The 576,716-nt window shown below is 42.7% G+C and overlaps 5 protein-coding genes and 4 long non-coding RNA genes across 22 annotated transcripts; 6 read left to right on the forward strand and 3 right to left on the reverse strand.

Moving 5' to 3' along the window:
* The first annotated feature begins 3,678 nt into the window (after positions 1–3,678).
* LOC309608544 lies at positions 3,679–30,612 on the forward strand. Its single transcript, XR_014232951.1, has 5 exons — positions 3,679–8,831; positions 15,665–16,258; positions 17,035–24,659; positions 25,263–25,417; positions 26,980–30,612. It is a non-coding gene; the product is annotated as an uncharacterized lncRNA (long non-coding RNA).
* Positions 30,613–32,748: 2,136 nt separating this feature from the next.
* Positions 32,749–44,216, reverse strand: LOC309608548. 2 transcript variants are annotated; one of them, XR_014232955.1, is made up of 2 exons: positions 38,984–44,216; positions 32,749–35,841 (listed from the first exon to the last, which is right to left on the reverse strand). It is a non-coding gene; the product is annotated as an uncharacterized lncRNA (long non-coding RNA). The 2 variants fall into 2 exon arrangements; XR_014232956.1 differs by having other exon boundaries at positions 32,749–35,908.
* Positions 35,149–38,328, forward strand: LOC309608550. Its single transcript, XR_014232959.1, has 2 exons — positions 35,149–35,202; positions 36,981–38,328. It is a non-coding gene; the product is annotated as an uncharacterized lncRNA (long non-coding RNA).
* A 58,732-nt stretch (positions 44,217–102,948) lies between the features above and the next one.
* LOC309607400 lies at positions 102,949–105,218 on the reverse strand. The gene is made up of 2 exons (XR_014232382.1): positions 105,167–105,218; positions 102,949–104,892 (listed from the first exon to the last, which is right to left on the reverse strand). It is a non-coding gene; the product is annotated as an uncharacterized lncRNA (long non-coding RNA).
* Positions 105,219–105,367: 149 nt separating this feature from the next.
* SNRK (SNF related kinase) lies at positions 105,368–167,895 on the forward strand. Of its 5 annotated transcripts, XM_082348467.1 has the most exons (9): positions 105,368–105,503; positions 108,899–108,948; positions 119,500–119,561; positions 123,007–123,126; positions 123,222–123,695; positions 153,231–153,372; positions 157,080–157,292; positions 159,646–159,780; positions 164,059–167,895. In XM_082348467.1, exons 1-9 carry the CDS (start codon positions 105,414–105,416, stop codon positions 165,281–165,283), a joined length of 2,511 nt encoding a protein of 836 aa, XP_082204593.1. In that variant the 5' UTR covers positions 105,368–105,413; the 3' UTR covers positions 165,284–167,895. The 5 variants fall into 5 exon arrangements, with proteins under 5 accessions (XP_082204593.1, XP_082204596.1, XP_082204594.1 ...); XM_082348470.1 differs by lacking the exon at positions 108,899–108,948 and having other exon boundaries at positions 105,377–105,503; XM_082348471.1 differs by lacking the exons at positions 105,368–105,503; positions 108,899–108,948 and adding an exon at positions 105,538–105,627.
* Positions 167,896–177,870: 9,975 nt separating this feature from the next.
* On the reverse strand, positions 177,871–413,195 carry ANO10 (anoctamin 10). 3 transcript variants are annotated; one of them, XM_082348547.1, is made up of 13 exons: positions 413,039–413,195; positions 404,428–404,580; positions 397,320–397,517; positions 396,045–396,179; positions 385,097–385,216; positions 382,228–382,797; positions 380,769–380,824; positions 378,314–378,388; positions 375,236–375,418; positions 363,878–364,069; positions 350,002–350,130; positions 235,816–235,932; positions 177,871–178,193 (listed from the first exon to the last, which is right to left on the reverse strand). In XM_082348547.1, exons 2-13 carry the CDS (start codon positions 404,564–404,566, stop codon positions 178,125–178,127), a joined length of 1,983 nt encoding a protein of 660 aa, XP_082204673.1. In that variant the 5' UTR covers positions 404,567–404,580; positions 413,039–413,195; the 3' UTR covers positions 177,871–178,124. The 3 variants fall into 3 exon arrangements, with proteins under 3 accessions (XP_082204673.1, XP_082204675.1, XP_082204674.1); XM_082348549.1 differs by having other exon boundaries at positions 412,985–413,178; XM_082348548.1 differs by lacking the exon at positions 413,039–413,195 and adding an exon at positions 408,206–408,227.
* Positions 178,205–192,330, forward strand: LOC309608500 (uncharacterized protein). Of its 3 annotated transcripts, none has more exons than XM_082348767.1 (5): positions 178,205–178,969; positions 179,564–179,729; positions 180,040–180,249; positions 181,384–181,482; positions 181,820–192,330. In XM_082348767.1, the coding sequence occupies exons 1-4, from the start codon at positions 178,776–178,778 to the stop codon at positions 181,474–181,476; spliced, it is 663 nt and encodes a 220-aa protein (XP_082204893.1). In that variant the 5' UTR covers positions 178,205–178,775; the 3' UTR covers positions 181,477–181,482; positions 181,820–192,330. The 3 variants fall into 3 exon arrangements, 2 of the variants coding, with proteins under 2 accessions (XP_082204893.1, XP_082204894.1); XM_082348768.1 differs by having other exon boundaries at positions 183,241–192,330; XR_014232910.1 differs by having other exon boundaries at positions 178,205–181,482; positions 183,241–183,378; positions 183,939–192,330.
* Positions 413,196–451,654: 38,459 nt separating the features above from the next.
* On the forward strand, positions 451,655–501,364 carry ABHD5 (abhydrolase domain containing 5, lysophosphatidic acid acyltransferase). Of its 5 annotated transcripts, XM_082348559.1 has the most exons (8): positions 452,287–452,494; positions 458,263–458,313; positions 479,759–479,844; positions 483,040–483,412; positions 493,065–493,219; positions 495,987–496,098; positions 500,234–500,420; positions 501,011–501,364. In XM_082348559.1, the coding sequence occupies exons 1-8, from the start codon at positions 452,448–452,450 to the stop codon at positions 501,098–501,100; spliced, it is 1,101 nt and encodes a 366-aa protein (XP_082204685.1). In that variant the 5' UTR covers positions 452,287–452,447; the 3' UTR covers positions 501,101–501,364. The 5 variants fall into 5 exon arrangements, with proteins under 5 accessions (XP_082204682.1, XP_082204681.1, XP_082204685.1 ...); XM_082348558.1 differs by lacking the exon at positions 458,263–458,313 and having other exon boundaries at positions 452,290–452,494; XM_082348557.1 differs by lacking the exon at positions 458,263–458,313 and having other exon boundaries at positions 452,291–452,494; positions 493,062–493,219.
* A 23,459-nt stretch (positions 501,365–524,823) lies between these two features.
* On the forward strand, positions 524,824–525,401 carry LOC309608530 (ragulator complex protein LAMTOR5). The gene has a single exon (XM_082348815.1). The coding sequence runs from the start codon at positions 524,846–524,848 to the stop codon at positions 525,119–525,121; it is 276 nt and encodes a 91-aa protein (XP_082204941.1). The 5' UTR covers positions 524,824–524,845; the 3' UTR covers positions 525,122–525,401.
* Positions 525,402–576,716: the final 51,315 nt, after the last annotated feature.

The following is a 576,716-nucleotide window of genomic DNA, read 5'->3' on the forward strand; positions in this document are numbered from 1 at the left end:
ATAATTTTATGCTGAGTAAATGTTGAACTGATAATATTTTGGATATATTGGGTTAAGTAGAGCATATTAAAATTAATCTCACCTGTTTCTTTTAATTTTTCTTAAATGCAGCCACTGGAAAATTTCACATTTTATCTAGGGTTCATATTCTCTTTCTATTGGATGGCACTGAGTCAGTGGGAATCAGCTGGAGAGAAAACAACCCTTTGGTTTGAGAGAGCGAGTAATTGGACCCAGGCCTGGAGGAGACTTTGAGGCAAACGGGAGCTCAACTGCTTCGTGTGAGAAAGGAGAAGAGGAAGTAACAGACTAGGACGAGGACAGGCAAGTGTGGCCCGGGGCTGGGTTTCAGGGGACAGAGAAAGCGAAGAGAGGATGGGAGGGAGGCCCAGGAACACGACAGTAGCCGGAGACCAGGGAACAGGTGGCTGAGGAAGGCCTCCCCGAGCCCCTGGGGCAGGGCCAGCAGTGAGTTTTGCCAGCAGTGAGGTCAGCTGATAAATTTTAAATGGGTTCCTGAGCTATGCCATGATACTCCTCTGCCATCCCTGCACCCCAAGGACGGACTGTGTGGGGCTGGGGACACTGTGTCCCTGCTAGGACAGCAGGGCTGGGTGAGGATGGTGACGTGCCAGGCAATGGCCCAAGAGCCCAAGGGGAGGAGGGAAGGTGAGGAGCAAGGGTGCCGGACGAGGGGTCAGGCAAGGACGACGTGACAGATACCCAGAGTCCTTGGAAGGATCCCCAAGAGCCCTGAGCTGCTGCTGGCAGGGAGGTGCAAGGCGGCTGAAGATTTTCATTTGGTTTTGAAGGGAAGGATCACCCCAGCCGGCTGGCCGACACTAGGACCCTTCGCCGCATCACACAGGGCCTTGTAATACCCTCTGGGGTGCTGGGCGGCAGCGGCTGAGAAGTTTGGTGGCAGTGCTGGCGGGGAAGGTGAGGAAGTGGAACCAAGCAATGCTAGTAGCCACCTCAGCAAATAACATGGAAAGCTCTCCGGGATCAGCTGTCAGGTGATGCAGGGAGCAAGGTCCCGGGGTGGGGGTGGGGCAGGGTGTCCTGCATGTTCTGCAGGGGCCCCCCCTGAGAGACACCCACACCCCTCTCAGCCTGCTCTGGGTCTCGGGAGGCTGGCTTGTAAAGTCTACACACACAGACCTCTTTGCCCCAGACTCCTGAGGCGGATTGGCCGATGGGGGCCCTGCTGAAGATCCAGGGCATGGGTGGCGCGTGAGGGCAGGTGTTTAGTCCCTGGCTCCTTTCCTGCATTGCGGTACGTTGTCCCTCTACCTTGAGGCCTCTCCACAAAGTGCTGTCTCTCTCTGTCTCTCAATCTCTGGCTTCCAGCATCTCCTATGCCTCATCCCTGCAGGCTCCCCATGGTCCCCAGCCCTGGCGAATTGCACATTCCTATTCCTTCCCCCCTCAGCCGACCACACCTTTGTCAACAGCCTTTCACTAACTCTTCCTCACTAATCCAGCTCGACTCTGCCATTGGCTTCCTACAGAGACCCTGACCGATACCAGGATGTACCATACGCTAAAACTTTTGTGCACTTAAGGGAGAAGGCAGAGGGAAAATACACGTTTGAATTTACAGAAAGGAATATGGGAAAGGTACATGAGAAACTAATAACAGTAGCGGGTATAGTGGGAGGAATCAGTGAACTGGGGCAGAGGTGGAGCGGGATTTCCCATTGTATCTAATTTATATTATTTTGATTTTGAACCATGTGAATTATTATCTGTCACAGCGGTCCCCAACCTTTTTGGCACCAGGGACCGGTTTCTTGGAAGACAGTTTTTCCACAGACGGGGTGGGAGGGCAGGGGAGGATGGTTCAGGGGGCAGTGCGAGCGACCGGGGGCAGCAGATGAAGCTTCGCTGGCTCGCCTGCCGCTCACCTCCTGTGTGGCCCGGTTCCTAACAGGCAGCGGCCCGGTACTGGTCCGCGGCCTGGGGGTTGGGGACCCCTGATCTATCACACAAGATTAAACTGGAAAGAATCTTCTCTACCCCCCATTGGATTATCTGGGGGAATTGTAGACTGAAATAAAAACACACCACGTGAGAGCTGTGACTTTCAGTTTTATTTGGGGATTTACCGGGGACTATAGCCCAGGACACAGCCTCTCGGGTGGCTCTGACAAACTGTTCAGAAGCGGGGAAGGGGTGGTCAGCATATATGTGATTTTGGAGAAGGGTACCTGCAACCAAGCACACGTCTCGCTAGAAGGTTACTGCTAGCCACGGGGAATAGACATCTTACTTAATGATTTTCGTGCTTTTCCAAGTATGGGAAGACGCGAGAACTTGTGTTCATAAAATTTTCTCCTGGAAATATCTAACCGAAGGCTGTTCTGCCAGTTTTCCCAGAGCCCAGAGCACCTCATTCCTGATCTCCACCCTGAACTCCTTTCAGGGTGTGTTGAAGATCAGTGATGGCAGTGGCGGATGACTCAATCCTGGTACAGCTGGATGGCGAGCGATATTCTTTGGCTGGCAGAATTGGTTTAATCCCATCTAGACCTTTCACCAAGGCACCTCCAAATCTTGAGCGGGAAAAGCCACAGCACGGAGGGAAGTGGCCTCTCCTAGCTGGCTCCAGGCAGCTGGGCCACAGCTACCCCACCTGCCTCTCTCCCTCCTCCTGTCCTTCTAGGGCTCTGGCTTCAGCCACTAGTGTCCTAGAGGCTTTCCACCAAGAGAGACCACAAAACCAAATCACATAAGTGGAGAACAAGGGGAGCCAGCGCTGAAAGCCAGCATCGTGGAGAGACAGCTTTCATCCTGCTCACTTCAACCTTGACAGGTACTGTTCAGTCTGTGGTTTTTGCTACTGGAAGTTTCCAAAAGGCCCAGCAAGATCCATTCCTTTAGCTGACTTGCCATGTGAAATGCCCCCGGCATGTGGCCAGAGCTTGGACGATGTTCCCTCTACCCCCCCTTTTCTAAGTCTGACCCCGGGGCCTCACCCCAGATGAGCGTGACACAGACATAGAGCTCAGAACCACACCCAGTGAGGACCTCAACCTCCCATAAAGAGAACGTTGACCTTTGCTATTTCCCATCAGTTTTGTGGAATAATCAGAGGGACCAGCTGGGGAACAAAGCTGCATTCACCAAGCTTAGTGCTCGCTCGTTTCCTCCTTAATCCTCCGAGTCACCGTTACGAGGCAGGGAGGGGCCGGTGCTGTTACAGCCTTTTAGCCACAACAGCGGGTAATGACCTGCCTGTGTCGTGCGTGAGTCATGAGCAGAGTGAGATCTAAGCCCTGATCTCTGGACCCTGGCGCAGCATCTCTCCTCACCCTCAGCTGGGCACCAGCTGTAGCGGATGCCCTTCTGTCCCTTCACGTGGCTCCCGGCTTGCTGTGGGAAGGCAGGCATAATGGACACGCAGATTGGCCTAGCAGCTACCTAAGCGGTGTGACCTCAAGTTCAAAGACAAAGACCTTCCTTCCGCCATGGGCCGAGACTGCCCAAATGGTTACCATCTGTCCCCCTTTGGGGAGTTGGGTGTAGCTCTTGGCAACTCTGGCAGAAGCGAGCACCTGGTCCAGATGTTTGGGAAATACTGGGCGAGTGGTAGCCTGTGCGTCCCTGAAGCGTTGTCGCTGGGCCTTGATCAGATGTCATCTCACTCTGTTAAAGTGTCAGCTAAGGTTAGTTCATCAGTCCGGCTGCACCCTGTGCAGAGACCGGCAGGGGTTGGTTTTACTTGGGTAGGAGGGAGTCACAGAAGCATCTGTGGAGTGGTGGGGCCTGTCCATATCGGAGGGAGATCTGAGGGCAGGAGGAATCCACGGCTGAGGCCAAGGCTGTGGCGAGAGACAAGGGGGAAGCAGGCCCTTCACAAGTGCTAAGGACGCACTGTGCCTCACACTACACTTAGCTTTGGGCAAAAGGCTTATCCCCTTATTCCATTTACTACTCCTTTACCTTGTGCCAGGCTGCGGACGAAACCGTCTTCACGTGATCTCACAGTTTCCACGTGGACATCTGACACTCGGGTAAACTGCCCGTGTGTGTAGAGCCCAGAAATGGTTGAGCTGGCATATGAACCCCTGTCTGCCTGGAGCCTAAATGTCCCCACTTTCCAGAACATTCCTGCACACTTACCCACAGATCTGAGCAAGTTGTGGGGAGGGAGGAAGGGAGGAATGAAGGGGACCAGCTCAGGGGCGGAGAGGAAACGGTGAGGTGGAGGCAACGGGAAATCCTGGCCGTGTCCACATAGGCTGTCAGCACAGAAGTGTAACTGATTTAACGTCAAGGCCAGAGGCAGCCTCCACAGAATGGCAAGGGCAGAATGCATGTACTTCGACAGTTGGCCTTTAAAATACATGTTCCTTCAGCAATTGGAGACCCAGTGAACATCCGGATCTTCCTAAATTAAGCCTTTGAAATAAAAATAATAATAATTTCAGGTGACAAAGTAAATATGCGTCATGCTTTGTAGCTAGAAGTCTGCAGATCTCTGAGATCCAGGCTGTTCCTGCTCAGCTGGTCCCTGCATTTAATGGATTTGCTGGAAGGACCTCCAGAGAAGAGGGGACGTCCTGATAAAGTTTGGCCCAGGAGACGAGGAGGAGGAAGGCAGACCCAGCAGAAGCTGATGGCCACAAACCTGGCAGCACCTGCAAAGTCCCTGGATAGTCAGCCTCATTTGACTCTTCTCTGTTCCCTGTGGGCTCCCTCTGCAAGGGGGTCATGGAAGGTTCTGGAGCCATGTCCACTTTGGGGTGTGGGATGTCCAAAGTTCCATGGGAAAACTTACCATGCAAATCAAGCTGCAAATGCCCACCAATCACTGTGACAGTCACTCCCAGCTCTGCCATGCTGGCTGACCTTGAGCAGGTTACTTAACTTCCCTGTACTTCTGTTTTCTTATCTGGAAGGTGAGTGTGACACTAACATAACCTACCTCCTAGGGTCATGATGGGAATACAATGTGAGAAAGTATGCAAGGGGCACAGGGCGCTTTGCAAGTGTGCTGTATTACGTGTCCTGGTGAGACTGTGGAGATCGTGTTGGGGGGGCGGGATTTATCGCACCGTGCTTTATGTCAGAGGTCTTAGGGGACCTCCTTCAATGCCTTCAGTGATCCCTTAGGAAAGAGGTTATTGGCAGAGTTGACAGATGGGGACTCAGAGAGGACAAATAACTCTGCCCAAGGTCATGGAGTTTAGCGGCCAGGGCTTGAACACACCTGGGCCTGGTTCCAAGCACTGTTATGTGAATCAGGCCACGCCTCCTCCCAGAAGCCCCCGCCAGGCCTGAATTTATATCCCTGACACCTACTTAGGTTGCCTGATGCAAGCACAGCCCTGGCAGTAAGAGAACCTGGTCACACTTTACTCGTGCTCCCCGAGCCCCCGTGGGCGGGCCTTTTCTGTCGTTCACAAACAGTTGGTGGCCCAGTGGGGAGTGTGGCCAGAGAAGGTACACCGAGGAAACGGAAAAGGGAGAACAAAACTAGAAGAGGAGTTGGGATCCTCGGGCCCAGTCGTGAAGGGACACATTCCAGCAGAAACACTTCTCTATTTTCTGCCTGATCTTTGAATCGCCTCCTGGGGGAACAGGTCCCAGGCACAGTAACAGGGGAGGCAGGCATGTGGGGACAGCACGTGGGTGACGGAGTACCTAGCCCGGCCGGTCCTCACGGCTGTGATCTTGTGCAATCTCCACACCAACCCTAGGAGCTGATGATCAGTGTGCATTTTACAGACCAGGCAGCTGAAGCCCATTAAAGTTAAACAAGGTGCTCCAAGTCGAGCAGCTGAGGAAGATTTAAGCCTGGTCCGCCTGGTCCAGAGTCTCTGGGTGACCGCCGCCCTCAGGATAACAGTGATGCTGCTTGGATCACAGATGACGTGTGACCTGCACCCGCCAAGCCTGGGCTCCTCACCACGGCTAGAGTCCAACATTTCGATCCAGTGGCATAAGGAAACAGGCAGAGCTGGGATTCCAGGAGGAAAGGGATTGGAGTGGAAGGAAAGAAGGAGACAGAAAAGTTAAGGAAGAGGAGACAACAGAAAGAATTTAGGGAAACAGGGATTTCAAAGCCCTCCTTCTGGAGCCAACTGGCAGCGAGTGCAAGGCAGCTAGAAGCTACAGCAAAGGACGTCTCTTAACTCGCTGTCTACTTGCAAAACAACAGAACAGACCTATTTAGCAGCTGAAGAAATGGCTGCCTTTATCCTGCCTCTGCGGGCTCAGGGATGGAAAAGCTCAGGAGAGAAACACAAGCTGTGGAAGAGTTTCCCAGATGGTGGGGAGACTTGGGCTGGGGCAGAGGAGGCACCCAGTGCAGAGATAGGTCTGATTTGATCAGACCCAGGGGGAACCTGCAAATGTTGGTTGATGTGATGAGGCCATGACACATACAGACAGGCCACAGGGCTCGGGTTCATCCTCCCCAGGCCTCCATCCTGGGCCCTCCTCTTTGCGACCCAAGGCTGGGCCCCGTCACGCATCCCCTCAGGGCTCCCATACTTGCCTCTGGCTCACGTGCTAGTTTTGACCTTGATTCGAACAATGAAAGGCTCTGGGATTGGCTTGTCCAGCTCCCGCATTGTTTTCAGATAGAGAAAGAAGTTAGGAAAGAGCCTTTTCTTGGTCCTCAGCAAGCTTGCTTTTTGTTTCTGTGTGACGTTATTTCCCCGAAGGGTTTGAAAGCCTCAAGGGCCTCTTTGGAGGGTGGGTCAGGCCCTGGAAGGACCTCACTGCCACCCCTTTGTCCCAGATGGAGACCAGGAAGAGTCAGCCTGAGAGCGAGGTCAGTGGGGGGCTGTGCGGGTGGCGGCATTACTGGTCACTGGTCACGCCCACAGGCTGAAGTCTGGGCAGATTTGCTTTTTGCTGGGCGCGAGTCAGGCGTCTCAAGATGTTCCACAGCTGGGAGCACTTAGGTCAGACCAAGGTGGAGCCTCCGAGGAGGGTGGCCAGAGTCTGGCCGATGCTGATGGGCAGAGCAAGCCCCAAATCCAAGGAGACTCTCCTAGGTCTGCCCAGAACAGAAAGAAAAACAACTCGAGAGATCAGAGGAGTAAAGGAAGGCAAGAGTGAGCAGGACAAAGGGATGGGAAGGAAGTTCTGGTTCTGTTGCCCCAGGGGGAGGCAGGAGGGGGTGTTTAAGGAAGCTGCAAATAGATCCCTTCACTGCCCCTTCATCTGGACCGGTGGCCGCGTATCAGAATCACGGGGCAGCTTTGGAAAACTACAGATTCCCAGGCTCTGCCCTCCACCACCCCGGGTTTGGCACTGGTACACTGGACAGTCTCCCCAGGCGATCCTAACGTGAAGCCAGAATTGAAAATGGTCAGGTGTAGGTCCAGGCTCCTGAAACTTTCATTGCATACTGATCAACCAAGGTCTCATTCAAGTGCAGACTCTGACTTAGCAGATGTGGGACGAGACCTGGGAATCTGCATTTCCAACAGGCTCCAAGGTGCTGCTGCTGCCGCTCCTCCTGGCGTGGGGACCAGTCTGAGGAGCCCGGCTGTAAGCTAGACATCTGGGACAGAACCCAAGGAACCCCAGCACCAGAGGTGGACACTGAGGCCGGGAGAGGCCACGTAGCTCAGGAAAGGGCAAGCTACCAGCTTCCTGACGGGGGGAGGGCAGCACAGCCGGACCTCACACACAGTAGCTTATTTTTTGCTGCTGAAAGGCTCCAGGTGCCCCAGGTTTCTGAGCAGAGTATTGAGATGAAGGAAGAACTGTTCTCTGGGAATGATGAGCCACAAGTGGTCCCTTTATGGCTCAGAAAAGTCCTTTGGACACTCACGCAGAGACAGAGGGGATGAGATTCAACCACCCAAGTCGTTCCCTTGTGGACCCCTCCCCATCTGCTTCAGCCAGGACCAGGGACAGAGCAGGGGAGGGAGGGAGGCAGGGTCTTCAGCCCAGAATGCTCTGGGAAGGGACACCGTGGCGCCTAAGTGTGGCGAGTCCTCCCTGTGAAGTAAGGAAGGTTGAAGACCCAGATGCAGAGTCAGTCCCTGTCAAAGGTCGTGATTGTAGAACAGGCCAATTCTCCAGGGAGCCTCAAACCCTGGCAGCTCTGGGGCCCTGCCCATCCTGCTGCTCCCAGTTGGCCAGTCTCTCTCTCCTGGGTGCCTGGGGCGTGTGCTAGAGGGAGTCCATGCGATTGGCTCAGCCCTGATGATCTTCCCACTTCATGGGTCAGCCACGAACGATGGGCGAGGCTCCCCTGGGTCCCCCTTCACTGGCCATCCCTGAGGATGGTTGGCAGATATCCCAGCTGACAAGTCTGGCCACACCCTAGGAGCCGGCCAAGGCTCCGAGTGGGCCCTCACGGCCGTAGTCTAAGCAAATTGGGGAACAAGTGGCTTCACTCCCCCAGTGTGGGGCTCAGCAACCCCACCCTCCCTGCGGGTCCCCCATCCAAGCATCTTTGGCCATGTTGGGAGGACTTTGTTGGTCCTGGTATTTTTCCTGTTTGTCCTCAGGTAGAGGTGATAAAAATGCCCCTAAGAAACTTCATGCGAGCAAAGTTATATTCTAAGGCTTTGGGAAGAAAGAAAAGGGGTAAAGAGGACAGAAAGAGAGATACAGGAAAAAGAAAAAGGGCTGGAGATTTGTAACAGGCATGCCATTTGTTTGCAATAGGAATGTCGATAATAGAGCTCTTTTGAATAGCTCTGTGTTGTTGCTCTAGCTAAAATTGATCACCTGGATGACAGAAGTGATGCAGACAAACCGCAGCCCGCCGAGCAAACCTGGAAGCTCACAACCCACCAGGCTGGGAGGACCGAGGGAGTTAACACACGTGAAACCCTGGGAGCTGGCCCCGGCCCACTGTGAGTAAACATGTCCTCTCGTTTTACAGCTCGGAGATGAAACAAGCTCCTCCTGGTTTCTTTCTATTCCATCACCTGTCTCTGTGGTCACAGCCTATCCTGCCCTTCCTGGGAGGGCAGGTGCCATGTCTCTGAGCCCTGGTCCTCCTCGCCTTCCACCCTGAGCTGAGTTCACTCTCCTCGCCCCCAGCCACCTTCGCCAAGCCAGGAGAGTCCCCAGCCTGCTGTCCCCCTGCCCCAGGATCCAGACATGCATGCTGCTCTACCCCCTACCTGCACTGCACAGGGCAAGTTATGTGACCTGTGTCTCAGTCTCCTCCTCTGTAAATGGAGGTGAAGCACCGCCTTGCAAGGGTGATCTAAGGTGTAGTGTCAGGCACCCGAGTGTTATATAATCCTCTGCTACTTTTTTTTTTTAATAAATTTATTTATTTTATTTATTTATTTTTGGCTGCATTGGGTCTTCGTTGCTGCGCACGGGCTTCCTCTAGTTGCGGCGAGCGGGGGCTACTCTTCGTTGCGGTGCGCGGGCTTCTCACTGCGGTGGCTTCTCTTGTTGCGGAGCACGGGCTCTAGGCGCGTGGGCTTCAGTAGTTGTGGCACGTGTGCTCAGTAGTTGTGGCTCGCGGGCTCTAGAACGCAGGCTCAGTAGTTGTGGCGCACGGGCTTAGCTGCTCCGCGGCATGTGGGATCTTCCCGGACCAGGGCTTGAACCCGTGTCCCCTGCATTGGCAGGTGGATTCTTAACCACTGCGTCACCAGGGAAGCCCCCTCTGCTACTTTTACTAATAGTATTGTTATCGTCATGGAAGTGTTCTTAGCTTCTCCAGGGACCAGCTTCTCACCGTTGTTGCTGCCTACATGGCTGACGTGGTCTAGCACATATTCATTCATCACATTCCTCAAATATTTACCGAGTGCTGACTATGTGCTACACCCTTGGGACATAATGATGTTAGAGATGTCCAGTGGTCCTTTTTTATTGAAGTATAGTTGATTTACAATGTTGTATTGGTTTCAGGTATATAGTGACTCAGTAGTTTTACAGATTATACTCCATTAAAAGTTATGACAAGATAATGGCTATAATTCCCATCAATATATCCTTGATGCTTATCATTTATACCTAGTAGTTTGTATCTGTTAATCCCATACCCGTAATCTGCCCCACCCCCTCCCCTGTCCAGTGGTTTTTTTAATCCATTTCTTTGGGATCCTGTTGTCTCCACTTGGTGGTATTGATGCTGGAGTACCATCTACCGCTTTGGGGGCACTTAACCTGTAATTTATATGCACATTCCTCAATTAGATCCTTACACAACCCTGGGCGCTAAACTTTGCTCCCTTCATTTCCAGCTAAGGACACTGAGGCACAGGGAGGTCAGGTAACCTGCCCGCACTCCTACAGTGAGGGTGGCGGCCCTGGGCTTTGAACAGAGCCCTATTTTTACCCTAAGCTCTCCACCGTGCTCTGGGAGGCTTTCTTTTGTGGAGCCCACCACCCTTTTCTGGGGAGCCGCCTTCCCTGGGCACAGTGAGACCCTCCCTCAGTTCTATCCCTGAGAAACTGAAAATCCTTCTGCAGCTTTTAGCCTCAGCCACCAGCAAAACTTCCTGCAACTGGGAGTATCTGCAGTCAGCTCTTTCCGTGGGCCTGTGTGCATTCAGATTTTCTTTGGAGGTGCTGCATGGAAAATATTAGCCCGTGAACTAAACAACTGTTCAGAGATGCCATTCAAAGAGGCACAAGCATTCCAGGAATTGTTGAGTGTGAAAATGGCACACAAGGGTCCAGGTTCCAGGCACAGAATTGGGGACAAAGCAAATGCCATGTGTATCCTTGAGCCCACAGATAGCTGTTCTGGGAGCGGGTCATCTGGGAGAATCTCATGACAAACGAAGCCAGAAGATGTTGCTTTTCTGATTTTAGATCAGCTCGGGCACAGAGGGAGAGCATGGGCGGCTGGCCTGGGACCCACCACGTCAGCTCTACCAACCAGGAGAGGCCTCTGCTCATCCTTGAAAATGCACTCGCCTTCGTCACGTACAGAAGGCCCAGACCTACTATCCCTTCCCATTGGTTCTCTTCAGCCCACACACAATGAGCTGAAGTTCTAGGGTGCCCTGCACGGTGCAAGGGCCTGTGGGGGACACAGGAGGTCCAGTGTGGGAGCCCACAGCCTACAAGGTAAACTGGCTCTTTTGTCTATTCTTTCTGTCCTTTGCATATTGGACTTGCAGAATTTTGCAAACTGTAACCACAGTGTTAAAAACATGCCTGCCTTTTAACCCAGCGATTCCAATTTCAGGAATTTAGCTTTAGGAATCAAGGACGTGAACCAATTTAGCTACAAGAAGGTTCAGACAATTTTTATTTTAATTAGTTATTTGTTTTTTTGTTTTGTTTTTTTTTTTTAGAAATTCACGTTCTTTTATTTATTTATTTATGGCTGTGTTGGGTCTTCGCCTCTGTGCGAGGGCTTTCTCCAGCTGTGGCAAGTGGGGACCACTCTTCATCGCGGTGCGCGGGCCTCTCACCATCGCGGCCTCTCCTGCTGCAGAGCACAGGCTCCAGACGTGCAGGCTCAGCAACTGTGGCCCACGGGCCCATCCGCTCCGCGGCATGTGGGATCCTCCCAGACCAGGGCCCGAACCCGCGTCCCCTGCACTGGCAGGCAGACTCTCAACCACTGCGCCACCAGGGACGCCCCCTAGTTATTTGTTTTTAATAGTAGCCAAGGATTGGAAACAAGCCAGATGACCAACAATAGGAGGTTGGTTACCAAAAGATGGGTATACCACACAATGGAGTGATATTTGGCCATTAAAATGATTTTGTAAAAGTATATTTACTGAAAGTAGAGTCCAGATATATTATCAAGTGAAAGGAGCAGTTGTAAAATATGCTGTGATCATATGGCATGATCCTGTTGTGTGTGTGTGTGTGTGTGTGTGTGTGTGTGCCCGCATACACCTCTCTCTGCACAGCAGTGTCTACACGTGCCATGGTGTCTGGTGTTTCATCGTCCTGACAAGAACTGTGCAGGGCCCCCTTGTTCACCACTGGAAGAGGGAATCCCCACTTCCAAGGGGTCTAAAGGGGCCTTTTGTCTTTCACAAGGTGTGTGTTGGTGGGGGGCTGGGGGTGGGGATAGCTTATTTCCCCAAGACACTTCCATCCAAGTGGAGGCAACGCCCCAGGTATGACACCCCTGGACTCTCTCCATCCCTCCAGCTACCCAATCCTTGTCACCCTCCCTGGAGGGAGGGGCTTAATCAGATTGTGAGTTTGGAAGCAGAAGCTGGGTGGGAATCGCCCAAACCCTCTTGGGTCTGCTCTCCCATGTGGTAAATCTCACAGGACAGGCCTCTTGGTTATGATGGGGTGAGTGAGATGCCTTATTCTGGGATTCAGTATTTGGAAGGACATGTAGCTGGTACACACCTCTCCAATATCAGTTTTCTCTGTATCAGTGATCTTCTGGTCTCCATCTGCCTTACTATACCTTTGTTTATTTCTCACTTGGATCAGGACTCAAGTGAGGAAGTAAGAAAGGGGGTGCTATTCGCTGGCCCCCCTCAAACACCTCAACATTCTGGGCCCCTTTTTCAAAACAAGCAATACTATACTGTAAGAAAGGGAGTGAAAGCAACTCCCCCGTCTCACATTTCAGTTCCATCTTCAAATACATCAAGACGCCATCTCACCTCACCACCTCCCTTATCCTGCTGGTCCAAATAACTAGCATCTCTCTCTTGGATTATTGCAATAGCCTCATCACAGGCCCCTTGCTCCTACCTTTGCCCGCCTGTAGTTTATCCTCAGTGCTCAGTCAGATTGTGTAACTGCTCTGCTCGAATCTCCTAGTAGTGTCCCATCACTAATCAGAGAACAGCCCGATCCTTTCGCTGGCCCTCAAGGCCCTGCACGTTCAGGCTCCGTGACCTCCCTATCTCATCTCCTACACCCCATCTACACTGACATTCTCTTTCCAGTCACACTGACCTCCCTGTTGTTCCCAGCATATGCCTGGCACACTCCTGCCCCAGGGCTTTTGCACGTGCTGTTCCCTCTGCTGGAACACACTTCCCTATTGTCTCCAGATGGTTCAGTTCTTTGTCTCCTTCAGGCTATTGTTTTCAGACTTTCCCTGATCACCCCATTTAAAATTTCAGCCTGCCTAACACTCCCAAAGCCCTTTCCCTGCTGTGATATTTTCATGGCGTTTATCCCCAGCTGTCGTACAAATTTTTCTTATTTGTTTATTGTCTGTCTCCCCCAATTAGAATGTCAGCTGGACAAGGGCAGAGATGTTTGTTCTCTCACTGCTATTTCCCCCGCACCTGGAAGAGTGTCTGGCACATCATAAGCATTCAATTAATATCTGTTGAATGAGTGAATGGATCTAAAAGGTGGGTGACTGAGATAGTTCTAATTTATGAGAAAAATAAAAGAAGTATGATCTACTGTGCACCAAAATGTCATGGAGAAATTCACACCAAGTACACACACACACAAAATGAGGCTTCATCAACGTTAAAACATTATAGTGGTTTTCTCTGCGTGGGCGGCTGCAGGTAAGTCTCTCTCTCTCTATCATCCTCTCTCTCCAACCACTGCTTCTAATAATCTACAGTAAATATATTGTTTGTGTAATGAAGTAGAAGTAGAGGATTAGTTTTGTTTTGTTTTTTTTTAAAGTAGTGCTTGCTGTAAATGATAAGGGGCTCAGAGGCAAGGACTGTGTATAGGCATACGGGCATTTCTGTGTCCCTCAAATAGAGACTTTCCATAGCCTTAGATGCTCCACCTCTTGCAGGACGGCTAGTTCTCTACTCATCAGGTGCTCTTTCCGCTCCCCCCCACTTATTATTTATTTATTTATTTATTTTAATTTTTTTTATTTTAATTTTTTTTTATTTTGCAAGTTTTTGGCTGCATTGGGTCTTCGTTGCTGCACACGGGCTTTCTCTCTAGTTGCGGCGAGTGGGGGATACTCTGTTGTGGTGTGTGGGCTTCTCATTGCGGTGGCTTCTCTTGTTGCGGAGCACGGGCCCTAGGCATGCGGGCTTCAGTAGTTGCGGCGTGTGAGCTCAGTAGTTGTGGCTCATGGGCTCTAGAGTACAGGCTCAGTAGTTGTGGTGCATGGGCTTGGTTGCTCCCAGCATGTGGGATCTTCCCGGATCAGGGATCGAACCCGTGTCCCCTGCATTGGCAGGTGGATTCTTAACCACTGCACCACCAGGGAAGTCCCTCATCAGGTGTTCTTTATGTGCACCAACTACATAGCCTCTGGCTGTACATGAGAAAGAGGCCCCAGAGTGTTTGGACAAGTGCAGTAGTCAAGCTGCTGTCACCAAGAAAGGAAGATACATAAACACTCGGACAGCCAGTGGATGCCTTGCTTGGCATTCATGAGTAAACAATCATAAATTTCACTGGGTTCTGTGGCTGACAAAGCATTTTCATATACATCATGTTACTTGGATCTTTCCAACAGCTTTGTATGTTACCTGTTATTTCCTTCCCCAAGGAGGCTTAGAGAGTTTAAGTATTTTGTCCAAGATCCCACAGCTGGTTTCTCCCACAAACAGCCAGGAAGTAACAAACAGGAGTATGGTCTGTGGACTTTCCTAAAAGGAGTAGCGTTTGGGATGAGCCGATTATAGCTAAACCCCTGGATTTCTTAGAGGAAACTGAGATGGAGAAGTGCAGTAGGATTTGTCTAGGAAAGGAGATGCAACGACTCTGTTATCCTAGCTGTATGGGAGTGCCTCTTGTGGCGGGGGGGACTACCTTTGTTTGGAAAAAAGACCTTAATAAATACTTGGGGTAGAATGTGAGGTCTTGAAGTTGAAGCCACTCTGCTGTACCAAAAAAAAAAAAAAAATGTGGGAGGCATTTTTTTAACCACTAGGAGAGTCTGCGAGAGAATAAAGGAAAGAAGAAGGAGCAGGGGAAAGGGCAAGATGGAGAGAGGCGGGAGAGAGCAGGGAAGTGTCAGTTTGCGGTGGCCAGAGGCCGCTTGAGGATTTTGTTGGATTTTGTTGGAGTTTGAACTTGTGTTGCTGTGACAGAAATCTGTTCTCATTCTCCCCTTCTAGTCCTTTCACTACTGAAATAGTTGGCAAATTCTGCTCAGCTCACAGATATTTTGTGTGAGAGAGAATCTTGATATACTTGACAAGAGTTGTGGCATGTAACAGCACAGAATAAGGACCACACACATATAAGCAAAAGTCAGGGCAGGGCATGGGAAGACAGAAGAAGCCATGAGCACGTGAGCCCCCTAAGGATGTGCAGAAATCTTGGGGGGTGGCTCTAGGTTTCTAAAGGTCAGGAATCTGATTGCTCAAGCCAGCTTTACCTGGATCTCCACCAGGAGGAGGTAGCTAATAATCTGGGTTACATTCGAAAGGAAAATATTAGGGTTGACATTTAGCGGAAATTTATTTTTCCCTCTAATCAAGTTCCCTTGCTTGAGTCAAAAAGCAAGAATAAGTAAGTGGAAAGGACAACAAACTTGTTCCTGCCCCATTTCTTGCCTTTCTTGAGAACAAGGCTTAATGGACCATTTTTCTTTTCTTTACTAGACAATGTCACGTGATTAGTCATACAGAAGGTTTATTTACCAGGGCAGATTTTCAGATTCCAAAGAACTTGAAAAATGCTGCACAAATAAGTGGCATTTGGGTTTACCCATCACTCCCCTGTGAGTTTGGTCAACGTGGGTCAGTCTCCCTGTTTGCCCCTGTTTGTTCCCGTAGATTGGCCACTGCCAGCACTGGACATAAGCTGGTATCTTCCACTGTAAACCTTTTCTTCCTCCTAGGATTGGGCTCAGGCACGAGGCTACGCTTAGCTCTGACCATATCAGAAGGAACACAAGGTCCAGCCTTTTATATGGAGCATTCCCAGGAGGCAAACCCAGAGGCATTCTCCCCTCTCCTTTCTCATTTCACCCGTCCTTGTCGTCACTCCTCTCCAAGGAGCCTGCAAGAAGGGCCTGTGCCCAGAACAGTCAGGATTTCTACTTCAAGACGTGCCCTGGGACCATAGTAGGGACATGGCTTTACACCTTTCCAAATGCGGTCACAGTCATCATCTGACGCCACCCTACAACTGTGATAAGAAACCACTTTCTCCAAGTCTCGTTCCCCATCCTGTAGGGCAGGATCCTGAGGCATCTCAGGGTGGGGATGCTTGGAGATGAAGACACTGGGGAAGCCGACCTGCCACCTTGGCCAATGGCACCTGCTTTACTTCCACCATAATCGGCGCATCAGAAGAGCAGCCTCAGGCAGGTGCCCAGAATTGGGGGAATTTCTCTCAAAGAGGATCACCCTCTGACCAACCAATATAATATCTATCTATCTCCACTCTTCTTCGAAGCTGCATTTCTCAGCACAAACCCACGAACTGGCAGGTGAGTTTGACCATCTGTCTCTAGGGATTTTGATTCCCATTCATCAGTCCCCCAAAGCCTCATTCAATTATTTCAATCTTAAAAAGCATTTGAATGTCCATCCATGCATTAATTCATTCGGCATGGAATTGCCTGATGTTATGAGGCACGTGGTGGAGCCGGTGGGCTGGGGACTGAGGAGAAGGCTGTGCCGCCCACCGGAGGCTTAGGGGCTTGTAGAGGGTGGAGAACGTTGAACAAGCCCATGGGGGCGGGGACACAGGAGGGGCTCTGACAGCTGTAGGAGCGGGTCTGCGTGTGTGAGCGAGGGGCTTCCTGAGGGCAGGGTGTCCTCCCTGCCGTGTGCCCCTCCTCCCTCTGTCCCTCTCTGCTTCTCTCTGTGCCCATCTCCCTTCTTGTTCCCTTTTCCCTTCCTCCTCTGTCACCCAGTGACCCTTTGTCCCCTTGCTCCGATCTCCCCACTTCACACAAAAAATGTTGTCCCTCCTCTGATTCTCTTTTCTCACCCCGCCCGCATCTTTCCCACACATCAGCCAGTCCCTCCAAACCAATAGAAATTCTCCCCAATCAGAGGCAAGGAGGAAGCATCCATCCCAAAAAGGCAAGGAACAGAACCAGCGTGGAGAACCAGAATCATGTCAGACATTTCCCAGGGGAGAGGAAAAGGCCATAGATGATAACAAAAATGTTGCTCGCTGCCATGACAACCGCAGCCAGTCAGCCACAGTACCACGGGTTTGGAGGCAACAGAATCAATTGCATGTTTATTTCCCCAGCATGACCAGTATCCCTAAGGAAGAGGAAGCCAAGAAGGAGATGCCTTCAGTCCTCTGCCTATCACCTGCCAGAGAACCAGGATGCTTGGTGGGGTTGGCCTTCCTTTCTCCAAACTGCCATCAGTTGTGACGTCACTGTCAGCTGTGCCTGGTGTCTAACTTTTCATCTGTATCAATCAGCATTGAGAGTCCGCTGGGTGCCCAGGTCGGGAGGCTCGGCCCCAGGCTGATGTGAGTAGCCCCTGTCTCGAGGCACAGGAATAGCCACAGCCAGCATCGGTGGGGTGGCCACAGGGCCCAGAAGGCTCAGTGCCAAAAAGTTACCCAGATTATGTTTGTGGACGGGAAGGTGGGAGGTGGAGCCCCACATAACAAAACAGGAAGCAGCATCATTATTAAGAATAAAACCTAAACTCAACAATGGGAAGCAGAATAATCAATAGAGCCCCTTTCCCGGCTGCAGCCCACATCACACAGCTGAAGATTTAAAGGGCCAGTTAAGAAAAGGCCATGAGGGGATCATTTAGCATTTCTGTCCCAGGTCGTTTATGAATATGGACACGAATGTCCTCAAGCTGCATTGTGAGCCAAGCCGACCACAGAGTCAGAGGCAGGCTGTTTCTGAGGGAGTGGTGACACCCTCTCCAGAGAAGCTGTCACCTGCTCTGAGGCTGTCAGCAGGTCCAGCAGCACATGAGGGCCCTGGATATCTGATCTCTGATTGCTTCTGCACTGTTAGGATGACAGAGGAGGCTGAAGGGCGACTGGACATTCTCTCCCCACCATATTCCTCCCCACCTCCCCAGGCATCATGTGGCTTTCAAGGGTCTCTGCGCTAACATAATATTGCCAAGTGCCAGGCATCTCAAATTGTGTGAGATATTAGCAGAAGTATAAAAAATATTGCCTGCCATAAGGAAGCTCCTTTAAGAGAATCCGTCTGTGCTGGGCATTGGGGAAGGGGGAAGGAGGCAGTGGAGATAGATCGCACTGCCGCTGCCTATTCTATTAAATATGACGCGTGGTTCAGAGCCACACGGGCATTTGTGAATCTCATTCCTCTGTTGGCTAAATGGAGCTCGATTTGTATGTGGATCAAAGAAAAGCTACTTATCCCTACTGGATATCTCCTTCTAACTCACTGGCATTGTTCAGCAGGGAAAGGTGAAACAAAGGCTGAATTTATTCACAGACAGGAGCTTCAAAGCCCAAACATCAAGGAAATAGCTCAAAACTTCAAAAAACAGCTCTGACCTAAGTTCTCCAACATTTTATATTTTCAAAAATCACAAGCAACAGATGAACTATCCAAAAAGAGCAAATTTCACTTCAATTTCCATTTAAATGCCTCAAAGCAAAAAAAATCCAAGAGTTCTGTCTCTTTTTGCACTGCTGTCAGCCAGGCTGGGAGCCCCTCATATTCTCTTCTCTTATTTTTCCACCTTGTGGTGAAGGTCTACCTTCCAAACTGGTGAGGGCTGAGGTTAATCAATACAACATTTGCTCAATGCTTCAGCATAAGAGGAATTGAACATTTACATCCAAACACCTCAGATTTACCACACCACCACATGGATCCAAAAACAAACAAAACAAAACAAAAACTGGCTTTAAAACAAATGCCATTAGAAAACAGTTTCTTTAAGAGTTATACATACACCTATCATATGTTCTATCCCTAATTACTTATCCAAGAAAAAAGAAGGCACATGTCTATATAAAGACTTTTACATAAATGTTCATAAGAGCTTATTTGTAATAGCTAAAATTGAAACAATCAAAATGTCCATCAATAATGAATAAGTAAATATGGTATAAACAAAATAACCAAACAGATTGTGGTATATCCATACAATGGAATACTACTCAGCAATGAAAAAGGGAGAACCTGGTGATACAAACAACAAGGTGCATGAATCAAAATAATTATGCTGATTGAAAGGAGCCAGACAAAAAGGAATTTATATAAAACTTTAGAACATGCAAACTAATCTGTCATGACTAAAAGCAGATCAGTGGTTGTCTGGGAGGAAGGGTCCAGGGAACCAGAAGGACAGATTGCAAAAAGGGCATGAAGAAACTTTTGGAGTGATGGATATGTCCATTGTCTTGAATGTGGTGATAGTTTCATGTGTATACATCAATACATATGTCAAGACTTGTACGTTTTATACTTTAAATGTATATATATACATATATATATATGTATGTATATATATATATATTATGCTTCAATAAAGCTGTTTAAAAAGTCAAAGAAAACATATGCCATGATGCAGTAACAGGGACTAGATATATACCCCTCCTTAAACAACTAGAAAACCAGAAAAAATATATGACACAACAATTTCAACATTGGACAACAGTCAAGGTAGGATTGTGAAGGAAAATAAGCAAGATGGGTCTTGCAGTGGCACCAGCTCACTGTCTAGAGACAACCCAGATGGTGGGATTGCGGACTTGAGGAGACAGAGTTCAGAGTTGTGGGAGACCAAGGAAGTTCACGTTTTCAGGGCAGAATGCCAGAGTGAAGGGAGTTCTACACACAGAGAAAAACTCCAGACACTGTCAGGTTAGAAACCTTGTCTTTGATATCTGATCATAACCTGCATGTGAAAAAATTCCTTGAGGCAGAAAAAAGAACCCCATAAAAGGAGCAGCTGGAACAATTCCTGGAGTTCTTACAGGGCTAGAAAACGTTGGTATTTTCATCAGCCGAAGTGCAGACCCTGTAACACATGGGTTGTGTCCCAGAAGGGTATTGCCTTAATCACAGGGCTAAATCAGTCCTAGACTAAAGGTTGTTCTGGACATAGCATAACAAAGTTTAAAAGCAAACCCTGAAAAGATTAAACTGTTTCCAAGTAACCGTGTGCCAGAGCAAAGTCCAACACTCTCTCAAGGAATAAAACAAAATCTGATACCTAATACTGTAAAATGTCCATTACCTAGCATCGAATAGAAAATTACCAGGCGTGCAAAACATCAGGAAAATATGACTTATAACTGGGAGTAAAATAAAACAGAAATATGCCCAGAAATGGCAGAGATGATGGAACTAGTAGGCAAGGATATTAAAATTGCTGTGATAAATCTTATAAATATATTCAAGGATGTTAAAGGAAAACACAAACTCAATTATGAGAGAAATAGAAGACATAAAAGAAAACCCAAATGGAACATCTGGAGGTGGAAAATACAATAGCTGAAAAACAAATAAATTGTGAACAAAAATCATCATCTCATTGTTAGTGGAACTCACTTTCAGGCTGTCAAGTGATAACTGAATCATCACTTCCTTGGAGATGCCTCCCTGGCTGAAACAAACTCAGTATTCTGTGTTCGCACAGTGCTTCAACCTCCTCTTCAAAGTACTTGCCATGGTTGTAATATTTCCATTATTTGTGAGACCACCCAATGTCTGTCTTCCCTGCACTGTAAGGTCCATGAGAACAGAAGCATGTTTTTGCTTACCTGTTCACCAGTGCCCGGAACAGTGCCAGGCTTCAGGAAAGCACTCAATAAATATATTATGAATGAATGAATGAACTGCTCTCATCAGCTTTGCACTGGATTCACTCAGCAGCTCCTATTTAAAGCATCACCTCTGACTGCCTTGATCAGTGTAGTGACCCAGGTTGACCACGGGCTGCGATTCTCACGTGGCTTCGTAAAATGTGCTTCCTGCAAGCACTGTTTAGTGTGAACAGATGATTCGCTGAGTGACCTGGAGTGAGCTACTTAATGTTGCCGACCTTTGGTTTCCTCAGCTATTGAATGAGGATGTTGAAACAGATGATCTCTAAGAACTCTCTCAGCTCTGATGTCCCAGGATGCTGTTATGGTCCAGTCTCCAAAGATGTTCTTCCTCCCTACAGGGTCCTCAGCTCCTAGTCCCCATGCCCTTGGATATGCTCTCCCTGCCTTGAATCGGGACTTCCTGTGTGACCAACAGCCTAGGATGCAGAGAACAGTGTGTGACTTCTGAAGCAAAGTCATAAAGGGCATGGTGGCTTCTGCTTTGATCTCTTGGATAGCCAGCCACCGTGTCATGAGAACACTCAAGTAGCCCCTGGGGAGAGGTCCTCATGGAGAGGAACTAAGGCCTCCTGCCAACAGCCGTGCGAACAAACCATTTTGGAGCCAGATCCTCCAGCCCCAGTCAGACCTTCAGCTGACTGCAGCCCAGCCAACATCTGACCTTAACTTCATGAGAGATTGGAGCCCGATGCACCCAGCCGGGCTGCTCCCGAGTTCCTGACCCACAGAAGCTGTGAGAGATACTAATTGTTTACTGTTGGGTTTGGTTTTGTTTTGTTTTTTTTTTTTTGAGGGGATAAACATTTGCTAGTTATTTATCTGACAAAAGGCTCTTATCTAGGATATGTAACTCATGGCCATAAATTGATAAAAATACCAGCCATCCACCAGGAAAAAATGGGCAGAAGATTCGAGCAGGCACTTCACAAAAAAGATAACCGAATGGGCATAAGTATCTGAAAAGGTGCCCCACATCACCACGCATGAGGAAAAGGCAAAGGCAAAACCGCAATGAGATGCCACCGCACATACACAGCAATGGCTAAAATCAAAACCCTGACAATGTGTCCCGTTGTTTCAGACCACTGAGTTTTGTGGTAATGTGTTATGCAGCAATAGACAACTAGTACACTGGCACTGAAAGCTGTCCCTCCTTCACTCTTTCATTACTTCTGCTGTGAAGAAAACACTAACTCATTGCATAAGTGAAATCTCCAAAACAGACATCTTTCCCAGTTTGGAGAGCAATTTGGGGGCCTGGACTCTTGATCAAAAGTCTCAAGGAATACAGAAGCCCCCTTTTCTTCATTTGTCCCCTGCAGATCTGATGCCACCCTGTCTTCACTAAACTCCCCCCCAACTCTTTTCCTTCTTTTTTTTCACCAGCCATTTTTTACTCAGTTTCAACAATTTCACTCCCACTCTGCATATGATTTTCTAGGTGTCCGTGGGATACAGGTCCTGCTATCCTGAATGACTTTCCCAAGTTCCATAATCAGTTTTGAATGTCCTCACAGTACCTGTGGGCACATAGCAGGTGTTGAACAAGTATTATTATTTACTGCCTTGGTCCAGAAAGCTGACCCTGAGCAAGCATTAAGGTTCTAATGATTTGGTTAGAAGGTGCAAACCCAGGGCGATGGAGATGGAAACAAGGAAGTGAGACAAGAAGTCACGTGATGCCATGTAACATGTTACCGTGGTGGCCTTGTTTCACCGTGAGCTCCCCTGAGCAGTGAGGGGGCACCGGGTTTACTCAGTACGGAGCTTCTCTAGAAAGGCTGCAAGAAGGAATCGTGATCCAGTGTCATTCACGGGAGAAGGGAACGTGGAGGAATTTATCTGCCCTGCTCCTACCTTCTACCACCTAGGTTAACATTCACCCCAAGGGGAGTGAGCGCCCTTGCATTATCCAGGCCCTGATGACTGCCCATGAAGCCAGATTCCGTGCCCTATGGTGAGGGATTTCATCTGCGTTCAAGGTGAAGGGCATCCAGGGGCAGTCATCGAGGAACTTACGAAGATACACAAGATGGGTATCTCATATAGTTACCTTCTTGGCCCCTTTTCTAATTCCTTAGATACTAGCTTGCCAGCACAGCTGTAGGAAGGCCTGGCTTCTCGTTTTGACTGCATCAGTTCCTCAAATGTGTGATGTGGGCGGAGATACAGTGTGGCTGCATATTAATGGGAGCTGACCCTTGCAGGCTTCAAGACAGATGGACACGCTCAAATCCTGGCACCCTAAAAGGCGAGACTTCTTTCTGCAGCCGGCTGGAAGGAAGATCTTGTCTCTCAGCTGAGGGGGGGTCTCTGAAACAGTAACAGCCACCAGCTTAGAAAATGCAATTTAATTGAGTAAAACTGGAGTTTCTGAGCAGTCCCTGGGCTGTTTTAGACAAATTAAAAGGCCCTAAAGCACCCTTTTTTTTTTTTTTTTTTTTGCTACAAAGAGAGGTGTTTCCTCCCAACAGTTCTTCAAACTTCTTCTTAGAATCAACCCCCGGAAACTGGCTGCAAGCAGTAGATGGAGGCCCCATGAGTCCCTCAGAATCCCAGTGTGCCAAGAGGCCCAGTCGGGCTCTCATTAACAGATGAGGATGGGTGGATGGATGGGTGGGTTGCTGGGTGGGTAAATGAATAGATGAGGTTTGTAAAACCTCAGTTTGTAAAAACCTAGGAGGCGTTGTCCAGGCACCTAACACCCTCAATGCCCCCTTTCCAGCAGGCAATCGATGAAATCACTGCTGTGGGTTTTTACTGTCTGAGTCTCTCCACCATGCATTTTTCCTGTCCCTGAGAGAGCCACCCTCTCCAATCCCCCACCCTCTGGCTTGTTATCAGCTCCATGCTGTCTCTTTGCATTAAAGTGACGAGAAGCAGCACAAAGCTGCCGACAGGAGTCTGGAGCTGTAATTTGCACTGACATTCACTGGCGTTATCCACTTATTGCCTGGTAAGCCAAATAGGAGATTTGTCTGATTTTGATCCCAGGAAGAGAAATAACAGCCCTGCTCTGCTCCTGCCATTTAAAGCAAAGCACCAGGCCGGTCCTCGGGCCCGAGTCCTGGCTGGCAACTCCCACTTTCGTGATGCGGGTATCATCTTCCTTTCCTCTGGCTGGAACTGCCTTTCAGATCTGACATCTGGCAAACACTGGATGGTTGGGGAGGGGGGAGGCCATGCCATCCTCTCAGTTGGTGACAGTAGTGACCACAGGTTGCCAAGGGTCCTTAAAGGAGCCTCCGGGGGATTTAAGTGCCCCTGGAAAGTCAAACCCCAGCTGAAAATACTGCAGCAGCTCTCTTCTGCCTCCCCAGCCCCTGCCTTTAAACTCTCCCGGCTGTAAGAGAAATGAGGCTGAATGAGAGGCTCGTGAAAGAGCACCAAGTAGTCGGCCTGTGGGCACGGCCCACTACATAATTTACAAAATGAAAATGGGGGGCCCCTTGTTCAAAAAAGCAGGAAAAGTGTCATTAAAGGTACTCAAATATAAGGCCTTTTCCCTTTCTTTGGTGGTCTCTCTCTGATTTGTCATAGTATTTTTTATTTGCTATGTAGTGCTGTCCCAAGTAGATAAATAAATATTATTTATTAGCACGATCTTTACCCTTCATCTCTAGATTATACAAGGACAGTTTTAAATGCACACGGAAAAGCTTTTAACTCAGATGTGGAATCACCAAAGTGACACAATTCGTATTTCCTAACTCGTATATTCATCTCTGGTTCATCGCTACCAGAACAGTGGAGATGCTGCATCGACCTGTTCTTATTTCCCTTCTTGATATACAGACTTTTTACCAACATTCTCCGCCTTCATCTTACTGACGAGTAAGGGAGGACTGAAGGGAAAAGAAACCGTGGTTGCCCTTTCTTTCCTTCTATGTCATCATTTTCAGTGTAAATAGTCAATACAGGGAAGTAACGTTAAGAATGTGGTAGAGTGCCTTGACCTTTCTTAGAACACGATCATCTTCTTTCTGCGTTTAAGGCAAGTTGTGGAGTGCCTACAGTGGCCAGGCGTGTCCAAATGCTCTGTATGCTTGAACTCATTGGATCTTCTTGACAACCCCACACAGCAGGTAAGTTACTTATATTTTTCAGAAAATAATTGGAGGCACTGGGAGGTTAAATGACTTGCCCAAAGTCCCGGAACATGCCACTGGCAGAGCCGAGATGCAGGCACGAGAGCCCCGCCCACTAGGGTCTCCTGTTGATCAGGACAGATCAAGGAAAGATCTGGGGGGAGTCGCACCCTTCTCTTTACCCCTGCGTCTGTCAGGTCTATGTACCAGGGCTGGGGATTGGGTGGGGGGCGGGGACAGGGAGTGTCTTTCCCTTCAAGTGTGAATCCATAACTTCACTTCTTTAAGATGTTACCTTTGCTCAAGCCCAGATCAAGGGGCTTACTGACATTTTAAAGATGACGAGGGGGGTGAAGTTCACAGTGGGACGCCCTGGAGTCTGCTGGGTCCAGATGAGTTGGGGGAGGGCAGCTGGGGGTCTGAGGAAGCCCCTTCCTCCCAGCTGTTGTTGGACTCGGGAGTGGGGGAGTTGGCACGGGAACCAGCCAGTGAAGCCCTGGCTTGGTTTCCCTCGTGCCTCAGTGAATGGCGCGAGTGTGCACACACGACCCAGCTCTGCCTCCGGCCACATGCTTAGAAACCGTGTCCTTTCACCCCCAGTCTCCTCTTTCTCGAAGTGACTCAAAAGTGTTCCCCACCCGCTGCCTGGAAAGGCATTGCCCGGCAGGTTCACCGGGTCAGAGGAAAAGCCCTTGGCATCCGGAACACCGGCCCACAGACGTCAACAGGGAGCAAGGACGGCCAGGAGGAGGGAAGTGATAACTCCCTTTCGGGCTTGGGGCTTGTGTGGGTAGGAAAGGGCAGGGAGGGCGGGGAGGGCCGGGGTCATGGAGCAGAATGAAGGGTCGGGGAGCGCACAGAGGAGGGAGGTGCAGCGTCAGATCGGCACTTTGCCCAAGGTCCCTGGGAGATGGAAGGAGCCCTGCGATGCCCAGTGGTTTTACAGCGGCCCTAAATGGTTCATCATCACCCAGCCATCCAGTCCTGTTCAGTCATCTTTATGACATCTTTATAGCAAAGCTAGTTACCTTTGCCCCAAGTAGCGTGTGCTCTCTGGTTAGCCATCCAAACGGGCTTATGTCAGATGGGAGCCATGTCTCCCCTCTCTTAGCACGCAGATTATGGGGCAGAAACACCCAGTCCCACCTACCATAAAGACTTCTGTATCTGGTGCATTGATACACAGTTGGAGGTTTGTTCCCTAAACATTCCTGCAGACACGAACTTAAATGTCCCATCATTTAGGAATTAAAAACAAAAAGTACAATCATCCCTCAGTATCCATGGGGGATTGGTTCCAGGACCCTGCGGACATCACACTCTATACATGCTCAAGTCCCTTCTGTAAAATGATGTAGGACTGGGGCCCTCCGTATCCACAGGTTCCTCATCCCCTGAATCTGGGATTGGGGATGGGGAGCCCGCAGTACAGAGGACCGACTGTACAACGTAACAGGCTATTGACTCCTACAGACTGGATGCCTGGACCTGGAGAAAGGACATCAGTGAAGGGAAGCTATGGCTTAAAGCGATGTTTTCACAATTCTGATAGCAGTTTCTTTCCACTGTTGGTTTTTCCTTTTCCCAGAATGCAGAAGGCTTTGTCTGCTTTTCTCCATCTTTGCTGTGTTGTCCAGTGCCTTTAGGGGAATCTTACTGATCAGCAACAGTTGGGGGTGGGGGGCGCGGTGGGCAGAACTCTCTTTCCTCTTCTGTTTCCTTTTTTGGGTTGTAATGCTCTATTTCTCTCTGGATATATTGTTTGGAGACCATCAGGCATGTGTTTGATGCATGACGCAAATGTCATATGGTGTTGTTAACGTCACACAGTTGACAAAAGAAGACGAGGAAAAGGATCCCAGCAGATGGTTCGGTATTACATTTCATACTACACACAGTCCATTCCTGACGGCCCAAAGCAAACAGCAGTCACTCTGTCAGTGAAAAAGATGCAAGTTTTTCTCTTGTCTCAAGTGAGAATTCCCCATATGGCTATTTTACAGTCCTTACTCACTTCTCAGGAAATTTGCTTTTTCTTGTTTCTCTTTTTTTCTCCTCAAAAATGCTGATGGTCCCAGGGCTTAGGGACAATAATTGTTGCTCCTTTTCAACATAAAGGTCAGGATCCTTTGTTACAAAGCAGGTTTTGTGGCCCAGAGAAAGCTGGGCAGACATGATCTCTGCTAAAGAGCAGAGGAAAATAATTCGCTCCCCGGTTGTCACGTTTGGCCAATTTGAGTGAGAAAAGGGGGCTTGTGGGTGTAAGAGCATATGAAACCACACAATTATGGTTTCTCACTTTTCTTTTTATAGGCAGGCAAAAGAGACCCCAATATGTCAGACAGCGCTGGACCTTGAAGGGAAGGTCAGTAAAAAAATTTAAGCTGTTTTCTCCTTTTGTTTTCTGTTATCTTGTGCTAACTGTTTCTTCATAGTTATCTGTTAATATTATTTTAAGTCTCCAGCAAAGATTCTGACACTATGATGATAACAGTTATGTTTATAAAATACGGGGGAACTGCTCTCGTCCTGGCTTGCTGATTTCCAGGTTTCTTCTGGCTTTAACACGGGAGAGCTGGGGTGTAGAATACCCAGCAGTTGGAGGTTGACCCCTGGCTGGCTGACCCCCATCCCTGAGTCAATCTCCACCAGCCACCCATCAGTTTGGAAGCATCACTTGGCAGTATGGCCACCGCGGACCATTCCTTTCAAGTTGTTGTGGGTTGCCATGGAAACAAAGATGTCTCAATGTTAAAAGTAATTTGGTCCTTAATGGAAACGGTCTCTCTCTAAAGGAAAGTTAACTTGGGAACCATTAGAGTCATGCCGAGTCACCGGCCCCACTGCGCACCCCCGTCCTACTTTCTTCTGCTGGCCTGGAGGTCTTAATTTTGATGATGTATGAGGTGTCAGCCAGAAGATCTTGTGCTCTGCTGCGAAGCACTATAAAAAGGCAGATGGATGACTGTGTCATCCACAAATACCCTAGAAAGTTAAGTGTTAAACCAATGTTAATAATAAATGTTTTCTTCTGAAGTGGGTTACGGCAGTATCACCGGAGCCCTTTAAAATGTAACGAACCAATAAAATCTCAGGGAGCTGAGGGACACCTAACCCTGCCATCGTCCCTATAGTACAGTCAGGAAGGTTATTAAATGCCATCCCATCTGGTCTGCATCTGCCTGAAACCCTTGGATGGAAAGAGGAACAGTCCCTCCAAACATCTGAGCTTGATCTCTGCAAATGAGAAATCTTGAGACCAGAAAGCCCCAGGGAATGCAGAAATGACTCTTTAAAAGTCGTTTTGAGGAAACATGGCCACTGACCCATCACACTGACTCAGCCTCCCTGCCCCTACCATTTTGCTAATGGGCTCCCTTGATTTAAATGGAAGGAAGCGAAGAAACACTCTCTGATCTAGGTCCTGCCTGATCTCCCATTGCTGGATGCTGCCTTGATCATTTAGCAAGCACTGGTCTTGACTTCTGGCTCCTGCAGGGGCTTGTCTGAAGATAGTCCCCAGGTGGGGAGCCTGGGAGAAGAACTGCATGCTTGTGTGCATAATTTGAAGCTTACTTCGCAGGGACCCATAGTTGTGCTGTCTTTGCTCAGGAAAATTCTAAGCTGAAATTCTGTATTCCAGCCCCTGTGGATATGAAGTCCTAAGTCTTCCTCATCTTCTCCTGCTCCTCAGCCAATAGTAAGATTGGTGGTTGTTGCTACTGTTGTTTTCTCCTAGGAGGTCCTTCCTGGTTTAAGAAAAAGAGTCAGCATCACTGAGAAGATGAGTCAAAATGCTCCAGTGTCAAGCTGGGTTACCCAGAAGCAGACCCTGAGGGAAGATTCTAGTGAAAGTGACTCGATAGGAAGTGTTCCATAGGGTGGGGAGACAGGACTGGGAAGGGAAGGACGACGTGATGTCAAGCCACATCCCCGGGAGGGCAATGCTGGCACAGTCCCTCAGGGGCACGGTGTAGGTGACACCTAAGCGTCCCCATCGGGGATGAGGGAGTTGCAGAGCTTATAGCCCTCTCATCGGTTAAGGGCTGCAGGGGCAGGACACACAGGGAGTGCAGCCAAGGCAGTTCCAGGTGCCCGTGGTCCATCCTCTGACACAGATGCAGGTGCTGCTGGGAGTGGAAGCCTCAGGAGAGACCTCATGCTCAGAAATGCTGAACAATCTGAGATGTTGACATAGGACCGACAGTCACTGCCACACACCCCACGTACAGGAAAATAAAACAAGGAAAGGAGCTCAAGGTTTACTTCCAGGTTCATTGGCTTGTTTGTCACTCATTCAGTCATTCAACAAACATTACTGAGCACCTGCTGTATTCGTCATTGTGCTAAATGCTGGGGCTTTAAAAAAAAAAAAGGAGGAGGAGGAGGAGGTAGCACTGATCTCGTACCTGAGAGGCTAAGAGTGTAACAGGGTGGGGTGGGGGAATATGAACCTAATGTCCATCACCCGCTCAGGTTTGGACCCAACTAGTCCTAGCTTCTGTCCGGGTCTGTCCCACCTCAAAGAAGCTCTCTGTATAATGGCATAATCCAGGGGCTACAGGGCTACGCTGCTTCATGTGACTATAGCACCCGGCGATACCTGGATGAAAAGCACAACGTGAGTGTGAGGTATTATTAGTAATAAAAGTGGCATTTAGTGGGCTTCCCTGGTGGCGCAGTGGTTGAGAATCTGCCTGCCAATGCAGGGGACACGGGTTCGAGCCCTGGTCCGGGAAGATCCCACATGCCACGGAGCAACTAAGCCCGTGGCACCATGGCTGCTGAGCCTGGGGTCTGGAGCCCACAAGCCACAACTACTGAGCCCGCGCCACAACTACTGAAGCCCGCGTGCCTAGAGCCTGTGCTCCGCAACAAGAGAAGCCGCTGCGATGAGAGGCCCTCGCATAGCAACGAAGAGTGGCTCCCGCTTGCCACAGCTGGAGAGGGCCTGTGCGCAGCAGCAAAGACCCAACGCAGCCGAAAATAAATAAGTAAAATAATAACAATAAAATAAAATAAAAGTGGCATTTAGCAATACTGAAATAAATAAGCTGACACAAGAATTTTGCTCTGCATTTAGGGAAATGTTCTGGGTCTCCGAGGCCCTGTGTCTTAGAATCAAATGCTTCCAACAGCCATAAAATATTCCTGCCCTGGTTTGTTTTAGGACTTGAGCATTTTTCTGGCATCCTTGCTTTGCTAAGTGCCCTGCTGCTTCCAAGCAGTGTGGCTGCGTGGGCGGCATTTCAGCTGCAGCTCGGGCAGGGTTACTTAAGGTCATGTCCATCTATTGCCCATTGACCTACCAGCCAGGACCAGGAGGGAGGGACAAGGCATGGGAGTGACTGGAGACTAATAGCAAAACTTTTCTCGTTTGTAGGGTAAAACAGGTTAGGAAAAGTGTAAAGCAATCCTGTCCCTCCATTCCTAGGACCAAAGACTCGATGATCAAAACAGACACTGCCAGGTAAAATATAGGGCACATAAATAAATGATGAATACTTTTTAAAGTGTAAGTATGTCCCAAATATCTCCTGGGATACACTTATACACTTATATTAAAACATTCCTTGTTACTTATGTGAAATTCAGATGAAACTGGGCATCCTGTATTTTTCTTCTCCAGTGTTATCTGGCAACCCTACCTGCAAGGGCTTCACCAGAAGGAACTTACTCCTTTAATTCCTTATCCAGGTGGGAAGTGGAAAGCCAGATATGACTGGAGGCCTCCATTTCAGGCCTTTGGGAGGTTCAGATCTCTCCAGCTGAGCCATTTATCTGAAGTCAACTTAAAATCGCTTTCTAAGATCCTCCCTCAACTGTTCCTTGGGCTGGAAACGTGGACCCCAAACTGATCTTTAACTCGCACTTCAATTCCCTAATGCCCAGCAGAAAGGCCCACCTGGAGAGGTGTTCGCGGGCAGGAAAACGGAGGCAGAGAAATGACCAAGGTGAGGATCCCTTAGCAGGGCCTCCGATTCCAGAACTTCTTATTCACATGTAATTCCTTAGATTTTTAATCTGCGATGGGCTTGCCTTAAGCTTATGAAGTAATTAAATAATGCTTTAAGTTTTCTTAACTACAAGAATGAAAAGCTCATCTAAAGTCAAATGCCACGTGCAGAGGTTATTTGTTTTGTTCTTTATTTTTTTGATGACTCCATGTATTTATTATACTTTTTCAACCAAAAATGCACTAAGTACAATTGATACAAAAAGTGACATTTTGACATTACCATTTTAAGCAAAGACAATTTTCTCCACACAAATTTCTAGCCAGAGAATATCATACAAAACAAATTTGAATCGCAGGCCACCAAGCCACTCAAGAGGGATGGGGAGGGAGCATCTTCTATAACTCCTCAGTGCAACCGTATCATTTTTATCTATTTCAAAGTACTGTCATGTTTTGTCTTTATTTTGCCCCTAAGGAATTTTTCATGTGTTGTATCTTTATTTGAATTGCAATTTGAGTGAAAGGTAATCATGAGTCCCAAGATGACTGAAAACTTGGTAAAGAAACTGGTTCAAAAGAAGAACTTCCTAAAAAAAATGGCTCTCTTCTGCCCATTTTCCATCAACCATCATCTACTGTCACCACCTCCTAGTAGGCCATTCCTTGGGGAGAACTGCAAACTTTGTCGACATTACGTTTTATGTGCAAACCGCATTTATTTACTTTCAAGTTGGTGTTGATTATGTAAATTCCCCTTCTTTGTTCAGTTGCAGCAGTTCAGCAAGGGACAGGTGCAGGCAGGCGGGCACAGGAATCTCACAGGCAGATTTTAAAGCCATAGAGAAGTATCGCCAGCCCCAAACCTCAAATTCGCAGGCACTTTTTCCCTGGCATAGCCAGCCCTTTCCCAGCAGTCACCTAATTTGAGCCTCGACACCGTCTTGAGGGAGGGCACCACAAATGTCATCCAAACCCTTTGGCAGGGCCTGTCCAAAGCGACAGGGGTGGTGACAGAAACCTCATTTGTGGCCCCGGTTCTTCCCATTTGAACCCGCTGTTAAGCAGTGAACCTGGAGCCAGATTCTGGATTTTAGAGCCCAGGTCTGGGATATGCCGTTGAAGGATGCCAGTTCCTGCCTTCCATAGTCTACCTGGTGGAGGCCACAAATTCATTCCTTAAATCCTTACTGAACAAGGACGGTGTGCCGGGCACACTCCAGGTGCTGGGGACGCAGCTAGGAAAGGCAGACAAGGTTCAGGCCTCCGTGGGGCTTCCATTCTGGAGGTGGCATCAGATGGCGACAAGTGCTCTGAAGATAGGGGCAGAAGGACCAGGTGGGAGGCAGGGCTGCTTTATGGAAGGTGAACAGGAAGTTCTTTCTGGAGAAGGGATGCCTGACCAGCCAGCCTCCTCATGTGGGGCCCCAGCTCTGCAGGCAGGGCAACTGCTGAGCTCCAAGATGGGAACAGGCTTGCTGTCTGAGGGCCAGCCAGGGAGGACAGCAGGTCAGAGTGGACCCAACACGTTGGAGAGAAGGGAGATGCTGTCCGAGCACCAGGCAGGCTCAGCCCATGGTCAGGAGCTTGGATTTTATTTGAATGGTGATGGGGAAGCCGCTGGAAAGCAAATCTTAGCCCAGGTTCTCACCTTCTCCTGTAAAGATCAACAAAGAAAGAGGATGTGGGCTCAGGCACAGACGGGGCGGAGTGGAAAGTGCACGGAGACCCTCACAGGTGACGGCCAGGTGTCCCCCTCTTGAGGAGATTTGCCTCTGGAAGAGGGCGGGTGAGGCCCCTGGCTGCTGCCTGCTGTCCGAAGGTTGGCTCCTGGAGCTTGGGGTTTTCCCAGGGTGTAAAATTCCATTTCCTGAAGCTTCATGTGCTTCTCCAGAAAGCTAGTAGGTGTCCTGATGAGGTTTCAGACCCTGTAGCAGCACTTTTTAGACCCTGGTGGCCTTAACACAGGTTAGGATGGTCCCGTCTGCCTATGCAGACTGCCAAGAAAAGACATTCCAAACTGTCGTGGGGATGAACAGAGCTGAGGCCTGGCGCAGAGGCCGACTTGGGAGAAGGTCAGTTGGGCACCTTATCCAGGGGCCAGATTAAAACATTTCGACCAGTGGTTCTTAGAGTGTGGCCCCTGCATCAGCATCAAGTGGGAACTTGTTGGAAATGCTAAATCAGAAACTCAGCTTTCTGTATTTTAACAAGCACTCCAGATGATTCTAGTACTCAATATTAAGTTTGAGAACCGCTCATTTAGAAGAAAGCTGGGCAGATAGTTTTAAAAAATAAATAAATAAATAATAATTCCCGCTTTTGCTGAGACATGGCTCAAATCAGAGCAAAACCAGAAAACTTCAAGGCACGGGGATGTGGGATGTCGTCTCTGCCCCAAAATCAACCAACCACAGAGACTAATATCCAAGTTATAACTTCTCAGTCGAGCAAAACTCCATCATGAAACATATTAGTAAAGACTGATCTCTGGCTATTTCTCCCAACCAGTTTCCAAGGCCCTAGTTTATTCTTGGTGCACTCTGGATACTCCTGGAGCATTCATTCATTCATTTACTCATTCATTCTCACACTCTTAGCTGCTGAAGATACAAGATAATGAAACCCTATGTCCACCCTCAGGTAGTTTGTTTCAAGGAGAGGCATATGGCTTGCGAATGAAAAATTACAGGGCAGGGTAATAATTACTACAAGAGTGCTCTGGGCTGGGGTGGGGCTCCTCACCTAGGGCAGGAGGGAGGAGGTCGGCCAGGCTTTGAGGAACAGAAACAGCAGGGGTTAATCCAGTTCAGCCAGCCTAGTGGCTGAGTCAGATCATGACGCAGTCAGATGGGAAAGCTCCAGTTCGCAGTCCTAACTTCCCCCGAGAACAGAATTGTCTGCAGAGTCCAAGTACACCCCATGACCACACGTGTGTGCTTGGGGCGTCAGGGGTTGACTGGAGGAGTGAGGGCACCACTGGCAGCTCCAGCCCCCAAATTACTGACCAGGGGCTGCAAATTCCCAGGGGCTGTATTACCAGCTCCTTTTCCTGATGAGCATTCTCATTGGCCGGTCCGCCAGTTCCAAAGCCCAGCAACTCATTCTCAGCCCTGTCACCCCAGTAGACACTCGAAAACCTCACTTCTATCCCAGCATTTTGTCCTTTTGATCAAGAAAGGACTGGGGGGCTTCCCTGGTGGCGCAGTGGTTGAGAGTCTGCCTGCCAATGCAGGGGACACGGGTTCGAGCCCTGGTCTGGGAAGATCCCACATGCCGCGGAGCAACTAGGCCCGTGAGCCACAATTACTGAGCCTGCGTGTCTGGAGCCTGTGCTCCGCAACAAGAGAGGCCGCGATAGTGAGAGGCCCGCGCACCGCGATGAAGAGTGGCCCCCGCTTGCCGCAACTAGAGAAGGCCCTAGCACAGAAACGAAGACCCAACATAGCAATCACTCAATCAATAAATCAATAAATCTTTAAAAAAAAAAAAGAAAGGACTGGGAATAAATCCCTGTCCGCACAATCAAGAACCTCAGTCCTTAGCACATAGTCTTAGCAGTTCTACTCACATGCACGGCGTGGTCCTCCTTTGGTAATTCATTCATTCAAAACTATTATGCCAGGCCCTGATCGAAGTGCCTCCTCTACCCAGTCATCCTGTTACTGATGGTTAATAATTATGCGGTAATTTTTAGTCTCACTAGGAATGAAAAATGCGACAATAAACTACCATTTTTCACCCATCAAATTAGAAATACTTTGTTTTAAAGAAAATACTCAGTGCTAGCGAGGAGGCTGTGAGACGGGCAACAGCAACATCATAATTAGCAATAGAAGTGGGACATCCTTTCTGGAAAGCAGTTTGACAAAAACTATTTCAATGTTAAAACTCATTAACCCAGAAGTTCATCTGGAAGTTTATTATAAGGAAATTATCAGGGATTTAGACAAAGATTTATACCAGCTACCATTTATACCAGCCATGCACTAAATACATAAATTACCTCCTGTACCAACAAAGATTTCACCAAAACATTGTTTTTCATGGCAAAAAAATTACAAACAGGCTACATTTACAGTAATAGAGAATGTTTAAACAAATTAGAATAAGTCATAGAACATAGTATGCATTAAAAACTGTCTTTAAAGAATTTTAAATGCCATAGGAAATGTTCTTATATATACAGTATGCTTCTAACTTATAAAAATATATAATAAATATACATGCATTAAAAATAACGCAGAGAGGGACTTCCCTGGTGGACCAGTGGTTAGGACTCCCGAACTTCCACTTCAGGGAGCAACTGGTCAGGGAACTAAGATCCCGCAAGCCGCGTGGCACAGCCAAAAAAAATAATAACAAAAATAACACAGAGAAATAAAATACTACTAGGTAGGATGGAAACTTACTAATGCTTCCCGCGTTTTCCTATTTTTCTACAATTGGCCTGTATCCCTTTAATAACACGAAATGTTACAAAAATAAAAGGCGCCTGCGCGAGCACACACGTGACTTCCCCCGGGTATGAGGAACTGCTTATCGCGTTCTTCCTTCAGACAGCTGCCTCTTGGTCCAGTCTTGGTGAGTCACCCAACTCGTCTGAGTATTTAATTTTCTCTTTGCAAAATGAATGTGATAATCCCGGCCTCTCCACCTCATAAGATAGTTTTATGTTGCTGCTGCCTCCTGCCCATAAAACCCCAGGTGAATGCTAATTACTGACATTACTAACAGACCAATGCTTTCTGGGAGAGGTGAGTCCCGGTGACGGTGACATCATCAGGAAGACTCATGTAAGAAAGGAATGGGCTCCTGGGACGTGAAGTCTCCTCTTCCCAGAAACCTTCGTCCTGCGTATTACTCCGCCGGTACTATTGCTGGTACCAAAGGATTTGAAAGCTCGATGGCATTCCACGGAGCGTTTGTTTCTCACTCATACATTTGAGCTGCGGTTTGGCTGATCTTGGCTGGGATCAGCTGGGTTCGGCTGAACGCTGCTGTTTGGGTCCAGGTCTGTCCCACATGCCTCTCATCCTCCCGGGACCAGCAAGCTAGCTGGGGCATATTCTTCTCCTGGTGACGGGGAGAGGCATAAGAGGACACGCCCAACCACACAAGCACATTTCGAACCACTGTATGTGTCACATCTGCTAATATTCTCCAGCCGAGTCCAAAATCATGGGGCAGGGAAGTGTTTCCCTCCCAGGGTTGTGGGAAGATCTGCAGAGTTACACAGCAGAGGGTGTGAGTGCTGCAGAAGGTGAGGAACCGAGGCTAATGATTCAACCTAGCAGGAGGAGGGTTGGGAAGGTAAAATGAGCCACGAAGCTGTTAGCTCTGTTCAGACTGAAGGCAAGGAGGGAAAGAGATGGGAAGCCGGGGCTGTGACTTGTTGGAGGCAGCCAGGAGATGCCTACTCTGCATCCCTTGTTCATATAGCCAACAGTTACTGGGGGTTGGCCTTGGAACTTGGTGAGGTTCTGAGCTGGGACACAGTGTAGATGAGAATGAAGGCAGGACTCCATTCCCTCTAGCTGTTTTCCTGATCAACTTTCTTTCCACACCTGCAGCCCATTGCCATATTTTAAATGCCCTTTCATTTGCAACTGTCCTGCCTCTTGTGTTGCCATGGTTTTAAAAGGTGGTGTGTATTTAAAAAAAATGTTTTTTATTAAAGTCTAGGTGATTTACAATGTTGGGTTAATTACTGCTGTACAACAAAGTGACTCAGTTATACACACACATATATATATGTACATATTCTTTTTCATATTCTTTCCCATTATGGTTTATCACAGGATATTGAATACAGTTCCCTGTGCTATATGGTAGGACCTTGTTGTTTATCCATTCTTTATATACCAGTTTGCATCTGCTAATCCCAAAATTCCAATCCCTCTCCCACCCTCCACCCCCTTGTCAACCACCAGTCTATTCTCCATGTCCGTGATTCTGTTTCTGTTTCATAGATATGTTCATTTGTGTCGTATTTTAGAGTCCACATTTAAGTGATATCATATGGTATTTGTCTTTATCTTTCTGACTTACTTCACTTAGTATGATAATCTCTAGTTGCATCCATGATGCTGCAAATGTCATTATTTTGTTCTTTATTATGGCTGAGTAATATTCCATTGTCTACGTGTACCACATCTTTATTGATTCATCTGTTGATGGACATTTAGGTGGTTTCCATGTCTTGGCTATTGTGAATAGTGCTGCTGTGAACATAGTGCTGCATGTATCTTTTCGAATTATAGTTTTGTCTGGGTATATGCTCAGGAGTGGGATTGCCGGACCATATGGTAATTCTATTTTTAGTTTTCTGAGAAGGTGGCATGTATTTTTATCACCTCAAGGCTGTATATCAAGCACTTCCCTCATGCGTAAACGTCTTTATGATCGGAGTTCTCCCTGGGAAAATCAAATGCATGTGTTCCCAGTCTGGACCGTCAGGACCCATCTGACGGTGTGGTCTATCATCTAGGAAGGAGGGTCCGCCTGCCAGGACAGCACCTGAGGACGGTGGGGAGTGGGGTAGCTTCTGCAGATGTGCGCCCACAGGGCTAGCTGAGGAGATGCCTCCCCGGAGACAGCAGGGGTGGAGAGCTGCAGAGACAAAGCCACCACCTGGCAGCTGGGAGGCAGCTGGCCGCGCATGCTCTGGCTTCAGTGGGAGTGACAAGGCTTGAGGAAATGTTGGCTGAAGGAAGCAAACAGAACCCCACAGAGCCCTACAGGACCAAGTCCCCGACTTTCCCTTTGCGCTTCTCTGTGCCGGGGTCTGAGTCTTAACAGGGATGAACAGGGCCCAGCTGGAGGAACGAAATGCACCCTGCGACCCTGGAAGATGGAAACTAGCGTAAACCAAGGGCTTTACCCCAGCGGGAGAGTCTAGGGTAAGATGACTTTCTTTACTCGGAACCAGATGATTTAGCACAACGACAAAAGAGAAGTCTCCTTTTCCTTCTGAAAAGAACCGAATACATAAGAAAAAAAATACCTAGTGTGGAATTCTGTCAAATAATGGCAGATGTCCCTGTTATGTTGGCACCTGCCTTGCAAGAGCTCACTGTAACGATCAAAAGGCAAGGGTTGGGGGAGATCAGCTGGGTGCTTTGTGACCACCTAGAGGGGTGGGATGGGGAGGGTGGGAGGGAGGCTTAAGAGGGAGGGGATATGGGGATATATGTATATGTATAGCTGATTCACTTTGTTATACAGCAGAAACTAACACAACATTGTAAAGCAATTATACTCCAATAAAGATGTTTAAAAAAAAAAAAGACAAGGGTTGGGCCCCAGTCTAATTAGGAGAAAAATCATCAGACACATCCCAAAACACCTGACCAGCCCTGCTCAAAACCATCAACGTCATGGAAAACAAGGAAAGTCAGAGAAACTGACTGCCACAGCCAAGAGAAACCTAAGGAGACATGAGGAATGCAGTAACCGGGATGGGATCTTGGAACAGAACAAGACATTAGGTAAAAATTAAGGAAATCCAAATCAACTGTGGACTTCCGTTAATAATAATGATCAATGCTAGTTCATTAAGTGTAACAAATATACCACCTTAATATAAGATGTCTATAACAGGGGAAACTGGATACAGGATGTATTAGAACCCTCTGTGCTATCTTCTTAATTTTTCTATAAATCTAAAACTGTCCTTAAAAAGGAAAGTCTATTAAAAAATCAATTCAAGAGTTGAAAGCACAGACATGGAAACCAGGCTGCCTGGGGTCCAGTCCCGGCTCCTCCTCACCTTGGGTAAGCCACTTAACCCTTTCTGCCATGCCTCAAGTTTCCTCGCCGTAAAATGGGAATAATCATAGGACCTCTGATTGTCCTGGGGACTAAATGAGTTAAAACTTGTCAAACTCTGGAAGAGTGCTTGGCACCAAATAAGTGCTACATGTGCTTATTTAGTACGTAAATAAAACTGAAGATGTGGGTTCACCTCACATGTTCTGTAAAACAGGAGGAAGTGTACATTCGCTGAGTTTTAATTTTTCTTAAAAAAGAAGGAGCATGCTTAGGGCTCAGTTTGGGCTCCACTGTCCCAGAAATCCCATGACCCTGCCCCTTCCCTCTGCCTTGGCCTGAATTGGGTTCTTCCTGTTCTTTCTCCCAATGGTTTCCCATTCTTTGCCAGGTTCAGACGGGGTGACTCAGCCTGGAAACCTCCCGTCAGGAGGCACATCACCACGGGCAGATCCACCGCTCTCTTGCCTGTCCTAGCTCTTCCTTCTTCCCCGGGAGGGTCCTACTGCACCTGCGTTCCAGCAATACCCCCAGACACCTCCAACCCCACCACCCTCCCCCAGACACGTGGCCCCAACCCCTCAGTCCCTCCTACCTGTGCGGATGCCCTTCCAGCTTGGAGAGCTTTGGTAAAGAGGGAACATCACCGCCCAACAGGATGCCTGGGAAATGCGTGTGTTCCTTATTGCTCAGGAAGAGGTCTTGCTGAAGAACAATCCTGAACTTTGTCCAAATGGTTGAAAGCTTGACACGAGTCATCTTCCTGTGAGCATCTGAAAAAAGCCTGTGTCCAAGCAGAACTGGAAGCACAGATCTGCTGTTTCCTTTAGTCAAGACCTTGAATTCCTGGAGCTGTTTCCTGCCCCACTCATGGCCACAGTCCGTCTCAGGGGCTGCCAGGTAAAATGGAAGCCAAGCACTGCAATGTGGCAGGGACAGAAGATCTAAAGGATCCAAGCCTCTACAGGATGAGGCTGAATCTCCCAATACTCTTCCCTGATGGGTTCCCCCACTTGTTTCTAAAGAGGCTTATTTCTTGTCCAAAATCCTGAGACACTGGTGAAGGGGGTCATTAATAGGACCCTCATTTTACAGGTGAGGAAGCCAAGTCCTCCTGGAGACAAAAAAGATTTCAGGCATGCTTCCTGTTTAGAGAAGGGGTTGCAATTCCTCATCCACATTCTAGCCAGGGTTAGCTTGTTTGCTTTGCTTTTCTTTGCCAGCACTTGGCAGTGACCTACATAGACCACATGCCTAATAATAACTTGAGCTTTATTAGCACCCAACATCCAGGGGCCTCTGGGGATTTGGCAAAAGGCAGTATTTAGTAAATCATCTGCTTTAGTAAATCATCTGCTTATACCTCTGGGGCAGCCTTTGAAGAGAAGAGGCTGCCAGCTGGGAGTATCGGCACAGCCGTCACTTGTCTGACTTTCTTCTTTTTCATTTATTTATCTGGAAATCTCTAAGACCATGGCTCACTTGTAAAGGTTGATATTTGAGATAGATAACAACTAGTCTGGCTCAGGTATCGGCCAATCAGAATGGATTTTGGCCAAGGGTACCCAACCAAGGCCCTACCCCGACTCCTGCCCCTGATTGGCCAGGCATTGTCCCTAAAGCTGCAGGTTTAGGGGAAGGTCTAGGGAGTTCCAGGGAAGGAGCCTAGGTGGTCAAGGTAGTGGGTCAATAGCTGTACCAAGTGACAGGGAAGTAATTCAGTATTTAACCAGCTGACTGCCAACCCTGTATGTACCCATATTCTCAGTTCCTGGGAAGTACAGATCCATGCCACGTGGCTTAACGTTCTCCTAAACGTCCATGATGGTTAACCAACCATAGCAGGCTAAGGAGTAGAGGTGTTTGGATTCAAGAGCCTTGGGGATTTCATTTTACTGCATCTTACCTCCTCTTTGGTCCCCTGGAGCTGGAGCTGGATCAGGTGTAAGAAGAAGAGTGGGTGCAAGTCACAAGTGATAGCACGAGATGATCAAAGTTAGGGAAGCCCAAGAGGGCCCCTAAGTCCAAAGGTCGGTGTAGAATTCGATGTGAGAGACAGGATAGAACAGGGCAGATGCTGGGAAGATCTAGGACAAGAGGGTCGAGGGGGTCAGAGGGTCTAAACTCACTGCCTCGAAAGCGCCATCACTCCTTGCCAGGGAAGCTTAACTGTGGTTAAAAATGTACGGAAGGGTAGAGCTACTCAATCCTCAACAGTTCTTAGACCTTCCTTGTGAAAATATCTCCCCAAGTGTTTGCAACTCACCCAGCAAGCTCTTTCTAGAAAAGTTATCCCAGAGGCCAAAGCTGATACTTAAGAAGGACCTTCATTGTTTGAAGGGCTGCTTCCCACTGGGAAAAAGCATGATTTAGATGGGTGGTCTTTTCCATCACAGAGTCCAAATTCTCTAGGACTCTGGCCACCTCAGAGCAGGGTAGCTTTATAAATTTTTACCAGTAAAGTAAGTCTAATAGAGCCATTTTCGAAGTGGTCTCAAAGGCCACTGGAGATGCAAGAATTCTCCTGATGGATGCAAATTGCTTTCCAAACATGAGTCCTTTCTGCTCTTCTGGGTGAATGCCACGCAATCCTCCAGCTGTCATTTAGGGAGAACTAATCGCTTTCTACTATTAACTTATTAAGTGAATCATTAAGGGTGACTGAATTTGGAATTCATGAACCAAAATGAGCGTGTGACCAGAATACTTTTATTCAGCATTTATCCAAAATTCTATCATCTATGCAACATGTGGCCACTTGCAAAGCTCCTGCTGTGCGTGCAAAACTGTAAACAGCCAAATGCCCACATTTAGGAGGAAACAAGTTTTGTTTTCTCTCTTAGCAGTTGCTGCTACTGTGTTATCCACGTGGTTGGTTTTAGGTTTTCTGATCTTCTCTAAGATATTTGCCACATCAGTATTTGGGGCCGGTAATTTTCTAGTAACTAAATTGGAAGATACATTGTGGTTCAAATAGGAATCATCATACCCCAGTTGCAAAAGCAAATGTTTACATAATGCTACCCCCTCTCCCCAAAAGCAAACTGCTTATACGTTGACACTTTGTTATTATGAACGAGTCCCATTGTTTCTTCCACTGGAAAGCGTAAAAGGATAGAATAGATGGACAATGAGGTCTCTTGCCTCACCTAAGTGGGTTGAAGTGAAAAAAAAGATGGAAAGTTATTGCTCTTCTCAGGGAAGGTTTTTCAAATGTAATTTTCTTTTTAAAATAGGTTATAAATTCCTATGATTCAAAAATCAATATCAAAAGTTATAATTGAGAAGTTTCCCTCTCTCTGCTACCCAGTCTGCTTGGATCCTCCACTCCACCCCCGGAAGTCATCACTTCACTAGTTCCTTGTATATCTTTCCACTGTTTCTTTGTGCAAATAGAGGTATTCATATTTTCCTCTTACAGGGAGGTTTGAAATATTTCACTAATACTCAAAGCTCCCCTGACCCCACACTAGGAGGTAAAGTTAAATATGGTAGATAAATTCAGAAGTGACTCCAGAAGACTGAAATTGCATCTGAAGTCTATCTTCCTAGGACCGTCCGTAGCACTGGTGTTTTTTTATATACCTGGCTCTTGGGAAAATGATGGACTAGAATTTTCTCCCGACTCCCCGGCTCTGCTTTCACACTCCGCCTTCTCCCGTGTCCACAGCCCCACAAAAGTTTCTGACAAAGGTGCACCTTTTGTTCTATTCCCCACGCCCACCTCCCACAAACACACCTTTGTAGGGTCCCGTCACCTCCGTGCCTGTGGGGACGGGTAAATGGCTTCTAATGTATATACAGTATTCCAGGAAGCAATGGCTGGCTCCTTCAATTCAAGGGTTCTTCCAAATGGAAATAGTCCTTCAACATGGGGCTAATGGGAAAACTTGATACTGGAGGATGTCCCAAATGTACAATATTCAACTGACTGATGGAGTGCTTATTATATGCCAGGTGCTATGGGCGGGTGCCAGGTAGAAGGGTGAGTAGGACGTGGTGCCTGCCCTCATGGACCTCATGAGGAGAGTTACAACACGGAAGAGCCGCGAGGGCGTAGAGCTCAGAGAGGGCTTCAAAGCCGAGATAAGAGGGGCAGGTAGACTCAACCAGGCGGTGAGCGGGGGGTCTGAGGCAGCATCATGTGCAGAGGCCTCTGGGGTGAAAAAGTCAGGATTCCTTCCTCCTCTGCTACAACTTCCTTTCCAAGCAGGACCTCGTGGAGGTAATTCTGGTGACCAAAGGAGTGACTTTAATGGAGATGTAGGGGCGGTAGGAGTTGGAGGTGCTTGGGAGTGTGTGGAGGTGTGCGGCACATCACAGCGCGTGGACACGGGCCTGGGGCAGTTCCGAGCCGGGTCAGGTGAGGGGGGTGCTACTGGGAGTCAGGAAATTAGATGCCTTCTTGCCCCGGGACCCCCAAGTTTATTCCAGGCTCTACTTCATACATTGCTTTGGAAACCTCAGAAAATAGCATGGCCATGGGAGCTTCAAGGGAAAGGTCTTGACATACCAAGGAGTCAGAAGGTGAGGCAGTCCAGTTCCCAACAGAAAACAGATGGCACGTTGAAAACAGGGTAACCTGGGGAGGGATTATTTATGAAAGTGTGGGCGGGGGGGGGGCAGGGAACAACCAGTGCTGCAGTAGCTGGGGCTTTACCACCCAGAGCCCTACCACCCGGGGCCCAGAGGAAGGAGATTAGGAACAGTTACCAGAGCCTGTGGGGGGCGAGTGCCTTGTTTGGCTCCTGGGTCTTGAAAGGAGCAGTGACCTTCGGCAGAGGTGACCTTGCAGAGGGGGAGCGAGGGGAATAAATTCCCAGCCACACTGTCCTTGCCCCGCCAGGCCTCCCTCGTAGCCGAACCCTGCCATACGAGAGGACACGGGGCCTGTTGTGAGGTTCCAGGCACAGGGAAGCGTGGGGCGGGCATCTGCAGGGGCACAGGAGACAAGAAGGAAACCCACCAAGTCCTCGCTGTGGCTTGAGGTGGCAGGAGACCGGACAAGATTGCTTTTCTCCATTTTTCTAAGAGTCTCAAAATGAGCACATATGACTCCCGATTGGAGAAACGATGATTTTTAATTTAAAAAGGCAAAACCACAAACCACATCAATAGCAATAACAACAAGGAATGTGTCCCAAGGAGACCCCCCCCTGGGAGTACCAATGCTTTCATTACTTAGAGCGGGAAAGGGAGGCCTCACCAAAAATTCTGTCCCACTCTGAACAGCCAGCTGACCCTTTCCCATGGGACACTGACCACAAACAAAGCACGTGGAACCGGCGCTCTCAACCGAGTTCTTGGGAAGAAGAGTCACTGGGTCCTGAAGAAAGTGACACCCAAGCCCTTCCTGTTTCTCTGAAGCAAACCTTGTGTGGGCGGGTTGGGGGTAGGGGGTGGTCATAGGGGAAGATGCTCAGCTTTCCAGGGACATGGGTTCAAGTCCTGGCCCAGCCGCTTCATCATGGGGGAGCCTTAAGCATTTACAGGCTCTGAGTCTTGTATTCAAGTGACCGTGAGTGTGATGATGATCCTTCGCTCTAAGAGTCATTGTGAGGGTTCACGACCTTGTAAATGGTAAGAATCTCTACAAATATTCCTTGTAAATGAAGGAGAGCAGTGCACAAAGGTAATCACCACCACAAAAGGCAAGAACAAATACATCCGCGGCCTCTAGGAGGCCTGAGGCCTGTAGCCCAGCTCATGCGTGGACAGAACACAACCTTGGTGAATTAAAGAGAAACACAGCACCAGAGCCCACTGGGAGGGATTTCTCTATTTCCCATCAGATGGTCTTTCTCTCTCCAGTCTTCTCCTGTTTCTCTGCTTTCTCCACCCCTCAGCTCCCTGGAGTCCCTGTGCCCAGGACCTGGCTAGGAGTCTCTCGTGGGAGTCTCTCCCTACGTGCAAGGTGGAGGTAGACCCTCAGATTTAGGACTTGCAGAGACTTCAGAGATCAGTACCTATGATGCCCACCTTTCTCTTGCTACCTTGACTGCCTTTGGCGTGTAATTTCAGTGTGGGATTGTTCTAAAAGGCCCCTGTCCCATGAGGGAGGGACAAGACAGATGAGGCCAGTGAAAACCGAGAGAAACCGAGAGAAAATCATGGCAGAAGAGTGCATGAAAAGAAGGCAAAATAAGGAAATGGGAAATTCATGATAAAGACTGGAAATGTGATCACACTTTCATAGTCATTCTCAATCCCTTTGACATTTGGCGCCATGGGGTCCCAGGCTCTTGCAGCCAGAGCCTGAAGGGTTTAGGGCTGGAGAGAAATGCGGCGGCCAAGGAAAACTCTTGTCAGATGCCACCCCCTTCCCAGACCCTCCCCACCTCTTACACCTCTGACCATGACCCAGCGGACAGAAGGAGCACCCAAGCCACACCTGGACCTCCTGGTGCTTGAAAGCACTGACCTTGTGTTCCTCCCCAATTTAAACTACGGGATCTGACCTACAACTAGTGGTGTTTGTCCTTGGTACAGGGGAAAGATGGGTGGTGGGTACAGGAGTCCAGAAACAGAGAAAAAGGTATGAAAGTGGAGCACTTATTTTTCCTGAAAGATGGGGGAGTGGCTAAAATTGTGGATTCTGGAATCAGACTGAGAAGGTCCAAATCCCATCTCTTCTGCTTCCCGTCAGGGTCACCCCCTTACTTAGCTACCGGAGCCCTCTGATCTATCACTATAAGTGGGATGACCACACCAGATGTGCTCCCTAGGGGGATGCAGTGTCAAATACACAGCATCAACTCGGACACATTCTTGCCTTAAAAAAAAAAAAAAAAAAATCCTGAAATTAATCAAGCCTCTAGATGTCTTACCAGTTTACCGGGAGTAAAGGGGACTGAAGAACAAATTAAGCAACACTACAAGGAAGCAAGCAGCCCAGTCCAGAACGTGGGACATCCTACGAGATAAATGACCTGGTGTCTTCAACTAACCAACTGCAAGGAAATGAAAATTTACAAAGGAGTGGAGACTGTTACAGAACAGAAGGGACCATCAAAACAAAAGTGTGAGCCTTGTTTGGATCCTGATTTGAAAAAAAGCCCTAAAAAGACATCTTTAAGAGAACTAACCTGATATTAAGGAATAACTGTTAATTTTGTGGATAACGGCATGGCGGTTATATTTCTAAAACACCCTTTTTTTTTTAGCATTATTCATTTTAATTAATTAATTTATTTATTTTTGGCTGTGTTGGGTCTTCGTTTCTGTGCGAGGGCTTTCTCTAGCTGCGGCAAGCGGGGGCCACTCTTCATCGCGGTGCGCGGGCCTCTCACTATCGCGGCCTCTCTCGTTGCGGAGCACAGGCTCCAGACGCGCAGGCTCAGTAGTTGTGGCTCATGAGCCTAGTTGCTCCGCGGCATGTGGGATCTTCCCAGACCAGGGCACGAACCCGTGTACCCTGCATTGGCAGGCAGATTCTCAACCACTGCGCCACCAGGAAAGCCCTAAAACATCCTTTCTAACTACAGACACGCACTGAAGCACTTACGGGTAAAATGACAGGATGTCTGGGATTCGGAGGGTCGGGGCAGAGTTAAAATTGTTGGAGCTGAGTGATGAGTGCCTGAGTTTTCATTTTATTCTTCTGTCTATATTGCGTATTTTTGAAAATTTTCATCACAAAACATTTTAATAGAGCCACAGATATATGACTACAATGGCGTTAGTTTGGATCAGACACCTTTGTTAGGACCTCAGCATCCGTAGGGCTTACCCTTGATTGTGGGCATGCCTCGGGGCGGGGTTCCACCCAGCTTTGACTTGCTTCACTTCCAGAGCAAGCCATGTGTCTCTCTGACCTGTGGCCTGGGATGCCAGCCAGAGCCTGCTCAGGACACCCCCCCCCCCGCCCCGCGCCGGACCGTGCGGAGCCCACAAGTGCAGGGGAGTCAGTGCCTGTGGGCAGTAAGGCCAGGTGCCTTGTTTTAAAGGTGCATAAACTGTGGCTGTGTAAAGTGCAGGGACCCCTTCATGACAGCTGGTTGGGGACAGAGCTGGACGAGGGATTCTGTCTTGAGGCCTTCCACGGTACCCAGTGGAGGGCTCTGCCCGCAGGAGGCCCTCGATAAGGATGTTGTGCATGAGTAAAGAAATGCCAGGGTCAAAAGAAGAGAGACCATAACAACACAACACAGTGAACAATAGAGGTTCAAAAAAATAGGTCTATTTTGCTTTATATGACTGATTTTTATGTTTTAAAGTTGAAATATAGTTGATTTACAATATTGTGTTACTTTCAGGTGTACAGCAGTGATTCAGATATATATATATATATATATATTATATATATATATATATATATATTATATATATATATTTTTTCAGATTCTTTTCCATTATAGGTTATGACAAGATACTGAATATAATTCCCTGTGCTCTACAGTAGGTTCTTGTTGTTTATCTGTTTTATATATAGTAGTGTTATCTGTTAATCCCATACTCCTTATTTATCTCCCTGCCCCTTTCCCCTTTGGTAACCATAAGTCTGTTTTCTCTGTAACTGTGTTGTTTTCCATGACTGCTTTTAAAAATCCCAAAATGTCATTTGAGAAAATGAGTAATTATAAAGGAAGACAGTCCTTCACCCCACAGCAATACACTTCTGCAAAGGTGGTAAAGCACCAAGCTTACTGTCCCTTAGCTCTGCCTTCAACAGAGCTAAGGGACGGTAACGAACCCCAGCGTCCGTGCGCGTAGATGAACGTGGGAACAGGTATGTGTGCTCCATATTTTTGCAGATAAAAATAGCTCATGAGCCTGGAAGAATAATCTGCTTTAATTCTAGGAATTTGAAAAAACACTTGTAGCCAAGAACAGATTCTCTGTTTTGAAGATAATTGGCATTTCCCCCCCAACCACAAATATTTTAAATATTAACATAAGTGAGATAACATGCAGAGGCAACGCCTCAGGCCCCAGTCCTGTGACCATGGGAATTCATTCCTTCTCCCCTTCTCTCCCTTTTCACTGTCTCCTGGGACATCCAGGGAGCTGTGATTGAATCTGTAGAATTGCTAAATTCTAAAAAATAAGCTTCTTGTCTATCAGGTTAAGATATGCAAAAGATAATCCATATCCTCTTTTTTTGTGTGTAAAGAGCTAGGTAGAAAATATTTTTTTTGGAAGAAACCTGGCAAGAAGAAAGCTAGTTGAGGGATGGAGGTTCCTACTGCGTGGATAACCTGTTTAGCCAGCACCAGATGGCTTGGAGGGCGGGTAATGAGATCCAAAGTGCTCTCTATCTAGGTCAGCGTTGAATCCAGTCCAGGTCGCAAATCACAGAGAGTTGTTTGGCCAGATGTGTGTTCAGAGGCTGATGGAAACGAGAGGATGTTCTGAGACCCAGATATATTTGAGTTTGGGTCTAATTTGGCTCCTCTGGGGGCCTGACTTCTCAGATGGAGCTGTCGTGGAAGGAGAGCTTTGTGTATAGGATGGATATGCAACTGTGGTTCTTTCCCAAAAGATTACAGAATGTCATTGACTTTCCAGGACTTTAAAGAAAGACATAGTGTCTAGTGTAAACTAGAACATCGGGAATCTCCTCATACATGGGAGATGAGTGTAAATTATTACAACTTTTCTACAGATAAATTTGACCATGCATATAAAAAAATCCTAACAGTTTGCAAAGCATTTGCCTAGCATTCTACTTCTAGGAGTTTATTCTAAGGATATAATCAAGCATGTGCCCTAAGATCTTTAGTAATAATAATAATAATAGTAATAATTTTTTCCAAAAATAGCGCAATGAACTAATCTTACTGTCCAACAATAGGGGATTTAAAAAAAATGATGGTACAATGTAATATCTTCAGTCACTAAGAAAAATATTGTAGATATATATTTATTGACATAGAAAGATGTCTGTGGCCTATTGCTAAGTGGTAAAAAGCTGGTTATAAAATAGTCTGAGGCCATATTTGCTTTTCAAAAGCTTTTTACACACACATGCATGTGCATACGAACATACACGTGTATGTGCTTAGAAAAATATACAAAAGGTTAGTCACGGTTATCTCTGGGTGATAGAATAAGAGGCAGTTTTTCTTCCCTTCTTTTTAGTTTCTTTTCTGAATTTATAATAAACAAGCACTTACTTTTATGTCTTTTATTGAAAGGTATTTTAAAACAGAAATTAAGAGCTTTTCAGAAGGATTCTCTGTAGTGGTCAGAAGGACAGTAGTGGAGGGGTGTGATCTGTGGAGTTGGAGGTCCGCCGAAGGAATGGGTGACCCAGACTCTGTCCTCTTCACGGGAGACGTGCTTTTAGGGAGTCAGCCCCAAGCTCATGTGGAATGACCTTGTGTGGAGTCGAGAAGCCTCTGTGGTCCTCCCCAAGCAATGCAGACACCGTGTGCTTTAGAACAGTCAGGCTGCACACACCGGCCAGGGGGTGGAACGGGCAGTTCGTAGGCAGAACAGAACTAGTCTCTTTCTTAAAAGTTACTCTTCTTGGCTCATTCCTCATCCTCACTGATTTAAACATTAAATTTCCTAATCCCTCAAGAGAGTTCATTGAAAGTATGAAAGGAACCCAAATAACCATCAAGAGAAGACAGAGCCAGCCAAAGGCGGTTTCTTTTTAGTTTTAGGTGTTCCTTCCTAACAACAGATGTCTCAGCCCCGGGGGAGCCCAGCTCGGAATTGATGCTCTTTTTTCCCTTTGGCTCTCTGGGGTCTGCAGTAAGCGCCCTCCCACCCTTCCAGCACACGCATGTCCTCAACAAAAGTGGGTACAGCTGCAAATCGGGGATGAGTGAATCTGCCCCAGAATGCTAACATCAACTTGAAAAGTAAGCAAGCCGGCGGCCCAGCCTCGGGTTTCCAGCCTCCAGGGTAAGAGCAGGGCTGGGGTGATGTGTACAGTTTGCCATGTGATGGGCTCCTGGAGTCCTGCATGGCAGGGGTCGGAGTTAGGAAGACATAAATGTGTAGAGGTGACCATGCCTGGAGCTGAGAGACCCTGAGAGATCCACACAGCCATCCCCAGGCCCATCCACCTGCCCCTCTCGGTGCTACAGAGGAAGGGGCTTTGTGACCACTCAGGGCTGATTCTGAAGAATTGGAAGGCCAACGGCATAGCTTATGGAGCTGCTTTGGATAAGTGACACAAACTCTTGGAATCCTTCTACCTTTGTAAAGTAGAAATAACACAAACCCAGGGAAGTTGTATTGATTAAATGAGACGATTGGCCTAGAAGAGTCTCATGTGGAAGGTCTGTGGTACTTGTGAAAAAGAAGTCCTGAGTTCTACCTTCTGACGTAACTTCCTGGGGGCAACGATTGCTAACCATTGACCCCAGTATCAGCCTTCCCTTTCTTAGCTGTGCAGCAGCTCCCCAGAATAAAGATCCATTTCCCATCCTCTCCTGTAGCGAGGTGTGGTCATGAGAACATGTTCTGACCAGTGGAATATACGTGGGAGGGTTACATGCAACTTACCTTATTAGAAGGAAGGGACCCTTTCATGCCTTCCTCTATCTCCTGGGCCAGAATCTAGACTTGATTAAGGCTGAAGCTTAAATAGTCAAATCATCACATTGGCCCGTGAGCTGAGGGTGGCAGAGTGATAAGACAGAAGGAGCCTGGGTCCCTGACAACCTCACAGAACCATCACAGCAGCCCAGCTCCCTCCTTCTGGATTCATTTACAAGGAGGGAAAGAAACTTCTGTGCTATTTAAATCACTATTGTTTTGGATTTTCACTCATTTGCAGACAGGCCTAATGGTAACTTAAACATCACTCAAGCTGTATTTAAAGTTGTTGAAAGTTGGCTTTTTTTTTTTTTTTTGGTCTCATCTGTGAAAACACTGATTAGCCGCTTACCACCCTGATAGCAGCCATTCACATTTGTGAGATCTCCTAATAGATGCCTTCCCCGACTCACAGCATCTTCTGTCACACTGTCCCCCCACTGACCTGCCTCCTTTTTGTCTATGGCAAGTCACTGACCACCCTGTAGGGTTTCCCAGCTGATTGGAGGAACAGGGCTCGTCGGTGGGCACCAACCACAAGGAGACCCCAGAGTCACTGACTCTGTTCAAACAACAAAGGAAGTTATGTTTATAAGAGAGGAAGTAAGTGCATATCCGGGGAGTGGGTGGAGGCTATAGTATTTGAAAAGCTTTGAACTGCAACATTTCAGAGACATTTTGAAAGATCCAGAAAGATCTGCGTGTAAACTTTTAGGAATGATTTTTTTTTTTTTCCTTGAAACAGAAGATTTATTTTAGTCTCCCATTTCCTGTTTCTCTCTGTTTATTTTATGATAAGGGACGCTGATACGATGAAGGAAGCTTGTTCTGAACTAATTTTCTTTTCTAAAGATTTTTATCTCTGACAGTGTTTTGGAAAAAAAAAAAAAGTTATTTTCTTCGCTCTGATTTCTTTGAGGTGGCTTATTTCCTTGCTAGAAAGAATTGTATAGGTTTTTTTTGTTTTGTTTAGTCATTGCTGGTTTGTTGGGTTTTTGTGTGTGTGTGTGGTAAACTATCCATAAAATTTATCATTTTAACCATATTTAAGTGTACAGTTTACTGGCATTAAGTATATTCACGTTGTACAACCATCACCACCATCCATCTTCAGAATTTTTTCATTTTCCAAAACTGAAACTCTGTACCCATGAAATAATAGCTTCCCACAGCCCCTGGCAACCCCTGTTCTACTTTCTGTCTCTGTGGATTTGCCTACTATAGGAACCTCATTGAAGTGGAATCGTACAGTATTTGTCCTTTTGCGTCTGGCTTATTTCACTTAGCAGTATGTCTTCAAGGTTCATCCACAATGTAGCATGTGTCAGAATTTCCTTCCTTTTTAAGGTTGAATAAGACTTATTTTATGTATATACCACATTTCTCTTATCCATTCATCTGTGATGACCACTTGGGTTGCTTCCACCTTTTCGGCTATTGTGAGTAATGCTGCTATGGACATGGGTGTACAGATATCTGTTTGAGACCATGTTTTCAGTTCTTTTGGCTATATACCCAGGAGTGAAATTGCTGGATCTTACGGTAGTTCTATGTTTAATTTTTTTGAGGAACCATCCTACTGTTAGGGGTTACTTCAGAGTTAGAGCAGGATGGTGTAGTTTTTTTACTAGTGGGTAAAACACTGGTTCCGAAACTGGTCTATGCATCAGAATTACCTGGGAACTCTTAAATACAAATTCTTGAGTTCCCCACTCTCCAAGACTATTAAGTGAAATTATCTAGGAGGGGAGCCTGGAATCTGGAATTTAGCAAGCTTCCTGTGACACTCATCTGTGGAGTGACTTTTGGGACCAGCAGGGTTGGGAGGAGGGTGCCCTCCAGCTGCCCATATAACGTCCAGTACACACACCCAAAGGGAGCTGAGCTTTGTCAGACACCGGGGCCCACTCTGCCTACATCTCTCTGTATGGTAGGTGCTTCTTGTACGAAAGTAGGGAGTAAGGAAAGCCATCTCCGCAGCCTCCCAAGGAACCAGAATAACAGCCCTCATTGTTCAGGATTCCCAGCTGCTTTATGGTCTGGTTGTCCTTGTTAATCTCTCAGGAGGGGCAGAGGAGCCTCCTTGGAGAGTTTTTCCATGCACATTTCCAGAGACAGGATCTGATTGGCCCTATTTTTCGCTATCCAGTGTCAAAGGCTCCTCTTTGACAGTACCTCCAGTGCCTGGAGTCAAGCCTCCTCATAGGTGGTTGGGCTTCCTTCCGCCCAGTCTACTGGAGCCTTCAGTAGGGATTCCTGGTTCAATGGGTTGTGGCCAGGGTGGCAGGGTCACTTGGTACAAAGCCTGGCTCCTCGGCGCAGGAGGAAATATCTGTTTGGCCTCTCTCCCAACAGCATGCACTTCCAGGAATGCTCACAAAGGTCTGTGGATCCTCCAGGACAGGCATCAGAATTTTTTTTTAATTAGGATCTTCTTTGTAGTTTTGTTTTGCATTTTGGAATAAACTCATTCATAGGGAGCTTAGAAAGTTTAGAAACCACAGGAAGATAGAAAGAAGGAGGGAAAAAAAAATCAGTCCTGATCCCACTCCCCAGAGTCTACCATTTTTAGTGAGTTTCCTACTTGTCTTTTTTTTGTTTTGCACAGTTTTTTTATTTGCTCACTTATCATTCTAAGTATTTCTCCATGTTACTATAAACTCAAAAACACATTTTAGTGGGTACATGGGTCTACCATGATTTATTTAATTCTTTCCCTACTGTTTAATATTTTTTGTTGTTTCTAATTTTTTCGTCTATTGAAAATAGTACTACAACAAGTACCTTTAGACAGAAAGCCTCTTGCAAATTGTTTCCTTGGGCCAGAGTCCAAGAAATGGGATTAAGTTAAAGTCATGGACATATTGAAGGCCTTTGCTATGTATCTCATTTATGAAAGGATTGGTACCAAATTGCACAACCATTAGCAAAGTACAAAAGTGTGCATCATTACCTAGATTCTGGCCCATTGGTCCACAGCTATAAGTAATTTGGCACCCAGGGGACACTTGTCAATGTCTGGAGGCATTTTTGATTTGCACAATGGGAGAGATACTCCTGGCGCCTAATGGGTAGAGGCCAGAGATGCTGGTAAGCATGCTACAATACACATTACAGTCATGTGCAATGGAGAATCGTCTAGCCCACAATGTCAAGGGTGCCAAGGTCGAGAAACTCTACTGTAGTCATCACTTGGATCACAACCCTTTCAGAGAGAAAAATACAGAATCTTATCAGTCCGGTTTCAAGGCCCAGTTGTCAGCTGCTGTTGCTTCTGTTAGCGCCATATGATGTCAACGTTGAAAACTGGTCTAACGCTACTTCACCGTGACCTTGTCCAGGATTAGCAGCCTGCTCCAGAATCAGATTTCCCCTTGACCAACCCAGGGCACCACTCAAAGCACCTCTCCCCCTGGGGCCCTGAGAATTCTTACCAGTCACCTGTCAGTGGTTCAGTCCAGACCACTGCCACCCATCAGAAATGTTCTAATACAATTACACTTCAAAAGGGGGGATATATACTCTGATTTTGATAAGTATTCTGGGATCCTATGCAAATTTACCCACACATCGCCCCATTCAAGACCCACAGTAGCCTCTGTGCAATATACCAAAACCCTAGGACTTTGAGGATACAATTTCAAAATCATCAATCTAGTGTGTGGTAGAGCCAGCTAGCTCTTCCCAATATCTGTTCTTTCTTTCCTCCATTGCTAATAGAATCCCCAACTTTTAGTTGGTCAATGGCTTCTCAGAATAGACACCTCATTTCCCAGACTCTCTTGCAGCTACTCAATGGCTTAAAAGTGGAAATGTTGAATGTGACTTTGGGTGGTACCATTTAGAAAGGCAATGTGCCCTCTTTCACTGACGGCAAAAATGTGGACATGCTGGCTTGATCTAGAGCAGCCATCCTAGACCAGAGGTTGAAGTCAAGTTCAGAGGATGGCAGAACAATGATATAGAGGGAGCCTAGGTCCTTGATGATCACAGAGTTAATGTTCTAGCCCCATACTCTTAGCACCAGGCTTCACTACTGGAAGAGAATAACCTCATGTTTGATTTAAGCCGCTGTTGTCCTGGTCTCTGTTACAGTTGAACCTAATCCTAATTGACACATAATCCCGGTCTCTCACTTGAAAGATACAAATGGAGGCCTGAATGGATTATATCAGGCTCAGTTCATGGTGCCTTTTCTTTCAGCTGTCTGGGAGTTTACTAAATAAAATTTTTTAAATGTGTGAATCATTTAAGAGAAATGGTATATTTTGGGATACCTTATGAGGTTGATAACACAAAAGAAGACAAAAGACTTGAATTTGGAGGAAGCAAAGGTTTCAGAATAAGAGATGAAAGTCAGAGCACAGTCAGAAAAGGGGGGAAAAAAACACAGCCTTCATATTTCAGGGTTAGATCTTCTGAATCAGGGAGTAGCTAAAACTCTAACGACACCCTTGGTGATGTAATGTTCCCGTTTTAGCAATTAGCATGTCTGAATGCAGAGACTGTTTATAGAGTAGCGTAATTAGTAGATACTGCATGGAAGTGATTGTTGCTGGTTCAATTATTCTTTAACAGATTGGCTAGATCAAGGGGCTGTTCTGGAAGGAAAATCAACCTTTCTTTTCTCCCCATCAGAATAAGTGAGCACTCATAATTTATTATACTTATCCCCTTGGTTTCATTTCATTCACAAAGGAAATATATGCCCCTTCTTAAAATATACAGATTTATTTCCCCTAGCATCTAGCAGGTAAAGAAAAAGATAATTGGCATCCCATTGAGTTAGAAGAAAGTTGTGTCTGCACGTCACCTAAGCAACCAGTTACTCAGGACGATTCTGCCAAAACACCCGTCGATTCTGTGAAAAATCCATCAGCCTGGTTGTGAGGCATCCCACAGCCTTCTGTTTGCCCTTCATGGCTTGAGTAACTCAATTTCTCATTTTCTACTGCCTGTATTGGCTTCCTAAAGACCCTGCTGCAGGTAGAGCTTTGATTTCTTAGAGGAAGTCATCTATCTTTAAAACTCTTTTAAAAAAAAAAAAAAAATTGTTTACTTATTTGGCTGCACCAGATCTTAGTTGTGGCACACGGGATCTTTGTTGTGGCATGTGAACTCTCAGTTGCAGCATGCATGTGGGATATAGTTCCCTGACCAGGGATCGAACCCAGGCCCCCTGTGTTGGGAGTGCAGAGTCTTAACCACTGCGCCACCAGGTAAGTCCCTATCTTTAAAATTCTTGTCTTTAAAAGTCACTAGGATTTTGCTCATGATTATTAGAAAATTCTCTGCAGAAATGAAGTTCGGTTGCCCAGTGGAGCTTGGAGGGTCAGATGAGACCCAGTCCCTTGGACGAGTAGAAACAATTTGAAAGCTGATCATTAATTGGCATTTTCCATTTTCTTCTTCCCAGTGCCCAGAAGATGGTTTTTCTTGGCTCTGGGACTAAATGGAGTGAACACCTGGTCCAGATTTGCTTGGCTCTTTCTTCTCTAAGCAACTAATTCCTGATGGAAAATATGCTTACACCACATAGACTCACACCAAAGACAAGGGAAAGCTTCCATTTATCCTGTCGCTTTGATTTCATTTCTGCCTCCTGAAGGTGAAGTCAGCCCAGGCAAGCCTCATCCAGCGCCTCACGACACAGAAAAGAGTTTGGCCTGGCTGACTGCATGATTATCACAGTGCAACAGAACCTTGGCAGCAGCCTTTTAAGCAGGGTGCTGTGTTTCTGAAGACCGCATCGCAAAAGAGAAACTCAGAGCTGCACCAAGATGCAACCTACAAAACGTGTGGGTGACCAGCCCTGCGTACACCCACTTTTCTATGCCAAGTTACTCTTCTCATCTGCGACTGGCCTACTTTCATTCTGCCTTCTTCTCCCATACTCCTTAGTCTAGCCTGTTGCATGAGCTGCCACACCCTGATTCTATCTGATGTTTTCATCCCTCACTTCAACCAGTGGTGCTGGAGTCGGCTCCTACTGGCTCAAGAAAGTGATTGTGCATTGTCCTTCCCAATGTCATGTTCAAAAACATGACATTGGTAGCTTGAAATTGGGCATGGTAAGGGTAATTACATCACAGAAAGCAGCAAATCCTACAAATAAGGCTTTTCCCCCCTCCAGAGAGCCAGTTGTTAAACATTTACTACCATCCAACTGAATTTACTCCTTTTCAAAAGTTAAATCAAATAAGGATCGATTTTATTTTGACAAATGTTTAGCTCTATCCTCAGCCCTAGAATAACCAAAAAGAGTATCAATCCTGGGCAAAATGGTTATACATGCCCTATGTACCACTGCACAGTTTTCTTCAGAATAGGCTCCTCCAAATTGGTCCCCCTCCCCTCCTTCATGGCTCTGATCTACCTCCAAGCCAGCCTCAGCAAGGCTGGAGCACCTGGAGCTTTCATGACCATTCTCCCCTATCAAAACTTAAAACAAATTTTTTTTATTGGAGTAGAGTTGATTTACAATGTTGTGTTAGTTTTGGGTGTACAGCAAAGTGATTCAGTTATACATATACATATATCTACTCTTTTTTAGATTCTTTTCCCATATAGGTCATTACAGAGTACTGAGTAGAGTTCCCTGTGCTATACAGTAGGTCCTCCTTATTAGTTATCTATTTTATATATAGTAGTGTATATATGTCAGTCCCAGTCTCCCAGTTTATCCCTCTCCCACCCCTTTCCCCCTGGTTCCCCTATCAAAACTTGCCTGACCGATGTTCCATTTACCTATGCCAAATTGATAAATGCATTCTAACTGGGTATTTCTCCATATTTTATTTCTCTTAGATGAATATATTTTTAACACAGGGTTTTCAGTGTCTTAGCTCCAAGAATGAGGGGAATTTCAGTCACCTTGCCAAGGCTAGCAAATATTTAGAGAGTAGTGAAACCAATCACTCTCCTAAATAGACCTTACATACTTATTTCAATAAAGAATTACAAGATGATAGTCACTTTAGAAAATAATTTGGCATTTCAAATGTCAAACATTAAAACCTTATGACTTAGAAGGTATTCCACCCTAGGTGTATAGCTAAGAAAATTGAAAATGTACATCTACACAAAAACTTGTATGTGAATGTTCATGGCGGCACTGTTCATAATGGCTAAACAGTGGAAATCATTCAAATGTCCATCAACTAATAAATAGATAAATAAAATGTGGTTGGGACTTCCCTGGTGGCTCAGTGGTTAAGAATCCGCCTGCCAATGCAGGGGACACAGGTTCAATCCCTGGTCCGGGCAGATCTCACATGCTGCGGAGCAACTAAGCCCGTGCACCACAACTACTGAGCCTGCACTCTAGAGCCTGCGAGCCACAACTACTGAGCCCGCGTGCTGCAACTACTGAAGCCCACGCGTCTAGAGCCCGTGCTCCTCAACGAGAAGCCACAGCAATGAGAAGCCCGTGCACTGCAACCAAGAGTAGCCCCCACTTGCAGCTAGAGAAAGCCCCGCGTGCAGCATTGAAGACCCAATGCAGCCCAAAATAAATAAATTTAAAAAAATATGGTCTACCATACAATGGAATATTAAGACATAAAAAGAAATGAAGTACTAATACATGCTATAACATAGGTAAACCTTGAAAACATGTAAAGTGAAAGAAACCAGACACAAAAGACCATACACTATAAGATTCCATTTATATGAAATGCTCAGAATAGGCAAATCCAGACAAAGTAATTAAGACAGAAAGTAGATTAGTGGTTTCCAGGGGCTACGGTGGAGGGGGAATGGCAAGTGACTGCTAATGGGTATGGAGTTTCTTTAGGGGGTGATAAAGATGTTCTTACATTAGATAGTGGTGAGGGTTACACATCTCTGTGAATATAGGAAAAAACACTGAATTGTACACTTTTCAAGGGTGAATTTTATGGCATGTGAATTATGTATCAATAAAGCTGTTATTTTTATTTTTTTGTAATTTTATTCTATTTCTTAATTTTAATTTTATTGGAGTATAGTCGATTTACAATGTTGTGTTAGTTTCAGGTGTACAGCAAAGTGATTCAGTTATACATATATTCATTCTTTTTTATATTCTTTTCTCATATACGTTATCACAGAATATTGAGTAGAGTTCCCTCAGCTCTACAGTAGGTCCTTGTTGGTTGTCTGTCTTATATATAGTAGTTATGTGCATCCCAAGCTCCTGATTTATACCCCCCATCACATTTCCCCTTTGACAACCATAAGTTTCTTTTCGATATCTGTAATTCTGTTTCTGTTTTGTAAATCGGTTCATTTGTATACTTTTTTAAAATTAGATTCCACATATGATTCATATGAGTGATGTCGTATGGTATTTGTCTTTCTCTGTCTGACTTACTTCACTTAGTATGATAATCTCTAGGTCCATCCATGTTGCTTCCATGCCTTGGCTATTGTAAATAGTTAAAGCTGTTATTTTTTTAAAAATCCACAGTTCTGTAGCCACAGAAAAAAACAACTATGGACTTGTGCAGTACTGTAGTACTTATCTGTTGAAAAAAACCTGCATACAAGTGGATCCATGCAGTTCATACCGTGATATTCAAGGGTCAACTGTATTTAGATATAAACTTAAAAATATATACAAGATCTCTATATGAGGAAAACTACAAAACTCTGATGAAAAAAATCAAAGAACTAAACAAATGGAGAGATATTACATATCTGTGGATAGGAAGACTCAATATGGCCAAGACCTCAGTTTTTCTCAACTTGATCTATAGATTCACAGCAATCCCAATCAAAATTTCAGCAAGTTATTTTGTGGATGTCAACAAACTATAATTTTAAAGTTTATATGGAGAAGCAAAAGATCCACAATAGCCAACACAATACTGAAGAACAACAAAATCAGAGGACTGACTCTAAGCCTTACTGTAAACGTACGGTAATCAAGATTGTGTAGTTTTGGCAAAAGAATAGACAAATAGATCAATAGAACAGAATAAAGAGCCCAGAAATAAACCCCCATAAATATAGTCAAGTGATCTTTGACAAAGGAGCAAAGATAATACAATGGAGGAATGATAGTCTTTTCAACAAATGGTGCTGGAAAAACTGGACATCCACATGCAAAAAATCTAGACACTGATCCTACACCCTTCACAAAAATTAACTCAAAATGGATCACAAACCTAAATGTAAAAGGCAAAACTATAAAACTCCTAGAAAATAACATAGGAGAAAATCTAAATGACCATGGATATGGCAATGACTTTTTAGATACAACGCCAAAGACGTGATCTATGAAATAATTAATAAGCTGGACTTCATTAAAATTGAAAAATTCTGCTTTGCGAAAGACACTGTCAGGAGAATGAGAACAAACGACAGGCCGAGAAAAAATATTTGAAGAAGACATATCTGATGAGGGACTGCTATCCAATATAAACAAAGAATTCTTAAACTAAACAATAAGAAAACAAACATTTAAAAAATGATTTTTAAAATGAGCAAATGACCTGAATGAACACTTCACCAAAGAAGATGGCAAGTAAGCATATGAAAAGATGCTCAACTTTCTATGCCATTAGGTAATTGTAAATTAAAACAGTAATGAGATACCATTACACACTACTAGAATGGCCCAAACCCAAAACACTGACAATACCAAATGTTATCAAGGATGCAGAGCCACAGGAACTCTCATTTATTGTTGGTGGGGATACAAAATGATACAGGCACTTTGGACGACAGTTCAGCAGTTTCTTCCAAAACTAAACATATTCTTACCATACAATCCAGCAGTCATGCTCAGCAGTCATTTACTCAATTCAGGTAAAAACTTAGGTCCACACAAAAACCAGCACATGGATGTTTATAGTAGCTTTATTCATAATTGCCTGAATCTGGAAGCAAGCAAGATGTTTTGTTTTTGTTGTTGTTTCTTTTCTCTTTTTTCTTTTTTTTCTTTTTTTCTTTTTTCTTTTCTTTTTACAAACCCTTGTGTCGAGGGCTGACTTTCAACCAAGATGTTTTTTAGTAGGAGAATGGATAAATAAACTGTGGCACATCCAGACAATGGAATATTATTCACAGCTAAAAAGAAATGAGCTATCAAGCCATGAAAAGAGATGGAAGAAGATTAAATGCATATCACTAGAGGATAGAAGTCGATCTAAAAGGTTTTATGCTATATGATTGCAACTCTGTGTCATTCTGGAAAAGGCAAAACTGTGGAGGCAGTAAAAAGACCAGTGGTTGCCAAGCGTTAGGGGGTTGGTTAGGTAAATAGGTGGAGCACAGAGGATTTTTAGGGCAGTGGAACTATTCTGCATGATACTATAATGATGGATACATGTCATTATACATTTGTCAAAACCCGTAGAATGTACAACACCAAGAGCAAACTCTAATATAAACTGTGGACTTTGGATGATGATGATGTGTCAATGTAGGTGCATCAACTAACAAATGTACTACCCTAGTGGCGGATGTTGATAATGGGGAGGTCATGCATGTGCAGGGTAGGCAGTGTATGGGAAATCTTTGTACATTCCACTCAGTTTTGCTGTGAATCTAAAACTGCTCTAAAATATAGTCTTCTTAAAAAATTGGATTATGTTATGTAGGAAACTGTTTCTGTAGTTTAGAGAAGTATTTAGGGATGAAATGCCATAATGTCTGTAATTTTCTTTAAAAATACTTCAGAAGAAAAATGAAGCAAACGTGGGAAACTGTTAACAACTGTTAAATCTGAAGGGTGGATATATGGAAGTCCCTGCTCCGATTTTCTGCACCTATCTGTATGTTTGAAATTTTTCATCATAATCATTTTAAAAGAATTTCCAGTCCTGGAAGCTATAAATTCGGTCAATCTTGAGTAGAACTGTTCATCTTAGTCCCCGAAAATCTGGGCCTGTATGACTCTAAAGGTTGTCAACCTATTGAATTGTTGCAGTCACAGTAAAAACCTGTGACCGTCCCTATTATAGATTTGGCAGTGGGCCCTGTGTTCACACGGGGCGGGGCTCGGCTGAGGCTCTTGCATCTGCAGTGGGCGGGGTGAGGAGTGACCGACCAGCAGGCATTTCAGCTTTTCCTGGTTCAGCTGGAGGGAGTTGAGTGCAGTACGCATTTCATTATCTTTCTTGTGTGCTTTTTTAACAGTACAGACCAACTGAAAGTAATTGTTTTTTACTAACCCTCCTAAGAATGACCCCCCGCCCCCATTCTGTTCACTTAAATGTTTTAGGTCCTACTAACTGCATTTGGTGAGATGATACTATTCTCTGAGCAGCAAATCCCATGTAATCAAAATAATATTTTAAAATACACTAAAATATATTTTCTTGTAGTGACACCTCCCTCTTTTTCTTCAAGGGGAATCCTTTGGCTTTGGGGAATTTTAGGGATCTTTCCTTTCATCCTATCCGGTTCTGTGGAGATCTTTCTTGTCCTTTCAGGTGTTTGAGGTCCTCTGCTAGTGTTCAGAAGGTGTTCTGTGACAATTGTTCCATTTGTAGATGTATTCTTTTATTTTTTTTTTAATTTATTTATTTATTTTTGGCTGTGTTGGGTCTTCGTTTCTGTGCGAGGGCTTTCTCTAGTTGTGGCAAGCGGGGGCCACTCTTCATCGCGGTGCGCGGGCCTCTCACTATCGCGGCCTCTCTTGTTGCAGAGCACAGGCTCCAGACGCGCAGGCTCAGTAGTTGTGGCACAGGAGCTTAGTTGCTCCGCGGCATGTGGGATCTTCCCAGACCAGGGCTCGAACCCGTGTCCCTATCGCGGCCTCTCTTGTTGCAGAGCACAGGCTCCAGACGCGCAGGCTCAGTAGTTGTGGCACAGGAGCTTAGTTGCTCCGCGGCATGTGGGATCTTCCCAGACCAGGGCTCGAACCCGTGTCCCCTGCATTGGCAGGCAGATTCTCAACCACTGCGCCACCAGGGAAGCCCTATAGATGTATTCTTGATGTATTTGTGGGAAGGGGTGAGTTCCACATCCTACTACTCTGCCATCTTGATTCTGATCCCCCTAGGGATCTTATAAATACAAAGCAATGGAAAGTTAACATTTAGCTTCTAGCATTTAAACTAGGATTTTGAAACAACAAAATCCAAGCTTTGTCTTCGGGGAAAGGGTTGTGTAAGCCCCTCTATCCCTACCCTTCCGGAAGAATGGCAGTCGCGGTGGACCTGAGGATGATCCCAGCCTTTGAGGTCACAGAGTCCCATTCAGTCCGGAAGGGGAAGGAGAAGCTGGCTGCTGGGCACGTGTCCCGACCTCTGGCTCTGGGCTAAGGTGGTGTGTCAGGTGCACGGAGGGGCCTCAGGACAGCATTTCTGCGCGCGTCTCACTTGGATCCCTGGGAGGAGGCTGCCCTGTAAGCTCCCCACACCACCGTCCATGTGCAGCCGCAGCAGAGGAAACTCAGATGCACGGCGTGATCTAGCGGAGGCAGTGTGGCTTCTGCATGATGTGAAAGACACCCCACAGTCCCCACGTACCCTCTCAGGGGACGACAAAGCTGAACTGAGAGGCGTTGGGTCTGTCAGGAGCCCTGTGAGAGGTGAGGTGGCCCCAGAGCAGAGGAGAGCGGGACAGAAGCTCAGAAGCGTCTGCTTCTGCCAGCAGAAGCAGTGCTGGGCCAAGTTGGCCTGAGAGAGACCAGGCTGTGAGTCACAGCAGCGGCCGGGGACAGCAGAGACACCAGGAGGGCACCCAGACCCGGGGGTCGCCATTCACACAGCAATCCCACTACAGCAGAGACTGGCAAGGAACCAATGGGCCTCACCTCTATCCAGCCGCCCCCCCTCCCTCCGAGATCACAGGGTCATATAAAAAACAACCCTCTCCCCTACACTTGGATGTCACTGTGGAGGAGCAGAAGTGGAAATAGAGCACTTTCTCCAAGAGACCGAGAAAGATTGTTAAAATGATTGCATCTAACCAAGTGCGTTGGACCTAAGTAAATACGGTTGCTCCTGCCCCTTACCCAAAAGGGTGGGCTCTCATGAAGAAGATTAGGCCAGTTTCAGAATAATGGAGGAACTACATTTTCTGTGCTCATCTGAATACAACATGAGAAGATCCTAATCATGCTACAGCCAAAGTTTGTTCTTCAGCACACCCTGCTCCCAAGATGCTCATGTGGCAAGAGTCCCACGACCAGGTCTGGAAGCCCCTGTATCCTGAAAGCCCCTTCTGGAATGCAAGGTGCACCCTGGCCTATTAACGGTTCTGAATGGTCTGCAGTGAGAAGGCTGTTGAATCTTTGTTTATCTCAGCACCATGTTTGGCCCCAAGCCTTTCTTTGGATAATCTCTGTGAATGTCCCCAAGTGCTCATGTTCCCATGAACTGCTTGGGAACCTTGTTCAACGGAAAAGAAAGGTGCTGGGCTCACCTATGGAAGTTCTGTCTTGGTTCCAACAGGTAAGGGAGGCTACTTCCACTTGCCACCTTGCAGAAGAGATGAAGCATCCCCCAAGCAGTTGTTCTCAGCTTCTAGGTGTCTCGGGCACATGATGCAGACACTTTCCAACATTTCAGGCCCCTTGCTGACAGGCACATTTGTGTGATTAGGGTCAGGTACACCCTGCACACAGGATTGACTCTAGCTGATTCATAGTTTTTATCTTTTTTACTTAATTTTTTTAATTGAAGTATAGTTGATTTACAGTGTGTTAATTTCTGCTGTACAGTGAAGCGATTCAATTATTCGTACATATATATGTATATACATTTTTTTCTAATATTCTTTTCCATTATGGTTTATCATAGGATATTGAATATAGTTCTCTGTGCTGTGCAGTAGGACCTTGTTGTTTATCCATTCTATATGTAAAGCTTACACCTGCTAACCCCTCCCACTCTGTCCCTCCCCCAACCCCCTCCCCCTTGGACAACCACAAGTCTGTTCTCTATTGGCATGGTTTTCATCTTGCTCCCAGAGACAAGTGGTGAAAATGCACACACACAGTTTTGGTTTTCCTAGACGAACCATTTATTGAATTGGCAAGAGCACTGGACTAAGGAATCTCAAAGAGGCTGGGTTTGAAGCTCTCCCCAGCCACTCGTGGCTACCGGTCCCAGTTCAAGGGTCAACAAAATCATCAAAGGCAAATGGAAGCAGAGCCTTGGTCCCTTCACCAAAAACCTCCCACAATGGGATTGGGACTTGTTGAATTCCTCAGGAATTTCTGCAGATCACACCTATGGCCTCCTTGCTGTCTCAGCCCTCCTTGCCCAGCCTCAGTTTGTACTTACCCCTTGGACCATAAGACCCCAGCAGCCCTGGATTGCACCTGGTGTTTCTAGCCCTTGGCGTGGAACCTCATAGGAACCCAGATCCCAACCCTCATCCTCTTCCCCTTGGCCAGCTATTGATTCAGAGCTTCTGCCTTGTCTCCTGCTGTGGCCTGATGATTTGAAGAAAACCACAAAGCTGAGACAGGACAGTCTGTGTTCTTGGACAGCCCATGGACCCTTGGTTTCATTTCATAATGAGATTAATAAAAGCCATCTTTTATCTGCCTTGCACGACTTGTGAAGATCAAAAGAAGGAAAGTCTACCCAAGTCTAAGATTTGCTGTAAAGCCCAATACAAATGTTCCTTGTTATTATCTATTTCTATATAATTTAATTTTTAATGTTATACAATATCTTTAGTAACTCTCCAAATAGCCAAAGTTGTTATCTGTTTACCCATCTGGGGAAAAAAAAGGTTTAATGCAATATTTTCTACCTGGAGAAGTTTTAAATAAGGAAGGAGGGGGTCAGTGTCCTCAGAAACAGCCCATGAAATACCCCTGTAAAGAGGATGCTGAGGCCTACCCAGGTGTGTGCCTTCTAGAACATGTTCCTGCTGTAGTCATTAGCTACAGATCCAGCTTCTATTCGTTTGGGAACTGCTGACGTTGAATTTTTACTGGCTTCGATTTTCCTTTGGCCTTCATTTCTTCCTCCCTCCATCCCTCCTTGGCTCCCCAAGCTTTTGTGCTATTCAAACCTTTGGCACACAGGGCTGCTGACATACGTTTTGTACAGCAAGCTGTCGTGTTCTACTTTTAGAAGTAAACACAAATGTTATTTTTAAAAAATTTATTTAGAAAATTTTAAAAATTTTCATATTCCTTTCCATTATGGCTTATCACAATATAGAATATAGTTCCCAGCAGTAGGACCTTGTTGTTTATCCATCCTATATATAATAGTTTGCATCTGCTAATCCTAAACTCCCAATCCATCCATCCCCCCCGCCTCCCTCCCCCTTGGCAACCACAAGTCTGTTCTCTATGCCTGTGAGTCTGTTTCGTAGATAGGTTCATTTGTGTCATATTTTAGGTTCCACATATAAGTGATATCATATAGCATTTGTCTTTCTCTTTCTGACTTACTTCACTTAATATGATAAATCTCTAGTTGCATCCATGTTGCTGCAAATGGCATTATTTCATTCTTTTTGATGGCTGAGTAATATTCCACTGTGTGTGTGTGTGTGTGTGTGTGTGTGTATACATATATATATACACACCACAGCTTCTTTATCCATTCATCTGTCGATGGATATTTAGGTTGTTTCCATGTCTTGGCTATTGTAAATAGTGCTGCTATGAACATAGGGGTGCATGTATCTTTTCAAATTATGGTTTTGTCTGGGTGTATGCCCAGGAGTGGGATTGATGGATCATATGGCAACTCTATTTTTAGTTTTTTTTGGATACACCGTACTGTTTTCCATAGTGGCTGCACCAATTTGCATTCCTACCAACAGTGTAAGAGGGTTCCCTTTTCTCCACACCCTCTCCAACATTTGTTATTTGTATAGTCCCATTTTAGAGTGGAACAAACTGAGGTCTGGAGAGTTTGAAAGGGTTCCCCCAAGGTCCTACAGTTGGTAAATGACAACTATGTCTCAGCCCTCATGTGTCTAAGTCTCATGCACTTTCTGTTCACTCAGCAGGTTCTTAACCTAGTGTCTTTTGTCTGGCGTCAGGAGATTGCCTAGAAAAATTTATATGTACGTGCATTTTTCTAGAAAGAGGGTCCACAGCTGCCATGGGGTTTTCAAAAGATGCGAGACTCAAAAGTTAAGAACGTGCTTCATGTTTTGTCTGGCATAGAGCAGGTGTTCAACATTTGTGTGCTGCATTGAATTGAGGATAAGTGGGGCTTGGGGAGGTGGGTCTCAGAGGGATAACACTGTTTATCCAGAAAAGCACCCTGTGGGGAATGACCCCCCTGCTGCAGCAGCTGAGGTCCTGGCCATGGTGTCTCAGAGAACACATGCAGAGGTTGGGGAGCAGGCCAGGAAAATTTCATGATGGATGGATAGCCTGGAACCCAGGACCAACCCAATTCACCTGGAAAGGGCAGATCCCTGAAGAAGTCTGTGGAGAGAAAAGTGTTGAAAGAGAGAGAAATGTCCTGCCCCTCTTCTGGACTTGGAACGTAGTGGCCACTTGAGGGGTTCTGGGTCTTCTCTGGATGAATGGACCCTCCAGGACTTTCCTAGAAGCAAAGAAATGAAACCTTCTTGAGGAGATTCCCTTCATCCGCCGTCCCAAGGCTCATTACAGAGTGAGACAAAGGGGAGTGTTGAGCTTCCCAACCTTATACAGAGAAGAAAAATGAACAGGAGGCTTTGGCAAAGGAACTGCAGCAAATGTGGCCATCAAGGAGCATCACCGTCAAGCCAGTTGTCATCATGGCAACTGGACCGGCTTTCAACACACTCATTTGGGCATCTGAAAGAACTAGACGTGTATCACGGTTTGGCATCCATTCAGAGATATGGAGTAAAATCAGGACATTTTAATCCTAACAACAGAATATTACAGGACACATGCTTTTAGCATATGTAAAATCTGATCATCTTGGGCGGTAAGAAACAAGCATAAAACCCCCAAGTCAGACCGCCAGTATGGGATGTTTTTGGTCTTTGTGTTTAACAGGATGTGTTTAGAGGAGAGATTTCCGTAGCCACTGAAACACAGAGAAACTTGGTGCCCAAAAAAAGAATGAGGGGAAATAAGAGCCTGCGTGTGTGTCCCATGGTAAACAATGAAGCCGGAAGCATCCATCTGGAATGCAGTCAAAAAACACAACTGCCTGCTGAAATGCTGGAGAACCAATGCTCTGGAAATGGAGCAAGCCCTTAGCCAGACTTTGCTGGATACCAGTATAAAAGAGTAGGGGTGTGGGAATGAGTTCAATGGGGAAAAGCTGGGAATAAGAATCCTTAGTAGCCAAATGGTGTGTGCTTGTGCGTCAGGCAGAAGCAGAGAGGGGAGAGAAGAGAAGCCCAGATTCTGTTGTCGGAAATGCTCTGAGTTTAAAATTCAGTCCACAACCCATCTCGGTCCCTTTCAGCGGAGTCCTGGCACTAGACTCAGGTCGTGGCAGCTCCTTGAGGGACCCTGAATATAATAGCATGGGAAGAAAGACAGCATGTGTTTCAAGATCCTTGAATGCATCTTAACCAGGTTACAGTGAGGAGGAGAAGTGCAACCCCCAAGCTGGCATGATTTTAATTCACCTAGTGGAAGATTATTGAAGCATATTTCATATACTTAGGGTCAGGAATGGATCTGGCATCATTTAAGGCAAATGCCCCAAACACAAAGCCGATTCAGCTGGCATGATTTCTAGTCCTGAGAACAGCCAAGTCTGGCAACGATTAACCAGGCAAGAGGAAACGGTAGAGAGGCCACTCCGCTGTTTGGCCACCCTCTTCACAAACCAGGGCAAGGAATTATGGAACACCATCGATGAGCAGTACCAGGGCCCCACTGGAACACAGCAAACTTGTGGGTAATGGCTTGTGCCTGGAACATCTCAGGAAGTTTTATGAATGTTAATTTAATTGTGTGATAGGCCAGGAAAGTAAGTGGTGCCTGTTAGGTAAACACGAGGCATGCTGGGAGCTGGGCCTTCTGGAGTCCCCCAGTGTCCTGGGGTGAGCTGACTCTAGATCCTGATGCTGCGAGATTAAAAAAGAGAAAGAAAGAAAAAAAAAAGCAAAGAAAAGGAAAGAAAAGAAGTAAACCGACATTATTGTCGACATAGCTGATGAGCAGAAACTGGATTTGGAACAGAACCATGATGCTTAGCACAGACGCTTCCATTCAGGACTCCCCAAAATTGTTTTGAGCCTTAAAGCTGCTGAGCTGTGGCAGACCACCAAACCTCATGGCGTTCTTAGACCATAAGCCTCCAGTGTGCCTGGCTCCCAGTGTGTGGAAGTCTGGGGTTCAGGTATGGTAACATCTTGGCTTGCTGGTGGGTGCTGTGAAGCCAGAGCCAAAAGGTACATTTGGCGTCCTTGTGATTGCTTTGCTTCCCCCTTAGGCTACTCCCAGTAGATGCCTTGAGGTTAAGACTGGCAGGTTTCTCTCCAGGCACACTCCAAGGGGAGTATTGGGAGGCAAAGGACCAAATTCTATTATAGATGGCAGAGCACATAGTGGGTGGATGGAAAAGGGCAGCCTCATAGACAGAGGTGACATAATGTAAGAGAGACCCAAATAACAGTGGCTGAAACAAGATGGAAGTTACTTCTCTCTCTTATAACAACCTGGACGTAAGCTGTCAGGGCCAGTAGGATGGTTTATGGTTGAGGGACCCAGTCTCTTTCAGTCTTGTTCTCTACTATCCCTAGGTTGTCTTCTCATCTAAATGGTCCAAGATGACTCATCACCACCATGTGTACATTCCAGCAGCAAAGGACAGGAGGGCACGTCTCTACCCGATAATGGAGCGATCCGGATGTGCCACACATCCCTTCTGCTTACATCCCATTGGTCAGGAGATAGCACGTGACCACACCTAGCTGCAAGGGAGACTGGGAAATTATTTTTCTTTCCTGGGTAGCCACGCAGCCACTAGGAATTGTATTTCTGTGGAAGCAGAGAGAGGCGGTCTGAAGGAGTTGGGTGGGTGTGATGGCTCTGTCTTAGAAGTCTCCCACCCCACCCTTCTTCATCAGCTGCTCTCCTCTTCCTCTCCTGTATCCCACACAGCACTTCCAGACTTTATCACAGCTGCTTTCACTGGATTCCAGGGCCCCACTCAGAACTCTCTTCTTGGTCTCCTCTTTTCATGTTCTCGTCTTCCCTCAGATTAGAGAAACTAAACACCAGGAAAGAAAAGTTGAATCTTGCATGGACATCTGCAAACATTATTTTCCCTGGCTGTAAGTCCTTGTAGTACATGGACCACTTTCCACCATCACCTCCCTGATACAGTGGGAGCCTCCTGTAAATAGAAAGTGCCTCTAACATGCTTGGTTCTGTAGGTGCTGAAAAACAATAAATCATCTCAAACACACAATCAAGATTCACTTTGGGGCTTCCTTGGTGGCGCAGTGGTTAAGAGTCTGCCTGCCAAAGCAGGGGACATGGGTTCGGGCCCTGGTCCGGGAAGATCCCATGTGCCACAGAGCAACTAAGCCCATGCGCCACAACTACTGAGCCTGTGCTCTAGAGCCTGCGAGCCACAACTACTGAAGCCAGCGTGCCTAGAGGCCATGCTCCCAAACAAGAGAAGCCACCGCAATGAGAAGCCCACACACCGCGACAAAGACCGCGACTAGAGAAAGCCCGCATGCAGCAACAAAGACCCAATGCAACCAAAAATAAATAAATAAATACATTTATTAAAAAAAAAAAAAGATTCACTTTGTTCTGGAGGGTGGTGACGTGAATGTATACACATGTGAGAGACTAGATATGCCAGTGACAATGACCAGACCATACATGACAGCAGGTCTGTGACCCACAGAAGAAGCTCCGGGAACCAAACCACAGCCTCCTAAGCAAGTGGCCCAGAACAGAGTCAGGACTTGGTCAATATCTGCCAACTTCCCTATTTTTTTGCCACGCCCCTTCCCACTGCCCTCACACTTGCTTCTAATTCAGTACCAACCAGGGAAAGCCAAATATCCAATATGCTCCCCTACCCAATCAGGTAGGATGCTCCCCTTCTAGTTACCCACGTCCAGCTCCCCCGTGCCAATAACCTCCAATCAGGGCACACCTGAAGCCTTCCCTTTTTCCACTGTAAAGCTTTCCCACTCCTCTGCCTGCCTTCGAGTCTCTGCCAAAGTCAAGCGATGGTGTGACTCTCTTGCTATATTGCAAGCTCGGAATAAATAGCCTTTGCTCTTCTCATTTGGACAGTCTTCGTTTATGTTCACACTTGTAATAACTCACTGAGCTGAACATTTAAGATCAGTGCTCTTTCTACTGTTTACTGTATGTCTCTTACCCATCAAAAATTTGAAAACCTTTGCTTTGCTCAACCTTCTGAATAAAGAAAAAATGAACAATATTAAGTAAGACAAGTGAAGGAAAAGCAAAGAACGTGGTAAAGTAAGCACTGCCAGTTTCAATGGGAAATACACGAAACAAGAACTCCTCATTTTCAGTTCATTTGAAATGCCACTGGAGACTTGAGAATAGCTCCTTTGTTTTATGAAAAGGCCACAATCACTGCGCTGAAAAGGAAGATGGAAAGAAAACATACAGAGAAGTTGTATGTCCAGAGCTTCTGGGACCCTGTCCCGTTCCCTAGCATCTGCGTGGGAGTTGAGGAGAACAGACCAAGGCGTTGCTGACGCTAAGTATTAAAACTTCTAACAAATCCATATGCACATCATGTTTTATTTCTTTCATGCCTAGTGACACGTATCTCTGAAGTGATCTGTTTCATCTTAATATGTAACTTGCTTTGACCTCCCTGAGACCCACTAAAGGAGGTGGAATCATCTTCCATCCCGGTCTCAAGGAGCTCTCAGAGCAGCACAAGTTATGTTCTTCAGTTCTCTCTCAAGGGGCAGTGGAGCAAGCTATGCAAATTAAACCCAGACAATTAGAGAACAAAGAACCACCCCCCCCCCGCCCCGCCCAATAAACAGATTTTTTTTTTTTTGAAGAATTTAATTCAGTGTAGTTCTAGGAACAAAATGGAACTTCCCCCAGCGTTTTGGCTGAGTTGGTTTTCTTTTAAGAAATTAATTAATTCATTTATTCATTTATTTATTTTTGGCTGTGTTGGGTCTTCGTTGCTGCGCGCAGTCTTTCTCTAGTTGCGGCGAGCAGGGGCTACTCTTCATTGCGGTGCACGGGCTTCTCATTGCGGTGGCTTCTCTTGTGGAGCACGGGCTCTAGGGCATGCGGGCTTCAGTAGTTGTGGCTCGCGGGCTCTAGAGCACAGGCTCAGTAGCTGTGGCGCACGGGCTTAATTGCTCTGCGGCATGTGGGATCTTCCCGGACCAGGACTGGAACCCGTGTCTCCTGCATTGGCAGGCGAATTCTTAACCACTGCGCCACCAGGGGAGCCCTTGGCTGTTTTGGGCATAAGTTTTAGGGCATTAAATGTTCAAAGAAATCAAATATAAAAAATTACAGTGAGGACTTCCCTGGTGGCACAGTGGTTAAGAATCCGCCTGCCAATGCAGGAGACACGGGTTCCAGCCCTGGTCCGAGAAGATCCCACACGCCACAGAGCAACTAAGCCCGTGCGCCACAACTACTGAGCCTGTGCTCTAGAGCCCGTGAGCCACAACTACCGAAGCCCGTGCGCCTAGAGCCCGTGCTCCGCAACAAGAGAAGCCACCTCAATGAGAAGCCCGTGCACAGCAACGAAGTGTAGCCCCCGCTCACTGCAACTAGAGAAAGCCCGTGTGCAGCAATGAAGACCCAACCCAGCCAAAAATAAATTAATTAATTTTAAAAAATTACAGTGAGGTTTATGTTTAGGATTAGGGTCAAGGCACCACTCAAAGTTGCAGAATCCACAGCGCTGTTTGTGACAGTAACACAGGGCTGTTTTTCCAGATTCCAAAGTTGAATTTCAAATGTAAATGCCTAATCCCTTCAGTTTGTACTCCACCAGCAGTGAGGTCTGGCAGAATACAACATGTATCGATGACTTGACACCAAGCTAAGCATCCTTGGGACTCCAGGTACTGAAACTCACGGGCATCACCAGGGCCATAAAGAGATGATGGATGAAGGGAACGATAGCTACTAAGAGATGGTGGGTATGAGAGGCAACTCGATGATGTTAATCGATGGCAAAGTAGAAGAAAGGACATTAAATATGAATGCCGGGAACAAACTAATTATACAAAAGTCCTGGGTGCAGGGCAAACTTCTCACCTTCCAGACAGAACACTACCTACTAGGTGTCACCGAGCCCTCCCGTGCTTCCCTTTTTTCAATATTTATTTATTTATCTTTATCTTTTTATTTTTTGGCTGTGTCGGGTCTTAGTTTCAGTACCCGGGATCTTTGCTGAGGCATGCGAGATCTGTTGTTGCAGCGCACGGGCTCTTCGTCGTGGCGTGCGGGCTTCTCTCTAGTTGTGGCGTGCAGGGTCCAGAGCACGTGGGCTCTGTAGTCTGCGGCTCGCGGGCTCTCTCATTGAGGCGCGAGAGCTCAGTAGTTGTGGCTCGCGGGCTTAGTTGCCCCGCGGCATGTGGGATCTTAGTTCCCCGATCAGGGATCGAACTTGCGTCCCCTGCACTGGAAGGCAGATTCTTTACTACTGAACCACCAGGGAAGTCCTCTCCCATGCTTCCTTAATTAATCCCTGGCAGCTCTGAGAAGTTCTAATACTTTTCCCATTTAAAACTGTCTGCAGATGTCCTTATTCTGGCACCAAATGTGGTATCAATGTCACCCCAACCATCACCTCTTGATGGACAATATCTTGGCCAGCTCCCCACACCACCCCTGCTCAAGATGCTCTTAGACTCTTATCATTGAGGCCCTTACCCCTTCCTGTCCATCAGCCACAAATGCCGCTCACATCTCTCCCTTTCCTTCCCATTTCCCTTGTCCTCTACTAGCCAGGCCTTCGTGTAGCTTAGCTGGACTCTCGCCTTGTCCCCTGCGGGTGGCTCTGTGCCCCGGCCTCTCTCCTCTCCTGTTGACAAGCTGCTCCCCACTGCCTTCCAAACTCAACCACCTTCCCCAGCCTGGCATCCCAGGCCCTCCTCCTTCCAGCCCAGCCCTCAACCTCACTTCCCTGACAGTCCTTCAGACACTCTCTTGTCCGGCCTTACCGCTTTTTTTCAAACCATTTTTTATTATGAGATAGAACATAAAAATCCCACTTGGGATGTGGAAAGCAACAAAAGAACATCACTCCTACCCTAGCAATGTGAAAAGACAGATAATGTACAAAATCACATTTTCTTGAGCCCACCAGAGAGCTAAGGTCACAAGCAAACCCGGTAAACTAAATTCCAACACTGACGAATCCCTTCAAGGAGATGGAGGACACATGAACCGGTTTGCCTTTGGCAGAGCCTGGATGGAAGAGGTTGCTGTGGGCCTCTATAAAATACAGCACAAAACTGTAAAAGTGCGTGCAACAGACCTGCAGAGCTTAGTGAGTCATTGTAGGATAAACACCTGTATAATCACCAACTAGTTCAACAGGCAGGTCACAATGCTCCCTCCCCTCCTAAGAAGAGTAACTGCTGGTCATTATGGTAAAAACTTCCTTGCTTTTCTTTATCCTTTTACCACTAAATCTGAGTCTCTAATCACCACAGTTCAGTTTGCCTTTTTTAAAACTTTATAAAATGAAATCCTACAGTGGGTCATCTTCAGCAGCTGGCTTCCCTCATTCAGCATTGTGTGGGTGAGATTCTACCATGTTGCCTGTTTGCCACAATTTAGGCCCATGCATCTTTCCTGCTGACTCCTCCCACCTAGAATATCTATCCCCCACTGTCCCACTCACTCTCCATATCCACCTGCCAAATTATTATCCATTCTTAGAATTCAATACAAATCCCCCTTCCTCCTCCAAGAAGCCCCCCATAGAACCCCACAGAGAAGTTGTCACGCCTGCCTGTAACTCCTCCAACACTTTGACCTTCTCTTCCAGCTCTTGCACCTACATTGCCCTGCACCACGGTTTCTTGTGCTGCTATTTCAACCTGCTGTAGAGTGTGTCCCCCAAACCAACAGCTGGACTCTTTTACTTTCGTGGAATGCCGCAGAGTGCTTAGCGCTCAGCCAGAAATACAGTAGATGTCCAGTGAATTCAATAACTGGATGGATCTACTAGACAAACTCTGCCTGTGTGAAACAGAAGTGTCATGGACTCGTTGGGCCAGAGCCTGGCAGCGCCTGGAAGCTGTTCTTATTATGTGATTGTCTCCAATGGTCCTGTAGATAAACGAGCTTCAGGAACTAGACACGAGGCTGCGGTTTGTTCTGGGAGTTGCTCTGGGGACTCAATCCCCCCTTAAACTGTTTCCATTGTATCTGTCTCTAGAGAAGTGACGTGAGAACATCATCTGGCTCTTTGAGCTTCCTTGTTATTTGGATTCGGGGTAAACAGTAGTTTCCTTTCTGGCTCTCTGGGATTAAACAAGTTGGTAAATTATTTCAGTTTGAAGGAAAACAGAGCAACATCTCTGACACTGCGTTCTGAGAAGTGGAAACAGGGGAAATGATCTCGGTGCATCTTTGATGACCCACGGCAGAGAAAGGAGTGGGTGAGAAGCTTTAGAAAACCTGCCTCTCTGCTCTGAAAATGGGTGTGGAGGTGGACCGTGAGAGGCGTAGAAGCTGAACAGGAGCCCAAACCCCTGTTTGGTCCCCTGACAGTGGCCGTGAGGACCGGGTCTCTCTCACGAGGCTGGAGCAGAGCCCTCCAGGGGCCCCGTTGCCTAGTAGCGATGCTCTGCTTGGGACTTGCGTCCTTTATCTCTGTTCTTATTTGCCCTCCATGGAGTCTGGAAGCTGGAAAAACACCTGTAAACTAGGTGGGGGAGGAGGAACAACTTAACCTCCGTCAAAAAGCTGAGCACTTTGCAGCAACATGGATGGACCTAGAGATGATCATATTGAGTGAAGTAAGTCAGACAGAGAAAGACGAATATCATATGATGTGGCTTATATGTAGAATCTTAAAAAAAAAGATACAAATGAACTTATTTACAAAGCAGAAATAGACTCACAAACATAGAAAACAAACTTCTGGTTACCAAAGGGGAAAGGGGGAAGGGGGGATAAATTAGGAGTTTGGGATTAAAATATACACACTACTATATATAAAATAGATAACCAACAAGGGCCTACTGTATAGCACAGGGAAACTATATTCAATATCTTGTAATAACCTCTAATGGAAAAGAATCTAAAAAAGAATATATATATATTTAACTGAAATATATATATATTTAACTGAATCACTTTGCTGTACACCCGAAACTAACACAACACTGTAAATCAACTGTATTTCAATAAAATTTTTTTTAAAAAGCTGAGAAAAACAAAAGAACAGTTATTATGACCAAACTATTAACAGTGGTTACTGGCGGCAGGTGGGCTTACGGTGGGGAACTGAAGAGGGTGTCTTTCTGTATTGCATCTTTCTGAATTGCTTGAATTTTTTTAATAGCAATGAAGGTATTTGAGAAAGGAAACCCAGGAACAATGTACAGGTATAATATTGGTTTCTTAGCGGGCGTGAAGACACCCCCAGGCTCTCCCACTGCCCTGTTCACTGTCGTGTACACACCGTGGCCAAGCACCCACTGCCTTCACCCCACCAGTGGCTTCCCCCCTTGCTGCCTGTTCCCCCGTCCCCTCCCCTCTCTGCAGTCCTCTGCAAGAAACCCTTGGCTTGCCAGACCTGCGAGACATCTCTCTTATCCTACCAAAACCCACCCACACCGTATTCCACTCCATCAGCTGAGTTGCCTGCCTCAGTTGGCTGTCATGTTTGATAGATGACTTCACGAGAAAGTAGTAATGACTGGGCTAATGCCCATATTTCCTGCGCCATGAAACAGGTTTTAAGAGTTACATGCCTGTTCCACCATTTTTTCTAATGGTCCCACTACTTGGAAGCTATTCCAAAGCAGTCACCCAAAGAGGGTGGAGTGGATACTGCTGGTTCCTCGCCCAGACCCCTCCACAGTGCCAGAGCCCCATCCCCACGCCTGCTGCGAGTTTCTCACCGCTGACCCCTTCCCCGGAGCCGGCTTGTAGGGGAGGTTATGCACCCTCCTCCACCACCCAGGGCAGCCCGCAGCCCGTGACTGACTGGAGTTCTTTTGTCTTGACGGGGGATCAACTCTGTGATGCAGCTCGTGCTCTAGAGCTCCCCGTGGGATCGGGTGGAAGCCAAGTCCAGCAGAGACCCCATCTTTGCTCAGCCCCTTCCCCCTCAGCAACTCATCCTCCTCCTCTCGCTCCTGTGCTCAGGCCCGCCCTCAAGAAATCACAGGCCCCAGAATCCCATCTCAGGCTCTGCTTTGGGGGAACCTGATCTGAGACACAGGGAAAAGTTTTGCTCATGGAAAAGATTCATTACAGAGTTATAGAGATGATCAGACATAAACTAGGCAGGTGCTGATCAGAGAGACCACCTTGAGGGGGTGACACTGGAATAGGCGGCTGTTTCTTTTCACCATGAGCTTTTTTGTTCTGTTTAGTTCATTATCATGTGCTTGCGTTACTGTGATTAAAGTATTTTAAATTTAAAACAAAATAAACATCCATTCGACCTCCAAATGAAGCCATGGTCCTGCATTTGATGATCATCTGGATCTCTTTTTTTTTTATACATCTTTATTGGAGTATAATTGCTTCACAATGCTGTGTTAGTTTCTTTTGTACAACAAAGTGAATCAGCCATATGCATACATATAGCCTCATATCCCCTCCCTCTTGAGCCTCCCTATCCCACCCCTCTAAGTCATGGCAAAGCACTGAGCTGATCTCCCCGTGCTATTTGGCTGCTTCCCACTAGCTATCTATTTTACATTTGATAGTGTATATATGTCCATGCCACTCTCTCACTTCGTCCCAGCTTACCCTTCCCCCTCCCTGTGTCTTTAAGTCCAGTCTCTATGTCTGCATCTTTATTCCTGCCATGCCACAAGGTTCATCAGAACCATTTTTTTGGATTCCATATATATGTGTTAGCATACAGTATTTATTTTTCTCTTTCTGACTTATTTCACTCTGTATGACAGACTCTAGGTCCATCCACCTCACTACAAATAACTCAATTTCATTTCTTTTTATGGCTGAGTACTATTCCATTGTATATACGTGCCATGTCTTCCATTCATCTGTTGATGGACATTTAGGTTGCTTCCATGATGTGGCTATTGTAAATAGTGCTGCAATGAACATTGGGGTGCATGTGTCTTTTTGAATTATGGTTTTCTCTGGGTATATGCCCAGTAGTGGGATTGCTGGATCATATGGTAATTCTATTTTTAGTTTTTTAAGGAACCTCCATCCTGTTCTCCATAGTGGCTGTATCAATTTACATTCCCACCAACAGTGCAAGAGGGTTCCCTTTTCTCCACACCCTCTCCAGCATTTGTTGTTTGTAGATTTTCTGATGATGCCCATTCTAACTGGTGTGAGGTGATACCTCATTGTAGTTTTGATTTGCATTTCTCTAATAATTAGTGATGTTGAGCAGGTTTTCATGTACTTCTTGGCCATCTGTATGTCTTCTTTAGAGAAATGTCTATTTAGGTCTTCCGCCCATTTTTTAATTGTGTTGTTTTTTTGATATTGAGCTGCAAGAGCTGTTTACATATTTCGGATATTAATCCTTTGTCCGTTGTTTCCTTTGCAAATATTTTCTCCTGTTCTGAGGGTTGTCTTTTCATCTTGTTTATAGTTTCCTTTGCTGTGCAAAAGCTTTTAAGTTTAATTAGGTCTGATTTGTTTATTTTTTTTTATTTTCATTACTCTAGGAGGTGGGTCAAAAAAGATCTTGCTGTGGTTTATGTCAAAGAGTGTTTTTCCTATATTTTCCTCTAAGAGTGTTATAGTCTCTGGTCTTACATTTAGGTGTTTAATCCATTTGGAGTTTATTTTTGTGTATGGTGTTAGGGAGTGTTCTAACTTCATTCTTTTACATGTAGCTGTCCAGTTTTCCCAGCACCACTTATTGAAGAGGCTGTCTTTTCTCCATTGTATGTTCTTGCCTCCTTTGTCGTAAATTAGGTGACCATATGTGCGTGGGTTTATCTCTGGGCTTTCTATCCTGTACCATTGCTCTATATTTCTGTTTTTGTGCCAGTACCATACTGTCTTGATTACTGTAGCTTTGTAGTGTAGTTTGAAGTTGGGAAGCCGGATTCCTCCAGCTCCATTTTTATTTCTCAAGATTGCTTTGGCTATTTGGAGTCTTTGTGTTTCCATACAAACCGTAAAATTTTTTGTTCTAATTCTGTGAAGAATACCATTGGTAGTTTGATAGGGATTGCATTGAATCTATAGATTGCTTTGGGTGGTATAGTCATTTTCACAATATTGATTCTTCCAATCCAAGAACATGGTATATTTCTCCATCTGTTTGTGTCATCTGTGTCATCTGTGATCTGTGTATAGTCATTTTCACAATATTGATTCTTCCAATCCAAGAACATGGTATATTTCTCCGTCTGTTTGTGTCATCTGTGATTTCTTTTGTCAGTGTTTTATAGTTTTCTGAGTACAAGTCTTTCGCCTCCTTAGGTAGGTTTATTCCTAGGTATTTTATTCTTTTTGTTGAGATGGTAAATGGAATTGTTTCCTTAATTTTTCCTTCTGATTTTTCGTTGTTAGTGTATAGGAATGCCAGAGATTTCTGTGCATTAATTTTGTATCCTGCAACCTTACCACATTCATTGATTAGTTCTAGTAGTTTTCTGGTGACATCTTTAGGATTTTCTATGTATAGTATCATGTCATCTGCAAACAGTGACAATTTTACTTCTTCTTTTCCAATTTGTATTCCTTTTATTTCTTTTTCTTCTCTGATTGCCGTGGCTAGGACTTCCAAAACTATGTTGAATAAGAGTGGCGAGAGTGGACATCCTGTGTTGTTCCTGATCTTAGTGGAAATGCTTTCAGTTTTTCACCATTGAGTATGATGTTTGCTGTGGGTTTGTCATATATGGCCTTTATTATGTTGAGGTAGTTTCCCTCTATGCCCATTTTCTGGAGAGTTTTTATCATAAATGGGTGTTGAATTTTGTCAAAAACTTTTTGTGCATCTATTGAGATGATCATATGGTTTTTATTCCTTAATTTGTTAATATGGTGAATCACACTGATTGATTTGCATATATTGATGAATCCTTGCATCCCTGGGATAAATCCCACTTGATCATGGTGTATGATCCTTTTAATATGTTATTGGATTCTGTTTGCTAGTATTTTGTTCAGGATTTTTGCATCTATGTTCATCAGTGACATTGGTCTATAATTCTCTTTTTTTGTGATATCTTTTTCTGGTTTTGGTATCAGGGTGATGGTGACTTCGTAGAACGAATTTGGAAGTGTTCCTCCCTCTGCAGTTTTTTGGAAGAGTTTGAGAAGGATGGGTGTTAGCTCTTCTCTAAATGTTTGATAGAATTCACCTGTGAAGCCATCTGGTCCTGGACTTTTGTTTGTTGGACGATTTTTAATCACAGTTTCAATTTCATTACTTGTGATATGTCTGTTTATATTTTCTATTTCTTCCTGGTTCAGTCTTGGAAAATTGTACCTGTCCAAGAATTTGTCCGTTTCTTCGAGGTTGTCCATTTTATTGGCATATAGTTGTTTGTAGTAGTCTCTTATAATCCTTTGTATTTCTGTGGTGTCAATTGTGATTTCTCCTTTTTCATTTCTAATTTTATTGATTTGCATCCTCTCCCTTTTTTTCTTGATGTATTTCTGTGGTGTCAATTGTGATTTCTCCTTTTTCATTTCTAATTTTATTGATTTGCATCCTCTCCCTTTTTTTCTTGATGAGTTTGGCTAAGGGTTTATCAATTTTGTTTATCTTCTCAAAGAACCAACTTTTAGTTTTATTGATCTTTGCTATTGTTTTCTTTGTTTCTATTTCATTTATTTCTGCTCTGATCTTTATGATTTCTTTCCTTCTACTGACTTTGGGTTTTCTTCATTCTTCTTTCTCTAGTTGCTTTAGGTGTAGGGTTAGATTGTTTATTTGAGATTTTTCTTGTTTTTTGAGGTGAGATTGAATTGCTATAAACTTTGCTCTTAGAACTGCTTTTGCTGTGTCCCATAGGTTTTGGGTCATCGTGTTTTCATTGTCATTTGTTTCTATGTATTTTTAAAAATTTCTTCAGTGATCTCTTGGTGTTTTAGTAGCACACTGTTTAGCCTCCATGTATTTGGTTTTCTTTACATTTTTTTTTCCTGTAATTGATTTCCAATCTCATAGCGTTGTGGTGAGAAAAGATGCTTGATACGATTTCAATTTTCTTAAATTTTCCGAGGCTTGATTTGTGACCCAAGATGTGATCTATCCTCGAGAATGTTCCATATGCATTAGAGAAGAAAGTGTATCTGCCACTTTTGGGTGGAATGTTCTATAAATATCAATTAAATCTGTCTGGTCTATTGTGTCATTTAAAGCTTGTGTTTCCCTATTTATTTTCTGTTTGGATGATCTGTCCATTGGTGTAAGTGGGGTGTTAAAATCCCCTACTATTATTGTGTTACTGTCGATTTCCCCTTTCATGGTCATTAGCATTTGCCTTAGGTATTGAGGTGCTCCTATGTTGGGTGCATAAACATTTATAATTGTTATATCTTCTTGGATTGATCCCTTGATCATTATGTAGTGTCCTTCCTTGTCTCTTGTAACAGTCTTTATTTTAAAGCCTATTTTATCTGATATGAGTATTGCTACTCCAGCTTTCTTTTGATTTCCATTTGCATGGAATATGTTTTTCCATCCCTTCACTTTCATTATGTATGTGTCCCTAGGTCTGAAGTGGGTCTCTTGTAGGCAGTGTGTATATGGGTCTTGTTTTTGTATCCATTCAGCCAGTCTGTGTCTTTTGGTTGGGGCATTTAATCCATTTACATTCAAGGTTGCTATTGATATGTATGTTCCTATTACCATTTTCATAATTATTTTGGGTTTGTTTTTGTGGGTCTGTTTCTTCTCTTGTGTTTCCTGCCTAGAAAAGTTCCTTTAGCATTTGTTGTAAAGCTGGTTTGGCAGTGCTGAATTCTCTTAGCTTTTGCTTGTCTGAAAAGCTTTTGATTTCTCCATCAAATCTGAATGAGATCCTTGCTGGGTAGAGTAATCTTGGTTGTAGGTTCTTCTCTTTCATCACTTTAAGTATCATGCCACTCCCTTCTGGCTTGTAGAGTTTCTGCTGAAAAATCAGCTGATAACCTTATGGAGATTCCTTTGTATGTTATTTGTTGCTTTTCCCTTGCTGCTTTTAATATTTTTTCTTTGAATTTAACTTTTGTTAGTTTGATAAATATGTGTCATGGTGTGTTTCTCCTAGGGTTTATCCTGTATGGGACTCTTTGCATTTCCTGGACTTGGGTAACTATTTCCTTTCCCATGTTAGGGAAGTTTTCCACTATAATCTCTTCAAATATTTTCTCAGACCCTTTCTTTTTCTCTTCTTCTTGGACCCCTATAATTCAAATGTTGGTGTGTTTAGTGTTGTCCCAGAGGTCTCTGAGATTGTCTTCAATTCTTTTCATTCTTTTTTCCTTATTCTGCTCCTCGTCAGTTATTTCCACCATTCTGTCTTCCAGCTCACTTATTCGTTCTTCTGCCTCAGTTATTCTATTACTGATTCCGTCTTGTGTATTTTGCATTTCAGTTATTGTGTTGTTTATCTCTGTTTGTTTGTTCTTTAGTTAATCTAGATCTTTGTTAAACATTTCTTGTATTTTCTCAGTCTGTGCCTCCATTCTATTTCCAAGATTCTGGATCATCTTTACTATTATTACTCTGAATTCTTTTTGATGTAGATTGCCTACTTCCTCTTCATTTATTTGGTCTTGTAGGTTTTTACCTTGCTCCTTCATCTGTGACATATTGTTTTGCCGTCTTAATTTTTTTTTTTTTTTTTGATGGGTTGGATTGTCTTACTGGTTGTTTGGCCTGAGGCTTCCAGCACTGGAGTTTGTAGCCTGTTGGGTAGAGCTGGGTCTTGGTGCTGAGATGAGGACCTCCGCGGGACCTCACTCTGATGAATATTCCCTGGGGTCTGAGGTTCTCTGTTAGTCCGGTGGTTCAGACTTGGAGCTCCCACTGCAGGAGCTTTGGCCCGATCCCCGGTTCGTGAACCAAGCTCACGCAAGCTGCATGGGGTGGCAAAATTAAAAAACCAAGAAAAAAAGGAGCAGAACAATAACAAAGAGTAAAAAATAAAATTAGACTAGGAAACTAACAGATATGTTAGAAAGAATATAAAAATAAAAATATAGATGAAATAACAACCGGAAGGTAAACCAGAATCACAATAGTAAAAAAGAGGAGAAAAAAAAAAAAGGTGGAAAAGGCCTTGGCTGTGGGGGGGCGGGACCTAGGCAGGGGCGGTGTTTGGGCAGTGGGTAGGGCCTATGCTTAGGACCCACAGGGCTGGAAAAGGCCCTGGGGGGCATGGGGAGTGGGGCTTAGGCTCAACAGAAGGGGCCCAGGCATGCCTCTGGTCCCGGAGGGTTGGGGACCCAGCCTGGGAGCCCAGCAGGCTTCCTGGGCCCAAGTGGGTGGGGCAAACACCCTCTACGCCTCTGCTGCTCCTCCCGCCTGCCTCTCCTGTTCTCCCCTGGCCTCCCTCCTACACCCCCAGGACCCACGCGGCCCAGAGGGGGCCTCTGAGGATGTAGGACTCCGCCGGAGAGCCGGGCAGCCTTCCCGGGCCGAATGGGCAGGGTAAACGCTAGGCGAGCTTCCCCCTGATCCGAGCCCCCAAGGGTCCCCCCAGGTGTGGGAACCCCTCCCCCCTCCCAGCCACCCCTCAGGGGCACCGGTCCTGTCCGGCCTCCACTTCTCCGCCCTCAGTCCCTGCAACATCCTACCTGGTCGCTTGGGGGTTCCCCCCATCTCCTTGGGTGTCAAGGTCCCCCACCAGCTTCCGTCAGGTACCCTAGTTGTTGGGAGATGTGAACTCTGTGTCTTCCCACACTGTCATCTTGACTCCACCCCTCTGGATCTCATTTTGGAGTATTGGTTCAGAAAATTCAGAAGTTTTGTCGGTCCTAGAATGAAATCCATATGCCAGGTGAATTTCTATCTGTAGCTAGATAAAATTTCATATTTTCTGCTGGAATTTGGCTGTTTACTAAACGTAACTAAATCCCAAATCAGAATAGAGTGAAAAAAACATGCGGCCCTGACCATTTGTTACTGAACTACAGGACACTGAGATGATTGTAGAGCCATCCAATGTGGACGGCACCCAACATGCTTTTAAATTATTGATAAATGACGAGGAAGGAGAATTTGAGAAACAGGATAGTCAGCTGAGCAGAAAGGCACTGGCCCTATGGGGACTGATCTAAAAGGAAGGCAGCGTCTACCTCTGAATGGGATGAAGCACTGTTTGGGAGGAGGGCAAGGTCCTCACTGTGCAGCAGGCATGGGACAGAGGTAGGGGACCCAAGTGCTGCCATGTGACCGAGTTGCCTTGCTCTGGTGTGAGATAAGGATGGCAGCTGTTGGGGGCCTGGAGAAAGGGATGTGGTCCACAGGGACCAGTTCATAAGCCGTTCATGCAACAGCGCTTTGGTGCCTCCTCTGTGCCAGGGGCTGGTAGGGGCATGGGGGACACAGTGAAGAGAGATGGAAAGAAATAAAGTGTGTCAGTCAAGGACGTTTGATTGCCTGCAACAGAAACAGATTTTGTCTCACAGCATCAAAGCTGAATTTATTGAAAGGAGAATGAGCCACAGAATTACAAGAAGTTTATAGAACCAGCTTGGAAACAGGTAGGAAAGACGGCAGATCAAGCTGGAGGGGCTAAGAAGAAGGAACTATATAGGAAGGGTCTATATAAGAGCAGAAGAATGTGGTCAGTGCTGATAGGATAAAAAACCTCCAACCATGTCTTCCATCTGCTGTGTTCCAGAAGAAAGCATGGCAGTAGCCGAGCCTAGGTCACACATCTGTCCCTGGCCATGTGGGGATGATCGCAGGAGGGAATCAGCCTCTCACATTTGTGGGAGGTGGGGCTCCACTGGAGTTACTGTCCTAAAAAGACCACATACTATGGTGGATTCCCCACGAGGAAACTGAGATGCTCCTAAGGGGGGGGAGGTGAGATCCAAGCTGTGATGTGAAGCATCAGTCCGAGTCAGCCCAGGGAGTGGGCAGTGGAGGAATGCTGTGGGCAGAGGACACTGCCAAAGGCTGGATGCGGTACAGCCTGGAGCAGTTTTGGAAATGGTAAGAACCATATCTCCCCACGTTACATGGTTCCTTATTCTTAAAGGGGTAATTCAGTTGAGGTGCAGCCTCGGGTAACGATGCCGTGGAATGGGGGAAGTCGGCATCTTCCTGGGCTGGAAGCAGAGGGTGAGGAGGATGTGGCAGGGGAAAGGCCTGCCGAGGCCAGCAGGGGTGCTCTGTGTTGAAGAGCTCTGGGTGGGGAAAGATCGTTCCCTGCAGCGGGTAGGAAGGATCTTAGAGCTAGAGGCAAGGTGAGAGCCAGAAGGCTGCTGCTGTAACCCAGCAGAGGCGAGACCAGGGCTAAAGAGGTGGAAAAATGCATAGGAAAGAAAGGCTTTGCCGTAAATTAAAAAGGATCCCCAAGGACAGTCTCTAAATGTACACAACATGGCAAAACCTCTGAATCTCCCATTGACATTTTAGCCACAATTGAGACACCCAGGGTTGGTGAGGTCACTTGTACAGAGTGGATTTTAAAGATGGAAGGACTGGGTTTAAAACCTCCCACTCTGCTGCTTTCTTTTTATTTTATTTTATTTATTTATTTATTTATTTATTTATGGCTGTGTTGGGTCTTCGTTTCTGTGCGAGGGCTTTCTCTAGTTGTGGCAAGTGGGGGCCACTCTTCATCACGGTGAGCGGGCCTCTCACTATCGCAGCCTCTCTTGTTGCGGAGCACAGGCTCCAGACGCGGAGGCTCAGTAATTGTGGCTCACGGGCCTAGTTGCTCCGCGGCATGTGGGATCTTCCCAGACCAGGGCTCGAACCCGTGTCCCCTGCATTGGCAGGCAGATTCTCAACCACTGCACCACCAGCGAAGCCCCCCCCTGCTGCTTTCTTGCTGTGTGGCCCTTCAGGCCTCACTTCACTGCTCCAGGTTTCATTGAGGATAATTTCTTCATCTACCTGTGCTGGACATCCATCTGTGGTTTGAATACTCAGCATCTGTTCCCCTTGGTCTAGTAAGACCTCTGATTTTTGTTTGAGGATCTGTCCTGTCTTCATTCTCCAGGAGTAGAGCTCATCCCCACTCCCACCTGGCAACAATGATTGGTTCGAGGACAGGCACACATCCTAAGCCAGTCGAATCAGAGCGAACCTTGGGAATTTTTGTAGAAGCCACTGGAAGAGTGTTAAGTCTTTTCCACTGAGTGAAACTCTGAACTTAGTCATTCTGCAGCCCTCTAGGCTTCAATATGGAGAGAGCCACAACACGGAGGTCAAGAATGGAGCCACAAATGGATGGCAGAGATGAGAGACCAAGAGAAAACAAATCCTAATGACCCTCTTTTAGCCCCTGGATCAAGCTTGACCTGAAGCCAAAGATACTTCCGGATTTTTATTACATGTAAATTCCTACTCATGTTGCTGGTTTCACCCAACAGGAAAACAGAAACAGATAAGGTCTGCAGATGCTGCACTCTCCAATCACTACCTTGACCCCAGGGCTAGAGTTTGGTTGGTAATGTCTTTCAGGTGAACTTGGTCCTCTGAAGCAGTTGCCCCCTGGGTGTGTTCAGTAATCGAAGCTGTTCTCAGACACGCCCATGCTGGCCCACCACTGCTGCGGTGAGGAAACAGGGGCGGGCCTAGCTGGCTGCAGTGGGAGCTGCGTGGGAGGGGCAAGGACAGGCGGCGCTGGGCTGGGCGGGAAGGCCCGCAGGTGTGCACTGCCGTCTCCGTACCAGCATCCCACGCACTACGACTGCTTCCCAAAGAGGTGTTTCTCGCCAGGAGGTGCCGTGGATGCTTGTGACACTGCCTGGGAGGAAATGGGGGGCGCCAGGATGGACGTCTCATCGTGGAGACGTCCAGGTAGGGGCGCAGCAAGATCTCCTTGTTGGGGTAGTAATAAGGCATGTGGACTTGGGGTGGGCTTGGGGTACTTGTGCCAGCCCCTCCTCAAAGGAGCTCATGGACCCCCACAGGATCACCAGCATCATGGCAATCTGAGGTCTAACAACAAGCAGCTGGCACTCAACTGGTGTTGGCGGCTTCTGTGTCGCTTGGGTCCACACTCTTTGTCTCAGTAATGCCTAGTGCGCAGGAGTAGGAGCCAGGGGCTGGGCCGAATACCGGTAGCTGTGTGAGCTGGGGCAAGCGGCTTAACTTCTGTGCCTTGGTTTCCCGATCTGTCGAGAACGGATAATAATAGCACCGGCTTCATGAGTTGGTTTGAGGATTAAATGGATTTAATACCTCTGGGGCTTTAGGACAGGACCTGGCTTCTAGGGAGGTCTGTGGGTCTGTGGGAGGAGCATTTTTAACAAGCCTGTTTTGAGCTGATTGGCAAGGGTAGGCCCTGGACCGGGGCTTCTGACTCCAGATCTGCCTCTGACTCAGCCAGGAACAGGAAGGTGATGTTCACACACTCCAGTGCAGCTCATGCGGGCACGTCCACGCCCTCAGAACACAGAAGCCTCCAGCCCAATCTCTCGTCAGGCGCTCCATCTGAGTCAGTGGTACGTGGGGCACGTTGTCATTAATTATACTCAGAGCAAGGCTGGGTCCGCATTCCCATACCCACCTTGGCAACTGCAAACAGCTTAGGGACACCGAACAGAGCTCACTGTGTGTTTATCAGGGTTCATAGGCTATTTTTGCCTTCTTGTTTTTTTTCCTTTGGCTGCGCCACGTGGCTTGTAGGATCTTAGTTCCCTGACCAGGGATTGAACCCACGCCCTTGGCAGTGGAAGCCCAGCATCCTAACCGCCAGGGAATTTCCTATTCCTAACTTCTTAACCTCCCAACTTCTGGCTGCTTTGGTGTCAAAGGGATTCGGTTGAACAGCTGACCTGACTTCTTTCATGGTGGCAAAACTCAAGTCTTCCCCATCCACTTGGTGTGAGTGAGTGAGGAGTGTTGTGGGCGTGCGACTCCTAAATTGAGGCTCCTTGTGTCTTGTGGACACACCCTAGGTTTACATAACAAGCCCCAGGACCTACTGGAGATAAAATGAGATCCACTTCCACTGAGTCAGCTGCCCAGATTGTCTAGTTTATGATCGTCTGGGACTCCCGTCTCTGAAGCTGGGGCGTGAGCGCTGAGGTGAAACATTAGTCACCCTGAATAATTCCCCGCTCCGCTTTGGATAATAGCAAGTTCCGGGCAAAAGGGACAGTTCCTCTGGTGTGACAGCAGCCACTTGACTAGACTGTTGCAGTAGTCTTCTAAGTCATCTCTAGCCTTCTGTTGTGCTCCCTTTTTTTGGGTAGGGGCGCCCCAGATGGCATGCAGGATCTTAGTTCCCCAGCCAGGGATCGAACCTGTGCCGCCTGCAGTGGAAGTGTGGAGTCCTAACCACTGGACCGCCAGGGAAGTCCCATGTTATGCTCCCTTCTGATCCATCCCCAAGTGGCCCCAGGGAGGGCTCCGTGAAATACGACGATGTCATTTGCTTGCTTAATATCCTCCTGTGCTTCCCGCAGCCTGGAACAGCACTGTTCAATAGAACTTTCTGTGATGAAGGAGATGTTCTGTACCTACATTGTACAGTATGGTAACCCTTAACCACATGTGGCGACTGAGCACTTGAAATGTGGGGAGTGTGTCTGAGGAACTGAATTTTTAATTGTATTTTATTTCAACCAACTGAAACTGAAGTTGCCACCTATGGTTAGTGGCTGCATAACAGACGGCATCGGGCTAGAGAATGAAACCAAAATCTCAGCCATGTCCCAGCCCTATCTGAGCAACTTTCATTGTTTTGCCAAAATTCATTCAAACTGGGGATTCCAACCATAGCAAATGACTTACAACTCCCTAAACTTTGTGCCCACTTCACACCTCCAAGCATTGGCATCTGCTATTCTCCCTGCCTGGAATGTTCTCATCTCCTGCCCAAACATGCCTTCAAGCTGCCTGCCAGCCAAACAACCCTCCTTCAAGCCATAGCTCCCATATTACTTCTACCATCAAGCTTTATCAACCACCCCCTGCCCCCCGCATGCAGAACTAACCACCTCTCCCTTTATGCATCTGGCGAAGGCATGCTCTGAGGCCCTTCCAGCACTTATACTGCTGATGTGTTTCCCATCTCCGAGTAAAGGCAGCCTCCAGGAGAAAAGGTTCTGTGTCGTATTCGCCTCTGCGTCTCCAATGCCTGCTGCAGGGTTTGGCTCAGATCAAGCAGTCATTAGATGGTGGCTGAAGAAATAAAATTATTGTAGTAGGCATAGGTCATAGTTCAGGCTGTCTCGCATCCAACTTCCTGTCTTAGTTTACCCCAGTCACTTCTGGGGACTTCTCTTTCTGTGTGGCCTTGGGAGTTGAAAGTTAAAGGAGAAGATTTTTTTTTTTTAATAGAAGTATAGGTGATTTACAATATTGTGTTAGTTTCTGGTGTACAGCAAAGTGATTCAGTTATATCTATATATATTTTTCAGATTATTTTCCATTATGGGTTATTATAAGATACTGAATATTGTTCTCTGTGTTATACAGTAAATCCTTGTTGCTTTTCTATTTTATATATAGTAGTGTGTATCTGTTAATCCCAAACTCCTAATTTATTCCTTCCCCATCCCCTTTCCCCTTTGGTAACCGTAAGTTTGTTTTCTATGTCTGTGAGTCTGTTTCTATTTTGTAAATGGGTTCATTTGTATTATTTTTTAGATTCCACAAGTAAGTGATATCATATGATATTCGTCTTTCTTTGTCTGACTTACTTCACTAATATGATCATCTCTAGGTCCATCCGTGTTGCTGCAAATGGCAACATTTTGTTCTTTTTTATGGCTGAGTAATATTCCATTGTATACATGGACCACATCTTCTTTATCCATTTATCTGTCGATGGACACTTGGGTTGCTTCCATATCTTGGATATTGTAAATAGTGCTGCAGTGAACGTTGGGGTGTATGTGTCTTTTCCAATTAGTTTTCATCTTTTCTGGATATATGCCCAGGAGTAGAATTGCTGAATCATATGGAAAGTCTATTTTTAGTTTTTTAAGGAAGCTCCATACTGTTTACCAGAGTGGCTGCACCAATTTACATTTCAAAGAGGAAGATCTTTTCACTGCCCAGGCCAGTCTTTCCAGAGACTAATGAGGGCATGAGGAATGCAGTGAGGCCAGGGCAGGTAGAGGTCACACTCATCATAGCAGCAGCACACAGCCCATACCACTTCTGTTGCCCAGCCCGCCAGAGCTCTGAGATTGATTCTCCAGCCTCCTGCCAAACATGTGAGTCCCTGATGGCCTTCCAAAAATTCACTGGGAGAGTTGGCTGGCTCTTGGTCATTGGCTACCAAGTGACCCTTAGCAACAATCATACAGAGAAGCTTCCAGGTCCACAGAGCCCTGCAGGAGGAGAGGGCATGTCCTTTGGTGACGAGACTCAGTGGGTGACAGGGCTGAGCTGTCACGATGCACAAAGCTGAGGTTGAAGCCAGAGCAGCAGACCCTCCCAGGCAGCTGAGGAGGACCTACCTAGCATTGCAGGGCGATGAAGCTGACCATGCCAGGAGCTTGGCCTGTTCCAGGAAGACAGAGCACTGTCCACTGCAGTCAGAGTGACTGGGACGTCTGGGTGACTACAGGCTGGGCCATCCCATGGAGTGACATAGAGGAGACTCCAAGTGAGGCTGAAGGATTCTGTTGAGATAGGGATTGATAAACTGAGGGCCATGGAGGGGTCTTTGGGTGTTATTGGCAAGTGTTATTGGTTGGGTTTCTATTCTCTTAAGTAAACATCCCTTCCAATACACTGTGAACTGAGAACTTTATTCATCCATTCAACAAAGTTTGCGAAGGGCCTCTTCCTCTGCACAAGGGACCATGCCAGCACATTTTCCCACCTCAGGGCCTTTCCCCAAGCTGTGTCTCCTGCCTGCATTTCTCTTTTGCCTTGTCTGAACAGCTCCTACCCATCATTCACACTTAGTTTAAATGTCACTTCCTATGGAAACCCTCCTTGACACCTAGATTAGGTCTCCTGGGCCCTGGTACCTCATGTTATAGCATGTTATCAGAGCTATCATTGTGTAGTTATTGGTGGGGCCATTTGAAGAAAGCTTCTCTTCTTGCTAAGTGGCAGGCTCCCGGAGGGCAGGACAGGGTCTGTCCTGTTCATAGATAAACCTCAGCACTACGTGGTGCAGTGTCTAACAGTCAAGGAATATTTGTTGAATGAACGAGCAAAGGAGGGGAGGTGAAGAGGAAGGAAGGAGGGGAGGAAGGAAAGGAAGAAAGGCAAGGTTGCAGTATTCCCCCTGGCCCTCTGGGTGCCCACAGTATGATATCTGTCCCTAATTATGCTTTGTGCCCTTAAAAAAGGAAATAACATGTAGCCTCTCCAGGCCATGCACTTGGGGCCAACCAGGGTAAAGACTGTGTCCTCCATAACCTCATACCTGATCCTTTGTAGGGTGAACTCCCCAGGGTTCTGGACAAAGACAACTCAAAACAAAGTCCCTGCTGCTATGTCTGAATGTTCATGTCCCCTCAAAATTCCCGTGTTGAACTCATAATGCCCAATGTGATGGTATTAGTAGGTGGGACCTTGGGGAGGTGATTAGATCGTGAGGGTGGAGCCCTCATGAGTGGGATCAGCGCCCTTATAAAAGAGGCTCAGGGAGCTCCATAGCTCCTTCCTCCATGTGATGATACAGTGACAAGTCTGTGACTCAGAAGAGGGCCCTTATCTGACCACGCTGTCATCCTGATCTTGGTTATGGAGAGATAAGCATTTTAAATGTTAACGGCTACTGCCAAAATAGCTGTAGCCCCATGATCCATTGCACCTTTGAGTTTAATCTCTTTGTGTTGGGGTGGATTTCACACAAAGTCTGAAATTGAACACTACATTTTGGCATCAAAACTGCTGCTCCAAAGGTGTTAGAACTCGCTTCCTAGTGCAAGTACAGCTAACACTGGCGGTACCTTCTAAGCATTCTTCATGAGTTCACTCATTTAATCCTTACATAAACCACCCTTTGAGGCAGGTGTTGTTATTCCAGAATACCAACGCCAGCCTGAGGCCTTGACCGTGCTTGGATGGCAATAAAGTAGCCCATCCAAGGTTCAAAGTCGGTGTCTGCGGCTTCCCTCGTTTGCTGTTCAGAGTTCTGGGTGAGCAAGGGACTGACAGGATCTCAAGTCACATAATCAGACTGAGGCTTCTTTAAAGGCTTCTTCAAACCCATACATTCATAATTGACTTAACTCAGGAATTCACCCACATAGAAAAGCCAGTGGGATTTGCAATGTAGGCAATCCTACAATATGATAAAAATACAGATCAGGAGTTTCACCTGGAGGCTTGTGAAAGGCCTAATAGGAGTTGCTGCAGCAGAGACAGTAATTGGGGGTGAAGTCATCATCATAAGTAGCATTAAAAACAGAAGAAATGGAGTTTGGGATTAACAGACACTGCTATATATAAAATGGATAAACAGCAAGGACCTACTGTATAGCACAGGGAAACTATATTCAATATCTTATAATAACCTATAATGGAAAAGAATCTGAATCACTTTGCTGTGCACCTGAAACTAGCACAACGTTGTAAATAAACTATTAAAAAAGAAAAAAAAAAAAGGAAAAAAACACAGAAACACAGGCAAACTTCTTTTTTTTTTTTTGGTCTCATGGGTGAGAATGATGTGCCCAGCCCTCAGCATTTCAACCTGCATCCTGTGACGTTTCCCTGACGTGGAACACAAAGACATTGACCTCAGCACCTTCTCTGAGTGAAGCTTTCCCATGGTTCTGTGGGGTGATTATAATATATATTGAATTTAAAAACAGTCCCAGTCTTCAGCCCATCAGGAGTGAAACTGCAGTCTTTTTTTTTCCCTTTGACACTTTTTACAGAGAGAAAATGTGTGACTTTTCTTGATGAGCAAACAGCCAGAGGTGTTTAGGAAAGGTCTATCATTTTTTCTGGTGGCGAGACACCCTAAACTAAATTCATTAGCAGCCCTTCTGTTTGGGATTTTAAAATCTTCTCTAACCTATATAAATTCCTTGTTATGTCCTCTACTAATATACGAAAATTAACTGACGTATGGCTTTCAGAGCAAAAAAGCAGCATAGTATAACAAAAAAAGGACTTGGAGGCTGTCATTTCACTGTTGAAGACAACAAAATCCATGCTCTACCCATGCCTCTACTCCTCAGAAAGGTTCTTCATGTTTATAATTTTGTGAATAGTAGATACTTCTTTTTAGACACAAGTCAAGTTTTTAGTTCTACATGTATAAGTCATTTAATTATGTTTCTATATTTTCCAACCTTCCAGAAAATATTAGAGGAACACCAGGACAGACATTTGGCTGTGTCTTACAAGCAACTAACTGTAATGAGTCATATGGACCAACTCAAGTAAATCAGTTCACTTCTCTGTTTCTCAGTTTTCTTTCCCCAAATACATGTGACACAGTATCCCCATTGGTTCATTTATTTGGCAAATATTTATTGAGCTCTTACTCTGTGCTGTGTACCAGTGCAAGATGCTGGAGCTACAGTGGTGAACAAAATACATGAGGTTCTTGCCCTCATGGAATTGAAATACTGGTGGATATGAAAGCAATTCTCTTGCAGTTTACACTGTGTATTGGCATTTATTCTATGACACCTTGCTGCAAAGGATCAGTAATCTCCTTGAGGGCAAGACATGGCTTAGAGTTTTCATGTTTGCAATGCTTAGGATGATTGGGTAGCTGGCTCTGAGCCCTGAACATGGTCTTAGGCCCAAGAGTCTCTACTCTTTCTCCTTTTTTTAAATGGCCTTTCAGCTGGGGCAGGTTATTGTGGGCGTTGAATATTGGATGACAGGGATAATGAAACTGTTTCTTTCCTCCCAGAACTAACAATGAGTGAATCCTTTTTTAATATAAATATTAAAATATTGAAATATTTGAAATATTCCTTTTTTAATATAAATTATTTAAACTGTTTAGTCCTGAGTTTATAGACATTTGGGGACCGTACGTTCCATGTTCATTAAACCTCAGTTGGTTTAGGCTAGTGACTTTTTCTACCTAGTTTACAACCATGATTGGCCCCTGAAATCTGAATTAGGCCCTTTTGGTTGATTGCATGTAAAGTTAGATATTACTCACTGATGGTAAAAGAAACAAGGCTGTTTTCACTTTCAGTTTGCGTCTGGGTACTTTCTGGCCCTTCTCTTGGCTCTCAGTTGACATACATACTCCATTTACCTCGAATAGCTGGGAGTGTACTATTTAGGAAGCATGGGGAGTATCATGAATAACCCACACCCATCCTCTTTACTACAGATTGAGATCTACTAATTAACCACGTCCAGGCACAGGGGCCTCTGTTGGGAGGGGCCCCGAGTACCGACTGGGGCCCAGGGTTTAGTCATCTTCCGGCTGAGTCAAGTCCCCGTGCGCCGTAAGCGAGTGTGTAAGTGTCAGAAAGGAGGACTCAGCTCTTGCCAGCTGTCTTTGTCACTTTCAGCACTGTCCACACCCCCAACTTTTCTCTATTCAGAGGGGCAGAACAGAGGACTAAAAGAGGAGGACAAGTAAAACCTCAGCTGGTCATTCCAGAGGTGGTGGCTCGAGAGAAAGAGAGAGAAGGAAAATAGGGAGACATGGTGGGTGCCTGCAAAACGCATCCCACTTCTCCTGTCCAATCTTTCAATCATTTTCTGAGGACTAGGGGGTTCCTCCCATTTCAGCATTATTCTTTTAAGTTAAACTTTGAGGACAAAAGGTATTTCTTGAACACCTTAACAAGCAAGATGGTTTAAATTTAGAGTCTCAATTACTGGACATTTGACTCTTGAAAGCCATTCATTCGATTGCTTGTATATTCACAAAGCAAGTGTTTATGGAGGAGTTACCATGCGCAAGGCACTGGGGAAACAGTGATGAAAGACAGTCTCTACCTTGGCGGAGCTTGTTAGCTACAGTGAAGGTAAGAGAAAACTATACAAGTGTGTTGGAAGAGCCATGTCACAGGACCTGTGACTTGGTATGGAAACACAAAGAAGGCCACCCAATCCAGTTTGGGGGTGGGGAGGTCAGAGGTTGTGACATTGAAGCTAAGACCTGAGGGACATTGAATAAGCAATGAACCTGGGAAGTGAATGTCTGGTTGGCTTTCCATCACTGTGGTTTGTAACTCTGGGGAGTATCAGAAAAAAGAAAGGTCCTTCCTGAAGGTAGGCAGCACGGAATACTTGAGTACGAACCTCTGGCCAAAGGCTGGCTCAGAGCGGTCAGCAAGGCTCAGAGAAAACCAAGGTCAGTTTCAGTTAGGAGTGGATTGCCCTGCATGCCACAACGTATGCCCATGACTTTGGGGCCCAAACTTAAGAAACATTAAAGATATTTCCTGGTTTCCTTTTCTTGACTCAGCTGGAGGAGAAATAAAGGAAGCGTTCATAGTTCTGGAAACATGAGTGCCAAGGATTTCACGTATTGTCGTTATTATTAGAAGCAAAACCTTGTTATCGGTGTTATATAATTACTTATGATCTTTCCCGCCTAAAACAAATTTGGGTAATGTCTTCTGGAAAGATACAAGAGTGTCATGGCATAGAACACCCTGAATTTGTTATGAGAATTGGGTTAGGGGAGCACTGGAAATGGCACATTGGGCCCTGGTAGAGGAAGGCTCTGCCCATAAAGAGGAAGACTTCTGGAATCAGAAATGAGATTCAGAAGTAGCCCTGGGTTGGAACCAGAAGGTATAAGTTCTCAGGAATGGTTCTGATTCTGAAACATTGCAGTCTCAGCCTAGAAACTTCAACCCTTGGGGTGTCAGACTCCACAGGTGTAAAACATAGAGGATTGGGTTCTGTTCATATATTCCCCGGATATTTATTGAGCACCTACTACATGTTAATATTAGCCTATTAGAGAGAGAATACTAGGAAGTGATTCTTGGTCCCTGACTAAGAGTGGGAGGGCAGGAGGATGGCTCACAGTCTGGTGGAAGAGAACAGACAAGTTATTAGATGTCAATGACAAAGCAAAGTTCTCTTGGGAACATCCGAGAACATATGGGAACCATCCTGGGGAGGCCCACAGGTGGACAAGAACACAGGTGTTGGGTAGGACTAGCATCTCTAAAGTACCCCTGAAACACTGTGCTTTAAAGTACAGACACATGACATTGCTTTATATTCTCATTTTGTGATTGTATCATTTGTTTTCGCTTTTATGAAAATAACACCATGAAGGAAGGAAACAGAATTCAGGGACTTTGACAGGATTTTCTTTTTTTAAATTGCTTTCTCATTTTTGTTGCTATTAGCATCTAGAATGCAGGAAAATCCAATTAAAGTAATAATTTCAAAAAATAGTTTATCCAAAATGTTATAGGTAAAAGTGGAGGAAAAAATACAACGAACCCCTTTGTGGCTCACCTGATTCTGTTTCCTCTGTACCCTCTCCCCACCTCACCACACACAATATTTGTTTGGCTTTTGCTGGAATATTTTAAAGCAAACTCCAGGCATCATTTCATTTCATCCATAAATATTTCAGTAGGTATTCTATCAGGGAAGAACTTTTTCAAAATTCATAACCACAATGCCATTATCATGTGATATAATACCTAGAACATACCATATTTTCCTGATTAACTCAATATTTTTTCAGTTGTTTCATTCAAATCAGGATCCAAACGGGAACTACACATAGTGTATGATTGAAAGGACTCTTAAGTCTCTTTTATTCTGTAATGGTTTTTCCCCCTTCCCCATTTTTTAAATGCCATTCCCTGAGGAGGGGGAGAAATGAGTCATTCATCCAGTAGAATAGCCTACATTCCGCATTTGGCTGGTGGTTTCCTCCTGGTGTCATTTAACTTGTTCTTCTATTTCCTGTAAACTGGATTAGATTTTTTTTTTTTTTTTTTTTGGCTTGAAAACTTCATAGGAGATGCTGTGTACTATCTGATGTATTACATCATGAGGCTGATTGTCCCATTTTAAGAGATGTGAAAATTGATCAGTGTGGGCTCAGGTGTTATCAGCATGGTCCATCCAAAGTTCCCTGTCAACCTTTTACCTAATAGTTATTGATGATCATTGGCTAGATTCTTTATTTCATCAGGTGTTCCCAAGTGGTGGTTTTCTGATTCTACTATTCTTTCTGTCTTTATCAGTTGTAATTCTTCTATTAAGAACTCCTGATCATTTCTTTGGTTTCTTTGAAATACAGTTCAAACAAGGTATGCAGAATAAATGCTTGGTTATTTCCCTTTATCTATTTTTAACTCATTTTAATGCATTGTAGTCACTGTTTTTTGATGCTCACATTGTCCCCTCCTTGGCTAGTGAAAGTCCCTTCAAGTTGACCTTTCTGTGTTTTGACCTGACCCTAGTGGGATTTGATACCTCCTTGCTTTTGAGAATAAGTGTCCACAGCTACTTTCCGATGTAGTAACTAAACTTGGAAAACCCTCACTGGCCCTCCGTCCTTTTTTTTTTTTTTTTTTGCCTATCCATGACAAGCAATGGTTTATATTAGTTGTATCAGTTAGGAATGCTTTCTGCTATAAGTAAGCATAAAGAACAAACAGAGTTTTCAATTTTTGCACAGCACAAAAAGTCTGGAGCAGGCAGCTGTTAGCATTTGTTCAGCAGCTCATGAGGTCCAGAGCCAGCATCACGATGATTCTCTTGGCCTCTCCTTCATGGTTGCAAGATGGCAGCTCCTGTTCCGGGCATCACGCCCACAGTTGGGGCAGGAAGAAAGGAGAAGGCCAGAGCCAGCTGCAGCTGTCCCTTTGTATCAGAAAAGCAAAAGCAAGGGAGGCTGGGAAGCGAGCAATTCATTTTGCTGGTCTTTAGAGTCAAGGCAGGCAAGGGAGCGGGGGTTGAAGTGAATCTAGGGCTACTATTTCTGGGAGAGTGATCTTGAGTCCTGAACCAACTTTCCCTATTTGCTTTTATTTTTTATTTTCATGTGAAGTGTAACACTCCTAAATTTGGAAGCGGGGTGGGACAGCTAAAAAGAATTGTGAGTTGGCAATGAGGAAAGCGTTATTTGCAAGACTGCCCTAAGGAAATAAGCGCCAGCACGGCTCCGTTCGGTTACCAGATGCCAACTCCAGGGCCAGGGTCCGCACTGCCAAGTGTCCTGTCTCCTCACGTGCGTGAGGGGACAGACCAGTCTCACCTTCATGAAGACAGACGCTGCTTTTGAGCTGTAGAGATTCCCTCTGATGCCTGAATACCTTGTGGCCACAGTTTCACCAGAGGATGCCCAACCTTCACACTGTTTTGGCAAAGACCAGTGTTAACCTTCAGCCAGCACTCTGTGCTGACGTGGAAACACTGAGCTTACTCTGCACTGACTGATACACAGCTGCTGCCTGGGGCCTCGGGGTCCTGCGGCCTTGGTCATCCCGGCTCCTCCCTGAGGAACTCACCCACCGTGCTCAAGACCTTCTCACATTCCAGCAACTGAGGGCTAAGGCCCGGCCTAGTGGGGGCCCGAAGACCCTTCCCTGAACAACACTAGGGCCATCCATTCTGTGTCCAAACATTTAGTGGTCATGTGGCTCTGATTTTTAAATATTTTGAATCTCTCCCATTGGAAAGAATACTTGTTATTATTCCCACTGGTCATTTCTCTTGACTGTGCATGGTTGAAGGGCGAATGGGTAGTTAATGATAACCAACTCAAGGAAGAGAGGTGGATTAATTCCATCACTGATAGTCTTGGTTTCCTCAAGGCTAATTAATAAGTCATTTGATAGAAAACTCGAGCTACTTTGATACTGGGATTTTTTGGTTTTTTTTAGTGTTTATGCTGCAAGTGAAAGAAGCCAGACACAAAAGAACACACTCTGTATGATTCCATTTATTTTTTATTTTGTCTTATTTTATTTTATTTTTTGGCTGTACCGTGCGGCTTGTGGGATCTTAGTTTCCCAACCAGGGATTGAACCCGTGTCCTCAGCAGTGGAAGCGTGGAGTCCTAACCGCTGGACCGCCAGGGAATTCCCTGTATGATTCCATTTATATGAAGCTGAAAAAGGGGAGACACCCTTGGGGGGAATGCTGACAGGGAAGGGGCATAAGAAGGCTTCTGGGGTGCTGGTCTTGTTCTTTTCTAGGATCCGGGTGTTGACACTGCTGGTCACTAACCCAATATCCATCCTCTTCTTTTCTCCTGTCGGAGCCCTGACATCCTTGTTGAGGCTGGGGTGACATGTGACAAGCTGAAAACCACATTTCCTAGCCTACTTTGGAACTAGGGGTGGTAACATGACACACTTTTGGCCAATGAGATGTAAGTGAAAGTTGATGGGACTTCCAGGAAATCTCCTTCAGGTGGACAGGCTCTGTGGGCCTGTTGTAACTCTATGTTTAACATTATAAGGAACTGACAAATTGTTTTCTGAAGTGACTGTACCACATTTTACGTTCCCACCAGCAATGTATGAAGGTTTGTATTTCTCCTCATCCTTGCCAACACTTGGCATTATTAGACTTTAAATTATCTCTATTCTAATAAATGTATGGTGGTATCTCACTGTAATTTTAATTTGCATTTCCCTAATGACTAGCGATGTTGATCATCTTTTAATGTTATTTTTAGCCACACAAATATCTTCTTTGGTGAAAGGTCTATTCAAATCTTTTGCCCATTTTTAACTGGGTTGTTTGTCTTACTGAGTTATAAGAATTTTTGATATATTTCAGATACACATCCTTAATAAGATACATAATTTCCAAATATTTTCTCCCAGGCTGTGGCTTGTCTTTTCATACTTTAAATGATATCTTTGGAAGTGCCAAAGTTTTGAATTTCAATGAATTACAATTTAGCAAATTTTTCTTTTATGAATCGTGTTTTTGGTATCGTATCTAAGAAATTTTTGCCTAAGCCAAAGTCACAAAGATTTCTTTCCTGTGGTTTGTTTTTTCAGGTTTTATAGTTTTCAATTTAACATGTAAGTCTGTAATTGATTTTGAGTTAATTTTTATACATGATGTAAATTTTTTAATTTGTTTAACTTTTGTGTATGGATACCCAATGGTCCCAGAAACATTTGTTAAAAAGAATATCTTTTCACAATTGAATTCCATTGGCACCTTTGTTGAAAATCAATTTACCAAAAACATAAGGATTTTCTGGACTTTCTAGTCATCTCCATTGATATATGTGTCTATCATTACACCATTGTGACACAGTCTCAACAACTATTATTTTGTAATAAGTTTTGAAAATGAGTAAAATATTCCAGCAACTATGTTGTTGGTTTTCAAAATTGTTTTGCTATTCTAGGTAATTTGCATTTCCATGTAAACCTTAGGATTGGTGTGTCAATTTCTACCCCAAAAAAATTGATTGGAATTGTATATATAAATCAGTTTGGGCAGAATTGCCATCTTAACAGTAGTGAGTCTTTCAATTCATGAAAATGGTATATATCCCCATTTATTTAGATCTTTTAAATTTTAGTGAGCAATGTTTTATAATTTTTACCTCTTACACATCTTTTGTTATATTTATTTCTAAGTATTTTATTTTTAGTGCTATTGCAAATTACATTGTTTTCATTTCATTCTTAGAGTGTTCATTATCAGTATGTAGAAATATTGGTTTTTGTATCCTCTGACATTCTCATTTATTAGTTCTAGTTGGTTTTTTAAGATTCACTAGTAGTTTGTAGATACAGGATCAAATAATTTGCAAATAAAGACAGTTTTATTTCTTCATTTCCAAACTGGATACCTTTAATTTCCTTTTCTTGTCTTCTTGACTGGCTAGAACTTCCAGTGTGATAGTAAATAGAAGTGTTGAGAGCAGACATCCTTGCTTTGTTCTCAAACTTATGGAAAACACCTTTAGTCTTATCGCTAGTAAGTACGATGTTTGCTGTAGGTTTTTTCTTAGATTCTTTTTTATCGGTCTGAAGAAATTCCCTTTTATTTGGAGTTTGTTGAGAGTTTTATCATGAATGAGTGTTGAATTTTGACAAATGCTTTTTCTGTATATATTAACATGACCAAGTATATTTTGGCCTTTATTATATTAATATGATGTATTGCATTAATTTTGAGATGCTATATCAACCTGGCATTCCCAAGATAAATCCCACTGGGCCATTTTTATATGTTACTGGATTTGATTTTTGTGTTTATGCTCATGTGGTATATTGTCATGTCTTTGGCCTCAATGAACGTGGAAGTGGATCCATTTCCAGAGCCTCTAGATAAGAGCCTAGTCCGGCCAACACCTTAATTTGAGCCTTGTGAGACACTAAGCAGAGAACCCAGTCAAGTCTGCCTGGACTTCTCACCTATAGAACTCTGAGTTCTAAGCTGAGAACTTTGTGCTAATTTGTTACACAGCAACAGAAAACTAATACACCAACTTTCTCCAGTTTTCCTCTGCCATAGCTAGAAGTCCTGCCTCATGGCAGAGTTAATTTTGAAACAAATAAAATAAAATCAAGATTTCTGGTTTCAAAAAAAAAGATTTCTGGTTTCTCTTGAAAAATGGGAAGACCTTGCAACTTGAGATTTGAATTTCTCACATGTCAGACCATCAGCAAGAGCTGGGTAGTGACTCTCCCCATCTTCCTTGTTAGCCAGGGTCTAGATCCTCCGATTTATCTGCTCTCGCCCTTCACCCTAGACCTGCATCTCCAATTACAGGCCTGGCCCGGAGACATCTGAATCTGTAACACCCCTGATCAGCACATGCCCAACTTATAGTAAGTGTTCAGTAATTATTTGTTGAAGGAGTGAATCAAACCACAAAACAGGCGACATGTGGGGGAATTTTACATAAGAGCACGTGAATGGACATTTGGGATGGCCAAGGCTGAGGACACCATACCCTCAGTGCACTTTGGAGATATATGTAAATATTCACAGCAACATTATCCATAATAGCAAAAATCTGGAAATAAATGAAATGTTCATTACCTGGTAAATGGATAAAGAAAATCTAGTGTATCTGTCTAATGAATACTATTCAGCAGTAAAAAGGGATGAACTACTTATACATGCTACAACATGGATAAAGGAAATCTAGTGTATCTGTCTAATGAATACTATTCAGCAGTAAAAAGGGATGAACTACTTATACATGCTACAACATGGATAAACATTATGCTAAGTGAAAGAAGCCAGACACAAAAGACCACACATTGTATGATACCATTTAAGTGACTTTCTAGAAAAGGCAAATCTGTAGAGATGGAAAACAAATCACTGGTTGCCAAGAGATGGAAATTGGAGTGACTGACTGCAAATGCAAAGGAGAAAACTTTTGGGGAGTGATGGAAATATTGGGGTGGATCGGGGTGATGGTTGCATAACTTTATAAATTTACTAGAAGTCATTGAATTACCACGTATTAACGGTGAACTTTACGGTATGCAGATCATACCTCAATAAAACTGTTAAACAAAACCATTAACTCTTCCAATTTTAAAATGTCCTTGGGATTTCCTGGCCGTCCAGTGGTTTAGGACTCTGAGCTTTCACTGCTAAGGGCCTGAGTTCAATCCCTGGTTGGGGAACTAAGATCCCACAAGCCGCAGGGCATGCCCCCCACCCCCTAGAAAAATGTTCTCAACTAATTCAAATTCTTAAAGGACCTTTGTGGAAAAAAAAATACCCCAAGTTTATGGCACAAGCCCTTGGGCTGCCTACTTGCAACCCCAGTGCTAAGCTGCATGAATAGAAATTTGAATAAAATAAAATCCTTGTCCTCCGGGAGTTCAAGATCCAAAGGGAGAAAATGGAAGCGTAAACAGCTACAAAACACTATGATAAATATTACAAGCAGGATGTGCAGGGAGGTTTGGGTCCAGAGAATGCCTGGCTCTGACTGAGCAGGGATGGGGGTGCCAGAGATGAGGCTGGACACTCAAGTGAGGTTTTGAAGGGTTCAGGAGATTGCAAGTGTAGAAAGTGGAGAAAAGGGGTGGGTGACATTTCCAGGCAGTGGGAACAGAATGGGCAGAGGCTCGGAGGTATGAAAAAGCAATTCCCTTTCTGAGAACTGAGAAGGTTGGAGATGTGGTTCACCTGGAGATAAAGAACAGGAAAGGAAGGCAGGGGCCAGATTGTGAAGGGCTTGGCAGGCAGTGTTAAAGTCTTTGGACAAAATATTAAGCAGAATTTATTTGTTGGAGGAATATGGGCATCTTTCTTGTGGCCTGAATTAAACTTTGTATATCTTGGAAACATCATATTGCACTAATTTAAAAAAAATCCATTAATATACTGCTTATCATGTGCCAGGCACTGTTTTAATACTTTATATAAACCACCTTAATCCTATCAACAGTGATTCTCAAATTCTAACCTGCATCAGATTCACCTGGAAGTCTTCTTAAAACAGAGAGTTTCTAATTTAGTAGGTCTGGAGTGGAGCCCGAGAATTTGCATTTCAGTCCAGTTCCCAGCTGCTGCTGCTGATTTCCGGGGAGCACACTGGGAGAACAACGGCCTTACACCCATCTTATAAGAAAGATATCATTATCATCACCATCATTCCCATTTTACAGAGGAGGAAACAGATGGAAGGTTAAGCAATCTGCCCCCAAGGCCATATAACTCTTGGTGATGGGGCTGGCAGTCAATGCCAGGCAAAGTCTGCCGTGCTTCCCAGTTCACAGGTTGCAAACAAACAGAGTTAAGGGCTGGCATTTTCAATCCTTCATTGCAACTATCAAAAATACATTACACACATACACACATACAGTCACGCACAGGCCTTAACTGACATCTGAGATAAAAGAATTAGGGATGCTAACTGATGCCAACGAGGTAGTGAGGGAAAGTCTTTGAGAAACGCTTGAGTCCATTCCAATGAAGTTTTATTTTGGTCCTACTGGATGAAGCCAGGATTCAGATATGCTCAAGTATCAATGCACAAAATGACTAATTAAATACGTAAAAGGAAATCATTAAATGTCACAACTCAAAACTGAAACGTACATGAGTCCTCAATCTCTGTTGTTTTCAATATATTTATTTTAAATGTTTTATAAATTATGAGAATTAACAATATCTAGAGAAGATAACCTTGTTATACGTGCTGCTTTGGGGGGGTAGTCCCAAGAAGAAAATGGCAATTCTTTCCTGAATCGGCTTGCTTTTCACATCTTGATCTAATTTGTAGCATCTCCCTGGTTGCCTTCCAATAAACAACTTCTTCCCTAAATTGGTGGCATTATGTTATTTCTGAGATCTGAATCACAGAGACTGTAGTCCAAGCCTGCATGCTCCATCTTGTCGTTTGTGTAGAGTGCTGTATATCTAATTAAAGCTTCTTACAGGTCCATAAAAAGACCTAACATTAAAAAAGCAGTCTGGTTTGGAGAAAGCCCCAGGGCAGAATGAAGGAGGGGGTTCTTCATTAACGATAAACACATTTTCTTGAATTCAAAGTTAAGCAATCGTATATTAATTAGTACTTGAGTATTTTTAAATGTTGCCTAAGCATGATCAGATCACGTTACCACATTGATGGTGCGGGACTGAAAACGGGTCACGTTCTTGCCAGCAACACTCCAGCTTCCCAGGAAACACTGGGGATGAATAAATGATTTAGCACATGGCCAGGACTGCAGCCGTCTCTCTGGAAGAGAATTTGAGCCAACTTGATTTAAACCAAGGTATTATTCTATTCCTTTTCATTTACTGTTTTGCTATTCTTATACCCTGTTGCCCTTATAGAATTTATTCAAAACCCGAGTTACACAGCAGCAATATAAATACTCTATTTTCCAAGGGCTTATCTACTAAGGCCATTGTTTTGTGATTACTGTTCTATCTCAGGGGCTACAGACCTGGCATGGAGGTCTTCAACCACTGGAATTCCCTTGGGAGACCATTAGCAGGGTATTTTTTTCCCTTTACTTGGTTACAGGGTTCCCTGAATAGTGATATCTCCCTAAGGAGAAAAGTGCAAGGACTTCCCATTTGCCAGTAACAAAGGAATGAATTCCACAAACCAAGTTAGAAGCTCTTGCTTAACATACTGCTAGAGTTAGAATGTCAGTATCAAAGTGAGATTATTCTTTTATGATCTTTTTAAGCCAGTGTTATCCCAGAGTTGGGGCCTTGACTCAGCCCTGAGGGGCAGAGGCCCACCTGAGGCCTACAGCCCCAGGCTTTCCCCAGCCAATGAGATCCATCACCCCATGCCAGAGCCTTAGGGTAACTGGGAGTCCCCCTTTAACCTTCTGTTATTACCCTGAGGGTCTGTACCTCCCAACAATCCACTCTTGCTTCCCAGTCATCTTCAGACATGCAAAGTGGATGCCAAGGAGACAGTCTGAAAAGAAAAGGCTTCTGACACTTCCAGGTCAGCAGAGACATTTGCTAAAGCCATCTAGATTTTTCTTCTCTGTCCAGTCAATTTAATCAAACTTGGAGCATCTAAGCAGCTCCCGCCTCCCCCCACATTGTGTCCTTCTTTGCTAGGGGTCCTTCCTTGGGGGAGGAGTGGAGAGCAGGGAGAATCATTTAGGGAAAAAGCAGGTTGGAGAAATCTGGCATCTGGCTTGTCACTCCCTTCCAGAAAACCTGGAGAGCTGATCTCCACTGCGCGCCAAGCTTCCAAGGGTGGGAGACGTGAGCCCCTGCCCCTGTCTCCCACCCTCCCAAACCCTCCTCTCCGGCGAGCGCGAAGTTCCCTTCGGGAGCCACCGGCCTGGTGACCATGCCGCTGTGCACAGTTAATGCCTGGAGTGTTCTGAATCCCTAACTTAACATGCTTTAATACTTCCCACGACCTTTCGCCTGTCCACACTTTTCCAGAGGAGGCAGCCTGGCCAGGCAAGGGTCTCCCGCTTACCTTTAAAGCCAGCGCTGCATTCGGATGCTGGGCTTTTTCAAAAATGGCAACAAAATCAACAAAATTCCTTCAAATTGGGTTCCCAAAGAGAAGAAACTGTAAAGAATATGTATGTGTATACATGAATGTATATTGAATTTTTTCCCTTTCTTTGCTTAAACCTGGGCGGGAGATGGGAGGAAACTTTAAAAGGGTAAAGCGCCTGGCGCCCTCGGCCCCACGTCCCAGGACCTAGAGTCTGGTGAGGACGCGATCCCTTCCCTCCGATTTCCCCCGACGACTCGCGCTACTTTTCTGGGCCATTCTCCCATGTCCCTAGTGCTTCCTTCTTCATCATCCCTTCTGTTCGGGCACCTCGCCCGCTTCCTACCGCCAGCCGCAGCCCAGACTCGCTGGGGTCGGGATGATGCCAGGATGCCCTCCAGCAGCCCGCGCGCGGGAGCCCGCAGGTGCGCCCCGCCCCGCCCCGTCCCGTCCCTCCCTCCCCGCGGCCCCGCCCCGTCCCTCCCTCCCTCCCCGCGGCCCCGCCCCGGCGCTTACGTCACAGTGACGCGCGCCCCGCGCAGGCGCAAGTCGGTCCCCACCCCCTCCCCGCGGCCGGCCGCCCGTTCGGTATTATGATTATCGCTGGGTGCGGGGATTCGGCGGCCGGGAGGGAGTCGTCGGCGCCGCGGCCGCTGCAGACAGACGCCCGCCTGCTGGCTGAGGTAGGGGCGAACGCGGAGCGCGGCCGGGCGCGGTGGCTGTGGGCGGGGGTCGGGCCGGCCTCCGCCGCCTAGTCGCCTCCACCGTTGCCGGGCGCCGGAGCCGGGCTCCCGCCGCAGGCGGAAAGTAAGTTGCGCGCTCCGCGCTCCCCGCGCCGGCCGCGTCGCGCGCCGGGGAGGACGCGGGGCCCCGGCTGCTGCGGCCCCGTCCCCGCGCGGCGGCGGCGCGGCCTGGCGGCCTGGCGGCGGGCGGCGGCGGGGCCCGGATGGGAGCCGGCACTGCGGCGGCTGGCCGCGGGCGCCCGGAGGCCCTGCCCTTGCGGCCGCGGCGGGATTGCGGCACCTCGGGAGGCGCCCGCATCCCCGCGCCCCGCCCCGGAGCGGGCCGAGTGCGGCGCCCGCGGGGCTCCGCTCCCAGGCTTTCTCGTGCGGTGTGTATTCTTCACCAAAGGTGTTTTCCTTTTTCAAAAGAATCTGGAAATCTGGCGTAGCAGGGGGGTTCCTTGCTAAAACTGCAGCCGTAAAATAGAATGGGGATATTGTTGTCTGTAGAGAAAGGGCATCGGGGTAAGGAAGGAGGAGCAGTGCCATTCCCGAGGGACAGCTAGAATTTTTAAGATTGGAAAACGGCCGTTCTTTTCCGTAGTCATCGCCTGTTGATTTCTTTCTGGACCGTTTTACAGAAACCTTCCTGCCTTTTATTTGGACTTGGGATCCAGGAAAGTGACAGCCTTGCATCCTGGGGGGCGGGCGGGGGGGGGGTTCCTGGAGCTGTGCTGTTCCAACAGTTGCATCAGATAAAATTCAATAGGTTCATAGGGAATTCGGTTCAAGTCCAGTATTTGGAGGGGAGAGGAGGGATTTAGCAGTAGGGTTCTTCAACCTATAGACGTCTGAGGATATCGGATTTTTCACACTGTCAAGTTACTTTTTCCCCCTTCCATTTAATTGAGTACATTTCCACAGTTTTAGGAGCAGGTGGTAAAGCTGACTTAATGCGTTTCACGTTTTATGGTGAAAGGTGAAGCATGGCTAGCAGGTGATGGAACTGCAAATGTTCGGCATACTGATTCGATTCCACCTGATTCCTATCAAGCATCAGTTGCCTCAGTTTGGGTTCCTTGTATGGGGTTGGGGTGCTAGTCCCAAATCAGTCTAATTTATCAGAATGTATATCGGTGTACTTTAAAGTCTGGGGTTGTCAAGGCTTATGTAATCCATTTGTTAATTTATAATCTTGTTATATGGCTCTCCAGATTTATAAAATCATTCCCTTAAGGAAATCTGTCTTCAACGTCTGCTTAAATATTTCTCTTGGAATTGGATTCTTGGAGAGAAATGTTCTGTACTAGTGGTGATTAACGCATACTAATTAGACAAGTTTAAAAAAGAAATCATGTTGATTCTTTAATTTGACTATCTAATTATGTCTATTAGGAAAACAGATGACATTCCCATTTTACAGAACTAGAAATGAGAGAAATGACATTCCCAAGGTCACTTACTGAAGCAGTATAGTAATTGAAAGTCAGGTGCACTGTGTTAACTTTTCTTAATACTCCATCTTTAAGGCTTTCCATGTAGGGAACTTTGACACCTTTCTGTTTTTTAAATTTGTACAGTTTTTATTTTGTGCAGAAAAGTTACTCACACCGTATTAATTTTTTTACTATTTTTAGTAAGTTTTCCTGTATTGCAGTAAGATCCATTTGTATGAAACATACAAGGACTCAGAAGTTATGTAATTTTTATTATTCTAGAACAGAAGTATAGATTGAGGCTTTATGGGTCAAATGTAATCCCATAATCCTAAAATGAAGGCTTTCAAATGTCCTTATTAAAAGTGAAGGGCTTTCAGATATTTTTACTGGGCGCAGGAAATACTATTGGTCTAAACTTTACTATGGATGTTTCATATAGAAAGTGAAACTAAATAGAAAAAAAACTTTATTTTGGAGATATTGAGCAGCCCAGGTTCTAAGCACTGGTATAAATAAGGCTTGATTTCTCCCCTGTAGCAGCTTGTCTGAGCCTAAGAACTCATTACACAGCCCAGGAAGAAAAGGGTACAAGTACACTTTCCACATGGTCAGAATTTTAGGAATTAGAAACATAGATGTGAGGAACTCTGAAGACTTGATTTTACTGCATGCCAGCTGTTTGCCTAACAACCAAGAGGTAGAATTTTTAGCCAAGATGCTTTTATAAGAAAACTAATTATTTAGAATATGGATACTTCCCAGTGTGCATGTATGTGCTGGTCAGCTCTTAGAGCAAGTTAGGTGGAAAAGTTGAGTGGTTTGTAGCAGTTTTGAAGGTAAACTAACCTATGATCATTTATTCATGGAGCCTTTGTCTACTTTTGGGGCCCTGGGTTAGAGGATAGCAGTAGAAAAGTGAATAAAAACTAGTTCCTGCCTTTACAGGCTATTGTATTTTTTGTTTTTTGTTTTATTTATTATTTATTTATTTTTGGCCGCGTTGGGTCTTCGTTGCAGTGAGTGGGGACTCTTTGTTGCGGTGCGCGGGCTTCTCACTGCAGTGGCTTCTCTTGTTGCGGAGCACGGGCTCCAGGTGTGCGGGCTTCAGTAGTTGTGGCCCGCGGGCTCTAGACCGCAGGCTCAGTAGTTGTGGTGCACGGGCTTAGTTGCTCCGCGGCATGTGGGATCTTCCCGGACCAGGGCTCGAACCCGTGTCCCCTGCATTGGCAGGCGGATTCTTAACCACCGCGCCACCAGGGAAGTCCCAGGCTATTATAAATTATATTTACACCAAGGTAATCAGTAACAGTAGGATCAAATGCTGTGGTGAGACATAGGCAAGACCCTTGGGCAAGGAACAGTCTGACTTGGGAATGCTTCACAGAGAAGGTGATGGTTGAACCAGTCTTGAAGGATGGGTAGAGTTCCCAGGCAGAGAAAAGGGGAGAGGGCTCCAAGGGTTCAAGGAGGGTGAAAAGACAAGGTCAGGTGGTGGAGGAAGAACTTAGATCCAAGTGGGTGAAAGGAAGTTGAGGAGGTAGAAACAGGGTGCAGCTGTTTTTGTTTCTTTTAAGACTATGGAAAGGAAGGGGGAGGAGTGGGGCAGTACCTTTGGGGATGGAGGGGGACATGTTTTGTTATTCTGTTTTAGTTTGGGAAGAGCCGATGTACAGCGTCTTGGACTTAATGGCCTCACAAGTGAGCACTGGAAATGTGTTGTCTGTTCTGGATGATCTGGAGCTGCGTTATTCACACCGCAGATTATTTCCGTATCTTGTTTTTCCATGTATCTGCTTTGGGTTGAGGCCTTAGATCCCGTGGGAAACCATCTCTTGCTGGTGGTAGGGGAGGAACCTGACTAAAGAGGGTTCCTGCTCTATCTTTCCTGAACATTTATTTCTCTGCTGTTACTTCCAGAGCCTCCTGAGATTCTGCTTTGGCACCTCCAGCGTTTGGCCTCTGCTCAGGTGGGCTCTTTCCTGACAAAGAAGGCCTTTCTCTCTCCTTCCTTGTTGTGTCCTATTCCCCAGACTGCTGCCATGTGATTACAGCAGTTACTTCAGAGGTGGAGGGCATTGGCTGCCCAGGCACCATGATGTTTTAAGTTCTGGAGTGTCTCCAGGCTCACAGCAAGATTGGGGGGGAGGGGTGTCTGTCTGCCTATCTAAACACATAACCCCTCAGCTACAGGTTGGCCTGAAATGTGATATTGATTATGAAATCAGTGCTCCAGAAATGTAGGTTACAGGACACGTAACTGGTCAAATCGTAGCCTCAGTGGGCCTCGGTTTCTCAGTTGTTGACGTGCAGCTACCTTTCTCAAATCCAGAAGACTGTCAGCTCCTTGGAGCCAGAGATCCCTTCTTTGATTTCTATATGCCCAGACCAGTGTAATGCTTCACACAAGTCAGTGTACCCAAGAAGTGTCCTGGCGAAGAAACTTTAAACATCTCAACTTTAGTTTGTTGCCCATTAGTGGAAACCATACCCATTTTCTCCAGATGAGTTGGATTGAAATTGCTCTTCACTCATAGAATTCCAGAGCTAGAAGCAGATCTTCCACTCTACACTGCCATGCAGTAAATGCTCAAGAAATGTTTGTTACTGTCCTGAATTCCCTGTCTGAGTAAATGACCCCACCTGCTACCACTCTCCACTAGTCATTCTAGATTGCCCTCTTTGCTTTGCCCCCTGTGCATTGAGTTCCTGGATTCTACTTCCTAAACGTGTCTCCTCCATTACATCCTCGCCATCACCGCCCAGGTACAGGCTGCCCTCATTTTTAAGTCTTTAATCATTTATCTGGAGACATTTTCACTAGTCTCCTTACCTGTGTCCAAACCCTAGTCTTGCCCTTCCAATCTGATCTTCACTTTGCGGCCAGAGTGGTTTGTTTAACTGTCATCTCTGATTGCCGTTCCCCTGCTCAGGATTCTTCCTTGGCTTCTTAGTGCCAGCTTTCATTTGTTCATTTAATAAAGTATACCTATATATTTTGGGCAGATGCTATACTTGGCGGGCCCTGGGATGGAGAGCTGAATAAAACAGATGTGCGTCTTACGCGGGCTGAATTTATCATGTAATCTAGTGGCGGACACAGATTATTAATCACATAATCACACAAATAATTATATAACCACAGTTGTGATAAGGGCCATAATGGAAAAGGACCTGGTGCTGTGAGAGGGCGTGGGGAGCTGGTGTGCTGGAGTGTGGGAGGGGAGGGAGAGGCTATGGTCAGGAAGGTGACCTTTACACTGGGCCCTGAAGCATGGTTAAGGGCTAGCCAGATGTGAGGAATGTCAACTGATGTGCACAGGATACAAGGACCTTTGGGTATCTGGCCCTTACCTACCTGTCTAACCTTGTCTCTTACACTCTGCTCTGCATGTATTGCTGTCCCAATCACACTAAGGCCTCTTTCTCACCATGGCCGATTTCAGTTCTTAGCTCAAACAAAAAAATTAATTTCTCTGAGATGCCTCCTGTGAACTCCTGAAGGCAGACTTAGGGGAAAGAACACCTCTTCCGGCCTCCTTGTCCCTTTGAGAGGTGTAAATAACGTGGGGCAGCGGCCTTCCTATTATATCCAGTACAGGCATTTAGGAGCAGTTACTTGGGCCAATAAGGGGTGAGGGTACCGATATCAAACTAAGATGAGGAAGTAAGTATACAACCCCTCTAAAATATCAGACTCTCCTGGGAGGGAAGCCATTTGTGAAAAGTTGGGGAGAAAAATCCTGGGGTGATTTTGATCCCACTCACAACTTGCTAATATGTATTATCGCCTTTTGCTTTCATAATAACTGTCCAAGGTGGTGATTATCTTTGTTTTATAGAAAAAGACATGCCTGTTGGCAGAAGTTGAGTAATTTGTTGGGCTCCATGTCCTGTGGTACTCTTTTGTGCTGAGATGCTACTCATATTTGCTAAATAAATGAATTTTGATCATTTTTAAAGTGCACCTCTATGGTGAAGATAATAAAAGTTGACTCTGTGGTACTTTGAAATGTGCCTCTTAGGTTGCTGTCCCAGCTTTTCTCTGATGTTCCCTCCCCTTCTATGCGCAGACACACCTCTTAGTTCATTATATTGTCTTCATATTGCATAGATAGGGGAAAATGTTTGAATAATGTATCTAACTGGGTTTAATATTTAGCCACATTGCTGCTTTTATATTAAAGAGATTATATTTTAGGTAATGTAGGTTTCACTCTTACAGTATAACTTATCTAGGTAACGTTCATTTTAGATTTAGGACATTATACTAACAAATATTCGTTGGACAAATTATGAAGCTAGGGTGTGCCATATTTATGGATCTCTTTAAAATAGTCCAAATACCATACAGTCTTTTTTTTTTAGCAGTGGACAGAAGTAGAGCAATTGAATTTTAGAGTTTAGCTTTGTGTTTTATCTCATATTCTACAGGTTAAACAGTTCTCTCTTTATTGGTATAAAGCATTATGAGTACTACAGAAGATACTTAGAATGAGAATATTCAATCTACAGTTTCAAGGCTTGATTTTATCCTTTGTTCTCCTATTCTGTGAGCATTTGCTAATCCTCTTGTGAAGGAAAATGCTTTTTCAGAAACAAATGGAGAGAATGTAATATGCAAAAGTACGTTAAAATTGTAGCTTGGGTAAGGATAAATTTTTTTTAAAAAATAAATTTATTTATTTATTTATTTTTGGCTGCTTTGGATCTTCGTTGCTGTGCGCGGGCTTTCTCTAGTTGCGGCGAGCAGGGGCTACTCTTCGTTATGGTGTGCGGGCTTCTCATTGCGGTGGCTTCTCTTGTTGTGGGGCATGGGCTGTAGGTACACAGGCTTCAGTAGTTGTGGCTCGCGGGCTCTAGAGCAAGGCTCAGTAGCTGTGATGCACGGGCTTAGTTGCTCCGCGGCATGTGGGATCTTCCCGGACCAGGGCTCGAACCCATGTCCCCTGCATTGGCAGGTGGATTCTTAACCGCCGCGCCACCAGGGAAGTCCCAAGGATAAATTTTTTACAGCAGAAAATAGGATCTTCCTAAATTGTACTTAAATTACTTGCTTGGTGTTGGCTATTCTGTGCCACTGGGGAGGACTCTTGCCATAACAAAATTGTATGCAAACTCTAAAGGTGAAGTTATTTTCAAGGTGCCATTCAATTTTTAGATGACCAGTAATTACCTCAGTCTGTCTTTTGAATGGTTATTTGCCTGCAATTTCCTTTCTCAAAGAACAGTTTCTAAACATTTCGAAAAGTTTTTAATGGAATTATTTATTTAACTTTTTAAAAAAAGTTTTACTTTGCAAAACTTTCTGTTACAAGTTATGTGAATCTTTTAAAAATATTTATTTATTTATTTGGCTGCGCCGGGTCTCAGTTGCGGCATGCGGGATCTTTAGTTGCAGCATGTGGGATCTAGTTCCCTGACCAGGGATCAAACCCGGGCCCCCTGCATTGGGAGTGTGGAGTCTTTGCCACTGGACCACCAGGGAAGTCCCTGGAATTATTAATTAATAATGTTTATTAGGTGAGTCTTTGGCACTTTGGTGGCATTAGGGAATTTCCTCTTTTTAGTTGATTGCTGGGTCAGGTAACTCACATGGCATGTCAGAATGGGAGGAAAAACAGAAATGTCAAAATAGATTTATTTTAGTGCTGTTGTTTCCCTGGGAATTAGAAAGGCCTACGTCAAAGGGGGAGGCATTGTATTATTTCAGGAAAAAATGCAGGGCCCAGGAGTCAATTTAGGCAGCTCTTACTTGGGCGTAGGACTGGGGCCATAGGAAGTCCTTATCCTATTTGACCCTGCTTTCTCATCTGTTAAAATGGGTATGATACTTCCATTGTATTCTTGGTTGTGAGGAATAAATTATATAACATATGTAAAGAATCCAGTGCGTACATAGATTCCCAGTAGTTGAATTGTTTACTCTTTTTGAAACCTGCATTAAAACAAAACAGTGGGCAGTTGTGGCAGTAGAAGACATTTTTAAAACTTGAAATGAGACGATGAAAAGAAAGGTCAACTGTAGTTTTGCTGCAAGACTCATTTCTATATAAACCTATTTCGGTTAGTAATAGATTTTTAGGAAAGTAATATGGGTAATAATGAGAGAGATCTAGTAAGTCAAGACAAAAATTGGTGTTTATGGAACTTTAAAGTGAACAGTGTTTTTAAATTGGTTTAAATTTTCTAATGACCTTATTCTTATGTCGCTCTCATGTTAAAACCTAGAGTTTTTCTCTTCTTTTGAGGCCTCATGTCAGCTCTGTGATGTGAAGCTGCTTCTGTGCATTTTTAACTCTTTAAATGGCACTTGAATTAACCTTAAGTATAATTCAAAGATAGATATGTGGTGAATTATTTAGTCTAGCAAGTTTTCCATTGATTTTGAGAAGCTAAGAGTTCATCACAGTTCCCTGAATGGTGAGCCACTAGGTAGCTTTCAAGATCAGCCTTCCTAACCCTATGAAACTTACCTCACTTCTACCCCACGGCCTAACTTCACGCACATTGGCGTTCTCCTTTCGGAAGCCGTATGCGCACTCTGCTGCCTGTTTCCCCCACTGTCAGGAATGGTGTCCCGCTGCTCCCGGTGAAGGGTAAGGCCTGATCTGTGGGTTGCCCCGTCCTTGGGGATCCTGCCTTTGGTATCCTCTGCTCTTCCTTTGACGGAACTCACTGAGGTTAACTTGTATAATTGATTGTCTTTTTATGTGTAGATAACTTATTTGTAAGATTCTAAAGGACAGGGACTGTGTTGTGTTCTACACAATTAGGGCTCAAATGTTTGCTAATAAAAATAGACTCAGTGTTCCTGTTCCTTCCTCAGCCTGAAGAAATTGCATACTTTGTCCCTCAAGGGAGGTAGAATATTTCATTGAATATGCCTTGTTTGTTAAGATTACATAAATATGTATATATGTTTTCAGGGAAATTGGTTTACTTTATAGATCTCAATGGAAAAGTAAATTGAATAATTATGTACAGAAATTCAAAATTTTAATAACGTCTGCCTTTCCTAGATTAAAAGGCAGCACACATCTGCTGTGAAAAATTTGAAAAGAACAGAAAAGCATAAAGAGAAAGAAAACTACAATTTTACCAATTAACATTTTGGTATTTTTAGTATATATGCAGACAAATTATATGCTTTTAAAGAAATTGGGATCCTATGCCATGAAATTTGGTGTGTGAATTTTTTTACTTAATATTTTATTGTGACAATTTCCCATGAGATTAAATAGCTTCAAAATATAGCAGCATAGTGTTAATGTTAGGTATACCATTTCCTTATTGTAGACCTTTCGGCTATTTCTGAGATATATATATATATGTGTATATATATATAATATATAGATATACATATATATACTTTTTTTTTTTTTTTTTTTGGCCACACCGTGCGGCATGTGGGGTTTTAGTTCCCTGACCAGGATTCGAACCCATACCCCCTGCATTAGGGGCACGGAGTCTTAACCACTGGACAGCCAGGGAAGTCCCTGATTTTTTTTTTCTCGTATATGAATATCACTGAACATTGTTGAATATAAATATTTGTTCATGTCTTTATTTCTTTAAGACATAAATCTAGTAGTAAGATTTTTAAATCGAGGGTATTAATTATTTTAAGGCTCTTGATGCAGGTATTGCCAAATTGTTTTTCAGAAAGGTAATTTGCAGTCCCAACAGTATGAGAATCCCCAAACGATTCTGCCTTTTAAGTCAAAGTCAGTGAAATGTTAGGTGCCAGTATTTTTGTTAATGGATCAGTTTATTTTTTTTCTTTTCCAGCATTCTTTTTTGACCACTTTTTCATTACCATCTTTGTCACAATATCAGCAGGGGGGATGAAAAGATGATAGGGAGTTAAAATGAGTTTTGACAGTATTAATAAAAGCTTTGGAAGAGAGATTTAGATTATTAAGTTTTAAAATTCTCCATAACTTCCAACTTATATTCTGTTTTCCTGGCAAAGGAGTAATTGTGGGTTGGCTTTATTTATTTTGGAGTAATTTCTACACACCAACTTGTGCTTAAGTCATTATTTATTATGTGGGCACTTTATATGAGGGCTGTCACCATACTAATTTTTGAAATCTCACTTTACCATCAGGTAGAAATGGTGACATGCTTATTAACATTTTTCATCACTTTAATGAGAGGCAATTCTGTTTAGGAATTTGAACTTATTATCTGTGCTGCTGCTTCAGGTTTTGTGGCTTGGATGTTAACCCTTTTCTACAAATACTAATTACTGCTTTCCATCAGTTAATGGATTGCCTGACTCCTGAATTCATTCAAAAATTCCTTGATGTGTCCTGGAATACAGCTTGTTTACTTAGAGGAAATAAAGATTACTTAAACCAGCACTTTAAGGGATAGATCTGCGTTGGCAACCCAGTCACTGCCTCGAGAGACTGGAGCAGGCTTTTCAGCCTGGCATTCCTGGTTACCTCAGTGGCCCTGAGTCCATTAAAATTGACTACCTCGAAGAAAACTTGCAGAACTTACTTCAGTAGGCAGTTACCGTCCCTTGAAAAATACTTTATTAGACATTTGGAGGTACATTTTTGTCTATTGGGACATTTCTCATAATAAATGGTTGACTGAAATCTTCTAATTTGTAGTTTCCATCTTGATTCCATTCAGTGGCTACAGTACCCACATAGTAATATTCAGTCAATCCAGTGAAGAACTCTGGATTCTTCCGTAACTTGGGACGTGTTGACCTGTTTGTGGTTTCCTCTTTTTTTTTCTTTTTTGGCCGCGCCCTCCTGCATGTGGGTTCTTAGTTCCCCTACCAGAGATCGAACCCGCGCCCCCTGCAGTGGAAGCGCAGAGTCCTAACCACTGGACCACCAGGGAATTCCCTGGTTTCTTCATCTTTGATTTATAGCTTATATTGATAACACCCAGGAGGAGGAGTGCTGTTCTAGAAATGTGGCATGTTGTTTACTTTGGATGAAAAGAGCAGCAGTGGTGACTGCCACTGGGGTTGTGTTTATTTTGCTTGATCTGGAGGTTGTTGATATTCCTGGAGGATTGAGTCTACTGTCTTCTTTCCAGCCTATACCATTTTTGTTACAGGTATCTTTGAAATTTTAGCAGTTAAATCAGGGCAGTAATTTTCATGGAGAGTCTGTTAGTTCCTTCAGTTAAGTTGGCTTTTCTCCAAACATACGTTTAGTCTGATATTTCCCCTAAGTAAGAGTAACAACAGTGTTCATTTTTTTGGTGTTTGTAAAAGATACCAGATAATTTCCAAGTGTAAGAAGCTTAAATACAGTTTTAGCGTGGCTTTATAAAAACTCATCTTTTAGCTGTATGTATTGGAGGGAGAGTATTGGCACAGATACTTTTTTTCAAGCATGTAATTTGTTTGGGAGGTTTTTGTGTATTTGAATATTCGTGGTCTGGTTTGGGTGGGAATTTAATATCCCAAAGTGCAGAGAGGCTATAGAAGTAGCCTGATTTTTGCACGTGGCCCTTTTTGCGTGACCGGCTTTCTCATGCCATGGATTGGTGGATAATGAGTATCCACGCGGAGCCACCTTTGTTCAGTGTGCTCTTCCTCACCTCTCCTAGGGAGAGGTGTGAGTTGGAGACCTTTGTTTGATATACAGACCACACTGCAGTGGTGAAGATGTCAGTGAAAAGCCAGAAGTGAATTTTGACAAGAATAACAGGGTGAATTCCAACTTGACAGTAGGTTTAACAGAAGCTGGTTTTACAACTGTTTTCAGCAGCTTGCAAAATGTGTGTAGGGCCGCCCACACTTCCTTCCTCTTCTCCAGCCACACCCGCACGCCTCAGTTGCTTCTGCTCCCTTTAGTAAACTGGGAGAACATCGGTGTGTTCTTGCAACATATTACTAGTACTTGTTTCTCAAACGTGGATTTCCATATTGTAAATGGCCTGTTTCATTTAGGTCCTGCCTAGCTATATGCATGTGTGAGCACATGCTGAATAAGAAGACTGCTTTAGAATGGCCTAATTTAGTGCTTTTGCTGTTTTAAAAGATGTCATCTTAGCTATGTAGTCATTAAAAATAGTGATTTAGAAGAACTTAGTGCATGCAAAAATGTTCATCCTATAGTAGAGGAAAAAGTAGTCATAAGACTTCATATACAATATCTTAGCTTTGTAAAGAAGCATAGGTGTAAAGAATATATACTCAAACCTGAAGAGAGGTCATCCTAGATGAAATTATAGGTGTTTTTTTGTTTGTCTGTTTTTAATCTGTGGTGCTTTTCTTCATTTTCCAAACTTTCTAAAGTGAACTTGTTTTGTGGAGAGAAGTACTTAGAAAATGGTTACACTGCTCCCCCCCCCTCCAATTTATGTGTGTGTGATCCTATTTTATTAAAACCTTTGTGTCTGGCATGTATTATACATAGAACATAATTTGGAAAGCTGTGTTCGAAATGTTAACAGAGATAATCACAGAGGATAGACTGATGGATAATTAATTTTAAAAACTTCCCTCTCTTTTTTGCCAATATATATGTTCTGATTTTATTTCTTTCTTACACTGCATAGATGTTTCTTTCATAATTGAAGCAAAAATACTAAAAGGAAAATAATAGGTCAAGTGAAAAAAGAATACAAGATATAAAGTTATATATAGAATGATCACACCTTTATAAAACAAAATGAAGCAGTATATAAACATTTGCAGAAAAACTACCAAAATATTAATAGTGCTGATCTTTTGTAGTAGGACTGTGGATGCCTCTTTATTCTTTCTACTTCCTATTCTGTATTTTCCATATTTTCTATTAAAATATGTTACTTTGATAGGAAAAATATAAAGGAATATTTAGTTCTTTTTAAAAGGATAGACTTGATAGAATGTCATCTTAGTATCATTTGAAAAGCAAATGCTTAGATTTTTGTGGGATGCTTTATTGAAAAATCATCAGACTTTGATACCAAACTAGAGATTAGTTTCTTTATCAACACCCATTTCCAAGTTAATACATTTTAGGAAACTAAGCAGTAGAAGATTTCTGAAAACAGAAGAGAGATAGTAGCTCAGTAAATTCAGTCTCTTGAAGTAGACTGGAAGACTAAAAGAATTTCTACTTGGGTAGGGGAGATTACCATCAGTATAACAATGATAGTGGTGATGGTAGCTAGTATTTACTGAATGCTTACTCTGTGCCAGGCTTTATTTTAATCACTACCTTTATTAACGCATGTAATCCTCACCACAATCTATGAGGTGCTCTTGGCTACTGACATTTTCTAATGAGGAAACTGATGGTACAGAGAGATCAGGTTTTGCTCAGGTCCAGTGACTTGTGGCTGGTGAGCTGGGATTCAGATCCAGTCATTGGCCTTCAGAACCAGTCCTCAGCCATGCAGGACCATCGCACTGCTTGGCCAGAGAGACTGTGGGTGAAACTGGCTGTTGGAAAGAGAGAAGCAGGCATGGGTAATGGGAGGAGCTACTGTATCCCACTTGGAGCTGAAGGACCAGGTAGGCATCCCAGGGTTCAATTCTCACTAGAAGTGGGCCTGTGCCTATGGCTTTGCTGGCCTCGTCTGTGTGGTAGCTGTGTCTCCATCTCTTTTCATCCCCTCATTCCCAGCAATAAACTTGGTTTCACATCCACCTTTCCTTCTTTCTTTTACTTTTCCTGATTTCCCCCACCTCTTTGTACTCCCTTTCCCCCAAGCTCCTGTGAGCTTGAGTTTAATGCTTACCTGGACGAACTCACCTGTGTAGTGTATTGTGTAAAGTGCCTTGGCGTAGTTTGTTTGGAACTTCATTTGTGTGGTATTTCAGTGTTGAGGAAAGGCCTGCAAGGCTGCCTCAGTCAGTCAGTATTCCCTCACTGTGCCGTGAACTTAGATATCAGTGAGCCTCTCACATTCTCTTTGTTCATAGAGTTTCTTTTTTTTACTATCAGATGGAAAGCCTCTAAAGCAAAGGTGTTTTGTGTTGTGTGTTCTCTGGTGCTGGTGTTGATTTCTGCTGCCCTGCTAGAGGATGGTGTGTTGGGAAGGTTGCCCTCCCTGGATATTGGAGTGGGTGTTTCATGAGCCCAGAGGGCATCCTGCAGGCAAGTTGGGCTCCCAAGCCAGGCTGAGCAGGCTTGGAGCTGCAGACTGCTGCTTACAGGGCAGGTTGAGCCTCCTTGTGCCTACCTTGCAGGCTCCTAGTGAGGATTCAGTGCAATGCGGATTCGTGCTCGTTACCCAAGAGGCACTTAAAAATGGTGACTTGACTGTTGTTCGTTATTATAATTTCCTCCTTCTTCCAGTGCAGTAATCCTTCTGAGCTGTCTACCTGGACCAGTCTCCATGTATCTGTGCACTGTGACACTCCTGTTGACTAAAGATTCCTTGAACGGGTTGTAGTTCATAGAGGAGAGAAAGAAAATGGGAGACTGGGTCACGGAAGACAAATTTACCATTTTTATATGTTCGTCTGGATCCAGTCTGAGGGTTTATATTTTAACTTTAAGCAAAGTTAAGTAGAACTAAACTAAAATCTTTTTTGTGTTTTCTTTTAGGAGAAAGAAGCACCTAACGAAACACAGTAATAACAAGGATTATTCAGTATGCAGTTGGCAGGGTATGTCTTGGAGCTGGTGCAGAGTCACCTTTACTTTATATAAGCCGCTTCTTAACATTTTCCATTGGTGTTCAGGATGATTTTCAGGCACTGCAAGATCCTCCAAGATCAAAAAATGATTTAATTATTTCCTATGCTAACTCAAAATATACTCGATAGGAGGGTTAAACAGTGTATTCAAAAAGATGTTCAATAACAAGGATATTTTTCCTCCCAACTTTCAGTTATACGTATCTTCCTGTTTTTAGGTATACAATTGTAGTTTCATAGGCAATGAGCAAGAGATATGTATACCCAGAAAAGCACCAAAAAAAGTAAATTCTTTAATAGTGAGAGTATCATTTCATTACAGGGTAGTCTGTCATTAAGAAGAGACCATAGGGCTTCCCTGGTGGTGCAGTGGTTAAGAATCCACCTGCCAATGCAGGGGACACGGGTTCGAGCCCTGGTCCGGGAAGATCCCACATGCTGCGGAGCAACTAAGCCCCGTGAGCCACAACTACTGAGCCTGCGCTCTAGAGCCCGCGAGACACAACTACTGAGCCCACGTGCCGCAACTACTGACGCCTGCACGCCTAGAGCCCGTGCTTTGCAACAAGAGAAGCCACTGCAATGAGAAGCCCGTGCGCCGCAACGAAGAGTAGCCCCCGCTCGCCACAACTAGAGAAAGCCTGTGTGCAGCAACAAAGACCCAACTCAGCCAAAAATAAATAAATAAATAAATAAATAAATTTTTTAAAAAAGGACCCTATAAGATTCTTCCCTGTGAACTTGCTAGTAGATTAAAAATTATTTCATTGTGCCCTTTTGCTAACACAGTACTGGGAGGAGAAATGACAGTGTGTGAATAGTGATTATCTCTGGGTGTTTAAGACCCTGAAAAAAGACTTTTTCCCTCATCTGTATATTCATTTATTACTTTTGTAATAAAAAAAATCTTTAAATTAAAAAAATGAATTAAGGTAAAATTCAAACAAACTCAGATTTACTTGTAAAGTCTGATTTATATGCCACTGTAGAACACATCTAAACTAAAGTGATAGATGAAAAATAAATATTAGGTAACTTGGTGGCAGCCTGAAGAAGTTTGTTTTGAAAGCGAAAGTTGCATTTGCAAACTCATACAATAGAAACATAGACTTGGGTAGAATTTTAAGAGTAATTACCGCCATTATAATTAATTGAAGTTAAAGATTTAAAGATAGTTTTCTGCCCCCTGGAGTTAGCTTAGAGTTTCTATTTTTGAAAATTAGACATGCCTGAATTAAACTTTCTTTTGGGGAACTACTGTCCAAATAAAGCAAGACTTTTCCACTTGGGTTTTCCTGTTAATCTTATTAAAATTATTGGCTCAGATGACAAGGATAATACATAGTATAGAAGAAATTTGCTTTTTCTCCAGCCCCTGTACATAGTATGGGATTCTTATTTTAAAAAATCTTAATAGAAATAGGATTTTGTTTCTGAAATTAATGCAGAAACAGTGTAGCATAGTGGTTAGAAGCACAGATTTTGGTGTCAAGATAGCCTTGGGTTCGAATCCCAGCTCTTTTACACACTGGCCCTATAGCCTAGGCCAAGTTACTCATTATTTTTGTGCCTCAAAATGAGACTGATAATCCTATCTCTGAGGGCAATTTACAATTAAAAAACCAAATCACTCAAAATTACTCTGAGGGTAATTTACAATTACAGAAAAGCTTGAGGGGGCCCCAGATATGTGATTCAGATCATTTCAGTTTGCATGGGAGAATGACTGTGCCTCTTTTATAGTATTTTAACCCTTAAGATATTATTATCCTAAATATAGTATTGTTAAGAGTGGCCAAATGTTTATAAGAGGTGTATGCTTTGAAATAAGAGTTCAGTTTGAACCTTAGCTTTAGCACGTACCTGGAACACAAGTGTTTTCTTGGCTATAAAATGGAAATAATACTGACCTCTTAGGATTGTTAAGATCCAATGACACAATCCAATTTGATTCATTTTGTACAAGTACATGTAGTAGGTCTTCAGTAAATGTTAGCTTTTCTTTTCTTTTAAGCGAAAATGAGATTTAAAGGTATTTAATGCTAGTGCTTAAAAAGAAAAACTACCTTATTTTATGTACAATTTAGTTTTTTGGGATATTTTCACCAAAGTGGAGTAAATGCTGTAAGTACTGTTCTTAACAAAAAGTAACTGAAAATGTGAAACTGTATACCAGGAGCATTAGAAAATGCTTCACTGAAGGGATGAATGTGCACTAACAGGAAAGATCTAGTCTTGGGAGATGGCTGTATTTTTCATTGGATTTTGTTATTTAATTCTGTTAAGTTTTGGTCAGAAAAAATAATAGTGGGAGTTCAGGCTGTGAGATTTAAAGTGATGTCTTAATTTATATAATTATATACATTTAAAAATTTTTCTGAGTCAGGGTCATTTATAAGAACCTATTTCTATATTTTAAGGTTTACACTGTAAAGGATGAGAATTTTAAATTCCATATGAAATGAGGTCTTTAAAGCCAAATGGTCTTTAACAGTTAAATGGTTTAAATGCATGCTTGTCTGTTCTTGAAATATAAGCAGATCATAGTAGGTTTTGTTTGAGAGTTGGAAAACCGTAATAAAGATAAGCATAACTGATAAGCACGAAGAGTGAGTACCAGTCAGTCAGCAAATAATAAGCACCTACTGTGTGCCACTTACTGTTCCAGGCACTAGTGATGCAAGAGCAAACCATTGCCTTGTAAACATTTTGAAAAAAAGTTGCATTTCAAAATTTAACAAAATTTTAATTACCTGCTGTATGTAGAACTGTTCTAGGCATTAGGGAAGGGTAGAAGTAAAAAATATTGATAGAACCATAGACCCCTCAGGAACCTTGCAGTCTCAGGATAAAGGCGGTATATACAAAAACCTATAGAATAAGACCGCCTGGGATGGTGGTGTCCCATGGTGCTTTGGAGATGCAGAGAAGAGAAGGGAAGGTAATATCACCTGGGAGAGTTAGAGAAACCTTTATTGAAGAGATTTTAAAGGAAATAGTGCTAATTTTGGAATAACAGGAAAAAGTTGTTGGTTTCTGTCCAAGTGTATATTCTTTGTGTTTTCCCTTTCTTGTCAATCCCTGACTTCTTTTTTAAGACACTAATAGAAATTACTTTTGGAAAATATTCTTTAAAAACATAGCTTATCAGACTTGCCAGTTTTCTTATTTCTGACATCACCAAAAAATTGTTTCAACAAATTAACTTTTTATCAGTTTGCAAAGTAAAATGGTATTTAAATTATCAACCTTTATAATGTAAATCCTAAATATGTAAATAGGTTGTTATAAATGCTCCTGACTCATTTTATGTCTCAGTATATTTATTTCAAGCTTCTCTTAAAATTTAAAGAAAAATGAAGCTATAAAAGGAAAAGTCACAGAAAACTTAATTTTATTTCTCTTATTTTTGTAGATGTCCATGGCGACATTGAAAATGAATTCCTTATTTTCAGCAGATATATGAGAAGATCCATTTTAAACAGTCTAAATATTTTTTCTTCGGTTGGACCAGCATGGCAGGATTCAAGCGAGGGTATGATGGGAAGATTGCTGGATTGTATGATCTGGATAAAACCTTGGGTCGAGGTCATTTTGCAGTGGTTAAACTTGCCAGGCATGTCTTTACAGGTGAAAAAGTGGCAGTAAAAGTTATTGACAAGACAAAATTGGACACTCTAGCCACTGGTCATCTTTTCCAAGAAGTGAGATGCATGAAACTAGTGCAGCATCCCAACATCGTACGCCTTTACGAAGTTATTGACACCCAGACCAAACTATATCTTATTCTAGAACTTGGGGATGGAGGAGACATGTTCGATTACATAATGAAGCACGAGGAGGGACTTAATGAAGACTTGGCCAAGAAGTACTTTGCTCAGATAGTTCATGCCATATCTTATTGCCATAAACTCCATGTGGTTCACAGAGACTTAAAACCTGAGAATGTGGTCTTCTTTGAAAAACAGGGTCTTGTAAAGTTGACAGACTTTGGTTTCAGCAACAAGTTTCAACCAGGGAAGAAGCTCACTACAAGCTGTGGATCTCTTGCATATTCTGCACCAGAAATTCTGCTTGGTGATGAGTATGATGCACCTGCGGTAGGTAGGTAACCTTCCAGTATTTGTCCTCTTGAATTCTACTGGCTAGAGTGTATTTGGTCAAATCTGTTGTTGTTGGTATCAAAATAATTTCTAAGAGAATTTCTGTTAAATGGGTCTTAGTTAACAGATTGGGTTTCACGAATGCCATGTTTCTCTAAAGCTGGCAATGAGTTTATTTTACCTTTTAGATGGCTAATGTCGAAAGTGTATTTGTCAGCACAAAGGAAAATGAGTTAAGTTGCTATCTAAGGTAACCTCTCATCTGCCCGTTTTAATTTTTTTTAAGGTCTGAGTACTTTTCCTGTCTTCTGAGATACTTCTAGTCATCTCCTTCCTGTGAATACTTTTTAACAGTCATGAGACCCATATTAGACAGATACTGTGAATATGACAGTGCAGTGTGAAGAATTGGGGCATTGGAATCATTTATTGTGACCTTGAACAGTGTACTTGACCTCTCTCTGCTTCATTTCCTCATCCATAAAATAGAATTAGATCAGATACAGGTATCGTATGTTCTCTTGTTTACTTTTCACAGTGACCTGTGTGGTGGTTATTGTCTGTCTCATTGTACAGAAAAGGAAATTGATACACAGAGTGCCTGCTGTGTGGTGGATTCCAGAATAGTGGTAGCATTTGGCATTCCCACTGACCCTCTCCCTTCACTCCAACACATTTTCACGCTCTCACTCACTTGTCGTGAGTTATTTAGTTGTGGTAGAAGGGTTTATTGCTTTTCAGTTTGTGTCAACTTTGTCCCCTTGGGATCATATCTGTTTTGAAGGTCATTTAGGAATTTACTTTCAATTTTTAAGGACTTGTTAATCTGAAGGTGTGGTCAGCTTTTAAAATTGTAGGTTTAGTCTTGGAAAAATATGCCCAAATATTACATGCACATGATATCAGACTTCATAGATATGAGCCTTCCATTTGCATTCTGATCATTTAAAATGCAGGTTATAGAAGATTAAAGACACACATTGAAGAGTGCTGATCTTACACTGAATACTCTGTACACCAAGACATTGTTTTTCATGTTAGACTATGTGTTCTGGAAAAGAAAGGGTTAAAAATGGTTTCTGCACACTACAGATAACCAGGCTTCACTAAAGTCTTTCATTAGAATATTTGAGGCAGAGATTTTTGATTAGTGGAGAGGCTCTAATCTGAAAATGAGGCCCAGAATATGCAGAAGAGGAAACATAAATGTCTCAACATGAAAAGGATGTTCAACCTCACTAATAATCAGGGAAAGGCAAATTAAAACCACAGTAAGATATTTTCTTACTTTTCACATTGAGAAAAACTAAAGTCTGACAAAACCAAGTGTAGATAAGACTATAGAACATCAGGAACTCTTGTGCTTTGTAGATGACAGTTTGTCAATATCTGGTAAAGTTAAAGATGTACACATCCTGAGACCCAGCAGTTCTGCTTCCTATGTATGCAAGAGATTTTCAAAGAATGTTTTTAGCAACATTGACTATTCATCAGCAGGAGAATAAATTGTTCATTATTCATGTGGTAAAACTATATAGCTTGGTGAAAATTAATAAACTATGTCAGCATGGCTGGAGTTCACAAACTTGTTTAAGTGAAAAAATGAGTGAAGAATACATACAGTATTATAACATTTATATGAAAGTTTAAAACATACAGAGCAGTATGATATATTGTTTAGGGGTGCATGCACATGCAGTAAAGTATGAAGAACACATGAGATCAAACTAGTTACTTCTAAGGGGCAGGCATATCTAGAGGGTTTCAACTGTATTGGTGATGTTTATTTCCTAAGTTGAGTAGTGAATGTGCAGGTGTTCATTGTAATATTCTTTTTTTCTCCCCTTATATCATAAATATTGCATAATAGAACTTTAAACAAGTTTTTAAAAAGGAAAAGAAAATCGTTTAGAAGGATAATCACCAGTCTGATAAATGGTTAACTTATGTTGGTACAGTAGAATTGGGTGGAGTTTATTTTCTTTATTTGTATTTATTTCCATACATTTTGTGTAATTGTGTGATTGAATTTACTACAGAATTGCTTTAAAAAACAAATGGAAAGTTATCTCTCTGTTAATGTAGTATTAGTTTATTATGCCAAAATCAGTGATTTTTCATAGATGTTTAGCAAAATTAGTTGGGAATAAATATTAGAATCTGTCATTTAATTAAATTATCAGATGTTGCTAAATAAAACAACTTTGGTTCAATTTTATAGGTAAGTTTTTTTTTGAGTACACTGGTCCTCAACATTGAAACTTAGTTCAGAAATTGTGTATTTTATTATTATTTTCAAAGAATCAGATTTTGATTTTATTTAACTATACTTTTTGGTTTCTATATCATTACTTTTTCTTTCATTTTTATTAATTCTTTCTAGGACCTTTGAGTTTTCTTTCTTTTTTCTTTTTTAGTGTCTTGAATTGAAAGCTTTTTTCCCTTATTGTCCTGATTTCTAACAAAATATTTACATCTAAGGCTGTATGTTGCCTTCTCCCTCCATCTCTGGTAACATCCCAGGGGTTTCACTCTGCAGTCATTGTTGTTCATTGCTAAACTTTATCTTCTCTCCTTTGTTTCTTGTTTAGTTTTTTTGTTTTTTAAAAATTCAGAGTGGATACATTTATTTTTCCTTTTAACCATTTGGTTTTAACTTCTAATTTTAGTACATTGCAGTCAATAAATATGCCTGATTGGTTTCTGCTTTGGGAATATTTTGAGATTTTCTGTGTGGTTTAATACATAGTCATTTTTGGTTATTATTCCCTGTATGATTAAAATTTTTGGTACGTACAGAATTTTTATACATAATTAAGATTGTTAATTATGTAATTTGTTCCTTTGTGTCATTATGTTTTTATTCTAATCTGTTATTTTATGAGAGAATTATGCTAGTCTCCTACTTTTATCTGAATTTTGTATTTTAATCAGTTTTTGCTTAGTACATGTTATTTTCAAGCTGTGTTAGATATATAAAAGTTTATATAATTTATTTTACATGGTGGGCTATAGCTTTTAGCAATGTGAAACTGCACTTATTTTCTTATTGCCTTCGATCCTATTCGTCATTTTGTTTTAGATTTATCTTTCTTAAATAATATGTAGCTGGATTTTGTGTCTATAATCTGTGAGTCAGACTTTTAATAGGTGAATTTAATCCATTCATATTTGTTTTGACTGGAATGTTTGGACTTATTTGTGCTATCTTATTTTGTGTTTTTCATTTGCCTTATTTCATTGTTACCTTTTTCCATATTTTGTTGGGTTATTCAAGTTTTCTTTGCTCCTCCTTCAGTGGTTTGCAAGATGTGCAATCTGTTTCTTTGTATCAGTGTCTACTCTTAATGTCTGGAGTTAATTGATATTTGTATCATTCCCTCTACCATACAAACAACTATAGTTTGCTTTCACTTTCCTTTGAGTAAAAGATTTTTTTATTTGCTTTTATTTATTTTATAAAAAATATTTAATTTTGGACTTAATTTTACTAATTTCTTGGTTTACCACTGAGTCTTCACCTTTCTATCTTTCACTTAGATTATTTTTGTTTTGTTTGTAATTCTTTAGAGATGATTTGTGAGAAGTTTGCCAAGTCTTTGTCTAAAAATGTCATCACATTTGAATGGTAATTTGGCTGGGTATAGAAATACGTATTGAGAATCATTTTCTTCCCAACTTTGAAGATATTTTCCTGTCACCTTTTGCTTCTAAAGTTGCCAGGGTGAAGTCTGATGTGAATTTAATTTTATTTTCTTTGTTGGGCTATACATTTCATTTATCCTGTGAAGCATAGTTTCACATTTCTGGAAATGCTCCATTAAATGATTTTTCTTGGGTATTAGTTCTTCCGTTTGATGCACTTGGTTCCTCTCTTATGCTGCACATGTTTCCTAGGTTCTTGGGGATTGTTAGTTGTGTGTTTATGTCTTTTTTGAGATTCCGTATAGTCTGTCTGTGAATATAATGTCTGAGTAGCCTCCAGTGGATGTGGGAGAGGAGCAGAGTGTGGCCTGGTGTCTGGTCTTACTATTTGACAGACTGTCAGTACACCTCTGCCCCTGGTGCCCACAGTCACTCCTCCCACCTAGAACAAATACCTGCTTGTTCATGCTTGGTGAGTTATGGGGTGAGAGAAATTGATTCATCCTTCTAATGGTTGTCTTAGTGCAATTTCTTCCTGTTTCCAGACTGTGTCTTCTAGAAAGGAGCACCACAGACGCTCCTACCAGCTGGTTTCCTCTTTCAGTCTGATTGCATGTGCCATCTACCTTTGCGATCAGATCTAGGGATTTGGGGCGAGAAGGAGAGCTAGATCTTGCTCAGTGAGCTGTTGATTCCAGTTGCCTCTGTTGGCTTTCAAGAATGTATATTAAGTTGACTTCGCCAAGTTAGAAAGGAAAGATAAAAAATGATCTTCGTGAAAAATCCTGGAATCTCTCATCACAGTCTTTGGAATTCCTGTGGTAGAGATTGCAGTGCAGCAGTGTACAGGGTGGAAAACTCATTATCACTGCTAATTACATCAGTTTAGATGATGGAAGGTCAGGCAGGGGATGGACCTGTCCCTGCTGGAGTCATGCACACGTCGTGATGTTGCTCTGGAGAGCTCAGGCTCTGCTGAAACTGTTGGGGACCTTGCTGCTGGCCCTGTAGGGGGCCCTTGTAGTAAGCCTCCAGGTGAATTTCTGGGTAGGTGAGGGTTTCTTTTTTTCAAAGCAGTATTGGAAAAGACCTTACTCTGCTTTAAAAAACAAAATTGAAGTATGCTTTAAAGGTTTCTTCATTATAGAAACTCTGAAATGGGAAAACTGTTTCTTAGATCGTGGACAGAACTTTTCAGTTGTTGTAAAACCCTGCAATTGTTTATGTCTTTCTACTTCACTAAATTTTTAAAGTTTATTTTCAAGTTAAAATGAACTAAATTTGGTATTGAAAACTTTGTCATCTCACTTGAGATTCAGAGGCTTCCTGGGATGTTACAGCTCTGGAACTGAAAACCCCTGTATTAGATGCTTCCTAGTTTATAGACAAACTGTTTCAAAGATGAAATATTCAGTCTCTTCATTAGTTTATTATTTGCTAAATTAATATGCAGGAGATATCATTGAAAGCTAAATTATATAAAACATGGCTCCATATTAGTACAGAGCAGAGATCTGGATTTAGACTCGGTGTGTACAAGCTTTTTGGGAAGTAAACAGAAAATCTGTATACACTCTACAATTTGCAGTTCAGCATTTAATGGATATTATTCATTTATGGAGTTATGAGAAGTGTCCTCATGCATATGAGTATGCAGAAAGCTTGGAGTTCTTTTTATAAATCTGTTATTTTTCCTACATTAAAATATTACTCTTTGCTGGCTCTCAGTAAACTAGGAATAGAGGGGAACATTCTCAGCTTCATAAAGAGCATCTACAAAAACCTACAGCTAACATCATACTTAATGGTGAAAGACTGAATGCTCTCATCCTAAGTTTGGAAACAAGGCAAGGATGTACGCTCACCACTCTTATTTGGCATAGTACTGAAAGGCATACAGATTGGAAAGGAGGAAATAAAACTATCTCAATCTGCAGATGACATGATTGCCTACGTTGAAAATCTCAAGGTATGTATCTACAGAAAAATTCCTAGAACCAGTAAGTGAATTCAGCAGGATCACAGGATACAAAATCAACACATAAAAATCAATTGCATCTGTATATATTAACAAACATCTGGAGACTGAAATTAAAAACACAATAATATTTACAATCATGCGAAAGAAAATGTATACATCTAACAAAACATAAAATAATTTATGCTGAAAAATGCAAAGTGCTAATGAAGGAAATCAGAGGAGACTTAAATGAATGGAGAGACAAATCATATTCATGAATTGGAAAGTAGTACAGATGTCACTTCTCCTCAAGTTGATCCATAGATTTAATGCAGTTCCTGTCAAAAGCCCTGCAAAGTTTTTGAAGACATAGACAACATTATTCTAAAATTTGTATGGAAAGGCCAAGGACCTAGAAGAGCTAAAACAATTATGAAAAAGAATAACAAGAGAGGAGTCACTACTGTACCACTCTGGAAAATAGTTTGGCAGTTTCTTATAAAACTAAATATGTACTTCCCATACAACCCTGCAGTTGCACTCCTAGGTGTTTATTTTCACATGAAAACCTGTATGTGGATGTTCATAGCAGCTTTATTTGTAATAGCCCCAAACTGGAAACAAGCCAGATGTCCCTCAGTGGGTGAATGGTTAAACTGTGGTGCATCCTTGCCCTGGAATACTATGCAGCAATAAAAAGGAACAAACTATTGATACAACAACATAGGTGGATCTTAAGAGAATTATGCTGAGTGAAAAAAGCCGATCTCAAAAGCTTACGTACTGCATAATTCCATTTATAACTCTTGAAATAACAAACTTATAAAGATGGAGAACAGATTGGTGGTTGCCATGGGCTAGAGATGGTAGTGAGTGGTGTAGTTATAAAGGGATAGCATGAAGGAACCTTGTTGTGATGGAGCACTTCTGTATCTCTTGTCGTTACATGAATCTACACATGTAATAAAATTGCATGGAAGCTACACACAGATGAGTGCATGTAAAACAGTGAAATCCGAATAAGCTCTGTGGACTGAACCAATGTCAGTTTCCTATGTGATATTGTGCTATAGTTAAGTAAGGTGTTGCCGCCGGGGAAACTGCATGAAGAGTACATGGGACTTCCCTGTACTTCTTTTTTTTTTTTTTTTGGCAACTCTTGTGAATCTATAATTATTTCAAGATAAAAAGTTAAAAAATACATATTATTCATTGCCTGGAAGACAAGTATTCCAATGTAGGGCTTCCCCGGTGGCACAGTGGTTAAGAATCCACCTGCCAATGCAGGGAGCACAGGTTCGATCCCTGGTCCGGGAAGATCCCACATGCCGTGGAGCAGCTAAGCCCGTGCACCACAACTACTAAACCTGAGCTCTAGAGTCTGCGAGCCACAGCTACTGAGCCCATACGCCACAACTACTGAAGCCTGTGCGCCTAGAGCCCGTGCTCCACAACAAGAGAAGCCACCACAACGAGAAGCCCGTGCACTGCAATGAAGAGTAGCCCTCGCTTGCGGCAACTAGAGTAAGCCCGTGGGCAGCAATGATGACCCAACACAGCCAAAAATAAACTAAATTAAAAAAACAAAAAAGTATTCCAATGTACATGTTCCTGAGATGTTGTGTAGGGGTTGTTTTTACTTTATTTTTAACAGTAATGCCTGATTATGGTCTGGGAATGAAGGTCGCCATGACAGAAACACACTGCATTTTTTCAGTGTTCAGATACAGGCTAACAAATGTATTTTTATATTGTATTTTTTAAAATAAAAACAATTGTAAAACTAGATAATCAGCCAAAAATTATCCTATGTCCACTGAGGTGAGAGCATTTAACCTTCACCATGTTAAAAATATGTACTTGCATTTATTTTAGAGTAGTGATTCTTAGCTTTTTCAGGTTCAGTAATGCCTTAAGATCTGATGAAGTCTATAGACACATCTTAGAATTGTGTTCATTTTTAAAAAAAATAAATTTATTTATTTATTTATTTTTGGCTGCGTTGGGTCTTCGTTGCTGCGCGCGGGCTTTCTCTAGTTGCCGCAAGCAGGGGCTACTCTTTGTTGTGGTGCGTGGGCTTCTCATTGTGGTGGCTTTTCTTGTGGAGCACAGGCTCTAGGTGTGTGGGCTTCAGTAGTTGTGGCACGTGGGCTCAGTAGTTGTGGCTTGTGGGCTCTAGAGCGCAGGCTCAGTAGTTATGGCGCACGGGCTTAGTTGCTCCGCGGCATGTGGGATCTTCCCGGACCCGGGCTTGAACCCGTGTCCCTGCATTGGCAGGCGGATTCCTAACCACTGATAAAGAAGATGTGGCACATATATACAATGGAATATTACTCAGCCATAAAAAGAAACGAAATTGAGTTATTTGTAGTGAGGTGGATGGACCTAGAGTCTGTCATACAGAGTGAAGTAAGTCAGAAGGAGAAAAACAAATACTGTATACTAACACATATATATGGAATCTTAAAAAAAAAAATGGTTCTGATGAACCTGGGGCAGGACAGGAATAAAGACACAGATGTAGAGAATGGACTTGAGGACACGGGCCAGGGGAAGGGGAAGCTGGGACGAAGTGAGAGAGTGGCATTGACATATATACACTACCAAATGTAAAATAGATAGCTAGTGGGAAACAGCTGCATAGTACAGGGAGATCAGCTCGGTGCTTTGTGACCACCTAGAAGGGTGAGATAGGGAGGATGGGAGGGAGACGCAAGAGGGAGGGAATATGGGGATATATGTATATGTATAGCTGATTCACTTTGTTATAAAGCAGAAACTAACACAACATTGTAAAGCAATTATACTCCAATAAAGATGTTAAAAAAATTTATATGCTAATTATATTTTGTATAATATTTGGGAAATCTTGGTGTATTTAAGCCAAGAGCTGAAGTGAAACTGGAGGCCACAATGCGCTTATGGTAGCCATTCGTCGCTCTGCTCTAGTCCTGTGATTTAAAAGGATTCCTCCTTCCTATACAGATAGTGCAACCTAACCTAAACTTTGTGATAGAACTTTGAAATAATCCAAAAAGATGTAAGCAAATCGGAAATTTTCTCTTTGATTAACATAGATCTGCCATTATAGCTTAGACTATGAATTGATAATTCCTTGCTTTTATTTCAGATTTATTACAGAAAAGCTGCCTGTGTACTTGCTTTTACAGTCCTTCCCAAGCTGCACCAACTCTCAGTGTGTACAGTTTCATTTTTCTCAGTTGTTTATTAGAGCCAGATGTCTTTGTAATGTTTCAGTATTTTCCGACTTGGACCTTTTCTTCCCAGAGTCAGAATCTGGCTAAATTTTATATTACTTATTCTTATACTATTTGTCATTTAGACATATGGTCCTGATGAGTCTAGATTAGAAGACTGTAGGCTTGTGTCAGAGTATTAGGCCCAAGTGTGGAGTTTGGGATTATATATTTTTAAGGGATGATTTGAGCCTCTTCTGTGCGTAGGTAAGGAAGTTTGGTCTGCTTTAAAGTAGCACCTTGTTTGTTTTATTTGCATGTGGGAGTGGGCATGGCCTTAGAACACTTCTCTGGCCTGAGCACATCCTGCTGTAGGTGATGCTGCCACGTGAGTAACAGACCGAGTGCTGTTCTTTGAGGTTTTCTCTGTCCTTCTCAGCTTTGCAGTCATCAACGGTTTGCTGTTCTACTGACCAAGGTGAAAACCAGGCTTGCTTCCATCCGGTCCCTCCCCTGCTTTCCCTCCCTCTCTTGAGCACGTGTTTATGGCATGCTTAGTCCATGCCAGGCGCCCAGGATACAGCACTGAGCAAGGCAGATCTGGTCTCTACAGTTCAGCGGAGGGATGATGTTACCTGTTATCTCATAATTAATTGATCACTATCGTGCCAAGGGCTAAAGAGGAACTTTAGGCTTTATACACTCATGCTTGTTAAACCAGGCCCATACCCAGGCCCAGGGCAGAAACCTTGGAAAACTAAAAAAAGGAAACACAGAACCTGCTTGTGTAAGTGTGCCCAGTATGAGCTGCATTGCAGCCTGGGGCTTAGGCCTAGTCACACGGGTAGCATTTGGTTGCTGAGAACTGAAAAACATATCCATAGAAGTGTGGCACACACCTTCCACAACCCAGCTGCCAAATGCAGGGTCATATGCTCTGACAGCTACCTTTTACAAAGTATGGTGCCATCACTTGTCATATAAAACCAAAAGAAAAAATGAAAATCCTTCCTTAAACTTTCTGAAGTTTCACATGTCTATGAGAAATGAAAATTATTTCAGAAATCACAATTAAAAATTGATCTGGCATGAACACTAAATAAAAGCACTTGATTTGGTATTAGTTCTGTCTTCACAATGTACTGGCTTTAAAATGTGAATGTTGTATAATCAAGTATTTGAGAAGCAGGTAGCAGTGCCTTGAGTAAAATCTTTTGGGTTTTATAAATCAGCTGTTATTGAATTTAATATTTGAGCATGAAGTGTTAGAGGTAGTATAATCTATAGGTACCCTATAGATGGGTTTTTCAGGCTGACTCAACCATAGATTTCTCAGTGAGACATCTGAAAAATATGATAGAAATGATTTGCGTGTTTTTGATGTTTTCCCTGTTGCATTTTTAGCCATGGTACTTATTGTTCTCACTGTGTGATAAGGCTGTGATCAAATGAAATATGTGGTGACTCTATTTTGAAAAGTATAACTTACTGTACCTAGTGGTATGGTAAGATTTAAATTGGTGGTTCTCAATTCATCGCCCATCAGTTTCACCTGGGGGAGACTTAAAAAGAAAAAAAAAAAACCTTGCCTGGGCAACCCTGCTAGAGATTGATTCTGATAGTCTTGGGTGAGGCCCACAACCAGAAGCTTTCATGAGATTTTGATATTCATCTAGCCTTCCCTACCGCTGATTCAGACCCATAGAATCAAATGTTTTTAGCCATTAGTGGAAAAAAGATTCCCAGTATTTTAATTCTCATGTTCTTTAGATAATAAGCATTGGGGAAAAAATTTTTTTTAACCTTCAGGTTCAAAAAAGTGAGCGAGAATGTATATTCTTTCTGATGTTGAGAATTGAGTTTAAATTTCTCCCCTCCACCTCTCTCCACCTCCCGCCCCCCCATTTTTAGTCACATTCTGTGTTCATTTAGGGATAAGTAAGTGAAAACCAAATTTCAGGTCCCTTGGAAATGTTTTCTGATGCCTCTCCAGTGCCTGGAACTTGAAACTAAACAGCCGTCAGGGTCCCTTGTCCTGAGGAGCCCAGAGACTGTCCCGCCTGCTTCCTTTCCACTGTAGTCAGAAGGTTGCCTCATTGCCTCATTTAAAATCGTTTTCTTCATCCAGAAGATTTATAGCACCTTTGCAGTTTTCTAAGGGCTCTACTATTAACTAGACGGGTTTTGTTTTGTTTTAGGTGGACCTTAGTGCACCACTTACTCCCCCTAAAATCCTGTGGAAAGACAAAGGTGTGCAGGGCTGGTAACCGCAGGTCCTATTAGAATAAAAACTGGAAGTTACTGTTCACCTACTTTTCAAACTAGAGCCCAGCTCTGATCTGAGTCTTTGGGTATTCTGTCTGAGGAGGTAAGAGTTGGGCTGATACGCACGAGTGCGTGTATCTTAGGAAGCAGGTAAGAGAAGGGATTTTGGAAGCCGCTTTCCTTTTCTCTGTTCCGTGCTGCTGCCCTTCTCAGATACTGACAGTTCCGGGGAGAGGTGGCTTCTGGGGCTTGGGGCGAGGGCGAGTCGGAGGTGCCCTGGGGAGCAGCTTTAAGGAGAGCTGTAAGGAGGGGCTTCCTCGGGTCTGCAGCCGGAGGCGGCAGTCTCAGGTCACCCCTGCTGAGGAGGAAAACGGTGCTGCTCAGTTCCTTTGAAGACTGGAGTCTGTTATGTCACTCCTCTGCTCAGAACACCTTAAAGACTTCCCGTTCCACTCAGAGTCAAAACTGGAGTCCTCACTGTGGCCGCGTGACCCTCAAGGTCGGCTCCCCCCATTTCTTCCCTGACTTTCCCTCCCGGTTTTCCCTGTCTCTGCTCAGCTCCAGCCACATGGGCTGTCAGTCACCTTCCTCCCGCCCCAGCCCAGCCTCAGGGTCCTGCTGTCTCCCAGCCCCCTGCCCTCAGGCCTCACCTTCTCCCCACCCAGCCGATCTCCTTCCCCACTTGCCTCACCTCTCTGTGCAGTGCAGGTAGGAACGGTTCCTGCCTTAGGACTGTTGTAGGGTTTAGGTGAATGAAGACCCCCTTCAGCCGGCAGCTCGGACTGTCTCAGCATGTCCTCCTCTGGAGGAGAAGCACGCCGCCTTCATGTTTCTGTGGGGCTGCATTGCCCTCATTTTCCTTCCTGAGGTGCTCGCTCCTCTGGAAATTTGTCCTGGGGGGACTTCTGAAACGCTGGCTGCATGGGCGAACCGGGGGGAGGGCAGGCCTGTGCACGTGTGCTTTCCCGCTCATGTCTTTAGTTGTGTTTAACTTGCAGAATGTTAGGTTTTTTTGTGTTCAGGGAGTAGGTTGACTTCTAAAGAAGGGGTGTGTGTGTGTGTGTGTGTGTGTGTGTGTGTGTTTTCATGTTAGATTTTAAAAAAACAAATGAAAGTCCTGATGTTTATTTGATAACTGGTTAGTTTCTTGGAACTTCAGAAGAGTTGTTCAAAACACCCCAAACAGGAGCTATTTTAATACAGAAGTACATATGGAAACCGAATCCACTTATCTTCACTTCAGGTTGTAGCCTAGGAAACCTTTGGGGAGTTGAAAACATCATAATCTGCTTGGGTGTTTTTTAAGCTTTTTATTTGTGGGGAGAGGCATAAACCTGTTAAAGAAAAGGCTAGTTCACAGAACAAACTATAGTAGAACCAACTCAGTGACGCAGGAAATTTGGAATCCTTTCAGTCAGAGCGCACATTGCTGAACAGACTCAGAGCTCCGAATGGCCTGTGGAGTGACTGTCGTGTGTTTAAGAGCTGCTGAAGGATGCGTGTCTGCTTACGTCAGGGTGCCGGCTTCATGTCTGTCCCGTGCGCTCCCTGAGGCGGGCCTGGCGGGGCTAGTCAACCGCAGGCCCCGCTTTCTGGGGAAACCTTGCCCGGCGGGTCCTGTCATGACTCCCAGGGTGGCTGCTTGAGCAGCGCTTTCACAGTCACCTTAACACACAGAGTGGCTTCCTTCTTTCAAGGATTATGGCTTCTGTCAGTCAGATTCTCACCTGTTAATGTGGACTTTGGTAGACAGAGGTGGAGAGCAGACACGGCACAGGACCCCCGGAGCTATAGTCCAAGTTCACCAGCAGAGACTCCTGTGTGGAGCTGATGCTTCCTTACAGCTATGATGCCAGTTCGTGCCCTTCACCATTTGTCATGTCTCAGTCCCATCATTCTGTGTAGCACATTTTCTATATAATCTGCACTGTGTTTGGAAGACATTGGTGTATCTTAGCTAATTTTTATTGATTTGTTAGCCTGATGGTGATGTGTTTAAAGTTACATCCAGTATAGTATAAGACACTGCCTAATTTAATATTTTAAAACTTTAATTTAGAATTATTTTAAACCTTGGAACCTAAGGAAAAAATTGTGGGCCCTCAGCATTTGTGACAACGTCTGGTGAGTAGGAAAATAAGACTGTGAAGGGAGACCCTCTTCATAGATGCGCCTGAATTCTGGTGCCTGGGGTGCAGCCAGGCACAGAGTAGGCACTCTAGTTTGTTGGATAAAAAATAATAGAAGGCTTGTGAATGGCTAAAAAAAGAGGGTGATGAGTTGCAGAGGACATATGCCCTGCGTGCCTTTTCCCTTTGGAACTGGATGGGGTGATGCCAAGCCTAATCGCTCCAGATGGCTCACTTGTCCCGCTTGCTCAGTAGTAAGATCCTGGAGAGAGGGAACTGTGTTTGTATCTGTGTCCCATCCTCATCTCCTGGTAAACACAGCAAGCTCTTAATGTTTGTTTAAATGAATAAACATTACAGAGAGTAAGAAATGAAAATGTACGCTCTTCTAAACTTCTTTACAAAGTTTAATGGTGGTCGCCCTCCATGGCTCCTCCTGCTCTCTTTGGTCACTTCAGAACTCCTTTTTCTTGCCCTTCTGTATGTATATTTAATGAGTCCTAGACTCACCATGAGTCTGATGAAAGCTGTGGTGCCTCTGTTCGGAGAGATGCAGAGGTGCAGTTTCTGAGGTGTTTTACGGACCACTGTGAAGCCCCTTTTTAGATGAGACCTTGGGGCTGAGTAAAAAGTGGGCCCACAACTTTCTGACAGAAGGAATAAGCTCAAGCAGTTTCGAAATAAGCTTTGGGGCATAAAATGCAGGTGTGGAATAGTGAGTGGCCTTGTTTTTTGTGTGTATCTAATTCGTTTTATATATTAGAGCTCTCATTTTCCTTGTTGTGTTTTTAGTTTCCTAGCTATGACTTGGGAAGATTGTAATGGAAAATTGGAGGTAAGGTTTTAGATAGGGCTACTTCCAAAAGGAACATCAAGTCATTGCGGGTACAGTGTTCTTTTTATTTTTTAAAACCAAAGTAGACTTAATCTGTAGGTATTTGGTGTGTTAGGTAAGATTTTTTTTTTTTTTTAAACCCATTTTGTGTTAACAGAGTTTGTGTGTATTAACTCTTCACTGACCTTTGGAGGTTCTTGTAACAGTTTAAAAGAGACTTAACATGGATTGGGAGCTCCAGTAGATGCAGGGAAGCCCCTCAGGTGGTGTGACCCCCATGTTCCAGGGTGTGATTCCCAGTTTTGTACGCAATGGTAATTTGTTTCTAGAGGGCTGAAACTGGTTTAACAAATTCTTAAGAGACTAATGTATACAGATAGCAGTTGATTGATATATGAGACATTAAATATCAGTTCACTGTAAGCTTATATTCTTGCATCAGAGTAGCTGTATTTTCCTAACCTTACCTGGTTTTCAGGGTTTTTAAAAATGATGTTATACCTAAGATACTCTTTTAGTTATAGTGTAATATAAGTTGATTGGGCTTAACCTTCTTCAGGAACATTTGTGATCCATTGAAACTCTGGAGGTCACATGATTCTTGTTTGAATTTCTGCCTTAGCTCTAGAAAGGGCTCTTTCCAGTCTGGAATTTTAGTTCATCTATTCCTGTTGCTCCCAAGGCTTTAAAATCATGATTTCTGCAAGTTATCCTTTTGTTTCTAGTTGTTAGAGCAGGACCTTCAGTCTGCTACAACCCATTGTATTCTACCTGGAAGCAGAAGATTCCTAGTGGTTTTAGATTAGTCCTAATTTTTTTTCTCAGTCATCAGTTTATGGGTGGCGTACGGTGCTGTCTGTCTCAAGGATAGTTGTATTATCAAGTTGTCAGTAAATAGCTTGATAAAAACTTCTTGGACTTAACCATCTAGCTTCAGTATTAAAATGAACTCGTCAATCAGCAGAGGCAAGAATAGGTAGAGAATTTGTGTTCCCTGACTTTCTAACCTTTGACTCTTCTGGCTGCTATCAGGGGAGTGAAGGGAGTAGCTTTTCATATGGTAAGGAAGCTTTCTGAAATTGTTCTTGTGTTACTTTATGTAGGAGAAATGAGCTTCAGAATCCTTAGCTATCAGTGTCTCCTACCAATTAGGGAAAGTACTTATTGAGCCCTTTCTTTAGATTAGTTCTTGAGTTGTCCTGAACACAGTAGAGCACCAGAAAGCAAGCAAATAAAGGCTGCTGGGATGCTGAAATGGACTGCCCTCAACCCATGTACAAAGCTCATGGATTTTGTTTACAGTCGTCATTCAGGGTCTCACTCATATCCTTATTTATTAGTTAATTTTACATAAAATTCTAGCAAGTTGAATAAGTTTATTTTTGTAGCTTCAGCTGATAGGTAGCAAAGGGACCTCCTAGAGGCCGGCACACTGATAGCAACAAGAGATGAGGAAGAATCAAGAAATCGTAATTGAAAACTCTTAAAAACATGATCTGCCCCTTTGTAACCTGGAGTCCAGGCTTTTATCCGGGCTTACGGGTACTTTTGGAGGTAGAGTGAGATACATGCTTGCCATGGAAGCAGCTCTAAAAGGGGAATCTTAGATGGAAGATAAGGTGGAGCTATCTTTTATAAGCCAGGTGGTTGTTGTAACATTCATTCATCTCTGTAAATGAATGAACAGAAACAAACTGTGGCAGGGCTCAGGACCCCAAGGGCAGCAGTGCCCGCTCTCCTGGAAATTCTCCCTTCATTGCCAACCTCTAAGGTCTTGTGAGGACTATATTTCAGCACCTAGCACAGTGCCTGGCAAATAGTGGTGCCATATACTTGCTGAACACACACATCAATTTCTGCTTTGTGGCCCTTTAGTGTAAGGACTGGTGCCCAAGGGCACCTCTGTATCTTACCATGATTCTTTAGCTGGTGATTTTAAGTGAGGTAGAAAAAGGAAGAGGCCTTAATAATTTTAAATTCCTCCATTATCAGAAGGCATCAGGGGAAGAATTATTTAATAAGTTATACTGGAATAATTAAATATTTCAAGAGGAAGGGATGATAGATCCCTGCCTATGTCATATGTCACAATAAATTCCAGGTGAATTCAGGATTTCTATATGAAGAATTAAGCCTCCCCACCGCAAAAAAAAGTTGAATATTCGTAAGATCTTGGCCTTTCTAAACAGGAATTATAAAGAAATGGTGATCGATTTGATTACAGTTTATGGGTATGGTGCATATATGTTTAAAACAAAATTATGATGGAAACAAACTGGGGAAATAATTTGTAATATAGTTGATAACTATTCTTACTGTAGAAAGAGCTCTTACAAATCAGTGAGAAAACTCTCCTAAAGACAAGTGAGGAGTCGATTTACAAGTCATTTAAATAGCCGATAAAGAAGGAAGAGGTTAACCTTAAGAGTAATTAGAATATTTGGGACTTAGTATAAAGCTACAGTAATCAAGACTGTATGGTATTAGCAAAAGGGTATGATCAGTGGAACAGAATAAAGAATCCATAAATAAACCCACACATATTATTGGGTAGTTTCTAATAAAGCTAACATATGACCTAGCAAACCCACTCCTAGGTATTTACCCAAGGCTAATGAACATTTAAATTTGCATGAGCACCTGTACACAGATGTTTTTAGTGACTTTATTCATGATGGTCTGAATCTTAAACTGTGGAACACCTGTGTAAAGGGACACCACTCAGCAGTAAGAACTGATGAATTATTGGCACGTGCAGCAACATGGACAGGTCTCAGATGCATCCGTGAAGAAAGCCAGACTTCAGAGACTACACACTGTATGAGTCCATTTACAGGCAAGACTTTCGGGACATGAAACAGACCCGTGGTTGCCAGGGGCTGGGCTGGGAGGAGGAGTTGTTGACTGCAAAGAGGCACAGGGAACTTTCTGGAGTGATGCTCTGTATCTCCGTGTCTCGGTTGTGATAGTAGTTCCACGACTACATTTGTTAGAACTTGCAGAGATGCGCACTGACAATGGTGAATTCTAGTGTATGTAAATTATACCTTGGAGAAATTGGGAGAAAATAATCAGGACAGTGCAAATTAAAACAAATCTGTTATATCTTTACCTATCTAATAGGCTAATGTGAAAGATGGTGGTGTTGGGAATGGGGGAGCTTCCCCCAGGCTGCTAATAGAAACTTACTGTCATCAAACATGTATTTCATAATCTGAAGAAAGTAAGCGTTAACTTTTAAATACAGGAAATGTGTGGTTATATTTGAGAGAACTCTCTAGCTAAAGTTTTAATATGAAGGAATCTAAAAGTTATAATCCTGTGTAGAACCAACCAGGTTGTGTTTATTGTAATCCCTAGAAAGATGTGTTGATTTTTTTAATGTAGGAAAATAGCTTGTATACATTTTTAAACCACATGACTAGTTTAGGCATTATGCAGGGAGAACTAACCAAAACAAACATTTCAAGAACTAATATTTTGAATTTTGAATCTTTTTATAGCAAATGCACTATTTTAAAGTTTATTTCTTTTTATCCGCAAATGATAACGTTAAAGTCTCCCGACACGTTTAACATTTTAGGGAGTCTAGGGTAATGCCGTGATCCGTTAAAGGACACACCTCATTTGACTTTGTATCTCTGTGCCCAGGAAGCTGTGTTCGTTGCATTTTGAAAGAGAACCCTCAAGAGTCAGCATATGCAGGTGATTTTTATTAACTGGTATTGTAATGGCTTGCATATTTGTCTTATGTTAGCACACCTCAATCTTATGCAAAAGGCTCAGTGTTTTTAAAATCAATATAAGAAAACATCAGAATACTCCACTAGCTATTAAACTAAAGCATCAAGTTAGTGCAGGCTTCAGATTTATTCTTTAGTCTGCATAGTTGCTATTGTTTGATTAGACAATTGACTTGGACATTTTTAGGTTTGGTACTGAATTTCAACATTTTTACTTTCTAGATCCGAGCCAAATTGTGAAATCACTTTGCATTTGTCATATTCCTGTCATAATCATGTAAAATCACTTCTTAAAACGAAATCCAAGTCCCTGAGTGACCACGATGAGGCAGTGCTCCAGTACACCCCCTCTTTGAAAAGTGTCCACGTTGAAATTTGTAGTCGAAGAATGTACTCATGCATGTTACCATCCTGATGGCGCTTGTTTCCACATTTAAAAAAGTATTTCTCATATGTGAACGTTTTAGGCTTTGTGACTAGTGTAATAAAATTGGACAAAAGTTAGAGACTTTTCTCATAAGCTTGTAAAAGGAAGTATTTAGGTTTCATAAGGTTTTTTTTTAATAAAAGATCTAATTTTGGAAAGGTATGAATTTGTAACTGATTCTTGCTTCACCAGGGTATGTAGAAATCAGTACTTTGAAGGATTGTTCTGAGGGTGGAAATTTCTAGGAAGCCAGAGCATCCAGACTGACTGGGAATATACCCGAGGTGGGTGGCTGTGGTGGCTCTGGCTTCAGGGTCACCTTCCCCTCGAGAACCCTCAGGTTTGTCCTGAAGCAGGGGAGTAGAACTAGAGGGTGACCCAGCCCAGCAGCACTACCCTGACCCCTTCCCAGGCTTCATGAGACCCAAATCCTCTCCCTAGACACTGTGGTACCGAGATACCACCAGGAAAACAGGTTATCCAGAGAGTCTGGACCCATATAACTCTGCCCTTTTTTCTTTCATCACATTCTGTAAGACTCTCAGGGGTGCTTATGAAACATCAGTGAGTTCGTATTTGAGTTTTCTTAATCCTTGAAGGAAATTATTTGTGCTAAAAATGAAAAGTAATATATTTCCTACTGTAGGTATTCATGCTATGGGCAGATTAGTCTATGAAGCCATTAAGGGAACCCTGTGGAACCGAATGCCCCCGGACCACAGGCTAAGAGTCGCAGGCTCAGTGACTAGAGAGCGTGTCTAGACTTTTTTTTTTTTTTATATCTTTTACATTCCTATAAAGAGGTTTCTGCTTATTCAGTTAAAGTATGTACACATCAGAATATTAAGTACAGCTAATTTCTAATTACTTTTTTTTACAAGTAATAAATGAATGTTCTTGTAAGATAATTCAAATAATACAGAAATATATTTAATAAAAAGTATAAAATCCCTTTTGCTTTCTCCCGCCAGTCCCACTCCTATATCTAGAGGTGTGACCATTTATGAGCCTTGCGGACTCTGCAGTAACACATGTAGCACTGTTTGCTCAGACACCCTGTCAGCGTCTCAGAAAGTACCAGATAAGTAGTGGTGTCCACATTTTAAAGAAGAGAAAACTAAGATGTGAAGAAGTTGGGTGACTTGGCCAAGAATACATAGCTAATTAAATGGCCAAGGCAGGGTTTGAACCTAGGTCTGTGACGCTTTAGCCCAGGCATGCTCGTTTCCTTAGGCTATACTGAAAGAAATCACACCGCTATTATGTTTTAGCTTGTCTTATCGTTCCTTCTTCGTCTGTGAAGTTCACTTCCTAACCGGTTTCAAAATCAGACTCGTAAAGTGACTCATGAAAGAATGCCGAGTTGGAAGGGTGTCTGCTGCTTGTCTGGTTTGGGTTTGTGTGAACGTGTATAGTCCCACAGTGTGTGACTGATAACCTCTGACTTCTTGAACTTTTCCCTGTTTTCTTGCGACTTAAAAAAACAAGTTTGCATAAGGCCTTAACCAGCTGACACTGCAGCTTGTCCTCATTGACCTCCACACCCCGCCCCCCCCCACACTGTACCCCGAGCCCTTCTTAGTCTCCTTTCCCTCTCACTAGCTGCTCACTGCCTCTGTACCTCAGACTTCCGCTTCATCTGCCTCCTGGGGGCTCTACCCAAACGGCATTTGCAGAAGTACTACTTTGTTTTTAGTTTCAGGCTCACTCCATTCAGCAGACCTCTGTCGAGCAGGACTGCCGGGGTGCAGGGGACATACTCTGCACTCACGGAGCTCTGCGCAGAGGAGGAGGACAGGAGAACATCTGTAGTTACAGCTGGCCGTGGTGGTGCTGAAATCACCAGCTGGCCCAGCTCCCGAGGTTGGAGGGCAGTGTGGGGAGACCTCAGGGAACGTGAGGGTCAGTGGTGGAAACCGCTGTGTCTAAGCACATAGTGGAATTGGCACGATCTCCCTGGCGTGGAAGTCAGAGGACCCACAGAGTGTAGAGTCTGGGAGGTCTCCCGAGTTTTGATTGGGTGGGTGAAGGTGTCATTGACCAAGTTAGAATACAAATGAGGACAAATAGGTTTGGGTAAACGATGATAAGCTTTGTTTGGGCAGCACTGATTTTTGAAGTCCCCAAGGCACATTTAGGTGGATTCAGGTCTGGGAAAGAAGTTTTTTCAAGTAGGTATGAGATGTCGACATTCATTCTCACTCTTTTCTTTAAAGAGAAGAAGTGATTCCTTGTTAAATAATACAGCTTTGCTTCCAACTAGAGTGTTGATAAAACCAGAAATAATAGGACATGTCCACATGCTTCGTTCCTCTTCTGCCTCAGTCTTACACTGTTAGTTCAAATGACCTGACAGTTTTCTACTTTCAGAACGGTCTCTAGTTATGTCCCTTAGAAGCAGCCACTGATCTTGTCCAGAGCAAGAAAGAATCCTTGAAAACCAGAGCTCTAGGTGATTTTGAATGCAGATGAGTAGTTTTAACTATGTAGATAGGAATTCACATCAGTGGACCATAGAGATTAGGTTTCTGAATATCATACAAGAAACAAAGGCTCTAGGTTTTGTTATAGAACTCCTGGGACCTACACACTTCTGCAACAGTACTTGCTATTCTAAGAAAGCATTCCCTTTAACATTAGTATTGGGTCATATGTCAGTTGCTAGTGACCGTAGTTGGAACTGCAAAGTGATTGCATAAATCCTGCCAGTTGTGAGTGGTGTTATAAAAGGTGCTGGTCCCTAGCTCATCTATAGTGGTTTTAGAACGTTCTATTCCTGTTGCTTGTTTCGTGACTCATGGCTACACTGATAAAAGAAAGCCAGAGGGAAAAAATAGAGGGTTCTACTTAAAATCTTTCTTCTGGTCTTCCCATTTTTATTACTTTCTAATCCCTGTTTGTTCTTTTGCTGTCGAGATAATTCACTTCAGAGATTTTCAGAAAACCTTTCAGTAGTTGTGACATTTTCCCTTCCACACCCTTTGGCAATTACTTTTCCTCAAAGTAATCACTCTTTTATTCTGTTTTGTTTTCATTTTGATCTTTTGTTAGCCTGCCTAAATGAACTTAGTAATATAAACTCCACCTCCAACCCTAGAGATAGCATAATTCAATTGTATTATGGTGAATTGACCTACTGAATGTTAGCAGATGAGACTTCAGTGCTCATTCTTGTGATCTTATTTCTAGCTACCTTGAGAGCCAGTAAGGGGACCGGTAATTCCCACCCTTCATACTAACAAAGACTTCATTATCTTTCTACTCCTTCCCCTTCCATGAGTTGGAAGGTTTTTTTTTTAACCAAAGGAACTGTATTTATGAAGTGCTATTTTCTTTTTCTATTATTAACCAAGGGTCTGTAGCTGGGTCTGAAATAAAAACATATGCTTCAGGTAGTAGTCATTAAGTTTGATTTTTCAGATGATTGATGTTTGTTAACCTGTGGACCTTTAGTATGAATAGACAATTCCACTGACATTTTTTTTAATGAAAATAATGTAAAGTCCCCGTTCCATGCTCTTTCTCTAACTTTCCCTACTCATTCCCCCCCCCCGCTCCCCCCCCCCCCCCAATTACAGACTTGGTGGATCCCTTGTGGTCCTAGGATTTCAAGCTTAGGCTATGATCTATGCCTTGGGAGTTTGTAGTTTTTTTTTTTTTTTTAATTCTATATATATATATTTTTAATTTTTTATTTATTTATTTTTATTTATTTATTTATTTATGGCTGCGTTGGGTCTCCGTTTCTGTGCGAGGGCTTTCTCTAGTTGCGGCGAGCGGGGGCCACTCTTCATCTCAGTGCGCGGGCCTCTCACTATCGCGGCCTCTCTTGTTGCGGAGCACAGGCTCCAGACGCGCAGGCTCAGTAGTTGTGGCTCACGGGCCTAGTTGCTCCGCGGCATGTGGGATCTTCCCAGACCAGGGCTCGAACCCGAGTCCCCTGCATTGGCAGGCGGACTCTTAACCACTGCGCCACCAGGGAAGCCCCGGGAGTTTGTAGTTTTATTAGCAAGTTATTTTTTTTTATGGAAAAGGTAATTTAAAATATCCACTAAAATGAATTTTTATTAAGACAAGTACCCCCTCCCTCCCTTATTTTGGGTGGAATATCATAGATAATCTTTCTTGATTCCACTCTTAGTCCTGTAACACCAGATGTGTAGTCCTGGGGACCAAACTCCTGAGTTACCACCTTTTTCTTTTTTTTTTTTAGCCTGAATTACTAAAAGGCTCTTCCTTGTTCCTCCTGCCTCCCCCCAGTCTCTTAGTTTTTCTTTGCTGTGTTGGCTTTGTGCCTTCTTGAGCTTACCTGCTTTCTGTTTCTGTTACCTGCTGTCTGTTTCTCACAGTGAATTAGGAGCCCCAAAAGGGCAAGGGTGTCTCTCATTTATTTCTGTGTTCGCTGTGCCTAGACAGAGCCTGGCACAGGTGAACAAGAGCGGGGCGGCAGCAGCCTCCTTGGGAATGCTTTCTGTGTGCTGGTCTCTGTCCTGAATACTTAACCATGGATTTGATTCTTATCCGTTTAATGCCTACAGCAGCTTTAAGAGGAAGTAACTATTCTCATTTTTCAAGATGGGAAACATATTTTTCAATAACTTGGTTGAAGTCATACTTCGTGTTCGTTTAGTGACTCTTTTTATCTCTTTCCTTTGGCGCCTAGGATGCAAAAGTTAATGATTCAAAGACAAAAAGTAGAGTAAGAAGAGAAAAAGTCTGGAAAATAAGCAAATGGAATAAATGGTCCCTTGAATAATGTCGTGTCCATGAGAGGGTTATTTGCCCTTTCCAAAACTTTACCCCCTCAGTTACACTGCCGTTCTTCTCCAGTTTACATGCTTCAAATCATGTCGTTTAGCTTTGGAAACTACTTGCCATAGAATTGTATTTCTGAGTTTCTCAAATTGTAAGCATTTCCATGTTCAGAAATTATTTGAGCCGTAACTGAAAACAGTGGAAACAGTGTATATATTTATGTTGTTTTTCTTTTCTACTCTTCTAACCATTCATCAGTTCCTTACAGGCAGAGTGTGTTAGCTTGCTTGGGCAAATGATCCGGAAGAGAACATTTCCAAATAATTGGACTTCCTTGTTGCTATTGAGGTTAATATTTAACAGGAAAAGAGAGTTTCTTTAACCAAATTAGAATTTGGGGTAATTATTAGTTGATATTTATCTTATTTGTTGTATTTTTAAATCATTGGTTTTGTATAATTGTACTGTCAGGTATCATCTCCAGTTTAGCATAGAGAAAAAGTAAAAAACCAAACTAGTTAGAGTATGAAATGGTAGAAGAAATAATGTAGCCAAACTCATAAAAATTATTGTGTTTTTAGGATTTATATGGAAAGATATGAATTTATTATATCTCAAATGTATATGTATTAATGGTTAGGTTTGGTTACAGTAGTAGCATTAGGCACTGTCAATATTGTAACAACAGAAGAAAGTTTTTATTTTAACTATCTTGATTTTTATGATTATGTATTTTTATTGTAAGCCATTTAAAATCCCCTCTTTGGGATTATTATATATATATATTAATGTTTATATTATAAACAGAAACTTCCCTCCTTGTGTAATGAACATCAGTGAAAAGGTGGGTGTACTTTACAGTTAATTTCTAGATTATGACTGTTTTGTAAAATGAAGGACACATGCATTAAAGGGAGAATAATTGTAATTGCCAGTTGTTCACAGTGGTGGCTAGGGAGTTGGAGCAGGTGACCAGAAATAGCAGGTTCACGTTGTACAAAGAGAGTTTAAGTTAAACATCAACTCTATAAGTTTCCTTTTAAAAATCTTAATAAGGTATTCCTAGAATTGGGGATATAAATTCTTCTCACTGAATATTTAAAAAAACAGGTGCAACTAACCACCATTACTGAGATTGTTTGACTTTGAATGGGGATGGCCCTCTGGATTCCAAAATGAAGATGAAGAAATGTGGGTCAATGAGTGGAGTGGAGCCCTGAGACACCTTGCTGTCCTGGGGCAGTAAGATAATTCATGCATCCAACAAGTAATGCCAGGCAGCCTCTTGGGGACACTGCAGAGCCAAGGGTTTGAACTGAGTGATCCTCAGGTCCCTTTCGTTCTCATTTATATAAATGTTTTAATTTTAGTAGATTTCCCCATCTCCTTCACTAATTTCTATTGGAGCATCCTTAGTAAAATTTATTGTACATATAAAAAAATCAGTGTGTGTAACTTTTGGGTTTCTGCCTTTATTGCCCTCTTTGTTTAATCTGGACCAAGGAAAAGATGTTTTATTAACGAGTTTTAATTCTCATGGAACCTACATAATTTTGGGTGTTTAAGCTTAAATGAAAAGAGAGGTTGAGTGTTAACAGATGTGGTGACAAAGGCCTTGTGGCCTGCCCCTTACTCTCTTCTAAGCCTTTCATGGTCTAGAAAGCTTCTTGAATTGATGTCGTGTTACATGCATGTTCATATAATCATGTCTATACTTTAGTTTCTGGAATGAATGACTTGTGATGGCCTTCTTAAATTGAGTCATTATTTTTCCATCTGTGTGATGGCTTTGTTTTTTATTTAGTGGCAAGAAGTAGGGGGTTATTTGTTATTATAGGAGTTAGTGTTGAGAGGGTCCTCAGATGTCAGCTAGTCCAGCTTTCCAACCAGTACAGGAGTGCCTTATGCAGGAGATTAGACTGATGGTTACCCAGCCTTTGCTGGAATACTTATAGTGATGGGAAACTTACTACCTTTTCCAGTGTTATCATGGTTTTATTAAGTAGCATCTGCTGTTTTTAAAGTCAAAGTGTGCCTTCTGGTTACTATACCTTCAGTCCTAGTTCTTTCCTCTGAAGTAATACATAACCAGTCTTTTTCCTCATTGACATCCCAGCCCAGGAATATTTTTCTCCTCTCTGAGCTTTAATTTTCTTGTCTGTAACATGATTTGGTTACCTGACCAGGATTGAGGTTTAAGAACAACCTGGACAATCGTGACCTTAGGCAAAACCCTTTTCATGTCTCAGAGTATTAGTATCTTAGTTTTATCTCTGGTGTATAATACAATGGGAAAAATGGCAGTGTGTGTACATTGGTTTGGGAACCTTGATAGGTACTTTCCAGTCGATGTTCTTGCCATTAATAAATGAATTAATTTCTTCATTGAACATTTATTGACCATTCCCTATGTGCCTGGCACTTGCTTGGGTCTTAAGTGAATATAAAAACAGGGAATACGACAGATACCTTCCCTGCCTGACTGAGGCTTAAGTTCTCTTCCCTAGATCTTTTTACTTTGAGGTATAAATGCTTTTCTAAAATTTTGTTTTACGTTTTTAAAAAATTTTTATGTTGGAGTAAAGTTGATTTACAATGTTGTGTTAGTTTCAGGTATGCAGCAAAGTGATTTAGTTATACATATACCTATATCAGTTCTTTTTTCAGATTCTTTTCCCACATAGGTTATTACAGAGTATGGAGTAGAGTTCCCTGTGCTATACAGTAGGTCTTTGTTGATTATCTCTTTTATATATAGTAGTGTGTATATGTTAATCCTAACCTCCTAATTTATCCCTTCCCCGACCTTTTCCCCTTTGGTAACCATAGGTTTGTTTTCTAAGTCTGTGAGTCTGCTTCTGTTTTGTAAATAAGTTCATTTGTATCATTTTTTAGATTCCACATAAAAGTGATATCATATGATATTTGTCTTTGTCTGACTTCACTTAGTATGATCATCTCTAGGTCCATCTATGTTGCTGCAAATGGCATTATTTCATTCTTTTTTTATGGCTGAGTAATATTCCACTGTATATACGTACCACATCTTCTTCATTCATCTGTTGATGGCCATTTAGGCTGCTTCCATGTCTTGGCTATTGTATATAGTGCTGCAAAGAACATGGGGTTGCATGTATCTTTTCAAAGTATGGTTTTTTCCAGATATATGCCCAGGAGTGGGGTTGCTGGATCATATGGTATCTCTATTTTTAGTTTTTTAAAGAACCTCCATACTGTTCTCCATAGTGGCTGTACCAATTTACATTCCCACCAACAGTGTAGGAGGGTTTTAGGAGGGTTCCCCTTTTTCCACACCCTCTCCAGCATTTATTGTTTGTAGACTTAAAAAATTTTTTAGATTAATTAATTAATTAATTTGGCTGTGCCAGGTGTTAGTTGTGGCACACGGTATCTTCATTGCCGCACGCAGGATCTTCGTTTCAGCATGAGGGATCTTTTAGTTGCGGCACATGGGATCTTCAGTTGTGGCATGTGGGATCTTTAGCTGTGGCATGTGGGATCTGGTTCCCTGACCAGGGATTGAACCCAGGCTCCCTATGTTGGGAGAACAGAGTCTTAGTCACTGGACCACCAGGGAAGTCCCCTATCGTTTGTAGACTTTTTGATGATGGCCATTCTGACCCGTGTGAGGTGATACCTCATTGTAGTTTTGATTCGCATTTCTCTAATAATTAGTGATGTTGAGCATCTTTTCATGTGTCTCTTGGCCATCTGTATGTCTTCTTTGGAGAAATGTCTATTTAGATCTTCTGTGCATATTTTGATTGGGTTGTTTGTTTTTTTGATTTTGAGCTGCATGAGCTGTTTGTATATTTTGGAGATTAATCCCTTGTTGGTCACATCGTTTGCAAATATTTTCTCCCATTCTCTGGGTTGCGTTGTGTTTTGTTTATGGTTTCCTTTGCTGTGCAAAAGCTTTTGAGTTCAGTTAGGTCCCATTTGTTTATTTTTATTTTCATTACTCTAGGAAGTGGATCCAAAAAGATATTCCTGAAATTTATGTTAAAGAGTGCTCTGCCTATGTTCTCTTCTAAGAGTTGGGTAGTATCCGGCCTTACATTTGGGTCTTTAATCCATTTTGAGTTTGTTTTTGTGTATCGTGTTAGAGAATCTTCTAATTTCATTCTTTTACATGTAGCTGTCCAGTTTTCCCAGCACCACTTATTGAAGAGGCTGTCTTTTCTCCATTGTATATTCTTGCCTCCTTCATCATAGATTGACCATAGGTACATGGGTTTATTTCTGGACTTTCTATCCTGTTCCACTGATCTGTAAGTCTGTCTTTGTGCCAGTGCCATACTGTTTTGATTATTGTAACTTTATAGTATAGTCTGAAGTCAGGGAGCCTGATTCCTCCAGCTCTGTTTTTTTTTTTTTTAAAATAAATTTATTTATTTATTTATTTATTTATTTATTTTTGGCTGTGTTGGGTCTTCGTTTCTGTGCGAGGGCTTTCTCTAGTTGCGGCAAGCGGGGGCCACTCTTCATCGCGGTGCGTGGGCCTTTCACTGTCGCGGCCTCTCTTGTTGCGGAGCACAGGCTCCAGATGCGCAGGCTCAGTAGTTGTGGCTCACGGGCTTAGTTGCTCCGCGGCATGTGGGATCCTCCCAGACCAGGGCTCGAACCCGTGTCCCCTGCATCGGCAGGCAGACTCTCAACCACTGCGCCACCAGGGAAGCCCTCCAGCTCTGTTTTTCTTTCTCAAGATTGCTTTGATTATTTGGGATCTTTTGTGTTTCCATATAAACTTTAAGATTTTTTGTTCTAGATATGAAAAAAATGCCACTGGTAATTTATTTCATAGGGGTTGCATTGAATCTGTAGATTACCTTGGATCGTATAGTCATTTTGACAATATTGTTCTTCCAGTCCAAGAACATGGCGTATCTTTCCATCTGTTTGTGTCACCTTTGATCTCTTTCATCAGTGTCTTACAGTTTTTGGAGTACAGGTCTTTTGCCTTCTTAGGTAGGTTTATTCCTAGGTATTTTATTCTTTTTGATGTGATGGTAAATGGGATTGTTTCCTTAATTTCTCTTTCTGTTCTTTTGTTGTTAGTGTATAGAAATGCAGCAGATTTCTGTGTTAGTATCTTGCAACTTTACCAGATTCATTGATTAGCTCTAGTAGTTTTCTGGTAGCATCTTTAGGATTTTCTATGTATAGTATCATGTCATCTGCAAACAGTGACAGTTTTACTTCTTCTTTTCCAAATTGTATTCCCTTTATTTCTTTTTCTTCTCTGATTGCCATGGCTAGGACTTTCAAAACTATGTTGAATACAAGTGGTGAGAGTGGACATCCTTGTCTTGTTGCTGATCTTAGAAGAAATGCTTTCAGCCTTTCACTGTTGAGAATGATGTTAGCTGTGGGTTTGTCATATATGGCCTTTTTTATGTTGAGGTAGGTTCCCTCTATGCCCACTTTCCGGAGAGTTTTTATGATAAATGGGTGTTGAATTTTGTGAAAAGCTTTTTCTGCAGCTATTGAGATGATCATCTGGTTTTTATTCTTCAGTTTGTTAATGTGGTGTATCACACTGACTTGTGGATATTGAAAAATCCTTGCACCTCTGGGATAAATCCCACTTGATCATGGTGTGGGTATCCTTTTAATGTATTGTTGGATTCAGTTTACTAGTATTTTGTTGAGGATTTTTTGTGTCTATGTTCATCACTGATATTGGCCTGTAATTTTCTTTTTTTGTTGTATCTTTTTCTGATTTTGGTATCAGGGTGATGGTGGTTTCTTAGAATGAGTTTGGGACTGCTTCTTCCTCTGCAATATTTTGAAATAGTTTCTGAAGGATAGGTGTTAACACTTCTCTAAATGCTTGATAGGATTTGCCTGTGAAGACATCTGGTCCTGGACTATTGTTTGTTGGGAGGTTTTAATCACAGTTTCAATTTCAGTACTTGTGATTGGTCTGTACATATTTTCTGTTTTTTCCTTGTTCAGTCTTGGAAGATTGTACCTTTCTAAGAATTTGTCCCTTTCTTCTAGGTTGTCCATTTTATTGGCATACAGTTGCTTGTAATAGTTTCTTATGATCCTTTGTATTTCTGTGGTGTCTGTTGTAACTTCCTTTTTCATTTCTAACTTTATTGATTTGAGTCCTCTCCCTTTTTTTCTTGATGAGTCTGGCTAAAGGTTTATCAATTTTGTTTATCTTTTCAAAGAACCAGCTTTTAGTTTCATTGATCCTTACTATTGTTTTCGTCATTCCTATTTCTTTTATTTCTGCTGTGATCTTTATGATTTCTTTCCTTCTACTAACTTTGGGTTTTGTTGCTTTAGTTGCTTTAAGTGTAAGGTTAGGTTGTTTATTTGGGCTTTTTTTTGTTTCCTGAGGTAAGACTGCATTGCTATAAACTTCCTTTTTAGAACTGCTTTTGCTGCATCACATAGGTTTTGGATCATCATGTTTTGTTTTCATTTGTTTCTAGAAGGTGTTTTGGCTCTTCAAAATAAAATAATCTTGTTAGTCTACTTTTACTCCTCTGAGTGTTTTCTGTTGTCTAACTACTTCAGTATTTAACAGTGTGTCTTTGATTTGTAGATATATGGAGTCTGGGAGTGATCCTTTTCATGTTGGTGTGTGGGCAGCCACCATTTCAAGAGGCCAATGACAGTGAAACATTGACAATGATCATGGATTGCAAATATACAGTACCATCCCACGTATCTAAAGGGTGTAAAGAGTAAGTAAAAAAAAAAAAAAAAAAAGTATGTGGGTATCTTTGTTCGTTTTAATTTTTGAACCCAATATTTCTGCTCTTGTTAAGTATGTTTTGGGGAGTTAACCACAGAATATGATTGAAATTTAATATTGGAGTACAGAATGTATTAGTCTATTTTTCAAATATGCCAGTTTTCAAGAAACCCATTATATGCCTCCTCAGCCTCCAGGAGAAGTGGGTTACTTTCACTTGAAGAATTACCATAAGAACTACTTTCTCTTATTGCACCTGGAATTATATTTGACGTTCCAGAGAAGAGTTAGGGAATTTTCTTTCCTGAAAAAGACCATCAACACACCATTTTAGGATTTACATAGCATGCCTCATAATTTTATTCATGTACCTCTCTCCCCAGTTAACTGAAGAGCTCTGTTTTGGTTCATGTGACTATGGGAAGAAGTATATGCAAGCTGATTACTTGGAATTTAAAGTACTATATATATAGTACTGTGATATGTGTAGTGATAAATTCATAATGGAGTAAAAGAACTGCTGGGAGTTCAGCATTTCTTTGATATTGTGGTGATATTTTAAAATAAGGTCACCTGAGATGATAGCTACTTAAAGGATTTTGCTAGAGTAATAAAGTTTTTAGTTTCTCCCATCAGCTGATAAGAAGGAAATCTGAGCTTGAGGAACCTTTTCTCCAAGTGGATCTCCATCTTAGGCCATAGTTAAGAATTTAGGAATTCCAGCTCTCTGGATTCAGCTACTGGTTTCTCAGTTTACTAATGGTATGAGAATGGTGGAACCTACCTTACAGGGTTATTGTGAAAATTAAATGAATTAATGTATATAAAGCTTGTAGCTCAGTCTTTAGCACATAAGTAGCACTCAAAATGAATATTGGTGATGAATATGATGATGATTATTGATGATGATTACAATCCTCCCCTCCCCCTCCCCCTCCTCCTCCTCTCCCCCCCACCCTTACTATTATTATTCTCTACCCCAGGAAGCAGGCTGCTCTCTGTGGGTATATGTTGTGTGCATGTTAGATGTTTGTAATTCAAGGAGTATCTCCATAGCCCCTTCTGAAAAAACTAAAACAGAGTAATTTATTTTTATATTGACATTTATCATTCAAAAGAATGGATAAAATGTGTATGTAATAAAATGAACCCATTATCCAGCTTAAGATAAAGAACGGTTCTAATATTTTAGAAGCCTCTTCTTGGTGTCTCCCTCCTAGAGGGATTATCTTTGATAATCATAGGACCATTCAGTTTCTACTTTATCCTACTTCTTCCTTTTTCCTGTCAGTTTTGTTAAGTTTTGTTTCTTAAGGAGCTTGTCCATTTTATCTAAATTTTCAAATTTATTGGCCTCAAGTATTTATAATATCCTCTAATTATATTTTTAAAGCCTATGAATTAGAGGAGTTGTTGCCCTTTTTCATTCTCATACTGATTTTTTTGCCTTCTCTATTTTTGCATTCTCTATTTTTGTCTTGATCAGTCTTACATGAGGTTTGTTCATTTTAATCTTTTTCAAAGAACTATCTTTTGTCTTTATTAATTTACTATTATATTTTTTGTTTTATGCTGTTGATATTCTTTTGTCTGTATTATTTCCTTCTGCCTACTTAATGGGCTAATTCTTTTGTTCTTTTTCTTATGCTGGATATTCAGATCATAAATTTTCCTTTTCTAAGGTAGTAGTTTAAGGCTATAAATTGCCTCTTAGTACCATTTCAGCTACATCCCATTAGTTTTGATTAATAGTCCTTTTGTTATTCAGTTCTGATTATTTTATAGGTTCCATGGGTTTATTTAACCTATTACTTTCAGAGGGGTATTTTAAATTTCCAAATGTGTAGCTTTACTAATTAACTTTTTGTTATTCATTTCTAACTTAATTGCATTGTGATCCAAGAATATAGTCTGTATGTTACTAGTTTTTTTAAAATTGGTAAGGCTTCCTATGGCTTAGCATGGAGTCAATTTTTATAAATAATCCTTTTGTTCTGGAAAAGAATGTATGTTTCTAATTGTTGGGGTCAGAGTTCTGTATAAATCCTTAAGACTAAGCTTGTTTATTATGATGTTTAAAATTACTTCTGAGTCTTTTGACTGCTTGATCTATCACTTACTGAGATATTCTTCCACTACATGGAAGTATATTATAGGCAAATAAAAATAGTGATTACCCCCATTAATACAACATTGTAAATGTATTTTTCTTATTCTTGAAAGTCTCTCAGTGTTTGCTTTGGGTGTTTTGGGGGAATGTTATTAGGTCCAAACAAGTTGAAAACTGTTGTGTCTTGCTGGTGAATTGAACCTTTGTATCACTGTTTATCTCTAATAATGCTTTGGGCTTTAAAGTCAGTCTATGTTGTCTAGTTTTAGCTAACCACTCCAGTTGTCTTTTGGTTAGCATTTATGTGCTATATAGGTTTCCATTCTTTTACTTTAAATCTTTTATTGTCTTGTTTTTAGGTACATCTTTTTTTAACAATTGGGAGCTGGATTTTTGATTAATCCTATCTGACCAATGCTCCCATCTGAGCATTGTCTTTTAATTGGAGAGTTTATTCCATTTATTTTTTATTGTGTTCACTGATAGAAGTAGATGTATTTGACGTCTTTGCATTCTGATTTTGCCATCGTGTCTTTTAGTTCTTGCAGTGGTACCTTGTTTCCTTTGTACTTTTTGACTGCGAGGTCAGATTTCTTATAAAATTATGTGGGAGTTCTTTTAAGTTACATTCCCTAGAGAAACAGTTTGCATTTGCTTTTCTACTAGTTGCCCTTGGGCACGTCCAGCCTGAAGCCTCTTAAAATTAACTTTTTCACTATGTGTACCATACAGATATACTGTCATTAATTTGGACCACAAACTTGTGAGAGGACCAGCTTGTAGTTAGAAGTTCTTAGAAGAAATTCCCCCATTTCACCTCCACAGCACTGTTGAGGCAGGCAAGTTTCCCTCTTGACATCTTAGCAGTAGGTTTGTTTCTTCTTGTTCATCTTCACACTGAAGCTGGGGTCCCAGTTCTTTGCAGGGGTTCTAGTTGCATCCCCCACTTTCAGTAGGCCGTACATATTGTAATCTGGTTATATTCTGTTTCGTGTACTCTGTGGAAACAGAAAAAAGCAGAAAAAATCAGGCCAAGGCCAGCTTTGTCATTTGCTCCTAAGAGTCTTGCTTTTACTGTTTTTACCTGCTGAGTAGTTCGTCCGTCCGTGCTTCTGTCTGCCCTCCCTCCCTTCCTTCCTCCCAACACAATGCCTTTAAACAAAATATATGTCTAAAAATATATGCCATTTTGGTTGCTTTCATCAGGATGGTCATTCATTCTTCTGGAAACAGAAGTTGGCTCATGCACCCTATTCTGTATGTCGTTGCTGATCATTGTATCTGATTCCGGTATGCCACTATGCCACAGTTAATTCAAGGACAGATGTTGGTACCTAGAGTTAATTCTAGATGATAGGAAACTGCATTTGTGTGTTTGGCTTGTCAGTATATCTGGTGGTTGTGATTTTTTATTTTATGAATCTGATGGCACTTTCTTTATTCCCATCTGCCCCACCATCACCTCTACTGGACGTAATGAAATTGATGGTATAAGTTCAGGAAACAATTCTGATAAATACAGTAACCCACCATTACTAATCCCTGACAGCAGTTTGCTTTAACAATGGACTTACCTTCCTTTCCAGCCTGATCACAAGGATGCTACAGAGAGATCCCAAGAGAAGGGCCTCTTTAGAAGAGATTGAAAACCATCCTTGGCTTCAGGGAGTGGACCCTTCCCCAGCCACGAAGTATAACATCCCCCTCGTGTCATATAAGAACCTCTCGGAAGAGGAGCACAACAGCATCATTCAGCGCATGGTGCTCGGGGACATAGCGGATCGGGATGCCATTGTCGAGTATGTCGGCGCTCATCACTACAGGGGCCGTGGGCTTAGGGTTCTTGGGATGGGCTCTTTTCTTAATGTGTCAGGGCTTGGGGACACTGTGTAATGGATAGGGTTGCCAGTTGGCAGGGGTTATGTCATTTATCTCTAGAGTTTCTGGCCCTGTGCCTGGCTCATAGGTTTTGTTGGTCTTTTGTTTTTATTTTTGTACTAGTGAGCAGTGAGTCCTGTGGCCTTTCTCCCTTCTTACAGAAGTGGATTGGAATAGACTGTTTTATATCCCAGTACATGCCTTGTCCATTGCTGTATCCTCTTAATTCTTGGGTCTCCCTCTGGTCCCCATAAAGAAGCAGGGACACTCAAGGGGGCGACACCACAATTCCTCAAAATCAGGGGTTGCTATATGTGTCCAGTCACACATTTTTGTAAATAAAGTTGTAGTGGCCCACAGCTGAGCCCATTTGTTTACATGTCCATGGCAGCATTGTGCTGCAGTATCAGCGTCATTGTGAGATGGACCATGTTACCTACAAAACTCAAAATATTTACTGTCTGGCTCTTCAGAGCCCTTGCTGCAGTAATCTGGAACCCACGAGATGCACAAGTTGTTAGTTACATTTTTTAAAACCAAAGACAGTTTTTTTATAACCTAAGAAGTTTGGAATCAAGGATAATATAAAGATGCAGTTGGTTTAACAATGATATGATTCATTTCCGTAAGAGGTCCTGTCTATAAAAATACGAAGCGTTTCTACAAATGAAAAGTCAAAAGTTATTTAACCCATTGAATGAAATAGTTGGATATGATGGGAAGAGGATATACTCTGGGGGCAAAAAAGAGGTTCCCATCGGGAGGGCCACTCTGGCCTGGCTGAGTGATCTGACCCAGGTACCTGACCTCGGGGGAGAGGAGGCTGCAGGCTGGACTCACCTCTACAGTGTGGCAGACTGTCACATGTGGCACCTGAGGGCCTGGTCCCTGAGAAGGGTGGTGTCTGTATAAAGGACATGCATCTTTAGGGTACACTGGAAAGAAGGATTTACAAAACTAATCATCATTTTGGTTTAAGTACAAATTTCTTCAGGTTTCTGAGTGCATTCTCAGTTTTCACAGATTGACCTAAAGAAACAGAGAAGCGCAGGACACTTGCTCTTTCTGCCAAGGACACTCACTTTAGGAATGTGTGGAAAATGATTTTTCACTTTTGAGTGAATAAAAGGCTATTTGCATCACCCTGAATTGGCTTAATATTTTTAAAAGAATAAGTACATGCAGTGGTGTAGTATAGAACTGTTTAATTCATGTGAATTCAGTTATCAATCCAGAAGGAGAGGTAATGCCTTCGGGGATGCCCTGAGCCCGAGTCTTCCCAGCTGGTCTCAGGCAGCGTGATTCCTGAGTTCATAGACACGTTTGTTGGTCCCCTTAACACAAGCCCACAGCTCTACCCAGTGCTCAGCTGAGGAAACCACTCTGAGAAGTCATTGTGGCCCCAAATTTCACCTTGGGCTCTTCCCTCAGAACCTCTCACCTCAGCCCCACTTGCCCCCATTAGCTGAGGCCCCACCATCCGTTTTGTGAGGAGAGACTCCTGTATTGTTTCCTCCCGAAGTGTTCATTGCGTATGTTCGCTGACTACAGAAAGGTCCTGAAAAGCATAATTACATATCTCTGGGCCTTGTGGGTCCTCTGTGGCATTCCTCCTGTGTCCTGCTACCGGCCAGCTGCAGGAGGGCAGGCAGGCTGTGTGCCCCAGCACAGCGCCGGCCAGACTGCGGACTCAGCATTACTTCTGAGGTGGATGAATGAACGCGTAGATTTTATTCAAAGAAGAGGCTAATGACATGCTTTCAATATATTAATAATTCATTCATGTCGGAAAATGCCAATAAATACAAAGAGTATAAAAATAAAAACTTTTTCTAATTTTTCTGATTGATATTAGTGTTTCAGTGTATGTTCATATAACTCATTTCATAGTTCTACTGGAAGCAAGTAAGCCAGTGTAATGGAAATAAACACTGACACACATTAAATTTTTGGATAATGTGTACATTCTTGGAAACTTTATTATCTTATGCATCTAAAACCAACATCCAGCTCAGCTGCCATCAGCATTTTGGGTTTTTCTTACTAATTGAACATTTTTATGCAGTTGTGTCTTAGAATTTTAAGAATGATCTACTAGGTTTTTTTCTTATTTGTGTGTGTGTGTTGGGTTTTTTTTTTCCTCTGTAATTTTAAAGATTCCAGGTCATTGGATTTCATTTGCTTGTACTTAAAAAAAAAAAAAAAATCCAGTTCTGCTTGTGAAAAAACAAACCTGCGAATGTGGCTTATATTCACTCTCTCTTATTTCCTCAGAGCCCTGGAAACCAACAGGTATAACCACATCACAGCCACTTACTTCTTGCTTGCTGAAAGGATCCTGAGGGAAAAGCAAGAGAAAGAAATACAGACCAGATCTGCAAGCCCTAGCAATATCAAGGCCCAGTTTAGGTGAGAAAAAAATCTTCACTGATTTTAGTAAGTTAACGTTTTGAAATAGAGAACTTTTTTTGATGTTTCCTAAGTCTGTGGGGTGGGAGTATAGAGAGTGGTGACAGCCTCGCTGGAGGGGCCACCTGTGGGCTTTCCACGTGAGTGGGGGCCCTGGTTCCTTGGTCACCAGGGACGCCTTCCTCTCTCGGGCTTAGCGGAGAGAGGGGCTGCACTTGCTGGCTTGGCCACAAAGACACCTGCGGAGAAGCAGCAGCCTCAGGCTAGAGTGCCAGCTATTTTCACTAAGCTCTTCTGGATCGGACATGTGTAAATGTGTTATTTTCTTTAATTTTTTCATTCTAGGAACAAGGCCAGGTTTTCCCTCAGTATTTGACATAATTTTAAAAAACATACAGAGCATGTCTGTGGCATGATGCTGTCTTAGGATTTCAGGAATTTGGCAGTCACATCAGCTAGTTGATTTGTCATCTGCTTGATCTCGGGAGGTCACTTAACCTCTCTCTGACTCAGCTTCCTGTGAAGTGGGAGTAGTAATCCTGTTTACCTCTTGGGGTTGTGGTGACGGATAAACGAATTAGTATATGTGAAGTGCTTTGAACTGGGTTCCACGTGTTTGCTGTCATTGTTGTGAACGTTTCCCCACCACATCATCTTTGGGAAAGCAGTGACTGTGCGCTCGTCTCCCTGTGTTTGCCTTCCCCTTCTCTTCCTTTCCCGACTCTCCCCCTTCCCACCTGCCCCCCTCCTCTTCTCCCCCTACCTTCCTACTCCTCTTTTTCTTCTGCCATATTAGCTTTCCATTTAATATCAAAGCTTGGGAAGGGTTACTTTTTTTGTCACCATTATGAAAATTTATTTAGACTTTATCTTTATTCAGATGAAGTAATCCATGGAATTATAGTGATTCAAAAACAGAAGGAGGGACTTCCCTGGTGGTCCAGTGGTAAAGAATCCGCCTTCCAATGCAGGGGATGAGGGTCAATCCCTGGTCGGGGATCTAAGGTCCCACATGCCGCGGGGCAACTAAACCTGTTCACCACAACTACTGAGCTCGCGTTCCTCAACTAGAGAGCCTGCGTGCCGCAAACTACAGAGCCCACACGCTCTGGAACCTGCATGCCATAACTACAGAGCCTGTGTGCTGCAACTAGAGAGAAGCCTGCGCACCGTAACAAAAGATCCCATATGCTGCAACGAAGATCCCGTGTGCTGCAACTAAGTCCCGATGCAGCCTAAATAAATAAATAAGTAAATAAATATAAAATAAGTAGTTAAAAAATTTTAAAAAAGCAGAAGGATGCTCTTGGTTTTAAATAATTCTCTACTTGTACATCCAGCTATATAAACATATATGTGTGAATATGTAACAGTAATTACTACTTAGAAGAGGAAGAATACCATTGGATTTTAAACTACTTGCAGTCACCTTGCCATGTGTAGGTTGTTGCTTGGGATGGAGCAACAGAGAAGAGACAAGAAAACATTCCCGGGTGACCAAAGACTAAATATTTAGAAGTCTAGTTTAATGGGAAGATGAATTTGCTAACTTCATCTATATCCTGGCCATATTCTTGCATAATGAAAACTAGGCACTCTGTCTGGTGTCAGCTTGGAAGAAGACTGGGCCCCAGGGAGCATGGGGACCCTTGCACATGGGACAAACCAGAAGAGTGACAGTGAGTGGTTAGGGTCAACCTAGTCGTGACCCGAGCCCTCTAGCGTGAAAGAATGGCTCCAGAGCCGTCACCGCGTGCTGCGCCACCAGGCCTGGAGCCACCCCAGTGTTTTGGAGAAGGGAATATTTGGAACTGAACTGTTTTGTTTTTAGGGGAACAGATCGGAACTCAATCTGAAGCTGAGCAGATACGTAAATGAATTAAATTGGTTTTACTGTATCATAGAAATTACAAAGCCAGCAGTAGCTATAAAGAAATATCAGAGCCTTCAATGCAGTTTCCTTTCACCCACCTGGGGATTACAGAGTGGAGGTGCTGTCATGGCCTGTCCTCCGCCTGGGGCCCAGGGCCCACTGGCAGGTGGTGGATGTCTGCTTACTTGCCTTTTCTTTGTTGTCAAAACCCTGCACCCTAACTTGGTTCCATTGCTGGGTGTGCCTTGGAGTCGGTGACTTGGGGTGCAGAAATGTGGACTGAGTCAGGAGATTGGCGTCTAACCAGCAGAGTTATTTGTGGGACATGGGTAGGTCAAGTCAGGGAGAGCCAGCCCTAGAGAGCGAATACGCTCTTTGGGTCCTGCCAGCATGGGATGGAAACACGTGTATTCTGTTAGAAGAGCTTTGTGAAGTCCTCTGGGAGCTGAACTCCACACGGGTGGGACCAGTGCCCGCATCCTTCCAGAGAGAAACTAGGAGGTAAGGAAAACCACAGAGGCCTGACTGCAAAGGTGCCATCCATTCGATAGGCAGTCATTCAGAGGGCTTCCTGGGTTGCAGAGTGAAGCCACTGCTCTGGGGGTTTAGTAACCACTGAACTCAGCCTAGATGTCACTGTCTTCAAGCCCGTGTGGTCTTGGGCAGGTTGCTTACACTCTCTGTGTTTTGATTTCTTCACTGTCAAGGGAGGGTGGGATTGTGGTGGGATTAAATGAATTAATTGCCGTCAGGCTCTCTCCACAGTGCTGGCTCTAGTAAGTTCTCAGTGTGAACTGTGCTGTCAGTGTGACTCGTTTGTAATTCTTGTTAGCAGTCTTTCTTATCTTTCGTTAAGATAAGCCGTGATTTTCTTACAGTGTTGTGCTCATTAAGTCTAGCACAGCGTTGGGGCCAGATATGTTCTCAATAAATGTGAGCTGTTTAACCATCTGATTTACTCACATAAATAAGAGCCGTTGGTTCAGAAGTGGAGATAGCGTGTCCGGTGCAGCTGCAGCGCTTGCCCATCTGGTTTCTGGGGGTGGGTTCTGAGGTTGGTTTTGGCTTTCTCTTGGGGTTGGTGGGGAGAGAAGTGCCTCCAGCACCTCTGTGCCCCGCCCCCCCCCCCCCCCGAGTGGACTGGCTGCCACTGTGGGGGGTCAGACGCACTGTCCGCACCTGCCTCCCACTACACGGCCCCCAGCGTTTGCCAGGGCGACATTTTGGGTGGCTGCTCTTTGAGGAGCAGCCTGAAAGGAATGTTGTGTGCCATTTCCTAGGGCCCCGAGCCTCATCTGGAGTTGGTACAGTTGTGTTGTGAGGACAGAGGACTTGTCCAGAGACGCTGCTTGACCTCAAAATCATTGAACACCCAGCTTCTATAAACTACCAAGCAGTGACCAGCAAACGGACCCACTCCATCCTTGAGAGAGAGGAGGAGGCTCCGAGTTGGGGGAACGAGGTCTGCTGTAGACTCCTGTGGGTTTTTTAAGGCTACAGATTTAAACTGGGTTTTATGTCTAGGATAACGTAAGTGGTGTGAAGTGGAAGTGTCAGCGTACCAGTGGCTGTTTCAGTGTCACTGGCGTCTAGTGTTCCCCTGGGCAGAGAGGGCAGTTGAGAATTCAAGATGTTTATTCAAAACAGGCTGGAGACCTCACTTTCGTAAGTCTTCCTTGGGCTACCAAGCAGTGTTCTTACTACTTGGGTGACTCTGGATTGGGGGATAAAATCAAAGTTTAAATAACAGTGGATTTTGCTATGCAGGACTCCTGTGTGGTCATTTAAAAAATGTATGTATTTAGTTTAGAGGGTGCATATTTTAATTGGTGAAGAAGAGATTTATGTATGCCAGTATTCACTGACTTTTCTCTCCAGTATCATATTTAAATACAGTAAACTATTTCCATTTGTTTTTGTGAACACCAACTTTTAACACCATCCAGTAAAATCTGGAGGACTGGAAATTTCAGGTGAATTTATTAGCAGTAATATACCTTCAAAGGTTGTGATCTTAAGACCGAAAGGAGCAAAACCTGTGTTCAGGTTTTGCTTTGGTGATAACTCCCTTGTACTTTCTAAAAACGTTTTTCTTGTGGTATAAAACGTTTCTATAGAAAAGATGTTTGCCCCCTTTTCTGACAACCGTGATGAAGTTTTCATTTGGCCAATAAGCCATAAACGGAACCACATTTCAAAATCACATTTGCCCTTCTAGTGTCCTTGTGATGTTTACAGGACGTTGAATGGGTTTGCAAGGCTGCTGTTTCTTTTTGTGTCTTTCGTTTTCTTTTTTTTTTCTGTAAAGTCTGTGTATTTTGTCCCAGTAAGTTTTATTTAAGGTCCTTGAGTAAAGTCTGTGTACCATTACATAGCTTTTCTTTTTTCTTCAATCTGTTACATAGGCAGTCATGGCCAACCAAAATTGACGTGCCCCAGGACCTTGAGGATGACCTCACGGCCACTCCTTTGTCCCACGCGACTGTCCCTCAGTCTCCTGCTCGGGCTGCCGACAGTGTCCTCAACGGCCACAGGAGCAAAGGCCTGTGTGACTCGGCTAAGAAAGACGACCTCCCCGAGTTGGCCGGGCCCGCGCTGTCCACGGGGCCGCCCGCCAGCCTGAAACCCGCGGCCAGTGGGCGGAAGTGTCTGTTTCGGGTGGAGGAAGACGAAGAGGAAGACGAGGAGGACAAGAAGCCCATGTCCCTCTCCACACAGGTGGTTCTGCGCCGCAAGCCATCCGTGACCAACCGCCTGACGTCCAGGAAGAGCGCCCCGGTCCTCAACCAGATCTTCGAGGAGGGGGAGTCGGACGACGAGTTTGACATGGATGAGAACCTGCCTCCCAAGCTGAGCCGCTTGAAGATGAACATTGCTTCCCCGGGGACGGTCCACAAACGCTACCACCGCAGGAAAAGTCAGGGCCGCGGCTCCAGCTGCAGCAGCTCGGAGACCAGCGACGACGACTCGGAGAGCCGCCGGCGGCTGGATAAAGACAGCGGCTTCACCTACTCCTGGCACCGCCGGGACAGCAGCGAGGGGCCCCCGGGCAGCGAGGGCGATGGGGGCGGCCAGAGCAAGCCGAGCCGCGGCGGCGGGGGCGCGGACAAGGCCAGCCCCAGCGAGCACAGCGCCGGCGGGGGCGGCCCCGCGGGGGGCTCGGGCGGCGCCCCGGGCGGCACGTCAGGCAGCGCCCGCCGCTGCGCCGGGCCCGGCTCCTCCACATCCACGCAGCTGGCCGCGCGCGGCGCCGGGGAGCTGGTGGAGAGCCTCAAACTCATGGGCCTCTGCCTCGGCTCCCAGCTGCACGGGAGCGCCAAGTACATTATCGACCCGCAGAGCAGCCTGTCGTTCTCCAGCGTGAAGGTCCAGGAGAAGTCCGCCTGGAAGATGTGCATCGGCTCCGCCGGCGGCGCGGCGCCCGCCCCAGCCGTGGGCGGCATGAAGTTCTTCTCCGACCACGTGGCAAACACCACCACGGAGTTGGACCGGATAAAGAGCAAGAATCTGAAAAACAACGTGCTCCAGCTACCTCTGTGCGAAAAGACCATCTCTGTGAACATCCAGCGGAACCCCAAGGAGGGGCTGCTGTGCGCCTCCAGCCAGGCCAGCTGCTGCCACGTCATCTGACCTCGGTGCGCTTCCTGCTCAGAGCGGCGAAGACCGGCTCACTTCACTGGTCCCTTTTCGGTTTTCCTGTTTTAAAGCGGGCAATTATTTATTACTTTTTCATTTGTTCGCCTGACGACTTGACAAATGCATGGTCTTTGTGCATGCTGCTAGACACTCCTTTTTTTCCCAGCCGAAAAGTCTTGTGTAATTTTTACATTTATAATTTTAATGTGGATGATCAGGATTAAATTAAAATGTATATTTGGAACCTAATATAAATGGAGCACTTAGAAATTTGATGTTCTGCACTTACCTAGAGAGAGAAAAAATGCTTTTCCTTGTGAAAAACCTAAATTCCTGCTCCGACCTTCTGTGACATGGAACCTCCGTGATCTGAGGCACGCTCTGGTGTCTGAGGCAGAACCAAAGCAATAACGTTGTGATGCCGTCAGGCCTAGAGCCCGCGAGCGTGCTGCGCGCCCCCAGACGCCGGGGCCCGTGCAGAGTACAGTGAGCGTCTGCACTGACAACCTTAAAACCATGATTTCAGCATACCCACACCTGTTTGTCTTAAGCTGTAGTGTGAAAACAGTTTGGGCTCTTAAAATTTAACTGAAAAAGATTTTCTTGTTTTGTAATACGTGAGATAAAGTACTTAGATTTATAAGGCAGCTTCCCCGTAGAGGTAAATCACAAGCAGACAATCTCATTTTGTAATGTGATAAAGTGAACTGATGATGTCTTAACTCTACTTACAGAGTGTGTGTCTGTCTAACAGAACAAAACGATGCTTGGTGTTAATTCTTTCCTGGAGGGCACACCCCAGGGTTCCTTTACAACCACATAGATAGAAGAAACTATAGGGCCTAATATAGAAGCAAAGGTGTACCCAGATGTTGGCAAAGTCAAAACCCCATAAATTAAAAAAAAGAAAAAGATGATTGGCATTTGATTTTTAGGAGTTTGATAATTAGGTTGTCTCTTTTGTTAACTTCCATTCTTTTACGTCTTTTAGCTCAGCTACCTATGAAAATTGGCTGATTAAACAATATACATAAAAGGGTAAGAATTCACACATAAAGCAAACAGAAATGCACAAAGCCTGCTTTGTTTTTTGTTTGTTTTTTTGTTTTTTTTGCTGTAAGTGTTTTTCACTTTGCCTTCCTGCAAAAACAATAATCAAAGAACTCTTGCTTTAAACTATTCCTGTACAAAGACTACTTTTGACCAGATAATCATCTTTCGTGGCTTTTATCTTGTAGGACACAGTATCATTTTGGAAGGGACCAGATGCTACTTTTTCATGCTGTGCCCAGGGGGTCTTAAAAGCAACGCTTAGAGACATTGGTGATAGGATGTGGCTGGGCCCCAGGGCCTTCCCACACTCATCAGCCTCCTGTCATGTCTCTGCAGTGACAGTCGCCTGGTCCGTAGAGTGGGCAGAGCACCAAAGGACAGCATTCCATTGGTCACGGTTTCTCCAAGTACACACTGACTCTGCTACTTTAGGATTCATATGTTTTACTCAGAACTCTGAATTTCACAGTATACTTACTAAACTAAGTAAAGATGATAGTCAAAATACTTATTTTACTTTCTAGACCTAGGCTAGATACGTTTTAAGCTACAGCTCTAGTTCATTGTGATATTTATAATTGAGAGCTATGAGAATAGGTGTGTGGGTGAAGCCATAGAACATATTTGCTTGAAATTCTTGAGCAGGGATCTTATAAAGGGCCAGAAATAAGATGTGTGGTTCACATAGATAGTGAGCGTAACATCTGTATTAAACGTAGGAGAGAAGTTTATAAAGGGCATTGGCAATAAACTCTTTGTTGCAGCTGTTTTCCAAGTAATGTAAATACTTTTTCCTGTGATTATGTATAGCCTTGGAATGGCACCTTTTAACTAACCCATATGTGTTTGGTTTTCAATGGTTTTTTATATTCAAATGTATATATGGTGCTCACTTTTAGGATCAGCAGTGTTGACCATTTATGCTGCATAGCTGTATCATAGCCTTACTAGTTGTGTGTGGTTGGTTGACCCTCTGGGTATACAAATGTTAGTCTGAGTGGCGTCTTACTCATTTGTTCATAAGTGAATGACTGTGCATGTGTTGTATGTCATAGTATGTCGTCACATAAAAGGGAGGGAGCAAATAACCATTACATTAAGATAATATTGGACCAAATGACTTACTTGCTCTAAACAGTTTCTTGTACCCCTTAACCTGTCTTCAGAAGTTGCATAGAGTTACAGTAGTGTGTAAATTAAATATTGTGGAAAAACAATTAGTCTTGTATTTTTCTGTATGTGTGTATATATATATACATATATATACATATATATATATATATAAAATGATGTACTTCTGGCAGTTCTATCTGTATTTAAAGTTGTGACAATCTTGACACTGATTTTAAGAATAGCCGTGAGACTGACTCAAAGATGTCCCTTCCAAGTAAGAATTGATGTGTGTTAAGAGGGTACAGAATTATCAGCTGATTTGGTCGGTTGCTTCCACTGCTGGTTGATATTCCTCATTGTGTAAACATTGACAGGTATGTGACAAATGGGAAAAAAAAGTCCAGATAATAAAGTGGCATATCGGTGTTCAGCAATATAAACTGTGTCGCATATTTTGTTTCTTCTTATGAACGCAGCTCTGTATAGTCCCGGCCTGGGTTAGACCGAAGTTCTACGTGCTGTGTGCGCACCTGCACCACCAGATGTGACTGAAAAAAATGCATTCGTGACTGTTCTCACTTTAAACTCGTGACCATAAGTCTCAGGTGGGTCCCAGGACTGCCCATTAATTAAACTTTATTTCCCCAATTATCTGCTTTCCTCACTCAGCCAGTCACCGTGCTCTCAATAAATAAACCAAAGCCATTAGAACTGCCCCCAAGCTCCCACTTCTACTTTCCTACCTTGGTGTGTGTCCACGTGCCCTGCTCTTCCTCCTGGTAGCGTGACTCCAGGTAAGTCCCTTCACTTGCCCCTGGAGACTTGACAGGTGTTAAGTGAGACCTGAGGACTTTGTCATTCTCTTCTTCCCTCTGCACCATCAATCTTTGCCTCTCTACTAGCTTATTCCTAACAGCAAACAAAACAAACATAATTTTATTCCCTTACCTTAAATATTTTGTTGTTTTCTCTCTAGCTGTTGCCACATTTTTCTATTCCTCTCCTCACCTCTCTCTGAACCCTTCCAATCAGGCACTGCTGCTGTCACCCCACCAAAACTGCTTTGCTCAAGGTCAGCAGTGATCTCCATGTGCTAAATCCAGTGGTCAGTTTTTAGAAACAGCTTTCAGGTATAATCCACATACCGCATAATTCACTGATTTATATCGTACAGTTCAATGGGTTTTAGTATATTGACAGAGTTGTGCAACCATTACCATAAACCCCAAAAGAAACCTTGTACCCGTTAGCACATTCTCCCTTTCCCTTCAACTCCCAGCCCAGCCTAAGCCAGACACTAGCCCAATGGTCACTTCCAGTCCCACGTTAGCATTTGTTGAGTTGATCACTCTTCCTTGCAAACTTCGCGTTGTTCAGGACCCTACTTCTACCTTGCTGCTCTTCAGTCCACTAGCTCCACGTTCTCCCAACCACTAAAGTTGGAATACCGCAGGGTTCGATTCTAGATCCTTTCTGTATCTACACACAGTCTCTTGATCCTTAACATCCCTGTGCTGATAGAAGCCCGAAATATATTTAGCTCACGTCTCTCCCAGGAACACCAGATTCCAACTACCTATTTGATCTCTCTACTTGGATGTGTCTGATAAGCACTTCAATTTGTACAAGTCCCAAACTCATAATCCCTACTAATGTTCCCCATCTCATAAGTGACAACTCTAAACCTTCATTTGTTTTGCACAAGTCAAAAATCTTGGTGTCAGCCCTCACTCTTTGATCCCAGCATCCAATCCATGAGCACATCTTATTCACCATTCAAATATTGACACCTCATTGCCTCCACTCTTAACATTCTGGCCCATGACACCATCATCACTTATCCTGTCAACTATAAAATGCCTCTTAAAGGGTTTCATCACTTTTGCCTCGTCTCTCTTGTCTGTTTTCCATTCAGCATTGTGAGTGATCCTTCTAAAGGCTAAATCATGCCATGTTTTGAAAGGTGATTAATTTCCAAACATTTGAGGATTTTCCACATAAGTTTCTGTTACTAATTTCTAGTTTAATTGTTCTGTTCAGTTATGCTTTGTGTAATTTTTTTTTTTTTTTTTTTAGTGTATTTTAATTTTGGCTGCGTTGGGTCTTCATTTGCTGTGCGTAGGCTTTCTCTGGTTGCGGCGAGCGGGGTCTACTCTTTGCTGCGGTGCGCAGGCTTCTCATTGCAGTGGCTTCTCTTATTGTGGAGCACGGGCTCTAGGCACGCAGGCTTCGGCAGTTGTGGCATGCAGGCTCAGCAGTTGTGGCACGTGGGTTCTAGAGCGCAGGCTCAGTAGTTGTGGCGCCAGGGCTTAGTTTCTCTGCGGCAGGTGGGATCTTCCCAGGCCAGGGCTCGAACCCGTGTCCCCTGCATTGGCAGGCGGATTCTTAACCACTGCGCCACCAGGGAAGCCCCTGCTTTGTGTAATTTAAATCTTTTTAAGCTTACTGAAATTTGTTTTATGGCCCAGCTAATGGCCTATCTTGGTGAATGTTTATGTGAGTGCTTGAGAAGTGCTCTTGCTGGTAAAGTGTTCTATATGTTTTATACATGTCAATAATTAACTCAAGTTGGTTGATAATGGTATTCAAGTCTTCTGTATCCTTACTGATTTTCTGTCTCATTATATAAACTACTGAGAGAGAAGTGTTGCAATCCAGCTGTAGTTATGAATTTGCCTATTTCTCCTTTTAGTTCTATCAGTTTCACTTCATGAAATTTGAAGTTCTGTTGTTAGATTTAAGATTGTTAAGCCTTCGTGATGAATTGATCCCTTTCATCATTATGAAATGTTGCTCTTTATCCCTAGTAAATTATTCTTTGTCCTGAAGTCTACTTTGTGCGATACTGATATAGCCATTCTAACTCTTTTTGACTTGTGGGAGTGTATTTTACTTTTAACCTATCTGTATCTTTATATTTAAAATAGGAGTTTTGGGGGTTTTTTGTTCTTTTTGTAGGCAGCATGTAGTTGGGTCTTGCTTTTTTGTCCAGTCTGCAAATCTTTACCTTTTATTTGGAGTACTTAGACCAATTACATTTAGTGAAATTATCAACATGGTTGAGTTTAAATCTACCTTCTTTCTAATTGTTTTCTACTTGCTTCATCTGTTCTTTGTTTCTTTTTCCGTCTTTTACTACCTTCTTTTGGTTTAACTAAGCACTTTTTATTGGCTGTGTGCCTCTCTTATTTTTTTATAGAACATAACCTTACAACTATATACTTCCATTTTCTTCCTTCTCTTCTTTGTACTGTTGTCAATCATTTTATTTTTACAGATGCATACACAGTTTTGTTTTAGGTAGTTTTCTTTTTAAAAGAGGAAACACAGAAAAAGTCTTATATTACCAACATCTCTATCATTTCCGTCACTCTTCATTTCCTTGTATAGATCCACATTTTGGTATTTTCCTTCTGCCTATAGAACTTTAAATTTTTTATAGTTCAGGTCTGCTGACTATATTCTGACAGCTTTTGCTTGTCTGAAAAGGTATTTTTACTTCATTTGTGAAGGCTGTTTTCATTGGGTATAGAATTCTAGCTTGACAGTTTTTTTATTGCAATGCCGGACACCGTGAATTTCACATTGTTGAGTGCTGGATTTTGTATTCATGTAAAAAGTGCTGGGTTTCGTTTTGGCATAGGGTTACTTGGAATCAGTTGGATCCTTTTGGGTCTTGCTTTTAAAGTGTGTTAGGACAGATCCAGAGCAGTCTTCAGGGCTAATTTGGCCCACCACTGAAGCAGTACCCTTCTAAGCACTCTACCGAACTCTTTCCACTCTGGCTGGTGGGAGCATGAACTGTTCTCAGCTTTGTGTAAGCTCTAAGCGTTGGTCAGTCTACTGCTTTCCTGGGGGCTTCTTTCTCCAGCTCCAGGTAGTTTTCTCATGCACATGTACCGATCAGCTCTCAAAGACGGCAAATTCCAGTTCTTGCTCACTCCTTGTGCAGCAGGATATGCCAGACTTCAGGCTACCCCTTAGCCCTGAAGTCCAGCAGGGATTGGGTTCCTCAGGCTTCTGGATCTGGCGAGGGATAGTTGAGAAGGGGAAATGAGATCTAGCCTTTCTTGAGCTGATGGAAGCCAAGCACATTGTGACTGCTAGAGAGTCATTTGTATTTTTGAGGATCCCCGACTCCTGAACACCTCTCTCCCAGCAAAGTGTTACGTGTTGGAAAGTTGAGAAGAGGGAAAACACAGAACCTTGGTCCTTGTGAGTTCATAATGCCCTTGGGGAAGAAACGGGGATTTAAATTAGCACCAGATGACCATCAGAGGTGGTGACGGGTCACAGGGCACTGCTGTGAGGGCCGGGAGAGTTCCAAGACAGGTGAGTCAGGGGAGGGAGGGAGAGTGCAGGAGGCAGAGAATTGAGCTGGGTAGGATCCGGGTCATCGGTCCCTGTGAGCCACAGGAGACAGGCGTGGACTTTGCTGGGAGAGAAGGGTCCGTTCTTCTTCTTGACTGCTTTATCCCTTCACAGGGACTCCAGGGTTTCTGGACTGGAAGACTGGAAGAACTGGAGGACTGCGGGCCATGGCTAGAAAGAGTGTTGCCAGGTGGAACGTCAGTGTTAGGGTGGAAAGGAGGCAGATTCAACATCCCACTGTCACTCAGGGCCCCTGCTTAGAAGGGCCCTCTCTTGGCTTGACACTCTGCTCTTAGTTTGTTGTCTTGAAATTCTTGAAACTTTTGAAAAGGGGGACTGCATTTTCATCTTGCACTGGGCCCTGCAGGTTATGCACCTGGCTGAGGGGTTAGCTCTGTATTCTGCAGGTATGAAGGAGGTGATCTCAGCCACGAGGATGGGAGGCTTTGGCGAGAGCAGAGGCCCAGAGAGAGCAGCCAAGGCCAGAGACAGAAGCCCAGGGGCCGCCTCAAGTGTGGGGCTGAGAGGAGGCATCAGGGAAGCAAGGAGTGGAGGCCACCGAGCGGGAGAGCAACAGGTGAGCCCGAGAACTGCTCGCCGAGGCTGTGGTCTCTGAGGCGGAGGAGAACGAGAGGTGGAAGCAGGTCCTGAGGAGGCCTCTCTGAGAAGTGTCGGCAGTGAGGCGGCCGCGGTAACGGTGAGTGTGTGGGCGGGACTCTGAGAGCGCCCCGCGGGAAGGGACCGCTAGGCGGGCTGTGGGGCTCAGAAGGGTACACAGCGCTGACCCGACCCGAGAGCCACCCCTCAGGTTGCCCCCCCTGCATGCGGTGAGGGGAGGCAGTGGATGACCTCTGACCTTCCAGGGGGCTGGGCAAAGCAGTATTAAAGCACTAGGCTACGGGTTCACTTTAAACCACACTGGAGCTCTTACGTAACAGATGTCTATGCATCTTGTTACCTTTCTAATACCTGAAAAAATTCCAAATTCTGTGAGACCCCTGGTCCTGAGGGATGCGGACACGCAGATGAGACCATGTCGGGCAGCTCATTACACCTTGTGATGGGAAGGCATTTGGAGTCAGGGGCTGAGACCTGGTCTCACAACATGCCCCAAGGGGTTCCAGCGTGCCGAAGCTTCCCTGGGACCCGCCGTCTGGGAGCAGATTAGGACCGAGGAAGAAGCGTCTCTCGGCCCGGGGATGCCTGTGGTGTGTTAAGGAGTCAGTACCTTCAGCGTGTTTGTGTAGGAAGCACAGCAAAAACCTGGACCAGTGGGCACACGGTTTAGGTGGGAGTCAGCACATCACTGGGTCGGTTCAGGTTATTAACGCAGATCCCTACCTGCATCCTTCCTTCAGTTGTGGCCCAAATGCCAGGGGCTGCTCATCCAGGGCACAGGCAGGGCGCCCCGGCTGGCGGGCAGTCGGGCAGGTCCTGGAAGGCAGTTGTTGGTACCACGCTTGGTCTCCCCGTTTATTTAGCTGACTCCATCTGCAAAGGGCCAGCCCTGTGGTGCCAGTTTTCGGCCTTGTGTTCTGGGATTGGAGAGGCAGATATCACTGTAAGTGGCTCTTCAGCCTCCCTTAGGGTGGAAACATATCTGTTTCCTATTTTTGAGCCAGACAGCTGTGTAAAGGGCGGCATGGATCTGTGTCTGCACTACTGAGCTGCCCTCTGGTCCTTTGTTCGGCACTTCGATGATCTTCCTGGTCCTGAGCAGATGACTGCCTTCACACCTTGGGCCTGTTGGACACCTGCGGGGGCGGGGGCGGGGGTCGTGCTCCCCGCACGAGGGTCCACAGACCTGGGCTCACCCGGCTCTGCCCTTCCCGCGTCCTCCTGCCCGGGCCGCGGTGCTCTCGGCTGTGCACAGGAGAAGACAGTGGGTAGCGGAAGGAGCCACGTGATCCCGATGCTTTGTGCCGCATTTTCCCTGTCCCCCGAGGGAGTTCACCAGCAGCCAGAAAGGTCCAGAGAGGAGGCCACGTGTCATCTGCGTCATCTGTGCCACAAGCTCAAGGGAAAATGCCGTCGTATCTCTCTTACGTTTGTTGATCACGTGAGGCTCACAGACCAGTTGGCAGGAGGCCCGGCGCCCCCTCCCGCCTGAGTGGTGGCGGCTCTGCCCCTGACCTGCCCGGGTATCCCAGGGGCTTCCAAAGGGTCGTGGGGCCTGCCAGTCATCCAGCGCCGCGTGTTGCAACTGGAAGGTCTCTTTGGCCCTGCGCCCCGTTGCTCCTCTGCCCCACGTCCTGTTCAGGCCCAGGGGTGCCCACCCAGTGCGAGGGAGGTCCTTGTTGCTCCCGACCCCTGGCCCCTTGGTGGCGAGGCAGCAGGGGAGGAGGCTGGCTCTGCGGGGCCGTTAGCATCAGCCCCTCCTGGGGAGAAGCCGGCAGGGCCTCTGCTCCCCTCAGTTCGCACACTCCAGAGTGTGCAGCGTGTGGCAGCGCCCACCGCGGGCATCCTCAAGGACATGGAGCCCCAGGCCAGGCTGCCAAAACCCGTTCCTCAGGCCTGCGTGGTGGCACCCGAGCATCCGCATTGAACAGGGTGCAGGTGAGTCTCTCTTGGGGGTCTGCGGCCCGCTTGCTGACGCCAGCCTCACTGCCCGCCCAGTGCAGGGCTTGGTTGGGGCCCCAGCTAGCTCGCAAGACCTCCTAACTTTGACTCTTAGAAGGTTGGGATGAGGAGCGTCCCATACCCTTCCCAGGTGCCCACTTGTACAGACACCGAAGACCACAGACAGGCCTCTTGTTAGGACGCGGGGAAGCGCCTTCCTTCCTCTGCAGAGGCTGCGGCCCCTCGTGGTGGTGACGCAAGGGTGCTCCCAGGCTGGAGAGTGCTGAGGACACAGCTGCCCCGGCAGAGGGGCCATGTCTTTCCTCCAGTCCCTGGTGGCCCTGGAAGGTGCTGGTGGCTCCGCTTCTGTCAGGTCCCTTCTCTTCAGGCCACCCTAGGGTGGGTCACGGGGGCATGGAGGGCAGTCCTCGGACTTGGCTGACCCGCAAGAAGCTCGCCATTACCTGCTGCTTGCCCGGCGCCGGGGGCTGTCATTGCAGGGCCGTGGGTTAAACTGAGTCAGGAAGAGTCTGGATCCCAGGGTTCTTGTTCTGTGGCCTTCGGTCTTCCGTCTTCTTGTTGCTAGTTTCCTGCTGGAAGGAGGGCAGGAGCTCCAGGGTCAGGGCTGATTGATAGAGAGCTGGGGCCGAGGGCCTGGTACAGGCTGCAAGCACCGTCCTGGCAGATGTGGGCCACGCTGCCGTCAATTCCCTGAAGCCCCCTGTGCCTCAGTTTTCTCATCTATAAAATAGGGACAATAGGAGGAACTGAGGCCCAAAGGGCATATCAAGGAGGGAAGTGGCCTCCGGCTTCACTGTAGGGCTGGGTATCCCTAACCATTTGCTTCTAGTTTCCTCCCAAAAGCCAGCAGCATAAAGATTTGTTCTCACGTCTGAGCTCTGGAGCCGCTGGTGGGGAGTGAGTCAGTGTGGGCACCAGGGGGGAGAGAAGGGTCCACTGCCTGCCCCCCGCCTGCACCCAGGCCCACCAGGCCTGACCATAGAGAGCAAGGGGGCGCCTGTGTGGGGTGCACGGGCCCAGCCCCTGCCCCCGGGGGCCCACTGAATGTCAGTGGCCCAGAACTGAGTGTCATGCTGGTGGCGTGAGAGGGGATAGTCGGGCTGAGAAGTGAATTGGGCCGGGGCGCACTGGCAATCCGTGGACTCTGTGACAGTCTGTATTTCACGGCGTGAGGGAGGGCGGCAGTCAGGGGAGAGGCCACGGCAGGCAAGGAGCGGCGCTGCGGCCTGGCCCTGCCCCAGAGAGCGTCCCGCCCAGCGAGGGCCACCCGTGCGGCCGCACACGCCTCGTCTCCCTGGGACCCTCCCAGCAGGGCCGGCGGAACGGGACTTGTGTGGGAACGGGGGCATCACCTGTCTCCGGTCTCCCCAGGTGCTGAGGCTCTTCTCTGGGGACCTGCCCACGCAGCGGCTCCTCGAGAGCCGTCTGGTGGCCGGGCTTGGGTCCAAGGACCTGGGGTCACTGCAGTGCGGGCAAGGCCTCACGCGCCCTGAGAACCGGGGCAGGCTGTGTGCACAGGAGACCGGGTTCCTGGCCGCCCGCTCCCTGCTCGGTCTGGAGACACCGCTGCCTCGGTCTCCTGCTGGCGCCATCTCTTTATGCACCTTTTCTTACCCGGGCTCGGGCTCCTGCCTCACCTGTTCCCGGTAGGCGGTGCCTGCGGCTCTTGTGCACTCCATGGGGGAAGGCGGGCTAGGAACGACGAGAGGAGGGCTCTCCCGCAGCCGGAATCCTCGGGGCGTCTGGGAGAACTGGGGAGCAGCGCAGGGCACGTCCTGTGACCACAGAGGCCGGAGGCAGCGCAGCGGAGTTGGGGGTGGGGCACGAGGACCCCAGGGCCAGCAGGGCAGCGGGGGGCGGGGGTGGGAGCTGAGGCTGGGGTGAGGCCAGAACAAGCGGACAAGGGCCAAGCCTGCGAGGATGAGGTGCGGGAGCGGACCAGCGGAGCGGGGCCGGCATCCTCCTCACACACGTGAGGCCAGTGAGCGGCGGTGGGACAGTGTCATCCTGGGTGTCTCCCTCAGGTCGCTTAGGGTGACAAGGGACTACGAGATGCGCAGTGAAGGACACCTTGGTTTCTTCCACCCCTGCTCCTGGGCACCTGCCACGAGCCAGACGCCACCGACGCCGAGCGCTGGGACACCAAGAGGAGTTCTGGGGGCCTAGCGGGCCTACGCGGCACCTCCTTCTTGCCAGCCTCCCTCTTGTCTCCACCTGACCGGCTCCCACGTCCATCCTCCTCCTCCCCGAGGCCCAGGAACCCGCCCCAGTGAGGTGGGTCCCCGCGTCCAGGCTGACCCGGTCCCGTTTCCCCCGAGCATGACTGGCTTAGTCCTGGGTAAGTGACGTGGTTCTGCTGGGTCAGACTGAGGAAGGGCAGGGGGAGGCTTCTGGGAAAGACAGGAGCGCAGGGAGCCCGGGGTCCGCACTGTCGCAGGGCGAGGAGGGCCAGCCTGGAGAGCAGCTGTGAGCCCGCGGGTGGGGAGGTGAGCTGATTGATGGGGTCCACCCGGAACCCACCGCCTCACACCCAGCTGCACTCATGTGACTGGTCCCCAAAACCCGCTCTGGGGGAGACAGAGCTGGGTCCAAGGACACACCTGAACTTTCTCCTTTCCCAGCAACCACAGGCGCCCAGGCTGGAATTGCAGGGAAGCTCTTGGCGGCTCAGGACTGGAGTGGCGGCTACCATTCCCTGGTGTTTTAAGACCCGAGAATGTTCTAGAAAGTTATCCATCAAGCACGGAACCACCAGTGAGTACTTGTGCCATGCAGGGCCTTAGACCAAGGGGGCAGGGCAAAGCTGACCACAGGTGTCCGTGCTGGCAAAGACGACAGTCTGGCAGCACCCGCTGTCCAACCACGCGGGGCAGACGGGAGAGCTGGGCTTCCAAAAGCATGCGTGGAGCGGGCCTGCTGTGGCCACCCCGGTCTTGATGTGAAGGAGGGAATCGAGGGGCCGGGCCCGGAGCGAGGGACACGGGTCTAGACCTGCCCGGCCTTCCCCAGGTGGGCCCGGTGTCCTGGCTATGAGGGACCAGTGGGGCGGGGCTGGCTGTTGTCTGGGGCAGTTTGAGCAGCTGGTGGGAAAGGAAGCCAGGCCTGGCCCGAGCAGGGCGGTCCCCAGGGCTGGACCAGAGCCAGGAGCCCGGAGGGCGGTTCCCAGGGGCCGGGGGATGCTGTGCCGGCGAAAGAGCTGCCCCCCTGCGGGCACAGCCGGGACAGACCCCCCAGGTGTGGCCCAGCCGGCCGGGTGTGCTGAAGGCAGCCCAGCGGCCCCTGCCACGCACCCCCAGGGAAGGCCCGGCGGCAGCAGAACCTCCCGAGGACCCCTGGGGCTTCCGCGCGCCTCGGAAGCGGCCCAGCCTCGAGGCTAGCCCGGCCCTTGGCTGCCCAGGCGGCCCCCCCTTCCACGACCCGGCTCGGAGCAGAGGGGCCGCTCCATCCACACACGGAAGGAGGCGTCAGGCGGGCATGAGGCCTTTAATAGCTCGGTGACCTCTGTGAACATAGAGCAGGACAGAGCCAGAGAGAGGCACCTCGCTGGACGCCCCCGCCTGCCACCCTGATGGGCCGAAGGTCACTGTGAAGGCGACCCGGGGAGCTGGCGGTTCGTCCACGTGCCAGGCTGGGCAGCGGCGGCTCCAGAGCAAGGTCGGGCGGCGGGCGTGCGGGCGGGGCTCCGCGCGGGGAGGGCGCCCGCTGGCTCCACCGGCCCTCAGGGCGCCGCCTCCTTCCCGCCGTCCCTCCAGTCCTCTTTCAGGTTCTCGGCCACGCGCTGTATCTGCTGTGGAGAGAAAACAGGACACGCTGAGTCACGTGAGGCCGGGCGGCAGGAGTCCTGCGGCTCCAGTCCTGGGGCCCCGCCGCCTGGGTGCCCTGGGTGCTGGACGACGTGCGTAGAGCTCTGCCCTAGTTACTGAACCAGTGAATAACTCCTTTGGGATCTGGCTTAAGATACACAGAGGTTTTTGATAACAGCTATTTACTTATGGAGGAAACAAGACTCTGAGCACCAACACTGCTGGTGCCCGGGTACCTGGCTGCCCCCCTTGGGAGCCCCAAACACCACGCGGGCTGCACACGGCGCACACTCCGTCCGGCTGTCGGGGAGAGGAGGCCCGTTCACAGACTGCAAGTCGAAAGCCTCTGCCTCCTGCTCCAGCCTGCTTTCCTCCCCGAAGGCTCCTTTAGGTCTGTAGCATCTCAGGAGGCCCCCGTCACTGCAGACAGTCCTCATCTTTTCTAGCCTGTTCTGCCTCCCGCAGGGCCGCGCCGAGATGGGCTCCCGGCAGCTGGCCCCCGTCCATCTGGGCTGTGGAGGGGCCTGCCTGGGTCTGGGGGAGCAAGGGTTAGGGGACGGCTCCTGATGGGGGAGGTGCCGAGTGGGGACGGGCTCTTCCCGCAGCCTTTGAGCGGGCGCGGGCGCGGAGAGGTGCTGACAAGCGCCCCTCAGCTGCGGGGTTTATGCGACCTTCAGCCTGACGGGACGGCGGAGACGGTGCGATTTAGTTCACAAACCTGGAGAAGCAGAGCGGCCATGCCACCTGATTCCCCCCAGAAGTTAGTTTTTGCCTCTGCAACCTTTTCCGTTACTCATGTCTCCCGTGCTCTCACGAGCCCACTTCGACTGTCAACTACTGATGTAAAATGTAGTATTTCACCCCAGATGCACTTCAGACTCTTGCAGCTGGTGTCATTTAATACTTACGAGACCTTTAAACATGTCTATTTATGAGAGACAGAAAGGGGGTGAGGCACAGAATATGAATCTATTTCCTGATTTGACAAGTAACCGTAAGAAACTAAAAGCGAAATAAATTTAACTAAACTAGCATCAGAATGAGGATACGATATTCCCTAGTTTGTCACAGAATCTACCAGCCACACTTGCCCTCCACACGGGGAGGACAGCCATAATGGGTTTTGACTGAAAGGAGCCTTCGAGGCTCCCTGCGAACTGCGACCAGCCCCCCGTCTACGTGTGTGGCTGTGGAGGGGGGAGCCCCTTGGCGTCAGGCCAGAGCGTCCCGCAGACCTCCCGGGAGGGGCCCCTGCCCGCAGCGGCCAGGCCGAGGGGAGCCGTCTGACGGGCCCTCTGCCCTGAATGACCCAGCCCCAAGTGACCTAGCTTTTCGGAAATGCCTCTTCTTTCAGGTCCCAGGTTGGGGGCTTGGCCCAGGCCGGGGAAGAGACTCAGAACCCACTGGGCTTGGACGACTGCCCACCCGCAGTGCCTGCCCTGCTGAGGGCAGCTCCTAAGGGTAGCGGTTCCTGGACGTCACGGGCTCGTCTATACTTAACTGCACTGCTGGAAGCAAAGGTAGGAACCGGGGCAGGGACCGCCCCCCCGCCCCCCGCCCCCGGCCTCTCATGCAGTCTACACAGGAGCTCCTGTCTCCACTCGCGCCCTTTCCTCGCCTGTCCTGGAGCGAGGCTGCTTCTGAAGCTGACGAGTGACAGGCCCCCAGGCCTCTGGGTCGGGCCAACCCTACTCCACCCACCGGCCGCCCCATGGCTGGGTCCCTCAGGGCTCGATCTGCCTCACGGAGCTTTGTGATCCCCAAAGGCAGCGTGGCCCGTGGGGGGCGGGAAGGCTTCTGCCCCCATGACCTCTACCTGGCCTTCCTCAGCACAGTGCCGAGGCCCTGGGAAGTGGCGGGGAGCTGGGGCTCGGCCTGTCTTCCTGTGTCCCCTGTATCCCCTGGCTGGACACGCTGCACAGGGCGCAGGACCAGAACTTAAGACCTGTAGCTAAAGCCCAAAGAAAAACCCCAGCAGCTAAGAGGAAACAAACTGCAACGGCCCGCCTGCCTGAGGTGAAGAGTTCAGCTGGATTTGAGGTCGGTGAGCGACGCTCCAACCTTTCCTGCACAAACGGGGCAGGCCTACTTGGTTCCTGCCTGAAAGATGGGGTCAGATGCCATCTGGCCTCGAGACAGCTTCTCGTGGGTCAACCGGCCGCTGCCCACCGCTCTTGGGTCTGGATCCCCTCAGTGTGCGGTCATGTAGCTTGTAATGAAACTGCCCCCCGCCCCAGCGAAGCTTCCTACATCCTCGCCTACTGGTGAAATGGTGGGCATTGGCAGAATTAACTCCAGAAGCACAAAATTGCTGCTCTGAAGGAACCCTGATGATCATTTGGTCCTGTGGTCACTTAAGGGTCCTGAGACCTTGTTAAATGCAGACTCTTGGTCCCTCCCCGAGATGCTAAGATGCTGTCCTGCTGGCTTGTAGAGGGACCCAGGACTCTCTGAACTTTTAGCAAGCCCTCGAAGTTTCTCCGTGGACAAACCCAGGGCGGGGAGTCACCGGTTTGCTCTCTGCCGTCTTTCACCAGCACGCAAGCTGGAGTCGCGGGCCACGCTGGGCAGACCCAGGCCACCGTGCGTGCTCTGGCCGGGGGGTGCCGTCCCCTCAGGGCCTCACGCTGCCTCCGGCAGCTCAGCTCTTTGGCATCTTCTCTTTAGCTGCCCTGCCTGGAGGGTGGGGTGGGAAGGAGCGGCAATATCCCCTTGAAAAAACTGCCTTCTCTGGGGATTCTTAAATCAAAACCTTATTAAAAAGACAAGCAGGATAAAAGTCCTGACTTCTTCCCCATAAAAAGCACCAGAATGAAGAGAGAACGAAATTTTCCTCAACTCATGATTCATTAAAACACTCACGCTCCAAATTACTCTTTAAAAAGCACAGACTGATTTTTGGCATCATCATTAGCAATGATTATACAGGCAGACCTTGTTTCATTGTGCTTCACAGAAATTGAGTTTTTTTACAAATTGAAGGTTTGTGGCAATCCTGTGTTGAGCAATTCTATTGGTGCCATTTTTCAAACAGCATTATTTTTAAATTAAGGTATGTACATTGTTTTTTATAGACATAATGCTACTGCACACTTAATAGACTATAGTACAGTGTAAGCATAACTTTCATATACGTTGGAAAACCAAAAATTCACAAGACTCGCTTTATTGCAGTGGTCTGGAACCAAACCCTGGGTATCTTGGAGGTCTGCCTGTAACAGGAACCGAATCACCAAGAGTGCTGGCCAAACATGCAGCTTAACCTGAGAAAGGGTGAGTAACCAGATCCCTTTTTCCCTGTGGAGAAGTACAGAAATGTGTTCTGAGACCTGCAGTGCTTCCCACAGTCCTCACACGGTGCTTCATCCTCCCGGGCTGGTAGCAGAGACTCTCCCTCGCTGAGCCCAGAATCAGTTTTGGGATCCTTCTACTCACATCGCTCAGGAAATCGATTGATTACAGTATTGCCCAATTTTCAGTCTGTTAGCAGCTATTCCATTACTCCTTCCCCCAAAGCAACAACCACCTGCCCAGAAGGACTCTATCTGGGCAGGTCTTGGCTGAGGACAGGCCAAACCTGTGCATTCGTCTCTGCCTGTTTGTTTGCTAGAGGGCTCCAGTCTCTCTGAGTGCGGAGCTCAGTGGCTGGAGCCAGGCTGAGGGCCTCTGCGGCCAGGCCATCCCACGACAGCAGCTCAAACTTGAACTGGGCTCTCAGGTCAGTTCAGCTCAGCAACAGCACCTGGGGGACCAGGGTCCCTGAGTCCCGCCAGCCTCAGGTGCGCAGCCCTGGTGACAGCACTGCCATCGCCCGTCCCTACTTCCCCTACCCCACTCCGTTCTGATTTAATGGGCGGGGGTGTGGCCTGGGGGTTAGCAGAGCTCCCCTGGGTGGTTCTAGCGCACAGCTGGGGTGGAGAACCACTGCCTGGAAGGAAGCCCCTTCCACAGTGGGCGGGGCCGGCGGGAGAGGGCGCTTCCCTCGTGCACAGCTGTGCCCTCCCTCCCCATCCACCCCGGCAACCACAAGCATGTCTCCTCCATCCTGTCCCTTGTTTGAGGTCATGTACTCAGAGTCAGGGCAAAATTAAGCAAGGGTCTGGCAATTCAGGTGAAAAGGGAAGTAGAGAATGGGCCTTTTGAAGTACCGCATTTTCACAAAGACGATTTTTGTCTGTGAGATCTAGAGGAAAGTCCCTCAAACAAGCAGCAGGCTGAACACGTTCGGAAGTAACAGTTAAAAACTCCAGGTCTGTCCTGGGCCTGGCGATGCCATCAGGCTCTGACGACCCCAAGCAGTGGGTGGAGGGGCAGCACCAGCGGGAGTTACATCCACTTCCTCTCCCGCTGGAGGGGTTGGTTCCTAAATGTAGAAGTGTGAGATTTGCTGACACCCAAACAGGCCAGCGCTCTGAATCCCTCACCTCCCACCCCGGCGAACTTTTCTCCCAGTCGTCCCCATCTCAGGGACCACTCCCAGCCGGCTACTTGGACCCAAACTGCAGACGTCACCCTGGATGACTCTCTGCCCCTCCCCGTCGGGTCCTGGCGACTCCACCTGCCAAGCACACCCCACTCCTCCCATCTCCTGCCTTAGGGCTGTCGCCCCGCTACACTGAAACCACCTCCCAAACCTTCCCACGCTTGTGCAAACGCAGCCCAAGCCACGTTGTAAAACAGGGGACCAGAACATGCCACTACAGGGGCTTCCCAAAGACTCGAGACGGAAGCTCAAGCCTCCGCTTTTCTCTCACAGCCCCGCTGCCTCCAGTCCAGCTCCTTCCCGCAGGCTCCTCACCATCTGCCTCGCCTGCCCTGCCCCTGAGCTTTGCTCCTCAGCCTGTCTTCCCCCAGAGAAGCCGTCCCAAATCACGTACCGCAGAGGAGTCTCCCGGCACCGTCACATCCCTCTATTTTAATTCCTGCACTCCACTCAGACCATCTGGTTTTTAATTGTCTATGTGAATTTTTTTTTTTCTGCTTTAAACGTTCTATCCCACCTAGCACCTGGTCTCCTGACTCTACCCCCAGGGCCTGCAAAAGCTCCGGCACCAAGTGGGTGCTGCACAGATACCTGTGGAAGAGCAACCAAGCACGGCTCCAAGCCTACAGCCGCCGCCAGAGAGATGACAGCTCAGCCGGTAATCTCATCAAGACCAACACGGACAGGTAAAGCTCCCTTCTCGTGGTGCGTAAATGAGACGCATTCATGTTCTAGAAGTCAGCGTCACTTTCTGGACCATAAATGTGCCAGTCACAGGTATAGGATCATAGGAAACACACCGTAACATGGGCTGTATGTCAGAAGTTTCAGGATTTTGGAGTTCCAGACGGTTCCCTGCCCTGGTAACAGTGCAGACCTGGGTCCAGCCCCTCAGGATGTCACCCAGTGGAGACAGGAATCTCAGCCCCTCAAGCCCTCAGGGGTGGCTCTGGTGAAGGGAAAGTGGTGCGCAGGTAGAGCTGGGTGGAAAGAAGATGACAGGGGAAAGTCAAGGGCCACCAGGAAAGTTGCCAGATCATCAGCTTGGTCCCAGCTGGAAACCAAGACTCCTCCAAGAAGGTCCAAACCCAGCTCCCAGACCTGGTGGCCAGGCCCAGCTCGCCCAACCAGTGAGATGCCAGTGTCCACGAGTTCATTAACTGCATGAGCTGATCCAGGGGAAGATAAATGTCAGTTCAACTTAAAAAAAAAAATAATGTCTACTTCTTAAATCATCTTTTGGGAGGAGGAGATCAAGATGGCAGGGTAGAAGGACGTGGAGCTCACCTCCCCCCAACAAATATGTCAAAAATACATCTACAACTGGAACAATTCTCACAGAACACCAACTGAAAGTGCTAAATGAAAAAGCGGAGGAAGCAGTCCCAATTAAAAGAAAAAGAAGTCGCCTGAAAGAACAAACAGTGAATACCACTGAATACCAACTGAATACCAACTGAAAGCGGGCAGAAGATCTCATACAACTAAAGCTGTAAGAAAGATCCCCATGTAACCTGGTAAGACTAAAGGGAAAAAAGCAGGGGAATCAAGGTGGGACCTGTGCCCCTGGGAGGGAGCCATGAAAGAGGACCGGTTTCCTTACCCTGGGAACCTCCTTCGCCAGCTGGGAGCTCAGCCAGGACAGATAGGTGGCTGCAGGGGCCTGGAATTTGCCCAAGAGGAGTGTGCACAGGCTGGCTTGCTTCCAAGCAGGATAGAGAGGAACCGACACTGACTGCTGCCACGTCACCACACTTCCCAGTCCAAGACACGCACTTACTGGTGTGCGCAGTGCCTGGGTGCTGAAACTCGGGCTTCAGCGGACAGACTCGAGGAGAGGACTTGGTTTGGCTATTTGGACATAGCCCGAAGGGCCTAGGATGTGGTCCAGGCCACAAATGGGGGTGTGTGTGGGACAGAGCGTGGGTCAGTCGTGGAAGCCTCATTCGCACCATGCTCACAGCGGGCACGGCTTCCGGAGCTCCCACTTTGTGAGTGTGAACGTGCCAAAGGCAGGCAGAGCTGACGCATGCGCTCTTGCAGTAGAGACTAGGCCGATTTTGTGCATGTGCACACCAGGTGGGGGGTGGCGTCACGGAGTTGCCTGTCCCAGCAAACAGGTCCTGCAGAGGAACACCCAGCGGCTCCTTTCCAGGGGGAGTGCTCCAGTCTCACCTACCTCACACTGCAGCTTAGAACCGGACCTGGGGCTTTTACTCCAACAACTGGGGAGCAAGCCCTACCCCCGACAGGGCTGTGACAACCAAAGAGGAAGACCCACCCAATATCCAGTGCAGGCTCTGGTCACCACAGCACCAAACACACCCCTTATCAAGGGGACAATGGCCAGCACGCTCTGAGCAAAGTCATGGCAGGCATCCACACCAAATACAGCCCTCGCATCAAAAATACTGGACTTACACAGTCTACAAAGGGATGCTCCCACATACAAACAGCCTTTCAAGACCACAGTACGTAACTGTTTCTCCTAAATTCTTAGCGTAAGAGAAATGAAAGTAAAATGACAAAGCAGAGGAAGTACTCCCAATTAAAAGAAAAAGAGAAGTCCCTGAAAGAAAAAACAATGAAACAGACCTCTCCAGTCTACCAGACCCCTGAGTTCAAAAAGGAAGTAATAAAAATGCTGAAGGAATTAAGAAAGACTATCATCAGTAGAAATGGAGATCACTGTAACAAGGAACTAGAAACCATAAAGAGACAATGAAAATTAGACAACTCAATTGCCAAGATAAAAACCGAGCTAAAGGCAATAAATAGCAAACTAAATAATGCAGAAGAATGAAAAGTGATCTGTAAGGTAGAATAACAAGTCACCCAATCAGAACAGCAGACAGAAAGACAAATGAAAAAAATGAAAGCAACATACGAGACATACAGGATAATATAAAGCATGCCAATCTACACATAATAGGAATTCCAGAAGGTGAAGAAAGGGAAAAGTGGATCAAGATGTATTTGAAGAAATTATGGCTGAAAACTTTCCAAACCTAAAGAAGGAAACAAGATATCCAGGTACAAGAAGTACAGAGAGTCCCACACCAAGACATATCATAATTAAAATGGCAAAAGTTATAGAGGATTCTAAAGGCAGCAAGGGAAAAAGAGTCAGTTACAAGGGAACCCCCATAAGGCTATCAACTGATTTCTCTACAGAAACATTGCAGGCCAGAAGGGAGTGGCAAGCTCTATTCAAAGTCCTGAAAGGGAAAAATCTGCAACCTAGGATACTCTACCCAGCAAGATTATCATTTAGATTAAAAGGAGAGAGAAAGAATTTCTCAATCAAAAACTAAAAGAATACAGCAATACTAACCCTATCCTAAAAGAAATATTGAAAGGTCTTCTTTAAATAGAAAAGAAGCAAGAACCTGTAAGAAAGGGGAAGATCACAATAGGAAAGGCAAATATATAAAAGGATTGAAGGTCAGTTAAATAAGCCAGTACATAGGTTAAAAAATTTTTTTTTAAATTTTGTAAATGTGATTACAACTACAAGGAACAGCAAATGGATAAACGTGAAGATGTAAAATGGACATCAAAATGTGGAGGGTAGTAGGATAATGTACATCTTTTAGAATGTAGAGCTTGCATGACTATCAGTCTAAAGCAAGTAGTTATAGTTATGGGTTACCATACTTGAAAACCAGGGTAACCACAAATTAAAAACATACAATAACAGAAACATAGATCAATGGAACAAGATAGAAAGCCCAGAGATAAACCCAAGCACCTGTGGTCAACTAATCTATGACAAAGGAGGCAAAGATATACAATGGAGAAAAGACAGTCTCTTCAATAAGTGGTGCTGGGAAAACTGGACAGCTACATGTAAAAGAATGAAATTAGAACACTCCCTAACACCATACACAAAAATAAACTCAAAATGGATTAGAGACCTAAATGTAAGACCAGACACTATAAAACTCTTAGAGGAAAACATAGGAAGAACACTCTTTGACATAAATCACAGCAAGATCTTTTTGATCCACCTCCTAGAGTAATGGAAATAAAAACAAAAATAAGCAAATCGGACCTAATGAAACTTCAAAGCTTTTGCACAGCAAAGAAAACCATAAACAAGACGAAAAGACAACCCTCAGAATGGGAGAAAATATTTGCAAATGAATCAACGGACAAGGGATTAATCTCCAAAATACAGGAACAGCTCATGCAGCTCAATATTAAAAAAACAAACAACCCAATCCAAAAATGGGCAGAAGACCTAAACAGACATTTCTCCAAAGAAGACATACAGATGGCCAAGAAGCACATGAAAAGCTGCTCAACATCACTAATTATTAGAGAAATGCAAATCAAAACTACAATGAGGTATCACCTCACACCAGTTAGAATGGGCATCATCAGAAAATCTACAAACAACAAATGCTGGAGAGGGTGTGGAGAAAAGGGAACCCTCTTGCACTGTTGGTGGGAATGTAAATTGATACAGCCACCATGGAGAACAGTATGGAGGTTCCTTAAAAAACTAAAAATAGAATTACCATATGATCCAGCAATCCCACTACTGGGCATATACCCAGAGAAAACCATAATTCAAAAAGATACATGCACCCCAATGTTCATTGCAGCACTATTTACAATCGCCAGGTCATGGAAGCAACCTAAATGCCCAACGACAGACGAATGGATAAAGAAGATGTGGTACGTATATACAATGGAATATTACTCAGCCATAAAAAGGAACGAAATTGGGTCATTTGTTGACACGTGGATGGACCTAGAGACTGTCATACAGAGTGAAGTAAGTCAGAAAAAGAAAAACAAATATTGTATATTAACACATATATGTGGAACCCAGAAAAATGGTACAGATGAACCAGTTTGCAGGGCAGAAATTGAGACACAGATGTAGAGAACAAATGTATGGACACCAAGGGGGGAAAGCGGCGGGGGGGTGGGGGTGGTGGTGTGATGAATTGGGCAATTGGGATTGACCTGTATACACTGATGTGTATAAAATTGATGACTAGTAAGAACCTGCTGTATAAAAAAATAAATTAAATTAAATTAAAAAAAAACATACAATAGACTCACAAAAACCAATAAGAAAAGAACTCAAGTGTAATACAAAAGAAAATTATCAAACCACAAAAGGAAAAACAAAAAAAGAAAGGAACAAAGAAGAAATACAAAATCAACTGGAAAACAAGGTTTAAAATGGCAATAAATACATACCTATCAATAAATTATCTTAAATGTGTATGAACTAAACACTCCAACCAAAAGACAGAGAGTGACAGATTGGATAATAAAACAAGAACCTACAACATGCTGCCTACAAGAGATCCACATAGATTAAAAATGAGGGGATGGAAAAAGATATTTCATGCAAATGGAAACAACAAGAAAGCAAGGGTCACAATACTCGTATCAAACAAAATAGACTTTAAAACAAAGGCCATAAAGAAAGACAAAGAAGGACACTATAAAATGATAAAAGGATCAATACAAGAAGAGAATATTATACTTGTTATAATATTCTTGTTATTAATATTATATAATATAAATGCATCCAATATAGGAGCACATAGATACATTAAAACAAATACAAACATTAAAAGGAGAAATTGATGGGAACACAATAATAGTAGGAGATTTTAACACTCCACTGACATCAGTGGACGGATCTTCCAGGCAGAAAATCAGAAAGGAAACAAAGACTCTAAATGACACAATAGAACAGTTAGACTTAATTGATATCTACAGGACCTAAGTCTAAAAAAACCAGAATACACATTGTTTTCAAGTGCACATGGAACACTCTCTAGGATGGAATACATACTAGGGCACAAAACAAGCCTCAACAAATTTAAAAGGATAGAAATTATTTCAAGCATCTTCTCTGACTACAATGGCATGAAACTAGAAATCAACCAGAGAAAGAGAAATGAGAAAAAAATGACTACATGGAGACTAACCAACATACTACTAAAAAACCAATGGGTCAGTGATGAAATCAAGGAGAGAATCAAAAAATACCTTGAGACAAATGACAATGAAAACACAACCATACAAAATCTATGGGATGCAGCAAAAACAATCCTAAGAGGGGAAGTTCATAGTGATACAGGCCTTCTTCAAAAAAGCAAGAAAAATATCAAATAAACAACCTAAACTACTACCTAAAAGAATTAGAAAAAGAAGAAGCAACAAAACCTAAAGTCAGCAGAAGGAAGGAAATAATAAAGATCAGAGAGGAAATAAAAGAGATTAGAAAAATAGAAAAAAATCAATAAAAAACCAAGAGCTGTTTTTTTGAAAGGATAAACAAAATAAACAAACCTCTGGCCACCAAGCCTCATCAAGAAGAAAAGAGAAGAAGAAAGGCTCACCACAAAGAAAAGATAGGAACCAAATAAATAAAATAAGAAATGAAAGAGGAGAAATAAGAACTGATACCACAGAAATTCAAAAAACCATAAGAAATCATATGCCAACAAAATAGACAACCTAGGAGAAATGGACAAGTTTCTTGAAACATGCAGTCTGCCAGAACTGAATCAAGAAACAGATAATTTGAACAGATTGATCATTAGAAATGAAATAGAATTTGTAATTTTAAAAACTCCCTGCAAACAGAAGTCCAGAACTGGATGGCTTCACTGGGGAATTCTACCAAACATACAAAGAAGAACTCATACCTATTCTTCTCAAACTCTTCCAAAAGACTGAAGAGGAGGGAACACTCCCGAAGTCATTCTATGAAGCCACCATCACCCTGATATCAAAACCAAAGATACTACCAAAAAAGAATATTACAGGCCAATATCTCTGATGAATACAGATGCAAAAATCCTCAGCAAAATATTAGCAAACAGAATCCAATGACACATAAGAAGGATCATATGCCGTGATCAAGTTGGATTCATTCCAGGGTCACAAAGATGGTTCAAAACACAAATCGATCAATGTGATACACCACATCAACAAAAGAAAAGCAAAAAACCACATGATCATCAATAGATACAGAAAAAGCATTTGATAAAATTCAACATCCATTCATGATAAAAAAATCTCACCAAAATGGGTATAGAGGGAACATATCTCAACATAATAAAAGCCATTTACAACAAACCCATAGCCAATATAATACTCAATGGTGAAAAGTTTAAAGGCTTCCTGCTAAATTCTGGAATGAGACAAGGATGTCCACTCTCACCACTTCTATTTGACACAGGATCGGAAGTCTTAATACAGTAATCAGATAAGAAAAAAATAAAATGGGAAGAGGTAAAATTGTCATTGTATGCAGATGAAATGATACTCTATATAGAAAACCCTAGAGACTCCACACAAAAACTATTAGAACTAATAAATGAATTCAGCAAGGTAGCAGGATACAAGAACAATATACAGAAATGTGTTGCATTTCTTTATACTGACAATGAAATATCAGAAGTAGAAAGTAAAAAACAATTCCATTTAAAATAGTGTCCACCCCCACCCCCTGCCAAAAAAAAAAACCTAGAATAAACCTAACCAAGGATGTGAAAGACCTATATGCTGGAAACTGTAAAACACTGATAAATGAAACTGAAGATAATCCAAAGAAATAGAAAAATATCCCCTGCTACTAGATTGGAAGAATTAATATTGTTAAAATGGCCACACATCCCAAAGCAATCTACAGATTTTATGTGATCCTTATCAAATTACCCATGACATTTTTCACAGAACTAGAACAAATGATCCTAAAATTTATATGGAACCACAAAAGACCCAGAATTGCCAAAGCAATTCTGAGGGAAAAAACAAAGATGGAGGCATAACTCTCCCAGACTTTAGACGACACTACAAAGCTACAGTAATTAAAACAGCGTGGTATTGGCACAAAAACAGGCACATAACATCAATGGAACATAATAGAGAGCCCAGAAATAAACCCACACACCTAGTCAATTAATCTTCAACAAAGGAGGCAAGACTATACAAGGGAGAAAAGACAGCCTCTTCAGCAAGTGGTGTTGGGAAAGCTGGACAGCCACATGTAAGTCAGTAAAGTTAGAACACACCCTTACACCACGCACAAAAGTAAACTCGAAATGGCTTAAGGACTTAAATATAAGACATGACACCATAACGCTCCTAGAAGAGAACGTAGGCAAAACATTCTCAGACATAAATCGCAGTAAAATTTTCTTAGGTCAGTCTCCCAAGGCAAAAGAAATTAAAAAAAAAAAAAAGGGATCTAATCAAACTTATAAGCTTTTGCACAGCAAAGGAAACCATAAACAAAATGAAAAGATAACCTACAGACGGGGAGAAAATATTTGCAAACAATATGACTGACAAGGGCTTAATTTCCAAAATACACAGACAGCTCATGCAACTCTGTATCAAAAAAACAAACAACCCAATCAAAAAATGGGCAGAGGACCTAAATAGACATTTCTCCAAAGAAGACATACAGATGGCTACCAGGCACATGAAAAGATCCTCCATATTGCTAATCATCCGAGAAATGCAAATCAAAACTACAACGAGGGGGCTTCCCTGGTGGCGCAGTGGTTAAGAATCCGCCTGCCAATGCAGGGGACAAGGGTTCAAGCCCTGGTCTGGGAAGATCCCACATGCCGCGGAGCATCTAAGCCCATGTGCCACAACTGCTGAGCCTGCGCACCACAACTACTGAAGCCCATGCACCTAGAGCCTGTGCTCTGCAACAAAGAGGAGCCACCGCAATGAGAAGCCCACGCATCACAACCAAGAGTAGCCCCCCTGCTTGCCGCAACTAGAGAAAGCCCGTGCGCAGCAACAAAGACCCAACACAGCCAAAAATAAATAACTAAAATAAATTTAAAAAAAAAAACTACAATGAGGTGTCACCTCACACTGGTCAGAATGGCCATCATTAAAAAGTCTACAAATAATAAATGCTAGAGAGGGTATGGAGAAAAGGGAACCCTCCTACGCTGCTGGTGGAAATGTAAATTGGTACAGCCACTAGGGAAAACAATATGGAGGTTCCTTAAAAAACGAAAAATAGAGATGCCATATGATCCAGCAATCCCACTCCTGGGCATATATCTGGAGGAAACCATAACTGGAAAAGATACATGCACCCCAATGTTCACAGCAGCACTATTCACAATAGTCAAGACATGGAAGCAACCTAAATGTCCATCAACAGATGAATGGATAAAGAAGATGTGGTACATATATATAATGGAATACTACTCAGCCATAAAAAAGAATGAAATAATGTCATTTGCAGCAACATGGATGGGCCTGGAGATTATCATACTAAGTAAATCAGAATAGACAAATACCATGTGATACCACTTATATGTAAAATCTAAAATATGACACAAATGAACTCATCTATGAAACAGAAACAGACTCACAGGCATAGAGAACAGACTTGTGGTTGTGAAGGAGGGGGAGTGGAGGAGGGATGGAGTGGGAGCTTGGGATTAGGAGATGCAAACTATTATATATAGGATGGATAAACAACAAGGTCTACTGTATAGCACATGGAACTATATTCAATACCTTGTAATAACCTATACTGAAAAAGAATCTGAAGCTGTACACCTGAAACTAACACAATATTGTAAATCAACTGTAGTTTAATAAATAAATTTTTTAAAACATCACCTTTTGAGCCTGTGTTCTCTGCATATTATTTGGGTTTCAGATTGAAATTTCCAAAAGTTAAAGGCACTTCAAAAGAAAACTTCGCAGATATTTTGAGAATGCAAATTACTTTCAATTGAGAGTGAGGGGCCCTGCAGAAGCCGGAGGCTTGCTTCTCAACCACCTTCAGGTGTGCACTTGTGCTGACGCTGCTGGAGCAGGGAGCCGTGCGCATCTGATTTAGCTACAGCCAATCAGGGCTGTGAAAATCATTACAGATCTGCCAATGCTACGGGCCACAGAGGTGCACAGGTGGCTGCAAGGCACTAACAAAAGATGACAAAGCAAAACTGAGGAGAGGCTGACCCACCTCCCTGGGTTTGGGAAACATTATTAGGAACAAAAAGCCGTCATCAGAGCTGTTCATCACCGCTGTCCTTTCATACTCTACCAGTGGGTGATAATATTTTCTCCAAGTTATGGGCACCCTACATGTGATCCTTCCCATTTATCCAAAATCCACAGGAAATCACTAAGTGATAAGTCTAACAAACCCCTCCTTGGGCTCCCTGGGCCTTAGCGTGAGGTGGACACACTCCCTACAGATTGTTTCCTGCCGGCTGTGGGGCTCAGGCAGTGTCCCTGAGTCCCTGTGCTTCATACATGTTCCTCTGTGCCAGCTTCATGGGAGTCTTGGTTACTGACCTCCCCCCTCCCCATTTCCTGCACTTCTAACCAAGCTCGTATGTCAAAACCTCTTTTTTCCTCCTGCTTTGTTGACATAACTTTTAATGTCTGTTACATTCTATTACCTGCATGTAACTTAATTTACAGTGACCACCACTTACATTACATACTAGGCGCTGTTCTAAACTATACATATACTAACTCATTTGCTCCCTGTAACCGCCCGATGAGAGGCACACCATTATCAGCAATTTAAAGATGAAACTGAGGCACAGGGAGGTTGAGAAACCAGCCCGAGGTCACACAGCTCAGAGGAGGTTTGAGCCCAGGCCATGTGGCTCCAGAGCCCAGGCTGCTAACCTGCGGCTGCCCGGCCCTTGCCTGATGGTGCGTCCCGACTCTGTGCTGGTTTTGGACTATTATAACATCATCACCCCATCATCCACTGGGTTCACCTGTGCTGTGAGATTCGGATGTGGATGGACCACACTTCCAGCCTGTGAAGGTTTGCCTGTATTTTGGAAATTCTTGGTGAGGCTGAAATCTTGTCCTGTCCCACCTGGCTCAGACTTTTTTCTGCTTCAGCTAAATCTCTAAACCAAGGGAATCTGGCCCTAGAACACACTATGTTTACCCTATTCTGACCTTTAAGCACAAATTTAAGCAAGATTTTAAAAGTTGCCTAAAATTCTGGAAAGGAAGTTTAAGAGTTAATTTAAAAGAAACACACAGAAATCCGTGTGAGTATGTTTTAAAGAAAGGCTTCTAAAGAAAGGCAAAGAACAAGAAAGTGTGGAAAATGTAGTGGGAAAGTTAGGTGGCAAAATCACAAGCACTTGAACAGCTAAAACATGGAAAAGCAAGCTAGTGATGGGTGAACAGCTTAAGAGAGCAACTCCAACAGAGGGAAATGTAAAGAATGAGCAAACCTAAACCTGGCAACGCAGTGCAATTTACTAAACACATAAAGAGGGAGTAGAAATGTTCATGAATTATCCAAGAACCAGGAAGGTTATGATCAGCGACATCTCCTTTACTAGATGAGGAGAGAAAAGTGGTAACGGATGCTGCTTAAAAGGCAGCTGAGTTGAACGGATGTAATTTGGAAACATCCAGATACAAGAGTGGAGAATAAGAGTTGTGGGCCCTGGAGGGCCTTGAGGACATCCACAAAGGGGGACAGTAGAGCAGTGGCTCAAGGCCAGGCTTCGGCTGACGGTGCCTTAACCCTGGCCACTCAGGGGCCCAGAGCAGTTGGTCCCACCGTGTAGGATCAGGTCAGAAGGCAGATGGAATTTGTAAAAGAGAAGTGTAACTGGAAATAAAAAGAATCAGTGTCCATAAGATCAAAAACAAGCTATGACTAATCATAATGAAATAAAAATAATATAAATATAAAATATAAATATATATTCCACAATTAATACTTCTGGAACATCACATCATGTAATGTGCATTGCGACCACAAAAGAAGGTGACAAAGGCAAGAGCGACATGACAGGGATGGCCCGAGATGGCAGGACAGAAAAGACAGACAAAGGTGACACCAATTCTGTGTAAGAAAGGGAAAAGAGCATTTCGTATTTTGGCAAGTATTCATGTAAAAATAGTATAGTGATCAGTTTACCCCCAAATCAGAGGACTAATGACTAAGTTTCTTTTAAAAATTGAGTTACTTTTTTAAAGGCATCACACAGTGTAGTAACTAGATCTCTAGGTGTGATGTTATTTTGCAAACTGAAATGCAGGAGGAAATCCTCCGTCCAGGTTCTGCTACAATATGGTCCTGGGCCGTCTATCAGAAGAGAGAGGTTGACAATCTGACCTGTTACCATCAGCCCACGATACTGACACATCCATTGATGCTACCAGGACACTAACCCAGTTGTTCAGATCATCCAGATGACCAACAGCAGCTGTTCTGCAGGAAGTGCTTCCTGGACAAGACTTTCACAGCATCACATGCTCAGGAACCAGCCTCCTCTTGATCTGAATGCAGGCAGAGGCCTGGGAGGAAGGGTGTGCTGGGCCTGCAAGATACCCCTCCCTTCCTGTCTGGAAGCCTGGGAGCCAAGGACGGAGGCAGCGTTCTCCTGCAGCACGAGCTTGTCGAGGTCAGGAAGCCCCATGCGTAGCACACAGGTCACTCGGGTTACTTGGGAGATGAGACCCAGAGGGGTCTGTAACCAGCCAAATCTGCGACAATGATCTTGGTCAATCCTCATCTTTAATGTGTCCTAAGTTGACGGGCAAGAACACTCCAGGGCTCAGGGTTCAGGCTGGGGGACGGGATGCGAACAGGCACCGACACAGAGGGATAACAGGCACCAACCCACAAGGGGCGGCTCCAAAGAAACCTCCCCCACAAGGCTCCTTCAGTGAGTCCCGAGTCTCAGAGTATGAGGGGATGCAATTTCACTGTGGCATGAAAGATAAACCCAGGGTTTAGGAAAATAAAAGGCTGAGGTAAACAGTTCACTAAACGAAATGTAGGAAATAGTCCACTGCCCACACCAGGGTTTCAACCCAAAAAAATTTTTTAATTTAAAATAAACATTTTTCTTAATATCAAGGGTTTAATCTAAGAAAACACTGATGGTCACCACCAGGAAAAAGGCAGCAGGAGAGTGTGAGTGGCTGCGTCTGTGCCCACGGCGTCTGCACCCCTTGCTGGGCACCTGCCTGTGCAGGCACTTGGGCCCTTGCTCCCTGCAGAGGGGGCTCCCGCCTGCAGAAACGCCTCACCCGTCACCCCTTGTAAAATGCAGGCACGACTTCGGGCCGCAGAGAAAGCACTGGAGTTCCCCGTCCCCCTGGGATCGTCCCCAGCAGTGCTGGGTTTTCTCCCCACCTGAACAGGGTGTGGCCCACTGATAAACACAAACTTCTATGTCCTCCATTCATGTCATCTGATACCTCAAAGTCAACATTATGACTAAAACCAAGCCAATAATCATAATATTGACTATGATTTTATTGCCTCCATGCCCAAGAGATGAACATGTACCCTCCACCCCTGGGGCGGCGGGTCCTGTCCCGTGGTGGCGGGTCCTGTCCCGTGGCGGGTAGGAATGGCCACCTGGGTGCCCGTGGCTGCTGAGTGGCACTGCCTGGGTCAAGCTGGAGCCAGGAACAGCTGATGGTTATACTTGATCTTTTTCTCCAAGAAAAAACACCCTAAGTGCTAGGCAGGGACTCGAGCCTTCATCCTCTTGATTTCCTTTTGCTCAGAACAGCTGATTCCCACTGATTCCCACCTCTAAGCCTCATGAAGTAGGATTAGTTCCTGCTTCTCCCCTACGTCTTTCATTCCACTTGAATTCCCCATCACCTGCATCCCTCCTGGGTGAGTGGCGGGCCCTGTGCCCAGTGCTGACGGCCACACAGGCTGATGGCACTGGCACGGCCCACTCCTCACTGCTCCATCACAGGGCCCTGCACACACCTGGGCAACCAGTCAATAGTTTCTGACATCGAGAACTGAAGTGACACAATGCTGTCCCAGTTGGTGACAACAGGCCACTGAAATCTGTCCGGAGTCCCCATAGCACCGAACTGCAGGGGACATATCTGTGGGTTTCCCACTTCCCCTTTTATACTGACATCTGACGCTGGATGCTAACGTTTCTTAGACGAACAGGCCACAACGATGTGTGTGCACAACAGAAACACCTGCGTGAGGACAGCAGCACAGCTTCGTCTGTGAAGTAGAAATGACTTCTTTGCAGACGTGTAACTCTAGGTCTTCGAGAGCAAAGAATCCAAGCTCCCAGTGTGATCAGAGCCCAGAGCCCAGAGCCCAGAGCCTGCATGAAGAAATCGGAGCATTTGTGGCTAACACCCCACCCCAAGTACAGCCTACTCAAACCACAGTGGGCTTCTCCTGAGTGTGCGAGTGCTTTGGCGAGACTTGGCCTGTGGCGTGTGCGGTGTTAGATGGGCTGAGACGGGATCTTCAGAATTGCAGTGATTACAGAATTTCCCTGAAACTAATTATGGAGTCATTCATGGGTTGACTGCCTAGTGCATTACACACGTGCCCCTCTCGGCCTTGAAAGGCAGTGCTCCCAGGATGTCCAGGTGGGAGGGAAGTGGGTCAGAGCGAGGCGCTGCGAGACCGCATTGCAGGTGCATGAGCTCGTCTCTGTTTCTGACCACAGTCCCAAGGATCTCTGCGGTTCTTTCCAAAATAATGGAAATATAGTAAGAGCTAATTTATTACTCTCTATGTAATATCACAGGGTCATACTTTGTTCACCCAATAGAAACAGAAAAGTTCTGATTTTTCTTAGGCCCAAAACACATGGGTGAATTTAGAAGATGTTCTTGGTTCCCTAGGTGAGGCCAGTATTACCAAAATTCAGGTGTGTTATTGAAAAGAAAACTGTGAATTCAGAAAGAGAGTAAAAGCTAGGACTAAAGTATTGTAGCTCTATCTACAAGGCACATTCAGAAGAGTGTACTTAACAGGGGAAGCAGCAGTAAAACGCACTTCGTGAGGCTCCTAAAATCACCTCAGAAAAGAAGCTTCATTCCACTTCCACCTGCTTCTACTCGCCGCTTCTAAGTCTAAAATGTGGCTGTAGTTTATGCTTTGAGAGCAGCAATGGCTTCCTTCTCTGATTCCATGACACACTTTTCAGAGACTGGAAAGTTCTAGAAAGACAGCATCTAGCCCATGTGATCAGTATTCTCTTTAGTCCAACCTTTGGAAAAAGAGATCCCAGTCGCCATTTAGGTTAAGCTGTCAGCCAGCACAATCGTGCCTAAGCCTCATACTTAGGTTCTGACAAAGGTTCTAACCAAAAGTCACACTATTTCGAGTGGGTCAGAACTCAACCTCCTTGCTCTGTTATTTAGAAACACAAGCTGATCCATCCAGTAGGTGTTGAATTAAACATGTCTTCAACTGTTCAGTTCTTCCTCTACCATTAATGCTGTTTTCTTGTGTGAAGCCAAGAAGAGCAGAAAGCGTAAGAGATAAGCTGTTTGCTAACAGGGAATCCCTTGGTAAAAGTCATAAACTACAGATGATTTTTGCCTGTTACCCTGAACGACCTGCAAGTCATTTTGTTAAGAGGAGATGGGATAAATGTTTCAGGAGCACGCGGCCAGGTTTGGGTGAAGTGATTCTGTGTCACCTAGCAAAGCCCACAGCTGATTCACAGTTAAGTTACGCAGCTCTAGGAGGGGGAAGCAAAGCAGTGTTTCCGTAAGTTGTTCTGGACAAGTCAAACAAACAAGCTTGCACCAAATAAATAATCATGCCGTTGTTCCAGGTTGTGGGTATGTATATTTTTTTACCCTTTGAACCAAGCATTCCAGGTAAGTACCTGGCAAGCCACACAGATAAATGTTCTTACTCATATAGGCTTAATTAAGAGGGCATGAAAACCACTGGAAAGGAAGAGAATGACATCCATAATGATTAATAAAATAAGCTCAGGGGCAAAGCCCCACCGTTCCTATTTTCAAAAAGGAACTGGCACGGGTATCGAGGCTCCCTTGGGTGGGCTAGAAAAGCCAGTCACTCACCGGGCACACACAGCCCAGCAGCCACGTGTGACCACAGAGGAAAACGTGCCCGAGGGAAGTGGAACAAAACAAACCAGTAGGGTGAGTCAGGGCCCAAAGGCCTCAACACAATGAGATGACAGCCCTTTCCAAGCAAAGCCCTCCTCAGGTGCAAACTCAAGCTCACCCCACGGCGCTGGAGCTCCCGCCCTCCAGGGACTGCTCTCCGTCCCCAGGGAAGCAGAGCCCCACTGACCCCACCGATGGCATCTACTCCTGGGCTAAGCATGCTTCATGCTGTGAAGAGCTTGCAGCCCCCGGGAGAGAGTGGGAGACCCCTGGGCTTCCGGCCAGGTTGGCACACCGGACTGGCCCTTGAACCCACCTCGCGGGCCTCTTCTCCTGGTTCTCTAGTCCCCTCCCTACCGCCCTCAGCACCGAGGGCAGGGCAGCAGGCCGCGCTTGGCACTCACTCTGACCTCCGGGACCAGCACAGGGACCTGGCAGCAGGTGACTGGTCTCAGGGCCCCACGGCTTTACATGCACCTGTGAGTTCCTGCTGCTCTTCAAAGCCACTCATGTGTCACACCTCCCACGAAGCCTCCCTGGCCTGCCACAGGAAGGCTGCCAGGCCCCACCCTGTGCTCCGCCTGGGCTGCCTGTGGCTTCCCTACCAGACGGTGGGCTCCCCAGGACAGGGTCACTCACTGGATAAGCTCAGCCAGGGCCCCTGTACGGGAGTGATCAAGATGTGGCCCAGAATTGTGGGTGAGCCCAAGAGGCAGGCTGGGGCGGATGCACAGTTCTGTGCTGAGACCGACTGCATCTACCCTTCACAGCGACCACGAACACATCCCGGGGGGCTCCTTTCTTCCCCAGGTTTCAAAATTAGAGTCCCCTCTGCCATCGAAATCCCCTTCCCTCAGAGAGCCAATTCTACCGCTGGAGGAGAGCCAGGGGTGCTGGTGAGAGGATGAACACCAGCCCATGGACGACCTCCTTTACCAAAGAAGCAAAAGTCCACTTGGCAATTTCAGATGCTCTACGCAGCAGCTTTTTTTGGCTGCGTTGGGTCTTCATTGCTGCACGCAGGCTTTCTTTATTTGAGGTGAGCGGGGTCTACTCTTCCTCGCGGTGCACAGGCTTCTCATTGCAGTGGCTTCTCTTGTTGCGGAGCACAGGCTCTAGGCGCACAGGGTTCAGTAGTTGTGGCACGTGGGCTCAGTAGTTGCAGCATGTGGGCCCTAGAGCGCACAGGCTTTAGTAGTCGTGGCACGCGGGCTCAGTAGTTGCGGTTCATGGGCTAGAGCACAGCCTCAGCAGTTGTGGCGCACGGGCTTAGTTGTTCTGTGGCGTGTGGGATCTTCCCGGACCAGGGGTCGAACCTGTGTCCCCTGCATTGGCAGGTGATGCTTAACCACTGCGCCACCGGGGAAGTCCCTACACAGCAGCTTTAAGAGCAAAGTGAGATGGGCTCTCAGGCAGTGAGACCCAAACCTTGATGATCAGTAATCAGAATGTATCTGAGGATCTTTCATAAGATGAGTTCCCACTTTTCATTTAGCAGGTCTGGGGAGGGGCCTGAGAATTTTTTTTCCAAACTTTAAAATTTGCTATTATTTCAAACTGACAGAAAAATTGCAAGCATAGTGTAAGGATCTTAAATACGCTTACTCAGATTTACCAACTGCTTCCATTTTGCCCTGTTTATCATTCTCTTTATATTATTTTTTTCTTAATCATTTGAGAGTAAGTGGCAGACAACACACCCCTTTGCCCCTAGTTACATCAGTATATACTTCCTAAAAACAAGGCCTTTTTCTTACATAGTATAGGAAAATGTTCCCTAATGATTTTGAAGGGTGAAGTGATGGTCATTTCCTATTTTATCAAGTTGATGGAATCCACAAAGTATAAAAACAGCTGGGAGTCCCTAAAGCGTTAGTGCAGAATGATAAAAGAACAACTGGTTATTCTGAGGAAAAGCAGATAGTGATGAAGGCACGGCTTCCCTTGTGTTCACGGCACACATGATTTTGATGAACTGCGATAGAACGGGAGCATATCAACAAGCGTTCCACTGAGCTGAACTGGGGGACAGGTGGTGGGCAGCCTCTAAGAGGGCCCCCAGTAATGCCCTCCTTCTCCCTGCGGAAGCCCCTCTCCCAGAGTGTGGGCTGGACCCAGTGACTCACCTCTAGACAACAGAGCACGGCACAGTGAGGGGACGTCACTTCCGAGACGAGGTGACAAAGAGGCTGCGGCTTCCGTCCTGGGGGCTCCCTCTCTCGCTTGCTGGCTCTGACGGGAGTCGGCCGGGTGTGAGCAGCCCACATGCTGAGGAACTGATGTCCCTGCCCTGAGGCCGTGAGCTGGGGAGGGGAGCCCCCCCCCAGTCAGCCCTGACGCCTGCAGCCCTGGCCGACTCCTTGATTACAGCCTCGAGAGGCACCCAGGAGCCACGTGCAGATACAGACGCTGTGAGGGGGTGAATGTTTGTTCTGGGGTCATTTGTTCTCCAGCAATAGATATAGGGGATGGTTAAGATGGAACGTCACCAAATCTCATTTGAAGTAAAAATATGCTTGATTTCGTGAAGCTCTGGTCAATGGCATAATCAAGGGTCAAGGGGTCCTGGCCAGAGAGGCGGGAGGGGGTCACTTCTCTCTCTCCTCTCCTGATTACTCAACCTCTCTCTCAAATGAATCCTTCCGAACGACTTTAAAAGATATTTCTATTTTAAAATGCACGTACATAGTTGAAAAGAATCAAGCAGTAAAAAAATATATTGTGAAAAAAAATTCACCCCCATCTTTGTGCCCCAGTCCCTCATCTTATTACATTACCAATTTCGTGATCATTCTTTCAGAAGTCTTTTTTCCCCCAAATATCGGCGTAGGATATTTCTAAAATATCTACTTTCTTGTTTTTAATACAGAGGGTCGCATAACATATCCTATTCTGCATCTTGCAAAGTAAATCTTGGAGACGGCCCTATATCGGGAATTGTAGAAAGTTCTTTTTCTTTTGAATATCTGCAAGAATTCTACTGTACGGACAGGACAGTTCATTTAAGTAGCCCCCCTCTAAGCCAGGATATTTAGGTTACGGGTGTGTGCTCGTCCTTATGAACATGTGAGTGTATCTGGGGGATAAATTCCTAGAATTCTTCATAGGCTATTAAACATCCTGGTTTCTCTCATTAAACAAATAAACAAAACCCTCCCCTCCACCTCTTACCCACCCCACGTGCTCCCCTCCAGCTGACACTGTAGGTTTTTGCCTCCCTTCCCAGACAAACTTGTTGATAGAGTTGTCTATCCTGATTGTTTTCTCACCTCTTGCTTCCCAACCACTCCAAATCGACTCCCGGTCCTATTAACCTAAGATCACCCTGAGTGCCGTATGGTTCAATCCAAGGGGCATGCCCCGGTCTTCATCTGATGCTTTCATAGCCGCGGCTGACATTTTGCAACTATCTCCTTCCTGACACTTCTGCCCTTGACTCTGTGACGTGACAGCCCACCTGGCCTTCCTGCCCTCCCAGTCTCTCTATCTGGTCTTCTTCTGGCAGGCCCTCAACAGCTGGCATTCCTCCAAGATCAATTCTAGGCCCTCTCTTCATTTTAGATTAGCACTGTCCAACAGAACTTTCAGTGATGCTGGGAATGATTTAGTAAGCACTCAAAATGTGGTCAGTGCAACTGAGGACCCGAATTTTTCATCTGATTTAATTTGAACCAATTTAAATTTCAGTAGCCGCAGGTGGCTAATGGCGACCACAGACAGTGCAGCTCGACACGCTCTCCCTAAGAGAGATCACACACACCATGGCCTCGGCCACCATCTACGGGCAGAGCACGCACACATCTCTATTGCCAGCCCGGATTTTCCTCTAAACTCACGTAACACTCACGTAACCAATGCCTGCTTGCCATCTTCCCTTGGATGTTACTAAACTGACAAAATTAAATTTAAGATCATCTTCTGAAGCTAGGCTATCTTCCCAATTAGTGAAATGCACAGCTAAGGAGCCTCAGAAAACCAAGTTTGGTTGACTCCATCTCCTAATCATTTCTCAGCTTTGTCTACTTCTCCACATCTTGACTACCTCCACGTGAACCCGTCATGGAAACTGGTGGAACAACCTCCTTACTGGTCCACTTGTATCCTCTCTGGCTACACTTCCCAATCTGTCCTCTATGCTGTAACCTAATGTAAATGTGAAGATGCTCAAGCCCCTTCAGTGGCTTCCTGTGGTTCAGGGATAAAGGCACAGTCCAGTGTGCAAGGATCGATTTTGCCAACCACTGGCCAACTCTCCGTGACCCTCCCCCCTTCCCTGCAGCCACACTGGTCTTCTGTCTCCTGCAGTTACCATGGGGGGACGTTATCATTTCTTTTTGACTCCTTTCCTAGTTTTCAACATCACCTTCTCTAACTCTGGGAAGCAAACAAAAAAAAAACCCTCCTGTTAGTCACAACATGAAGATTCTGGAAGAGCTGGCTCCTGAGTGATGGACACCACGGAAGAAAAGCGCTGCTCGTTTGCTTCTTCCCTTATGTATCTCTATAAACCCAGGTCCCTTCCATACCAAAGCAGAACTGGAAGGGACTGTGCTGATCGGCCCTTCGCCGGCCCTCCTGCCAGCTGGGCAGCAAAGTCTGCTTGAACATTCCCAGTCAGAGGGAGGGCACCCCTCACAAAGCAGACCCTTCCCCTCCTCATTCTGGTCCACGGTGATGATTAGGAAGGTCTTCTTTACATTTTGCCACATCTATCCCAATGTTCCTTCTGGCCAGGTCCCAGGTCCCACTTTTGGAGTCGTAACAAAAATGACAACAGTGAGAGCAGCTACTGTTTACTGTGTGCCTGTCACTCTGCCAGCCTCGTGCCAACTGGCCTCGCAGTAACTCCACGAGCCGGATGCTATTATTATCACTAGTTGGTAACGCAAGAAGCTAAAACGTAGAGACAGAAAACAATCCTCCCCCAGCGTCAGAGCATTCTGGTCACTCCTGAATCCCTCAATGTCTTTACTGAAATGCAGTGCCTGGAATTCCACGATACTCTGGTCCTTGCCACACCAAGTGTGGTCCAAGGAGAAGCAGCAGGTGCTTCACCTGGGAGCCCGTCCTGATGCAGAATCTGGGGCTCCGTCCCAGACCAGCTCAATCAGAATCCGCATTTTAACAAGAGCCCACGGACACTTTAGAGTTTGAGAGACACTCGTCTTGGTGTGCTCAGAACACACTGGAACATTCACTTATTAATTCACTAGACCAGTGACCAGTCATCAACACCCACTATTCGTGCCCGGCGCTACACACGCACCAGGGATCCTCTGGGTCCCGCACAGCTGAGCTTGTGTCCAGCCGCGAGATGGGTAGGGCTGAGGGGCTGGTAAGTGTTAGGCAGGAGTGTGGTGGGGAAACATGGCATCAGTGGTCCATTCTACTTAGGGCCTGGGGGCCACGGATCAGGAAGGACTGGAGAAGCCAGCACCTGACCAAGTATTAAATGAGGGAAGGCATGTGCTGAGCTGCCACCGAGAGGGGCTTTCTGAGCAGTGAGAGGGTGACACCAAAGAATGAAGGTGGCAGAGAAATCCAGGGAAAGAGACTGGGCAGGAGACAGGGCTGGGCCCAGGAGGCCTTGGGGTTGTACCCTCTTTGTTCTGGAAATTATTCTCTTCCTGCAGCCTCTGGTTATAAGCTTCTCTGGCAGCCTTTCCTCTAGCTCATTTGAACTTGCAGCTAAGGAGACAGGCCTGCTTTTTTCACATGTACTTGGTCTGGTCAGATGTTTTTTGCCTGTACTTTTGTGATTGATTTTTCTAAAAAAAAAAAAGCAAGACCTTCAGTTGATCCTGATTAAATTTTAACTTGTCCTTTTGGACCGTCATCATTGAAGCCTACTATGATCTTTTTGAGCCCCTTCATCCAGCACATCCCCCCAACTTCCCCCCATCTTTCCTTTACATCTTCATTTCATGCAGCTCCCCTTAGCTGTGCATTTTCCTGACATTCAGAGCTTCTTGCAAACTTTAATCTACCAGAAAAAATTACAGGTCAATATCACTGATGAACACAGACACACAAATCCTCAACAAAACACTAGCAAACTGAATGCAACAACACATTAAAAGGATCACACACCACGATCAAGTGGGATTTATCCCAGGGATGCAAGGATTCTTCAATATCTGCACGTCAATCAGTGTGATAGACCACATTAACAAACCGAAGAATAAAAACCACATGATCATCTCAATAGATGCAGAAAAAGCTTTTGACAAAATTCAACACCCATTTATGATAAAGACTCTCCAGAAAGTGGGCACAGAGGGAATCTACCGCAACATAATAAAGGCCACATACAACAAACCCACAGCTAACATCATTCTCAGTGGTGAAAAACTGAAAGCATTTCCTCTAAGATCAGGATCAAGACAAGGATGTCCACTCTCGCCACTTTTTTCAACATAGTTTCGGAAGTCCTAGCCACAGCAATCAGAGAAGAAAAAGAAATACAAGGAATCCAAATTGGAAAAGAAGTAAAATTGTCACTGTTACCAAAGGGGAAATGTCAGGGGGAGGGATAAATTAGGAGTTTGGAATTAACAAATACACACTACTATATATAAAATAGATAACCAACAAGGATAGCACAGGGAACTCTACTCAATATTCTGTAATGACCTATATGGGAAAGGAATCTGAAAAAGAATGGATATATTTATATGTATAAATGAATCACTCTGCCGGACACCTGAAACTAACATGACACTGTAAATCAACTATATTCTAATAGCAAATAAAATGTTTAAAAAAACTGTATCAGAATGAGCTGTATTCCCTTCTATTGCTACTCAATGCCTTCCCTTCCCAGCCCGTCTCTGCTCCTTCCTTCCTATAAGAGCCCATCTTTCACTCTAGAAGCTGAAAATGCCAGGTGCCTTCAGTCTCCTCAGTAGTCAGGGCATGAACCAGTAACTAAATCCTGGCCAGTGGGGCTTCAAGGTAAGTCTGCCGGTGGACTTTGGGTAACGTTTTCTTCCTTAATATAGAGAGACTCTGAAGAGCAGCACTGTTTTTATCCCCTTGCCTTTGGACATGTGTGTGAAGATGTGATGCCTGGAGCTCTGGCATCTACCCTGCGACCATGACGAAAGCCAACACACTGAGGGTGGCTGGGTGGGAAGATAGAAAAGGCCTCCCTAGTTTCTTAATGACATCACCGGCTGTTCCCCTAACCCTGGGCCAGACCCACATAGGGATTAACTGTTGTATTACACTTTGAGTTCATTTAATAACTTTTATTCTTTATATGGGAACAAAGCAGAAATTTCCCAGGTTATGAAAGTTCCTAAATTTCATCATTCTTACATTCTCCTGTAAATTACTGGGTACCTTCTCAACTAAATGTGTCATATCTACTGTTTATAATTCCACCTAGTCTGAAGGCTTTGTCTGGGCATATGTTTTTCTCCCTTAAATTATAAAGTTCTCTTGATTCCACCGGCCAGTTTTCTGACAAGCTCATTCTTCTGGTGTACTCTGAGGTACTTTCTGTGGGTTGCTAGTTATACTATGACATTTTAAGCCTTGTTCAGAAACCCAAATCATGTTCTTTGACATTCCCAGCAGCTACTTATTTCCCTTTCTTTTTCATTACAAAGGCTTGACCTCTCTTGCACACAGGGAAGCAGCTCCGGGCCCCTCTCTGACACACACGGCTCCAACACAGTCCAGAAGCTACTTGAGGCACCTCCCGTGAGCTGACCCCCTGTGGCCTGTCTCACTCAGCCCCACAATACAGCCCACCTCAGGCGACCCGCCTCTTTTCCCGAGTCCCCCTCAGTCCAGCGTCCCCAGGCTCTGGTCTCTGCTCCCTCCTCCATTTCCAGATCTCTTCCTTCCTCATCTGCCCTCATCTGCAAAGCAAGCTGGCCTGTCACCTCAGTACTCTGTCCACCCCAGAGTTCTGCTCTGCACACAAGCCTAGGGGCCGAGCTGGCAGGGGAAGGTGCGGATGTACAGGTTATGATAACCGTTTTTTTCGATCACACTTCATTTTCAAGAGAATGAGGGGGAGTGTAGGGTGACTGGCAGGGTTATAGGTGTTGGCAGATTTGCTTTCGCATCTCGGAAACATGTGCCGAAGAGACAACATCCTTTCCACTCGGCAGTGCGAGCCTTATGCTCGCGTCCTCTGGTTCCACCTGGGCGAGTAGCCCGTGTGGTCAGTAGCAGGTGTCCTCCTCCGACCTGGCTGTGATGCTTCTTCTTGTTCTCAGGCCTGGTGTGCAGCTGCCTCTCGAGCAGGCCAGAGTCACCCGCTACGGGGAGAGCATCTGTCATAAATGCTCCAACAGTAGCTCTGCATTTTTCCCTTCCCCTCATGCCAAATTCTTCCACCCTCACCTCTCGACTCTAAGACTCCTCGGGGTGCTTGTTTGCCTGGCTTCCTTCTTGAATTTTTTCCATCCTGCACAGGAATGTTTAATCCCTTCTGAAATGTTAAAGCCTAGACCTTCTCTCCTAGCAAGGAGATCAGTGAGAATTTATAGGAAACAAAACAAACCACCTTACGCTTGCACGCACTTTCCACGTTTGACAGAACTGGCTCCCACGCTGGCCTGGAACACCAACAGGCGTCCCCGTCACTCAGCACACCTGAGTGAAGAGGGGCTCGCTGCGGGCCACCTGTGCTGGCATCGGGGTCACTCGGTCTCCCCAGCTCTAATTCTCACCATGCTTCCCACAGATGTGGTAACTGTGCTGACGTCACACGCCCGCGGCTAATGAGCTTAGCGGGCTATAAATCCAGGGCTGTCTGGCACCAACCCACTGCTTTCCTAATCCCCTCCATTTCCAGGTTTTCTGGCATTCAAAGGAAGTATACTCCTCTGTGACTTTTCCTAAAAACAGTTGTTTTGATTTCAGGAAACTACGATTTTCTGGACTTGTCTGCCAGCCTGCTTCTGCTCCCACCCAGTGGAGCAGGGCACGGGCTGGGGAGGGGGCCAGGCAGCTCAACTCTGACACAGCACGTCTCCAGCCCAGAGAGAGTAACCATCAGTGTTCCAGAGGCCCCTCCTAGGACCGTTTTCTAGCAGATTCGTCTGCTTTTCTTCTAGCTTTCTCATTGTATAGATGAGATTTGGAAAAACATGTTTTTAATTTTGATGAAGTGCCATTTATCCATTTGTTCTTTTATGGATCATGCTTTAGGAGCCTAAGAAATCTTAATGCCTAATGCCAGGTCACAAAGATTTTGTCCTATTTTTTTCCCCAGATTTATGGTTTGGGGCTTTACATTTAAGTCTATGGGCCACGTTGAAGTGAAATGTGGTCCGTGTTCATTTTGTTGCACATGGATGTCCAATTGCTCCAGCACCATTTGTTGAAAAGACTGAGCTTTTTCTCCTGCACCGTCTTTGTACCTTTGTCAAAAATCAGCAGTACAGGCTGTCTGCCTCTCTCTCATACTATTGGTTTTCTTCAAATTTCTGATGCTCCCTGGTGGTTTCTTCACATTTTTGAAAGAAGGGACTAGGTGATCCTTGGTGGGCTACTCACATTTGGGAAAGGGACTAGGTGACAAGGATGGGAAGCCACTGGGGGTGTCCTCTCTCCTGGTCCCACCTGTCTCCACCTGGCCCTCCCCTCTGAGTTGGGGGAAGGGGGTGTGGGCTCTGTGGAAGCAGACAGCATTACCCCCCAGCCTCTCTGTCTTTAGGGTGTGTGTGTGCAGGCGGCAGGAGGTGACCTGCAACCCGTGAGGAGCCACAACAAGAGCCCTGGGTGCACAGGTTTAGCATCTTCCAGCCCCGGGTACCATGGCCTTGCCTGCGGCCCCTCCCTGTGGGTCACGGAAGTCCAGAGTAACTTGGAGATCCCTCACAGTTCCAAAGCTCCTTGCCTACCTAAGGCGCCCTAATTTTCTCCCTTAGGGGAAGTGGAGCTCCTGTGATGAGCCGCCCAATGCCGGCCTGCTCCCCGTCCCCCTCCACCGTGGGGCCGCGCTCAGCCCCCAGCAGGCACCTGCGGCGTCTCTGTTCTAGTTCTCTGTCACCCTTTCCTAGTCCGCTTTCTCTTTCACAGAAACTTCTCAGCCTTTTTTGGTTAGCTGATGGTACTCTCTCTTGTCTTCCGAGATTTTTAATGCATCATGCTTTTCTTATTTTTCCTTTTGTTTGAAATGGTCTTTGGATGAGGCAGAAGTACATGGGATGTTTTGAGCTCGGCAGTCCTACTTGATGGTCACAAGTGTCAGGGACGTGCGAACTCACTTTCCCACGGAACGTCCACTAAGTCATCCCCAGAGACAGACGGCAGAGCTGGCCAGGTCACCAGGCCGACCAGTCACACTGCATACAGAAAGCTGGCTGGCCGGGAAGCCTGGGAAAGTCCAGAGCTTGTGTGGTCTCGCTCTCCATCTGGAAAACACTGCGTCTTTAAAAGAGGCCTTCTGGCTCTACAGCTCTGTGGAAGGGGAGCCAGCGAGCATGGGCACAGCTAGGGATGCTGGAAACCACAAGCTACGCATGACTGACTTTGTCAAGAGTCAAGCCCATAGTCTGTCATGTCAAGAACTTTTTTTCTTTTCCTTAACCATCTTTCACGATGGACTTGAGTCTGCCTCTATCTATTTTCTGGAAGAAAAGTGCACATGTGTATATATTTGTAATATCGACCCAGTACTTAGTAGTACTAGGTTTTAAAAAACTATATTGAGAGATTTTGTTTTGTCCTTAAATGCATCAATAATCTTGGTCCCACAGACTGTTTTTTTTTTAAGTTTCTGTAGTATTTTTTTCTGCACTAAGACCGGCTAGCCACAGCATTTATCAAGGAACTGCTGGGGTGAAGTGGCAGGGACCAGCATCATCAAACATGCAGTTTCCATCATATTCACGATCCAAAGGAGTACATAGTTTCGTTTCAAAAAAACAAAATAAAAAACTCTAAAATTTCAGGTTCCTATTTAGACTGAAGTTCTGTCATTAAATCACTCTGCATGGGCTTCCCTGGTGGCACAGTGGTTGAGAGTCTGCCTGCCAATGCAGGGGACACGGGTTCGAGCCCTGGTCTGGGAGGATCCCACATGCCGCGGAGCAACTAAGCCCGTGTGCCACAACTCCTGAGCCTGCGTGTCTAGAGCCCATGCTCCGCAACGGGAGAGGCCGTGACAGTGAGAGGCCCGCGCACCGTGATGAAGAGTGGCCCCCGCTCACCGCAACTAGAGAAAGCCCTCGCACAGAAACAAAGACCCAACACAGCCAAAAATTAAAAAAAAAAAAAAAAAAAAAAATCACCCTGCATAAAAATACATTAAGTTTTTTAAAAGGGGGAAAAAGTAAACACAAAAATATACCACAGATATCCTTCATGACTCACTCCTTTTGCTAATGGGCTCCTGCTTCTGCTGTTAGATTCTCTTGTTAATTTTGATCTGGCTGTTTACACACATTTTTAATTCGTTCAATGATTTCACAGACCAGCAGTTTCAATTTGTTTCGGGCAAAGTGGACTGTTACAAAAGATCCCAGACTATTTTCAGGTTGGAAAAATAAATGAATTGAAATTGGCACTATTCTACATGATTGCTTTTTTGTTCTAATTACAGAGTGGAGTCCTTTCCATAAAAGTAAAAATGTTCAGTACTTCTATAATATATATAAGAAATAAGATCAATACAAATATCTTCCTATATTTCCTAACCTTTCCCTTGCATTTTTTTTTTTTTTTTTTTTGGGGCCATGCCACGCGGCATGCGGGATCTTAGTTCCCCGACCAGGGATCGAACCCGCGCCCCCTGCAGTGGAAGCGCGGAGTCCTAACCACTGGGCCGCCAGGGCAGTCCCTCCCTAGCACCTTTGGCAGCGTCCAAAAGCCATCACGTTTCTAGAGGCAGGTTTCACTGACGCTTACTCTGTGGTAAGCGCCAGGCGTGGGCACTGCTGTTTCTTCTTAATCTGCACCGTGGCTCCGAGAGGTTGGCGTCACTACCCCGTCTTCCTCAAGAGGAAGTCCAGCTCTGAGGGGGCTGTCACTGTGCCCAGGGTGAGAGCGGCACGGGGGGCACAGAGCCTCCAGCACCCCCAGCCCCAGCCTTCCCCTCACCTCGGCAGCTATACAACTCGGTAGCCGTAGATGGGTGCCTGATGTACCTGCTCCCTGGCTAGTTTCCCTTAAAGCAAACGAACACAAACAAAACAACCTAATTTTCATAAATCTATGAAGTATTACTCTTCCTATTAAAAATTATAAAATATTTCACAAAGACACTGCACTGGAAAGAATGCTATATGATCCCCACGTCCCACCCCTGTCCCCATTTCTTTAAGAAATGAACATTGCTAATACAACACATCCCGCCCCGGAGACCCCTCTGGGTCTCAGCCTCCACCCTCCACCCCCAGAAGGGACCACTCTCCTGGATTTGGTGTTTATCATTCCCATGTGGTTGTCTTCCCCCTGATGTACTATGCCTAAGTGGTGCACAGAATTACTCTGTACATTTTAAAACTTTATGTCAGTGGTAGAGTCGCCCACACGGGGCTCCAGGGTGAACCGGTTACCAGCGTGCCAATTCCTCCACCCCCAGCAGCCCTCCCTCTGTGTGCTGTAGAGACACCATCACCTTGCTGGAGGCTGAGGGAGTCCTGGTCCTTTCCAAAGCCCCCCATCCCACAACTGCCCCACATCCTGGCCCCGTTAGCACCGCACCCGGCAGCCAGCACCCCTGGGGACTCTTGGCCAGCCGGAGGGGGAGTGCTGAGGCGGGACAAGTGACCAGCGTTCATGTCTTCTCTTCAAGCCAATTTAAGAACACCTCAGCGTCCTCACTGAGGACCGTCAGACAGCTGACGTCTCAAGTGGGAAGAAATGCTCGACAACAAATCAGCGGATCACCAAGACCTCATCCGCCATCTACCGAGGATTTCAGCTCTGCTCCAGGCAAATGAGGACATTTTTTCAGGAAGCATCCTGCCAGGGCTGACGCTTGTTTTGTCTTAAGGCAAAAGGCCACTTTCCACACCAACCCAGGATTAAACATGCCTCCTCTGTCCTCTCCGGAGGGAGAGTCTGCGAAGCCTCTAATCCATTCTGCTCAGTGTTCAAGTCCTTGGTTGGCATATTTCTTCCTCCACTCGCCGCCCCAGCCCAAACATTCACCCCTGCAAACAGCGAGTGCTGAGCAGTGGGCAGTGGGGGGCGGCGGGTCCCACCGGGGTGGAGCCACAGCTCTCAGCTGTGCACGGGGCACCCAGGGCACCGCACGCAGCTCCCAGCCGCGCCACTGACACTTTACATTTTCGAGGGAAACAGCAACACCCAGCATCAGCTGTCAGCGAGGAGCCACGGAGGTTAGCCTTCCTCCACACCTGATGCTTTCAGGCTAATCCCGCTCAGTCTAACACCTGGTGAGGTGAGCCTTACTGAGGGGAATGGCTTTGACTGGGGGAGCAGGAGGAAGGTCACCTGGGCACAGAGGGGACTTGGACTGGGCCGGGGTTGCGAGGGTGCAACAGGAAGATGCTTACGGCAGCACGAGAGGCTGGGCTGCTCCAGGTTTGTGGCAAAGGGGAAGCAGATGTGACCTATCACCCAACAGGACTGCAGTGGGCGTGGCGAGGCGCCCACGGGCAGGAGGTCCCTGAGCCTCAGAAGCACCTCTCCCATGCTGCACATCCCGCGGTCTTACTCCAAACCCACGGTAAATCGCGTTGTAATATTTTAGGCTAGCCACACTTTGTTTTAAATAGGCTTGGTCAGCTCACCTATAAACTTAACTACAAATGATCACTTTCTTCTTATTAGAACATGTGTTCTGCATCCCAAATAAATGGCTTATAATAGAATCTTTCAATTCAATAAACATTCACTGAGTGTCTATGGTGTGCACACCCTGGGGTATATACTAGGTCCCCCACCACACAGTGACTCCCATCTCCTGGTATCCACGCCTTGGACAATCCCCACCCCTGAGTGTGAGTGGAAGCTGGGACTGGCTTTTAATCAACACACTATGACAAAGGTGATGTGACGTCACTCCGATGATAGTTACATCACACGACAAAGGTGAAGGGATTGTGTAGATGTGAATAACATTCCTCATCAGCTGATTTCAAGTTAACCAAAAAAGAGATTATCCTGAGTGGGCTGGACTTAACAAGCTGAGACCCCTTTAAAAGAGAACTGAGGGACCCAAGGATGGGTGCCTCTGTGAGACCGTGACCTTGGCACTGGGAGCAGGCCCTGCAGACCCTCTTGAGTGCACCTTGTGGAGGCCCATGGCTGATGGGCTGGCGCTGCCCCCAGTGAGGGAGACCAGGCCAGGGTGCCAGGTTGGAGACCAGATGGTGAAGTAGAAGGACTTGAGCTCACTTCCTCTCATGAAAACACCAAAATCACAACTAACTGCTGAACAACCATTGACAAAAAAGACTGGAACCTACCAAAAAAGATATTCTACATCCAAAGACAAAGAAGAAGCCACAACGAGATGGGGCCATACACCAGAAGCAAGAGGAACTACAATCCTGCAGCCTGCAGAATGGAGACCACAAACACAGAAAGACAGACAAAATGAGAGGGCAGAGGAATATGTTCCAGATGAAAGAACAAGATAAAACCCCAAAAGAACAACTAAGTGAAGTGGAGACAGGCAGTCTACCTGATAAAAGAGGGCTTAGGCTGCCCATGAGGTCAGAGGCTCCAAGCACAGAGAGTCTTCTTTGCCAACTTTGAAGAAGTACCTGCCAAGTTGTGAGAGGCCTATGGGGAGGGCAATGAAGGAAGGTGGCCTCCAGGAGCCAAGAGCAGCCCCCAGTAGACAGCCAGCAAGACAGGGACCTCACAGTCCTACTGCCACAGAAGATAAATTCTGTGAACCTTAGAAAACTTGAACCAGATCTCTCTCCACTTGAGCCTCTGATGAGCCCAAAGCCCTGGCTGCCATCTTGACTGCAGGCTGGTGAGACCCTGAGTAGGGGACGCAGTGAAGCTGTGTCCTGACCTGACCCAGAGAAACTGTAAGATGACAAAGGTGTATTGTTTTAAGCCACTAAGTTTGTGTTCATGGTCACAGAACAACAGAAAACATAGTACCCAAGGTAGAAGCTATTTATGCTGCATTCTTGATGCACTGAATACATGAAACAGTCAAGCCGAAATTGTCTCCAAACATTTTATGGTTTTAAGTAAAGGAAGATTTAGAAAATGTCTCAAATGTGGGCCATAATTTTCATCTGCAAATTGACCTGACATGCTTTCAATCTTAGGCAAATTAAAACTCCTGTGTGTTGCCTGGCTCTTCTGGCAAACTCTTCTCGGTTTTGCAGGATTTTGGTGGCTTTAACTTTTAAGAACCTCTACCCTTTGGTGACCTCTAAACACTAGAGTTCCAAGCAATCCCACCTGGAGGAATCCTGGGGTAAACAGGGTCCTGTAGCTTAATTAGAAGAAGGGCCCGTGGGTTCCTGAAGCAGTTTACAGGGAGGAGGCACATATGATGTGATACTGGCCACCTTCACCCAGGAAGTCCCACTGCCCTTCTGTGACGCCGCTGTGTTACGACTTTATCAAGATTCAAAGCTTTCTGTTAATTTATCAGAGACTGACAAACTACTCCTTAACACTTTTTTACCTGCAGGTTTTCCTCAAAGAACCTAAAACGTATACTTATCATAGCTAATTTACCTGATATTGCTATACTTTCATCAGCTATTTTGTCAAAGGTAATTACCTACTTCTTTGGGTCTGAAGAGAAAAACAATTTTCCTCTAATTTAGTTCAAGTGGCACAGTAGCTAAGGTGAAATAATTTTAACCATTCTTGAAAGTGTACTGTGGAAAAGGAGAAAGAAAAGAAATCATGACAACGGAGCAGGCTAACCGCACACCGTTACTGTGATGACGCCGCACCAGGCACAGCTGGAGAAACGCAGCCCTCGGGGCGCAGGAGTAACCCCACCTGCCATGGCAACCTCTCAGTGCCGCCTTCCGGCACCTTCTAAATAGACCTCTAGACGGAGATGGGCCGGGAGCAGGATGACGTAGGGCTCCTGCTCCCGTGGGGACACGTCTGCCACGTGGAGAGCAGGCTGCACTTGGGCCTCGCTGAGGGAGAGCTCGCACCCCCGGAAACAAGATGGAAACACCAAAGGCACACGACATGCAAATGCGTCCACTTACCACATTCCACTCATTTACAAATCAGTGGGATATTTAGTTAACACTATCGTGACCGCATTTTTAGAGGCCAGTTTTTAAATGCCGCAATACTGAAATCTTTAAGGTAAAAAAGGAGCCATCGCTACCTGTTTATTGCGAAGTTTGAAACAATCATCATATTGTTATGCTGATAAGGTACCGGTACTTGCAGAACTGTGGCTCACACACATATCATGGCTGATAGGAACACCAGTTATTAACGACACTGAAGGGCTTCCGTGACAAATAACGTGACACCCAATTCATGACAGTTAAAGTATGCAGAATGCACTCTAAAGACAGGGGTGCTGGACGTCTCTCCCAAAAGCAAACTGCTGCTTTATATCCCTCGTTACCCACAGAACAAAAGAGACGAAGTAAACACTAAATTCCATGTACAACATCCCAATTCCCTCCCCATCTATGGGAACACAGGCATTTCTGGACAACGGTGCAGTTGACCGCGTGACTATCGTTTGAACACCTAAGGGAGAAGCCTGGTGGGTCGCCCCACCCCACAGCGTGCAAGCCGAGTCTCCAAGAGAGGATGTGCTCGGTAGCAACGGGGGCGCCTGAGGGATCGCCTGGTCCAGCCATCAGTTTAGTGACGGGGACACAGAAGCCACAGTTGGGAGACTCGCCCAAGCTTGCATGGCTTCTCCACCCAGAGCTCAGGCCAGAATCCAGGCCTCAGCATCCTAAACTCCTAGAAGGCTGGTAAAGGTCACTTGACCCAAGGAGCGTGCCAAACTGACTCTGCAGGGGTTCTAACTCCAAATAAAATGTTTCTCTCCCAACCCCACTCTTCTCTGACTCCCAGGGACAGGGCCTGTCCCTCAGGAGCTTTCACTGAGATAATGGCATCACCTTCTTTGGGAATAGACAACGCAGACACGGGATCACCAGGTCGGTCTGTAAGGCACGCCCTCGACAAGCTGGGTACAAACACAGATGAGCCACACTCTGGTTGTGGCCAATTCAGGACACAGGTACGTAAACCAGAGAGCACAAGGGGGCGGGACCTGTGCCCATGAAGGACAGCCTTCCGTGGTGGTGACCCATGAGTCTTCAAATAGGAGGAGATGGTGCCAGGAAGACGAGGGGACGCAGGGAACCAGCAGAGTAGAGAGAACGTGCGAAGGCAAAAGCACAGGGCTGTGCTGGGATCAGAGTGCAGCTCTGTGAGGCTGGACAGAGGGGCTGGAGCAGGGAGATCAGGCTGAAACACAGCCGTGGCGAGGGGCCAGGGTTCTCTTGAGGGATGTGGAGATGCTGAAGGATTCTGAGCAGAAGCGTAACGCAGAGTTACACTGGCATTTGGGAGGGGAGCTGAGGCAGCAAAGGGGGAACTGGATGGGAGAGAGGAGAGAGGGCGGTGGAGAGCAGCCAGAGGGCAGGGGAGCCCCCCGGGGGGAGGGGGCAGCCCGTTAATGTGCTCCCTGCCATAGTCCTGTTAAAAAGAAAGTCTCACTAAAAAAAATACCGGCAAAGTCCAGACACCGTTTAAAATCACAAGTTAGGGATTTGAGTTCCTAACGCTAGTAAAGGAAACCCCCAAACACTGCTTGTTACCGTAATGAGAGGTTCTTGGTCAGAGAGAGTTCCCCAAGGATGTAAAAGAATCATCTTAGTTCTTCTGAACACTGACTTATAAACATAGTTTATTTATTAAGTATATCTTAGCGGTTTGGCTTATGTTATTATAATCCTTAGAATGGTCATTTCTGTATTTTTTAAAGCACTAAATGAAAAGAGAGACAAAAGGGAAACCAGCAATGTACATTGTGATTTTGAAAACGGTTTGATTTTCAATCTAAGTGCTTGCTCCTTTGAGGATTTCAAAGGTATAATTTAAGGGTCTGGCAAGTGAAGAATTACAACCAGCTCTCCCAATTTCAGCAACTGTGTATCATGTCCATATCTGCTCCTCTCACACCGCCCCGTGTTTGACTCACAGCCCTGCTTAAGGCGCAAAGATGCACAGAGTGTCTGCTGGGTGAGTGACTCAAACCACTGTGCTCCCTGGCCTCACTCCCGGAACAGACCCACCTGGGCACCCTACCCTGGGGGCAGGACTAGGTCGCCCTCCTGCCAGCTCTTCACTTTTACTTTCTGGCTGCGGATTCTAGATACAAGATCACAGCGTAAGAGTTCTGTAGCTCTAGGGCTTCCCTGATGGCGCAGTGGTTAAGAATCCGCCTGCCAATGCAGGGGACACGGGTTCGATCCCTGGTCCGGGAAGATCCCACATGCCGCGGAGCAACTAAGCCCGTGCGCCACAACTACTCAGCCTGCGCTCTAGAGCTCCCGAGCCACAACTACTGAGCCCACGTGCCACAACTATTGAGGCCCGCGCGCCTAGAGCCCGTGCTCTGCAACAAGAGAGGCCACCGCAATGAGAAGCCCACGCACCGCAGTGAAGGGCAGCCCCCGCTTGCTGCAGCTAGAGAAAGCCCGTGGGCAGCAATAAAGACCCAACGCAGCCATAAATAAATAAATAAATAAATAAATAAGTAAGTAAGTAAGTAAGTAAATAAATAAATAAATCTATTAAAAAAAAAATGAGTTCTGTAGCTCTAGATATTTCCTGACTGGTTACAGTATCTCCCCAACATCAGCCTTTTCTTACTTTCAAGTTACCGTAACTATGAAGTATTCAACAGTATCTGGTGACGCTGATTTAAACACACACGTCACCACCACTACTGCCCAAATATCCAGCATCCATGGAAGAGGGCTGGACATGAAGGACTCTGGGGCCGTGGCCATCAGGAAAAAAGGAAGGGCTATTCTTACTTTCTCTGGTACCTGGGCATCTATCTTTCAGAATCCTGTTTCCCCAGATATAAAATGTAGTTCATGTTACTTTTAATTAATTACTGCAGGGAGCTGGAATGGATTTTACTAATTTTAATATACAATAAAAAAACAATTACAAACAAACAAAAAACCATACACATGTGACATTACTAAACCACGAGTCAGATAAAAACCAACTAACCCACCTAATTCACAACTCACACTTGGGGTAAATGTCATGTTAACAAAATACTGGACTGAAAAAGCACTATCAAAGCTAAGTGTCTTTAAGGGGGGGTTGACATTTTACAACTTTTTACATTACATTTGAATATTATTCTTTCTTTTTTCAGCATTACAGCATTAGTACTCATGAAGACCCATCCTTTAAGAAGAAAACTGGAAGGAGAAAGAGAGTGATGTGAGTCCTTCATTTGTGTTAGATGAGAAGTTGGGATACTACCACACTATCTGCTTTGGAAAATGAACAATCAAACGTATTACATTCTGTGAGATTATCTAACCTTTCCCTGCCTCACAAAATCTTCCATATTTAACATACACTGAGAAAAAGGTAAAGCAAAAAGAATGTTGTTCAAGTTTTGATTTTCAACTGTATTTTACTAAGAAGTTATTGCAAAAAGATTTTTCCTCTAGGTAATTTTAAATATATCCTATCACTGTCATTTTAAAATGTATTTTAAAACATTAACATTTTCTTGCTGGCCCCATATCTGATTCTGCAGGGCAATACTACTTGAATTTCATCACCTAGATTGTAATGGAACCTTCTGTGACTGCAATATTCTGAGCCCTTCTGCATTTATATTCTCTTAAAAAAAAAAAAAGACATTCCAAGCCTGCAGCATAGTAAACTATTTTTGATGTGCTCTTCAAAACCATAAGAAAACACACTGTGCCTTTTCAATGAGGGCCCCGTTTATATAACTAGCAAGATGGGAACGTTACCAAGCCCACGCCATCCTATTAGCCTCATCCAATACTGAACATGCAGAAAAGTCTACGCCAGCCCACTGCGTTTAGCTGCATGAGAAAATGTACTTTGAGTACAACAGGGCTATATTTGTGAAAAAGATGTTTTCTGTGACTGTTTCCAGGTGGAGAATATGATTCCAAGGGGTCTGAAGAATAACTCTTCTCTGATATGATGAACAGAAGCTAACACCTTCCTTACTGGTTTCCCTGTAAAAAACGTTCCGTAACATCAGCATGACAAGGTTCTTCAGCAAATTGCCGGTATGTGTACACTTTTTTGGTGTGTGCACTGAAAACCAATTATTACCTCAACCATCACGTCTATAGCCTTAGGCAATAAGTGTTTTGATTTGCTATTACACTTGCATGTAGTCATGCTGGAAGGGAGCTGGTTCTGGAAAGCCAGAAAGGCATAAATGCAGTGTGACTAAGACGTTAATCCAGGATTTACTGGATGCTACATTAAGAATCAAAGGGTCGCACAGGCCACTCTGGGGCCATACTACCTTTTTGTCCAGTAATTTTCCTGTATGAGAAACTTGCCTCCCCATTTTATTGACAGTCTTTCAAAAGCAGATCATACTGATTCTGGCAACAGTCTTCTAGCTGAGGACTAATTACTTTGAGTGTCCGAATGCAAATAGGTGCCCCGATGAAGGCAGATTAAGTGAGAAGCCCAGGGGGTTGGCAAGAGTGGAGCTCTTTTTTTTGGCCGCACTGAGCAGCCTGTGGGATCTTAGTTCCCCGACCAGGGACTGAACCCGTGCCCTCGGCAGTGAGAGCGCAGAGTCCTAACCACTGGACCGTCAGGGAATTCCCATGTGCATATATTTTAAACTGACAAGTCCAAATAACAGGGCTATCTGGGCTGTCACAAGCTGATGACTGACGGCTTAAATAAGATTCCTGAAGCCAGGGATGGAAAAGCAACCAGGTCACACAAGCAAACGTGAATGAAAATCAAACCCACTCTGCCCTCACACAGCAATACTAATTCGTTACCGCGTATCCACCCTCTAACCAAGAACACATGGCTTGAACAGGAATCCGAGGGAGCCGAAGGAGTTGCGGGTAACCTGGCACATCAGAAATGCTGGAGCAGGGAGTTTTAAGAGAATGTGGAAAGGAGGCCACGAGAGATGGCAGCCCAGACTCCTGGTGGTTTCTGCCGTTTCAGGCGTGACTGCTGATGGCGGCTGAGAACAGTCAGTGGCCCAGGCACCAGCCCACTTAGCAGCCAGCCCTACGGAGCCCACGGTTCCAGCTCTGGAGGCACTCAGCCCTTCTCAATCAGCCGCTTGTGTCTATGGCGAGGCCTTCTGGCATCACTTCTCAGCCACAGTGAGAGTACCCTCTTTTGATCAAATGAAAGAAACCATACACAAGGCAAACAATTGTCTTTATTCCCTGCCTTGTTTGAACAATGAAAATTATGTGCACTATGATCTCAAACAAAATCTTTACTATGCCAGAGTCACAAAAAAGGCCTGTACTTGGGATTACAACAGTTCAGACATGGCAGGAGGCAACTTCTGGTAGAGCTCTCAAATACTCCACTTTTTGTTTCCCGTTCATCCTACTTTCTACTTTTCTGTGCCTATGTCTGTCTATAAAAGAGGTCACAGGGTAGGATGGACAGAGAGTTTTCTCCCCCCGTAGAATGCATGTACTTGTAGGTTCCAGTTCAATTAAAGACAAGCTCCTTGTTTGCCATCTAATGTGGCAACATTTAAAAGTGAATTCGTTTATGATCATTGACAGAGGCAGACCATTTTCTTCAGAGAACAGTGAGTTAAACTGGCTGTAGGGCTGCATCCCTGACCGCAGGGTCTGAATCAGATCCATTTTCAACTCACCTGCTCTTACCAGGGAAGTAGCCTGTATGTCCCCCTGGCCCCCGCGGGGATCGGGGGCACTGGGAGGGCTTCACCGAGCACAGCTGGCCAGCGTGGGCCACTGGCAGCTGAGATGGAAGGGCTCTGAAGCCCCCCAACCCCACGGTCCCCCCACCATTCAGAGAGGCCAGGCTTTGTGAGGGGCGTGATCCTCAACAGAGAGTTTCCCCAGAGGGAAGGCCGGCTGAGAGCACAGACCTCCGGGCCTGTGGCCATCCCAGGAAAGGGTGTGAGACCAAGTGCTCTGAAGGTTGGAAGATAGAGCCAGCAGAATAAAAAGGGATGCATGAGGGGCTTCCCTGGTGGCACAGCGGTTGAGAATCTGCCTGCCAGTGCAGGGGACACGGGTTCAAGCCCTGGTCTGGGAAGATCCCACATGCCGCGGAGCGGTTGGGCCCGTGGGCCACAATTACTGAGCCTGCGCGACTGGAGCCTGTGCTCCGCAACAAGAGAGGCCGCGATAGTGAGAGGCCCGCGCACCGCGATGAAGAGTGGCCCCCACTTGCCACAACTAGAGAAAGCCCTCGCACAGAAACGAAGACCCAACACAGCCAAAAATAAATAAAAACAAAAAAAAACAAAAAAAACAAAAAAAGGGATGCATGAGCACCTGAGAAGATAAATGGAAGGAAAAGCAGGATAATTTGCTAAAAGGAAACGAAGCCAACAAAATGAGGATGCAAACAGTAACACAAGGACAAAGAACGAAGGATAAAAGGAGGGTACTTGGACAACATCAAATTCAAGAATGGCTACTCTGTGCACTATGCCCTTTTCCCTTCTTGGAAAACAGAAAGAAGAAAGAAAAAAGAAGAGATGAAGATGGGGAGTGGAAGAGGAGGACGCAAAAGAAAGGAAAATAGCGACTGACATGCACGCAAAGATTCTACAGAATACTATACCTGGAGCTCTATCAACTTCTATCATGTTGAACTAATATCATTATTCCTGTTACAAACTCTAGGCTCTAATTTATTTCACATCTACTACTCAGTGAATTCTGCCACGGAAAGAGCAAAGACTTATCCTTTCAAGCGTGAGCCCAAGAAGAACCATCCAAGGAGAGCCCCACTGTAATTTCTGAAGGAAGGCCACCGTCCAGTAACCTGCCAGCACTCTTCATTTCCAGAATTCACTCAAAATCCAAATTTGTTTTGGTTGATTAGCATTTCAATATGACCTGCTTGGGGTTAAAATATAGCTGGATAGCAACTATTTTTAAGGAATCAGAAGGCTGGGAGGGATCTGAGACTGCTCATTGCCAGAAAGCAGGGATATCTCCAAAGGAGGTAGTTACTTCTCTTATGCAAGATCTCCACGGATAGAATTTTAAAAAGGAGGATTTTATTTCCTAATGGTCAAGAAGTTCTGCGTTGCACTCAATTAAGAATTCTGTTATTTATACCTATTTGCTCTATGGTGGAAAATGGTAGAAAAGCCACAGACTTAGAGGTGCTGGCCTGGGCCTCCCTCTACTTGCTCACCCCATGTGCTTGTTCCTGTCATTATGCCCATTTTACAGAGGATCAAACTGAGGCCCAGAGAGGTTTGGTAACTTGCCCAGGGTTACTCAGTAATGGTAAAGCTGGGATTCCTGAGACATGTATACCTGACTCCAAAAGCCGTTCTCTTAACACCCAAGGCATGCAAACCACCCGTCCTGCTCCTGGCACATTTTATGTCCTCAGAGGTCCTAAATGCTTCATTTAAGGCCAGTGTTTTGGTACATACTGTGAATAAAAATGACAATTCCTTAGTGCATTGCTCTGATTTTAACTGTTTAATCATACATCATTTTCTCAGAACTGATTTGTTCATAGCTATCCTGAATAAAGTTTAAATAACCTAGATTGATGTTTCTGCAAATGGTTTTCTACAACATACCTTAAAAAAAGGTGAACCCATTAGTCCAAGAAGTCAAAAAAAGCAACCTGGATTTATTCTGTCTCTAACCAAAACAATATTCATCACATGTAGAAAAGTAGACGGGGTTGGAGTTGTGCTTCCCAGACATCTGGCAGCTCATTTTCTCTAGTGCCTGTGACTAAAACCAGACTTGCAAATTAAAAATATGCCTATCATTTTTTTTCCAAGACAATTCAAACAAAAGAGCCTGCAAATCTATCCATGTGGACATTGCTTTAAGCAACTTGAATGAAGACCTGGAGAGAAATTTAAGATCCATTTATTTTCCAAATAATGAATAAAAGATTTTTTTTTGCAGGTTGGAGGGGGGGGGGTGGGGGGGGATGAAGAATTTAAAGTTATAGCCCTGATAACAAAGTTACCTGGCAGATGGCAAGTGCTTGTAGAGTCTATCTGAAAGGACTGTCGAAAGAAAGAAAAGGAAGGAAGGAAGGAAGGGAGGGAGGGAGGGAGGGAGAAAGGAAGGAAGGAAGGAAGGAAGGAAGGAAGGAAGGAAGGAAGGAAGGAAAGAAAGAAAGAAAGGAAAGAAAGAAAGAAAGAAAGAAAGAAAGAAAGAAAGAAAGAAAGAAAGAAAGAAAGAAAGGAAGGTAGGAAGGAAGGAAGAGGGAGGAAGGAGGGGAGAGAGGGAGGGAGGAGGGGGAAGGAAGAAAATTAAAACTCAAAAGTTTATGGGGGAAAAATTCATTCCCTCCCAACCACGTGTTTAGGATAGGAAAACACAACATTAAAAAGATTTTTGAAAAGAAACAGGAAAGAGAAGACGATGTCATTCAGTTGCATTTTATCAGGTCTGGTATTCTGCTCTCTGCTCTCCTACCACTTTCTTCGCCTGTTCACAAAATTTTATCTCATTTGTAAATGTCATCGCCAAGGACATCTGGTTAAATGTACAGAAAGCACGAGATGTTCGAAATCCAACACTAAATCTTATTTCATGGTTATCCTAGGGAACTGCAGGAACAGAATAATCCAGACCCATTCTCTGAATCCAACACATGAACCACTTTGGGGATCAATGCAATAAATCAAAAGACAAGTTATTTCAAATGTCTATTTCCTGTGGCTAACACATTAAGTTATTTATACTGCCAATTAAAACCCTGTCAGGGTGATTTCCAATTTCAAAGGGATTTTAAAGGGAAGGTAAACTCACTGTTTGAGAGCCTACTATGTGCCAAGCCCTGTGCGACGCACTTTCAAACAGTGATTTGATTTTATTTGAAGTCAAATTCTACCTGTTTCTCCTTACGCACGGGAGAGGCAGGACAGGCAGGAAGAAAGAACACCGGACTAGCAGCCAGATTCTGCACCCAGCTGAGTTTTATTTGTCTGACCATTTAAACTTGCTGAGTCTCCGATTCCTCATCTATAAAATGCTAGAGTGAAACCTGCCAGGCCTACCCTCCCAGGCTGTGTTAGGATTCATTACGAGAATGGATTTGCTAGTGCTCCGCTGACAGCCAAGCTCATTAAGAAGGTAAAATGTAAGTATTATTATATCCCAGGCCACACCGAGGCTGGACTCTGTAGATCTTTGAACAAGGCTCCCTCTCTAAGTAATGGCTGGTTTTACAGTCTACGGTGGAAAGAGGGATAAAGAAGTATAAAAGTGTAAAAGTCTCAAAGATGGCTCAACAACAGCCATGGTAACAAAATCCAAAGAACTATCTTGGATATTAAGGTGGAGGTACTAGGGCAGTAAACAACTGATGGAAAAATACAGGCAAACAGCTAAAGCTTTGCTGGTTGCTCTTAACGCAGGAAGAGGGGCCGAGAGAACACAGGGTTCAGAGCCAGAGACCTGGCTGTGCAGCACGGGCTTCGGGATTTATTGCTGCTCTGATTTTAGATAATTACCTAACAGCTTTTCTTTTTCTGGTTTTTTTTTTCCCCCTTTAACCTTTTACTACACAAAAGTAGAGAGAATAATATAATGAAACTCCATGCATCTACCCACCACCTAGCTTCAACAATTAGCAACTCACAAAGTTGGCTCATCTGTCAGTCAACCTTCTTTACTGGGTTAGTTACCTGTTATTGCATTAGTTATCTACTACTGTGTAACAAATTACTCCAAAATTTAGTGGCTTAAAACAGTATTTATTCTCAGGAATTTGGAAGCAGCTGGGTGGCTCTGGCTCAAGGCCTCTCACGAAGCTGTAGTCAGAACACAGGCAGGGACTGCAGTCATCTGACGGCTTGACTGAGGCTAGAGGAGGGGATGACAAGGTACAGTCCATAGGCCAAATCTGGCCCACTGCCTGTTTTTGTAAATAAAGTTTTATTGGAACACAGCCTCTCCCTTTCATTTACATATTGTCCATGGCTGCTTTTGCACTACAATAGCAGGCCTGAGTAGTTGCAAAAGAGACTCTATGGCCTACATGCCTAAAATATTTACTATCTGACTCTTTACAGAAAAAGTCTGCCAACCCCTGGATTAGAGAATCTGCTTCCAAGATGGTTCATTCACGAGGCTGTTGGTGGTTGCTCATGTTCCTAGTCATGTGGGCCTCTCCACTGGTGGCGTGAGTGTTGGTTTGCAATCTCAGGAGTCCCTCAGGTGAAATTCGAAACGCACCCTCAAGTGAAGGGCAAGGAGAGACTGAAGAAAGAGACTCCAGACTGGTAGGGGGCAGTTTTAATAAACAAAGGAACTTATATAAAAGACTTGTCTCGGGCGACCATAAGACAAGTAGATCTCTGCACCAGCCCACCAGAACCTTAAAAGTTTACATAGCGGCCTTAACTGGGTTCAGTCACATGCACAAGACAGTCTCAACAAGAAATCACTCCCTCAGGGCTACGTCCTTGAAAGAGCTCCTAGTGTGGGAATGGTGGGCAGAACGTACACCCCAAGGACAGGGGAGGGGGTAAGGAGCCTTGCTTGCCTACGTCCATCTCTGGGGCCGACCAGCAGTCATGACCTCTGGATGACCTCCTCTAACACTGAGTGTCCTCACAACATGGCAGCTAACTTCCCAAGAACAAGTGATCCAAGAGGGAGAAGAAGGCAGAAGCCACAGTGTTTTTCTTATGACCTAGCCTCAGAAGAGACATGCCAACACTTCTGCAGTATTCTATTGATTACACAGACCAACGAAGATAGAAGGCGGGATGGGACTCCACAGGGTATAAACACTAGGAGGCAGGGATCATTGGGGACCATGTTGGAAGCCAACAACCACAGTTAATGACCCTTTCCTTAGTCTGTACAATCAGCGTTTGGGACAGGATCTTTTCTGTAAAGCTTTTCAACTCTACCATTTGACAATTATATGAATGACAGGAATTTCTGATACTTCCTATTTTTGTGCTTTGATCATAGCATGTATTCAGTATCTGTTGCTGAATTTTAATATCTGTATTTTAATTTTGACTTATTATGAATTCAGTAGAGTTTACTACTTATGTTCTTAGAGCCATTATCAATGGAAAATACTATTTCAAAAAGTTCTTAAATCCAAACATTTCTTGCTTTCTGCATTCTGTTCTTAGGAGAAAGAAGCAAGTCACTATATGTGCTGTTCTTAGGGATTTACTTTAAAGGCTAAATTTCCTAGTCTATCCATCACTATATTTTCAGCCCAATCTCTTAGGTTTACATTCATTACATGATACAATAATATTTAATCATATCCTTGAGGTTCTGTAGCATTGGAAGTCCACGGAAATGAATATTATTTATTATACTTAAAAAGAGGTTTTCCATTTTAACAATTTACTAGTAATTAAAAATGAAAGTAATTTTTTAAAAAGCCACATGATAAGTACTCAATGATGGCTTCCTCAATCTCAAATCTAACACACAGAGGACAACTTCAAAGCCAAAGGACTAGAATTTAATAACAGAAAAAGGCACAAAGGGATGGGGCTGTGACCCATCATCTAATTACTGACTCATTCATTTGACAAGTTCATTCATTCAACAAATATGAATTCTGTGTCTGGCGTAATCCTGTCTCTAAGATGCTTCTAGTCTGGTAGTCACAGACAAATATCTTTGATCTTGATGAAGCCAAAAATATAGTCTTTCAATATCTCAGAACATTTGGTATACATATAAAAAAAGTAAATAGATGCATAACTAACAGCTCACGCACTTACCTGGAGAAGGAAGACCTGCTCTCACACACATCAGCCCTCAAGGCAATGTAATTACTAATCTAGTACAGAATCTGAGATTGGAACTCTTAGAACTTTTAATAACTTACCAGACTGTATCCTTCTTTTCTTCTTAAACATATAGTCTTAAGCATTCTGAAATCTCTAGAATAATTTATTATAGGGTGAATTTTTTTCTTTACAAATACAGACATATTTTAATGCCATATGTATACATGGTCCAAAGCACAGGGCGTCCCTTCCACCATACAATGAACCTGAGGCCCTTCTCTGTGGAATAATCTCTGCTCCCAGGCCCCTTCTGCCCACACTGTTTCTCATCTACTCCTATGGTGACTAGGAAAATGCTACATTTTATTCTGTTTCATGTCCTTTTCAGGAATTTCCACAAGTGAAAATGAATCTGGTTCTAATTTGGCCATGTCTCTTACATCTGGGGGAATAATTAAATATACAAATTTTAAATTTTGCCTAGAAGGCCAGGGGAATGAGATAAGTGGCAATTTATATAGATTGTTTACTAGGGAGACAAAAATGATCAGAGGCTTTCTAGACCTTTAGTGAAGCATCTTACTTTAACGTCTGGATGCCTCCATGAACCTTAAACCATTTTTTCTCTAGTGCAAACAAAAAACCCCCTAACCAACAGTGGTAAGGACAGGATTGTTCCAGAGTCTGAATCTGTGCAAAGTACAAACTACTTTAGAATTCTATCTGGCTTGATTTGGGGTTATTTTATGGTCTTTTGGGAGCCACCCTTTTTACTGATATCAATCACAGTCTTTTTTTAAAAAAAAATAGGATTTGTGCTTCCTCAAGGCTAGGTATAGAGTCCTTCTAAAATGCTCACATGTAATTCCTCAGAATGTATTCTCTTCCCTAGTGATCCCAGAAAGGAATATGACCTAACTGTTTCCATTTTTGCCCGAGTACCTATTTTAAGATTCCTCTTTTTTTGTCCAAGGACATCATTTGTCATTTACTTAATGTATTAGCTTCTGAACTATGTATGAGTCAACAAACTCAGTTTGATTAAGTGGAGATTTAGTCAGAGTCTACTGGGCATCAGGCCCTGTGCTGGGTGAGGAGATGCAGGGGTGAGGAAAGCATCACCTGGCCAAGGGCAGAGGGGCGGATACACAGAAATGGGCACCAGGACCCTCTGTCACACAGCAGAGGGCGGCTCTCCCGAGGAGGGAGGGTCTGTGCCACTGACGGTGGAGGAGAGGTGTCTGGGTGGTCAGGGTTAGGCTACAGCAGGGGTGCTTGGGGATCCATGAGCAGTGCAATCCTGCTAGACCCAAAAGTAAGGGAGAAGTGACAGCAGACGGGGAGGGGGAAGGGTAAGCTGGGACGACGTAAGAGAGTGGCATTGACATATATACACCACCAAATGTAAAATAGATAGCTAGTGGGAAGCAGCTGCATCGCACAGGGAGATCTGCTTGGTGCTTTGTGACCACCTAGAGGGGTGGGATAGGGAGGGAGACACAAGAGGGAGGGGATATGGGGATATATGTATACATATAGCTGATTCACTTTGTTATACAGCAGAAACTAACACAACGCTGTAAAGCAATTATACTCCAATAAAGATGTTAAAAAAAAAAAATGAAGTGACAGTAGAAGGGACTAAGGAGGTGCACAGGAGCCAGTATTTGTTAGTGCATTTATCATTTGAAGACAGTTATTCATTTATGAATTGGAGAGAAATCTACTGTGTGAAAAATCAAGTGCAAATAAATGGCTAACAGACCCCACCTCTGAGAACTGTTGTTAGGAGTCACAGCCCACGCGGAAGGCTTAGAATGGTGCCTGGCTCACGTGCCCTCCCACTGCGTGCCATCTGTTACCACCCCTGTCATCATTACTGCCCGGCTGTGTTCGGGTCATGAAAACAGGTAGGACTGCTGCAAAGGTGCAACTCTGAGTTGCCATCCCATCTGGTTTTATGGTACCATTTTATCCCAGAATTCCCTCCTGGTTTGCCCAGTGATGCAGGGCACTCAAGCCTGAGGTGGTCCTCCTCCTCCATCACCAAACTCATCTCCCCGCCGCTGCCCTGTTTCACACTGTGTGTCTTACGCTGTGTCACCGCAGCCTCACTCTGCCCATGTGTGCTAGGACTGTTTGGGGAGATTATGAAACAGGAGGGTCAAGCCACTTGCCCTGAAGCTGCACAGGGCTGTGAGACAAACTCCCAACACAGGAGAGAGGGAGAAGCCAGCTTAGAGGGGCCACTTGAACTCTGGAAACACTATGGACTTCAGTTTACCTTTACTTTGAGCTTACTAGGCGGGGGCTGACTGGAGGCCTTGGGAAATGAACCATCCCCTCCCCAAGGACCGAGGCTCCGACACTGACTGCCACTGGCTTTCTCAGAAGCCAATTCTTTATCTGGATTCAAGATTTCATTCCGAACTACAAGTTGGCAGATCAACATGTGATTACATATTCAAAGGTCAAATACTTTAGCATCCTCATTCTATGTTGTGAAACTCTTAACTTTCCATTAAAAATGCATATCTAGCTACCATAACTTGAGAGTACAAATAGGCAGGGAAAGAAAACTTCAGAAACTCTTGGGAAATGTTGGAAATGGTTGAAATATACTTAACCCTAGAAAACAAAGACATTACATAATGTAGGCTGGCCCAACGGGCTTGCTGGTCAAGGGTCTCACATTTGATTGGAAGCCCTTGAGGGCCATAATTCACATTGTGGTGTCTTCTTCTTTTTTTTTTTTTTTTTATAACTTTTTTTTTCTTTGATCCATGGCTATGTAGAGGTGTGTTTTTCTTTTTTTTTTTTTTTTTAATTTTTTATTTATTATTTATTTTTGGCTGTGTTGGGTCTTCGTTTCTGTGCGAGGGCCTTCTCCAGCTGCGGCGAGCGGGGGCCACTCTTCATCGCGGTGCGCGGGCCTCTCACTGTCGCGGCCTCTCTTGTTGCGGGGCACAGGTTCCAGACGCGCAGGCTCAGCAGCCGTGGCTCACGGGCCCAGTTGCTCCGCGGCATGTGGGATCTTCCCAGACCAGGGCTCAAACCCATGTCCTCTGCATTGGCAGGCAGACTCTCAACCGCTGCACCACCAGGGAAGCCCTGTGGTATCTTCTTAAAGTCCTTATCTGTTCGTGCAACTGACTTCTGAGGCTGTTCTCTTTCTCAAAGGCTCCATCTGGACCAGCTCCCTGGCTTCTGCGGGTGCTTGGCTCCCGAGAGGGCTGGCTGCCCAAGGCATGACGGTACTGAGGATGCTGTGCCCTTGTGCTCCAGGCCATCCAGGGAGCAAACGGTACCTGGATAAGACTCCTTTCTATTTTTAACCGGATCTTAAAATTACTGAGAGTTGAATACATCAATTTGAAAACAACTAAAAGGGCATCACTAGGATGATATTTACTGTCTAGAGTTCTCTGTAAAGGTCTCACTAACTGAAGTCTAATCATTTGAAAATGCCCTTTGCAAAGCAAACGATTTTATTTTCCCCAGTTCGCCTCTCACCTTCAAGTATCTCTCATTTGCTTATATATTTAGAAATGCCGCAGTTTCCCATCTGACACTGAAAAAATAACTGCCCTGGGTACCCTTCCTCTCCATGTTCGTTCCCACACTCACCACGGCCCCCTCCCCGCCGTGAGCTGGAGGAATAGCCGGGACCACAGAGCACTTCCCCAAGTGGGCTCCACGGCTCCTGCACTGGAATCACTTGGGTGCTGGGTAAAACATGTACAGTTCTGGCCCTTCTCACAGACCTTCATTTTATAACACAAAACACTGAGGTGCAAAGACACTACCCAGCTCATTCCCTGTGGCAGGACTTGGCCCAGAACTTGCTCACCTGACCGTGCTTGGGATCTATCTCTGCTGGGAGATAGGGGCTGAGGGAGGGGGTGTGGAGCAATAGGAGGGGTTTTTAAAATGTAGGTATCTGGGCTCCACCTTAGCTTTAGGGGATCAGTCTTCATGGTGTGCGGCCCAGCCTCGTGCATTTTTTGCAAGTTCTACTTTCAAGATGCACAGCCTGATTTAAGAACTGTCCAATGACTTACATTTCCCAATCACATTTTGTCCATAAAATGGGAACTGAGTTGAAAGGTAGCAATTCAAATATAAATTAAACATAATACAGTAATTATTCATGAGTAGTCATTTCTATTGACAAGCTTGTTGTCAACTTCTGGTCACTTAACAGTGAAAGAGTCTGGGGACAGGCTAGGCATCAATGAGGTTTATTCTTAAATATGTTTTCCGTAACTCCATTTTTGATTACAGTCTACCAACTGACCAGAAGACATGGCAGAAGCTCTCTCTGCCTCTGGTCCATGGGAATAGCCCAGTGAGGTGAGGCTCCACTTGTTTACAAAGCAGATAGTTAAATGTCAGAGTTAAAAAAAAAAAAAAAAAAAGAAAAAGAAAAGAAAAAATTCTATATCCTAGAAATGACACTAGTTGAGCAAGTAAACTGAAGACACGCCAGTGAATTTGAGTTTTTGGAAAGCACAAAGTGGGTGACCTTCCATACCTAGGACCTTTCAGACTTTTCAGGACCTCTGCACAGTGAGACTGAAGAGGAAATGTGATGAAAATCTTTGTCTCCGACTGGCAGCAGCATGAACTTGGGCGGCCCAGGCAGCAGTGTCAACCGTGCAGCAAAGCCCTGGGCCAGCAGGAGAGAGAGAGCGAGCAAAAGAAGACCTTCTGCCCAGGTTTTACTCTGGACCTTTTATTCTCAGATTGTAATTTTAACAAAAACAAGCAGTGGCGGTAGGTGGGGGTAGGAAAGCTTTTCCTGGGTTTGCAGTCAAGGCCCTAAGAAACCACAAGTACTCATCATGGCCTCCTGCCTACTTGATGGGTCCGAGACACTGGAGCTACATGTGCACAAATTTAAGTCACCTATTAGCGCAAGCCAGGAACACCCTTCTATGGAGGCATTTGATAAATATACTGAGTGGACAGCTATTGGACATCTCTGTCCCACCAGAACCTTAACAGCGAAATCGGCACCAAAATCACGTTTTCTTAGAAGGGGATGTTAATCAGAGAATCACATCTATGTCCTCAGGAGAAAACACCCCAAAGAGACTTAAAACCACTTAGATTTTTTTTTCGTTTTAAATAATACAAGATAGAATTTTGGTTAATGTTTCATTTCCCAGTGAAGATGAGCATAAACAAAACTTGTCGTCGACTTTTGACTTTGCTTTACTGTCAGATGGGGCGTATCTGAAGATACGGGAATCCAGGAGCTGAGATGACTTGGGAGGTTATTTAGTCACATCCATAGTAAACACGAATATCCACCAGTCCCTCCAAAGCAAACATGACAGCTCTGAAGTAGGACTTTCAGGTAAATGTGTTTAGTAACAAGAGACATGTTAGTCATATCCAACATCGAGAAAGACCCTTTGCTTTTAAGACAAATACATGGCAGGGTGAAATCCTGAGTGAGAGGAGAGGAAAGCTTTCCTAACATGAAGCAAGATCTTGCCTTGACCTGGAGTGAAGGTGTGTACATGGCCAGCCTGCCCCAACCTATAAAACCTCACTAGAAATGTAATCAGTGGAGAAACCTGATCTACCAAAACTCTTCCAGAGACAATGTTGTTCAATTAAAAAAATAGTTTTTGCTTACATAACCCTTAAAATTTTTGGATGCCAAATGCCCTCCCACACAATTTTAAGTTGACATCTAAAATTTTCATCATAAAGTAAAATAGTTGCAAAAATATATTTTCTAGCATACTGTAAATACTGACACTTAAAAATAAACTATGAGGTCACTCTTTTAAAGATATCCAAGAAATGCTAAACATTATAGTGACGTGATATCCACCATCACCCATTCAAAAGATACATCAATATGCTCTTAATGAATAGTAAAAATTTTGTTTTTCCTTCTTTTTCTTCTTTGAAGTTATATTTTCTTTCCACTTCTCCCAAAGAATCTTAACTTAATAAATTTTTTTTTTGCTTGAAAGTCTTCATCAATCTCTTTCTAATACTTTGCTGCAATAATTATATGCTCAAAATTGAAACTTAAGAAGCCTTTAAAATTCCCTATGACCAGAAGTCTCACGATAAGTATTTTAAATTTTCTTCTGGACTAACTGATCATTACAATTATTACTGGTGCATGCATAAATGATAAAAATCATATAAACAGAGTACACATTTTGATAAACATTGAACATAAATTTCTAGCTATATCTTGGAAATGCATTTCTTAAGAGGATGGAGGGCAGGAGATTGGGGTGCCTTTATCGAATGCAGCTTAGCCCGACACCTCCGTTTTGAAAGGTTCTGTTACTTGGTTGGGGTGGGGTAACTCTGGGGACAAGGCACATGGTAGGGTTCCAAACGGCGAGAGATGTGGCTTCCTTCTGCAATGTGGAAGAAGGATGCGTGTGAGAGGCGAGGAGGTGTGGCCATGGACAGCCAGGAGGGACCAGCAGGACGCCCGGGTGTGCTCAGGCGGTTATGTTCAGGAAAGAAGACTCATCTAAGCGAGAATCTCAACACTGAGGCCCTCATAACGGTCTGTGTTCCTCGCAGAGTCTGAGGAACGTTAGACTGTTTGGAACCTCCCCGTCCATCCTACCTCTCTGCCCTCTCCTCCAAGTGAGAGCTGAGCACATTATTTCCCCAGTTTGTCCAATTTATCTTTTCAATTTTCTTTTTTTTCTGTGGTACAGAAGTTTTAAATTTTCTTTAAAATTTACAGTATCTTACTGTATCAATATTTTCCTTTATAAATTTGGGGATTTGTGTCCTGATTAGAAAGGCATTTCCCACTGGAAGAAGTACTCATGCTTTTTAATAGACCTTTTATGGTTTAAGTTTTTTACGTTTAAATTTCTCAACCATCTGAACTTTGTTGGGTGGAGGGGACAGAGGTACATAAGAAATGAGGTAGAATAAAGTGTAATAATTTTCCCAAACAACTGTTTGTCATCATCAAACCATGTAACAAACAATCTTTCTTTTTTTCCCACTGACATGAAACGTCACTTTTACCATAAAGTCCCATTTTTATTTGGGTCCATTTATGGAATCTCTGATCTATTCCACTGACCTGTCCACTTCTCCCCTCATTCAAAATGGATTTAATTACCATGACGACTGAATTATTCAAAATACACTTTAACACGGCAGAGCTAGAGGCCTCATTTTTCTTCTTTTTAAGAGGTTTCCTTGCTATTCTCAAATGTTTATTTCTATATATTTGACTTGGCATTACATTTTCACAAGATTGAATCTTTCGATCCCAGTAGAGTTTAAAAAATATTCTTCACATTGATTATCCACATAGTTTTCATAAATTACCACCTACAGATTTTATTTTGGTTTCTTCTGTAAATGGGACTTTTCTCTCAATAATATTCTCAAACTGGTTACTATTTTTTTGAAAGGAAACAAATGATTTTAGATAAAGTTTACAACCTGCTTCTTTTCAAATTTTCCTATTGTTATAAGAATTTATCTTGTGATTTTTAGACACATAATCTTATAATCTTCAAGTAATGGTAACTTTGCCTCTTCCGGGTTCCTTGAACTTATCTCTTCCTCTTGTATAACTACAGTGATTACGCCTCCAGAACAATGCTAAACGTCAGTAGTGATAATGGGTCTCCTGACACTGTTGTGAATGCTGCTGGTGTTTCACTACTGAGCATGATGCTGCGTTTCCATCTAAGAGACAAACACACTGGTGAGCCCAGAGGCCCGAAGTGAACTTGCCCTACAGCTAGCAAACGCAGCTAATTCAGTCTTCTCACCCACTGTGACACACATCAGCCCAGCAAACGCGGTGGACCCGGGGCTCTCCCTCTTCTCTGTACTCTGATCACAAGTCTTAGTCTGCTGGGCTCACCCCACCTAATCAGGGTCAGGTTCTGCCCCAGTGTGGGGTTCCCCTATCTGGAGCACCACCCTTGGAGCCCTGGCTTCTGTCAGAAGGTTGGCTTGGGTGGGTCCTCCTCAAGGTATTTTTTCTCCCAATTCCCCAAATATAAAAGGAAATATTCCTGTAAAAGGTGGTTTGGAAGCATACAGGACTGCGTGGGTCAGAGAGGTCCTGGACCCAGAGCTTGTCCCCTCAGATGACTCTGCCTTATTGATCTTCTCATTCGTTAAATTCCTATGTATCACTGCAGATGACCAGCTCTACGCATCTAGGGATCTTTTGTCTCCCGACTCTCATTCTGTTACAGGTAGAAAATCACCAAAATGGTCAACTCCAGCATGGCTTTTTAAATTCTCTCTTTCTTTTTGGGGCAGGGGTGGGGGGGGGATCCTTTGGTAGAATGTGGAAATCATCAGGAAGAGGATTCTACCTCCACGGCATTTTTTGCTGCTTCTGCCCACACTTTCCCGTTCTCTCTCGTGCTCTGTGAGATATTATTCAGGATTCCAATTCCTCACCTCTCCTCCCCTAATGTTTCTGTAGAAGGTAGACTTGGAAACTCTGGAGCTGCCCCAGGGAGATTCTTGGAAGTCTCTGTCTGGTTCTTTTGCTGAATGCCAGCTCTAGTCTTCATTTAACATTGCTTGAACATTTTTGTTTTGCTTAGTTTAGTTCTTTAAACCTATTTGTTGCTCATATTATTAGGAATTTGGTTTTGTTATGCCATCCTAAACTGGAATTGTCTCTAAAAAGACAAACAACCCAATCAAAAAATGGGCAAAAGACCTAAATAGACATTTCTCCAAAGAAGACACACAGATGGCCAAGAGACACATGAAAAGATGCTCAACATCGCTAATTATTAGAGAAATGCAAATCAAAACTACAACGAGGTATCACCTCATACCGGTCAGAATGGCCATCAGCAAAAAGCCTACAAACAGGGGCTTCCCTGGTGGCGCAGTGGTTAAGAATCTGCCTGCCAATGCAGGGGACACAGGTTCAAGCCCTGGTCCAGGAAGATCCCACATGCTGCAGAGCAACTAAGCCTGTGAGCCACAACTACTGAGCCTGCGCTCTAGAGCCCATGAGCCACAACTACTGAGCCCATGTGCCACAACTACTGAAGCATGCGCGCCTAGAACCCGTGCTCCACAACAAGAGAAGCCACCACAATGAGAAGCCCGTGCACCACAACGAAGAGTAGGCCCCGCTCGCCACAATTAGAGAAAGCCTGCGCGCAGCAACGAAGACCCAACGCAGCCAAAAATTAAATAAATAAATAAAAATTAAAAACTGGAATCTTCTATACTTATTTAAACTGGTAACTTCAAGGCTGAAGTAAAAGCTGAGAGTGAGCTCTCTGACTTATGTTTCCTGGCATTTGCTAAAGAAATACATTTTTATTTTCAGTACAGTTGCCCTTACCTGCTGCTTGAGTGCCTCCAAAGATTCAAATTCCAATCTGGCCAGTTTCATCTGGATATGCCGTGGCTTATCAGGTATGGCAAATGCAAGGATGAACTTCAAAGCCAGGAGTGCGTGCTGAAAACAAGAAAGAGCACACGTTGCAGGGACACATTAGACCATGTGGGCGAGGAGACAAATTAGCACCTCAACACTGTGATCCTTCTCATTAATCTTGGGTCACTTCTAATTACTGGCCTGTGATGTATCACAGATCAACCAGGTCCATGAGTTATATTTAATGCATCCCACTGTGGCTCATTCAATAATTATTGACTTACTTTGCTTTATTCTTTTAAAACCAGTTATTCCCTTAAAATGATACCATATGCTGCTCTCAGTGAAAAATAAAGTTTATTCTGAGAAGTCTCCCACCAAATGCTTTTTTTTACACGTCTTAATCCCCAATGTATTTAGTGTGCAATGTGTGCAGAGCCAAACGTTGCTCTTTGTGTAACAACATCCTGCCTGTGCTGTACTTCAGGCTGAGTTACGTGGAATGTGCATGTGCCTTTTGGTGCCTTGTATCCTCTGCAGCCCCAGTAGTGTCTGGTGCAGTTTCTTTCATGAAATGACAATCAATAAATATTGATGAGTTGATCGGCTGTAATGTGCTACCTTATGCTGCGGACTCCACATATTGTGAGGCAGAAATGTATACAGAAATGTAGAGTGTATCCTTTATATTATGTAAAACGTATCCTTTATAACATGGGTAACTTAGAACCTGGCTATTTTATTTCCCTTCTACACCAACACCATACAGAGGTTTTCTAACGTAATAATATGAGGTTTATAATTATGCTTCTTTCTCTGCAGAAATAAGCCAACAGGACTGCTTCCCCTGGTAAGCCAGCTCTTCAGATGCACAGCCTCGACTCGATGTTTCTCTAATTCTGCCTTCATCTTGTGACCCAGGATCAAGACCCACAGAAAGCTGAATTATCCTTAAAGTTGCCTCTTTGATGACAGCATGAATTACTAAGTATTAAAGGCTGGATAATACATTTTAAAGGTAGGAAATAATTAAAAGGCATTAAGAAAATCAGTGAAGGAGATAGAACAGCCTGTAAGAAACGTCGCATTGAATTACCGACAGAAAAGGAAGATAGCTGAAAAAAAAAAAGTGAATTCCTTACTGTGATATTTTCAAAAGGGGGATGAAGGATAAATAACATGTGGATATCTCCTGGGAGAAGCATGAAATAATGAAGGAAATCAACATCGTGCCAGAACAAGCAATAATTCAATACAAAAACTTGAAAACCGGCAGAACCCCAGGGCAGGCCAGGCACTGCCTGGTATTAGCAGGAGACCTGGAGTGGACCAGGGATGGGCAGTCTTCACTGAAATGTGACTACCAGGACCAAAGAAGGCACTGGAAGATACTGATTAGGTGTCTATAGTGTGAAAACAAGAAGATAAAACAGATGACATCACGTGTTATAATTCTGAACTAAGTGAAGTGAATTAACAGGAACCTGGAGATAATCAACAAAGAACAAATGAATAATTTAGAAAGAGCTATACTGTGTCATTACTTCATTCCACTGGAGCACTGAGATATAACTTTATATAAGACTTAACCTCTTCAGTAGAATTGTTAGACAAGAAATAAACAAATTAGTGAATGGAAAGAAATCTGTATGTTTCAGAAACTGTGTGTCCTCAAGTTGCCAGAGCCCCACCATGACCCTGTCACTGGCCCTATCCCATCTCTCCTAGCAAATCTGTCCCCGTTTTCTCTTCTCTGGAGTCTCAGGAGGAATTATTGAGAAAGAAGACCCTGTCAAGGACTTCTCTTACAGGGAACCTGTAAGATGTGTCAACTCTTCTTTGGGAACCAGGATTGGCTACTGGGTGACTGGGCAAGGCTGCCACAGACCTCGGTTTCCATATGAAATGTTCATAAAGCTCTCTTGAATTGAAAAAAAGTTGGTATTTATTAGACAATATTAGTTAAAACAGGAAGTCATTTTAACATGGTTAAAACACTTATGCAGCAACAAGCTTTTATGAGTGGTTCTCTATGGTTTACTTCCCCCAAAATATTCTATAATAAATGCTTTTAAAAGCCCATATGTAGAGAAATCATTTTCTTTGGAACTACATTTGCAAAAAAGTTCCTAGTAGACCTGCTTATTTCAAGCTTTTCACGTCCCACGTAACAACCCCAGGGTCACGCTCCTTGAAGAGCCCCGCAAGCCGCACAGCCGGCACTCTTCACTGGTTCCCACACCACCAGAAGCCAGCAGGGCAGTAGCCCTGTGTCCATCGCTCCATTCATGACTGCTGCGCTGGCCACTGCAGCGAAAGGGCTGATGTCCTGGCGCACAGTCTAGGTGGGGAGATGAGTAAGGACAGGCCATCACAACGCCACGCGGGAGTGGTACTGGCAGGGTACACACATGAGACCACGAGCACTTGGACCAGCAGGTCAGAGAGGGCTTCCTGAAGAAGTAAGTTTGAACAGAGACATGATGGATGAGAAGGAGTTAGCCAGGCAAGGAGAGGGGGCCGAAGGGCTTCCAGAGAGAGGGCAAATGGACAGAGGGATGCGGGCTGAAAAGAGAGGGGCTGCAGAGGCAACCAGGAGCCCGGGGACACAGGCAGCAGAGTGAGGGGGCGCTGAAGGCATGAACACAGGAATGACTCAATCAGACTTCTCTGTCTGTGGCAAGGGGCATGGGCGAGTGTGGAAGTGCAGGCCAGTGAGCAGGGTGACCTGGGTGTGCGTTAGAGCCGTGGGGCCGAAGCTCCAGGAGTGACCGGAGGGCTCGTTAGCAGCAGACTCGCCAGACCGCCGTGACTCACGCACTGAACTGATAAGCACAGGACGGGGGGCAGGCCAGAGGGGAGAAGGGGTCTGCGCGGGCTGTGGATTTTCAGATGTCTATGGAGTGTCTAAGTGGACACGTCCAGCACGTAGTACGGTAGAGGAGTCAAGGAGGCAGAGATTTGGGTCACTGCTGTATGTGTGTGAGTGGCAGATAAAGCCATGGGAGTGGACGAGATTTGCAAGGCTGTGTGCTGAGAGAGAGGAAAGACGAGATGGCAAGACGATGGCAGAGGATGGAAGTGGGGGAACCGAAACACGCATGACGAGTGAAGGGGAGGGGCCGGCAAGAAGCCTGATAAGCAGCAGGCGGCAATCGGCAGAAATCTAGGAGGTTCTGGAGTTTCAGAAGCCAAGGGGAGAGAAAGAAGCCAGTCAAGGAGGGTGTCGGAGGGTCAAGTACATGAAGCCTGAGGAGGAACATATAGGTTTATCCACCAGGAGGCCTCTGGTGACCCTGGTGGGAGTGGCTTCGGCTGAGTGGTTGCAGAAGCAGGACTCAGTGGGCTGGGAAGAGACTGGCAGGCAAGGCTGGAGGAGGGAGGTGCCGACCACAGGGTTCAGAGAGTCTTCCTGCAAAGGAGGGGTGAGGGGCGAGGCGGCACCTGGACAGAGACCTGTGCTGGCCAGGTGTTTGTTCTTTAAAGGTATAAGTCCTAAACACGTTGAGATGCTTTGGGGATGGAACCAAGAGAATGGCCAAAGGTGAAGCTCCTGGAAGAAGTTCCAAGGCACAGAGCCAGGCTGCCGTGCCAGGCAGGGGCTTAGCCATAAACAGGGCGTCTGATGTGGTCCCTCTCGAGGAGAGAGAGCTGACCACGAGGGACAGAAGCATTTAAAGGCACTAATTTGAGACTTAAGAATTTTAAAACACATTTATTGCTTAGAGTATGCAATTCAATACTTAAAATGAGGAAGGACAGGTGAGAATTACACCTCGCGTTCTCACTTTTCTTTTGCAGAGCTAATCACAGATCATCATTAAATATCCTTTCCTCAAAACAGATAATCATAATCTTCAGCAGAAAAAAAAAAAAAAGTGTCTCAGAGAACAAAATAAAAATGCCGACTTTATTAACTAGATTGGAAGAAATATCAACATCTTCACAATGAAATTTTGTTTGGATGGTGGCACTTTGGGCAACCTCTTTATCTTTAGTCTTTAACAGACATGCATTACTTTTGTACAGGGTAAAAAACACTTATGTGAAAAAGAACGCAGGGATTCCACTCATTTAAAAAACGAACTACACGTGCCCTGCCAGGCTTCTAACCCACCTGGTCACCACTGCCCACATGCCCAGTAAACAGACCCAGACCAGACAACCTGCAGCTCAGAGAGTCTGGCTTTTAATCGGGAGTCCAAGAAGCTGGCAAAAGCAATCACACACTCTGCAAATGCACTGAGCACAATGATGCAGGGCCAGACGGCTTCAGTGGTGGCCTTCTCCCACCTTACCTATCAAAACCTTCTGTCACACTGATTTTTTCCCCCCACTTTGCTACACTCTCAGAAGTTTCACCAATTTTAGGTTTATGTGGCATAACACACAGCATCTTTAAAAAGGGAAAATATTCTGGGAGGGTTAGGAAGCATCACCATTCACAGATACCTGTTAATTAATTAGCTGGCGTTAGCAAACACTCTCTCTCTGTACTCCCCCACCCCAATAACCTTGAGACCTTGGGAGTGGGGTGGCGAAGGCATCACAGCTGCTGCAACACAGGGTATCAGCTTCAAGGAAGAGAGGTAAAGAGAAGCAGAGAGGAACCGACATTGTCTGAATGATCAGGAAAGGATACATTACCCCCCTCTTTCTTCTTAGTGGGTTCTTGTACCCAGGATCCAGAATTCAAGTTGAGCATCATGATGGATTAAGTAAGCTTTTGTAGTCTAGCCTAGAAACCTAAATAACATTTATAGCACTGTGCTTCAAAAGATTAATTTTTAAAATCTCGTTTATATTTTTCATACAGAAAATCTGTTTCAAGGCTGGGAACTACTTTATGCTAACTGAACAGAGGAAAAAAATTGTGAAAAGAATTTTAGCTATTTTTACTTGTTTTCATAAATAAAAGAAAGTCTAAGATAAAATACAAATCTGCTCAGATTTGAAGAAAAACACACTCAAAATGAATAGCTGGGTTGGCTTTTCATAGCCTCTTTACGAAAAGAGAAGACATTTTATGGGCCATGATTGTGATTCTTCACCAACAATCTTCCTTTAAAATGAAACTCACAAAATTTATCCTAAACAAAGTAAAGGAGAAGAGAAACAGTGACGGGTGGGGTGGGGAGATGGGCAGAATTTTTAAACTAATAAATACAAAGAAGTTGGCTACCCATGACAATATAGTTCAGGTAATGATTATAGGGTGCCTTGGTTGGGAAAGGGAAAAAGAATGGGACCAGAGAAAATTGGCACTCAGAAGCTACACGTTTTCTGTGCCAGCGGTAAAGTACTGCCCACTCCACCATCACTGTGTCGCTCACCTGTGGTCACTGCAGGGCTGTCAGACTCTTGGGAGTCTCACGCCAGGTGCACAGAGAGTGAGAGGAACCATTTTATTTTAAAAAACTAGAAAATTCATGATATGATCAACAGTAGCAGCTGTGTTTGTAGCAGTGTGTCCCCAACCCTGTCTCTTCTGAAACAGAAAATGCAAATTAGAGCTGAATTCTTGGAATTCTGAAAAGTTAATTTGATTTCTACAGTGGTAGGTTTGCCACATTACCTCTTTCCATTCAGAGCTCACTGAATAAAAGAAGAGTCCTTCAAAAAAGCATCCTCTGCTGATTATCAGACAAACTAAGTGTGAAGTACCAATTAGTAAGAAATGATCAATGAAGCTGAGATTGAAAAAAATTATGGAATTAGGCTCTTAAGGAAAAAAAAAAAAATCAGGGATTTTCATTTTAAGATGGTAGATCAAGCATGCTCATGTACTTCTTCTACCTCCCCAGGGTCCCCTGAAATGACAGAAATATAGTCTAAAAAGAACAAGACTGGAAAATAAAAGAATTTGCCAGAACTTCTGAATATAGAACTTATGGAGTGGAAAGTGCTGCTCAAGTCTCCTGAGACAAAGGCAGGTCCTCCCAAAGGAGCCTCAGAAGAAGGCCAATGTCAGATTCAACCCACAAAAGAAAAGGATTGGGGCAGGGAGTCAGCACCAAAGTGAATGCATTGAAGAACCACCTTCAGAAGAGCTGGGGCCACAGGAAGCCCTTTCTCATGCCACCTTATAACAGACTGACTGCAAGTTCTACTCTTGCACTAAAGCCAAAAACCTGCCCTTTAAAGAAAGCATGTGATCTTTTGGGAGAGCTCCTTGTGTGGGGTTGCCAGGCCCAAGAGAGAAGCTGAGCCTAAGGTCATACCAGACTCTTATTAAAAGACTTGGAGACCAGAGTGATGTCAGCTGTATGACAGGATAGGAAGTCCCAAACCTTGTTCCCCCTCAGAGACACTGACTTAAGAACAACATACAGTCCAAAAAGCCTTTGTGAGAACTTCAGAAAACAGCTAAGAAGCTACAGTACTCTAGGGAAGCACAAAGCTAAAAACAGCTGCTTTAGAATGAGTAAGTGAGTAAGAAAAGCTGTTGGATTTCACCTATGATAACCTTTCCTCCAAGCTGGCACAGCTCAGCACAATTGGGAGAAAACACCCAACTTGTGGATAGAGAAGTGTAACGTACATTCAATGTACGTTCCATCTTTTCAAGGGACTTCCCTAGGAACTGGTTTCTGTCTCATTAGACTCAGGGCACTGGAGAGGATCCTGCATACTTTGGATGCCTGGGGGGCCAATAAAAACAAAGCAGAGATTGCTGAAATACCAGAGAACCTGCAGTACTGAAGACAGAGACCAGAGGGAGGAAGAGATTACAAACGCCTAAAAAAGAAACCAGCAGACTTCCCTAATTGGGAAAATACATGCACAAGCCCAGAAAAGATACATCTCCAGAATGTTTGAGACATTCCCAGAATCTCTAGCTGGGCTGACTGATGGAGGTCTTTGCCTGTATGAAGCTAGTTTGTGAAGACTGGGAGAGATAGCTGTTTTTTCAAATGCCCAAATCTCAGCAAAAAAATAACAAGGAACACAAACAAACAGAAATATGACACAATAAAGAAAAATAATAAATCTCAAAAAAAGACCGTAAAGAAACAGAAATCTATGAAGTACATGACAAAGAATGCAAAACAATCATCTTAAAGAAGCTCAATGAATTATAAGAGAACGCAGACAAGTAACCGAAATCAGAAAAATGATGTGTGAACAAAATGAAAATACCAACAAAAAGATAGAAACTATAAAAAAAATTTAAAAAAAAGAACTAAACAAATTCTGGAACTGAAGAATGCAATAACTGAATTGAGAAGTTCACTATATGGGTTCAACATCAAGCTTGTTCAAGCAAAAGAAAGAATCCATGAACTCTAAGACAGGTCACCTGAAATTATTGAGTCAGAAGAGCAAAAAGAAAAACGAATCAAGAAAGATGAAGAAAGCTCAAGATACTTAACGACATCAGCAAGTATTACCAATATATGCATTGTGGGAATCTCAGAAAGAGAAGAGAGAGAAAGAGGGAGAGAGCTTATTTGAAGAAATAATAGTCAAAAACTTCCCAAATGTGAGGAATGAAATGGACATCCAAATTCAAGAAACTCAAAAGACTCCAACTCAGATGAACCCAAAGAACCCCATGCTGAGGTACACTGTAATCAAACCATCAAAGGACAAAGAGAGAATCTTGAAAGTAGCAAGACTTGTGTCACATCATGTACAAGGGAGCTACCATAAGATTATCAGAGGAGTTCTTAGCAGAAAAAAATATAGGCCAGAAGGGAGTAAGATGATACATTCAAAGGGCTAAAAGAAAAAACCTGCCAACCAAGAATACTATATCCAGCAAAACTGTCCTTCAAAAATGAAAGAGAAATAAAGACCTTTCCAGACAAACAAAAGCTAAGGGAATTCATCACCACCACATGTGCCTTACAAGAAATACTAAAGGGAGTCCATTAAGCTGAAAGGAAAGAATGCTGGACAATAACACAAAAGCATATAAAAATATAAAGCTTTCTGGTGAAGGTAAATAAAAAGACAAACACAGTATACAGTAATGGTGGTATGTATATCACTTTTCATTCTGGTGTAGAATTTAAAGGAGAAATTCATAAAAATAACTATATAAAATTGTGTAATTTGTGACATCAATAACAAATTGGAGGGGAGATATAAAAGAGTAGACATTTTGTATGTGACTGAAGTTTCTATTATTTTAAAATAGATTACTATACTATAAGATGTTTTATGTATTCTCCATGGTAACCACAAAGAAATACCTATAGAAAATACATAAAAGAAAAATGAGAAAGAAATCAAAAACAAGTCACTACGAAAAAAAATCAACAAAACACAAAGGAGTACATCAAGAGAGGCGAAGGACAAAATAACTATAAGACATACAGAAAAAATGAATAAAATTGCAACAATAATTTTGTTACTATCAGTAATTACTTTAAATGTAAATAGATTATATTCCCTGATCAAAAGACATAAGAGGCTGAGTGGATTAAAAAAACAAGATCCAACTAAATGCTATCTATAAGAGACTCACTTTAGATGTAAGAACATCTAAAGATGTAAGATGTAAGATATCTTAGATGTAAGATAAAAGTGAAAGGACAGAAGAAGATATTACATGCAAATGGTAACCAAAAAATAAAAAATAAAAAGAAAGAAAGCAGAAGTGGCGATCTTGTATCAGACAAAATAGACTTTAAAAGACTGAGATAAGAGGCAAGAAGAGCATTATACAATGATAAAGGGTCAATTCACCACCAATAATTATATATTGTTAACACTGGAGTACCCACATATATGAAGCAAAAATTGTCAGGATTGAAGGAAAAAGTAGACAATAATGCAATAATAGTAGGAGATTTAAGTACCCCACTCTCAATAACAGATAGAGCATCCAGACAGAAGATCAATAAGGAAATAGAGGACTTGAAGAACACTACAGATCAACTGTACCTAACAGACATGGACAGAATTCTCCATTCAACAAGAGCAGAATACACATTCTTCTAAAGCACACATGAAATATTCTCTAGGATAGATCGCCTATTAGGCTACAAAACACATCTTAACAAATTTAAGAACATTGCAATCATATCAATTATCTTTTTAGACAACAATGGAATGAGACTAGAAATCAACAGCAAAACGAAAACTGAAAAATTAAATAAGTGAAAATTAAACAACAAACTCTTCAACAACCAATGGGCCAAAGAAGAAATCAAAAGGGAAATTAGAAAATATTTTGACATAAATGAAAATGAAAACACAATATACCGACACTTATGGGTTTCAGCAAAAGCAGAACTAAGAGGGAAAGTTATTGTCTTAAACGCCTTCATTAAAAAAGAAGAAATATTTCAAATCAGCAACCCACTTTATATCTCAAGGAACTAGAAAAAGAAGAACAAACTAAACCCAAAGTTATCAGAAGGAAGGAAATAATAAAGAGTACAGGGACTTCCCTGGTGGTGCAGTGGTTAAGAATCCACCTGTCAATGCAGGGGACATCCCTGGTCTGGGAAGATCCCACATGCTGCAGAGCAACTAAGCCTGTGTGCCACAACTACTGAGCCCACACTCCAGAGTCCGCAAGCCACAATTTCTGAGCCGCGTGCCACAACTACTGAAGCCTATGTGCCTAGAGCCTGTGCCCTGCAACAAGAGAAGCCACTGCAATGAGAAGCCGGCACACAACGAAGAGCAGCCCCCGCTCGCCGCAACTAGAGAAAGCCTGCATGCAGCAATAAAGGCCCAATGCAGCCAAAAATAAATAAATAAAATAAATAAATTGATAAAAAAAGATTACAGCAGAAATAAATGAATTAGAAAACAAAAAGCAATAGAAAAAAAATCAATGAAACTGAGTTGGTTTTTTTGAAGACCAACAAATCAACAAACTCTTAGCTTGACTAACAAAGAAAAAAAAGGCTCAAATAATAAAAATCAGAAATGAAAGGGTCGACATTATAACTGATGCCAGAAATAATAAGGATTTTAAGAGACTACTATGAACAATTATATGCCAACAAATCGGATAACCTAGAAAAAAAATAGATAAACTCATAAAAACATACAACCTACAAAGACTGAATCATGAACAAATAAAAAGTCTGAAGATACAGAACTAGTAAGAAGATTAATCAGTAATAAAAAATCTCCCAGCAGAAAGCCCAGAACCAGATGTCCTCACTTGAGAATTCTACCAAATATATAAAGAGAAATTAACACCAATCCTTCTCAAACTCTCCCCACAAAAAATTGAAGATAAGGGAGCACTTCCAAATTCATTTCATTCTCTGAAGTCAGCATTACTTTAATACCCAAACCAGACAAACTTTCTACAAGAAAAGAAAACTACAGACCAATATCCCTGATGAATATTGATGCCAAAATCCTCAACAAAATGCTAGCAAAGTGAATTCAGCAGCACACTGAAAGGATTATACACCATAGCCAAGTAATTTTTATTTCTGGAATGCAAGGATGGTACAACATATGAAAAGGAATCAATGTAATATAACACATTAACAGAATGAAGAAAAAAACATGATCATTTCAATCGAAGAAAAAGCATTTGACAAAATTCAACTTCCTTTCATGATAAATACAATCAACAAGAAGAAAATAAGGAAAGTACCTCAACATAATAAAGCCCATAGCTAACAACACACTCAATGGTGAAAAGCTCAAAGCTTTTCCTCTAAGATCATGAACAGGCAAGGATGACCTCTCTCACTGGAAATCCTAGCCAAAGTAATTAGGCAGCTGCTACGGAAAACAGTATGGAAGCTAAAAATAGAATTACAATATGATACAGCAATCCCACTTCTGGGTATATATTCTAAAAAAGAAGAAAGAAAGAAAAGAAAATAGGATGTTGAAGAGATATTTGCATACCCATGTTCACTGCAGCACTAATCACAATAGCAAAGAAGGAGAAGCAACCTAGTCCATGAGTGGATGAATGGATAAAGAAAATGTGGTATATACATATGGGGGAATATTATTCAGCCATTTAAAAAGAAGGTAAAATGAAATGGAGGTATTTGTAGTGAGGTGGATGGAGTTAGAGTCTGTCATACAGAGTGAAGTAAGTCAGAAAGAGAAAAACAAATACAGTATGCTAACACATATATATGGAATCTAAGGAAAAAAAAAAAAAAGGTCATGAAGAACCTAGTGGCAAGACGGGAATAAAGACACAGACCTACTAGAGAATGGACTTGAAGATATGGGGAGGGGGAGGGGTAAGATGTGACAGGGTGAGAGAGTGGCATGGACATATATACACTACCAAATGTAAAATAGATAGCTAGTGGGAAGCAGTCGCATAGCACAGGGAGATCAGCTCGGTGCTTTGTGACCACCTAGAGGGGTGGGATAGGGAGGGTGAGAGGGAGGGAGACGCAAGAGGGTTAGAGATATGGGAACATGTGTATATGTATAACTGATTCACTTTGTTATAAAGCAGAAACTAACACACCATTGTAAAGCAATTATACTCCAATAAAGATGGTAAAAAAAAAAAGGTAGAGTTTCAGTTTTGCAAGATAAGAAAGCTCTAGAGATCTGTTGAACAACAATGTGCATATTGTTAACACTACTGTACCGTACACTTAAAAATGGTTAAGATGGTAAATTGTATGTTACGTGCTTTTTCCACAATTAAAAGACTCACAGGTCAAAAATCCCAACAATCCCCCCCACCAAAAAGAAAAAGCCAAACAAGGAGGGGTACTGCTGCCCAGGATGGCAGACACTCAAGTTCTTCAGACTCAGAGTGAGGTCAGTCAAATCCCTGGGTGGCCAGTCTGTTCCCAGCTTCTGAACCTCCCAGGGACTCTCCTCATGTATTGATAGAATCTCCTACCGCAGGGAGCCCTTCCGAGGAACAGATCTGCACACCCACGCTGGCAGAGGGAAGCCACAGCAGCTCTTTGTCTCACCATCCCAACCACCAGACAGTGTCACAAGGCTGAGGACCACAAATGCCATGACCAAGATGAACAAACAGAGCTAACCCTCGAGGACAAAAGCAGACATTTGGAGAGCACATAAGAACTCAAAGTTTATGGCCCACATGTGCTATATGAAAAAGAAAATTACTCGAGGAGTTACTCCAGGAAAATGAAAATGGAATCTAAGACAATGACAGGGAAAATAAGAAACAGAAGCAGCAGACCATGACTTATAAGAGGCTAAAAGAAAACAAAAGATGACCCTTTGGATTTGAATGCTTACAAGGTTCTCTTTTAAGAAGCAAAGTGTTAATCCTAGGATTATATTTCCTTCTCTTCAGGTTCAATAATGCTAATGGTTAAACAGTATCTAATATTCATAATATTATAAATGTTCCTTCTTCTGTTTTTATCATCAACTGGGAGACAAATCATGGCCAATTATAATTTGCAGTGTAAACATAATAAAAGAGCCAGCAAAAATGGGGAGAGGAGAGGGCAGTGTAAGCCAAAGGAAGATTAACTATGTTAATAGCCTCATCTTCAACGAGAGGACACAATATTACCTAAAGTTGACAAATCAAGAGACACATGTTTTAAGTGAATTTTTTAAAGCTATAATGCCATTTGCAGCAACACAGATGGACCTGGAGATGATCATACTAAGTGAAGTAAGTCAGACAAAGACAAATATCATATGACATCACTTATATGTGGAATCTAAAAAAAATTGATACAAATGAACTTATTTATAAAACAGAAACAGACTCACAGACATAGAAAACAAACTTGTGGTTACCAAAGGGGGAAGTGGGGGGAAGGGATAAATTAGAAGTTTGAGATTAGCAGAAACAAACTGCTATATATAAAATAGATAAACAACAAGGACCTACTGTATAGCACAGGAAATTATATTTAATATATTGTAATAAACTATAATGGAAAAGAAACTGAAAAAGAATATATATGTGCGTGTGTGTGTATACACACACACACACACACACACACACACACACACACACACACAGAGTACCTAATTACTTTGCTGTACACCTGAAACTAACACTACTTTGTAAATCAACTATATTTCAATTTTAAAAAATGGTGCGGGGGAGACTTCTGTTTTTACTTTATTATACTATTTGGACTTTGTGATACTGCCCTCCATCCCCATATGTATCCATTACTTCTCTAAAGAAAACAAAATGATAGATTCTCTTAGTCTGGTGCAGGGTCAGCAAACTTCTTAGAGGCCCACAAAGTCAGTATTTTAGGTTTTCTTGCCGTATGTCTCTGTCACAACTATTCAACCCTGCCGTTCCTTGCAGCGTGAAAAGCAGCCACAGTGGATACATAAAGAAATGGGTGTGACTGTGTGCCAACATCACGTTATTAAGAAGCAGCAAGAGGCTTTGGTCCTTTGGCCAGAGTTTGCTGTCCTTTGGTATAGAGTGCGTAGAAAGACTGAAAACTCTAGTTATTTAATCCATTAATTCATATGAATATTTGTCCAAAGATGAGAAAGCCTCACAAAATTTGCCTTTGTCTCAATAACACAAATGAATAGGAACCTTCTCTGGAGTTTCAAAGAAGGCTTCTCGCAGCATCTTCAGGCCCTAACCCTGACGAGTCACTGCCAGACCCCGAGAGACGCAGCACCTGTGACACCAGCACCCTGTGCTCCTGAGGATGCACACACACGGCAGGACCGGGAGACGCCGTCGTCACAGACAGCCTGGGCCTCTGCTCCACCCACATGGCTATTTCCCAACATCAGTCAAGTGAATAAGGAGTTGGGCTTAAAAGGTTAATGGAAAGTTGAATCTAAAGGAAGTGTACAGGGTGAAAAAGCAATAGGAAAATGTTAGGAGAGCCAATTAAAACAGAGAGCTAAGAGTAACTGATTACTATAAAAACATGAAAAATGTTTTACCTCCTCTTCTTCTATCTCACCACATAATGAAACACTGGTTTGAAAAAAATGTCAATTAAACTAAAAGAATACAAGGAAGTAATTTTAAGGTTTACAAATAAATTAAGCTGAATGCCTCATCAGCTCTGCCCTTTAAAAATATAATCTCCAGGACTTCTCTGGCGGCACAGTGGTTAAGAATCTGCCTGCCAATGCAGGGGACACAGGTTCGAGCCCTGGTCCAGGAAGATCCCATGTGCCACGGAGCAACTAAGCCCATGCACCACAACTACTGAGCCTGCGCTCTAGAGCCCGCGAGCCACAACTACTGAGCCTGCGTGCCACAACTACTGAAGCCACGCACCTAGAGCCCGTGCTCCGCAACAAGAGGAGCCACAGCAATGACAAGACTGCGCACCACAACGAAGTGTAGCCCCCACTCGCTGCAACTAGAGAAAAGCCCGTGCACAGCAACGAAGACCCAACGCAGCCAGAAATAAATAAATAAATTTATTTTAAAAAAATATATAATCTCCGTTGTAGGCATTTGCTAACAGAAGAGGCTCCTCACTGGTGAAGGACACTGAGTGATGAGATTGCCATTTGTCACTGGGATGAGAAAGCTAGCTTTCAAGGCTTTGGCAACCTCTGTGTCACCAAAGAACACATCTTATCCAGCCTTAAAGCTTGCTGTCCTTGAAGTGATTAACTTTAATTTAAAGCCTCTTTCAGCTTCTCTCATCTCTAAAATCTGTGCATTCCCGATATGGCAACAGGCATCACTACCTACCATAAAGCTTGTAAAGCTTGTTCTCCTCCCGATCGGAGGCATATTTCAAGCCGTTTCTAGAATAGATTTGATGATTGTGAAAGGAAGTGCAACCTGTAGGAGGGTTATGTTTTATTTGGAGTTTGTTTTTTCCAACAATTATTTTGATCACTTGACAAGCAAAAAATCAAGCTACACTTAATAACTGTGTGCCTGGAAATGTTCTCTGAGGCCTGTGAAGCAAAGCGATACCCTGAGATTGCGGTTTCATTTCACTGTATACTTACTGCATTTACATTAAGTGGACCATCAAGTGAGAATTTAAATCACGCTGGAGAAACACACATTTGTAACCTCGAAATCATAAGCCACAGAGGCCAGCCATGGTGCATGCCAGTGATCATAATAAGGCTGGTGGCTCTCCCGCAGTGCAAGGACACAAAATCAGCCTCCTGGGGTCACCTGCCTAATGCTTGGCTGGTCAGTGACACAGCTGATCCAGGAGCCCTGCCTCTTTACCTGACCCCACCAGGCAAGGAGGGCAGGCTCACGAGACCAGATGGTGAAGTCTTGCAGGAAACGAGTGCAGTCTGGGGCCAACTGAGCTGTCCCTTCCTCCCTGGCCTCCCCAAACATTGTTTATATTCAGACATATATAGGTACAGTGGACACTGGAAGAATCTCCGAAATTGAAAAAAAAAAAAGTCTTCAAGGCCCAATGGCAAAGGGAATCTCAAGCCACAGGTACAAGAGGGGAGGAGAGTTCTTCCCCTTCACCCTGGTGGTGGCAGGACGTGTTCATGGCTACAGTACATATGTGACATGAGCCTGTGACCCCTGAGATGGTTCTTCATTCAGACTTTGCCTGCTTCCCTCCAAGTCTTTTGTTTTCTTTATAGTTTTTTTCCCCCTTCTAATGTAGATGCTGTGGCCATGGGAACAATTTGTTCAGTACAGAACTAAATAAGTTAATAACAAGTTGTATTTAATCACACTTCCTTGAGTCCCAACTGTGAAGTAAAGATAGGCATTTCTTTGACACTACTGGGCATAAATTCTATCCCATCTCGTTTTGCTTTGAACCAGCCTGAATTTGCCAACGCCCTGTCTGGACTTGGCCTCCTCTGAAATGTGTCCCCTCCAGGGGCTGCTGCTTCTACCCCCTCTCTGCCGGGGTCCCTGGAAGGTTCATGCCTCTTCCGTGTCCCCCAGAACATCGTCTTCCTTTATTCCTACCATGCTCTAGTCCTTATGAAGCTCACTTGGGTATGTACAGGAGGACACAGAGGCTACAGCTTCCACGTAAGGACTCCCTGGTGGACAGTGGTGCCTGTTGCCGTATCTGCTATGCAGAGATTTTAGAGCTGAAACAATCTGAGAGAGTCTTAATTAAAGTCAATCACTTCAAGGGCAAGAAACTGACCTTCAGGGACTACATGTCGGGGCTGAGAGGCAAGTTCTAGATTCTTCATTTTGCACGATGCTTTTCTCTCCACGTGACCCTCCTGGTGGTGCTCTGTGAACACACACGGTGGCCATGGGAAAGCACACGCTTGGAGGTCAGGCAGACCTACGTGCAGACACCTCCTGCAGGATGCTGTGCACGTCAGTGAGCCATGGGAGCCTCACTTTCCTCGCGTGACACAGCGCTGTCACACCCAATATGTGAGGAGTAGTCAACATATATGGAATGCTAATTCTTTTACTGAGGTATAATTGACATATTAGTTTCAGGTGTACAACAAATGATTCGATATTTGTATACACTGCAAAATGATCACCAAAGTCTAGTTACCATTGTCACCCTACACAGTAATGAAGTATTTTTCTTATGCTGAGAACTTTCAAGATTTATCCTCTTATGCAGTACAGTATTATTAACTGTTGTCACCATGCTGTACCTCAATCACATCCCCATGACTTACTTATTTTATACCTGGAAGTTTGTGCCTTTTGACCCCCTTTAACCTGCCTCTCTGGCAACTACCAATCTGTTCTCTGTATCTATGAGCTTGGTTTTGTTAGATTCCACATATAAGTGAAATCATATGGTATTTCTCTTTCTCTGACTTATTTCACTTAGCGTAACGCCGTCAAGGTCCATCCATGTTGTCACAAATGGCAAGATTCCATTCTTTTTTATGGCTAAGAGTATTCCATTTGTGTGTGTGTGTGTGTGTGTACACCACATCTTCTTTATCCATTCACCTGTCGATGGACACAGGTTGTTTCCATATCTTGGCAATTGTAAATAATGCTACAATGAACACAGGAATGCATGTGTCTTTTCGAATTAGTGTTTTCGTTTTCTTTGGATAAGTACACAGAAGTGGAATTGCTGGATCACATGATAGTTCTATTTAAAAGTTTTTGAGGAAACTCCATATTATTTTCCATTGTAGCTGCACCAATTTACATTCCCACCAACAGTGTAGGAGGGTTCCCTTTTCTCCATGCCCTCTCCAGCATTTATTATTTGTAGACTTTTTGATGATGGCCATTCTGACCAGTGTGAGGTGACATCTCACTGTGATTTTGATTTGCATTTTTCTGATGATTAGTGATGTTGAGAACCTTTAATGTGCCTGTTGGCCATCTGTATGTCTTCTCTGGAAAAATGTCTATTTAGATCTTCTGCCCGTTTTTTAACTGGATTGTTTTTTGCTATTGAGTTGTATGAGGTCTTTATATTTTGGATATTAACCTCTTACCAGATATATGATTTGCAAATATTTTCTCCTATTCAGTAAGTTGCCCTTTCATTTTGCTGATGGTTTCCTTTGCCGTGCAGAAACTTTTTAGTTTGAAGTAGTCCAATTTGTTAATTTTTGCTTTTGTTGCCATTGCTTTTGGTGTCGAATCCAAATAATCATTACCAAGACTGATGTCAAGAAGCTCACCGCCTGTGGTTTCTTCTAGGAGGATGTCACTCTCTTTTACAGTTTCAGGTCCTAGATTCAAGTCTTTAATCCATTTTGAGTTAACTTTTGTGTATGGTATAAGATAGTCTGGTTTTATTCTTTTGAATGTGGCTGTCTAGCTTTTCCAAAACCATTTATTGAAGAGACTACCTTTTCTCCACTGAATATCCTTGCCTCTTTGTCGTAAGTTAATTAACCACATGTGAATGGGTTTACTTCTAGGCTATCTGTTCTGTTCCACTGATGTGTCTGTTTTTATGCCAATACCATATTATTTGATTACTACAGTAATTTGTAATATAGTTTATAAGCAGGGACTGTAATGCCTCCAGCTTTGCTCTTCTTTCTCAAGATCGCTTTGGCTATTTAGAGTCTGTGAGATAACAGAAAATATATATTTGGTCTCTGTCCCTGGTTCCTGGCACAGAGCTACTAAAACCCTTATAATTTCCTAAGTGATAAGAACACTAGGAACATCTCTTTTTCAAATATTGGTCTTTGACCTCTGTTCTTGACACAGAGCTCCTAAAGCCCTTGTAGTTTCCTAGGTGATAGGAGTGTCTTTTCCTCTATTGAGGTAACTCTGGGTGGGCTCCTGGATGAGGGCTGGTCACCAGAAAGGCCAAGCTAATCTTGTAAGATTGGAATTTTCAGCCCCACCTCCCATGCTCTTGAGAAGAGAGAAGGGCTAAAAATGGAGTTTATGATCTATTATGCTGACGTGATAAAGCCTTCCTAAAAGTACAGTGTTTGGACAGCTTCCAGGTTGGTGAACACATGGAGATGCTGTGAGAGTGGGTACCCAGGGAGGGCATGGAAGTGCCACACCCCTTCCCACATACCTTGCTCTATGCATCTTTTCCACCTGGATGGTCATCTATATCCTTTACTATAGCCTTTCATAAGAAACCAGTAAATGTAAGTAAACTTTTCCTGAGTTCTGTGAGCCACTCTAGCAAATTAATCAAACCTGTAGAGGGGGTCATGGGCACCTCTGATTTATAGCAAGTAAGTCAGAGGCACAGGTAACAAGCTGGACTCGAGACTGGCGTCTGAAGTCCAACCTGGGCTTGTGACTGGTGTCTGAAGTGTGTATGGTGGGACATCCTGTGTGACTGAGCCTTAACCTATGGGATCTGATACTACCTCTGGGTAGACAGTGTCATAACTGAGTTAAATTGCAGGACATGCAGCTGGTGCCGCAGAGAATTGCTTGGTGAGTGGAAAAACCTCCACATATTTGGTGTCCAAAAGGGTCTGAAGTGAAGTGTTTTCTGTGAAGGTAAAGGAGACACACAAGAAGAGCTGGCTTTTTCCCTATACATAAAGTGGAAGACTGAGGGTTTTCCATTACAGGGTCTTTTGTGGTTCCATACGAATTTTAAGATTTTGTTCTATTTCTGTGTAAATGTCATTGGTATTTTGACAGGGGTTGCACTGAATCTGTAAATTGCTTTGGGTAGTACTGAGACAGGCTGGGACCTGGGACCCTTTGTTGCAGTGCTGCAGTGCTTGCACCTGGACAAACATCTTCTCGAGCAACAAAATAAAGAAATTATAAGGGACTAAAAACAACTGCATACATGTGCAGTTGGGGCAAATTATGGACAAAAAGACCAAAAAACCCAACTGCCACTTCTGAAGAGCACTGAGCAAAAACAGGGTGTCAGGAACAAAAGCAGGGCACTGCGCACACCCCTTGTACACAACACCACCAAAGGGTGGGCAAAACACCTAAGCCACCCCTCTGGCCCGACCCCTGAACACAGCCCCACCCTCACCCCATGTAAGAAACCAGCTCAGCCCCCCTCAGGGAGTGAGCAAGGGAACCTGTTACTTGTTTTCGCTCCCTCCTGCGCTTGCAGGAGCCCCAGTAAAGCCTTGCCAGCATTTCTTGTCTGGCCTCTAGTCAATTTCTATTGATTGGGGAAGGCCAAGAACCCTGGTCTGTATCAGTATGGACATTTTAACAATATTAATTCTTCCAATCCAGAAGCATGGAATATCTTTCCATTTATGTGTATCTTCTTCAATTTCTTTCATCAATGTCTTATAGTTTTCAGTGTACAGGTCTTTCACCTCTTTGGTTAAATTTACTCCTAGGCATTTTATTTTTCTTGATGTGACTGTACATGGGATTGTTTTCTTAATTTCTCTTTCTCATAGTTCATTATTAGAGTGTAGAAATGCAACAGATTTTTGTATATTGATTTTGTATTTTGCAACTGAATTTGTTGATCAGTTCTAATAGTTTTTTGCTGGAGTCTTTAAGGTTTTCTATATATAAAGTCATGTCATCTGCAAATAGTGACAGTTTTACTTCCTCCTTTCCAATTTGGATGCCTTTTATTTCTTTTTCTTGCCTAATTGTTCTAGCTAGGATTGTCAATACTAAATTGAATAAAAGTGGTGACAGTGGATTTCCTTGACTTGTTCTTGATCTTAGAGGAAAAGCTTTCAGCTTTTCACCATTCAATATGATGTTGGCTGCAGGCTTGTCATATATGACCTTTATTATGTTGAGGCACATTCCCTCTATATCTACTTTGTTGAGAGTTTCTATCACAAATGGATGCTGAATTTTGTCCAATGCTTTTTCTGCATCCATTGAGATGATCAGATGGTTTTTATCCTTCATTTTGTTAATGTGTTGACTGATTTGAATCAACCCTGTATCCTGAAATAAATCCCACTTCAGCATGGGGCATGATCTTTTTAATGTATTGTTGAATTTGGTTTGCTACAAGGATTTCTGCAGCTATGTTCACTGGGGAAAATGGCCTGTAATTTTCTTTTCTTGTGGTGTCCTTGTCTAGTTTCGGTATCAGGGTAAAGCTGGTCTTGTAAAATGAGTTTGAAGCATTCCCTCCTCTTCAATTTTTTGGAAGAGTTTGAGGATTGGTATTAATTCTTCTTTGAATACTTGGTAGAATTCACCAGTGAAGCTGTCTGGTCCTGGACTTTTGTTTGTTGGGAGGTATTTGATTACTGATTCAATATCCTTACTAGTAATTGGTCTCTTCAGATTTCCTATTTCCTCATGATTCAGTCTTGGAAGGTTGTATGTTTCTAGGAATTTACCCACCTCTTCAAGGTTGTCTGATTTGTTGGCATATAATTGTTCATAGCAGTCTCTTATGATCCTTTGTATTTCTATGGTATCAGTCCTCTCTTTCATTTCTGATTTTATTTATTTGAGCACTCTTTTTCCCTTCATGAGTTCAGCTAAGATCAAAAAACCAGCTCTTAAGTTTCACTAATCTTTTCTAATGTCTTTTAGTCTCCATTTCATTTATTTCTCCTCTGATCTTTGTTATTTCCTTCCTTCTACTAATATCGGGCTTCAATTGTTCTTCTCTTCCTAGTTCCTTTAGGTGTAAGGTTAAATTGTTTATTTGAGATTTTTCTTGTTTCTTGAGGTCGGCCTGTATTACTATGAACTTCCCTCTTAAAACTGCTGTTGATGTACCCCATAAATTTGGGTTTGTTGCATTTCCACTTTCATTTGTCTCAATGTGTTATTTGATTTCTCCTTTGATTTCTCTGTTGACCCATTGGTTGTACAGTAGCATGTTGTTTAATCTCCATATATTTGTGATTTTTCCAGTTTTCTTTTTGTAATTGATTTCTAGTTTCATACCATTGTGGTCAGAAATGATGCCTCATATGATTTCAAACTTCCTAAATTTATTAAGAGCTGTTTTGTGGCCTAATATATGATCTATCCAAGAGAATGTTCCATGTACACTTGAGAACAATGTCTATCCCCCTGCATTTGGATGCAATGTTCTTTATATATCTATTAAGTCAATCTGATCTAATGTGTCATTTAAGACTGAAGTTTCCTTATTGATTTTCTGTCTGTTTGATCTATCTATTGATGTATTAAAGTCCCCTACTATTATTGTGTTACTGTCAATTTCTCCCTTTATGTCTGTTAATATTTGCTTTATATATTTAGGTACTCCTTTGTTGGGTGCATACATTTTTATAAACATTATATCCTCTAGTTGGATTGGCCCCTTTATCATTATGTAATACCCTTCTTTGTCTTTTATTACAGTCTTTGTTTTAAACTCTATTTTGTCTGATATAAGTATAGCTACTCCAGCTTCCTTTTGGTTTCCACTTGTATGGGACATCTTTTTCCATCCCTTCACTTACCGTTTATGTGACCTTACACCCGAAGTACCTTGTAGGCAGCATACAGATGGGTCTTAATTTCCATCCATTTAGCCATTCTTTGTCTTTTGATTGGATAATTTAGTCCATTTACCTTGAAAGTAACTTCTGATAAGTATATACTTATTGCTAGACTGTTATTTGTTTTCCTCTCTGTTCCTTCCTTCTTCTCTTGCTCTCTTCCTTTGAGGTTTGTTGGTAGTGTTATTCTTAGATTCCTTTCTCATTATCTTTTGTGTATATACTGTAAGTTTTTACTTTGTGGTTACCATGCAGCTTGCTAGAACAACCTGTACTTAGAACAATCTGTCTTATGTTGATAACAACTTAAGGAGGGGGTTGTTGGAACCTCTAATCTATAGTTCATCAGTCAAAAGCAAAGGTGATAAACTGGGCTTGTGACTGGCATCTGAAGTGTGTGAGATCCATCTTGATTGTGGGTCACAGTGCTGGGAGTGGGGTTTTTGGCGAGACTGTGTCTCACCCTTTCCTACCCACCTCAATGTGGTCCTTTTCTTGTTTGATGTGAAGGAGACACTCAGCTGTTTTTCAGGTCTTTTCCAGAGGGAGTTGTTCCATATGCAGCTGTAGATTTGGTGTGTCCATGAGAGGAGGTGAGTTCAGGATTTTCCTACTTGCCCTCTTGAACCACCCTCTAGAAATGCTAATTCCTAAAGTTAGTATGTTACTACTTTGTCAGATTGGGCTCTCTGACCTTCTTCAACTTAGTTTAGGACTCTAGACTTTAGTGGCAGCAATTTAACCAATCAGCTATTTTTCTGAAGAAAGAAATTACTGCAAAGAATGTTAGTGTCCTGTAACAGAGCCTCCTAAAAATCAGATCGTATCTGTTTATAAATGAAAAGATGGTAACTCTTAATTTTGCTCTTCATAAGTCTTCATTCCAATTCAGTTAATACTGCTTATATGCATATACAAATGTTCTGTGGAAGGCCACAATGTCACTGTCTGCAGTTTTCACTCTCAACAAATGTTTCTAACAAAAATATACTTCTAAATCGGGAACCTGTGCCAGGATATAATGGGCTTTACATTTCAAGCACCAAACCATCCCAGTGGCATCAGCTAATTAACTGGGTGATGGATGACAGAAAGGTCCTAAACTGCATCTCAGAATCTGCAATGAAGAAAAACCTGAAAGACTGGGCAGGAGAGGGTGGGGGGCTAGATTTCTGTCTATCTCACTGTGGACTTTTCACTGCCACTGTCATTGAGCAAATAATTGGTTTGCTTAATTATTGAAACATTCTGCTTTATATGTTTCCCTGAAGCAAGATTTGTCATATTTACTACTGAACATATGCTTCAACTTACTATTTCTGTAACTGACAAATTTATACAAAACCTAATAAAACTCCTCAAAAAAGACTTACAAGCACTTCTGGTTTCAGCTCCAACATGTAAAGAGCTTGGAAGACATCACTCCTGTCAATACAACAAGAAAAAGCCTGGACAAACTGAAATTAATGACTTCTTTGACCTGTCTGCGAAGTGAGGACAAACCACCACCCCAAAAAGTCTGGAGAAACAGGTGCATCCAGAGAGATAAAGCAACAGAAGCTGGAACAGAAGCTGCTGGAGCCATAAACTAGCAGGAACACTTAACTGGTAATTTTGATGAATTGCTAGTGGTTGAGTGTGACTAGCGTGAGTGAGAAACCCCTAAGGGTTGCTGTCTTAGGGGGGTCCCCACACTTCCACAGGCTTTCCCTCCAGGAACTCTACCAGGTTCCCATGGTGAGGATGCAAGAAGGATCCCCTCATGGGTCTTGCAGGAGAAGAAGAAGAACAGGCATGAGGAAATGCTGTTCAGAACCTTCTCCATAACAATGGCTTACTCTCCAGGGGTAAGGACTTAGCCAGGGAAAATTCTGAAACTTGATTTCAACTGGGATAGGGAAATTCCTCTCTGCTCCAGCCCCCTCCAGCCATCCTGTCTCACCTAGGGAGAAATAAAGACAAAAACATAACATAGTCAACAGAGGTCAGGGTTTCAAGGAAACAGACCAGGAACTCTGCAGACAGGGAAGGGGATGGGGACGGGTGGAAAAGCTATACCGGGGATGAACACTTGTCCTGAAGCAGTGCCCCCCTTAAAAGACTGAGATTTAATTGGAAGATTACAGAAAGTGTCCCCTCCCCAACATGTTATCACACACCAACAGGGCTCAAGTATAACAACAGTGGGTTATAGTTACATGGGCTGTAAGACACAGACTCTCCCTAAGGAGGAAAACATAGGGAAGCCCATAGCAAAGAGGAGAAACAAAAACAAGGATATTAGAGGAACTTAAAGCCTCTGGTACCTATAGCCAGAATAAACACTGAATACAGCCCAACTCCTAGACAGATTAATGTAAATTCTCAAACTAAAGGTCTATTTACCTCATCTGCTGCCTCACAGAGCATGTCTGACTTTCAACACCAAATTGCAAGGCATGCCAAAAGGCAAGGAAAACACTCTGAAGAAACCATCAGAACCAGACTTGGATATGACAGATTTGGAAATTATCAGGAAGAGAATGTAAAATAACTATGATTAATATGTTAAGGGCTTTAACGGTAAAAGTAGGCAAACTGCAAGAACAGATGAATAATGTAAGCAAAGAAATGGAAAATCTAAGAAACAATCAAATTGAAATGCTAAAAGTCAAAAACACTAACAGAAATGAAGAATGCCTTTGACAGTCTCATCAGATGACAGGAGACAGCTGAGGAAAACCCAGCACTCTTGAAGATAGGTCAAAAGAAACTTCCCACACTGAAATGCTAAGAGAAAAAGAATGGACAAAAAAGAAATTAGCCGTTAACTGTGGGACAATATTAAAAAGGTGTATCACGTGCATAACTGTGACACTAGAAAGAGAATAAAGAGAGAATGGAGCAGAAGAAATAATGGCTGAGAACTTTCCAAAATTAATGACAGACACCAAATCAAAGATCCAGGAAGCTCATAAAACATGAAGCTGGTAAATACTAAAATATCTATACCTAGTCATATCATATTCAAACTGCAGAAGACCAAAGACAAAGAGAAAATCTTGAGAGAAGACGGGAGAAAAACACCTTTCCTATAAAGGAACAAGAATAAAATAGAGCAGACTTCTCATCAGAAACCATGCAAGCAAGAAGAGAATAAAATGAAATATTCAAAGTGTGGAAAGAAATCCCCAGTAAGCTAGAGATATAAACTCTAGCTGGAATTATCTTTCAAAAGTGAAGGAGAAGTAAAAACTTTCTATTATTTCAAAAGTTATTATTCTAGAAGTCTGAGAGAAAGAGAGAGAGAGAATGAATATGAATGACAACCCACTGCCACCAGACCTGCCCTGCAGAAAATGTTAAAGGAAGTTCTTCAGGCAGAAGGAAAATGATGTAGGTCAGAAACCTGGATCTACAGAAATAAAGAGTGTCAGAGAAGGAATAAATGAAGGTAAAATAAAACATTTTATTTTTCTTATTCTTAATTGAGCTAAAAGATAACTGCTTGTTTAAAGCAATAACTGTTATTAGGTGATTATAGCATATGGAAAAGTAAAATGAATGATAGCTATGTTTTAAGGGACAAGAAGGAGGAATTGGGAATACTTTATTATAAGGTATACATGTACCACACTACATATGAGGTAGTATAGTACTATTTGAAGGTGGATTAGATTAGCTTAAAATGTATATTTTAAACTTTATGGCAACCAGTACAATGTTTTTAAAAAGAAGTATAGTTGATAGGCTAAGAGAGGAGATAAAAAGGGATCATACAAAATGCTTAAGTAAAACCAGAGAAAGCAGGAAAAAAAAGGGAAAAAAGAAATAACAAACTTAGCAAACAGAAAACTGAAAAACATGGTAGACATTAATCCAACTACACCAATAATCATTTAAAAAATGCACGGTCGGGCTTCCCTGGTGGCGCAGTGGTTGAGAATCTGCCTGCCAATGCAGGGGACACGGGTTCGAGCCCTGGTCTGGGAAGATCCCACATGCCACGGAGTAACTAGGCCCGTGAGCCACAACTACTGAGCCTGCGCATCTGGAGCCTGTGTTCAGCAACAAGAGAGGCCGCGACAGTGAGAGGCCCGCGCAACGTGATGAAGAGTAGCCCCCGGCTCACCACAACTAGAGAAAGCCCTCGCACAGAAACGAAGACCCAACACAGCCAAAAATAAATAAATAAATAAATAAATAAATAAATAAATAAATTCAAATAACCTTTAAAAAAAAAATCACCTTTCTTTAAAAAAAAAAAAAATGCACGGTCTAAATACACCAATTAAAAGACAGAGAATATCAGAGAGGATAAAAAGCAAGGCTCAACTATATGCTGTCTGCAAGAAACACATCTTAAATATAGGGACTCAAGATAGGTTAAAAATAAAGAGATGCATGCAGTTCTTGGTTTCTAATACCATTCTCCAATTTAAAAAAAACCCGAGCTCCTTGGAGAACTGGGTGATTCTAGGACTGGGGCAGGAAATATATAAAATGAGTCTGGAACATCTTATAGTGACAGAAAATAAGGGAGTGCTCAAAAAGAAAATACATACACACACACACAATGGGGGTATGTCAAAGGGACTCAAAAGCCAACCAAAAGAGCCCCCACTGGCCAAAGCTGGAACAATTTGAGCAACAAAATAAAGTAGTATTGCATGATAACCCAAAATACAAAATAAATATCCATAAGCCTATACTGATACAAATGATTGAATAAATAAATGGGGAGAAGAGACTAACCTCCCTTGTGGAAGAATTCCAAATAATTTATATAGATAGCCCTCAAGATCATTACACACTAGGGCTCAAGAGCCCATGTAGTTCAGCAAGGAATGCTTCCTACCTTTCATTTTCCAGGGCTCATTAAGATACAGCATCCATGCCTACTCCTTGTAGAACTTAGCAGCAATATCCTGTGTTTGACAGATGTTGCCTTAGTGTAACGTTTTACATCTTTGCCAGAGTAAGGGAAATAGAAAAGTAGTTGCATCGAGGCAGTGGATGTAGAAGAAAGAGGAGGAAAAAAAAAAAAGCCAATTGGAAAGTCTGCTCTAAAAGAGAATAACAATACAACTGAATAGGGAGTTGGTGTCAAAGAAGAAAAGGGCTAGAACTTTTTACAGCTACACATTTAAAAAACAGATGGAAGATAAAATTTTACATTTTCCACTGACATACTTTCTTAAAGGAAATACTATCTTGCTATTTTTTCTCTTCTTAAATCAACCAGATATGCTTAACGAACATTACTGTTAGAAAAGTAAAAAAAAAATCTGAACTACTTTTTTGGCAAAGTCAGGTTTTCACTGGGAACATTAAACGACCCTCACAGTTAAAAAATAACTTTAACAACTCACCATACTGCAAACACCCAAGGGAAGGATTTTCATACACAGATAAAAAGAATTTCTAAGGTTTGACAATAGCAAAAAGCAATTTTTCCTAGGTATTCTCAGTTTATAGTAAATATTCACATTTTATAATTCTTTGTTTTCTGAAATGCATGTTTGAAGGTAATATAGTCACATGGTTAGTGGGAGAAAGGCATATAGCGAAAAATTTCCTTCTTGCCCTTGCGTCTGTCTGCCCAGTACCCTGCTGTGCCCAGTGCCCACATGTACAAGCGCCAACTAAAGAAGGTCACTCACCATCCTGTTCTATGAGAATTACTGATAAGTCATTTGCTACTGCAGTCACTGACCTTCAACACACCCTGAAAGGAATGGCACAGATCAGGAATGAGGCGCTCAGTGCTCTGGGAAAACTGGCAGAACAGGCCTGCAAATGGACATTTTCAGAAGAAGTTTTTTATGAACCTCGATTCTCACATCTTCCCACACTTAGACCCGCATTAAAACCACTAACTAAGATACCTGTTCCCTGTGACTAACAGCAACCTTGTAACGAGACATGTGCTTGATTACACATATCCTTAGCCAAGATCACCTATATGCTCGAGACAGGCTGGGACCTGGGACCTGGGACCTGAGATCCTTTGCTGCAGTGCTTGCACCTGGACAAATGTCTCCAAGCAACAAAATACAAAGAAACTATAAGGGACTAAAAATAACTGCATGCATGTGCAGTTGGGGCGAATTATGGACAAGATACAAAAAGACCAAAAAAACCCCATCTAACACTCCTGAAGAGCCCTGAGCAAAACCAGGGTGTCCAGAGCAAAAGCAGGGTACTGTGCAAGCCCCTTGCACCAAAAGGGTGGGCAAAACACCTAAGCCAACCCTCTGGCCCGACCTTTGGACACACCCTTACCCTCACCCCATGGAAGGAACCAGCTCGCCCCCCCCTCAGGGAGTGAGCAAGGGAACCTGTTACTTGTTTTCGCTCCCTGCAGGAGCCCCAATAAAGCCTTGCCTGAATTTCTTGTCTGGCCCTTTATCAACTTCTATTGATTGGGGAAGGCCAAGAACTCTGGTCGGTATCATGCATGACCTCCCCCATTACCTCTTCAGAACAGTTTCTCAGAGCTATCTGAGAGGCTATCCCTGGGCCATAATCCTCAGTGAGACACTGGATAATTTCAATTTACAGCTCTTATGTTGTGTGTGGTTTTTTTCAAGTCAACACAAGTAAATAGGACTATATTATTGTTATTCTCCATTTTTACACAAAAGGAACATAGAGCAATAGTGTTCTGCATTTCGATTTTTGTACTTATTAATATTAGAGTGATTTCATATTTGTACATAGAAAGCATCCATAATTTACTTAACCAGTGATGGACATTTATGTTATTTCCAATATTTTGTTGTTATTAAGGACGCTGCAATGACTATCCCCACACATTTATCATTTTGCACATATGCAATTATATTTGTGGGATAAGTTCCCAAATGTAGAACTGTTGGGTCAAAGGATATATGCTGTTGTAATTTAAGTAGATTTTGCCAAACTGTCTCATATGTGGTGCTGAGCCAGTGTGCACTCCTAGCCGCTGCGTATGAGGGTGCCTGCTTCCCCACAGCCTGTTGACTCAGGGTAATATCCCTCTTGTGGATTTCCAACAGTGATAGGTGACAACTGATATTTCAGTTTAGTTTCACTCTGCATTTCTTACTCAGTGGTGTTAAGTATCTATTTCTATGCTTAACAGCCATTTGCCTTTTATTTATTTGTGAACTTGCTGTTCATAATGAAAAGCATCAGAGAAGATTGAGGGATTGGAGGAAAAGGAAGGAGAGGAAGAAGAAAGTATGCTAAGTTCTGTACAAGTACAGAGAACTTGACTTCTGGCTTAAATTTAATGTAATTTATATTAGAACATGTTAAACTATAATGATTTTTTACTATTACTTTTTATTAAGAGATTTTATCTTTAGAAAAATTTTAGTTTTGCAAAGTAATTGCATAGAAAGTACAGAGAGTTCCCATATACCCTTCACTCCTCCAAAGAGTTTCCTCTATTATTAACATCTTGTGTTAGTGTGGTACATGTGTTACAACTGAAGAACCAATATTGATACATTATTATTAACTAAGGTCTATAGTTCACATTCAGGTTCATTGCATGGGTTTTTACAAATGCATAATGTCATGTATCCACCACTGCAGTATTATACAGAATAGTTCTACCACCCTAAACATCTGTGGGCCACCTCTTCATCCCATCTTTCTTCCCTCCCTAACAAATTCCTGGCAACCACTGATCTTTTTACTGTCTCTATAGTTTTGCCTTTTCTAGAATGTCATATAGTTGGACTCGTAGAGCATGAAGCCTTTCCAGACTGGAGTCTTTCACTTAGTAATATGCATTTAGGGTTCCTCTATATCTTTTCATGGCTTGATAGCTCATTTCTTCTTAACAGTGAAAGCACTCTATTGTATACATGTACCATAGTTTGTTTATCCAGTCATTTACTGAAGTATGTCTTGGTTGCTTCAAATTTTTGACAATTATGAATAAAGCTGACATAAACATTCATGTGTAGCTTTTTGTGTAGACATAAGTTTTCAACTTAGTTGGGTAAATATCTAGGAGGGCAATTGCTGGAATGTAAACCTATATTTAGCTTTGTAAGAAACTGCCAAACTGTTTTCCAAGTGGCTGTACCATTTCGCATTCCCACCAGCCATGAATAAACTGTTGGGTTGTTTATTTATGGGCTGTTATGTTGAGTTTTAGGAATTCTTTGTATGTTTTGTATACAAGTCCTTTAGGAGTTATGTCTTTTGCAAATATTTTCTCCTAGTCTGTGGCTTGTCTTTTCAGTCTCTCAAAATTTTCCTTTGCAGAGAAATTTTGTAATTTTTAAAAAGTTCATCTTATCAATTATTTCTTTCATGCTTTTGGAACTGTATCTAAAAAGTCGTTGCCAAATCCTAGGTCACCTAGATTTTCTATATTATCTTCTAGAAGTTTTATAGTTTTGTGTTTTACATTTAGGTCTCTGATCCATTTTCAGTTAATTTTTGTGAAAGGTGTAAGGTCTGTTTATATATTCTTTGTTTTTTGTTTTTTTTTGCATGTAAATGTTCAGTTGTTTCAGCACCCTTGCACCCTCTGTTGAAAAGACTATCCTTTCCGCATCGAATTGCCTTTGCTCCTTTATCAAAGATCAGTTCACTATATTTATGTGAGTCTATTTTTGGTCTCCCTATTCTGTTCAACTGATATATTTCTCTCTTCTTTCACCAATACCACACTGTCCTGATTTCTGTAGCTTCATGGTAAGTCTTGAAATCAGGAAGTGTCAGTCTTCTGACTTTGTTCTTCCTTCTTCATTATTGTGTTGACTATTCTGGGTCTTTTGCCATTCCACAAAATCTTTACAATCTTTGTCGAAATCCAGAAAATAACTTGCTGGGATTTTGATTGAGATTGCACTGAATATATAGATCAAGTTGGAGAAAAACTGACATGTTAACAATATTGAGTTTTTTCATCCATGAACATGGACTATCCAGATAGGTAGATTTTCTTAGATTTCTTTCATCAGAGTTTTATAGTTTTCCTTATCAAGATCTTGTACATATTTTGTTAAATTTATACTTAAGTAATTCAACTTTTGGGGGGGTACTAGTGTAAGTGGTGTTGTGTTTTTTATTCCAAATTCCAATTTTTACTTCTGGTATATAGGTAAGCAATTGACTTTTGATCTGCTAGTTTTTACCATTGTTTTTTGAGTCAAATAGAAAAACAGTTGTCTATATGTCTGTGAATGTAAAATAAAAATATAGAAAATCTGATCCCTCAGTTTGAGAAAAATTACATATCCGGCTTTTTACCCATACCAGAATCAGACATCTTGGAGAGTTCCCTGGTTATGATAAAGAAATTTTATATTAATAACTTTGACATTTTTGATACGTTTTTAAAAATCAAGTGACAAACTTGAAATAAGATTCCTGAACAAAATACTCAAGCCACATGAGCTAAAGTCATAATACTGTGCATTAGAAAATGCTAATGAGAACATTTATGTAGTCTCTTGTGACGCAACAGAGCAGTAGGTTAAAAAGCACTTCTATTAAACTGTGGAATAGTTCTGAAAAACTTCTGTGAATGGATTAGATGTCTGACAAGTCCAGGTACAGTATTCTTTTCTATTGCTTAGGCTTGATAATACATAGTACTAATAGTAGATATACTATGTAGTCTTAAAATTAAGACCAATACAATAAGAAGAAACTTTCCTTACTTTCAAAGTATATCACAGCACAAATTTGAAGTCTGCAATGTCAACACTACTCTGGATTACGTCCCCTAAGTCCATTCTCACAGAAATAGGTGCTTAAGGAGTTGACTTTTGAGAGGAGCAACACTCAGAATGTAAGGGAATTGTACAGGATGCTGGGACAGGGCACCCACATGCCCCATCAGGACTGAAGGACTTATTCGCCCAGCTGCTGGAAGCACACCTCAGCTGAAGAGACCCACCTTGTTGATGGTCACCCCCTGCACCTGAGGCAGCCTGCACCCGATGACTAGTTCATGAGGAGTGGTGACCAAAAGCTTGGCCACCTTGTCCCAACTTGGGACGACTGTGCAGGGCCAGCCCAGCTTCAGAGCTCCCTGTGGGATCAGCAGATGTCTTTGTTGAGACTGCACTGCTGCCCACCTTCTCCCTCTGCTCACTCCTGCTTCTTCCTCCTCTTTTCATGTGTTGATTCTCAAGAGCTTTCCCTAATGAATGTCCTGCATACTAGGCTCGTCTCAGAGTTTGCTTCCCAAGGAAACTGGTAGCAAGGCGTCAGGGAGGCTCTGTCCTTACTCCAGGGAGCTGGAATTGCAAAATCATGAAAGGGTTTTGGAACTCTTAGATGTACAGCCAGAGCAAGTGACTGAAAGTGGCTTTCTGTTGTCAGTGGTTTTCTACTCCCAACGGTATAAGGCAGTTTGGCGACCTGGTAAACCCCTAAGATTTGATACTAAATTATTTTTCCTATTTAAAAATCCACCCTCAAGTGTGGAGAAAAGGGAACCCTCTTGCACTGTTGGTGGGAATGTAAATTGATACAGCCACTATGGAGAACAGTATGGAGGTTCCTTAAACTAAAAATAGAACTACCATATGATCCAGAAATCCAACTACTGGACATATACCCTGAGAAAACCATAATTCAAAAAGAGTCATGTACCACAGTGTTCACTGCAGCTCTATTTACAATAGCCAGGACATGGAAGCAACCTAAGTGTCCATCAACAGATGAATGCATAAAGAAGATGTGGCACATATATACAATGGAATATTACTCAGCCATAAAAAGAAACAAAACTGAGTTATTTGTAGTGAGGTGGATGGACCTAGAGTCTGTCATACAGAGTGAAGTAACTCAGAAGGAGAAAAACGAATACTGTATGCTAACACATATATATGGAATCTAAAAAGAAAAAAATGGTTCTGAAGAACCTAGGGGCAGGACAGGAATAAAGACGCAGACGTAGAGAATGGACTTGAGGACATGGGGAGGGGGAAGGGTAAGCTGGGACGAAGTGAGAGAGTGGCATGGACATATATACACTACCAAACGTAAAATAGAAAGCTAGTGGGAAGCAGCCACATAGCACAGGGAGATCAGCTCGGTGCTTTGTGTCCACCTAGAGGGGTGGGATAGGGAGGGTGGGAGGCAGGGAGATGCAAGAGGGAAGAGATATGGGGATATATGTGTATGTATAGCTGATTCACTTTGTTACACAGCAGAAACTAACACAACAATGTAAAGCAATTATACTCCAATAAAGATGTTAAAAAATAAAAATTTAAAAATTAAAAAAAAAAAATCCACCCTCAAAGGCTAAAAATTCATTACTAATAAAACAGGCTGCAGGGCAATTCTAAAACAAACTTACCTAACACTCTCTAGGCTTGTAAATTGGTTCTCCTTTGTTAAAAAACCGCTTTATTGATATATCATTATCCCTTTTAAAGTGTACAATTCAATGGCGTTTAGTATAGTCACAGAAGTGTGCAATCATCACCACAATCAATTTTAGAACATTTTCCTTACACCTCCAAAAACACCCATTCTCTTCAGCCATCATCCCTTAAATATCCCCTATCTCTTTGAGCCCTAAGCAATCACTAGTCTGCTTTCTGTATCTATAGATTTGCCTATTTTGGACATTTTATATAAATGGAATCATACAATATGCAGTCCTTTGTGATTGGCTTTTCACTTAGCGTAATGTTTTCAAGTTTCAACCATAGTGTACAGCATGTATTAGTAGTTCGTTTCTTTTTACTGTCTAATAATGCTCAATTATATGCATAAATCACATTTAACTTATCCTTTCATCAGCTGATGGACATGTGGGTTGCTTCCATTTTGGGACTATTATAAAAAATACTACATTTCTATTGCGCATACACCTAGGAGTGGAACTGCCAAGCTAAAGAAGAGAGGCAGGAAGAAAAGCAGGTGATAATAGGATCCTGGAAGCCAAATGAAGAAAGTGTTTCCAGGAGAGGGGAGTCAAGTCAGATGAGAAACAAATGGTTAAAAAAATAGAGAGAGAGATGACTGTGTGTTAACAGCCTGCTGGTCTCTAGTGACGTTGGGAAGTGGCATTTAGGTGGAGTAATGGTTCAAGAGAAAACGAAGAAGAATAATTGGAGACAGTGATCATGGACAACTTTTTAAAAGGAGTTTTGTTTAAAGAAAAATGGGGCAAAAATTGGAGGGAGATGTGAGGTCAAAATGGGAGAAACAGTGGCATGTGTGTGCACCGATGGGAATGATCCCACAGAGGGGGAACGAGATGACGTACGCGAGAGTGGGGGGACTGCTGTGGCACTGCTGCAGGGACGTGAGAATGGGACCCAGTTCACGAGCAGGGAGGTGTCCTTAGACATGGTTCCCTCGCAGTTACCGGAGAGGTAGCCAAACACATGGGGACAGATGCAAGTAATACAGGTGGTGGGAGTTTTCATCTGATGCTTCTGTTTTCTCAGTAAGGTAAGAAGCGTGGTCATCTGCCAAGAGTGAAGAAGGGGAAGGAGGTACTGGAGGCCTGAGAGAGAAGACATGAAACTGTCATCTCGGTGAGTGGGAAAGACAATGCACCAAGAAAATAGGCACAACTGCCAGGCAGCATGGAGGGCCATTGAGGTCAGCGACTGGGAAATTAAACTGAGGCTAGTCACATGGCTATATGGAGGGAACAAGGTCAAGGGTGACTGGAGGTGAGGGGCTGAGGTCAGGGGGCAGACAGGTCAGGAGAGGGGTTAAAGAAGTTGGCTGCTGTGGTAGTGCAGGATGGAGAAGGATGTGTATTAGAGAGAGGGGTCTGCAGCCAGGCCCTTAAGTGCTCAAAGAATGGGGGGAGTGACCTGGGGGAGAAAGGATGCATACTGGAAATCGGCTGGTTGGCGGAATAACAGGGCCATCTCCCTGGGCGTCTTCCGTCCCACTGATCCCTCTTAGGGTCAGCTGAATTGAACTGATCGGACTGGCTGGTTATTCTTTTCCCCTTTTACCATCTGATGGCCCCTCCCAGAACTGCATGGGCACTGCCTGTTTGATCTTTGAGTAAGCTGTGTGTGCAAAATTTCCAAGCATAACATCATAATCAATCAAACATTGGTTCCAAACTTTTTTTCCATTTTTGGCACCAGACTCTGACTCTAGGTCTTAGGGCACAAAGATGAAAAAGACACATATAAAGCAAATTATAATGTCCTGTGGTCCACGAGGCAGCATTTACTCTGTAGAGCAATGTGCTCCAGCACAGCCATTCCACAGCAAGGTCCAAGTGCAACAGGAACAAAGAATTGTGTTCATTACAATTTCTGTTGCATGGAGATGAAGAAAAGCAAAGAGAATTTTTAACATTAAAAATAAAACACTTAAGTACCTGCTACATGATGAAATAATTAATTTCTTTAAATAGAACTCAAGGTCCCACTTTACCCACTCCTCAGATAACTCAGGTTGGCTCCCTCCCTGGGAAGCAGGTGCCCAGCAAGGAGCGACAGTCACCAACACCTGCAGAGCCATTAGGAGAAAAGAAAAAGGCCACTACGAAAATAGAATCTTCAGACAGTGCAGTTTATAATGAACAGGAATCTCAACTGAACTTCTGAATGTCATCTTTTATACAAAATGTATATATTTGAAAGCTCCAAAAAGTTCTGTATTACACTGGTGGCACTAAGTTTTACCTTCAGGATGCTAAACATCGCCTAGACCTGGGCATTCTCTCCACCTGTGCTTCAGTGCAAGCTCGTGTACACATCCACGAGGGAGCACAGACCAGGCTGTGCAGTCTCATGTAGCAATGGTTTTAGGAGCAAAGGGCCGGAGGCAGGTGTCCATCACTAGGAGAATGGATAAGTAAATTCTGGTATATTCAAACGATGGACATTTATGCAGCAGTAGAATGCAATGAACTAGATTTATATATGACAACATAGATGAGTATCATAAACATAACACTGAGCAAAAAATAATTACGTAGAGATTCAGAGCCCAGATCCACGCACATAAACTAACAAACACACACAGACAACACAATTTAAATAAACAAGTGGTGGGGAAGGACATACACTAAACATGCCAGTATGGGTGCCTATCCCGGGGAAGGGCCACAGAAGTGGGAGTAAATAAAATACAAGCAAAGATGCCTGTGCCGTGAATTAAAGAGTAGCATCAACTTGATTTTGTGTGTCTGAGGAGGTGGTGGTGGTCATAGGGGAAGGGAACAGCAGTTAATAAGTATGGATTTTTTGTACTTGAAGCTTTCCAGTATTTCCAATACTTGTAAATCATGCTCCACAGACACCTATGATGCACGGTGACAATGTACCCAACAGTCTATCACCATTCTGTAAACTTGCCATGTTTCGGTACAATCGTTATCTCAATGTAGGGATGGTATTTAACAGGAACTAGAAAGCTAAATCAGCTCATGCTCAATCTAATGGAGAGTAAAGCTTTGAAATAAATTCAAAGAGAAAAGTAGAATAAAAGACTCCTATAGAATTGAACTTGACACTGTGGTGAATAGCTTAGCACACGAAATACCACACAGCCGACACTGCTATCCACATGTGTCCGAGCTCACCCCAACAGGCAGAGCTGACTGCAAAAATGTGCTCGTGTTTCACTGTAGAATAAATATATGTTTCCTACAGGCTCCTAGTTCCTAACACGCTTTTTGCTCTCCATCTCTAAACTACAAATTACATCCTAAAATAAAAACCTGCTGCGAGGAGGAGATCAGCACAGGTGGAAATCAAATGAACTCGTGTGTTGTGAGAAGCTGCCACTCACGAGGCTTGGTGCTCCGGGGAGACTATACGATGGGAGACCTGGGGCCAGAGCGGCTCCCAATCTGATCAATCATTCCTACTCCTGTGGGAGTTTTGTGTGATCTGGGAACAATCGCTCAAGTTTCTCTGCCTCCTTTTCTCTGAGTGACACTGAGTTCCTGGCAACAAAGACAGTGGATGAATGAGTGCTGGAAGAAGGGTCAGGAGCTCTCATTTCATTCCCAGCTTATTACCTATAAAAGGGGCGATTACAACAAATCCACACTGGGCTACATATGACCTCTGTTACTTGGAAAATAGAAATATGAAAACCCTGGAGACCTGTTATAAATGCTGATCCTGGAGTCCTTGTCAAGAAAGCCCTTACAACAGTGACTATTGTTCAACAAGATCTGTACAGCAGCCAAATCTCCTTTAAGGGCTAAGACAGACACACTTTAGAAAAAAATCTGTTCTAAGAAGTTTAACAAAGATTCCACTAAACGTCTTTTCCTGTTCTTAGAAGGAACAATGAAGCCCTGAAAAGTTTTTGAATTTAAGCTGAAATAAGTTGATATGCTCCACAAAATTCCTCCACACCCTCCTTTCACTTACTGTAACAATGAAATATTCCGAAAATATTTCTACATAGAAAATATTTCTACATGAATTCTCTCATGAATTATGAATTCTCATTAACAACAAATGAAAAAGTAGACAGGAAACACAGAGTATTAAATCTCCCATCAGTCTTGAACCAATTTCTTGTATGCCATGAGCTTCTGAATCCATGTTCCACAGGCGTGAGACAAAAGTCTCTGAGCATCCGAGTTGCATGGAACGAGGCAGAACCGAAGAACACTCGAGCAGAGTGGCAGCACCATTCAGTGCGAGGTGGGCGAACTCCACCTGAAGGCCATCTGGTGGCTCCAAGAGCGATGGCTGTCTGGCCCTGTCATTCTCCACCTCGTGTGGCGCTTCTCTTTTTCTTTCCCTGGCCCACTCCTGCTGCCGTGTCACTTCATCTTTGTTCTATCCTGCTGGAAGCCACGACTCCCACCCCTTCAGGAGTCAGCGTGGTTGAGTGAAAAGGACTGGGTGTGCACTCGGACCCCAGCTCCACCCCATGCACTTCCCAGTAAAGGGAGGGCAACAAACCTGAGCATCACCCGTTCAGTGGGTGACAGACAAGGTGGTGTTACCAGGGAGGGGCAAGGTTCACACAGAGTCGTCCATGAAGAGGCCGAGGGCTGGGAGAGGCATGTTGGTGACAGAATATAGTTCCAGAAGGCCCGTGGAAATACCCGTGTGGGGGCCGAAGTGGAAGAAGGCCTTGTGGGCGAAGTTCGGAGCAGGGAGTGGTGAGTGTGGGCAAAGAGGTGACCTGGCTGAGAAGTGTGCCGGAACCGCTGGGTTCCGCCTGGGACCCTCCTGAGAAAGGTGTTTCTGAGCTGGCCCCAGAGGCTGGTAAGTGGTTCCCGTCAGTGCCTGTCAGAAGCTTCTACTCAGCCTTCCAACCGTTATAAGTGCAAGGCTGCCTTCTGGGCCTTGGAAAAGCTCAGCCCGGAATGGCGGGTGTTGCCGGGGGCTTAGCCAGGACAGGAGGGACTGAATTCCAGGCTGGTGGACCAGTTCTAACTCTGCCACCACCACGGTTTGCTACATGAGCACACTCTATGTGAACCCCGGCTCCACACCTCGAGACTATTAGGAATTCTAAATACAATTTTTTTTTGGCTGTGTCGCGTGGCTTGCAGGACCTTAGTTCCCTGACCAGGGATTGAACTCAGGCCCACAGCAGTGAAAGCGCCGAGCCCTAACCACTGGACCACCAGGGAACTCCCATTATAAATTTAATTTGTTTAATTTATTTAGTTATTACTGTATATACTATAAACAGCCAAGAATCACCAGACACTTGAGAAAAGCCTTCATAAAAACAGAGAAACAGGGCTTCCCTGGTGGCGCAGTGGTTGAGAATCTGCCTGCCAATGCAGGGGACACGGGTTTGAGCCCTGGTCTGGGAAGATCCCACATGCCACGGAGCGGCTGGGCCCGTGAGCCACAATTACTGAGCCTGCGTGTCTGCAGCCTGTGCTCCGCAACAGGAGAGCCTGCGATAGTGAGAGGCCTGCGCACCGCGATGAAGAGTGGCCCCCACTTGCCACAACTAGAGAAAGCCCTCGCACAGAAACGAAGACCCAACACAGCCATAAATAAATAAATAAATAAATAAATAAATAAATAAAGAGTTCTCATCACAAAGGAAAAAACTTTAAAAAAAAAAACAAAAAAAAACAGAGAAACAGACAGACACATACCCCAGGGTGAAAGAAAGAAAGAAAATGAACCTCAGAGAAAACATAATTCAGGTAATTCAGGGAACAGAAGACACAGTTAAAAAAAAAGATAACAGCCTCAAGGAGAACTAAGAAAATTTTGCGTTCATACAGTGAGAACAGCCTCTCATGAAAAAGGAAAAACTGGAAAACCAGAAAGAATTCTTGGAAATTACCAAATGTTTGTCAAAATGGAAACTTCAGTAGAAGAGCTAGGGAATCTAGGGTAAGAAATTCATAAAACAGAATTAAGAGTGGCTAGAAAAAGAACTAAACCAAATTAAGCAGAATGAAGAAAATATTAACAGAAAATGCAGGAATCAGTAAAATAGAAAACAAACAATAGAGAAAAATCAATAAAACCAAAAGCTGGTTCTTTGAAAGATCAATGAAATTGACAAAAACTCTAGCTAAACAGATTAAGAATAAAAAAGAAAACACAAATTACAATATCAGGAAGAAACAGAAAATCTGGACAGCTTTCTGCATCTATTAAAGACACTGAATTCATAACTTAAGAACTTCTCAGGCCCAGATGGTTTTATTGGGAAATTATATCAAACATTTAAGGAATAAATAATACCAACCCTAGGGGCTTCCCTGGTGGCGCAGTGGTTGAGAATCTGCCTGCCAACGCAGGGGACACGGGTTCGAGCCCTGGTCTGGGAGGATCCCACATACCGCGGAGCGGCTGGGCCCGTGAGCCACGATTGCTGAGCCTGTGCGTCTGGAGCCTGTGCCCCGCAACCAGAGAGGCCGCGATAGTGAGAGGCCCGCACACCACGATGAAGAGTGGCCCCCGCTTGTCACAACTAGGGAAAGCCCTTGCACAGAAATGAAGACCCAACACAGCCAAAAATAAATAAATAAATTAAAAAAAATAATAATAATAATACCAACCCTATACAACCTCTCTCAGAAAAAAAGAGGACAATACACTTAGGAGGACAGTGGTACTCTGATACCAAAACTTGACAAAGATATCACAAGAAAAGAAAATTATAGACCAATATCCTCCACTAGCATAAAAATAAAAATCCCTAGCATAATATCAGGAAATCAAATCTATAAATACATATTAATTAATTTTCTAATGTGAAACCAACCTTGCATTACTGAAATATACCCTACTTGGTCATATTTTATTATAGATTGCTAGATTGGTGCCTAATAATGCTGAGCATCTTTTCATGTGATTATTAGCATTTTATATATCTTTTGTCAATGTTCTATCCAATTATCATGCTCATTTTTTTTACTGCATTTCTTTTCATATTGAGTTGTAAGTGCTTAACATCATTAGTCAGCAGGAAAATGCAAGTTAAAGCCACAATGTGATATCACTATCCACTAGAATGGCTAAAACAAAGAAAAAAAAACTGACAAATGCAAATATTGGCAAGGATTTGGGGCAACTGGAACTGTCAACCATTGCTGGTGGAAGTGTGAAATGTGAAAATCACTTTGGAAAACAGTTTGACAATTTCTTATACAGTGACACATATACTTAACAGTAAGACTCGGCAATTCCATTCTGAGGTTTTCACCCAAGAGAATGAAGACATATATACGTGAAAAAGTGTGTACAAGAATGTTCACTGCAGTTTCATTCATAATAGTAAAAATATGGAAATGACCAAAATGTTCATCAACTGATGAGTGGATAAGAAAATTGTGGTATATTCATACCATGAAACACTATTCAGCACAGAAAGAAAGACACTATACACAACGACATGGATGAATCTCAAAAGCATTAGGCTGAATTTAAAAAGCAAGACACAAAGAGTATTCACTGTGTTATTCCATTTATATGAGTAGAAAAGACAATTCAATTTATAGTGATAGAAAGCACTTCAATGATAACCTTTGAGAGGGAGTAAGAGGGACTAAATGCAGAGGGAAAGGAAGGAACTTTCTGGAGTGATGGAAATAGTCTAAACCTTTTTGTGGTGGTACTTACACGGGTGTATACAATTGTCAAGACCCAATCAAACTGAACATTTAAAATGGGTGCATTTTATTGTACGCAAATTGTACCTCAATAAAATTAATTTAAAATACTACATAAGAAAATGATGCAAAGAATCCTTAACTCTTCTAATTTTATCTGCAATATTAGTAATTAATAATTAACGTCAGATTGAGATATGCACAAACAAAACTGTAAAGGTATAGAGGAATTTAGAGTCTTCCATCAATATACAGCTATGAAACTACATGGGAAAACACTGACACTTTATTTAGCTTTCATCATAGTGATGGACTTCTTAGCATTGAGCATAGGTATTCTTTTGAGTTGCCTGAGGAAGTGTAATGTAAGTATTTTGGGTCATATTTTAAGTTTTAATTATAAATCTTTTCACTCCACAAGCTGTTTACTTCAGAGCAAAATTAATTACTTTCCTGCCTTGGCTATGATGTCTTATAATTTTTAGCAGCACCTTCTCATATACATTATATAATATCACTGCTTAAAAAATTAGCTGTGGGCACTATGCTGGATGGGCAGATAATTCTAAAGGATTCCACACTGGTCTATTCTATGGTACAAGTTAATTTCATAATTCCCACAACTGTTTCAGTCACCACTGTATGCCCAGTGTGCAGTACAGCGTGGGCACACGGGCCCCTGGGAAACGCTGAAAAGATGGATGAAGGAACCGTCTCTAACCCAAAGACTTTCCTCCAACAGGAAATGCCCTGGAGGAATGGCAGGTTCTTCTGCAGGACCCAAACAGAGTCACTGAGCACAGGGGACAGCAAAGACCAGGGAAAGATTGGCCCCAGAGCACCTGGCACGTCTGCACATGGTTCACCAGGCAACTTGTTATAATGATTTCCACTCTTACATAACACTGCTGTAACGGCCCAGAAAATGTTCAGAAAACACTTTCCCACAGTTGCAAACCTATTTAAAGTACCATAAAACATTCAATCCCAGGTTTAACTAACAGAAAAAGTATATCCAATTTAAAAAGCAATATTAAGGGAAAAAATCAAGTATAAATAAAACCCTTATTTTTTTCTTTACTTACCATAAAATGTCTATTTTGGGAGTACTAAGTTTCAAAATTTCAAAATTCTACGCTTAGGAAATGGAATATTCCTTGCAAGTCTAGATTTCTAGATTTTCTGCTCTTGATCTGAAACCTCTTAACGCCCGTCTCCTGCAGAGGATGGGTGTTCAGGGCACCTGCCTGAACATCAAGGATGTCAAAATTCTACACTGTAACCAGTTTTACTGATACACCCCATGGGTACTCCCACATTTTGATAAAATCGCCAAAAGTGAAAGCCCACGATTAACTGAAACGGCTCTAATTATTAACAACATGCTTACAACAATGGCTGGAGGAAGAAACACAACTTCAACTGACCCCGCTTCAAACTCATGCTCTCAAGAGGGCTCTTAGGGCCTGGCGTTTGTATTTTTCCGTGGTCCATTCAATCTCCCACTCTCCTATTTGATTCTACACTTTCTCCTCTCTCTACAACCATCTAACACCTCTCTCTACTTCCTCATTTTCAGCACTGACCTGTGATTTCATGGAGAGAACAGAAGCTTTCAGAAGAGAACATGTGCGAGCTCCCATCACCACTTCTTCCCACTACCTGCCTGGACCCATACCCTCCACTGCTCCCTCTGGATTGACATCCAAACTTTCCACTTGTATTTGATCTCCTTTGTGCCTCTTACATAGTCAAGGACATCATTCTAGCTCTTCTCACCCTTGGGGAAGCTGCTGCAATGCAGTGAGTGACAGCATCAAGGTGTGGCTTTGAATCTGCTCCAATTCATTTTTAAAAAATCCTTCACATATACATCATTCATGAAATACTCTCGGCAAAATTGTTTAAACTTAATCTAATCAAGTCTCTAGATCTAATTTCCAATATAAGAACAGAGGAACCAGTTTTTAGGAAAGGAAGGAAGGGAGAGAGGGAGGGAGGGAGGAAAGAAGAAAGAGAAAAAAATGTAACTTAAGGAAACAGATCCACATTGTGGAACAGTCTATAGGAAAACTGACCTAGATGCTTCATAAGTCAATGTCATGGTCACTTCATCATAGAAAATATGTGATCACAAACACCTGAAAACATGTTTGACATCATTAGTCACTAGAGAAACACAAGGGCAGACACCACAACACACTTATTAGAATGGATAAGAGAAAAAAAACTGGCAATACCAAGTGCTGACAAGGATGTGGAGCAACTGGAACTCACACAATCCTGGTGAGAATGCAAAATGTTACAGCCCTTGTGGAAAACAACTGGCAATTTGACAACAATTTCAAACATTTCAACATTTCAACGAATTCAAACATTCCCTTAACACAGCATTCACACAGCATTCCCACTCCGAAGTCAAATGAAAACCTATTTCATACAAAACTCTCTGGGCAAATGCTTATAGTAGCTCTATCCAAAACAGCAAAGACTGAAAACAATCAAAATCTCCCTCTTCTACCGAAGAAACAAACCAACTGTGGTACACCTACACAATGGTATACTAGTCAGCAACACGAAGGAACTATTAATAAGTGCAATAACATGGATGAATCTCAAATGCATTAGGCTAAGAGAAAGAAAACAGACTCAAAAGGCTATACACTATATGACTCCATTCATAAGATATTCTGGAAAGGGCCAAACTGTAGGGAAGAACAGATCAGTGGTTGCCAGGGGTTAAGGGTAGGGGGAGGTTTCAGTACAGAGAAAATTTGCGCTCTCTTTTTTCTAATCTCTTCCTTTTTCTTAATGGAAGATTGTCAACACAATGGCTCAAGAGAGAAAGCTGGTGGGCTCCAAAGAATCTACCAGACTCAATTATCCAAAACCAATATTGTTCCTCCAAGTCAATAAACTATTGGAGTACTCAAAGCAGAAGGGGGAACATTTCTCCAGAAATGAGGGGTTTTCTTGTTGGCAGCTGAAAGCTTCTTGGTAGACTATGAGGCTAAAACAATCTGTCCTTGATTACCATTTTGACTTACAAACATCTTAAGTTGGCTACACCAAAGCTTTCATTCAGAGGCACATTCACTAATTCTGGTGCACTATAATACATTTGTATATTAATACAGCTCTTTGCTTCTTAATTCAGAGAAACTGAACAAAACAAAGACTGGTTAAAGGGAATGAATGTATATATAAATCAAGTATCAACTATAAGAGAAATCACCATTTAAAAATACAATCTTTTAGAGTTATTTTAGAAGCAATATATACATTTGGCTTTTATGCTTAAAGAAATTTGCATTTATGTATTTATAGATTCAAGTTGCCATATAATGCAATGCAGTTATTATGCAATAAAACAGATGATACCCAAAATCCTTCTAAGAAATCTATCTAGTCTAGTCAAGAGGGTAGTTTAAATCTCCATTTTTCTCTCCAATTTTATTATCACCAATTATTTTGTAAAACTTTTTTGTCCTCTGGTTTTAAACTAAATTAATTAAACATATAATCACAACTTAAAAAAAAGGAAAGAAGACACAGAAAATTCAAAGGGAAAGAAATTACCCAGATCTTAATAGCCAAAGAAAAAATATTGCTATTAACATTTGGATTAGAACCATCCAGGCCTTTTCCTATAGAAATGCATACATGTAAATATACACATTTATAAGTTTTTCACTTAGCATTATATCATGGCCCTCTTCCCAATAATAAAGCTTTATATACAGTTTTATTTTCATAGTGGCAAGGTATACCATAGGAGAGGCCAACATTTAATCAACTGCCTGATGTTGGACACATAGCTCCTTTTCAGTCTTGAACCTTACATTCAACATTGTGAAGGACTTGTGAGTCTTTTATAGTTTCTTCCTTTGGTGTCATTCTTATAGTACAAGGGTTCCCCATTCAAAGATCAGCTAAATATTCACCTGTAATTCTTTCTAGTACTTTAATTGGTTTCACTTTTATATTTATATCCTTAATTTTACTGAATTTACATCTAATATATAATTAAAAGAGGGGATTTAACTTTAACTATCCCCCCTAAATGGCTAGCCAGTTGTCCCAACACCATTCAATAACCAGTTCATCTTTTTCTTCTGACAGGAAATACCTACCGTAACATATACCAAATTTGTGTATATCTACACTTTGACAGCTCCTGGACTTTCTATTCTGTCCCACTTATTTGTCTATTTATTCTGGTGTCAGTACCATGATCTTTTAGTGACTGTAGCTTTATAACATGATAGGAAAAACCCCTTCCGCTGCATTATTTTCTCCAAAAATGTTCATGACCATTATCTCACCATTTATTCTATCTGACCTACCTTAAAATCAGATGTTTTGATACACTGTTTATTCACTGTTATTTTATTTTGTTAACTGGTCTTCTCTGGTATTAGATTTGAGTGATGTATTTTTCTTTTAGCTTATCTACTTTTTCCCTGAAATTGTCATGTACTTAATCACATTTAATTAAGAACCAAAAGGAGGGAATTCCCTGGCGGTCCAGTGGTTAGGACTTCGCACTTCCATTGCAGTGGGGCACAGGTTCGATCCCTGGTCGGGGAACTAAGAACCTGAATGCCGCGCAGCATGGCCGAAAAAAAAGGGAGGGTGGATAGAAGAAAGCTCCATAAAATAACTAAATAACTGTTAGTAGACCTGATGGCTGTCCCTAAGCTTTGGTTTATCATGGCAGTATCCTTGTGCCAAGTCTCTGAATGTTAACTGAATCCTGGGGTAGAAATGGCCCCTGCTTCTCCTAGGCCAGCTTTTGTCTCTCCAGTTAGTAGGGTTTGTAGTGGTCCGCTAGAATTTGTGAAAGTTAATTCTCATGACACTGCACCAACTTTCTCAGGAAGGGAAGTCACAGATTGGTTCTTGGTGCCTTCCTGTAGTTGATCTGTCCTTCCTTCCTTCATGTGTTATGGCAGGTGAAAACTCATCAGTGCTTGTGGGATGCAGTGGGCACCACTTCCCTACTAGCTCACTGTTTCTGTACCAGGGGAGTTTTCCCCTAACTTTTCTTTTTCTTTGTAATCTTCTCCCCTTACCTCACCATCTTACCAGGAAATCCTGAGTTAGATCACTTTGTGGAAATGTGTATAAGCAAACTGTACCACTAATAAACACTAAAATAACAAGATAACCTAAGATTAACTGTTAAAAAAAAGTCTAGCTCTGAATACATGGATGACCACACTATGGGTTTTGGAAGAAGAAATAAAAGATGGCAACCTGCTTTCTGATTGGTAAGTAGTTTCCCTGGTCTACTCAACAGAGGCAGATCTCCTGAGTGGGCAGATTTTGGGGTCTTTCCCAGAGAAAAGCCAAGAGTTTCACTATGTTATAATAACCAACTGACTGAACAATCTAGAAAAAAAAGTCTCCTTGATAAACCTTCCTGTCCCCAGAACAACTGGGTACGCTCTGAAAGGCGAGCTACACAGTTGTTGCCCAACTATTTATGTAATTAGCAGGGTAAGTACATTCTCCTCAGCTTAGGCACAAATAATAGCACTCTTTTTCTTTTAGCGTGGGTCAAATTGTTTTTCATTTGAGAAAGTAATGTGTACACATGATTTTAAACATAGACAAAGGGTACACTGAGAAGGAGATCTTCCATCCATTCCTGACCTGTCTCCTACCCCCATCCTACACTGTTCTCCCTAGAGACAAGTCCTATATTCATCTGTTCTGGAAGTAGAGAAATCCTTCATTATCCCTCAAATTAAAATTGGTGACTCAACCTATTACATGCCATAGAGAAGACAGAGTACTACAAACTGTTAAAAAAAGCTGGCATATCAAAGGTATTGCACTGGCTACGATTTATCCAGATATGCAGAAAAGATGTAGTATGTTTTCCTTTTTATTTATGAATATGGAAATAATTTATAAATTATTTATTCAACAAACATTTATTAAGCATCTACCATATACCAGGCACTTTCCTAGGAGGTAGGGATAGAAAATGAAACAGGACATGATCCACCCACTATGACCCTCCCGTTCATCTTACTAAGAACATAGTTAAGAACAGTTGATGGTTATTTTTTGTGTTAGATCACCATATTATCACGTACAAGTTACTCATGAATCAAATGAAACAATCTCAACACAGATCCAAGGCTCAAATGCTTCCTCCAAATGCTGGACCACAACACTGTATGTGTGGTAAGGTGCCGGAATGGTCTGATGGCAAAGCACCCCTTATCTGTAATGTCCTTACAGCTCCCTGACTGTCAGACGAACTTGGGGTGTGATCATGTACAAAGCACCCAGGAAGATGGGTTGACGCGGCCTCAGTGTTTGGACAAAGTATAATCTCAACACAGAGGGTGCCTGCTGCTGGTTAAGAGCACAAAAAGGAGAAGAATCACTTCCACTTGGACAGAAGCCTTTGACTTTGGCAGGTGACAGCCAACCTGCACAGCACAGGCACAGGTGGGTGAGGGTGGGAACGTCCTGAAGCTACTTCACCACAGCCAGTCTCTGGAGAAGCAGTACCTGCTTTTTAAGTTAACGCTTCAAAACAGTGCTTACCATGCATTACCATCTTTGAGTTTAATTTTTTAAAAAATTGTCTCTGAAGAATTTCTATGCTTTCTTTTGCTTAATAACAAAAAAAGATGTACTACCTTTCCTTTTTTAATTCAGTTGACAGGAGAAATTAAGGGCAAGATTTAAAGCCCAAATGTATTAAATATTTTGTCTTCTGTGGATGAGTAAGAACATACTGTCCCTTTCATCCCAGATAGTCTATCAAAGTTTCTTAACCTCATTATCCTACTCACATTTTTAACTTTGTTGTTACTTTCTTCTTCAAGTAGGTAAAGGTAGAAATAAAGAATAAATATTAAATGTTGATGCTAATTAATTCAGAAGTTGACCAATCTAAAATTCAAGACTGTAGCAAAAATTAACAAATTCCTAGGGCTCAATGATAAGGAAAGAATCACAGAAGTAATGACCTTTAGTAAAATGGGGTTGGTACGTCTGACCCGAAGAGAGCTTGTGGGGTGGGGAGTCAATGGCTGCAGGCATTTCTAAGTAATAGTATTAAATAGACTACATACGAGAAAAGCTAATTACCAAATGGTTAAAATCAAAATCTAATACTGGGATTTGAGAGCCTTCTGGAATAAACAGATGAACTTTTATTTCTACTCTCCTCTCCTTCAAAAGTCTCACTAAAATGACCGTCCACAGTGCTCAGACCCCAGCGAAGTATGGGAGACAGGGCTCTGGGACCTCTGAAGGGCCAGCTGAAGGTCTGCAGGAGGGACAGGAGCCTCCCCGCTGGCCCCTCTCTCCCAGCCTTGAGAGCCAGGCCTCCAGTCCAGTGAAAGACAAGAGACTTCCTCTCCAGCGACCATACCAGGGAAAATGCCACTACACTGAAAGGGGGAGCAGGAGACAGAAACCAGGCAGGGAACAGAAGAAAACTTCAGAGAGATGACACTGCATTCATGAAACAAAGTACAGGATATTAGTTTTAAAAGGGAGTGGGAACACTCAGAGAACAAAGAAGAGCTCTTGGATGCTAAACATCTGATAGCAGAAATAAATTCAATAAAAGAATTAGAAAATATTGTTAAGGACATCTTTGCAAATAGACTAAAACAGAAAAAAGCAAAACAAACCAGAAAAAGAAACAGAAATTGAGGGTGGGGGAGAATACACAACAAATGGTAAGTCCGGATAATGCAATAGAGGTCCAGAAATAGAGAAGTTAGAAGATGTGGAAAAGATGAGTTTCAAAAAAATAATTCAAGACATTTCATGGAACTGAAGAACAAAAAGTTTTCAAATGGCAAGTTCAATTGATGGGAAAGAAAAAAGAAACACCAACCCACAAAAGGCATATTATTATGAAATTTCCAAAAACCAGGGATAAAGAGAAGACCGTGAAAGCTTCTAGAGAGAATGAACAGGTCACGTGTGAAAGATCGGGGATCAGGCTGGTATCAGCCTCTCAACAGTGATGCTGGAGGCAACCCAGCAATGTCTTCCAAATTTGGAGGGAAAATGGGCAAGAAGATGTCTTTTGACACACAAGATTCCAAAACATCTCTCGTGCACCAGTCAACACAAGGAAGGGGACTAAGAAAGGGTGTGGGAGCAAAGCAGAGTACATTCTCAACAAGTTGGAAGTGACAGTGAGAAGAGTGCAGTATATTCAGAGAGTAGCCTGGCCAGGAGGAACAGGACAACACAGATTCCAAGAACACCCTCTCCAAGGAAAAAAACAAAACAAAACACAGATGGGTCATCTGATGGGCTTAAGCACACTAAGTTTAGGAAAGGAGCAATAACAGGCACATAGAAAACCAAGCAAGTAAAAAATAAGGCACTTATCACCTCAATTATGTTTAAGGAAACATGATCATGGCACACTACATGCTTATCTGTAAATAATACCTGCATAGTAGTATAAATCATTTCAGGATTAACTGAAGCAAAACTTGTGATGTGAAACTACCCTGGGAGGATGGGAACAGAAGTATGTGGTGGGTAAGAGGGCAGACAGCAGAAGCAAGAAGAACTACAATCCTTCAACCTGTGGAACAAAAACCACATTCACAGAACGATACACAAGATGAAAAGGCAGAGGGCTATGTACCAGATGAAGAAACAAGAAAAAACCCCAGAAAAACAACTAAATGAAGTGGAGATAGGCAACCTTCCAGAAAAGGAACTCAGAATAATGATAGTGAAGATGATCCAGGACCTCAGAAAAAGAATGGAGGCAAAGATGGAGAAGGTGCAAGAAATGTTTAACAAAGACCTAGAAGAATTAAAGAACAAACAAACAGAGATGAACAACCCAATAAGTGAAATGAAAACTACACTAGAAGGAATCAATAGCAGAATAACTGAGGCAGAAGAACGGATAAGTGACCTGGAAGACAGAATGGTGGAATTCACTGCTGCGGAACAGAGTAAAGAAAAAAGAATGAAAAGAAATGAAGACAGCCTAAGAGACCTCTGGGACAACATTAAATGCAACAACATTCACATTATAGGGGTCCCAGAAGGAGAAGAGAGAGAGAAAGGACCAGAGAAAATATTTGAAGAGATTATAGTTGAAAACTTCCCTAACATGGGAAAGGAAATAGTCACCCAAGTCCAGGAAGCACAGAGAGTCCCATACAGGATAAACCCAAGGAGAAACACACCAAGACACATAGTAATCAAAGTGGCAAAAATTAAAGACAAAGAAAACGTATTGAAAGCAACAAGGGAAAAACGACAAATAACATACAAGGGAACTCCCATAAGGTTAACAGCTGATTTCTCAGCAGAAACTCTACAAGCCAGAAGGGAGTGGCATGATATACTTAAAGTGATGAAAGGGAAGAACCTACAACCAAGATTACTCTACCTGGCAAGGATCTCATTCAGATTCGATGGAGAAATCAAAAGCTTTACAGACAAGCAAAAGCTAAGAGAATTCAGCACCACCAAACCAGCTCTACAACAAATAAAGGAACTTCTCTAAGTAGGAAACACAAGAGAAGACAAGAACCTACAAAAACAAACCCAAAACAATTAAGAAAATGGTCATAGGAACATACACATCAATAATTACCTTAAAAGTGAATGGATTAAAGGCTGCCACCAAAAGACACAGGCTTGCTGAATGGATACAAAAACAAGACCCATACATATGCTGTCTACAAGAGACCCACTTCAGACCTAGGGACACATACAGACTGAAAGTGAAGGGATGGAAAAAGATATTCCATGCAAATGGAAATCAAAAGAAAGCTGGAGTAGCAATACTCATATCAGATATCATAGAATTTAAAATAAAGACTGTTACAAGAGATAAGGAGAGACACTACATAATGATCAAGGGATCAATCCAAGAAGAAGATATAACAATTATAAATATATATGCACCCAACATAGGAGCACCTCAATACATAAGGCAACTGCTAACAGCTATAAAAGAGGAAATTGACAGTAACACAATAATAGTAGGGGACTTTAACACCTCACTTATACCAATGGACAGATCATCCAAAATGAAAATAAATAAGGAAACACAAGCTTTAAATGACACAAGAGACCAGATAGATTTAATTGATATTTATAGGACATTCCATCCAAAAACAGCAGATTACACTTTCTTCTCAAGTGCGCACGGAACATTCTCCAGGATAGATCACATCTTGGGTCACAAATCAAACCATGGTAAATTTAAGAAAATTGAAATCATATCAAGCATCTTTTCTGACCACAACGCTATGAGATTAGAAATGAATTACAGGGAAAAAAATGTAAAAAACATAAACACATGGAGGCTAAACAATACATTACTAAATAACCAAGAGATCACTGAAGAAATCAAAGAGGAAATCAAAAAATACCTAGAGACAAATAACAATGAAAACACAATGATCCAAAACCTATGGGATTCAGCAAAAACAGTTCTAAGAGGGAAGTTTATAGCTATACAAGCCTACCTCAAGAAACAAGAAAAATCTCAAATAAACAATCTAACCTTACACTTAAAGGAACTAGAGAAAGAAGAACAAACAAAACCCAAAGTTAGCAGAAATCATAAAGATCAGAGCAGAAATAAATGAAATAGAAACAAAGAAAACAATAGCAAAGATTAATAAAACTAAAAGCTGGTTCTTTGAGAAGATAAACAAAATTGATAAACCATTAGCCAGACTCATCAAGAAAAAGAGGGAGAGGACTCAAATCAATAAAATCAGAAATGAAAAAGGAGAAGTTACAACAGACACCACAGAAATACAAAGCATCCTAAGAGACTACTACAAGCAACTCTATGCCAATAAAATGGACAACCTGGAAGAAATGGACAAATTCTTAGAAAGGTATAACCTTCCAAGACTGAACAAGGAAGAAATAGAAAATATGAACAGACCAATCACAAGTAATGAAATTGAAACTGTGATTAAAAATCTCCAACAAACAAAAGTCCAGGACCAGATGACTTCACAGCTGAATTCTATCAAACATTTAGAGAAGAGCTAACACCCATCCTTCTCAAACTGTTCCCAAAAACTTGCAGAGTATGGAACACTCCCAAACTCATTCTATAAGGCCACCATCACCCTGATACCAAAACCAGACAAAGATACTAGAAAAAAAGAATGGAATATTACTCAGCCATAAAAAGGAACGAAACTGAGTTATTTGTAGTGAGGTGGATGGACCTAGAGACTGTCATACAGAGTGAAGTAAGTCAGAAAGAGAAAAACAAATACCGTATGCTAACACATATATATGGAATCTAAAAAAAAAGAAAAAAAGAAAATGGTCAGAAGAACCTAGAGGCAAGACGGGAATAAAGATGCAGACCTACTAGAGAATGGACTTGAGGATACGGGGAGGGGGAAGGGTAAGCTGGGACAAAGTGAGAGAGTGGCATGGACATATATACACTACCAAACGTAAAATAGATAGCTAGTGGGAAGCAGCCACGTAGCACAGGGAGATCAGCTCGGTGCTTTATGACCACCTGGAGAGGTAGGATAGGGAGGGTGGAAGGGAGGGAGATGCAAGAGGGAGAAGATATGGGGACATATGTATATGTATAACTGATTCACTTTGTTATAAAGCAGAAACTGACACACCATTGTAAAGCAATTATACTCTAATAAAGATGTTAAAGAAAAAAAAAAGAAAATTACAGACCAATATCACTGATGAATACAGATGCAAAAATCCTCAACAAAATACTAGCAAACAGAATCCAACAACACATTAAAAGGATCATACACCACGATCAAGTGGAATTTATCCCAGGGATGCAAGGATTCTTCAATATACGAAAATCAATCAATGTGATACACCATATTAACAAATTGAAGAATAAAAACCATATGATCATCTCAATAGATGCAGAAAAGGCTTTTGACAAAATTCAACACCCATTTATGATAAAAACTCTCCAGAAAGTGGGCATAGAGGGAACCTACCTCAACATAATAAAGGCCATATATGACAAACCCACAGCAAACATCATTCTCAATGGTGAAAAACTGAAAGCATTTCCTCTAAGATCAGGAACAAGACAAGGATGTCCAGTCTCACCACTCTTTTTCAACACAGTTTTGGAATTCCTAACCACGGCAATCAGAGAAGAAAAAGAAATAAAAGGAATACAAATTGGAAAAGAAGAAGTAAAACTGTCACTGTTTGCAGATGACATGATACTATACATAGAGAATCCTAAAGATGCCTCCAGAAAACTACTAGAGCTAATCAGTGAATTCGGTAAAGTTGCAGGATACATAATTAATGCACAGAAATCTCTTGCATTCCTACACACTAATGATGAAAAATCTGAAAGAGAAATTAAGAAACACTCCCATTTACCACTGCAACAAAAAGAATAAAATACCTAGGAATAAACCTACCTAAGGAGACAAAAGACCTGTATGCAGAAAACTATAAGACACTGATGAAAGAAATTAAAGATGATACCAACAGATGGAGAGATATACCACGTTCTTGGATTGGAAGAATCAATATTGTGAAAATGACTATACTACCCAAAGCAAACTACAGATTCAATGCAATCCCTATCAAATTACAAATGGCATTTTTTATGGAACTAGAAAAAAAAATCTTAAAATTTGTATGGAGACACAAAAGACCCCGAATAGCCAAAGCAGTCTTGAGGGGAAAAAAACGGAGCTGGAGGAATCAGACTCCCTGACTTCAGACTATACTACAAAGCTACAGTAATCAAGACAATATGGTACTGGCACAAAAACAGAAACATAGATCAGTGGAACAAGATAGAAAGCCCAGAGATAAACCCACACACCTATGGTCAACTAATCTATGACAAAGGAGGCAAGGCTATACAATGGAGAAAAGACAGTCTCTTCAATAAGTGGTGCTGGGAAAACTGGACAGCTACATGTAAAAGAATGAAATTAGAACACTCCCTAACACCATACTCAAAAATAAACTCAAAATGGATTAGAGACCTAAATGTAAGACCGGACACTATAAAACTCTTAGAGGAAAACATAGGAAGAACACTCTTTGACATAAATCACAGCAAGATCTTTTTTGATCCACCTCCTAGAGTAATGGAAATAAAAACAAAAATAAACAAATGGGACCTAATGAAACTTCAAAGCTTTTGCACAGCAAAGGAAACCATAAACAAGACCAAAAGACAACCCTCAGAATGGGAGAAAATATTTGCAAATGAATCAACGGACAAAGGATTAATCTCCAAAATACACAAACAGCTCATGCAGCTCAATATTAAAAAAACAAACAACCCAATCCAAAAATGGGCAGAAGACCTAAAAGGACATTTCTCCAAAGAAGACATATGGATGGCCAAGAAGCACATGAAAAGCTGTTCAACATCACTAATTATTAGAGAAATGCAAATCAAAACTACAATGAGGTATTACCTCACACTGGTTAGAATGGACATCATCAGAAAATCTACAAACAACAAATGCTGGAGAGGGTGTGGAGAAAAGGGAACCCTCTTGCACTGTTGGTGGCAATGTAAATTGATACAGCCACTATGGAGAACAGTACGGATGTTCCTTAAAAAACTAAAAATAGAACTACCATATGATCCAGCAATCCCACTACTGGGCATATACCCAGAGAAAACCATAATTCAAAAAGACACATGCACCCCAGTGTTCACTGCAGCGCTATTTACAATAGCCAAGTCATGGAAGCAACCTAAATGCCCATCGACAGACGAATGGATAAAGAAGATGTGGTATGTATATACAATGGAATATTACTCAGCCATAAAAAGGAACGAAATTGGATCATTTGTTGAGACGTGGATGGATCTAGAGACTGTCATACAGAGTGAAGTAAGTCAGAAAGAGAAAAACAAATATCGTATATTAATGCATGTATGTGGAACCTAGAAAAATGGTACAGATGAACCGCTTTGCAGGGCAGAAGTTGAGACACAGATGTAGAGAACAAACGTATGGACACCAAGGGGGGAAAGCTGTGGCGGGGGGGATGGTGGTGTGATGAATGGGGTGATTGGGATTGACATGTATACACTGATGTGTATAAAATTGATGACTAATAAGAACCTGCTGTAGAAAAAAATAAATTAAATTAAATTTAAAAATTAAAAAAAAAAAGAAGTATGTGGTGGGTGTAAACGCATTCATGTTACACAGCAGGGAGTCAGTAACACTAGAAACACGCTATTTGGAAATGTACAGGTAACCAGCAGAAGAAAGGGTGAAAATGCTAAGTCACTGACTCTAGGAAATTAGAAAGGGGCAGTGACCTGTTATTTTGTTATTACTTCTCAAGAGAATATTCAGGTTTTTAAATTATGAGTATGCGTTACTTTCAAAAATAAAGTACGATTAGAAAAGGAAACTGAGCGTGTGGTCGATTATAAGCAGAAAAATGTGTAAAATCGTTTTTAAGTTATAGCAAGTACTAAGGCAGACACAATTTGTGCCTGTAGAGAACCACGGGAACTCAGGGCTAGAAGCACGAGAACAGTCATCTGATGTATGTCACCTGCTCCCAGCGTGAAACCAGCTACTTCATGAACAACTCTGCTCCAGGAAGTGCTCCCAGGACAGCCCCGCCCTCTGGAATGGGCATCTCAGTGGACAACACACTCAGATGAACATGCTAACAACCAGCCCTGGCCCCTGAGTCTCTCTTTTTCTGAGTTCCTACTTCTGGCTGCTCTCTGCCTCCTGAGGGGCCCCCTCTGCTTCCCCAAATGTGCAACCCAAACGGCCAGGAACAATAGTTCCTGAGTTAACTCCCCGAGCCAGGAGAGCAGCCAGATCAAGCCGGGTGCCCCTCGCTGGCCATTCCAAGCCCTCCAAGGAAGGTCGTACAGAGGAGCCTGGGCTGGGTGTTCACAAGCTCACCACTGGGCAGGGAACAAGGCAAGGGCGGGGGCCCAGCTCCCACCAGGAGCCCTGGCTGCACCCACTGCAGTCAGGGACTAGGGAGGCCAGCTTCCAGAAGAAATGGGTAATGGACAGGCAATCCAATAAATAGGACGTCGACGTTAGGGAAAGAGACTGTTTATTGAATTTATGCCTTAAGAGATTCAATTTTGGGCCATGTTCAAGAATTATTTAATTATATCTTCTCTTAGGAACAAATGATCGTATGCTCTAAGCTTCCTGTGCTCTGCACAGGGATGAGTGATCGGCACCAAATGCCATAAAGCAGAAATCCAAGAAGACGATCATTCTTTAGAAAAGAAAATTCATTCTCTTCTTTGTCTTTGTTTGTTCACTGGTAGTGGAAAGAATGCCCTCCTGAGTGACTCGACCCAGAGTGAAAAAGGTCTGCTTCCAGGCCCTAGACCTTTTTCTCAGTGAGCTCAGTAACCATATATTTTTACAGTGTTTGGGGGATCTTACAATTTTTCCTTCAGGTGGCAGGTTTTGTTCTTTTCATTCGCATTTCACTGAAGAAGCAGCCACACTAGACTCGCGTTAACAGCCCCTGCGGATGCACCCTGGGGCGACACTCAACACTTGGCCTGGGTGCCAACCACGCAATAGACACGAACGACTAACATCAATGCCCTGGCACCTTGCACGGCTCAGCGGACTCATAAGCCAATATCGTCCACGCTTGATTACAGACACAGGACTGCACTCTCCCCCAACGGCATGACCAGCTGGCCACGTATTTGGACTTTCCGTGTCTGCAGCGTATCGCACTGCTGAGTAGGGACCCGGTGTGAGGACCACTAAAGACACCAAGGGCGAAAGAGGAAGCAGCAGGTTTTCACAGTAATGCTGTGGAGAGCACACAGGCTGACAGGACGAATTCTTCAATAATTTTCATTTCAGGTGCTCAAAACATGTGGTGATTCAATTAGCTAATATTGTAAGTACACGCTAGAGAAAATTATTTTTGTGTGTGTGCTAAAGAAGCATTTCGCTACCAAAAAAAAAAAAGGGGGTACCTACTTCCAAGTGACTAAATAAAGGTCACAGAAAAAGTCTTTCTCTCTCTATGAGGACAAGAAAAGTATAGTGACACCCACAAAATTAATGAGATAGTGTTTTGTTCACTTTCTTTTTTTTAAAGAAATTCACGTTCTTTTATTTATTTATTTATTTATGACTGTGTTGGGTCTTCGTTTCTGTGCGAGGGCTTTCTCTAGTTGTGGCAAGTGGGGACCACTCTTCATCATGGTGCGCGGGCCTCTCACCATCGCGGCCTCTCTTGTTGCGGAGCACAGGCTCCAGACGCGCAGGCTCAGTAATTGTGGCTCACGGGCCCAGTTGCTCCGTGGCATGTGGGATCTTCCCAGACCAGGGCTCGAACCGGTGTCCCCTGCATTGGCAGGCAGATTCTCAACCACTGCGCCACCAGGGAAGCCCCTCACTTTCTTAATATTGCTAATGACGCCAGGAAATTCAAGTGTTACTGGGCCTGGCTCATTGGCGTAGTGTAACATCTTTAAAATTGAGATTACTGAATAAAATTTAAAACCTGTTTTTATTCTCTCATGGTCATTAGTGGTCCTGATCAAAAAAGACTGTCTTACAACAAATAAACAACTACCTAAACATTTACAAATAAAAATCTCCTTTTGCTGAAGAGGTCTTCTATTATAACTAATCATAATCCCACATAAAAATGAATAATCCCATAAAGTACCTTCTGCAACAATACGGTGCTTTAAGGATTTGGAAGTCCTTGAATACTACTTCTTCTGATCTTCAAGGCAACTGTATTAATAAGCAGTTATCAACATGACACATAGATGAGGAAAAAAACAACTTGAAGCTCAGAGAAGGCTTGCTTAATGTCACCCAGTTTTCAGGGAGTTGGGGCTGGAATCAGGCTTTTGACATCCAGCCCTGTTCTCCTTTTCTTACTAAATCTACTCACATCTCTAATAGCAAAAGCTTTAGATGGTCTATATATATAACTCTTCCCTCCATTTGTTCCTTCTGGTTGCAATAAGCATTCAGCCTGAAAACTACTGAAACTCTAAAACATTCCCATAAACACAAACAAAATGAGAAGCAAAACATTAAAAGAACCCATATCCTGGAAGTTTGGAAGACAGGGGCAAAAAAGCATTTTAGAGATCATCCTTTAAAGCAATGAGATTATATTTTTAAATCATAATGGTAAAGATTAAAAGCTTGGTAAAACCCCACGCTTTATTAACACTGGGCAGTAGATATCATAAGAGAACAGGTACTTGCTATGTACCCAAACCAGTCTAGACCATGGAGAAGGATGAAAAGCTACCCCAGTTCATTCAAAGAAGCTAGAATCTACTTAATACTAAAACCTGATTTTAAAAAAAGACCAAATTCACTTATAAATATAGATGCCAAACTCCTAAATACAGTACTGGCAAATGGAATCCAGCAGTGAATTAACTGAATAATGTAAAATGACCAAGCAGGGTTTATTTCAAGAATGCAGAAATCGCTCACCATTAGGAAAGCTGTCGACATAATTTATTATATTTACGTTTTCTTAAAGTAAAAAAAATAAAAACCATATCAATAAAACACAGGGGCTAAAAAATCATTTGGTAAAATTCAATAGTCATTCCTAACTAAAACAAGCAAGCAAACTAACAACTACCTAAAATAAAAGTAGAAAAAGATACTTAAATCAGATCAAGGCCATTACTACAAACCTATAACATCTTATTAAACAGTGAAATACTTAGGCTATTACCATTTAAGTCAAGACTAAGACAGAGAAGTTTACTATTCAATATTGTTTTGGAGGCCCTAGCTAATGCAACAAGATATAAAATAAATAGTGTAAGTATTGGCAGAGAAGAGAAAACATCATCTGTATTTGCAGCTCTGAGTATAAACTCAAGATACAACGAACAACCAGTCACCACTAATAAGACAGCAAAGTAGTTGTTGGATACAAATATATTTTTCTAAGTTTTTCTTTGTACTAGTAAGGTATTCAGCACCACCCAGGACTCATTGCCCCTTTTTCAAAGAGTTCTTAACAGCTTTTTGGCTGAAACCATGAGAAGTTCCAGTTGCCAAATCACACTACCAGCAGTAAGATTCAATTTGCCCACGTGCTGACAGTGGCAACCGTTTCATGGCATCCACCTGATGACAGCCACTGTAAAGGGCAGCCAATTTCAGAGACATTAAAATGTGAAAAAATGTGCCCTTAGAATCAATGAAATGAGGTGGTATAATCTGTGGAGCTTTTATCCGAAGCTATAACTTTACAGATATTGGTACCGAAACCACCCTTGGATATAACTAACCTGAAGATGGAATTTGTCTTTTAAACCCTGAACAGACATGGGCACGCACACACGTACACATGCACACATACATGCACCCCCGTTACAGAAATTATCCCAATAAATATCTTAGCTTCTTCAGTGTATGTATTCTGAATTGGCATAAGTTATGAAGGTTTAGATAAGCTTCCAGATCTATATGACTTCCTATAGGTCAATATAGAATGGTGGCCAAAGAAACAAGTAAAAGGTGAAGCATGTGTAAAAAGGCTTATGGGGGGAGGGGAACGACAAACTGAATCAACTCAAATTTCTCAGTGAAGAACTTACTCATACGCTGGGGTAGGAAGCATAAAATTTTATAAATTCCAAACATTTTTTTTAAAAAGGTGAACAAAGTCTTACTACTACAAGACCATTCCTGTGAGATGGGTTCAATAAACTGTGGCTTTGCTAGAAAAACTGGAAGCATCCCCAGCCCTGTGCCCTGGTACAGCCTCACCAAATCTATAACCCCAGCTGCTGTATGGGTTACAGCGGAAATAGTAATTCTGTTCCTGTCAGGTGAGTGAGGAACCTGGGATGAAACAGATAGAACAACTCTCTGGGTAAGTCCTATCATAAGGGTGCAACAACATTTTAAAAAATTACTGGGCAATTTTGTGCTTCCTTCTTTTAACATGTTTGAAATGCTTAACAGAATCTAATCTACTACTTTTATGGGTTAGCTGTATTTTATCTGAGTTGCCGGACGCTCAGAAGATTCCGCTTGTTAAGATTCCAAGGATGCTTTGTCAAGCTTTGACAGGTTTAAGTCAGACACATGAAGTCTGCAAATTAAGTTTAAATGTTAACTAATTTTGTGTTGGGGTTAATAGTTTAGGGAGTCCTAATGCGTTTATTTATAAGTTTATTGAATATTAATCAAAATATAAATAAAAGTGAGGATGATTTCATGTAAAATTTACTAGGTTTACAAACAAAATAAGCTTTATAAGTTGAGTGTAAGAAACACTGTTTTTTTTTTTATATTCACGGGTTTTAGTAACTTGAATGTTAAAACACAAGTATTTTGAGTAATCCTTTCCATGCACTCAGACAATGAAACACAAACACAACTCCGTTAACGGAAAGATAGAAAACCTAAAGAATTTGAAGAGGTAAAGGATATCTGAGAAATCACGAGGACAAAGCTCCTCAGAGGACAGCAAAGGGAGAAAAGGTTGAAAGAGGCCATAACACAACACCTAAGACTAAGATTCCTACCCTGATGAGAGAGACGGTTGTATTATTCACCTTCCAATTGGCCGGAGCCCGGCATAATGTCTACACATGACTGATACTCTGCGGAATGACTACATCTGCCTGGGGTTGGGTGGGAGGCGGGGGGTGGAAGATGACAGTGAGTGTTATGGGGAAGGTGGAGAAGAGCCAGGGACTCCCGCCAAAGAGCCAGTGCAGGGTCCTCGCTCAAATTACTTCACCCGCATCACGTTCTGTGACATGGAGCACGAGGAGGACAAGAACACCAGTGTAGACAGTGGTTCTGATCTGGTCATCTCCCTTTTCCTCTTAAAAGCAAACTGAAGAAGACCATTAAAATCACACACGTGTTGGGCTTCCCTGGTGGCGCAGTGGTTGAGAATCTGCCTGCCAATCAATGCAGGGGACACGGGTTCGAGCCCTGGTCTGGGAATATCCCACATGCCACGGAGCAACTAGGCCCGTGAGCCACAACTACTGAGCCTGCGCATCTGGAGCCTGTGCTCCGCAACAAGAGAGGCCGCGATAGTGAGAGGCCCGCGCACCGCGATGAAGAGTGGCCCCCACCTGCTGCAACTAGAGAAAGCCCTCACACAGAAACGAAGACCCAACACAGCCATAAATAAAAATAAATAAATAAATAAATAAATAATTTTTTAAAAAATCACACATGTGTAAATCATTGGCTGGAGGTATCCTTTTCTACAGCCAAAAAAAATCAAACTGTTAAACAGTATAGGATTCAGAAATCAGAACAATATGGGCTCCCTCTAGTGGTTTCAAACACCTTTACATACCCTCAGATCCTTAAAAGGATGTTTCTACTGCATTTTGGTCATTTATTTTTATTTTTTCGTATCGCCTAGTTCTTTTCCTCTTGGGAAATCCAAATCTAACAAATAGTTCACTGCAAATAGTCATCCCAGTAGATGAGGAGAGGGGAGTAGGCCCAAGACCAAATGCGATGGCTCCGAAGTCACAAAGCAAGTTTATCTGCTCCCTTCAAGATCAATCAGAAGCTTAAGCAGCAGTGAATGAAGAGGTGGGGACAGACATAGCCAAGCCACGTGATGCAAAGGGACCGGAGAAAGAGACCTGCGTTAGGCAAAGGGAAGTGAGCTGTACCATGACGTAAAAAATTAATTTTCTCATGTGGCTATGAAATCATCTCTGAAGAAACTAAAAAGGATTCATTTCTAACAGGCTTTAGGGTAATCCGGCCTCAGTCTGCAGGCTGCTGTGGCTGCTCTGACAGTTAAGTCTGCTTGATATTTTCAGTGCTGTCAGGTACAGAAAGCTCTCATCACTGCCCAGTCATGCATCCTATTAAAGACTGCACTCCAGTGAGGCGCTTTTATGGCTGAGGTAGAGGGATTTTTTTTAGCAAAACTGAGTATGGCTGCCATTTGCACTGAAGCTTTGAGTCTTGTTACATAATGATACAACAAAGTGTTGGGGATCTACAGGTGCAAAAAAATCAATACAAACAAAAAACATAGAGGAACTGAGGGAAAAAGCATGAAATCCCTCCACTAAGAAATGTAAATAACAATTATGAAACAGGTGGGCAATGTAATTGGTACCTAACTGATTACAGCTCTGGCTGTGATGGTGTCTATTTTCTGCCACTGCTAAGAAAGGTATTCTTGTTGCTGCTGCTGTTGTTGTTTAATCAGGTTATTTCACCTAGTTTAGAGAAGAAAGTCTTTTCAGAAGATTATTCTTGAATCAGTTTCTCAAAAAATTACCAAATAGTCCAAAGTCTGTTTCAGAGATAATGGTAAAAATCTGAACGAAGTTCTTCTGAATTCTCTAAGTACAATGACAGTTTCTCTGATTTGTTTTAGTAAAACTAAGATAGACTACACGAAAACAAAAGCAGCTTTCTGGCACAGTATGAGACGGTGTCAGCATTAGTAAAATTCCGTGACTGGTAACTGGGTTTCTTAATACTGTATAAGGTTTATGCTAAAAAGTGCCATTTATAGTTGAAAATAAATATAGCTAAATCCAACGTGTCTGGTAATTTCTATAAAATGTTGAATACCGGATCCCTGGTCAGAATAAAATCCTCTCTCACATATTTTTTTAACGGGAAGATCAGAATCAAATTAAAATTGCTTTAATTACCAGAGAATTTTTCCAGCTTAGATCAAGGACTGCCTACAGGCTGGATTCCCTGGACATTACGTCACTCGTGGATTGACTGAGGAGCACGTGTTTTCACGAGGTGTCATCATCGCCAAGGGTTCACTCATGTACAGTGACACCCCAAATTATGCCGCAGCAAAGCCCTTTACTGGAGGTGTGCTGCCAAACCTCACCCGGCCTTCTTACTCATCAGGAGCGAGCTAAGACATTTTCTTCACATGCTCTTTTCAGTCGGTCATCTTTCAGGTCACAGAACCAAAACACTGTCATTTTGTGACAAATATTCCAGAAGAGCAGGTGACATACATACACACAGAGTCAAGGCACCAAAACCGTCAGCCAGTGGGGTTTGCTTCTATCTGGTCATTATTCTGCAGTTTCCCCATCTCTTATTTATGTTTAACAAAATAATATGGTCCCTTGGGGCAGAGGTTATACCTTTTTTATTCCTCCCACAGGGCCAGGATATTAAGAGTATGCATAATAGGAATAAAGCACACTTGTAGAACAAATGAATTTTATGTTTCAATTTGTAGCAGAGACAGATGTACCTTGTTCCTCAGAAGAGCTAGAAAAGGTAAAGAATTTAACATGTAAATAATTCAAGAAAAAACCATTCCTTCCATTTTTATGATGAATAAAATATATTTAAGATACAGTGTTCCTGCAAAACTGCAATTTAAAATGAGCACACTTTAATACACTTCACCGTATTGTTAATCCTCCACTTTTCAAAAAAAGAAAACGCTCTTGCAGTATTATCTAGATCTTATTAGCCACAACTCATTTATCATGTTGTTCTCATCTCAGAAATGACAATTCCATTCTCTAAACTGCTCAGGCCAAACCTGGGGTCCATCCTTGATGCCTCGCTTCTGTTGCATCCCACCTGCAGCCTGTTATCAACGCCTTTTGGCCCTGCCTTGAAAATACACCCAGAACCCGCCCACTTCTGCTACCTCCACGTTTCCTACCCTGGCTGAGGACGCCATCATCTTGGTCGCACGTCACTGCCATGGCCTCCTAACCGGTCTCTATGCCTCTGCCCTCCTCCCATTATTGTCACCACAGCAGCCACAGTGACCTCATTAACACATAAGTCCGACCACCCACCCCCTGCTCAGAACCTCCAGAGGCTCCCGTCACCCAGAGTTAAGCCAGAGTCTTGCCCTTGACCTGAAAAGCCCTGCATGATCTGACTTCCCACCCCCTCCGCTATATTTCTGGACTCATCTCCTTCCGTGCTTTCCCTCGATTACTCCGATCCAGCCACACGTGCCTCTTTGCTCATCTTGAACACACCAGGCCCAGGCCCACCACCGGGTCCCATTCCAGACGCCGAGTCAGTGTCACCCTCTCTGGGCAGCCTTCTCAGACTGAACTCCCTGAAACTGGATCGCCACCCTCATCATGACACTCCCACCTCCCTTCCTCACTTAATCTCTCCCCTTAGCACTTACCACTCACATGTGCTGCATACTTTATTTTCTTATGCATTATCTATCTTCCCCCCTAAAATACACTCCATGAGGGCAGAATTTTTTCTTTTTTTTTTTTTCTTGTTTGCTGCTGTGTCACCTCTGCCATGAAAAATGTCTGGCACTGAGTAGGTGCTAATAAATCCTTGAATTAACTGAATGAGTTACAATTCCTATTTACTGGAAGAGTCTAGAGGTCACCTCAGTTTCATAAGAAGACAAAGTATGTCAGTGCCTTTTTTTTTTTTTTTCCCTAATAGACTTGACGTTGTTACTTTTTCGCCCAAGAGCTAATGAACAGTTTCTCTCCGCGTCCCTAGCAGCAGGGCAAGTCACTGGGTACCTTCGTCTTCCTCTCACCAGAGTCCAGGTAAGGTAGGAAAAAAGAGGAGAGAGTTTTTCTGAAATGATGTTTGAGGGAAGCAGGGTGGGCACTGTAGTTCCCCCAGCCCTGCTTTACAGGAGGGAGGAACAGGGGTTCAGCGAGGCTCAGGTCTGACCGCAGTGCAGGGCTCATGCGGGACCCTCCTTGCCCAGACTGCTTCCTCAACCAGCACCGCAGGCAGACAGTCAAGCGTGTGAGGGACCCCAGCACGACCCCTGCCACCGCCAGCCCCTCCCTGCAGGGTCGGCATTGCCTGGACATCCTCACAGTGAAGACCGAGCCCTTTACAAGGGGCCTGAGGAACGGAAACAACGAAAATCTCTGATGGTGGCTGGAGTGCAGAACAGTCACTGGTGGCTCGGTGACCAGGGACACTCAGGCAACGCCTGTCTCTAAATCCCAATGGATGCGGACGGCCTTCTCCCAAGCGGAGAACATGAATATATTAAACTTAGGGAACCCCTGTGTGGGCTCTAGGGCGCCGCTCTGTCACTGTTAACTGTGATAAAAATGAAATGCCACTGGCACATGGGTCTGGTTTTGAAAAGAAAGGGAAGATTCTACAGTTAGCATGTGAATACTGAAGCGAATGAACAGTCACCAACAAATGCTTACAAATAATGTGGTCAAATGAGGAAGAAATGTTCTAGATGTTTGTAAAGGGTAGGAGAAAAATGTAAAGGTATTTATTTAAGAACACTGGAAATAAATTATACTTTGAATTATTTACAATATTTTTCACAACCAAGAAAAAGTCTATGATGCTTAAGAGAAAACAAAAGTGGGGGAAACGAAGGAAAAGAATAAAATAGAATAAAAATAACTAAAAGAGAATAACGCTCCAACCTTACTAAAGGTACATCTTATTTTTTCAAGAAAGACCAAACGTTAAAAAGTCACGAAGAGGACCTCATCAAAATTGAAAACTTTTGTTCTGTGAAAGCTTATGCGAAGCTACAGACAGGAAGAAAATATTTGCAAACCACGCATCCAACAAAGGACTACATAACGAACATTTAAAACTTAACTCTTTAAAAAAAGAAACCCAGTTTAAAAATGGGCAAAAGACATGAACAGATGATTCACTAAAGAGGATATAGAGATGGCAAATAAGCACCTGAAAAGATGTTCAACATCATTAGCCATCAGAAAAATACAAATTAAAACCAAAATGAGGTATCAATACAAATCTATGAGGATGGCTAAAATAAAAATCAGTGACGACACCATCCTGGCAAGAATGTGGAGAAACTGGATCACTCATACACTGCTGGTGGGGATGTAAAATGCTACAGCCACTCTGAAAACCAGGTGGGCAGTTTCTTATAAAATTAAACATGCAATGACCATACAGCCCAGCAATGTTACTCTTGGACATTTATCCAGAGAAATAAAAGCACGTTCACATAAAACCTGTACAAAAATGTTCATAGTAACTTTATTTGTAGTATCTCCAAACTGAAATCAGTCCAGATGTTCTTCAGTGGGTAAATGGCTGAACAAGCTGTGGCACATCCACACCATGAAAAACTACTCAATAATAAAAAGGAACAGCTATGGATACACATAATATCTTGGATGAATCTCCAGGGAACTGTGCTGAGTGAAAAAAGCCAATCTCAAAAGGGTATGTACCATATGATTTAACTTACATAACACTTTTTCAAAAGACAAAATTTTGGAAAGAGAGAACAGACTGGTGGTTCCCAGGGGTAAGAGATGGCAGGGGGGTGGGCGGTGGTTTTAAAAGGACAAGATTCTAATGGTGATGGAACTGTTCTGTAACTTGACGGTGATGGTGCATACACAAACCTCCACAGGTGATAAAACTGTATAGACCTAAACACACACACACACACACACACACACAGGTGAGTACAAGTAAAACGGGTTGATCAGTGGGTCGTCTCGATGTCAATATCCTGGCTTGTGAAATGGCTCTGTAGTTCCACAAAATGTTATCACTGGAGGAAACTGGGGGAAGGGTACACAGGTCTCTGCATATTATTTCTTATGACTGCATGCGAACCTACAATTATCTCAAAAATTTCAGTGAGAAAAATCATGAAGTCATTAGCTTGACATGGTCTGATTAGGCGTCTTCTTCCAAATGCCTTGGACCTAACTAACTTTTTCACTATGTGCAAGAGAGCAAGCTTATAGAGTTGGAAAATGTATTTGATTCAACTGAAAGTTAATTAAACCCACTAGATTTACATTAAAACTCTCCAATAATCCTACTAAGTCAGCCAGAGATTACATTCTGCTATTCATATCTCCAGCTAGATTGGAAAAAAGGTTATCTTTTTAAATAGTTGGACGCAATCATATTTAGTTTTAGTACAATCATACTCTTTTCAAGATGACAAAAATTAACTACATAATGTGTATCCCATTTTGTGGTTTAATTAAAATTGTTAATAAGCAAGAATGGTATAGTTTGGTTGTGACCAATTAGTGAATTTTTATAAGCAACATTCAAAATTTCATGATCACTTTAATGATTTCATTTTTAAAGACTGGAGCTTTTAAGTGATATGAAGATAGTTAGTGCAAAAAGAGTTAATGGTAATAAAATAACGGAGTGCAACACGCACAAAATAAAAAGTATTATTATATTTCCAACATAATTTACTTATACATTATGGTTCTTCAGCTTTTTTAACTGCTGCTCTAGTAACACAAATTAGATTTCTTTTAAATTCAAAAAATATAGCCCACATATCACTCTACTGATTTGACAGTACCTGCAAAATCTCAGAAAAATGTTTTAACAAGGTCCTAGCTCTAGACTGACATTCCCAATTCTATTTAGTCCAAGAGTGGAGTCTGCATAAACTCTTCCATATTAAATTAATGTCTGTCTAATGTATAATCCTTATCTCTGCCTGAAAATAATCTTTTATAAAATAACCCTAAGCTTCTCTCTTCACCTGTAAATCACGATTGCGGACACACGGAGTCAGGATTTCGCTCGTCTTTTAGTGTCACTGGCCTTCCTGTCTGGGCGGCCACCACAGCTCCCACTTTCAGTTTTCAGATGTGCAGCCTGAACCAGCCCTGATACCTGAGAGGATGGGAGAAGCTCATGTCTGTAGTCTGACAAGAACGAGACCTGCAGGCTTCTCTGGAGCGAGGAAATGCCTTCTTGAACTCAGAAACCTCTCACAAAGTGTGGGGGGCTCTTCACTGTACCCTTGGGGGTCAGGGCACCAGCTCCTCATGGCCGCTGGGGCACTGCCCCCCTCTAAGGTGTGTTCCTGGGTACAGGCACAGGACAATGAGGTCCATGGGGCAAGGGCTAAACTGCAAAGAAGCACAGTCTCGTCACATAAACCCAGGGGGTCACGAGCTCCGACTGTGCTTTCCTTAGAGAACTGCCCAGTCTGTAGGCTGGGGTGGGAGTAGGGAGAAGGGTGAGAGCCCCCCATGGGAGAACATGCTTGCCGCGACAAATGGCTGCAGCCCACGACGTCAGCACGTGATTCTACCAGCTTTACTGTTGGCTTCATGCCTCTGGGCTCTGTCACCCAACTAACCGGCAAGTGTCTTCTGGGAAGGGGGCCACCCTCTCACTGTTTTGTATTTTCCAGCACTGACCACAGCTCTGGGCACAGGAGAAAAGCAGAAGTAAGATGGAATATCAACACGTCAGGAGCCAGCCCAGACACAAGAAAGAATCCCAGATCTGCCCCTTTTCATTTAATAAACATAATATAATATAATGCCAGGTACTGTTCAAAGCCCTTTAAAAATACTGACGTTTTTTTCTCCATAACAATGTTCTAAGGGTGGAACTATTATCATACATTATTTTACAGATCAGGAACAGAGGTACAAAGAAGTTCAGTAATCTGTCCACATTTACAAAGTGTGACTGGACCACAATGCTAGCAGTGGAGGTGGTAATTCTGGATTTTTTTTTTTTAATGTATGTATGTATGTATGGCTGCGTTGGGTCTTTGTTGCTGCCCAAGGGCTTTCTCTAGTTGTGCTGAGTGGGGGCTACTCTTTGTTGCAGTGAGCGGGCTTCTCATTGCAGTGGCTTCTCTTGCGGCAGAGCACGGGCTCTAGGTGCATGGGCTTCAGGAGTTGCGGGACGTGGGCTCAGTAGTTCTGGCTCACGGGTTCTAGAGCGCAGGCTCAGTAGTTGTGGTGCACGGGTTTAGTTGCTCCGCGGCATGTGGGATCTTCCCGCAGCAGGGCTTGAACCCATGTCGCCTGCACCGGCAGGCGGATTCTTAACCACTGCGCTACCAAGGAAGTCCCTCGGGATATATTCTGAAGCAGAGTAAACAAGTTTTGGGATTTGAGGTTGGAGTTAGATGAGTCAAGGACAACTCCAAGGTTTTTGGCCTTAGCAATTAGGAAGATGGAGTTGTCATTTATGGAAATGGGAGATTTTACTTTCATTCTTTTACACACTTATCTTTACTGAAAATATTACACTCTTACTTATTAAAAATACCCTGATGGGTGACTTCAACTTCCACCAAGATGAAATAACCCTCCCACATGAAACAACAACCAAAATTTTATGATACAACGCTCTTCAAGACCCTGGACATCAGGCAACGAAGGACCATGGTCCCTGAGAGATAGGAAACAAGGTGACTCTAGGCTTATGGCCTAGAGCCTCAGCATGGGGAGAGGAGGCCAGGTTGAGCCCAGCAGACCCCCTGCGTTAGGGTGAGAGTCCAGGGAGAACATGGCACCACCTGTCTGAAGGGTGATTACAAAAGAGGAGAGCACTGCACAGAAAGAGACATCTCGTGAGGCCTGCAGCCAGCATCCCTCAAGTATTCAGTGGACAAATGACCAGCACATGCATGTGAGGAAACCACCTGCAGTCCAGGAAAGCAACACCTGAATGGGTTGGAGGGAAGAGTGCGTGTTGCTTACAAAGGACTTGGAATAGTGTCTGTTCAGCCAGGTAAGAAAACCTAACTCAGGGGTCATCAGATAGAATACTCAGAGGGTCCTGATTCAGTACCAGAAAATAATCAAGGAGGAGAAGGGAAATGGGTCTCATACTGTACATGAAGTGCTATATCTCTTGATATACTGTAGACTGTGATAAAATAAAGATGTATACTATAAGCCCTAACTAACCACTGCAATAAAATGAAGAGTTATAGCTATTAATTCCAACAAAGGAGAAAAATACAGAATCATATACATACACACAAACCTCTATGAATTCATAAGAAGGCCGAAAAGGGAACAAACAGCAGATGGGGCAAACAGTAAATAAACAGCAAGATGGCAGGCTTAAATCTAACCATATCAATAACCAGGTTAAATATAAATGCTATAATATCCCAATTAAAAGGCAGAAACTGTCAGATTATATCAAATAGTAAGACTTAATCATATGCTGCCTAAAAGAAACACACTTAAAATATACAGACACAAATAAATTACAAGTAAAAGGATGTTTTAAAAAAGGATACCATGTAACACTAGTCAACAGAAAGCTGGAGTTACTATATTAACATTAGACAAAGCAGATTTCAAAACAAACAACATGGGATAAAGAGGTCATATAAAAATAAAGGCATCAATTCATGAAGAAGACAAAAGAATTAAGTGCCTAATAACTGAGCTTCAAATTAAAAGAAGCAAAAAGTGATAGAGTTACAAGGAAAATTAGACACACAATTATAATAGGAAATTTCAAAACTGTTCTCATCAACTGATACAACAGGTATACAGAAAATGAGCAAGGATACAGACTTAACACCATCAGCCAACTTACCTACTTGACATTTATGGACCGTTCCCCCACCAACAGCAGAATACACATTCTTTTCAGGTGCACGTGGAACATTTACCAAGCAAGACCATATTGTGGGACATCAGATAAGTCTCAATAAATTTAAAAAGATTCAAATCAGACAAAGTGTATTCTCTGACTACAATAGAATTAAACTAGAAATCAGCAGCAAAAAACATTTCCAGAAAATCCCACGAACATCTGGAAAAAAAATAACACACTTCTAAATAACCTATGGATCAAAGAAGAAATCAAGGGCACCCTCGTGCACTGTTGGTGGGAATGTAAATTGATACAGCCACTATGGAGAACAATATGGAGGTTCCTTAAAAAACTAAAAATAGAATTACCATATGACCCAGTAATCCCACTACTGGGCATATATCCAGATAAAACCATAATTCAAAAAGACACATGCACTCCAATGTTCATTGCAGCACTATTTACAATAGCCAGGTCATGGAAGCAACCTAAATGCCCATCAACAGAGGAATGGACAAAGAAGATGTGGTATATATATATATACAATGGAATATTACTCAACCAGAAAAAGGAACGAAATTGGGTCATTTGTAGACACATGGATGGATCTAGAGACTGTCACACAGCGTGAAGTAAGTCAGAAAGAGAAAAACAAATATCGTATATTACCGCATATATGTGGAATCTAGAAAAATGGTACAGATGAACCAGTTTGCAAGGCAGAAATAGAGACACAGATGTATGGACACCAAGGAGGTAAAGCGGGGGTGGGGGTGGGATGAATTGGGAGATTGGGATTGACATATATACACTAATATGTATAAAACAGATTAACTAACAGTAGCCTCCTGTATAAAAATAAATAAAATAAAATTCCAAAAAAAAAAAAGAAATCAAAAGGAAAATTAGAAAATGTTTTGAACTGAGTAAAAATGAAAACAACATTTGCCAGAATTTGTGGGTTGCCGCTAAAGCACAACTCGGGAGGAAACACCTCAGCTTCCACCTTAAGAAACTAGAAAGACAAGAACAAATTAAACCCGAGAGACTGGTTAAAGATGGCAGAGTAGAAGGACGTGCGCTCACTCCCTCTTGCAAGAGCACCAGAATCACAACTAACTGCTGAACAATCATCAACAGGAAGACGCTGGAACTCACCAAAAAAGATACCCCACATCCAAAGACAAAGGAGAAGCCACAGTGAGATGGTAGGAGGCGTGCAATCACAATAAAATCAAATCCCATAACTGCTGGGTGGGTGACTCACAAACTGGAGAACAATTATACCAGAGAAGTCCACCCACTGGAGTGAAGGTTCCGAGCCCCACATCAGGCTTTCCAACCTGGGGGGTCCAGCAAAGGGAGGGGGAATTCCCAGAAGATCAGACTTTGAAGGCTAGCGGAATTCGATTGCAGGACTTCGACAGGACTGGGGGATAGAGAGACTCCACTTTTGGAGGGCACACACAAAGTAGTGTGTGCATCAGGATCCAGGGGGAAGGAGCAGTGACCCCATAGGAGACTGAACCAGACCTACCTGCTAGTTTTGGAGGGTCTCCTGTGGGGGTTGGGGGTCGGCTGTGGCTCAGCGTGGGGACAAGGACACTGGCAGCAGAAGCTCTGGGATGTATTCCTTGGCGTGAGCTCTCCCAGAGTCTGCCATTAGCCTCACCAAAGAACCTATAGGCTCCAGTGCTGGGTCGCCTCAGGCCAAACAACCAACAGGGAGGGAACCCAGCCCCACCCATCAGCAACAAGTGGATTAAAGTTTTACTGAGCTCTGCCCACCAGAGCAACACCCAGCTCTACCCACCACCAGTCCCTCCAATCAGAAAGCTTGCACAAGCCTCTTAGATAGCCTCATCCACCAGAGGGCAGACAGCAAGAAGCAAGAAGAACTACAATCCTGCAGCCTGTGGAATGAAAACCACATTCACAGAAAGACAGACAAAATGAAAAGGCAGAGGACTTTGTACCAGATGAAGGAACAAGATAAAACCCCAGAAAAACAACTAAATGAAGTAGAGATAGGCAACCTTCCAGAAAAAGTATTCAGGATAATGATAGTGAAGATGATCCAGGACCTCAGAAAAAGAATGGAGGCAAAGATCGAGAAGATGCAAGAAACATTTAACAAAGACCTAGAAGAATTAAAGAACAAACAAACAGAGATGAACAATACAATAACTGAAATGAAAAATACACTAGAAGGAATCAATAGCAGAATAACTGAGGCAGAAGAATCGATAAGTGACCCGGAAGACAGAATGGTGGAAATCACTGCCGTGGAACAGAATAGAGAAAAAAGAATGAAAAGAAATGAAGAGAGCCTAACAGACCTCTGGGACAACATTAAACGCACCAACATTCACATTACAGGGGTCCCAGAAGGAGAAGAGAGAGAGAAAGGAACCAAGAAAATATTTGAAGAGATTATAGTTGAAAACTTCCCTAACATGGGAAAGGAAATAGCCACCCAAGTCCAGGAAGCGCAGAGAGTCCCATACAGCATAAACCCAAGGAGAAACACCTCAAGACACATAGTAATCAAACTGACAAAAATTAAAGACAAAGAAAAATTATTAAAAGCAACAAGGGAAAAAAGACAAATAACATACAAGGGAACTCCCATAAGGTTAACAGCTGATTTCTCAGCAGAAACTCTACAAGCCAGCAGGGAGTGGCACGATATATTTAAAGTGATGAAAGGGAAGAACCTACAACCAAGATTACTCTACCCAGCAAGGATCTCATTCAGATTCGAAAGAGAAATCTAAAGCTTTACAGACAAGCAAAAGCTAAGAGAATTCAGCACCACCAAACCAGCTCTAAAACAAATGCTAAAGGAACTTCTCTAAGTAGGAAACACAAGAGAAGAAAAGGACCTACAGAAACAAACCTAAAACAATTAAGAAAATGGTAATAGGAACATACATATTGATAAATACCTTCAATGTAAATGGATTAAATGCTCCAACCAGAAGACACAGGCTCGCTGAATGGATACAAAAACAAGACCTGTATATATACTGTCGACAAGAGACGCACTTCAGATCCAGGAACACATACAGACTGAAAATGAGAGGATGGAAAAAGATATTCCATGCAAATGGAAATCAAAAGAAAGCTGGAGTAGCAATACTCATATCAGATAAAATAGACTTCAAAATAAAGATCTTCACAAGAGACAAGGAAGGACACTACATAATGACCAAGGGATCAATCCAAGAAGAAGATACAACAATTATGAATATATATGCACCCAACATAGGAGCACCTCAATACATAACGCAACTGCTAACAGCTATAAAAGAGGAAATTGACAGTAACACAATAATAGTAGGGGGCGTTAATACCTCACTTACACCAATGGACAGATCATCCAGACAGAAAATTAATAAAGAAACAAAATCTTTAAATGACCCAATAGACCAGATAGATTTAATTGATATTTATAGGACATTCCATCTGAAAAGAGATTACACTTTCTTCTCAAGTGCTCACAGAACATTCTCCAGGATAGATCACACCTTGGGTCACAAATCAAACCATGGTAAATTTAAGAAAATTGAAATCACATCAAGCATCTTTTCCGACCACAATGTTATAAGATTAGAAATCAATTACAGGGGGAAAAAAGTAAAAAACACAAACACATGGAGGCTAAACAATACGTTACTAAATAACCAAGAGATCACTGAAGAAATCAAAAAGGAAATCAAAAAATACCTAGAGACAAATGACAACAAAAACACGACAATCCAAAACCTATGGGATGCAGCAAAAGCAGTCCTAAGAGGGAAGTTTATAGCAATACAAGCCTACCTCAAGAAACAAGAAAAATCTCAAATAAACTGTCTAACCTTACACCTGTAAGACCCAGAGAAAGAAGAACAAACAAAACCCAAAGTTAGCAGAAGGAAAGAAATCATAAAGATCAGAGCAGAAATAAATGAAATAGAAACAAAGAAAACAATAGCAAAGATTAATAAAACTAAAAGCTGGTTCTTTGAGAAGATAAACAAAATTGATAAACCATTAGCCAGACTCAACAAGAAAAAGAGGGAGAGGACTCAAATCAAAAAAATTAAAAATGAAAAAGGAGAAGTTACAACTGACACCGCAGAAATACAAAGAATCCTAAGAGACTACTACAAGCAACTATATACCAATAAAATGGACAACCTGGAAGAAATGGACAAATCTGTAGAAAGGTATAAACTTCCAAGACTGAACCAGGAAGAAACAGAAAATATGAACAGACCAATCACAAGTAATGAAATTGAAACCGTGATTAAAAATCTTCTAACAAACAAAAGTCCAGGACCAGATGGCTTCACAGATGAATTCTACCAAACATTTAGAGAAGAGCTAATACCCATCCTTCTCAAACTCTTCCAAAACATTGCAGAGGAAGGAATACTCCCAAACTCATTCTACGAGGCCATCATCACCCTGATACCAAAACCAGACAAAGATACTAGAAAAAAAGAAAATTACAGACCAATATCACTGATGAATATATATGCAAAAGTCCTCAACAAAATACTAGCAAACAGAATCCAACAACATGTTAAAAGGATCATACAACATGATCAAGTGGGATTTATCTCAGGGATGCAAGGATTCTTCAGTATAAGCAAATCAATCAATGTGATATACCGAATTAACAAACTGAAGAATAAAAATCATATGATCATCTCAATAGATGCAGAAAAAGCTTCTGACAAAATTCAACACCCATTTATGATAAAAACTCTCCAGAAAGTGGGCATAGAGGGAACCTACCTCAACATAATAAAAGCCATATATGACAAACCCACAGCAAACATCATTCTCAATGGTGAAAAACTGAAAGCAATTCCTCTAAGATCAGGAACAAGACAAGGATGTCCAGTCTCACCACTCTTTTTCAACACAGTTTTGGAATTCCTAACCACGGCAATCAGAGAAGAAAAAGAAATAAAAGGAATACAAATTGGAAAAGAAGAAGTAAAACTGTCACTGTTTGCAGATGACATGATACTATACATAGAGAATCCTAAAGATGCCTCCAGAAAACTACTAGAGCTAATCAGTGAATTCGGTAAAGTTGCAGGATACATAATTAATGCACAGAAATCTCTTGCATTCCTACACACTAATGATGAAAAATCTGAAAGAGAAATTAAGAAACACTCCCATTTACCACTGCAACAAAAAGAATAAAATACCTAGGAATAAACCTACCTAAGGAGGTAAAAGACCTGTATGCAGAAAACTATAAGACACTGTTGAAAGAAATCAAAGATGACACAGACAGATGGACAGATATACCATGGTCTTGGATTGGAAGAATCAATATTGTGAAAATGACTATACTGCCCAAAGCAATCTACAGATTCAATGCAATCTCTATCAAATTAGCAATGGCATTTTTTACAGAACTAGAACAAAAAATCTGAAAATCTGTATGGAGACACAAAAGACCCCAAATAGCCAAAGCAATCTTGAGGGAAAAAAACTGAGCTGGAGGAATCAGGCTCCCTGACTTCAGACTATACTACAAAGCTACAGTAATCAAGACAATATGGTACTGGCACAAAAACAGAAATATAGATCAATGGAACAGGATAGAAAGCCCAGAGATAAACCCACACACCTATGGTCAACTAATCTATGACAAAGGAAGCAAGGATATACAATGGAGAAAAGACAGTCTCTTCAATAAGTGGTGCTGGGAAAACTGGACAGCTACATGTAAAAGAATGAAATTAGAACACTCCCTAACACCATACACAAAAATAAACTCAAAATGAATTAAAGACCTAAATGTAAGACCGGACACTATAAAATTCTCAGAGGAAAACATAGGAAGAACACTCTTTGACATAAATCACAGCAAGATCTTTTTGATCCACCTCCTAGAGTAATGGAAATAAAAACAAAAATAAACAAATGGGACCTAATGAAACTTCAAAGCTTTTGCACAGCAAAGGAAACCATAAACAAGACAAAAAGACAACCCTCAGAATGGGAGAAAATATTTGCAAATGAATCAAAGGACAAATGATTAATCTCCAAAATACACAAACAGCTCATGCAGCTCAATATTAAAAAAACAAACAACTCAATCCAAAAATGGGCAGAAGACCTAAATAGACATTTCTCCAAAGAAGACATACAGATGGCCAAGAAGCACATGAAAAGCTGTTCAACATCACTAATTATTAGAGAAATGCAAATCAAAACTACAATGAGGTATTACCTCACACTGGTTAGAATAGACATCATCAGAATATCTACAAACAACAAATGCTGGAGAGGGTGTGGAGAAAAGGGAACCCTCTTGCACTGTTGGTGGCAATGTAAATTGATACAGCCACTATGGAGAACAGTATGGAGGTTCCTTAAAAAACTAAAATCAGAACTAACATACGACCCAGCAATCCCATTGCTGGGCACATACCCAGAGAAAACCAGAATTCAGAAAGACACATGCACCCCAACGTTCACTGCAGCGCTATTTACAATAGCCAGGTCATGGAAGCAACCTAAATGTCCACTGACAGACGAATGGATAAGGAAGATGTGGTACATATACACAGTGGACTATTACTCAGCTATGAAAAGGAACGAAACTGGGTCATTTGTAGAGATGTGGTTGCACCTAGAGACTGTCATACAGAGTGAAGTAAGTCAGAAAGAGAAAAACAAATATCGTATATTACCGCATATATGTGGAATCTAGAAAAACTGTACAGATGAACTGGTTTGCAAGGCAGAAGCAGAGACACAGATGTAGAAAACAAAGGTGTGGACACCAAGGGGGGAAAGCGGGGAGGGGGTGGTGGTGCGATGAACTGGGAGACTGGGATTGACATATATACACTGATATGTGTAAAATAGATAACTAATAAGAACATGCTGTATAAAAAGTAAATAAATAAAATAAAAATTTTTTTAAACGGCTGCAAAAAAAAGGAACAAATTAAACCCAATGTAAACAGAAGAAAAAATAAAGAACACAGCAGAAATCAAAGAAACAGAAAACAGTAAAACATACAGAAAATCAATGAAAACTAAAGTTTTATTGATCTTTTAGAAGATCAATAAAATTGATACATTTCTAGCCAGACTGATGAGGAAAAAGAGAAGATACAAATCACCAATCTCAGGAATAAGAAAGGCACATCCTGGTGATGGGGAAAAGTTGAAGCACACAGCTGAAGGGCTGCAGCTGAAGCTGTAGTCTCATCCTGGAGTCAGTGGAACACTGCATGAGACCACAACATGTTATGGGAGCACATTAATTAATCATTAATCCTAAATGGGAGACCAGGGGAAACTGTGGGAAAGGTCATGTCTGAACTGGTCCTTGAAGGACCAGGGGTCCTGTGACAAGGAGAAGCTGGGTGAGAGAAAAATCCAGGACAAAGGAAATTCAGGGAAACACACAGAGGCAGGAAAATACAAAACAGCTCTGTATGTGGTGTGCATGTTGAAAGGCTGGGGTGATGGCACAGCGGAGAGGAAGGACAGTACCTAAGAGGCAGATTACAGAGGACCTGAAACCCCTTGCTAATGAGGCTGGACTTTAATTTATTTTATTTTAATTAATTAATTAATTAATTTATGGCTGTGTTGGGTCTTCACTGTTGCGCGCGGGCTTTCTCTAGTTGCGGCAAGTGGGGGCTACTCTTCGTTGAGGTGCGCAGACTTCCCATTGGGTGGCTTCTCTTGTTGCAGAGCACGGGACCTAGGGCCACAGGCTTCAGTAGTTGTGGCACGTGGGCCTCAGGAGTTGTGGCTCATGGGCTCTAGAGTGCAGGCTCAGTAGTTGTGGCGCCCGGGCTTAATTGCCCTGCAGCATGTGGGATCTTCCCGGACCAGGGCTCGAACCCATGTCCCCTGCCTTGGCAGGCAGATTCTTAACCACTGAGCCCCCAGGGAAGCCCCTGGACTTTATTTTTTAAGAAAGGGAAACAAGCAAAAGCTTTTCAGATTCAAAGCGATAGAGTCAGGACTGTGCTTTACAAACGTGAGACTGCAGAGGAAGAAAGTGAAGTCAAGGACAGCAGTTAGGGGTTCACTGAACGACCCCAACAAGGCATGACAACAGTGGTCTGGTGAGAGGTGGCCAGCACCTTAGAAAGGAGGAGACCAATGGAGGGGTCATTCCAGAAGCAGAATCAGCAGGTAGTAGACAAAAGAAATCTCCAAAGGGAAAGAGGAATAGTAAAAAATGTCCCCTGGTTTCAAAGTGAGTCATCATGAAGATACGATGCTGTTTGTTGAGATCTAAAATCCCGAGAAAGAAGGAAGCACAAGCATGGGGGGCGGGGGCTCCCAGGGAGGACGCTGTGCTCCCTTCTGAATGGCTGAGATGGCGGTGTGGGCAGACTGGCTCTGAGGGGGTGTCCTCAGACAGCCAGAGGCCGGAGCCCGCAAATGGGGACACAGATTTATGAGTCGGCTTCACAGACAGGACGGCTACGCTACAAGAGCAGCTACCGCGCTATAATGACATCAAGCCCAGGCCTCTGCAGGAATTAACTACGCAATACATCTTTCCCAGTGTTTAATCTCATCTCTTCTAAAGATTCGACATTTCACACAAAACGATTTTACTGAATGTCAAGATACATAAATTTCATAAACATTCACACATTTTTAAGCTAAAGCGAATTGTTTCCTGCCTCTATATTAGTAATATTTACTTGCGGTTAGGTTAATTAGCCCCGTGTATGTCTCCTGCAGAGCTTCACAAACATCTGATGAAGGACCAATTTTTAAAATTCCCAGTCCATTATGGACCTATCTACAGTCCTACGTGCTTGGACTGAACTGTGTCCCACCCAAATTCATATGGTGAGGCCCTAACCAGCCCCCAACCCCCCTCCCCCACTCAGTGTGACTATATTTGGAGACAGACAGGGCTTACAAGGAGGTAATCAGGGTTAAATGAGGTCAGAAGGGTAGGGCCCTGATAAACAGAACTAGCCTCTTGACACCAAAGAGTGCAGGAGGTGGCTGGGAAGCGGGGGAGGTCCTCTCTCTCTCTCTCCCTTCCTCTGAATGCACTCAAAGAAGAGGGCATGTGAGCACACAGCCAGATGGCAGTCAGCCACGAGCCAAAAAGAAGTGGTCTCAGAATAAATTCTACCCTGCTGACACCTGGAGCTTGCACTTCCCAGCCTCAAGAATGGTGAGAAGTAAATTTCTGTTGTTTAGGCCACCCAGTCTGTGGCACTGGGCAGCCAGAGGAGACTAATCCATACTGCCTGTGACCAAATGAGCTTGCACCACACACAGCTCACCATGCAAGCTGAACACTTCTCTAACTGGTTTATACCTCATTCAACAAGATGAGGCCACTGATCGTACACTTAAATGCAGCCGCAACGTCAAACTGCCTTGGAAGTTTCTAAATGCTTACCCTCTGTTTCTGTGCTTATCTCACTGTGGACCAGCAGTGAACATTCTGCGGAGTAACACCAGTCTGCAGCCCATGCTTCAACCAGCACTGGTTTATAGTCTTTCTATGATTTTTTTTAAATGCAACACTTGGCTTAAACATAGACCTAGAAATAAAGGCATACATTTTAAACACGTTAGAAACCAGATGCATGCTTGGGGTGAGGGGAGTAACAGAGAAGCTCAGGATTCCATCACATCAGATGCAGACAAGATTCCTCAAGACACTGCAGAGTGCAGGTTCCTAAAAATGAACAGCACTGGGCCTTGTTTATGATGCCCCTGGAATTCTGTTTCTCTTTAGTTCTTGCATCAGTCTCTGTAATCATATCTACAGAGCACATTACAGTTTGATTACAAACTCATAGCTGGAGTATTACTTCTTCTTCAACTGACTATATATATATATATATATATATATACATACAAACTCACAAAACAGTTGCCCTCCAGAGACTCTGACTTAGACAGATGAGAAAATTAACTCCCATGATCCTGACGATGAGGTGAGGACCCTCTGGTCCCAATGCAGAGATGTCTAACTTTCTGATGGCCATTCCAGAGGATCTTCAATGAAATCTAATTCATACACTCGGTTTTCATTCTGAACAATTATTAGTGTGTTTGCTTTTCCTATAAGGTAGTGTTTGTTCATCTTCCAAAGCTTCAGATAGCTTCTGTACCATAAATGAGAACCACATTCATCCTTTCCGTTCACATGGAAACAGGTCAGAGATCAAGAGAGATGATCATGGTCTCAAGCTTGCATCATGCCTTAGCAAACACGCAGATGCACAAGATCACAGAATTTATTTTTTGCAAACAGGACTGCTGTGTAAAACTTTGCTGGCTGAACTTAAGTCTTTTTTTTATATCCAAGGAAAAGGGAATTGAGTGTTACTGTTCTTACTTCTTTTCAGTTCTTATAAGTGTAGGACTCAATGAGGGAGAGCTGATACAGAACAGAAATTCAAAACTGTAAACACCCCAGAGATTAATCAATGGCAACCTCCTTGTAACAGAGGAGGCTAGCCGTGCACCTAAACCATCTCCTCCTTCTTGTGCGCACACAGCTGGACCACATTTCCCAGCCTCCCAGTGACCACGTTGTTTCCTAACAGCCGCGGCTATTTTTCACAGCCAGTAAACTGAGTAGAAGTGATAACGTGCTCCTTCCAGGCCTGGTCCATAAAATCCTCTCTCTTGCCATCCTGCATGTCCCTCTTCCCCAGCTCTTACATTTAGGTCATTGATCCATTTTGGGTTGATTTTTGTATATGGTGTTAGGTGGGAGTCAGTCTTTTGTATGTGGATATCCAGTTGTCCCAGCACTATTCTTTGAAAAGACTGTTCTTTCCCCCATTGAATTATCCTGGCACTTTTGTAAAAAAAAAACCCAACAGACCATAAATGTGAGGGCTATTTCTTGACTCTCAAATTCTATTCCATTCATCTATATGTCCTTTCTTACGTCAGCACACAGCCTTGATTACTGTAGCTTTATAGTAAGTTTTGAAATTGGGAAGTGTGAGTCCTCCCGCTTTGTTCTTCTTTTTCAAGATTGTTTTGGGTCCCTTGCATTTTCATATGAATTTTAGGATCAATTTCTGCAAATAAATTAGCTGGGATATCATTACGGATTGTGTTGAATCTGTAGATCAATTTGGGGAATAGTGCCATCTTAACAGTATTAAGTCTTCCATTTTATTCTTTTTTATACTATTGTAAATGGAATTGTGTTCTTAATTCCTTTTTGGTTTGTTCATTGCTACTGTATAGAAATACAATTATACTGTTTTTGTATTCTGTAATCTTGTTGAATTCATTTAGTAGTTCTAATAGTTTTTTAAGTAGATTCCTTAGGAATTTCTATTTACTAGATTATGTCAACTGCAGACAGTCTTTCACCATTAGGTATGATGTTAGCTGTAAGTTTTGCATAGCAGCCCTTTTTCAGCTTGAAGAAAAGGGATAATTTTGTAAATGCTACTGACTGTCGAGCCTTTACTAGTATTTATAGGGGACCTTTATGTTTGAGAGCTGGGCCTGGCCATAAAATGATATACGGTAGAGAACCCATATGCTTACTTCTAGGAAAAATGCCAGTTACAGAAATGGATTAGCTGAGCAAGATGCTCTTGACACAACTGAGACGGTCAAGACGCTCCACACCCACGAAAAAATGCTGAACATCATTAGTCATCATGGAAATAAAAATCCAAACCACAATGAGATACCACTTCACACCGCTAGGACAGCTGTAATTTAAAAAAACAGAAAATAGGTGTTGATGAGGATATGGAGAAACTGGAATCCTTGTGCACTCCTGGTAGGAATGTAAAATCATATAGCAGCTGTGGAAAACAGTTTGGTAGTTCCTCAAAACATTAAACATAGAGTTACCATATGATCCAGCAATTCCATTCCTAGATATATACTCAAAAGAAGAACGGAAAGCAGGGACTCAAACAGATACTTGTGTGCTGATGTTCACTGAAGCATTATTTACAATTATGCTAAATAAAATAAGCCAGACAAAAAGGGACAAATAATTATACAAATTCACTTATATGAAATGTCTAGAATAGACAACCTCATAGAGATAGAAAGTAAAGGTGAGGTTAGAAGGGACTGGGTGACGGGACTGGGGGGTAATTGCTTAATGGATACAGAGTTTCTGCTTGGGGTGATGAAAAAGTTTTTGGAAATTTATAGTGGTGATGGTTGCATAACACTGTGAATGTAATTAATGTCACTAAGTCGTACACTTAAAATGGCAAATTTTGTTATATATACTTCACCACAATAAAATATATACACATATATATTTTAAAACTAGGTCCACAGCTATCAGTACACACACGCTTCAACCATCTCTAGTACCATAGCAATGTTTTGGTGTTCCTGTCTAGGGAAAGCCCTGTGACCTTAATCATGTCACTGCATACACAGCACAAGCTCCTCTTGTTCAGTATTGTGACTACTCACTTATGTGCAAGCCAAGAGCTTTATATGATTCTTATGCAGTAGGGATGTGTCACTGCAGTTATACAGATAATGGCATTCTGCCCTCTGTCCTTGCAGGTACTGATGCTGGAGATCTACCTGAGTCAAGCAGGGTTCTTATCTGCAAGCCACAAACACCAATTCTGTTTTACTTGAGCAAAGAAAGTATGTGTTAAAAGGGTATCAGGCAGCTCACATACCCTCCAAAAGGTCTAAAACACCAGGTGTGACTGTCACACAGCCAGAAGCAATGTCCACAATCACGCACAGAGCTTATCCAGTAAGGATGCCAGGGCCCCGGCTGCTGGACATAGACGGAACACCCCCGACAACAGACACCACCGCAGCCTCCCTCCCCATAGTGGATCCTGCATGGTACCTGCTTCTTGGGGTCACTGGCTTCCAGTGCAAAGTCTGGTGTGGCAAGGTTAAAACCGGCTGAATACGGATCATGTGCCATGTCCATGCCCTGGAAGCAGAGGAGGCCAGGAAGGGAGCATCTGGCACCGTCTGCTTCTAGAATGGGAAGGGGCCTCTGCCTCATAAGGTCAGAGGTTCTCTGGACACAGGAACGGGGCTTAGAGACTCAATGACCAAAGAAAATGACATGTTCACTGCACCATGTCTTCAGGCCAACCAATGTGCAAAATTAACAATTCAAGCAAAATATGCCTGAAAGGAGTTCTCAGTAGAGGAAGAAGGACCACCTAGAGCATCAAGCAAGCAAGAGCTCAGTCCTTTGGAGGAGCCACAAGGAGCTGAATATGATAAAGCATGGAGAGGAGAGCAGCCAGGGAGGGCTGCAAGCTTCCATCCAGGGCCTGCAAAACTCAATCTGAACTTGAATCCTGAAGATGGTGGAGAGCCAGTGAAGGCTTTAAGGAGAGAATGAGATCAGATTTGTGTTTAAGAACAACCATTTAGCAGCAGAATGGATCGGAGAGCCCCGGGCCAGGATGCCAGTTAAGAACTTGCTGTAACTCAGGCAAGAAACGGCAAGGGCCTGCTCTAAGGCTACACACGGGGCAGTGAGTGGAGAAGACTTTAGTCCAGATGAAACGACTGCTGGACTGGCGGGGAGTGAGGGTGATTCACCTCCAACTTCTGGTTGAGACCAGGTGGATGTGACAGACGAACGCGGTTTTGGATGGCTGACTGAGAGCACCGGGTAACACTCAGGTAGAGGCAGTCTGGGTGCAGATGCCCGGGTGGGTGATCAACAGGGGGTGCTGCAGCAAAGCGGAAGTCACAGGGAAGACTGCAAACTAGGGCAGGGGACGCCCAGGGAGTGAGGAGGGATAGGAGAGGAGGAATGGGATGAGTCCTCAGGAGGAGAAATCCTGGAAGCAGGTGGAGAAGGCACAGGTCAAAGAGGTGGGAAGAAAACCAGGAGACCAATCTCTCAGAGCAAAGGATGAATTGAGTCATTCACCTCAAACAAGCGCTGTGCATGGATCATGTTTAGTCGTCCTCCCAGGCTTTAAGCAGTTCTCCCCACAGAGAATGATAAAACTTCAAGTTTCTGTAATGGCTGTGTGAGTACGTTTCTAACTAAGAGTATATTTTCCACCTAGTTTTGAAGACCTGGGTTCTTGTGGGGGAAAAAATCCAAAGCAAATTTCAGGAAGCAGTTTTGTCAAGTTTCTAAGTCAGTGCTCCAACTCCCTTAACCCGACCCTTTTCCACGTAGGGTCTGAGACATGACTTCAAAGTGGTAATTCTAGCACCTGTAGTCCACCACACACCACTTATCTACTCTGGCTGCAGTTTTCCTGGAGCCCTAGAGACCAGGAAGGTCTCCCCAAGATACATCTTTTCTTCTCCAAGTGCCCTGTGCATGGCCCATGTGCATCCGTTGGGCCAGGAGAGCAAGGGGGAGGGAAAAGGAGCATGGATTCCCCATGCAGGCAATTCACAGACATGGGTTTCTAGCTCATCAGACTGCCCACTGCCCTCCTCCTGCCTGTCTCACAAATACTTGAGACTCTGTGAGACCAGAAGCAATAGTCCTCTTTTAGCATCTTTTAGCATCCTCTGTCTCAGTGACTGGCTCTCCATCTGATACCCAAGCTGGACACCTGTGGTCACTTGTGACATCCCCTCTCCCCTAACACACTCCACACCCAACACATCACTGAGGCCTCTGAATACTGCTTCCCACATGTGCCGCTCCAAACAGCCACTGCCCGCCCTGGTCCAAGCTACCAGGATCTGTCCCCCGCACCCTGCAGTTACTGCATAATTCATTTTCACTCTTGACCCCCAGAAACATCCTCCATCTGAGCATGAGTGAGAACCATACTCCACTCTGCACCTCAGCCATTTTGCATCTATCTGTGTGACCATCTGGTGCTTTGTATCCACACTAGTTAAGGCTCCAAGAGGCCAAGGACCAAGCCTGCCTCTGCTCAGGGCCTGGCACAAGGTGTGCAATCCCCCAAATCTGCTGGGTAAACATCCCTCACGGGACACTGTCAACTGCATGGTCAGAGGCCAATGACCTTGCCCTCTCCGACACCACAAAGCACTTTAACCACATTTGGTGAGGAGGAAGTAATGCAAAAGGGAGTAGAGTTATTAAGTAGGAAACGATGTTTTGTCTCCTCTCCTCTTTCCAAGTTCTTAAAATAAACCTGTAAATGGCAGAGGACAGGAGCTGATGCATTTAGGAAGAACAGGGGCCCAGTTTTCAAATTTGCTCCTCACCATTACAAACTTTTCTTCTTCTGTTTCAACATCAAAATGCCAGCAATTTATGAGGAACTTAATGGAGACTGGTCACTATAAACCTCAGGCTGCCTGGAAACCATTCCTCTCAAATCCAAGGATCTGCTGCCACTATAATGTGCCAACATCATCTCTGCGCTTTGGGTTTATTTATTTTGTTTGTTTTGCAACAGAGCTATCACTTCTATCTTCAAATGACAACATTCAATATACTCTAGCATAGTCGCATAATATACTTAGAAAGCATTAAGTTAAAAAAGTCACTGAAATCAGCACACTTAGGGAAATAAAACCAATTGAATGATGAAAACGATGAAGCTTTAAAAAGACTGCCAACTTATCTCTTCAGTCAGGGAGATGACTAACATATGGAGTGTAACATTATCTCTTCCATTTTAGACTCACTTTCAGAATTAGCAACGTACTAATTGTCTTGTTCTGTCACCGCATCTTTAAATATCTTCATATTTTATTAATCTCTCTAATTAGCCATCATTTTGACAATTTCTTCCCTGGATTTATAGATGCAATGTTTATGATTATTTTTATAATGCTAGAAACGGTGCACCTGTGGGGCACTGCAGCTCACTGCCAGCCACGTAGAGTGTCACAGTGCCCACCAACACGGTGATTCTAGATGATTAATTAACAAGTCGGAGGGAAAAACTGCTAAAAAGCACCATCGTTGGGAAACAATTTCAACAGACTGAGATAACTAGAAAACCATACTGATAGAACATAGTGTATGATGTAATTCACATAAAATTTTAAAAGAGACAAAACTAAATGACAGCAGAAGTCAGGGAAGTGGGTGCTTTTGGGTGGTGGTGAGTAATAAAAAGGGCAAGAAGGGGCTTCTGGGAAAATGTTTTATGTCTTAGGAGTATGTTCACTTCTGAAAACTCCATGGAGCTCGACACTCATAACCAGTAACTATATGTATGTTACATTTTAATAAAAAACTCGCTAAAATATTATGAACATTGACTTAAAATATCCTACAAATATTGGGACTTCCCTGGTGCCGCAGTGGTTAAGAATCCACCAGCCAAAGCAGGGGACACGGGCTCCATCCCTGGTCCGGGAAGATCCCACATGCCGCGGAGCAACTAAGCCCATGTGCCACAACTACTGAGCCTGTGTGCCACAACTACTGAAGCCCGCATGCCTAGAGCCGGTTCTCCACAACAAGAGAAGCCACCTCAATGAGAAGCCCGTGCACCTCCACAAAGAATAGCCCACGCTTGCCACAACTAGAGAAAGCCTGCGTGCAGCAACGAAGACCCAATGCAGCCATAAATAAATAAATAAATTTATATTAAAAAAAATATCCTACAAATATTATAGAATGTAGCATCTACAGTCTTCTATCAGTATGTTTTTAGTAGAGGTCCCTTAAATTCTCTTAGGGTTTAAAATAATTTCTAACTTGCTTTTTGACTCCAACAAGAGTGGAAAAACAGTGTATGTTTATAAAATACATACATACAATGGACATAATACACACACACACACACACACACACACTGCTGTTCTTTAATGGTTTGGGGCAAAGATACAAAGGATTTAATTCACAAATTCACAGACTCATAAGTGTAATGAATTTCTGGGAATTTTTTTCACATCTTGTTCAATGGCTATATATTTATAAAATTCAATTTAAAAATGTCCCTTATCCAATTAAACCATTACAACATGCCTAGCATGCTTCTTATAGATGACATATTAGATACATCATATTATGCTATATTAGATATGTTATTATTAACAAGAATAGACTTTGTAGCAAACTAGGTATAAATTAGTAGAGTGATAAGTATAGTGATAATCCAAATAATATAAAACATGCTGTAAACTAAACAGAAAATGAAGTACTCTTTAGTTCATAAATGAATTATCATATATTAAAACTGTGCAAAAATACCAAAATAAAAATGATTTTTTTCAGATATAAAATATTATTACAGAATTCTGGGTTCTCACAGGATAATGGGGCCACCTAACTCCAAATCTCTCCATACATCCTCAAAAAAATAAAAATAAAACAGATCAATGAGGAGAGAACAAATGAAACCATCCATTATTCATGCCTGTAACATAACTAGGAGATGGGGAATGCTATGAACTTCATGATATATGAAAATAGGGAAAAACCCAAATCTAGTTAAGACCAGCTCCAGAGCTCACATCTCTGTGGGAAGTCAAGTCAGGGACTTTGAAAAAAGGTAGAGAGAAATAGAGTTCTAATGGTGTTGGAACATATATAAAATCACCCCCAGAAAGAGAAATTTCTACTGTGAGTGAGGAACCACTGAGAACAGATCTGATCAGAGGTTTTCTGAAGAATCAAAAGGATGGGGCTTGAAAATGAACAGAACCAGAGATGTAATCTTAGGAAGGCACTACTTCTGGGAGAAAGATTACATGAAGGATCAGCCACCCAAGGAAGCTGGTAATTATGGGAAAGAAGAAAGTAAAAGGTAGAAATTATGGTCCTACAGAAGTACTCCAGAGCAATACTCACACTTTTCACCACAAAGAAGGTACTCATTTTAAAAATGGCATTTTACCCTACCAAGAAAAGGAAGCACTCTCAAACTAAGGAACCGACTAAACCACTCAAACCTTTTATCTTTGCCAACTAATACTATTGCTAGTCCAGGAAAATTATTCATTTAAAAATGAACAAATAAACAGCAGATAACACCTATACAAAATTACTATGAGAATAAAACACTCAGAGTCAACGTATTTCAATTTTTCATTTTGTTCCCCCCAAAATAAAAAATAAACAAAAGTCAATCAAATAAACAAAACATGAACTAGATGAAAATTACAACTCAATATTTGAATCTAAATGAAATAATCTTAAATAAGCACCTATAAATGTGAAAGAAAACCTTTAAGTACGAAATTTTAAAATTCAGAACAGAAATATCAAATGAACAAACAGGAATTTATAAAATGAGAGTGAAAACCCAGTAAAGAATTAAATAAAAAGACAAACTCATCTTAGAAATGATGATTCAATTACAAAGTCGCCAAGGGAGAATGGATGGAAATGAAAATATAGTAAGGAACATTGAAGAAAGGCTTAAAAAGCCTAGAGGACAAAAGTAAAATAAAGAGATGTCAGGATGAAAGAAAGTGATTGATATAAAAGACAGGCAAAGAAGATCTAACATAAATATAACCAGAGAACCTGAAGACAAAGGAAACAACAGAACACAATTAATAGTGAAAACTATATAGAAAGAAAATGTTCCTGAAATAAAAGGAAACCTGAAACTGCATTGAAAGGACCACCATGTACCTGTGATCTGGACCCATCAACTCTGAGAAGTATACCTATAAAATGATTAGATTTTAAAGGTAAATTTAAAAAGTAATACTAAACCCCCAGGCCTCAAAGCAAAATGACTAAGTCACACACAAAAGGAGAAAAATCAGACTGACATAAGGTTTATAAACAACAATAAACCAAAGCAATAATGCAGCAGCATTTTCAAGAAACTTTAAGAAAACTTAACCAAGAATTTTTTTAATCCAGCCAGTTGTCTTTCAAACGTAAATGCTATAACAGACCAGTCTTAAACATTTAAGAACTTAAATACTCTTCTTGAGGAATCTTTGGCTACTCAAAGTAGGATTCATGGTCCATAGCATTGACATTATCTGGGACTTTGTAAGGAATAAGAATCTAGGCCCCTACCAAGAGGTCCAAATGATTAACATGCCCATTATTGTTTGAGAAGCACTTTACTAGAGAACAAGTTTCATAGAAAAAGAGGTGAATAGGGAAACTTTGGCAAGATAACTGATGGGAAGCACTGAAGGGGTTTAACTGCTTACCATGGACTGAAAAAAGATATATGTAAATGCTGAATATTCTGACAAAGTAGGAACAATATAACTGAAATAATGAGAGGATAAAGGAGAACACATTAATTGTCAAAAAGATAATACATAATCAAAGGATGTTATTTAAAATTGACAAACCAAATAGTAGAAATCTAAGTAAAGGCAAAGGGAATTAAGCACATTACAGAAGGTAAAACTATAAAGATACAAGAGAAACCTTCCTAAATACTTCCCATGAAAAATGAGAGCAAAGAAACAGATCATATAGAGAAAGAAACACAGTAAATATAACGTAATACCATAGTATATAAAAGTAAAATAACATGACAATGTTGAGACCAACACATCATGAATCTCAATTAATGCAAATGGACTGAACACACCAATTAAAAGCAAAATAGTTCAAACTTTCTTACAAAAGAAAACCCAATTCTAGGCTGTATATAAGAGACACACCTAAATCAAAGGGATTCAGGAAGGCTAAAAATAAAGGCACTCTGGAAAAAATGGAAATATTAAGAAAGCAGGGAATACAATTTAAATATCACACAAAGTAAAATCTAGGTCAAAAAGCACCAAAAATGACAAAGAAATATTTTTATAATGTTAAAAGTCACAATTCAAAATGAAAACACAGCAGTTATGAATCTCTATGCACCAAATAACACAGCACCACATTCATAAACCAGAAACTACAGTAGGTGCTTTGTAACAGGAACATATTATTTAACAGGAGACTTTAACACCACTCTTAAACCAAGACAAGTGGACGAAAAGTAATAATTTAGGAGACCTAAACAATATGTTTAATAGGGTGGAGCTTATGGAGAAATATAGATATTGATAACATTACATGCTAATTAACAGAGAATATATCTTCTCAAGCACACATGAAACATTCAAAATCATGATCCTATGTTAGGTCACAAAAAAGTCTCAAACTCAAGTGGCATGTATGCATCTAAAAGACAAAATCTGAATATAATTTTAACTAAAACCTAAATGTGCCACATTATTAATAAACTCTGGGCAAAAAATTTAAAAAATAAGTCTATAGTCACAAGTATGGGTGTTCTAACTTGTGACTTCAGCCACATGCTGAATAACTAATATTCAACTATTCTGAAGACAAAACAAAATGACAGACTCCCAAGAACCAACATGTATTTTTAAAGCAAACTCCATTTTACCCTGGAAAATATTTTTAACATTCTTTAAAGTTACGAATCCTGGCTTAATCCTTATCCAAAAAGTTCTCCAAGGTCTACTTCATTTTAATCTTAGATTTGTAAATTATTCCACATTTTCCAAATTGTTTTATGAGAAGGAAGGTAAAATAAGGGCTTCTCATGACTCAGATAAAAAATCTCTATCTTTTGATGTCTATGGCAGAGTTTTTTCCTTGCACTAACATTTTAAAATATGAAAAGTTAACATTTTATATTTCTGCTTTGTAACTGCTATAAAAATACATATAGCAGGTCTCAAAAATAAAAATAAAATGTGTGGTCTCACAATTCTATCGTTTACTGTAGGTAATTAAAAACATATTAATTAAACGGCTGACAGCACTGTCACAAGTCCAGTGAAGTTTTGCCCAATAAATAGAAATCCTCGTTACTGACAGACACCATGAAGATGTCCCCAACTAGTAACTTACTGATTCATTTGGCAACCCCATGTGTGACATCAACTGTATCTTGCCAACAAGAAGAAGAGTAGAATCACAAACGGCCATGATTAAAGTCTCAAATACTCCCAGAGATAATAATAATGCAAAGAGGAGAGTAAAGATCTAATAGTCAAAGGGACAAGGACTCAGTTTCTCTAAATAAACAGGCAATAGCAACTGACGCTTCGATGACTGCACATGCTTTTCCTTCACTTAAACTTTGCATATAAATTCTCAAAATTTATGCTAAGTTAAAAATGGCTCAAAATTCTTCCTAAGCATTTAGGGGAAAAATTCCAAGGGCCATCATCACTGACTTGCTATTTTCACTCAATTTGGAACTGATTTTATACTAAATATGAAAATACATGCTGGTGTGTCTATGGAAGGAGGGGTAGATAGAAAGACTGGGAAAGAGTCTTACTAGGTCCTTGGAAATCCCAATATTTATGATAGGGCCATGCGACAGTTCATCCAGTATAATAGTGATTCCTTAATTAATGACACACACAGTTATATCTCTATTTGCAGGAATACATAAAATTCTTTAAACAAAGTTATTTTGTTTTTAAATTTTATTTTTATATCATATAATAAAATTGACCTTTTTAGCATACGGTTTCATGAATTTTAACTTCCATAGATTCATGTAACCATCACCATAATCAGGGTACAGATCAGTTCCATCACCTTCAAAAACCCCTCAAGTTACATCTTTACAGTCATTCAAAGCAAAATTAATTTAATTTACATTATTTTAATGCTTTTTCCCACAAAAGAGTAAAACAAAGAGTAAACCAAAACAATCCCTCCAAACATCTGGGAATCAGTGACCCAGGGATTCAAAGAACACAGGGATAAGGTAAGGTTTATTTGTGCTCAGTTCCGTTTTTTAGTCCTCAGGAAAAGAAGAATTCACACAAAGTATGTGCCCTGCTCTAAAGGCACTGCTCTCTGATTAGGAATCTAGTGGTTCCTGTTCCGCAACAGAGAGATGTTCTCTGTTCTGTGTTTATGGCCTCTGGCCAAACCCAGAGCCCCAATCCAGGAGGGGCTTAATATACCTCTGCTTGCTCCCAGCCCAAGACACGGCTTAAGACCTCAGTGAAACAGCTGGAGAAGAGTTGAACAAGGAGGCCTAAAATAGGGGGTTGTCAGCAGAAAAGAGGTGGCAATACATTTCAGAGGATGGAAATGAGAAGTGAAAGGTAGAAGAAACTTGCGGGATAGTTGAGGTAAGGGAGAAAGAGGGATGATAGTAGAAAATGAGAGTGAAAAGGGGGTTGAAAAACTGGACGGTTAAAGCAAGTTCATCCAAAGAACTGTATCACTGAAGCTAAGCCACCCCACCCTTAAACTCTCTCTCCTGAGGATAAATTATTTAAAGTAGAATTTCTAGGTCAAAGACTATACCTATTTCACATTTGTTTAAAATTTATGAAGCTTATTTAAAAAAGGAAAAACCCTTGAAAACTCCCTAATCCAATTCATTTTTGTTGAATTAGACTGCTGCAACTGATTCTTTTCCCGTAGTTGCACGATGATCTGTTTGAAATTCATTCTTATTAAAAAAATTTATAAAAAATGCACAAACTACATAGACTGCTCCTTTGCTTTGGCTCCAATCCAATCCTGGTACTATCCTTGGCAAAAAGCAGGACAAAATATTTGTTATTAATAAGCAGCTTTTGCTCTCCCTAAACTGTAGGTACAACTGATCCGAACCTGAAATAACAAGCACACCAGTCATTATCCTTCAACCTGTCATTTCCTCATGATGCAAGGACTTCTACTACCCTGAAAAGGTCAAAACTGCTTTGTAAAACACCATTCAAGTCATAAATTCTAAAGTTCAGTAACGTTGGATGTCCTCTTACATATGCATTCCTTTACATAAATATTTTTTAAATTACCAAGAGCACTCTTATTTGTACTAAACAGCCAGGTGTAAAACAAATTCACTAACTTCTGCTCATGAATCCTTATTCTTACATACGTATTTGTTTATCAGCACATTAAATATTCCTGGAAGCATATATAAGAAACTTACCAGATTGGCTGCCTCCATGAAAGAGAATTTGTTTGACGGGGAGCAAAAGGTAGAGGGATTTTTTTCACTGTGTTTTTGACCTTTCAAGTTCTGAATCATATAAATGCATTACTATTCAAAGAATAAACACCAAAAAATTTAAATAAAGAAGATCATTACTTCTGTAAGAAACAGCTTTGTAGTTTCCATGCTGCCAGCTAACAGAAGTGAAACCATATCAAAAGATACTGTTATATATCAAGCCACATGGAAGATGAGGCCAAGTACCACCATCCAAACAAAAGATGTATATGGGAGAGAACAGCTTCTCCAAAATCTTGATTAAAAGTTATACAAATAAAACAAAAAGCGCCTAGAAGGAATGCTTGGAGCTGGTTCTTTCTCTCGATGGTTGCAATGCCCAACTGAATATCTGCTGCTGTTTTCAAAACTCTGTTCACTCGTGTGTGTGTGTGTGTGTGCGCAAGAGGACAATGCAGCTGAGGTAACAGCGGAGGTCATAAGCAGCACAGTCTCTAAAGAGTACATTTCCTTGACCCAGACAACCCTCCGGACAATTCCAACATGCAGAGCCAAACGATGGAGGTGACCTCTCTGCAGGACAGTCCTCCACCCCTATGCACTGTCCCATGGTCCACCTGGAAATGGACAGCCACAGAGTAGGACAATGAAACACCATAGCTTCAGAGTCAAGATGGGAACAACAAAACAGGCACTGTTCCTGCTCAGAAGCATGAATGTTATCCAAACCCAATGACAGTCTTAGAAAGGAGAGAAAGAAGTATTCATCTGCCATGCTACAAACCAGAGCAGGTCAGCGCACTGTTTCCAGTGCACAAGGAAAGAAGGACTTGCGCCAGAAGGCAGATCAACTGTCAATAAGCACACTTACAGCTCAACTGACAGTTTTTTCCATACTTAGACATTTTCAAGGAAGGAAGCAGCCTGTTGATTTACATTTTGGTATGAGCTCCTTTCTGCAAACTACTAACCAACAGTTCCCAGACCAGCCCAGTGTGTGGACCACTTGGAGTATCAGTGTAAATTATGATGAGTACAAATGACAGTAAGTTTTAATGATACGTGGGCCAAAAGAACAGGCAGAAAAATCCAGAAAATCCAAATACCATTAATCTCAGCTAACGTGTGAATTAATAGCTATGATACCAGTTGATAAGGGCTTGAGATAGACCCCTTCCCAAAGACTTCAGATTATAAACCTTCTTTCTCCCAAAAGAATAAATAAGTAGGGCTTGGCACTCTAGTTGTAAAAAGTCACTGACCCTTATTTTAAAGCATAAAAGCTACAAGATAAGTACTCAGAAAATATTTGATACCCAACTGATAAATCAGCTTGCTTTTTAAAAATAAATTTATTTATTTATTTTATTTATTTTTGGCTGTGTTACGTCTTTCTTGCTGCACACGGGCTTTCTCTAGTTGCGGTGAGTGGGGGCTACTCTTCGTTGCGGTGTGCATGCTTCTCATTGCGGTGGCTTCTCTTGTTGAGGAGCATGGGCTCTAGATGCGTGGGCTTCTGTAGTTGTGGCTTGTGGGCTCTAGAGTGCAGGCTCAGCGGCATGTGGGATCTTCCCAGACCAGGGATTGAACCCGTGTCCCCTGCATTGGCAGGCGTATTCTTAACCACTGCACCACCAGGGAAGTCCCTAAATCAGCTTTCAATTGGATCACAATCACATACTATTTAGTCTTTTTTTTTTTTTAATATTCACTTATTTATTTATTTGGCTGCATCGGGTCTTTGTTGAGGCGTGCGGGTTTTCTCTTCTGTAGTTGTGGCATGCGCTGCAGAGCATGTACGCTCCAGAGGTTGTGGCATGTGGGCTCTCTAGTTGAGGCGCGCGAGCTCAGTAGTAGTGGCACATGGGCTTTGTTGCCACACGGCATGTGGGATCTTAGTTCCCCAAGCAGGGACTGAACCCGTGTCCCCTGCATTGGAAGGTGGATTCTTTACCACTAGACCACCAGGGAAGTCCCCAGTCTTTTATATTTTAAAAACTAGTCTTCAGGTTAACCCTTTAAATAGCTTCTTGGCTTAGGATATTTTATAGACTATTTAAACAGTCCTCACAGAAGTTAAACTCAGGAGTAAGTTTAACATTCCAAGTTGTTTAAAATGTTTTTCATTTGAAATTACTTATTTAAAAATTACCAAATATGGAACCAACATGGTGGAGGAGTAGGAGGACGTGGAGTTCATCTCTCTCCACAAATGCATCACGAATACATCTACAGATGGAACAATTCTCACAGAACACCAGCTGAACACTAGCAGAAGACCTTGGACACCAGAAGGGACAAGAAAGATCCCTGCATAACCAGGCAGGATGAAAGAAAGAAGGGAAAAAGAAGAGGAGAGGAAGCGGGACAGGATCTGGAGGGGGAGCTGAAGCAGAGTAGAGGTTCCGCATCTGGAGAAGCCCCCTCACTGACAGGCAAATCAGTTGGGAAAGAAGGGGAGCATCTGAGGCTGTCAGAGGAGGGTGAAATGGCTGGTCTGCGGTAGATAGGACAGAGTGAGACCTACACAGACGGTCCGTGCCACAGCCCTGAATGCCCCAGACTGGGACATGAGTATGCCAGTGCACACGAGGGCTGAGAATTGGAACGTGGGGATTGGAGCAAACCCAGGGAGAAGACTACTGTTCGCTGTGAGAAGACAGCCTGAGGGGACGGGAGGGAGGAAATCCGCAACTGAAAATGCTTGTGGAGGAAACCCAGACTGCCATAGAAGCAAGGCGCCACTGTTGAGAGATGCACAGGGGGTGGAGCCTCCATTGAAGCCTCTCTCTCCCCACATACCAGGCCCCTGCTCCGCCAGGCGCTATAAAAGCCCACCATGGCTGACCTTCTCGTGCTAGCTGTGAGGCACTGGGAATGGCTCCCACTAGGGCCGGATCTCTTGTGCCCATGGCCGCCAGCTTTCCCATGCACCTGTTGCTGCTGGAGCCACCGTGACCCAGGCAGCTGTGCCACCTCCACGTCCTGTCCTCACCGGGGCAGACCCGACTGCTCCAGGGCAGCCTCGGGAGCAGACTCCTGTGGGTGGCCCACACGAAGAGGTGGGGCTAAAACCAGAGGTGAGTCCCAGGGGCGGGGCGACTAAGGAAGAGGAGCAAACATCTTTCTGTGCAGCCACACACTCTGCAGATTAAATCCCCGTGATCGGCTTGGTAAACCCTGCATCTATGGAATATCTGAATGGACGAGTGTTCCCACAACTGAAATCAGTCCAGCTCTAGCAGCTGTGGACTTTGGAGGCAAGTACACGTGGCAGTTGGGGCAGGTCAGAGTCTGAGCTGCCCCCACAGTGCCCACAGAAGGACCAGAGACCTACCTAGAGGTTGTGGAGGGCCTCCTGGGGAAGCAGAGGTTGGCTGTGACTCATGGTGGAGGCAAGGACACTGACAGCTGAGACCCCAGGAAAATACAATTATTACTGTTTTTTTTATGTTTTGTTTTGTTGTTTTTAAATTATTATTTGTTTTTATTTTTATTTAGTTAAAAAAATTTTTTAATATATATATATTTTTTCTACATTACTCCTTGGTCGTTCTGTGTTTTTTCCTTCTTTTTTTTTCTTTCCTTTGTTCTACTTTGTTTTTATATTTTTTTCCTTTGTTCTATTTGCTCTTATCTTTATTTATTGTTTTTTGTGTGTTTGTTTTGTTCTCTGCTTTTTCCTTCAGTTTGCATTCTGCTTTTCTTTTGTTTTTTATTTTTTGTGTTTGTTAGTTTTGTTTTTAATTGTTTGATTTTGTTTGGGGATTCTTTTGTTTGTCTGGGTGTTCTTTTGTTTTTTGTTTCCCCTGTTTTTGTTTCTTATTGTGTGTGTGTATGTGTGTGTTTGGTTATTTTCTTTGCTTCTTTGTTTGGTTTAGCTTTTACAATTTGTCTTAGGTTTTGTTTGCCTGTTTGTCTTCATTTGTTTTCTTCCCACCCTTTTTCCTTTCTTTTTTTCCCCCTTTTTTGCCAAGCCATGTGGCTTGTGGAGTCTTGGTTCCCAGGCCGGGGGTTGGGACTGAGCCTCTGGGGTGGGAGCACCAAGTCCAGGATGCTGGAACACCAGAGAATTCCCGGCCCCAGGCAATATTAATCAGCGAGAGCTCTCTTGGAGGTCTCCATCTCAACTCCAGGACCTGGCTCCACCCAACTGCCTGCAGACTCCAGTGCTGAACGCCACACACCAAACAACAAGCAAGACAGGAACACAAACCCACCCATCAGCAGACAGACGGCCTAAAGTCGTACTAAGCCTACAGACACCCCAAAACACACCACCAGACGTGACCCTTCCTGTCAGAGGGAAAAGATCCAGCTCTACCCACCAGAATGCAGGCACCAGTCCCTCCCACCAGGAAGCCTACACAAGCCACTGGACCAACCTCACTCACTGAGGGGAGACACCAGAAGCAAGAGGAACTACGACCCTGCAGCCTACAGAAAGAAGATCTCAAACACAATAAGTTAGACAAAATGAGAAGACAGAGAAATATGCTGCAGATGAAGGAGCAAGGTAAAAACCCACAAGACCAAATGAATAAAAAGGAAATAGGCAATCTACCTGAAAAAGAATTCAGAGTGATGATAGTAAAGATGATCCAAAATCTCAGAAATAGAATGGAGAAAATACAAGAAACATTTAACAAGGACCTAGGAAAACTAAAGAACAAACAAACAGTGATGAACAACACAATAACTGAAATTAAAACTAGAAGGAATCAATAAAAGAATAACTGAGGCAGAAGAACGGATAAGTGAGCTGGAAGATAGAATGGTGGAAATAACTGCCACAGAGCAGAATAAAGAAAAAAGAATGAAAAGAATTGAGGACAGTCTCAGAGACCTCTGGGACAATATTAAACACACCAACAGTCAAATTATAGGGGTCCCAGAAGAAGAAGAGAAAGAGAAAGGGTCTGAGAAAATATTTGAAGAGATTATAGTCGAAAAAATCCCTAACATGGGAAAGGAAATAGCCACTGAAGTCCAGGAAGCACAGAGAGTCTCACACAGATTAAACCTTAGGAGAAACACACCAAGACACATATTAATCAAACTAACAAAAATAAAATTCAAAGAAAAAAATATTAAAAGCAGCAAGGGAAAAGCAACAAATAAGATACAAGGGAATCCCCAAAAGGTTATCAGCTGACCTTTAACAGAAACTCTGCAGGCCAGAAGGGAGTGGCAGCATATATTTAAAGTGATGAAAGGGAAAAACCTACAATCAAGATTACTCTACCCAGCAAGGTTCTCATTCAGATTTGACAGAGAAATCAAAAACTTTGCAGACAAGCAAAAGCTAAGAGAATTCAGCACCACCACACAAGCTTTGCAACAAATGCTAAAAGAACTTCTCTAGGCAGGAAACACAAGAGAAGAAAAGGACTTACAAAAACAAACCCACAATAGTTAAGAAAATGGTAATAGGAACATACACATCAATAATTACCTTAAATGTAAATGGCTTAAATGCTCCAATGAGAAGACACAGACTGGCTGAATGGATACAAAAACAAGACCCGTATATATGCTGTCTACAAGAGACCCACTTCAGACCTAGGGACACATACAGACTGGAAGTGAGGAGATGGAAAAAGATATTCCATGCAAATGGAAATCAAAAGGGGGCTTCCCTGGTGGCGCAGTGGTTGAGAATCTGCCTGCCAGTGCAGGGGACACGGGTTCGAGCCCCGGTCTGGGAGGATCCCACATGCCATGAAGCAACTGGGCCCGTGAGCCACAACTACTGAGCCTGCGCATCTGGAGCTTGTGCTCCGCAACAAGAGAGGCCGTGACAGTGAGAGGCTCGCGCACCGCGATGAAGAGTGGCCCCTGCTCGCCGCAACTGGAGAGGGCCCTCGCGCAGAAACGAAGACCCAACACAACCAAAAATAAATAAATAAAAATTAAAAAAAAAAAGAAAGCTGGAGTAGCAATACTCATATCAGATAAAATAAACTTCAAAATAAAGACCTTCACAAGAGACAAGGAAGGATACTACATAATGACCAAGGGATCAATCCAAGAAGAAGATATAACAATTATGAATATATATGCACCCAACATAGAAGCACCTCAATACATAAGGCAAATGCTAACAGCCATAAAAGAGGAAACCAACAGTAACACAATAATACTGGGGGACTTTAACACTGCACTTACACCAATGGATAGATCATCCAGACAGAAAATTAATAAGGAAACACAAGCCTTAAATGACACATTAGACCAGATAGATTCAGTTGATATTTATAGGACATTCCATCCGAAAGCAGCAGAATACACTTTCTTCTCAAGTGCACACGGAGCATTCTCCAGGATAGATCACATCTAAGGTCACAAATCAAGCCTCGGTAAAGTTAAGAAAACTGACATCGTATCAAGCATCTTTTCCGACCACAACACTATGAGATTAGAAATCAATTACAGGGGAAGAAAAAATGTAAAAAAACACAAACACATGGAGGCTAAACAATACGCTACTAAATAAGCAAGAGATCACTGAAGAAATCAAAGAGAAAATTTTAAAATACCTAGAAACAAATGACAACGAAAACATGATGACCCAAAACCTATGGGATGCAGCAAAAGTAGTTTTAAGAGGGCAGTTTACAGCTATACAATCCTACCTTAAGAAACAAGAAAAATCTCAAATAAACAATCTAATCTCACACCTAAAGGAACTAGAGAAAGAAGAACAAACAAAATCCAAAGTTAGTAGAAGGAAAGAAATCATAAAGATTAGAACAGAAATAAATGAAATAGAAATGAAAAAAAAAAACAATAGCAAAGATCAATAAAACTAAAGTCTGGTTCTTTGAGAAGATAAACAAAATTGATAAACATTTAGCCAGATTCAATCAAGAGAAAAAGGGAGAGGACTCAAATCAACAAAATTAGAAATGAAAAAGGAGAAATTACAACTCACACTGCAGGAATACAAAGGATCACAAGAGACTACTACAAGCAACTATACGCCAATAAAATGGACAACCTGGAAGAAATGGACAAATTCTTAGAAAGGTGTACAACCTTCCATGACTGAACCAGGAAGAAATAGAAAATATGAACACACCAATCACAAGTAATGAAATTGAAACTGGAAGATTATAAATCTTCCAACAAACAGAACTCCAGGACCAGACAGCTTCACAGGCGTATTCTATCAAACAGTTAGAGAAGAGCTAACACCTATCCTTCTCAAACTCTTCCAAAATACAGCAGAGGGAGGAACACTCCCAAAATCACTCTATGAGGCCACCATCACCCTGATACCAAAACCAGACAAAGATATCACAAAAAAAGAAAATAACAGGCCAATATCACTGATGAACATAGACACAAAAATCCTCAACAAAATACTAGTAAACCAAATCCAACAACACATTAAAAGGATCATACAACATGATCAAGTGGGATTTATCCCAGGGATGCAAGGATTCTTCAATATATGCAAATCAATCAATGTGATACACCACAGGGGCCACTCTTCATTTTTGACAAAATTCAACACCGATTTATGATAAAAACTCTCCAGAAAGTGGGCACAGAGGCAACCTACCTCAAGATAATAAAGGCCATATTTGACAAACCCACAGGAAACATTATTCTCAATGGTGAAAAAATGAAAGCATTTCCTCTAAAATCAGGAACAAGACAAGGGTGCCTACTCTCACCACTATTATTCAACATAGTTTTGGAAGTCCTAGCTCTGGCAATCAGAGAAGAAAAAGAAATAAAAGGAGTCCAAAATGGCAAAGAAGAAGTAAAACTGTCACTTTGCAGATGACATGATACTATACATAGAAAGTCCTAAAGATGCCACCAGAAAACTATTAGGACTAATCAATGAATTTAGTAGAATCGCAGGGTACAAAATTAATACACAGAAATCTCTTACATTCCTATACACTAACAATGGGATATCAGAAAGAGAAATTAAGGAAACAATCCCATTTACCATTATAAGAAAAAGAATAAAATACTTAGGAATAAACCTACCTAAGGAGGCAAAAGACCTGTAAGCAGAAAGCTATAAGATACTGATGAAAGAAATCAAAGAGGACACAAACAGATGGAGAGATATACCATGTTCTTGGATTGGAAGAATCAATACTGTGAAAATGACTATACTACCCAAAGCAATCTACAGATTCAATGCAATCCCTATCAAATTACCAATGGCATTATTCACAGAACTAGAACAAAAAATTTTACAATTTGTATGGAAACACAAAAGACCTCAAATAGCAAAAGCAATCTTAAGTAAAAAAAACAGCTGGAGGAATCAGGCTCCGTGACTTCAGACTATACTACAGGACTACAAGTAATCAAGACAGTATGGTATTGGCACAAAAACAGAAATATAGATCAATGGAACAGGATAGAAAGCCCATAGATAAACCCACGCACACTATGGTCACCTTATCTATGACAAGGGAGGCCAGAATATACAATGGAGCAAAGACAGCCTCTTCAATAAGTGGTGCTAGGAAAACTGGACAGCTACATGTAAAAGAATGAAATTAGAACACTCCCTAACACCATGCACAAAAATAAACTCAAAATGGATTCAAACTTAAAAGCTTCTGCACAGCAAAGGAAACCATAAACAAGACCAAAAGACAACCCTCAGAATGGGAGAAAATATTTGCAAATGAAGCAACTGACAAAGGATTAACCTCCAAGATTTACAAGCAGCTCATGCAGCTCAATAACAAAAAAACAAACAACCCAATCCAAAAATGGGCAAATGACCTAAATAGACATTTCTCCAAAGAAGATATACAGATTGCCAACAAACACATGAAAGAATGCTCAACATCATTAATCATTAGAGAAATGCAAATCAAAACTACAATGAGATATTATCTCACACCAGTCAGAATGGCCATCATCAAAAAATCTACAAACAATAAATGCTGGAGAGGGTGTGGAGAAAAGGGAACACTCTTGCACTGTTGGTGGGAATGTAAATTGATACAGCCACTATGGAGAACAGTATGGAGGTTCCTTAAAAAACTAAAACTAGAATTACCATACAACCCAGCAATCCCACTACTGGGCATATACCCTGAGAAAACCATAATTCAAAAAGAGTCATGTACCAAAATGTTCATTGCAGCTCTATTTACAATAGCCAGGACATGGAAGCAACCTAAGTGTCCATCATCGGATGAATGGATAAAGAAGATGTGGCACATATATACAATGGAATATTACTCAGTCATAAAAAGAAACGAAACTGAGCTATTTGTAGTGAGGTGGATGGACCTAGAGTCTGTCATACAGAGTGAAGTAAGTCAGAAAGAGAAAAACAAATACCGTATGCTAACACATATATATGGAATCTAAGAAAAAAAAAAAAAAGGTCATGAAGAACCTAGGGGTAAGATGGGAATAAAGACACAGACCTACTAGAGAATGGACTTGAGGATATGGGGAGGGGGAAGGGTAAGCTGTGACGAAGTGAGAGAGTGGCATGGACATATATACACTACCAAACATAAAATAGATAGCTAGTGGGAAGCAGCCGCATAGCACAGGGAGATCAGCTCGGTGGTTTGTGACCACCTAGAGGGGTGGGATAGGGAGGGAGACGCAAGAGGGAAGAGATATGGGAACATATGTATATGTATAACTGATTCACTTTGTTATAAAGCAGAAACTAACACATTGTAAAGCAATTATACTCCAATAAAGATGTTAAAAAAAAAAATGGATTCAAGACCTAAATGTAAGGCCAGACACTATAAAACTCAGAATGGGAGAAAATATTTGCAAACGAAGGAACTGACAAAAGATTAATCTGCAAAATATACAAACAGCTCATGCAGCTTAATATCAAAAAACCAAACAACCCAATCAAAAAATGGGTGGAAGACCTAAATAGACATTTCTCTAAAGAAGACATACAGATGGCCAACAAACACATGAAAAGATGCTCAACATCACTAATTATCAGAGAAATGCCCAACAAAACTACAATGAGATATCACCTCACACCGGTCAGAATGGCCAGCATCACAAAATCTACAAACAATAAATGCTGGAGAGGGTGTGGAGAAAAGGGAACCCTCTTGTACTGTTGGTGGGAATGTAAATTGATACCGCCACTATGAACAGTATGGCAGTTCCTTAAAAACTAAAAATAGAACTTCCATGTGACACAGCAATCCCACTACTGGGCATATACCCAGAGAAAACCATAATTGAAAAAGACACATGCACCCCAATGTTCACTGCAGCACTGTTTATAACAGCCAGGACACGGAAACAACCTAAATGTCCATCAACAGAGGAATGGATAAAGAAGATGTGGTACATATATACAATGGAATATTACTCAGCCATAAAAAGGAATGAAATGGGGTCATTTGTAGAGACGTGGACAGACCTAGAGACTGTCATACAGAGTGAAGTAAGTCAGAAAAATAAATATCATATATTAACACATATATGTGGAATCTGAAAAAATTGTAGATCTTACTTACAAAGCAGAAAGTCACAGATGTAGAGAACAAACGTATGGATACAGAGGGGGAAAGGGGGTGTGGGATGAATTGGGAGGTGGGATTGACATATATACACTATTGATACTATGTATAGAATAGAATAAAAAATAAAATAGATGGCAGAGAAAAAAAATTACCAAGTACGAACTTTATGGTTTTTAACAATTCCACTAACTGACATCAATCTTCATCCCTCATTTACTTGTTCCTACTGTGCTGCTTTCTATTTGTCCTAGAATCCTGCTGATTCTAGAAGCACAGGAAGAATAACTTGTGCCTTTAAAAGGCTTAAGAGCAGTGCATATTACTTTCCACACAACTGTTTGCATTTTTTTGCATGACCCACATTCGGAAAACAGAGTCTGAGTACAATAAAATATAAAAACAGCTGATCCTTTTTGTTCTTAGCATGACCAGTGAATTCTCCAATGTCTGAGAACTGTGGCTCACCTCATTAATTTCCTCTCATCAGCAAAAAAAAAATACTCAAGATGAGCAGCTCCTTTTATGTTGAAACAAAGTTATGAGGGCTCAAAAGAGAAAAGCCAAAGAAGCCTACTTCTCTTAATCCTTTTAGCACTATCTCTAAAAATTCAATTACGAAATCTTATTTGGAGTTTGAAAACAGCCACTTGCTATGTAAAATCAAATTTTAGATTAATTGGTATTAGGTTGTTTCTTTATTACTTTGGGGAAAAAAGTACTTCTTTCATCGTGAACCTATTCTGAGGCAGAGACAAAAGATTTTCCAAAGCATGTTTTTCAATAAATGTTTATACTTTAAAAATTTTACTTTTTCATTTACATGGAGTAAAAATCACTCCTTTTGGTGTACAGATCTTTAAGTTTTACCAAATGCACTTAGCTGTGAAACTATCACCGTAATCAGGATAAAGAACAATTCCGTCACTCCAAAACATGCCCTTGTGCTGTACCTTCGTAGTCAAATACTCACCTTACTCCTAACTCCCTGACAACCACCCTCAGTAAATTGCAGTGCTCGAATTTAGACTGGATGCAGATGACAAAAAGCTACAGGACAGATCTAAGAGCAAAGAGAAGACAAGGCAATGAGCTCTCCCCAGAGTCCTGCCCCTGGGTCCTTCCTAAAACCTCAGTGGAAGGATATCACTGACCCAAAAGACAGCTGCTCTTTTTCCTTGTGGTTCCTTTTCTACAACTGATCATGAAAGACTATTAATAAATTGTATTTTTTCTGCTCCAATCCCACCACCTTTCTTCTGCTGTGAAACACTCCCTCAACCTCAATTCCTTGTGCACCAGTGACCACATCACAGATTTAATTATTAGCACAGATGGTGCCAATTAGTTTTCCCGTGAAGTGCTGAACTAGAAAGGATAATGGAAGCACTACAATCTTAGTGCACATGCAGAAATGGTCCCAGCTGGGGCCCACTGACAGAAGCATGGGGATAATCATATCTTCACGTTTTCTGCAGCTCATCCCCCACCTTGTGCTCAAGCTGCCAGAGGAGAAACTTGATCTTCAGGCTCAGAACAGGCATATCTTATTAAAAAAATACACACACACACATATATGTGTGTGCGCATATATATGTATGTATGAATATGTGTGTGTGTGTAAAACATGGCATTTACATTCTTTCAATTGGAAGAGAAGGGTTTTTAACTAAAATATGTAAGAGAAAAAGACGTTTTCTTACAAAGGAATCAACATTTAAAATCTTTCTCTCCCTTCCTTTCATGGTTCTTAACATCTTTGAAAATAGTCCATTTTTAGTAACATTTATAACAATGGGATTGGGAACACGTTTTATTACCTAGGAAGAAATTACAGTGGTAATATTAACGTCTCACATTTATAAGCACCTTGGAGTCTGCAAAAACACTCTTAACGTGATTTCTAATTTAATCGGTCTTTAGAACACAGCCCCTTGGGGGACTACAAAAGACACTAAAGCCCCTCTGAACCTTTTAGGCTACAGACTAAAGTGGGGGGCGGAGGAAGAAGGAAAACAGAAATAACAACAAAATAAAAGAGTAATTATGACATATAAAAATAACTAGAAAAATCATTAACTGGTCAAATTGATACCATTTCACCAAATCCAATTAATACATCAATATCTCTGACACTAAAAAATGATATTCAAACCTGGTTCAATCTTTGATACAGAATTCCTGTGTAAAAAAAAAAAACAGTGAAGGGTTTCTTGAAGTGAGATTCGACCTAGAGGACGAACACAACACTTTGGATTTGGGTACTGCGAATGTGGGAGAACTTTCCTAAAGGAGAGGGGTGATTAAGCAGGGTCCAGATGCTGAGAAACATGGATTTAAAGGCACTGTTTTAATTGAGGGGAAAAGCAAGAAGATAGGCATCAAAGACGACTACTGAAATGCTCTGCCTGTGGGCTGAGGTCTCCTTAGAGGGCAAGAGTGTAATTTTTCTTCTTTGTCTTTCCAGTGTAGACCAGCAACCCAGAAACAGCATGTTAAACGGAAATAAAACAAGTTATATGAAAGCACAGACGGAAAGCTGAAAGAACAGGTCCTTAAGAACAACTATTCTGACAGTTTTGTATTTCTGGCAGAAGAAATAAACTATAAGGATTGGCAGGCATAAAGAACTGGGACCTAACCAACAGGACTGCAGGAACCAAAAAAAACAAGGCAGATTGGAGGACAATGGAAAAGAGGTCGTGGCAGACTCCAGCTTTTGGACCCTTGTGGAAAGAGCAGAGAAACCTGGCGGCTACTGGGACCACTGAGACACAGGAGGGCGCGGGTGTGGCCCAGGGCAGAGGACAGCCAATGCTGTCTACACCCGCAGGGCCAGGCTCCTCAGGCATGAACCCACTTCAACCTCCTCACACCCACATGCAGCAGCTACTCCCTAGTAAGGAAAGGAGGGGAGATATGGTAGATTCAATTTTCAAGCTATTCATTTTCATGTATCACTGGGAATAGCCAAGTACAGTTGACATTAATGAGGGGAAATGAATATTGCAGTTCTGCCTCTGAGCATGTTAAAACAGACCACTTTACATGAAATGTACATGCAATGTAACGTTTTCCTCATGAGCTCTGAGCCCTCCACCCATTTCCCCACCCATTACCCCTTATCCCCCAATTCATGCTCTTCACTCTCCCTAAGCAAACCCACATGGCCTGTAACCACACCATTCCCAAGTCACTCCTGCCTCTGGAGCTGCCCCAATGTCCCACTCTTCCTTCAAAAGAGGTCCCCTGCCGTACAAGGCCTCCCCAAATGTATTCCCCTTGGATTGGTACTTCTCAACATCCCATCCAATACTATAAAGAGTGGAGATTTCTTATGTTCTTAAAGTCTACTATCAATTTTCTGAAGCACAACTTGCTTTCCATCTTAGGGAAAAAAAAAAAAATGAAACCAAAATGCTTTCTTATCTCCCATTCTCCAAAGGAATAAAAGAGAAAAGCAGAGAAAGGAGGCAAGTTTGACTGTGAACTGGTTTATGTATCAGAAAGGGAAGTTCAATGTCATGCAAAGAGGCAGTCAGCAGGTAAATCCGAGAGGAAGCCAGTGCACTTAGCAAGTCTGTGGCTGAAGGCGGGGCACAGGCTAGGATGTAATAGGAGATATCAGAGGGAGCAGGTACTTGACAGGAGGCTTTGAAAGCGCCAGCTGAGAGGAGACCCGAGTGACAGTCCTCAAAGACAAATAACCCAAGTCATTTTCTTTGTGGATATTTGGAGTATTTACATTTGAATATGGATATACAGGATGTTCTACAATTTTACTTTAAATAAGGTAGAAATTATGACTTAAGAGTGTAGAGAAACTGTCAAGCTTTCTAATTCTTAATCCTTCTAAAATTCTTATCTGAAAACAACTCCATTCTGAGTATAAACTGATCTCTTTCAGAGACCTGCCTTTTCCTAAACTTTCCAGGATAAGAAACAGGTTACAACCACTGTTATCACCTTAAAAGAATGCAGAGTAAGGAAAAAAAAAAAGAATGTAGAGTAGTTTGTAAAAATTGGATATCAAGAAAGTCACATTTAAACAGATTATATACTAATCATCACTTTGGAGGGCACTGGGTCCTTCAACAAACCAATATTCCCCACTAATTGACAAATTTACAAGCCAGGCCCCTAATCCCCTATTCCCCAAGGACAGAAGCTCCTTTAGGCAGCTCACCTGGGTCAGTAATTTCTCAGTTAACCAAAAAAGTTAGCTAAAATGAGGACCCATTAAAAAAAATGCCTATCTTTAATATTTTATTTTAACAAGCATTTAAATGTATACATTTATTTGCAAATCTTTTAATGTGGAGCCAAGGCCCTTCCTTTGAGTAGGATCCAGTGATGGAGCTTCTCACTGTCTTCTAGGCATAAATAACACCCATAAGACAATGTCAAAGATTCCCAGGTTTGTTTTCTTTAACGAAGAGTGAAAATTTAAAGACACTTGTGAAGCAATGTGAAAACAGAATCTGGAAGCTGCCCATATTTTTATGATTTTCCCTAATCTTTTATAATTGACTCATCTTTATCCATCTGATAGTAATTTGTCTTTATGGAGTCTTTCCAAAGGTTTTCACGGAAAATGACGGCTTTCTCTATTTTAGCACACACATTTCATCAGTTTTCATTCCATTTAATTAAATTATGCCAATCACAGTAACGAGAATACCACACATAAACAGATTTGGGAACAAAGTGCCTCTTGGTAAGCACTTAACTCAGTGAGTGGACATCTTCCCCATGGCTCCCACCCAGCAGGCTGGGAGAGTCTATGCCAGTCGGAACTCTGTCAGGAGGGGATGGAGAGAGCTGGGGAAGGTTAGGAAAGAGGTCTTCTACTGCACTGTGATTTATCTCTCAGAGGATTCTCTCTGTGAGCACTTCTAAAGCCAGGGCTGTATCTTGGTTAATGCCCGGCATATTGTAAGCACACAATGAATATATATCCAATGAAAGAATTTACCTTGACTGTCTTTAATTATTCCCACACCATTAAGAGAACACAGAGCAATGTTTCATCAAACTGAAGAGGGGGGCAGCCCATAGAGAGATGAGAAAATTACCAAGATTCTCACAGGAATTGATGAAGCAAAAGGAAGAAGGAAAAAACCCAGTTCGATAATTCCATCCCAAGTACCCTAATCCAAAGGTCAAAAACCTTATTTACCTTCTTAGGAACCCAACACATGGTCCGACACTGGGAAGTGGAGAAGGTGAAGAGTTGGTTGTGGGTTCCTTCCTAGGCAAGTTTTTAAATTGAAATCTCAGAATTTAATCAGACCTTTCAACCAGGTGAAGAGACTTTTATGAGAACAGATTTTTTTTTCTGAGACAACAACAACTACTAACAAATACTGAATATTTAATCTTGCCAAGCACTGTGGTAAGCATACCACGTGCATTTATTCATTATCTGCATAACAACTGTACTGAATTGTTCAAATTCAAAGACACATAGCTTGTCAGGATTTGAATCCAGTGCCCATGTTCTTAATCACTGTACCATACTGCCTAATTCAGTTCACCTTTTCTTATAAATAACACAATTTTAATATTTTGCCATAGGGGTTTTGTTAGTGTACTTCCCAAAGGTACAGAAGAATCTTTAATTAAAAAGTTGAAGTTAATTCTCAAATAGCTAACGCTAACTGTATGTTCACTGAAGAAAAAAAAACAACTATATGTGACTCAGTCATTCATTAACAAACATTTAACAAGCGATTGCTTAATCACTTGAAAACAAAGAGTTAAAGTAATTCAACGGCCACTTCTCAGTTATTGAGTATTTATTACGCACTTGTCCTTGCCCCTGCTCTCAGGAAGCTCAGTCTGGTGGAAGAGATACATGATTGCCGTACAATTTTAGTAAATGCTAATAGCAACTTGTAGGAAGGGCTCCGGCATGTCCAAGGGTGAGATGGGGCAGCAGGGGAGGTGAAGGGGAAAAGGAGGTTATAAAGAACCTGATATTTAACTCGGGCATTTCTTCTGTAAGCAGAGGAGAAATATGATCAGAATTTCATTTTAGAATAACCACTCCAGAAGTAGAGAGCATGAGGCAGGGGAGAGAAAGCATGAAAACCAGATGGCTGGCGAGGATCTGCTGTAAAAGTCTAGGTAAGGGGCGTGGAATGTATATCTGAAATGAGTGAACTGTACGGTCATGTGACTTATATCTCCAAAAGCTGTTAAAAAATAAGTCTAAATGAGAAATGGTGAGAGCCTAAACTCAAGCCACGCCAATGGTAACAGGGAAGAGAAACTAAACAGATATTCAGAAGTCAGAATCAGCAACACTTGATGCGTGATGGATGGGTGGGAGGGAGGGCTGAACGCAGATGTGGGAACAAGACCAGGAAGAGAAAAGAAAAATGGAATCATATCACAGGATGGGAACAGGCACATAAGAGAAGGCAATTAATACTTAAGTAAGAAACTTCAGCACAAACAAAACCAATTCAGTGTTATTATGAAGAACCAAGCCCATGGAAACGCATCAATGAGCTGATGGAGACATATGAGCCAACTGCTAAAGGATTAACTCATTAACAATGGTGGTACTGTGAAGTTATCACCTTTTCACCTCCTCCTCTGTGTCAGACCTGGTGCCATCACTTCTTGTGTACAATACCAATGCTCTCATTTTACATCTAAGGAAACCAAGGTGTGCAGAGATTAAGGGGAAGAGCTGAAATTCTAATTCATCTACCTCCTGACTCTGACACCCCGAGCTACTTCCATGCTGCTATACTGCCTAACAAATGATGATAGAATGCTATAAAGATAACAAAAGCTTCATTCTGCCATTGCAGAGATGGTTATAACTGCAGCTCACATCCACTGTGCCTTGACCAAGTGCCCAGCTCTGTGTTTGGCATTTTACATGTACAGTATCTTGCCTTGTAAGAGTGATAACAAGACCTGCAATTTGTTCAGCACCTGCTCCATGCCGGACACCTGTGATTAGGGTTACACATGTGTCATTTCTACTATACTCATCAGAGCATCCCTGGAAAGGATGCTGCACTGGGCTCAATACGCAGTCAAGGAGATGAGCTTACAAGACAAGGTGACTGGTCCAGGGCCACAGTGCGTTAAGAGGCAGTACAGAAATAGAATCTCCATAGTTTGAAATATCTATATGTAGATACAAATACAGATGTAAATCAATCAAGAGACAGACAGCAAGCACATATACGGCAAAATGTTCAAAATTAGTGACTCCTAATAAAGGGATATATAGGGATTATCTGTATTATGCTTGCAACTTTTCTTTAAGTATGAAACTAATTTTTTTTTAAATAGGAAAATAAAGCTTGTGAGTCAGGGCATAAAAGAACCCTAAGGGTTCAGTCCACTCTCAGAAGACACCTTTAGTCATTACAAAGAGATGAGGATCAACTCTGTTTCTGAGCAGCACTAGACAAAAAGTTACCTAACTTACGTTCTTTTGTAAAAAAAAAAGAAACTGCAATTCAGTGATATTTTTAAAACTAAAAATTAAACATGCATGGTGCAGACTGGCTTGCTGGTCACCAGAGCCTAACCATCAGAAATGCAGTGTAACTTCTAGGTGAGTAGTTAATTCATTTTCACCCTAGAAAAAGAACAGCATTTAGTAGGTGAATTGTTAGCATTCAATATGTTTGCTGCATCTTGCCAAGTTTAAAATTAAAAGAAAACTGTGAATGCATTTAACGCTAAAATGAAAGATTATCAAACATCTGATATTTAGGGGATTTTAGGCCATTTCTGTCTCTTAGGAAATGGAGATCTTTGTGTAATTCTGCATTTAACATAGTGATCCTTTCCTTGAAATTATATCAAAGAAGTGAGCTAAATTTGTCTCAGAAGTGAGGATAATGATGATTATTTAAGAGAAATTATTTAGATACTGACTTAATGCTGTGGGCTGAACTTTATGAAATTCCCAATATTTGACTATTTTTAACCCAGAAAATGGCATTTCATATGATTCTATCACATGGTTTCACATATTGGTAGGCTATTCTCTTGGTCAGTGTCTAATAAATTTCTGCAACTACTATACAAATAAAAGTAGTGTTGAAGTCTCATGATTTTTTAAAGGAAACACTAGATGGCGGTAAATACACGAAAGTTGTAACATGGCACTGAGTTACCAACATAAAATAATGATAATTTTTGTCTTTTATTCAATTTTACGTTGCATACTCAATCAAGCTTTAAAAAAAAATCTAAAATTTTCTTTTTAATTAAATAAAATCCTGGGACTTCCCTGGTGGCGCAGTGGTTAAGAATCTGCCTGCCAATGCAGGGTACAGGGGTTTGAGCCCTGGTCCGGGAAGATCCCACATGCCACGGAGCAACTAAGCCCGTGTGCCACAACTACTGAGCCTGCGCTCTAGAGCCCGTGAGCCACAACTACTGAGCCCGCACACCACGACTACTGAAACCCGCACACCTAGAGCCCGTGCTCCACAACAAGAGAAGCCACGACAATGAGAAGCCCGCGCACCGCAGTGAAGAGTAGACCCCGCTCGTTGCAACTAGAGAAAGCCTGCGTGCAGCAATGAAGACCCAAGGCAGCCAAAAAAATAAATTAAATTAAATTTAAAAAAAAAAACCTAAGGTTTTTCCTCACAAGATTTTTAAATAGAGGCTTATTTCTGTTGTACTCTAAGGAACCAGTTTAGATAACGACAGTGAAACAGTTACTTTAATACTATATGAAGACACTAAAAATGTAAGAGGAGGCATAAGGGTTAGAACTTCAGTGCAACAACAAAGTACACGTTAAAACTTGCAGATTAAGTGAATACATGAGGATTAGACTAGCAAAATCAGTCTGCAATACTTGAGGTTAGCCATGTACAGAACAGTCTTATGGGCCAGGAAATCTCCCATGTTAATTAAGAAGAACCAGGGTGTGGCTATCTGATTAAGAGATCACCAATACAAAAGAAGACCGTGGTCTAATTAATGGGAATATACAGGAAGACTGGGCCAGCCAAAAGTCTAGAGAAAGTGAAGGCAAAATCAAGAAGTGGGCAGTACTGAAATCATCCAGCATTGCTCAGAAGCTGGCGATGGACACCAAGATCCGGCTCATGAAAGAGCTCTGCCCTGTTTGAGGGAAGGGATGGTTTTCAGGTTTTCTGCGTCTCTCAAGACTATTACACTCCTCCTGCTCTGCTTCTAAATTTACCAAGAAATCTTCTAATAACCAATTCCACTTCTACTTTTTTATTTTTTTGAATTTATTTATTTATTTTTGCCTGCACCGCGTCTTCGTTGCTGAGCCTGGGCTTTCTCCAGTTGCAGTGAGCAGGGGCTACTCTTTGTTGCAGTGCATGGGCTTCTCATTGCAGTGGCTTCCCTTGTTGCGGAGCACAGGCTCTAGGCACATGGGCTTCAGTAGCTGTGGCTCGCGGGCTCTAAAGCACAGGCTCAGTAGTTGTGGTGCACGGGCTTAGCTGCTCTGCGGCATGTGGGATCTTCCCGGACCAGGGCTCGAACCGGTGTCCCCTGCACTGGGAGGCGGATTCTTAACCACCGCGCCACCAGGGAAGCCCTCCACTTCTACTTTAACACCAACGGTTATAAGCATTGGAAAAGTCTCCTTATGGTAGATTAACTACCTGGTATTCTGGTCAGTCCCCTGTGAGTCTCATGATTTTTAAGTGTCAGTCAGTCCCAAAGCCTCATTAGCTCTGGATGTGCTGGCAAAGACAACTTCCAAGATCTGCAAAGTTCAGGGCCATATTTTAAATCAAGAATATGCACTGTGAGCCTGGCCAGCTGGCCATCCTCTGTCTAAGGTACCTCTGTTTTGTTCTCTTACTGCCACAGGTAATAAACTGCCTTGCAAATAGCTCTCCAAAATCCTGTTCAACTCACAAAATTCAAAACAGACCTACTTTTATCTGCAAAGCCATTCTTTCCCTTCCTATTTGCTGCTGTCTAAAATCATTCTCCAAAATGCATACTCTATATATAGCTTCTATCATGAACACAGATTCCTATCAAATACACTAAAAGAGCAAACAGAGCAAAGCAGAATATATTTCTTTAGCCACCATTAGAAGTGTACAAGTTCACAATTCCATTTCTTATGGTCAGCCCTAAGTCCAGAATCACTGCTCTATGATCCTACCAAATTCTGCTTTGAGAAATCTCCACTACTGCTCTATTTTTTTAGTATCTAAAAATGAAAGGTCACAATATTCCTGACAACTATAATCACTAGCAACAAGAAAATTCCTGCAAATTCTTCCATTTGCAACTGGTTAGTGCTTAATTTTCAAGATGTTACAGTAATCTGTACTCAGAAACATGATAAACAAGACAAATATCTAAAATGTACACAGACAGCCTACTTGTACTTGGTATTTGAAATTGAGTCTTCCTACACGTTACATTTTGGAGTTTTAGAGTGTTTTGCAATGAATCCCACACCCGTTGCAAATGATACTTAAGTCATGATCAAAAAGCATTTCTTAGGATTTATTTGCTTTAGAAAGTGGAAGTGACAGATTCCCTCGCCCCCAAACAGACTCAAAAAAAAACATTAAATCTATAGAATTCTATGTCAAATAGGATTTATTTCCTCAATGCTAGACAGGCCAGCACAATGGCTGGAAAAATCACTGTCCTGTTAGCACCACAGTGACTTCTTTGTAGTAGTCAATAACCAGGAATGGACAGCCTGGATCCTCATGTGTTCCTATTACCTGAGCCACTTTGCTTTCTTACCAGTAAATGCATGTCGCTAAACTGCCCATCACTGACAGCCAGGGACATCACTGCCTTAGAATAACACAGGCATCTGACGTAGAGACTATTTAAAATAGGTCTAAATGTTCACTCACCTCCACTGCTGCCACGATCAAAATGAGGTCAGCTTTTGACTCTGGAAAGAGTGCATTCACTTGTGGTGACATTCCAATCAGAGCGCAGTTAGTGACCACAGATATAACACTCATTGTTTCAAAAGCCAACTGAAATAAAACAAAATGTGAAATTAAAGACCACAGTGACTGCTTCCATATTTCCTCATCCTTTTTCGTATTACCTAAAGTCTTTCCTTAGTTCTAAACATTCCAAGGACACGTACAACTTTTTCTCTATAATGCCATGATTTTCGTTAGCTCAAAAAAGCCATACTGTTAGAAGGTATTTCAGATACTTTTGGCTTGAATATCCCAAACAGTATGTTCTATCTTCCCAAATGGATGTGGCCAGGGACCTGAATTGGGAACACATCCAAGAAAAATACACTATTAAAGTTACTTGATTCTATGCATAGCTAAAGGGAATCTAAACTAGGGCCGCCAGAGAGAATGTTTCACATTCAAAAACAGGTATGATTTCAAATAGAATTCATTTCGTGAAACTGTCCTTCTACTTTGACAGACCACATACCACATCTGGTTCAGCCATACCCGAGGCACCAGTGATAGTGATCCCTTCCTAGTGATATTTACTGAATCACCTGTAGAACTTCAGAAAAATACAGATGCCCCACTGAGACCTACTAAGTAGACTGAGCCAGGGTCCCATGAAGGAGACTGGTGCGGATTACTGAGTATGGACTATGGAAACATTGTGACCATTGTTCTTTCTTTTCTTTCCCTCTTTCTCTCTTTCTCTTTCTTTCTTTCTTTTTATGTACAGCACTTGGTGATCACTACTTAATAACAATGTCTAATTCTAAGAAATACAATTACTATTAGAAATACAGAAGCAAAACAAAACATGATTGGATCCAAACTTAATAAAATCTTGTCCAAGGAAGAATATCTACCATCTTATAATATTTTAGAAATCCTTTGTGTAATCTTCTTATTTTTCCAGTTTTCTTTACAACAAATCTGCTCAGGACTTTATCTTAAAATAGCTTTGAATTTCTATTTATTGATTTATTATAAATTAGTTCAAAAATAAAATGTTATCAGTGTATAGGGAAGAGTCTCCTTGTCCCCTTTCTCCCCTTCATCACCTCCTGTTCTCCCCATAAGATAGTCACTATTATTAATTTCTTATGTATCTTTCCAGACACTTTGTATGCAAATAAATATAAGCAAACCTGAACATATACTTTCTTACTCTCAGCATAATACACATTGTCAGGCCCCTTGCTTTTGTCACTTAAAATGTCTTGGAGGATATTCTGTGTCAGTACTCAAAGATCTCCCTCATTCTTAAGTCACAACGTAAGACTTAAGTCACAACTGCTTAAGTATTTCATTGCATCAGTGTACCAAGGTTTATTTAACCATTTCCTAACTGCTTGCTATTACAAACAATGCTACAGTTAGTAAACTTGCAAACACATCATTTAAGAAGTGTGGAAGTGGGATAAGTTCCTGAAAGTGGACTAGTTGAGTCAAAGGTGCCACTGTGTTCATAATTTTGATAGATAATAGTAAGCTGAACTCCCCAGGGTTGACCAGTTCACTTTCCCATTGGCAGCACATGACAGTGTCTGGCTTCCTGCATTTTTAATACATTTCTAACTAAGCTTTTGGGTTTTTAAATATCACCTATACTGAGTTCCAATTTACATATAATAAATTGTACTCATTTATGGTATACACTTCATTAACTTTTGATAAGTGTATTTACCAGTGAAACCACCATCACAAATAGGATATTTCCATTTTCCCCAAAAGATTCCTGGCCCCAAGCAAACCACCCCTCACTTTGTACCTGGCCCCAAGCAAACCCCCCCTCACTTTGTACCTGGCCCCAAGCAAACACTGATCTGTTTTTTTGTCACTATATATTAGTTTGACTTTCCAGAATTCTATATAATTAGAATCATACAGTATACATGCTTTTGTCTGCTTCTTTCACTTGGCATACTGATTTTTTAATAATATTTTTATTGGAGTATAGTTGCTTTACAATGTTGTGTTCGTTTCTGCTGTACAGCAAAGTGAATCAGCTATATGAATACATATATCCCCTCTTTTTTGGATTTCCTTCGCACTGAGGTCATCACAAGCACTGAGTGGAGTTCCCTGTGCTATATACTAGGTTCTCACTAGTTATTCACTTTATACATAGTATCAGTAGTGCATTATGTTAATCCCAATCTCCCAATTCATCCCACACCCCCCCTTCCCCCCTTGATATCCATATGTTTGTCCTCTACATCTGTCTCTATTTCTGCTTTGTAAATAAGATTGTCTATACCAATGTTTCCACATTCCACATATATGCGTTAATATATATTTGTTTTTCTCTCTCTGACTTACTTCACTCTGTATGACAGTCTCTAGGTTCATCCGTGTCTCTACAAATGACCCAATTTCATTCCTTTTTATGGCTGAGGAAAATTCCTTTGTATATATTACCACAACTTCTTTATCCATTCCTCTGTCAACAGACATTTAGGTTGTTTCCATGCCCTGGCTATTGTAAACAGTGTTGCAATGAACATTGGGGTGCATCTGTCTTTTTCATTTATGGTTTTCTCTGGGTATATGCCCAGTAGTGGGATTGCTGGGTTACATGGAAGTTCTATTTTTAGTTTTTAAGGAACCTCCACACTGTTCTCCATAGCGGCTGTATCAATTCCCACCAACAGTGTAAGAGGGTTCCCTTTTCTCCACGCCCTCTCCAGCATTTATTGTTTGTAGACTTTTTGATGATGGCCATTCTGACCAGTGTGAGGTGATATCTCATCGTACTTTTTATTTGCATTTTTCTAATAATTAGTGATGTTGAGCATCTTTTCATGTGTTTGTTGGCCATCTGCTGTCTTCTTTGGATAAATGTCTATTTAGGTCTTCCACCCATTTTTTGATTGGGTGTTTTTTTGATATTGAGCTGTATGAGCTGTTTGTATAGTTTGGAGATTAATCTTTTGTCAGTTGCTTCGTTTGCAAATATTTTCTCCCATTCTGAGTTTTATAGCATCTGGCCTTACATTTAGGTCTCGAATCCATTTTGAGTTTATTTTTGTGTATGGTGTTAGGGAGTGTTCTAATTTCATTCTTTTACATGTAGCTGTCCAGTTTTCCCAGCACCACTTATTGAAGAGGCTGTCTTTTCTCCATTGTATATTCTGGCCTCCTTTGTCATAGATAAGGTGACCACAGTGTGCGTGGATTTATCTATGGGCTTTCATCCTGTTCCATTGACCTATATTTCTGTTTTTGTGCCAGTACCATACTGTCTTGATTACTTGTAGCCCTGTAGTATAGTCTGAAGTCAGGGAGAGTGATTCCTCCAGCTCCATTTTTCTTTCTCAAGACTGCTTTTGCTATTTGAGGTCTTTTGTGTTTCCATACAAGTTGTAAAATTTTTTGTTCTAGTCTTGTGAAAAATGCCATTGGTAGTTTGATAGAGATTGCATTGAATCTGTAGATTGCTTTGGGTAGTACATTTTCACAATATTGATTCTTCCAATCCAAGAACATGGTATATCTCTCCATCTGTTTGTGCCATCTTTGATTTCTCTCATCAGTATCTTACAGCTTTCTGCATACAGTTCTTTTGCCTCCTTAGGTAGGCTAATTCCTAGGTATTTTATTCTTTTTGTTGCAGTGGTAAATGGGTTTGTTTCCTTATTTCTCTTTCTGATCTTTCATTATTAGTGTATAGGAATGCAAGAGATTTCTGTGTATTAATTTTGTACCCTGAGACTTTTCTAAATTCATTGATTAGCCCTAGTAGTTTTCTGGTGGCAACTTTAAGATTCTCTATGTATAGTATCATGTCACCTGCAAAGTGACAGTTTTACTTCTTCTTTGCCAATTTGGACTCCTTTTCTTTTTCTTCTCTGACTGCCGTGGCTAGGACTTCCAAAACCATGTGGAATAATAATGGCGAGAGTGGGCACCCTTGTCTTGTTCCTGATTTTAGAGGAAATGCTTTCAGTTTTTCACCATTGAAAAAATGTTTGCTGTGGGTTTGTCATATATGGCCTTTATTATGTTGAGGTAAGTTGCTCTATGCCCACTTTCTGGAGATTTCTTACATAAATGGGTGTTGAATTTTGTCAAAAGATTTTTCTGCACCTATTGAGATGATCACATGGTTTTTATTCTTTAATTTGTTAATATGGTGTATCACATTGACTGATTTGCGTATATTGAAGAATCCTTGCATCCCTGGGATAAATCTCACTTGATCATGGTGTATGATCCTTCTAATGTGTTGTTGGATTTGGTTTGCTAGTGTTTTGTTGAGGATTTTTGCATCTATGTTCATCAGTGATATTGGCTTGTAATTTTCTTTTTTTGTGATATCTTTGTCTGGTTTTGGTACCAGGGTGATGGTGGCCTTGTAGAATGAATTTGGAAGTGTTCCTCTCTCTGCAATTTTTTGAAGAGTTTGAGAAGGATAGGTATTAGCTCTTCTCTAGATGTTTGATAGAATTCACCTGCGAAGCCATCTTGTCCTGGACTTTGGTTTGTTGGAAGATTTTCAATCATAGTTTCAATTTCATTACTTGTGATTGGTCTGTTCATGTTTTCTATTTCTTCCTGGTTCAGTCTTGGAAGGTTGTACACCTTTCTAAGAATTTGTCCATTTCTTCCAGGTTGTCCATTTTATTGGCATAGAGTTGCTTGTGGTAGTCTCTTAGGATCCTTTGTATTCCTGCAGTGTCTGTTGTAACTTCTCCTTTTTCATTTCTAATTTTATTGATGTGAGTCCTCTCCCTCTTTTTCTTGATGAGTCTGGCTAAAGGTTTATCAATTTTGTTTATCTTCTCAAAGAACCAGCTTTTAGTTTTATTGATCTTTGCTACTGTTTTTTTTTTTCATTTCTATTTCATTTATTTCTGCTCTGATGTTTATGATTTCGTTCCTTCACCTAACTTTGGGTTTTGTTTCTTCTTTCTCCAGTTGCTTTAGGTGTAAGGTTAGGTTGTTTATTTGAGATTTTTCTTGTTTCTTGAGGTAGAATTGTATTGCTATAAAAATCCCTCTTAGAACTGCTTTTGCTGCATCCTATAGATTTTGGGTCATTGTATTTTCATTGTCATTTGTTTCTAGGTATTTTTTGATTTCCTCAGTGATCCCTTGGTTATTTAGTAGTGCATTGTTTAGCCTCCATGTGTTTCTGTTTTTTACAGTCTTTTTTTCCTGTAATTGATTTCTAATCTCATAGTGTTGTGGTGGGAAAAGATGCTTGATATGATCTCAATTTTCTTAACTTTACCGAGGCTTGATTTGTGACCCAAGATGTGATCTATCCTGGAGAGTGTTCCGTGTGCAGTTGAGAAGAAAGTGTATTCTGCTGTTTTCAGGTGGAATGCCCTATGAATAACATAAAAGTCTATCTGCTCTAATGTGTCACTGAAGGCTTGTGTTTCCTTATTAATTTTCTGTCTGGATGATCTATCCATTGGTGTAAGTAGAGTGTTAAAGTCCCCCAGTATTACTGTGTTACTCTCAATTTCCCCTTTTATGGCGGGTAGCACTTGCCTTATGTATTGAACTGCTCCCATGTTGGGTACATAAATATTTACGATTGCTATATCTTCTTCTTGGATTGATCCTTTGATCATTATGTAGTGTCCTTCCTTGTCTCTTATGACAGTCTTTATTTTGAAGTCTATTTTGTCTGATATGAGTATTGCTACTCCAGCTTTCTTTTGATTTCCATTTGCATGGAGTATCTTTTTCCATCCCCTCACTTTCAGTCTGTATGTGTCCCTAGGTCTAAAGTGGGTCTCTTGTAGACAACATACATATGGGTCTTGTTTTGGTATCCATTCAGCCAGTCTGTGCCTTTTTTTTTTTTTTTTAATTTATGTTTGGCTGCGTCAGGTCTTAGTTGTGGCATGCGGGATCTTTGCTGAGGCACACGGGATCTTTCGTTGTGGTGTGTGGGCTCTTTGTTGTGGTGCACAGGCTTCTCTCCAGTTGTAGCGTGCAGGTTTTCTCTCCTCTAGTTGTGGCGCACAGGTTCCAGAGCACATGGGCTCTGTATTTTGTGGCATGCAGGCTCTAGCTGAGGTGCGCGAGCTCATTAGTTGTGGCACGTGAGCTCAGTAGCTGTGGCAGGCGGGCTCAGTTTCCCCACAGCATGTGGGATCTTAGTTCCCTGACCAGGGATCAAACCCACATCCCCTGCATTGTAAGGTGGATTCTTTAACCACTGGACCAGGAAGTCCCCAGTCTGTGTTTTGATTGGAGCATTTAATCCATTTACGTTTAAAGTAATCATCAATATGTATGTTTCTATTACCATTTTCTTAATTGTTTTGGGTTTGTTATTGTAGGTCTTTTCCTTCTCTTGTGTTTCCTGCCTAGAGAAGTTCTTTTAGCATTTGCTGCAAAGCTGGTCTGGTGATGCTGAATTCTCTTAGCTTTTGCTTATCTGTAAAGTTTTTGATTTCTCTGTCAAATCTGAATGAGAGCCTTGCTGGGTAGAGTAATCTTGGTTGTAGTTTTTCCCTTTCATCACTTTAAATATATCCTGCCACTCCCTTCTAGCCTACAGAGTTTCTGCTGAAAGATCAGCTGATATCCCCTTATGGGGATTTCCTTGTATGTTATTTGTTGCTTTTTCCTTGTTGTTATTTGTTGCTTTTCCCTTCCTGCTTTTAATATATTTTCTTTGAATTTAATTTTTGTTAGTTTGATTAATATGCGTCTTGGTGTGTTTCTCCTAGGGTTTATCCTGTATGGGACTCTCTGTGCTTCCTAGACTTGACTGTTTCCTTTCCATGTTAGGGAATTTTTCAACTATAATCTCTTCAAATATTTCTCAGACCCTTTCTCTTTCTCTTCTTCTTCTGGGACCCCTATACTTCCAATGTTGGTGCATTTAACGTTGTCCCAGAGGTCTCTGAGACTGTTCTCCATTCTTTTCATTCTTTGTTCTTTATTCTGCTCTGTGGCAGTTATTTCCACCATTCTATCTTCCAGCTCACTTATCCATTCTGCCTCAGTTATTCTGCTATTGATTCCTTCTAGTGTATTTTTAATTTCAGTTATTGTGTTGTTCATCACTGTTTGTTTGTCCTTTAGTTTTCCTAGGTCCTTGTTAAACGTTTCTTGTATTTTCTCCATTCTATTTCTGAGATTTTGGATCATCTTTACTATCATTACTCTGAATTCTTTTTCAGGTAGATTGCCTATTTCCTCTTCATTTATTTGGTCTTGTGGGTTTTTACCTTGCTCCTTCATCTGCAACATATTTCTCTGTCTTCTCATTTTGTCTAAGTTACTGTGTTTGAGGTCTTCTTTCTGCAGGCTGCCCCCAGTGAGTGAGGTTGGTCCAGTGACTTGTGTAGGCTTCCTGGTGGGAGGGACTGGTGCCTCTGTTCTGGTGGGTAGAGCTGGATCTTTTCCCTCTGACGGGCAGGGTCACGTCAGGTGGTGTGCTTTGGGGTGTCTGTAGGCTTAGTACAACTTTAGGCAGTCTATCTGCTAATGGGTGGGTTTGTGTTCCTGTCTCCCTTGTTGTTTGGCATGCAGCATTCAGCACTGGAGCCGGCAGGCAGTTGAGTGGAGCCAGGTCTTGGAGTCGAGCTGGGGACCTCCAGGAGAGCTCTCACTGATTAATATTCCTTGGGGCCAGAAATTCTCTGGTGTTCCAGAGTCCTAGACTCGGCTCTCCCACCTCAGAGACTCAGGCCCGACCCCCGGCCTGGGAACCAAGGCCTGGGACCCCACAAGCCACACAGCTTGGAAAAAAGGGGGAAAAAGAAAAAGAAAAAAAAAGGGCAGGAAGAAAACAAATGAAAGCAAACAGGCAAACAATACCCAAGACAAATAGCAAAGACAAAAAGAAGCAAACAGCAACAGCAACAATTAAAAACAAATGAACAAACAAAACCCCACATGGTAAAAGCAAAACCAAACAAACAAAAAGCCGAACACATACACACACAAAATAAGAAACAAAAACAAAAACAGAGAAATCAAAAAACAAGAGAACCACCAGATAAACCAATGAATCCCAAAACAAAATCAAACAATTAAAAACAAAACTAACAAAAACAAAAACTAAAAAAAAAACAAAAGCAGAATGCAAACTGAAGGAAAAAGCAAAGAAAACAAAACACAAAAATGAGAAAAAAAAACATAAAAAAGATAAGAACAAATAGAGCAAATGAAAAATAAGATGAAAACAAAATAGAACAAAGGAAAGGAAAAAAACAAGGAAAAAACAGAGAACAGCAAAATAGTAATGCAGAAATAGAAATATAAAAGAATTTAAAATATATTAAAAAAATTTTTTTAACTAAATAAAAAGTAAAAAGAAATTTAGAAAACAGAAGAACAGAACAAAGCAAAACATTAAAAAAACAGTAATAATTATATTTTCCTGTGGTCTCAGCTGTCAGTGTCCTTGCCCCCACCGTGAGTCACAGCCAACCTTCACCTCCCCAGGAGGCCCTCCAAAACCTCTAGGTAAGTCTCTGGTTCCTCTGTGGGCACTGTGGGGGCAGCTCAGACTCTGACCTGGCCCAACTCCCGCATGTACTAGTCCCCAAAGTCCACAGCTGCTAGAGCTAGACTGATTTCAGTTGTGGGAACACTCGTTGTCCATTCAGATATTCCATAGATGCAGGGTTTACCAAGCTGATTGCAGGGATTTAATCTGTGGTTTGTGCAGCTGCACGGAAAGGTTTTTGTTCCTCTTCCTTAGTCGCCCCGCCCCTGGGGCTCATCTGTGGTTTTAGCCCCACCTCTGCATGTGGGCCACCCACAGGAGTCTGCTCCCGAGGCTGCCCTGGAGCAGTCGGGTCTGCCCCGGTGAGGACAGGACATGGAGGTGGCACAACTGCCTGGTTCGCAGGGGCCCTGCCGGCGACAGGTGAATGGGAAAGCTGGCAGCCATGGGTGCGAGAGATCTGGCCCTAGTGGTAGCCTTTCCTAGCGCCTGGCAGCTGGTGCAAGAAGGTCAGCCCTGGTGGGGTCTTTTCCTAGCACCTGGCAGCAGGCGTGAGAAGGTCAGCTCTGGTGGGGGCTTTTCCTAGCACTTGGTGGGGCAGGAGGCCGGCGCATGGGGAGAGAGAGGCTGCAATGGTGGTTCCACCCCCTGCGCATCACTCAACAGTGGCACCTTGCTTCTATGGCAGTCTGGGTTTCCTCCACAAGCATTCCCAGTTGCGGATTACCTCTCTCCCATCCCCTCTGACTGTCTCCTCGCAGCCAACAGCAGTCCTCCCCTTGGGTTTGTTCTCCAATTCCCACATTCCAGCTCTCAGCCCCCGTGTGCACCAGTGGACTCACGTCCCAGTCTGGGACGCACAGGGCTGTGGCACGGACCATCTGTGTAGGTCTTACTCTGTCCTGTCTGCCACAGACCAGCCGTTTCATGCTCTTCTGACAGCCTCAGATGCTCCCCTTCTGTCCCAACTGATTTCCTCGTTGGTGAGGGGGCTTCCCCAGATACAGGAGCCTCTCCTCTGCTTCAGCTCCTCCCCAAGTGCGCAGATTCCATCCTGCTTCCTCTCCTCTTCTTTTTCCCTTCTTTCTTTTGTCCTACCCAGTTATGTGGGGATCTTTCTTGTCCTTTCCAGTGTCCAAGGTCTTCTGCTAGTGTTCAGCCAGTGTTCTGTGAGAATTGTTCCATCTGTATTCGTGATGCATTTGTGAAAAGAGTTGAACTCCACCATCCTCCTACTCCTCCACCACCTTGGTTTAGCAGCATACAGATTTTAACATTGTATGTTATCAGTAATTTATTCCTTTTTTACTGCCGAGTAGTGCTCCATTTTATGAATATACCATAATTATTTTTTTACCCATTTACCTATTGACAGCAAGTTGGGTTGTTTCCAGTTTTGGACTACTGGAATAACTGTGAATAAAGTTACTATGGACACTCCTGTGCAGTCTTCGTATGGACATATTCTTTCATTTCCCCTGGATTTCTAAGAGTAGAAGTGCTGGGTGGCATGGTAGCTGTATGTTGAACTTTTTTACAAACTGCAATCTAGTTTTGCCAAGTGACCATTATAGTACATCCTTATCAGCAATGTATGAGAGTTCCAGTTACTATACCTCATTGCCAACACTTGGCATTATCAGTCTTCTTAATTTTAAAACAGGTATACAGTGCTATTGCATTGTGGTTTTCATGTGCATTTCCCTGGCAGCTAATTCTAAATATTTTCATGAGCTCATTGGCCATTTGTATATATTCTTTAGTGAAGCATTTCTTCAAATATTTTGTCCATGTTTTCATTTAATTGTCTTATTATTAAGTTGGTGAGTCCTTCATATAATCTGAATACAAATTCTTTGGCAGACAAATGTATTGTCAACATTTTCTCCCATTCTGTGTCTTGCCGTTTTTCCTCTTAACTTCTGAAGAGCAAACTACCCCCCGACACACACACTTTGGAGACTTAATTATCCCAAAACTATTGGTGGACGGTTAATGATTTTCTCCATTGAATTGACGTTTCACCTATATCATATACTGAATTTCTGGACTTTTAATCCTGTTCCATTGGTTTGATTGTCTAATGATGCACCAGCACTACACTACTTTAACAACTGAGGTTCTATAACAAGTTTTAATACGTAGGAAGGAGTGTTCCTGCCCTTATTCTTTATAGTTTTCTTGCTATTCTATTTCATTTATTTTTCCCTGTGAACTTGACAATAAGTTTACCTAGTTAAAAAAAAAACTTCCATTGAGATAGTGCTACATTTATAAGCTCATTTGTAGATTAATTAATTTGTAAATTAATGGAGAACTGATATATTTAGAATACTTAGTCTTCCTACATTAGTTAGCTATTGCTGTGTAACAAACCATCCCAAACTCTCTGGCTTAAAACAACAACCATTTACTTAGCTCATGATTCTGCAGGTGGACAATTTAGGCTGTGCTCACCTATGCAATTTTTCTGGTCTAGCTGACCTTGACTGGGCTTGCTCATGTACCTGTGGTCAGCTAGTGGGTAAATTGGAGATATCATTGGCCTTACTACGCTAGTTAGAATTTCTAGTACTATATTCAATAAAAGTAGTGACAGTGGACATTCTTGCATTGTTCTTAATCTTAGAAAGAAAGCATTCAATCTTTCACTAATAAGTATGACACTAGCTTTAAGTTTTTTTAAATAGATGCTCCTTATCAAGTTGAAGGTGACAGTATATTCTACTGTTGAGTAGAATGCTCTATAACATGGATTAGATTCTGTTATTTGATGGTGTTGTTGAGTTCTTCAATAACCTTGATTATTTTTTATCCAGTGTTCTGTCAACTGTTGAGAAAGGGATGTTGAAGTTTCTAACTATAATTGTGTATTTATCTATTTCTCCTTTTAGTTCTATGTTTTTAGTTCACATATTTTACAACCTTGTTGTTTGCTGAATATATATTAAGATTTCTACATCGTCTTGATAATTTGACCCTTTTATCATCAGAGAATGTTCCTTTCTGGTAGTTTTCTTTGCTCAGAAGTCTACTCTATATGATATTAATATAGCCACTTCTGCTTCCTTACAATTAATTTTTCCACATATATTTTTTCTATCCTTTTACTTTCAACCTGCCTATATCATGTTTAAATTGGGTTTCTTGTAGATGGCATATAGTTGAGTTACGCATTTTAATCCATTATGCCAATCTTTGTCTTTAACTCATGTCTTTAGACCCTTTACAGTTAATCAAAATATTGACTTAAGTCTGCCATTTCTTCGTTTTCTGTGCTTTCATATCTCTGTTTTCTTCATCTTGTCTTACTGTAGGTTACCTCAACATTTTTTAGTACTACATTTTGATTTAACTATGTTTTTGAGTGTATCTTTTAAATAATATAGCTTTTTAGAGGTTGCTCTATATACAGACATACACACACAAATATATATACTATATTTTATATGTGTGTGTATATATATGTATACATTCAGTCTACTTGTGTCATTTAGTTTGAGTAAAGTACAGAAATCTTACCTCCCTTTATCACTCCCCATTTATAATACAATTGTCATAATATTTTTTCTACATATACTTAGAACCATTAAATAGTGTTGTATTTTTTGGCTTCAACTGTCAAACATAACTTTAAAGACTCAGGAGTAGAAGGAAAATATACTGTTTTTACTTGTGTTTTTGTTTACCATGTTTCTGCTTCCTGACATTGTCCCTTTATCATTTCCTCAGTTTACAGAACTTTTAGCCATTCTTTTAGGATAGGTCTGCTAGCAAAAAATTCTCTTACTCTTCCTTCGTTTGAGAGTGTCTTGATTTCCCCTTCCTTCCCAAAGGATATTTTCTCTGAATATAGGATTCTGTATTGACAGTATTTTTTAGCCTTGGAAAATACTGTGCCACTTTCTTCTGGCCTCCATGATTTCTGATGAGAAACTGGCTGTCATTCTAATTGTTTTTCCCCTATAGGTAAGATGTCATTTCTCTCTTAGTGCTTTCAAGATTTTTTTTCCTTGTCTTTAGTTTTCAGATGTTTAATTATGATGTGTTTTGGCATGAACTTCTTTGTTTGGGGTTCACTTGGCTTCTTGAACCTATAGTTTTAGGTCTCTTGCCAAGTTTGAAAAGTTTTGGCCATTATTACTTCAAGTGCCTTTTCAGCCCTTCCTTCTTTCTCCTTTCCTTCTTGGACTCCAATAACAGGAATGTTAGATTTTGTTGTTGTTGTTATAGTCACACAGGTCTCTGAGGCTATATTTACTTCTTCAGTCTATTTTCTCTCTGTTGTTCAGATCAGGTAATTTCTATTTTTCTATTTTCCAGTTCCTCTATCCCTTCCATTCTGCTATTGCACCCATTCACTGAGCTTTTTGTTTATTATATTTTCAACTTCTAAAATGTCCATTTGATTCTCCTTTGTGTCTATTTCTTTGCTGAGACATTCTATTTTTTCATCTGTTTTAGGTGTGTTTGTAATTGCTTATTGAAGCATTTTTATTGTGACTGCTTTAAAATCTTTGTCCAGTATTTCCAACATGTGTGTGTCATCCTGGTGGTGGCATCTGCTGATTGCCTTTTTTTCATTCAGTTTGGTATCATCCTGGTTCTTGGTATAATGAGTGATTTTTTTAATAAAAACCTTGATACTTTAGGTGTTATAAGACTCCAGATTTTGTATAACCTTTTGTTTTAGTTGGTTCCTCTGATACCACTCCAGCAGGGGACAATATCTTGTCACTAGCAGGTAGAGGCAGAAGTCCAGGTCCTCCACCTGGACACCACTGACACCCAAGGTGGGAAGTGGGGTCCTTATTATTGCTGGAGAGGGGCCAGAGTTCTGGCTTCCCACTAGACTACCACTAATACCTCCTTTGACAGAGGGGTACAAGTCTCTCCTTTGTGCACTCATGTGGCCTCTTGGGTGGTATTAAAATCCTGACTCTCCACTGGGCTTTCTCTGAGACCACCCTAGCAGGGATCTGAAAGGGAATCTCATTACTGCCAGGTAGGAGTGGAAGTGGAAGTCCAGGCTCCCCAGTAGAAGTCCAGTGTCAGTGATTTCCACTGACACTGCAGTGGGGAGGGCCTCATTAGTACCCATGGGTGAGGCCCAGCTGACTACTCTCCAAGAAAACTGTCAAAGTTTCACATCTGAAAGGAGTCGTGGAGATTATAGCTCATCCCCGCCCCCAACTTTAAAAACAAGAAAAGCATGGCCCAGAGAAAGTTAATGACCACCTGAAGTTACACAGCTAGTTTGTGGCATGGCAAGGATAAAATCCAGTTTTCCCAAATCTCTCCATAGAGCTTTTTTTTTTTTTTTTAATCACAATGCCTCATTTTGTTTTTTTTTAAAGAAATAATTTTTTCTCAAATAATTACCTGCCATACGCCAATACTGGCTGAAGGTTCTGAGAATGGGCGTTTGAAGACCCTGCACATTTTTAAGGCATCTGAATTAACTTCGGTGAGATTATTTAGCACAGCGAAGGCAGCTGCCAGTGGGTAAACACAGGAGAAAAGGCTCACATAACCAAACTGCAGGAATAACTCCAAGTAATCATCAAAGGTGCCCTGAAAATGTAAAAAAGAAGAAAACAGGCATAGTTTTAATATCACTTAATAAGAATAGTCTTTTGCAATACTATTCAAGGCATGAGCATCTAAACAAAAAAAAAAAAACTCAAAGAGTTTCTCCCAATTCCTTCTTCTCAACAACAGAATTTACTTAAATTCAAAGCCAACTTTATATTAAAGTCCCTGAAATGAAGAATAAAAAAATGATTTAGCTGCTCATATCATGTCGAATCACTGGATTATTACATTTTTTTCCCTAAGGTAAATAACAGCAAAGCTAAAGAAGTTTGCTCTTGACCAAGTAAAAAGAAATGATCCAGGATCATTATTAGAAATTTTACATGATGGTCCCTTCACATCATGGGTACCCCAACGTCTCAGCCCCTGACCCTCCATTAAAAAACTGATGGTGGTGATGCCAGCGAAACGGGCAGAGTAAGAACCTCCAGAAGTTTACACCTCCATAAAAGCAAACAACAACAACAAATGACAAAATTTGTCAAGATCAACTTTTTCAGTACTCTGGAAATTAACTAAAGGCTTGCAGCATTTAGTCAAGCATAACAGCTCAACCTTGTGGCATTTTAACTTACTCTAGTTTCATATCCTGCTCCCCAGTTCTGCAGCAGCCTCGAAAAATAATAGCATGCATTCCTGTGCCAGAGGGAGGAGAGTGGGGCTACAGATCTTTGAAAGCCTCATTCCCAAAGGGAAATCATTATCTGACCTGGCTCTAGAAGACCCCACTCAAAGGCTTGTCTCTGTTTAACTGCACAGAGTCCTCCCAGCGCTAAAGGCTCCTCCCCCAGGGATGTTAATTGAATGCTTTAACATCAGTCTGCCTGAGGTAAAGGGTAGCAGCTGGGGCAAACAACACACTAGCCAGGGAGCCCAAAAGAAAAGGCTGAAGAATGAGATATCCACGGGGGGTTTGCAAAGCTCCCACATTTTACTGGGAATTGAGAAGATGAGGCACATGCAGAGGATCACACATAAGCTTAGGAAAGATCTGAGAAAGGTCTAAGATCTCACCTCTGACTGACCCTGAGGCTCCACACAAGCAGAAAGTGAACCCTAGGGCAGAACTTTAAACTTCCTGGCCTAGTATTGAAGGCACGCCCTAACACAATAACAAAGACCTAACAGACATGTATAAAACACTCAATCCAATAGCAGAATACTCATTCTTCTCAAGTGTACATGGAACATTTTCCAGGATAGATAATATGTTAGGCCATAAAACACTTCTCAACCAATTTAAAAGGCTTAAAAATCATACAAAGTATCTTCTCTGACCACAATGGAATAAAATTGGAAATCAATAACAGAAGGAAATTTCGGAAATTCACATACTATGTGAAAACTGAGCAACATACTCCTAAAAAAAACCAGTGAGTTAAAGAAGAAATCACAAGAAAAATTAGTAAATACTTTGAGGTGAATGAAACATACCAAAACTTAATAAGATATGGTGAAAGCAGTGCTCACAGGGAAATTTATGGCTGTAAATGCCTTTGTTAAAAATTAAGAAAGATCTTAAAAAAACTGAAATTTTCATCTTAAGAAACCAGAAAAAGAAGAGTAATCTAAACCTAAAGCAAGCAGAAGGAAATAAATAATAAAGATTAGAGTGAAATAAATAGAGAATAGAAAAACAAAGAAGAGCAATGAAACCAGAAGTCAGTTTTTTGAAATGATCGAGATCAACAAAAAATGACAAACCATTACCTAAACTGTGCAAGAAACAAAGAAAGACTCAAATTACTAAAATCAGGAATGAAAGAAGGGACATTACTATTGACCTTTAGGGTCAGTAAGGGGAAGGGGAGGAATTATAAGTAAGAATTATGAACAATTTGAGATAGAAAGGAAGGGGCAGGGTGAAACCATTAAAAGAATGACACAACCATTAAGAGCAGGATATGACAAAAACTGGTTAGAACCTACTAGGCCCAAGATGGTGGAAGAGTCAACTTCCATAGACCTTGAGCCTCATTATACACTCACTGTAATGCATTAGCATATGCTAAACAACACGCCCACAGGTGCCATGACAGTTCCAAGGCCACCCATAAAAGGCCAAAAAGTGGGCAGTGCCCCAACTCCTGGAAATCCCTGCTGCTTCTCCAAGATAGCTAGAACATTCCTCCCACTCATTAGCCTATGAAATTTCCCAGCCCATGAAAACTAACCACCACCACAACTCAGGGCTGCTCTTGCCTTCTGAGACAGCCTACACTCTTGTCTATGGAGTGTATATCTCTCTAAATAAACCTGCTTTCAGTTTACTATGGCTCCCTCTTGAATTCTTTCCTGTGTGAAGCCAAGGACCCTTACTTGGCAGCCTGCCTCAGGGACTCACTCGAGACCTGGGACATGACAACAATTATATGCCAAAAATAACATTAAATAACCTTGATGAAATGGGTAAATTCTTAGAATGACACAAACTATCAAAAGTGACTCGAGAAGAAACAGAGCATCTAAACAGACCTAAAAAAGGTAAAAAAATTGAGTTAGCAATCAAAAACTTTGCACAAAGAAAAACCCAGGCCCAGACAGTTCACTTGTGAATTCTCTCAAACACCAGAAGAAGAATTAATACCAACTCTTCACAAAGTCTTCCAAAAAGAACAAGAGGAAGAAACACTTCCCAACTCATTCTGTGAAGCCAGTACAACCTCAATAGCAAAACCAGACAAAGACTTCATAAGAAAAATACAGACCAACACCCCTGAATAAAGATATAAAAATCCTCAACAAAATACTAGCAAGGTGGATCCAGCAGCAGAGTAAAAGGATTTTACACTGTGATCAAGTGGGATTTACCCCAGGATTGTAAGACTGGTTCAACATATAAATATCAGTCAATGTGATACACCACATTAACAGAATAGTTTTATTGGTATACATGTATGCATGTATAAATATATTTAATCACCTCAATAGACACAGGAAAAACAAAGTACAACACCCTTTCATGATAAAAACAGTCAACAAATCATAGAGTAGTAAATCTTCCTGACCTTGGATTAGGCAATGGTTTCTCAGACGTGACACCAAAGGCACAAGTTACAAAAAAGAGAGAAACTGGACTTCACCAAAATTTAAAACTTATGTGGATCAAAGCACACCATCAAGAAAGTAAAAAGATAAACAACAGAATGGGAAGAAATATTTGCAAATCATATATCTGATAAGAAATGTATATTCAGAATATATGAAGAACACTTGCAACTCAATAACAAAAGGGCAGATGACCCAATTTAAAAATGGGAAAAGAATGTGAATATATATTTCCCCAAAGAAGAGATACAAACGGCCAAAAATCACATGAAAAGATGATCAATATATTTAGGCATTAGGAAAATCCAAAGCAAACCCACAATGAAATACTACTTTACACCTACTAGGATAGCTATCATTTAAAAAAAAAAAAAAAAAAAGTGAGGCTGTGGGAAAAAATGGGACCCCACTCATGGCTGGTTGGAATATAGAATTACCACTACTTTTGGAAATAGTCTGGCAGTTCCTTAAAGTTAAACGTTGAGTTAACGTATGACCTAGCATATGGCAACATGTGTTCATACAAGAACTTGTACAAAAATGTTCACAATAGCATTATTCATAATAGCCAAAAAGTGGAAACAATCCAAATGTCTACCAGCTGATTAATGGATAAACAATACGTAGTATATCCATACAATGGAATATTATTCAACCACAAAAACAGGAATGGGATACTGGTACACGGTACAGCGTGAATAAATGTTAAAAGCATTATGCTTAGTGAAAGAAGCCGGACACAAAAGGCCACCTATTACATGATTTCATTTATATGAAATGCAGAGAATAGGTAAATCCACAATAACAGAATGTAGATTAGTGGTTGCCAGACTGGGGGAAGATGTTACGGCTAATGGGTATGGGGGGTTTGGGGGTCGATGATGAAAATGTTCTGGAATTAGATAGTGGTGATGATTGTACCACCTTGTGAATTTACTAAAAACCTCTAAATTGTACATTTTTAAATGGTTAATTTTATGGTATGTGAATTATTACCTCAACTTTTTAAAGAAGTTAAAAAAAAAAGCTGTTAGTAACAAGGAAGCTCCCCAGGATCACCCTAGTAGAAGCAGCAGACACATCAAAGAGGCAAAAGAAAAAAAGGAGTCCACAGCAGAAAAGGGGGAAACCAGGAAAGCATGACGAAATCCCTCTGAAACTATATTTAGAAACTTTTCTGGGGCTTCCCTGGTGGCGCAGTGGTTGAGAATCTGCCTGCCAATGCGGGGGACACGGGTTCGAGCCCTGGTCTGGGAAGATCCCACATGCCGTGGAGCAGCTGGGCCCGTGAGCCACAACTACTGAGCCTGCGCGTCTGGAGCCTGTGCTCCGCAACAAGAGAGGCCGCGACAGTGAGAGGCCCGCGCAGCGCGATGAAGAGTGGCCCCCGCTTGCCGCAACTAGAGAAAGCCCTTGCACAGAAACGAAGACCTAACACAGCCAAAAATAAAAAAAAATAAAAATAAAAACTTAAAAAAAAAATTTTTTTTAATAAATAAAACTTTCCTGATATGCTTTAAAAGGTTTAGTCCAAAGGAAGAAAGGAGCAAAAGTCATTACATACCCTTGATTTGCGGGTAAGAGATATAAATGGTAAGAGGTGAGTTATTTCGTGATCTTTAATAACTGGAAAAAGGCGCCTGCATTGAAATGGGATGCCTGGTCATTGGTGACTCTTGACTTGTCACCTGAGTAACATCACCACGCCCTGACTGGACCCAACGGCCTGCTGCTCACCTCCTGATCCGAGAGGGGCTGAGCAGCACCCTATGTGGTGCAGTGATTGGGTGAGGGAGCCACAGGCACCCGCTTCCAGCATCCTCAGGCGCTCTCATGATCATCCAGGGCACATGCAACAACAGTTTCAGTTTAAGAAAACTATTCATCGTAATATTTTAAAGCAACATGAAGCACGAATATTTTAAATTAATAATTATAATTATCATTGCTGCATCTCAGAGTCAGTCTTTCACCAAGATATGCCTATTAGGCTCAGTAGCTGAGAGCTTTAGTATAAGTCAGATTCTACTTCTAGTGGGTTTCTTTTTTTATTTTATATTTTACTAAAATAGAAAACACTCAAACATAATTACAGAGTACTGGGGATGGCAGGAAGTGCTTCTTCCAGATGCTCTGGATATTTGGATGAAGTATGAACCCAGGGATTTTGAGTGAGTTTCACTGGCTGTTTGCAAGGCTTGCCAAAGAGCAATGCCAAACACATGTGCTTTGGGAGCTGGCAGGTTGACGCTCAGCTGGGGATTCAGTGGTGAGCAGTTTCTAAACAACTCTTTGGTTGCATTTGGCTCTAGAAAGAATTTCCTTATGTGTGCTGCAGCATACGGATGTGGTTTTTAAATATGCCCAGCAATACAGCATTGATTTACTTCTCTGAAGAGTGAAGAAATCAACAGTGAAAATCTTAGCAATCAAGCCATTTTTACCACAATTCGATCTTAAGAAATCCTGATAGCCTATGCTCAGCTTTCAAAATTGTGTTGTTTCAGCTCGTAAAATAAAAGGGTGAGCCTCTGCAGAGATGTGTAGACAGTTTCTCTCAGATGTACCGGGTGCAGCCTCCAGAAGCCACGCAAAGGTCTTCCTGGCCTTTTTAGCATCCAGGGAGCCCCTCGCCCCCATTCTGTGTTCCCATCTCACGAGCGGATTCGAAGTGTAGGATTTACATGGTAATTCCATCAGTACTTTCACACTTTTGAGCACTTTGGGGTCAGTCAATTCAGCAAACCAGGGACGTAACCCAACAGCAAGAAGGAAAAAAATAATGCAATTTTAACAAAGTAAACAATCACATACTAAAAAACACATTAAACAAGACACTCTACCCCATTAGCTGCAAGTGAGAAAACACCAACTTACTAAGACGATTCTAAGAATGTATGAACACAAAGTTTCAGGCTCCAGGGGATCCATCCCACTGGCCCCTCGCACCATCCCTGGAGAAACATCACGTCTCAGAGCTCCGCATGCTGAGTGTGTGAGGAGGATAAAGTACAGGGTGAGGGCAGCAAGCAGCACACAGACAGCAGGGGCTGGGCTGTTCTTTTCCTAAAACTGTTCTTTATGCAACATTACACTGAGCACCCGCTCAACGCCAGGCTCTGCATTAGCAACAGAGTTTGCACGATAAATAACACAGGGACCCTATCCCAGTGACTGAGAAAGGAAAATTACTAGCAAATGGCACAAACCCTAAACAAAGTATTAGCATATTCAACATAACAATGTAGATAAAAAAATACTGAACAAGTGAAGTTAATCATTTAAATGCAAACATGGTGTTCCATTAGGAAACTTACAAATATAAATGAAAATATTAATTAAAGGAGAAAACATGATGATCGCAACAGAAGCAAAAAAAATATTTTTTGATAAAATTCAACGTCATCCACAATAAAAACTCTTCCCAAATAAGGAAGAGAAAAAAAAACATTCTTAAACTGATTAAAAAGTTACCTACCAAAAACACGGAACAAACATAATACTCAACAGTTAGAAAAAAAAAATCAGGAACAAGATTCCTGTTATAACTACTTCTGTCCAAATTGTATTGAACATATTAGTGAGCCAAATAAATAAATAATAAAAAGTATAAGGACTGCAGGAAGAAACAAAATGGCCATTAGTGAAGGGGGTGGGGAAGGGAAGGACTGAGAGTTTGGGATTAGCAGACGCAAACTATTACATATAGGATGGATAAACAAGTCCTACTGTGTGGCATAGGGAACTATATTCAATATCCTGTGATAAACCATAATGGAAAAGAATATGAAAAAGAATATATATATATATACATATATATATATGTATATATATAACTGAATCACTTTGCTATACAGCAGAGATTAACACAACATTGTAGATCAACTATACTTCAATAAAATAAAAATAAAAATTAAAAATCAGCCTTTTTTGGCCACAACATGTAGCATGCAAGATCTTAGTTCTCCAACCAGGGATTGAATCCGCGCCCCCTGCAGTGGAAGCACAGAGTCTTAACCACTGGACCACCAGGGAAATCCCTAGCCATTATTCATTTGTAGGTGAAATAACTGTGTACATAGAAAACCTAATAAAATCCAAAAAAATAGGAGAATTCAGCAGAGTTTCCGGATAAAAAATACAAAAACCAACAGCATTCCTATATGCCAGCAACAAACGATTAGAAACTATTTTTAAAGAGCTACCATTTATAGGGAATAGGATAGTCTTAAAGAATCTACCACAGATAACCTATTCAACACAAAGTGTAAAAGAAACTTTGCAAACTGTCTGTCACCCAGTCAATCACGTGATCTAACAAGGCAGCCCCACACAAGGGTCAACCTGCCATCAATGCCTCCTGATGGGGTACAATGGAGGTATACCTCCAAAACTGCTGAACTTGAATCTTAGGGAGTAACAAATGGGACAAATCCGCTTCACAAAAGCTAATGTTCTGAAAAACAAAAAGGAGTGGGAATTATTCTAGATCTGCAGTTTTCAAACTTTCAGGTCCCCAAAGCCTTAAACTCTTTAAAATCACTGAGGGCACCAAAGACTTTTTGTTCATGGGAGTTATTATACCTAGTGTTATTTACTGTGTTAGAAATTAAAACTCAGAACTTAAAAAATATTTCCCATTGATTCATTTCAATAATAAAAAGCATATTAACATTAATAAAGTATTGTTTGAAAAATCATTACATTTTCCAAAACAAAAAATGTCTGGTGCGGAGAGGGGCGCTCAATTACGTTTTTGGCAAACCTCTTCAACGTCTAGCTCACTAGAGGGCAGCTCATTTGCTGTGTGGCAACATGCTGTTCTGGTTGGAATACTGATCATGAAAATTCAGCCTCACGCAGCTATGCAGTTGCACGTGAACTGTTCCCAGGAACGGAACAGCAGTGCACAGTGAGATCAGAGGGGCTATACAGCCCTGGCCCTGTGGCTGGAGGAACAGGGTCGGGAGACCCCAGTGGATCACCCCTAGTGGAGACATCATGGAGAATGTCTTTTTCTTTATACTCTGTCCTACATTTTCCAAGTTTTCTACAGTAAGTAAGCAAGTATGACTTTTTAGAATCAAGTTTTTTAAGTCTCAAACTGCTTTTCCCCAAAGCTTGGCAACATTGTTTTAGATTCATATATAGCACTCAGGATGAGATTACAGAAAATACAATTTTAAGCTCATTGGTTTCAGTGAGGAGAAAAATATACCCGGAGGGAAGGATGAGTGCATAGCAAACGACGATCTAGAACAAATGAGCCCCCAAAGCATCTCCCCCTTTCCAAATATATGGGGAGAGTTGAAATAGAAAATACCTGATGTCATTTCCACAAAGAGAGTAAAGGAGGAACTTGTAGGAGATGAGGAGGGAAAAACAGTCAGATAACGCGGGTCCCTGCAAGCAAGTTAAGTTACTAAGGAGAGGCACTCACTGTTAACCCCAGCATTCACACACAGACCCAAGGCCTGCGAGAGAAATTAGTATACTATTTCCTTAACTTCCTATCAGAGAGCCTGTGCTGAATAATAGACTCTGAAGAGAAAAGCAAAGTCTTGAATCTTGTCTCTGATTTAGTCACCAGGTGATTAATAACACAGAGCTTCGGACTTCCCTGGTGGCGCAGTGGTTAAGAACATGCCTGCCAACGCAGGGGACACGGGTTCGAGCCCTGGTCCAGGAAGATCCCACATGCCGTGGAGCGACTAAGCCTGTGCGCCACAACTACTGAGCCTGCGCTCTAGAGCCTGCGAGCCACAACTGCTGAGCCCACACATCTAGAACCCGTGCTCCGCAACAAGAGAAGCCACAGCAATGAGAAGCCCACGCACCACAACAGTAGTCCCTGCTCGCCGCAACTAGAGAAAGCCCGCGCACAGCAATGAAGACCCAACCCAGCCAAATATAAATAAATAAAATTAATAAATTAAAAAAAATAACACGGAGCTTCATCTGCCTATTATTAACGTGAGAAAAGCAGTGCCTGCCTTACCTTCCTTCATAAACGTATTATTGGATATCATGAGATACTAAAAAGGTAAGATGTAAGATTTTGTCACCTTGTCAGCATACGTTCTTAGATGAATTAAAACAGCTTTGAGAAGGGCATATTGTCTGTATTACTGTGTACCATTCGCTGAGCCTGAGGAAGGGGGGAGGAACTGGTCTGGAGAAGACTGCGAGCTTGGCTCTGGTCACTTTAGGGGACGATGCTGTCTGCCCAAACGATTCAGAGAAAAAGAAGAGCTGAGAGCGGGTTCTCATTGACCACGGGAAGAGAAGCAGGGACGTAGAGATGACAACATGGAGAAGAATTATTTCAAGAAATTGGCAAGGGCAGGAAAGAGACAGGACAAAAATAGCCAAGGACGTGAGGGGTTTGCTTGGTTTGAAACAGGAAGGGGAGAAGGGGGAAGCAGGAAACACGGGAGCTCCAGGTGGGCCTGGGGCAATGAGAGAGGGGATGGAATAAAGCACTCGGGGGAAAGAATGGTGGTTTAGTTTCTGTGAGAAAATGAAGGGAAAAAATAAATATGGCCCAAAATACTACCCCCCAGAACAAGTGAGGAAAGGATTCTGACACTATGTGAATTAGACTGACTTGTAACCCACAGTAAGCCAGCACCCGATCAACATTGTGCCCAAGTGCTATTTTCTTTAACTCTTAACTGCCCGCGTGTGTGTTTCTCTGATACTTCATGTATAAACATAAAAAGTGCTGCTGGTCAAGATATGCTGTAAGTTTATACTTTGAATCATCTTCTCCCCCAAACACAGCAATAATAGAAAATGCTAGTACATATATGTTTATTTTAATCAAAAGAATATCACCACTCAAAAACAAAAAAAATCAGCTGCCCAAGCGAGAAATGGAACAAAGTACAAGATAGTAATCAGAAGCCTGGCCAGGCTTCCGTCCACAGGCTGGCCACGGTGGCCAGGATCTGAATCCTTAGGGCAGGGGAACCAAAGGCACCCCACTCCTCTAGCGTGTACCTGGAAGCAGGCTATCTGAGCAAAACCACGGGTGAGAACAGTGGTCCCCTACCCTTAAAGGGGCCTGAAAAAAGCCACAGCTGCTGCCCTGGAACTACAGCTTGTGTCAACAGCATGCTACCTGCTGGCTCTGCAGAATCTCCACCATCATCACAAGATGGGATGCGAGCTCTGGGCTACAAACTCCTGGTTCTGGACTAGGGGGTGGGGCAGAGGGGACTGCAAAAATAAGACAGAGAGAAGAAAGCAGGGAGAGAGAGAGAGAGAATAAACTCCTGCTCAAGATAAACATACAAACTAAAATTCTTAGGCATACAAGAAAAACTATGAAAGTCAGCCAAGAAATTCAGGAATCAGGAGACTCATTCATTCATGATGAAAACCAAGACTATGAAAGTTTAACAATAATGGACCCTCACTAAAGGATCTATTTCACTAAGAAGAATATCACACCCAGAAGGAAGGGGCAGGATATAAGAAACAATGACCTAAAGCAAACATGACCCCAACACCTGACCCCCTCAAAAGAGATATACCGAATGTAGTCAGAACTCAGTAAACATTTGCTAAATACATGTTTAGGTTTAAGAACCTCCAATGACCTACTTGGAGTTCCTAAAAATAATTCAGAAATTCTGTCTTAAAAGAACTATTTTATATTTACCACAGCACTACGTAATTTAAACTATATTATAAATTAATCTTCAGATTAGCATTCCACTCTTAGCGATAGGCTTCAATTTTTTCTTTCAGTTTAAAGTGTCCAGAGCAAACAATGGCTCCACGGCCATCTCACCTCTGCCTTGCTCTGCCGTCTGTGAAACATTCCCACCACCCTCAGCAGAGCAGTCTCGTAATTCACTGGACTCATCCTTTGGATGTTAGGCGTAACTTCTGGTACAAGATAGCAGCATTTTGATACACAGTTCCATCTTTTTAACTTTAAAGTAGTTCATGTTAAGGAAACTGGCTGGAAAGCACTTACAAAATAGTCACACCTGAGACAATGAGTGTTTACTTATTTGTTGTATACAGTCTGGACACGACTGTTATTCACTTTCAATCAATGTTTAATTCAGCAATATTCAAACTTACCAAGTAAGTTCCCATCTCCTTTTCCAGAACGACCTGTTCATATAATGTAGCATCGATGTCTGCCTTTAAAGCTTGCACCTTCTTCTTTACCTTCACATGCTGCTTCTTTTGGAGCCAGTAAGGAAGAAGAGATTCTACAATTTGGTTAAAGATCTGGGAGGTAATCAGGAGAGTAGCCAAGCTCTAAAGAGAAGCACATAAATGATATTTGGCAATGTGGCTTAACAAAACCAAAGCATGTGTATAATTATGCAGTAAAAAAAAAGAATCTTCAACAAATAGTATACTATTATGTTATAAAAGCTAGTATTGGAAAAGCTAGGTGTTAGAATGATGTTTCTAATTTATTGTTTTTTCACAGGAAAGACAGACTAAAATACAAAAAGATTATAATTAAGATTATAATAAAAAACTGGTTATGAGTCGGTAGGAGAACAAATTAACTTGAAATTGTGTTTTTTATTATCTCATCCTGGCTGCAACATGTGAGTCTAAATGATGTCACCAACTTTGAAAAAAGTTTAGCCACAACTTATTATTATAAAATTAATATATCCTCCCTCACTGTAGAAAAACTTAAAAGATAGAAAAAAAAGTCACCCTTAATTCCACAACCATGTCAGAACCACTACTAACGTTCTAAATTTTTTTTTTAAATTAATTTATTTTTTGGCTGCATTGGGTCTTTGTTGCTCTGCGCGGGCTTTCTCTAGCTGCGGCGAGCGGGGGCTACTCTTCATTGCGTTGCGCGGGCTTCTCATTGCAGTGGCTTCTCTTGTTGCGGAGCACGGGCTCTAGGCGCACGGGCTTCAGTAGTTGTGGCTCGCGGGCTCTAGAGCGCAGGCTCAGTAGTTGGGGTGCACGGGCTTAGTTGCTCCACGGCACGTGGGATCTTCCCGGACCAGGGATTGAACCTGTGTCCCCTGCATTGGCAGGTGGATTCCTGACCACTGCACCACCAGGGAAGTCTCCTAAATATTTCTTTATAATCATATGTAAAAATAAAAGTAGAATCATCCTATATATAAACAGCTTTGTAGATTTCTTTTCTCACTTACTATATTGTGAGCACTTTCCCATGTCATGAATAATTCTTTTTTACTTAGCTCATGCACTGTTGTTGAATTTAAGTATTATTCCCAACCCCGACTATTATAAATGCTGCCCCTTACCTACGTACATGAATCTTCACCCCACATCTGATGATTTACTAGGGATGGATTAACGTTCTTGGCAAAGTTGCCCAAGTAGTTCCCAGAGGTACTGTGTCAATTTCCACTTTCCCCAGATAGGTATCAGTGTTTCCATCACAAACCACCTTAGCTGATATTAAAATTCTATGTTTTAAAGAGACTTCCCCCATCCCCCTGTCCCCTGTTAAATAAAGGAGATTCTCTAAATTATAAGAAATGAGGAGTCATACCTCACTAATACAATAATGGTGGGATTGGAAAAGGTATGTACATCTAACCTATCGATTTCAAATGTAGTATTTTCAAAAATAATTTTTTAAATACTAAGAACACAATATTTACTTTTATGCAAGCTCTTAGAACCGTAACTACAAAATCTTTTAACTTTCTCTGTTATACAAATTTTTAAATTCCTTGAAAAATGATCCCAAGCTCTCATATAAAGATTAAGAAGCCTAGGCTTTGAGACTCTGCTCACTAACAATCACAGTATATTAAAACCAGGAAGGAAGAGCCCTTACTGGTAGGTGGCTCAAGTATAAAAAAGAGAAATTAGAAAGCAATAATTTATTATTCACTATTATCATGTGATCCAGAAATGGTAACACAACAAAATATGTCATCTTTCTTAAACATTTCAGAAACAATACAGCAGTGCATAGGATCTGCTGGTCTCTAAAGTTCAACAACTTATTAATTTAAAAATGAAATGTGTGGGACTTCCCTGGTGGTACAGTGGTTAAGGATCCTGCGGGGGCTTCCCTGGTGGCACAGTGGTTAAGAATCCGCCTGCCAATGCAGGGGACACGGATCCCACTTGACACCGTCTCCCCTGGTCTGGGAAGATCTCACATGCCGCGGAGCAACTAAGCCCGTGTGCCACAACTGCTGAGCCTGCGCTCTAGAGCCCACGAACCACAGCTGCTGAGCCCATGTACCACAACTACTGAAGCCCAGATGCCTAGAGCCCGTGCTCCACAACGAGAGAAGCCACCGCAATGAGAAGCCCATGCACTGCAATGAAGAGTAGCCCCCACTCGCCGCAACTAGAGAAAGCCTGTGCACAGCAACGAAAGCCCAACACAGCCAAAAATAAATAAATAAAATAAATAAATTTATTAAAAAAAAAAAAAAGAATCCACCTGCCAATGCAGGGGGCATAGGTTTGATCCCTGGGCTAGGAAGATCCCACGTGCCGCAGAGCAACTAAGCCCGAGCACCACAACTACTGAGCCTGTGCTCTAGAGCCAGCGAGACACAACTACTGAGCTCGTGCACCACAACTACTGAAACCCACGCACTCTAGGGTCCGCGTGTCGGAACTACTGAGCCCACGTGCTGCAACTACTGAAGCCCGCATGCCTAGAGCCTGTGCTCTGCAACGAGAAACCACCGCAATGAGAAGCCCGTGTGCTGCAACGAAGAGTAGCCCCCACTCACCACAAGCAGAGAAAGCCTGCATGCAGCAATGAAGACCCAATGCAGCCAAAAATAATAAAATTAAATTAAATTTTAAAAAAAAAGAAATGTGAAAGAACTATTTAAGGTTATACCATTACTTGAGACACACACAGAAGTTCAATTAATGAACACATTTTGCTGTTAAAATTGCTCTTACAAGCTTTGATATGAACTCTATATTTGATTTTGTGCTCTACATGATTTATTTTGCAAGTTGGTTAGCTTCAACAAATTTCTTTCCAGTTGAGTATAATACACGGTGCAATTGTTAATGGTTGTTTATTTAGAATTGGGCTTAGAAGTACACAAAATTTAATAATTTTATTTATAAAGATAGTAATGGGAAGACAATTACATTACCTGAATATAGGAAACCACATCTAAAACCTAAAAAATTGATACCTTTCTGTTTTTTCACACTCACCTGACGCAAAAGCTTCATATCCCTCAGGACAAAGGCAATGTAGAAGAGTGAGGCAAAGCAATTTAAAAAGTTGAACTGCCAAAAAAAAAAAGATAGCAATATTTAATATTGCATCACAGTACTTCATTACAACTATAAAAATCACATTAAAAAACGTAATGAGGGACTTCCGGTCCAGACAAGGTGGCTTGGACGTGTTTCTCCTACTCCCCCTCGCTAAGCACATCTATGAACTCGAAATATCGCGAGAGGCAACCAAAGGAGAGCTCTGAAAGGTGCTAAGAGGAAGAACAGGTTTGGGACCCCAGGGCTGAAGGAACAACACAGCACCAGCGCATCTTACGTCCCTACTACTTTCTTACAAAAGAGAGTCCAAGGCCCAGCATCTCCCACCCCCAACCTAGTAACCCAGGCAGCAGGGAGGCACATTCCTGCCCACCCCGCTCAGAATAGGAGTCCTGACAACGGGCAAGCCCAGAAGCACTAACAGGGAGACTGACGAGGACCCCCACTAACAAGCTGCGAGGGGATGTGCTCTCCCTCCCTTCCGCCCTGCCACTCCCCTGCCCCACGGAGAGATACCGGGTGGGGTGGCCAGGCAGCACCAGAAGGGAGGGCCCTGCCCCAACAAGCAGTCCAGCCCTGGAAGCCTCTCTGTGCCAAGGGACCTGAGATCCCCACGACCCCCAGAGAGACACCTACGTAGCCGAGGGGCACTAGCAAGAGAGATCAGCCAGAACAACCAGCCTGGCCCGGGCAGCATCTTTGTCACCATGGGCCTGAGACTGCCCTGCCCAGACACATGGTTCAGGGGTAGGGGTGCGGGGAGTGGGGTGGAGATCCCACCACAACAGGTGCCATTTCTTCAAGTAGTTCCCCTGCTCAAGAGCCTGCCATTGCCCCCAGGACTGATGGGCTTCCTTCCTGCCCCCCAGCCGCACGCTGGCTACTTCCTCCTGTGCGGCATCACTTTCCGAGACAAAAGACTGCTCTGTGCACAGCATGACCACTTCATTAGTGAGGGAAGTGGGAGTCACTGGAGAAGGGCATATTGTCTGTATTACTGTGTACCACAATGTGGCCACAGGGTAGGGGGAGGTAGGGGTAGGGACGGGGGTGCTGAGTTAGAGTAGAAGTTGAAAAGCAAAAGCTCGGAAGGCTGAGAAACGCTCTCCGCACAAGACTGAAAAGGAAGGGAGAGAGCTAGCACACACAGTGGAGGACGAACACACTCTAAGGGATGAGTCTCTTTACAAGACAGTCACCTGACATTGTATCTGGCACCATCAGAGAATAATCAAGTCTTACAAATAACTAAATTCTTTAAGACAAATGGAGTGTTTTACCTCTAAGGGCAAAAGCTCCATATTGGGATCTTTTTGGATGAAGCTTTTAATGCATTACACGTTCTGCTGCTTGTTTTCTCACACAGAGAACACAGAACGGAACATCCCTGCTGACTCAGCACCAACATTTTGAATATAAATTATTTTACACGGCTAGAGTGAGGCCTTCGGAGCCTTTTTAGATATGGATGGCCGCTTGCCCCTTTTCTCATGTCCAAATTGCTGAAATTGTTGAATTCTCATTACCTATTTATGAGAGGTTTTCCATTTCCTTCCGGGCTCTTGCCTCTATAAATTTACTTCCAGAAACCTAATCACCTTCCTAATGGTGGTTTCTCATCTTTTAAGGATGGAAAAACGAGATAAATAAGCTTCTCAGAATGACTTCTACAGCTGGAACAAAGGCTCTTTCTAAGCGAGGGCCTGGGAGTAAAGTACATGGACGGGGTTAAATCAATTTCAGTGGATAGTTCAGAGGACTCCTGATGCACTCTTCCTTGATTCTCAGCTATGTTACAGACGGCTGAGGTAATCTCCGGATAAACAAGGTGATTTCAGGCGGTACCTCTTTGTTATTTCTAATAATGGTGGGAAGAGGCATAATGTGTGCGCTTTTACACAAACAGCAAGCAGGTTACACAGTGCCTTCCCTCCATCCCTTTCCTCCTACTCTTCGAAACATGCTGGGAACCTCTTGGGACTTTGGAAATGTCTTAGACAAAATTTTTAAAAAATAATAATTTAATGCTCCATCACTAAACAGAAGGTGGATAACTGGAAGGCTTGCTGAAAAATGAAACATTCAAACCCAAGTCACCGAAAGGAAAATAATAGAAACGTGTCTATAAAGTAGTTTTTTTAAATAATTGGAAATTGGCTATAATACTGATTTCTACGTTTAAAGTCTTATACCATGTGCACATTTGTAATAAGACTGTTGAACGTTTATGTAAACACACATTAATCAATCCTTGCCTACTTGGACAGAGTATATTAACTACCTGATGCCTTAAATCGGAATCAAGTCTTCATATTTATACTCCTAAATATTAAGTAGTATGTGTTAGTTTCAAAAGTACAATGGACTTGTATATAAAAGATCTACTTACCACTAACACTTTCAGAATTAGGTGATTCTGGTAGGCAGATTCCAATCTGTGATTCTCTAAAATATTAAAAAGGAGAGGTAATGTCTCTCAGGTAAGAAAGCAGAATGGGAGCATTGTCATGAAGTAATGTGAGACTTGTGCTGAGGGCAGAGATGTTCAAAAACAGAGCCTCAGTCAGTAAACGCGCCAGGCTACTGCTCACCACCAAGAACATCAAACAAAAAAGAAACTAAATTTAAGACACAGTTTTCAAGATACTGCAATAGCACCGTGGTCCGAAATTATTTTTTGAATATTACTGCAATAAAGAAATGTAGTAAGTGTTGGCAAATGATCCCACAGTTACCAGAAAAAGACACTGTATCAGCGGTAATAGCAAAACTGAGAGCAATCTCTAAAGAGTAGGGTAATAAATAAAGTTTATAAGGATTATCTTAAAAGGAAACTCAAATTTCCACCCTAAGAAAAGGAGACACTGTGCAGGTCCCAAGACAGCAGGGCAAAAGGACAAAAAAGGAAGATTCTGAACAGAAGTATCACCTTGCACAGAGAGGCAATGTTCGGCTGACCTGGATTTGAACGTCAACTCAGCCACTATCTGACCTTGGGCAAGTCACTTAACCTCCTGACACTCAGCCTCCTTGCCTACAAAACAGGGCTGACACCACCCTCCTCCCAGGGTCACCGTCAGGATTAGACATACTACCAAACCCCAGCATCAGCTCAAGGAAAGCACTCAATAAATGGCAGCTGTCGTTATTTGACTAACAAAAAGAATTTAAAATACCTTTCTGGTCCATGAAGTTAAGGCCTAGACTTCTTCCTAGGGATTAATATAACCTATTTATTTGTTTGAATGAATAAATTAATTAATGAGTGAATGGCCCATCAAGACCTTTTCAAAACTATAACCAAGTTCCTCTTTTACTACAGAGACAGACAAGAACACCTGCCTTCACTGAGTTCAATGGCAGGCCCCACACAACTACACAACTGGTTTTCAGATCCCAGACATAGTTCTTTCAGCCAGAGTATTGTGGAGATAATTCAACTGATTTTATCCTTAGCATAAAACACGATACAGTATTAGGAGCACAGGTTGGACCAGCCTGGCTCTACCATTTGCTGCCTAAACTTTGTTAATTCTCAGTATCTTTAGCCATAAAATCGTGAAATAACTTCTATTTCATGGTGTCCTGGGCAGGTGAAAATGAGGAACTATGGATAAAGTGCTTAGCAGGGCACCTTGGACATGGTAACTAACAATAAATGAGAGCCGTGAGAACCGTGACCTGGAGATCATCAGAGCTCCCAGAGCCGATGACTTTTCCTTATGTCTCTAGAATGAGCCCAGAGCAACATCTATCTTCTTTGCAAGGTAGCAGTTACATGAATCCTATGATCGAAGCAATATTTCTTATAGGCAAATAAGACATAAATTCAAAGCACTGAGTCTTACCCCATGAAGTTAAAAACTCGGCAGCATATCGATAGAGGCGGTTCATGATCTCAATCACGATGGCATAGATGATGCTGGGCACATACAACAAGATACTGGTCCACTCGGACCTGCTGTTCTCATGTAGATCCAAGGCCCAGGCCTCCATGTCAAAGTAAATCATCATGACAAACAGAGAGGAATAGAGACAGAGGCACACAAACGGCAGGGAGACCAGGTAAATGCGCAACTGTCTCTTGTAGCTGGGGTACAGTGGTTCCTCCCTGCCGGTGACGGAATTGATACCCAGGACCCCGTGATATCCCGGCCGGGGCTCCTCAAACTGTCTCTTCATGACCAGGGTCCCCCACCTGTAGGTCATACTGGCACAGCCGCGCTTCCACACTTCCAGGATCACTGTGGACCAGATCAGGTTGAACGAGGCGAAGACCACATACTTGTCATAGTTTTCCCACACAAACAGGTAGTAAGGTAGCCCAAGGACTGCCACAGGGATTAAGGCAAAAGTGAAATATTCCAAAAATCCAAAGTAAAGAGCGATTGTTTCTCCAAAGTAGCCACGAATACTATCTACAACGAAAGGAAAAAAAGGACCTTAAGTCCCGACTGGCAAAGACTTGATTTTTTAAAAAAATCATTTCAAGTAAGCTTATTCACTTTTTTACTTAAGTGGGGATCATTTAAAACCCTTATTTCCCAATCGGTGTGTGATGGTACATCCATCCTCCATGAAGTACAAAGACCTCGCTTGTCTCTATAGCAATAAGCCTGACACTTCCCCCAGCTCAGGGCTCAGGCCACATCTGCTGGGGCTGCTTCGGGCCTGCTTCTCTTCACCTTCTCATCTGGTGGATGCCTTCTTCACAAGGAAGAACTCACCTCGGGCTCATCCTCAATCTCCAAGGTCCTAGTTTAAATTCAGCCGTGGCCAATGAACCATCTTAATTTGGGGGTTTACTTTATGCTCCCCACTTTTCTCTCCCTTTAATACTAGAGTTATAGAGGTTATTTTCAAAGAAGACTCCTCCTCCACAGTATCCTGCTCCCCCCTACTCAAAGCTGTAAACTTTCATCAATATGTCACAGCAAACTTTTCAATACCCTGAAGAAAAATTATGCAAAAGCATAAAACAATATTCTACACATTAACTGTTAGAATACATGGAATACATTTATCTATACTTTCATGTAGATAAATGCACTGGACAGAAGAAGGGCCAAGCAACATCGGCTAGCTAACCCAAAAGAGGTCATGAACACTGTGTCCTTTGCCGGCCACATCTACATGGGTGACTGCCTAGATTGTAAAAGCATCTTGCACTGGGACCAAGGTGGGATGCAGTGGGTGAGGGAGGTATAATAGAGTTAGTATTTCTTGGTTAATTACATGAAGTTAAAACATTGTGTTTTTTTCTTTTTTTTTTTTTTAAGATAATGTGTCAGATCAGTCTATGTGGATGGTTTAGAGTAAACAGGGATACTATTTTCCCCTATCCTTAATTCTTCTACTAACTCAGGAGCATGTTCAAACAGTGGGTATGATGAGGTAACCTCAAATCAGAATCAGGTTACAAGAGAGGCCGCGATAGTGAGAGGCCCACGCACCGCGATGAAGAGTGGCCCCTGCCTGCCACAACTAGAGAAAGCCCTCGCACAGAAACGAAGACCCAACACAGCCATAAATAAATAAATAAATATTAAAAAAAAAAAAAAGAATCAGGTTAAAAGATTAAAAAAAAAGCCACTCATGGTCCTTGGGCTCCAAATCAGACCACCTCTCTCTTTTGACCTCAGGGAGAAGTTCAAAATTTTCCTGAGCCCCAGCTACTATCTTCAGTCCCAGCACTCCTAGAGGCCTCTAAGCCACTACCACACCCATGCTCAGCCTTCACCGTCAACTCACTTTTTCCCCCTCACTTTCTAAGAAGTAGCTACTGGATACGGTCACTCACAAGACCTAGAGGCAATATTTAAATTTACTGCCACCTAAATGCTAAACAAGGTGAAAAAATGTCCTAAGCGTAACATAAAATGACTATTACATCACCTGGAACTATCAAAAACAAACATTTTTCCTTTCAAAGAATACAAGAAAAAATTCAAAATGCAATTTCAAAATTTGACCTTAAAAATGATTTATGTTCACTGTTACAATATTATAATAATTGTTTTCAGAAATGGCAATTAGAAAGAAAATTTGAGAGGAATTCCTTTAAACAAAGTCAAAAAGGCAATGTCCTTTAAAGAAAAACTGATAGTAAAGCTTATGGTGAAAACTACCATCTTAAATATAATCCTTATGCTTAAAAGACATAACTGAACCAAAAAAACTTGAACATCCATATTGACAGAAGTTTACACAGAGTAATGCTCAACACACACCGAATAAATTAATGGTTATTCTTCTGTCTTCAGAGAAAATGGACAGTTCCAGTAATGCACACCAAGATCCTTATACACTACCTCAAAAGATGTTTAGGCCTGCTAGTCTGCCACTAAGAATGAGCGCAGCTTGGCCCACTGATTAGCTCTAAAGAAACAGAAATTTTCAAACACAAAATATTCACGGTCAAACTAGATTCTTATAAAGTATGTTCTACAACAAATCTGACACGTACTCATGAAGGCCACTCTGGGTTGCCTGTATCGTTGGTGAAATTCAGTAACAGCCTGTAATTCCATTCATCTAAAATGGTATCAGAAATAAAATAAACAAATAGGTCATGTAACCCCTCTATCCTCCTCACCAATTTTTTGCCCACGTGCAGCTGGTGAGCCCTACCCAGCACAGCGTTAAGTATCTACCCAAGAGGGAAACCACCACTGCTGCGTCTTCCTCTTCTCTAAGAGAGCAGGCGCTGACACATACCTATAGGCTGATACTTTAAGGTAAACCGAGTATACCAGGTGTCCTCCAGCTTCTTCAGGGCTTCATTGTCATGCAGTGGAAACACCTGAATCACGATGCCAGATGTCAGCAGCCTCCTCACTGCGGAAGGAACACATGAGACGGGTTTGAGATTGCTCATGATACGCTTCATCAAATGCTACCCAAACTCTCCAGGAAGAGAGAAGGTCTACACAGAGATCAACGCTATCCTGCCTGCTCCCAAGGTGTGTATTCTTCTGTTCTTCAGAATGTAAATATCTTTACTATTTCCTTTGGCTATGAAAGCAATACAAGTCGATGTAAAATTTTAAACCTTACAGAAAGGCACAGGTTAGAATTTAGAGAGGCCCCTTGTCATTCTCTCCCTTCCACAAAAACATAACCACTGTAAATAGCAATTCAGTGTATAAGCAGACTTCAAAATATACATCCATAAATATTTATTTTAGAAACAAAAGGGATCATTCTGTAATCTTCTCATGTAGTAGTAGTATATGATGAATATTTTTCAATGACAATATAAATAGAACATGAATGACCTTTTTCACAGCGTCATAATATTCCCTTGTATGAAGTGCTATAATTTAACTAATCCTCTATTGAAAAATACTTGTTTCCTTTTTTCTCTATTATAAATAATGTTAAAATTCTTATACATATAACTTTCCCCACCTGTCTACTATTTCCTTGGTACATACACTTAGAAGTAGAATTGCTAGCTCTAAGAGCAGAGCATATGTATCTTAAACTTGGACACATATTACAAAACAGCCTCTAGAAAAAATTTTACCAATCTGTCCTCTCACTACAGTGAAGGTAAGAGAATGTTCAGTTCCTTTCGTTGTTACTGATCCTGAGTACTTTCAAAATCATTTTTACCTTTTCTAATCTGCTAACAAAGGCTTACATTCACAAACAGCAAATATCAAAATAAAAAAAGACTTCCTGCTTCAGCAATCGTTTGGTATGATTTTAACACTTGTGCACATACCTGGGAGATGAGACAGGCTAGGACCTCGGACCCTTTACAAGAGTGTTTGCACCTGGACAAATGTCTCCTCCAGCAACAGAATATGAAGAAATTATAAGGGACTAAAAACTACCTTATGCAGGCCAAGCGCAGTTGGGGCAAATTATGAAAAATAAGATTCAAAAAGGCCACAGACCAACTGCCACTTCTGAGGAGCTGGGAGCAAAAGCAGAGTACTGCACGTGCCCCCTGCACAGAGCACCACCAAGCGGCTGGGCAGACAACCTAAGCCACCCCTCCAGCCTGACCCACCAATCCGCCCCCAGCCTCACCCTATTTAAGGGACCACCTTGTACCTCCCCCAACCCCCGCCCCACAGGAACAAGCAAGGGCACCTGTTACTCTTTTTAGTTCCCTTGTGCTGCAGCATCAGTACCAATAAAGCCTTCGCTGAATTTCATCTGGCCTCTTCACAATTTCTATTGATTGAAGGGTCCAAGGTTGGTTACAGAGAGACAAACAAACTTAACCAAAGACAATATCCCCTAGTGATAATAAATGAAAACGGGGCATTCTCTCATCCATAATTATTCAGAATGACTCACTGGGTAGACAGGTCTTCAGGTCTTTAAGAGGAAATGTGCTCAGTTCATGGAGAACTCAAATGCATGCCCTGTGCCATATGTGGGGAGATGCAGCACTTTCCACGCAAGTTCCTAGCAGCTGTTTTAATCAGCTCATCTCTTCTGAGGGCTGCCTTCCTTATCTCCTACCTACCTTGTTCCCAAAGACAAGTGATGCGCATATCGGGCAGTAGGCCCTTCAATGAGGACGGCAAATAAATATCTGCAGCGTGGAAGAGAAACAAGATTTAAGTATCTGATGTGCAAATACTGCATATAACAAAGAGAGATGGTATTCTCAGGACAGATGCCCTATTATAAAATCTTCAGAGTAATTTAAAAGAAAACCGAACTTCTCAGAAATGAAAAAAGGATAATAAAGAGGAGATATCTGATACTAACAGTAGGAAAAAATATCAATATTATCACTAGGGGATATTGTCTTTCGTTAAATGTGTTCGTCTCTCTCAGATATGTGCACAAGTGTTAAAATCATACCAAACGACTGCTGAAAGCAGGAAGTTTTTTCTGATTTTGATATTTGCTGTTTGTGAATGTAGGTCTTTCTTATCAGATTAGAAAAGATAAAACTGATTTTGAAAATACTCAGGAAAAAGTATGGATCTCAAAAAAAAAAGGATTCTTAATAGATGGTTCTTCTTACAACTATATCTCATGCATAAGTTATACAAAAGAAAAAAGTCTTAAAAAGCTAGGGTTGTGATAAAATCCCCCTTCTCAATAACTGAAAAAGGTATATACTCAAAATATCAACAACTAGGGTAAAAAGGTGTATGGTTTAAGTTATATCAGCCTCTGGTGCTGTCAAGTCCATTTTTAATATATTTTTTTAACATCTTTATTGGAGTATAATTGCTTTACAATGTTGTGTTAGTTTCTGCTGTATAACAAAGTGAATCAGCTATACGTGTACATATATCCCCATATCCCCTCCCTCTTGCATCTCCCTCCCACCCTCCCTATCTCACCCCTCTAGGTGGACACAAAGCGCCGAGCTGATCTCCCTGTGCTATGCAGCTGCTTCCCACTAGCTATCTATTTTACATTTCGTAGTGTATATGTCCATGCCACTCTCTCACTTCGTCCCAGCTTACCCTTCCCCCTCCCTGTGTCCTCAAGTCCATTGTCTGTGTCTGTGTCTTTATTCCTGTCCTGCCCCTAGGTTCATCAGAACCATTTTTTTTTTAGATTCCATATATGTGTTAGCATACGGTATTTGTTCTTCTCTTTCTGACTTATCTCACTCTGTATGACAGACTCTAGGTCCATCCACCTCACTACAAATAACTTAATTTCGTTTCTTTTTATGGCTGAGTAAGATTCCATTGTACATATGTGCCACATCTTCTTTATCCATTCATCTGTCAATGGACACTTAGGTTGCTTCTGTGTCCTGGCTATTGTAAATAGTGCTGCAATGAACACTATGGTACATGACTTATTCTAAAGTATTTCACTGGGTTTTTTTGCAGCTAACATGAGTGAAAGTCAATCACCCACACTGGTTCTGATTCTTAGCTCTTATTTAGGGATGCAGAGCTGTACCTTATTCTTCTATTACTATCTTTTCCAACTACTGTATCAAGTTTTTGAACTTTGAACTGACTTATAACATCTAAATTATTATTTTACTATTTCTAAGCTCTTTTTAAAGAAATGACTCCATTCTGCTATAGAAAACTTTCCAGACAAGCATAAAAAGCCACTTGTATACCTCTAAAACTAAGGCTGCAAACTGAGGGACTCAGAAAGAATATAAAACCGCAAGTCCTAAATTACTGGGCTTCTCTTCACCATCAATGCCAAAAGCATGGTTCTGGTTTCAGCTTCTAAAAATAGAGGTTGTTTTTTTTTTTTTCCAATCCGTCGACTTTCTCATGTCAGTGAAGCATGTAATCAACCTGAGCCTTACCTTCAAAGGAAAATATGATGCTGTGCAGGCCTATTTAAAGAAAGGAACGATTCAAACCAAGATTCCTTCCTTTAAGAATGCTGAATGATCTGCTGTCAAGAACTAGGGTTATAACTATTACAGCCATTTAATAATTAGCGAAACTAACCAAAATCTAATTTAAGGGAGACTGTGAGTAGCCTGGCTTATGGTAGGACCCTCTAAATTAAATAATGCAATAACAATACTAACACAGTCTGTTTAACATGACGTAAAAGTAAAAGCAGAAATCCCTCCCACAACTCCTTCCGGCGTTTCTGTGCAGCAGGGAGGGGCGGGTCATGCTGCCTCCACTCCAGCAGAGGGGTGATCAGCCCGACCGGGAGCAGAGGCCACACAGTGAAGACAGAGTCCCTCTGCCCCTGCAGCCGCTGCTGTGCCCAGCACCCCGCCCAGGGCCCGCCTGCATCTAGCTCTCAGCTGTGAACAGACCAATCCTGTCTTAAAGAGGAAAACACTGCTTCTCAGGGATACCTGTGTTTTCAAAATACATTTTCATATTCCTGCATTGTTTTCAACCCTGCTTAACATAAAGACTGCAAGTATGTACGTGGCAAAAACACAGTGTGTGTGGAGATACACAGATATAGATATATAGATATATGGTGCTGTACCCGGTACTAGACACATACACACACACACACACACACACACATACATCAATGGTTTCACTGTCTTATACGCAAGCCTGCTACATGATATTTACTTGACATCCACTCTATTATTCTCATACGGTCAATAAATAATTTTAGAAGACAGATTATATATGACCACTCTAAAAATCTAACCATTTGTATATAGAAGATATTCAGAAGTAGTTACTGTAATGTTCTAAAAGAGTGGCAATATAATATTAAAGACCTACCACGAGATTGCCATATCCCATCAATCAAAACATCAGAATCATCTGATAGACACTTTGAGACAGAGCTGTTACCTAAGCTAAATAATATCCCTTAGGATAAAGTTAATATGTAAGAAATTCTCTGCTCCCTCAACTCCTCTTTCTAAAGAAAATCTTTCGTTAGGTTATTTGCATGACTACTAACTATTAGGAATCAACAGGCAAAGGCAGTCTGAGGTTATGAAGAGATCATAGCTCACACAGAAAACTGGAAAGGAGATGCCCCTCAAGATGACCGCTGATGACTAAGACACACGTATAACCAATTCCTAGTTCTCCACGTGTTTGCTATTTGATGGAAGAGGGGAGCTCTGAAGTGCGGAGCTCACAGCACCGTCAACTGCCCCTGGCTCGTGTTTACAACCACGCAAGTTGCTCTCTACTTAATGAAAGCTTTCCATCAAAACACAACATTATGACAAATAAAATTATAATCATTGCGTGTAAAATTAACTTAAACCTAAGATAAAGGAGAGTGTCTCTCATGAAAGCCCTGGCCAGCTCCATTTCTATGGATTAACTTCATGAAAATCTAGGATTTTAAGTTACTCTAAGTTCCATTCATTCGAAAATTTGCACGCTGAAAATAGTTCACACTTTCTGCGTATACCATTCCTTCTTCAACCAAATATTATGATCACACTTTCAAAGACACAGAGGAAGAGAATAATGCAGAATTTCAAAATCCAGACTTCCACAACTTTAATTTGATTCTTATCTCAGATGGCATACAAAATTTCAAACGATCCCGACTGAGATGATTTTATTGTTTTCATATTTATTGCAAAAAAGAAAGAGAGAAGAAGGAAGGGAGGGAGGAGGGATCCTTGATTACAAAAGCCTCATCTTGCCCACAAGAAAGTTATTTCTATTACGGCTTCAGGACACCAGACTGGCTACCTACACACCCAAGAGAAATCCATTTACATATTTTCGGCAAGGTTTTCGTTCAGTGAAAATGTCTGCCTTTGAAGCAACTGGGAGCACTTGGGAAATTGCTGCTCCTGAGTCCCATCTGATGAAAGCGTACACTCACTCTTTAACAGGCGGAAGCAGTGATTTCCACGTGATGGTCTGATTAATGTGATGAACAAGAAGAAACGAGATGCTCACGTTAACACCTAGGACAGTGCCTTAGTCGGCTTAGTCTTTTAATTGATACACGGCCCAGCTGTGCCTGAAAACATGCCCTCCCACTAAGAGATTAAAAAAAGATTTGAAATTTTGGAATGGCACCAAACAATGGCCTAAAAACAGAATGTGTAACTCCTGGTAACAAATGGTGGCAGAAAGACACCCCTGCCCTGTTCCTGTTCATGACGCCAAATTGAAAACAACAAAGTAAACAAGAAGCATAAAAGGAAACCCCACCTTTGATGACAGTAGAACAAAACAAAACAAACTATAAACTGAAATCACAAACTTTGAAAAGTGGCCTTAAAAGTCAGCCCAGGGTAAGCTAAGAGCACCCGTACCCCTGCAAACCAGGGCCAGCAGGCAGAGGGCAGGGTTCTCCTGGACACTGAGGGGTGGGAAACCACTGTCCCCTTGCCCAGAATGAAGGCAAAGGGGACGCCTGGCAGACCCCTGAAGTGTGTCCGCTCCCTGCCGGGCACCACAGCCAGACAAGAGACACGAGGCTGGAGGAAGGAAAGCGGGGGTCTGCCGTCTTGGGAAAAGAGCTGCCTGCTGGAACCCAGGGATGGAGGTGAGCAGCTCAGGAGCTGTGGGTCTTGGGTGGCCAAAGACAGACCTAAAGGCCAAACCCAGCAAAAACTCCTGATAAGAAACTGGGCTCCATGGAGGCTCTAAGATGACTCAAGGAGAGCACACTGCCAGGCAAAATCCAACCTCCTGACCACCACAGTTCCCGACTGGAGGCCCCCAACATCCCCTCTCCCCAACACACATACTTCCTCCCAAAATAGCTGGTCTGAAAAAAATAGGGACTCATTAAAAAATAAACACCACAAAGAAACTGGCATAGAACTATGCAAGAATACAAGGGAAAAAAGGAAGACCATTAAAAAAAAAGGCAGAGAGGAAACACAGCAAAAAAAATTACAGCATAAAGCAATGAAAAATTATGGAATTCTTCAAGGAATTAAAGAAATTAAAGCAAGCCACATCTCTGAAATTAAAACTAGAGGAAGACCTACCAGAGCTGAAGGTGGGAGCTTAGAAAAGCGAAGTAAGAGAAAAATAAAACTACTATAGATACAAAGTCAATAAAAGCTACTGAAAAAGGAAAAACTGAAAAAATAAAGCCAGAAAATGGTGAAGACTAAGAAAATTACATAAAAACTTTAAAATATTTCAGAGAATATGTAAGATTCACATATATATAATTGGCATACCTAAAGACAAGAAGAGAGAAAACACAGCCTAAGAAATCTTCAAAGGTAACTGAAGAAAATGTTTCTGAAAATCATGGTAATCTTTAATCCACAAATTGAGAGAACATATGTCCAAAAAAAACCTGCTACAGAATAATTAATATCAAGACAAATGCAGACAAACAGGAATGATGAGTACCTGCACTCAGATTTCCAGACACCTCCTAAAAGCCATACAGGTCAACAAGGAAAGCAAGCAAAAGCATCGATAATACATGTCTACAGTATAACTCAGACACAGGGGAGACTACAAAATGCAATTTACATATAAGTCAGGCAGTAAAGAACCGACACACTCTCAGTTCCCGAGTGTATGTGGGACATTTTCCAAGATAGACCGTATGTTAGGTCATAAATTAAGCCTCACAGATTTAAAAAGATATAAATCATAAAAAGTATCCTCTGACCACAACGGGATGAAGTTAGAAATCAATAACAGAAGGAAAACTGGGGAATTCACAAATGTGTGGAAATTAAACAACACATTCTTAAACAACCAGTGGGTCAAGGAAGAAACCACAGAGGAAATTAGAAAATACTTAGAAATGAATGAAAACAAAACACAGCATACCAAAACTTATGGGACACAGAGAAAGCAAGGCTAAGGGGGGAATTTATAGCTATACATGCTTATATTTAAAAATGAGAAAGACCTCAAATAACAACCTAACTTTACTATTAAGGAACTAGAAAAAGAAGAACAATCTAAACCCAAAGCTAGCAGAAGGAAGAAAATAAAAATGATTGGAGCAGATATAAACAAAATAGAGAATAGAAAGATAATAGAGAAAATTAAATAAAACAATAGTTGGTTCTTTGAAAAGATCAACAAAATTGACAAATCTGGGGGCTTCCCTGGTGGCACAGTGGTTAAGAATCCATGTGCCAATGCAGGGGACACAGGTTCAATCCCTGGCCTGGGAAAGTCCCACATGCTGTGGAGTAGCTGGGTCCATGCGCCACAACTACTGAGCCTGCACTCTGGAGCCCATGAGCCACAGCTGCTGAGCCCGCTCACCACAACTGCTGAAGCCCACATGCCTGGAGCCCGAGCTCTGCAGCAGGAGAGGCTGTGACAATGATAGGCCCGCGCACCACAGCGGGGAGTAGCCCACGCTCGCCGCAACTAGAGAAAGCCCACGCACAGCAACAAAGACCCAACACAGCCAAAAAAAAAAAAAAATTGACAAATCTTTAACTAGATGAACTGAGAAAAAAAGAAGACATAAATTACTATGATCAGAAATGAAAATGGGGACATTACTACTGATTCTAAAGAAATAAAAAGGATTGTAAGCGTGTACTATGAACACTTGTATACCAACAAACTGGATAGCCTAGATGAAATGGACAAATTCCTAGAAACACAAAACCTACCAAGACTAAATCAGGAAGGGAGAGAAAATGTGAATAGAACAGCCCTACAAGTATTAAGGAGATTGAATCAGTAACTAAAAATCTCCTAACAAAGAGAAACCCTGAACCTGATACCTTCGCTGGTGAATTTTACCAATATTTAAAGGAAAACTAACACCAATTCTTCTCAAACTTTCCCCAAAAATTTAAGAGGAAGGAACACTATTAATTCACTCTATGAGGCCAGCATTACCCTGATACAAAGTCAGACAAAAGCACTACAAGAAGGGAAAACTACAGACCAATATCCCTCATGAACACTGATGGAAAAATACTCAATGCTAGCAAACTCAATTCAGCAGCATGTTAAAAGAATTATACACCATGACAAGTGCGATTTATTTCTAGAATGCAAGGATGGTTCAACATACTAAAAACCATCTGTGTAATATACCACATTAACAGAATGAAGGGGGGAAAAACCCACATGATCATTTCAATTGATGCAGAAAAAGCATCTAACAAAGTCCAACACTCTTTCATGATTAAAAAACACTCAATAAATGAGGTATAGAGGGAAACTACCTCAACATAATAAAATCCATCTATGAAAAGCCCACAGCAAACATCATGTTGAATGATGGAAGAATGAAAGCTTTTCTCTAAGATCAGAAATAAGACAGAGACGCCCACTGTCATCTCTTCTATTCAACATACTATTGGAAGTTCTAGCCTGAGCAATTAGGCAAGAAAAAGAAACAAAAAGCATCCAAACTGTAAAGGAAGAAGTAAAATTATCCCTGTTCACAGATGATATCATCTTATATGTAGAAAACCCTAAAATTTCCACAGAAATACTGTCAAAGCTAATAAATGAAGTCAGCAAAGTAGCAGGATACAAAGTCAACACAGAAAAAATCAGTTGCATCTCTATACACTAACAATGAACTATCTGGAAAGGTAATTATGAAAAAAATTCCATTTCTAATAGCATCATAAAGAATAAAATACTTAGGAATTAACTATGGAGGTAAAAGACTTGTACAGTAAAAACTATAAAACAATGCTAAATGAAACTAAAGAAAACATAAAGAAATTGAAACACATCCCACATTCATGGGACTTAATCTTGTTAAGATGTCAATACTATCCAAAGCAATCTACGGATTCAATGCAATCCCTATCAAAATCCCAATGATGTCTTTTGCAAAAATAGAAAAACCCATCCTAAAATTCATATGGAATTTCATGGAACCTCAAATAGCCAAAACAATCTCCAAAAAGAAACACAAAACTTCCTGATTTCAAAACTTAGGCGAGAAGGGACAATGATTGTTTAATGGGTACAGAGTTTCAGTTTTACAAGATGGAAAGAGCTATGGAGATGGATGGTGATGATGGTTGTAAAACTTTATGAATGTATTTAATACCACTGAACTGTACACTTAAAAATCATATATAGGGACTTCCCTGGTAGTGCAGTGGTTAAGAATCTGCCTGCCAATGCAGGGGACACGGGTTTGAGCCCTGGTCTGGGAAGATCCCACATGCCACGGAGCAACTAAGCTTGTGCACCACAACTACTGAGCCTGCGCTCTAGAGCCCAGGAGCCACAACTACTGAGCCCGTGTGCCACAACTACTGAAGCCCGCGTGCCTAGAGCCCATGCTCCGCAACAAAAGAAGCCACCACAATGAGAAGCCTGCACACCGCAATGAAGAGTAGCCCCCGCTCACCGCAACTAGAGAAAGCCCACGTGCAGCAACAAAGACCCAACGCAGCCATAAATAAATAAATAAATAAATTTATTTTAAAAAATCATATATAACATATGTTATATGTACTTCATCACAATAGAAAAAAAGAGAGACTTAAGAGATATAATAACCAAACAAAATGGGTGATCTATGATTGGATCTTGGTTTCAACAGACCAGATCTAAAATATATTTGGTGACAAGTGAGAAGATTTGAATATGGACTGACTCTTGGGCATCCATCCTCCTGGATGACACTGACTATTTGAAGGAAACCAGACTAGGGGACACAGAAACTTCTATGTTTAAAGAATATTTCAGGCAGCAAAAATGCTCTGGGCCTTGTCATTATCTGGGTTTGAGGCAAATTTGGAATTACACATTGTAGTAAATACTTTCAGTCTGCAAACCAGTATTTTTGTTCAAATGGAACTACACAAAATCAGAAAGTTACAAACTGCTAATTTGCATTCAGCTATTATGTCACCCTGTGAATCTTCTTAAGCCTTTCTATGTTTGTATGTGTTCATACCCAGTGAGATGAGAGGAGATGGGAAGAGAGCTTCAGGAAAAGACCGTGTCTCTGGTTTTTATTCCTCCACAGATTTTCATTATACTACAAGGTTTGGGTATGAGGTAAGCTTTGCTAATTTTAACTGAGTAATATGCAAATATGTTCACGCTGAATTTTAAGCTTACTGAATGCTGTGAGACCTTGTAAATAAGAAGCAGAGAACCGTAAAGAACAAATAAATTGATCTAAAGGTGCAATACAATTAAGGTCTAAAGGCAAAAGATATGACTATGAAAAAATAAGTTATTGTAAAGTTGCGTTAAGTTCTTCAGTAAGAGGGGAAAAAAAGCCTCTGTAATTTGTTATTTACGTCTACTAAGGAAAAATAATTGCATTAGAATGTATATTCATGAAGCTGGTTGATACAATGACTTACACAATGATTTTCCTGGGTACAACTTTGCCTGGGGGTAACCAGGGATCATTTTTTCATCTCTGGCTCTAAGACTTTCAAGTTCATGTTTGATAATGAATTGACGTTCTGCCATGGTGAGGAAATCATCATTATCATCTAAAATAAAACAAAGATTTACAGTTATTTTCTCAGTAATAGCCAAAATAAAATTAATAATATTCAAATAATCTGGGATTATGAAATAATGATATAGACAATAAATAATAAACATGAGTAAGCAAAGTATAAAACTGGCAAATTAAATAGAACATAAAGCTCCTTAGATATTTTATAAGAATGAAAATATTCTGTAATGCCTTCATATAATATATAATTCTTTAATTATTATACTAATCATTCTATAATACGGTACAAACATCCAAATGGCAGACACTTGCTTGATCTCATTTAACACCAATGAGCTGAAGGCAATACATTCTTTAATTCTAACAGTATTTTTAACTAGGGATGGAACTGAAGTTTGCCTACATGGCAAATTCTCTTTCAAACTCTCAAGCCCAGGCCATTCCCTTCTGCAGTTGAACATCCCTCCCATAAATACGGGAGAAGAAAGTCTGATAAGAAAATAGTGTTGTTTCTTGACAGGTGAATCCTCTCAAATGAGGTGAATTTCACCTTGATCATTTATTTACTAATATATAAAAATCCAGAGTGAGTGAGTCTGAAGAAGTCGAAATCACATCTTTTAACTCTGAAAGCCCTCAAAGGGACCAGTTTGGTTCTGAAAGCAAACTCCCACTCTGATAACATAGCCACACTAGCTTTCTCAGTTCTTTCCAGAAACCATTCTCTTCCGGAACCCCCTCTGAAGCTAGAACAGAATCAGAATAGGGGATTATAGGACACTGGAATACTACTGTGTTTCTTATTTGTATCAATCCAGTGAACATTCACCATTCTAAGAAGTAGAATAACATAAGTTACATGTGTCATCCTAGTTTATGTTCATCCATTCTAGGGGTTACAAAGTAAATCTGCAACCCCAAATCTGACCCCACCTGCTTGGATAAATAAAATTCTACTGGAACACAGCCTTACCCGTTCACTTCTTATGGCTGAAGGCTGCTTTTGCTCTGCAATGGCAGTGTTGAATTATTGCAACAGATCATATCGTCCACACAGCCTAAAATATTTACTACCAGGCCCTTTACTGAAAAAGTTTGCTGACCCCTGATCTATTCATCAAAAACTTCTTTTTGATAAATTGATTCTGGTGGAAGCCATCTTGGAACTCACCATCAAAACCTTTGAAGTTGTGTCGGGTTCCATACATGAAGGCTCTCATGGTGTTATCACTGCACTCTTTCACCAATCCCACTGCTTCTGCCCCCAGTAACAATCTAATCCTGGAGGCACCGACAAGATATAAGTTCTGATTTTCTAGTGTTTCTTTCTCATATTTATTTAACAACGGTCTAAACAACAGCTGAGCACCTTCAGAAACAAAAGATTAGCACAATCTTAGAAAGAGATAAACATAAAAGTTTCAAAAATGAAAGCCTTCTAAATAAATATTATGTTCCTAGTTTGGTAGAAGGCAAATAAATTATATTAACAATTTAAACCTATCTTCCAAATAAATTAGAAATATAAGTAAGCTGGGGATGGCAGTTCTTTAAAGCTTTTTGAAATAAATGCCGAAACTGGAAAATGTAATAATAAGTGGCTTGCCAGTTGCTCAAATTAGAAGTAAATATGAGACAAGAATCGAATATTTATTAGCTCTCAGTAAAAATATGGAGCAAAAGGATATAGTTTAATATAAAAATAAAATATCAAAATCTAAGAAAATTAATTTGAAATAAAATATCCCAATAAAAATGCTGCAAATGTAACACAATTACATCGGACTACAACAGATTTTGTGAATGTTAAATACTAAATAATAAAGAGCAAAATAATTTTTCAATGATTTTCCCCATAAATACATGCAATTAGGTTTAAAGGTATTTTTCTTAAACAGATTCACAAAATGTTAAGAGTAGATATTGTGATTTGATACTGTATATGGAATTATTTCACTTAAAATATTATGGAGAAAAAGGAATTTTTTTCCTAATTTTAATTTCTACTTAAATCAAACTTTTTAAGGTACTTTATTTCTTTACTATTTATCCTCTCTAGAGGATTGACAGGAATTATAAAAATACTTATCAGATGGTAACAGGATAATGAGCAGAATTTATATTTCACTTACCCAAAGGATTAACAGATTAACGTACTATGGCACTATTATTTGAGTAATTTACAACAGAGGTACTAAAGACTTTAATAAAAAATCAATAAAAGATATAAATAAAATATAATAAAAGATATATATATATAAAAGATATATTCAATTTAAAGAAAACACAAATGTCTCTTAAATATAAAATCCTTAATGTCATTCACATTAAGAGAAATGCAATGTGTGTGTGTAAGGAGAGAGAAAAAAACGTGTATGATTCTTCTCTAGTGTTTTTGAGAAGCAGCATTTTGGAAATGCACACGGTTAAGAATTTTAACTGCATGTTCTCTGAAAGTGAGTCCTGCTAATTTGGCTGCTATTAAGGGCTAGTGCTTTGGACTTTGGTTGTATTTTATATACGAATTGCAAACCTATCTGTAAGTTATCACATTGATTTGCATGTATGTTTTCTATTTTCCCTTCTCAAGTTCCACTCTTCTTAAATGCTACCTCAGTAGTGTTTCCCAAAGCATATTCGATGACCCACACTAGATGCTGCATGGGAAAAGGGGATCTGTGATTAAATACCATCGAAAAATTGGGTCAAACAAAGTTGAACAGATGTCTTTATTGTGAAATTACTCAGAACGTATTTTATGTTTATTTGCATTTTAAGTCTCCAAGAATAGGGCATTACGTGCAGTTTTTTTGACCTAAGAAATCTGTCCTTTGTTCCCGTAACAGAATTTCTTCAAGAGTCATTGTCCATGAGTCACCTCTTCAGAAAATGTTGCTATAAAACAAAAGTCAGCTGAATAAATCCATTTGGGTGCTCTGTTTAATTAAAAAACAAAAAAAAAAAACCCCAACACCAATAAGCTACTTTTCACTTCTCACACTGCAAAAATCAAAAGTAGGGTTAAAAACTAGGTTGGTGGGTATGGTAGCCATGGAAGTGCCCTGCTCCACCCAGATCTCCCATCAGAAGAATCTGCTGTGAGGAGCAGAGTTGACTGCAGCCTCCTGCTGCCTCCCTTTGGGCACAGCACCCTCACACCTAGACCATGCTCCCCCAGCTGCTCCCAGCCACAGGCTGAACACGCAGGGGACACTGGAATGAGGCCATTCCTGCTCAACATGCGTTTCCTTTAAAGGGCAATGTTGGGCCTGGCTCATACGTTCTCAGAACCATGTTGTAGCCTGAGGCTCTTCCTATCCAAGGCTCCTTCTTCCCTCCCTCCTTTCTGAAGTGTTAGACCTGCACCAAAGTCTGAAGGCCCTCAATGTCTAATCCTGCTCCTTCTCCCTTTATCTTTCTACAGATGTTCCCCTCAACAAACCTCCTGTGCATTAAATCCCATTTGGTGGGCTTCCCTGGTGGTGCAGTGGATAAGAATCTGCCTGCCAATGCAGGGAACATGGGTTTGATCCCTGGTCCAGGAAGATCCCTCGTGCCGCGGAGCAACTAAGCCCGTGTGCCACAACTACTGAGCCTGTGCTCTAGAGCCCGCGAGCCACAACTGCTGAAGCCCATGTGCCTGGAGCCCGTGCTCCACAACAAGAGAAGCCACAGCAATGAGAAGCCCGCGCACTGCAATGAAGAGTAGCCCTCGCTCGCTGCAACTAGAGAAAGCCCACATACAGCAATGAAGACCCAACACAGCCAAAAAAAAATAAATAAAGATTTTTTAAAATTTTTTAATAAAATAAAATAATCCCGTTTGGCATCTCTTGCTTGGACGACGCAAACTGACACAGAGTGAGTGGGGAAAGGCACTCTGAGACGTCACTAGGGGAGTATAAAAGGGTATATAACCCTCACAGAGAAACATTTGTCAACATCTTGTTCTGAAAAAGAGTAGTCCCCATCCCCCCCACCGCTCCCCCCCCACCAAGGCAATGACTTTCAACTTGTTCAGGTGATTCCTTTGTGATTTCTTTTCATGGCACCAAACAACATGCTTATAGAGCTATTTATTTTTGTTTAAACCTTGGCAAATGAGGATTTAGCTCTCTTTCCAACCCACCTTCAACATTTCCACCCACCCTTTCCATCACCACATTCTCACAATATCGTCGTATCATCCTTTTCATCCCATCAGCAGTATTTTCATTATTATGACTACATACTTTATAGTTGAGCCTTACAACATGCTATGATTTTCCTTCCCTACAACTTACCGTTTTCCCCAAAATTGGTATCTTGTCTTATCATGTGCTTGGTTTATTACATACTTATTGCTAATTCAATCCCCCAAGCTCTGCCAATTATTTAAGTCTCCCCTCAATACACTGCCAAGACAGATAGCCTGTTAACATTATCTTCTTAGAGAAATCTCTCTTCACTCTGCCCTCACACCTTGTTGACAGCTGGGTGGGTTTAGAATTCTGGACTGAAATCATTTTCCTTCAGAAATGAAGATATTATACCACTGCCTTCTAGCTTCCAGTGTTTCTGACCTATTTTCTTTTTTCTGGAAGTTTGTAGTATCTTCCCTGTCCCCAGGCTTCTGAAACCTTCCAGTGATATGCCATTTTCAGCCACAGCACTGGGCATTGCATGGGCCCTTTCAATCTGAAAAAGCACACATCAGCCCTGAGTTTCTCTTTGATGATTTCTTCCTCTCCTTTTTCTCTCTTCCCTTTTTAGAACTCCTTTTATTCAGAGGTGTACCTCCTGGACTAGTCCTCTAATTTCCCTATTTTTTTTCTCTTAGATTTTCCAACTCTTTACCTTTTTGCTCTACTTTCTGGGAGGTTCTGTCAAAATTGTCTTCTAACCCTTTTACTGAGTTTTTAAATTTTGCTCTCATACTTTCATTTTATGAGCTGTTTTTTTTCTAAATGATTATTTTATAATATCCTACTCTTGATGTGTAGGTGGTTTGTCTTCTCATAATGCTGAGAATTGAGTTTTTAATTCTCTTTTGGTTTTCTCCTGCATGGTTTTCTTTTATCATTTTTAGCTTTCTCTTTCACATTAGGGATTTTCCTCAGATATTTGGCGATCTTTTGTTATAAGCTCATGTTTAAGAAAGCAGTTCTAGGGCTTCCCTGGTGGCGCAGTGGTTGAGAATCTGCCAGCTAATGCAGGGGACACGGGTTCGAGCCCTGGTCTGGGAGGATCCCACATGCCGCGGAGCGGCTGGGCCCGTGAGCCACAACTGCTGAGCCTGCGCGTCTGGAGCCTGTGCCCCGCAACGGGAGGGGCCGCGATGGTGAAAGGCCCGCGCAACGCGATGAAGAGCGGTCCCCGCACCGCGATGAAGAGTGGCCCCCACTTGCCGTAACTGGAGAAAGCCCTCGCACGAACCGAAGACCCAACACAGCCAAAAATAAATAAATAAATAAATAAAATAAATAAATAAAGTAGCTATAAAATAGCACTTCTGAATTCAAAAACAATTTGTCCCAAGACAAACATTTAAAAAAAAAAAAAAAGAAAAAAGAAAGCAGTTCTAAGAAGTGGAACAGAAGTTCTGAAGGTTTAGATGGAACTCATCAAAGATGGCCTTTAATGCAAGATAGTCTGGCCAGGTTACTTTCCATGGGCAACTCTTGATTTCTGCACCTTTATTTTGTCTTGAGTTGCTCAGATTCCTCAAGGAAAGATTATTCAAATCTCCTTCCGAGATGATTACATTGTGGAAACTTAATTAGGTATGAGACTGGTGGGATGGAGGACAGGGGTAACAATATTCAATTAATTATCTCATTTTCAGTACAGAATCTGTTACCAACTGTACATAAAGCCCCCATGCCAAAATCCATGCATCTGACCCTCTCCAGAGAATAATAGAGACTTCTGCTGGGGTGGTAGAATACAGAAGGGACCTAGGGATCAGACTATTGCTTAAATAGATCTCAGCCAATTCTTTTTTTTTTTCTTGGTACCATTTTTATTTCTATCTCTATAGGCCCCTAATGTCACTAGTTCCTGAGTCTTTAGGAATATTTTGCAATGTAAACCAAATTGTATCTCAGTTTTCTCCCCTGCCAGCTTGAGCTCTGGATTTCTCAACTCTGAGAAGTTACTCACTACTCATCACCTGTTTTCTCGCTTCCAGAATGGTGCTGCTGTTATATCTTCTCCTTTCTTGTCAATGTGGACTTAGGTCTTTTTTTAAAAGATCCTTTTATTGTCATTTTAATAGGAGTTTGTAAGAGAATAAAAGTAAATATTGAGTGTTAAATACAATAACTTTACCTGGAAAGATCCAGAATACTTTTTTGGAATGTTCTTTTATGACTGCCCCAGCATTGTAGGAGGATGCCCATCCCCTCCCCATCCTCATGTGTCCTTGCTAAAGCCACACAAAGAGCAGAGAAGACGACTGGGAATACACTGGCATCTCTCACTCTAAGACACTACAAATGTTCTTAAACCACAGGGATTTTATTTATTTTTTGAATTTATTTATTTATTTATTTATTTTTGGCTGCGTTGGGTCTTTGTTGCTGCACGCGGGCTTTCTCTAGTTGCAGCGAGTCGGGGCTACTCTTCGCTGTGGTGCGTGGGCTTCTCATTGTGGTGGCTTCTCTTGTTGCAGAGCATGGGCTCTTGGTGCGCAGGCTCAGTAGTTGTGGCTTGAGGGCTCTAGAGTGCAGGCTTAGTAGTTGTAGCACACAGGCTTAGTTGCTCCAAGGCATGTGGTATCTTCCTGGACCAGGGCTTGAACCTGTGTCTCCTGCATTGGCAGGTGGATTCTTAACCACTGTGCCACCAGGGAAGTCCCACCACAGGGATTTTAAAGAAAAGACTCCAGTCCAGTGAAACACCTCAGATTTCAGCAAGCAAGTATTCTTGTTTTTAAAGGTTTTTTTCAGTTCAATTGTTTGAAAAAAATTAAAAATTCCACTTTGACTCAAAGTTTTATTTTTAAGAAGGCATTTCCATTTACAGTCAAAATCGTTTTTTTAAAGAGTCTTATTTACATTTTGTCCAGTGTTTCAAGACTTAGTGAAGTTTTAGGGGTTGTTTTGTGTAGTTTTATGAAGTGTCTGCTCATGTAAAACTCCCTCCACCCTCTTACCCAGATCTAGCCCCCTTTTTGTGCCCTACAGGAGAGGGCTAACCTTCGGCTTCTTCTATAAAGTCATCCCTTACCACCCCGAAAATCATCACCAAGTGTCACCTCTTCCTTCCCTTTACTTTCTTTTTTTTTTCATTATACATCCTTATTTTCCTTTTAATATCTGTAGAAACTGTAGTAATGTTACATACCTCATTCTTCCTATTGGTAATTATCTTCTCTCTTTTTTAAAAAAAAATATTTATTTATTTTTGGCTGCATTGGGTCTTAGTTGCAGCACGTGGGATCTTTTGTTGCAGCACGCGGGCTTCTCTCTAGTTGTGGCATGCAGGCTCGGTAGTTGCAGCACACAGGCTCTCTAGTTGTGGCACACAGGCTCCAGAGCGCATGGGCTCTCAAGTTGTAGAGCACGGGCTCCAGAGCACGTGGGCTCTGTAGTTGTGGCGCATGGGCTCCAGAGTATGTGGGCTCTCTAGTTGCAGCATGCGGGCTCACTTGTTGTGGCATGTGGGCTCAGTAGTTGCGGCACGCAGGGTTAGCTGCCCTGCAGCACGTGGGATCTTAGTTCCCCGACCAGAGATCGAACCCGCATCCCCTGCATTGGAAGAAGGATTCTCACCCACTGGACCACCAGGGAAGACCCCCTTTACTTTCACAGCAAGCATACATAATGATTTTTTTTAAGTATCATGCAGTATTTTGTAACAGCTTTTTCCTTAGCTTTTTTTCCTGTTCCTTCAATTTCCTGGAACTAGCGTTCAGTCTCTTTACCCTGACAGTAACATCCTTGCAGGCAGAAGTGTGTTTCTCTCTCCCTTAGCACCATAACGAACACAGAAAGAATACTCAAAGATATTCATTCATTTGACAAATATTTATTAAGCACCTACTATGCACCAGGAACTGTACATAGGCACAGAGTTTATAGCTGTGAACAAAATCACTCACGTTGCTTACGGTCTAAGAGAGACTTACAATCTAATGTTGATTTAAGACCTCCTTTCAAGTCCTAGATAAATAATAAAGAGCATAGAAATGAACATGAATTTTAAAAATATATCAATTAAAAGACTGTGAAACACATTTGAAAATACAGTTTTACTCACTGGCATGACTAAATCTGACTGATATTTATTTTACTCACCTCCATCTTTCTTTCTACCGATAATTCTGTTTTTCAGCCATTCTTTGGTTTCTTCCTTGACATCCTGAGCAAGTTCTATGACAACCAGAGGCGTGAAAGAGCTCTCATGAGTATCCAGAGCTGACAAGGTCACCTTCATCTTTGACAAACTTGCTGAAAATAAAAAGCAAACATGGGTTATAATGGGAAAAATAAACATAGACTGTATTTGTATTTTCTCTTAATTAAACCTAATTCTGGCTTCCTGGACAGAAGAAAATTTCTCACGAGCCAGATGGGTTACATGACAGGCTCACCCAATGGCTCACAGCACCTGTGTGAGCCAGGCCCTATACAAAAACGAGGGAAACACCAGTAGTATCCGTAAGCAGCTCAGAATGCGGCAGGGGGTACATTCAGGTAAGTGAAGGATAACAGTGTAATATGTGCTCACACAAGAGGACTAAGAAAGTATTTACAAAGGGTGTGACCTGAACAGGATTTGGAAGAATGAATAGGAGTTTGCTAGATCGACAACGGATGGCATTCTAGGCAGAGGAAATAGTGTTTCCCTACAAAACAATGATGAAAAATAGCCAAGAGACTCAGAGAAATACAAGTGAGTAGGTACAGCTGGAGCATTAACTATGTGTTAGGGGAAGGGAGGATGGGAGCTGGTAGCTAATGAAGGCCCCTGATTATTACAAATTAACTGGGCCTTGTCCAACAAACAATGGGAATCACCAATTCATTATGGGCAGGGAATTGACACAGCCCAATTTCATGCTTTTGTATGGAGTTGATGTCCCCAGCATCAGCTTCCCTTCCCAGTGTCCCTAACTTTCTCAGGGATGTCATCTTTATCTCTGTCACCAAGCTGGGAAGATAATGAAGTCAACCTGGAAACCCACAAATGGCATCGGTCACTAAGGCCTGATGGCCTCCCTCGAAAATGTTTCTCATGTGGACCTCTCTAACTCCATGATTCTCAACAGGGGCAATTTTCAGACTTTAGACTCATTTATTCTAACTTTGTACTTAATGTAAGTTTTAATGACTCCAAAGTAGAAGTGCAAATCAATTCTTGGGAACAATCACAAAAGGAATGACCAACAACACGGAACATCTTTCCTTTCTTTGGGGGAAATCACAATCTTTCATCAAGCTGATCAAACAGATCCAGCTTGTTTGGCCTGGACTGATAAGCTTTGTTTTTCTCTAACAGAGTATAAGTTTTGTTTGGGGCAATACTGGTGTTATAAATCAATGCTGGATTCAAATAATACTACAAATACATCAGGAATGCTATTTCAAGGTATCAGCCAAAGCAAACTCCCCAGGCTAGGATCTATGAGGGAAGCCAGGTCAAAACAGGACCAACTACAATGAGGTATTCACCTCACACTGGTCAAAATGGCCATCATCAAAAAATCTACAAACAATAAATGCTGGAGAGGGTGTGGAGAAAAGGGGACCCTCTTGCACTGTTGGTGGGAATGTAAATTGATACAGCCACTATGGAGAACAGTACAGAGGTTCCTTAAAAAACTAAAAATAGAACTACCATATGACCCAGCAATCCCACTACCAGGCATATACCCTGAGAAAACCATAATTCAAAAAGAGTCATGTACCACAATGTTCATTGCAGCACTATGTACAACAGTCAGGACACGGAAGCAACCTAAGTGTCCATCGACAGATGAATGATAAAGAAGATGTGGCCTATACATACAATGTAATATTACTCAGCCATAAAAAGAAACGAAATTGAGTTATTTGTAGTGAGGTGGATGGACCTAGAGTCTGTCATATAGAGTGAAGTAAGTCAGAAAGAGAAAAGCAAATACCGTATGCTAACACATATATATGGAATCTAAAAAAAAAAAAGGTTCTGATGAACCTAGGAGTAAGGCAGGAATAAAGACGCAGACTTTGAGAATGGACTTGAGGACACGGGGAGGGGGAAGTGTAAGCTGGGACGAAGTGAGAGAGTGGCATGGACATATATACACTACCAAATGTAAAATAGATAGCTAGTGGGAAGGAGCTGCATGGCACAGGGAGATCAGCTCGGTGCTTTGTGACCACCTAGAGGGGTGGGATAGGGAGGGTGGGAGACGCAAGAGGGAGGGGATATGGGGATACATGTATACATATAGCTGATTCTCTTTGTTATAAAGCAGAAACTAACACACCATTGTGAAGCAATTATACTCCAATAAAGATGTTAAAAAAAAAAAAAATAGGACCGAGTTCTCACCTCCAAATAGCTAATGATATAATCAGGAATTATAAAGAATGAAAGAATGGTAACAGATAGCCATTAAAGCTATGGGAACTCAGAACACTCCATGTGCAAAAGTTATCAATGAAGTGAGAGTAAAGGCCCGACCAGAGCAGAGTGGTAACATGTTTGTAAGCTACGACCATTTGAGAAAGTATGCTGCCATTTACATCTGACCTGACAGCCAGTAAGAAGTCACTGGGGGTTTCTGAGCAGAGGATTGGCTATATGTCAGAGTGACAGAAATCTCAACAGGTAAGTTTAGGAGGCGTTCTTCATGGTATTCTTTCAACTCCCCTGAACTTCTGAAATTTTTCATAACAAAATGTTGGGGGGAGGCTTCCCTGGTGGTGCAGTGGTTAAGGATCACCCTGCCAATGCAGGGGACATGGGTTCCAGCCCTGGTCTGGGAAGATCTCACATGCTGCGGAGCAACTAAGCCCGTGCGCCACAACTACTGAGCCTGTGCTCTAGAGCCCGCGAGCCACAACTACTGAGCCCGTGTGCCACAACTACTGAGTCTGCGCTCTGGAGCCCACGAGCCACAACTACTGAGCCTGCACACTACAACTACTGAAGCCCGCACACCTAAAGCCCGTGCTCCACAACAAGAGAAGCCACCGCAATGAGAAGCCTGCGCAACGCAACGAAGAGTAGCCCCCGCTCGCCGCAACTAGAGAAAGCCCGCATGCAGCAGCAAAGACCCAATGCAGCCAAAAATAAATTAATTAATTAAAAAAAAAAGTTGGGGGAAAATGTTAATCTACCAGTAGACTACAGAGGCTTACCATCATCATCTTTTACATAGAAATATCAAATACAACAAACATTAATCATGTGCTTATTATGAGCCAGGCCGTGATGGAGTCTGAAGATACAAAAGTAAATAAGGTCTACATCTTACTTTTGAGAAGCAGGTGTGCATCAAATCATTCTAACACAGGGCTAAGTATAACAGTATAACTGCAGTAACCCGAGGGCTTGGGGCAGCCTGAGAAAGGAGGCTGAGAATGGGACAGCCTGCAATTTGGAAAAGATACCCAGATGATTCCAAGGTTTCTAACCTGGGACATGGGAAGAATGGCTGTGAGTTAGCAAATAGCAAAGATGGAAGGAATGGTGAGGTTAAGGGGACAATACAGGGCTCAACAGAGCATATGTGCACAGGCATCTAAGGTCAAAATTTTTTAGCCTTTATGCATTGCCTAATGTGAGTGAGAATTATTCACAATTACCAGGTCATAAAACAATCTTTCTGAGAAAGTAAGGCAGGTTCCAGTTCTCAACATGTATATGAGCATTATCTAGAAACTCACAGTAAATACTTGCTCATTGATTTATTCTTATTTGAGATACTGTATGCCTTTCATTACTCAAAGCACGACCTTAACAAGACTTCCAATATATTACAGACAAAAATGTCACAATCTCTGATATACGAAGAGTTCTTACAAATCAATAACAAAAAATACAAAAAACTAAAATCACAAGTCACAAAGAAGAAATACACACTTGAAAAGATGTTCAAAGTTACTAAGAAAGAAATGCAAAGTAACAATGAGTTATTTTTCCCTTTTCAGATTTGTTGAAAGATGGACAGAACCCAGGTCTGGCACGGGAGTAGAAAACTGGGCATTTTCACACATTGCTGCCAGATGTTGTGATTTGATACCACCTTCCCAGAAAGCAGAGTAGCAATCTGAAAAACAATATTAAATACTCATACCATTCAACAGAACAATGCTAGTTCTCGGAATTTATACCAAGCATATAATAAAATCAAAAATGTACATAAATGTGCATTACAGCTTTTTTCTGTCTTTCCTTTCTTTCCTATAAAGTCAAACAACAGGATACTGGCTAAATAAAGTATAACTATACAATAGAACCATTAATACTAGGATACAGATCCAACTACATTAACATGGAGAATGTTTCATAACACATTATAAGGTAAAAATGCAAAGTATGACCCCATTTATGAATATATATCATCCATAGTAATATCAAAATGACAACACTAGCTAACATTTGTTGAGGATTTACTGCATCAAAGCACGGGCTACACATTTTTATGTGAATTAACTCATTCGTTTCTCACAGCAACCCCATGAAGAAGGAACTTTAATGTTTTCATCTTACAGATGAGAAAACTGAGGTGAAAGAAGTAAAGTAGCTTGTCCACATCATGCAGTCGCAAGCAGGGAAGCTGGGCTTCAAAACCAGGCAGCCTGATGCCACAGCTCACATCCTTAACCACTTGTGTATACATATGTATTCATCACATGTGATATAAGAGTGTATTACACACACTCGTGTTAGTCACGGTGTAGGTATGTGTGTTTAATAAAAATTCCATCAGTGATTAGTCAGATATATTTCTCCATTGCCATTTCTAGGTAGTAGGATTTACGATGAGTTTTACTTTCTTCTTTACATTTTTCTTTTTGATTTGAATTTTAGTGAGCAGGTATTTCTTATGATTAGAAAAAAATGACTTCTATGTTCGTAAAATAGAAGCCTCACATTTTCAACAGTAAGTGTAAAATATACACTGTAGTATAGACCAAATGATACTTTTTAAATTACCTAATACAAGATAATATTTTGCTTTATTCCTCAGATTAAAAACATACTAACTTTGTACACAAGAAGTCGCCTAGCTTCAAAGATTGTTTTGTTTAGTTTTGGGTAAAAGTTAACAGCATATAGAATGAAAGGACTTGGTACCTAGGCATGTCCTATCCAGGAGACTGGCAAAAGCAGCGCAGAAGTTGGACTAGGAGAGAATTTTTAGAGAAGGAATCTTAGGGGTCAATTAGTCCCAAGACCACACTATTTCATGTTAATAAAACCCAAAGTCACACAACCAGTGTGACAGAGATAAGACTGAAATCCAATGCTCTTTGAATGACACCATACCGTATGCAAAAGACCTTTTTTCCCCGTTTTTTTGAACTTAGCCAATTTATAGTCTCACCATCAAAAGTAACGCCGGCCTCGCCACAGCTGTGTAGCTGTGTGCTTTCACTTGTTAGAGTCTCATAGACTAACACAAGTGTCAGTGTTGCTTGGGTTCTGCTCTGAGCAGTTCAGTGGAGCCTAGTAAGCCTCAACCCCTTCAAGGCTCCAGTATATAAGATGCTCTTGGAAGTGTCAACACTGCTTGTTTTCAGCTGCTTCACACTTGTGCCATCCACTGGGCCACAGTGTACTTACAGGCTGGGTGACCTAAGTGGCAGGAACCTCTCTTACGCTGCCCGTGTTCCCGTCCCTGAAACCCTGTGCCCTCCTTCTTGTGTCCTCTGCTCAGGGAATTTCCATCACTGTACAGTAACACCTCTGGGGATGGCCTCTCCTTGGGGGATTCCTGCCCCTCTCCGTGCTCTGCATGCAACATCACTCTTGCAGTTCACCGACCAGAGCAATCCAGGCCTGCTCCAATCCCACCTCTTCACGTTGGCTGGCCCAACGGCGCGAATACCAAGTGTAAGGTGGTGAAAATAAGAAGCCTCATGGCAGCATGGGCTAACCTGAGTTCTGCAATCCACTTTCACTGGAGGGTCTTAACAGAGGCTGGCTCCACCATTACCATGCACACTAGACTAGTACATGGGACCAAAATACCACCTGGGGGGACATGAGGACTTTAAGCGTGGACACAGCAGAGGGCCTCACGGTTCCTGCTGGGGCTGATCTGAAAACAAGCAATGATTCAACACACAGACTTCCCGGGCACTAGAGGGTAGAATGATTTCTGCTACCACAGCCAATTTCCCCCCTTTATCCAGACTGTCAGCCAGGCCAGCAGCCAGGAATAACTGTAAAGCACAGAGCAGCTAGGTCCCATATGCCCTGGGCACAGGATCAGTAGATAGCCATCTCAAACTCTGTTCTTCTTAATCACGTATTGAATTGCACACAGGGCTAAAGGAGACCTACCTACAAAGGATCTGGATCCCTGTGGCTCTTACATTAGCTATTGGAATCATCTGCCTATAGTAAGAGTTAAATCCTGACCTTGGTGGTTGAAATGCACATATGAAAAGAAACTCACTGGGAGTCCAACCATGGAGGGGGGTGGTTCACATATTTTATCACGGTTCAAAAAAAGAATAACGGACCCTTTATTCTCTTCCTGAGTTTGGGTAAAGAAAAAACATCAATGGAATTATCATAAATTCAAAGACTAATAAGTAAACGCATAAGGCTGTCTTTAGGAATCACCTTATTTCAGACTCAAGGAGAAACACAATCCAAAATGACAAAATTACTCTCAGTCATAAGGCAGAATAGGAACACATCAGTGAGAGAAAAATGAACGGCCACACTGATCAAGCAGGAAGATGAGCGGGATTTCCTAGGAGAAAACTTGCAATTTTAATGGCCAGTGTTAGAAGGGACAGGACCCCTCCGGAGGTCCCCTCCAAGGTGTAAGACAACTTAGAGGCAGTTAATTATGAGAGCAATTGTGGGACAGTCCTCCTTGAGACCTAGGGCAGCTGTCTCTCAGAGTCACCTAAGATGAGGGCAGATCTGAGAATGAAACATCAGCACTGCACACATGCACCCTCACTGAAGAGTTTCTCAGTGACACCCACAATGTAGGGGAGCTGGTGAGGCCCATTCCCTGAGGAACATACCTAGGAACCTCGTGGCCTCAGGACTCCACAGGAAGCTATAGGAGAGATGAGACACGACACAATGAAGACAGCCTCGCCACAGCAGCCCAGGTCCAGGCCTGATTAGATGCTGCACTCATACTCTCTTTCTACACTCGGTACCCCAGACACTGCCAAGATTTTGCTTATTCGAGCTGGAATAATGTCTGAAAACCTAGAGCAACAATGAATCTCCTCCCCAAGCACAGGACCTGGCACACAGCTGAAATGCTAATATGTGATAAAAGAATGAATTCACATGATGAACATATCACCATTTAAAAAGATGTTTAGGGAGAATTTTTAATAATCCAGGAAAATGCTAAAAATACAAAGGGAAAAAAAGCAAAATACAAAGTAATACAACAATATGACCCCAACTATGTAGTGTGTACATTTAGATACACAAAAAAATACAAAAAGAATTAAGAAGAATTGCACAAAAATGTTAGGGTTGGTGAAATTACATGGAGCTTTCATTTTCATTCTTATACTTTTCTCTATCTTCCAAGTTCTGTTAACAATGAAAAAAAGTTTCACTGAGTTTGTTTTTTGTTTTTTTAAGCACACACAGTCTCCAATTTACCAGGACTTTTCTATCCCTTTCCATTAGTTTAAATCTTTTCAATTTCATTCTTCATCTGCAATTCTACAATTCTTTCAGCAATAACTGGTCAGAATAGATACGACCTACTTTCCACAGTTAATTTAAAACTGTTTATCATACTCACAGAATGGGCTCTTAGAAAACATCTAGTTCTCTAGCTCGGTGGGACTTTAAATTCAAAGTAGCCAGATAAGAAAGATTTAATTTAAAAAAAACCCACAGGATTAGATATTTTTAAAATTAAAACTCCGCAGGATTTAAGGGAATATGATACGACTGCTTTTGAGTCTGAATAAAAACCTCAACTCTGAACTTTGTGTGGGACCTCCATACACCGTCTGGGCTGCCGGAATAGGGTTTTACAGAAGACGGCGCCGCACCAACGCTGGCGCTGCCAAGGCTCCAGGGAACTTAGAAGCATTCCATAGGAGAAGCACCCCTTCCGGCCACGTTTCTGTCCCAGGCATTGCCCCTGACTTTCATCTAATACTTAAGCTGTACGGTGTCTCAGTCGTAAGCCTGGAAACCCGATCACCCCGATGTGAGAGCACAACCCCGCAAGCTCACTCGGGTCACGCCCGTTCCGAGACAACCCGAAGCTCCAGGCTCTCCGGACAGTTGGGGAAACGTGAATCATGGGCCCCCGTGAGCTGGTCCTTCCCTCAAATGCCCTTCACTAGGCTTCGTCGACTCCTCCACCCCCACTCATCTCATTCCCCGTTGCTCTGGAGCCCCCCAAGCCCTCGCATCCTGACTCCACCAGCCACCAGATTTCAGCTTCACCACGTTTCTTCTATCAACCCTCCACCCTCAGACCAACCTCGGCCCTCGGCAGCTTCCACCTGCAACTGCCACTCCCACCCGAACGACACCCAACCTCGGCCTCCCTCCCGGTCCTACTTTCCCATTCCCGGGATTGCCAACCCCGGGAGGTACCCCGGAAAGGAAGGGCGGCGGCCGGGAGGAGTCCCTGGAAGCGTCGCGCCGCCGCCCGACAGCCCGGACCCAACCACCTGCACTGACCCAGGCTCTGCGCCGTCGAGAGCGAGGGGGTCCGAGGTCCCCTCCCCCACTCACCGGCCGCCACTGCACTCCACGTCTTCGGGGGCGGGCCCGACAGCCAGCTAGTCCCCCAGGCCGGGCGCGCGACTCTCGCAGCCGTAGGCGAGCGGCGGCCTGCCGGGCGGGCACCACCTAGCGCTGGGCGTGCAGGGCGGGGCCGAGACGCGATCGCACGCAGGCGGGGGCGGGGCCGCGGTGGGGGAGGCGGGACTTAGCGCTTGGTCGCACCGGGCGGGGGCGGGGCCTAGCGGTGAGTCACTCCCGGCAGAGACCAGGCTGCTCCAGCGAAACGCTAGACTGGCCTAGTCGGGCTGTCGCCGGGAGTGAAAGCGGAGACTGCTAAGGAAGAGGCGTGCCTTATGGGCTGTCACTCCGCATGGGGGCGGCACCACGGCGGAGAGGCGGGGCCTCGCGGGGCTGGGCTGTCACTCCGAGAGTATGGGGGGGGCGACCTGCAAAGAAATATGACCGTTCACATTTTCCTCTTTTCCGTCTCTTAAGGTCCAGAATCCAACTTTCTTGTCACTTTCAAATATAAGAACAAGTCTCATTTTAGTTGTAATTCACTTTCAGGCAGTGAAAAACCCAATTCCAATATATTATTAAAACTTCATATCCAATGAAGCAAATATCTTACAGAGGTCTATAGGGTCTCCTAGCCCCGCCTCCCACTACCTCTCAGAAAACCTCTTACTCTCCCTTTTTCTCCGCCCTAGCTACATTAGTCTCCGTGTTCTGCCCAGAACTCACCAGACACCCCTGGCCCACCGCCCACCTCGGGATCTGTGCCCTGGGAATGTGTTCCCTCTGCCTTGCAAGCTCTTCGTTAATTAAGGAGATGACTTATTTCCTCCCTTCCCTCACGGGAAGCGGGAACCGAATCTCACCTTCTCACTGAGGCCCTTTCTGACCATCCTATTTAAAACCTGCTCTCCTCCCTACCCCACTATCTTACCTTAGCATATGTCTTTTGTCCGCAGCACTCATCACCTTCTAACGTTTTATATTATTATATTTATTGTCAGTCTTTCCCTAGAATGTAAGCTTCACAAGGGCAGGGATTTTTGTCTGTTTTGTCCACTGATACATCCCCAGTGCCTAGAACAGCGTTAGAGTCACAGTAGGCATGCAATAACTCAAAGGAATGAAAGAAAACAATGCATGAACCCTTTCTCCTTCCGTACACGCAGTTCAGTCCAGACAGATGCCTCGAGGTCCTACAACTCCAGAAAAGCCGTGTCTGCTTTTCCATCCTCTGCCCCTTCTCTGTGTCTTCCAGACTCAAGACAGGAGACAGGGAGACCAGGGACAAGGCACAGAAGCCTAATTACTTGCGAGGGGCCCTTTGTTGATCTTTCTAGATGCCTGTCATAGCAGCTCACAACGTTATTGGCCGGTTCCCCTGTGGCCAGCATGGGTATGGCCAGAAGTTCTTTCTCTTCTGAAAATCCGGACAAATTGTTTATGAGCTTCAACGGGTTTAGACATTGATTACTCAGTACATTTTTGTTTTTTAATTGCGCTCTTCCTAACTTCTCATTCCTTGAATTTATGGCCATCTGATTACTCAGTACATTTTTGTTTTTTAATTGCACTCTTCCTAACTTCTCATTCCTTGAATTTATGGCCATCCCTCCATATAACGTCATCTTCTGATATTTATATGACTGGAAGGATTGGAAAAAAGATTGAATGGAAATGTTAAAAATGCGTTTCACACAGATGGTCTCCTTTCATCTCCACAATTAGCACATTAAAACTTTGTGTTAAGTATGACACATTAGCTGTTGGACAACACAAAGGGCAGACTTCAGTTAATGACATGGATTCCTGTGTCAGTTAGCTATTGCTGTGTAACAAACCACTGCACAGAATTAAGGATTCCCTTTTGCCTCACTCTCCTTTTGGGCATTTCCTTCATAATCTCTGGCACCCAAAACCCCCTTTTTCCAGTTCTGCTGGCCAGAGAGATAGGGTTCTCCTGGAGTCTGCCATACTTTATATCTGTTGTGATGCTCTGTGCAACTGGGGCTGCCCTCGGGGCAATATTGAGGGGAAAGAGAGAAAAGACGACAGGGATTCTCCCCATACTCTGCACAACAAGTGTCTTTTTTCCCATTTCCTCTGACCAGAGGGACAAGTTTTCTACCAGGCTCTAGTTATCCACGTCACTGTACTATAGCAGTGAAGCTCTGTGACTGGGACTGGCCTCAGGACAGAGTGGGGAGAAGAAAAAGCAATCAGGAGTTTTCACCCCTTTCTCCAGCTTGCGGTAGCCTTTTTTTCATATTTTGTCCAGAGGTTTTAATAGTCATCTGTGGTGGACATAGGCTGCAGTGGACATAGCCCATTTCAGCCAGAACTGGAACTGATCAATTTAATAAATGAAAGAAATTGTTTTTATTTGTATTTCTCTTATTATGAGTGATAAAGCACATTTGTATTTCATTTGCCATGAATTATCTATTTATGTATTTTGTCCACTTTTCTACTGGATATAGAAACACTTTATATAATAGTAAGAATGGTCCTTTTCTTAGAAATGAATGTCAAAACTTTTTTTCAGTTTGTCATGTCTTTTGACTTTTCTTACGCTGTTTTACTCGCTTATTTTTTGTTTGTTGGGTTGCTTTTTTTGTTTGTTTTGTTTTTTTGGCCATGCAGACCTTTTTCATTTCTAATTGGTCAATTTTTATCAAGACTTTTGTTTTACTATTTACTACTTTTGGGTATATTAGACTTAGAAAGGACTTCACGTCTCTTAGATTACTTTGAAAATCCTTCCATGGTTTCTTCTTAATGTTTCATGATTTTGCTTTTTTCCTTTAAAAATCTGACCCTTCAGGAATTTGTTTCAATGTGAGTTAAGTAGAGTGGATCCAACTTTAATATCTTGATAGCTACACATTTGCCCAACCTCAGTTACTAAATAATCTGTCTTTCCCCAACTGATTTTAAATGCCACTGTTATCATAATTAAATTTACTTCTGTATTTTTGGACTTTCACAATATATCATTTTTTTTCTTTAAATTCTCCAATACAGTCAGAAAAGGCCAACCCATCCCCAAAGTTCTTGAATCCCTCATTCCCATCATAGCTATCTAGTAGGGCAGCCACTGAAGCCTCCTTGCCTTCAGTAAACTCTTCATTCCAGGCAACCACAGTTGATTACAGAACTTTTTCCACTGCATGCCCTAGATTTGCAGTATCCCATTTTCCCCTGGTGGCAAGTTCACCATTATCTTCAAACCTAGCCAGGTCAGATCCAATCCCAGATTCTCATCTTGAGGGCCTGATTTCTGCAACCACTTCCAATATCAAATATGTCAGACCAGTTTCAGTACGGAAAACAGAAATCACTCTGTGTATTTTACACAGGAAGAGATTTAATAAAGGGAATTAAGTCCTTATCGAATCATCGGGAAGTGCTGGAAAAGCACTTGTAGGCGTATATCTTGGAGGGAGCAACATTGCTGAACTGATCCACCATGGGAGCTGCTACTTTTGAGGCTACTTGATCCATGCCAGGGCCGGAGCCACAGCCACTGGCTGAATGTGGAGAATGGACACCTTATCCTGTGATCCTAGGATCTCAGAGTTAGATCAGGAAGCTGCCACAACCACTGCTGCTTCTTGACACCCAGGAAGCTTGAGAATAAAGACGGGAACTAGCTGCAAAGAAACCACACCCTTCCTCTCCAGTAGCAAGGCCAGGAGCCACAGGAGGATGGTTTCTTAACTCCCACCTACCTGATCTCAAGTGAGTGCATCTAACAAGGGAAACTGATGCTATTTTTAGGCTTCCAACCCCTATACCTAGCACCTCTTCATATAAATCTTGCCCATTTCTTATGAAGTTTATTCCTAGGTAATTTACCTTTCTCGTTGCTAGTGTAAATGAGATCTTTTCTTCCATTATAGCTTCTATTTGGTTGTTGCCTGTTATATGAACATTAATTTATGCATATTAATTTTATACCCTGAATAAAATCTTTTGCAGTTTATAAGTGGTTTATTCCATTAGGATCTCCAATTTTACAGTCACATAATCTGAAAACCATTATAATTTTCCTTCCTTCCTTCTTGTCTTATATCCAACATTAAGGTGCTCACTCTTTCCTAGAGAACAGCTTACTCCTTCACTCCCCTAAGACTTTGTTCAAAATGTCATTTCCTCAATGAGTCCTACTCTGATCTCCCTATTTAAGTGTAACCTACTGTCTCTAATCCTTTTAAACTCTATTTTGCTATTTTCATTCCTGCTCTCCATGGCCCTTGCTGGGTTTTCTTTAGTGTCTGTTCTTTCATGGACTGCTTCCAGTTTTCCTTCAATTCTTTGATGCCTTTTTTCTTCCTTTCACTTCTTTTTCTTTTTTTTTTTAAAGATCTTACATGTGGTTTAATTCACTAGGTGAGTGACAAAAAGCCAAGCAAGCAGTGTGCATTTTATGAGACAGTTTTTCAATAGGGAATTATAACAATCATAACAAATATCCGAAGCCTAATAAGATATTTTTCTCACAAAATTTTCTTCCCATTGGCATGTTGTAGGTAAAACTGAAGAATTGCTCTAAATTCTGAATTTGCCCTAACTTGGTTCTAAAACTTGAGAAAATTTTCTCTTTTAAATAAATATTTCCTTTTTATTGAAAAAGACTATTTTTCTTTTACTTTTTAAGGCCTTTCACTTCTTTTTGAAGTGCTACCTGTTCATGTTTCATCTTCTGTCTCACCTTCTCTCACGTGAGGTACTTGCAGGATGTAGATATTGGTAGGGCCCAGGTTCCTGGCTGGAAGGAGTTTTTCTTATGGCTCAGTATTAAGTGAGTGAATTGATTCAGCCTTTACTTCTCGTCAGTGAAAAAGTAGGCAGCTGGAGGGCTGCTTACACTGCGGTCCTCCCCTCTCCCTGTTCGCTGGCAGGCTGCTTCCTGCAAATATATGTTTTTTCTGCCTGTGTCCTCACTGAGCCCTGCCCTCTTTGCTTCGAACTTTATTCTCTGCATGCCACTCCTCTAGCTGGGATTTGGCTTTGTGCACCGTCTACCCTGAGCCCTTTACCTTGGAGTATCCACCAGCCCCATCTGAGATCTGCTCTCATGACATGGGTGCACTCTCTCCACTTCTGCCAGTGTCCCTACTTATCCTCACTGCCCTGGGGACCACTGCCATCAGTTTTGTATGGTTTGGAGCTTCAGTGTCTCCTTGTTTTGTCAAAGATGAGTGTTTTAGTCAGTTCTGGTTGCTATAAAACAAACAAACAAAAAATCATAGACTGGTGACTTAAACAAAAAATTGTTTTGATGTTTTCCATTTTGATATCTAAAAATGAAAAACAGAAATTTACTTTCACATATTGAAAGACTTATCTCATCCTCCTAGAAAGAAATATATAAACTGTTTCCATCCTTCCTGTAAGTGTTGAATACAAGCACCTATTTGCTAGAGTAGATGAAGTATCATATAAGTATTTTGAATATCCTGGGGAAAGTGTTGTTTTATTTCCACTGTATTTTTACCGGAAACCTATAACGTAGAGAAATGACCATTTGACATCTGCCTAGTAACCAAGGACACAATTATTTCAATTTCTTGTCTTAGCAAGGAGCAGGCTAAATGGCTCATGGGTCTTTTCTGTGTCTTCTGTGTATCTAACACACTCCTGGAATAAAGCCATTGAAGTAACGGAATTCCTCTATGAAATTGCTCACCTGAGGAGAACTGCTCATCCTAAATATTAGATTTTGATTAAGATGAGTATCTTCAACTATCAAAATCTATATCATTAGTGTCAAGAACTACAAATGCTATGACATCTTACCATACTTGTGAGCTAGTATGTTAACCATCAGTTTCATAGATGCCAACAGAAGACAAGATACTCCTGGGTCAGAGACAGAGGACTTTATTACTCACTGCACATGAGGCTGAGCTCCACGTTTGTGTCAGCTCCCCTTGTCCCCAAGTCCCATGGGAGCAATATGGAGCAGCCCAAGTGGATTCTACACACTCATCAGGTTTGCATCATAGCTAAAAAACTCTGAGTTTAGGTAACCGTGGACTTCTAAGGGGCTGGTAGCAAGCCTGCTCAACCTTGACCCCTGAGGGAGACATTATCTTTATTATCCTCGACAGAAAACAGGTCTGCCCTCTGCTCCACAGGGAGAAACCAGCTCTATCTCAAGGCCGTTTGCTATGCAAACATCCTTCAAAAAGATAGTTTGGAAAAAACATGTCAGTGCCTTTACACAGAAGATATGCAGACACACACCCCTGTAGAATTATCTCCCAACAATTAGGAGTAGCCTTGCTACCAGCCCAACTCATGAGTTTTCTCAATGGAAGTATATCCTACAGCCTGCACATATAGCCAAACCTCAGAGTTACACACACTAAGAGGACAAAAGATTACTGGATTTCTTCTTTACATGTTTTTTAGTTAAAAAAAAAAAGTTAAACTAGATAACACAAAAGTAAAAACTAGTACAAAAATACTAGTACGAAAGTAAAAAACTATATGAGAGTAGGCAGTACAAAGTAGGTCTCTCTCCCTATGCCCTAACCAGTTTCTCTCGCCAGAGGAAACCAGCTTATTTTGAGTTTCCTGGAGATTTTCTATCTATCTATCTATCTATCTATCTATCTATCTATCTATCTATCTATCCATCCATCCACAAACACAAACATGCACAACGGTTGGATATGTGTGTATATTCATGTTTTTCCTTTACCTAGAATCTTGTTTACTTCTTCACACATCCCCACTCACCAAAAACAGTAAAAATTAAGACAGACCAAAAAATCTAAAACCCCAAACACTCCAGTTCCATCCAGTGACTTTTAAAATTCCTGCATTCCCTTACTCATGCATTCCCCACTGGTGACCACTCACTGAGCTTACACGTGTAGGGGAGCAAGGCGCCTACACACACAATTATAATATAAAGAATGCAGTTGACCGTTGAACAACGCTGGGGTTAGGGGTCAATGGCCACCAGCAGTCAAAAATCTGTGAACAGCTTTACAGTGGGCCCTCTGTATCCGTGGTTCGGTATCTGCAGATTCAACCAACCAGATAGTGTAGTATTGCAGTACATATTTATTGAGGAAAAATTGCATGTAAGTGGACCTGTGAAGTTCAAACCTGTATTGTTCAAGTGTCAGCTGCAGGTAGAGCAGGAAAAATAAATGTACTATAGGAGATCAGAGGAGGGATAAATTACTCAGAGTTGGAGGGACTGCTGGGAGGATCGATGGCAGATGTGACACCCAAGGTGGCTTCAATGAAAGGAGATGGGGACATGTGTGAGTTGGGCAGGGGGTGGGGAGTGGAGGAGTAGACAGGCATTTAGGAAGAAGGAAGACATGAGCAAAGGTACAGAGGCAGGAAAGCAAAACATGCAATAGGGAAACAAGGAGCAGTCCATGGAGCTAGGCAGAAGGTAGGTGAGGAAGTAAGGGAAGGAAGGAGGAGTCATTCATGGTGAGGGCTCAAACATGATGCTGCTGCCAATTATGGTCTTCCTGGGCATGAGTGCGGCAAAAATGATCACTTTGGTCCCACCACGAGACAGGGGTCCTGAACCCATCATGCATCATTTAGGACACCTTGTCGCTGGCATCTACTTCCTTCATGGCAAGCAAAAGTTTCTGAGCCTAAGGCTAACTTGAGCCCCCACTGTGGCTCATCACTCATGTCAAACGTTGGTGCTCTGAACCCTGGAAAGCCCTACCCATCTCTTTGTCTTCTATCATGTATACCGGACATAATTTAAAATCCTTTCATCTGATGTCTTCCAATATACGCTACAGATATTACTCTCTATTTAAGTATTGTCCAGTACACCTAAGTCCATAGACGAAAATGAATTCTGACTTTTATAAAGTAAATATAGTCCTTTAACCTGTAGAAATAGAATGGGATAAGAAATAGATGAAATAGAAAAAGGGAATGTTTTGAAGGTCTTTGACTTGATGTGACTTATAGTTTTGGTTTGTTTTGTTCCTATAATTTGGAAGCTCTGACACCTTCTTTTTGAGGAGCCCAGTGTGTGAGAGGTAAATATTTTCATGTGGTGAATGCTTAACAAACAAATAAGCAAAAAACATAAACCCAAATCAGTGTTGTCTTCGTGTGGATTTCCCCAGAAGCAGACCCTGAGACAAGGATTCACAGCAAGCAGTTTATTTGGGAGGAAAGCCAGGGAGCACAGGTGGGGGAGTGAAGGAGGGAGGCGGGGAATGCAGGGGGTGTGGTCAAGCAGGTGGCTCTGTGGGTAGAAGGGGCTGAAACTCCCGGGCAACTCTGGGAGCCCGTGGAGAACACACTGCAGTTTCCTGCCTGATGGATGAGGGAGCTGGCTGAGAACTGCTGGCTGGAAGAGGTTTCTTCTCTGGTATTTTGGCTAAAGTTTCTGTTGGGAGCACCAGAGGCACCCTCAGGCTACCAGATGCAGTGCTGGCCCTTGGACAGCCCTGAGGGGATATAGGTGGGTTATGCCTGCATCTGCTACAAGGGTCATTAACAGGACCTAGGGAGTCCTTTGGTGCATAATCTACATTCACAAAAGTCCCCAGATTCAAGTAAAACATCATCTCTAAGGGTACAGAAGTAGTTATAGAGATATACACACAGGATTGAAAGAACACACCTATCAAGTAACTTTCAGTTTGTGTCCCTTTAACAGACCACAATAGTAATGGTTATATATGATGAATTTAATATTTTTCATTATCTTGTAATTAGTATAATTATATTGTCTTGTACTTTTGTGTTAAAGGATGCACCCCATTAAATGTGGATATTTAAAGTATTTAATTAACAATTTAAACATTTTATAACCCTGCTTTGACTTTTTGCTTATTGTTTAATATAGTGGGAGCCTCAAAAACTTAAAAAAAAACCTGAGCAGATATGGGGATATACGTATATGTATAACTGATTCATTTTGTTATAAAGCAGAAACTAACACACCAAAAAAAAACAAAAACAAAAACACAAAACCTGAACCTCTTTCTCCATTGGAAAGGTGTCAGTTAAAAACAAGAGAATCATGGAGAAGTTAGGAATCTTTAGGGTCTCTCTATATATTATATATCATCTGTAAATAGTGACAGTTTTTCTCCTTCCTTTCTTATTTGGATAACATTTTTTTTTGTTTTTCTTGCTTCATTACTGTGGCTAGGACATCTTTTCACACAGATTTTACTTTGGAATCATGTAAATATCTTACATATTCAAAAGATTTTTTAAAAAGATAAAAATAAACCCTTAAAGTGGAAAACAATTTGCGACAAATGAGCCTAACTTTATTTGCAATGTGGCAACATAGCTACACAGAGAACAGAATTATTTCAGTACTCTGATTATCCACCCTTTGTGGGATATGATCTACGGATAAATGAATAGAATGAAATCTCAAACTTCACTCAGAAATGTATTGTTAATACAGTAAGTCTCCTACATATGAACCTTCAAGTTACAAATTTTCAAAGATGCAAACGTGTGTCGCATGTCCAATCATGTAAGGCATGAGTGAAATTGCAGCTTGCCCTCCATCTCCTATTGCTGACGGTCCTTCAGCTCTACCATCTCCTACCTCCTCTCCCTCCTCCAGTCAGTAACTCTTCTTGCCTGCTCACTCGATGCCAGCTCCTGTATGCCAGCTGTTGTACTGTACTACTGTACTTTTCAAGGTACTGTACTGTAAGGTTAAAAATGTTTTCATTATTTCTTGTGTTTGTTTTTTTAATGTATTATTGGTATGAAAAGTATTATAAACCTATTACAGTACAGTACTATTTATATAGCTGATTGTGTTAGTTGGGTACCTAGACTAACTTTGTTGGACTTACAAACAAATTGGACTTACAAACGCATTCTCAGAATGGAACTCATTCATATGTAGGGGACTTATTATAGTGTTATAATTCTGAACTAGGATCATTGCAGCACTATTTACAACAGCCAGGACACAGAAGCAACCTAAATGTCCACCAATGGAGAAATGGATAAAGAAGATGTGGTATATATATACAATGGAATATTACTCAGCCATAAAAAAGAATGAAATAATGCCATTTGCAGTGACATGGATGGACCTAGAGATTGTCATACTGAGTGAAGGGAACCATTTGTTGCCCTTATCCATACTAACATGTTTAAAGAACTTGACACAGGATTGATGTAAAAAAAGAACACTTAGAACTAATAAATTAATTCAGTAAAGTCACAGAACACAAAATCAATATAAAGAAATCTGTGGCCTTTCTATATACTAATAACAAACTATCAAAAAGAGAAGTTAAGAAAACAATTCCATTTACAATTGCATCAAAAAGAATAAAATACCAAGAAATAATTTAACCAAGGAGGTGAAAGACTTGTACACTGAAAACTATTACACTAATAAAAGAAATTGAATAAGACACAAATAAATAGAAAGATATTCTGTGCTCATGAATTAGAAGAATTAATATAGTTAAAATGTCTATACTACCCAAAGCAATCTATATATTCAGTGCAATCCCTATCAAAATTCCAATGGCATATTTCATAGAACTAAAACAAACAATTCTAAAATTCTTATGGAACCACAAAAGATCCCAAATAGCCAGAACAATCTTGAGAAAGAAGAACAAAGTTGACGGTTTCATGCTCCTTCATTTCACACTATATTACAAAGCTATAGTAATCAAAACAGTATGGTACTGGCACAAAAAATAGACATACAGATCAATGGACCAGAACTGAAAGGACAGAAATAAACCCACACATATAGAGACAATTAATTTATGACAGAGGAGCAAAGAACATACAATGGAGAGAGGAAAGTCACTTCAATAAATGGCATTGGCAAAACTGGACAATGACATGCAAAAGAATGAAACTAGACCATTATCTCACACTATACACAAAAATTTAACTCAAAATGGATTAAAGACTTGAATGTAAGAACTGAAACCATAAAATGCCTAGAAAAAAAAATTGGCAGTAACCTCACTGACACTGGTCTTAGCAATGTCTTTGTGGATCTGACTCTAAAGGCAAGGGAAACAAAAGGAGAAATAAAGAAATGGAACTACATCAAACTAAAAAGCTGAATAGCAAAGGAAATCAACATCAAAATGAAAAATCAACCTACTGAATGGGAGAAGATATCTGCAAATCATATATCTAATAAGGGGTTAATATGCAAAATATATAAAGAACTCATACAACTCAACAACAAATAAAACCAAACAACCTGATTTAAAAATGGACAGAGGACCTGAATAGTAATTTTTCCAAAGAAGCCATACAGATGGCCAACAGGCACATGAAAAGATGTTCAACATTGCTAATTATTAGGGAAACGCAATCAAAACCACAATGAGATGTCAGCTGACACCTGTTAGAATGACTTAATTGAAAAGACAAGAAATAACAAATGTTGGAGAAGATGTGGAGAAAAGGGAACCCTTGCACACTGTTTGTGGGACTGTAAATTGATGCAGCCAATATAGAAAACAGTATGGAGATTCCTCAAAAAATTAAGAATAGAACTACCATATAATCCAGCTATTACACTTCCGAGTATTTATCCAAAGAACATGAAAACACTAATTTGAAAAGATATATGTAACCCTACGTTCATTGCAGCATTATTTACAATAGCCAAGATATGGAAACAACCTAAGTGTCCATCAATGGATGAACGGATGACAAAGATACAGATAAGGATGAATGGATAAGGAATATTCTACATTATATTATATATTTATATATAATATGCATATATAATGTATATAATTATATATTATATTCTGTTTATTTATATTCTTTATATATATATAGTGGAATATTAGCCATAAAAAAATAATCAAATCCTGCCATTGGTGAAAACATAGATGGACCTTGAATGTATTATGCTAAGTGAGATAAGTCACCCAGAGAAAGACACCAAATGATTTCACTCATATGTGGAATCTGATAAACACAAAACAAGCAAAATAAAACAAAGCCAAACTCATAGATACAGAGATCAGTGGTTATCAGGGGGAAAGGGGATGGGGGGAAATGGGAAGAGGGGGTCAACTATATGATGATGCATTGTAACTAGACTTGTGGTGGTAATCACTTTGTAATGTATACAGATGTCAAATTATAATTCTGTATACTTGAAACTTATATAATAAAAAGTATATCAATAAAAAGGAAAAAAACTGTGTGAGAAGGTAACCAAACTCACAGAAGTATCAATTCCAACTCTCTCTTCACTCCATTCCTCCCATCTCCTCTAGGTAACCATTTTTATTGCTTCTTTTTGAAAATATAGGCAAATATCTGAATATATTCTTGTTCTCCTTCTTTCCTAAACACGAAGTATAGCATACTCTATATACTGAGGTTTGCTAGCTTTTTTCATCTAAAAGTGTATTCTGGAGATAATTTCAGTTCACATTTTCCTGTCTTTTTATGACTACCTGGTCTCCAACTCATTTATGAACTATAGTTTATTTGCCCACTCTCCTGTTTGTGAACATTTAGGTTGCTTCTAATATTTTGGTACTACAAACAATGTTGCATAACCTTGTGCAAATTTATGGAAATTTCAGGGTAGGGCCTAAAAGTGGGATTGCTGGGTCAAAGGTTAATGCATATGTAATTTTGTTAAAATTTGCCAAATCCCCTTCTGTAGGGTTTGTTCCATTTTGCACTTCCACTCTCAACAGAGTATGTTATCAAACTTTTAGATTCAGGAGAATTCAAATTTGTGTTTCTTTTATTATAAGGGAAAGTGAGCATCATTTCATATGTGTAAGGAGCGACTTACATTTATTTTTCTCTGTTACCACATTCCTCTCTGTTCATCACTCTTGTCCATATTTCTATCCAATTTTGGGGCTTCTCCATTTTTTAAAATTGAAGTATAGTTGATTTCAATGTTGTGTTAGTTTCAGGTGTACAGGAAAGTGATTCAGTTTATATATATATATATATTTTTAAATTTATTTATATTCTTTTTCAGATTCTTTTCCATTATAGGTTATTACAAGATTTTAAATTTAGTTCCCTGTGCTATACAGTAGGTCCTTGTTGTTTACCTATTTTATATATAGTAGTGTGTATCTGTTAATCCCAAGCTCCTAATGTATTCTTCACCCTCTTTCCCCTTTAGAACCATATATTTGTTTTCTATGTCTGTGAGTCTGTTTTGTAAATAAGTTCATTTGTATCATTTTTCTAGATTCCACCTATAAGTGATATCATATGATATTTGTCTTTCTCTGTCTGACTTACATCACTTAGTATGATCATCTCTAGGTCCATCATGTTGCTGCAAATGGCATTATTTCATGCTTTTTTATGGCTGAATAATATTACATTGTGTATATATATATATGTAACACATCTTCTTCATCCATTCATCTGCTGATGGGAACTTGGGCTGTTTCCATGTCTTGGCTGTTGTAAATAGTGCTGCTATGAATATTGGGGTGCATGTATCTTTTTTTTTTCTTATTGAAGTATAGTTGATTTACAATGTTTTGTTAGTTTCAGGTATACAGCAAAGTGATTCAGTTTTAGATTCAGATTTTTTTTACCTTACAGCTTATTACAAAAAATTGAGCACAGTTCCTTGTGCTATACAGCATGTATCTTTTTGAGTTAAGAGCTTTTGTCTTTTCCGGATATATGGGGCTTCTCCATTTTTAAGAGCTCTTTGTGTACTTGCCCTCATTTGTGAAATAACTTGCAAATATTCTCTCCCAGTTTATCATTTGTCTTTTGATATTGCTTATGGTGTTTCATTTTGCTTGTTTGTTTTTAGGTAGTAAAGTTTATCAGTCTTTTCCCTATGTTACTGTTGGATTTTGAGAGGCTTTCCTCACTTCCAGGTTATAAAATAACTCACCTGTAATTCATAGGTCTTTGGTTTCATGTTTTACATTTGGGTCTCTGATTCATTTGGAGTTTATTTCAGTGTGAGATTTAGATTCACTTTCATCCTTTTCCAGATGGCTTTCTCTCTGTCCCAGCATCATTTATTAAAAAGCCCATATTTTCCTCAGATAGGAATAACTTGATTTATTTTTGGACATTAACTTGATATAATGCAGCACACAGAGACTAGGGAACAAACATCGGGGAGAAATGAGATCCACAAATAGACACTTTAACTCTAGGGTGGAATAGAACCACCCCTTCACTGTTTGGAATAGAGAGGAACAATGCTCACAATGGTAGACACGCGTGGTCCCCCACTGGCCGTTCCAGATCCATGCTCTGTCCTGCCCAGTTGCTCTCTCAGTCCCACCCACACCACTGTAAAAAGGTCCTCCTAAACCATTTTCACTTATGCCTCTCTGCCCTTTGAGCGTGCAGTCTGTGTCTTGTCAGAGCCTGACATACCAACGTCATCACAAATACACACCAACCTATCAGCAAAAAGGTAGGCAGTATGGTTCCATTCCACCATCCCCAAAGTAGAAATTTTACAGAGTAAAGCTGAAAAATGCTCAATTAGGTCACACCTCATTTAGAAATCCAGTGTGGTATTATTTATCTTGATTATCTTCCTAATTTACTATACAAGGCTCTGGTCTAATTTGTGATTGGTTTCACAAATCAAGTCCATCATCAAAGGCTTAAGGTTGAACTCTTCCTAGGACACTAAAGATAGTGTTCTCTGCCTCTGAAGACAAGTCCACTAAAAAGCATTCCTAAAATGCTTTGTGCTGGTATTTTCTCTGGGGCGATTGCTTTGAAGTCAGACAGGAGCAAGTACAGGCTCTGGTATCTTTGCTTAAAAAACAAAACCCCTAGTCCCATCACTTACAGCCAAGCCCCAAATGCTATTTCCTGAGTATATTTCTTTTTTTTTTTTTTCTTCAGAGATATTTTCCCCATGAGTTACTCCTGCAACTGGTGTAATCTTTTTTTTTTTTAATTAATTATTTATTTATTTATTTATTTTTGGCTGTGTTGGGTCTTCGTTTCTGTGCGAGGGCTTTCTCTAGTTGCGGCAAGTGGGGGCCACTCTTCATCGCCGTGCGCGGGCCTCCCACTGTCGTGGCCTCTCTTGTTGCGGAGCACAGGCTCCAGATGCGCAGGCTCAGTAGCTGTGGCTCACGGGCCCAGTTGCTCCGCGGCATGTGGGATCTTCCCAGACTAGGGCTCGAACCCGTGTCCCCTGCATTGGCAGGCAGATTCTCAACCACTGCGCCACCAGGGAAGCCCATCCTGAGTATATTTCTTTGCCCTGATATTTCTGTACTTAGCTTTTAAAAGGCTCTAGCAAAGGTTTTCAAATAGCTCTGCCAGTTATAAGTTGTTTAGTTGACCAGTGGGAAACTTGCATGGGAGGTTCATTATTCTACTGCTGAGTCATGTTCAAAGTTATGACTTACCTTTGTTTCAGTGAATACTGACCTTGGGAATAAATTGTAAGGGTCTCACTATTACATAATGTAAAAACAGAAGGTTCCAGGAGTTCTATTTCCCATGATTATAAAAGGGACAAAATACACATAATTGAAGTCCCAGAAGGTGAGCATAGAGAAAAAAGGAGGAAAGAAAGAATATTTTTTGAAAATATGGTCCAAATGTCACAAATTTGATGAAAACATTAATCAAAGCAACTCAACCAGTTCCAATTATAACAAACTCAAAGAGGTTTACAACTAGACACATTACAGATAAACTGTCAAAGGCCGAAGAGAAAATCTTGAAAGCAGCAAGAGAGAATAAACTCATGTGCAAAAGACCCTCAACAAGATTAGCAGCTGACTTCTCATCAGAAACAGCAGCAAGAGAGAATAAACTCATGTGCAAAAGACCCTCAACAAGATTAGCAGCTGACTTCTCATCAGAAACCATGGAAACCAAAACGCAGTGTAATGATAGAGTCAAAGTACTGAAAAAAAGACTGTCAACTAATTAGAGAAATGCAAATCAAAACTACAATGAGATATCATCTCACACCGGTCAGAATGGCCATCATCAAAAAATCTACAAACAATGAATGCTAGAGAGGGTGTAGAGAAAAGGTAACCCTCTTGCACTGTTGGGGGGAATGTAAATTGATACAGCCACTATGGAGAACAGTATGGAGGTTCCTTAAAAAACTAAAAATAGAACTACCATACGACCCAGCAATCCCACTACTGGGCATATAGCCTGAAAAAACCATAATTCAAAGAGTCGTGTACCACAATGTTCATTGCAGCTCTATTTACAATAGCCAGGACATGGAAGCCACCTAAGTGTCCATCGACAGATGAATGGATAAAGAAGATGTGGCCCATATATACAATGTAATATTACTCAGCCATAAAAAGAAATGAAATTGAGTTATTTGTAGTGAGGTGGATGGACCTAGAGTCTGTCATACCAGACATCACCAGAGTGAAGTTAAGTCAGAAAGAGAAAAACAAATACCATATGCTAACACATATATATGGAATCTAGAAAAAGAAAAAAAGTAGTTCTGAAGAACCTAGGGGCAGGACAGGAATAAAGAAGCAGACACAGGGAATGGACTTGAGGACATGGGGAGGGGGAAGGGTAAGCTGGGACAAAGTGAGAGAGTGGCATGGACATATATACACTACCAAATAGCTAGTGGGAAGCAGCCACATAGCACAGGGAGATCAGCTCGGTGCTTTGTGACCACCTAGAGGGGTGGGAGAGGAAGGGTGGGAGGGAGACACAAGAGGGAGGATATATGGGGATATATGTATGGAGATATATGTATATGTATAGCTGATTCACCTTGTTATAAAGCAGAAACCAACATACCACTGTAAAGCAATTATACTCCAATAAAGATGTTTAAAAAAAAAAAAAGACTGTCAACTAATTCTATACACAGCAAAACTAACCTGTAATAAGGTAGCAGAAATTGAGACTCTCCCAGATTAAAAAAAACTGAGAGAATTAATCACTAGCAGACCTACCACAGAAGAATGCTAAAGGGAGTCCTCAGGCTGAAATGAAAGGACACTAGACAGGAACTCGGATTCCCATGAAGCAATAAAGATCACCAGTAAAGGTAAATACATATGTAAACATAAAAGACAGTATAAATGTACTCTTCTTCAGATTGAAAAGATAACTCGTGAAGCAATAATTATAAGACTGTGTTGAAGTGCTTATAATGTGTAAAGATATAATTTGCCTAACAATAATAGACAAAGGAAGGGGGAGAGAATGGAGCTATGCTGGAGTTTTGTTCAACATTTAACTGGAACCATGTTGGAATTTTGTATACTATTAAAATCAAGTTGGTATTAATCCAAACTAGATAGTTTTAAGTTATGATGTTAATTGTAATTCCAAGGCAACCTCTGAGAAAAATAACCCCAAAATACAGTAAAAGAAATAAGGGAATTAAAACAATATATTATAAAATATTTAACAGAAAAGAAGGCAGTAATAGAGGAACACAGGAACAAAAAAGACATCAGACGTGCAGAAGAAAAAGTAAAGTGGCGGATGCAAATCCTACCTTATCAGTTATAGTATGGGATGCAAATGAAATACATATCCCAATCAAAAGGCAAAAATTGGTATAAAAACAGGATTCAACTAGATTGAAAGACATAAATAAATGGAAGGTAAAAGGATGGAAAAACACATAGCAGGTCAACAAGACCAAAAAGAGAGCTGAAATGGCTATACTAATATCAGAAAAAAACAGATTTTTAAGCCCAAAGTTGTTACTAGTGCAAAAGAAGGACATTTTACAATGATAAAGGGTTCAGTCCCTTTGGAAGACTTAACACATACAAACATATACGTAGTTAACAAGAGAGCCACAAAATGCAGAATCAAAGGGAGAAAATCAACAATAATAGTTAGAGACTTCAATATCCCACTTTCAATAATGGATAGAATAACTAGAGAGAAGATAAACGGGGAAATAGAAGACTTGAATAGCACTATAAACCAATGAGACCTAACAGAAACTACAGAATACTCCACCCAGCAATAACAGAAGTGCACGTATAACATTCTCCAAGATTTACTGTATGCTAGGCCATAAAACAAGACTCAATACATTTTAAATAATATAAAACATACAAAGAATATTCTCTGACAACAACGTAATAAAAATAGAAATCAACAATAAAAAAGAAAATTTGGTAAATTCTCAAATATGTGGAAATAAAGCAATACACTCCTAAATAACTATACGTAAAAGAAAAACTCACAAGGGAAATTAGAAAATAACTTGACATGAATGCAAATGAAAACATGAAATAGCAAAACTTATGGAATAAAGCTAATGCTTTGACAGAAATTTATAGTTGTAACTAACTGTATTAAGAAAGAAGAAAGATTTTATATCAATAACCTAACTTTCCACCTTAAGAAATTAAAAAAAAAAAAAAGAGCAAACTAAACAAAAATCAAATGGAAGGAAAAAAGTAATAAATATTAAAGTGGAAATAAATGAAATAGATCAATGAAAAACAACAGAGAATATCAAAGAAACCAAAAATCGGCTCTTTGAAAAGATCAGCTAAATTGACAAACCATTACCTAGACTGTACAAGAAAAAAAGAGAGAAGATGCAAATTACTAATATCAAGAATGAAAAAGGGGTCATCACCACTAGCCTTTCGGAAATAAAAAAGAATATTGGAAATGCCCTGGTGGTGCAGTGGTTAAGAATCCACCTGCCAATGGAGGGGACACAGGTTTGAGCCCTGGTCCGGGAAGATCCCACATGCCGTGGAGCAACTAAGCCCGTGCGCTACAACTACTGAAGCCTGAGTGCCTAGAGCCTGTGCTCTTCAACAAGAGAAGCCACCGCAATGAGAAGCCCGCGCACCGCAACGAAGAGTAGCCCTTGCTCGCCACAACTAGAGAAAGCCCGTGTGCAGCAACGAAGACCCAACACAGTCAAAAAAAAAATTAATTAATTTTAAAAAAGAAAAGAAATAAAAAAGAATATTGGAATACTATGAACAATTGTATGACGACAAATTAGATAACCTAGATGAAATGTACAAATTACTAGAAAGACAAAAACTAACTTAAGAAAATATTAAAAATCTGTATCAATAAGAAGTAAAGAGATTGAATTAGTAATTTAAAAAATTTCCCATGTCCAGATAGCTTCCCTGGTGAATTCTACCAAACCTTTAAAGAAGTTTTGGCACCACGCCTTTACAAATTCCTTCAAAAATATGAGGAAGAACAATTCCCAACTAAATATTTGAGACCAATATTACCATGATAACAGAACCAGACAAAGACATCACAAAACAAAGAAAACTGGACCTACATCCCTTATGAAAGTACATGTATAAAAATCCCCTACAAAATAGTGTAAGCCAAATGCAGCAACATATTAAAAGGAATATGCACTATGAGGAATTGTGATTTACCCCAGGAATGTAAAGGTGGTTTAACCTGTAAAATATACATACATACCTACATAAAGTGTATATATATATATTATATATTATGTAATATATAATGTATATATTATATATTACATAATATGTAATATATATATATTGGGTGGGCCCAAAAGTGCCTTTGGTTTTTTAAGTAAAAATAAAAGATACATTTTTCAGGACTTCCCTGGTGGTGCAGTGGTTAAGAATCAGCCTGCAAATGCAGGGGACACGGGTTCGAGCCCTGGTCCAGGAAGATCCCACATGCCGTGGAGCAACTAAGCCCGTGTGCCACAACCACTGAGCCTGCGAGCCAAAACTACTAAAGCCCGCGCGCCTAGAGCCCGTGCTCCGCAACAAGAGAAGCCACCGTAATGAGAAGACCACGCACCGCAACGAAGAGCAGCCCCCACTCACCGCAACTAGAGAAAGCCCGCGCGCAGCAATGAAGACCCAACTCAGCCAAAAATAAATAAATAAATAAAACAAAATTTTAAAAAGACACGTTTTTCATTTTCACCAAGAACTTTATTGAACAACATATTCACCCTTTTGTTCCATTACCTTCTGCCATTTTTCAGGCAATTTCATGATTCCTTCTTCCCAAAACTTTTCATCTTTTTGAGCAAAGAACTGTTCCAGGAGCCTTTTACAGTCCTCCAGGGAACTGAAATGTTTTCCATTAAGAGAATTTTGTAAAGACTGAAATAAATGGAAATCTGAAGGTGCAATGTCTGGTGAATACAGTGGATGAATCGGAACTTCCCAGCCAAGCTGTAACAGTTTTTACCTGCTCATCAAAGAAACATGTGGTCTTGTGTTATCCTTATGGAAGGTTATGCATTTTCTGTTGACTAATTCTGGATGCTTTTTGTCAAGTGCTGCTTTCACTTGGTCTAACTGGGAGCAGTACTTGTTGGAATTAATCATTTGGTTTTCTGCAAGGAGCTCATAATAGAGGAGTCCCTTCCAATCCCACCATATACACAACATCACCTTCTTTGGATGAAGACCAGCCTTTGGTGTGGTTGGTGGTGGTTCATTTCGCTTGCCCCACAATATTTTCCATTCCACACTGTTGTACAGTATCCACTCCTCATCGCCTGTCATGATTTGTTTTAAAAACGGAACGTTTTCATTACGTTTCAGTAGAGAATCGCATGCAGAAATATGGTCAAGAAGGTTTTTTTCGCTTACCTTATGTGGAAACCAAACATCAAAGCGATTCACATAACCAAGCTGGTGCATATGATTTTCAACACTTGATTTGGATACGTTGAGTATGTCGGCTATCTCCCGTACGGTATAACGTTGATTGTTCTCAATTAATGTCTCAGTTTGATCATTATCAACTTCAACTCGTCCGCCCGACCATGGAGCATCGTACAGAGAGAAATCTCCAGCACAAAACTTCGCAAACCACTTTTGATACGTTCAATCAGTCACAGCACCTTCTCCATACACTGCACAAATCTTTAAGTGCGTTTCAGTTGCTTTTTTACCTTTCTTGAAATAATAAAGCATATTAGGCCGAAAATGTTGCTTTTTTTCTTCCGTCTTCAATATTAAAATAGCTACACAATAATTCACCAATTCTGATAAGTCTTTTTTTTAAGTGCATGCTGATATGACAGCTGTCACATACAGTCTAACAAAATTGTTTTGAATGAAGTTAAAGACAACTAAGTGGGACTTCCCTGGTGGTACAGTGGTTAAGAATCCGCCTGCCAATGCAAGGGACACAGGTTCTAGCCCTGGTCTGGGAAGATCCCACATGCTGCAGAGCAACTAAATGTATGCGCCACAGCTACTGAGCCTGTGCTCTAGAACCTGCGAGCCACAACTACTGAGCCCGTGTGCCACAACTACTGAAGCCCGCATGCCTAGAGCCTGTGCGGCAACAAGAGAAGCCACAGCAATGAGACACCTGCGCACCACAACAAAGAGTAGCCCCCCGCTCATCACAACTAGAGAAAGCCCGCGTGCAGCAACAAAGACCCAATGCAGCCAAAAATAAATAAATAAATAATAATTTTTTAAAAAGACAACTAAGTGCTACCAGAGCCATCTTATGGAAAAAAATGAACGAAACTTTTGGCCCACCCAATACACACACACACACACACACACACACACACACACATTATTAATAGATTAAAAGGAAAACCCACATGATAATCTCAGTGGAAGCAGAAAAAGCATTTGGCAACAGCCTTTACAAATAAAAACACTCCCCAAACTAGACATACAAAGGGGTTTCCTTAACCTGATAAAGGACAGCTAAGAAACATTCACAGCTAATATCACACTGATGGTGAAACACTGGATGATTTCACCCATAGATCAGGAACAAGACAAGGAAGTCCACCTTCCCACTCCTACTCAATATTGTATTAGAATTTCTTTTTTTTAACTTGAAAAAATTCACATTTATTTACTGTCAAACCGAATTAAACTTTACACTGGATATTAGTGATGGGCTCATTATTAACAGGTTTACTGTATTAGAATTTCTAACCAGGGCTATTAGGCAAGAAAAAGAAATAAAAGACAATAACTTTGAAATGGAAGAAGTATTCACAGATGACATGACCTTGTATATTGAAAATCTTAAAGAATTCACAATAAAACCATTAGAATTAATACAAGACTTATACTAGTCAGGAGGATACAAGGTTGCAGGATACAAGATCAATATACAAAAATCAATTGTATATCTATATGCTAGCAATGAACAATCTGCAAAGGAAATTAAAAAAACAATTTCATATGCAACTTTTTCAAAAAAATAAAATACTTAGGAATTAATTTAACAAAAGAAGTTGAATACTTGGATGCTAAAAATTACAAAATATCATTGAAAGAAATTAAAGAAGGCCTAAATAAACGGAAATACATCTCATTTCACATTTTACTCCCTAAAATGATTATAGATTCAAAGAATTCCTATCAAAATTCCAGCTCCCTTTTTTCACAATATTCGACAAGTGATCCCAAAATTCATATGGAAATGCAGTGAACCCTGAAGAGTCAAAACTATCTTGAAAAAGAACAAAGTTCTTTTATTTACACATCTAGATTTCAAATTTACTAAAAAGCTACAGTAATCAAGACATCGTGGTATGGGCATAAGGATAGACAAATCTACGGAATAGGATTGAGAGTCTAGGAATACACCCCTACATTTATGGTCAATTGATTTTTGGCAAGGGAGCTAATGGGGAAAAATAGTTTTTTCAACAAATGATGCAAAGACCACTGGATACCTACATGCAAAAGAATGAAGTTGGACCCCGATCTCATGCCATATATAAAAAAACTAACTAAAAATGGATCAAAGACATGAACGTAAGGGCTAAAACGATAAAACTCTTAGAAAGAAACATAGGATTAAAACTTCATGACCTTGGGTTAGGTAATGGTTTCTTAGATATGACACCAAAAGCACAAGCAATCAAAGAAAAAAATAGATAAACTGGTATTCATAACAATTTAAAACTTTTTTGTTGCAAATGATACCATCAATAAAGCTCTCACTCAGAATGGGAGAAAGTATTTGCAGGATATTTATCTGATAAGAGACATATCCAGAATTTATAAAGAACTCTTGCAACTCAACATAAAAAAGACAAATAATTTAAAAACAGACAAAGGATTTGAAAAGATATTTCTTCACAGAAGATATAGAAAGAGCTAACAAGCACAAGAAAAGATGCTCAAAATCATTAGCACATAGGGAAAGGCTAATCAATACCATGATGAGATATTATTTCACATCCAGTAGGCTGGTTTTAATCAAAAAGGACAATAAGTATTTCTGAGGATGTGGAGAAACTGGAACCCTCATACATTGCTGGTGGGAATGTAAAATGCTGTGCCTGCTTTGGAAAATATTTTTGCTATTCTTCAAAATGCTCAACATAGAGTTACTATACAACCCAGAAATTCTACTCCTAGGTATATACCCAAGAGAATTGAAACCGTGTGTCTACACAAAAATGTGTACATGAATGTTCATAGCAGCCTTATTTATTTATTTATTTTTAATTTTTTAATTTAATCTTATTTATTCTTTTATACAGCAGGTTCTTATTAGCATTATTTATAGTAACTAAAAAACAGAAACAAATCAAATGCCCATCAACTGATAAATGGATAAATAATATGTGGTATGTCCATACAATGGAATATTATTTGGCCATAGAAAGGAATTAAGTATTGATGAGTTATATAACATGGGCAAATGCTAAGTTAAAGAAGTCATTTACAAAAGGCCAAATGTTGTGTGGTAACATTTGTATGAAATATCCAGAATAGGCACATCTGTAGAGACAGAAAATAAATCAGTGGTCGTCTAAGGCTGTGGGAAGGAGAGATGTATTCTTTTGAACATGCAAATGTTCAGATGAAAATGTTTTGACATTAAATACTAGTGATAGGCCTGTAACACTGTGAATATCCCCAACACCACTGAACTGGACACTTGCAAAGGGTGAACTTTATGGCATGTAGATTATATGTCAATAAATCTGTTAGGGAACAAAAAGAAGAATGCATACCCTATGTTAAAGTATCCAGTGCTGATGTCTGCCTATAAGACTAGTCCCTTGTCCTCTCCACTTTGAGTTAGTCATGACTCCTGTTATGGCTGTACACACACATAACCTGACAAAGTCCTTCTCACCCATATACATACATATCATCCTGTGACTGACGCACACATCGCCACATGAGGATAGAGGATTTCACAAGTAGTGGAGCTGAGCAGGGAGAATGCAGAATTCACCAAGTACAACAGAATCTGGGTTGGAGACAGAGGTGTTTGGAATGTCCTACGTAAGTAAAAGGACATGGTGGGTGTGAGATAAGAAAAATAACAAGTAGTGGAAAGGAAACTGTTTCGAAAATTGAGGAAAACCGTTGATTTACAGAGCAAAATCATCAAGGATATCGTCTGGTGGCCTTTTTGGGTGGTTAGAAAAAGAAGCAACAGGAAATCAAACTTAAAAAAGACAAGCTGCAGTAACTTGAACTTTTGGGGGGTAAATCATAAAGAATTACAGGAAAAATGCAATCAGAAATTCTTTTGTGGAAGTTAAAAAAATAGCTTCAATAAAAGGCAAGACTGTCATCACAGGGTTTCTGGGTAGGGATTAGAGTAGGGTTTAGGGAGAGTACATATGCAAGAATTAAAGTACTGGATCATTATTTTCTAGGTTTTAGGCTGTTTTGAGCATTTCCCCATAGCCCTAAATAATTATCTTAAGCCAGCTGTATTCTGACTTTGTGTTAATTCAGCTTCTTTTATTTCCTGTCTGATGAATAGTGTGCATTAAGTTGTACATATTAAAATGTAATAAATGAGCAATGTACTAGCTCTGAAAGAAGTCAACAGCCTCCAATTCACTTGTGGAAGTTGTATTTATAATCACAAACACCTGTGTTAATTTCCTTGACAAGAAACACAACAGCATTCTCCTTCAGGCAGCACCTTTTGATAAAGTGAATAAGTGCTCATCCCATCACTTATTCCTTGTCCCTCTGATACACCAGCAAGTCTGTGTTCAATTAATATTCTGCTTCTTGCACAAAAGGTGTTTGGCACTAAATGTGATACTTCTGAAAGTCAATAAAATTAGGTGAAATAATGGATGTGAAATCTGGATGAAGTTTAGGATAAAAGGACTATTCATAACATCTTTCAAAAGACTTTATTCAGTTCTATCCAACCCAAGTCTACAAATAATAAATATCTACTATGTGTCCTACACTGTCCTCACTTTCACAGAATTTATAATCTTGCACAGAAGAAAAACCTACACAAGATGACTTAAAAAGCAAGCTAAAACGATAACAAGCTTAATGTCATAAAGACATGCTGTAAAACTTTATGAAACTCCTCCTCTAAGAACAGCCACGTGTTCAATTGTGCATTGCATGTTCTATATCACAGTGGAAGGGGCACCGTTCATATGGTAGATGTTGTAGGTTTGTAATTTATTCAACATTTTTTTGAAGATGGAAGCAAAGTGCCTTGAGAAACGATGGGGCTTTTCTTCTAAACTAGCACAGAGATGTCACAGGGGCTAGAGGCAGCCTTAGCAAAGTCACTTGGAGCAGGCAAGATGATGAATTTCTTGAGAGCGGAGCCTTTCTCCTATTCAGCTTTGTGCGAACAGGTTTACCGAAGTCTTAACCCATTGAGTTATAAATGTGAAAAATATTTTAATTTTTTCCAATCAGGCTTCAACCTTTCTATGGTTGAATCTTCCTGGCCTGACCCTTAATAACATCAGAAGCAGATTCTATCTCCCTCCTTCCTACAGCACAGCCTAGAGCTGGCTGTTGCAGGACTGCTTCGTATCTCTCTTTGGTTCTACTCCTCCAGAGCTGAAAGGGGGCCAGGACTATAAATAAGGCAGTGTTTCTTACAAAACAGCCTTTTTTTTAAAAAAGAAGATTTAAATTAATGGAAAAACATCTCACATGCTTAGGTCAGAAGGTTTAAAATTCTTAAGATGGCAGTAACCCCAAATTGATCTATAGAGTCAATGTAATCTCTGTGAGAATCTCAGCTGCCCTTTTTTTTTTTTTGGCACAAACTGATAAGCTGGTCCTAATATTCACATGGAAAGGCAAGGGATTCAGAATAGCCAACTATCTTGAAAAAGAAGAATAAAGTTGGAGGGTTCACACTTCCTGATTTCCAAATTTCCTGCAGTAATCAAGAGAGGGTGATACGGACATAAAGAAAGACATATAGATCAATGGAATAGAATTGAGAGTGCACATATAAACCATTACACTTACAGTGAGTTGATTTTCAACAGGAATGCCAAGAAAATTCAATGGGGAAGGAATAGTTGTTTCAAAAATTGGTGCTCAGACAACTGGATATTCACAAGCAAAAGAATGAAGTTGGACCCTTACCTAACACCATGTAAAAAATTAACTCCAAATGAATCACATATTCAAATCATTTGGGGGGCTATGAAAATATTCTAAACGTAGATAATGGTGATGGTTTTACAACCCCATGAATATATTAAAAACCACTGGACATTACACTTTAAATGGGTGAATTTTATGGTTTGTGAATTAAATCTCAATAAAACTAGTTTAAAAGGATTTAAATGAGTTACCAGAAGAAAATAGAGTTGGGGCTTCCTTGCATTCATTTCCCTTTCCTATCTGCCCCTCAATTTCCTTTATTAGGATTACCCTTCAATTACTGCATAGGATTTTTTTATGGTTTTTTTTTTCAGACATAAGTTTTCATTTCTCTTAGGTATATATTTAGTGCATAGGGCTTTGTGGGGCTGTCACTGAAGTTCTCCTCCTCCCACTACCCCCTCTGCCCAGCTAAAGGGAAGGTATTTGACCCAAGTCAAAGCAATTCGTTGTTCCTGCCTTGGAATGTGAATCTTGAGCTGAGGAATAGAGACTGAAAACTAATTTAATTCCATCTGACTCGTAGCACTTGCCCATATTCTTCTTACTATCAAATGGCTACTGAGGATCTTTCTGGAATCTAGGACAGCCTTTATTCTAACCCCATTATCCAGCCTCCCATCTATTCTATAGCCCCTGGTATCCTTCAGGTACCTTTCTTCTTGCTTACGATGGCCCGAGGGAGTTGCTATGATTGAAGCCAAAGAACTGAACTGGTACAGAGAGTGTCAGTGCCTCACAAATTTCAACTTTGAAAGAGCTATGTTTTTATTTATTGTGTGGGAAAATTTGAAGATCTAAACAAATTACACAGCCCTTAATTCTTTCCTATAAGATGTGTATTCAATCTGGACATTTTGATGTTTCTTCCCAGGGTTAAACATAAGTATTTTGTATTTATATTCGTATTTTGATTTTTCTTCTTTCTCTTTTGCCTGCTGGTCCCACTTCCACCTAGGTAAAACACACCATAAGCGCACACAACTGCTGCTATTTAAGTAGTCCTTGGAAACAATATGAACTATCATAATAGTACAAGTTATACTGGAAATATTAGCTTTAAGATCGCCTCTAGAGAATTTGAACAATCAAGATGAATATATCTTAAGGTGTATTTTTTAAACTCCATGGGAATGGACAGTTCATCACGGCACAGGAAGGATCATAAGCTAATATTTTAAAAAAACCTATTAAAAAAAGATCTAAAGTCACAAAGCAAGTCATTGAAGAAAGAGCAGCTGCTTGGATCAATACATGTTCCATTTCTTGACCTGGGTGGTGGTTTCATGAGAGTTTCCTTTATGATAAAGCATTGGGCTGGATATTTGTTTTGTGCACTTTTCTGTATACGTATTTCAGCAGAAAAAATTTTAAATGAGGGAAAAAAGGTAGTATCTTTTAAAACTTTTTTTTTTTTTTTTTGGTTTTAAAGAAAAATCTTGGCTTTCTAGTACTGTGATTCTTAAGGCAGCTTATTACCGAAAACTCAATAAATTTCTCTTTATTAACTGTTCTGTCACCCTTTTCATTTACTTTCCACTCTCTTTATCAACACCTCTCTAAAAACATATTGCTTCTGCTCAAGGACAGAGTATGAGGCACCAGCGAAATTCTCAGGATTTACTGTTTGGCCATAGCTCCAACTCTGAGAATTCAACCAACTAGTTTAAGGGTGATTATATTATTCAAATCATTGTGAGTAAAGTTGGGTAATGCACTCCCTGTAACCAACATGGGGCGCTGACTGCTCTCTGAAAGTTTACTTTTATATTTGCCAACCTGGGGATGTTTAATGATACAATGATAAAGAGTTTCTAGCATGTGCTTTCAGTGTTACTTACTGGGTTTTTTGTTTTGTTTTGTTTTGTTTTGAGTACATTTTTAATCTAATAACTCCAAACAAGCAAGAGCATGCATAGATGACAAAAAAATTATTAATGTAGTTTATTTACATGTTAAAGAACAATACTATCTTTCTGTTATAGGTTCAGGGTTTTTAAATTCAAATCCTGATTTGTACGCTCTTCAAAGTGCAAACATTGGTCTGGGAATTAAACCTATATTTTGAGTACTTCAAAAAGAAGTACTTGGGCTTCCCTGGTGGCACAGTTGTTAAGAATCCGCCTGCCAATGCAGGGGACACGGGTTCAAGCCCTGGGCCGGGAAGATCCCACATGGCGCGGAGCAACCAAGCCCGTGCACCGCAACTACCAAGACCACGTGCCACAACTACTGAAGCCCGAGCGCCCGGAGCCTGTGCTCTGCGACGAGAAGCCACTGCAATGAGAAGCCCGCGCACCGCAAAGAAGAGTAGCCCCTCTCGCCGCAACTAGAGAAAGCCCGTGCACAGCAATGAAGACCCAACACAGCCACAAAAAAAAAAGTACTTAACGTCTCTTTGTTTTCTTTCTTGCAAGAGAAAAAAACGTCTTCCACTTGAATAAAGGCTAAACTGCAGTGATAATTCAAAAATTAAGAAAAGATTAAGAATCACAGTTAAAAGGAGAATGAAACATCTCATTCTGGATTTGGGGGATTGAATTGTTAGCTTGGCAATCACTTTTTCTGTAAGTTGTTAAAATGGTTAAAAATTAATATGAGAGACCTAAATTCTCTCTTGCTTTGGAATTCAACCAGGATTCTATATATTTTGTCTAGAGATAATTGCTTTCTTTTCTTTTCTTTCATTTTCAACCAAAAAAAAGATAATGTTATGCTGACAAGGTACTCATGAGGAGAAAAATACAGTGGCTATATCTACATACATCTTTATCGTAGATATTAATCTATCATCTATCATAATCAAAGCAAATTTTTAGTTTATTTTTAAATGAAATTCTATGGCCTAAATCTGGAGATCATTCCTAATTTTCTAACAGGTTGGGAGATTTACGGTTAAGAGCCAACGTTGTTATTCAGCAGATTTTGGTGATATTTTTACATAATGTTTATATAACTACACCAACTTGATTTCCAAGTTTCCAATTAGGGTGAAAAATAATCCATCTGCTCCAATCCTCAGAAGTGAAACTGGGCAAAAACAGAGGATTCAGCATTCTTATAATTAAATGGCCCAAGTGTATAACTGATTTACAAATGTAATTGATAGCTGAGGTCTCAGTTGTTCTAATTTACTAGTTACAGCATTACTTGCATGGGCTGACTGGCAATGGGAACAGAGTCTCTGGCTGGTGACAGTCATATTATGGCTCTAAAGTGTATCTTTAGCTGGTAGACCAGTGGTTATTGCTTCCCACTAAGAAGGCCAACAAAACTAGTCTTGTCAGGTTCATAGATAAAGCCGTAATTGCTAGCTCCTTTCAACTGCTCTGCAATAGATGCAAATCTGTTACCACTGTTAGAAACACAACTCCAGGAGAGTGCATTAGCAGTGGGGGTGTGGTGGGATAGCCTTTTATCAACTCACTGTCACTTCACGGGACAGCCACCATCATGCTAGGACACATGACACAAAGAGACAGAGAAAAGTCCTCTTCGTTCTCTCTGTATAATTGTTGGTAAGCAATGGAACCTCTCTAATCCCTGATTTCTCTTTTGTATGGTGGAAATTGTATGAGCTGTTGAGAGCGATGGAAAGATCAGTTGGCTTAATCAGGTAGCATTTTTAATTCCTTGCAGGTGTTATTTAAATCTGGTTGTAACTCAGTCAACTAAAATGGTTTATTTGGCCCCCACAGTATATAGATTACAATAAGGTTCTAAGTACTTCTGGGACTTATAAAGGAAGTATAAGACACATTTCTATTCTCAAGGAATTATTATACTTCAGGTGAGATAGGACCAACCCCAGTGTAAGTTGATAAGCAAACTAATGAAAATATAACCAATTGCAGCCACTGACTAGGACTCTGATGTTCCTCCAATGCTCTGTGACCAGATTCAGATGTGATGAACAGGAAGGTCTACTGGACTCAAGGAAGGAAAACTGGGCATGTTAAGATGGGTTCACTTTTGAGAGTTTAATTATTTTGGTAAATCATTTTAGCATAATCTCATGTTACTGTGTAATTTTTGTTTGAAAGGTTTGTACTGAAAAAACAAATTTTTATTACAAAAAATGATAGATTCAACCTCATATAGACATGTGTCATCACTAAAATTATCCCCTTTGTTTACATACAACTTTCCCCCAAGAAAATAATGCACATATGTACATAAATGATAGTTTAAATGTCCAGTTTTGGGAGACTAATTCATTAATAACACAAAAGTATCAGAGAGCAATATACACATTGCACGTGCTACAGAACTCGGAAGATATTTAATAATAGCCCATTTTCCTCACCTACAGCTGAAGAAATTATAGTAAATCAGAGACTACACAAAAAACAGAGGAGGGTAGCTAAGCAACACATTCAAATTTCAAAGGAGAAAAGCCCTAAATGTAGCTATTAAATGTATATTCATCAGCACAGCAAAAAAAATCTTCATAAACTGATTTGCAGCATCTATTAAAATAAAATAAAAATCCAGAGTAGTAGGTTATATTGCCTAGGTGAAATTCCTGAAGCTCGATATGTGTTGTGAAGCTGCAAGCCATCTCTTCTGGTGCAAGCCTTCCTGGATTACCCGCTCCATTAATCTCTACCAGAGAGTCCCATTTTCTCCTAGAAAATTTGCTTAATAATCTGGATTGTGTTATGTGGGTGTGTTATCACTTTGTGATAATCATTATGATCTGTGCCGTATACTTCAACCTAAAAGAAATCAAGCCTTGTGAGACTCACTTTCAAAAATCATTACCACACTTGCTTGATCTAATAACCAGGTCTCTGTCTTTCCAGTGCTTAAACGTGCTAATCTATACCCGTGTACCTTTACAGAAGGTTGTTATACCTTGGTCATCCATTGCTTTGTGTATTTTTAGTTGACTTGTGTTTATTCCCTCTTCCCTGTGAAAACTTAATTTCTTGGCCTGCCATCTGCTTTGTATTGATAATTCTCCTACACTGAGATAGAGTAGGCAATGGTGTGTTGGTAAACCAGCTCTCAGAAGAAAAAAAAAAGAGCCCTGATTTGAAGTGATTGCCAATTTCTGGGGTGTAAATACTCCCAATTTCAAAGTCCCACAAGGTTTAACATCCAGCTCACAAAACTTTTTTTTTTAGAAACAATACCCATAACAATTATTACTTTTTTAAAAAATTTATTTATTTTTGGCTGCTTTGGGTCCCCATTGCTGCATGCAGGCCCTCTCTAGCAGCAGCAAGTGGGGGCCACTCCTCGCCGTGGTGCACAGGCTTCTCACTGCGGCGGCCTCTCCCGTTGCGGAGCACGGGCTCTAGGCGCACAGCCCTCAGCATCCCTGGCACGTGGGCTCAGTAGTTGTGGCTTGTGGGCTCTAGAGCACAGGCTCAGTAGTTGTGGCTCGTGGGCCCAGCTGCTCCACAGCATGTGGGATCCTCCCGGACCAGGGCTCGAACCCATGTCCCCTGCACTGGCAGGCAGATTCCCAACCACTGCGCCACCAGGGAAGTCCACAAAACTCTTGAATATTTAACAGTAGACGCTTGTGAACCGACAAGAGCCAGCTCCAGCCATACAGGTAAGCAGTAAGGTCTTTGCTAGTTTTGCACTGACTCAGAACAGCGTTTTCATTAACTGCTTATTCACTCATACCACCACAAAGTTCCCCCAGCTGCGGGCATACAATCATAACATATTTCAGTGTGGAATCAATGATGGGTGAAAATTGTTCCCTCTGTGCATCCCTTCAGAGTTAAAGCTAAATACCAATTTGCTGAATTACTTAGAACCAAGTATTTATTGCATTACAAACAGATATTTCCTACTTGTCAGAAAATGTAATAGAGCCAAGACACCCATTGTTGTTTGTTTTCTGCCATAAGTGCAGACTAAACGGAATGGATATTCAGTAAACTGTTTTACACTGAAGGATGCATTTTCAAAATGGGGAGGGGGTAAATAAACAGGCAACATAAATGTCAGAGGGAATTATGGGTATGAACACCTTCTTTCTACTACTGTATAAACTGGCCCCTGCTAAAAATGTTCAGCGGCATAATAACTACATAGATGAGTTTTGCTCTTGGAAGTTGAAACACAGAAAGGCCACTGACATTTGCAGTGTCAACAATTTGGAGGGCAACATTTTTCCTGGTTTATGAGAATGCCTGTTAGTTCAGCATCAGGAAAAACAACTAGAATAAAAGTTAAAAGATGTGGAATAGTGTGAGAAAAATCCTTTCTAAAAACACTGATTCTACTGAAAATAAAAATCTAGGACTCTTCAATTGTAATCAAATGAAGTGGAAGGTGGAGAAAAGGGACACCATTAAAATTCCCTCCCCAGATCATCATGACTTCAAATTTCCTGGGGCCAGGGGACATGACTGCAAATTGAATGCTAGCCCCTCTGGCTTCTTTTCCTCTCTCTCTTTCCTGCCTCCAACTCCAATGGCATTTGAGGTTGAAATTGGACAATCACGTCTATGACTTCCCTCTCTATCCACACTTGGGTTTCCTAAGAAGTCATGAAAAGCATCAGAAACACATTAGAATGGGAACCGGTATAAGCATGGAAATTATTTCAAGGGTTATGCCTACCTGATTTTTGATCACGTTGATGGGGAGATTTGGTCTGCTGTATGGCTGGATACTCACCCACACATCTACCTTTCTAGTGTTGGAACCTCTATAAACCATGGTGACAGAGGAGGGGACAGCATCATGCAACTCTCACTCTATCTCGCTTGTGATCTGTCTCATATGCGTGCCTGTGCTAATCTTACCTCTCACACCTATCCTTTCCCTACAATTCAGCTCACTTCTTTTTTGCAGTGGTGTGTTTTGAGAGTAGAGTTTCTGATGAAAGTTTTCCTGTTGTTACTGATCCCTATAATAGTGGTGTAAAGACCATCAAGTTATAACCTTTTCACCATTCTCAGTACCTAAGCCAAATGTCATGCTTATCATTAAAGAAAAATGAAAACGAGTATCACAGTTTGGAGTCTGGAGGAAGCAGTCTCTGAGGTAATGTTCAGGGAGTGCCCTCAAGATCACACCTGTGGAAAGGAGGGGGAAAAGTGGGATCCGACAGAGGGAGAAGTTTGAGCCGTGATGTAGGCTAGACAGCCTCAGCCACAGGGAGTTCTGGAGCAGAATGGCTCATCAGAATCATCTCACTTTGGGTGGAAATGGTTGGTCCTGTAGTATCTCTACCTCCATCCTTCATTAGATGTGAGCCTTCCTCAGAAGGGCATGACCTTGGTGAGGCAGCTCTCTGTAGCTGATGTGCTCCCTGAAAGGACTGTAAGCTGGGAGCTTTTCCACTGAAACTCTCACAGCATCTGGGGTAATAAGTCCTTCCTTGAACAGGGGTTTGAGCACCCCACCTCCGTGGGCACCACTACAAATCTCCTAACCCAGAAAAATACCTATCATCATTCACACATCAGACATCCTTTATAAGAGCATAAGAGGTTACCTAGTATAAGTAGTTCACTTATATGTGGACTCTAAAATGATACAAATGAACTTATTTACAAAACAGAAACAGACTCACAGACAGAAAACAAATTTATGGTTACCAAAGGGAAAAGGGCGGGCAGATAAATGAGGAGATTGGGATTAGCAGATACAAACTACTATATACAAAATAGATAAACAACAAAGTTCTACTGTAGAGCACAGGGAACTATATTCAATATCTTGGAATAAACCATATGAAAAAGAATATATATTCTGTTCACCAGAAATTAATATAACACTGTAAATCAACTATACTTCAATTTAAAAAAAAAAATAGGAGAAAGAAAAAAGAGGCTACCTAGTAATACATTAAAAACCATTGGTGATTTCAGGACTTCCCTAGTAGTCCAGTGGTTAAGAATCTGCTTTCCAATGCAGGGTACACGGTTTCGACCCCTGGTCGGGGAACTAAGATCCCACATACCGCAGGGGAAGTAAGATCCCACATGCCGCAGGGCAACTAAGTCCATGCGCCGCAACAAAGAGCCCGTGCGCAGCAATGAAAATCCTGCATGCCGCAACTAAGACCCGACACAGCCAAAAATAAAATAAATAAATATTTTTTAAAAACTAAAAAAAAACCATTGGTGATTTCAACAAATGGTGTTGGAACAACTGGATATCCATAGGCAACTAACAAAAACCCGTGACCCAAACCTCTCACCTTATACAAATATTAACTCAAAATGGATCATGGACTTAAATGTAACATGTTAAACCATACAACTTTTAGAAAAAGACAAAGGAGGAAATAAATCTTCAAGACCTCAGGTTAGGCAAATAATTCTTAGACAACACCAAAAGCATAAGACATAAAACAAATCAGTACATTGGATTTCATTAAATTAAAAAATGTTTTCTCTGCAAAAGTCCATGTGAAGAAGAAGACAAGCTGCATATGGGAGAAAATATTTGCAAACCACATATCTGACAAAGGATTAATCGCTAGAGAATATTAAAAATTCTCAAAACTTAATACTTAGAAAATGGGCAAAAGACATACACGAACAGACATTTCATTGAAAAGAACATACATATGGCAAATAAGCATGTGAAATGACGCTCAGCATCACTAGTCACCAGGGAAATGCAAATTAAAACCACAGTGGGGGGCTTCCCTGGTGGCACAGTGGTTGAGAATCTGCCTGCTAATGCAGGGGACATGGGTTCGAGCCCTGGTCTGGGAAGATCCCACATGCCGCGGAGCGACTAGGCCCTTGAGCCACAACTACTGAGCCTGCGCATCTGGAGCCTGTGCTCCGCAACAAGAGAGGCCGCGATAGTGAGAGGCCCACGCACTGCGGTGAAGAGCGGCCCCCTCTTGCCACAACCAGAGAAAGCCCTCGCACAGAAATGAAGACCCAACACAGCCAAAATAAATAAATTAATTAAAAAAAAAAACCCACAATGGGACACTACTACTGGTCTATCAAGATGGCTAAAATAAAAAATAGAGACAACACCAAATGTTGGTGAGGATACAGAGAAATTAGATCAATTACATTTTGCTGTTGGGAACAGAAAATGGTACAGCCATTCTGGAAAATAATTTGGCGGTTTCTTAAAAAAATCTAAATATGCAGCTATCATGTGACCGGCAATTACAGTCCTGGGCAATTATCCCAGAAAAATGAAAAACTTAGGTTTACACAAAAACCTGTGCACAAACGTCTATGCCAGCTTTATTTGTAATATCCAAAAATACTGGAAACAACCCAGATGTCCTTCAACAGGTGACTGATTAAACTAACTGTGGAAAACTACTCAGCTCTAAAAAGGAATGAACTATTCTATTCCTTCACTTGACAACTTTAATGAATCTCCAGGGAATTATGCTGGGGGGGGGGGGGAGTCAATTTCAAAAGGTTATACATTGTATGATTCCATTTATATAACTGCGGGGGAGGGGAAGGTCCTGGCCTTTCTCATGTGCATATAGAGGCATATAAAAGGAGGTTCCCTTCAGTATTCTAATAGAAAAAAAAGAAAAGAAAAATTAATGAGAATGCCTATGATTAAATAAATTCCAGTACCCCCATAACATGAAATACTGTGGTAGCAATTAAGAAAAATGAGGTAAATCTATATGCACTAATATGGAAAGCTCTCCAGAGCATATGTAGAAAAAGCAAAATCCATGAAATTGCCAAAAGTTGGTTCTTTGAGACTAATAAAATTGATAAATTCTTAGCTAACTGACCAGGGGAAAAAAAGAAAGTGCAAGTGAACAATATCAGGTTTGAAAAGAGGCTATCACTACAGAGCCTAACAACATTAGAAACATAATTAGGCAATATTACAAAGAGTTTATGCCAATAAATTTGACAACTTAGGTACAAAAAGACAAAGTATTCTACATTTTAAACAGGTAACTCTCAAACTATTTTCCATTTGGTGGAACTGCCAACCCTTCATGCTTTACTCCAGACTTTAACATCCGTCCCCTCATCAAACTCCTATCCTCACCCTCCACACACACTTTGAAAACAACAACTTGGAACCACAGGACATCAGATGGGACCGTGGGAGTTGTCTGGTCTCAAACTCTCATTTTCATAAATCTAGATCTTGCTGTCCAACATGGTAGCATTAGCCACATGTGGCTTTTTAAAGTTAAATTAATTAAAATGAAAAACTCGGTCACACTAGCCACATTTCAAATGCTCTGTAGATACATGTGACTCACGGCTACTATACTGGAAAGTGGGGATTTAGAACGTTTCCATGATTGCAGAAAGTTCTAGCGGACAGGGCTGCTCAAGAGCTTTGTTATTTAAAGTGTGGTCTGCTGACTGGCGGCCGGAACACAGGCATTACTGGGAGCCGGAACACAGGCATTACTGGGAGCCGGTTAGAACTACAGAATCTCAGGCACCACTCCAGACCTACAGAGGCTGAATTTGCCATTTAACAAGATCCACAGGAAGTGTGGATGCAGGTTAGAGTCTGAGAAGCCCTAATCATGTGATTCCAAACCTCCCCAGGTCATACAGCTGACTGGTATCCAGCTCTTCCCTTGATCCAGCTACCATTTCCCCTTACTATCCCATGTCCTTATTATTTCCCCGCCACACTTGCTTTCTTACTCCGTTTAATCACAGCACTTTATCAACATTTACAGGGCAGCAAGGCCATCGAAGTCCTCAGAAAACCCTTCAGGCCCTTATCCTCATTCTGGTTTGCAAGTGCTAGCCTGGCAGCCTTGTGATAAAGGCCCAGCCCTCTCTGACAGCTGTGGTGGTGTTCAGCATTTCTCCTGGAGAACCACTGTTGAGGGGCTAGAAATTAAAGCCAACCTTGACACCAGTGGGGCACCAGTCATCAACTTCTATGGTACACTGGTATAATGGTGGTATAATGGTCTTGGTGGTATAACAGCAGCATTAGTTCTTTGGACGCCACAGCCCTGGGGTAGAGCAGGCAGAGCAGGCTATGAATTTGCCTTGATGAGTGTCACATCTGACCATCTGATGAGAGAGAGAGTTCAAAGTAGGCGCAAGTGATCCCCCAACATAAGTACTGCTTAATCAAAGTAACTGGTTAGTACGTCATCAAAAAGAAGTGGATTTGGAAAGAGGGCACCAGGTTGGCCTGAAACTCTGGGAGGTGTGCTCTCAGGGCACCACCAAAGTACAGGGAGGTAGTGATGGAGAAGGTCTGGCCAAGCAGTGACTGAGGGTGGTGTAGGAGGGGCTGTCCAGGTACAGGTTGCATCAAAAGATGTTGGTCTCACTGTCTCCCAAGAAGACACAGTCCAGGAACTCCAGGGTGGTGTGGCAGTCACAGTGGAGCAGCAGGCGTTCCTCCACTGCTGGCAGCACCCAGGGGCTGGGTGATACCAGCTTGGACTTCCTGCCATAGTCAAGGACAGCTCCTCCACCAGCAGCAAAGTGAAGCCTGGGCAGAGATATCCCCAGAGCTGGGGAAGATCGTGAGATCCCATAGCCCTATGCACTGCTCTGTCAGTTTCTGGATTAACTCCAGCATTGGATCAATGATTTTTTTTTTTAACTGTGCAGCAGCCATAGGCATCTACGAGAGTGGACACCAGGTCCACAAAGTCTTGAGGGTGCATACTTGCCAGTCCAAGTTTCTGAAGGTGCTGCAGGAGTTGCTGCCATATTCTTAGGTTTTGATACTGGACTCAGTACCACAGGGCTGGGACTGTACTCCATGCAGTAGAGTCCTCAATTACCTGTCTGGCCCATATAGAAAGAGGTGTCCCCACTATGGATACGGTCTGATAGGTGGAGATAGTCGAGAGTCAGTTTCTGCAGACACACTGCAAGTCTCTGGCAACACCATGAATTCCTGGAATGGTGTTTTCATATGTCCTAGTCTTCCCTAACATACTTACGAATTGGATCAAATACAATAAGAATATTTATTAGTTATTGCTATGCCCAAGGGATTATGAGTTGCTTTTTTCCTCCCTAAATCCCAGAAGACACCATCCCTATCCTCAAGGAACTTCCAGTGTAGTTGGAAGGATACTGATTAATGTCCATTGAAAAGCCACAACTACTAGACAAGGCTGAGAATCTGAGTGTCAGATGAGTGATAGAAACTGTCTGGGTTAGGGGGGACTCAGAGGAGAGAAAAAGAGGCTGCAGAGAGGGAGGAGAGTTAGGGAAGGAGAGGGATGAACTGCGTCGAAAATAAAGGATAATATATTAGCGTAGGCTCCGTAACAGAGCGAGCCCTACTTCAATCCATTGTTTCTAAGCGCCTAGAACAGAGTGGGGACATAGTAGGCAAACCGTAAATACAAATGAATGAATGGCAGGAAGTGATATAAATACAAAAGCAGGTAGTATCTGACGGTTAAAAGACTTGAAAACAGGTCAAGAAATGTTGGTATTTACATTAGTGATGTCCTCTCAAGAACTCTAAGTACCTAAAGGCTGACTCTTTACTCTCCTCCCGTGTGTACACAGCGCGGGGTGGATGGGAGTTGCTGGTTTTGGTCACTACAGTAACTCCAGGGTCTGGAGTAGTGTCCCGCACATCAGTGAATATCAACTGACTAAAAGGTCCTGTGAGTCGCCCTCTCCCCTAGGCCACCCACCTGCGAGGAAGGGCCGGCGGCAGGCCACACAGTTCCTCCATTACAGCATTTCCATTCGCTATTGCAGCATCTATCGAATACTAGATGGGCTCTTTCAGGGCAAGGTCGCGCCTCATTCCCCAGGGAACTGCTAGGTGCCTGTCCAGTGCCCAGCACCTGACAATCAGTATCAGCGGACGATGCATTAATACGGTCATTACTGAAATTAGTTACCACCTAACTCTGCCGGGGGAATCTCACCGGTTCCTCCAAGTTGACTGCCCCGCCTAGCGCCCTCACCCGAGCGCATCGGACGGGAGGACGCATGCGTGACTGGTGGATGGTGGGGGGGCAGGATGGCCCGGCACGCGCAGGCGCGGCCGCAGCGCCCGGTCACGCGAGGGGGCGGCCGACGCCTACGCGGGCGGAGGCCTTAAGGGCGGCGGCAGGTCCCGACTTCCCAGTCGGCCTGTCAGCCGGCTTGGAAGTACGGCCGGAAGCTCGCGCGGCGACGGTGGCCATGGCGGCAGAGGAGGTGGAGGTGGACTGTGCGGACGCTAGTGAGAAGTAAGTGCGGCGGGGGCTGCGTCAGGCTCGGGCGCGCGGGCAGCGCCGAGGACTCTTTAACTCGCCCGGCGGCTCTGTCGTCCGGACCCGGCGCGAATCCGCGCGGCGCCGGGAGGAGAAGCCCTGGCCTCGCTCTGCCCTCGGCGGGCGCCCTTCGGGTCTGAGTGTGACCCACGCAGCGCCGGGAGGCCGCTTGACCCCCGCGCGGAGGGGCCTCCGCGGGGTCGTGTCAGCGGCTCGGCGGGGCGGGCGGCGGGGCTGACCCGGCACTCAGTCCGGGCTGGTCGTCCGCTGAGGTCTCCTTCCGGGCAGAGACGGCTGCGGACCCCAGCCCTGCCCCAGCGCGGCCCGCGAGTGCTGACCGGCGTCCCTGCACCTGACTCGAGTCACGGGAAACGGCTGAGTCACTCTGTCCACTTTCGAGCGCGGCTTCGGACCTCAGGTACGCGCTGTGCTCGGTCCAGCCCGGGGCGAGAACGAAAGTGCCACCCGGCCGAGCGTCTCGGGAGCCTGAGGAAGGGGCGGCGCTTCCTCGGGACAGTGTTGGATGGCGAGCCCAGGTTCACCCCAGAAGCCGCGGGAGGGATGGGGATGTCGGGGAAAGGAGGAGCCCAGAATGGGGGAAAGGGGCTGGGGGAGTGAGTCTGTGGCTTGAGCTTTCAGAAAACGTTTAATTTACAGATACTTTATAGAAAGAAAATTAACACGATATGGGTAGCAAGTTCAGAGTCAATCTCTCAAATGGAGATCTTCCTTTGCTTCCAAGTGTTCTGGCGTTACTGGAGAGATGTGTGCGTTTGCTTCTCAGAAGACACATATGTGTAGGAAACTTTATGGAAGTGGGGGGACAGATGTCTAATGGGAAGCTTTTTTTTAAATTTTTATTTTATTGAAGTGCAGTTGATTTACTATGTTGTGTTAGTTTCAGGTGTACAGCAAAGTGATTCAGTCAGTGCATATATATATATATATATTCTTTTCAGATTTTTTCCATTATAGGTTATTACAGGATATTGAATATAGTTCCTTGTGCCATACAGTAGGTCCTGTTGTTTATCTATTTTATATATAGTGGTGTGTATCTGGTAATCCCAAACTCCTAATTTATCCCTCCCCCCTTCCCTTTTGGTAATAAGTTTGTCTTCTGTGTCTGAATCTGTTTCTGTTTTGTAAATAAGTTCATTTGTATCATTTTTTTTAGGATTCCACGTGTAAGTGGCATCATGTGATAGTTGTTTTCCTCTGATTTAGTTCACTTAGTATGATAATCTCTAGGTCCATCCATGTTGCTGCAAACGGTCATATTTCATTAGTTTTTATGGCTAATATTCCATTGTGTGTGTGTGTGTATATATACACACACACAATGTATATATATACCACATTTTCTTTATCCATTCATCTGTTGATGGACATTTAGGTTGTTTCCGTGTCTTCCAGCACTTGTAAATAGTGCTGCTGTGAACATCGGGGTGCATGTATCATTTCAAATTTGAGTTTTCATCTTTTCTGGATATATGCCCAGGAGTGGGATTGCTGGGTCATATGGTAGCTCTATTTTTAGCTTTTTAAGCAATCTCCATACTGTTTTCCATAGTGGCTGCACCAGTTTACATTCCCATCAACAGTGTAGGAGGGTTCTAATGGGAAGCTTTTTGATATACAGATATACTATGTTTTTATTCTTTTCTACATGTAACTTTATGCACTTGGCAGTAGATGAATAGCAGTTAATTAGTGGAAAAATTAAATTGCTATGAACATTATTGCCGTATTTCTCAAGGCCAGTCATTCAGATTGGAAAGTAAATAAACTTCTGTGCTACCCCCATATATGTTTAATATTTTGACAACAATTCTTTTTCAGATGTCGGGAGAAATTAGCATATGAAACATAACCTAAATGACAGAAGGGAATATAAAGTATCATGATAGACAGGGGTATTTGGAAAGATGACAGAGGGGAAAAGTTGTGAAATATTAGAAACTAGGTTCTTCCCTTGAGTTATGTTTTTATGATGAATAGGTCCATTATTTTGGTTTGTTGATGAACTTCCTTGTTGAGGTAAGATGCTGCAGGCCGTGTGAATACAAGTCGGAAGCTGTTAGCTTGTTACCCTCCCCTTTGTCACAACATTTTTGGCTCTCGGATTGCTTTTAGGAGGACTCTTTGGCCTCCATGTTGTTGTGGGACTTGGGAGTCCAGGGCACAACGGTGAAAGGAATTTGTGGTTTTGGGTGATAGCAGGAGGTCACTGGGGACAGACTACAAACTATCCTTAGCAACTCACCAGCCACAGTCCCTTGTTAGAGGTGGGCCTCCTTGGTGCTCTTGGCGGTACACTTGAGCAATGTCCAGTGTACAGACTGGTATGGCATTGTGAACTGTACCAAGCAAGCACCTGTTGCTGCTGAGTGTTCCCTAATGTGTTCATGTTAAACCTTAAGGTCGACCCTGTGTGCTAGGTGTCACTGTTTCCATTTTTCAGGTAGAACTGCAACTGGGACTGCTGCTAGCACCCCACCGGCAAGTAGCAGGGATGGATTGGAGCCCCCTAGGTATCTGGATTTAGTCTAAGGAGCTTTCCCATATCTCTGCTGCCTCTCACCGCGATTGGGCCTACTAGGATGTTTGGTTCCTGTTTCTTTTGCTTATTCCACTGATACTTCGTTATTTAATCCTTCATTGATACAGAGCTCACTTTAAAATTTTTTTTTAAATTGGTTAATCAACAGTAGAACTATCCCAAGAGCCAAGTGGATTGTGGGAAAACTGAAGTCTTTGAATCAAGTTCCCTATTCTCAAGACATCTCAGATTTATATGGGGCGATGACATTAACAAAGGAAACAATTATAAAAAAGGTCATCTGAAGGCTTTTTGGAGTATATGATTCTTGTTGTTTCCTTGTTCGTGAAGACAGGCATGCCTGGGAGCCATCTGGCTTTCAACATCTAACCCTCTTCAGTTGTAATACAGTTGAGAAAGCAATATGTAACAAGAGTTGGGTAGACTTCTGTGAATTGCTGCAAGGTTGTTCCAGAGAATAATTAAGTATCAGTTGAGTTTAGAGGAAGGCTGTCACGGAATTGCTGAGTTGCAGAGTAGACCACAGAGTAGCAGTTTGCAGTGGTGGTCCAGAGTTATTACTAAATTTTCAGGAATTTTGCCAACCATTGGCATCTTGACATCAGTCATGGTGGTAGTACTTACACCATGGAAATCATCAAATAGTAATAAATAAGGGATTTTTTTTCTCCTCCAGTGGGTTTGCACTATTGGATTTCATTAGAGTTTTACTGTATTTCTTTGCCTTGGAAGTAAGATAGAGAATTCCACTCTCCTATCTTTTAAAAGACTTCTAAGATCAGTGACTCCTCTCTGTTGCCATCTCCCCTTTCCAAATCGTTACCTCCTGACTTCTTAAACATCACGGAACTTCTCAGTGCCACATCCCAGTGGGCTTTTATTTTTCTCAATACTTATCTTTCTTGGGTCCTTTTTAGTGTTTGATGCTAAAGATAGCTACTCCCTTTTGAGACTTCTAGCGAATGTCTGATAAGAGCCATCTTCCGACATTTTGCTTCTTGTCTTACCTGAGATCCCTAGTTAGTCTTATTTGTCCCCCCGCCCCATTCTCTAAATGGAGTCATTCTCCAATCTGTCTCCATCTATGTTTTCATTTTTGCCTTGTTTACTCACACTCCTTTTAACTATCCTGTCTGTGGAGAGGGCTGAAATCTCCTCAGGATGGAGCGTTCTTCAGTACTCTAGTGATGTTTCTAATTGCGTGCCAAATGTTTGCAACTGATTCCTTAAATGTAACAAGTCCGGACCAGAATCTCATTTGCACCGCCTTCCCCTGAACTAACAATACAAAAAGCTGAGTTCTTCCCCTTGACTTCCTATTTTTGTTAGGGCACTTCGGTATTTAGTTTCTTCTGGTCATCCAGATTAAGAACTGTGGCACCGGCTTCCCACTCCCCCTCCCCTGCCTTCATTGTCCAAATACCAACTCCTTTACCACGTCCAGTAGATTTTAAGTGAAACATCACCTTTCCATTCCCACTGTCACCTGGGGGCCACCTGGTTCAGATCCCCGTTATTCCCTTTTCTGATTTATTGCAGGCTTTAGTAATATGTTCTGTCCCTATGCTTTCAGTGTAATTTATTCGTTACTTTCACACCCCCAGGAGGCACAGTCTTGCTTGTAGCACAGCCACACACAGTGGCTTTATTATATGTCCTCAGCCTGACTTCAGAGCCCTTTACAGGCAGCATGGCTCCTGTCTTTGAAGTCTTATTTCCTCCCTGTGCACTGGGCTCTAGCCAAGCTGTGTCTTTCGTTGTTTCCTAAACATGTTTCTTGCTCACTTCCCATTTCCCCATGACTTGGTTCAAGTTGTTTTCTCTGACCCAAAATAGATTGTGATCTCCCTTCTCTAAAGGTCCATGGTGTTTTCCAAAACTTTCTTCATGGCATCTCCACCATGTCTTGTAGTATAGTTTTTCTATATTTGTTTTGTCAGCTCATTGAGGACAAAGCTTTTGTCTTATTCAAGTGTCTGATAGAACCTAAAGGGGCATTAGAAATAGAAAGCTTCAATACATTTTTAAGAATTAAACACTTCAACTATTGTAAACTTAGGCTGACACAAATATTAAGATCAAAAACCTAGTACTTGATTATTCATTTTGCAGTTTGTGATTTAAATTTTTTAATCCTAAAGTATCCAGAGGACATCAATAGATATATTCGTAAGAAATTCAAAGTTTGAACTTGACTAGGATGAGTTTGAGCCATTAGGATCATGAACTTAAATTATATTGGAGGGGTTGGGAATATGATTCTTTTTCTTGACCTTGGATGAACCAACAGGGAACCATGCTTCACTGTTTTGCCTGTTCTCCAAAATGCCAATTACAGACCAGCAAATGCAGATTTCATTCCTGTGACAAAGAACTTAACAAAAGATTGTTAAGTCCCATGGATGGTACACTTAGTAAAAACAACACTGAATAATACATTTCAGAATCAAATGTGTCTCTGAATGAGTCCCTAAAGTCTGTATTATTTATAATAGCCATTCAGAAACATTGTTTAGTTAGATTTTTAGTCTGATTTCACAATTCTATAATCTCTCACTCCTGATCATGAGTCATAAAAAAAAAATTGTATAGAAAGATGATTTTATTAAAACTTATTATTCAGTTTGAGACTTAGAATTTTTAGTTTTTATTTTCTTTATCTAGTGGATGAACTTATTTTGGAATTAACACAAAATGTCACTTGGATTTATTAAACAATGTAAATCTAAAAGTACACATGTAGTTTCTCTAATTATGTATGTTGGATGATGATGTGTCTGATTCTAGAATGGCTTGTTTACTGTGTGCGAGAAGGTAGGAAACAATTGGGGGAAAATATTACCATCACATGGCTATGTCTAAAACACCAATTTTCCAACTCTAGGTCTTTAAAAGTCACAGGTTAGGACAGTAATGTTTAAAAGTTGTATAAAAATTTCTTAAAAAATAGAAAAAAAAATAGTAAAAAAAGTAAAAGTTACAGGTTAGAAATGAAAAATAGTTAAAAGAATGCTAATTAATGTGTTAAAATATACTAGAGGGCCTGTGTTGTCATTGGTCTAATGCTTATGATAATTTGAATCACTAGTATTATTTATTTAAAATAAAATGGCATGTTCGTCACTTAAACTATGATTGTGTGAGACATACTCTATTTTTTTTTTTTCTTCCTCTTTTCCAGGATAGGATTTAAGAAGTCATTTCCCAGGAAAGAAGGTCTTTATTTGCCCAAGTGTGTTATCATTTTCAGCTTGGAAGTTTTCAGTCATTCATTGGTTGAGGAATTATTTCAGAGGAATGTGTATATTCATATGTCTAATAAATTTGGATATTTATAATAAAATCAAAACCTCATAGTTTCTCTAAATGAGGTAGACTACTGTGCGTAGAGTGCTTAGAATAGCTTATAGAGAGCAGTAATAAACATAGTTTTTCTCTCTTGACAGTACCAGTATAGGGATGGAGGCCATTTTAAACAAAAGTGTAATATAATGAAATCCTCTTTACTTATAACCTAATTAGAAATGTTATTTAAGTGGCCAAGAGTGTGTGGAAATTGACCAGACTTCTGTATATTTTCTTCAGAATACTTTGAAACCTCTTTCACTGTTTCACAATATTTACAGATTGTGCAAATCAGATTTAGTAATACTATAGATAGTCAAATGCCTTAGAGAAGAACAAAACAGGAATTACTAGCCAATTTACATGTTGATGTCCTAGGATACAAGTACAATGTTAATGATATTTTTTTTTTACAAAAGATTGCATAGAGAGTTAAGGGAGGACTTCCCTGGTGGCGCAGTGGTTAAGAATCCGCCTGCCAATGCAGGGGACATGGGTTCGATCCCTGGTCCGGAAAGATCCCACATGCCGCGGAGCAGCTAAGCCCGTGCGCCACAACTACTGAGCCTGTGCTCTAGAGCCCGCAAGCCACAACTGCTGAAGCCCGTGCACCTAGAGCCACAACTACTGAAGCCCATGCGCCTAGAGCCCGTGCTCCGCAACAAGAGAAGCCACCGCAATGAGAAGCCAGTGCATCGCAACAAAGAGTAGCCCCCGCTCGCCGCAACTAGAGAAAGCCTGCGCGCAGCAACAAAGACCCAGCACAGCCAAAAATAAATTAATTAATTTAAGAAAAAGGGAAAAAAAATTCAGTTTTATCTCTCAAACTCGGGATACTTAAAATCACATTCTTAAGTTAATAAACTCTGTTAATATGCTAAGCACATCCTGTTTGGCTTTCCTTACAGTTGCCACCTTTAGTGTAGTGTTTTAAATAAAGCTTTTCTTACTCAGAAGTCTGCTCACTAAAAAGATTCCTTATATCTGTTACAGGTTGTAAAGCAAGATTATTTAGTTTTTTGATAAGATGCTTTAGGGCTTGGATTGTCAGCCTTCCTAATGAGGTCAGTTCTCAACAGATGGACAGTGTAGAAAACCTTTTGGTGCACATTGATAAGCCTTCCTGATGCCATAGATAGATATAGTTCCTGTAGTGAATGGCTTATATTGCGATTGACACTTTTCTTCTCTTTTGAAGTTAGGGCCTCAGCAGTGTATGATGGTGTTTATTGTTTATCTGCTTAAATAAATTAGGGAAGTTAATTTTTGCTTTTCTGTGTATTTTCCAAAGTTCTGAGGAGGCAGCCCTGTATCTTGTTCACTGTATTATGGCCATGGTAAATTTAATTTTTACTTTGGTTTTTGTGACCTCAGAAGTATGGCTGGATATCTGACGAACTTCAGTCTGTGTCCTTATTTCCAATCTCATGTCCTTAGTTCCAGTCTTCCACACACTAAGCCTAGAAATGCAGAACAACACTGAACGGCATAGGAGATTTTGTGGAAGAGGCAGAGGGTTTCTTTGAAGATGAGGTCAATTTACCCCAAAGACAGGAAGTGAGGTTGGATGGGTGTTTTAGAGCAGGGGTCCCCAACACCCGGGCTGCGGACTGGTACCGCACAGCAGGAGGTGAGCGGTGGACCAGTGAGCGAAGCTTCATCTGCCGCTCCTCATTGCTCACATTACCGCCTGAACCGCCCCCCACCACCCGGTCCGTGGAAAAATTGTCTTCCGCGAAACTGGTCCCTGGTGCCAAAAAGGTTGGGGACCGCTGTTTCAGGGGGTTGAAGCAATAGAGGTTGCAAGCTAAGGTGTGGGAACTCAGTGAACAAAGGGTGATAAACTAAAGGGTGGAAGAGATAGACCCTTGCTTTTCACTCTTTAAAAATGTTCCTTTGAACCTACTATGTGCTAACACTCAAGCCTGTAGAATAACTCTAAGACAGAAGTAAAGGCAGTTTATATAAAACATTGTCATCTGGTTAAGGCAAAAACCGATTAGATAGAAACATTATCGTGGCTTAGGGGAGAGAGATATCTTTACAGTTCCGTTAACAGTGAAAATAAAATACTATGTTTTGTTAAATGTAGAGTTTTCAGTTTAAATATACTTTAGAAAAGCTCCACTTTAAAAAAAAAATTATCTACTTTGAAGAAAAAGCTGCTGTAAAAACTTGGAGAGTATTGGTGCCTCTTGTGGTTGAAGAGCCCTAATTTTTAATGTAATACAGTAGCCTTGCAAACATACAAACATTGTTTTGCCCCTTCTCTTTGAGTTAAGCCCATCACTAGGAGGCAAAATGCATAGACAAGACAATCCTATCCTCTGAAAGTTGGTTTTGTGATGAGTGGTAAATAGGTGGAGGTAGGCATGGTTCCTGTATTACCAGCTGATACATCACATTTTAAACTCTAGTGCCTTGTGCATAGTAGGTATTCAGAGACTGAATTTTATTTTACTATTATTTTTTTTGAAGACTGAAACAAAGATTGCATTTGTATTTTCTCTGCCCCAACATGTCTGTGATGTAAGTGGGAACAGTAGTAGGTTATAGTTCATTTCACTTTTATTTGTTGTATTGACCTCTGATTCTCTTTGGCCAAGAACTGTGCTATTATTTGAGGGATATTTGTTGAAAAAAATTGGTGAGATTGAGTTGTAAGTAACTTCCTGTTGATACTAGTTCATATATTTGTGGCCGAACATAGATATTGATGACCGTGTTGTCAAGGACTTTTTTTATTTTAAGCTCCAAAGATCATGAGATTCTTTCCTTTTAGTTGCCTGTTAAACTGCTGTTTTCAACAATTGAAAAAATTGTTGAATAAATTGAAAATTTCATTGCTGAAGACTTGAGTTGTTTTTCCTTGATAATTTGTAAATAGTTTATATATTTATAATAAACTAATAGTAGTAATGTTTTCTATTATCTTGATACCTTGATAATAAGTTACAGGTAACATTTGTCAGAGATACCTAGAGGTCTTATCTCCTGTTAATTCAGAAGATTTGAAACTGGCAGCAGAGAACATTAGACTAGAGCCTTATTATAATGTAGGCTATTATGGATCTTCTATCATTCTTTTTTTATTATTGAGGCATAATTGACATATACCATATATTTGTTTCAGGGGTATAATATAATTTGATATTTTTATATATTGCAAAATGATCATTCCAGTAAGTCTAGTTAACCATGCATAGTTACAGAATTTTTTTTCTTGTGATGAGACCTTTCTAGATTAACTCTCTTAGCAACTTGCAAATATGCAGTACAGTATCAACTATAGTCACCATGCTGTACATTACATCCACATGACTTACTTTTTTTATAACTGGAAGTTCTTACCTTTTGACCCCCTTCACCCATTTTACCCATTTTCTACCTCTGGCAACCACCAGTTTGTTTTATCTCTGAGTTTATTGTTGTTGTTGAAAGATTCCACATATAAGTGAGATCATACGAATTTGTCTTTCTCTGCTTATTTCACTTAGCATAATACCCTCTAGGTTCATCCATGTTGTGCAAATGGTAATATTTCATTCTTTTTTATGGTTGAATACTATTCCATTATGTATATATTTTGTGTATTATACACATTTTCTTTATCCATTTATTTGTTAATGGACACTTAGGTGTTTTTTCCATATCTTGGCCATTGTAAATAATACTTCAGTGAACATGGGGGTGCATATATCTTTTCAAGTTACTTTTTTTGTTTTCTTCAGATACATACCCAGAAGTGGAATTGCTGGATCCTATGGTAGTTTTATTTTTTGAGGAACCTTCATACTGTTTTCTATAATGACTGCACCATTATACATTTCCACCAGCAACAGTGTGCAGGGGTTCCCTTTTCTCCATATCCTCTCTAACACTTGTTATTTCTCATCTTTTTGGTAATAGCCATTCTAACCAGTGTAAGGGAATATTTCATTGTGGTTTTAATTTACATTTCCCTGATGTTACTGATGTTGAGCATCTTTTCATGTGTGTTGGCCATCTGTATGTCGTCTTTGGCAAAAAGTCTATTCAAATCCTCTGCCCATTTTTTAATTGGACTGTTTTTTTTGCTGTTGAGTTGTATGAATTCTTTACATATATATATATTTTTTTAATTAATTTATTTTTGGCTGCGTTGGGTCTTCGTTGCTGCACGCGGGCTTTCTCTAATTGTGGAGAACAGGGACTACTCTTTGTTGCGGTGTGCAGGCTTCTCGTTGCTGTGGCTTCTCTTTTTGCGGAGCACAGGCTCTAGGTGCGTGGGCTTCAGTAGTTGTGGCACGCTGGCTCAGTAGTTGTGGCCCGCGGGCTCTAGAGCACAGGCTCCGTAGTTGTGGCGCACGGGCTTAGTTGCTCTGCAGCATGTGGGATCTTCCCAGACCAGGGCTCGAACCCATGTCCCCTGCATTGGCAGGCAGATTCTTAACCACTGCGCCACCAGGGAAGCCCATATATTTTGGATATTAACCTCTCATCAAATTTATGATTTGCAAATACTCCCTCCCATTCAGTAGGTTGCCTTTTTATTTTGTTGATGGTTTCCTTTGCTGTGTAGAAGCTTTTTAGTTTGATGTAGTCCCACTTACTTATTTTTGCTTTTGCTGTCTTTGCATTTGGTGTCAGATTCAAAATATCCTCAAGACCATTTTCAAGTAGCTTACTGTTTTCTTCTAGGCGTTTTATGCTTTCAGGTCTTAGATTCAAGTCTATAATCCATCTTGAGTGTATGATACAAGATAGTGGTTGAGTTTCATTCTTTTTCATGTTGCTCTCCAGTTTTCCCAGCACTGTTGATGAAAGAGACCATCCTTTCCCCATTGAATAGTCTTGGCTCCTTTGTTATAAATTAACTTATATATGTGTGGGTTTATTTCTGAGCTTTTTGTTCTGTTGCCTTGATCTGTGTTTGTGTTTTTATGCCAGCACCATTACTATTTCAATTGCTATAGCTTTGTAATATAGTTTGAAATCAGAGAGTGTTAATCCTCCGGGTTTGTTCTTCTTCCTTAAGACTGCTTTGGCTATTTGGGGTCTTTTGTGGTACCATACAAATTTTAGAATTGTTCTATTCCTGTGAAAAAATGGCATTGGAATTTTGATAGGGTTTGCACTGAATCTGTAGATTGCTTTGTGTAATATGGACATTTTCACAATATTCTAACAATCCACGAGCATGAAATATCTTACCATTTCTTTGTGTCTTCTTCCATTTCCTTCATCAGTGTCTTACAGTTTTCAGTGTACAGGACTTTTAACCTCCTTAGTTAACTTTATTCCTAGTTATTTTATTCTTATTGATGCACTTGTAAATGGGATTGTTTTCTTAATTTCTCTTTCTGATATTTCATTATTAGTGTATAGAAATGTAACAGATTTCTGTATATTGATTTTTGTATCCTGCAACTTTACTGAACTTATTTATTAGTTCTAACATTTTTTTATTTCTATTTTTTGGTGGAGTCTTTATTGTTTCTTATATATTACACCATGTCATCTGCAAATAGTGGCAGTTCTTCTTTTCCAATTTGGATGTCTTTTATTTCTTTTTCTTGCCTAATTGTGCTGGCTATGACTTCTAATACTGTGTTGAATAGAAGTGGCAATACTGGGCATCCTTGCCTTCCTCCTAATCTTAGAGGAAACGCTTTCAGGTTTTCGCCATTAACTGTGATGTTGGCTGTGGGCTTGTCATATATGGTCTTTGTTATGTTGAAGTATGTTCCCTCTGTACCAACTTTGTTGAGACTTTTTTTTTATCATAAATGGATGATGAATTTTGTCAAATGCCTTTTCTGTATCTATTGAGGTGATCATATGATTTTTTTAAACATCTTTATTGGAGTATAATTACTTTACAATGTTGTGTTAGTTTCTGTTGTATTACAAAGTGAATCAGCTATATGTATACATATATCCATGTATGCCCTCCCTCTTGCGTCTCCCTCCCACCCTCCCCATCCCACCCCTCTAGGTGGTCACAAAGCACTGAGCTGATCTCCCTGTGCTATGTGGCTGCTTCCCACCAGCTATCTATTTTAACATTTGGTAGTATATATAAGTACATGCCACTCTCTCACTTTGCCCCAGCTTACCCTTCCCCCTCCCCGTGTCCTCAAGTCCATTGTCTACGTCTGTGTCTTTATTCCTGTCCTGCCCCTAGGTTCATCAGAACCGTTTTTTTAAGATTCCATATATATGTGTTAGCATACGGTATTTGTTTTTATCTTTCTAACTTACTTCACTCTGTATGACAGACTCTGGGTCCATCCACCTCACTACAAATAACTCAATTTCGTTTCTTTTTATGGCTGAGTAATATTCCACTGTATATATGTGCCACATCTTCTTTATCCATTCTTCTGTCAGTGGATACTTAGGTTGCTTCCATGTCCTGGCTATTGTAAATAGTGCTGCAGTGAACATTGTGGCATATGTCTCTTTTTGAATTATGGTTTTCTCAGGGTACATGCCCAGTAGTGAGATTACTGGGTCATATGGTAGTTCTATTTTTAGTTTTTTAAGGAACCTCCATACTGTTCTCCATAATGGCTGTATCAATTTACATTCCCACCAACAGTGCAAGAGGGTTCCCTTTTCTCCACACCCTCTCCAGTATTTATTGTTCGTAGATTTTTTGATGATGGCTATTCTGACTGGTGTGATACCTCACTGTGGTTTTGATTTGCATTTCTCTAATGATTAGTGATGTTGAGCATCTTTTCATGTGTTTGTTGGCAATCTGTATATCTTTTTTGGGGAAATGTCTATTTAGGTCTTCTGCCCATTTTTGGATTGGGTTGTTTGTTTTTTTAACATTGAGCTGCATGAGCTGCTTGTATATTTTGGAGATTAATCCTTTGTCAGTTGCTTCGTTTGCAAATATTTTCTCCCATTCTGACGGTTGACTTTTCGTCTTGTTTATGGTTTCCCTTGCTGTGTAGAAGCTTTTAAGTTTCATTAGGTCCCGTTTATTTATTTTTGTTTTTATTTCCATTTCTCTAGGAGGTGGGTCAAAAAGGATCATGCTGTGATATATGTCATAAAGTGTTCTTCCTATGTTTTCCTCTAAGAGTTTTATGGTGGCTGGCCTTACATTTAGGTCTTTAATCCATTTTGAGTTTATTTTTGTGTATGGTGTTAGGAAGTTTCTAATTTCATTCTTTTACATGTAGCTGTCCAGTTTTCCCAGCACCACTTATTGAAGAGGCTGTCTTTTCTCCATTGTATATTCTTGCCACCTTTATCAAAGATAAGGTGACCATATGTGTGTGGGTTTATCTCTGGGCTTTCTATCCTGTTCCATTGATCTATATTTCTGTTTTTGTGCCAGTACTATACTGTCTTGATTACTGTAGCTTTGTAGTATAGTCTGAAGTCAGAGAGCCTGATTCCTCCAACTCTGTTTTTCTTTCTCAGGATTGCTTTGGCTATTCAGGGTCGTTTGTGTTTCCATACAAATTGTAAAATTTTTTGTTCTAGTTCTGTACAGAATGCCATTGGTAGTTTGATAGGGATTGCATTGAATCTGTAGATTGCTTTGGGTAGTGTAGTCATTTTCACAATGTTGATTCTTCTAATCCAAGGCCATGGTATATCTCTCCATCTATTTGTATCATCTTTAATTTTTTTCATCAGTGTCTTATAATTTTCTGCATACAGGTCTTTTACCTCCTTAGGTAGGTTTATTTTGGGGTATTTTGTTCTTTTTGTTACAGTGGTGAATGGGATAGTTTCCTTAATTTCTCTTTCTGATCTTTCATTATTAGCGTATAGGAATGCCAGGGATTTCTGTGCATTAATTTTGTATCCTGCAACTTTACCAAATTCATTGATTAGCTCTAGTAGTTCTGTAGTGGCATCTTTAAGATTTACTATGTATAGTATCATGTCATCTGCAAACAGTGACAGTTTTGCTTCTTCTTTTCCAATTTGGATTTCTTTTATTTCTTTTTCTTCTCTGATTGCTGTGGGTAAAACTTTGAAAACTATGTTGAATAGTACTAATGAGAGTGGGCACCCTTGTCTTGTTCCTGATCTTAGAGGAAATGGTTTCAGTTTTTCACCATTGAGAACGATGTTGGCTGTGGGTTTGTCATATATGGGCTTTATTATGTTGAGGTAGGTTCCGTCTGTGCCTACTTTCTGGAGAGTTTTTATCATACATGGGTGTTGGATTTTGTTGAAAGCTTTTTCTGCATCTATTGAGGTGATCATATGGTTTTTATCCTTCAGTTTGTTAATATGGTGTATCACATTGATTGATTTGCATATATTGAAGAGTCCTTGCATTCCTGGGATAAACGCCACTTGATCATGGTGTATGATCCTTTTAATGTGCTGTTGGATTCTGTTTGCTAGTATTTTGTTGAGGATTTTTGCATCTGTGTTCATCAGTGTTATTGGCCTGTAGTTTTCTTTTTTTGTGACATCTTTGTCTGGTTTTGCTATCAGGGTGATGATGGCCTTGTAGAATGAGTTTGGGAGTGTTCCTCCCTCTGCTCTGTTTTGGAAGAGTTTCAGAAGGATGGGTGTTAGCTCTTCTCTAAAAGTTTGATAGAATTCACCTGTGAGACCATCTGGTCCTGGGCTTTTGTTTTTTGGAAGATTTTTAATCACAGTTTCAATTTCAGTGCTTGTGATTGGTCTGTTCATATTTTCTATTTCTTCCTGGTTTAGTCTCGGAAGGTTGTGCTTTTCTAAGAATTTGTCCATTTTTTCCAGGTTGTCCATTTTATTGGCATATAGTTGCTTGTAGTAATCTCATGTTCCTTTATTTCTGCAGTGTCAATTGTTACTTCTCCTATTTCGTTACTAATTCTGTTGATTTGAGTCTTTCCCTTTTTTTCTTTATGAGTCTGGCTAATGGTTTATCAATTTTGTTTATCTTCTCAAAGAACCAGCTTTTAGTTTTATTGATCTTTGCTATTGTTTTCTTCATTTCTTTTTCATTTATTTCTGATTTGATCTTTATGATTTCCTTCCTTCTGTTAACTTTGGGGTTTTTTTGTTCTTCCTTCTCTGATTGCTTTAGGTGTAAGGTTAGGTTGTTTATTTGAGATTTTTCTTGTTTTTTGAGGTAGGATTGTGTTGCATAAACTTGCCTCATAGAATTGCTTTTGCTGCATCCCGTAGGTTTTGAGTCGTCATGTTTTTGTTGTCATTTGTTTCTAGGTATTTTTTGATTTCCTCTGATTTCTTCAGTGATCTCTTGGTTATTTAGTAACATATTGTTTAACCTCCATGTGTTTTTATTTTTTACAGTTTTTTTCCCATAATATCTAGTCTCATAGCATTGTGGTTGGAAAATATACTTGATACGATTTCAGTTTTCTTAAATTTACCAAGGCTTGATTTGTGACCCAACATATGATCTGTCCTGGAGAATGTTCCATGAGCACTTGAGAAGAAAGTGTATTTTATTGTTTTGGGGTGGAATGTCCTATAAATACTAATTAAGTCCATCTGGTCTAATGTGTCATTTAAAGCTTGTGTTTGTCTATTTTCATTTTGGATGATTTGTCCATTGGTGGAAGTGGGTTGTTAAAGTCTATTTCCCCTTTTATGGCTGTTATTGTGTTACTATGATTGTGTTACTGTTGATTTCCCCTTTTATGGATGTTAGCATTTGCCTTATGTATTGAGGTACTCCTATCTTGGGTGCATAAATATTTACAATTGTTATATCTTCTTCTTGGATTGACCCCTTGATCATTACATAGTGTTCTTCTTTGTCTCTTGTAATAGTCTTTATTTTAAAGTCTGTTTTGTTTGATATGAGAATTGCTACTCCAGCTTTCTTTTTATTTCCATTTGCATGGAGTATCTTTCTCCATTCCCTCACTTTAAGTCTGTATGTGTCCCTAGGTCTGAAGTGGGTCTCTTGTAGACAGCATATATATGGGTCTTGTTTTTGTGTCCATTCAGCCAGTCTGTGTCTTTTGGTTGGAGCATTTAGTCCATTTACTTTTAAGGTAATTATCGATATGTATGTTCCTGTTGCCATTTTCTTAATTGTTTTGGGCTTGTTTTTGTAGGTCTTTTCCTTCTTGTGTTTTCTGCCTAGAGAAGTTCCTTTAGCATTTGTTGTAAAGCTGGTTTGGTGGTGCTGAATTACCTTAACTTTTGCTTGTCTGTAAAGGTTTTGATTTCTCCGTCGAATCTGAATGAGATCCGTGCTGGGTAGAGTAATCTTGGTTGTAGGTTTTTCCCTTTCATCACTTTAAATATGTCCTGCCACTCCCTTCTGGCTTGCAGAGTTTCTGCTGAAAGATCAGCTGTTAACCTTATGGGGATTCCCTTGTATGTTATTTGTTGTTTTTCCCTTGCTGCTTTTAATATTTTTTCTTTGTGTTTAATTTTTGATAGTTTGATTAATATGTGTCTTGGCGTGTTTTTCCTTGGATTTATCCTGTGTGGGACTCTCTGTGCTTCCTGGACTTGATTGACTATTTCGTTTCCCATGTTAGGGAAGTTTTCAACTGTAATCTCATCAAATATTTTCTCAGGCCCTTTCTTTTTCTCTTTTTCTTCTGCGACCCCTACAATTCGAATGTTGGTGTGTTTAATGTTGTCCTAGAGGTCTCTATGACTGTCCTCCATTCTTTTCATTCTTTTTTCCTTATTCTGCTCTGTGGCAGTTATTTCCACTATTTTATTTTCCAGGTCACTTCTCTCTTTTCTGCCTCAGTTATTCTGCTATTGATTCCTTCTAGAGAATTTTTAATTTCATTTATTGTGTTGTTCATCATTGTTTGTTTGCTCTTTAGTTCTTCTAGGTCCTTGTTAAACGTGTCTTGTATTTGGTCCATTTCCTTTCCAAGATGTTGGATCATCTTTACTATCATTATTCTGAATTCTTTTTCAGGTAGACTGCCTATTTCCTCTTCATTTGTTTGGTCTGGTGGGTTTTTACCTTGCTCCTTCAACTGCTGCATATTTCTCTTTCTTCTCATTTTGTTTAACTTACTGTGTTTGGGGTCTCCTTTTCACAGCCTGCAGGTTTGTAGTTCGCATTGTTTTTGGTGTCTGTCCACAGTGGGTGAGGTTGCTTCAGTGGCTTGTGTAGGCTTCCTGGTGGAGGGGACTGGTGCCTGTGTTTTGGTGGATGGGGCTGGATCTTGTCTTTCTGGTGGGCAGGGCCATGTCTGGTGGTGTGTTTTGGGGTGTCTGTGAACTTAGTATGACTTCAGGCAGCCTCTCTGCTAATGTGTGGTGTTGTGTTCCTGTTTTGCTAGTTGTTCGGCATGGCGTGTCCAGCACTGGAGCTTGCTGGCCTTTGGGTGGAGCTGGGTCTTAGCGTTGAGACAGAGTCTCTGGGACAGGTCTCGCTGATTGATATTATGTGGGGCCGGGAGGTCTCTGGTGGTCTTCTGGACTCAGCTCTCCCACCTTGGAGGCTCATGCCTGACACCCGGCTGAAGCACCAAGACCCTGCCAGCCACACAGCTCAGAAGAAAAGGAAGAAAAAAAAAAAAATAAAGAAAATAGATAGTAAAATAAAAAAAAAGAGAGAGCAACCAAACCAATAAACAAATCCACCAACAATAACAAGCACTAAAACTTAAACCAAGATAAACATAAAAATCAGAGACAGGGCTTCCCTGGTGGCGCGGTGGTTGGGAGTCTGCCTGCCAATGCAGGGGACGCGGGTTCGAGCCCTGGTCTGGGAGGATCCCGCATGCCGCGGAGCAACTCGGCCCGTGAGCCACAATTGCTGAGCCTGCGCGTCTGGAGCCTGTGCTCCGCAACAAGAGAGGCCGCGATGGTGAGAGGCCCGCGCACCGCGATGAAGAGTGGCCCCCGCTTGCCACAACTAGAGAAAGCCCTCGCACAGAGGCGAAGACCCAACACAGCCATACCATACATACATACATACATAAATAAAAAAAAGAATGTAAGCAGACAAGAATAGCATTAAAAAAAAAAAAAAAAAAAAAATCAGAGACAAATCAGTTGCAGAAAGCAAACCCCAAGTCTACAGTTGCTCCCAAAGTCCACCGCCTCAGTTTTGGGAATATTTGTTGTCTGTTCAGGTATTCCACAGATGCAGAGTTTATCAAGTTGATTGTGGGGTTTTATCTGCTAATGCTGAGGCTGCACGGAGAAATTTCCCTTTCTCTTCTTTTTTTGCGCAGCTTCTGGGGTCAGCTTTGCTTTTGGCCCTGCCTCTGTGTGTAGGTCACCCTCAGGCATCTGTTCCCTGCCCAGACTGGAGGGGGTTAAAGTAGCGGCTGATTAGGGCTCTCTTGCTCACTCAGATCAAGGAGAGGGAGGGGTACAGTAGTCATAATTGGAATGTGGGGCGAGCCTGTGGCGGCAGAGGCCAGCATGACATTGCAACAGCCTGAGACACACCATGTGTTCTCCCGGGGAAGTTGTCCCTGGATCTCGGGACCCTGGTAGTGGCATGCTGCACAGGCTCATGGGGGTGTGTGGGTAGTGACCTGTGCTGGCACACAGGATTTTTGGTGGCAGCAGCAGCATTAGCGTTTCATGCCCATGTCTGGGATCCGAGCTGATAGCTGTGGCTGGTGCCCATCTCAGGAGCTCATTCAGGCGGTGCTCTGCCTTCTGTGGGCACACGGGGAAGGAATCCCCTCTCCTCGCGCACCCCCAAAACAATGGTCTCTTTGCCTCTTCAGCAGGTCCAGACTTTTTCCCAGACTCCCTCCCGGCTAGCTGTGGTGCCCTAGCCCCCTTCAGGCTGTGTTCATGCAGCCAACCCCAGTCCTCTCCCTGGGATCTGACCTCCGAAGCCCAGGCCTCAGCTCCCAGCCCCCACTTGCCTTGGCGGGTAAGCAGACAAGCGTCTCAGGTTGGTGAGTGCTGGTCGGCACTGATCCTCTGTGCGGGAATCTCTCCGCTTTGCCCTCTGCACCCCTGTTGCTGCGCTCTCCTCCGTGGCTCCAAAGCTTCCCCTCCACCCACCCCCCATCTCTGCCAGTGAAGGGGCTTCCTAGTGTGTGGAAACTTTTCCTCCTTCACAGCTCCTTCCCAGAGGTGCAGGTTCGTCCCTATTCTTTTGTCTGCATTTTTTCTTTTTTCTTTTGCACTACTCAGGTAAATGGGGATTTTCTTGCCTTTTGGGAAGTCTGAGGTCTTCTCCCAGCGCTCAGTAGGTGTTCTGTAGTTGTTCCACATGTAGGTGTATTTTCGATGTATTTGTGGGGAGGAAGGTGATCTCCATGTCTTACTCCTCTGCCATCTTGAAGGTCTCTCTTGATCATGTGATTTTTATCGTTCATTTTATTGATGTGGTATATCACATTGATTTGCGATTGTTGAACCATTCTTGTATCTTTGGAATAAACTCCACTTGATCATGGTATGTGATCCTTTTAATATACGTATTGTTGAATCCAGTTGGCTTACATTTTGCTGAGGATTTTTGCATCTATGTTCATCAGTGATATTGACCTGTAATTTTCTTTTTTGTGTGGTGTCCTTGTCTATTTTGGTATTGAGAAATGCTGGCCTTGTAAATTGAGTTTGGAAGTGTTGCTTCTTTTCTGTTATTTGGCATAGTTTGAAAGGGATTGGTATTAATTCTTTTTTGAATGTTTGGTAGAATTCACCAGTGAAGTTGTCTGGTCTTTTACTTTTCTTCGTAGGGAGTTTTAAAATTACTGATTCAATCTCTTTACTAGTAATCATTCTGTTCAAATTTTCTGTTTCTTCATGATTCAGTCTTGGAAGGTTGTATGTTTCTAGGAATTTATCCAGTTCTTCTCAGTTGTCCAATTGTTGGCATATAATTTTTCATAGTAGCTCTCTTATTATTCTTTGTATTTCTGTGCTGTCAGTTGTAATGCTTCCTTTTTCATTTTTGATTTTGAGTGAGTCTAGCTAAAGGTTTGTCAGTTTTATCTTTTCAAAGAACCAGATCTTGGTTTCACTCATCTTTTCTATTGTCGTTTTAGTTTCTATTTCATTTATTTTTTTCTCTTTGTTATTTCCTTCCTTCTACTAACTTTGGGCCTTGTTTCTTCCTTTCCTAGCCTTGAGGTGTACAGTTATGTTGTTTATCTGAGATTTTTCTTGAGGTATAAAGTTAGGTTGTTTACTTGATTTAGCTACTTTTGCCTTTTAATCTTTTTTTTTAATAAATTTATTTGTTAGGTTTTCTAAAATTTATTTTTGGCTGTGTTGAGTCTTCGTTGCTGCACGCGGGCTTTCTCTAGTCACGGCGAGCGGGGGCTACTCTTCGTTGCGGTGCGTGGGCTTTTCATTGTGGTGCATGGGCTTCTCATTGCGGTGGCTTCTCTTGTTGTAGAGCATGGGGCTGTAGGTGTGCGGGCTTCAGTAGTTGTGGCACGTGGTCTCAGTAGTTGTGGCTCACAGGTTGTAGAGTGCAGGCTCAGTAGATGTGGCACGTGGGCTTATTTGCTCCACGGCATTTGGGATCTTCCCGGACCAGGGCTCGAACCCATGTCCCCTGCATTGGCAGGTGGATTCTTAACCACTGCGCCACCAAGGAAGTCCCTTGCGTTTTAATCTTCATACTAGTTTTAGTAGTGGTTAGTGCACTACCTTTATGTATATTTACCTTTACCAGTGAGATTTATACTTTCATATGTTTTCTGGTTAGTAATTAGTGCTGTTTCTTTTCAGCTTAGAGAAATCCCTTTAACGTTTCTTGTAAGACTGGTATAGTAGTGATGAACTCCTTTAGCTTTTGCTTGTATGGAAAACTCTACCTCTTATTTAGTTCTGAATAACTTTGCTGGTTAGAGTGTTACTGGTTAGAAATTTTTTTTCTTTCATGATTTTGAATATATCATGCCACTCCCTTCTGTCCTGCAGTTTCTGCTGAAAAATCAACTGAGAGACTTATGCGGTCCCTTATGTATAAAACATTCTTTTTCTTTTTCTGCTTTTAAGATTCTCTCCTTGTTTTTAACTTTTGGCATTTTAATTATAAATGTGTCTTAGTGTGGGTCTCTTTGGGTTCATCTTATTTGGAACTGTCTGGGCTTCCTGGATCTGGATGTCTTTTTCTTTTCCCAGGTTAGGCAAGTTTTCAGCCCTTATTTCTTAAAATAAGTTTGCCCTTTTCTCTCTCTCTTCTTTTTCCGGGACTCCTAAAGTGTGAATATTACTCAGCTTGATGTTTTCTTTTAAGTCCCTTATGGTATCTTTATTTTTTTTTTTTAATCATTCTTTTTTCTTTTTGCTGCTCTCTTTGGGTGAGTTCCTCTGCCCTGTCTTGGGTTCATTGATCCTTTTTTCTGCTTTATCTAGTCTGATGTTGAACTCACCTAGTGTTTTGTTTTGTTTGTTTGTTTGGCTACACTGTGTGGCTTTTGGGATCTTAGTTCCCTGCACAGGGATTGAACCCGGGCCCCTGCAGTAAGAGTGCCAAGTCCTAACCACTGAACTGCCAGGGAATTCCCACATCTAGTGTATTTTTTAGTTCATATTTTTCAGTTCTGTGATTTCTGTGTGGAACTCTCTTGTATTTCTGTCTCTTTGTCAAAATTCTCACCGTGTTTATTCTCCCAAGTTCAGTGAGCATCTTTATGACCATTACTTTGAACTCTTTATCAGGTAAATTACTTATCTTTGTTTCATTAGGGTTTTTTTTTTTTCCTGAGGTTTTATCATGTTCTTTTGTTTGGAACACATTCCTCTGTTTTTTCATTTTGCTTGATTCTCTGTTGGCTTCTATGCAATAGATGAAAAACAACCACTTCTCCCAGTCTTAAAGGGTTGACCATAGGAGATAAACCTTATTGTTTAACCCTGCCCTAGCTCTTGGTTGTCTTTCAAACCTTTGTGATTGTCCAAGAAGCTTATTTTATTTTTACTGGTTCCCAGTAGTTGAGGATGTGCCAAGGCCGGTGTCCCAAAGGGGAGTATCTCAGTCAGCACCTTGATTCAGGCTGAATGGAAGCCAAACCCTTAGGTATCAGTTTTTAAAGAATGCAAATACACACACACACACACACACACACATATATAAAAATATATATATATATATATTGCCGTGGGACCACAACCATAAGCCTTGCTGGCCTCCAGGTTTGGAGGTGTCGCCTGGGCAGCAGTCACACAAATCAGGGCTCCAGAGGAGTGTACAAGCTCCTTTCTGGGAGATATTGGTGAGCTATAGCAAGGCAGAGGGTGAGTGCAAAATGGCATCCCCCAGCCTCTGTTCCATGAAAGCACCTCTGTAGTCGTTAATGTGTGCCAAACCAGAAACCTGCTTCTAAGGCCAAAACTCCTGGACAAATAAATAGGCCACTTTCTCAGAGAGACTAGGGATGTGTTTCAGCCAACTGTCTGTGTGGTGTCCTGAGAGTGGCAGTCTGCCAAGAACTGTCTCTCCGATTGTTACAGTCCCATGGGACCCAGGAACAGAAGCCCCTCTGACTGCCAGAGCCAGGTGATCGAGGGGCGTCCTCTGGGTAGCAAACATAAAAACTGGGTCACCAAACATAAAACGGCAGAGGGGGAGCAGGAAGATGGTGTCCACCAGTCTCCATCCCTGGAGAGCAATCCCAGCAGGCCCCTGCTCCTTCAGCCATCGCTTTAAAATTAGGAAATTGGTCTCTTTCACGTAAAGCCCGGGTGATTTCAAAGGGCTGCTTCTGTGCTGGGCCCTGGTGCAGGTGAGTCTGCACACAAGCCCTTTAAGAGCCATTCCTCGATTTGCCACACCCCACGTGTTTCATGGGCTTGAGCCCCATTGGTCTCCAAAGCCAGACATTTTGGGGGCGCATCTTTCAGCTGCCAGTCTTAAAAATCGGGGTGCCCAATATGGGTTATGAGCCCTTTGCTCCTCAGGGAGAAGCTCTGGGTTTTGAGTTCCCTCCCGACTGTAGGTCACTGCACCAGGGTGGGGTTTATGGTGAGATTGTGTCTCAGCCTTTCCCACCTGCTTCGATGTGGTTTCTCTCTGGTTTGGGTGATGTGGAGGGCCTTGCTCTGTCAGTTTTTAGGTTATTGTCAGAGGAAATTGTTGTATATGTAGCTGTAGATTTCAGTGTGAGTGTGGAGGAGGTGAGATCAGGATCTTCCATCTTGAACTGGAACCCCAACATTCTTTTTTTCACTTAATATCTCCATAGTATAGCCCACATGCCATGAAAACCTGACCAAATACATCTGCTTACAGTCCTGTCCTTTAATCCTGTGTGTGTGTGTGTGTGTGTGTGTGTGTGTGTGTGTGTGTGTGTGTGTACGTGCATACATACATACATATATACGTGCTTACTTATGGACCTTACTAGCAAGTTGTTATATCTGAAGATAAAGAGACAAGAAGAAAGTTGACTAGCAGACAAAAAGGAAAATTTATATATATGAGAAAAAATGTGAATTACAGTGCTTCTCATCACCTTCCTAAATTGTTCATTCTGTTGATTACCCTTTTCTTGACTGATCTTTTTGCATTGACATTTGTTTGCTTTGTTTTGGGGGGCTTTCAGGCCCGCATCTTGCCCATATCCTGTCGCCTAATAAAGAACTAGTGGAACTGTTAAGTGCTGTCTGCCTATAGAAATGAACCTCATTTGCCTTCCTCCATCCGCTTCTTGTATTTCTTTTGACCAAGGCCTTCATTTCACACACACAGTTACCAGGCAGTCCATGGCCACAAGCCGGTTAGTGTGTTTGGCACTGGCAATATAAGAATGACTTGTAACGTGGGTTTAGCATTCATTGTGCTCAGAGTGCAGTAGGGCAGATAAATAGTAGACAAATAACCACAGCAATAGTAAGTATACCTGTAACAAGGGCCAGAGGACTGACTAATCACCTGTGCTCTTGGCATCAGGATCAGGGACAGTATCTCAGAAAAGACAAGGTATTTTGGGCAGAGGGAAAAGCCATAGAGGCATAAGATAACATGAAATTTTGGGAGTTATGAGGTGTTGAAAAAGTACAATGTGAAAAGACAAGATGGGGTGAAGTAACCTGTGGATGGATTGTAAAGCATCTTCTGTGCAGATTTAAGGATGTGATTTTATTCTGTAGGTAATGACAACTCCTCAGACATTTTAAGGAAGGTAGTCACCTGAGAAAAAAAGGGTTTTGAAGTCACTCAGAATTCAGGTCACATCTCTGCTTATGTCACTTACTAGCTGAATACTCTTTGGCCTGGTGCTTAACATTTCCGAACCTCAGTGTTCACATCTGTGGAATGGGTGTAGCTTGGACTGAGAGTACCTTGGATTGTGAGTGACTTAATCATTCAGCAAACATTATTTATTGAGCGCCTGTTATACATAATGCCCAGAGAAATTCTGCAGGGAAGGGAAATGCAGTAGGATGAGCCTACAAAGCTTAGAAAAGGTAGATGCTGTATCAGCCCATTCAAAACTTAGTACGTTTCTCTATTCACAGCTCTTCTTATTCATGTGTTCTCTGTCGTTATTAGTGGCACCTCAGACAGAAGCCTGGGAATCCTCTATTGTACCTTCTTTATAACCAATTATCAAATCCAGCCTGTTTTACCTTTTTTTTTTTTTTTTGGTATAACATTTTATTATGATGAAACGCTTAAGTTTTACGTGTTCATTTGTTAAATTTTGACATATATGCATACATCTCTGTAATCCAATTGTATGTTAAGATGGAGAGCTTCACTATCATCTACTTGTAATTCATTGCAACCAGTACACTTCGGATGAGCAATAACTTTATTCATTCATAGCATGAATGCATATTAATATGCTAGGTATTGGGATAGAAACCGAGAATGCAATGAGTCCTTACCGTCAAGGATCTTATAGTTAGGTGAGGATACTGATGAGTAAATATGAACTTGATGACACACCTTGAGAATTAAGAAAATAGAGCTTGAGTACAGGGTGCCATCGTGTCACCTTGATCTAATTCTCTTTGGGTATGTGGGCAAAGGGGAAATGGAATCTAATCTGAGGTTGGTAAGAAGTGTAATGAATCATGCAAAGAAGGGAGAGGCATATTGCAAGGATATTCAGGGCCAGGAAGCAAGAGGACAGAGAATGTTGTATGTCTAGAGGATAGAGAATAAGAAATAACAAAAATGATATTAGAGTGTCAAGTAAAAGGCTGGAGCAAGGCTGAGTTTCCCATTGTAGGTCAACTAGAAGTAGCCTTACCTTCGAGGCAAGGAGTGATGCAAAATGACGATTCTTTGTCAGTTCTTATCTTTGAAATCCCTCTGAACCTTATATAAAACTCCTATTTTATGCCTCATAAGTATTAGTGAATCATTGTTATTGTTGTCATCAGTATAATATCAACTACTGTTTATTGAAGGTTTCTACATGTCGTATGGAGAAGAGGGAAGGCACTGTGGTAAGGGGTACAGATAACTGGAGTGACGCTGCCACAGGGTGAGGAATACAGCAGACAGCAGACCCAGAAGAGACTAGGAAAGGGTTTTCCCTTAGAGCCTCTAACGGGAGTGTGGCCCTGCTGACACCTGGGTTTCAGCCCAGTGATGCTGATTTCAGACTTCAGGTCTCCAGAACTGTGATAGAATAAATTTCTGTTGCTTGAAGCCACCAAATTTGTGGTGATTTGTTAGAGCAGCTATTGGAAACAGTGCCCTTGTTACCTCACAACACGCATGATATACTTCTTTCTGTGCATGTGCTCATGCCCTTTCCTTCCCTGGGAATGCCTGAACCACCACTCCAGCATTTTTTTTTGGCTGCATCAGGTCTTAGTTGCGGCACGCGGGATCTTTAGTTGCGGCGTGCAGACTCTTAGTTGCGTCATGTGGGATCTAGTTCCCTGACCAGGGATTGAACCCTGGCCCCCTGCATTGGGAGCACGGAGTCTTAGCCACTGGACCACCAGGGAAGTCCCACCCCCGCTTTTGAAGTATCCCGTTTATCTGTGAAGATCCAGTCCAAAAGCAACTCTGATCCCTTTAGGGAGAATTAATCACTCTTACCTCTGTTTGGTAACTGATAGGCCCCAAGTGAGTAGAATAGTTCCTCAAAGATAGTAAGTGCTCGATAAATAACTGCGGAGGGAATTAATTCTATCATGTATTACAGTTGTGAGTCACCTATTTCTTCCATTAGATTTTTCTTTGCTTTATTTATTTTTTAAATTGAGATATAATTAACATATAACATTGTATAAGTTCAAGGTGTACAATGTGTTGATTTATACATTTATATATTGCAGTATGATTCCCACCATAGCTTTAGTTAACACCTCTACCACTTCACATAATTATCTTTTTTTTTTTTTGAAGGGAGAACATTTAAGATCTAGTCTCTTAGCAATTTTGAAGTCTACAATACAGTATTGTTGACTGTAATCACTATGCCGTGCATTAGATCTCCAGAACGTACTCATCTTCTAGTTGTAAGTTTGTACCCTTAGCCTGTTTTATTTTTAAATATTCCTCATCTTCTTGTCTCCATCCCTGTTGCCAAAGCCTTCGTTCTGGCTCTTACCTCTCATCTGGAATCTACAGTAGTTGGTTTCTCTTCTTCTTTAATTCATTTTCTCTTTGATGAGAAAGTTCTCACTTTAAATGATACTGGCCATATGCTGAGCACTTGCTAACTGTCAGATGACTGCTAGTGTCCTGCATTATCTCAGATTGTTAGGATATGCCTGGGGTCTGCTGCTAGACCAGGAGTTGAAGGCTCACCCTTTCCTTGGTTGGCTATGAGCAAAGTGTGTCAGTTCCAGCCTCCCCATGCCTTTTGTCTCCTCTTGCGCAAGGCCTGCTTCCTTGTTCTCTTTGTTTAGCTGTCTTCTGCCAGATGCCTGGGGCCTTCTTATCATCTACTGTTTGCTGGAATCCAAAGCTTTTAAAAGTTAACTGGTTCATGCTAGGTAGATTGGACATGGGCCCGTCCTCTGCATTTGTATTAGGGGTATGTTCTACACTTAACCATGAGATTTGAAGCTTTAAAAAAAATCTCATATTTTAATAAGATGTCTCTTCTCTCAGCCCTCATAGTAGGTATATTTTGTACTTGCTGTGAACCTGCCGTTGAAATGATCGTATTCATGGTCTTTAGCTTTTTTGTACTTCCACCCTGATAAGAAACTGTCTTGCAGCGGGGTGGGGGAATGCCTTTTTTATCTTTTCTTGTTTTGCCCATTTTTAGTCTCTGCTTGATTATGTGGAATCTGACTATCCATGAAGGTAAGATGGACTTGGAGATCTACTTGTAGTTTCTCAGGTTGAAAGTATCTGTACTTTATCACAATGCTTTGTACCTATTAGGTGAATTTGTCACATACAGCTAGCTTCCTCATCACACAGACAGTAAACTTTGTATTCTGCTTTTCTTCTCCCTATGTAACAGTTGGGAGTTGAGAAGAGCATTAACTCACTTATTTGTATTTTGTTTTTGATGCTCTAGGTCAGGATGGCTAACTGCTTGGCTTCCCACATGGTGCCCTACGTCAACATCACACCTTAAAGAAGCTGAAGAGAAAATTTTAAAATGTAAGGTTTTCTTCTTATAAGTTAACTGAGCCATTTACTAAAATAGGTCCAATATAAAGCATCGCCTTGAAACTGAAGATCAGATTCTGTGGTGTGTTAGTTGTTGGCAAAAGAACTTTTTTTCCTTTTACATGTCATCAGTAAGTGCATAAATGTGGGAAGAAGGCAACGGTTCTCAAACTTTTTCGTCTTGAGTCCCTTTTATACTCTTAAATTAGGAAGTACCCCAAGGAACTTTGTTTAGAGGTTATAGCTATCAGTATTTACTGTATTAAAAATTAAAACTGAATAATTTAAAATATGTCAACTTACTAATTTCTTTTAAAACAATAGTAATAAACCCATTGCAGTTTAAAATAAATAACATGTTTTCTAAAAATAACTGCTTTCTGTTTTTTTGTTTTTTTTTTTTTAATTTATTTTTGGCTGCGTTGGGTCTTTGCTTCCGTGCGAGGGCCTTCTCCAGTTGCGGCAAGCGGGGGCCACTCTTCATCGTGGTGCGCAGGCCTCTCACCATCGCGGCCTCCCCCGTTGCGGAGCACAGGCTCCAGATGCGCAGGCTCAGTAGTTGTGGCTCACGGGCCCAGTCGCTCCGCGGCATGCGGGATCCTCCCAGACCAGGGCCCGAACCCGCGTCCCCTGCATTAGCAGGCAGGCTCTCAACCACTGCGCCACCAGGGAAGCCCAATAACTGCTTTCTAAACAAATGTAGTGAAAAGAGTAACATTGTTTACAAGTTTACACCTCTCTTTAATATCTGGCTTAACTAAGGCAGCTGGATTCTCATATCTGCTTCTGTATTCAGACTGTTGGTAATCACTTATCATGTGACCTCTGGAAAACTCCACTGTATACCCATCAGAGAATGAGAGTGAAAAAGGCAACTAAAGTCTTAGATTGTCATGAAAATAGTTTTGACCTCGTGAGACCTCCTGAAAGGATCTCTGGCTCACCAGAGGTCCGCAGACTGCTCTGAGAGCAGGCTGTAGGTGTCGCAGAGCAAGTAGCCTTGTCTAGTAGAACACATACTGGACTACGTCCGGGTAACCTGTTCTAGGCCCAGGGCTGCAGTCCAGGGGTTACAGGGTCTTGGGCAAGTTCCTTTTCTCAGCTTCCTAGTTTTTGCCCATGAGAGGAATGGGTGGGGTGATCCTTAGTCTAGTATTCTAGGATTCTTTATGTCTACATTTATAGTAGTGTGGAAACCTTTACCTTTTTTGTTTCTTGTGAGCACTGAAATTTACCCACACTTGTACTGTCAGAGTGTTCCCAGATATCTGTGGGTATACTTTCAAGTAATGGTGTCTAGTGTGCAATTTTGTTTAGAGGAAGAGCTTAAGTGGTGCAGTGCACATACATGATTATTGTGTATATTTGTGCATATACTTGTCCACACCTGTTTTTCATACTCTCTGCCACAAATGAATTTTGTTTGTGCATTTGAATGATTCAGGAGGAAGTGACCATAACTGGATATATCCAAAGAAGGGGACAATTAGCCATCTTATATGGATTTTTAACATGAAAATGGATTTCTACACTGTATGGTTGAGTAATCTTGTTCTCTACAAAGCTGGCAAAGTTGTCATTGTGATTTACTAAATGAAAAAATTCTTGTCAAGAGATAAAAAAAAGGGTGCTAGATACTCAATTCATGTATTTAACAAACATACTGATTTCCTACTGCTGGGTTCCAGGGATGCAAATAGGAGTGAGAATTGGCCCCTGCTTTAATATCAGACATGGAAGCAAGCAACTAACACAGTGGGGTGAGCTCTCTCATAGAGGTCACAGATGGTTTGTATGGGAATATGCAGACATCTATGTTCAAAATGTGGTTTGGCTTGGCACTAGTACCGGATCACCTCCTTTTCTAAACTGGTGTCATTTCCACTCACTCTGGGCTCTGTTAATATTCTGAACAAATGCTGGGTTTCCCCTTCTGCCACTATGTGGGTACAAAACTGGAGATTATTTGGTTAAAGGGCAGAAACTCCCAGTGCTCTGTGTTAGTCCACTGCAGATGTATATGCACAAATAATTAAGATATATCTAAAGTGTAACTATTCAGTTGACAATTTAATGTAAAAGAATTTCAAATTAGTTTCATCTTTAGTCAGTTTTGGGGGAGATTTAAAGTATTTAGTCCTGTAGCATTGAGGGCGAGAAAGATTTTGTATCTACAAAATTGTGATTATTTGCTTTCTCTAGAGAGATTGTTGGATACGAACTCAGACTACCTGGCACCTCATGCTGAGGAGTTCCTGCCATCTTTTTCTACTGAACGTTATGATGACTTAAGATTTAAGTTATGTGTTTAATACATGTTAATCCTTCCCTAAATTCATGATGATGTTTTAGGAAAAAAATGTTTCTTTTGAGTCTGAGTTCAATGTTCAACGCTTAATCCTCAAGTGTTCTACACATACAAGGTAGTATTATATTGTCTGTAAAGCTAGAGACTTTAAAATAATGGATTCAGCAGCCACTAAGTTCCACTCCAGTACCCTCAACTGATAGATACGGAAAGAAGTCCAAAGAGCTGACATGACTTGCCAGAAAACCTAGGCCACGGTTGCTTAAGACTTGTGTGAGATAGATCTTACCACCAAGATGTAAAATATGGTAATTAAGAAATACTTGCTTTGGGACTTCCCTGGTGGTGCAGTGGTTAAGAATCTGCCTGCCAGTGCAGGGGACATGGGTTTGAGTCCTGGTCCGGGAAGCTGCCACGTGCTGCAGAGCAACTAAGTATGTGCACCACAACTACTGAGCCTGCGCTCTAGAGCCCACAAGCCACAACTACTGAGCCTGCGTGCCACAACTACTGAAGCCCACTCACCTAGGGCCCGTGCTCTGCAGCAAGAGAAGCCACTGCAATGAGAAGCCTGTGCACCACAATGAAAAGTAGCCCCCGCTCACCGCAACTAGGGAAAGCCCGCGCTCAGCAACGAAGACCCAACACAGCCAAAAATAAATAAGTAAACAAACAAACAGATAAATAAAATTAAAGAAAAAAAGAATTGCTTCAATAAAGTGTGCACTTTTTTTTTTAGGGCTGATATAATAAAGGCTAAACTCATATAAATGAATACCAGATGGTTTCTAGATTATTAATTTCTGATTGCTCTGAGAATACTCCCCTTCTCAGAAGTAGTGACACTAAGCAGAATTTCTCTTTTATGTTTCCATTAGGTGTCCCCTGCACATACAAAAAAGGACCTGTTCGTATATCTAATGGAAATAAAATATGGACACTGAAGCTTTCTCATAATATTTCAAACAAGACTCCACTTGTCCTCCTCCATGGTTTTGGAGGAGGTCTCGGACTCTGGGCACTGAATTTTGGAGATCTTTGCACCAATAGACCTGTCTATGCTTTTGACCTGCTGGGCTTTGGACGAAGTAGCAGACCCAGATTTGACAATGATGCAGAAGAAGTAGAGAATCAGTTTGTGGAATCCATTGAAGAGTGGAGATGTGCATTAGGATTGGACAAAATGATTTTGCTTGGACACAACCTGGGTGGGTTCCTGGCTGCTGCTTACTCACTGAAGTACCCATCAAGGTAAGTGATGGTGACAAAAGAGAGGCACCCAAGCGCTGGTTTCCAGTTCCCCTCTTTGGTGGTTGTTGGTGTCTGAACCTTATAAGACAGATATTGTCTTAAAGGACCCTGTAGACTGAATAGCCACAACTGATGGCCAATTTAGTAGCAGAAATAATGTTGTCAGGTTTTCCTATTACATATGCTACACATTGGTAGGAGGCTTGTGAAAGGACTTTCTATTTGTTAGACTTAGAATGTACACAATTTAAGCCACGAGTAAAAACTGTTGTGTTGTTATTGTTTACAGTTATTATTATCATTAGACCTATGGATCCAGCAGGCTTTTCCTCACCTTTTCCATGTTTTAGTAAGCTGCAGTAGGAAACCAGAGGTTAGAAATTAGAAGACGTAGGTGCTAGTGCTATCTTTATGGCTTAGAGCAAATCACTTAATCTCTAAATTTTAGTTTCCTCATCTCTAAGCTACAGAAAATACACCTGCATAGAATATCTTTTAGCTTTTTTTTTATTGTTATACTGTGCCCTAACCTTTATTGCTATAGAATTTTTTTCTGAGTCATTGAATTAATGAGTGTTTACTTCAGAATCTTTGTAACATCTCTTCCTTTCTTATTTTCTTATGCTATTTCCTATTATTTATGTTGCTAATCTGGGGGGAGGTCACATTTGAGTGCTCAGAAAATAGAAGCAAAGCTTATTTTTGTTTTGTTCATCTTTTGGAAAGAAACGAAAAAGATCAGCGTTTTTGTGTTGCCACTGTATTTTTCCGTTGGACTAAGGGACTAATCCAGAATTGCGACTGACTTTGACATTGAGGTCTGTGAATGGGATGAGGGTCATTTTCAGAGCACATGGGTCAGGCTGCCCCACTGCATAACTCCAGGTGTGCTGTTGACACAGAATTTGACATGTGAGGCAGCAGCCCTGTGTACCTGAGGTTATCTTCCTCTGGAACGGCCAACTTTTTCTCTATAGATTCTTTGTCTAAACTTCAGCATTTACGCTTGATTTTTCTGGAGAGTTCATAGTCCTATGTGTGCTAGATGGTAAAATAGTCTTGTCACCTGGCAGACCTGTGCTTTCAAAAGAAATCCAGATTTTCTTCTTCTGGTTGGCTTTCAGGGATTACTGTCTTTTATTGAGTCCTCCTCTCAGTGATGAACAACTAGCTGTATTTGTAGAGAAAGAAAGAGAAGATTACTCTTCTGGTATAATGCAACAGGGCTATTTGTGGAGGGGTTGGGTTTCCTTTGTTTCGTACCAGGTGTTTATTTTGTCTGTCTTGTGGTATTTATTCCCTGGAGATGTGGCATGGAATTCAGTGAGCTAAGCTCTGGTCATGAAACCCTAGTCTTAGGATCCTGACCCTTCATGGCTAATCTACTGTTTAGGTCAGTTGGTGAGATTTTCATTTACAGTTGTGAAATGCTCTAAAGAAATAAGGGGCTTCAGTGATTCCGAAGGGAATGACCACTTTAAAACCACCTATAAAAGAGAATGGGGGCTTCCCTGGTGGCGCAGTGGTTGAGAATCTGCCTGCCAATGCAGGGGACACGGGTTCGAGCCCTGGTCTAGGAAGATCCCACATGCCGCGGAGCAACTAGGCCCGTGAGCCACAACTACTGAGCCTGCGCGTCTGGAGCCTGTGCTCCGCAACAAGAGAGGCTGTGATAGTGAAGAGGCCCGCGCACCGCGATGAAGAGTGGCCCCCGCTTGCCGCAACTGGAGAAAGCCCTCGCACAGAAACGAAGACCCAACACAGCCATAAATAAATAAATAAATATTTTTTTTTTTTTAAAAGAGAGAGAATGGCAACATACTTTGAATGACATTGGGGGGCTGAACAAGTATATGAAACAAAGCCAGTGATCCCTGCGTTGGACTGACTACATTTTAGAAATGATTTTTGAATATTTGTGCCTAATAACTAGAAATAAAACTAAAGTACTGTGTCAAGACCAAGAACCACTAAGTATTAGCAATACATAAATGACAGAATGCTTGAAATAGCATGTTTAAATTGGCTGATTGCTACCAAATATTGAGTGAAACTCTACAGAACATGTTGGATAGTCAAGCCTATATTTTTAACTGCATAAAAATTGAATTATTAAACACAAGTTAATTTCAAAATAACGAGGTTCTCTGGATTTTCAGATATCCCAAGTCATGAATGAAGTCCATACATAACACTTTGCTTGGCACATAGTGAGTGCCCAGTAATATTTCTTGAACAGATTAATCTGAGAAAGAGAATTGAAAACTAAATTCATGTTTACCATTTTATGTTCTTTTTTTCTGCTTTCTCTTTGCATTGTGCAGAAATGTATCAAGAGGTGGGAGTGGTCATGTTATACTTTTCCATTTTCTTTGTGGGAGAAAAGTAGGTTTCAGACATGTAAATGTAAACAAGGGAAGATTTCAGTTTTATGCCTTTTGACCAGTTATTTTGCATCTTAAGTTAGTATGTCTCATAAAACCAAGTTACAGTCGAAATAAAGTTGGGATCATTTTGTGTGTATGTGTGAGAAAAGATTAGTGAGAATGCTTTTTCTAACATATACATTATGTATATACATATTTTGTATGATTAGTAAGTATAGACCAGATGATACCGCAGTGTAGCACACAGTATAGGAAGGTGGCAGTTAACCTCTAGGGTTTTCCTTCCCCCTAGCTTTTTTCCTCTGTTGCTTTTCGGAATGGCTTTCCTTGGAACACTTCTCTTTTACCGGAGAAGAAAAAGATCAATGAATAAGAATGTCTCTGTTCTTATAGAGACATCATCTCCTTTGCTGCAGACGTCCTCACTGCTCCATAATGGTCCCCATTTGTGTTAGTTTCTTACCTTACAGAAACTTTTTTTGCTTGATCCTGACTAAGCAAATTCATCTAGATTTCCATAGGAGATCAGAAGTTATGGTTAATAGAACAGTTCAGCAGACTCACAGATCCAAACGTAGTTAAACACAATTGATTGCTACCAGTGTAAGTGTTCATAATTATAGCAAGCCTCATAGTGAGTGAGATTTAGCATTAGCTGTTTCTTCAAGTTGCACTCCTACTAAGCAGACGGGTGGTTGTCAGGGTTACCATCTGTGTGATCTTGAGAGGTTTTACCTGAGCCAGAAAAGCTGCTTGGCGGCACACACATATTTCCTCTGGTGCAGCGGAGTGGTCTGTTTTGTACTGTAAGTAACTATCTACTCTAAATGTCACTTATCCAACTTTAACTTGATCCCAGTACCTTTTTAAAAAACTTTTTTTAGAGCTGTTTTGAGAGGGAGGCACAGAGATTTCCCATGTAATCCTTGTTCCTACACATGCATAGCCTCCCCTACAAGGACCATTTTTATTATGCTGTCATGAGATTAAATCTTTGAGTTTCAGAAAGATTTTGGTGGGGTGGGGTGAGAGGAGGGGAAAAATGGTCTAATAGAGACCAAATGAGGTTCAGTTAATTTCCTTCACTCAAACTGTGCATCTTATCTCTCTTTTTTCTCAAGTGGACTTTGAGAATATGACTTTTTTCTTTGCCTCCTCAGGTATGACAGATATAATCTGTACTTTTTTTTCCTCCTAAGTAAAACCACAGCTCTTTAATTTCTATTGTTTCTATGCATGGAGGAAAAAAACACAAAGACAACACTTTTTTTACTTGTTGGGACTTATGTCCCAATCCATACCTATTTCTGCCCTTAATCTTTTATGGGCAGCCCCATTCTTTCATTCTTTGTTTATTTTTATAGGACAGTTTGAGGAGAAGCGTGAAAATGCCTAGTTTAATGTACTTGTTCAGGAAGGATTCTAATAATAGAAAACAAATAAAAACTAATTTTTTTCCAATTTTTGGTACATTAGGTCAACCTGTGTGCTTCATCTCTATGAGCAGCAGAGTGCCTCTGTCCATAAAAGTTGTTCTATAGCCTAACTTGTGGCAGTGATCCCATATTTTCCCCAGATTCTTGATATCGATTAAAAACTGAGTATTCAGCAATTGTGATACTTTATGTAAAAGTACCTGGATGAGTCCTCCATTGAAATAAGCAGGTTGGTTCTGTTTAAATAATGTTGAGTGACTTTGTGTGCTTGTAAGGCTTACAGTGCATTGGGGGAAAAGACACAGATAACCATATGAGTAGCATGACAGCTGTGAGAAATCTTGATGAATATCTGACCCAGTCTCAGGTCCATTATGGTACCCTAAAGAAGTATAATTTGAGCTGAGGCGGAGGTCTCAAAGGGATATAGCAGGAGAGCATTCTAGGTAGTAGGGACAAAAATTGCGAAGGCCCTGTTCTAGGGGGACATCTGGGCCATTCTGGAAAGGCTGTGTGGTTGGTGGGCAGAGAAGTTATGAACTGATTAATAGATACCTCTAAATGGAGGCACAAACCCCATGTTCTTTCCCCTAAAATGACCTTAGTTCATCTCCATTCTCTTACCTTGATGTGTGATAATTAGAGATGTTGTCTGTAATTTTACTTGTAGATTAATGTGCTGCATTAATTAAACAGGACCACTGTGTGAGGTGTCTTGGGCTGCCACTCTGTAAAATCTTCTTCATCAAGCAGTGTCTGATCACCTTAAGGGGGGAACAAAGGGAATAGAGGAAACCAGCAATAATAGCCAAAGATACCATCTCCTGTCTTTCATCTGTGTACTCAGTTTTTCCTTCTAATTTTCCTTTTCATTCTGGCCCCTGCTGTTCAGGATCCCATACAGAGACTATCTGTATTTTATAGGTATTTGTTATAAACTAAGGAAAAGGACACTATGAAAACTTTTATTAACTTAGAAAGTGTTTAGCAAAGAGATCCATTCCAAGTCACAACAGTATAGGTTACAACTGGTCTTCTCCACTAAAAGGTTTTTAGATCATCTTGCTTTTGACCTTGCCTGGCTCTATCTCCTTTCTCCAGACTATGTGGAGCTGGGCTGTGCATTTCTTATCAGCCCGTCTTGAGAAGAAAGACTGTTCTACTTGACTCGAAGTTGGAGGTATTTAAGTTTATTGTTCTGTGCCCCATCCTCCCCTCAGTGGCTTGGAACCAATGGGAACTATCTGGGGCTAACTTCTTTTTGAGAATGCCGCATTTGTGCACTGACTTGAGTTCTTTCTGGTCCTTTTCCTTGTTCCTTAGTAGGTCCTGTAAACTCCTTTGTACATTTTGGTTCTGGGTCTGGTCATTCCTGTTGTTGTATTATTTCTGGCTGGTTGCTGACTTCAAGTCTTGTGAAAGTCAAGTTTCCATAGACTTGTTAGCATTTAGACTCAGCTGTCCCAGCATGTTGGAGCAGGTGTTACCTACTTCTTTGCCCTGTAGGCTGTAATCTGCTCACCATCTTCAAACTCAAGACCTACTGTAATGACTAACCTGGAGAAGAATGCTTCATTATGTTCCTAAACTGATGAGCTCTTCTCGTGTTCCTGCTTTGCTGGTTCTTTGTTTTTCCTGTAGTTTGCATTAGCCTCTGATTCTTTTTTTTTCCTCTCTTTCTTTTCTTTAGGGGAGGGGGGCACTGCGTTGGGTCTTCATTGCTGAGCGCGAGCTTTCTCTAGTTGTGGTGAGTGGGGGCTACTCTTCGTTGTGGTGTGCAGGCTTCTCATTGCAGTGGCTTCTCTTGTGGAGCACGGGCTCTAGGCATGTGGGCTTCAGTAGTTGTGGTATGAAGGCTCAGTAGTTGGGGCTCGTGGGCTCTAGAGCGCAGACTCAGTAGTTGTGGTGCACAGTCTCAGTTGCTCCATGGCATGTGGAATCTTCCCGGACCAGGGCTTGAACCCGTGTCCCCCGCATTGGCAGGCGGATTCTTTTTTTTTTGGCAGGCGGATTCTTTTTTTTTTAAGTCCCCATAAATTCCTTTGAGATATACCTCTTTTTTTTCCTAAATAAATTTATTTATTTATTTTTGGCTGTGTTGGGTCTTCGTTTCTGTGTGAGGGCTTTCTCTAGTTGCGGCAAGCGGGGGCCACTCTTCATTGCGGTGTGCGGGCCTCTCGCTATCGCGGCCTCTCTTGTTGCAGAGCACAGGCTTCAGACGCGCAGGCTCAGTAGTTGTGGCTCACGGGCCCAGTTGCTCCGCAGCATGTGGGATCTTCCCAGACCAGGGCTCGAACCCGTGTCCCCTGCATTGGCAGGCAGACTCTCAACCACTGCGCCACCAGGGAAGCCCGGCAGGCAGATTCTTGTTTTTGTTTTTTAAAGGAATTCCTTTATTTTTATTATTTATTTATTTATTTATTTATTTTTAGCTGTGTTGGGTCTTCATTTCCGTGCAAGGGCTTTCTCTGGTTGCGGCAAGTGGGGGCCACTCGTCATCACGGTGCGCGGGCCTCTCACTATTGTGGCCTCTCTTGTTGCGGAGCACAGGCTCCAGACGCGCAGGCTCAGTAATTGTGGCTCACGGGCCCAGTTGCTCCGCGGCACGTCGGATCTTCCCAGACCAGGGCTCGAACCCGCGTCCCCTGCATCGGCAGGCAGACTCTCAACCACTGCGCCACCAGGGAAGCCCCCGGCAGGTGGATTCTTAACCACTGTGCCACCAGGGAAGTCCCTAGCCTCTGATTCTTGATAAACATGTCTGATAGGATTACTCTCATGCTGTCTGGCTAGACCCGTTCCTGAAGCCTAGATGTGAACAATCCCATCAGGCTATCCTCTATGGGATATTAGAGGGTGGAGTCTGGATTAGTATATGAGTTTGGATATACATTAAAACTAAATAACGCCTAGCAAATGAGGAGATAATCTTCTTACTAGAGAAGCAGGTGAGAAGATAGCCTGGGAACTTGGTCTGGTGCAGGGTTATAAGGAGTGTGAGCCAAAGCCTGTGATAAAGCTTTTCTGAAGAATAAAAAAAGTTAAATTACTCGCTCCTTACATGGTCCCAGCTACTGTCTTCCCATGCTTCTGGAATGAATTGTTCTCTAGTAATCTTCCTGTATTTGCTACTATAACTAGCTGGCATTTACTGGGTATTTGTTATTTGATAGCCACCAGCCTAAGTGCTTTGCATGGTCTATCTCATTTAAAATCCTTACAACCAAAAATAAGCGACAGTTATTTTCTGAGGTTTTTTACAAGTGGAGGCAGATGATATATAACTACAGTTTAGACGTTGTTGCAGAGCTTTTAAAAAATTGTTTTCCAACTTTTTTGACTGCAACCCTCAGTAAGGATTATATGTGTGTGTCTGAAACAAAAGTTTTGTTATATGATACATTTTTCTATTCCAAATTATACAATTTTATTGAAAAACAGACTGGCTCTGACTCTGTAAGTGGATTTTACTACCCACTAATGAGTAATGACCTGCAAGATTAATATGAGAAATAACAGTGATGTTCTAATGTCATCCAGGGGACCAGAAAAATTCAGACTGGACTAACTCCTATGCTTACTCTGATTATACTTTATAAAATTTGTACATCATTATAGACAAGGATCAAAAGGAAACTGGAAAAGCACAATATTCCAAATGTTTACTGAGCATCTACCATGTGCTAGGCTGAAGGCATAGGATCAAACAACTGTTGGGGCAATTTGCTCCGTTTCAAAAAAAAAAAAAAAAAAAGGTTATCTGCTCCTGTATATATACTCTGTGTAACTTGCTAAAATCTCGTAGATCCATACTAAACAAGGCAAGCCAAAACTAAGGCAAAAACAATACCATCAGTTAACTAGAGATAGGTGAGACTTTCCTCCCTCAAGTTTCCTTTGTCCTGCCCCTTCTTGGGTTAGCAGGTCAGTAAGAGCCCAGAGCAGACTGGGCAAGATCCCATAACAAATTTGTAACAAAATTTAATCATCTTTTCCTATAGAGTATGTTTTAATAAAGAGTTCGTTTTTCTCTTTAGGTAAGTCAGTAGTGAATAATACCTGCTATTTCCCCGAAATGAATCTTTGCTGCTTTCAACTAGGTGGCTGTTTCATTAATTCCACTCATACCTCTGGCATGTGTCCCCCTCCCCGACCCTCAGATCTCACTGTGGGCTGTCATAGGAATTTAGGAGGCAGTCAGAATATCAGAGATAACTTTTTTAAAAAAAAATTCATTTTCACCTCCATTTCCATACACTATTAGAAAATAGTCTCATAAAACTTTTAAGCAGTGATGTCGCTCTAAGTATATGGAAATCTCACATTTGACATATATTCACACAGATTCATAGTTACATTCTACAAATCTTCTGGATGCTATGAAATTTAGAGTATAGTGTTAGGACTGGCCTAGAGTTGATAAGAGTTAAGCTCTACCTTTACTAATACGTTTATCTTATGTTGCTTGGCCTGTTCTTAGGGAAGAGAGCCTTCTGCCCAATGGCTTGTTGGCATCTATTAGTACACTGGGGTTGGGAAATAAGGATCACAGCCCTAGTTCTGCATTGACTAGCTTTAGGTTCTGGAGTGAGTCACATAGTACATCTCAGTTTTCTTCTCATCTGATGAGATGAAATATTGGGCTGAGTATTCTCCAAGGGTCCTTGGAGCTCTGTGCTCTGGGTCTGTGCTCTGAAGCTTTCTGTTTGAGAAAATGCAGTCAGAGCAAAGGATTCATTACTAACTCATCCTTATCTGTACTGACAAAAATAAGAAAACTTCTTATATTGGGAAAATAATAGCTGTCTGTTCCCATGTTCTGGTTTTTTTACCTTTCTATTTCAATTATGACTTAGGAAAGGGACTTTAGAATCAGTGTCGGTTCTCCCTTGGGAGATTTTTGCTGCCATTTGTTGACTGTTTTGGCTACAGTTGAATATCGTTTTGTGTCAGGACATTTATGTTTTGTTGAAGATCTTTATGATGTGTTATACCGTGATACAATCACAAGGACATGGTTCTGGTTTTCCCTCATCAGAAAGATGCTTCCTAAGATGGAAAAATTAGAACTATTAGTGACATGAAACAATTTTTATATGAGTTTGGAATGAAGATTTTCTGTCTCTTTGAAGTAAAGAAGAAAATTAGGAAAGGATTAGGAACAGAATCTAATGCCAGTATGATGTTATGCATAGGGTAACTGTGTTCCTGTTCACCAAACTGAAATCCCAAACTAGGGGTATAATTTCAGCCCATATTGTTACATTATCTTCGTGTTTGTCAAACGTTTATTCAAAGTCCTTTTGAATCCACCTAAAGTGCTAATGCCTCATAAATGTTTAGAATGATTTGGTTCATAGGAGATAACTATTGTTGGTGTCCGAAGCTATTTTATGAGTGTAATATTAATCTCCAGTCATTTCTGCAGTGTCAGCCATGAGATACATGGAACCATTGGATTTTTCTGAATGGTCAGTGATCTGTATCATCTGCCAGAGTGTAGCTTAAACAACAACAGATGCTGTCTTTTCTTGTTTCTCAAGAATAACTGCAGTTATCATACCCCCTTTCACACATCCGTTACTATCCACATTTAGATAGATTAAAAATGAAGCTCTCTTTCTACCATAACAACTCTCAAATCCTACCACATCTCATCAATTTATGCGTAATAAGAGCATGATGTAACCTGTTCAGTCATTAGTTTTTTCTTTAATGCAAGGTTTTTGAAGGAAGTTCATTCTATTTTTACTTTATGAATCATGTAAGTTCTTTATATTCCTAGGGTGAATTTGCCAAATGATCTGAAGTCTCTTCTTTCCCCAGCAGGGTTAGTCATCTCATTTTAGTGGAGCCTTGGGGTTTTCCTGAGCGACCAGACATTGCTGATGAAGAGAGACCAATTCCAATTTGGATCAGAGCCTTGGGAGCGGCATTGACTCCCTTTAACCCTTTAGCCAGCCTCAGGCTTGCAGGACCCTTTGGTGAGTGCTTGCTTGTATCTGTATCCTAGGAAAGCAAAATGTTTATACATAGCAATAGAGGAGTATTTGCTGATCACCATTGTTAGTTAAAATCTTAAAAACAAACAAAAATACTTTTTCTCCTCCTTCTCTAAAAAGTACCAGTCCATGCATAAAGGTGAATGAAACCAGGCTCCTCTCCTTAAAAAGGAGTCTTTAGGACTTCCCTGGTGGTGCAGTGGTTAAGAATCTGCCTGCCAATGCAGGGGACACGGGTTCGAGCCCTGGTCTGGGAAGATCCCACATGCTGCAGAGCAACTAGGCCCGTGAGCCACAACTACTGAGCCTGCGCGTCTGGAGCCTGTGCTCCGCAACAAGAGAGGCTGCGATAGTGAAGAGGCCCGCGCACCGCGATGAAGAGTGGCCCCCGCTTGCCGCAACTAGAGAAAGCCCTCACACAGAAACGAAGACCCAACACAGCCAAAACTAAATATAAAAATAAATAAATAAATAAATAAATAAGACCCAGCACAACCAAATAAATAAATAAATATTAAACAAAATTTTTAAAAAATAAATAAAATAAATTTATTTTTTTTAAAAAGGGTCTTTATATTGTAAACATTACAGATAATTAGCAAGCAGAGGAGGTGGGAAATGCTAAGGATGAGGTTAGGTGACCTTGAACATTCTGAAAAAAGCCAAGCAAGCAGTGTCTTGGGGAAGTTTACCTGCTAGCCCCAGGCGTGGGAGTTTACCTGCTAGCCCCAGTGACCTGTTGAGGAGCCTTTGGCCAGTTAGTGATGTCCAGCTGGCAGGTCACAAAGCCTGACCTGACTGACAACCGTAGGATAACAGGTACCATCACTCAGATTCCTTTCTTGCCCTGTAATGTCAGAGTGTTAAGAAGATGAAGTCATCCTTTCCCACAAAGATCTGGGGGACTCCTGATTTGTGTTTCCGGTCATATTTTGAGTTTAGTCTCTGATTTAAGTTATTTGACCCTCAGCTCTTCTGCCTCAGCCTCACAGCCAAGGGAATTTCCTTCCCTTGTTGTCACAGATGGTGATGGTCTGGGCCTCTGCCTTTCTCCCTTACAGCTTATGTCAGTTGAGAGGGCTTTTGGCCGAAAGTGACTGAAGACCTCAGCGGTTTAAACCAGAAGGCCTTTTATTATTTCCTTAACAAGCAATCTGGAAGCAGGTGGTTTTAGCATTTGTTCCCAAAGCTAGCTCCTTGATGTTAGGGTTTGGGTCCGTGTATGTGCTTCTCTTGACCTTTTACCTCACAGTTGTTCAGTGGTTGCTAGGACAGGAAGCATCATCTCACAAGCTCTCCGAACAAGAAGAAAGGAAAGCATGATGCTCTTTGTCAGGGAAGGGGGTCTTCCCTGGGGGCCCCAGCAGACTTCTCCTTATGTCTCTGCCCACCCCTAGTTCTTCCATCAGCAAAGAAGAAATTTCTATGACTGATCAATCATCATTTGTTCCCAGGGGCTGGAGTGAGGGGCCTGCTTTCCTGGGCATGTTGCTGCCTAAATGATACGCAGAAGTCAGGTTCTCTTAGCAAGAAAAGAATAGAGGTGTGGCGGGGGGGGTGAGGGAGTGGCAATACCTGCTGCATAGGTGACTGTAGATTCTGCTGCCCCTGTCCAGGCCTGGCCCCCCCGCCTTGCCTGAGTGCCATCCCTTTGGGAGAGCAGCGGGACTGCAGCAATGACAAGAGGGCACAGGGACTGAACTGGTGACCACGCTACATGCCCTCAGTACTTGTGTAGGTAGCCTCTTTTCACCGCCCCCCCCCCCCCCGAGTAGAGCCACGCCTTCTTAGGTGCCTGGTCCTCCTTTGATGAGCTGCTTAAGAGCTTTATAGTCCTGGCATGTAAGTGGATTTTGCTTGATCACAGTTACACAGGTAGCAATTATGGGAAAAGTAAAGCATAAAAGGAAACGAGGAGATGATGATGGGGGAGGGAGGATGCCTAGGAGGGGCCCTTTAAAGCCATGTCCTCTGCTTCCCATTGCTGTTTGCACGTGGTGGTGAGGGTGATGCAGAATGTCCACTGCATCATGAGAATTCTTGGTGGAGCTGTGTCATTCCTTCAGCGATGGGAAGGCAGGGCCAGTGAAGAAGTAAGATCTTGCTGGAGTATTGGGCAGTGACAGCAGAGAGGGAAACCGGCCAGTCCCTGGGTCCCCAAAGGGAATACAGTAACCAGACAAACGTTCCTGCTCCTCATCCTCTTTCCTTTGGGGGTCTTGGCCCTGACTCTCACCTCAGGGGTGGGACCGTGGGAGCCACCGTGGATGGCCTTAGCGGGGAGTTCTGCTAGTGTCCCAAGCAGAAACTCTGAATTAATTTTCCCAAGAAATATTTATATACCAGTTCACTTCATGTAGGTGCTAATGTGTTGTAATTGTGGAAGAAATACAAATTATGAAGTTAATTTTATGTATGAGCTGTCCTATTCACCTCCCTTGTTTAATAGAATTTATTTTCCTACAAAAACAAATCTTAGGCAACTGTTTCTGAGCTCCTAAAGCATATTAGTAAGTCAACATATGACAGACTTTTATTCTTATTTTAATCTTTCCTTAGGGAACTTGAGGAGAGCAGTTTCTAGGATCTGTGCTTTTTTCCCCTTAAAATACATATTTGAATACATGTGTAATGTAGCATGTAGTGCTCATTATAGAAGCAAACACTAAACTCTTCTATATTTGTATATAAATTAAATCATAATTTAAAACATACATATAATTTGAAATGTTTGTTTTCTATTAAATAGGTTTAAGTCTAGTACAGCGTTTAAGGCCTGATTTCAAACGGAAGTATTCTTCAATGTTTGCAGATGATACTGTGACAGAATACATTTACCACTGTAATGTCCAGACTCCGAGGTAAGGTTTATCTAAATTTACTGTGTTTGTGTTTTAGACTTTTATTTTTTGAAAATATGAATAGTCCAGGAGACTTTCATCAGTATGTAAATGACTAAATTTAAAAGGACAAGTAGTTAAATGACTAACACTTCTTTTTATTTATTTATTTATTTATTTATTTATTTATTTATTTATTTTTGGCTGTGTTGGGTCTTCGTTTCTGTGCGAGGGCTTTCTCTCTAGTTGCTAACACTTCTTAATTTACTCATCTATTCATGGAGCACCTACTATGTAAAACATTGTACTGGATTCTGATGAGAGATTAAAAAGCCAGACATACTTTCTTCCCCTAAGGTGCCTGTGGATAGTTGAGGGAAGTCTTGGTCTTGGGCATCTCGTTAAGGTGGTCAGAGTTGAGAGAGAAAGAAGAATTTCAAATAAAGCAACATTCCCAAATGAGTATGAATGTTCTACAAAAACGGAGTTCTGGGTTAAACAAGAATGGTTTTCTGTACCATGGATCTTCTTAGAACCGTTTTTTAAGCCAAAGGTTTTTTTTGTTGTTGTTGTTTGTTTGTTTTTTATTTTCAGCTGCATTGGGTCTTCATTGCTGCATGCAGGCTTTCTCTAGTTGTGAGCAGGGGCTACTCCTCGTTGTGGTGCGTGGGCCTCTCATTGCGGCAGCCTCTCTTGTTGTGGAGCACGGGCTCTAGGCTCGTGGGCTTCAGTAGCTGTAGCTTGTGGGCTCTAGAGCACAGGCTCAGTAGTTGTGGCACACGGGCTTAGTTGCTCTGCGGCATGTGGGATTTTCCCGGACCAGGGCTCGAACCCGTGTCCCCTGCTTTGGCAGGCGGATTCTTAACCACTGCACCACCAGGGAAGCCCAAGAGGAAGGGTTTTGAATCTCCCAGGTGCGTGGGAGATACTAGGCAGCATTTTCAAGTTCATTTGCTGATTGCGCCCTTCTTTTACTCAGCACTTTTTCAAGTCTGTGTGTTAGCAGGAGAAACACTGCTGCAGCGGTGAGGAGTAAGTGAGGGGCAAGGAGAAGGGGAGTCTGCATGAATTTTGGCAGTGATTATGAGAGAGAGCATAGTCGTTAGAGGGAGCAAGAGGGCCAAGCAAAGGTATTTCTTTTTCTTTTTTTTTAAATGACTTGTGGATGTTGTGTACAAGGCACCGGTGGAGAAAACAGAGCCTGAAAGTCTTGACGAGCTGGGAGGAGCCTGGAAGACAGAGCCTACAGTCATTAGGGAGAGGATCAAGAATGGAGCATGACGATGAGAGCTCCAGTTCTTGTGCTGCGTTCTGTACCAGAATTATTGGAGGAGTTTGTCAAAAATGTGGTGCCTCAGCAAAGGAAACCATAAACAAGATGAAAAGACAACCCTCAGAATGGGAGAAAATATTTGCAAACGAAGCAACTGACAAAGGATTAATCTCCAAAATATACAAGCAGCTCATGCAGCTCAATATCAAAAAAACAAACAACCCAATCCAAAAATGGGCAGATGACCTAAATAGACATTTGTCCAAAGAAGATATACAGATTGCCAACAAACACATGAAAGGATGCTCAACATCACTAATCATTAGAGAAAAGCAAATCAAAACTACAATGAGGTATCACCTCACACCAGTCAGAATGGCCATCATCAAAAAATCTACAAACAATAAATGCTGGAGAGGGTGTGGAGAAAAGGGAACCCTCTTGCACTGTTGGTGGGAATGTAAATTGATACAGCCACTATGGAGAACAGTATGGAGGTTCCTTAAAAAACTAAAAATAGAACTACCATATGACCCAGCAATCCCACTACTGGGCATATACCCTGAGAAAACCATAATTCAAAAAGAGTCATGTACCACAATGTTCACTGCAGCACTATTTACAATAGCCAGGACATGGAAGCAACCTAAGTATCCACTGACAGATGAATGGGTAAAAAAGATGTGGCACATACATACAGTGGAATATTACTCAGCCATAAAAAGAAACGAAATTGAGTTATTTGTAGTGAGGTGGATGGACCTAGAGTCTGTCATACAGAGTGAAGTAAGTCAGAAAGATAAAAACAAATACCGTATGCTAACACATATATATGGAATCTAAAAAAAATGGTTCTGATGAACCTAGGGGCAGGACAGGAATAAAGACACAGACGTAGAGAGTGGACTTGAGGACATGGGGAGGGGGAGGGGTAAGCTGGGACGAAGTGAGAGAGTAGCATTGACTTATATACACTACCAAATGTAAAATAGATAGCTAGTGGGAAGCAGCTGCATAGCGCAGGGAGATCAGCTCGGTGCTTTGTGACCACCTAGAGGGGTGGGATAGGGAGGGTGGGAGGGAGACACAAGAAGGAGGGGATATGGGGATATATATACGCATATAGCTGATACACTTTGTTGTACAGCAGAAATTAACACAACATTGTAAAGCAATTATACTCCAATAAAGATGTAAAATAATAATAATAATAATTGTAATGAAGACCATTGAATATTAAAAAAAAAGTGGTACCTGAACTCTGTCTCTAAGACTCTAATTCAGCAGTTCTGGGCTGCATCTTTAACAAATGCTTCAGATGATTCTAGCCATAGACCATGCTTTAAAATATAAAAGTGGTACCTCATCCTTTCTAAGACTGAAACTTGGGTGAAAGGCTGAGAGGTGAGATGCAGAGACAGCCTCCTTCACTTTTTTTGTGTGTGTGGCTCTCTCCCTTCTGTCAGAGAATATGTACACTGACTTTATTAAAAAGATTGAGGCCATGAGAGCACTTGAGGTATAGCTGTAGCCTCAGTCTTTTTAATAAAGTAGGTTAGAGGTTCTCTGCCAAAGGTGAGGGAGGCTGGAGAGGTTTGGGGGTCCCCCAAGGGTTTGATGTTTTGTGACTCACCAGGCAGTTGGGTCTGGTGGATTAGGTCTACACACTTCATTGACTTGTTTCAACAGTTTTTAGTGGCCTGTTCCAGGGACATCATCTGTTTTCCTGCATGGTCTTAGTGGTTTGTTCTTTACCTACTCACATTTCGTGATTACATGTGCCTGTGTAATCCTAGTTTGTTGCCTTTCTTGTGGTGGAACTTGAATTCATAAACGGCCGTTCAGAAGCACACCTAGTACAAGGAAAGAAGAAAAATGATGGCAGAATGTATATGTCCTAGGAGTTTGCCAAATGTTCTGTATTTTATGTGACGGTCAGTCAGCTGTGGCCATGAGAGAAGACATAGGAGAGGCTCAAGAAAACAAAGTTTAGTTTACTCACAGGTCCTAGAGAGGGGGTCACTGAATGCTGTGAAGGGTCCCAGGGGACGCACCAGATTTTGGTCAGGTGGCAGAAGACAGGAGTGAAGGGAAGTCCAGGCGGGAGCCTTTACTGGGTTCTGCAGGAGAGGCAAGGCAGCACAGGGTGGGCAGTGTAGGATTTGCTAGTTGAATAATTTCAGTGCGCACTAAGATAGAGGGGCGGTTTCTAGTTGTCTGGCACCTGGCCCTGGGATGATTAAGGCAGAGGAACATTGCCTCCGGGGATGTGCAAGCCAGACACAAGAGGTGCAGCTCTGGATTGGTTAGTTTGCGTATAAAGGCAGTCCCAGTTGAGTCCTTTGCTGTCTCTACGAATTGGCTAGCTCCAGGAGGCTGTCTCTCCCCGGTCGGAAAGGTTTTTAAAGATGGCAAACATCATAACAGGCAGAAAATTTTAAATATAAACAATACACAAAGAATACTTAAGCTGAACTTGTTCTTATCTTGGTATTGGTTTTGCCATTGTAGGTAAAATGCTGGTGCCATGAACATGTAGAAAAGCTGCCTTGTAAATAAGTTAGAGTGAAAAAACATATTTCAGTTATCCCCACAGGAAATTTGATGATTTTATGATAGGGACTTAGGGTTGCATGTTTTGATTTGGAAGATGATCATTTTTTTTTAGAGTTTTTTTAGAGTTTAAAGCATCCTTGTTTATCTAACAAAAGCATATATCTTCTGTGGGGTTTGTTCCTTACATTTCCTAGTAAATTATTTTCTATGTAAGCTGCGGTTACATAGAAAAGGAGGAGAAGCTAAATATGAGTGTGTTTTGATAGAGGTGGGAGTGTGATACATACTTATCCCCCAGAATCATACGTATGATTTTCTCCCTTTAAGTGGTGAGACTGCGTTCAGAAATATGACTGTCCCTTATGGATGGGCAAAAAGACCAATGCTGCAGCGAATTGGTAAAATGCACCCTGACATTCCAGTTTCGGTGATCTATGGTGCGCGTTCCTGCATAGATGGCAATTCTGGCACCAGCATCCAGTCATTACGACCACATTCATATGTGAAGACGATAGTAAGTGTGTGGTTTATTTTTGGTTTATAGCTGTAGGTGAAGTCTGTTCTATTATCTTTGCTTTCAGTGAGATTTCAGGTCATCCCTGTGCTTTCACATCTAAGCAATACCTGCAGCCTTGGTCAGAGACCTGCTGTCACTTGTGATGGGGGCAGGGTTTGACCCATACAAATCTTCATGTCCAGACAGCGAATCCCCATTCTTAGGCCCTTGTCTGTCCTAGAGCCACAGCATCTCCGCAGTGGGAGAGACTGAAAGAGGGACAGACAGGTCCAATAGCACTGCGACCACCTCCCAAGGCAGCACATTCTTACTTTGTTCAGTGTTTCTGTTGGCCCTATTGTTAGAGGTCAATTTAGAATGTTATTTTTGCATATTAAAATTTTAGTAAGGTTCACTGGATTTTCTCTTTATTCTCAGATCCTTTATTTAATAAAGCATATAATAGTTACTACAGATCAGTATTGCTTTTTCTTTTATGTTTTATATCTAGCTGTTCTCACTTTCATTGCTGAGTGTCTTTGTGTGTGTCATTGTATTTTATTAGATGCTTTTACTCCCTGACCATCTGACTGCTTTTCCTTTCCTAGGCCATTCTCGGAGCAGGGCATTATGTGTATGCAGATCAACCAGAAGACTTTAACCAGAAAGTGAAGGAGATCTGTGACACTGTGGACTGAGCACACTGCAGATGATGTGGGAAATGCACATGGCTAATACAGTTCCTCAGCAATAATTTGCAGGCTGCGACGCAGAGTAAGGAATCTCACATGAGAACCAGGCAGTCTTCTTGACTGTACTTTCCCCATGTTTTCTTGATGAAGCTGCTAGCACATTTAAACCAGTTAGTGCCTTCTAGAAGAATGACTTTCCTTTCTCCAAAATCAAAATATACAGGAGTCTCCAAATCTAGTGGCTTTAATAAAAGGTTATTTGTCCCTCTGCTGTACTGAAATATTGTAATTTTTCAACTGAAATTTTTATTTCTAACTTTGCTATATCAAGTATTTTTTATATTGCAGTCTGTATTGCCAATTTTAAAAAGTGATTTCTGGGTTTATTATTTTATATAATGTAAAGGTGCACCTTATTTTCCTTGCTTATATATACTATGTCTAATAACTGATAGAGTTAAACAAAATTTGGTGTGTTTTTATGTAAAAATTTGTCACTTTCTTAGAATGCTTCACTTCGTTTTTGAAATGGAGTGTTGAGACAGGGTTTTGGTTAAAAAGATGGGAGTTGATTTCTAGCATTGATTTTTCTGATTTTCCTCTGTTCTCTATTTAAGGCTGCAAAGCCATGTTCACCGTTTTAAATGTGATCCATCCTTAAGTATTTCAAGTACTGAAAAACCTTAACTAAAAGTCTATCCTATTTTCCCCCATTAATACTGTTATGCTTTTCTTTGAACCAGCATGCAGCAGAAGGAACAGATTTCCTCACTGAGGGGTCACTAAGACTGTTACCTTCCAGTAAGCCAAATCATATGTTTTCATCTAACTCTTGTAGACGGGTGCTAAAACTGGATTACATTTTTACCACTAAAATATAAAAATCGGTGGTGCTATTATATCTCATGGCACCAGAAGTCAGCTAGTACTTGGGGGGTTTTTTGTTTTGTTTTTTTAAGAGTTTTGTGTTGATTAAATAACTTACATACTTGAAGTTATATTACAAAAATTCTGTAAGGTTGATTGAACTATTTGACAGTAACCACCATCAAGTGTAGCACTTTCTTGCTGTTTTTAATACAAGGAAAGCTTCTCTGAAACTGTGAAAAAGCTCCATGTGGTAACTGGCTACTACTGAGAAGACCCTCTGCAAAAGGAAGTTGAATAGGATGGTCACCAGCAAGTCATCTTTGCCTTATGTTTTGCTTAATGTTGCTTGTCTAGGAGAAAGGTGGTTATGTAAATAAAAACAGTGAACTAGAGCAAATAATGACTTCATAGTTTTGTTGTTGCATTTAAAAAATGATTAATTAGGAAATCTTTAGTTGTTAGGAAATGTAAGGTTGTATCACTGTTGATTAACTGTGAGGAAGAGGAATGTTCTGTTTTCAACATCTTCCCTGCCCTAAAAATAGGCACATTTCACTGAAGCACGACAAGTAGCTTCCCAGTGAGCAATTTGTCTCAGTTGTGGGATGGACTAGGTTAGTGCAGAAGGTAACAGGAGAGCCAAGTCAGATTTCTCTACCTTGAGAATAAAAGTAGTCTTTATTTTTTTAGTTTGTATCTTGGATGGCCAGATTCAAACCTATAAGTGGTGCAGATAATTTGGGTCATTTTTGGTGTTTTTATTTGACACACTCTCCAGTCTCTCTTAATTTTCCTTTGCTGGGTGAATGACAGTTTTCAGTCGTACAGGAGGGTTTCTGCACTGGAAACGTGGTCTCAGACCTTAGAGGGAAGTTACTAGGTTCACTTAGTAGATGGGGCTTCTAGCCATAGATGTGCCAAGTGATTCAGGGAAAAGATGTACCCAGGTGTCAAGTGGAACTTATTTTCCTAACAACTAATTTTGGTTTCTATGAAAAATATTGCCATAATTCTTTTTAAAAGGTGAATTTTACCTTGGGCTATTGTATATGTAAGTTTGTGAAGACTGAGCTAACACAGAAGTTCCCAATCCTTGAATTCCTGAAAATAGAGTGGGTCCTAAATGTTTTCTTTAAAAAAAAAAATCTATTTCAGTATTTGATCTTTGCTAAATTATGTACAATGTACTTTATTTTACAGAAAATGAAGGAGGGATAGCACTACTAGATATTATAACATACTATAAAAAATTGAGAAAAAATCCAGGAATTTAGTATATGATAAAGGAATCATCTTACTGGTGGAGAAAAAGACTTTAAAAACGGTGTCGAGACAAATGTGGTTAAACACCTGGAAGATAATAAAATTGAATCCATTTCTCACACTGTACAGAAAGATAAAATCCAAATGGATTAGAGACCCAACTGTAAAAATGAAACCTTCTAAATAACTGGAAGAAAACGTAGGTGAATTCCTTTATGCTCTGAGAGTGGGGCAAACATTCCTATGACTGAAAATCCAGAAGCAATAAAAGGAGGAGTTTATATCTAACCGAAAGAGATTTGGATGGCCAAAAAAAGCGAAGTTAAAAAGTAAATAATAAACTGGCAAAAATATTTGCAACATTTATCACAAAAGGCTAATATAGCCCTAATAGGTGAAGAATTTCTAAACTTTGAAAAGAATCAGAAAGAACGGGCCAAAAGATATAGACAGGGACTTCCCTGCTGATGCAGTGGGTAAGACTCCACGCTTCCAATGCAGGGGACCTGGGTTCGATCCCTGGTCAGGGAACTAGATCCCACATGCATGCCGCAGCTGAGAGTTCGCATGCCACAATTAAGGAGCCAGCAAGCCACAAGGGAGCCCGCCTGCCGCAACTAAGACCCAATACAACCAAATAAATAAATAAATATGGACAGTTCACAGCAGATAAATAGCTCTTAAACATATGAGGATATGCATAATAAGAGAAATGCAAATTAAAACTAGTGAGATACCTTTTTTTTTTTTTTTAATATTAATTAATTAATTTATTTAGGCTGTGTTGGGTCTTCGTTTCTGTGCGAGGGCTTTCTCTAGTTGCGGCAAGTGGGGGCCACTCTTCATCATGGTGCGCGGGCCTCTCACTATCGCGGCCTCTCTTGTTGCGGAGCACAGGCTCCAGACGCACAGGCTCAGTAGTTGTGGCTCACGGGCCTAATTGCTCCGCGGCATGTGGGATCCTCCCAGACCAGGGCTCGAACCCGTGTCCCCTGCATTGGCAGGCAGACTCTCAACCACTGCGCCACCAGGGAAGCCCAGATACCATTTCTTGCCTGTTGGATTGCGAAAAGTCCAAGTTACATAGTGCACTCTGTTAGTGAGACAGTGGGGAAACAAGCACTCCAGAAAGTACAGATTCCTGTGGATGGAATTTGTTAATAACTATCAAAATTAAATATGAGTTTATCTCTCAACCAACAGTCTCAATTCTAAAAATCTATCTGAGTTGTACTGGTAAAAATATGAGATGGTGTATGCACAAAGATCTTCATTACAGTGCTATTTATAGCAGCCAAAGAGTGTAAGCCACCCAAATCTCCATCTAGAGGGGATTGATGGAAGAAACCTGGCACATATATACAGTGGAATACTGCACAACTGTTAAAAAAAAAATGAGGGAGCATCTCCAGGAGGGAAGAGGGAGAAGGCTGCAGAACCACACACACATGGAGACACATCTCAGTTGGTCTCTAATCTTATTTGTGAAGATTCTGCCAGTTGAATGCCTGAAAAGGGAGGTGGGATGGCCTTCGGATTGTACCAGCTTAGCTGGCATTGCTAACGAACTGTTGCAGGCTCTGAAAATAAAAACAATCTTGAACTCCTGCCCCCTCCCCCCCACCCCCCCCAAAAAAAATGCTGTCCTGGAGTCCTCTTCAGAGTAGAGGAAGTGAAAGTGAAGAGCAGGTTTGTTGTGCTACCTGATTATGTAAGAAAGGAGGAGACAAATGAAAAAACGAGCATGCATTTACTTATGTTAAAAAAAAAAAGAAAAATGGAAGGATTAATTACATCAATAACTAATAAATCAGTTCCCTTGGGGGGGGGGGTGGTAGGGAGCTGGCCAGAGATGGCACCTAGATCTGTATCTTGTTTTATACTTTTTACTTCGGGACACTGTCAGTGTTTTCTGTAATTAAAAAAGCAACTCTTAAAACTAAAACTTAACTATCTATCAAATTGGTGGTGTAACCACACACAGAACAATTACTTCAAGCGACTTTAAAGCCCAGCATTTGTCTGCACTTTCCTAATGGAATATATCCTGTGAACTACAATGAAAACTTAAACTGCATTTAATATTTTTATTTTTAGCAATGATATTGGTGTTGTCCTTTTGAAACTCTATGTATTTACATATGACAAAGCAAATATTAAGTCAAAGGAATTAAGAGCCAAGATTTTTAGTACAAGAAAGAAGAGATACAAGAATAAAATCAAGTAAAAACCCTGTAACTGTATATTTCAATTGGAAGTACCAGCAAAATACAGTGATTTATTTTTCCTAAAAAATACATGTTGCATAGCTTTATCCACTGAAAAGGCCTAGGAGCAATCAGATCTCAGTGGCAAGGCATACCCTAGCACCAAGACTGTCCCATTAGAAGGGGCAGGGAAGGGACAAGATGAGGCTGGACCATCTTGTGTCTGAAAGCAAGGAAGCAATCAGAGTAAGGTCATGTCAAAAGGACCCAGGAGCCAACTGGAAGGGGCTTCCATTGGCCAAAGATGGAACAATCTGAGCATCAAAAAGAATAACAATTGACATGAAATATATAAAAATCTATGAGGTCATAATGATAGTTTAAAAAAAAATCTATTAGTCACCTTTGGAGATTATTAGGGCACCAAACTTACTATTTTGAAAATTAACTGGAAAAATGAAGTATTTATCCTGATTCCTTTGTGTATCAGGTTAACCTGATAAGAGAACATTTTTTGCTTAAGAATCATAACTAAATGCCAGAGAATTGATAGGATTAGGAAATCACCCTATTTAGTAACAATACATTACTAAATAACCAAGAGATCACTGAAGAAATCAAAGAGGAAATCAAAAAATACCTAAAGACAAATTACAACGAAAACACGATGATCCAAAACCTGTGGGATGCAGCAAAAGCAGTTCTAAAGGGAAGTTTATAGCAGTACAGTCCTACCTCAAGAAACAAGAAAAATCTCAAACAATCTAACCTTACACCTAAAGGAACTAGCGAAAGAACAAACAAATCCCAAAGTTAGTAGAAAAAAAGAAATCATAAAGATCAGAGCAGAAATAAATGAAATAGAAACAAAACAATAGCAAAAATCAATAAAACTAAAAGATGGTTCTTTGAGAAGATAAACAAAATTGGTAAACCTTTAGCCAAACTCATCAAGAAAAAGAGGGAGAGGACTCAAATCAATAAAATTAGAAATGAAAAAGGAGAAGTTACAACAGACACCGCAGATATACGAAGCATCATAAGAGACTACTACAAGCAACTCTATGCCAATAAAATGAACAACCTGGAAGAAATGGACAAATTCTTAGAAAGGTATAACCTTCCAAAACTGAACCAGGAAGAAATAGAAAATATGAACAGACCAGTCACAAGTAATGAAATTGAAACCGTGATTAAAAATCCTCTAACAAACAAAAGTCCAGGACCAGATGGCTTCACAGCTGAATTCTATCAAACATTTAGAGAAGAGCTAACACCCATCCTTCTCAAACTCTTCCAAAACATTGCAGAGGAAGGAACACTCCCAAACTCATTCTACGAGGCCATCATCACCTTGATACCAAAACCAGACGAAGATGTCACAAAAAAAGAAAACTACAGGCCAATAACACTGATGAACATAGATGCAAAAATCCTCAATAAAATACTAGCAAACAAAATCCAACAACACATTAAAAGGATCATACACCATGATCAAGTGGGATTTATCCCAGGGATGCAAGGATTCTTCAATATGCACAAATCAATCAATGCGATACACCATGTTAACAAATTGAAGAATAAAAACCATATGATCATCTCAATAGATGCAGAGAAAGCTTTTGACAAAATTCAACACCCATTTATGATAAAAACTCTCCAGAAAGTGGGCATAGAGGGAACCTACCTCAACATAATAAAGGCCGTATACAACAGACCACAGCAAACATCATTCTCAATGGTGAAAAACTGAAAGCATTTCCTCTAAGATCAAGAACAAGACAAGGATGTCCACTCTCACCAGTATTATTCAACATCATTTTGGAAGTCCTAGCCACGGCAGTCAGAGAAGAAAAAGAAATAAAAGGAATACAATTTGGAAAAGAAGTAAAACTGTCACTGTTTGCAGATGACATTATACTATACATAGAGAATCCTAAAAATGCCACCAGAAAACTACTAGAGCTAATCAATGAATTTGGTAAAGTTGCAGGATACAAAATTAATGCCAGAAATCTCTGGCATTCCTGTACACTAACAACAAAAGATCAGAAAGAGAAATTAAGGAAACAATCCCATTCACCACTGTAACAAAAAGAATAAAATACCTAGGAATAAACCTACCTAAGGAGGTAAAAGACCTGTACTCAGAAAACTATAAGACACTGATGAAAGAAATCAAGGATGACACAAACAGATGGAGAGATATACCATGTTCTTGGATTGGAGGAATCAACATTGTGAAAATGACTACACTACCCAAAGCAATCTACAGATTCAATGCAATCCCTATCAAATCAGCAATGGCATTTTGTACAGAACTAGAACAAAAAATCTTAAAACTTGTATGGAGACACAAAAGACCCCAAATAGCCAAAGCAATCTTGAGGGAAAAAAACAGAGCTGGAGGAATCAGACTCCCTGACTTCAGACTATACTACAAAGCTACAGTAATCAAGACAACATGGTACTGGCACAAAAACAGAAACATAGATCAATGGAACAGGATAGAAAGCCCAGAGATAAACCGATGCACCTATGGTCAACTAATCTGTGACAAAGGAGGGAAGGGTATACAATGGAGAAAAGACAGTCTCTTCAATAAGTGGTGCTAATATATACAATGGAATATTACTCAGCCATAAGAAGAAACGAAATTGAGTTATTAGTGAAGTGGATGGACCTAGAGTCTGTCATACAGAGTGAAGTAAGTCAGAAAGGGAAAAACAAATACCGTATGCTAACACATATATATGGAATCTAAAAAAAAAAAAAAGGTTCTGAAGAACCTAGGGGCAGGACAGGAATAAAGATGCAGACATAGAGAATGGACTTGAGGACACGGGGAGGGGGAAGGGTAAGCTGGGACGAAGTGAGAGAGTGGCATGGACATATATACACTACCAAATGTAAAATAGATAGCTAGTGGGAAGCAGCCGCATAGCACAGGGAGATCAGCCCAGTGCTTTGTGTCCACCTAGAGGGGTGGGATAGGGAGAGTGGGAGGGAGATGCAAGAGGGAGGGGATATGGGTATATATGTATACATATAGCTGATTCACTTTGTTATACTGCAGAAACTAACACAACATTGTAAAGCAATTATACTCCAATAAAGATGTAAAAAAAAAAATGGTGCTGGAAAACTGTACAGCTATATGTAAAAGAATGAAATTAGAACACTCCCTAACACCATACACAAAAATACATTCAAAATGGATTAAAGACCTAAATGTAAGACCGGACACTATAAAACTCTTAGAGGAAAAGATAGGAGGAACACTCTTTGACATAAATCACAGCAAGATCTTTTTTGACCCACCTCCTAGAGTAATGGAAATAAAAACAAAAATAAACAAATGGGCCCTAGTGAAACTTAAAAGCTTTTGCACAGCAAAGGAAACTATAAACAAGATGAAAAGACAACCCTCAGAATGGGAGAAAATATTTGTAAACGAATCAACAGACAAAGGTTTAATCTCCAAAATATATAAACAGCTCATGCAGCTCAATATTGAAAAAACAACCCAATCAAAAAATGTGTAGAAGACCATTTAATAGAAATCTCTCCAAGGAAGACATACAGATCGCCAACAGGCACATGAAAATCTGCTCAACATCACTAATTATTAGAGAAATGCAAATCAAAACTACAATGAGGTGTCACCTCACACCAGTTAGAATGGGCATCATCAGAAAATCTACAAACAACAAATGCTGGAGAGAGTGTGGAGAAAAGGGAACCCTCTTGCACTGTTGGTGGGAATGTAAATTGATACAGCCACTATGGAGAACAGTATGGAGGCTCCTTAAAAAACTAAAAATAGAACTACCATATGATCCAGCAATCCCACTCACTACTGGGCATATATCCAGAGAAAACCATAATTCAAAAAGACACATGCACCCCAATGTTCATTGCGGCACTATTTACAATCGCCAGGTCATGGAAGTAACCTAAATGCTCATCAACAGACGAATGGATAAAGAAGATGTGGCACATATATACAATGGAAAATAGCCATAAAAAGGAACGAAATTGGGTCATTTGTAGAGACGTGGATGGACCTAGAGACTGTCATACAGAGTGAAGTAAGTCAGAAGGAGAAAAACAAATACTGTATATTAACGCATATATGTGGAATCTAGAAAAATGGTACAGATGAACTGTTTGCAAGGCAGAAATAGAGACACTGATGTAGAGAACAAACGTATGGACACCAAGGGGAGAAAATGGGGGGAGGGGGTGGCGGCAGTGGGATGAATTGGGAGATGGAGATTGACATATATACACTAATATGTATAAAATGTATAATAAGAACCTGCTGTGTAATAAATAAATAAAATAAAATTCAAAAAAATAAATAATTAAAAAAAAGAATCATAACTAAATGCCAGAGAATTGATAGGATTAGGAAATCACCCTTTTGTCACCTGTAGTGAAATAATGGATCTAGGCTGCTGAAAGTATTAGGTAAAAAACTTATGGGAGGGGCTTCCCTGGTGGCACAGTGGTTGGGAATCTGCCTGCCAATGCAGGGGACACCAGTTTGAGCCCTGGTCCGGGAAGATCCCACATGCTGCGGAGCAATTAAGCCCATGCGCCACAGCTGCTGAGCCTGTGATCTAGAGCCTGTGCTGCGCAGCAAGAGAAGCCACTACAGTGAGAAGCCCGCGTACCGCAACTAGAGAAAGCCTGTGCGCAGCAACGAAGATCCAACGCAGCCAAAAATAAATAAAATAAATTTTAAAAAAATTTTATGGGAAGTGTTTTATTGGATGGCTCAGGTTGATAACATCTGAACCCAGTGATCAACCTTAGCATTAATAAAAAAGGAACAACCAGAAGTTACATGCCTCTGACGTGTTGCAGTAGCAAGAACCCAACACCAGCCATGATGAATTGTTGCCCAAAACAAATGAAGTAGAACTGGAATCTAAGCAAGCATTTTACATCTAACGATCAATTTGTGAAAGCACGGGATACTGAGGAACATGTTAAACAACAGGCTTAATCCAGAATGTGGGAAAGTCCACAGGACAAATAATCCACTTTCTTCAACAAATCGAAGGTGTAAAACAAAGATGGTGGTGGTGGGACTTAAAGATTGGAGAAACTTAAAGGACTTGTTTGGATCCTGATTTGAACAAAACCAACTTAAAAAGACATTTTGGGGAACAATTAGAGGAGAATTTAAGACGGATTGGATATCAGATAATATTAAGGAGTTAATAATATCACTGGGTGAAATAATGGTATAGTGACTATGTGTTGTTTGTTTTAAAGCTCTTATTTGTTCGAGATACATACTAAGTATTTGTGGTTAAAATTATGACTGGGATTTACTTGAAAATATTCCAAGAAGAACACGGCAGGGGACAGGAAATAGAGAAGATGAGCAGAATGTTTTGCTGAAGCTGAGTGACAGATACAAAGGAGTTTATTATTCTATTTCCTTTACTTTTATGCGTGCTTGACAGTTTCCATAATAGAAATTTAAAGAATGAAAGAGAATGGGAGAATGGGGGAGATTGGAAGTTGCCAGTATAGACAACTTTTTTTGGGGGGGTGGGGAGTAAAGAAAGAGCAGAAAAGTAGGTAATAGCTGGAGGGGGAACCTTATGATTAATTTGGCAGAGAGGGGGAAAATGATGATGCAGGAGAGAATGGTTGGGGTGATGTATTAGCAAGGCTAAGGGCAACTAGGAACTCTCACACACTGCTGGTGGGACTGTAAATAGGTAATCACCACTTTGAAAAATAATTTACAATATATTGTAAAGCTATATGTGCCCCATACTACTTGACGTGGCACTTTCGTTTCCAGTAGTCAGTCCCACAAATACACCAGCACCAGTGTGCCAAGACAGCTACAAGGTGTTCACTGCAGCACTGTAAGATTAAAAATCTGGAGCCCGATATATGACTGATTAAATTCCACACTGGAATATTATGCAGCCTTAAAAATGAGGTGGATCTCCATATATGCATGTATCAAATCATCGTGTTGTACACTTCAAACTTACTCATGTTATATGTCAATAAGATTGCAATAAATGGAATGTATGAGATAGGTCTATAAGTGACAATATGGAAAATTTCCAGAATATCTTTAATGGAAAAAAACAAAGGGGAAACCCCCCAAAATTCAGAATATTATTTCATATATATATATATATATATATATATATATACACACACACACACACACATACACAGACATATAAATATATGTATACAGAATACACTTACCGTGTACTCATATATATAGACATTTTGAGGAGGGTAAACATGTACATGAGTTTGTTAATAGTGATTAGCTTTGAAGAGGACAGTTTGTTCTGTTGTATATGCTTTTATAAATTTTGGATCCTTGCACATTCTTTATGTTTTAATAAAATCCCTATAAAATATAGAAAAACTCTTGTTTACATACGAAATAGGTAAGAAAATAACTGAAGGGGCTTACTGGCTCGGTGTTCTGTGTGGATGTGTAGACCCAGACTCGGGGGAGAGGGACAGGTGTTCAGAGTATGGAAGGCTGTAAATCTCAGTAATTTAAATTGTTGAAAATCGAGCTATAAAGTTATAACTGGTCTTTGTTTGACCTAAGATAGAAACACAGTCCCAGCTTGAAACTGCCCTCTTCATTTGCTCTCTTTTGCTTAAACTTGTTGAAAGGGTGACCTGAATTAGAATATCTATCTCCCAGTTGGAAACCAGACTTAAGTGCAGGTCTTCCCTCTAACCCTTACTCTTTTCACCTTTCCTCACAGGTCTCCTCTTTCAAATAAATCATGACGGGCAGCAGAGAAGGGGTTTATTGATGTTGCTATTTGGTGTTAAGTGATGGGGCTTTTTCTTCTCTTTTTATTGAGGGGGTGGGAGTTGGGTGTGTAATTTATAAGTACTTTTGTGCATGATCTGTCTCTCCCTTTTCACACCCCTACAATTCTCTAAAGGGGCAAACAGCCTTCCCTCTGCCTTGGATTCTGAAGTGTTCCTGTTTGTCTCATCCCAGCCCTGGCCAGATATTTTTCTTTGATTTTTAATTTTTTTTTATTAAAAGATACCAATATGAGATGAAAAAAAAAAAGAATATCTCCGTATCTATGAAGCTCTACCTCTATTTCTGTCTCTCCCCATCTCATATGCACTCCTGTATTTCTCTTGCTACTTCCTCTAAAACCTCTCTTTAGAAAAAATTTTGTAACATTATACTTAATTAGAACTAGAATATCTTTTTTTTCTGTAGTCTGGCTTTTAGGATTACTTAATTAGATTAGCTCCCAGATTTAAAATTGAAAAACACTCTTATCAAATAGTTTACTAAATAAATGGGTAAAGAATTTTATTCAACCATATAGTTTAATCCTTAAAAAAATTTCTGTATACTCACTTAAGGCTTAGAGAGTTTCCATGAAGTGGCCATTAATTGTTTGAAAATTTAGAATAACCCAAGCCTTTTTCCTTATTAAACATTGAATCCATTTTGAGAGAAGGGTGACTTAGCTGACAGATGTGAGGGCTGAGAGTTATAAATCAGGTTTGTCACACTGTATGACTTGGGACACTTGTTATGAAGACAGGTATGAAAAGCTAAATGACTGGGCCCATGTCCTCCTTGGTAAAATTAGACGTATTGGTCACAGTGACCAGGGTGGGGGGATTAAGTGCATTACAGACATTACTGCTATGTTTGTTGTGTTCATTATGAGCCATTTCCTAGTTTTTACCTATGAGTGTTTTTATAATTGGAAGTTACAGCAATGGAAACAATGTTGAGACTAAGATGCCAGACACGAATGATTGGTATTTCACCTTCCTGTGCCAACCAGCTTGCTATATTTCTGCAGCTTTGCAAAAACTCCAACAGATCTTTAACCTACATCTATTCAAGTCTTGAAAATGCTGCTTTCCATGGGGTGGTGGGGGGGTGGTTCGGGGGATATGGAGAGGAAAAGATGGCAGAGGGAGGCCTTGTGCTGACGTGCAGGAGACTACCGAGGGATCGGTGTCCTGTCTCTGTGTGACGGGACATATCCTAAAAGTTTTCAGTGATGATCTTAAGAAGGGAAGCATCTCCTCTGTGTCTCCAAGTGACTTCTCAGCTTCCCGTGGCCAGCACCAAAGATGTGGGCAGCTGACCCATCTTCCTTGGCAGACAGACACCGTCTCTTCAAGTGCAGCCTGTTTCAGCCGACATCTGAGCACGCGGTGTGGACTGCATCAGCTCTCAGAGCAGCGAGGCTCCAACTCCTCTTGAGTCATTGAAGCTCCTTTTGACAGTGCAGAGCTGAGGCCCTACCCCCAGGGGATGCTAATGCTGCAGATCTGTGGGTGTGGCCTGGGAATTTACACTTTGACAGCCTCACCCCCACCCCCAATACATCTGACAGAGGAGTGTTGGTTTTTTGTTTGGTTTATCAGGCAGTTAATCTGATTGGACTCAAACTGCTACAAACGCTGTCTCTTGGTGGCAGCTGAAATCTCAGTTCAGTCATTGTATCCTTAGCTACAGTCTGGCCCTTACAGCCAGCTGGAAATTTGGGCAGAGGTTATATCCAGACTTTGAGGTTCTCTTCTCTGGTTCTCCCCTTTCCAGGACTCCCCGTCATTTTGCAGTGACCTTGCTTGCCCTGAACTCTCTGGTTCTTGAAGCCAGAAAGACTGCTGGTTGTCTCTGAGAGTTCTGGGCCCTGGGTTGTGACATTCCCTCAGGCTAAGAGCTGTGAAAATGCTGTTCTCTCTTCCAAGTATCGAGTTCCTTCCTGACTCTGCTTGCCTTTGATCATTCTCTAGTGCCTTCAGAGTATTGTTTCTTGGTCTTGTCCAGTTGATGGTTGTTATAGGTGGGTTTATTTGGTCCCCAGTAGGATCTTCCCCAGCTGTCCTGGAAGTGGAACTCTTGGATCAGACTTTGAGGTCACCGTTGTCCAGTGTTTCTTTTGTACAAGCTTGAGACCTGGCTAGGAAGAGGCTTGCATCACTGAAAGACAAAATTGCATCTTATTTCTGTACTTAGCAATCTGTGGAGAGTTCACTTTACTGTAGAAATGTCAACAAGAATTAGCCAAAGCAGGAAATGTGGTGTGGTATTTGTACTGCTTTTAGAGAGTTTGGCCCAAAACTAGCTGAGATGAAAACCAAATATAGTTTGCAGTCAATATCCCGTCTGGAAACTGCCATTTCTACCTCATCTCCCTAAAGCAGCTTCGTTTTAAACCTTTCTATCTTTAGCTTTTGCTGGCCTCATAGGTCTTGCTTACCATGCCCACCAGTGGCTCCAGAGCTTGCAATGTTTTGTTGGCCCATTATTTCTGAGTCCTTTGCCCTCTCTAGAATTATATTTCTCGTACTTATGGTTGGAGCCATGCTGGTTCACTGTCATCTAATAGCCATAGTGCTGTACATTTCTACTAAGCCAACAAAACCAAAGTGCTTAAATTCTTAAGAAATGCCAAATTCTCATAAATCAGGAAGGTTCGGACAACTTCAGATAGTAAAGTACCCCAGTATTCTGCATTGCCCAGAGCCCCATGGCACCAACTGTAGAATGAGATTAGTGAAATCTTTTTAGTCTGGAAGTGAGCAAAAATCTTGAGGGATGAATGCTTTTAAACTTCTGCATTGCTGATGGAAACGATTCATAATTCCCTAAACTAACCCATGACAACCCTAAGAAGAGATGCTCCTGACACATTCCCTCCATATGTCCACTCCCTGATGCTGATAAAGAAGGAATCTGGAAATAATAAGCTGGCTCTACTAAGGGGTTTGTTTACTAAAATAATGGAATTTATGTACTAATATAATATGGAATTCTGTGAGTCACAGTCCTGTGACCTGTGAATTGGAGCTCTGACATCCAGCTTATGCTTCATTCATCTTTGGCTTGTGGGGACAGGAGCCAGCCAGCCACTAAGGCAGGTGTCACACACATACCTATTGAGCAGCCTCCGCTATCAGAGACACAGCTGAGAGCCAAGGAAGAGGAATCAGGCCTGAGTGCTCAAAATGGACACCACCAAGACTCGCACATAAAGCTCTGGATGTCCGAAGATGCCGAGACCCTCCCTCAGCATCCAAGCAGCTGGCATTCTCACCACACTTCCAAACGGCTCTTTTTAATCTGATGTGTGGCTTTAATCCACATAAAAGCAAGGATTTCCTGGTTCCTAACCTGTTTTCTGGGAGAGAGTCTGAACAGCAAAGAATAAGTTGGTTCATTTAAAACTATAAGCTTTTTATGTTTTCATGGCAGCTTTAACCATCATGGCCTTGGATGGAGCTCCCAAGAGATCCACTCTCTTGGAAAAGCAGTAGGTCCCCTCCCTGTAAATGAGGGGATTTAACAAAAGAATGTTCAGCGGTGGTGACCTCATGATGAGCTTGGCAGAGAAGATACAATTGGGAACCTGGTGTTTTTGAGGAATGGAAAGATGGTCATCTCAGAGGACTGGAGGAAGATGGGGTCCTGTGGGTGAGAATGGGGAAAGCACAGCACTTTTATAAAGGTGCCACAAGTACCTTACCTCATCCTAACTATCTGTTCTGGGCACCGCATAAGATTTTGGATTTCATTCTAAGGACAATATATAGATGTGGAAGTATATGGGGAAGGTGGAGGATGGAACCAGGTACATTTGAAAGGTATCTCCATTTTCAAAAGGAGGAAAATGAAGTTCGGAGAGGTTAAATGACTTGCCCAAAGTCATACAGCTAAAGAGTGGTCAGCCAGGACGTTGGAACCAAAATAGTCTCATTCCCTTTAGAGTGTTTTCATTTGGACTTCCTTCTGCATAATGTTGCCAAATATTATAAATAATGTGCAGGTTTGCCCTGCCATGTGTTCGAGTGGGCAAGATCTTTACAGAAAACTAAAGACACGACAAAGTTCATTTGATTATCTAGCTAAGTTTTGATCTAGATCTCACAAAACTGCCAGCACCCGAGCGAGGCAGAAGTACATAGGTATTTTCAGAATGATTACAAGTTTCTCTATGACAGAAGGTGCTCAAACAAATGTTATAACAGTACAGGCCACATTCAGGACAATGAGTAAGGTGTACACCCTCTCCTACTGGGTCATAAGCTCTTTGGGAATCTATTTCTGCTTGTCATTCTTTTGTGTACTTTTGTTAACTTACTGTAAGATAAACATATTGCATTGTTGCAAAGGGAGAGGGATTGCATCTGGCCGGGGGGGATCAGAAAACTGGAAACGGGAGGTGGCATAAGAAGCTGGTGTTAAGCCAGTGTTTAAATACGATTCATCTTTCATAAGAACTAACATTTATGGAACACTAATAGTGTGCTGGAAGCTTTGCAACATTGTTTTATTTAACCCTGGGGAAATGTACGGTTATTTCACAAATGTAACTTGTTAGACCAGATGCTACGGGTGCCAGTACCCATGTGGCTTTTGGTGAGTCAGCTTCTACTGGCATGGCTGTCAACTGGTTCACCCTGACCTTTCTATTGAGGACTAGTGTTGGCTGACAGAAGAAGCCTTGCCTGGAGATGTAATCTGGAAGGCAAAGTCAAGGAAATCTGACAAAGAGATAAGAAATAGGAAAAAACCAAGCTGATGAGAGGTATGAATATTGGAGTTCCCGGATCTATCTTCCATCTAATAAGCATTCCAGAAAGAGAGACTTTAAAATTTTTTTATTTTAATAGCGAATAGAAAATAGTGGGGGTTTTTTTGTTTGTTTTGTTTTTTTTAAGTGAATTGCTTTGAGGTGCCCCCAGGTTGTGAGAAGCAATAACGGGGGGAAAAGTCACACACAGACATCACCTAGTGACGTTTCAACCTCTTAATGATGCCAAAGATCCTTGGCTAAGGATAAAAAGAAAACCCTACAAGTTTCCAGAGGGAGACATGCATGTGAAGTTTCAACAAATAGACTGGCATCTGATTGCTCGTCCTCAAAGTGGGAGCTATCTACAAAATTCGGAAGGAAAATGATTCTGAACCTAGAATTCTGTGCCCAGTTTACTATCATTAAGTGTGAGAACAAAATAACAATGTCCTTGAACATGCAAAATGCCAGACTAGACTGAATGTATAATTTATGGGACACAGTGCAAAATGAAAATGTGGGTCCCCTTGTTTAAAAATGTTAAGAATTTTAAGATGACAATATCAGAACATTAAATCAAGTGTGAGGTTCTTCTGAATACAGGGCCCCAGGCAACTACCCAGGTTCATATGACCATGACAATCCCCTGGACCTAGAAAGCTTACCACCTGCGAGCTCTTTCTGGAAAAAAGAAAAATTAATTTAAAAAAAAAAGGTGAGGGGGGAATTCCCTGGCAGTCCAGTGGTTAGGACTTGGTGCTTTCAACTACCATGGCCCCGGATTCAGTCCCTGGTTGGGGAACTAAGATCCTGTAAGCCGCGTGGTGCAGCCAAGAAAAAAAAAGTGAGGAAATAAACAAAACAAACAGGACAAAACACCAAAATACCCTCCCAGTAAAACTTCTAAGTCCTCTGTGGGCCATAGTTTGCCAACCCCTGATTTAGAGTCATATGAGGTAGGTGGATCAGGAGGGGTCAGGGTGAGACAGGAAGTGTGAAAGATTAGGGTTAGCAGGGCATTGCCTCATTCACCTCAGGCTGTGTAAATGGCATCCCACGGAGTTGTGCAGTGCACAGACTCTACAACCGTACATGATAGTCCTGAGGGTAAGATTGAAAGAAAACAAACCTTCCAATCTAGACTGTCCTACCCTAGGAATGGCTAAGTGCTAAGGCCCTAGACAGCACCCTGTTCCTTGGTGGGGTGGGAATGACAGATTGTGAAAGGGCCTTGGAAAAGGAAAGTAGGGGTGGGGTGGGGCCACTCACTTGCTGAAAGGTAATGCACTTCCAAGAATATCAGGTTCTCAGCAGTTGTCAGGATCATGCAATGTATTAGTTGCCAGAGGATGACGAAGGCAGACCCACCCGGTGACCTGGTCTCGTGGAATTTGGCCTCCCTGCTTCCTGTAGGGCCTGTACAGCTCTGCTCCACCGTGGAAGCAGGGTCAGAAGTACAGAAGGAAAACCCTCATGAGGCAGAATCACGCATCTCAGAAAGGACTAAGAAGGTCATCGTTCTCACTTTCCTGGAACTCCGTTCCTGGGCTCCTGGGCCAGTTGGACACACAGTTGTGCAGTAAAGCCAAGGTAAACTTTGGCCACTCCTGACAGCAGCTGCTCCAGCAGGTCAAGAGCAGGACAAGGTACAGGAGAGATTAAAGTGGTTGCTGCTTTCAGCGGGTTTGACTAAGGCTGGGTAAGAAAGACGCAAAACTCATTCGTCTGACAAGTTCCAGGCTGTTGGCAAAGACCATCACGAGAAGTTCTGCTCTGGACAGGGGAGTTTGCCCAGCAAATGCTGGGACAAGGGTGCTGTGCTCGGGAGTCGGGGGATAAATGAGGCAAGGCTGGAGAAATGGACTTGGAGCCAGAAAAGGAGATGTTAGTGAGAGCAAGGGAGGTCCTGGTGGGAGATGGGGAAGGCCACTGCTTTGCCAGGGTCTGGCCTGCTTGGCAGGACCATGGGCATCACCTACCAAAGGAAAAACACAGGCCTCGCTCTGGTGAAAACAGCTTCTCCACCAGCTGCTTTTAAAATCCTGATCTTGGCTGTGGAGCTGGGGATCAATTATGCGACAATAGCATTCACACGGCTCACCCGGAAAATCAACTCAAACTTCTCATGTCTTGCTTCGACTCAAGTCCCCATGGGTGTCCTGCTCCGGAGCTGGCTGTGTACCCAGGGGTTGGATGAGTTGCTCAGGAAAGTTTATGAATTGAATAACACCAGGATGAGTAACCAGAAGTAGTTTTCTAAAAAAGATCTCCAGGGAAAGAAGCCCACTCCCAGGTTCTGAGACCTGTATAGGTGGGTTGCTTCCTGGAGACCAATGAATGCACTAGATTGAAGGTTTTTGAAACTGGTAATGCAGCAGAACGACCTCAGGGTCTTGTTAAAAGTTCTGAGGCCCAGACTACGGAATCAGATTCTCTTGGCATGGAGGCCAAATATCTGGATCCGACAAGTTTCCTGGGTGCTTTAAACATACAGCCTGGTTTGGAAATCCAAGCATAGAGGACCTCCAGAGATTATTACTGTCCCTAGAGCAGAGCTGAAACGACTGCCCCAAGCTGCCCACGCTGCCCCGCTGCTCCTGTCCTGTGTGCCCGACTGTGCTACAGTCCAGAAGAGGGAAACCAGGAGCGCTTGGTTAGGACATGGTACCTGCCTCCGGAAGCCCCCAGCGCGATGTTTAAATCATGGCACCAGCTACTTGCCCCTCCACAGGCGGATACAAAGTTAGGGAATCCAGCCCCTGAATGGAGTAAATATGGCAAAGCAGGAAAGTGGTTAAGAGTTGTCTTCCCAGTGCACAATGGCTGCAAACAGCAGCCTCAATAGTGTATGCAGCCTGTTGCCCTAAGGGACCTCGGAGACAGCCCATTCCAGTGGACATCATGACTGGCATGCTGTCCCCAATCCAGGCTCCAGACGGGTATGCGCAGTGCCTTTGGAAAGCCCCAGGGCACAGTGGCCAGGGTCCACATTGGCCAAGTCATAATGTCCATCCTCACCAAGCTGCAGAACAAGGAGCATGTGATTGAGGCCCTCCGAAGGGCCAAGGTCAAGTTCCCTGGCTGCCAGAAGATCCACATCTCCAAGAAGTGGTGATTTACTAAGTTTAATGCAGATGAATTTGAAAACATGGTGGCAGAAAAGCGGCTCATCCCGGATGGCTGTGGGGTCATATACATCCCTAATTGCGGCCCTCTGGACAAATGGCGGGCCCTGTGCTTGCGAGAGCCTTGGCGCTGTCTCCTCCTTACTCGTGCCCACCAATGAATCCTACTTTCCTGTCAAAAAATTTAAAAAAGAGTCGTCTTGCTGTTTTGTTGTTGGTGGTGGTGGTGCTGTTTGTTTTGTTTTGTTTTTCATTGATGTTGGTGAAAATCCAAAGGAGCCACGTCAGGCCACTCTCAAAGGCAATTGGTACAAGGGATCGTTCACTTCCATCTGCACATGTTTAAAATTCCATCAGCAAAGTCATAAAGGATATAGAAAAGAGAAAGGAAAGGGAATTAAAGCTTCAAACGGAAGAATAAGAAAATATGCTAAAATACGCAGAATGAATATGGTGATTAAGGACGCAAAGTCAGAATAACTGCGCTCATATTCTAGTGGTCAGTACTGAAGATACAAATACATAACTAGACACACAAACTAGAAATACATTTTAGGTTAAAATGAGAATTTGTGCTAATGGAAAGAGGATTAAGATCTAGAAAATCATCCAGACAGCATTTTTTTTAAGCAGATCAAAGTTATCAGACTCTTCAATGTTTGGTGGACTCCTCCAGTGAAATGCAGAGGCCTGGAGATCTTTAGGGGGATCTTTTTGATTACAAATTCAACTTCTTTAATGGTTGAATGGTCCTCTAACCATTCGAGAAATTGAATTCAGAGTTTAAAATTTCCTGAAAAAGTAAATCTCTTCTGGTTTCAGCTCTGACATGTAAAGAACCTGGAAGTCATTACTCCCATCCTTAAGAAAAAGCTTTAAAAAACTGAAAGTCGGTGACTTTTCTTGGACCCATCACAGAACTGAGGTCACAGGGCAAACAACCACTTCAAAACCTGGAGAGACAGGCAAATCCAAAGAATCACAGCCAAGATCTGTTTACCTGGGGCAGAAGCAAATGGTGAACTGGGGCAAATGGTCTTCAAAGATAGAATAGACAAAAGGATACTGTCTTTAGCAGATAAAGGGCTGACACCCGTGATGGGGAGAACATGCAGACCCCAGAGAGAACGTGAGCAAAGACTATGGATAGGCAAGAGGAGACATAAAAATGCTCAAAACAGTTGTGGGGAAAAGTTCAAGTTCACTAACGATGAAAGAAAAGCAAATTAAACCCCTGAGATAGGTTTCCTAAATTCTCTCCAAGCTGGCTGGAGCAAAGACTCTCTCTGGTGGCCACATCACACTGTTACATCCTTTCTGGAAGGCAGTTTAGCAGCTGATGTCAAGAACCTTAAACACTGTGTGCCCTTTTGCCTAGGAACTCCAATTCTAGGAAACTGCCATGAGAAAAACAGTTGGGGTCAGAGGCTCACACCCAAACATATTTGCCGCACACTACAGTGATAAGGAAATGCCAGAATATTGCAAAATGCTGGCAAGGAGCCGGTGTGTAAACAATTCATGGTATCTATTAAAATGAATGTGGAGGATCCACTAAAATTACACTTAGAAAGCATTCTTGATGATAGGATAAAATGCTTATGGTGCTGTCTAAAGGGGAACAAAGAATACAAATTTGTATAAATCACATATTTTCACCTGCACTTAAAAAAAAGCAGTCGAAAGGAAACATACAAAATATTAAAAGAGTTTATGTCTGGGTGAGAGCTGGCAGGGAGATTGGAAAACACAGATAAATATTCTTAAATCTAGAATTTCAATATAAACAAGCAATTTTATGTTCAAGACTTCTACAAATCTTTTTTGTTGAGCTTAAAAACCTTTTTTGGACTATAAAAGTACATCAACTCAATGAAAGTTAATTAACGAACAATGTGCTGAAATAATTAAATTGATAAGAAAACTCATGGAATTTTCTAAAAGCCCTGACTACTTACTGTGATTATATAAATTGTACATAACAGAGAAAATTATTTTAGTGATGGGAGGAAAGGGAGAGGGGGATGGAACATGAGCCTATGTCGAAACCAGTGTGTGTGTGTGATGGAGGGTTTGTGTGATTCATTTATGAAATCACATCGGAGAGCAGTTCTTTCTCCATTTTTTTATCCCTTTAGAAATATTTTAAACACAGAAAGAATGACAATAATATAACCCACTCCTAGATTCAACACATGTTAGCATTTTGCTACATTCAGATTCTTTTATTTTTTTAATTAATTAATTTATTTTTAATTAATTAATTAATTAATTTATGGCTGCGTTGGGTCTTCGTTGCTGCGTGCGGGCTTTCTCTAGTTGCGGCAAGCGGGGGCTACTCTTCATTGCGGTGCACGGGCTTCTCATTGCAGTGGCTTCTCTTGTTGCAGAGCATGGGCTCTAGGCGCACGGGCTTCAGTAGTCATGGCACGCGGGCTCAGTAGTTGTGGCTCATGGCCTTAGTTGCTCTGCGGCATGTGGGATCTTCCCGGACCAGGACTCGAACCCGTGTCCCCTGCATTGGCAGGCAGACTCTTAACCACTGCGCCACCAGGCAAGTCCCCAGATTCTTTTATTTTTAAGGAAACAAACACTGTGGATACATTTGAATTCCCTCCTTAAACCCCTGCCCCCTCCAGTTCATTCTCTCCATCCCACCCGCCTCTTGTCACACTCACACCTGTTGATTCGCTGCTTTCCTATCCTATGAGAGAAGCAGTTGTCAAAATTGTAGCCATGAACTTCATTTATTTGTGCATCCAGTACAGCAGAGGTTTCCCCCACCATAAGCCTGTCCAGACAGCCTCTGCCTGGCCAGGTGGCTGCCTGCTGTGAGCCTGTGACCGTGTCCCTCAAAGGGCACCCCCCTCCCAGTCAGAGGCTCTGGACACTCTCCCTGCTCAGCCCCATGGGCTGCGTGCCTGAGAAAGTCTTCACTGTAGGACAGCCTCTTCCTTGGTACCAGAGGCATCTGGGCTGTGATTTGTGGTCCCTTCAGGCTCGAGACTAGGAGGCCAGGCAGCATCTCTGGGTCCCTCCCCACATCGCAGCCTGTTTTTCTAGCCTTCCTTTTTCGTCTTTCCTATGCTGACTCTGAGAAGTGTTTCCCGCATTTCATCCTTTGAGAACTGCGATGGTGGAGGAAGCGGACACGTGGAGGGCAGTGAGGAGCTGGGGGCTGTTACCATCTGTCCGCAGGGTGCTTTACTCACTAGCAGCTGCTGGGTTCACTCATCAAAGATTTATTGAGCCCCTGCTCTATAGGAGGCACTGTCCCAGGCTTGGGCAGACACAGACTCAGCTTCTGTCTTGATGAGCTGCCTCTTCCTGCTGTAATAAATTACTGCAAACTTGTGGTTTAAAACAACACAAACGTACTGCCTTATGATTCTGAAGGTGAGAAGTCTAAAATCTAGGTGTGGGCAGGGCTGGTTCCTTCTCAAGGCCTCAGGGGAGAATCTGTTATTAGCCTTTTCCATCTTCTAGAGGCCACCCGCATTCCTTGGCTTGTGGCCCCATCCTCCATCTTCAAAGTGTATCCCATCACTCCAACCTCTGATCTGTCCTCCCATCTCCTTTTTCTGATCTCTGACTCTCCTGCCTCTCTTTTATGAGGAGCCTTGGGATTACATTGCCCTCCCACCCCGGCCAATAATCCAGGCTAATCGCCCCATCTCAAAAGCCTTAACTTGATCACACCTGCAAAGCTCCTTTGCCACTAAGGTAACATATTCACAGGTTCTGGAATTTAGCTGTGGACAGCTTGAAGTGGGGGGATCAATCTACCTACCACACCATCCCCGTGGCAGTTTTCACTTGTGATTAGTTGTTAAGTCATAGCAAATGCAAAGGGAGGAGAGGTGGAGAGCCTCAACAGGGAGGTCAGAGCCCTCCCCAAGGAAGCGACACTTAGGCCAAGACTGGGAGGCTGAGGTATATTGAACATTTGCAGAGGGAACAGCCCCTGCGGAGGCCAGGCAGCAGGATGAGGCCGGGGTGGGGTTGGGGGGATGATGAACTGTCTGAAGCCTGATAGGTCAGGAGGAGAGAGAGGAGGAGAGAGTGGCTTGAGATGAGGTCAGAGGGGGAGGCCGGGGCCAGACAGTCCAGGCCTAGGGGTTTGGTTAAAAGACATTTTCCTTACTATCAGTGGAGGTGTGTAAACAGGGGATGACTGACTGACTTATTTTTGAAAGTTCCCTCTGGCTGTATTGTATGGAGATGACCCTGGGGAGGGTATTCTGACCTTGCCCTGTGTGATGGAGAATTAGGGCTCCCCCAAAGATAGTCATGTCTTAGAGAAAGACAAATATCACATGGTATCACTTATATGCGGAGTCTAAAGAAACTGACACAAATGAAATTATTTACAAAACAGAAACAGACTCACGGACTTAGAGAATGAACTTATGGTTATGGGGGGGAAGGGTCGGGGGGAGGGATAGTTAGGGAGTTTGGGATTGACATGTACACACTACTATATTTAAAATGGATAACCAACAAGGACCTATAGTATAGCACAGGAAACTCTACTCAATATTATGTAACAACCTAAATGGGAAAAGAATTTGAAAAAGAATAGACACATGCATATGTATAACTGAATCACTTTGCTGTACACCTGAAACTAACACATTTTTAATCAACTGTACTCCAATATAAAATAAAAAGTTAAAGAAAAAGAATGGGACTCGCGGCGAGATGGAGGCAACCTTAGAGCAGCACTTGGAGGACACAATGAAGAATCCATCCATTGTTGGAGTCCTGTGCACAGATTCACAAGGACTCAATTTGGGCTGCCGTGGAACCCTGTCAGATGAGCATGCTGGGGTGATATCTGTTTTAGCCCAGCAAGCAGCTAAGCTAACCTCAGACCCCACTGATATTCCTGTGGTGTGTCTAGAATCAGATAATGGGAACATTATGATCCAGAAACACGATGGCATCACAGTGGCAGTGCACAAAATGGCCTCTTAACATCTTGTATCAGTTCTCCAGCAGCTTGTCATGGGGACTCAATCGTACCTTATGTTAATTATCTTATAGAGCTATTAGAGTTCCAGTAATTAGGCCATTCATGTAATGTGCATTGGGCACTTTTCTATTAATTTTAGAGTAAGCTGCTTTTTGACACTCTGTGGATTGACTTATCAAAATACTAGTTAAGGGAAGTATGTTTTGAAGCAACAGGTTTAGGTCACTTTGTATACAGAATTTTGTTATGTTTAATAAAACTGGTTGGAGGAAAAAAAAAAAAGAATGTATGTATATGTATAACTGAATCACTTTGCTATACAGCAGAAATTAACATAACATTGTAAATCAACTATACTTCAATAAAATAAATTTTTAAAAATCATTAAAAAAAAAAGGCCATGTCTTAATCCCTGAAACCTGTGGATGTACTGTTACATGGTCAGGGGGAATTGAGTGGCAGATGGAATTAAGTTGCTAATCAGCTGACCTTAAAATAGAGAGAGTGGCCTGCATGACCCAGGTGGGCCCTATGTAATCACTGAGGTCTTTAAATGTGGAAGAAGGAGGCAGGTGAGTCAGCACGTAGCACTCAACTAGCTACTGCTGACTTTGAAGGCAGAGGACAGGGCTGTGAGCCAAGGAGAACAGCAGCCTCTAGAAGCTGGAAAGGCGAGGAAATGAATCCTCCCCTTGAGCTTCTGGGAAGGACCTTATGGACATCTTGATCTTGGTCCAGAGAGATTCATTTTGGACTTCTGAACTCCAAAACTAGAAGACAGTGAACTTGTGTGTTGTTTGAAGCCACTAACGTTGTAGTCATCTGCACAGCAACAATAGGAAGCTAACACCCCTGGAAGTTCCGGGACACCATTGAGGGTTAAGTCGGGGAACAGGGAGTCACCGAGGGAGGGGACTTGATCGATTGTTCTCTTAAAAGGCCTTGATCCTGGGATCTGGGGAGGTGGACACTTCATTTTATGAAAAAAGAATCAGAGGCTTAGAGTGAGGGATAAAGCACTTTACCTAGGAAAGAACAAAGTTAAGAATTACATCCAACTTCTCAGAAACCATGCAAGCAAGAAGAGTGTGGAGTGAAGTATTTAAAGTGTTGAAAGAAACCACCAACCTGGAATTCTGTGCTTTGTGAAACTATTTTTCAAAAGTGAAAGAAAAATCAAGACTTTCTCAGACAAACGAAAATGGAGGGTATCTGTTGCCAGTAGATCTGCCTCGCAAGAAAATGCTAAAAGACATTTTTCTTTAAGAAGGAAAATAATATAGGTCAGAAATTCAGGTCAACATAGAGTAAGGAAGAGCATCAAAGAAGGAATAAGTAAAGGTAAAATAAAAAACTTTTAGTTTTCTTATACATGGATCTAAAAGATACATTTGCTCAACATAATCCCGACAATGTATTCGCTCATGGGTAATTGTGCTCAGGCCACACAGCTGGAAGTGGTGAAGGGAATAACCAAACCCTTGTCAGTTTGGGAAGGTAAAGCCCTGCTGCGAGCTGCAGCCCCGCACATGGCGTCAGCATGTTACAGGTTTGTGCAGCACCCGTGGAACTGAGCGGTCCAGAGTCCCGTTGGGGAAGAACTTGTCCAGCTGCAGGACGCAAGCCGTGAGCATCTTCACATCTGCCTCACCCAAGGTGGGACGCCAGCACATGCGGCACCTGAGCCAGCCAGGGGCATGAAAGCCTGGCCATGTGGGTCAAATGTGGATGCCGCCAGGCGATCCTTGCTGCAGAGCCCTTTGCGAGACCAGAACAAGACTTTGGATGGCGAAGACAGTCCTTGGAGACAGAAAGGCTGCAACTAGGGGCTGCGGGAGCCCAGCTTTGCATTCTAGGTAGTATATACTCCAGGCTGCTTTTGTTTTCAGCACAGAAAAATGAGGGGCCTCCCCATCTTTAATGCTTGTTTTGGTTTTTGTTCTTTCTTTTGAAGGTGAGGAGTGGGTGCTTGCACATGTGTTTTGATAACGGAGAAGCAGAGCTCTTGGACGGTGGATTCCTGGGGAACTAGCATCCTCCTGTCCTGGCCAAGTCATACTCATGCCTCTGCCTGGCTATACATCTCAGTTTCCTGCCCCCAGCTGCCTGCAGGCAACAGAATGAATTCAGCACTGGGCAGGGGCACCACATTATCCCCTGATTCACAGTCTGAGAGGGAAGCTGACCTTACCCATTCAAAGGGCAGGGGGAGCCATTTGTCCCCACTCATCACAACTTCCTCCTGGCTCCTGCCTCCGACTTCTGGGAAAAAAGAAGGCACTTTATCCACATCCGCACGGTAGCTTCTGGTGAGAATGGAAGGGGTGGAACAGGGCTCAAGCAGCCATGAGTGAAGCCTCAGAAAGCTACAAGGACCATGTAACAATAGGTATGTGGATACGAGCCCAAATCATTTTTCTATGTCAATCCCTGAACACTTTGTTTTTCAGATATTCTCTCTCTATATATGCAGAGATTTTAGTGTTTCAGCTTCACATGTAAGGAGCTTGGAAGTCACCGTTCTGTCCTAACAATACATAAAAAGCCGAATAGACTGAATAACAACTCCTCCTGGATCCATAAGAGTGAAGGACACTGTCAAACCACTGCCCCCCAAGATGGGAGCGGCAGACAGGTGAATACAGGGAGTGCTGGCTTAGCTGAGCAGAGACTCATGAGTGGAAACCAGAGTGGGAACCAGTGCCTGGGTAGGAAAATCTCAAGGTAATTGATGAATCATTGGAGCTCAGTGTGGACAACTCAGAGTTAAAAACTCCAGGGGGACCCCAAAAGTCTAGGGGTAAAAAACTCCATGACACTGTGAGATTTACCTCTAGGAGTTCTACCAGTATTCCCACAATAAATATCTGAGAAAAACCTACTCAGGAGGCTGGCAGGTGGAGGGGAAAAAACCACTCTGCAATATGCCTTAACAAGGCTGCCCCCAGGAGAAACTAGTTAACCAGAGCCTAACCTGCTGGGGTGTTATCAGAGCCTGAGTGACCCGGGGAAAGAGAAATACCCAACTCCAGCCCACTCAAGCCATCCTGTCCCACCTAAGGGGAAAAGAAAAAACAAACTCTTGTGAAGTTCACAGACCAGGAGCACAGGCTCACTGAAAGACTGAGACCTAATCACAGGACTATAGAACACTGCCCCTCCCCACACCTCCCCACTACATTGCTAAAGGCCTATTTATTGCAGTTCCTTTTTTTTTTTTTAACTGAATATAGCAGTTTCTTTTACCCAGTACATCATGTCTGCTTATGAAGTAAAAATACAAGGCATACCAAAAGACAACAGTTTGAAAAGAAAGAATAAGCATCAGAATCAGACATGGCAGGGATGTTAAAGTTTAAAACAACTAGGATTAATATGGTAAGGGCTGTAACAGGTAAAATAGACAGCACACAAGAGCAGATGAGTAATGGAAGCAGAGAGAAAAATCCTAAGAAAGAACCATAAAAGAAAGAAGTGCTAGAGCTAAAAAATACTAACAGAAATAAAGAATGTCTTTGATGGGCTTTTTCGTAGAGTGGACATGGCTGAGGAAAGAATCTCTGAACTTGAGGATATCTCAATAACCAAAAAGCGAAAAGAACAAAAACAGAACAGAGTATCCAAGGACTGTGAAACAACTACAGAAGTATAACATGTGTAATGGGAATACCAGGGGGAGAAGAGCAAAGAACAGAAAAAATATTTGAAGAAATGATGGCTGGGAATTTTCCAAAATAATCTCAGACATCAAACCACAGATCCAAGAAGCTTAGGGAATAACAAGGATAAATTCTGCCCACCCCCCAAAACACCAAACTATACCTAGGCATATCATTTTCAAAGTACAGAAAATCAAAGATAAAGAAAAAAATCGTGAAAGAAGACAAGGGAAAAAAAGCACTTTACCTATGGAAGAACAAAAGTTAGAATTACACCCAACTTCTCAGAAACCATGCAACAAGGAGAGAGTGAAGTGAAATATTTATAAAGTGTTGAGAGAAAGGAACCACCAACCTGGAATTCTGTACGTTGTGAAGTTATTTTTTGAACGTGAAGGAATAAAGACTTTCTCAGATAGACAAAAATTGAGGGTATTTGTTGCCAGTAGATCTGCCTTGCAAGAAAATGCTAAAAGACATTTTGCCTCTCTAAGAAGGAAAATAATATAGGTCAGAAACTCAGATCTACCTAAAGTAAGGAAGAGCATCCAAGAAAGAATAAAGGTAAAATAAAAACTTTTATTTTTCTTATTCTTAATTGATCTAACAGATAAATTTGCTCAAAATAATAGCAAAAATGTATTTGCTGATGTATAATTGTCTTATGTATGCTTATATCAATATATAAGTGCAATGAGTGACAGCAATGAAACAAGGAATGGGAGGGAGGAAATAGGATGATTTTATTAGTGTAAAGAAATGCAACAGATTTTTGTATATTAATCTTGTATCCTGCTATCTTGCTGAATTCATTTATTAGTTCTAATAGTTTTGGTGTGGAGACTTTAAAGTTCTATGTCATAGAGTATCATGTCATCTGCAAATAGTGACAGTTTTACCTCTTTCCTTCCAATTTGGATGCCTTTTATTTCTTTTTCTTGTCTGATTGCTGTGGTTAGGACTTCCAATTCTATGTTGAATAGAAGTGGTGAGAGTGGGCATCCTTGTCTTGTTCCTGAATTTAGTGAGAAGGCTTTTAGCTTTTCACTGTTGAGTACTATGTTGGCTGTGGATTTGTTGTAAATGGCTTTTATCATGTTGAGATACGTACCTTGTATACCTATTTTGGTGAGAGGATGATTGTTTTTATAAGGTACTCATACTTCCCATGAAGTGGTATACTAATAATATTTGAAAGTGGACTTGGATTAGCTGTAAACATATATTGCAAACTCTAAGACAACAACTAAAAGTAAGAAAGGAAGTATATAACTGATATTCTAAGAAAGGAGAGAAAATGGAATCATGTAAAATGCTCAATTAAAACTGCAAAAGGCAGAAAAAGTGGAAGACAAGAATAAAGAACAAGGGTGACAATTAGAAAACAGTAGAGAATATGGCAGATATTAATCCAACTATATAAAAAAATCACTTTGAACATCGATGGTTTAAGTGTAACAATTAAAAGACAGAGATTATCATAATGGATCAAAAAACAAGACCCAGCTATATTGTTGTCTACAAGAAACCCACTTTATTTTATTATTTTATTGGCCCCGCTGCGCAGTATGTGGGATCTTAGTTCCCTGACTGGGGATGGAACCCGTGCCCCCTGTAGTGGTCGCTTGGAGGACCACCAGGGAAGTCCCAAGAAACCCATTCTAGAGATACATATAGATTAAGAGTAAATGGATGAAGAAAAATTTACCATGCTAACACGAATCAAGCGAGAGCAGGAGTAGTTGCATTAATTTCAGACAGAGCAGACAGAATTCAAAGCAAGGGAAGTTATCAGGAATAAAGAAGGGCGTTTCATAATGACAAAGGGGTCAATTATCCAGGAAGAGTAACAATCCTTAATGTGTATGTACCTAATAACAGAGCATCAAAAACTAATAGAACTGTGTGATGGATTGGGAGATTGCAATTGACATATATACACTAATATGTATAAAATGGATAACTGATAAGAACCTGCTGTATAAAAAAATAAATTCAAAAAAAAAAAAAACGAATAGAACTGCAAGTGAACCTAAAACTTAAAGTGTTAATAATAAAAATACCATCAGAAAACTTTCTTATGCATGTCTTTTTAATGAGAGGTCAGAATGCCAGAGAAGAGAGAGAAGGCAGTGTGTGTCTTCTCTAACGCAATCCAAGCAGTTTCCCCTGTTACCCCAGTAGTATCACCTTTGCACATGCGTGTACTGGTGTGCTAGTAAGTGGTTGAAAGCTCTGATTTGTAGCCTTTGCCAATTTCCGTGTTATAAACATTACCCCCATGGCTGATATCAAGCTACCAAGGTGACATTACTGAACACAAGAGATGGGCAGCAGCTCACTGTTTTATAGTGTATCCACCACTCCGATACAATAAACATAAATAACCTCAAAGCACAGAGAACAGAAAAACATAGTGAAATAATTAGGGAGTGATGAATTTATTACCTTTGTTTTTAATATCATTTAATTGTAAATGTATATAATTTAATTTTATCATGGATGTGTTTAACTACCGGATCACAAAATTCCTGAACATTTAACAAGCAGTTCTCATGGGCCAGGGAAGAGCCGGCTCCAGCACGGTGCCACATGTATGGCCATTTAGCAACTCCATGTCACTTCATAGCCACCATCCCAAATGCCACTAGGGTTGAGTCTGTGGGTTCAGATACAATAAGAGATGATCTGTGTGGCCCCTTTTCCCCCCACCCTCAGCCTATGCTCTCCTTTGCAGTATCTGGAGGTAACATCAGATGAACTTCACTTCTTGGTGGGAAAAAGCATAATATAGTGGAAAGAACACAGGCTTTGGAGTCAGAAACAGCAGGATTTTTCGGTTCTGCCACTCACTGTGGAGTGACTTTGGGTGAGGTAGTTAACACACTGAACCTCAGTCTTTTTTTCTCTAAAATGGGGGTAATAGTGACTACCTTATAGGGTTATTATGGTTTTTGACAGGCATTACTAACTATACCCCATTCTCCCATTTAACATAGCTTTAGAATTTTTAGCCAGACACATACCTGTCTGGATGAAAGCTTACATTTCCCAGCCTCTATTGCTGCTAGATCAATACGTTCTGAATGATGGGATAAAGGTGGAAGTGATGTGTGCGATATCCAGGCCATACTCCTAAAGGGAAGGAGCATACCTCCCTTTCCCATGTTCTGGCTTCTTGCTGGCTGGAATGCTGATGTGATGGTGGGGGCAGAAGCAGCCATCCAGACCATAAGGGGGAGGCCATATGTCAAGACTGACAGAGTACTCAGATAGAAGGAGCCTGGGGTCACCTGGCAATTGTGGGGTCACCTTACCAGGACTGGACCACCTGTTTAGCCTTTTATGAGTGCCAGGAATGGTATTTAAGCCTCTATTATTTTGAGTTCTCTTTAAAACTCTTTTATTGCCATAAAATATAAATAACATAAAATTTATCATTTTAAGTGTATGATTCAATAGCATTAAGGACATTCACAGTGTTGTGCAACCATCACCACTATCGTTTCCATAACTTTTCCATTATCCCAAACAGAAACTCTGACCTCTTAAACAATAACTCCCCATTTCCCTCTCCCTTCACCCCCAGGTAACCTCTCATCTACTTGCCTCATATAAGTAGAATCAGACAACACTTGGCCTTTTCTGTCTGATTTATTTCACCTAGCATAATGTTCTCAAGGTCCATCCATGTTGTAGCATGTATCAGAATTTTGTTCCTTTTTAAGGCTGAGCAGTATTTCACTGTAGATATATACTATATTTCATTTATCCATTCATCTGTTGATAGACGTTTAGATGTTTCCACCTTTTAGCTATAGTGAATAATGCTGCTATGAACATTGGTGTACAAGTTATTTGAGGTCTTTTTGTGAAAGAAGTAGAACCAATATACCAACTAATACCAGTCTGAAATTAAATATTGCATACAAAATGTCGTCCCAGTGACTGTATGTGTGTCCCCCCCACTACTCATTCTTTTTCGAGAGAGTAGGTCAAGGGGTGTGATGAAGCAGTTTGGGATAAAACCAGTGGTGTGACAGAGCTGGCTCACAAGAGCCACTGATTCAGCTCACAAGATCCACTGATTAAGTATTCAGTAAATTTGTGAGCTGGCTGTTAGAATCTTGGTGACCTCAAATCAGCCATGGTGGGGGTATTTACACTATGGTAATTGGCAAACAGTACAAATCCGGGCTTTTCCGTTTCTTGGAGAGCTGGTTGTTGAACGAGTAGCACCTCACTGGTGAAAGCCATCCCTTGCTGGAGGCACAATCCTTTACTGCCTACAAGACTTTATTATAACCCCCTCTTAGGTGTAGCAGTTTGTGGAAATGTTAACTCCATTGCTGGAGAGTGTGGATTGTTGTGTATAAAGATTGTGAAGCAGACATTTATTTGTGCATGTAAGTACCTATAACCCTTGCTTAAGGTAACAGCAGAGAGGACACTAGCTAGACATACCAGAAGTTGGGGGCTAAGAAAATGCACGATTCTTCATGCTCTCTTCCCTGTTGGGCCATGCTCGGAGGCTTTGTGTTATGATGGCTGTTCATGAGAGTAGAGCCTCCATCAGCCCCTGGGTCCCTGACAGATAAGAATAGAAGTCCCAGCTGACATGTGGTGGGCAGGAAGCACAAACAAGAAATAACCCTCTGTGGTTTTAAGCAGCTGAGATATTGGAGTTGTTTGATCTGCATTGTAATCTAGTTTATCCTGACTGATGAACCTCCAAGTGGAGCTGCCGGGTAGGTAGCTGCATATATAAAGAAAGCGTACTGGGCTCCATGTAGGTGGCACTGAAATCTCTGGGATTAGATGAGGTCACCAAGGGAGTGAGTATAAATAGAAAAAAAGAAGTCCAAAGACTGAGCCCTGGGGCTTCCTCAGTGTGTAGATGTTAGAAGGATGAGGAGGACCTGGGGAGGCAGGGGAAGCCAAGAGAATGTGGGGTTCTGGAAGGCAAGTGTATCGGGCAGGAAAGAGGGGCAGATCTGTCAGGCTCGACCCAGAGTTGTGCTGGCACCAGCAAGGGTGCGGGTGTTCTGGTGACCTGTGATGGGTGGGGTGAGAGGCTGATTGGCACTAGCTCACAGCAGATGGGCAGGAGGCGAGCTGGAGACAGGAATTGTTGCAGGAAGGCGGACCCCTCCCGGGGCCTGAGAGCGGGCTCTTGTCTAACACTCGGAAATGAATTGTCGGAGGAGACACACGTGCTGACACAGCAAGAGGCTTTATTGGGAAGGAGCGCCCGGGCGGAGAGCAGCAGGGTTGGGAACCCAGGAGGACTGCTCGGCCATGTGCCTCGCAGTCTCGGGCTTCACGGTAATGGGGTTAGTTTCCGGGTTGCCTCCGGCCCATCACCTTGCTTGGCCTGTAGTCCGCCTCAGGGTCCTTCCGGGTGGCGCGCGCATCTCTCAGCCAAGATGGATTCCAGTGCAAAGGACTCTGGGAGGTTGGTCGTCTCCGCCCTCTTCTGGCCCCTCCCGAGTCCTGCTGGTTAGTTTTCCAGGGCAGCACCGTGTTCCGTGTCGGGACCTCCTGTTGCGAGACGCCTCAGGCAAGTGGTCATCCTCGTGCGGGCCGAGGCGGGCGGTTTCGTTCCCTCACGGAATTATTACACGCAGCCTTTCAAGGACGGGGCTGCAAAGGGGAGGAGAAATGGGGCAACACCTGGGAGGGAAGTGGGGCTGGGAGAGGGTCGTTGTCTTTTAAAGAGAAGAAATAAGACCATGTTTGTGTGGCGGTGGAAGGTTGCAGTGGAGAGGGGAGAGTTGCTGGTGTGTTAAGCACTGAGAGAGGAGATGGGGACCCGGGCCTGAGGTCCCTCTCCGGTACCAGAGGGAGAGGGGACTGAGGCAGAGCGCAGAGGAGGGGGCGCGAGAGGGGCTGTGGGCTTCCCTCCAGTGGCTTCTGCCTCCTCTGTGCGGTAAAAGCTGGTCACCAGTAAGAGGCAGGGAAGGGGCAGGAGCTGGCGGTCTGAGGGATGGTAGGACCGGAAAAGGCAGAAAACCCTGGAACAAGGGCAGGACTGAGGTGGGGTCATGACTGCCGCTTTGGGCAGGAGAGAAACTCCACACAGGAGTGCGTACACCTGCTGCCTTTCCTCCCACCACGGGCAGGACGCTCAAAGGGAGGAATATGCTGGTGTCTTGGCTGCTTTCTGCCTCAGGGGAATAGGGTCTCACGAGGGAAAATATCAAGAGCAGAGAGTAAAGCTAGAACCGGAAATTATTCCTCTTAGGCTGTCTGTAGTCAGATAGAAGTAGCCTGTCGTCTACCAATCAGTCCATCAGTCAGTCAGTCAACAAACACTCACCTTACAAACACCTACTAAACTCCAGGCACTGAGCGGTTGCTGGGGATATTAAAATACTGTCTTTCTTACTAGACTAACTGTTAGTTAATGTGGCTGGAGCTCCGTCAGTGAGGACACTCTGGAGAGGGAGAGAGTCTTTCTGCCCAAGGGGAGAGGGCAGAGGAGGATCCCCACCAAGAGCTGCCCACGCTGCTTTCCTGGTTGGACCCTCTCTGTTCCTTGAACACACCTCACGCTGTTCCCTCTGCCCAGGGCCCTCTGCCCTGGCTCTTTGCATGGCTGATGCGTTCGTTATCTCTTAGGTCTTATCTCAAAACCCTCTAGGCCTCTACCTGGAGCACCTTTGGACTCTGCCTGGAAAGCTCCTCCCCCACTCACCTGTGGCTCCCTCCCGTGTGTCTGTTCTTTTTTTCCACGTCAGCCTTACTGAGGTCTAGTTGACAAATAAAATCGTAAGATATTTAAAGCATACGTGCTGATTTGATACACGTATACATTGTGGAATGAGTCCCCCAGTGAGTTAATTACCATATCCATCACCTCACATGTTTACCTTTTCTGTGTGTGGGAGAACGTTTAAGCTCTACTCTCAGCAAATTTCAATTATACTATACAGTGCTATTAACTAGAGTCACCACGTTTTACATCAGATCCTCAGGCCTTATTCATCTCATAGCTGAAAATTTATACCCTTTTACTTTTACCAACCTCTCCCTATTTCCCCCACCGCCAGCCACTGGCAACCACTTTTCTACGAGTTCGCTTTTCTTTTTTTTACATTCCTCATGTAAGTAGTAGCAGGCAGTATTTGCCTTTCTGTGTCTGGCTTAATTGACTTAGCATAATATCTGCTAAATGCATCGTGTTGTTGCAACTGGCAGGATTTCCGTCTTTTTAATAATATTGAATAATATAATATTCCACTGTATATATGCACCGCATTTTCTTTATCCATTCATCCATTGATGGGCATTTTGTTCAACTGCTACCTGCTGAGTCTCTCTGGCCATGTCCAGCACGTCCCCTCCTGTTCCTTCCTCTGTGGTCCTTCACCACACTCATCCTATCTGACAAAGTTTCTATTTTACTCATTTTTCTGTCTCTCCTACCAGAATGCAAGCACCACGAGGGCGGGTGTTCTGGCCTCTTTTCTTCATCCTGTATCCCCAGGGCCAAATGCCCAGCAGAGAGTACATGCTCAGTAAATCTGTCTTGCTTCAAGGAGTGAAGGAAGGAAAGGTCACCTTGAAGAGACACGTTTCAAGGTCAGAGAGACTCTCCCTCCCCCCTCCGTCCACAGTTCCTCCTGCCCCTGCTTGTTTCCCTTATAGCCCTCATCACTCTTTGAAGGTCTTCATTTTTTCTCTCTACCCATGGAGTAGAAGATCCCTGGGGCTAGCTTTTCTGTTGGTCTTGTTCGTAGCGTTTTCCTCCAACATCTGGAAAATAGCACAGAGTAAGAAGTGGGCAGTGAACAAGTGAAAGAGTGAATGGTTGCACGTGGCTGCTTGGCACACACAGAGGTAGCAGGGGTCACCCTGGGCATTGGCGTTGGGGTGTGGGTGGCAGCGGCCAGCCCTTCCTGTTGGGAGAAGTTATGAGAAGTGGGAAGAAGTTTCGAGTTATGTAGGAGGAAATCGTGTAAATATTTAGCAGACACAGAAAAGTTCAGTAAATGGCGGTCAACATGTTTATTTTCAATTTTATCTGTCTGTGTATCTTACATAGGTGGGGTTTCACAAAGAAACGTCATAATTCCTGGCTGTGGCAAAAGGCAATACAGAGGGTCTCCAGGGAAACTTCGATATTACAGATCATGGGTTTCTTAGGATTTATGGCTAATTAGTAACTGGCCTAAATCTCTTTACCAAAAACCTTCAGTGAGGGCTACAAATTGCCCGGTTCTCCACAGGGCTGGAGCCCTGGTAAGGAAGGCGGTGCCTGCAGCTCTGGTGCTTGTGAGAAATCACAGCTGCCGACTGCTTCCACCCTAGGATTCAGAGGAATGAGCCCCCGTTCTGCCAGCTGGATGGGGGGTGGGAATCGTTTCTCCCCACTTCCCAATGCCACCTGCCCCTCCACCTCCAGGAGCGGGACTGGTGGACGGGCCTGAGATCCTGATTTTTTGGTCTCATTGGTACCAGGGTCAGAGGCAGCCTCTGAGCCCCCCTCACCTCTCTGGGCAGTCACAGCTAGGGGGGTCAGGGGGCCCTCAGTGGAGACGTGTGGTTCCCGAGTCCAACCATAAACGGCACTCTCTGGTCCTGCTGGTGTGAAAGCTCTCCCACGTGGTGCTATTCAAGTGCAAATATGTCTTTGCGGCTGTAGGGAGAAGGTTTCTGTGGAGAAAAGTATTATTTAGGAGGCACAAGTGTGGGCCTGGGCACTGGTAGCTTGAGGGTGACCCACCCAGCAAGGGCGAAGTAGGATCTAGTCAGGATGGAGGATGGTTAACTCCTGAAGGCGCCTGGCCCGGGAGCCATGCCAGGGTTCTCTGTGTCAGGAGAGGCGGGGAGGTTAGGGGTGGCTTTACACCGGGGACCAGACTGGAGGCTGTGAGGACACAGTGTGTCACAGATGCAGCGGTGGGAGTCGGGGAGGTGGGGACGAGAGTTAGGGCCCCTCGGAACCTCCCGCCTGATGCCGTGACTGTGCCCCTCGGTCAGCCACTGTCTGTTTGTACCCTGTCTCCTCTTCCCCTTCTCTCCCACCTCAACTTGACTCCAACCCCCAGCCTCATCTGGCTTAGGAAGGGCAGAGAAAGGGGTGCAGCCCTGGATTAGCAAAAACCATTCAACCCTCGGAGACCATGATGGACAAGGGACACAGACAAATGTCCCAGGGTGGAAGGGGGAGGCCAGAAGGAGGACCCTTGGGTCACATTAGGCCCATGTTCACTGAACTGAAGTTTTCAGACGCCAGCTCTGATGTTTGTGAGGCAGCTTATGCCCGGGAGCCCTCCTGTAAGTCAGAAATTTGAGGCTGAATGTAGTCACCAAATTAGGGGTGTCACCCCCAAAAGGGACGTCTGGTGTGTTTAATCCCTGAGCAATCACATCCTTGAGTTACTCACTCGTGGGAAGATTGGTGTCTAAAACCAACAGAGGTGGGGACAGGAACTCATATTTATTGAGGGGCTGCGATGTGATTTATTTAAAATAGCAGATAGCATGCGAAATGCTTTCACATTTTCTCCTTTAACCCCACACCATCCCTTCTGGTAGGTATTATTATATCTGTTAGGAAACAGAGGCTCAGATGTTGAATAACTGACTGAGAGCAGGGGTCCAAACCAAGATGGACAACTAACCCGGGGTCTTTGCCACCCAAGGCTCACCAGCTCCTGTGGCTGCTGGCAGCACGCACATAACACAGAAGAGGAAGCAGGTCTGGGGGATTTGTGAGAAAATCAGCTCAGGGGTGATGATATGGTGCCTCCCCTAAATTAGAAGGGGTCATAGGAGCAGGAGGGCTGCTCAGCCGTGGAAGACTATAAGCCAAAAATTTCCATACTCTTTAGGTTTTCAGAAGAAGCCAGAAATCTGGATTTTGAATGCAGTTCTCCACTTTTAATTTTTATTATTATTAATTTATTTATTTTTTAAAAACATCTTTATTGGAGTATAATTGCTTTACAATGTTGTGTTAATTTCTGCTGTACAACAAAGTGAATCAGCTATATGCATACATATATCCCCATATCCCCTCTCTCTTGCGTCTCCCTCCCACCCTCGCTATCCCACCCCTCTAGGTGGTCACAGAGCACCGAACTGATCTCCCTGTGCTATGCGGCTGCTTCCCACTAGCTATCTATTTTACATTTGATAGTGTATATATAAGTCCATGCCACTCTCTCACTTCATCCCAGCTTACCCTTCCCCCTCCCTGTGTCCTCAAGTCCATTCTCTATGTCTGCGTCTTTATTCCTTTCCTGCCCCTAGGTTCCACTTTTTAAATACCATTACTTCAAACACTGTGCTGGTCAAACAAGACACATTTGTGGGTCAGCTCCTAGCTGTGAATTGGGGTTTCCCAGGCATACTGGTCGGGAGTGAGTTCAGCTGTGTGTAACAGATACCTGCCTGGGTAGCATAAGCATGCAGGAATCGGCTTTCTCTCTACACTGTTCCTTCCTCCTCAGGAGGAAGTACTGGGATGATGTGGCAGCTCCACAGTGCTGCTGCCAGAGACCCAGGCTTGCTTCATCTTTCTGCCCCACTCTTGCATCTGTGGCTTTTATCCTTATGCTCACAGGATGCAGCATTTCTGGGCATCACTTCCTGTTTCTGCTAGGAGGAAGGGCAAAATGAGAAAGCATGAGCTACTTGGGTCTGTCCCCTTAGGGAAATGATAGCTTTCCTGGAAGTTCCACCTGGTACACTTTACCTCATATCCCATTGGCTAGAATTGGTCTCCTGACCAGCTCTAGCTGCAAGGGAGTCTGGAAAAAGGAGTGTTTTTAAATAGAAACCATTGCTAATCAGGGCAGAACTAGGATTTCATTAATAACTAACAAAGGGAAAATGAGTATCATATAATCGTGTCTTTCTCACTGTGCTAATTTTCTGAGTGACATTGACTGGTTGACTCCTGCTGTTAACAGCAAAGGAGGTGCCATAGCTCTGTTGGTAGCAATTTTACACTGTTCCGTCCTTCTCTGGGTTTCCAACATTTGGGCAATATAATCTGTGTTGGTGTTTTTATTGCCCAAATCCTCCTCCCAACAGAGACACCTCTGGAGCCAGCCAGATCCTTGGTAAAATTCATCCACATGGCAAATTCTGTCCCTTCAAGTTGCCTGCTTTTATCTTTTAATATAATCTGACATCAGTTTTTGCCCTTCTTTTTTTTTTTTTTTTCTCATTCTTAAAATTTAATAAAAAGTTTTTGGGGGCTTCCCTGGTGGCGCAGTGGTTGAGAATCTGCCTGCCAATGCAGGGGACATGGGTTCGAGCCCTGGTCTGGGAAGATCCCACATGCCGCGGAGCAACTAGGCCCGTGAGCCACAACTACTGAGCCTGCGCGTCTGGAGCCTGTGCTCCGCAACAAGAGAGGCCACGATAGTGAGAGACCCACGCACCACGATGAAGAGTGGCCCCCGCTTGCCGCAACTGGAGGAAGCCCTCACACAGAAACGAAGACCCAACACAGCCTAAATAAATAAATAAATAAATAATTAAAAGGTGCTAATAATTAAAAAAAAAAAAAAATTTTTGGCCATGGTATATGTCATGTGGGATCTTATTTCTCCAACCAGGGATCAAACCTGGATCCTTGGCAGTGAGAGCACAGAGTCCTAGCCACTGGATCTCCAGGGAATGCCCTCCCATTTGTTGATAGACATTTTTCCTAAGGATATCTCCCTATTATTATATACTTAGTTATAATTTATCTACATTCTTTAGGAAATACAACATCAATTGCCATTGAATTTAGTTATCTAAACTACAGATTACAGGGTGTATCAGTCAGGACAGGCTTGGTTAAGCCACAGTAACAAAGAACTCCAAAAATCCAGTGACTTAAAATGGAATATTACTCAGCCATAAAAAGAAACAAAATTTAGTTATTTGTAATGAGGTGGATAGACCTAGAGTCTGTCATACAGAGTGAAGTAAGTCAGAAGAACAAATACCATATGCTAACACATATGTATGGAATCTAAAAAAAAAAAAAAGGTTCTGATGAACCTAGGGGCAGGACAGGAATAAAGGCACAGATGTAGAGAATGGGCTTGAGGACATGGGGAGGGGGAAGGATAAGCTGGGACCAAGTGAGAGAGTGGCATTGACATATATTCACTACCGAATGTAAAATAGATAGCTAGTGGGAAGCAGCTGCATAGCACAGGGAGATCAGCTCGGTGCTTTGTGACCACCTAGAGGGGTGGGATAGGGAGGGTGGGAGGGAGACGCAAGAGTGGGGGGATATGGGGTTATATGTATACATGTAGCTGATTCACTTTGTTGTACAGCAGAAATTAACACAACATTGTAAAGCAATTATACTCCAATAAAGATGTTAAAAAAAAAGTTAAGATTAATTTCTTATTCACATGTCCACGGTGGGTCATTACAGATGTGGGAAGACTCTGCTTATAGTGGTCATTCAGGAATCAAAGTCTAAAGGAAGCACTGCCATCTTGAACATCGCTAGTCATCACACCAGGGGGAAAAGAGGGCTCTGGAGGACCTTGCATTGGCAATTAAATGTCACTTTCACTTGCAACTTATTGGCTAGAATTGGTCACGTGTCCTCAAACAACCAGAGGGGCCCAGGAGTGCAGTCCCATCATGTTCACGGAGGCATGAGAACAAGAAGTATTTGGGAAGCAAACAAAGTACTCAACGTGTGTAAGCAAGTCCAGATCAGGGGTCTGTCTGGTTGAAGTTTGTTCTTGATGCAAACCTCCACCAGTGAAGCAAATCTCTGATGGTAACTGCTCTTGAAGGAAGCCCTGTCCCTCTGAAAGGTACTTGCTTCTGAGTCGGCCGGAGGAAGGAGGAACCTAGAATGTGGCTTTAGCTCTGCACGGTAGAATTTCCCCCCAAGTAAAGTAAAGAATGTTCTAAACTCTTCTCTTTACTTCAGCCAATCTCTGAGGTCCCCTTCCCTCACATAATCCCCACGTCATCTTACTCAGGAGCCACCTTCAAAGCCTTTCCACAAAAGTTGTCTGGCTGTGCGTGGAGAGTGCGGTGGGGGAGGGTTGTGGGCGGGGGGAGAGTTGGAGGGCAGGGGCAGGATTAAGTGAGCGCCGTTCCTCAAATTCATGGATCCAGCATTTCTAAGGAAGACTGGGTCGGTGGATTTTCAGGTCCATGGTGACAGTCACCGGACACATGCCTTTCTTTTCAGCGTAAGGTTATAATAACAAGGGTGCTATTTTGTTTTCCCTATTCTGGGATAATTTCCCCAAAATGGTGAGACAGGGAAAAAGCGCTCTCTCCTCTGGCCTTTGCTTCAGCACCGCTTTGGTGCAAGAAGGTTTGAACAGCAAGGGCCTTGTGGGTATCATTTTCCTTCTGTTGGTGGGTGGGAGGAGCTATAGAAGGTGTTAATTCACACACATCAAAGATGCACACTATACTCCCATAAAGATGTTAAAAATAAATAATTAATTTTAAAAAAGATGCACACTTTCCTTGGGCTGCAGAAGAGGGAGCAACGGAATCTAGCACAGAACTTTAGGCTGATGAATTAACTGACACTCTTTGCAAGAGAGTTTTGAAAGAAAAAAATAATCACTAGGCTAAGGAAAGCGTCCCTAGCTTCCAAAACTCTAGCAACTTTCTCTACCATAATTATGCAGGGCATGTTTTCAGAGGAGGACACACCAGCATCTGTCTGTCTGCAGGACTCCCGGAGCGGTGTTAAAGCTCCAGGTGGCCTGCGGGCGGAGACTCGCACAGCCAGCATTGGCGAGAGTTCTAGGCATTGGCAAGGGTTCTAGTTTAGGTCTTCCGTCTATATGGGGGTTTGCTGTTGTACTGTTGTCATTGTTTCTGCTGGGGTGGTGCTCTGAGGCAGTTTACACAGTGAATAGTTGAACCTGAATTTGAACTCAGGCTCTGGCACTTACAGCCAAGGGATGTCCCAGGTCTGGTTCTTCAGAAGCAGAGCCTTTGCATGCAGTGTTTCACTGGGAAATGCTCCCAGGAAAACCCAGAGTCCAGGGGAATGGGACCCGGCAGGGAAGGAGCTGGGCAGGGGTGCAATGTGCGGCATCAAACAACATCCCACGGAGGGAAGACTCCCACTTGGTTCTGTTCCCCTGGGAGCTCTGGTGTCCGTGTCCCGTTAGGGGTGGGGACCTAGTTATTTATCCATTTCCCCAGGTCACAGTTTACCAGCCTGCCTCCAAATCCCCAATGTCAAACACCGTGATAAACCACCTGGTACTATGTGAGAATTTCCCTGGGACTTACATGTCCAGAAGTGGGATTGCTGGGTGATGGAGACAACGGATTCTGCATTTTGCTAAATGCTGCCTGCAAGCTGTCCAGAGAGGTGATTGCAGCTTTCCCTTCGCAGCAGTGCAGCGTTCCCACCTCCCCACATTTCTAACTTAGCCTCTCTGCTGGGTGTGAGAGGACCTCTTGTTTGACTTTGAATTCCTCTGATCACTGCTGACCTGGAACTACTCTTCACATACTTGTTGGCTGTTTGGTCTCCCCTCCTGTGTATTGCTTGATTACCACTTTGTTTCCTCTTAAAATTGGTGGTGGTGTTATAGTTGTTGATTTGTAACCAACTGTATATTTGAGAGTCTGGATAGGTATCTTTGGATTTTTGACACTGCAAATACCTCAGTTTGTCATTAGTGTGGAAATTTTCTCCCATGTCCTTTTAACCAACCAGACATGCAGTTGTTTAAATATAGTCAAAAGCATTAACTGAGAACATACTATGTGGCGACACTCTGTCAGGTACTTGTCTTAGTTTCCCTCTCCCTGGAGCGGACCCTGAGACAAGGACATGGGTGGGAGTAGTTTATTTGGGCCGTGAAGACAATGCTTATAGGGTGTGATCCGGGTAAGGGGAGGCAGCCAATAAACGGTGTGTTATCCAGCAAGTTACCTACCACTGTACCTGAGGGTGACTTAATTCTGCTGGAGACTTGTGGGACTCAGAGCCATCCTACCAGAGAGGTAAGGGAGCCGGGATGTTTACACACCAGTTGCCGTCAGTCGTTGGCTGGGGGGGCAGGGAGGGTGTCAAATCCCCAGCACTTCAGGCTTGCTGCTGAGGCAGCAAAATGAGCTGTAGGCAAGAGAAAGGTTTCCCACAAAGCAGTGCAGGGACTTGCAGTCTCCCACCACCCGCCAGGTGTGCCCTGAAATGGTGAGGAGATATGGACGGGGCACCAAGGAGGGCCTGCTACTCTGCTGTATGTACGTCATCCCTAACCCAAACATCAAACAAACCAAAACCAAAAACACTCATAAGTAGGCATGATTGTACCCACTTTTTAGGCTGGGACAAAGGGTGAGATAAATGGAGTGAAGTTAGTGGCAGAATAGTGATTGAATTGCCTGGAGGAGTTTATACAAGGCAGGTTCTACGCCTGAGGTGAGGCTCAGAGATCTACATTTTTAACAAGGGTCTTATGTAGGTATTTGTATTCATTATCTATTTCTGTAAAACAAATTACCTCAATACTTAGCTTAAAACCACAAAACATTATCTCCCACAGTTTCTGAGAGTTAGGAATCCAGGGTGGCCTGGCTGGGTGGCTCTGGGTCTCTCACAAAATTGCTGTCAACATGTGATTCACTGTCACGTTTGCTCATGTGTTCCTCATGGGCTGTTGGTGACAGAAATGTTCAGTGTTTTGACTTGTGGCGAATACGCCTACGTGAGTGATAAAAAGCGTGTAGAACACCAGAATTCCCTGGTGGTCCAGTGGTTAGGATTCAGCGCTTTCCCTGCCATGGCCCCGGGTTCAGTCCCTGGTTGGGGAACTAAGATCCTGCAAGTCACACGGCGTGGACAAAAATTTTAAAAAAGTGTTGAGACTTCCCTGGTGGCATGGTGGTTAAGAATCTGCCTGCCAAGGCAGGGGACATGGGTTTGATCCCTGGTCCGGGAAGATTCCACATGCCACGGAGCAACTAAGCCCGTGCACCACAACTACTGAGCCTGTGCTCTAGAGCCCGCGAGCCACAACGACTGAGTCTGTGTGCCACAACTACTGAAGCCCCCGCCCCGCGCCTAGAGCCCACGCCCCGCAACAAGAGAAGCCCCTGCTCTCCGCAACTAGAGAAAGCCTGCGCACAGCAACGAAGACCCAATGCAGCCAAAAATAAATAAATAAATTTATAAAAATAAAATAAAAATAAAAATTACAAAAAGTGTGTAGAACTCAACATACAAATGAGTACAAATGAAACTGGGGAAGCCTGAACCAGGTCCACAGTGGATTATATCAATGCCAATATCTTGGTTATGATATTTTACTGTAGTTTTGCAAGATGTTCTCACCAAGGGAACCTGGGTAAAAGGCACACCAGGTCTCTCTGTATAATTTCTTACAACTGCATGTGGATGTACAATGATCTCAAAAAGTTAACAAAAAAACAAGACTCTGGCAAGAATATCCATAGCAGCTTTATTCATAGTCACCTTCAACCTCAAAGCCCATAAAACCAAAGAAGGTGTAACCAGATTGTGGTATATTGACACAGTGGCACAGTATAATACAATGAAAATGAATGAAGTACAATTATACACAACGTGAATGAATGGCACATGGTGTGGAGTGAAAGAAGACAGGCACAAAAAGTACACCCAATGTGAGTCCATTTATATAAATACAAAACCTGGCAAAACCCAGTCTACATTATGAGAAGTCAGGACAGTGTTACCATCGTGGTGGTGTACTAATATAAGGGATGTAGGAAGGGGCTTCTGGAGCCCTGGCAATGTTTCCTCAGTTGTCTGGTGTGTCCTGTTTGGGGAAATTCATCAAGTCATACATTTATGATATGTGCGCTTTTCTGTAAGGGCGCATCAATAAAAGTTTTTAAAATATTTAACATATGGACTTGGAGAGCATTATGCTAAGTGAACTACGTCAGACAGAGAAAGAAATACTGTATGATATCAATTATATGTGGAACCTAAAAAATACAACAAACTAGTGAATATAACAAAAAGGAAACAGACTCACAGATATAGAGAACAAACTAGTAGTTACCTATGGAGAAAGGGAAGGGGGGGTAGGGGATTAAGAGGTACAAACTATTATGTATAAAATAAATAAGCTACAAGAATATATTGTACAACACAGGGAATATAGCCAATATTTTATAGTAACTATAAATGGAGTATAACCTTTAAAAATTGTGAATCACTATGTTGTATGTCTGTAACTTATATAATACTGTACATCAACTATATCTCTAAAAGAAGAAATATGTAACATACAATATGTTAATACCCAGTATTAACTGAGTGCTAGCTATATGCCAAGCCCTTTCCTAGCCACTTTACATGCATTTTTTCATTTCAGTTTTTGAGGAATTTTCTATTATTATCCCCATTGTACAGATGAGAAAACTGAGGTTAACGGCCTCCCAGCTGCCCTGTGAGGTACCTGGAAATCCCCAAAGCTCAAAATCACCTTGGGTTCATAGACAAGGCCAAGCCATTAGCAACATCATTGAAAATGGTCCTGTTCACTCAGCAACACATGATTGCCCTGATAACACTAAACATGGTTGTTTGCCCAAAAGGAGGGGGACCCCTACAAAGAACAGTTGTGAAATCCAAAAACTTTATCTTTTACTGAAAGCCAGGGTAGGCCCAGGATAGGGGATGAACTGCTAATTGATAAACACTGTAAGTAGAGAGGCCTCAGTTCAAACCACCAGGATTGTAGTTGACAATGGAAGTGTGAAAATGACCATGATTAATGAACTAGCTAATAGTGTTGTCCTGTTATTGACATTCATTCATGTTTTAGCTAGGAGCACATGTGGTGACTGCAGATCAGCCAGTGGGCAAACCAGTGTAACTTTCTTTAACTATTTCCAGTTTCTACCCTGGAGTCCCATTCAGGTGGTGAAAAAATTTTAGTCAATTCAAGGCTTTTTCTCTTCCCCCTTTCCCCCAAGGAGAGTGCCGGGGTGACGGTGTCCAGGCCTTGGTGGTGGTAAGGGTGGCATCTGGTTCTGATTGTCATGTGTCCACTCTGGCATCCCTGGATGACAAGCTCCAGATGTGACAATGCACGTTGACATTCTGCCACACTGGCAGCTGCCGTGGCGTCCTTGTCCCTCCATGGCCAGCAGTCCTCTCTCCTGATCTACTGCTGTGTTCTCCTTGTTTTGGCTACAGGCTTTGCCACTGGTTCCTCTTGTCACTTCCTTCAGTGCCTTCTCAGAGGGATAATTGGCTATACTGACTATCCTGGATGCTGTTGGTGCAAATGCTGAAAACTCGGCCTCTGTGCACCGGTGCCAAATCAAATCTCGAAGACAGAGTTTTGGGTAAAGTAGAAAAGAGTAGCTTTGTTGCTTTGCCAGACAAAGGGGTGCACAGAGGGCTTCTGCCTCAAAAACTGTGTGTCCCAACCCGGGAGGATTTGGTGAAGAGTTTTATAACAATGGTTCAAGGGTGGGGTTGCTGATAAGGATCAGGGTGTGTGCAGGGCCTACACTCCTTTAATCTGGCTTCAGGTGGTCTCTTGATGAGCTTCTCTGGTTCCTTTAATCTGGCATCAGGTGGTCTTCTCTGGAATGAAGAATGCTGACATCTTCCATTTGTTGGGGGTTTTAGTTCTGTAAAGAGCTCAAAGATATTGTTATGTGTATCCCTTGAGGGGGAACCAAGACCCTACCCCAAGCTTGCACTATTGTTTCTTGGCTGCTCCTTCTTTGTATCTGCATCCCCTCCCTTCCCTGATTAGCAACTGTTCGAATCTGCCCTTTGGGACTCAGGGAAGGTCATGGAGTCTGGAGTCTGTCCCCTACAAACAAGAAACAGGGGACAGGGCTTCCCTGGTGGCGCAGTGGTTGAGAGTCTGCCTGCCAATGCAGGGGACACGGGTTCGAGCCCTGGTCTGGGAAGATCCCACATGCCGCAGAGCAACTAGGACCATGAGCCACAACTACTGAGCCTGCGCGTCTGGAGCCTGTGCTCCACAACAAGAGAGGCCGCGATAGAGGCCTGCGCACCGCGATGAAGAGTGGCCCCCACTTGCCGCAACTAGAGAAAGCCCTCGCACAGAAACGAAGACCCAACACAGCCATAAATAAATAAATAAATAAAATAAATAAACCCAAAGTTTAAAAAAAAAAAAAAAAAAAAAGAACCAGGGGACACAGAAAGGCTTCCATGCCCAAGAGCCCCACAGTATCCTGCTCAGTTTCAGTGCCCCATCCAGAACACTTTCTCTGGGCCAGTGCGTTCATCCCCCAGGTGCTTGAGCACTGGAAGCTGAGAATTCACAGCTGCCCTCCTCCAGAATTGTCCACGGCTGATGGGAAACACCTCACCTGGGGAGGGGACAGTTAGGTCTTCCTCCTCAGGGCAGCCCACAGCCATGACTGATTGGTGAGTGTACCATCCCGTCCCCTTGCTGGAAGGTGGTGTGATGGCCTTTCTCCTGAAACCAAATGCACTGTATTTTTTCTCAACACCGATTCTACAGTTCTCCAACACCAGCTGGGTGTCCAACAATTCATTCAATTCTGACACTAACTCCCCAGAGCCAGACTCCAGGCTTAAGGGTTCAGCTCCACAAGACTGCCCTTACTTCAGAGGCCAACTTCAAATGAGGTGTCCAGGCCGCCCACACTTCTGCCTGGCCTACTACAAATGTAGACGATGCCATGACGCCCCTCAGGTTGACAGTTTGCTAGAATGATGCACAGGAGAGTGCTTTACTTACTCTTCCTGGTTTATTATTAAGGCTACAACTCAGGAATAGCCAAATGGAAAAGATGCACAGGGCCAGGAATGGGGGAGAAGGAGGTTCAGGGGCGTGGAGCTCCATACCCTCTCTGGGCCACCACCCTCTCAGGACCTCACTGTGTTCGCCCACCTGGAAGCTCTCCACCACATCATTTAGGGTTTTTTGTGGAAGTCTCATTACATGGGCACGAGTGATTCAATCATTGGTCATTGGTGGTTGAACTTTTTTTTTTTTTTGGCTGCATCGCGCGGCTTGCAGGATCTTAGTTTTCCAACCAGGGATCGAACCCAGGCCCTCACAGTGAAAGCACGGAATTCCCTGGTGATTGAAATTAATCTCCAGCTCTTTTCTCTTTCCTGGAGGTTAGGGGGTGGGACTGAAAGCTCCAACCGTCTAATCACGGCTGGTCTTTCTGGCCACCAACCCCCATCCTGGAGCTCTCTAGGGTCCCCTAGTCACCAGTTATTCATTAGCATCCCAAAGAAGCTCTAACCACTCCCTTGCTTCTCAAATCCCTACAGCTACCAAATAATTCCTATTAGTTAGGATGTCTTGAGCTACAAGTAAGAAAACCTAACACAAACCAGCTTAAATAATTTCGGCATCACTCATCTAGAAGCCCAGGGGATGGGTGGGCTTTAGGGTTAACTTAGTCTGAGTCCCAACTCTGATTCCTGGGGTTCTTTTTGCTTTACCCTCTTCCAGGTATTGGCATCACTTTCTGTTTAAGAAGAGGTAAAGCCCAGAATGCTCCAGGCAGCCCATCTACAGCTCACGTTCGAGGGAAGAGAGTAATACAGAACTGATTCAGGAAGCCTTTTCAGCAGAGTAAGGAAAACTTCCCCCCAAATCTGCTGACGAACGTTGCTTGAATCTCAGTGGCCTGAATTTGGCCATGTGCCTATTTCTGAACCCATCTAGCCCAATCCTGGAGCTGGGGATGGGGTCTGCTTCCCTAGGGAGAATACACGACGAGCATATCAGGGTGCCCCTAGAAGTGGGGGCGGCGGGGGAGCTTCATGCAGGGTGGCCAGACAATAATGTTCACACACGATATTGTTGTCCGGTTGGCTGGGGTGGGCACAGGGCTCAGGAGGCTTTCCTAGGAACTCCTCAGGTTCAATATCAGCAACTTTATGTTGCTCAACCAAATGCAGTCAGATGCTCTGTGAAAGGTCACACGACTTTACGTTCTAACCAGATGGCTCAAGCGTTCTTGCTTTTTGACATCTTCACCAGAACTTGGTATTACCTCCCTTTCTAATCTCATTATTGCTTTAATTTGCACTCACTTGAATTCCAGACAGAACGCTCATTTTATCGTGGACAGCCAGCCAGTTCATTTCTTCTCCAACGAATTACCTATTTATAGACTTCGCAAATTTTCCTGGTGTATGTTTTGCCCATTCCCTCCATATTCTAGATCAGGGTCAACAAACTTTTTCTGTAAAGGGCTAGATATTAAATATGTCAGGCTTTGTAGGCTGCACGGTCTGTCACAACTTCTCAACTCTGCTGATATAGCACAGAGCAGCTATAGGCAATTCATAAATGGACAGGCATAGCTGTGTTCCAGTAAAACCTTATTTACAAAAACAGGCAACCTGCTGGACTTGGCCCTGTGGGTTGTAATTTGCCAACTCTTATTCTAAATAAATATTAATCCCTTCATTTTATTTTACTTTTTAAAATTGAAGTATACTTCACCTACAACATTATTAGTTTTACGTGTACAGAATAGTGATTTGACATTTATATACACTATGAATTGATTGCCACAATAAGTCTAGTAGCCATCCGTCACCATACAAAGTTATTACAATATTATCAACTATATTCCTTATGTTGTATGTTACATCCCCATATCTTATTTATTTTATAACTGGATGTTTGTACCTCTTTATTTTTTATTTAAGTATAGTGGTGTTTACAACTTTGTGTTAGTTTCTGGTGTACAGCAAAGTGATTTAGGTTATACATATATACATATTCCTTTTCATATTCTTTTCCATTATGGCTTATTACAGGATATTGAATATAGTTCCCTGTGCTCTACAGCAGGACCTTGTTGTTTATCTATTTTATATATAGTAGTTTGTATCCATTAATCCCAAACTCCTAATTTATCCCTTCCACACCCCCTGTCCCCTTTGGTAACCATGAGTTTGTTTTCTATGTCTGTGAGTCTGTTTCTGTTTCATAAATAAGTTCATTTGTGTCATATTTTAGATTCCACATATAAGTGATATCATATGATATTTGTCTTTCTCTGACTTACTTCACTTGGTATGATAATCTCTAGGTACATCCATGTTGCTGCAAATGGCATTATTTCATTCTTTTTTATGGCTGAATAGTATTCCATAGTGTATATACACCATATCTTCTTTATCCATTCATCTGTTGATGAACATTTAGATTGCTTCCATGTCTTGGCTATTGTAAATAGTGCTGCTATGAACATTGGGGTGCGTGTATCTTTTAAAAAAATTTTTATTGGAATATAGTTGATTTACAATGTTGTTTTAGTTTCTGCTGTACAGCAAAGTGAATCGGTTATAAATATACGTATATCCACTATTTTTTTAGATTCTTTTCCCATATAGGTCATTACAGAGTATTGAGAAGAGTTCCCTGTGTTATACAGTAGGTCCTTATTTGCTATCTATTTTATATATAGTAGTGTGTATACGTCAATCCCAATCTCCCAATTTATCCCTCACCCCCCTTTCCCCCCGGTAACCATAAGTTTGTTTTCTACATCTGTGACTCTATTTCTGTTTTGTAAATAAGTTCAATTGTACCATTTTTAAAGATTCCACATATAAGTGATATCATATGATATTTATCTTTCTCTGTCTGACTTACTACACTCAGTATGATAATCTCTAGGTCCATCCATGTTGCTGCAAATGACATTATTTCATTCTTTTTTATGGCTGAGTAATATTCCATTGTGTATATGTTCCAGATCTTCTTTATCCATTCATCTGTTGATGGACATTTCGGTTGCTTCCATGTCTTGGCTATTGTAAATAGTGCTGCAGTGAACACTGGGGTGCATGTATCTTTTCAAATTATGGTTTTCTCAATATATGCCCAGCAGTGGGATTGCAGGATCATATGGTAGCTCTATTTTTAGTTTTTTAAGGAACCTCCATACTGTTCTCTATAATGGTTGTACCAATTTACATTCCCACTAACAGCGTAGGAGGGTTCCCTTTTCTCCACACCCTCTCCAGCATTTGTTATTTGTAGACTTTTTGATGATGGCCATTCTGACTGGTGTGAATTGGTACCTCATTGTAGGTTTGATTGGCATTTCTCTAATAATTAGCAGTGTTGAGCATCTTTTCATGTTCCTATTTGCCATCTGTGTGTTTTCTTTGGAGAAATGTCTGTTTAGGTCTTCTGCCCATTTTTTGATTGGGTTGTTTGCTTTGATGATATTAAGCCACATGGGCTGTTTGTAAATTTTGGAGACTAATCCCTTGACAGTCACATCATTTGCAAATATTTTCTCCCAGTCCATAGGTTGTCTTTTCATTTTGTTTATGGTTTCCTTTGCTGTGCAAAACCTTATAAGTTTGACTAGGTCCCATTTGTTTATTTTTGCTTTTATGTCTATTGCCTTGGGAGACTGACCTAAGAAAACACTGGTATAATTTATGTCCGAGAATGTTTCACCTCTGTTCTCTTCTAGGAGTTTTATGGTGTCATGTCTTATATTTAAGTCTTTAAGCCATTTTGGATGTTTGTACTTCTTAATCTCCTTCACCTGTTTCACCCAACTCCCACATCCATCCCCTCTGGCAGCCACCGGTTTGTTCTCTGTATCTGTGAGTCCGCTTCTGTTTTGTTTCGTTTGTTCACTTGTTTTGTTTTCAAGATTCCGCATATAAAACATGCAGTATTTGTCTTTTTCTGTCTGACGTATTTGCTTAGCATAATACCTTCTAGGTCTATCTGAGTTTTGCAAATGGCAAGATTTCATTCTTTTTTTTATGGTCAAGTAATATTCCATTGTATATATATACTACATCTTCTTTATCCATTCATCTATTGATGGACACTTAGGTTGCTTCCATATCTTGGCTATTGCAAATAATGCTGCAATGAACATAGGGGTGCATATATGTTTTTGAATTAGCATTTTCATTTTCTTTGGATAAATACCCAGAAGTGGAATTGCTGGATCATATGGTAGTTCTGCTTTAATATTTTTTAGGAACCTCCATACTGTTTTCCACACTGGCTGCACCAACTTACATTCCTACCAACAGTGCACAAGGATCCCGTTTTCTCCACACCCTCGCCAACACTTGTTAGTGTCTTTTTGAGAATATCCATTGTAACAGGTGTGAGGGAATATCTCATTGTGGTTTTGATTTGCATTTCCCTGATTAATCCCTTCGTTTTAGACAATGCAAAATCTTCTCCAAGTCTTCATCCAGCTGTTAGCTCTGTCTAAAGGTTTTTTTCTTTTTCTTTTTTTGAACAAAATCTTTACTTTTGATGTAGTCAGATGCATCCAATTTTCATCTGAAGGTTGTGCTTTTTGGATTATGTTAAGAGATCTGTCCTCCTCATTCCAACAACACAAAGATATTCTGCTCCTTTCTTTCCTAATAACTCCTTATTTCTGCAAGCTTTCACACTGAGTGAAGCCTTGGACCTGTCAGGTGTTTCCTTTTGTGTGTGATGTGGGATGCAGCTTTATCCTTCTCCTTGTGGGTGAGCTACTGTCCTCACACCAGCAGCCAAATCACCCATCCTTTCCCCACTGATCTGTAGCAGATGTAACCTTTACTTGGAAAGAAGACAGGAGAAACTGAAAGGCTTACCTCTCCAACCAAATGCCAGTCCTTCTTGGCATGAGCTGTTGCCTCTTTGCATGAAGGGCCCTTCCTCATGCTTTAGGCCTTACCTCAAATATGCCTCGCAGATGCCTTACCTGAATACCATCTCATCTGCTCTGCTATTTAACCCAACTGGAAATTACTGCTTGCACTTGCTTACCTACTTACTGTCTGTCTTGCCCTATTACAATGTGAGTTCCAGGCAGGCGGAGACAGGAACCACATCATTCACCAGTCACTGCCTCCCCCGTGCCTGACACATAGCAGGCCCGAATTAGAGTTCTCAGCAACAGAACAAATGAGCAAGCGCAATTGATTTTTCAGAGGCAATGGGTCATTAGATTGCGCCAGCGTTGTCCAATAAATTCTCTTACCCCCTTTGACAATGTACAGAATTAGAATTAAGGTTTGTCCTTCAACCCCACTCTACTCCACACCTTTATCACTTGATAAAACATCTCAGGAGCTGGAGTGTGCTTATCACACCTGCGTTTATTCACAGTTCGACGAGAGCCCTCGTTAACTCCCTTAAAATGTCTGATTGAATTTCATGTGGACGCGAATGCCACAGATTAAATATATGTTGTGTGAAGAAGCTTCCCGTTTTAACACAGCCTGTGCACTGCCAGAAAAGCATTCTGCATGTTAATTAAGATAGCTGGGGAATTTTTAAAAGACTTCTTTTTCTCTAACTTTCTAATGCATTCAGAGAAAGGGAACTAAGGCAACTATTTGCAAAGCTGTAAAAAATCGGTGTCAAGTCAGATGGCTTGCGGGGTCCCAGTGAGGTTCAGTGACAGGCCAGGGCCCTGTCTCCGCATGTCAGAGGCAGGTGGATTCTGAGATGTCAGCTGCAAAGTTGCTGAGGGAGGCTGCAGGGAGGAGGTCCTGACTTCTGGCTTCGGTAGGAACAGTGCCCTTTTGGCTAAGACAGGAATTTCACCCAGGGAACAGTTAAGCAAGAGGGCGCAGGGTGGGAAGTGAGCAAATCTGAGAATCACAGTGGACAAGATGAATTGGGATACTGAGAAAATGGAAAAACCTGACCTTCCACCCAGTTAGAATGTCAGCACGGCCAGGACAGTGTGGCAAGACCAACGGGGCTCTGCCAGTGCCTGCTTTGGCTGCCGTAGAATAAGGGCACGTTGGTCTCCCTAATGGGCCCAGATTCAGAGGTCGTGTGGTGACGTGAAAAAAGTAGGCGCTTGGAAGCTCTTCAGACCTGGGTTAAAATCCTGGCTCAGCCCCTTGCTTGGACAGGTCACTAACTGGTCCTCAGTATCTCCATCTGTGAAATGAGCACGGGGTCACTGCTGGATCCAGGGAGCACAGGTGCAGCTGGCACCTGGCCAGCCTGCAGCAAACGACCCTTGCTGCTGTTAGGTAAGAACTCGTGCTCACTTCTTGTTGGCAGGGACCCAGCGCACTGCTGAGTGTTTGATCCCCCCTTTCACCTCCCTGCCCGCCCACTCACCATTAAAACACAGCCGGTCCTTTAGAGGCAGAAAAGATGTCAGGACGATGTGGGGAGTAGTTCTAACCGTTTGCACAATCCCAGTAAGCTCTGGTGAGGGGAAAACACCCTCACACGAATAGTTCCAGAATACTGCTGCTTATTTGGGAACCCCTGACCCATAGCCTAGGAGTCAGGCATTATCAAAATAGTGTTCCAGGTGGGGTGATACTGAAAGCAACAAGCAGATGTCTGCACAAAACCCCTGGCAAGTTTCTCCTCCTCCCTGACACCCTGTCTGTGGCCCTGTGTATTGCCATGCCTTTCCCAGTTGTGACCAGCAGGGGGCGGCACCTCTCTCGTGTCCATTTCCACACTCCTCCCAGTCTCTGCCTCCTGCCTCCCGCCTCCCAGCCCTCCTGAGACGGGGCCCTGGCTCCTTCCTCCTGTGGTTGGTAGACTGCAGGGCGGGGAGCTCCTCCCAGGCTGGGGAACAGATGCCCTGGCATCCTTGGCACTGGATTGGCTGGTCTCTCTCCTTCCTGGCTCCATTCCAAGCAGGACAGTCCCCGGGAGAGACCCAGGCTGGTCCTGTCTGCAGCTGGGACAGGAAGGCATCAAGGGACTCTCAGTCATGAGACATCCCCACCAGAGATGAGACAGCCGTCACAAGGTGTGTCACGGACCAGGGATGACACACACCCTGAAGATGTAATATGCTCTGAAGAGGTGACATGCCTCTCACCCCACAGAGGTGACATACCCATTGGAGCTCAGCCCTACCCAGCCACTTCGGCATCAGAACCATGCCTATGGCACAGCAGGTCCCACAGTGCCCACCCTATAAGCCCGGCTCCTCGGTTCCGAGATTGCAGCCCAGAGAGCAGCCGACAGCCAGCCAATAACAGCGGCCTGGGCCAGCCCAGCTCTGGTGCCCCAGCTTGAAGGTGGCCGCCTCCCCTGGGTGGGGTCCCTACTCAGGAGGAACGGGGCGTCCTGAGCCCCAGCCCTCCTGCCTGTCAGAGGCTGTTGCAGTTTCAAGTCCAACAGACAGAGATAGACCAGAACCGGTGAGAGGGAGAGTCATTTCTGATTTACGAATACTGAACTGATTTAATCCCGGCTTTTTCCTGTGCCTCCCATTTCGTAATTTGTTCCATTTCTTAATGGCTTGAGTTCTTTATCGGGCTGTGGCAGAGGAGAGCGGTGAGTCATCACTCCAGGGATGTGAAGGGTGACCTGCATATCCTGGGACCCGGGGAGGCAGGTCCCGAGAGACGGGCATCAGCTCCGCCCTCCACACCCTCCCTGGCGGGGCAGCTCCTGTCTCCGCGTCCAAGCGGCGGGAAGGAAGCAGGTTTGGTGGTCTCAGCTGGGTCATAGCAAGCCCTCTGCTTGTCCTTAGATTGGATGTTGGGGGAAGATAGGGATGATGGGGGTCTAGCCCCTGCAACACAGGCCACCTTCAGCTGCTCCATGAGTGGGATAAGAGCTGGGCATCAGGCTGCCCCAATCCTGCTCAAATCCTGGCTGCCACTTTTCTGTCTTTGTGACCCTGGGTGCATCGCTTCACCACTGGGAGCCAGAAAAAAATGCTCCAAATGGTGAAGGTTCTCGCCTCTGGCCTGGCTGCCTGAATCTGTCAATTGAGTCAGAATCTTTTGTCTTCAATCTGCTATTTCTTTTATTTGTGTTTTCCACGCAAGGATACTGAGGCTTGGGGGAGGTGAAGCCCCTTCACGAAGAGGGCAAGAGGGTGACTGGTGAACAGAGAAGGGGAGATGGGAGCCTGAGAAGACCTGGAATCGAGACACCAGGGTGGCCCCTTAGGGCTGGCTCTGCTGTGCCTGGTCCGTGTCATCCTGCTCAGGCATCTGGCCCCCAAGGCGCCCCCATGCGGGATAAGCAGGCAGGAGGTGTGTCGGGGGGCTGGGCAGACTGTAGCGGCCCCTGAGAGTACAAGGAAGGAAATCGCTGGGGTGGGGGGCGGGGCTCTGGTTACGTGGACAGGCAACGGGGCCGGGTGGGGGCGAGGAGAAGTGTGGGCAGTGGTATTTGCAAAGTTAGCACCCGCTGTTGGCATTTATCCTGTGAAACAAGGGTCATTGTGTCCATTTTACAGCCAGCTAAACTTGGGATGAAGAAGTTCTATAGTTGCTGAAGCAGCACAGCTGGTGCGAGTGGAACCTGTCTTCCTCCAAGTCTCTCTCTGCCAGCGGTCCCATGTGCAAGGCCACCTGCTCTGGGATAATGGTTGTCCTCCTTGGTGGTCTGGAGGTCCCTGGTCATTGCCATGTACATCACCCTCTTTGATTCTCCCACTATTCCTGGGAGATAGGTATGAACAAGGACTAGTTTACCTATACATATGAAATGTTTTATTCAAGTATAACATACAAACAGAAAACGGTGCATCTTGTAAGTGCACAGCCCTCTGAATCGTCATAAGGACTATTATTTTAACCTCATTTTGCCTAAAGAAAACTGGAGCGAAGCTTAGAGAAGTTAGGTCTCCTTATGTATTCAGCAGTGGGAGCAGTATTCCAGCCTAGGTCTCTTAACGTCCATGTTGTGGAATGGATTTTTATAATTAAAGTTTTGATTTTGATTTCTTTTGAGAGCAATACAATTTAATGGAAAACAGCAATGCTTTTATGTTATTAATTTCATTACAACAAGTAGTTATATGAGAAGGAAATTGGGCACTGTAAGCCATACAGTCTTCTGGATTAAAACTATTTGGGGGATGAGAGTTCTGTTGAAGTATCTTAAGGAGAATTTGTTAAAAACTTACAGGGTAAACTTCACAGTGAAGTCTAAAGTTTGCAAATTCAGAAAGGCTCCAGGAAGGAACGTGTACTTGAATCGTTTATTTCTGCAACATGTAATTTAGCAGTCATTATTTACATCAACACTTTGGAATATTTTGGAGAATCAACAAAGCCTCCTTAAGAGCAGACTGATCCTCTGTTTGCAAGTCTGTTTTTTTAGCTGTGAAATGGCTTTTTTAATCCCACTTTTCAGAGAGAGGAAAACATTTCTGTTCAGTTAAGTGAAGGGAGTGGGGAGTTGTCTTCATTGTGCGCAAGGGCAGAGATCCCCTTAGGATGCTCTGGCCCCTCCCCTTAGAGGAGGGGGACAGAGAGGGGGCCTTTCTCCCGAGGTTGGGGGAACCTGGGTGGATTCCCACTTCTCTGTTTTCATGGGAGAACAGGGGTTGGGGGGTGCATTAGAAAGCCCCTTCCGGTTCCACGAGAGCATGATTTAGGACAATTAGAAACAATTCCACCTTAGTCATCTCTTCCCTTCAAAGAGATGTCTGGGGACTTTTCCGACTGCCTTTGGAGCAGAAGCGACAAAACCCCAATCAGTTAGCCAATATCCACTGACTAGGATGGACCATGTCTCCGTCTGGGAATGGCTGGGCCACACTGGGCTTTGCAGACGGGGTCGCGGAGGGCCGGGGGAGGGGGGTCAGCAGATGCCACCCCTGCCTCACAGCCCTGCCTGAGGTCCAGCAGCCTTGGCGAGGTGGGCAGCAGCAGGAGGGAGGATGCTTTGCCAGCAAAACCTGCAAGTCATCCTGCGCAGCTGCAGGGCTGCAGGGGGGTGGGGGAAGGGAGCTCACATGGTTTTGTTTTCACCTAGAAGTCCCTGCAAGGTTTCAGCGCAGTCTGATCCACCAGCTGACTTTCCCTCTCCATCACACGCACAGGCATTCTGTCCACACCCAGCGGGTCCACTTTCCTGCAGTCCCACGCACTTAGAGAAGATGCATTTGGTTGGGTCCATGAAGTGCTGGCTAGATAACTTCACTATTTTAATGGAACTGGTTGCCAACCTCTAAAAATTCGGAAATTTCACATATAAGCCCAGTCTTCCTGCTTCTCTTGAAAGCTCTGGGGACACCGGGTTGAGCCCCTGCGTGGTCGTGGAGAGAGTGTGTGATCTCCGGGGCCCACGGTCCCTACCTCTCCGCTTTTGCAACCCCATGTATATGCCTGGCTCTCCAGGTCCACTGACTTAGTGAGCTCTCACGTTGCATCTGCAGAGGTGGATGGTGAGCCTGGTGTTCTCCTTCCCACCCTGTATTGAAATGATCTGTTTATGCCACAAGGATTGCAGCCATTTACGGGCATTAGTTTATATGTCCTTCCTCTTGCCTGGGCTCAGAGGATTTAATCTCCTTTGGAGACAGATACTGAGATGTGATTCCCCTCGTCCGTGACCCAAGGAAGGCTGAGTGGATCCAGTGATATATCTCGTTTTGAAGGTGAAGAAACCGGGTCTCAGAGCAGTTTCCCAGGGTGACACAGCTCACACGAGCACGGGAAGAGCCTCCCTCTGGAGCACTGTCCCCTGCGGGGATGACCACAGCAACTCTGGTGGTGGAGCGGCAGAGGGATCGACCCTGGGGCACTGATCCTCCGCATAGCACAGGCACACCCGGCGCCCAGAGCGCCCTTCCAGAGGGTTCACGTGCCCGTGGCTGCCCCGCGAGCTGGGGGCCAGTGGCCCAGTCAGCCCAGGCCCTGCCCGGCTTCCACGTTCAGAGCACTCAGCACTGGATCGGGCCTCAGCTGGAGACAGGGTCAGTTACACTCACCCTCACTTCCAGTTCAAGGCCATCATTCAGGAGCCGCTCCCTCTGCAGGACGGGAAGTGGAAAGTGGGCCAGGAAGAGAGAGTAGATGGAGGAGCATGAAGGACTGTTAGAAAAAGCTTCTTTCTTTCTCTAACTTCCTTTCCAGTCTATTCAGAGCTGTTCTTAGGGTCCCACGGCCTGAAGGCAGGCCCTGCAGCTCCGGGTGTGTGTGTAGGCTCTGAGCTGGCACGGATGACACCTTTGGAAGGGTGTCGGAGAGGGGCCCCTGAAGACTTTGATCCTTTGTTTTTAATAACCCCCAAGTGGGGAAAGGGATTGAACCCGCACCCTTGGCAGTGAAGGCGCGGAGTCCTCACCGCTGGACCGCCAGGGAATTCCCGAGACTTTGATCTTGAAGCATAAGTGTGCAAGCCTAAGGGGTGGGGCGTATGTGTGTGTGTGTGTTTTGGGTTGAGGGATAACCCCCCCCTCGGTAGGGCTCCAAGTGATCTCCATGTGTCCTCAGTGACGTGTAGAATTCTTGCTCTAGGTAGTGCTGGTTAACCAGCTGTCCTGATAACAGGAAGCTCCATATGTTAGAAGAATAAGAAAGGGTTTGTTTTGTTTTGTTTTGGCTCTGCCTGTACCCTTTTCTGGTTGCTGGGCTTCAGGTAGCCCAGAGCCTCTCTGTCACATGGGGCTATGAACTCCTGCCCTCCCTGCCCTTCCATTTCGTTGTGACCTCAAATGTGATGGCATTCCTGTTGTGAAGGTGTTTTACAAGCTGTCCAGGGCTTTGCCAAAGAATGAAGTACACGCTTAAAACCCACATCCTTCTTCACAATCATCCGCAGCTCAGCTGTCCAGGTAGGGAGGCAGCCTTCTCTGGGCACTGTGTGTCCAGTCCTATTTTCATGTCCTCAACAACTGGCATCTTAGCCTTAGCCTTCTCGTGCGGGGGTAACAGGAATTTGCACACCTTCTCAGAGTATCGAGAGGGCTAGAAGATTGGGATGGGGGGAAATTGTGATATTTATATTAAAACAAATACTTATACATGATTGTGTGGAATGCAGAAGTTCATGAATTTTAATGTTAAAAACAAAGAAGCGGGGGTCAAGGCCCCTTGGGGCTGCTTCCCTAGAGGACTCGGGGGACTTCAACATCGTCCTCTGCCGTTAAAGATATTTTAGTAGAAAGTGTGAGGAACACTGTCAAGGTGGGGGAGGCCCTGTGCTGGTCTCTGCAGGAGGAGCAGCAGTGTTGAGGAAGGGAGCCCCACAGAGGCGTAACTTCCTTCCTAGGCTGTATGGGAGTGCAGACAAAGGCATCAGAGGAAAGAGAGCTCCGGTCTGGTTGAAGTGATGGCAATGATCCAGGGAGACTTCCTGGAGGAGGAGACAGGGCAGGAGGTGAGATTTTAGGAGCCCAGGAACACATACTCGGAAGTGTAAGTCAAGCTTGGTCACTGGCAGGAGAATCAGACCTGGGCCAAGGGTTTGGAGAGAGGGGATGTGGCAGGTGTGACTGGGACCCCCTGGTGAGGAATCTGGGATGAATACAACAGCTCTTGGAAGTCCTGGAAATTATCTGAGCAGCAAAATGACAGTGGTGAAGGGTGATTAATTTCATGCTCTAGGGGATTAATTTCATGTTGGAGATGGACTTCTAGTTGTTTTCTTTTGCTTGGATAGTTGTCCAGACAAGGGGGTCCTTTTATGAGTTTTTCCTCCCAGAAGAGAAGAAATTCCTCTGAGAGAAATATTCTCTTAGCTCAAATGCAGCCAACATATTACAACAACCTTTTTTTCTTCTTGCTACTCAGATGAGGAACTGTGGCCCAGAGAGGCCAAGCAACTCACCTCATGTTGCCCAGCAAATTAGAGCTGATGTTGAACAGCAAGAGTCACAGATCACTGGGGTAGATGGGTCCCGGCAGATCCTCCAGAAAGGTGGGCGCCATGTGCATCACAAAATACCACCATGGAACATGATGCTTTTCTTTATGCATGAACTCTCCACAGGAGCCCTCAGCCTACAGGCTGAGCAGATAGGAATGGCAATAACCCCCTTCCTCACTGCTTGTGGGGTGATTTGGCCACTCAGATCCTCTAGACCAGTAAGACTTCACAGTCGATTTCAGGTCTTGCTGAAGAATAAGATCCACTCTGCACCTGGGCACATGTCTGGTCTATCACCCAGGATGGAACACGAGGTAAAATGCAGCTGGGCTGCAGCTAGAGGCTGGTGACTGAAAGCTGAGGACCCCCGCGCCCCCCACTCCCCACCCCAGTTCTGGGCAGGGCTCAGAGCATCTGGGCAAGTCTCAGTCTCTGCCCCACCCCTACCCGCCAGCCACCCTGACCCTCATCTTATCCCATTCTCTCCTTACCACTTCCCAGGCTGTCAGCAAGGGTATGAATGGCAGTTTGATCCATTATCAAGCTCCATGTATATCTGTTAATCAGTTGACTCATCAAACATTTATTAAGTGCCAGCTGGATTCCCGGCACCTTCTAAATGCTCGGGTAGAGCGAGGCACAAGGCAGAGGCAGTACCCACTCTCCCCGAGGGAATTGGGAGCGAGATGTGGAAACAGGCTTAGCAAACACTCACACACATACACACATAATGGCAGGCTGAGATCCCCGCCACAGAGGAAAAGCCCAGAGTGCTTCAGGAGAGGATACCAGGTGGTCAGTTTCAGCTCGGAGGGACGGGTGACAGGGAAGAGCTCTCGGAGGATGGGACATTTGTGCTCAGACCTAGAGCAAGAGAAGTTGGCTGAGGGAAGGCAGAGGCTGTTGGGGGAGAAGGAGGATTAGGTGTGAAAGCCCCAAGGTGAAGCCCCAAGCTTGGGAGGTGGGAGAAACCCCCAGAGACAGGTATGGGTGGAGCTGGGACCGATTGGAGCAGTGCGAGGGTGTGGGAGGGGTAGGTGTGACAGTGTCCCAACCTAGCCCCACTCCTATGGGCCTGGTCTATACCCAGGCTAGCCCCAACACAATGGCACCGGTGTCAACAGAGACCCTTCCCCTGGCATGGAGGCCAGGCCCCAAGGTGGCACCATGCACATGGGAGTGAGGAGTCCCTGTGTCAATTCCCCTGCCCTCCAGAGGAGCAGACACATGGCTCTGCGCTGAAGCCTGGGCTCTGTCCTTCTCTAAGGGAGCTGGGGGCTGGGGGCTCTGAGTGTGTAGCCCTGAGGGCCATTGTGGTACATGCACTGTCACGGTCCCAGTTATGAAGTCCAGCAGAGGTACCTGGGGGAGGCCCCAGGGAAGGGGAGTTGTGGTGAGAGGGGGCTGGTTGGTGTGGATTGAGCCCCAGCCACCCTGTCCACCACACCCCCCCAGGCTGAGCGGGAAGGCAGCCCCACAGACACGCATCACGGGCATCTCCCTTCCGTGTTTCTGGAAGCGTGAATCACCATTGGGCTCTCTACCAGGCTGGGTCCTTGGGGCCAGACTGGGCTGTGCTGAGCGAGGCCGTGCATGGACATAGCTCCCACTACTCCCAGACTCCTCCTCCAAGCTGTGCAGGAGTGAGGGTGCTGCCGGCATGCAGAAAGAAATAACTGTAGCGTGAACAGTTCTTGAGCGTTTTCTGTGAACCAAGCACAGTGCCAAGCGATGGTGGTGGATGGCTGCAATCACGGCCCCAGTGAAGCTCACCTCCTGTCACCCACCCCCTTGTGTAATCCCCTCCCACACGCACCGTGGGCTTGGCCGTGGAACTTGCTTTGGCTAATGGACATCAGCAAATGTGGTGCAAGCAGAGCCTTGATAAGCACTTGGGCGTGAAGGCTGCCACAGCCGCTGGAGGACACTGGCCTGCACAGCTGGGGAGACCCTGGGGAGGAGAGCCTGGGCGCCCTAGCAGGCAGCTTGCCAGGTGTGAGGTGCGTGAGCGAGGGCACCGCGGACTCCCCAGGCCCAGCTGAGCCTCAGATGGGTAACGCTTCGTGAGCGACCGTGGGAATGACCAACAGGAGAACCGCCCAGCTGAGCCCCGCTCACGGTGCAGAACCTGAGCAAAAGATGCTTGTTTAAGCAACCGTGTTTTGGGGTGGGTTGTTACACAACAGGAGCTAACTGATACAGTGATTAGCAAACATCCACCATCTCATTTGATGGGCACGACAATGCTGGGAAGAAGGCATTTTTCTACGTCTTAGACGGAGCCTGATTCAGAGGGAATAACTCACAGAGGCAGGCAGTGGGTCCGTCTCCACAGCTTCCGCCCTGGCTCTGTCCACTGCCCCGAGGAGGAGGGGACAGGGTCAGACAGATGTTCCGAGCGCGAGGGGGAGGCTGGCCTGCCTTTACCTGCCAGTGCTTGGAGAAACCCCGATGTCGGCTGAGGTCGCCCAGCTCTGCCCGCAGCAAGGCCGCCCCCTGAGGCCTGGTTCAAGATTCCTGGGATTTCTTCTCCGTCTCCTCTGCTCTGTCTCTGCGACTCTTCCACTACCTTCACTTTTATTTTTATCCATTATGGAGCACACTTGTTTGTTGTTTCTACTCCTTAAGAAACCACAAGCACAAGACAGTCGCTTGTAACAGAATCTTTATTAACGACGTGTGGATTGTGAAGAGTCTCGCCGACAAGCTAAAATCACGTCTCAGGTGTCCTGTCCTTAACCATCAGTTGCTCACCAGCTACTTTGTCCCACTTGGTACCAGCATGTGTCACCTTCCGCTGTCCCCTGCCTTCTTCCCATCCTCCTCCTCCTCCTCCTCATCCTGAGAGCACTGAAGTCCTCTCTCTCGCTGCCACTTCACTCCTGACTCCCAAAGGCAGCTCCCCAACTGCCCAGGGGTCTTTGGTTCAACCAGAGGATTCCCCGCTTAGAAGTCAGTTGTGGCAAACCCTCTCCCCGCCTCACCGCACACATCCGCATGCCCAGAGAGGGGACCTCGGAGGGCATCCCCCCAGATCTGTCATTGTATGACCGAGGCCCAGAGCCCAGGGAGAAGGGGTGACTTGCCGAGGCCCCAGCTACGATCAGAGCAGGGCCTGGAAGGCAGAGTCCTCCTTGCTGTGTGTGAATGTGCGGGTGACGCCGGGGCGGAGGACCTGGGCTTGCTGTCCCTGGGCCCCCCCAGGTGAGGCAAGGTGAGGCAGCAGACGTGCTGACCTGCACCATTCCCCTCCCTAGCCACTCAGTCCCCGGGGTCAGGCACACATGCCCAGCCCATAAATATCTTATTTTGTGTTCCTGCCAGCGCCCACTAATAGGGCTAATGCTTCCTGAGGAGCAGCCCAAAGCTGCATTAGTCGCAGATGTTTGATTGATTTAAAACAAAGAGCCTGACCACCAACCTCTCTCTATGGTTTCTCTTCCTGCCACTTTGCTTGCAGGGTTATCTCTGAAATGCAATTAAGGGGCTTAAAAGTACATTTTCAGGAAGATGCAGAATTGATGAGGGGAGCTGGGCCCTGTGGGTGCCTCCATGGTTCCAGCTCCAGGGCAGGGAGCGGGACCCTGCCCAGAGCTACGTCCACACCCACCGAAGTGTCCGGTCTCCAGGGTAAAACCCGCCCCCAGGAGCCCAGGGAGGTTTGGTGGGAGGGGCTGCCTTCCAGTGGAGCTGCTGCCCCTTCCTTGGTCCTGTGCTTTGGAAGGTCCAGCGCCTTTGGGGAGGCCTCTGGGAGGGAGCTGGGGCTGCAGGCCCGCAGGCTGCTCTGGGGGCTGCCAGCTCCGGAGCTTCCTGAGAACATCCCTGTGGCGGTCTGGCTTGTCCAGGACCAAGCCTGGGGAGCTTGGGGCAGGAGAGAGTGGTATTTACCAGAATGTCTTTTAGGAGAGGTTTGCAAGGTTGGGAGGAAGCGTCTGAGAAGCGGTTGTGTGGGTTGGAGAATGCCCAAAGGTAGCGCAGGGCACAGAAAGCATCGCTGAAGGGCGTCTGCTTTGCAAGTGGTGTGTGGAGGTGCCTGAGCTAACCCCTCCGCTGTCCTGCTTCTCTGCTCCCTCCGGGACACCCCTGCCTTGAACAAACTGTTAGCAAATGTCAGGTTTAAAGGGACACCACATTCTTAGCCTGTGCAGGCTGTAAACTCTCCCTAATCCCATTCTGGCAGCACAGGAAGGAGGGCAAGGTCACCTTCTGCCAAGGTTGCTGGGGAAAGTTTCACCCTGGACGTGCCATTCTAGCTGGGGCAGGTGTTGAGTTGACAGCTGGAGGTGCAGAGAAAGGGCCTTTCTGCTAAAGGTACACGGGAAGAAGTGAGAATTTGTGGAGTAGGTATGGAAAACAGTAAATATCTGTTTGCTGAAGCATCATGCCGAGTGAGAAGAGACCTCAGTGGTGGATTTCAGTGTCTTGCTAAGAAGTCTGGGATCTACTGGCTAGGCAATGATGAGCCATAGACGGCTCTAGGGCAGGGGGAGAGGCAGAGTTAGAAACAGGCTTCTCGAAGACTAATCTGGTTGGGAATGGAGAGAGAAGCTAGGTGCTTTTGTGATAATTGGCAGCGTCTCCAGGTCTCTGAGGGGGAAATTTATCTCAAACTATAGCACACACAGCTTTGACGTCCCATGGGACCAGTCCCTTGGCCACCTCACCTGCTGCCAACACGTCCTCCACCATGTCTATCTTCTTCCCTTCTGGAAACTTCCAGACAATTCCTGCTTTCCCTGGTAACCCACTCGGCTTCTCTGAGGTGCTCATGGCACTCGGCCACCACTCTCTGCCATCATCTGCTGAACTTTCAGACCTTCCCCTCATTCATCCAAGACTTGAGCAGCCAGGATTATTCTCTTCCTCTGGCCTTTGTCCTGGGAGATGTCAGCTTCCAACTCCCAGGCCTCTCTCAGCCTGTCAGCCTCCTCCACAGCAATTGTCTCCTTCACTCTTCTCAGCCCCCTCTTGGCTGCAGCCTGGACCTCATCCTCACTGTAACTGCACCACTTCTGAAACCACCAGATCAAACCCTCCTCCTTATCTTAATCCAGGGCGTGGCACAAGCTGTGGCCCACTGACTGTTTTTGTAAATAAAGTTTTATTGGCACACAGCCCTGCCCGTTCATGTACCGATCGTGGGTGCTTTCAAGCTACCGTGACAGAGTTGAATCATTGTAACAGAGACTGTATGGCCCACGAAGCCTGAAATACTTACTACGTGGCCCTTTACAGGAGGGGTGTTTGCAAGACCCTGGCTGTAGCTGCAGGAGCCTCGTGAGGGCTGCAGGGATGTGGTGCTGGCACCCCTGACCTCCGCTGCTCCCCCTGCGCCCATGTCTCTACCAAGCAGGCCCCTGGGTCCTTTCCACTTGTTTTAAGCACTGTCCCAGTTCTCCCATTTAAACAAAACCCTCTCTTGAACACTTACCCTCCACACTCCCCTTCCTTCTGTCTTCTCCCTTCAGTATCAAACCAATTAGAAGTGAAACCCGTGGTCACCGTGCCTGTTCCTCACTCCCACCGGTACCTCAGCCCATTTCAATCGGACTTCTCCCCTTCATTCTGACAAAACTGGCCCCCTCAAGTTCAGCTCCACGGCGCTCAGTCCGACGGACGTTTCTCAGCTCTCCCCATGCCGGTCTCCTCCATAGCAACAAACACTTGCCCACTTCCATCTTCAGACACTCTTTCCTCCTGGATTCCAGGACATCGCCAACTTCTGGGCCCTCTCCTGCCTTTATGCCAACTGAGGATCTTCTGGGTGGGCACGTAGGCCTGAAAATGAGACAAGGCCCCTCCAATCCTCTTCCCCTCCCAGGACCCATCCAGGCCCACAACTGATTTTTTTTTTTTTTTTGACTCACTAGGTTATCAGTTTATTACAAAGAACATTAAAGGCTACAAATCAGCAGCCAGATGAAGAGATACAGAGGGCAAGGTCCCAAACAAAGGAGCTTCTGTGCCCGTGGAGCTTGGGGCCTGGCACGGCACACGTAAATACATGGTTCACTAACTTGGAAGCTGTCTTAACCTTGTCCTTTTGGGGTCTTATGGAGGCTTCATCACACAGGCATGGTTGATCAAATTGCTGGCCATTTGTGATTGCCAGGTCCACAACTTTCAGCTCCACCACTAAGGGGACGACACACATTGTTTTCCCTAGCTTAGATCTTTCCAGATGCCTATTTGTCATTTTCTTTTGGAAATCTCAAAGCATTTCAGAGTCCATGCTGGACACGTGACTCCCCCAGCCCTGACAAAAACCCATGCCTGGACCTTTCCTGAATCTCAGTGAGTTGCAGTTTATTCATCCAGTTGCAAAGGTCAGAGACATCCTTGATACCTTCTTCTCCCTCCCCCAAGCCCTCCCCCATGGCCCAGTCCTTCCCTGAGACTGGATGATTTTATCTCCTAAATCTCACGTCAGCTCTGGTGCTCTGTCTCTGTCACCCCACCACGAGTCAAGCTGCCACTGCCTTGCCCTAGACTCTTGCTCCCAGCCCAGGACTGGCTCCCTTCCCATCCTCTTTGCTGTAGTGTTCACCTTGCAGAGGACTCTTTCCACAGTGCAAATCTGATTATGTCCCACCTTTGCCTGTGACCCTTGTCTCCCCACTGCTCTCCTGACCATGGGTTGCAGACCTTGCAGGCCTGGCCTCCTCCAGTCTCCCACCATCCCCCCATGCACACAGCTCCTCCCTCCTCACCTCACTGGCCTGCGTTCAGCTATACTTCTTCCCGCCCCTGGGCTTTTGTCCACGTCAGGTCCTCTGCCTGGAACTCTCTTCTTCTATTCTCTTGTTAGTTCTTCCATTTCTGGTCCTAACTCAGTCATCACTTCCTGAGGGTCACATTCCCCAAGGTGAACTCTCCTGGCCTTGTGGAGGTGACTTTCTATCTGATTTATGCCTACTCCTGCCGTATGTAGACTGGGAGCAGGGGCCATGTCTGTTTTGGATCCCCATTGGGCACCCCCCTAACTTTGCCCAGCACAGTATTTGGCCACTGTGGGCACTAAATCAATATCCACTGAATGAGGGACTCCACCTGAGAATAATCTTATCCAATAACATTGGGGTTGGGTCAGTTCGCTGAGCATAAAACCAGAGGTTCTTAATGAGAGGATGGGAACAGAGGTCAGAATCTCCTTGAGAGGATTTCCAAAGTAAACCTTGCCAATGGCTTTACCTCCAACCTCAAGATTCCTTCTTGGGGGAAAAGGGCGATGTGTGAATATTTTATTCCTTTCTCTCACAGAAAGATGAACTGTATGAATTTTAAGGCCATTTGATTGGCAGTAAAGAGTCCTTGCAAGACCAAGGCTCTGGCATCATACTGTCCTGTGTCCGAATCCTAGCTTTGCCATTGGACAGGCCTCTTTGAATCTCAGTTTTCTACTTTGTTAATTAGGGATCAGAACACCTATTCCTTAGGGTTGATCTGGGGAAATGCTGGGCATCTGATGGTGCTGGACAGAAACCATGTGGGACTGACTGCCCTTCCCTTCCTGACTCACAGTCAGAAAGTCGCTTGTCTCAACGCCCTTTACCCAGATTTTCATCCTCTTCATTATCCCTTGAACAAGGTTGTGGAAGACTCACCTGGGAAGTTTTATTTCAACTTCCCCCTCTTGCCTTCCTGGGTCTTGCTTTGGTTTGTCTTCCATCCTGCAGAGATTCCAGAGAGGAAGGTTGAAAAGATGAAGTTGTCTTGTCAGAGGTTTTTGCTAACCATACAACCGGGTTTTCTGCAGAGTGATTCATGGAACTGCATTTACAGCTGAAGTTGTAGATCTGTTTTTAGAAATTATTAGCAGGCATTAAACAAAAGCAGGCTTTATTAATAATTCACCAGAAAAAAAAATATGGTGTAATATCTCACAACAGTTACCTCTAATGCCGGAATAAGTATTCCATTTCTTTGTTGTTTTTGTTTTTTCCTTCCTTCAGCATAAGAGAGACCCAAATCCTCTGTAAACTGAAAGGAAGGCAGGTCTAAGAGGGCATAATTATCAGCTGAGCAGAGCACGATTCTGCCTCTAGAGTCAGAAACACAGGACAAATTCTGGGTGCCAGCCTTTAGAAATCAAGTGGAATCATCAGAAGCAAAAATAGGGCAAGGGGTCTATGTTGGGGATGTAACGTTAAGTCTCTGCTTCTCAGACCTCTGCTTTGCTTTAGCTTCAAGGCCTCATTAGTTCACGGGTGCCACAGACCCCACGGCCATACCCACACCCCTCTGGCCCACCTGGAGATCACTGCAGACCTTCTTGTGCCCACTGACGGCTTTCTGGGTTGTCCTGCCTGAAGGCCTGAAGCTTTCTCCAGAGATGGCACGGAAGTGCCAGGAATTTAATGCTCCCTCCCAGTGGCAGCTCTTACCAACAAGGCGAGGGATTGGGGGCACTAATCCCCCCGCCTCCCTGGCTCTCTATGGGGTGGTACAGAGGTATGTTCCATATATGCTCTCAAAAACCTCCCTGGAAGCAACATGTTCATTTGTAATGTGTCATCCTTTTTGGGTTTTTCCTCTCTTCCCTTTCTTGCTTCCCTACATCCTCACTGTGTTTCCTGGAATCAGCCCGAAGATCAACCACCTGCACCCAAGTCCTAATCTCAGGTCATTCTGGGAAACAGGAGAGTGAGACAGGGAAAGGCGGAAATCTAACAAAAGTGTGCTAAGGAGAAGGTGCCCACCAGGAGCACCAAGGGCTCCACCTCGGGGGGACCCTCCGCCATGCTGGGGAGAGGGAGGAGGGGGGCATCTGGAGCGTTTGTCTCCTAACTCCCAGCCCGGCTGGTTGAGGGTTGACCCTGGGGCATTAAGCCTCACTCCACTTGCACCCCCATTGCTCTGACCAAGCTCCCTATGCCAGAGAAAGCCCCCAGGCAAAGAAGAAAGACAATTCCAGAGGTGGGAAGATGTCAGCTGCTGGAAACTGCCTGCCGCAGCTGAGAATTCAGGTGGCCGAGTGTAGGAGCAGGGCATTGACAACTTTGATAGAGGTGCCCTCCCCTGGTCCAATCAAAGTGGCCAAAGAGGTGGCGGGGTGGGGAGCGGGAAGCAGGACAGAAATGGACTGTGGCCGCCTGTGCGTGAGGAACTGGTAGGGCTGTACCCATGCAGGGACAGGTGTGGTCTAGCCGGAACCTTGATCACTAGCCCTAATTTAAGCAGAAATCTCTAAGACATGGAAGGTAAGACTGAAGCAGAGCACAGGCAGCGGCACTCAGGGCAGGATGCCCAGGCAGAACACGAGATGGCTTTCAGTGGCCTGAGCTTCCCTGCACATTTGTAAAGCAGGCGGGCTTTCTCTGGGCCCTCCCCCTTTCTCGGGATGCCTCTTTAGCTGTGACAGCCGCCTCTCTCCAGCCTCCCAGGGCCCTCTGCATGGCCTCTGGCTGCCCTGCCATGTCCTGATCCGCAGTTAACCTCTTTCTCCAAAGAGACAAGCCCAGCCTTTAAAATTCACTCCCCTTCCCCAAAGGCTATTGGCTGCATTAATTCATACTGAATTGTGAAGGGCTGGCACCTTCAAAGCTCTCTTGGTACTTGAATCTAAAGGGGGAGCTTAGGCACCCAAAGGAGAGAGGATCGCTTTGCAAACAAGTGTTACAGTAAAACACATAAACACAGACAAATAAAAACCACACAAAGCCTTGTAAAGCTTTTCTAGAGAAAGGCGGGTAACACAGTGGGGAAGACTATGAGCTCTGAAGCAAGGATCCTTGGGTTCAAAACTTAGGCACACCCCTTCCCCACACGACACACAACATTGGTGCGAACTTGAGCAAGTTACTTGATTTCTCTATGCCTCGGTTTTCTCATCTGGAGGATGACATACAAACTTACCCCATAGGGTCGTGGGGAGGATTAAATGAGTTAATACAGCCAAAGGGCTTAGAACTGTACCTGGGACCTGGTAAAAGCTCAGTATGAGTCAGCCATCGCTACTCTTGGGTCTTCAGAGATTCTCAGGAGTGAATCTTTTCTCTGACTTTGGGCTGGATCAGAACAGATTTCAGTGATGAACAATCCAACAGGAAGCATTTCCGGAGAGATTTGTTCCAGCCCCAAGGAATTCTGGGAGATTAGGATGACTTAAACCTGAGAAGTGGTCCCGGGTCCCTCGTTTCACTGTGTCTCTGAGTTGCTGTAGTAGCCAGGCCTTGGAGACACCACCCTCACAGACATGGTAGAGAGGGAACCAGCTTCTTTCTGTTTCCCTGTGACCTGGGCACCTGAAGAGGGACTCAGAGGTCCATCAGTCCATCTGACCTCCCAGGTGACGTTCTCAAAGTCCATCCATTGCTCAGGTTTGAGATTCAGTGAGAAATTGCTAAATAAATCTGGCCAGAGGGACTCAGGTATGGTGGGAGGCCTCATTTTTTACTTCGTCAGTGTGCATGTGTAAATCTCTCTCTCTCTGTATATGATGATGGATAATAGTCTCTTTAAGATGAGCTTGTTCCTTGCTTTCCTCCTCCACATTCTCCTCCCTGTGCAACACCCCTGCCCTCATCAGCCCCGGAGTCACTGTCTGCAGAGGCCCCGAAGAAGGGCCGAGGTGGAAGTGACCTGGCACTGAATTGCACAGTCCGGCTCATGACTTAGCAATTATACTTGAAGTTTCCAAGTATTTTGTAGATGAATTACAATGTAATGTACAGTTTTCTTTTTGAGGGGGCTGGAGGAAGAACTCAGGCTCCTGCTCAGACAGAAAGTCTCAGATAGTTACCTTGAGATTTTAAGATTTCTGCTTTGTACTTAACCGTTAGGTACTTACCAAAAGTTAATGATCTTAAGTTGCAACATGGTCCTTTCTGTGCAATGATTAACCAGCCCCAAGTGTGAGAATGGGCTGCCCCAGAGTTTCCAGGTCATCCAGTGACAAAGCCACCTGCTTGTTCTGAAGGGTAGAGCACGGAGACCTATAATCAGGTGTCAGTTTCCCCCAACCTTACACCTGGAAAGAGGGGGGAGGAAGCCGGGCCCCTATTTGCTCAAATTGTTGCCTACAAAGATGCCACAGTGGACTTGCAATCCCATAGTCTCAACAGTTTATTAATTATAACGTGTCACTCAAAGACATGTATACATCTTTCAGGACAGAAAGGTAAGGGTTTATCATAATCCCACCCAGACTGAGCAGGTCTGGTCTCTGAAAGGTGAGAGGCAGCCTGGGTGGGAGAAAAGTGCCCAGAGAGTGGAATTGACTAGCAATTAAGAGCTTGTGCTTTCAAGTCAGGTGGACTTGGCTTGTCCTAGGTCAGGTTCCCAGGAGCCAGACTCTGAGATGGAGATGAACACATAGCAAGTTTATTGGGAATTTATTGGGATCAACCCCTGTGGGGTGGAGAGAGAGGAAGCGACAGCGGGCAGAGGGAGGAGATGGGCTGTGACCTCAGCCAGTCCTACACTGAAGCCCTGGAGTTGTCCCAGTTGGAGGCAAGATGCCCCCAGAATGGGGGTATGACATTGGGTGAGGCAGTTCCCTTTGGCCTTGGGAAATTCCTGGAGAGGGACTCAGCTATGAGTCATTAGCAACTGTGGGAAAAGGGTACCCAGTCCAGAAGGAGGATCTGGGCAATCACCACAGCATCCATTTATAGGTGTTATGGACTGAGCTGTGTCCCCCTTCCCCCAACAGCAAATTCATAAGTTGAAGCCCCAGTCCCCAGTGTGATGTTTTTGGAGATAGGACCCTACTCCAGTAGGATGGGTGTCCTTAGAAGAAGAGGCAGAGACACCAGACACCTCTCTCTCTCCACAAGAGCCCAGAGGAAAGGCCATGTGAGGCCCCAGAGAGAAGGCGGCTGTCTACAAGCTAGGAAGAGAGGTCTCACCAGAAACCAAGCCTGGCACCTCAGTCTTGGACATCTAGCCTCTAGAAGTATGAGAAAAAAGATGTCTGTTGTTTAAGCCACCCAGTCTATGGCATTTTGTTATGGCAGCCCAAGTAGACTAGTACAACAGGTGTATTAATAGTCACCAGTATCCCTTTGCCCTTCTGAACTTAGGCATGACCATAGGTTTAGTCTATGAAACAGAAGCAGAAAGGGCATCTGTGAACCATGGTTACAGAACAACATTATTAATCAGGACATCTCATGCCTTTACCAGGGGGTCAATGCCGTGAAGACTCAACTCTTATTTCAGTAAAACAGCTCAGGCCATTTCCAGCTTGCTGAGGTTAACCTTCATAACACAATGGCCTTATAAAGTGCATAAAGAAGGGTATATATCCAAGGATAACCAGGAATCATCTGAAAATGAAGGAGAGTAACGGTGTACTTGCCTCCCTTGATGGTAAAATATATTACAAGACTCTTGTTGTCCAAACAGTATAGTAATAACAAGGGAATAGGTGAAACAGAATAAGGAAGCTAAAAATATATCCTAGTATATATTGTAATTTAATGTATAGAACAGGTGGTGTTTAGATGGAATGAGACCATGATGTTTTATTTGATAAGTTACAGTGACATCACTGATTATCCATCAGGAGGGAGATAAAGTTGGACTCTTACATTACGCTTCATATGAAAATAAATTCCAGATGTGTTAAAGACTTCAGTGTAAAAAATAAAATTATGAAACTTCCATCTCCAGCCAAGATGGAATAGCCTCATTCCTCCCAGTTCCTCCCTCTTACAACTAAAAATCACAACACCTTTGCATAGGAAGACTCTGAAAGGTGGAGAAAAGGCAGACTGCCTAAGAACCTCTGTGCTCTGATTCCCCTCTGGTGTGCTCTGGTGGTGTCAGTGGGCCGGGCCAACAGGGAAGCAATTTTCCTTCCTGCACAGGATGGAAACAGGAGGAGAACTCCAGTTCTCCTGCTAGCAGGGCAGCTGATCTATTCCCTACTGAGTGGAAGTAGGCAACTTATTTCTTTTCCCCTGCTGGGACTGGCTGGGGAGCTGATCTTCCATCCCCCACCAGTAGAGGGAGGCAGTGCTCTGATTCCCCTGCCTGGGTAATGTCAGGGTGGTCCAGGGGTGTGCTGATCCTCTAGCCCTACCCAGCAGTACAAGGCTTAATGAGGTGCTGCCAGGCAATGCTTGTCCCTCCACCCTTCACCTTCTCTCCTGGGCGTCAGCAGGCCCAATGGAGGGTTGGACTACCAAGCCCACCTGGCATCATGAAATGGATTGAACGGTGGGAGGTGGGATTTGTTGGCACTCTGTTCCCACCCCACCCCTGTCTCCTCTCCTGATGTCTGGGGGGCCCAGTGGGGAGCCAAACTTACACACTTACTTAGAGGCAAAAAGGTGGTGCCCGTCAGTACCCCACTTCCACTGGGAAGCTCTCCATGGGACCAGGGGCAGCTAAGCTTTCACTCCATCTGTCTGCAATGAGGCAGTGAGAATCGGTGTTCTGCTTTTGCTGGGGTAGTGTCAGTGGAGCCCAGAGAGGAGATCTACATGTCACACCTCCACAGCAGGACTGCCTGCTAAAAAATAAGATCAAATAGGGTCCAGAGTCTCATAATATCCAAAGTGTCCAGGACACAAGAGAAAACTCACTTATCACACCAGCAACCAGGAAAATCACAACTTGAATGAGACACTGATACTAATGACACTAATACTGAGATGAATCAGATGTTGGAATTATCTGACAAAGACTATAAAGCAGCTATCATGAAAATACATCAACAAGTATTGAAACATTCTCATGAAGCAAATTTAAAAAATAGAAAATCTCAGCAAAGAAATAGAAGTTATTTTTTTTAAAAAAAGAGACCCAAAAGGGAATTATAGAACTGAAAAATACTAAGTGAAATAAAAAATAAAATTATGAAGATCCTAGAGAAAATTTATGTTTAACTGTGAGGGGTCTGTTTTAACTAGACAGAAAGGCCAGAAACTAAAACTTTTTGGTTGAGTTTATCTGGTGCCCACAGATAACATCATATTTAATGACGAAAGACTCAAAGCTTTCTCCCTAAGATCAGGAATAAGACAAGAATGTCTGTTCTCACCACTTCAGTATGACACTATACTGGAGGTTCTAGACAGGTCAATTAGGCAAGAAAAATAATTAAAAGCCTTTCAGATTAGAAGGAAGAAGTAGAACTATCTCTATTTGCAAATGATGTGATCTTATATATAGAAAATCCTAGAGAATAAAAAAAATACTAGAACTAATAAATGATTTCAGCAAAGTTTCAGGATACAAAATCAATATACAAAAATCAATTGGATTTCTACGCACTGGCAATGAACAATCCAAAAATAAAATTAATTAAAACAATTAAATTTACATGAGCATTAAAAAGAATAAATACTTAGGAATAAATTTAACAAAAGAAGTGTAAGACTTGTACACTAAAAAAGTGCAAAACATTGTTGAAAGTAATGAAAGAAAAATGATATAAATGGAAAGATCTCATGTTGTGGATCAGAAGACTTAATATGGTTGGCAATAGTGCCCAGGTAGATCTACAGATTCAATATAATCCTCATCAAAATTCCAGCTGTCTTAGTTGTGGAAATTGACAAGCTGATCTTAAAACTCACATGGAAATACAAAGGACCCAAAATAGCCAAAGCAACCCTGAAAAAGAACAAAGTTCCCAATTTCAAAACATCCTACAATGTTACGGTAATCAAGACAGTGTAGTACTGACATAAGGATAGACATGTAGATCAATGGAATTGAATTGAGAGTCAAGAAATAAGTCCTTGCATTCATGGTCAATTGATTTTCCATACCACTACCCTTCAGCCTCTCCCTTCCCCCGTCATCCTGATCCCCTGCCCAGTGGGGAACTGAGCCTCTCTCCCTACCTGGCATCAATGAGGCAGAAATATAAGGCAATTCAATGGAAGAAGGATCGTCTTCTCCACAAATGGTGCTGGAACCACCGAATATCCACATGCAAAAGAATGAACTTGAACCCCTATCTCATCCAATTTACAAAATTTAACTTAAAATAGATCTTAAGCCTACATATAAGAGGTAAAGCTATAACACCCTTAGAAGAAAAAATAGGAGCAAATCTTCATGACCTTGGATTAAGCAGTGGTTTCTTAGACATGACACTAAACCTTATAAATGACCAAAAAAATAGACAGATTGCATCATCAAAATTAAAAATTTTGTGCTTCAAAGGACACCATTAAGAAAGTGAAAAGACAAACCCACAGAATGGGAGAAAATTTTTGCAAATCATATACCTGATAAGAGACCTGTGTGAATAATATATTTAAAAACCCCTGCAACTCAACAATAAAGGCAACCCAATTTTAAGATGGGCAAAGATTTGAATAGATATTTCTCCAAAGAAGATATACAAATGGACAAGAAGCGCATGAAATGATGCTCAACATCATTAGTCGCGGGAGAAATGTAAATCAAAACTACAATGAAATACCACTTCATGCCCCCCG

Source organism: Balaenoptera borealis (assembly GCF_965194805.1).
Source record: "Balaenoptera borealis genome assembly, chromosome: 12".
NCBI lineage: Eukaryota > Metazoa > Chordata > Mammalia > Artiodactyla > Balaenopteridae > Balaenoptera > Balaenoptera borealis.

Coding starts and splice junctions, on each gene's coding strand:
- LOC309608500 (XM_082348767.1), top strand. CDS start 178,776: ATGGGGGAGGTGCCGAGTGGGGACGGGCTCTTCCCGCAGCCTTTGAGC. Junction 178,970..179,563: donor CCACCTGATTCCCCCCAGAA/GTTAGTTTTTGC, acceptor CTCTTCTTTCAG/GTCCCAGGTTGGGGGCTTGG. Junction 180,250..181,383: donor AGAGTTCAGCTGGATTTGAG/GTCGGTGAGCGA, acceptor GCTTTATTGCAG/TGGTCTGGAACCAAACCCTG.
- ANO10 (XM_082348547.1), bottom strand. CDS start 404,566: ATGAAGGTGACCTTGTCAGCTCTGGATACTCATGAGAGCTCTTTCACG. Junction 378,389..380,768: donor TAATTCTGAAAGTGTTAGTG/GTAAGTAGATCT, acceptor TTTTTTTGGCAG/TTCAACTTTTTAAATTGCTT. Junction 350,131..363,877: donor CCAGTATTGGCGTATGGCAG/GTAATTATTTGA, acceptor GTTTTATTTCAG/TTGGCTTTTGAAACAATGAG.
- ABHD5 (XM_082348555.1), top strand. CDS start 452,253: ATGCGTGACTGGTGGATGGTGGGGGGGCAGGATGGCCCGGCACGCGCA. Junction 452,495..479,758: donor TGTGCGGACGCTAGTGAGAA/GTAAGTGCGGCG, acceptor TTGATGCTCTAG/GTCAGGATGGCTAACTGCTT. Junction 483,413..493,061: donor TCACTGAAGTACCCATCAAG/GTAAGTGATGGT, acceptor TTCTTTCCCCAG/CAGGGTTAGTCATCTCATTT.
- SNRK (XM_082348467.1), top strand. CDS start 105,414: ATGATTATCGCTGGGTGCGGGGATTCGGCGGCCGGGAGGGAGTCGTCG. Junction 123,127..123,221: donor ATGGCAGGATTCAAGCGAGG/GTATGATGGGAA, acceptor ATGTCTTTACAG/GTGAAAAAGTGGCAGTAAAA. Junction 157,293..159,645: donor GATCGGGATGCCATTGTCGA/GTATGTCGGCGC, acceptor TTATTTCCTCAG/AGCCCTGGAAACCAACAGGT.
- LOC309608530 (XM_082348815.1), top strand. CDS start 524,846: ATGGAGGCAACCTTAGAGCAGCACTTGGAGGACACAATGAAGAATCCA.